This window comes from Neovison vison, chromosome 1 (genome assembly GCF_020171115.1).
Source record: "Neovison vison isolate M4711 chromosome 1, ASM_NN_V1, whole genome shotgun sequence".
In the NCBI taxonomy this organism is placed as follows: Eukaryota; Metazoa; Chordata; class Mammalia; order Carnivora; family Mustelidae; genus Neogale; species Neogale vison.
In genome coordinates, this window is record NC_058091.1 from 177699117 (window position 1) to 178275832 (window position 576716).

Consider the following 576716-nt stretch of genomic DNA (forward strand, 5'->3'; position numbering starts at 1 on the left):
ATTTCTGAGCAAATGAAGTTCCAGCATTTGTCTTTGGGTTTTCACTTTCATCTACTCATTAATGTAAATTAAAATACCAATCAATATTCATGTCAAAATTACACACATTCATCAACTGAAACCATAATAGTTTTTAATTATGTTAATGTATTACAAAGGGAAAACTTATTACTAGAATATTGGTCTGTCAGGGCATCCAATGGTAACATTACTATTTGCATTTTCAAGCCTGGACCTCTGCATATTTGTCAAAAACGTCATAAAAAATTTACCTTCATCTATTCATGTTCACTAGATAACATAGCCAGATTTGTCAACTTCTCTTCACTTCTAGCTCAAGAATGCCTCTAAATAATTTTATCATCTTTCTCACATATGAAGCAACATACATGCTACCACTGGGAAAAAAACTTAAACCTTAGAAAATATATGGTGGTGATTCCCATTCACAATAAATTTTAGAAACTGTAATACTATCCATGTCCTTTTCTCTCCAAGATGTATGCCAGTGGTTTCAGTCAAAAATATTTTCACTAGAATATTTTCACGTTTCAATTCATCATTTCTCTAATACTGGTTATGACTACACGTTTTTTCTTCTGCAAAAATCAGAGAAAATGGGGGCACGTGGGTGGCAGAGTCAGTTAAGCAGCAGACTCTTGGCTTCAGCTTAGGTCGTGATCTCAGTGTCCTGAGATCAAGACCCTCTTCAGGCTCTGTGCTCAGTTTAGAGTCTGCTTGGGATTCTTCTACCCTCTCCCACTACCCCTCCCACCTTTCTCTTTCTCTCTCTCAAATAAATAAATATTTTTAAAGTTCAGAGAAAATGGCTTAATGATAACCAATTGGGAATTATTTAAATCACTGCTTTAGAACAAGCACCGATTCTTATTGAAAACCACAAAGGCAATCATCTATAGTTACTACAGTTTTGGGGGGAGGGGGTGTGTAGTGGCAACGTAATACTGGCATCTCGCTGTTGTTTCTTTTGGCATTCTTCTTTGAAACTTTTTTTTCTATGTGAATATCCATTTTCTTATTTTTTTCATTGTTGATGTTACATAGTATCTTTTCCACATTTCCTACGTGCCTCCCTTCAAGAAATGATTTTAAAGCTTAGAGTTTCACTGTACAATGTTCAAAGATGATTCTAGCTGTCTGCAAACTTTTTATCTGATAAACTTCATCAAAAACTTCACACCAGAAAAAAAAGAGAACTACAAAGATCACATACAGCCATCATTATTTATTTTGAATAGCTGTAAATGCAGGAATATGAACTCTCACAGAGTAGCAAATCAACTCAGTTGAAAAGTGAGCTCCATGGATTCCAAACAATCACAAACTTACCCCTGAAGAGGGGTCTCTGAGTCTATGTGTATCACAGGCCAATTATGTAATGAGCAGACCTCCAATTTACCTCCATATAAAATACAATGTTTATTAATGTTAATAACGTTAATTCTGGAGCTTACGTCTATATTTTTATGACTCAGTAGTAAAACTGAGGTAATTATTTGGAACTTAAGCTGACAAAATATTCATCTGGTGTGGAGAATTTTATCACCAATTTTTTTTTTTTTTTTAGAATTTCTAATGCAAGGTGATAAGAGAAGCAGGTTAACTTTTAGTCAGGATTGCAACTGATTTCAAATTCCCTCCAGAAAAATCCCTGCCCCCTCCTTCATTTCTTGCATCCAGAGGTGGCCTCTCCCATAACCTGGCCTTTGCTTGGTACTTCCTGTGCTCTCAGGCAGTTGTTACAGATGTGAGCCTAGAGCAGTTCTCAACCCCAGCACTATCAGCATTTGGGCTGGATAATTTCTGTTGAGTCAACAGTGTCCATACAGCTAAGGTCAGGTATGAAAAAGTCTGGTAGGAAGCAACACTACAGAGTAAACCTATCTGGTAAGGCTTCTAGACAAACAGAAATGTGAGGAGACAAAGGAGGAAGGGGGTCACTGGCTCAGCCAACACATTCAGGCGAGTCAATCCTGGCAACAGAAAGGGGTGATATCTCATACCCTGAACACTCTATGGTATATCTGAGTACCTGGGAGGTCACTGATGACCTTGGCAAAGATAGTTTCAGTGGAGGGGTAGCAGGAATTCAAAAAGCAGAGCCTTGAGGAATAGGTGAATAGTGAAGAAGCAGAGATAGCACTTTCAAAATCTCAACTACGAGTTGAGGAAAATAACAGAGCTTCCTTCTCTAACCCTAATCCTTACCAGTAAAACAGCACTGATTTCCTTCAAAGAGAAGCTAAATGAGCAGCCAAATCTAACTCCCCACTCTATATACCTCAACTCTCAGGGCCCCAATGGACACGTGACCCAAAACATTTGCTACAAATCCCTTGCTCCTTGATGGTCATGATCATATTAAATATATTTTCTCTGAACAGGCGTTTACATCATTCACTTGATCCTGTCCCAAATTTCCACCTTATTGTTTAAATATAACTGCTGCAAATTTTCCTTTAAAGGCATAAATCCTCAGATGTTTTGAGACCCACTTCTTCTAGTCTATTAAGTTCTAGAATGTTAGGTTTTTGCCTTAAAAGATTTTGCTTCACTTTTTAAAACTTTTAGTAACTTAAGGGAACTATCATTTTGGGGTGTGTCAGTGGGAAATATATTTATGAAACTTAAAAGCTTTGGGATGCCTGGGTGGCTCCATCAGTTAAGCCTCTGCCTTCGGCTCAGGTCATGATCCCAGGGTCCTAGGATGGAGTCCCACATCAGGCTCCCTGCTCAGTAGGGAGCCTGCTTCTCCCTCTGCCTGCGGTTCCCCCTGCTTGTATACACATTCTCTTTCTCTCCCTGTCTGACGAATAAATAAAACCTTAAAAAGAAAAAAAAGACATTTAAAGGCTTTTAACTTCCACATCTAACAATGTTTTTAAAAACTTCAAGAATATATGAAAAATCCTTTATATTACTTTATGAAATAAAATGTCTTTTATTACCTTGTTTTTATATGACAAATTTCCTTAGCTGAGAATTTTCTCCCGATCCTCTATTGCTTTTTTAAGCATCAGCCTCTTTCAAAAAAAGAACACAAAACTTATCTCCTCTAGGAAGTCTTCTCATTGATTTGTTCTCTTTCTTCCCTATGATACTCTTTCCACAGCACTTAATACAGTTGGCCTTGGTGTTAGAATTATTAAATTCATTACTCTGTAAATCCCTGGTGAACATGGACAGGACAACACCTTAATCATTTATCTCCTACTGAAACCATTATAATGCTTTGCAAGGTAATGTTCAAAAATGTTGATTAAAATGAATCAAAGCCATATATTGAAAATTAATATACTGGGCTTTAATAACATTTTCTGGACTTAAATTAAAATTAGTATAGGCTTTGTTGCATAATCTTGAGCTTATCTTGGGTTAACTGAAGAATAATTAAAAGAAACAAATCATATATAAGAAGGGATATATATTTTATAAAGTGCATTAATTCATTAGTTACTGATCAATAAATAATTAGGTGAATGGGAAAGAATAGCACAGTAATCATAAATTATAAATGTAACTTATACTTTCATATCATGAAATTGTTATAAAACTGCCACCAGTGATTTTATGTCAAGAGACTTGGATTGCCCTCTTATTACCTCTATGACCTCAGGCATATTTGTTATTCCTAAGATATGACTCCCTCTTATGCACTATGCCTATCTCACAAAGTTACTGTTAAGATCAAATGAGGTAATGGAAACTAGTAACAGTTTAAATTATTGAGAGGTAAATATTCATTAAGAACCTACACTGTGGGACGCCTGGGTGGCTCAGTTGGTTGGACGACTGCCTTCGGCTCGGGTCGTGATCCCGGAGTCCTGGGATCGGGTCCCGCATCGGGCTCCCAGCTCCATGGGGAGTCTGCTTCGCTCTCTGACCTTCTCCTCGCTCATGCTCTCTCTCACTGTCTCTCTCTCACATAAATAAATAAAATCTTTAAAAAAAAAAAAAAGAACCTACACTGTGTTTTTGTTTAATCATCACAACAATCCTATGAGGTTGATTATCATTCCCATTTTTATAAAGAAAACTTGTCACAGAGAGCTTACATAATTTGCCCAAGGGTACATAGTTATTAAGAGGTAAATTAAAATTTATCAGATAGTCTGACTCCAGAGCCAAGCCTCTTAGCCAAAATACTACATTGCTACTTGTCAGCTCCATTCCTTCAGATTTTGTAAAACTTGGCTATATAACATTAACTATCTTTTTCAAATTTTTAATATCCAAAATTCCTAGAATGGAAATTTTTCTTTAGCTTTCCTAAAGATATAATAACAAATCTAACCAAAACTCTCCACAAAAATTCAAATGAAATTTAAGCAAAAAATAATCTGTCAGAGGATTGATTTAGTAAACATCTTAGCCTAATGACTTGCCAATTACTGTCTTCTACACAGTAACTAGTTACATTCTTCAGTATGTTATATATACCTTTATATATATATAAATTTATTTATTTATTTATTTATTTTTAATTTATATATGGATTTATTTAAGATATAGACTCAATTCTTAAATACATCCACTGGTAGTTCACCCAGAGGGTTGATTACTGGATAGTATTCACTCCAAATCAAAAGTTAAAAACTGAGGGGTTAGTCTTAGGCATTAAAGAAATACAAAAATCTGATAGATCCAACAATTTTCATGCTATCATAAGCCAATTACTTAGACTGCTTTCTTGAACCTTCCAAATTGCAACTGTATTGTGAAATTTGGAGAACAACACTGCCATCCAGGGATAGAGAACTGAAGGTGCAGAGCCGGAAAACGAAACACTTAACACAGTGGTTCTCCGTACTGAAACACTCAGCTGTATAGCTATCTGTTGTGAGGGAATTACTAACTGTTCAAGTACAAGAGATTACGAATGACACCACGGGCTTAAAAAAATGACAGGACTCCCCAAAGCTTCTCTTTCACCTACTCTTTCAGTTAATAGAAAGGTGTAGAACTATAATCACTTTGTTAATACCAGCCCATAACTGGCCTTTTAAAAGCACTTTACTGAGGTAAGGATGATATACAAAAAGCTATACACAATTAATATACTCAACCTAATAACTTTGGAGGGAACTATATATCAGGAAACCATAACCACAATCTAGGCCATTAGTATATCCATCACCTCCCAATTTTTTCCTGCCCTTTTCTATTGCATACTGCTTTTCTCTCTCTCTCTCTCTCTGTCTTGAGGGTAAAAACACTCAACATAAGGGGCTCCAAGGTGGCTCAGTCCTTAAGGGTCTGCCTTTGGCTCAGGTCATGAACCCAGGTTCCTGGGATCTAGCCTCGTGTCAGGCTCCCTGCTCCACGGGAAGTCAGCTTCTCTCTCTCTCACTCCCCCTGCTCGTGTTCTCTCTGTCTGTTAAATAAATAAATAAAATCTTAGAAAAAAACCCACACTCAACATAAGAGCTATCCTCTTGGCAAATTTTTAAGTACACAATATTGTTAACGATAAGCACTATGCTGTGCAGATCTCTAGGATTTACTCAACCAAATAGCTGAAACTCCTTACCCTTTGACTAATACCTCCCCATTTTCCCCTCAATGGCAACCACCATTCTACTCCTTCCTTCTCTGAATTTGACTGCTTTAGATTCACGTAAGTGTTTAAGGTAGTATTTGTCTTTCTGTGTCTCATTATTTCACTTAGTGTAAGGTCCTAATATCAACTGATATCTTCATATCTAACAATAGAAATGGCAGTCATCAGGAATGTTAGATAAAGAAAAGATTATTTTTGAGATAATTTTCTTTTCTCAAAGAAAGTGTCCTGAATTGTGGGTCCTCCCCTCAATCCATATACTGAAGCTAAAATCCCCAATGTGATGGTATTTGGAGATAAAGTCTTAGGGAGGTAATTAAGATGATATGAAGTAATAAAGGTAGAGCCTGAATCCAAAAGAATCATTTTTTTTAAAGATTTTATTTATTTATTTGACAGAGAGAAATCACAAGTAGGCAGAAAGGCAGGCAGAGAGAGAGAGAGAGGGAAGCAGGCTCCCTGCTGAGCAGAGAGCCCGATGCGGGACTCGATCCCAGGACCCTGAGATCATGATCTGAGCCGAAGGCAGCGGCTTAACCCACTGAGCCACCCAGGCGCCCAAGAATCATTATTTTTAAATGAAAATCAGCGGACATCAGAGAGAGAGAGAGAAACCAGAGAATTCTCTCTTTAGGTGTGTACACTGTAAAGGCCATCTGAGTACACAAGAAGAAGGCTATGTCTGCACACCAGGATGAGAACCTTCACCAGAAGCAAACATGATGGTACCTTGAACTTGGACTTCCACACTTCAGAACTGTAAGAAAAAAATTTCTGTTGTTTGAGCCACCCAGTATGTGGTATTTTGTTTTGGCAGCCTGAGTAGCCAAATAGATTGGGATCTGACAAACTCTTGAGAAACCTGAAACTGGAAAACTGGATTCCCATTCAACATGATGGATCCTTACTTTCACTAAAAGAACACTGTAATAAGGAGGAAAGAGGTGTTACTCTTAATGATAATAAACTTGTTGTTTCATATATCTGACACCATTTAACTGATCCAGGTTAACCCTTAAGAAGGAAAAGGTAAAGGTGGTTTGATGCATTGCTTTTGAGAGAAACCTATAGTTCCTTTTTCTTTTTTTTTTTTATTTTTATTTATTTATTTATTTATTTATTTGACAGACAGAGATCACAAGTAGGTAGAGAGGCAGGCAGAGAGAGGGGGAAGCAGGCTCCATCCCAGGAACCTGAATTCATGACCTGAGCTGAAGGCAGAGGCTTTAACCCACTGAGCCACTCAGGTGCCACCCTATAGTTTCTTTAATACAAAAACACTGTTATTACTAAAGGAAATGTGAATAGCTTAATAAGAGTAGGTTAATAGAATCATCTTTGCAAAGAATCAAGATAACAAGATATCAGGGACAATGGAAAATTACTCTTCACTTTTAAAATAAGCATCTAAGTTTGCCAAGAGCTTATATTATAAAAGAACAGTCTTTACAGAAAAAAACAAAAACTTAAAGTTAAGCTATTTTAAATAATATAAAAATGATCTGCTGGTGAGAAATTAACTTCTGTTGGGAGCTACAGAAAGGATTCTTTAAAAGGATGGCTGGAACTTAACCTAATCTTAAAAAGTAACCATTGAGAAAGCAGAGCTGGCAGTGGGAAAGGCCAAGAAGAGAGCCTGGGCTAAGAAAAGATAGAAAACAAACCCTGACCTGAGAAGACTGTGCTGGCTGGAGAGGTGAGGTATTGGATAGAAGGGGTGGTCCACAGAAAACACTACAGAGACTTTAAGAGCCACAGACAAATATCACATTAAGAACACATTTACTCAGGGAGATTCAAATTAAAACCACATTGAGATATCACCTTACACCAGTTAGAATGGCCAAAATTAACAAAACAGGAAACAACATGTGTTGGAGAGGATGTGGAGAAAGGGGAACCCTCTTCCACTGTTGGTGGGAATGCAAGTTGGTGCAGCCTCTTTGGAGAACAGTGTGGAGATTCCTCAAGAAATTAAAAATAGAGCTTCCCTACGACCCTGCAATTGCACTCCTGGGTATTTACCCCAAAGATACAGATGTCGTGAAAAGAAGGGCCATCTGTACCCCAATGTTTATAGCAGCAATGGCCACAGTCGCCAAACTATGGAAAGAACCAAGATGCCCTTCAACGGATGAATGGATAAGGAAGATGTGGTCCATATACACTATGGAGTATTATGCCTCCATCAGAAAGGATGAATACCCAACTTTTGTAGCAACATGGACGGGACTGGAAGAGATTATGCTGAGTGAAATAAGTCAAGCAGAGAGAGTCAATTATCATATGGTTTCACTTATTTGTGGAGCATAACCAATAGCATGGAGGACAAGGGGCGTTAGAGAGGAGTAGGGAATTTGGGTAAATTGGAAGGGGAGGTGAACCACGAGAGACTATGGACTCTGAAAAACAGTCTGAGGGGTTTGAAGTGGCGGGGGGGTGGGAGGTTGGGGTACCAGGTGGTGGGTATTATAGAGGGAATGGCTTGCATGGAGCACTGGGTGTGGTGAAAAAATAATGAATACTGTTTTTCTGAAAATAAATAAATTGGAAAAAAAAAAAAGAACACATTTACTGAAGTATCACGGAATCATAACAACTTTCTCCCCAGTGAGAGGACACATTTTCCTTAAAGCTCTAAGCTTATCTTTAAGGTGCCCTTTCCCACGTATCTATGAATGGAGTGTCTACCACCTACCTGAGTTGAAGAAGCCATTACAGTCCAGAAGCTCAGCTTTAAGAAGGAGAGGTAAATGAATAAGAAGACAATTACAATTCAGTGTATGGCTTGTTAGTGGCAAAACTACTTTTGTGCAACATTATTCAAATAGGAAGTCAACTATCAAGGCATTTGTGCCCAAATCACACCTTAAACTAAAAGAATCCCAACCCAAATGCAAGTATGATTTGAAGTAATTTGACTACAGAATCACAACTTAGGAAAATGGGCTCTGGGTATGACTGATAGAGGCTCATAATGAGGCCTAGCTTAAATGTTCTTTCATCAGTCCTGAAATTATTCATTTTATCTGTGAATCTGAGTTTTGTATGTGAAGTCCAGAGAGACAATGAAACTTGTTTCAAGGGTCCAGTCTCAGGTCATTTTTGGCCCTGCCTCCTACATCCTCCACTTGAGTACTCTGCCTTCTTATTTTCTAGTCTTTGCCCAGCAATTGCTGACATCTTGTTCCAAAACACGCATCCACACTGAGTCCTGGGGTGCAGGGCCCCGGTTCCTGTAAGGGTCTGCAGTAGACCCACCCATATCCCTGTGCTTGAGAGAACACATTAAATACCAAATAAAAACACATGGCATGTCAAGAGACACCATGGAAGAAAAAAAAAAGAAAGAAAACTCTTTCCTACTTTTTGAGTGAGGGGTCTTGCAATTTCACTTTGAACTGGGCTCTGCAGATTTGTGTCACCAATCCCGCAGTCCTGTGGCAGTGGCTGGCCCCAGCTGGACAACTACTGGTGAGACACCTGGCTTCTTGGAAGTCAATTTCCCCATCTGTAAAATAAGAATAATTCCTATGTCCTTACATTTCTGTGAATATCTTGGGAGATAATTCATGCAGAGCTTCTGTCCAGACTTTGATCCATTTTAACTATCAACACTACCTGGTGTTGACTATTAATTAGAAGATTACCTAATGCAGATTTACTCCCGAATATCTCCTCTGCCTACAGGCTAATACTTCAAAACAGCTATTCCCATAGGCAGTTGCAAATGTGCCTTAAACGTTTTTGCTTTAAAGGTTCTACTTTTTCATCTTGGTTTTCCCTTATTTTTTAAAGATTTTATTTATTTATTTATTTGACAGGGATCACAAGTAGGCAGAGAGGGAAGCAGGCTCCCTGACCAGCGGAGAGCCTGACACTGGGCTGGATCCCAGGACTCTGAGATCATGACCTGAGCCAAAGGCAGAGGTGTTTACCCCCACTGAGCCACCCAGGAGCCTCCTTAGTTTTTCTTTAAATTTAAACATTGATTACCTAAATTTAAACCTTATTACATTGTGCAGAAAAAAATATGTTCGTGCTTCAGCTACAAAGGAAGCCTAGAGGGAAAAAGCTGTATCCAACAAGGGCTGCTTGTTAAAAGCACAGAAATCTTCACAAACGCTAGATTAAAAATTCAGAGCAAAATTTGGTCACTCAATTCTACTTTCCTAAAAAGCCCCTTTCCTAAAAGGGCTTTCACCTCCCCACTGGCACACAAAAACATGGTCCTTACAGAGCCGGGCCACGCCTACAAACGAGTATAATAAAACCAGAATCTTAAAGAACTTCTAAACTCGGCAACAGCTACAGGGCGCCCTCCGGGCCACCTGCCCGCGCCGGGTTTTCACAGGAACGCGCGGTTCCAGCCGGTTAACACTCTCCTCCGGAAGTTGTTCTCACTCACTTCCGTTCTCGATCTCCCTATTGCTCAAGCATCGGCCCGAACGCGCCGCGGATGAGTTTTGGGACACAAAGGCAGCCGTAGAGGGGCGTGGTGACGGAGCCGCGATTTTCCGGTTCACGTGCCTGCTGCCGCTGCTGCCGCGGGATCTTTTCAGACGCACCATGGAGCAGCCGGGGACTCTCAACCTCAATAACGAGGTAGGCGCCGAGGCATGGGGGAACCTGTGGGGCTACCCTTCAGGACCGCCACAATGGCTTCTGTGGGTCTTTCTGACAAGCCCGTGGTGTCCTGAGGGCGAGGGTGGGGAGTGCGGCTGGGGCAGCTTCTGGGTGGGCCCGGGCGGCTTTCCCGGAACTCGGAGCCTGGCCACAGTGACTTCGCCTCACGGCTCCCAGGTGGCTGCAGCAAAACACCTGTTTCTGGTCCTCGGGCCGCGTGAATTTTTATGTGTGGGATGTTGGGAAGATCATGTAATCTTAATATTCAGTGCCCTCGTCTGTAGAACGAAGCTTCTGAGAGTAGCTTCTTTGCAAGGTTGTTGTGAGATTTAAGTTAATTGGAATATGGGAAGCTTTTGCACAGCGCCAGACCGCTAATAAATTCTCTACGCGTTTCCTGCCTTTTGTTGGTTGCCGGAGGTGAAGCGGAGGGGTTGAGAGCTCTTTACTAAGGGACTGCTCATCTTCAGTGCGGTCGTGTCGCTTCTAAGGACGTACGCCCGCGTTTCTTACTCCAGCTACTCTCCCATTTCTTCCTTCCATGGACGCAAAGTTTTTAGAAAGAGTTGTTCATACTTTCCCCTCCCTAATGCCTCTTCTCTCCTTCTTTCTTAAATTCGGTCTGAAATCAGGTGTTTCCCCTTATCACTGCTAGCAAAGTGTCGGTGTCACTAGGGTACCATTTCTGCCTCTGTCCCCTTTCCACTTTGTGGTTCTGTTTACGGAAGTCATTAGACGCCTGAAGACTTAAAGTAAGCTGAAAAAGCAAGAATCAGATGAGGACCTCGCAGCTACTGCAAAGGAAGTTCTTTATCTTCTTTATTCAGTGGCTTTTCAAGTGTTTGCCATGACCAAGACATACTGTTCATGTTGTACAGTTGTGTGTAGACCTACTTTCTGATTCCAAGCAACCTATGCTCTGATGGAAAAGGGTAGGCAACACCCACCGATGGTACAGAATCATGCCGGGAAAAACAAGGAGTGAAGAAAGGTTGCCAAAGAAGGCAAAATAAAGTGATTGCTCTGTCTTTAAGGATCTTACACTTAATTGCAGTCAGTGATTTAGTGGAGGAATAGAAAGCATTCCAGACAGGGACTGGAAGGAGGAGATGGTAAGAGGAAATCCCTTGGGTGGTATAGGGCTAGATAACTCTCCATTGATGAGAACTTCTGGGATTCAGTAGAAAATGAAACTAAATGATATTACTGCCTTAGTGCCAAGGTGATTAGTCTGAATTTCACTTGAAAGTGGAGTACAGAATATAGAGAACGGGGGAATTCTGAAGTTTTTTAACATATGCGCGTCAACACAGATTGTGTGCTACTTCCAGAAAACACTTGGTGGGCTTTTTCTCATTAGTTTGCCTAGAACGTAAAATACAGCTTCTTTGGAGTGAATCCTTGGGCATTCTTTGAAATACGAGGGAGCGTCCTATTCAATTTTGGAATTGCCGTGAGAGTACTAATGAGAATCCTTTAGCCCTCTTCACTTGCGGTGTTTTCTTTTCCCACTTAGCTAATTCTCAGTCCTCTTTTTAAAGCAGTTAAAATTTGATCTTTAGGAATTCCTCACAAATTCACCTCAGTCTGGGTTGCATGTCTGTTCTTTGTGCAACCACTTTGTACTCTTTTTTTTTTTTTAAGATTTTATTTATTTATTTATTTGACAGAAATCACAAGTAGGCAGAGAGGCAGTGGGGGGAGGGGCAGGCTCCCTGCTGAGCAGAGAGCCCAATGCAGGCCTTGATCCAAGGACCCTGAGATCATGACCAGAGCTGAAGGCAGAGGCTTAACTGAGCCACCCACGCGCCCCACTTTCTACTCGTGAAACATTTGTCTACCTCTTTCTCTCTACCAATGTATGTATCTCTCTACCAATGTATGTGCTCCATGATAATGTTTTCTGGCAACTAGATGAGCTTATCAAATTAGGAAGTGTATATATCCCATGTTAAAGTAAATCTTACACATTCTCATATGAAGGTAGGGAAAGGACAGCAAAAGTGGAAATGATGGAAGGTGTTATAATGGGAGAAAAATGTCTACAAAGGGAAAAACAAATATAGATTTGTCTACATAAAAACTGCGAAACGTCCCCAAATTTAAAAAAGACAGCCAATTAGAAAGAAATATATAGCAAATATGACAGATAAGTGGCAAATGTCATTACTATAAGATAGTAATTAAGAGAAACTGCCTCTTAGAACATTGGTAAAAGAAATGAATTAACAACTTCTCCAAGGAAGAAATGTATCTGCAAAAAAGTTCACATTCACTGTTTCCTCCACCTGTCTTTTTAAACTTTTGCTCAGTATCATATCCTCAATACTGATGTGTTCAGTAAGAAACTTGAGAAACTTTAGCCATCATTTTTATGATCCTTCATAACTTAAATTAGCTCTCCTTAACTGGGATTTAGGAATTCTGGGATCCTGTAACTACCTGATATTATGTGTAAATTGGTGTTTGTGTGTGTGTGTGCCTCTTGGGGGAAAAGAGCCCATAGGTTTCATCAGATCCTCAAACATTTATAAACCTCTGATATTACCTTTGGAATATTGGTGCTCATTATCTGTGCTGATTTTTAATTATGGCTTTTTCTTTTAAATAGTTCTGTGGCCATCTACTTTATAGCATATTTAATTTCCCAAAATGTCTGTTTTGAACATAAAAAGCCTGCCTGCACAGGCACCTATTACGTTGTGCTAATTTTCAGTATCTTTTACCTTTAATATTTTTATTCTTCTCGAAAAATTTCCAAGGAGAAAACCTGACATTTATAGATGACTTCCTGATTCTAAGTTTTTAAAGTAACATTTGTTCTTGAGTATATAAAATCTTACCTTTCTAATTTTGCCTTTATTTTTCTTAAAAAAAAAAAATCATGTTTTACTTCACCTTATGATTATTTATTGCATTTTCTTATTTTGACCAGTACTTTACATGGACTTTGAAGTGAGAATATTTAACTGACTTATAGCATGTTCCCTAGTCTCAAGCATGGGATCTTGTTTATAGGTAGTAATGAGTAAATAGCATTGGGTAGATGAACTATGGACAGCTCATCTTGAGTTACTTTATGTTCACATGATGGAGGGAAATCTCCTAACTGTATGGTCTCTTTTTCTCCCTTTCTGTTAGAATTAGGGAAAGGATGCAGAATTGGAAACAACAGCACCGTAGCATCTAATAAATAAAGAATTTGTTAAACCAGAGCTGAATTTGCTCTAGTCATGTTTCGTTAGGCAGCAGTGAAATGCAAAATCAGCACTGGGGCATGAACCAGTCTAAACACGTACTTTAATTCTGTAGGAGGGCCAAGGACCTTTATATGAAACAGACATTGCTAATAGCAAATTACGAAGAAGCCCACTCACTTTCCACTTTCTATAAGATAGTGAAGGTAGAATCTAGAGTGCTGGAGAGGGTCACCTGGGTGGCTCAGTGGTTAAGCCTCTGCCTTTGGCTCAGGTCATGATCTCAGGGTCCTGGAATCGAGCCCCACATCGGGCTCTCTGCTCAGCAGGAAACCTGCTTCCCCCTCACTCTCTGCCTGCCTCTCTGACTACTTGTGATCTCTGTAAAATAAGTAAACAAAATCTTAAAAAATAAATAAATAAAGTGCCGGAGAGCAAAATGATTTGCCTCCACATACTGTAAAAGATAAGAATGTCAAGAACTATATTTTTGTGTGCTTTTGAAGTTACATAGCTCCTATTTCATAGTTGAGTGTGTAATACTTTTTAATATTTTTTCCCCCAAAGTAATAAATCAGGGTCTATCCGTAAGAAGAGAACCATTTTCTCTTTGATTGTTAAATTATTCTGGGAAGTTTTGCTAGGTGGCAGCATATGCTCAATAATGATTAAGTTGTAGTTAATCACCAAGCATTCTAGCCTTTTTTTTAAAAGGATTTTATTTATTTAGTTGACAAACAGAGATCACAAGTAGGCAGAGGCAGGCAGAGAGAAAGAGGGAGAAGCAGGCTTTTCGTCAAGCAGGGAGCCCAGTGTGGGGCTTGATCCCAGGACACTGAGATCATGACCTGAGCCCAAGGCAGAGGCTTAATCCACTGAGCCACCCAGGTGCCCCACATTCTAGCATTTTTAAATTGCTGCTCATCAAAAGTAAAAAAATATAAGTCAACAGTAAGTTATCATCCAAATGGTCAAATTAGAATCCTTCTCTATAATTAATACCACAATAATTAGTAATAAGTAATTATACAATAATTAATTTTGTCAACTATGATGTAGTTCAATCATATAAAAAATAATATAACAGGGACGCCTGGGTGGCGCAGTTGGTTGGACGACTGCCTTCGGCTCAGGGCGTGATCCTGGAGTCCCGGGATCGAGTCCCACATCAGGCTCCCAGCTCCATGGGGAGTCTGCTTCGCTCTCTGACCTTCTCCTCGCTCGTGCTCTCTCTCACTGTCTCTCTCTCTCTCAAATAAATAAATAAAATCTTTAAAAAAAAAAAAAAAAAATAATATAACAAATGTCCTTATGATCTACTTCTTGTATTTATCAAGTGTCAATATTTTGCTATATTGTAATGCTTAATTCCACCCACCTTCTGTCTCAGAAGTAATTCTTACTCATTCAGTGTAATTTTCTCATCCACAATTTTTTGTAATTTAGTAACATATATCAGCATCTATTATGTTATATATGCCCATAGTATTATAAATGCCCATGCATTTTTAAATGTGCATATGTTACTGTATTAATGGCAGTGTTATACCACAAGTATCATTATAAAAGTTACTTTTCAGGACACCAGGGTGGCTCAGTCCATTAAGCTTCAGACATTGGCTTAGGTCATGATCTTCGGGTGCTGCACTTGAGCCCCACATTGGACTCCACCTTCAGTGGGGAGTTGACTTGTCCCTCTACACCCCTTCTCCTCCTACATGTGTGCATGCTCTCTCTCTCAAGTAAGTCAATAAATGAAAGCTTTAAAAAAATCCTTAAAAGTTAGTTTTCACCACACAATTTTAGGGTTTTACTCATGATAATGCATGCATATCTCCTGCATTGATTCTAGAATACCACATTGCTTGTGCTTTATTTATATACATTATTGTGTCTCTTGTGCAGTGTTTTATAGGAACTCCGCAGTGAACAGTTTTATTCATGGTCCTTCCCTGTTGCTGGAGATATAGCTTCTGGGTGGATTCCTAGAAGTAGGAATTTTGTTAGATGTTGCCAGAGTTTCCCAGAAGGAGTATACCAATTTGTATTTCTCTCAGCAGTATGTGAAGAATGCCTGTTTTGTAACAGCCTCATGGACAGAATGTTGTCTTTTTCTTTTTTTTTTTTTTAATTCAACCGGATTGATGAGTAATAAGCAACTAGAAGTTTTAATGTACTCTAAGAAACTTAGGTACACTCAGGGGTTTTTTTTTAGCACTCTAAGCTAAAGGTCTTGAAAGAATTGTTTTCTAACAACTATGGGATTTTGTTAGAGATTAATTTAAATGCATGGCAGAGTCAGTTAATTACCAAAAATGGCTATCTAATTGACTGGCTCTTAGATGGTTAACTGTCAGTTCAAAGTAGTTTTTACTTTTGTCATTGGACCATAGTTTGCTCTCAGCTTCATAGATCAGAAACTTGCCATCCTTGTCACCCCCAAAACATAGCTCATTCTTTCAAAGTCAAATTCACATTAACCATAGCTTATAAGAGACTATAAAAATGAGGAAGCTAGTTTATTAAATATATCTAATGTAACACAGTAATGCTCACATTGTAAAATATTCTTTTACTGAATACTGATCTATCTTAACTCCTTGAAATGTAGAACCATAGAAAGGGGTTTTAGTTATATAGTTCGTTGTTGGGCTGTGATACATTTGTCCTCATAATTGAGTTACTCCAGTACAAACTGGATTTCTCATCTCTGAACTGGGGAATAGTTCTTACTCAAAAGGCTTGAATCAGACACTGCCAGCTTTTGCTCTTTCCTGTGTTTATATTGACCCTTCCCCAGGTGCCCACATGGTCTTTTCCCAAGCAGGTATATTAGCTTTCCACTTAATTTAGATATGATCATATTTTTGTACTGTCTACCCAAGAGGTAATCCAGGTTACATTACTGGGTTGAGATTTTACCCTTACAGAGGGCATCTGCTTGTGTAGGTTCTCAATGACCCCTCACTTTCAGCACATGTGTTGTGTGTCTGTGTGTCTTTTTCTTCTGCTCTTATAGATTAAATGCATTATTTTGCTACTTGGAAGCCCTCAGCTTGTGTTTGGCAGTCTTACTAATGATTTGAGATTTGTCCTTCATTTTCTTTCTTCAAACTCTTCCCTTTCACTTTTTTTCATTTTGTTTCTTTGTCAGCACATTTCATTCCGTTATACTTCTGTTTTCTCCTTGCTGTCTTTCTCTTTCCCTCCTTCCTTCCTTCCCAGACAGCATCCTACCCTTTTCACATTTCTAACAATGGTAGTTCTCTTTGCTTTTGGTTGGGAAACCAAAGCACATTGCCCTTAAGTAGTACATTGGCTTTCTGTCAGTATTGAATGTTTTGGGCCTTTTTGTTGACTTTTGGGTTTTCTGTCAACCTACTTCCTAATTCCTAAGTGCAAATGAATTTTGAATCCTAACTGAGAGGCTCTTGATACCTGTTTGTCAGTTTTGCAAAAATAAAGTTAAATGTTTGAAGAAAGGTAAGTGCTTGGGGTGAGCAGTGGTGAGAAAAATAAAATATTTCCATTGTTACATAAAATGAATGTACTTATTTTTCTAATATATTAAACTTAATCAAATATTCCTACTGCCTGCACACAAATACTGGAAAAGTCAAAAAGTTGAAAAGGATTTTTTTGGTTTTGGCATGGAACTACATACATAAAGCATTCCCTTTTCTTTTAGAATTCCCTTATGCAGTAATGACAAACATAGTACTTCTTAAATTGGAATTTTAAAATTGGAGTTTAGCTTTCCCATGATTGGAATGTAACTGAGGAACAACTCTGCTAACTGCAGTTTATTAGTTCAGTTCAGTTGACAGCACTTAACAAATATCATATCATCATCTTATGTACCTCTGGGCTACAGCTATTAGAAACAGTTGCTAATATATTTTAGTGCATACTTTATAACTCACTATTAATTTATCTCATAAGTGACCCTCAAGAAAAATGTGTTATAAATCCCCATTTTACTGCATATGAAGTGTAGCAGTTTTGGTACGTGGGTGGCTCAGTCAGTTAAGGTCTGTCTTCGGCTTAGGTCATGATCTTGGTGTCCTAGGATTGAACCCTATGTCTGGCTCCCTGCTCAGCAGAGATCCTGCTTCTCTCCCTGCTTGTGTGCTCAAGCTGTCTCTCTCTCTTTCTGTCAAATAAATAATTTTTTTTAAATGTTACAGTTTGTTTGTTTTTTTTCCAGTTAAAATCTAGTCTGAATGGCTTTTTACTATGCAAGTATGAATTTTTTTTTCCTAAACCAAACTTCAAAATAAATTCCAAACAGGTTAGTATATCTGGTAGGAAAGAAACCTGATCACTCTGCACTTTGTTAATATATTAGGCATTTGAAAAAGTGAATGAACAAGTGAGTGTTACAATCTTTCTGGTCATTTATTTAACAAATACTTATTGAAAACTCATACTGTACCATCACTATGTTAGGTGTAATGTTGAGTAAAACCAGACACTTGACCTTCATGGAATTTATAACCTATTGGGAAGAAGACACATCAGATTGTATTCAGATTACAAATAAAATGTTTAACTTAAAATAAATGTCATGACAAGTTCTAGAAGCACTTCTAAGTACTTATAAAAGGGAGTTTTAACACTGTCTGAAGACAGAAAGATTTCACTGAGCAATGGCATTTGATCCAAAATCAGAAGGATGAGATGATAGAGTGGTAAAGAGCATTCCTACCAGAGAGAACAGCAAGTGTAAAGACTTGGTGGTAGGTGGAAGCATGGTGGAGATAAAGGATTAAAAGTAGGCCCATGTGGCCATCCTAAGACAAACTGCAAACAAAGAGAATTACGTAAAGGTCTGTCATCAGATCTGTGTATTAAAAAATGTATTCTAGGCACCTTGTGGTTCAGTTACCAAAAGCGTCTGCTTTTGGCGCAGATCATAATCCTGGAGTACTGGGATTGAGTCTTGAATTGGGCTCCCTGCCTACTGGGGAGTCTGCTTCTCACTCTCCCTCTGGTGCGTGTGTGCACACTTGCTCTCTTTCTCTCTCTTTCTGTCAAATAAATAAAATCTTAGAAAAAAAGTATTCTGAGTTGTGAATAACTGGTTGGAGAGGGGCAAGGATGGATGTAGACAAACCAGTTACCAGTAACCCACCCAAGAGAACGAGGAGGTCAAGGTAGGGGGAAAAGTGGTACAATTTGGGATATAATTGGAGGTAAAATTGACACAACTTGGTAACAGATTGATTGTGAGGGATTTAGAAAAGAAAGCTACTTAAAATGAGCCCTAGGTTTATAATTGAACAAAAGGATTGTTCTTTTCCCTGAAATATAAATAACAAAAAAGGAATCCATTTGGGAGTGAAGAACATGGGTTCAAGTGTGTGTGGTAGATGATTTTAAGCCTGCTGAAAAGGAAATACCAAGTAGACAGTGGCACATTTAGGTCTGGAGCTAAAAGAGAGTCTTAGGTGAAGGCAAGAAATTATTGAGTCATCTTGTTTAGGAGGTAAATTACAATATACACAGGTAAGATCACTTAGGTCTAAAAAGTATGTTGTGAAAAGAAGAGTTGGCTTAGGACTGCCTTTGAACGTAAAACTGGCTAGGGGTGGAGGAGTCTTCAAAGAAGAGCAAGGTAGAGTGACTAGAGAGGATGGAGGAAATCCTGGAGAGTATTCTAAGTGTTCCTTAGAAGGAGAAGAGGTCAACAGTGTCAAATGCTGCTGAGATTGCAAGTAAAGTGAAGCCTGAAAAATTCCTGTTGGATTTGAGGGACTTTTAGAAATCATTGATGTCTTTTGTAATAGCTTTTAGTGGACTGATGAGAATGGAAATCCAACGGGATTATGTGGTAAGTAGAAATGGAGTTAGGGAGTTTGAGCCTCTCTGAAAGCTTGGCTCTGAGGCAGTTGTAGAGAGAGGGTACTCCTAGTGATCTTCATAGTGAGAATGTTTGTCTTGTCTCTAGTGAAAATGAGTTAAGCATGATTAAAAATCAATAGAAACAACCACGTAAGAGATCGACAGTGCAAGAGTAAAGGGGTAGTGTGTAGTAAGGGTTCTAAGAAAGCAGAAAAGGTGAGATCCAAAATACAACTAGAAGATGAATGTCACACATTGGGTAGGAGAATAGGTTAATAGAGGAGAGTAGGTGATACAAGTAAATTTGCATTCATTGTAGTGGAAAGATGATGGTTCCCCTTTGATGTTCATTTTCTCCATAAAATTGGAAAAGAGAGAAGAGGAAGGTCAGGTGTTTTATTTTTATTTTTATTTTTTTCCCAAGGTCAGGTGTTTTAGAAGGCAGGCACAGGTTTAAAGTAGTCATAGAAGAAATTGAACAAAAAAATATAATAGGTTTCCTAAGAGCCTATTTCGTGGTAGTTATAATGAATTTAATGTAGATAGAATGTCTCAAGTATTTCCCAGCTCTTGCAGGCTGCATTAAAGAACTCAGGATGAGGGGTTCCTGGGTGGCTCAGTTCGTTGGGTGGCTGATACTTGGTTTCAGCTCAGGTCATGATGTCAGGATCCTGAGATTGAGCCCCTCATCTGGCTCTGTCCTTAGCACAGAGTGTGCTTGAGGATCCTCTCTCTTCTCCTGCCCCTCTCCCTGCTGGCTTTCTCTCTAAAATAAATAAATGAATCTTCGGGGGGGGGGGGGCAAAAAAAAACCCTCAGGATGATTATTTCATCCAGGATTAGCTAGAGTAATTGCTAACAGGAAGGATAGGACAGTTTAAGGTATTAGCAAGTATTGATCATGTACATAAACTGAATAAAAGGAAAATGGAAAAGAACACGACCAATCATTTGAGAGAAAGTATGGGGTCAGTGAACTATTGGTCCCAGTGAAGTAAAAAATGGTGGTGGTGTGTTAAGTTGAACAAGGAAATAGGCATTTTGATCTCAATGTAGACTATTTAAATTAATGGTTATAAAAATGGATCCCTGCCCGGAGCTCCTGGGCCTCAAGCCACAGCCAGCACCACCACCCAAAACCCCGGTGGTCCCCAGCTCACTGCAGCCCTACGACCCCTTCCAGGATGGCTCTGTCAAAACCAATTCTGTCCTTACTCTGCTGATTAAAACTGGAAATAAAAGATGCTTTAAGAAGCACGCAAATAATTCACCAAAAAAAAAAAAAAAAAAAATGGATCCCTTATGAGTGATAACAAGGACTACAGTGTTACCTTGGATGTGGGTGCTGAGACTGAATAGATAAGACCATGAAGACAGGAAGTCAACAAGTGAGGATATGATAATGGATAGGTTTTATTACATGGACATCTATGTCACTCACAATGGCGGGAAAAGTTAGGATGGAGGTAAATTGTAAGCTGATTGACAGTATCTTCACTGAATAAGGGGGTGAAATAGACTGAGGGTAAGAGACAGGGTTATAGCCAAATGCAAGAGCCTTGAAGGAACAGGATGATGTTGATGTTGCTATTTTGGCGAGGAGAATTTGAGGGATTATATGTGCCAGACACTCTAGCAATGCTCAGAAAAAATGATTTCGGTACCACAAGGTCCCGTCCTCTAGGAGTGCCCAGACTATAAAAGAAGTTGGCTATGTGAGCAGTCAGGGAGACTAGATAGATAGTAAGATAGATACTGCCTGTAAAGTATAGTGGGAGTGTGAAGGTTGGATAGATACTGCCTGTAAAGTATAATGGGAGTGTGAAGGTTGGAGGAGTTATCTCCATCTGAAGAAGTCACTGGAAGACTTCTCAGGAATATCTTAATCTGAATTTTATATGGTCCTTAAAGTGGAGAAGGGGAAGAACATTCTAGGAGGAAGGATGAGATATTTGACTAGTAATAGCAACAGACAAAATATAAACTCAAAATGATAGCATCCTGATGTACTAAGTACTGTTATAATATGTAGTTCTTCATCATTCGAATATTTCCATTTTTTGGACAGTCTTTCTGGGGTTTTTTGGTCTCAGAGTTCAGCACTGTTGTCTAACAGGATGATTTAAAGCATCTGTCAGTGTGCTTGCGTGTACGCATGCACCCTGGTGTTTTTCACATCTCTTTTAAAGTTAGGCTTGAAATTTATTACTAGAAACAAATGGAAGGGTTGCTGTATAAATAAGTAAAATATTATCACTTTCACACATTTGCTTTTGGTAACATAAACGTTCAGTAAATTCCTGCCATTATGGGTAAAGCTCTGTTTTAAATTGCAAGGGTACAAAGATGAATGTGATACTCTCTCATCGCAGTTCCCTGCAATCGTTTATTATGTTCAGGCACAAAATATAAGTGCACTATTAAAATACTAATCACTGAGAGTGCTGTGACCTTTTAAAAAAATCATAGCTTGTTTCTCTTAAGTCTTCAGACACATTTTTAGAATGTTGATTTACTCTCTTACAGAAGAAGTTTGGTTTCATCAAACTGAATATGGTTGAAAATTTGGTTAAAGTGATTAGACTTAACCTGTTAATATTAAGACTCAAAATAAAGTGATTTTCATCTCAAATTAAGAGAGAACCTTTCTAATTTTGGTTTTATTCCTCAAAGGTTGTGAAGATGAGAAAAGAAGTGAAGAGAATCCGGGTGTTGGTTATCCGAAAACTTGTCAGAAGTGTTGGCAGACTGAAGTCAAAAAAGTTAGTCACTTGAAGTCATGGTCCTATGACTCATAGAATGTCAGAAGTTGTTTTTATTCAGTATTTACAAAATTTGAGGGTGGGACCAGGAGGAATAATTATCTTACTCATATAACACTTTTTTTTTTAATATGGAGAGAGGATCTGAGTGGGTTACAGTGTGCTATGTCAGCATGTCCTTGCATAGTTTGGGCCACATTTGCTTAAAAATCACAATGAATTATTCTGTTTTTTCAGAACTCTCCTTCTGGCCTTTTCAGAATGAAAGTCCTTCAGAATTATTTATGTATTTTATGTTATTGGAAGTTATTTTAAGATGTTGAAAATACTGTAATAAATCTAGTAATACCTTGAATAAGTTAGAAAGATTTTATATCAGTTTATTCCTTAAATTGCTAAATCATTGGAAATCTTCATTACCTTGTGGAAGTGTTTATGAAAACATTATGTTCCATCTATTTTTAATAATATTTTGTAATTTCCTTATCACTAGGATTAGAGTAAGCATGTTGTAGCTTTTACACTTTTCAGCATACTTAGTTTTCACATATATTTTGTTCCTGATAAATTTCTTGTTTTATCATAAATAACCTTTCTCTCTGATATAATCAGATATTTCTTTTTAGGTATTCCTTTAGTTCCAGAGAACAAAATTTTATTTAATAAAATTACATCTGACCTTTAACTATAGCTTATGAAGTTACATTAAATGCAGTGTGCCATTAAGCAGTTGATTAAAATCTATTATTTGGCTATCCATTAAGGGATTAGAAGGCCCGCTGTGTCTCAATAGTAATCATCATTAATATAATGCCAGGTAATGCTTCTGTGTGCCAAAAACTTGGGTTTGTTGATGGAATTGGTGTTGGACAGTGGGGTTGTTCAAGGCAGTGCAGGATGACAGTGTTTGTTATTTACACATTATGCTTTTCTAAAAGAAATGAAGAGACTTTTAATTATGATTGGACTCTAAAATACATGCTTTTCCTGGCTGTATATTTTCATGTATTTTTTACAGGGGTACCGAAGATGCACTGTTAAAAAACCAGAGGCGGGCACAACGACTGCTTGAAGAAATTCATGCTATGAAGGTAGGCCTTGTGTGGGTGTGTATACATAGGTGTGTTTCCGTGTCTCCTCTTAGCTGTGTGTGTGTGTTTGTGTGTGTGTGTGTGTGTGTGGTGTGTTAGTTATTTGAATATTATTGCCAGTTGACTAAGATTTAATTTTATGGATCTGTTTGGTGAAGAATGTAGCACTTTTAGAAAATTGTAATATGTTTAAGCTTGCATTTTCTTCTATGTCTTTTACTGAATTTGTTGAAGCTCTAGAATAATTTACATGGAAACTATGCCAAACTAAACTCATCTGTGTTTAATAATGCCTCATGCCTGAGATTTTTATTTTTACTCTAACTTCATACATAAAAAGTCTACGTTAAGTTCGAGAATGAAAGCATTCTTGCTATTTGGTAATGCGGACGGTGATATTGGTGGCTGACATCATGCTTTTCCTACTGCCAACTCAATAAATTTTTGTGTGGTGGTGTCAGAGTTTTATTCAGCTCTGTAGTAACTTGAAATAAAATTAGTGCTGGACCAAAAAGATCCATATTTTTGTTTCTTTCAGCCAGACTCTTCACTAGCATAATTTTTAGGTCTTCTCACTGCTCTTACTTTGTGGAAACTTTCATTTACCAAATGACATACTATTAAATGTCTGGGAGACTGTTTTATTGCAGAACTTAAAAACAACATTTGGTACCAGCAATTACCTTAATTGCAGGGTCATTTTGCATGTATGTTTAACTATTACATTTTGGTATAACTTCCAAGTTTTGAGATAGATAAAAGGGCAAGAGAATTCCCTAACAGTATTTTAATTGGGTTAGATCATCAAAGCTTCTCACCATTTTTTTCCATTGGAAGGGATGATGCAGTATTTTATAGGACAAAGTTATCACAGTTAATCTGAGTAGAAATAGAGGTGGACATGATTCTTCGTTTGAGTTTTTTGTTGCGTCTTTTTGTTTTATGTTCACAGGTCTGCAAAATTCGCAGAATCCATTCGATGTATCTTTTCTTTCTCAAAGATTTAATCCCCTTTTATCTAGTCATTCAGTCAAAATATTTGTGAGTCCTTATTATTGTTTGTGTCAGTATGGATCACACATGATGTGGGCTTTTTCATGTACCTTTTTTTCTGTGAAATTCCTCTGAGAAACACAACCTTTATAGAGATTTCTGTTTTGAGTGTAGCACTGAGGTAGAAAATTACGATTTATCCCATTTTTTCTTTCACTTTCTCTTAACCAAGGTCCTTCCTTAATTACATTCCTTACCTAAAATTTTCCCTGTAATTTCTTCTGAATAGTCATTTTTGCAGTCCTAAATTATTCATATGCTTTGAACTACTGTGTAACTGCTGATTTTCTCTTACCCTAGAAAGAATATATTATATACAATAAGCCTATATACAAAGTATGAAGAGTTTGAAGTTAAAATATATTTGTTACCTTTCTATAGCTCTTTATAGTGAATTTAATTTAATTCGAAGGAAAGTCCTGTTTGATCTGTATGTGAAAGTTGTTTACTCTTATTCTTAAACCTCATCAGCAACAGGAAAGCAGGCTGAATGATAATTCAAGTTTATAGGTTCACAAGATTGCAGTGTTGTGACCTTGTTTGTTTGTTTGTTTTCCTAGTTGACTATGATTATTTAAGACCATTATGGGATTATTGCCTCATAGAAAGCTAAAATTTGTAACCTGTATATTCCTTGCATTTAAAATTAATAGTATATATATGTGTATATATATACTTTGAATTCTTTTTAGTAGTGATGTAGATTGGATACTTTTATATCAACTTCTTTCATAGTGCTATTTAAAAACTGGATCACATTTAAATGTAAAGCCCAGAATAAAAAGTATACTAAAAAGACAGTACACTTTTCTTACATTTGAAATTTTATTTCTCATTCATGATTCTTTTACAAAATTAAGCTGCTTTTCTAGAAGAATCAAATGCATAGAGGATTTTTGAAAATTGAAAGGTCATTTGTGATTTCTTAAGTGTTCATCATCTACATGGGAGTATCAAAGAAATAGTCACAAACAGAGCAGTCTCAAATAAATTTGGAGAAGAACCTCTATTTATTTGTTTTTCTAGATGATTTTTTTCTTTGGCCCATATACCACTACATTTTTATAGAGTTGTTCATGACATATTGTTCTATACTTGTTTTCTATGATAATAGGGTATTTTGTTGCAGGCTGACTTCCTCAAGAAGAAAACCTGAGATATTTTTAGAAATGGGAGTTGGTGTTTTCTGACCAAGAAAAAAAATGCCCTGATCTTTACGATACTATAAAATCATAGGTTCTAATTTTATAGACTGTAATGTATGAATACCAAGTCTTTGCTGCCTTTTCTAATAGTATTCATGCTTTTTACTTTGATGTTAGTGTAAATACTGTCTTCCTAAACAGTTTTTTTTTCTTTGGAAATTAATGTAGCTTATCAACTTTTACTGATTCCTTTTAGCTACAGAAGGAGATGGTAAAATTGAGATATACACTGAAGTCAATCTAAATGTTCAAGAAATTCCTTCTTAAATAGTAAATAAAATGGCTGGCTTTTACTAAGCATTTACTATGTGCCAGGTAGTATATTGTGTGTTTTATATTCACTATCTTGGCAAGTTGGTATCATTCTTGTCCCAATCTTACAAAATACGAAAATACAAAAACAGAAATACAAAATACAAATATGAAATAGAAACTTCTTAGAGAAGTCAAACAGCTTTCCCAAGGTCAAATAGTTACTGGGTGGTGGGCTTCCAAATAGATTATGAAGTGAATGTAACTAACTACTTAATTGTGCTGCTTCAGTAAGGCAAGAATTTCCTAAAATGTACCTAGATTCTAATGTCCTAGAGATTGGATGAGAGAATATAATAATAAACAGGATACTTGTCCTCTAGGGGACAAAGGCCTAGAGATTTACAACAGGTTTTCAAATTCTTTAATTCCTCGCAACTAAGTATATTCAGTTACCTCTCTCTGCTTACTTTTCCTTATTTATTCCTCACCGAGTCTATTACTCTTCCATATGTTGGTTTTCCTGTGCACTGAGAGTGTATGGGTTCTGTGAGACCTTGCTCTGCCTGCTACCCTTACATCTCTATTTTAAATCTTCCTAATTTTGTTTCCATCTTCCTTTCTTTTGATGTGCTCAGATCTCCTACTCAAAGCAAACTTTGAGCTTGCGTCAGCTGTTAGGATTGTCTGCTCTCATGCTCCTTCATAACCTATTTCTAAGTAGTTCGCATTAGTGGAGTACAAATAGGAAAAACGGTTTAGGTTATGATAATATTTATATCCCGTCATTTGAATTTCACCCCAACTCTGTAAATTACACAGATTCTTATTTCACAGGACATGTTTAGAAGAGTTCTGGGCGGTCGGGGTACCAGGTGGTGGGTATAATAGAGGGCACAGACTGCATGGAGCACTGGGTGTGGTGAAAAAAATAATGATACTGTTATGCTGAAAAAAAAAATTAATTAAAAAAAATTAAAATAAAAACAAAAAAAAAAGAAGAGTTCTGGGCTGCATATAACCACTGGGTTATATGTTTATCATCATATATTTTCATATATTAATTAACATTTTGTGCATTTCTGGTTGTATTTGCTTTTTAAAAATTTGCTGAGAAATTTCTCTGTAATTTCATATACTTTTGGTTGTTTTCTCCTATGAATACCATAGGGTAAAAGATGCCTTATTTTTCCTGGAAGGATACTGTGCTAGTTAGTTGTATCAAATTTACAGTTAGTTCACTTATCCTACTAAACTAACAGTATTAAGTTCATCCTAGATCATAATTGTTTTTGACAGTTTCATCTTTTGCCTGTATGCCAATACAGAAAATCAAATCAGACACATATTAGAGATCTTACCTACAGTCCAGCTTTGCTGATAGTTTCAGGGCTCTGCTGTGAAATGCACGTGAAGCAAGGAGAGAGATCCAGGAATCTGGTTGATGTCCTTTTTACATCAGACAGGCACTTTCTGGGCAAGAGTAAATGATTAGGTCTCTAAATGAGGAAGTGCAGTTATTTTCATAGCAAATAGCATTTAGGTTTTGAAACTTCTCCATTCTGTTCCCCAGGGTTAGATGGCTTAAATGATTTTCTCTGGAGGGTCATGCCTCATAAGTCTGCAGATTTTTAAGTTTGTTTACTGTAGGCATCCTTACAAGGGACAGCTTCCTAAGAGCATTTTTCAGATAAGGACTTTCCTCCTAATAAAAATCATTAGTCAGTTCACCAGGAGGACCAGTTAACAACATTTTTTTTTTTAAGATTTCATTTATTTATTTGACACAGAGAGAGATCGCAAGTAGGCAGAGAGGCAGGCAGAGAGAGAGGGGGAAGCAGGCTCCCTGCTGAGCAGAGAGCCCAATGCAGGGCTTGACCCCAGGATCCTGAGATCATGACCTGTGCCGAAGGCAGAGGTTTTAACCCACTGAGCCACCCAGGCGCCCCAAGATTTGTATTTTTAATATAGCATATACTTTCCAAGTTTTATGATTGTTGCTGGGGCAAGTGAGAGACAATGGGGTTAATTGTATGATCTGTTAGTATCTTAGTCTCATACCCAGAAAAGGAAGCTTGCAAAGTTGGAATTAACTGCAAGTAGCCAAGGAAAGAGGCCTGACCACCCCAAGACACTGTAGATTTAGATCTTAGCAAGATGAGGAAGAATAAGTCAAAGAGTTTGAAAAAGTGTAGCCAGAAGAAGAAAAAGAGCCCAGAAAGTGTAATGTCTAGGAAACCAAGAGACTGTTTCAAGAAGGGAGTGACGAACTAGGTGGCTTTGGTGGTGGTAGTGTTTTCAAAGGTAGCAGTATTATTTTCTTTTTTTTTTTTTTAAAGATTTTTATTTATTTATCAAAGGGGGAGGAGAGAGCGAGCACAGGCAGACAGAATGGCAGGCAGAGGCAGAGGGAGAAGCAGGCTCCCTGCTGAGCAAGGAGCCCAATGTGGGACTCAATCCCAGGACGCTGGGATCATGACCTGAGCCGAAGGCAGCTGCTTAACCAACTGAGCCACCCAGGCGTCCCAAAGGTAGCAGTATTATTTTCAATGGGCAAACCCCTTTCTTTGATCATAATGATTGACGGTTTTTTAAAGTTGTAGTTCCTCTGTGCCCTCGCCTCATTGCAGAACTGTGCTGAAAGGACCAAAATGGTTTTTGTTCTTACGCATTTGATCTTAAGCATGCCTTCCCTCCTCCCCATCCCCATCCTGTTTCTTATCACTAAGAAGGTGTCTGACAAATGCTGAAGGCTCAATTTGTTTCAAAGTACTGTTTTCTTTCTTCGTCTCTAAAACCTAAAAGCTGCAGACAGTGGTCCAAGTACAGAAGAGGTGTAATATTTCTCTTACTCGTCTACTTCCCAGATTCCATGAGCATATATGCATTGTGATCTTTTATGGCTGTAGGATCCTCAAGAATCCATACTATGACTTAGAAGTCCCTTTCATAAATCTCTACTCTTTATTTAGATTTTTTTTCTCTAGTGCATTCAAGAAATCAGGTAGTAAATAATTAATTGAAACCTTTAAGTTATCTTTAAAGATGCCCAGTAGAAACTCAGCATGGTATTTTTACCAAGAGGGAGACAAGTAATGCCCTTCTCTGGAAGAGTGGAGTCATCGAGGTACCCAGGAGAGTGGTACCACCTGCATGACTATTGAATTTTTTTCCTTTATTTCTACTTGTCCTATCACATTTTCTCTTCTCTTTTCTCTCCGTCTTCACTTTTCTCTACTATAGTTACTGGTAATACCTATTTTGGTGGATACTTTATTAAATTAAATTAAGTTATTTATTTATTTATTTATTTAATAATTATTAAATTAATAGCTCATACAACAGGTGAAGGGATAGACTGAGCAATGTAAAAATCAGTGGCCCTTAGACTAAGATGAATCTAAAAAATATATCTTGTTGGAGAGGACATCCTGACTTGGACAGGCAGTCTTACTCACTTTGGTGGGCATAAAAGGTCATATGCCCTTTGACGCTGACATTTGACAAAATGTCTAATGTGTTTACTCTATCTTTTAATTGCAAAGCTAAGCTACAGTTGACAAGTTTTTATATATTATTATAATATTACTTACACTTCCTAAATTCTTACTTTACTTATTTATTTTGTTACTTATTTATTTTGTATTTTTGGTAGAGTAAGGCCCTTCTAGACATTTACCCCTTCAGCATCTAGCATTTAGTAATGTTAATAATTGTTTTCAATACGATCTTCCTTGTATTTTGGTATTTTAAGAGTGAGATGTGGTGAAACTCTCTAAGGTTTAAGTCTTTGTTTCTTCGGAAACTAACCCTAGACTGATATTTTTATTCTTACTGGTTGCCGGGGGTGGGGAGGGATGTGGGGGATGGGCTGGTTTTGCCTTTCCCCTTCTATTCAAGGCCAATCCCTCTTGATTTGCCATGTTCCTTCCTTTTGCCCCTTTTATTACTTATGCCTTATCTCACTGATAGCTTCAGACTTTTTCTTAATGTGGGTGTTCCTCAGCTGATAAACTTGTTTAGTTTGTGCCTGAACACCCATCATCCTCCTTTAACTGACTCTCACTGTCTCCTTTTCCTTACTGGAATAGCTTCTTTGTTCCTAATAGTATAGCCACTGCGATCTTGACTTCCTCATTTGCCATTCCCTTCGCAAGGCTGAGTTTAGCTCCTCCCTACCTGTTCATCAATATCCTTGAATAGGATTAACTCTGACCAGGATTAACACCTGCTGGTGTTCCCCTTCAGTTAGTTCTTTAGCTTCTCACACTGTACTCTCCATTCTGGCCACTCACAAGTTTAACTACTATCACTATTCTGGACACTAATCTCTCTCTGAGGCAGATCTTTCCCATAAGATGTGCGCTCTTAGATTTAGCTCCACTTCTGTGTTTGCGCATGCACCTGAAACTGAACATTTTTACCTGACTCACTCAGCTAAGCTGCAGAGGACTGTAGGGTTTCTTAAGTCTAAGTGCAAGAACTCAGTTTAACCTTGCCTGGGCATGGTTGGGATGTAGAGAGCTCTCAGAAACTTAGCTGGTTTGTGTAGGTGTTTCCTTCTTGCTCCTTTTCTCTTCATTTTGTGCTCCTCTCTGCTTTTCTTTAGTTTCCACCCCAGCCCCTCTTCTCCCTCTCTTTCTCTCCAGCTCCCCAGAGAGCTTTCACTCCCTAGATGTGTCTAGGGCCACCTTACAGTGGCAGCCTTGACTCTGTAATTCTCGCATCTTCTGTTCAAGGGAAGAACCTGTGCTGGTTGAAGTCCTCAGCCCGTCCTGGATTAATGTCCATCACCGGTCTACCACCTGGGGTGCTGGCTGTATGGTACAATAGAGAAGAGATAGTGAATGAGCAGTTATTCTGAAAGATACCAGTATCTGAGTATTGGCCCTAACATTTTATAACTCACCACGACCCTCTTTTTCACATGGTCTTTTCTTCACTTCCTGGTTTTGGTTTTGACACTATTTATCTAGTTTCCTAACCCAGAAAACTAGGAATCACTTTGCATTCCCTTCTTCCTTAGCTACATGCTACTCCAAAATCTTGTTTGCCAAATCTATTAATTCTCTCTTCTAAATATGTAACCACGTATAGTTTAGGTGCTGTTTCTTTTTAACATGGATCTGATCAGGAGTCCCTCTGGCATGGCATACAAAGCCCTGTGTGATCTGTACTCTGGCTCCTCCCCTCTACTTCTCTCTTCATCAACCACATACTTTCTGTGCCAGCCATACTGAACCCCAGACATATCAGCCTATTTCCTGCCTCCTTGCTTGATCAGGCTTTTTATATATGTCTATCACGTAAACAAAGACTTACTCTCTACTTCAACCCTTATAAGTTACTTGCTTTTGGAAACTTTCCCTCATACCATCACTCTGACCCCAGACTTGTTCTCCGCCTCCTCTGAGCAGTCCCTTACCTTGCATCAATTTCTTCTGTCATATAGCAGTCTCCTTTCATGCCATTCCTTCCTACTATTTAGACCTTCTTTAGAAAGTTGGTGGTTTTACTCAAGTCTCTGTCCCCGGCACTTAGTAATGTGTCAGGTACATAGTGGATGTTGTCTAGCTAGCTGACTGAGTGAATTTTAAGCAATTTTTATTTTGTTTTATTTTTTACTTTTATTGGCCTTATTTAGAAGAGCAAGGTTATGGGGCACCTGGGTGGCTCAGTCGGTTAAACTTCTGCCGGGACCTGGGATTGAGCCCCGAATCGGCAAAGCCTGCTTTTCCCTCTCTCTCTGCCTGCTGCTCCCCCTGCTTGTGTGCTCCCTTTCTTTCTCTCAAATAAATAAATAAAATCTTAAAAAAAAAAAAAGAATGTCGAGGTTGCTCTGCATCTCCACAGATAAGTAGACTACTAGACTACTGACCCGTGACTGACTGAGAAGAGTCTAAAACCAGTCATCATTTTTAATGTTAAATGTCAGCAACTGAAGATGAATAGGCTCTTCATTTCACACTCACCTTAGCCATTGCTCTTAGACCATTTGCCTTCTAATTTAATTTTTTTAAAGGCAGAACTCTTACTGCTTCTAAAGCAGAGTAGGATGCCCAGATTTAATAGCCTTCTGTACTCAACTTTTGACATTTGAAACGATAAACAGGAAGTCCTAGCAGTATTTTAGAAGATCAGTATATACTGCTCTCCTCACACTCATGAAACAGCATTTAGAAACAGATCATCACATAGGAATTTCAGTTTGCTTCCCAGCATGTGGTTTCTGTGGCTTTAAGCCAGCATTCTGAATAAGTTATATTCCTGAAGCCCTTAACGGTATTGCATTATTAAGCTGTGTTGATATGAAGATATTTTATCAAGTCTCTGGTAGCCTTAAAATACTTTCATCTTTTCAGTAAGAGCATTTGTGGCAGAGGAAAGTAGTACCCATCCTCGCTTTGAACCTGTGTGCTTCTGTGTGAAAACAAAGGATGAGTAAGAAGTCCTGATTGGCCCAAGTGATGAAAATGTGATTAGCATTTACTGATTCATTACATACACCTAATTTTAAAATAAAAAACTGACTTTGGAATTGCTTCAGTTGAGATCAGCCTAGTTCAAAGAGAAGTGAATGTGTAAACAGGATTGAGGGGTAGGAAGTAAAAGAAGAGTATCACATGGCCTTTTAAAAAATATTTTGTATTTTTTTTGTATTGTTTTTATTTAATTTTTTAAGTTTTGTAATTCTGGAAATTTGAACTTAAACCTTGGCAGAACATTCCTACTAACTGTGAAAGTACCCAAAGCCCTTTTCAACTATTAATTTTAAAAATTTGGACAGCCAATACCACTATCATAATTCCAGTACAAAATAATGTGGTGTTTGAGAAAAGAGGCAAATATTACAACATACTTTGTTGGAAATCCACAGTGGGAGAGAACAGGCCCTAGGGAAAACAGCAATAACAACAGTAAATAACTGGTCTTGCAAAATAGGATTTTCTTTTTTATTTAACTGAATGTCACCTGAATTTTGGTTAAATGGAGACAAATTACATTGAAACATTTACAGTTATTAACTTGAACACATAGCCTACATTATTAGATTCCTGTTGTAGTGGAACCCATGTATGCTTTCTGTTCTTTCCTGTATGTTGGAATAGCTAGTATTAGTGTTGAGGCTACTCAAAGAATTATTTCTTGATAACAAAGCTTAACAATTTCTGTTAAGGCTCAGTATATTAAAATAGAACTTGTGGGTTTGGGTTTAGTACCCAGTAAAAATTATTCTACTGTTCATCAAAATCTACAATAGCATCCTAGTTTATCCATGGTCTTCTTAAAATCCATAAACTTTTCAACCAGAAAAGAAAAACAAGAAGTTAGAAGTGAAAAAAAAAAATTTAGGAATTTCCAGAACAGCTATTATAAATTATTATATGCTCAGGTTAGTTAAATACATTTTAATTTAGAACCTACTGCTATGTATATAGATAAATCAGTTTCTCCTGTTAGGGAACATACTGTTCTGTGGGAAACAAACAACAAGCATATGAATCTGTTTAGTATTATAACCACATAGTGGTAGAAACCCAGGACGGGATCAGTTAGTATAATTACTTATAGGACTTAGGGAAGACCTTAGTGAATGGGGGATACTGAATTGCGGCTCTAGGAATAGGTATGATTCTGCTTTGGAAAAGGCAGTCTCCGTAAAGAGAGCACACCAAGAACAAAGCATACAGGTCTGAAAGTACATAGTGTGATTGGGAAGGAGAGCTCAATTCTCTTTTCTTTTATGGTATATAGCATATTGAACTGTGATTATTTCTTTATATGTCACCTTTTTTGAGAATATGGTATTACCCAGTGCTAGTGCATTAATTGGCAAAAAGCAGACGTTCAGCTAATATTTTCTTGGTAAATTAATAGCCTGGGTGGAATATGGTATGAATGGAATCACAAACAGTTGACGATAGTGACCAAAATGGTAAATGAAATTAGACTTGAAAGCCTTTTAGGAAATGTAGATGGTCAAAGGTTTTTGAGTCATCATATTTGTTTTCTGGCAAGGTAAATCTGAAGGACTGTGGAAGATTGATTTAGAGGGGAAAAGGCAAGATAACTAGATAGGAAGCAGTGACTGACTTAATTTTTTCCTGCACGTTTATTAAACTTGTGTTTATGGCAGGTCGTATGCCATATGTCTCGTTGTTCCTGCTCTGCAAAAATCTGACAGTATCAGAGAAAGAAGCTGGTATACACAGTTTTAAAAAGAAACTGGTTTTAGCTAGTAATCAGGGAAGGTTTCCTGGGAAGAGTGACCAGTTTAATAAAAAATATTAATGTTATTTACCAAATTGAGTATTTCCTTTTCATTTTCTAGTTGTATTCCAGTTAGATAGCAGGATACAATGCAACAACTTCACATCCCAGACTTACATATTATTTCTAGCCCAAGGAAATTCAACCTCGTATCTTAGAACACTGCTGCTCATAAACAACTTAATAATAATCTTCCCGGTTGTTGAGCGCCTCCTCTGTGTAAGACACTTGGCTGCAGCCTACTCTTATTCTTCCTAATCTGCATAGGAGCTCTCCAAGGTTCCTCTTTAGCTCCGTTTTACTGATGTGCAAACTGGGGGTTTAAGGGATAATGGCTTTGCTTAAAGTCACATACCCTTGATCGATAAAACCAGAATTTAGTGCAAATCTGTCTGAATCAATGGTCCATATTCTTTACTAACCTTAACCCCTTTAAGTATTAAATGTATAATTTTATCAAGAATAACTGGGTATTATGAAGAATGATGCTTTTGCATTATAATTTTAATGATTACTATTAATAGAAAAGTGAAAACAATGATCAAATAATATATCACCATTGCTTCTTGGGGAAAAAAGTAGAATCTGTTCATAATTTGACGTAATTAGAGTAGTTGGGTCTAAAAGATAGAGTGCCTTATTATCTATAGAAGATTTTGTGTGTGATTTTAGTATATAGAAGTATTAAACTAAACACCAAAATAATTGCCTTGGAACCTGAATTACGAGCAGTGATTAGGTTTCAAAAAATTTCCTTTTCTTGGAAAATTGGTATTATATTTTAAACACATTCGAATGTAATGTGATTCTAATATTAATTGATAAAGACTTTTTAAATTGTTAACACATGGAGATATGATCAAGAAACAAATATGGATTTTATTATATGCCCTTAAAAAAGATTATAGAAACTTGAAGATTGTAGAGAAAATACTTTGAAGGAATAACAGTTTGACTTCCTTGGGACTTTGGAATGTTTTCTTTTACATTTTTTAGCTAAAGACCACTGTCAGCACATTCCTATATTCCTCTTAGCACATCTCTATATCTTAGTCATATTTCCAGAATTACAGGAAAAAACTGGCTCAGTCACGTAGTGTAATTTCCCTAAGGCTTTTTGATGTATTCCCAAGTTGATTCACTGTGAGGGGAAAAAAATTGCTATGGGCTTAGGTAATTGTCCATTAATTTTGAGGGTTGGTTTCTGGTTGTGGTTGGGCAGAGAAAACTAGTAAATATATGTAGTTGAAATATTTTAGGAATAAAAATGCAAATATAGTATTTCAGACCGAGCTGTAATTTTGTCCTCTTTTTATTTGATGTACTCAGTAATAAACTAATACCTCTATACCTGCCACCTCCACTAATTTTTTTTGTTCTTAACATGTTATCCTGAAAAAAACATAAAAATTAAATGGTTTCAAGCCTTTCATTTACTCCTTATAAATTCGCCACAGTATGTTTTTTTAAACAAATGCTTAGATTCTGCATCAGATACAGTAAACTTTTCTCCCCAAAGCCAGCCATTTCTTTAAAAGAGATTCTCTAGAATGAAGAAATCTGTCCCCACTGGCTTCTCAGAATCTTCAGGTTGAAGTAAATGCTGGACCTTATCTCTGCCTACCTCTTTGGAGTTAATAGAAGTGCCAGGAACAGTGTAGATTTCTTTTTTTTAAGTGATAAAAAAATGTAATTCAGTTTAATCAGTCGGGCTAAACAAGCAATTTTATCTTGTTTTCTGAAGGGTATTTTTACTGTGAAAGGTGGGGCTATATAATGACACGATGGTTTTGGAGCTTCATTTGGCTGAATTATTTGAAATCTCCCATGAGGTGAAATCCAGACTTCGAAATACTGAATAATGTAAGTTGTTTTCAGTGTTTGCCCATTGAGATTGTAATCATTTTCATATCAGTAATTATTTTCACCAAGATTTGATGTGAAAATAATTTATAGTAGAAAAATGTTCACAGTTTAGTTGTTAGAATATGAAGATGTAATTTTAAACATGAAAGTCAACTTGGAACTGAAGTGAGACAGTGCTATTTGTAGACATTTAGTAATTGCCTAACTGGCTGCCAGCAAAAACCTGACACTAGTAAAATTTCCTAGTAGTAAAACTACTTTGCTTTATTATATCACTCTCCTGCTCAAGAACCTAAATTCGCTTCCTATTGTCTCCTACACCCAGTCTAATTCCTCATGAGTATTAAAAGCTTTTTTGTCACTTGGCATCTCTCATACTGAGCAGCTTTCTCTTTGATCCCTATTTTTGTCTGAATACTATAGGCAACATTATATTTCTTGCATATAAATATGGATTCCTGTTTTTATGATCCTCTAGCTCTATCTGATTAGGCAGCAGTCACCACCACTTCATGTATACTCTTAGAAAACTAGAGTTTATCATTGCTCTAGCCTTTATGAACCTCTAAAACAGTGGTTTTGTTGGGGGAAGCAAGGGGGTAAGTGCATGAAGATTCATGCCTGGGGACATAGATCATAATAGATGGGAGGTATTTGTGCAATTTGAGAAAAGTCCCGTGGTAATTTGTATCTTTTTATTGTTCCCACCATTGAGAAGTGCAGCACTAAATAGAAGTTGCCTTGCTTATTACTTCATCTTCAAATATATATACTTAACTAATGAATTTTTAACAGTCTGTTGCATTATATCTTCCTTTGTGTTATTAGGAGGATTATTTTGAAAATTAAACTCTACTCTTTTGGGTTTTTTTGTTTGTTTTTTGATGGAAGTATAGTTGATGTACCTTATATTAGTTTCAGGTATACAACAGAGAGATTCAGCATTTGTACATATTATGACACAATCACCATGGTAAATCTAGTTACCATCTCTTGGCATACAAAATTATGACATGTTTATTGGCTATATTTCCTATGTTATACTTTTCTTCCCTGTGACTTCTTTATTGTATGACTGGAAATTTATACCTCTTTATGTCCCTCCACATTTCCTTTATCCATTCATCTCTCAGTGGACACCTACACTATTGGTCTTGGTTATTATAAATAATCCTCTGATAAACATAGGGTGCATGTGGCTTTTCAAATTAGGTTTTCATTTTCTGAGCATAAATACCTAGAAGTGGAATTGCTGGATCATATGGTATTTCTGTTTTTAATTTTTTGAGAAGCATCCATACTGTTTTTCACAGTTGCTGTACCAGTTATATTTTCACCAAGAGTGCACGAGGGTTCCCTTTTCTCCAGATCCTCCTTAACACACTCCTTATTTTTTATCTTGATAATAGCCAATCTGACAGGTATGAGATGGTATCTCATGGTGGTTTGTCATTTTCCTGATGGTTAATGATTTTGAGCATTTTTTTATATACCTATTGGTACCTTAGGGGGAAATCTCTCAGTTTTTTCCCATTGAGGATGTTTTGTTTTGTTTTTAAGATTGATTGATTGATTGATTTGTCAGAGAGAGAGCTCACGAGCACAGGCAGACAGAATGGCAGGCAGAGGCAGAGGGAGAAGCAGGCTCCCTGCCGAGCAAGGAGCCCGATGTGGGACTCGATCCCAGGCCACTGGGATCATGACCTGAGCCAAAGGCAGCCGCTTAACCAACTGAGCCACACAGGCATCCCAAGGATGATATTCACTGTGGGTTTTTCATAGATGGCTTTGATGGTACTGAGGTATGTACCCTCTATCCCTACCCTTGGATGAGTTTTGATCAAGAAAGGATGCTGTCCTTTGTCACATGGACATGTATTGTATGGTTCTTGTGCTTTCTTTTGTTAATGTATTGTATCTCATTGATTGATTTGCGGATGTTGAACCAACCTTGCAACCCAGGAATAAATCCAAGCATGGGTTTATTTCTGGGCTTTTTTTTTCCCCAGTGATCTATGTATTGATTTTTGTACGAAGACCATACTATCTTGATTACTGTAGCTCTTTAGTATTGTTTAAAATCTGGGAGTGTGATACCTCCTGTCTTTTCATTTTACTCAATATTGCTTTGGCTAATTGGGGTCTTTTGTAGTTCCATACTGATTTTAGAATTATTTGTTCTAATTCTGTGAAACGTGCTATCTGTATTTGGATAAGGATTACATTGAATCTTGGATTGCATTGGGTAGCATAGACATTTTAACAGATTCTTCCAATCCATGATGATGCTCTAACTTTCCTTTTATTTGTTCTATCTTCCACTTTTTTCATCAATGTCATAGTTTTTCAGAGAAGATCTTTCACTTCCTTGATTGAGTTTATTCTTAGTTATTTTCTTCTTTTTGGTACGATTGCAAATGGCATTGTTTTCTTAATTTTTCTTTCTGATCGTTGTTATTAGCATGAAGAAATGCAACAGATATATATATAATAAATATGTATATTATTTATATTTATATATATTTATTATATAATTATATATAAGGTGTATATATATATATATATATATATACCTTGTTTTGTTGTGCTTCTCTTTATTGCATTTCACAAATACTGCATTTTTTACAAATTGAAGATTTGTGGTAAACCTGTGTTAAGCAAGCCTATTGGCACCATTTTCCAGTAGCATTTTCTCACTTCATGTCTCTATGCCACATGTTGATAATACTTTTTAGATTTCAGGCTTTCTTATTATTATATTTGTAGTGATGATCTGCATTCAGTGAATACAACTTGCTGAAAGCTTAGATAATGGTTAGCAATTTTTAGCAGTGGCTTTTCTAAATTAAGCTATGTACGTTGTATTTTAGATACAATCTCCTTGCACACTTAGTAGATCACAGCTTAGTATAAAAATGACTTTTATATGTGCTGGAAAACTAAACTATTTATTTGACTCCCTTTATTGAGATACTCATTTTATTTCAGTAGTCTGGAACCAAATCCACAATATTTCTGAGGTAAGCCTATATTGATTTTGTATCCTGCAACTTAAAGATTTCATTCAGTATCAATATTTATATCAGACTTTAAAACAATAGCTGTAAGAAGAAAAAAAGGGGCATTACAACTAACAGTGAAAATACAGAAAGCAAAATTAGAGAATCGATTCCATTTATTATAGAACCAAGAACCTTAAGATACCTGGTAATAAACCTAACTAAAGAGGTAAAGGATCTGTACTCGAGAACTACAGAACATTCATGAAAGAAACTGAAGAAGACAAAAAGATGGAAGACCATTCCATGCTTTTGGATCAGAAGAATAACATCGTTAAAATGTCTGTACTGTCTAGAGCAATCTATACTTTTAATGCCATTCCGGTCAAAACTCCACCGGTATTTTTCAAAGAGCTAGAGCAAATAATCCTGAAATTTGTATGGAATCAGAAGAGACCCCGAATTGCTAAGGAAATGTTTAAAAACAAAAATAAAACTGGGGGCATCATGTTACCTGATTTCAAGCTTTATTACAAAGCTGTGATCACCAAGACATCATGGTACTGGCTTAAAAACAGACACATAGACCAGTTGAACAGAGTAGAGTGCCCAGATGTGGACCCTCAACTCTATGGTCAGATAATCTTCGACAAAACAGGAAAAAATATACAGTGGAAAGAAGACAGTCTCTTCAGTAAATGGTGCTGGGAAAACTGGACAGCTATATGTAGAAGAATGAAACTTGACCATTCTCTTACACCATACACAAAGATAAACTCAAAATGAATAAAAGACCTCAACGTGAGGCAGGAATCTATCAGAATCCTACAGAAGAACATAGGCAGTAACCTCTTTGATATCGACCACAACAACTTCTTTCAAGATATGTCTTCAAAGACAAAGGAAACAAAAGCAAAAATGAATTTTGGGGACTTCATCAAGATCAAAAGCTTCTCCACTTGAAAGGAAACAGTCAACAAAACAAAGAGGCAACCCACAGAATGGGAGAAGATATTTGCAAATGGCAGTACAGACAAAAGGCTGATATCCAGGATCTATAAAGAATTCCTCAAACTCCACACACTCAAAACAGATACTCATGTCAAACAATGGGCAGAAGACATGAACAGACACTTCTCTAAAGAAGACATACAAATGGCTAGCAGACCCATGAAAAAATGTTCATCATCACTGGCCATTAGGAAGATTCAAATCAAAACCACATTGAGATACCACCTTACACCAGTTAGAATGGCCAAAATTAACAAGACAGTAAATAACGTGTGTTGGAGAGGATGTGGAGAAACGGGAACCCTCTTACACTGTTGGTGAAAATGCAAGATGGTGCAGCCTCTTTGGAGAACAGTGTGGAGATTCCTTAAGAAATTAAAAATAGAGCTTCACTATGACATTGCAATTGTACTACTGGGTATTTACCCTGAAGATACAGATAGAATGAAAAGAAGGGCCGTCTGTACCCCAATGTTCACAACAGCAATGGCCACAGTCACCAAACTGTGGAAAGAACCAAGATGCCCTTCAACAGACGAATGGATAAAGAAGATGTGGTCCATATACACTGGAGTATTATGCCTCCATCAGAAAGGATGAATACCCAACTTTTGTATCAACATGAGTGGAACTGGAAAAGATTATGCTGAGTGAAATATGTCAAGCAGAGAGAGTCAATTATCATATGGTTTCACTTACTTGTGGAGCATGAGAAATAACACAGAGGACATGGGTAGATAGAAAGGAGAAGTGAGTTGGGGGAAATTGGAGGGGGAGACAAACCATGAGAGCCTGTGGACTCTGAGAAATAACCCGAGGATTTTGAAGGGGCGGGGAGTGGGAGGTGAGCCTGGTGAGCCTGGTGGTGGGTATTATGTAGGGCAGGTATTGCATGGAACATTGGTGTGGTACATAAACAATGAATTCTGGTACATTGAAAAGAAGTTAAAAAAAAGTAAAAAGAAAAGGGTATTACATAGTGGTAAAGAAGTCAACCCAGCAAGAAGATAGAAAACTTATAAATATGTATGCACCTGACATAGGAGCACCTAAATATATAAAGCAAATATTAACTCACACAAATGGAAAAATTGACAGTAATATGATAACAGTAGGGGACTTTAATATACCACTTACACCAATGGATAGATCATCCAGACAGAAAATTAATAAGGAGACATTGGCCTAGAGTGACACATCAGAGCAGATGGACTTAATAGATTAATCAGAACATTCTATCCAAAACAAAAGAGTTCACATTCTTCTCAAGTTCACATGGAACATTCTCCAGGACAGATTGTATGTTAGGCCACTTAACAAGTCCCAATTAATTCAAGAGAATGAAATCACATCAGTCATATTTTTCAACTATAGTTGTTTGAAATTATAAATAACTATGAGAAGAAAACCGGAAAAAAAAAAAAAACACAAATATATGGAGACTAGATAACATGCTATTGAGCAACCAATGGGTAAAGCAAGAAATCAAAGAAGAAATCAAAAAACTACCTTTAGACAAATGAAAATTGAAACACAGTGCTCCAAAATCTATAGGATACAAGGGAATGCAGTTTTAAGAGGCAAGTTGATAACAATACATTCCTACCTCAGGAAACAAGGAAAATCTCAGAAAAGCTAACCTTCACGAGAGCAAGGAAGAGGAGGAGGAGGCGGCGGCGCCACTGCTCCCCCAGAAAAGCTAACCTTAACACCTAAAGTACCTAGAAAAAAAACAAAGCCTAGAGTTTGTAGAAAGGAGGAAATAATAGGGATCATAGTGGAAATAAACAAAACAGAGACACAGTAAAAAAGATTAATGAAACTAAGAGGTGGTTCTTTCAAAAGATAAATAAAATAGATAAATCATTACCAAGACTCATCAACAAAAAAAGGGACAACACCCAAATAAATAAAATCAGAAGTGGAAGAGAAGTATAAAATGCAAAGATCATAAGACTGCTGTGAACATTTCTATGCCAACAAATTTGACAGCCTATAAGAAATGGATAAATTCCTAGAAACATACAATCTTTCAAGACTGAGGAAGAAATAGAATATCTGAACAGACTAATTGCTAATAGTGAAATTGAATCAGTAATCAAAAAACTCCCATCACGCAAAGTCCAGGATCAGATGGCTTCACAGTTGAGTTCTAAACATTTAAAGAAGAGTTACTTCCTGTCCTCCTCAAACTACTCTAAAAAATTGAAGAGAAAGGAAGTCTTCCGAAGTCATTCTATAGGACCAACCTTACTCTTTTGCCTAAAACAAAGACACTGTATAAAAACATACAGGCCAATATCCCTGATGAAGAAGTAGTTGATTCAGAATATTAGGGAGCCAGGGGCACCTGTGTGGCTCAGTGGGTTAAACCTCTGCCTTCGGCTCAGGTCATGATCCCACGGTCCTGTGATCAAGCCCACATTGGGATCTCTGCTCAGCGGGGAGCCTGCTTCCCCCCATCTCTGCCTGTCTCTCTGCCTAGTTGTGATCTGTCAAATAAATGTCTGTCAAATAAATCTTAAAAAAAATATATTAGGGAACTGAATTCAACAGTACAGTGAAAGAACTATGGTCAAGTGGGACTTATTCAAGGGATGAAAGAGTGGTTCAATATCAGCAAATCATTCAGCATGATATACCACATAAGTAAAATGAAGAATAAAAATCATGGTCATCTCAAGAGATGCACAAAAAGCATTTGACAAAATTCAGCAGCATCCACCTGTGACAAAAGCTATCAGGTGGGTAAAGAGGGAAATGTACCTCAACATAATGAAAGCCATATATGATAAATCCACAACTAACATCATACTCATTGGTGAAAATTTGAAACTTTTCCCTCCAAGATCAGAATAAGACAAGGATGCCCACTCTCACCACTTTTATTCAACATGGTACTAGACAAGAAAAAGGAAAGGCATCCAGACTGCAAAGGAAGAAGTAAAATTGTCACTGATTATTGTTGTTATGGTACTCTATGTAGAAAACCCTGAAGCCTCTAGCTTGTGTTTTAAAGTCTATTTTACCAAGTTTTGCTACCCCAGATTTCCTTTAATTTCTCTTTGCATGGATTATCCTTTTCTATCCCTTCACTCATCTATAGGCCTGAAGTAAGTCTCTCCTATGCAGCTTATAGGGGGGTCTTATTTTTTTTTTTTTTATCCATTCATTCATCCTCTATCTGTTCATTGGCGTATTTAGTCTATTTACATTTAAAACAATTATTCATAGGTATGTACCATCAATAACTTTTTATTGGGGCATTTGTCTTTTTACACAGTGCCTGGTGTTCTACACAGTGGAAAGCTTTCAGTAACATGTTTCAGATATTAATATGTACATCTAAATAAAGTTTTTAAGAGATTATATAGTAAAGAACCATTAGATTTTTCTAATCAGATTGAAGATAAATCTTTAACATAGTTACTGGTGAATTTTTTAGTTTACTTTTTTTAATCCTTCGTCTAACAATAATGCTTGAGACTTTGTTGTTCATTTTTCATTTCAGGTTTAAGAATTTGAATTTCAAAATAAGTTCAGTGTGTTGATATATTTTAAGATATAGAAAGATGTAGAAGAGTACAATTAAAAAAGCAAAGAAGAATAAAGCTACTTGTGTCACATCTTAAGATTAACAAGTTGGGTTGATACCTTTTTTGTACTCTGTCTAATTGTGTGTTTTTTAGTCTGTTCCTTTATCTTAAAACTGGAAATATTTCCTATTTGACCTCCTTGCTGTAGGGATTATATCCATAATGGAATTCTGAACCTACAGGTAGGGTAATGGCTGTCCACAGGAAGGAACCAAATTCAACAGACAGTACAGGAGAAAAAGCAAAATGGGGATAGAAACATAACAGAAGCATGACGAAGAGGCCCACAGTGTCGGATGACTCTGAGCTGTCTCCTCTGAGCAGCAGAGGCTGGAGATGCCATTAGTTGCAATAGGGAACACAGGAATAGGTAAAGGAGGAAGACAGAGATATTTTATTTGGAAAAAAAAAAAAAATCCCTTGGCAGTATGATGACAGAGTATACCTTATTGAAGTTCCATCTGGTAGAACTGTATTTAGGAAACAGTAGAACAATATTTAAGAACAGTTTTGTTGTCACTGTAGGGTAACCATAATGAGATTTCCATCTGTGGAAAAGCATGAAGATTTGGATGTCAGTAGCTCTCTCACGAGCTATTTCAAATTCTGTATTTCAGAGAAATACATTTCCTGCCTCATTTCCAAGTTGTCCCTCCCAAAAATAAAATCTCTAAGTATTCAGACTTCTCTTGTCACCCTTTAATTCTTTGTATCTGGTTTTACCCCTCATAACCTAAACATACTCCAATTTTAGTCACATTTTGTCTTCTATTTTATGAAGTTAAAAGCTCTACCTTAATGAGAGCCTCTTGGAATTAAAAAAAGTCAGCATGGTTACTGCCTCCAAGTTACTTTTTGTCCTGACTCAGTCTCCCTGCCCACAGTGTGATTTGGAACAGTTTGATTGCAAACATACTTTGCCCACTGACTCAGAGACAACACTACGGTGGTTATCTAGTTACGAGTCAGAAGATGCGGGTCTCAAAAGCCTCTGGAAAAAAGAAGGAAAGAGAGATAGCCCAATAATCAAAATTGGGAATACCTCATTCCAATTAAATTCGCCATTTTGAATATAAGCAAAGCAGTAGTATTCAGCATAATGTGGAATAAAGGAACTGGAATATTCTGATCAGTCTTGTTATTAGTGAATGACCTCTTTTCATGTAGGAAACTTGAACAACTTTACTTGAATGTGATAAGGAAGGAATGAAAACCATTTCTGATTTATCACGACTGACAACAGAATATGGCAAAAAGCACAATGTGGGGTTTCTAGACCCAGCCTTGTCATAATACCTTGAATGGATCTCTTAACCTTTCTTGGGTTAACATTTCCTTTTAGGCTCATTGGTTCACTGGAAGGATTCACAGTACTCAAAAAAAGCTTTTATTCTCACAGTAATATTTTATTACTGTTCAAGGATACAGATAAAAATCAGCAAAAGGAGGGGCACCTGGGTGGCTCAATGGGTTAAGCCTCTGCCTTTGGCTCAGGTCATGGTCTCAGGGTCCTGGGATTGAGCCCCGAGTTGGGCTCTCTGCTCAGCAGGGAGCCTGCTTCCCCCTCTCTCTCTGTCTGCCTCTCTGCCTGCTTGTGATCTCTTTCTCTCTCTGCCAAATAAGTAAATAAAATCTTTAAAAAAAAAAAAAAAAATCACCATGGCTGTCCTCATCAGTGGCATAGACATAGCCACCCTAAGTCACAATGTTAGCTCATCTATCTGATCAAATTGGTATCCTGTGTTCCAGGGCTCAGAACTCATCTCCAGAAGCTGGCCAATGGCCAGTCCTAAAGATACACCTTTTTCAGTTATGTACAGAGTTTGAGCAACCCAGGCCTGCTGAGTTAACCTTTTTCTGCATGGGAGTAGAATTACATAATAGCTTAAGTGTCTTGCAATTTTAATGTTTTAGCGAATGGAGTGCAATTCCTCTCATATAAATTATAAGGAATTTAATGCTTTATTTCATCTTTGAGATGGATTGGATAATTCTAATTATTTGAAAGCTTAATTATAAAAAAATAAATTATACTGATGCTAGAAAGTAAAGCTGGATTGAATATCTAACAATGAAAGAAGTTGTGTTTTACACAAGTCAACAGAGCCCTGCTCACTGATGAGGAAACTCCCAAATGAAAAAAATCCCAAGATTAAGATTTTCAGACTTGAGTCATAAGGAAGTCAAGGAAAAGAAACTACTTAAGCCCAGTTTCAGAAGTCAGTCAGCATTTAATTAGTAAATTACTGATATTTTTTCTATTTTCCTTGCATTGGCGATAACTTTTTTTTTAAGTGAAAAACACTTTATAGGATTTCTCTACAATTGAATAAAATTGCTCAGGTTTTACTTGTCTAATTTAGCATGAATCTTTTTTAGAGTTGTTTAGTGCAGTATTCCATATTTTGCATCTGTAATTTAACTCTGGTATTTTCATTTTCCTATTGTTTATCCTTGATCCATGGTTTTCTAGTTGCGAATGGCTTTGTGTTTTTGCTACTTACCTTTTTTTTGTTGTCATTTAATGTGTTTGCTCATATTTATTGGATTTTAAAATGTTAAAAAATTTTTTTCCTAAATTGAAATGTATCTAGGTAGTTTTTTCCCTACATCCATAATGTACAACTTTGGTATAAAATTTGCAAATTACCACATGGAAGAATGCTAATTGTTCTACATTTGAAATTGTTGAATATTTGACATAGTTATATTCAATTTATTTTTTTAAGACTTTATTTATTTATTTGACAGGCAGAGATCACAAATAGGCAGAGAGGCAGGCAGATAGAGAGGTGAAAGCAGGCTCCCTGCGGAGCAGAGAGCCCAATGTGGGACTCGATCCCAGGACCCTGAGCTCATGACCTGAGCCTAAGGCAGAGGCTTTAACCCACTGCGCCACCCAGGCGTCCCAAGTTATATTCAATTTAAAATAGTGAAAAACCTTTCTAAGATTTAAGAGAACTACTTTTATCTGGAAAAAGGCTTTAGAATTAATTTTATATAAAAGAAAACTGAGTGTTCCTGTCTGGTTAGTCATTTTATTTGGAATTAACTCCATACACTAGAAATTGCAAAATGCACGGTTATCCCACAAGCCCTGAACTAGTGTCTTTTCTCTCACATTGTTAATGGATATTTTCTTAAGCAGGTGCATGAGGGGACCAGATAACCTTTCAAAAGTAGGTACTTGTAAAATGACCTTGGAATGAATAAATAGCTGCTATGTAAAATCTCTGCTGCAGGGCCTAGAAGTGGACCTTAGTTTTCCATTTGGCTTAAAATCTTTTCTGAGAGGGATTAAAGTCTTACCTTTTAGCTGCCACCTGCCTAACTTATTAGCTAATGTGGTTCCTACCCATTCACAACATAAAATGTATGTTTCAGTGACTCCTTAAGTGGTAGTATTTTACCCTCTCTGGTTCCTTTTTTTTTTTTTTTTAAGGAAGTATATTAATGTACAATACTTTAGAGCAGTAAATTCTCCACCTTGCAACACCCTACTCATCCTCCTTGCCATCCTTTCCAGAATTTGTTCTCTTCAGCTTTGCTTCATAAAGAAAAAGCCCACATTTGCACTAAATAGTTGTTGGCAAATCCTGAATTTGACTTTTCTATTGATGAGAGACTTCACTGATCTCTTTTAGGTTTTCTCTTTTCTCACTTAGAAATAGGCATTTTAAATTTCTTTAGTCTGATCCAGTTCTGTTCAGTAAATGTTTTGTACTGGGGTCTAATAGGCAGAGGTAGATAAAACACCTTTCTTACCCTTGAAGAACCTACACTCTAGGCTTTTCATTCCATTTCTATATCAAGAAAATGGAAGGCAAAGGTTAACTTAATCATAAATTATTCTGAGACTGTTTTATATTGTACCTTAGGCCATTTCAGTTTGACTAGTTAGCTTACTGCCTGACCATGTTCAGGTTTGTTTCCTTCCCATGCACTTGAAACAAAACTGTCACCCAACAAGCTGGTTGGTTATAGTGCACCTCCACTTCTGAATTGTTAGGCAGAAAACTGAAATTGTTGGAACTCTTTATGGTTCAAGCCTCTCAGTACCGTTTGTCTTTCAGAGTTCTTTCCTTTTTTCCTAAATTAAGGCTTTTTGGAGTTTTATCCACAAACCTTGCAACTTTACTTGCTTTTAAAACTCTTGCAGGGAACCATTCATTTATAACAAAGATAATAGATGCATTCAGGTAAGATAGGACAGCTGGAAATCCTATGAACTATCAATCATCCCAAGTATTCTTTGAAAATTGTGAATTACTTCATGTTTTAAAAAAAAAAAAAAAAGTCCATTCCCAGTATCCCTAGTGAACCTTAATGAATCTTGGTATAGCAGCTAGCTTTCATAACCCATTTGCAGGGTAATTTATTCTTAAAATATGACTAAAATTGTACAGCCAAATTATAACCCCTTGTTTAGTTTTTCACTCAATCCAAGAAAAATGAAAATGTTTTTTAAAACTTCTTCCTTTGAAAGTATATTAGATATCCTGAGTCAGAATGTACCTAAATCTAGAATATAGAGAAATAAGAGACATTTTGTGAATTCTGAAAGTTAGCATGAACTTCCCAAGTGGACTCCACAGTGGACTCTTAGAAACATTAAGAAAGGCTGTGGGTTAAATTTCCTCTTGCCTCCTGAAGAAGTGCTTTCGATTTCACTTATAATAGTACATCAGGAGTCTTATTCTGAAAGCAGTACCTGATCCCTTAATGAGTAAACATACAGGGAAGGAGGAATAACTTCATAATATACTGTTTATTTCCGTTTTTGCATTGTCTAAAAAGACATTTGATTTATTAGCTTCTCACTGTCTACTTACGTTAGCACTAAATAAAAATTCTAGGTTTGGTATAGCATTCCTAGCTATACAGTTTTGCTACTTAAATACTATTTAAAAGTATTGTATGAACTAAACTTAGGAGATAGCATCCCCTGTGCTGTCATGTGCTTATATTTAAAACAGGCAATAAACAAGCTGGCTCCAAAATACCCAAGAATGAGTGTTGTCATAAGGAATGCTTAAGTCATTCATCTGCATCTAAATCTTACTTCAATAATATAAGGTAAATATTTGACTCTGGGCATTATTTATGGTACAGAGTGCTTGTCCAAATAATACAGTATAATGAATAATATGAAGATTGGTAGGAGATAGAAAGTATTTTAGCTTCTTAGTGCTGCTCTAACAAATTATCATAAATTTAATGGTTTAAAACAACAAGGATATAGTATCTTAGAGTTCTAACAGTCAGAAGCCTTAAAATCAGAGTGTCATCAAGTTTGTATACTCTGGAGAGGAGAATCAGTCTCCTGCCATCTTCGCTTTTAGAGGCCACTGGGATTCCTTTGCTCATGGCCCCTCCTTTCATCTTCAAGTCCAACAGGGTAGCATCTTCAGGTTTCAGTCTCCTGCTCTTGCTCATTTCCTTTCTCCCTCCCCCACTGCCACCCTGTTTCTCTTTATCTAACTCCTATTCTCTGCTCCTCTCCCATGAAGACTCTTGGTTACTTTAGGACCATCTGGATAATCCAGGATAATGCACACATCTTAAAATCCTTAATTTAGTTAAATCTGCAAGATCCCTTTGGCCCTGTAAGGTAGCACACTCACAGGCTCTGGGAATTGGGACATGGACATATTTGGAAAGCCATTCAACCTAGTAACCTAGTACATAATGTGCAAATAATAGTTACTTATGTTGTAAAGGTAGAGGTTATTATAATCCTAATTTGTGTTGCTGGTTATACTGTCAAAGTAAGAATGTAAACAGATGAAACAGATGCTTTTCCCTTCTTCAGTCTAAGAATATGTTCTCTGCTTAGTAGCCATTTTTCAGAGGTATTACATTCCTTAAAGGCTTCTTTAGTTTTGATTGTGTGGATAATTTAAGTTTATTGTCTACTGTGTGTCTGGGGTTTTTGAGTTTTTTCAGAAAGAACAGATGAGATAGAGAGCCGGTACTCTGGCACTTGAGTAGTAAACCACTCTTTATCTCAGGCCCAAGAGTTTTATGTCTTCTGCTTGCTTCCTTACTTACTTACAGTAAGTAAGCCACATGTCAGGCTTACTTACTAACTTTTCAAACCCTTCACAGATCTTGACAGTGCCTCCTGCTTGTAGTTTACCCAAGAAATGCCCAGCCTTTCTTATTGGCACTCATGTTTCTTTAAATATTCTCAGCCTCATTAAAGTCAGATCAATTTCAGTTTCCCTGTGAAGCATATTCTGTATTTTGAACCTTTATAACATTTTCCCAATGGTATTTCTGAAAGACCACATAAGTTTCCAGAATTAGGTGCTGGGGTTGCTTAGTGCCTCACACTTGTTAAAAAACACCTATTTTTTGTGTGTTTTGAAAGGTATAATAAATAAGCTTCTATAAATCATTTCTACCTACTTTAAAACTAGAAGGTTCTTATACCTAGAAGATTCTGAACATGTTCAGTGCACATGACATTGTGAACCATGAGATAGAGTTTAACTTTTGTGTCAGTTCTTACATCAATGCTTTAAATATGGTGGAAATCTTTTGGATTATATCAAAGTGGCAATAAAATACATTATGATCCAGTAGATATTAATTAGGTCAGTTATTAATTAATTAATTAATTAATCTTTAGTTAATTAGGTCAGTCTTACCACCTACTAACAATAGGACCTTGGAAAAATCACATGATTTGACCTTTCCATTTGAGAAATGAAGAATAAAGATAATTTAGGTTCCTTTTAGTTGACTATTCATTTACTTTTGTTTCCTTATTTATATACTTGTCTCAGAAACCACTTTCAATGTGTCCCATAGATTGTGAAATGCAGTGTTGCCTTATTAATTTTCAGAAACCCTGAAATTTCTGTTTATATTTTTCCTTTCCCAAGAGTTGTTTGAAGTTTTTGTTGTTTTGTTTTAAAAATTCTGGGTAGATAAGCCTTTTTGTCTGTTGGTTTTCTTTAATTCCTGCTTTTTCATTGGGATCAGGGAATGTTGTTTTTAGCATTTTACTTGATGAACTTACTAATACCTACTTTGACTTACTATACGATAAATTTTTTAATGTTCAAAATAAATATAAGACAGATAAAATGTTCAAAATAAATCTGTAAGATAGACACAACTTATTAATTATGTTAAGATTTTCTAATGCTTTCCCCCCTGTTTTCACTGAACTGCTGTATAAAAGTCTTCTGTTAATAGTATGTTTCCGTTTTTCCGTATCTTGGAAATCTCCTGTGTCTTATTTGATTTTTTTCTTTAATTATTCTTCATCTGATACATGATCTCAACTCCTGTTTTCTTTTTTTTTTTTTTTTAAGATTTTATTTATTTATTTGACAGAGAAAGATCACAAGTAGGCAGAGAGGCAGGCAGAGAGAGAAAGAGGAGGAAGCAGGCTCCCCGCTGAGCAGAGAGCCCCATGCAGGGCTCAATCCCAGGACCCTGAGGTCATGACCTCACCCGAAGGCAGAGGCTTTAACCCACTGAGCCACCCAGGTGCCCCTCAATTCCTGCTTTCTTACTGTTCCTATTTGCCTCATATATCTTGGTGAATTTCTTTATTTTTAGCCTTTTTGAATTGTGGTGTTTTTTGTGTATCTCATATATATAGTGTAGACTTAAGTTTTGCTTTTAGATCCAATTTGGAGGTCTTTTTCTAGTTATCAACTTCCCCAGTATCTTAATCTTCTACTCCCTGTTTCTCTGTGCAAGTTTGTAATGCAGTGAGTGCTAGGTTGAGTTTGGTGTTAGTTTCTCATCTTGGAGATACTTTGAAGTTTATTGTATCCTCTATCCCCTCATAATGATGAAGGCATGGTTCACATAGTCCCTGTTGAGTTTATTCTTTTGGAGGGAGTATGAGGATTGGTTGAAATTTAAGCAGCATTATCTTCTGTACATATTAATTTCATATTTGCAATAACACTAAACTGATTTACTCTTAGAATGATTTTTTTTTTTACTTACAGAGTAGAAAAAGATACTTATAGCCAGCCAACAAAAAAATAATGGACTTTAAAGATTTTTTCATTTATTTATTTGACAGACAGAGATCACAAGTAGGCAGAGAAGCAGGCAGAGAGGTGGCGGAGGGACGGGGGTGGGGGGGCAGGCTCCCCGCTGAGGCTGAGCAGAGAGCCCAATGCGGGACTTGATCCAGGACCCTGGAATCATGACCTGAGCTGAAGGCAGAGGCTTTAACCCACTGAGCCACCCAGGTGCCCCAAATTTGGATGTTTTTAATTATAAATAGTTTTAGTGACTTTAAACTGACAGGGAGGCCATCTTTCAAATTAGCTCATTAGTTTCTAAAGAGATTACACACACACACACACACAACAGACTTAAAAGAGTCTATTATTTTCATGCTCTTTATATACATTTGTTTTACATACACATTTTTTCCCAGTTGTATTCCTGTATACAGAATATTCTGTATTCTTAGAAACTGTGCTTTCTGATCTTTCTGACATTGGACCGTTAATATCAGTATTGCTTTTTTTTTTTTTTTTCATTCGGTTCATCTTCCAAAAGCATAGTATAGCTCTTTACTACAGAACATGTGGTAATTTTTCAGGAGTTATACAAATCAGCACATACAAGGATAGTTACTCCATTCTTATTTATAAAAAGATTTAAAAAATCAGAAAACATACTAATGTCCAATAATAGGTTGGTTAAATAAATAAGGACAGCTATGTAAGAGAATAAAAAGAAAATGGATAGATATTTGCTCTGTCATTAAATGATAAAACTAGTTTACAAAATGCTATGGTCCTGGTGTTTTTTGTTGTTGTTGTTGTTTTTTTAAGGTGCATTTGTTTATTTGAGAAGGAGAGAGAAAGAGAGTATGGCTGCAAGTATGTGAGTGGGGACAGAGGGACTGAGGTAGAAAGAAAGAGAGCAGACTCCCCACTGAGAGGGAGCCCCAGGCAGGGCTTGATCTCATAACCCCTTATCAGGGACTGAGCCAAAACCAAGAGTTGGAGGCTCAACCAACTCAGCTCAGCCACCCAGGTGCCCTGATCCTATTTTTGTTTAAAATATAATTTGGGGTCACCTTGGTGACACAGTCAGTTAAGCCTCCAAACCTTGGTTTTGGCTCAGGTTGTGATCCCAGTGTTGTGAGTTTGAGCCCTGTGGTGAGCTTCATGCTCAGTGTGGAGTCTGCTTCATACTCTTTCTCCTTTTTTCTCTGTCTCTCTGTCTCTCTCTCTGTCTCTAAATATAAAACTATATATAATTTAAATAATTTTACGGAATAGTTTCTTTATTTTTTATTTTTTTTACCATATCACACATTTATCTAGCTTACTGTCACTCAGTGTTATTTTAAAACCTACTATCTGATTTTATTTACCTTTCTTCCAAATAATATTTTGAAAAAAATACACAAATGTTTATTGTAGTTTTTCATGCATGGTAGCATAACTTGATTGTTAAGAGAAATTTCATTTTTGTGGGATCTAAAGCTCTCATTCTTTAGTGAACTATATTATCAAACTTAATTCTCTTAAAGAACCATATAAAAGGGTGTATAATGAAATTACAACCATGTAAACACTGTTAGTAATTTTACTTATTTTTCTCTGCTTTTCTGGTTTTAATTTTCTAAAATAAATTTGGGTTAATTCCTTACACAATGTAAAAAAGTCTTTTGTAGGTTAAATTATTTAATCATTAATTAAAAGTATGCATTTCTCGGGGTGCCTGGGTGGCTCAGTGGCTCTCTATAAAATGATATAATTGCTAATGTCCTGAAATGTCATTAAAATAAGGTAATAATTTCTTTGAAATGTAGAAGTTTTAAATTAATATTTTGAGTAATATTAATCTTATTTCCATTAAAGAACTGTTACTAAGCTGGAAATTTTATGGCACATGAAATTTGCTGGCTTCCATGGAATCTGAGTGTACTTGTCCTAGGAGGATTAGATCTTAAATTCATTTTGCTGTGGTTTTTCATAGTATGATAATTTCATACTATGTGATTGAAGTTGTTCTCATCTAAAATTAAGAACTTATTTAATATCAGATTTCATAAAAGCAAAACATGGGAAGTATTAAAATAATGAATGATGCATTAAATACTGAATGGTGCATTAAAATTAGACTCATAACTGCGTGCCTGGGTGGCTCAGTTGGTTAAGCATCCTACTCTTGATTCCAGTTGAGGTCATGATCCTCAGGGTCGTGAGATAGAGCCCCATTTAAGGCTCCATGCTGGTCATGAAACCTGCTTAAGATTCTCTCTTATCTTTCCCTCTGCTCCTCCCCAACAAAAATAAATAGGTAAGATTAAACTCATAACTAAAATCCTCCCCCCCTTTTTTTTTAACAGGAATTGAAACCTGATGTAGTAACTAAATCTGCACTCGGTGATGATATCAGCTTTGAAAAAATCTGCAAAAAGGTGTGTCTGCAATGGATTGACTTTCTTTTAAAAAAAGTTACCTCTTTAAATGGTTGACCAACTTTTTCTTACCACCTTTTTTCCTTGAAGAAAAAAACTTAACCCAGTTACTATTAGAATATGATGATTTTCCCCACTTCAGCTCTGTTATTGCCGTCAAAAAAATATTTTTATGGTAATTTACGAATTTTGCTTTGCTTATGATAGCACACCTTCAAGGTCCATAAATGTATGTTGAACTTAATGTGGCATTCGTGTGTTAGTAACAATTCATTTGTTAATTTTAATAATCATAGCAAAGAATATTTTTATTTTTTCCAAGTAATTTTTATGACTATTTCATTTAATCTCTGTACTTAGTACTTGTGAAAGATTATTTTTACCCTCTTTTTACAAATGAGAGAACTGTAGGTCAGAAAGAATGAAGTGAGCTAAGTAAAAGTATACCAAATGGCATTTGGGACTTTTACCCAGTTCTCCTGTTCGTACTATTTCCCCTTTTTCATTTCTGCCTGCTTTGCTAATGTCTACATAGGAGTTCCAGCCTAAGAGCGGATTTTGGATTAATGGATGTTTCTGTGTTGCTTCTCTGTTTTCACATTCATTGGCATTTGCTCTAATGTATATTATTTCATGTTTCTTGCATTTATGTCCACTTTGCTTTTTTTTCTAGTTTCTTAATGTGGAAACTTCAGTTACTGATTTTAGAAATTGCTTCTTTTCTAACAAGCATTTAGTGTTGCAGAGTTGCTTTATGTAAGCACTCCTTTAGCTGCACCCTTAAATTTGATAGGTTGTATTTTCATTTTCTTTGAGTTCACAGTATTTTAAATTTCCCTTGAAACTCTGTTTCACCATGGTGTAGTTAGAAGTATGTTGTTTAATTTCTGAACAGTTAAGGGGTCTTCTAGGTATGTTTTCATGACTGTTTCCTTTGTGATCCATGAGCAGACTTTTTATGATTTTTATTTGTGTTATAGTCCAGAATGGCTTATATTGGTGACTATTTCTTATGCACTTGAAAACAGTATGTTTTCTCTTGGCATCAGTGTCCTGAAAATGTCAAGTAGGTCTCTTAGTTTTTGGTGTTGTTTAGGTAAAAGATTTATGTCTTTACTGATTTTCTGCCTATTTATTTTATTGATTATCCAGAGCCTATTCCCGCCCTGAGGAAAGGATGCTCAGATTCTTTGTTTTTATAGACTAGCACTGACTTTTCTGCAAGTGATATGAGACATGTTAGATTTTAAAACATTTTAAGAAAGCCAGAATATGAAAGGTTTTTATTTGTTTGAGAGGAGGGAGAACTTGTTGGTGCCATTGTCCTGATGAGAAAAGCCACACTAAATCCCTGAACGTGATTTTATAACAGTTTCTTTATTTGGTACTAGAATAATTCTACAGTAAATAATCTTATTTCATAAAGAGAGGAAAAACTAAACTAAAACTAAACTGTGGTTTGGTCTGTATCTCAGACAAAATAATGACATGTTAAATATAATAGTAGTAATGGAATAAAAATGTTATAGAATTTTTTTTATCTTGAGAGTTAAAAAAATAATAATAATCAGGGGCGCCTGGGTGGCTCAGTGGGTTAAAGCCTCTGCTTTCAGCTCAGGTCGTGATCTCAGAGTCCTGGGTTCGAGCCCCCATTGGGCTCTCTGATTAGCAGGGAACCTACTTCCCCCCCACCCCCCCGCCTGTCTCTCTGCCTACTTGTGATCTCTGCCTGTCAAAATAAATAAATAAAATATTTTTTAAAAAATCAGTTTTCCATAATAAATTTTTGAGCTTTCTAAAGGTTGCTAAATTTTAAAAGTATTCATTAATGTTTAATTTATGGTTCAAGTAAAAAGCATCTTCTCTGCCAGATTGTTTTCACTTTGGAAGATTAACATTAGTGTATGTGTAATATTTATAAAATCAATTTTTTAGGGTATCTTCTTCCATTTACAACCCTTCCTTCAACTTTCTAGTGTGTGGAATGTCATTTATCCAGAAAAAAAATGGGCAACAAACATCTATATTAGCTTATCATTGTTATTTTATATTAGTAAATTCATTTGCATATGACAGGATTTGTAGTCATGAAAATTTTTTTAATTAATTTATTTTAGGGAAACAGTGCTTGGGTGCCTGAGCAGGGCCTGAGGCAGTGGGGGGCGGAGAAGAGGGACAAGCAGACTCCCTGCTAAGTACAGAGCCTAGAGGGCTAGATCTCAGAACCCTGCGATCTGAGCTGAAATCCAGTTGGATGCTTAACTGACTGAGCCATGAAGCCCCCGTGTAGTGGTGAGATTTTTAATACTAATTCAGATAAAAAGTTTAGGATCTTGGAGTGCCTTGGTAGCTCATCCAGTTACTCAGCTGCCTTGGGCTCAGGTCATGAACCCAGGGTTCTGGGATCCAGCCCCATGTTGGGCTCCCTGCTCAGCAGGGAGCCTGCTTCTCCCTCTGCCTCTCCCCCTGCCTCTTCCTGTGCTCATGCTCTCTCGCATGCTGGTGTGCTCTTGCCCTCGGAAAATAAATAAATAAAAATCTTTTTTAAAAAAAGGAAGTTTAGGATCTCACTGTCAAGGGTCAAGTGAAACCTGGTTACATTTCTGCTGTACATACCTTCCTCTAAACAAAAGCAAGGAAGGAAGGGAAACTGGAGAGGGAGGAAGGAGAAACAGTTCTGTTTCATCCAAGTTCTTGATGGAACCCTGGAGGAATTTAAAGCCAAAGGAAACTGCCCTGCTTAAAAAATCATTTCAGATTCCTCCAAAGCTATTTGATTTCCCCTATTTTGTTGGTGTTTTATTTCATTTGGGATATTCTCCCATTGGATTCAGGTTCTTCTGTTTGAAAACCTGTTAATAAATTAAACCTCTAAAAAATGGTGCAGGCAACAGTGTTGTTGTGAAGAAAGGATTGATTGCTCTTCAGTGTGTCATAGGAAGTGAGCTCAGTGAAAGATAACCTCACAGAAATGAAGCCTGTTACATAGAGCTCTGTACATTTGAGGCTGTCTGTTGATCAGATCAGGGCAGAGCAAAATAATTTATGTAATATCTTACAGCTTGCACAGTTCTTCCATACACATTCTTATCTCAGTTGATCTTACAACAGTGATCTCATGTAGAAAGCATTCATTTGCACATATGTGCGCACAATGTGTGTGTGTGTAGTAATAGTAAAGTCTTCATTTTTCAAACGCAGAAAAGGGGTAGAAAGGTTAAGTAGGCAGCTAATATGCGTATGATGAAAGTTGAAAGCTAGAGAGTGGAAGAATGAGAATTTTGACATTTCCAGACAGCTGGGGCCAGGATTTCAGAAACTTCTCAATTCAAAACATGTGTTGCACACAAAGCAGTCAGCTAGGCGGTGGACGATAACAAAGGGAATAGGAAACTCAGTATTTTCCAGAGGAATATATAATCTAGTAGGGAGTATAAGACAGGTATATTAAACAACTGCTGGATAAGGGGAAGCAAATTAATATTTGTGAACATCTGTTAACAGTTGCTGACTCAATTAGGTGCTTTATATATGTTAGCTTTCTCAGGGAAGATGATAACTCCATTTAACGAAAGCACATATTGGCCCAGAAAGGTCAAAAATATACCTATAGGCAGAAAATTAGCAGATAACAGATCTAAGGTCTAAACCCTGGTCTCAGCCTACAAAACAAAGGTTTAGGAGAAAAGGCTCGAGTGGGTCCCTAATTTGTAAGACTCCATTTTAGAATCCTGGTGTCTCAGGGATTATAAGAACTCAACCAATGCAAAAAGGTCTCCTGTTGCCTTCAGTGTGGATTCTAAGCCATAGGTTGCCAGAGTTCTTCTAATCCAGCTGAATGGACTGTTTCTTATTACCTGCCTACTTATTTTTAGTAAATGGACACAATATATCTTTAGGTGAAACTAGAATTGAAATTAAGTATAAAAATTAAGAATACTGCTCCCAGCATTCTGCCTCTACCAGTTCACTCTGAGTCAGGTTGTTGTAGGCGGCTTTTCACAGGAAGGAACACTGCATGTAAGAGAGCTTTTTCATTTTTAGACTGTTGTTTGTATTCACATGTACATTCTCAAGATTCTTTTCAGAATTGAACACCCAATGCTTGTGTTCATAAAAAATACCCATATACCAAAATAAAATTTTTCCATAAAAAGATGAGGTGTTTTCCTCTTTTTTACTTAATTTATTTGAAATGGAAGAAACTGGAGGTGTGTGAAAACCACAATTTCCTGAGAATTTTCCATGGCAAATGTTGTGTCAATATTAAATAAGGAAAACTGTGGTTCCCTCATACCCTCTAATATTATGAAGACTTTTCATGCAGGTGTAAAAAGTGTTCATAGAGAATGCTTAGCCTTTAGTCAATTTTTGTGAATTTCAGGTATATGACTGTATTCAGGTTTCTGTAAACCTCTGTAACATTTTTCATCTTCTTTTTTAAAGATTTTATATATTTATTTGACACACAGAGAGATCACAAGTAGGCAGAGAGGCAGGCAGAGAGAGGGGGGGAAGCAGGCTCCCTGCTGAGCAGAGAGCCTGATCTGGGGCTCGATCCCAGGACCCTGAGATCATGACCCAAGCCGAAGCAGAGGCTTAACTCACTGGGCCACCCAGGTGGCCCCATTTTTCATCTTTCCAGTGAAGTTTATCACATTCTGTCTTGGATGAATTCATTGTTCATTTGTCAACCTTTTAAATTAGAGCAAGATTGTGAGCCTCAAAAGATGATGTTCATGTTCTTATGTGAAGACCGTGTGTGTCCTTATGTGTAAGACCATTTATTTAGGCATGTTTATATAAGTATAAACATCAGTGAATACAAAGTGGGAAAAAGTGAGGGAGGCAGGAAGGTGAGCAGTAGTGAAATAAGGAGTAAAGAATTTGAAAGGTCTCTTGACAGGTTCTGCTCTGCTTACTCTTGTGTGTTCTTACCCTCTGCCCAAAGACTTAAGCAAACTGTAGACACAGCAGACAGCTGCCGAAACCCAAAGCACAGCCAAAGCTTCAGACCTCCTCCCACTTACTTTACAAGGCTCTCTTTTATGCTTTTATTTCATTTCTCTCCAAAGAGATTTGAAAGGGGGGCTTGGAGATGAGTCACAGAATGAGAGAAAGTTATCTCAAATAATTTTAGAAGAAAACTGCTTGAGAAGGACTGAATTCAGAAACCCGTCTGCCATTTGTCACTTCTGTTCCCAGATGGCTAGGTAATCTGGAAATAAGACTGTTAGTCTAATTATTAGATAAAATCGATGGTCTGTATTCCCCTTTACCTCTTGTTAAAATTTGAAGTAAAAAAATGCATTGAATAATTTCAAATTGCTTTGTTAAGAAAAAAGTCAAGTAATTTGAAAATATTTTATCCGACATTGTTTACTTAGGAGAAATAAGGGTTATTTAAATGATTGTTGTCATTTATAAAACATGATATTTTAAACTAAAACTTCCATTAAATCAAACATTTTAAGAAATACATGTGTATTTTTTTTGGTCCTTGAAGAATGAAAACTGAAATCCTTAGTATTTGTAAAGCATGCCATTAACAGTTTTTGCATTCGCAGCTTTTCCCCATTAGAATATTTTTCTAGTCCGCAAATCATAAGTTACTCAGATTTGCAAATTAGTAACTGACCATCAAGAACAAATAAAAATTAACTTTAAAAACTAGCAATTAAGCATCAAACATAAGTTTGAAGGACTAGATGTATCTTAAGAAGATCTGTACAATGCATTCTATTTGCAAAGATTGCTGGTTAGCAAAGGAAAGAGGCTTAAATTTCTAGGAGTTTCTGCATTCAAATCTAATTTGAATGTTGCTTTGCCATTAGCTGCCTGACTTCAAGCAGTTCACCTACTCTCTCTGGCTCTTGCTTTTTTTTTTTTTCTTCCATTTCTCTAATAAACTCTTGAAGATCAAACATTCTGGTAATGTATTTTTGACCCCCTTCAAAGGCCTTATTGTATAGCAGATGTAAAAATAACAGGGCTTATCCTTTACGTGTTCAGTTTCATTTTGCCAAAAAAATTGTTTTGTGCGCCCTCACATACTCAAGTTTTATGGCATTTATTTGCTGTATTATCTGTTGATGTTTAAGTTTTCTTAAAAGACTATGGTGAACCATGAGAGACTATGGACTCTGAAAAACAATCTGAGGGGTTTGAAGTGGAGGGGGGGGTGGGAGGTTGGGGTACCAGGTGATGGGTATCATAGGGGGCACGGATTGCATGGAGCACTGGGTGTGGTGAAAAAATAATGAATACTGTTTTTCTGAAAATAAATAAATTGGGAAAAAAATCAAAAGAAAAAAAGACTGTGACATTTTTCATGTTTCAGTATAACAAGAATAGTTGTTCTCTAAGACTTTGGTGATGGTGTTAAGTAGCCAACTTTAACAAAATTTCCAGTTTATAAAAATTAGAAGCGATAAGGACATGCAGTAGTATGTATTCGCAAATACCATAATGCTACAGAGTAGGTTTGTCACATATCTGTAAGACCACATTATTGTTAAATAGATTGCCAGCTGAATGAATGATAATTTGAGAAGCTATTTCTTTGCTTTTTGGCCCTAACGATGCTGATATATTAAGTATTTTGGTAAAAATTTTTGTGTTTTTTGTTTCTAGTTTTATTGAAATATAATTACATATAACAAACATTGTGTGAGTTTAAGTTATTATACAGCTTTATGGTTTGATACACATATATGTTATGAAATATTACCATAATCTTAATGATCACATCTATCACCATATGTATAATTACAATTTTTTTGTGGTGAGTGCCTATGAGATGTACTGTCTTAGGTGCTTTCAAGTATTTAATGAAGTATTGGTGTCTATAATCACCAGACTGAATGTTCGATCTCTAGAACTTACTCATCTTTTAACTGAAAATTTGTACCCTTTGACCAAAATCTTCCTCCACTACCACCTCAGGTCTCTGGCAACCACCATTCTGTTCTTGCCTCTGTGAGTTTGGTTTTTTAAGATTCCATGTATAAATCATACTATGCAGTATTTGTCTGTCTTTCTCTGTTTCTTTCACTCATAGTAATGCCTACCAGATTCATCCATGTTGAGGATGGAAGGATTTTTTTCTTTCTCGTGGCTAAATAATACTCTTTTACACAAAAGTATATGTGTATACACCATGTTTTCTTTTTTCATTTCATCTGTCAGTGGGCTCTTGGTTGTTTCTGGGTCTTGGATATCATGAATAATACTGCAGTTGAGTGTGGTATCTCTTTGAGATAGTGATTTCTTTTGCTTCAGGTGTATACCTGGAAGTGAGATGGCTAGATCATATGGTAGCTCTAGTTATAATTTGTTGAGGAACCTCATCTTTTTTCCCTCGTGTCTGTACTTGTCTGCATTCTCACCAGCAGTGCTGCAGGGCTCCCTTTTCTCCACATACTCGCCAACACTTGTTAGTTCTTGTTTGAGAGTAACCATTTTAACAAGTGTAAATAGTGTCTCACTGTGGTTTTGATTTACATTTCCCTAGTGATTAGTAATGTTGCACTTCTTTTCATGTATCTTTTGGCCATTTCTTCTTTTGAAAAATACCTGCTCAAGACTGCCATCCATTTTTAATCAGATTTTATATTTTTGTAGTAGATAATAAATGGTAACTTTATTAATGATAAGAAAGAGAATAAGTCTCTTCTACATAGTCACCATTGAGATTTTATATTTATTTGCTGTTGACTTGTATGTGTTCCTTCCATATTGTGGATATTAGCCCCTTATCTGAGATACAGTTTCCAACTATTGTCTCTGATTCTATAGATTGCCTTTTCACTTTGTTGTTGTTTCTTTTGTTTTGCAATAAAGTTGTAGTTTAATGTAGCCTCACTTCGTTTGCTTTTGTTGCTTGTGCTGTTGGTGTCACATCCAAAACAACATTCCCAAGACCAGTGTCAGGGAATTTTTTTCCCTAAATGTTCTAGGAGTTTTCTCTCACATTTAAGTTTTTTAGTCCAGTTCAAGCTGATTTCTCTGAGTCATGTAAGATAGGGATCTAGTTTCATTCTTTGACATACCAGTGTCCAGTTTTTCCAATACCGTTTATTGAAAAGACTCTCTTTTCCCCTTCGAGTATTCTTGGCCTTCTTGTCAAATAGCAGTTTACTGTATATGCATTTGTTTATTCCTGGACTCTCAGTTCTATTCCATTGCTGTGTATGTCTGTTTTAATGTCAGTGCCATACTATTTTTATTACTATAGCTGTGTACTATCATTTGAAATTAGGAAGTGTAATGCCTCCAGCTTTGTTCCTTCTCAGGATTGGTGTGGCTATTTGGAGTCTTTTGTAGTTCCATACAAGTTTGAGGAATTTTTTTTTTATATGTGTGAAAAATGCCATTGTGATTTTGATAGGGATAATTTTGAATTTATAGATGACTTTGGGTATTATGGATATTTTAACTATATCAATTTTTCCAGTCCATAATCATGAGATCCCTTTTTGATTTTTTGTGCCCTCTTCAATTTCTGTCATTAAAGTATTACAGTTTTCAGTGTACAGATCTCTTTGTTGTATTTATCCCTAAGCATTTTGTTGGTTTTGATGATATTGCTTCTCCATCTCCCTCTGCTTCTCCCCACCATTCTTGTTCTTGCTCACTCTGTTCTCTCTCTCTCAAATAAATAAATAAATAATCTTTCAAAAGAAAAAAGTCTTTGTTGGGGGAGGGGAAGTACTCTTAGCAATAAAACACTTTGAACAGAATAATATAATTATTTACTGATGACATTTACTGCTTTTTTAAACACACACACACCAATTGCATTTAATTACAGAAGTAAAGCTGGGGTTTATATAATTCTTGATATTAAATTATTAAGTAATTGGACCTGATTAGTAACTGCTTAATTGTATATATCTGTATACCTTGTAAATTCAGGCCTTTTATGTTCTTTGAACTCGGTACTGTTACATATGGATGCATAAGCTCTATACCGCACACTCCCCCATTGTGATGGCACCCCTGGTGTTATGCAATGCAATGACCTTTTTTTTTTTTAAAGATTTTATTTATTTATTTGACAGACAGAGATCACAAGTAGGCAGAGAGGCAGGCAGAGAAGAGGAAGCAGGCTCCCTGCTGAGCAGAGAGCCTGATGTGGGGCTCAATCCCCAGACCCTGGGACCATGACCTGAGCCAAAGGCAGAGGCTTTAACCCACGGAGCCACCCAAGCGCCCTGCAATGACCTTTTTTTAAAAATCAATCTTAACTTCTTGTTAACCTGATATTCTCTTCAAGTAAGTCCTCCATGAAGGTTGCAGTATGAAAGCACCGTTATAAGGGAAGGCATACAACATCCAAGGATAATGATGTCTTCATTTATTAGAGTAATAACATAATTTTAGAATTATAAATCCTATTCTAGGGCCTTTTTTAAAAAAATAGAATTTATTGAAGTCAGAGCCCTGATTCACAGTTACTCTGGGTTATCTTCCAGGGCATTGCTAAATAAACTTGATGATAAAATAATTCTAATAAAATAGTTTTTACTTAGAGTCAGCACTAAACATGCAAGTATTATCAGTGGTCTTCTAAACCTTGTTACATCTAGGATGATGGGATGTAATTAGCTCTGGGAAAAAGAATACACAGTTCATCAGAGCTTTTAATATGTTGTCAAAGAAGGGGCGCCTGGATGGCTCAGTTGGTTCAGCGACAGCCTTCAGCTCAAGTAATGATCTTGGAGTCCCGGGATCAAGTCCTGCACCAGGCTTCCAGCTCCATGGGGAGTCTGCTCCTCCCTCTGACCTACCCTCTCATGCTGTCTTTCTCTCTCTCAAATAAAGAAAATCCTTTAAAATTTAAAAAAAAAAAAGTTGTCAAAGCAGAGATTTGGAACAATAGTAGTTATGTTTTCAAACAATTTTTTATGAACACATTCAAAATATTTAGGATTCCCATAACTTCTTATCCAAAAGATGTGAAATCAGCTTGTGATTAGAACAGTTATTTTCTAGTTTATCTGTTTTACAAATACAGTTGTTCATATATTAGGGATTATCTCTGAGGTGAGTTATTAGTAGCTACAAAGTGGAAATACAGTCAGTGAAAGAAGCAGTTACAGAGTAACAGCTGCTGCTGGAGGGTCTTCTTTTTCCTTGTAAGGTGGGGGGTGGGCAGGCTCTTGGGACTTGACATTTCTCAGAACTAATTGGTATTGTTGTCATTGTTTTTACATTTAAGTCTACTGAGATAAGTAAGTCCTGGCAATTAAAACATTCTGCTTTTTCACTGAATACCAAATTTTATCTACTAAGCCAAAATCTCAAGTTGTGTGTCACCATTTAGGAAAAACAGTTAATGCTTTAAGACTATAACTTGTTGCTTTGATATGGCAACAAAAGTCTGTTGTGATAGTGTTTTGTTTTATTTCTTTTTTCTTCTTAAGATTTTATTTTATTTATTTAGAGAGCACATCTGAGGAAGGGTAGGGGCAGAGGGAGTGGGGGGAGAGAATCTCAAGCGGACTTCCTGTGAAGCACAGAGCCTGACAAGGGACTCAGTCTCATAACCCCATACCATGACCTGAGCCAAAACCAAGAGTTAGAGGCTCAGCTGACTGAGCCACACAGGTGCCCCTGTTTTTTGTTTGTTTGTTAGTTTGTTTGTTTTTTGGTTTTAGGTTTTTTTGAGGGTTTTTTAAAATTTCTTTTCACTGTTCCAGAATTCATTGTTTGTGCACCACACCCAGTGCTCCATGCAATATGTGCCCTCCTTAATACCCACCACCAGGCTCACCCAACCTCCCTCTCCCCTCCCCTCCAAAACCCTGGTTGTTTCTCAGAGCCCAAAGTCTCTCATGGTTCGTCTCCCCCTACATTTTCCCCCAACTCCCTTCTCCTCTCCAGCACCCCATGTGTTTGTTTTAAATTTAACTTTAGAACATCATGAACCTGCCAGAAATTTACTTTGTATTTTTTCCTAATTTTTTAGTTTATGCCCACCAGGGATTCTATTTGTATATTATTAGAGCAGGTGTCACACTTTTTCTGTAAAGTATTCTGTATATAATAAGTATTTTAGGCTTTGCAGGCCATATATTCTCTGCGTGACATAGTAGAGCTGTAGACAGTATGTAAATGAATGAATTTTGCTGTGTTTTGTTGAAACCTTATTTTTAAAAACAGGCAACAGGTGAGAACTGGCCCATGAGCCAGTTTGCGAGCCACCAGTTTTGAGAGTCAAGTATTTCTACAAGACTTTTTTGTGAAAATGACAGTTCTCCATTAGTACTTCCTGACTTTGAACTTCAGTTGGTTTTCAGGGGATTTACTCCACACATTAATATGTCTCTGTTAGTACATTTTAAGTATTAGCTATTGACTTCCTATGATGGTTTATAAGAATTTAGATCTCTTTCCTCTTCCAGACCTTCTGTCATGTATGTACCTTCCTTATCCCTTCCATCCTCCTAAGGCACTTGGGTCAAATTCAGATTAGATGAGCATTTAGGGATTTTGTCATTTTGACTAGGAATCATGTCGTGAGTGATGATTATTTTTCCTTTTCTGCACAATATTTGTTTCCTATAGTTTATTTTTCCTTGTTAGTTTCCTGTCTTCTCTCTCGTGTAATACCAAACTGCTCTTCAGTTACTGAAATCTCTCAAGATGTTTAATACACCATGGATGCTTGGGTGGCTCAGTTGGTTAAGGGTCTGACTTCAGCTCAGGTCATGATCTCCGGATCCTGGGATCAACCCCACATGGGGCTCTCTACTCAGGGAAGAGCCCACTTTTCTCTCTCTCTTTGCCCCTCACCCCACTCGTGCATGTGTGTGCTCTCTCTCTCAAATAAATAAAATCTTGGGGCAGCTGAGTGGCTCAGTGGCTTAAAGCCTCTGCCTTCAGCTCAGGTTATGTTCCCAGGGTCCTGGATGGAGCCCTGTATCAGGCTCTCTGCTCAGCAGGGAGCCTGCTTCCCTTCTTCTCTCTCTGCCTGCCTCTCTGCTTACTTGTGATCTCTGTCAAATAAATAAAATCTTTTAAAAAATAATAAAATAAAATCTTAAAAAAAGGAAAAGTTGTTTAATACACCAGGTATTCTAAATCTCCTTATCATCCTGCATCTCCCATTTCTTATATCCCATACATTCCTTGTCCTTTGTATCCTTCTTTACTTTATGGAGCTAGTACCTCCTAAGGAGAAAGGCTCAACAGATGTAAGCTTTTTTAAACCTTGCATGTCGGGAAGTATTTTTTTATTCTTCTCTAATTTAGGAATCATTTTCCTACAGAATTTTTATTCAATTATCTTTGACCTCCAATTTTGATTCCTGATTTTTTATTTATTTATTTATTTAGAGAAAATTTTTTCTCTCTCTGGAAGCATGTAGACTCTAGTATTCTGATGTGATTCTCAATTTTCTTTCTTTTTTTAAAATAAGATTTTACTTATTTATTTGACAGAGAGAAAGGTCACAAGTAGGCAGAGAGACGGGGCAGGGGGAGGGCAGGCTCCCCGCTGAGCAGAGAGCCCGATGCAGGCTCTATCCCAGGACCCTGGGATCATGACCTGAGCCAAAGGCAGAGGTTAACCCACTGAGCCACCCAGGCGCTCCTAATCCTTGATTTTCATTATCATGTTGGCCTTTCCAGCATGAAAAGTAATGTCCCTCATCAGGGGTTCTGTGTTACAGCTTTTAATATATACCCTATAAAACTAAATCATACATATTTGACTTATACGTTCAGCAGCCCATCTTGTTACTGAGTGACTTAGGATACCAGCACTAGGTTTTCTTCCCAGATTCTCTCATGTTATCTCCAAGGGAGAGAAAATAGGTAAGAAGTCCCGTATTGGACTTCAGAAAACCCCACAAGGTATTGAAGAAGCAAAGGCTTATCTTAACCCTGTGTATAATGAATAGTCTCCAGATGGCCTACGTTTCTTGGACAAGATTAAACAGAGGCAATATCAAAGAGCCTAATTGGGGTTCCTGGGTGGCTCAGTGGGTCGAATATATTCCTTGGGCTCAGGTCATGATCTCGGGATCCTGGGATTGAGCCCTGCATCGGGCTTTCTTCTCAGTGGGGAGCGTGCTTCCCCCTCTCTCTCTGCCTGCCTCTCTGCCTACTTGTGATCTCTCTCTCTCTCGCTCTGTTAAATAAATAAATAAAATCTTTAAAAAATATATATGTAAGAGCCTAAGAAAATCAAAGTTTATAGTTACCCTAAGGCTTCTCTAGCAAAGTACCACAAACCTAGGTGCTTTAAAACAACAAAATGTATTCTGTCATGTTTCAGGAGGCTAGAAATCTGAAATCAAGATGACAGTAGGGCTAAGATCCTCGAAAGTTTCTAGGGAAGAACCCTTCCTTGCTTCTTCCAACTTGTGGTGAACCATGGCTTTGGCAAGATAACTGCAGTCTCTGCCTCAGCCTTCTTCCCTCCCTGTGCCTGTATCCAAGTGTCCCCCTGATAAGGACATCAGTCATATTAGATTGATGGCCACACTAATCCAGCATATCTGCCTTTTAATTATCTCTACAAAGACCCTGTTTCCATGTAAGGTACATTCTGAGTTTGTAGTTGGATATAAATTTTAGAGGGATATTCTTCAATATACAAAGTAATTAGACCACAGATATAATTTAAAGAAGTTATTCTATGGGTAACATTGCCTAGATAAGCCCTCCAAACACAGTAAACTTCAGACAGCTATCATCTTGTATTTACTAATGTCCTCACGTTTGTATTACTAGGAGGGAAAAAAGTTTTATAGTGGGCTATTAACAGTGAAGAGAAATTTAAAATAAAGACACTTGAAGCTGACAGCTCTCTTTTGACACACACTGACATGTATTCATTTGTTTTATGGGATATTTATTGAATGCAGATTGTTACCATTTATTGTTCCAAGCCCTAGGTCTATAGGAATGAGGAAAACAGAGCCCCTGCCTCATAGATGGGAAAGTATCTGCTGGCATGCGATGTTAAGTGATAAGTAGATAAAGAGTTAAGGGAGGTGTTGTTCAGATACCATGTGAGGAGATATGTGAATAATAAGAGATGATCGATCATGTATATATTGGGGAGTACAGTGTGGCAGGAAAAGAAGAGCTTACAGTGACATAGCCTAAGCATCAGAAGGCAGTAAAGCTTAAAGAAGAACAGAGAATGGCATATCTTGATCTGGCTACCTTTTTAAAAACTCATTGTGATGCTCTATGGAAAATCAGGAGTGGGGGAGCAAGTGATCAAGTTTGAATGTAATACATAGGTGCTGCGGGTGAGACATGTTAGTGAATTGGTCAAAAGTTCTAAGAGTAGAAGTGGTAAGAAATGACTGGTCCTGAACATGGTTTTGCATTTAGATCCACAAGATTTGCTAACGGACTGATTGTGAGCCATGAAGGAGGAGAAATGTAATAGAAGAATACTTAAAAGTTTTAGTCCTCAGCAACCAACAAATGTGAAATTACACATAGTAATATAGGAAAGACTAAAGAAGTTAAGTTTGAGAGGATATCAAGAGAATTCTCGGGGTGAGTGGCTCAGTGGGTTAAGCATCCAACTCTTGATCTCAGCTCAGGTCTCCATCTCTGGGTCATGAGTTAAAGTCCCTTGTTGGGCTCCACCCTGGGCATGAAGCCTACTAAAAAAAAAAAAAAAATTCGTTTTTAATATGTCAGGTAGGAGGTTCATATATGAACCTTGAGCTCAAGTTAGAGTAGTGATTAGAAATTTAGAAGTTGTCAACCCACAGAAGATATTTAAAGAAATTATCCCAAATCAAGAATTTTCTATATTCATAAATATAATAAATAGATAATCAGTCCCAATTCAGTCATCATCAGATATTTATGAAGTTGTTCACTCTTAGCCAAGCGGTGGTAGAAGGTTCTGAAAATACAGTAGAGATACTAGACTTTCAAAATACAAATATTTAACACCAGATAATTGACATCTCTATTAACTGGAATTTCAAACATTACAGTAGTTACCAATTGTATCACCCAGCTGAGCACTCTCATGTTTTTTGATTCATATTAATTTAGTCTTTTTAACTAGATGATTTAACCTCTTTGAAAACACAAGCTATATTGCATTTTTTATATATCTCACAGGACGCCTTCCAGAGTTCTGGAAAGATACTAAGACCCTAAAGAATATTTGTCGGTTGATTACATGACAAATTAATTTATTTCAGGGGCAGTTGTATTTTGCATTATGAGTTTTCTTTTTCTTTATCATAGATTATACAAGTGACTTATCTAATGAGAATAGTATCAAACTCCTGTTTCCTAACTCTCATTTTTAAAAATTATGATACATTTTCTTTTATTCACTTAATAGCACTCTTTTTTTTTTATTCCCACGTTTGTTGTTTCAATTTGCAGCCTGATTCTACTGCAGCTGAAAGAGCAGTTGCCAGACTAGCAATGCATCCTCTTCTGAAGAAAAAAATAGATGTGCTAAAAGGTTTGTATTAAATGACTTTTAAGCCATGTACTTAAATGCACTTGTGTATATGACTTTGAATACATGGCTATTTTATTTCTTTGGGAGTTTTTTTGTTTGTTTTGAGAACCTTTTATAAATACCTTCTTCAAATATTTTTAAATGTGGCAAGGTGCCTAAAAATATGGAAGTTCTCTGAAGTCTAATTAAATCTGTGTTCTTAGAACCTATTAGAACCTAAGTTTTAATATCTTAAAACATTTATATTATATATAACACATTTATGGTAATATTGAATATAATTGATTTGCTAAATATTGATGTAATGCATGTATTGCTTTTGATATTGCCACTTAGTCACATAATTTTCATGTGTGAAAATAATCTGTGTTGAAAGAATTAAATGTTACTGTCACAGATTAGAATATATTTTTATGTCTGAAAACATAGTTTATAATGCACCATAATCATATCAATATGTTATTGCTAAAGAAATTTAAGTTGCCATTTAATTTTATTTATTTATATTTAAGTGAAGGTTTTTTTTTAAGATGTGTCCATTTTCTTTCCTTTTTTTTTCTTTTTAAGACTTTTATTTATTTATTTGATAGGCAGAGAGGCAGGCAGAGAGGGAAGGGGGGGAAGCCGGCTCCCTACCTAGCAGAGAACCCGATGTGGGACTCGATCCCAGGACCGTGGGATCATGACCTGAGCTGACGGCAGAGGCTTTAACCCACTGACCCACCCAGGCGCCCTCAAGTGAAGTTTTTACTATTTTTCATAGCTTCAAGGCCTGAAAGGATGGTTAATCTTAAGAGTTTTAAATTGAATACTTCTGAGCATTTCTTCCAAGTTCGGTTTTGAAGTCAGTAAAATTCTTTTGTGAGTTCAGACCTGTGATATATATTTAATCTAATTGTAGTTATCCTCTTAAGTGTTTGCAAATAATTTAATAAATACTGTACTGAAGTGGTGATGTTTTGTATTATTTGTTTTAATGATGAAACAAATCATGTGCTTTTCTGTTGTAGCTGCTGTCAAAGCCTTTAAAGATGCAAGACAAAATGTTGTTGAAGTTAAATCATCAGAGACTGCTTTAGAAGAAAATCATTCCAAGGACACTTTGTGTTCAAATGATGATGCCAGTAAGTTACAGCATGAAGGAACTATTACCAGTGAGCAAAAAGAGAAAGAAGCCAAAATATTGGCAAAGAAACCAATAAATTCAAAAGAAAAAAGAACCAAGATGGAACATGGACCCAATGCTGTAGACCTTCCAAACTCTCCATCAAAGCCTTCTGAAAGGGCTGGTATAGTTTCTTCTGAGCCCCGGAAGATACCTGCTGACCCAAAAATGAAAACCTTAAGTAAAATCAAAAAAGGGAAAGAGTCCAGTAGCTCCCTTGATGATAACAGTGATGGAGAAGAATTACAAGAAGAAGAAAAGGAGTATTTTGATGATAGCACAGAGGAAAGGTTTTACAAACAGTCCTCCATGTCTGAGGAGAGTGACAGTGGTGATGACTTCTTCATTGGGAAAGTCAGGAGGACACGAAAGAAGGAAAGTAGTTGCCATTCTTCAGTTAAGGAACAAAAGCCTCCACAAAAAGTGTTACCTGAGGAAGATACACTCGAAACCCATCAGAGTATAAGAAATGACATAAACAAGCCAAGTACAGAATCAAGGAAGTTTGAGTCTGTGTTTTTCCATTCTTTATCAGGATCTAAAAATTCTAGAAGGTAAGAGTTGTTTTTTTCTATCCTGAAATAATTGTTCGTTTTTAACTTTTTTTTGAAGATAAGAAATATCTGCACATCCTAGCAATGGCAGAAGAGAATCTCTTCTGTATGTACATGTAGTTTATACACCACATCCCGTGTTTGGACTTGGTCCTTTCAAACTTTATACTTGGATAGTATATGCAAATACACATATAGCAGTGCCACATCAGTCCTGTAGTTAAATAATTTGTCTAGCAGATTTCAGTTTATTCTTCTGATTGTCAAAGTTTTCAAACTTTGAGTTTGCTTTTGATGAAAACCTTTTGAAAACATCTCATATCTTACTCTTTAAACAGAACTTTCTGAAAAGAATGGTGGTTCTTTTTTTTTCCTTTTCTTGATAACTGATGGCCATTATTGTAAACATCAGTCATTTCCTTGTGCATTGCTGTTTCATTATATACTGTTGCTGTTTCAGTATATACTGAATATATATATTCAGTATATACAGTATATATACAATATATACAGTATATTCAGTGTATACTGTATATAAATAGTATATACAGTTTGCTCTAACCGCAAGTTTCTCCAGACTCTTTTATATCTGGTAATGTTGCTGTCTCTGTCCCTGTTGTTAACCACCACCTTTTTTTTTTTTTAAGATTTTATTTATTTATTTGTCAGAGAGAGAGCGTATGTGCACAAGCAGGCAGAAGCAGAAAGAGAAGTAGGCTCCCCACCTGGCAAGGAGCCTGATACAGGACTCGATCCTAGGACCCTGGGATCATGACCTGAGCTGAAGGCAGCGGCTCAACCAACTGAGCCACCCAGGCGTCTCTAACCACCACCTTCCTCAGCTCTTCTGTTAAAAACCAATAGGTTTCATTTCATTTGTAGCTCTAATCTGGGAGGGAATATTTTCACATTTTAGGATAAACATCATGGTTAGCTAATTTCTTCAGTAATAGCTACCTTCTTCAGAAAACTTTTTTCTATTTATATGTAAGTCAGGGATAATTTTTAATAGAATAGAAACACATGTTGTATACATTTTCCAAAGAGTATGGAAAAGACGCAAACCATATCTGAAACCTTAAAATTAATTTAAAAAAATTTTATGTCTCCCAAACATGCTTCAGAAGGCTCCATTTTTTTTCCTCACTTGAGAATAACACACCATTTTGCTCTCCATCTCCCACAAAATGAATTTGTGTAATATGTGACTCATTCCTCCTTTAAGAAGACTTGAAATTCTTTGTCTGTGTAGTCCTCAAGAGTAGACACAAGTAACCAAGATAGGATATTTTACGACCAGAAGTCCCTGTAAGGATGGTGAAAAGGAAAGTCCCAGTTTCTGCGGTATTGTTGGGGTCTCACAGACTTTGATACAACTAAAACCTTGGGTTTTATCATTTTTTTATTGATTGCTGGTGGGATGAGGGAGTTCATTAGTCCTTTGAGTGAGTTTTATCCCTGTTTTATTTTTTGTTTTTTGGTTTTTTTTTTTTAACGTTATCTTCTTAAGGTCAATTATCTTTTTCAAGCTCTAATGATCTTTTTCTTTTTTTAGAAATTACAGAGAACAGGCTCCAAAAAACAAAACCCCAGGTATGTGTTAATAGCTGCCTGACCTTGGTAAGAAATTGACTAATGCTTTGCCAGAGTAGAAGGATGAAAAATTTTGGTTGCTAAATAGCCTGAATGAAATATGTACCCACAGGAAGGGGACAAGAAGATCTTTCAATTATCAGTATAATTTTTAAATTTTAATTGCTCACGTATTTGTTTTTACCTGTCTACTACTAGTATGAAAGACATAAGCAAAACTTACCGGGAAATATTGGGTCTATTTGATTTATCTTTAACTAAACTAGTACATTCCTTACATTTTAAATACAACTTTAAGTTATATCTTAGCATCATGCAATTAAACATTCAGCAACAAGTATGTTACTTTTTAAGTTCAGTGTAAAATCAAAGGATTTTCACATTAATTCATAACAAATCACATTACATATATTTGGGTAGGCTGACTTCTATACAGAATTCCAAACTCTCGCTGGCTTAAAATAATAAAAATATATTTTCCATGCGCATCACAGTCCACTGTGAGTTGACAAAGGGGCTGTGTTTCATATAGTATTTCAGGAATCAGGCTCCTTTCATCTTTTAGCTCCTTCTTCCTACAGTTTCCAGATAGTCCTCCAGAAGGGAAGAGTACATGGACAGTTTTGCAGGAGGTTTTCATGGGCCAGGTCTGAATGTGGCAGGAATCAGTTCTGCCCACTCACATTTCATTAGCCAGAATTCAATTATATGACATCATCTAGCCACAGAGGAGCTAAGAAATGCAGTCTAAGTGTGTGGTTAGGAGGAAAAAGGAATTTGAATTACTTAAACACATAACTCTCTGCCAGTGACTATCCTTTCTCTCACCAGGTGCTCATTTCACTGTCCCTCCCACACAGAGCACATTTTTATCTCCTTCCCAAGGAAGCCAGCTCATAGTCCCACCCCAGTCCCTGCATCCAAGCTCAAAGCCCAGCCTCATCCACCAATGATGTGATACTTAAACCGTCCAGTCTCCCAGATGTGACTGCTCAAAATTTGATGACCTGGTCACTAAGACAGACTGCCTGTCCCCAGCTCATACCAAGTATTTATTTAGTGGCAGATCAGAGACAAGGTAACCATAATACAAACTCCCATTCAGTTAAGGGAAAATTGGGAGGTACGTAGCATGTCTGCTACCTGAACGAAAGTGTGAACAATCTGCAGGAACTTCGTTATCCCTTGTTCTTTGTGTTTTCAGACTGTGATCTGGGGAGGTCTGTGTTCCATGGGCACATTTTAAGTGGACATTTGGTATAATTTCCTTGGGAGTTTCCCCAGGTGACTGGTAAAAACACATGGTCCTAAAGGTAGTTCGAAGTCTTTAATAGTCAAGAGAATTTTTCAGCCCAGATGTAGGATTTCTTCCACAACACAGGTCTCTCAGAAATGTAATGGATTTCTGACTTCTTGGTTTCCATTTAGACCATCCATGAGCTAGTGACCACACCAACAATTTTCCCCTAGAGCTGTTTTCAAACTTGCCTTCTTTGTGTTTGAGGGTATTTCTTTCCCATCCCCACCATCATTCAGTATCTGCTGTATTAAGATTCTCAGGTTTGGTTGAGAAGACTATACTTGACCTGTAACTCTGCTCAGAGGCTGGATCTCCATAGACCTTTCCTGCTTAAAATCTTTCTCAGTCTTATCTCTTACTGTTTGAAGTCCAGAGGCTTTTTTGAACCTTAGTTCCCAAATATCTGAACACCCTGTTCCCTTCAGTTTCTGCCTGTGCTCTGGCCAGTTCTTTCTCTGATTTTAGTCCATTGCCAAAGAGCCATCAGTACACTAATTTTTTAATTTTTTCCATCCGCTTATTCTCGTGCTGCAAACTCCATAGGCTCATAGCCTGCTCCCCAAATTCTCACTGGCCACCCAGTTCCTTAGCATAAGAGGCATGTACACTTTGCAACCTAAAGTGTCCATTTCCTTACCACCTACCACTGAACTGTGAAGCCACTGCCAAATTTGTATGCTGTTTTTACGGCTGAATTCTCCTTCCAGGTACCACTTTGGTATTCTCTGTAGTAGACTGCATGCTTTAACAAGTAACTACCACATCCTACTGATGCATTTCTCATTCCTCACTGTCAGCTCCTTGTACTTCTTCCATCTTTTGCCTCCAGGTGTTTGCTGTGCTCCCTACCAGCAGAGAGAGAGGATTAAAGGATCAAGCCTGAGGTGTTTATAGGCAGGTCTTTTGTTCTTATGCCATTAGCTGGAACTCAGTTATGTGGCCTCATCTAACTGTAGTCAGGATGGGCAATGCATCCAGGTTGTGCACCGAGTAGGAAAAGAAAACTAGGTCTGGCAGACACATGGCAGTCTGCTTCACTGACCTATATTCATCAGCTGGAAAACTGTAAACTTCAGGCATTCCCATGTTTTTCCCGTAAGGAGGCCCAAGTGATAAAAGGGTTTTTGTTTTTTGCTTAGCTTATATATTTATAGTATTGATCCGTTTGTTTGCACATATCAGTTTACTTTCCATAATTACATAAAATATATTAATTTAGAATCCTGCCTTATTTGAATCCCATTTTTTATGCGACAGATTCATTTAACATTTAAATTCTTGGTTCTTCATTACTAGAACCGTCCTGAGTATTATATGAGGTTTTTAGACCACATGTGATTTGTACAAGATTCAGGACATTTTGAATTCCTTGTACAATAATATTTTGGAAATGTTATTCCAAACCATGTGCATTTGTTTGTATAACACTATGACATTGGCTTTTTAAGAAGATTGTCAAAAGACTTTTGACAGTGAGTGTCACTCTAACCTGCAGTGGAAAACGTATGCATCCCTAGGACTACTTCAAAGAAAAAAATCTATATTTTTGTCTCCCCTTTTTCCCCCCTGATTCTATAAATGTGTATTGTTTCATGTGTTTTCTGGCTGGTGTGTCTCTCCCAAACACTACTTCATTGTTCAAAATAACGTAGTATAAAGTATCTTATAACATGCAACTCTTATCTGGTAGATAATTTTGTGATTGGAAAAGAACCTTGTCTTCTATTTGAGTAAATTTGGTAATTTATGATAATTTTATGTTTAGTAATAGAAGGCAATGGACTTAATTAGTAGCCCTTTAAAAATATATCTCTCCCATCAGTGTCGTCAAATCCAATATCTTAGTAAATACATGTTAATTTTCTGACTACATCTGCTCCATATACAGTTATCTTAAGCTAATGATGATACTCCTTTGAAAATATAAGATGCCCTTTTGGGACTTTTTTGGCCTCCCGTGTCATCTGCATTCTTTATTTTCTTACTGCAAATGTAAATAAGATAGCACAAAATATATTAGGAGACAGACAACAAACATCTGTTTAAAAGATTGGGAAGAAAGATGATAGAATAGAAAGCATGTGTCCCAGAATTGTCTATTGATAGGTATATTTCAATTTCACAGTGTTCCCTGTTGGACTTAGATTTTTAAACTGTGATGTATTCCGTTTAAGTAAAACTAAATTCCTTCCTTAAATACTGATGTGAGAAAATGAAGTCTGTTTCTCTTACATGCTATGTAGGTATATGGTTCTTTCTCACTGTTTTGCTTTCTCCTCCCAGGTTTTCAGCAGAATGAACCTCAGCTCAAGAATCTGTTTAATAAGAGTACACAAAAAGGATTTCAAGATACAAAACAGCAATCACAGCTGCCTCTTCATCCTTCGTGGGAAGCAAGCAGGAGGCGAAAAGAACAGCAATCTAAAATTGCTGTGTTTCAGGGGAAAAAAATTACATTTGATGATTGATTAGTATAGTACCTCATTTTGTGAACCAGCCCATTATTAAAGTTATGTTTCCATAAGCCTACTTCAAATCAACTATTAATATACCCATGCTGTTACCTGTATGAAAGAATTTTTAGATTATAGCTATCTCAGATTTCCTCATTTGTGTTTAACATGAAGGGTATTTCACAGGTTTAACTCTGTCTTGCCTTGAAAATAAATTTTGAGAAGATACATTAAAATAATAATGGAAAATATGAGGAAATTGTAGTAATTTAAAAGAGATCACCTTTACTGAAAGTTATTCTTAGCAAAGCTAAGATAGTAACTTTTATATGGGTATAGAGATAATAAATTAACAAATACTTTTATTTTATTTGTAATTATTTATGGTCTACTTTTTGTCTATCTTAAAATAGATGCCAGGCAGTTTTTGATTTCAGAATTATGTCTCTTTTAGGCAACATGTAGCAACACAACCAGTAATTTGTTATAAATGTCACTGCATAGAAATATTTATTTAAATCAAGAATGTATAACATACATTTACTGGACCATATACTTATAGAAACATTTTTTTGTGGAATCATGGATTAGAATTCAAAAGGCTAAACTCTGAAGGAGGTATGATTGAAGAAGCATTTCCAGATAACTGAATGCTGTGATGAGATGACTCACTGAGGAAGGAACTACCCTCTATGGAGTACTGTTATTTCAAAGGAAAATGGAATTTTAAAAATCCTTGCAGATGTTTCGCTTTCACTTCTCTGGAAGAAATTAAGTGTTCTTGGTTAACTAAACAAAGATAACTAAATTCCATCTTACTGTTAATGACAGGGAAACCCCCTTGTTTGCAGGAATTCATAAGCTGTGGAGAATCATTTCTGTCATTTCAAGAACTTAAGAATCTAGATAACCAGAGCAATGGAATTCAAGAGATTATACAGAAGAAATTATTTTTACTGTGTTGAAAGCAGAATTTTTTTTCTACTTTTGTCTTTTAAATTATGCAAAATTAATTCCAATTAAATTTTAATTATGAAAAATTATTACAGGAAAAGTGAAAGAAAAATGGCTCCATGGCTATCCAGATTTAGCCAGACCGCGAGGTTGAGAGCAGTGTCCTCCAGACCACCAAGTCTGGCCAAGGCTTCTTACCCTACTGCATGGAGTTAGGGTCCAGCTACAGAGTTAGAAGAGCCCCCACAAGACCACTGTCACTTCTGACAGCAGCTGCAGATTTGGAGATGGAGTTGGTCAGGGGTGGGTTCCCCAAACACCCTCAGGTTCTCAAGTTTGCTAGAAAACCCCTGGAACTTACTGAAACCTACTTGGAAGTCATTGTTTATTACAGGGAAAGGGTACAAACTAAAACCTGTCGAAGAGATGCATAGACTATGGAGGGTTCTAACACAAAGCCTCTGTTGTCCTCAGGACGCCTTACCATCCTGGCATTGATGTGCATTGGGTATTGCCAGTCTCAGAAGCTCACTGACGTTTTGGTGTGCAGATTTTTTGTTGTGGCTGCAGTATGTAAGCATCAGCATACATTTGATTGCTCAAATGATTGTTCCAGATGACTGCTAATACATGACCTCAAATCCCCAATCCTCAGTTACATGGTTTGTCTTTTTTAGTGTAGCCAGCTGCTGTCCTAAACAAACATACTTCTATCAGGTATTACATAGATGCCTCCAAGAAACCAAAGGCAAAAGGCAGTTCTCTCTTTGGACAAAGCCAAATTCTTTATCACACAAAATCCTTCACCCAGGTTCTCCAGTTGATAACATTTTATGGAATTTGCTTTATCCTCAGCTCTCATCCTCCTACCTCTACCTTCCTCCTCCTCATCCTCATTCTCCTACTCTTCTCTTTTTCCCCCTCTCTCTTTGCTGTTGTTTCTGTTGTAATAATTGCATATGTCTTCTTAACCATGTTGAGGTTTTTCTTTACTGCCTTGAACATAGGGAATATTAGTAGCTATTTTAATGACCTTGTCTGCAACCATTTTCTATTTGGGGCAATTTTACCCTTAGGGTACATTTGGCAATGTCTGCAGACATTGTGTGTCCTATCTAGTGGATATAGGCCAGGGGGGCTATTAAACATTCTACATTATATACAACAAAGAATTATCAAGTACAAAGGGTCTGCAAAGCCGAGATTGGGAAAGCTTAGCCCAGGGCTCGTTTGAATCCAGAGGCATTACCATTTTAAGCACTCTGCGTAATGCTTTTTCTACTGTCAGATCTTTCTGTTACTTCAGTGAGATGAGAATACAAACTATACCTGGCCCAGTGTCAGTTGCTTCACTATACCTGGCCCAGTGTCAGTTGCTTCACAAACTCCTTTCTAGTGAATTTTTTCCCCTGGCCTTGGTAGATGCCTCACACACATTGCACAGATCAGTCTTACGCCATAGACTTAAGGGGATCCTTCCAAAGATTGCCACATCTCCAGCTTTTCTTTCTGTTCCTCTCGTCCTCTCTTATATTTTGCCTCACAAATTCTAGTCACAGTAGCCTATGCAAACCCTAAACTCTGTCTCTTCAGGAAAGCTACGGAGTTACCTGGGATTCCTTCCCTCTGTAGCATAGTTGGGAAACTTCATGCAGTGAACTAAAACACTCAACTGGTTTTCACTCTCTTATGTATTACTGTGCTCTACTGCTTTTTGTCCATTGTCTGAAAACCTAAGTCATATTTTTAATCCTTTGTTCTAGTTATTTAATCTAGAATGGGAAATCTAATTCCTATCACTGTAGAAGTAGAAATCTATTACTTACTTTGATGCTCAGATTGTCCTTAATTTGGCCAGTGGGGGCCAACTCAAGCTGTGTCTTGTGTCCTTTTGCCATCTAACAGTGAGAAAGATGGTTCCCATTATCCACAGTATGTTTACTTGTTTTCTCAACCTTAGAATACCACAGAAGTTAGTTTCAGAGTTTCTGACTGATGCAGAATACAAGTCTACTAGCCAAAGTTCAGTATATGTTTAAGAATTCTTTTTTCTTTAGCTTGAGGACATTCCGTCTCAAAACTAAGTTTGAAAGTTACCTGGAGCGATATCAGCAAAAAGGGTGTAGTGAAGATGTACAGAAATTATTTTCCCCATAAAAAGCAGTGAGGAAACCGTATATATTATCACAATCAACTTTTTTGGAACTATGGAGTTAAGCACAGGTTTACGGCAATCCAGGGAGTATTTTTCAAGAAAAAGGGATGAATCTTGATAAGAACAGTGATCTTTGTCACATTTTAACTTTCCCTACTTGCATCTTTCACTCCTCAGATCCATGGTGGTTTTGAAAACCAACAGCCCATAATTACTGTGAAAACCAGCAGCCTGGCAGTCACTAGGAGAAGCAGAACAGGGTTGGATCTTCTTCAACAATATATTCACTGAGAATTATCATTATGTGACCAAAGTGGTAGTTCACTGAAAGACCCCACTGGACTGAGAACTGGCTCAGTGTGAAAGCCTTTTCCTGATACCACTTTGCAAAAACGATCAGAGGTAATTTTTTGGCATCACAGTTGCTTGGGACAGTGAATAACAGTTGAGGCAAACATTTGTCAAAAAGCTTAAAAGGGAAAATAATAAATAAATGAATGAATGAAATAAAATTTTAAAAAAAAAAGCTTAAAAGGAAATCTGGGGAATTCGGTATCTTTAGGGATTTTAGTTAAGTTCTGATATATATTGGAATTAAGCAAGTCATGTATGCTTGCATAGGGCTGTGTGTATGTTCAAGGAAGAGCTGAGAAGGCCCTAAAATGTCACTTCAGCTGACCTTGAGGTTCTGCTCCAGCAAGAAATGAAGGCTCAGGTGGAATCGTCAACTTCCTGGCTATGTTGAAGGTGTGCCATAGCGCGCGCACATGCATGCATGCACACGCAGTCTCTCAGCAAAATCACAGAAGTGCTCTAGGCATTTAAGGAAATCCTGTCTTGTTATTAGTGGGCCACTAAACTAATGGAGCAGAAACTTTAATGGCCACACACAACAAAGAATAAAGACTTCAAAGTTCAAAACAGTGCACTAAACAAAAACAAAAAACAACAACAAGCCCTAGGAAGGGGAGTATCTGATTTTTAGATACGCACTAGATATATAATTATATTACTTAAAATGACCAGTTTTCGGGGTGCCTGCATGGCTCAGTGGATTAAGCCTCTGCCTTCGGCTCAGGTCATGATCCCAGTGTCTTGGGATCGAGCCCCACATCAGGCTCTCTAGTCAGCAGGGAGCCTGCTTCCTCCTCTCTCGCTGCCTGTCTCTCTGCCTACTTGTGATCTGTTAAATAAATAAAATCTTTTTTTTTTTTTTAAAGACCAGTTTTCAAGAATATGCAAGACATATCCAGAAACAAAGTATGCCTCATACACAGAGGGGAAGAAAAGCAAACCGTCCCCAAAGAATTCCAGACTTTGGATTTACTCAATGAAGACATTAAATAAACCATTTTGAGAATATGTGCAAAGAACTAATGGAAACAATATTTAAAGAACTAAAAGTCTGAGAATAATGCCTCACCATACAGAGAATATCAATAATAAAATAGAAATTATAAAGAAGAGACAAAAAGAAATTAAGGAATTGAAAAGTTAAATGATAGAGTAAATTCAACATAAGTGATCAACAGCAGATTGAAGCAGGCAGAAGAAAGATTTGGTGAAACTAAAGATAGGTCAATTGAGATTAACCTATCTTGGGGGGGTGGGGAATGAACAACAGATCCTCAAAGACTCATGGGATACCATCAAGTGTACTGGTGTGAACACAGAGTCTCATATGACCTGCCTTTTTAGCTGTAGACCCTTAAAGAAAACATGTTCCAACAGAAACTTGATCGTGAATGTTCATAGTAGCATTACTCATAATATCCAAAAAGAAGCCAAATATCCATGCATTGGTGACTGAATAAGCAATAATGGTATATACATATGATGGGATATTATCTAGCCATAAAAATGGATTATTGGTATGTATTATGACACGAATAAACTTTGAAAGCATTAGGTTAAGAAAGAAGCCAAACACAAAATATGGTTCAACTTATATGAAATACCCAAAATATGAATCCATAGAAATCAATTAGTAAATTAGTGATTGCTAAGGTCTAAGGGAGGGAGGAATAATGAATGCATGCTAATAGGTACGGATGCTATTTTTTTTGGTGGGGGGGGGTTGATGAATGTGAAATTGGATGGTGGTGTTGGTGGCAGAACTTTGTAAATATACAAAAATCCACTGAATTTTGTACTTTGTAAGAGTGAATATTATGGTATGTGAATTACGTCTCAATTTTTAGAGTAATAATAACAAAACGTGACCTCGGTTAGTGCATTTTCCCTGCCTCCCTTCCATATAGTACTTCATTTAAAATGCACTTTAATTCACATTTCTGATGTGTTTTACTTAAAGAATTTTCCTTCCATCCCTGGTAATTTTATTTATATTTTTTCTTTACACATGTGAAACGTGTACATTATTCCATGAATCAGAACTGCACAAAATGGTATAGTTTAAGAGGTGGCAACTCCTGCTTCAAATTGTTTCTTTTCTTTTTACCCCTTTACCCCCATACCCTGTAGATAATCCATCTCCTTGATATATGCTTTCTTTGTTTCTGTTTGCATAGGCGAATACATGTCTATATATTATTTCCTGCTCTTAATACAAAAATTAATATTCCTGGCCATTTTATAAACTTTTTGTGGGAGGCAGCACCTGTGTGGCTCAGTTGGTTGAGTGTCTGACTCTTGATTTCAGCTCAGGTCATGATCTCAGTGTGATGGGATCGGAGCCCTGCATCAGGCTCCACACTAAGCATGGATCCTGCTTAATATTCTGTTCCTTTCCCTCAGCACTCCACTCCTACTGTGCCTCCCTCTGTCTCTCAAAACCAAACCAAACCAAACTTTTTTTTTTCCATTTAAAAATATATCCTGGAATCACTGCACATCTGTCCATAAGGATTTTCCTTATTTACAACAACAACAAAAAAACAATCCCAAAACAAACAAACAAACAAACTTTCTAGTACCTCATTAGGTAGACCTGTCAATTTATTCAGCAACTCATCTGTGTCTGGGCATACAAGTTATTTTCCATATCTTGTAGTTACAAAAAATATAGCAAAGAAAATGTTTTCATATTATTGGAGTTAGGACTTTGGGGTAAGTTGCTAGAGTAGAAATGTTAAGTCAGAAGGTAAGTATATATGTAGTTTTGTTTACTGCTAAATTTTCCACCGTGAAGATTCAGCTTAACACCAGTCATACAAGAGAGAGTCCTGTGATCCCACAGCCTCTGCAATAGAGTAAGGTGTTCTACATTTTAAATTCTGTCCATTGGATAGTTGAGAAATGTTACCTTGGGGTAGTTTTACAATGCATTTTTCTAATTACAGGTATAGTATAGTAGAATACTCATTAAAAATATTTGTGTCTTTTATATCTATTTTTGTGAATTTTTTCATGTCTTGCTTATTTTTCTATCAGTGAGTTGTTTTTTACTTTTTCTTATAATTTTAAGATTTATTTATATATTAATATATTAGACCTTTATCTGTTATGTGTATTACAAATATTTATCAATTTGTCAGCTGTCTTTTGATTTTGTTATTCACTTTTTTATCATGTTTTTCTGTCACTTATTGTATATCATTAGATGGTTCCCCTTTTTTAGTTTCCTTTTATTTCATTCTTGCATGTGAATTTGAAATCATAGTTCGAAAAATCTTTTCCTACTGTATTGTTTGCTTTCTACTTGATCTAACATCAGTGTTGCTCTCCCGGCTTTTTTAGTGCTCCCATTTGCCTGGAATACATTTGACTCTCCTGCCCTTCTGAATCAGTCTCTTTTAGGTGTTTCTTGAATAGAGTATCAGTTATGTCTTTATGAGCCAACTTGAAAATCTTTCCATTTAATAGGCAAATTCAACCCTTGCACATTTGTTGATAAGTGAATATGTTTGTTTTCAATTCTGTCAGAATATGTTATAATTATTGTATTTATTATATTTACTATTTCTCTTCAAACTGTATTTGCCATGCTGTCTCAACAAATTATATTTGTTGTGTGGGAAGATTAATATTTCTGTTCTAATGGTTATACCATTTTTAATGCCTATTGTCCCTAATTCTTTTAATCACCATCAATATTGTCCATTTTTAATGACATTCTCTTTCACCTAACTTACATTTTTTAACAGATTTATTCATCTATTAGAGCATATGTGCAAAAGTGGGGTGAGGGGTGAAGGGAAAGAAACTTCAAGCAGAGCCCCCCCAACTGATCATGGAGCCCAACATGGGACTCAATCCCACAACCTATGAGATCACAACCTGAGCTGAAATCAAGAGCCAGCTCAACCAACTGAGCCACCCAGGTGCCCCTCACCTAAATTATATTTAATGAGTTTATTCTACTCCTCTCATTTCATTGAGTTTATTCTCCTCCCATATTTGGTTGCATTACTTTTATTTCATTGGAACCTCTGTCAAGGTGATAGAAGAAAAAAGATGGGATGTGACAAGAATTTCTTACCTTGCAATACCAAAAAAAAAGAAAAAGAAAAAGGAAAAAAAAAAAGGATGGGAAAATCTTTGCTTCTATTTCCAAATGATAAGAGATCATGCACAAAGGTCCATTAAGACTTCTGGCTCCAGCACAGATCTGAATAAAATTGTGGTATTTCTGCCTAAAAATGATAGCTTTAAGACGAGGTGAAGGGTGGAAAAAGTCAACCTTGAGAATATAGAATACAGAGCATGTCCCCCTTACTGCACTTTCGTTTTCATCTCAGATTTTTTGAAGAAGTATATATTAGAGCTGAATTGTTGAAGCTTTCCCAGTCATTTTTTTTGTTTGGATGAGGTTTATTCTCTGGTAGAGTCCTCAAAGAAAGGACTCATGGGAAGAATTCTTTGAGTTCTTGATGTTCAAAATCTTTGGTGGTTTTCATACTTAAAGGACTGCAGATGGATCCCGTAATTCTGCTGCTCTTCTTTGTGACAACTAAACTCTTCTCTGCATCTTTGGTGAATCTTGTTTGGAAGACTTTCTTGCCCCGCCCCAAGTTAGGAGATCTAGCTCATAGTCTGGGCACAGGATAGCTTCCTTACCCTCCCCAGGTATCCAATTTTTGTTTTGTTTTTTTTCTATTTACCCTTCCCCAAGCCACAATGAGTTTTCACCTGTGCTCTCTTGACAGTAGTGACCTACAGTGATAGGCTTTTTTATTTTTCAGTAGGGAACAAGAGCCCTCAGGGGTATTTGTGTCTCCTGAAGTAGTAACATCTCTTTTGAGGTGTGTACCATCAGTGAAAACTTTCTCTGCTCTGTCCCCCGTCTGTCTCCTGAGTGCCCAGCGTAGTCCCATGAAACCCCCATATCCTGCAAAGTTCTTGACATAAACAGTTGTACTCTTTTTTTCCTTTAGTACTCTTTATAGGTTTATGTTATGTTTAGCCTATAATCTATTTGGAAATTAACCCTGTCTATTCTGACAGATTGGCATGCCTAATCAAATCAATTACTACACTCTCTATAATTCTCAACATCTCTTGAAGTTAGGTTGAGGTCCTCTGACTTAAGAATTGCTTAGTGGAATATGGGCCAAAATTGTGTTAACCACTTCCAGGTCTAGCCCATAAAATCCTCTTGTATCCTCCACTCTTCTTGAATCTCTCTGCTGGATGTCAATTCACAGCAAGATATTAGAAGACACCCGCCCCCCTTTTAAGATGTAACAACAATGATCAGCCTGGAAACCTAAGTAACAGAATCATAGTCCTCTACTTATTCCTCCACTTAAGCCAACTGGATCTAAGTTATCAAAACAAACACCTACTATTGTTAAACCAATGAAATTAGGGATTTTATTTATTTGACAGACAGAGATCACAAGTAGGCAGAGAGGCAGGCAGAGAGAGAGGGGAGGAAGCCGGCTCCCTGCGGAGCAGAGAGCCCTGATGTGGGGCTCGATCCCAGGCACCTGGGATCATGACCTCGAGCCGAAGGCAGAGGTTTTAACCCACTGAGCCACCCAGGCGCCCCTAGGGATTTTTTGATAGACATGTACTGTTACTCTGGTTCAGAAATTGGTGGTGGAAGGAGGATGCTACTGTAAAAATAAATCCAAAGTACATGACATTCATTGGTCTAGCAGTCAGTCAAGATGAGAACAGATATCTGCTATTAGAAAATGAGATTTGTGTAATACAACAATGAAACAGTTTTTAAAAGTTCATTTGTAATTACTTGGAATGTGAACCCGTGCCCTGTGGTTCCAAGGAAAGGCTAGAAAATGTAATGTTGGTAGTGAGTGTTGACTTTTACTACCTGTGTTTATCAAGTTGATAGAAGAAAAGAGATGGTATGTGACAAAAATTTGTTACCTTGCAAGTTTAAAAAAAAAAAAAGGAAAAGGGTGAGAAAATCATTCCTTCTAGTTCCAAATGATAAGATTGTGCACAGAGGTCCGTTAAGTCTTTTGGCTTCAGTACAGATCTGAATAGAATTGTGGTATTTCCTCCTAAACATGATAGCTTTAGGACAGGAGACAAAGTTTGGAAAAAGACAACCTTGAGAATTATATTTAGGAAAGAACTTTGGGAGTTGCTACTAGCATATGTAGCTGAATAGATACCTCTCTCTCTCTCTGTCAAAAACAGAGTTCATTTATTTATAATGCGAGAAAAAAAAAAGGCCTCTTCTTTAACAGCTTTTGGATGTTCTGTCATTAGAAGTATTTGTGGGCTCCCAGACTTGCTCAGGGAGGAAATGGGTTGCAAAACTTTAGAGGTTTCTGAGGAGGGTCAGTCCCCATCCTTTATTTCAAATGTGCTTATAGAGAAAAAACCTGCTAAAGAGTAGATGAGAGCTATGAAGAACGTTGAATAAGTAGTTCATTCCAGATAGCAAAATTGAAATCAAGGATATATTCTTACTGCCAGGTTGAAAGGATCTCAAAATTCCTGCCAGAAGTTTTATCATAACTGCAATAGACCAGTGCCTTCTGCATTCCTCTGATGTACTCTTTCCCACATGCAGTTTTTAAAACAAATTTATCCTTACTTGACTGTCAGATGTTGGGCCAGGTGGCAGGAGGAAGATTTCTGTAACTGGTTTTGTTTGTGCAAATATCACTGAATATCAAGGAGCTGTATCCATATATGAACCATGTCATCATTCAGAGATCTTGAACTTGAAGCTGGTTGCAATAACTGGATGGAATTTGGGGTTGTCTCACTTGGGGAATGAGGAAGCATGCTCTACTTGCGGTAGGACACTCGGTAACCAGAAAGACATAACTCTATTAGAGACACTAACCAAATGCTCACTTCATCTATTTCTTCTTTCCCTCAGGTACCTGGCTAACTTACATTTCCCAGTCTCTTGCAATTAGGCAAATGCTGACTAATGCTACGTACTTTAGGTAAAATGACTACATGATGTTCACCTCCCCACAAAATGTTTCAGGCAATTCTCCACATTTCTTCCCTTGTTTTCCAGCAGGATGTTGGCAACCTGGACTCCCTTGCAAAATAGCTTTTGAAGACGAAGTTTCTGCTAGCCAGGGCCCTTACATGATTGCATGGAGCAGATCCCCTCAACCCGATCCTGCCACCTGTTGGGCTTTCCATGAGCAACAAGTAAGTAATTGGTTAAGTCATTGAGTTTTAGGGTGGTTATCCATTACTGAGCTGGGATTATTTTAATACATATATGATAAGTGGTGATGATCTAACCATTCTGTTTTTTCTGGTACGTATATGGTGCTAATGCTGCTTTTGAGTCATTGGGTCATCCCTTCTCTACTGTCACCGTACAATCACAGGAATGTTCCTAGGCTCTCTTCTCTATTTCTCTGACCTACTATTACATGCTAAATTATTATAGCTGATGATAAATATGCTAAATATTATAGCTGAATGGATAAAAAAAGATGTGGTATATACGCAGCAGAATGTTGCTGAGCCACAAAAAAAAAAAAAAAAAAAAAAAAAAGAATGAAACCCTGCCAGTGGTTATAAGAGGGGAGGCAGGTGGGGGGATTAGAGAAATAGGTGAGGGGTGTTAAGGAGGGCTTTTGCCATGATGAGCACTAGGTGTTGTATGTAAATGATGGATCACTATTAAGTGTAAATTAATATTACACTGCATGTTAACCAACTGGAATTTAATTAAACCCTAAAAAATAAAACAAACAAACAAAAAACTTATTATAGCTTTATATTTTCCTTAGATACCCACTAGCCTGGTTTACTCATAAGTTGATTTTTTTTTCTCAACATTTTCTGGGCTATCCTTAGGTCTTTTCCTTATAGACATTTTAAAATTAGCTAGTAAATTTTATTTTCAAAAATTATGTTGCAGTATCCATTTTGATTACTCTGAGAAATTATCTGTGACCTGGGAAGTCCTTGTTTCTCCCACAGAGTTGCATAGAACTATAGGTCCGCTTCCATGAATGGGCCTAAGTTTTAGAATAATTGTAGAAGAAATGATATGTACACGAACATGTTCAGTAGCCTAAGTATGACGTCATCATGGAGAAACTAAGTAGCCTTAAGTCAGACTCTGGAATGTTGTTTGTACTTTGAACATGTGTTTCTCTTCAAGGGAAAACTTGTTTTGAAAGAAAGTCATTCTCCATGTTGTTTTCAGGATTAAATTAAAAGGATGTTTTTTAGTAAAAACAGCCAAAACTTAGAGGGTGAGTGAAGGAAGGAGGGTTATTTGTGTTTATTTTTAAACTAAGCATGGTATAAAAAAAATTCAGTGTTTGCCTCTCTTTCCCTATTATGGACAAAAGTTCATAGTCCTCACATATACCAACAACGACCAATTTGTTTTATGTCTGAAATAGGTGTGGACTCGTTCTGAATTTTCTTTTTTTTAAGTCATTGGCACTGCTTGTGGTCAAGGAGAAGTTTTTTAGGCCCTATCAAATTTTTAGAGATTTTGTAAGCACTACAATTGCACTATGAATGCATAGAATTTACTTTATTTAATGCTTGAATTAATGTTCTTCACACTGATATCTGCATTGTTCCTTCCCTCAGTTTCCCAGGTCTCTCTGCTCAAATGTCATCCTGTCAGGGAGAGCTTTTTTGACCTCCCTTCAAAAACATCAACTGGTTATTCCTCCCTCCTTGCTTGATTTTTCTTCTTTGACATTCACCACCTGGCATACATATATTTATTTATATAGCTGTCAGCCTTCCCATCTAGAATACAAGCTTTGTGAGTGCAAAGACTCTGTTTCCTTCTCTGCTGTGTCCCAAACTTGTATATAGTAGGTGCTCAGGCAAATATTTGCCTTTCGAATACATATGCTGTAAATATTTTGATAAATGTTAGTTTGAATAAATAGTCATGGATATATACAGGTTTCCTTGGTTTATTAATGACTCCTATAATTGAGTGGCTGCAGCTCCCAGTTAGGAATCTATCAGAGTAATCCGAGTAAGAGAGAGGACAGCCTGGACTTGGGCAGTAGCAGGGGAGAATAGAGGAGAAGCTATGAATTAATTTTCTACAAAAAGTATGAGAATAATTGAAGGAAGAAACTGACATGAGTCCTGAGCAGCATTAGGAGCCCATTCAAAGTTCACTGCCACTAATTTGAAGTGAGAGCAGTCAGCACAGTTTTAATTTTCTTTTCTGGGACCTGTTTTTTGGTCATATTTATTTGAGACTCTTTGTATTTTTGTTACTGATTTGTAGGGGCTCTTCATATGTTAGAGCAAAAAGCCCTTTGCCTATCATGATTTGCAAAAATTTTCATTTTATCATTTGTCTTTTGACTGTTTAATTTTTTTCTAAACATAATATTTGATTTTGTTCATGTTAAAAATGATGTACTTTACACCTTCTAACTGGTTATGGTGCATATATGTGAAGACTGTCACTTCTGTATACCATCAGTTTCCTCAGCCACAGATTATCAAACTCTCATTGTTTTTATTTTTTTAAAGATTGTATTTATTTATTTGACAGAGAAAGTGCGCACACGGTAGCACAAGAGGGGGAGGGGCAGGGGGAGAGGGAGAAGCAGGCTCTAGGCTAAGCAGAGGTCCCAGGATCCTGAGATCATGACCGAACCGAAGACAGATGCTTAACCGACTGAGCCATCCAGATGGCCCTTATAACTCCATTTCTCTTACCTAATTAGAATGGCTACTACCTCCAGTATAACATAAAATAACAGCACTGAAAGTAGATCTCCTGTCAGTTCCCGACATTAACAGTAATACTTCTGGTGCTTCATCTTAAGTATGAAGTTGTCTTGTAGATGTAGATAGATATATTTTATTATATTAAGGTCTATTCTATTATTTGGTGTATTTTTATAAATCAAGAATGCATGTGAATTTTATCAAATACCTTTTAAACATTTATGAAAATGGTCTGTGTGATTTCTCTCTTTTGTTTTTTGAAGACTTAGTGGAGAATAACTGAAAAAAATATTTCAAGCTGGTGCATTTTGACAACTTTGTCTATTTTTTCTATGTTAACTTGTTTAGATTTTCACCTGAACTCAATTTATATGTATATAAACTTAGAATATAACTAAATATATTTATAAATTAATAATAAATATAGAAATATAATATATATTATATATATGTATTGAAAGTATTTCATTCATGATATATTTGCAGAAGAAAACAATAGAATCTCTTGGTTTTTAAAATTACCTCTTCAAGTTTGGGGTACTTCACCATCAACCTTCAAAAGTAGAACAGCCAGTTATTTTACCCGTGAAATGGGTTTATTTGGGAGTGACAGAAGATTTGCACATCCAGACACGCAAGCTATCGCAAGCCATAGGCAAGTCCAGAGATAAAGGAGAGGGACATTACTTTATAGAGAAAAGGAGAAAATTGAAAGGGCCTGTTTTGTACTCAAGTCCTTTGGAAAGAAGTGAGAATTCAGTGTGGTGAAGGCTTTTCACTTACTGAGTTGCTGTCTGAAATTGTTGCTAGTGGAGGAGAGATCCTTCTTTCCTCCTGGGAAGCATAAAGTAGGCTTCTTCCTCTGGGGGAAGGTAAGGGAGGTCTTTACTGTTGAAGGTTGGAGTTTATGATTGAGGAGGCGTGGTAGGGCATGAGAGCTCCCCCTTCTGTCCTCCAACTGTATCTTAAATGAGGACTTCTATTCAGTTTCGCAAGTCTTCTGTCTTATTTTGCATGTCTGTGTTTTACACTTTTGTCTAGATTAGATAGTTAATGGTGTGCCTAAGTAAGACACACAGTTTTTTCTTTGTATTCTCTTTCAACCATATCCCATGGATTCTGATACATTGTGATTTCTATGCTACTGATTTTCCCTCTTTCTTTTTTCAGGTGCATTTCACTTTTTTTTCCCCCCTCTCATTTTCCTTCTCAGTTATTTTAGAATTTCTTTTGGCAGTTATCCTTTAAATTTTAAACTGATTGTTTCCTTAAAATCTAAATTAATTTGAGTAAGCCTATCTGCCAACACATAGGTTTCATGGCTCTTAGTTCACTTTTCTTTCTTGCATGCCTTTGTATCAAATATTTTAGTTCTTTTAATTTTATCTCCAAATTAGATAATATCATTATTGGTTTTTATAGTATTTATGTTGATCTCCTCACATGATTACCAATTTCTTTGTTCATCAATTTTTCTTTTTCTCTGACCTCATTTCTCCTATTATTTGCCCATTTTCTTAAGTACATATTTTTAAATGTTGAAGACCTTTTAGGTGGTGTGCTTTCTTAGTTTTTATCTGTCAGAATAATGTCTTTATTTTAATCTCATTCTACAAGGATAGTCTAGTAGGGTAACTAATCTTGCTAATTGTTTTTTTTTCATTACTGTGAAAATATATCATTGTTCTCTGACTTAGTTTCTGTTGAAAAGACAGTTGTCAGTTACATTGTCATTCTTTTTAGGCAATTTTTATGTGTCGGTGATTTTTTTATAACATGAAATGTTTCTATTTTTTAATAGAAGCTATATTTATCCTTGTAATTGTATATACTATACTTGATACTCTGTTGCTTTAGAGCAAGTGTCTGCAAACATTTTCTGCAGCAGAAGAGACAGCAAATATTCTAGGTTTTCCAGCTTAGCTCTGGGAGCTGCCAGACTTCAGTGTTGTAGCGTAAAATCAGCCATAGATAATATGTAAATAAATGGCTGTATTTCATTAACCTTTATCTGCCAAAAGGCCTGATTTAGCCAGTGATTCTTATATGTCAGCCCCTGCTTTAGGTAGTCTGTTTGGAAAAATGATTAAATTAATCTATTTCATCTTCCTTTCAATATCCTTTTCTTAACTGCTAAATATGAGTTTAGAGTTTATCTTTATATTAATAAATCTAAGAACAGGCATATGGATGTATTTATTAAATTATGTATTTTGACCCAGGCTATAAAAATATAAAGTACCAAACTTGCCTTTTTTTTCCATTCCTTCTCAATGTTACTTAATTGTGCCATTTTAACCTTAAGAAGGTTTAGAACAATTACATTCTGTTCTGTCACCCTAATCTTTGTCAGTCAGGTGACATGTTGAAGGTCACACAGCAAGTAAGTGGTTGAAGCCAGGATACTCCATGAACTCATTGACAGTGAACTTAGATGGCCATGTTGTCAACAACTATGTCCTGCTGCTGTGTTTTTTCTGAATCTTAGCTCATCTTCATAATAAATCTAAGTTTATGCTAGCAACCATCTTTAAAAAGAACAATCGAGAGAAAAGGTTTCCTCCCTGGTCCTAAACAGACACATCTTGGTGGGACTGGGAGTGGCCCTGCAGCCCCCATGGAGCCAGAATGGACCCTGGCTGGGTCTTCCCTCCCAGTCCCATGGGGCTTCAGGGTCAAGGGTGTGCCAAGCCACCTGTCAGACTCCCAGTCCCCTGACTGCCAGAGGCCTTGGCTGTAGCCACTAGCTCAGCCTCCAGGAGAACGGAACCCTCTGGGTTATATGTGGTTCCTGCCTTGGTTTTAAATGGCTATTTCTGTGCTGGTGTCTAGATGCAGGTCCTATTGGGATTCCTCAGTGTCCAACAGTGGGTTTGCACTTGTGCCCCCATCTGCCTGCACTGTGTCTTAGCGGTCCTTCACTGAGTGCCTGATGTGAGCTCAGTCACCAACAAGAGGCAGAGCGTGAGAGCAAGAACTAAGATACAGGAGTCCCGCTCCAGGGCTCTCCTGGAACTCACGATGACCCTGACCTCCTGACTCACTTCTTTCATATTGTGGTGTTGCAGACATATAACTGACACTGTTAAGCATGTTTTAGGGTCAATTCAGTGGCAATAAGTACATTCATCCTTCTGTACCTACCACTTCCATCCATTTCTACAACTTAGTCATCACCCTAAACTGAACTCTACTCACCCTAACCCTAACCCTCCATTTCCTCTCCCCAGCCCTGGCACCCACTAGGTCCTTCCACCTCTATGAATCAGTGCTCTCTGTCCCTCATAAGTGAGGTCCTTCAGTATCAGTCCTTTGGGGACTGGCTTATTTCATGTAGCATAACGGTCTCAAGGTCTGTATCCATGAGCCTGGAGTTGACCTACTTTTTCCCCAAAGGAATGGCTCAGCCCTTTCCTGTCTAAGCTGAGCCTCCTCAGTCCCCTCCGCCCCCCTTATCTTCCTTCTCAGCCTGAAGATGATCCCAACCAATCTGCAGCTTTGAAGAGCTGGAGAAAGTGAGGGTACTGCTGAGGGCATGTTTCAGAAAGCTTTCCATTTTCAGTTTTTGAATCAAAGCCCTGAGATCTTCAAAATGCCAGCACTGTTACAGTATGGGCCAGAAAATCACATGTTTCTGTACACCCAACACCACCTAAACTATTGGCCTTTTCTTGTCACTTGAGCTGAATACAAAGGATTGGGAGTAGGAGCTTGAGGGGAGGTCCTGAGTCAGGCTTTGTGATTGGGGAACAAAAGCCATTCAGACAAGCTTGTGCCGAACCTGAGGAGGGGGTCTGTGTGGAGACCCCAGCTTCAGACACTGCTGTCTCCTGATGCCCCCCCCCAGTCCACGCCAGTGCACCTGCTGCTGGGAGAGCCTCTGCCCCCTCCTCTCTGCAGAGAACTCTCTCCTGCTCCAGTAGTGCCTCCTCCCCTGCCAGTCACTGCCAGCCTGCAGCATGGGAGGGTAGATACCCCGATGACCTCCAGCCCTGGGGACAGAGCCAGTGCGGGTGGGGTGTGTGGTCTTCCAGTTGTCATGAGCGCCAGGCCCCCATGGTGCTCACTTTCCTATGGGCTCACTGTGCTACGTCCTCCCTCAGGCTCCCTAGGCCCTAGTTGCCCTCTGCTTGGGGACCATTCTTTGCCCAGGCTCCATACACTGGGATTGGGAGCAGGTCATCTGGACCTTCTGGACTTGTGCTTCCATGCCCATGGCATGGGCATAGGCTGGCCTCACAGACTCGTCAGAGGAGACCCAGTGCAGGAAGATGCAGGCCACTACATGGGAGATGCCAAGTGACTCCAGAGGGAGCACACATGCCTTTCACAAAGCACTGGGCTCAAGGGACCCAGCACAGGATCTCAACACCAGGCCACAGGGTATGGGGAGTCCTGGTGGGGGAGGCCCTGGTGGGGGGTAGAAGTCCATGGAAGTATCCCAGAAGAGGCAGGAGACAAGGAAGGCAACAAGACTGAGCTTCCCCAGGAAACTGATGGAAGAGTCAGAGGACCACAGAGACCTTTGGGTAAACTCAGAGGTCATGGAGATGTTGGCCAAAATGCTGTCATTTGGTCAGAAATGTTGTGTCACAAACCCCCAGTCAACACTGAGTGATTTACTCTTTGTTGCTTCTAGGAATCAGTATGTATGGGCCATTAGAACTCCCACTGCATGAAGTCTAGGACAGATTTACTTTTCATCATTTTTCAGGACTAGATTTTTCTTGAGGAAATGCTAAGCATGTGTCTTTCCATTCTTTTCTTTGTGAAATGGGACTCTGTTTTCAGGAGCAGATTCCTGGTTCCCATCACCACTGCAAGCTCTGAGGATTACCTCCTGTCACCTCCCACAGTTGATGTGACCACATGGGTTGAGGGGGTGCTCACTGATGAAGCCCCAGTGCTCAGTACAGAGCAGGGACCCCAGAGAGGGAAGTAGAATGAGAGGGGAGGGAGAGAGGAAGAGAGGGAGGCAGAGAGGGAGGAGGATGGAGTCAGGGAGGGAAGGGAGGGGTAGAAGGGAAGGAGAGAGGGGGAAATTAATGATATGGAGTGAATAAATGAGGTAGGGAGGGAGGAAGTGAAACCGCAGAAGCCGGTCTATACATCAGGAGCCATTTTTTGGGGTGAGGTCTGAGGGAATCACAGCTCAGGCCCTGGATGGTGGCTCGGGGTACATCCAACTGTCCTCCCAGTGCTGACCTTCCTTCTCCTTGGCCCTCTGTCATCCTGGATCCTCTCCACCTCCTCCTCAAACAATTCTGAATGTTCCCAGGAGCAGGATGGCAGGAGTGGGGTCTCAGGAGGGGCTCCCTGATCCTGTGCCCCAGACAACACTGAGATAGTAGCTACAGGACATTCTGTCACAAGGACTGGGACCAAGGATCCCATCCATCTCCTTGGTCATTAACATTGTTCCATTCCTTGCTGTCTCTACCACTGCTGTGCCAAATACTACTGAAAATACATCTGTGAAAAACCGAGCCAGAGTTTCTGGGGTAAGTCCCAGGCTGAGCACTGCTAGGTGATGGGTCCACCTGTGGCCTTGGATGGGTGCTGCTTATTGTTTTCCCAGATGGAGGTGCCTGTCACCCTTCTCTCCAGGGGATCAACGCAGGTCCCTGCTTCCTCATGTTCTCCCCAGGGCTGCTGGTCCCCAGACCAGATACCTGCTGGTCTGAGGGTGACCAGCACTGCCTCCCCAGGGATTCCTTTGCCTGAGTCCTTCCCTAGGAGCTCCTGCACCTCCTGACACATACTTCTTGTATGCCTATCTCCCCACCTTGAACTTGCACATGTTTGGTCTCTGTCCCTGTGGGACCCAGTGACTTGGAACAAGTCACTAGAGCAGAACCATGGGAAACCTTTCTCTGGTCTTGGTTGTGAGCGATGCTTTTGTCCTCTGTGGTGTGTCTTCCAACTTTCTGCATTTCCCTGCTTTCTGTGTGGGCCACAGGAGGAAACAGCCACGTCCTGTCTGGGTTCAGACTATGGTGCCCCAGCAGGAACAGGGGTCTCGGCCCCGAATTATGCCCATAATTCCTAAAGGGGCCCTTATGATTACATCTCATCTGTAATCCATTGGGCATTTCAACATCAAATAAGGGAAATTCTATGTCAAACAGAGAAAAAAAAATGAGTGCCCTTTGAAAATAGGTGGGCAGACACAAAGGCACCTATTGAGTGATTCCACTTACAGAAACTTCCAGAACACATGAAGGAACAGAAAGAGAAAGCAGCTTAGGGGTTGCGAGGGGCCAGGCTGGGGGAGCAATGGCCAGGGAAGACTTGGGTTCAGGGTCTCCTTTGGGGAAGGAGAGATCCTGCAGCGATGTTCTGTGGTGTGGTGGCACAGCATTGGGAATGTACTTCATGCTCATGATGTGTTCAAGTGAAAACAAGTAATTTTATTTAAAATAAATAGTAGACAGCATACAGGACATGGAAAACTACTTTAACAGTGACTATGTACCAGAGAGAAAGAACATAGGGGGAGTGGATGAAACATTCTGGCAGGACGTCGGGGTCAGGGGATGGAACTGTGGGTAATTGTACAGGAAACTCTCCCCACAGAGTTCTGGGTCTGGATGTGGCTCTGGGAGCCCTGCAGGAGCAGATGTAGGGGCAGGGGTTGGGATAGGGGCGGGGACAGGGTCAGCAGTAGTGGCCAGTGCAGAATCCAGAGCAGGAACTGGGTCAGAGACAGAAACAGGAACACAGGCAAGGGCAGGGAAAGGAGCAGGAGCAAGGGATAGGGGCTGGGGCTGGAGCAGGAACATAGGCAGGGGCAAGGGAAGGGGCAGTGATCCTGGCAGGGCAGGAAGGAACGGGGGCAGTTGAAGGGGAAGAAGCAGGGGCAGGGTCTAGGTATGGGGCAGGAACAGGGGCACAGACAGGGGATGGGGAGGCTATCCTGGCAGGGGCAGAGGAAGGGGCAAGGGAAGGGGCAGGAACAGGGCAGGAACTGAGGCAGATGCAGGGGCAGGTGCACGGGCAGTGGCCCTGGCTGGGAAAGAAGGGACAGTGGAAGGGGCAGGAGTAGGAGCTGGGGCAAGTGCAGTGGTGATGGCCGGTGCAGGGTCAAGGGCAGGAGCTGAGTCTGGGGCAGGAACAAGGGCACAGTGAGGGGCCAGGGAAAGTGTGGGACCAAGGGAGGATCTGGGTCAGGGGCAAGAACATGATCACGGCAGGGGCAGGGGAAGTGGGAGTAGCTCTGGCAAGGGCAGGGGAAGGGGGAGTGGCAGGAGCAGGGGTGGGGGCAGGAGCAGGAGCCAGCTCTTCCTGAACAGCATCAGTATCTCCGTGGGCAGGTGCCCGGTCACCTGTCGACTCCTGGTCTCCTGCTGAAGTCTGTCCAGTCACCATCTTCCCCTCCACAGTTGCTGAAGTTGAGACTGGGTCTAGCTCCTCAGCTGGAGTAGCTGTGAGAGGAGAAAAGCTCACCCATGTGCCTGCCACCCCCTGTAGCTTTGCAGAGACAGAGCACTGCGCAGGGCCTCCCAGAAAAGACGCAGCCAGGAAGGAACCCTCACTGGGAAGTCTCCCCTCTCCCCGACTGCAGTCCACCCTTTGGGTGCTCTGAGCCAAGTCATTGCTCCTGGCCCCATACCAGCCTGTGGGGGCCAGGACCGCAGTCCAGTGTGGTACCAGGGGCAGTGGTCTGGGAGGTACTGGAGGCCTTCCCAGGACTGGGGACTCCTGTGTCAGGGAGGAGTGTGTGTCTTCCAGCCTCCTTCCTATTTCATCTGTGTCCTGCAAAGACAGAGAGGGGTAGTGTGCAAGAGGCATCAGAGCCCTGCCTGGCCATACCACCGTCCTCCTGCCCAGTCCCCCCGCTTCTCCCAGATCACACGCAGAGCTGTGTGTGCATAGCCCTGCACCTGGGTCAGCGACCCGGCCCTGCAGGGTCTCAGGATAAACCCTGGGCAGAAGGGTGTAGCCCCCACACCCCATACCACCTAGGCAGCCTTAACCTGGGGTGTGAACATTACCTGCCCACCAGGCATTTGACCCCTCATCAGCCTACTCCTGCTCAGGGCATCTCCACCCTACATGAACTCTCTTTACACATACACACACACACACACACACACACACACACGGGGAGGAGACCTGGGGCTACACAGGTCAATCAGAAGGTATGGGGTTGACTCTAAGCCTCCTGGTGTCACCTTTTGATTCTTCTTGCCAAATGGCCAGAGGCCTCGGGGAGCCCTGACATGACCTTCTGAGTGAGGGGAAGTGTTTGCTGGGCATGCTCTCCTCTGCTTGCATCCTCTGGACTTTGGTATGCAACACAAGAACATCTTGCTTGTTTGAGGATCTCCAAAGAAATGAGCTGGGCAGGGGTTTGTCTCTGGAATGTGGGTGCCTGGATATGTGGGTTCCAGTTTCTATTGGGCTCTGTTGTCAGGGAAGGAGCCCGGGGGCTCCTTACCTGACTTCCTCCTCACAGCAGAGCTCCCTGAGAGCCCCCCTCCCCCAGCTGCTCAATGCTCACCCTCCACCCCATGCCCTGTCTATACAGTGACACCCACACAGCCTACCCACAGCCCCTGGGAGGCCTGGATGCAGCTGTTGTCCCCACTGTGAGGGCGCAGAGCTGGGTTCAGACCGGGCTCCTGCTCCTGCCCAAGACCGTGACCCCAGACACACCCTGTGGCTCTCAGGGCCTCCCCAGTCTCCCCATAGGCATATTGGGGGTGTTCTGGCTTCTACTTCTAGGGATGCCCTCAGGGGTAGGACCTCTACATACATTCCATACCCGCTATCACAGGATACACACTTGGCAATGCAAGGGTAAGCCAGGGGCTGGGCAGGGCATGGAACACAGCCCAGAAAAGTAAAAGGAGCCAAATAATTTATAAATGTGCATCTGAAAATGTCAATCCTGCAAACCAAATTCTCTGTATTTTTTTAAAGTTGTTCAGCATGACCATGGTTAATTAAACTTTAGGAGCTGTATTTGATTAAAAACATCACTGTAGTGAGACCAATAAAAAAATCTTTTTTCATCTCAGTAAAAAACTCAAAGACTCAATATACCCATTTCTAAGCAAAGCACTTAAAAATATAGGAATAGCAGGATAATTTTCCATCATGCAAACAGGCATCTTAGACTAATAGCCAGCATTGTATTTAGTGAAGAAATATTAAAAGTTAGAAACATAACAAGGGTGGCTGTTATTACATCATCAGTTCATTTTTACTTAAAAGTATACTAGAAGTTGAAGCCATTACAGTTTGAAATGAAAAAAACTAATAGGTGTAGCTAACTGGAAAGAAAGGAATAAAATTAACATTGGTTTTACCACTGCCTCATCTGTAGGGAAATTTCCCATGGATTTTACTCAGTTTGATTGTGGTTACACCAAGAGCTTTGTTTAGTTTGCTCTTTTAACGCCACCATATTCATATAAAGGATCCAAGTTCCCATATCCCTTTCTTCAGGAGAACCCACAAGTGTCCACAAGTGTCAGGTTCTTCATAGGAGAAAAATCAGAAAAACTTCCACTCTGGTCCCAAAACCTCTGAAAGTTTACGTCCTTCTTCCTTCTGACCATTTCCTTCTCCATCTTGGCTTCCCACTCCACTCTGTCTCTCCTCTTTCCAGTTCCAGTTTTATTTGTTCTTTTGAGGTCAGAGAAAACAGCCCTTCAAGTATGCCTGTAGGATACTCTAGGGCTACGGTTTGCTTGAGTCTTGGTTCCCGAGTGAATATGAACTAGGAGTAGAGAAATGGCCTCATGAGTGGAAGTGAGAAAGACGAGCGGGTGAGAAATACGCTGAGCACCACAAACTAAACAGAGATATGGTTCTGCCACATTTACCAATAGAATTCTGTACACAGCCCATAGGGTTCTTTAACAAGCACTCTGCGAATATTAGCTATTAATTCTTGAAAAACTCACCTGGCTGCCAAGTAATCATTTCTAAACATAAGTAGCCTTTTAACGACTTTGCTTATAATTTAAATTTTATGGTGGAAGTATATAGAGAGGTAAAATTCCTGTGTGTCCAAAGGGCAAGTAATTTACACCTTGGGGGGCAAGAAGTCTAAGGGGAATAGTGAATTGTGTAGTTTGACTAGAAGGGAAATGCACAAAAATGGTAGGGTACAGAACTGATGAAGTGGGGGGAAAGGGGCCAGATAAAGGCAGGCCTTGAATATAGTTAGGGTTCTTGAGATTTAGTTTACACTCAGGATACAGGAAATTGAGAAACCGATTTTAAAATTGAAAAGTCTGAGGAAGAAGAAAGCTACGTACTTGTGTAGAGACTTAAAGTATGTAATATATCCACCTTGCCAAGTGTCCTTAGCTTTCTTGTGTTTCCAGTAACCTCTTTGAAAATGTTCTAGGTCAAAGTTTTCCCATGATATTTCAAATCAACAGATCATTTGTGTGAGGTTAAAATTCCACTTGACAATAATGGAGGAAAAACACACACACACACACACACGATGAAAACAGCTCCAAAAACAACGTTTTGGCTTTTCTTGTGAAAGAACGTAGCACCTTAAATGTCTTTGATAAGGTTCCAGAATTATCTCAGATTACTCAAAGGAGGGGGCGAGAAAGGTTAGTTATCAAGTTTCATGAAGTACATTAATGAAAGAAACAAGTAGTTCACTTCAAATGAAAAACCATATAGCCATTATGGAATACTCTCAGTTCTTAAAAAAAAAAAAAAAAAAACAAAAAAAAAACAGTGATTCTGAGCATTTGAAAGTAGATCTGGCAATGATCATTAATGGCTGCTGAAATGAGTAGCTAAAAATGTGCTGGGGAATTTTACAGTGGGTGGATCAGATTGACAGCACTGAACCCATGATCGAAGTTAACTTCACAAAAAGACAGACAGCCCGAGGCACCCTGGGCTTCCTCATATAATGCAGATATGAAGGAGGTACCACCACCTAACAAGTCTTCGTGGTCTCCCAAATCGAACCTAACTTGCATCTGGAGGTCAAGCCTCCAGATCCGAGTTTCTATAGGAAATACAAGAAACAGAGAAGTTGGTTAAGTGACACCACTAGGATACAGACTCCAAAATCTAGAATGTGGAAAATTCTGAGACAATAAGTATTCTATAAAAATCCTTATTTTTTCTATACACATTCATAACAAGACAAAGGAAAAATGATGAAAGGGAAATAAATATTTTCTAAAGAGATGGAAAACAGGGGCACCTGGGTGGCTCAGTGAGTTAAGCCTCTGCCTTCGGCTCAGGTCATGATCTCGGGGTCCTGGGATCGAGTCCCACATCGGGCTCACTGCTCAGCAGGGAGCCTGCTTCCCCCTCTCTCTCTGCCTGCCTCTCTGCCTACTTGTGATTTCTCTCTGTCAAATAAATAAATAAAATCTTTTTAAAAAGAGAGATGGAAAGCATATAATAACCAAATTCAATGTGACGTCCTTGTTTGATCCTGTTTAAATGCAGCAACTAAAAAAAAAAAAAGTTATGAGACAGTTTCCGAAGTTTGAATACTAACTAGATTTTTGCTGATATTAAAAAACTATTACCTTAGTGATTACCTCCGTGGGTTTTATTGATTGATGACCACCAACTTAAATAATTTAAGTGGAAACAGGATGGAAATACTGATTTTGAGTAAAGATCTAAAGTGTTCTGATAGGGTAAAGTCCAAGTCTTGGATTCTTGGGTTTTTGGCGGGGCTTTTGATTTTGTTTTTTGTTTTTTGTTTTTCCTAGCAGATTCAATGAGACCAGTGTCTGAGGTTAAAGTGTTCAGGCTGACCTCTTGTTGATTACTGAGAAAGAATCCCGGAGGACGCCCTGTAGCTAAATTGTGAAATCCTGTGCATGGGGAGAGAGAAAAGGAGAATGTATCATTTTTTTCCCACAACGCTAATACTCAGAGTATTCTCCTGAGGAAACTGGGGTCGTGGGGGTTGAGAATAAAGCTACATGTGCCTTGCTCCTGTTGACCCTTCTCAAATTCCAGAACAATAACAGGACAGCTCCCCGGAGACTAAAAAGCATCCCTGGTCAGCCTGAACCTCAGATACAGTCTTGGCTTGGCAGGGCATTTTCCAGAGAGCAGTTGCCTAAATTAGGGAAGAAGCCGTACCACGTGAATGTTTTTGTTCTCATCCCTCTGACCTCATCTGCTTAGATCACTGATCTGCAAAGCACATTCAGCCCAAGCACCGACACTCTCAGACTCAGGTTCAGACACCTCTGGGATGAGTTGTCCTACCTGTGCACCACCCCTGCCTCACCCCAGCATCAACCACATGTCCATTTTTCTGTACCCTAGATTTAGAAGATCGGTGTGAACACTAGAATATTAAGAGCGAGATGAACATAACTGACGGCTCGTTACTCTCACCCAAACCTCTCATTACCACTGCAGTTGTTTCTGGAATTTTGTCCTGCTTTTCTCTGAGTTTTCCTTCTGTCTTTTTGCTACTATTGAACTGTACCCATGCTATAGGGACTGTAACTGTCTTAAAAGCACAATGTAACTCATGGAAATAAAGAATGCAATGCCCTCTCCCCAAAGTATACCTGCCAGGGAAAGCCTCTAACTGATGCTCAAGAGTTATCAACAGATGGAACGATGGGAGAGGGGTCAGCAGGAATGGGTAGAAACTGGAGGAGCAAAACCTAAAAACAATGGCTTTTCCTCTGTTCTTTTCCCTTTTTCTCTCTGGGTTGACCCTCCTTTTTGCAATTCCAGTGTGGTTGTCTTCTCAGTCGTAGAGTCTTCTCACTAGTAAGGATAAAGCCAACTGCAGTCACGTGTCTGGGTGGGAACAGCCATTCTCTTACTTGACCCTGTATCCTTGACTTTGGTGACTGAACAAGAATGAGCACTTGACTCAGTCTAGACCCATTGTAATAGCCACATGGGTCTGGATTTGGCACACCTAAGTCTGAGCCAATGAAATGCTGTCCCCTGGATCTTCACACTTCCGTGATAGAGAATGCTGTTCTCTTTCTGATCAACAAGCCAGGTGGACAAGCACTCAGATGTGTTATCTGTAGACAAGATTTTTTTTTACATCCTCATGGAGAAACTAAACCATGAGAAGGAAACTGACACACAAACAGAGAAAAGGCAGTAAGAATGGGGCCTTGATGGTGTTTGATTTTTCCTGATAACATCTGCTCCTTAGGCAAACCCTAACTTTGCCTTTCCTCTCTTTGGTTAGATGAGCTTATGAATTCTTTTTTAGACTAAACAAGTTTAAGATGTATTTCTGTTATTAAAAACCAAAGAGCCTTAAAACAAAAATGAAGTGAAAAATTACCAGGTTGTTGGTATATCCGTGAATGTTAGTTCCAGCAGCAACCCAAATATAGATTGTTATAAATTTTTTTTTTCTAATACTATTCCACTAAAAAAAAAAAAATTAATGTCATTGTAGTAACCAAAAGTAGTTGACTCTGATGTTTGCTAATAGTAGTATAATTTACCTGTTTGCAAATGATGGGTTGCGGGATTGGTAATATTGGCACCACATTTGTCAGGCTCCAAATTTCTGTGTCAGTTCCATAAAGAGAAGTGCGATGAAGATCCAATATTATTTAAATAATTGTAAAAAAGGAGTTGTTTCTTATCAGTCTCTATCATTACTCTTGTCCTTAGTTCTTGTTATATACACTTGTCATAAACTCCGGCTTGATTTGGTATTTTAGAAATCGGGAACTAGAAATATTCTTTCTTTTTTTTTAAGATTTTATTTCTTTATTTGTGAGAGAGAGAAACAGACAGAGATAATGAGAGAGAGCACAAGTGGGGAGGTGAGGGAGAAGCAGGCTCCCCACTGAGCAAGGAGCCCAGTGCAGGGCTTGATCCCAGGACCCTGGGATCATGAGCTGAGCTGAAGGCAGGTGCCCAACCGACTGAGCCACCCAGGTGCCCTGCAATGTTCTCTTTCTAACAGTGGCATAGGCACATCCTTCGTCCTTGAATTGATGGTTCACCTTTTGGTTTGTGACTTTATTTTTCCTCTCCCTCCAGATTTGGTGCCTATTCCCCTTAGTTAAGCAGCAAATTATTGGCAGCTAGTTATAAATATATGCATATATCTTTACAAGTCATTCATTTCCAACCTTGTTTCTTCCTGCCCACTGTGAGAAGTATTAACATTTACTTGAACTTTACTTAAATTACACTATTACATATTACAAAATTATTTCAGTTACACAAGATGAATGAAGAAAATGAATGACTTACCCTGAGTGTTATAAACAACTAATATCTGGGAGAGGAGAGATTTTAATAAGGAGTACATAAAGCATTCAAGTTATTTGACAAATAGGAAAGATCTATTTTTCCTTCTAACCTAGCACATGGTTTAGAGACTAAAATGATTGTTTCCCTGAAAAGGATCCCATTTAACCATTAGGTTTTTAGAATGCAAGGCAAGCAGTAAGTTAGTGGGTTTTAGGCGTTTCTGTGTCCCACAGCCCCAATACTACCACTATCATATATTTGTTTTAATTAATTTATAAATGATTTCATTTTTATGAACTGATACTTAGTATGTCATATCCCAAAGTCTTCCAAGATAAATGGTTTAACAGAATAATGAGTGTCATTAAAAAAAGAGAGAGATTTTTTTAGCAAAACAAGTTTGAAAACACTGGATAACACAGACAAGGTGGTTCGGGGGTTCTGAGATTCTTTAACATGGGAATATGTATTGGGAATCTCCACCATAGAGGTAAGGTCTCCCATACCAATTTTTCTATGGGATTCTTTCTAGTAGCATATCTTGCGAAATAGGAATTCCTGTACACGTGCTTTAAGTGATTATTCAGACTCTGTGTTAATCCTCTACTAATATATTTGTCAAGGATTAGAAATATTAATAAATGATAGGGCCTCTGGGTGGCTCGGTTGGTAGTTGGTGTCTGCCTTTGGCTCAGGTCATGATCTCAAGTCCTGGGATGGAGCCCCGCACTGGGCTCCTTGCTCAGTGGGGAGCCTGTTTCTCCCTCTCCTGCTGCTCCCCCTGCTTGTGCTCTCTCTCTTGATATTCTCCCTCTGTGTTTCAAATAAATAAGTAAATAAAATCTTTACATAAATAAGTAAGTAACCTAAGGCAGTCAAATTTTCTAGCAGAAGGAAAGATCCTCCCTACCCTGTCTTTGGTTCATGAGCTTTTGGTTGAATGAACAGTGCTTGAAACACTGACCACTGATGAGACAAAAGAAATCATCTTTTCATTAGTAACGGAAGTATGTTTGGGCACTTGACCTTGAGCAGGTGAGGGAAGCACGGAATCAGTACTATCACAGATACTGTACAACTCAGATTGGCAGAATTCCACTGACAACCCTCACATCCATTTTACCTGCAAGAGCTTGTTAAAAGTAAATTGTTTTTGTGAGGTAATTTAGCAAATTGTCCCCCCAAAGCACTTGCCCACAGTTTGGGGCCTCTTTGCCCTTCCAGGTTACCAACTTCCAGGCTAATCTGGTACACATTTAATTAAGGATTACTGCTATCCTTAATTAAATTAAATTAATTAAATACTTAATTAATTACTGTGATAGCAGTAATCCTTAATTATTTTAAAAGGTTTTATTTATTTATTTGACAGACAGAGATCCCAAGTAGGCAGAGGGGCAGGCAGAGAGAGAGAGAGGGGGAAGCAGGCTCCCTGCCAAGCAGAGAGCCCAATGCGGGGCTCGATCCCAGGTCCCTGGGATCATGACCTGAGCCGAAGGCAGAGGCTCAACCCACTGAGCCACCCCGGCACCCCAGCATTGGTTCTCTTTTTATAAATAACTGGTAGCTTGAGTTGTATAAGTCTGCTGAGTATTTAGGCTCAGGTATATTTCTTATAAACTCTGCGCAGTGTGGTTCTTTTCTTAATGCCTGCTCTCCATCCCTAGATGTTGTTAGTAATGGTGACTGCGGTTAGGATCCGTTCATATATGAGTTTCTTTTTAAAACATCAACTAGGGAGCACCTGGGTGGCTCAGTGGGTTGGGCCACTGCCTTCGGCTCAGGTCATGATCTCAGGGTCCCGGGATTGAGTCCCGCATCCGGCTCTCTGCTCAGCAGGGAGCCTGCTTCCCTCTCTGTCTCTCTGCCTGCCTCTCCATCTACTTGTGATTTCTCTCTGTCAAATAAATACATAAAATCTTAAAAAAAAAAAATCAACTAGAGGGGCATCTGGGTGGCTCAGTCGGTTATGCATCCAACTCCTAATGTCAGCCCAGGTCATGGTCTTAGGGTTGTGAGATTGAACCCCACATCCGGCTAAACACCTTAGGGTTCTCTCTCTCCATCTTTACCTTCCACTCCCTCTCTTAAAAAGAAAAAAAAAAAGAAGAAAGAAACATCAGCTAGATTCTTACCCATCAAAAATAAGTTTCGAGTTATGTGAGCTCATTAAACAATTTATTGATACAAAAAGCAGTTAAGCAAAACCACCAACCACAGACGTGGTTTTAAGAGTTTAACCTAAAATGAAAGTCCTATCATTTATTTATACTTAACAACAAATGACCACTACAGACACTTGAAATCATTTATTCAAGGCATTTTTACATATCTTGCAATCCATAATATAAGCATATAATAAAAGAATGTGAGCGTGTAAAGAAGAATATAAAGCCAGTGTCTGGGCATTTAAAATAAGAGCTCTTCAAAGAAGTTACATATGTTTTACAAATAGGTTACCTGAAATTTTTGGAAGAAAGTAAAACTTCATTAAAAACACTACAATACCAGATCACATGTCACTTAGTTTGTAGCAAGCAGTTATATATTGCTTAAAAGTTTATAACCTGTGAGCTAAGACTTAATACATTTTACATTCAAGTTGAAATATCTCAGCACCATTTTGGTTTGAAGGATAAACGAAATGCTTTAAGTGTTCAAAAGTGGCCCAGGACTTTTGGTAGTTGGGAATGAAATTGAGCTATTGATTGAATATGTTGATTGTGAATATGAATTCTAAACATAAAAAGTATAGAAAAGGGGTAATTTTTACTTATCAGTGACAGTACGGTTAAGATCAAAACAAGTTATGTTTAAACAAAATATTGTCTATATTTTCAGAAAGTTTGCTAAAGATGAATTCTCATCTGCCACAGTCATTTTAGTGCACTGCATTTGTTCCATAATCTGAATATTGGGGATGTTTGTAAGTGTGAATTTCCTATGAGATTTCAGAGAGAAAAAAAATTGTTCATTATTACAAATAATACTTAGTAAATAATTAGATGATAGAGATTGTGAAAAAAAATTACTATGTAAAAATATAAAGATTTCCTGGAAAAGGGCAATGAATTCTTGTGGATAGTTGGATTCACATGTTATAGTACTATGGGGAGACTGAATCCTAGCCTCAGAGACATCTTTAATCCAGACTATAGTCTCAATAGTTTTGAAACTGCTAAAATGGCATATGGAAGGAGTCAATGAATTATTTTCCTATTTATCCCATTTTTTTCAGAGTCTTTGTTAGTCTAAAAGCCAGTCCCTTTTCAGTACTCAACATTCTTAGGTTTACTTCTACTTCCTATTATAAAAATATCTTATGTGGAATTTGGTAAGACTGGATTGGGGTTTTTATTTAAATTTTATTAATGGATGACTTTTACCAGCTAATCATTATATGAGAGTTTTTATGGTTATTCAGAGGAGAGATCCCCTGAGGTTCAAAAATATCAAGTGTTAAATCAATACCTGTGAGTTGTTTGGGATTGTTTAGGGGTAGTAGAAGGAAGGAATATTTACATAAGGAATAAGAAAGAATCTTTAGCCTCCTAATTGAATTTTTTTTTTTCAAAATCAACTGAATAGTAGGTGTTATATTTAAGAGGCAGACATTTCAAGGATTTAAAACATAGTTTTAATTATTAGTAACACATACATGCATATAACTATTTATTTTAACTTATTTTTTAAAATAAAATATGGTCATGAAAAACAATAGTGCTAAAAATAGAAAATTTTTAGACATGTACTTATAACTGTTAAAAATGACATAAGGTGAACCTAAAGGGTAAGAATGACATTTTTTTATACTTATTGAGGTTAGGAGATGGGGTGTTTTTTTGTGTGTTTTGTTGTTGTTTTTGTTTTTGCTTTTTTTAAATATCCCAAGGCCTACCATGTAAGTGCCTGACATGTATCAGACCCTCAAATGTTGATGGGTGGACAGACAGATGGAAGGCTCAGTGAATGATAGCAAATGTCTTCTCATATGTGTCCCAAGGCTGTTATAGCATTTTTACAAGGGTGAGAATCTCAATGAAATGATAGGCCCTAATATGTAGATACCAGTCTGGCTCAGTATTAATACTGACAGTAGTTGTGTAGTTTGTTTTTGTTTTTTAAGGAAGTATATTAAAATATCTCTATGAGGAAAGACTATGACTTGAAAGGATCATTCTACAGTCTTAAAACTAAATAACAACTTAAGGCAAAGAGGTACATCAAAGAAGTTACTCCATAGCTCAAATACCAGCTCAATGGAAGTTCTGGGTCTCTATCAAGTTGCATTCTCCATTGGTCAGTATGTGCCCCAGCAGATGAGGTTGACTTCCACCCCTGGACGACTGTCCGTCTCTAGCCCCCCTTGCTGCACTAGGCACTAGTGAGTGCGAAACGACTCCTAGTAGTTGGTGTGGACTTCACAACTCTGTGATGTATGATACAGGCTTACCAACTCAATTTTAAATTCTACCAAACTAGAAATCTCTCACTTGAGATTTTTATACTGGGTGATGTAGGAAGACTTCTGCCTAAGCACCACTAACTTAAAAGTGTCATTTGATTTCTCTCTGCACCTTTTGGAACTAGGGGGGGAAAAAAGGCAATTTTCCAAATTTTGTTGTGGCACGTGGTTTCACAGTTTTAAAATAAAATCACAACTGTCTCATTATGCAGCATAGTTGTTTGTTTTACAGAAAGTTATTTTTTCCCCCTTATGCACCAGCACCTCAACTATGTAATGTTACGTGCTTTTTGGTTTATACTTCAGACAACACAGAAAAAATACATATATATTACTGAGTCCTGGATGACCTGATAATGTTCCGATATTCAGATATTATGTTATATATTCTGGATTATTCAAATATTTTTTAGCGTTCTTCATTTAAAAGAGGAACATTAAAAAAAAATGTAGACAAGTTGAAAATCCTAAGGTATTTTTCATTAATGTTTTAAAGTATTTGAGAGACAGCTGTGGTTTGGGGGACTTGTTTGTATGATTTTTATGTCAACCAGGAAAATTTTTCAGTTAACTGTTATACTTACTTAAGCGCATACATAGTTTCTTTAAATATATTGCATCTATCATCAGAATGACTTCCCATAGACAAAATTGTCCTCCGTACACCAGTCCCCAGAATGGTGATTTTAAGAATGCCACTTACAAGGTCTCTGCCCATAGGAAAATTAAAGAATTGAGAGATCATCAACGAATGTCAGACTGGAGTTGGGCAGCTCAGTTTCTTAATTTCTTCTGAAACAAAAGCTGACTTAAGTCAGAGTGAAATTGTACATTAAACAGAAAGACAGGAGTTTACTAACTTTAAAATGTAAACATAAAAATTTATATAGGGATGTAACTATCTGAGTACATATATTGCGATTTCTCTGCTATATAGTAATATTTCTTGACACCAATGGTAATGTTTATTCCTTTCTCAGCACCAAATGTGTCTGTATCTACTTGAACAGTAGGAGCCTCCTTTCTAAATTAATCTATGCGAAGACAAATACAAGCAGTTATTGTTATGGTTCACTGAAGTTAAGAAAATTTTCAGTTAATGGTAATTTTGGCTCATTCACTAAAATGTTATTTTCCTTTTTACACCATAATTTCCAAAGGAGCATAAGAAATTTGGATATCCATCAAAGAGCCAAAGTGTGCATCTACAGAATGGAAACACTGTTCATTCACAAAATAATATGGATAATATTAAACATTTCCCAAGTAATGCCAATTTAAATGTTCAAAATCCAGTTATGTGCTTTGTTATAAAACAGTCCAAACAAAAATTCCTTTGTTGTTTTCTGTTCTTTCAAAATATATAAATCCTACTGAAGTTAATCTATTTTTTCCCACTTCAGAACACGAGGCACTGATTGATCCATTGGGAGTTTTGGCTTGCTTTCTAATACCTAGATTAAGAAAACAAAATAAGACAAATTAATAACTTGATAATGTTATGAATGAGTACAGTAGACAAGTTTAACGTGGACCCTTTAAAAAAAAATCTGTAGCAGTTTTCCTCCACCTATGCAGTAGTCACCCTATGAAATTACCCACTAATACATTATTTTAACGATGATTTGAAGGAAGTGACTCTGTTAGCTGCAGAAAGTGTATGCCTGATACGTACAGACTTAATGTTTAGAGTTAAAAGAAACAGCCTCTGAAGTAATCAAGAGTAAATCAGGACTTAAAGGAACAGCAGCCCCGTCCAGAGGAGTTCACTACATGGAGCATGTTTACTCCATGGTTTGGGTCGTATCCATCTAGAAGCAGGTCCCTGGCCTCTGTGCCATCTCAAGTTACTCCTTTCCCAGGGCGATTTTGGACCTAGATGGATGCCTTAATAGGCAGAGACTGAGTCAAAGCCAGCCAATCCAATATGGTTTTTATACTGTGATCATAGATCCCTATGTAAAAAAACTAAGCACTCCAAATCATAAACCAGTGATTTCCAAATATTAGGTTTTGTGAGAGGAGATCTTAAATCATAGGGTCATAAAACTGAACTGGGTCACAGTCCCTCAGTTCATACGTTTTGTTGACAATGAGGAAAAAGAGGGAGAGAGCTGGGGCTCCTGGGTTAAACATCCAGCTCTTGCTTTCCGCTAAGGTCGTGATCTCAGGGTCCTGAAATCCCTCCCCTACACTGGGTTTTGTGTTTTGTTTTGTTTTGTTTTTAAGATTTTATTTATTTATTTGACAGAGAGAGACAGCGAGAGAGGGAACACAGGCAGGGGGAGTGCGAGAGGGAGAATCAGGTTTCCTGTTAAGCAGGGAGCCTGATGAGGGCTCTATCCCAGGACCCTGGGATCATGACCTGAGCCAGAGGCAGAGGCTTAAAGACTGAGCACTGGGTTCTATGCTTAGTGTGGAGTCAGCTTGACATTCTCTGGATCCCTCTGCTCCTCCCCCAGCGCACATGCACGCACACCGGGCACTCACTCGTGCTCACTCTCTCTTTCTCTCTCTAATAAATAAATCTTTGAAAAAAGAAAAAAAAAAAAGAGGCAGAGTAGATCTATCAAAGGTATACGCTGTCCTCCTGGGTAGTTTTTACACATCAGTAGATTGTTCTCCAGTACGTGATTAGCATGAAAACATTAAGCGAACTGAGGTATGATAGATCTTGAAGGCTTAAAAAGGTACAATAACATCACCAAGGGAAGCAATCATAGGCTGGCTGCTCTCAGAGCCACCAGACTGACCACACAGCTTTAGGCAAGCTACCCTCCTTGCTCAAGGAGCTTCAAAGACTCCCCATGGCCTTTAGACTGAAGTTCAGACTTCTTAGCCTGCTCGTCAAGGCTCCCTTTTGATCAGGTCCCAACTTACTCTTCCATCCTTTTCACCCAAATCTTAACTCCTTGGCCACACTAGAAGTTTTGGTTTTCCAAATATGCCTTGCAGTTTCTCGCTGCCGGTGGTGCTGATTCCTCCTGGCATTCCCTTCCTGAGCTGCTCCCCCTGCCACCCTCCGTGCAGTCCTCCTCAGCCTTCAGGGCCCAGCTCAATGCTGTCCTAGAGCCACTCCCAAATGTCAGCCAGAGGAGACGTCTCCTTCCTCTGAATGCTGATCCTTAGCAAGGGAGACCAGAAGTGAAGGTCAGAATAAAGGAGGCAGGCATCATTCTCCTGAACGCAAAGGTTCCCCTCTCAAGGTCTCTGCACATCTCTTATTATTTTTTCCCACCTCATAGAGTGGTTCTTGTTATTTGATTACAAATCACTATGGGTCCTTTCATTCCCATATTTCCATCTGATCCATATGGCTTATTAAAATGTTACCTCAACCCCTCTTGCAGTATAGTTACAGTCAGTAACAACTGGTTTCAAAACAAAAAGAACAACTTTGTGCTGGAGTAATGTAATCATTTTTATTTATTCTAAATACCTGGCGATATCCAATTCAGTAGATTCCATTCAAGAACATTCTATGCCACAAGAGTCACGTCTCCAGACTTGTTCTCAGCCATTGGACCGGGGGTCACCTAGAGGTCCTTCTGTTTCCCCTGCATTTTATCTTACCAATCATGGAATTTTCATAGTGTCTCTCTATTACAGTTTTATGTGTATTTCTCTCAGCCCCTCAGTTTTCCTCATCCTAAGTTCCCCGAAGCAGAGGGTCATTTGTCTCCTGTTGGAGTGTTGAATAAGAGACTACACAGTGGCCAGCCTAAACCCAGGGTTGCAGTGATAGACAAGAGTCTAGGTGTAATACAGCTACAAGGGACAGGGAGGGGTCAGAAATCATATTTATCTTCGCCTCACTCTTGAATACCTCGTGTAGGACCTCAATAAATACATAGCTCAAAAGTGAGAAAGCCAATGAATAAAGAGAATGAGTGAATAAGAAATCCTAAAAATTAAGAGAAATTAATTAATCCATGTATTTGACATTATTTTCATTTATTTTAGCTTCAATGACACTGATGTGCTGAGGATTTGCATTTCTACTTTGATCAGCTCCACACAATAGGGGCCATAAACCCAGCCAGGTTTTCTGCATGGTGTGCACGTTCAGAAGGATATATGTGGTCATATTTTTTCGATGCTGTCCCTTTGCCGTCATAGGCTGCGTCTATCCCTAAAGCTGTGATAACACTTGCCAAGCACAGGCTCAGCTCCTTTATGGAAGAAGGAAACGGCTCCCTCTGAGGTGAATGCAGCCCAAGCCACAGTGCATGGCCATGTCTGTGGAAAAGGGACTGCTCTATGGAAGCCTCACCTACCCCCAGCCAGTAGCCCAGGGGTGGGGAAGAACCTGCACAACCAGGCTGAGGTGAGTTTGGGCAGTCCCACAAACTACAGATTGACGTGTGGCCAACCAGTGTCCAAGAGAAATGTGTATTAAGTTGCTGGTGTAGCTTTGTGCCAAGTCCCCACGTGACCCCAGAGGCGCTGGTGCTCCTCCCATGTTGATGTATATTCAGTATCATTCTAAAGGTGTTTTCATGGTTGGTCTCAGTCACAGGGGGCACAGGTGGTTAGGCTCGCTAATCCCGCAACACTAGAGCAGACAGGGCTTCAAGGAGGGAGGAGCACAGAGACAAGCCAATCAAACTACCTAACTTTGCTCCATTACTTTCAACCCAGCATCACCCCTGTTAATATTCACATGCTGGGATTCCCTCCAAGATTTTATTCCCAGAAGGGTCTCAGGGCTAAGCAAACAGTGGAGGGACCTCCACACACCCCTCCTTTGTATAGGGTATTTTTCTAGTACTTGTGGTTTTAGAACTTGAATTGGTAAAATCTTGGTTCCTACGGAACGGGCGGTCTGACCTCTTCAGTAGAGTACTTTAAGGCAGTGATTTTCAAAAGACACTTGAAAGAACTCTAGGAATGTCTTCAGAGCTGCTTCATGGAGGCTGGCAGAGAGACAGGAAATCCAACTGTTTGGGATCCCACAAGGTCATCCACACTGCGTATCGCATGCTTTACATATTCAGCCACCACACGGGCTTTTTGGGGTAAACAGTGTGTTCTGTGTGTATGTCTTATCTTAGAAGCTAAGCTTTAGATTGATAAAAACCTGAGTACATCACGCCATCCCCTTTTCTAGCATCAGCAAAGAAAGATCGGCTCTAATTATGTGATAGCACAGACCATTTTACAAGAAACTGCAGTAATAATGGGAACAGACACAGGTAGGGGTTCCTGGGCAGCTCAGGCAGTTAAGCATCTGCCCCCATCAGGTCATGATCTCAGGGTCCTGGAATCAAATCCTGAGTCAAGTTCCCTGCTCAGTCAGGAGTCTGCTTCTCCCTCTCCTTCTGCCCCCTCCTGCTTCTGCTCTCTCTCTTGCTCTCAAATAAATAAAAATAAAAATATTAACTTAAAAAAAGAAAAAAGAGGGGCTCCTGAGTGGCTCAGTTGGTTTAACAGCTGCCTTCGGCTCAGGTCATGATCCCGGAGTCCCGGGATTGAGTCCCGCATCTGGCTCCCAGCTCTACGGGGAGTCTGCTTCTCCCTCTGACCCCCTCATCTCTCACACTGTCTCTCACTGTCTCTCTCTCAGATAAATGAATAAATAAAATCTTTAAAAAAGAAAGAAAGAAAGAAAAAAGAAACAGACATATGTATAACGCCTGTCAGTGAACTAAAACTCTTTGAGAAGAGAATGACTAAGCTAGGAGAATAGGACTCACGGTGAAATTGTGCAGCCTGAGGCATACGCATGGTGTCCCGTGTAGCGGATTTCACAGCGCACGACATTGTTGGAATAGTCCGATTCAGGCACCAGGTAGCTGGGGTTCACACTGACCTAGGCAATGTAGACATCATCCACATTTTAGATTTCATCAGCAGTGTTTGCTGGTTAATTTCTTCCCATTTCCACAGGGCTAGAACAAGGAAATGCTTCAACTAGATGAAGCAGGGAGGGGATTTTAAAGGTAAGGGAAGTGGTGAAATTCTGAAGAAGTTATAGAAGGAAGGTCTATATTCTCCCCCAAGTTCCTTAAAATATCTTTTTCCTATAGGTAGGTTGGTTTAGAAATATTTCTAGGGAGACAGAATTGGTTGCAGGATCGTGATTATTTAACAGTGAATTCAGAAGGGGGAGCCCACTGAGTTGCAGTCAAAATAAATGAAAGGTTTCTATTTTCAAAGGTCTCTACCTTTAAAATGTAGTTTCCAGGTTTTACATCCGTAATATCAATCCACTGGCAGTCTATGTCTGCATTATAGGTATCATAGCAGCCAGGACTCAACCCCTAAAACAAAATTTGAAAATGTAAAAAGGTGGCATATGGTTAGAATATATTAAAGAATATGATTATCATTTGCAAATTAAACTTTAAGTTAGTACTTACAAGAGTCTGACATAAAACTATATTTATATTGCATCTCCTTTGAGAAGTATATATTACTCAGCCTTACAGCACCTCCAGCTAAAAAAAATACAGGACTAATATAAGTAGTAGTATATCTAGCTTCTTAAAAGTGTCATCAATCACCAGTGAGAAATACAATCTTAAGGGACAGAATAGGCCTCCATCAAAATTCTAGAATATCACCAGTTTGGGAATAAAGGCCCTGTAATAATCCACCTGTCTCTCATGACCTCAGTACGATCCTCCCCACTTTCTCTTGGAAATCACCTTCCTTTTACTCTGAATGCCCCGATTGTATAGTGTTTATTCTCTAATGCTCTGTATTATAATGTTACCGTCTAAGAATCTATCTTGCTAGAGATGAGAAACTCCCTGAGGGTGGCGTCTTTGTTGCATTTTTGAGTAGCTAATGTTGATAAAGTACTCAGCATGTGCCAGGAGCAGTTTTAAACATGTTACATCTATAAATTCAGTTTCCACAAGTACATGAAATCGGTGCTATTCTTATCCCCATTTTGCAGGTGAGGAAAACGAGTCACTTTGAGGTCAATCAGGTCACTCAAGGATATTATAGCTAGTAAGTGGCTGAGCTGGCTTTCCATTTAGATGTTCAGGGCCCAGGGTCCCTGGGTCCCAGCCACACTATTCTCTCTCTCACACATTGCCACTGAAAGACATTATTGAGTTAAAGGGATGAATGTATGCCTCAGAAAATGAATACCACCACATCACTCCATTTGCTAAGATACTCACTTCAGTAAGGAAATGAGTGCCTTCTACAGGCAGGTAAGAGAAAAATTCCAGTAAGATGGGGTCCTTGTTCTCCAGAAAGTTACAATCTGGGGAAATGTGCTCAAATTGGAGTCTGTAGGTATCTTCTTGATTCCATTAGTTCTTCTGGAGAAGTTTGAATTGTTGTATTTCCATTTGAATACTAATCTAAAGTAAATTTAAAAGCATATGCTAGACTCATTTTAAGTCTTATTGCTATTTCATTTTGGCTCCCAAAATTTCTTTGGCGTTTAAGATCACTTTGGTCACCAAAGAGATGGCAAAATCCTCTGAGCATATTCTAGTGGTGCTTGTGTGGCTCTTGCTGGATTGGGGAAGAATGGCACAGCCCTGTGCTCTCACACAACACACAATAACACAGAGAGGCCAACCTCAAAAGTACCTGTGCTTCAGTGGGGAGAACCATATGAAGATTTTTCAATTTCTGGGACCAGCACATTAATTCTGATTCTGGCACATATTAGATACTCAGTAAGCATTAGCTATCTTAAATGTTGCTACTTGTGGCTAACAAGAAGTCCTCCGGCCTCCCATGGCTTTGTAATACCTCCATTGGATGAGCTACTATGTATTTAAAACTTTAAACAACACCACAATGCTGATCTTACCTTCATGTGAACAAAAGAGCTTTAAAGAGTGCTGAAATTGGTACTCCAGCTGGCAGGATTTAAGTTTTAACTTTGATTATTTGAACTAGCGAACAAGTAATGAGAATTTTTAAGGCTGCTAAAAAATCAGGCATGTCCTATATTCAAGGTCAAACTTGATTTTTATTTTTTCTTTAAAGATTTTATTTATTTATTTGACAGACAGAGATCAGAAGCAGGCAGAGAGGCTGGCAGGGGTGGGGGAGGGGTGGGAGAAGGAGTAGGGGAGGGGGTGGGGGAGGGGGAAGCAGGCTCCTTGCTGAGCAAAAAGCCCCTATGCAGGACTTGATCCCAGGACCCTGAGATCATGACCTGAGCTGAAGGCAGAGGCCTTAACCCACTGAGCCACCCAGGCGCCCCAAGGTCAAACTTTAAAAACAGATGAAATGTAGAACCTTGGGGCACCTGGTTGGCTCAGCCAGTTAAGCTCTGCCTTTGGCTCAGGTCATGATCTCAGGGTCCTCGGATAGAGCCCCATGTCAGGCTCCCTGCTCAGTGGGGAACCTGCTTCTCCCTCTGCCCGCCTGCCACTCATGTCTCTCAAATAAATAAAATCTTAAAAAAAAAGAAAAGAAAAGAAATGTAGAGCCTTAGCCAATGCCATCTAAACTAGCTGTTTTAGCAAAAGAGAACCGATGGTTACATTAAATTAGTGAGGTTACTGTAACTGTTTCCAGTTTCACATATGTTGACAATGAAATTTGTTAGCTCAGAACTTAGGAGTTTTGTGGAAGTATAGATATTAAGGAAGTTATATCTACTTTTCTGTTTGGATACATTCTAACAACCTTGTAATACAATATTCTAAGTCAACACTGGGGCTTTGTGAGAGTCGTTTTGCCCCTTTAAATGAAGTCCATGTTCAAGAAACACCAGTCTAGTGAAAAACATAAATACGCCAATCACTTGTAAAGCAAGACCTGGTGAACAGTGGTTAAACGGGACATACATGGAAGATGATTAATAAGGAAGGAAATGAGATGGGGTCTCCCTAAGGAACTGGAAGACCAGAAGTGCCATAAATACCTATAGACATAAAGTCAAATACTTCAACAAAAAGCTGCCTAGAGTGCCTTTTTTTCTAAATGGAGAGAATAAACTCCAGGGCCGCTGCCCAGGCGGGTGGCCACTATGGAGATCGCTGAGTGGAAAGGGAATCTCTCTGCCCACATATGTGTAATGTGTGGGTAGGTTGCATCAACTTTTAGTTAGAGAGTAAGTGCTGCCCCCAGAGCATGTGGAATTGAACCTTGCCCCCTCCAATTGCTCTGATGTTTTTAAGTTCAGAGAAAGAAGCAGTGGTAACATTTAGGTCACTAAAAAGCTTCCTGACACAGCCCTGGAATTTGCTGCCCGAGCTGCCAGCTGCTGATCCCCTCGTGCCCTGCCTTATGTACGTTCACTGCTCCTTGCCAAGATTTCGGCTGGACAAAAATTATAATGTCCTCTTACAAATGAAGGTTTCTTATGGAAATACTGGCATAGCTTTTAACTGACACACATTTTCCCATTATAAGACATACACACTGCTTAGGTCAGCACTATTTTTAAAAATCCATCCAAAGGACATCTGACATCAATTATACTGTAGGTTTAACTACATATGCATGGAGAAAGAAATTGTGTCCTTCTGCTCCCATTTGCATGCTTAAAAGAAACCGGTTTTAAAGTGCTTTTTAAGAAACTTAGTTTCTCTCTTTGGCTAACCCCAATCACCATTCTCTCTCTAGCTTAAGACTGGAGGCAAGAATGGTTTTGAAGGTGAGAAAACAGAAGTGTCTTCAGCATTATTTACCAAGCCAATTAAAGAGTACAGAATGAGTGCAGATACTGGAAACCAATCCAATTTACTCAGGTACTAAACCTCTGCTTTTCACTGTAGAACACAATGATTATGCACATTGACCTTCTATGATGATGAAATTCTTTAAAAATAATTTGAGTTTGAGGTGCCTGGGTGGCTCAGTCACTTAAATGTCCAACTCTTGATTTCAGTTCAGGTCATGGTCTCAGGGTTGTGAGATCACGCCCCAAGTCGGGCTCCATTCTGGGCTTGGAGCCTGGTTGAGGTTCCCTCTCTCCCTCTTCTTCTGCCCCTCCCTGTCCTTTCTCACCCTTTCTAAAAATAAATACATTAATGATAATAATTTGAATCATCAAGCAACCAGCTTCCCTTTCCCAATTATTTTCCATCTTGATGAGATGACCCCCTCCATCAAACAGTTTATATAGGACTGGCAGGAGGAAAGAAAAAGAGAAGACCACACTGTTTTCTCTCTGAAGCCTGTGGGTTCCTGAGGTCAGGGAGCCAACCCACCTGTGTATGAGCAGTACATGCAAATCGCCTGTGGTAGCCATAGTCACAGGATGTGTCCTCAAGACAGAAACTTGCTTTGTGGCCTTCAGCCACTCTCCTCTGGGTACTGGCATCAAGGAGGTCATAGTGGCTGAATTCATCCATGCTGTGATAATGTCTGATGTCCCACACAACACAGAGACACAGGTCAGTAACACACAGAGAAAGTCATGAGGACTTTAGATGACTTCCCCCACAACCTCCCACACTTGTTTCCACATTACAAGTGAGATCCCACTTATCTTCTTAAAGCCAGATTCATGCTGGCTTTTTTCCCCCCAGGACCATCTATCAAACTTGTAAGCCTTTAACTTTGCTTCTAAGAAAAAAAGACTTATTTTGAGTACTTTGTTTTCCTATTCCACCCTGTTTTATCTTTGAATATTAAGTATAAATAGACACTAAATGATCTGTGTTTAAGTAAAACCTGCCATATGCTCTCTAGTCTGTTTCTTTTGGCTGGAAGTCCTGATGTTTTATTCCAAATAAAAGAAGAGCACATGACTCTTGGGACGTTTCTGTGAGATTTTTAAAAAATGTAAAACCATTACTAAAATGCAAAGGAAAAGTACTGCTATGTTTTCCCCACATCGTTTATACTAGTATAAACTTTTTAGTATAAACTTCTATTTAGATACAAAATAATTCTATTTTATCAGAAAATTAGGTGTTCATATCTGCCTTTCTCATTTCATTTAAGGTCCTGAGCTGTGTATCTTCTCACATGAGGGAAGAACAAGAAAAAATTGGCTCCAGTTGCAGAAGGTTTCAGGACATCCATCAGTATTTCCCGACATTACCGGGATTCCTAGGCAAGTTACCAAGGCAAATTATAGAATCACTTTATATAGAGATCATTAAATTTAGGACAGAACAGAAAATTACCCTGGGTTTGACACAGGCATTTTAAAATATAGAGGTAGGTCCTTCTCAGCTCATGGAGTATATCATCTCTATCTTTCTTTGAGACTGGTGTATGAATCCTTCTGATAAGTACTTGTGGTTTTTATTACATGCTAAGTAGGGCAGCTGGGTAGCTCAGTCGGTTAAGCATCTGCTTTCAGCTCAGATCATGATCTCAGGGTTCTGGGATTGAGCCTCATGTTGGGCTCCCTTCTCTGTGGAGTCTGCTTCTCCCTCTGCCCCTCTTCCCACTGGTTCCCTCAACTCTCTCTCTTTCAAATCAATAAATTTTTTTTAAATGCTAGCTAACTATAGATGATTTTGTCTATAACAAGCTTTTTTAGAAATCTTACCTGTAGTACATCGGAATAAAATTCTAGTGAAGCCAATTGCTGTATCCTATCAGCGGTTTTAACTTAGAACATTTAGAACTTTAGAACATTTTAAAAACAGGATCTGGTAGTTGATGTATGTTCTTAAAAATAGACTCCCTTGATGTTGTCACATTACACAGAGAAAATTCTAGAAATAAGACTTTGCATTTATATATCAAGAACTCTCTGAAAAAGGAAAACACTCAGAAGTACCCAGAATGCCCATCCACTTACTGGTGACAACTGTGCCATTCCCAGGAATATCTCGGTCGGCTTGGTAAGAAATCTGATGTCCCTTGGTTTTTCACTCTTTGGGGGAATCTTAGCAGCACCCTGTGATCATAATCTCTAACATCTGCTCTGTATGCTGAGCTGTGATTTTGAAAAAGAAGACATTATTACTTTCACAGGATATTAACTGAAGACAAAAGCAAAACCTTTTCCATTTTTTTTTCCTTTTCCATTTTTTAATGGCAATTACCTCCCACCTCCAACTAGACTATCAGTTGCAAGAGGCATTCTGCTTATTTTGTTTATTGCTGAATTTCCAGGTACTAGAACAGCACCTGGCAAGTGGCCAGAGTACAGTGAATATTTGCTGAATGAGTGAATGAACGACAACTATGGAAATCTGCAATTAAAATGTGAAAAAGCGTAATAAAATTGGCATTAGAAATGTACATGTGATAAGTAAATTCTGTATTTATAATAATTTCTTGTTTAACCACATGAATGAGTAGAAAGTATCCCAAATAATAAAAAAATCCTGTGTTTAATAAGAACTTTGAATTCAGCAATAGGTTTCTTTTTAAACACTTTCCTAAATATAAAGTGGGGAAATAATTCTAGAAGTGTACACCCAGATTAGATAAATAATTTTGTAACTTCGCTATCTTGAAAACAATGGCATGACTATAAAAATATCCTAGGGAGCGAGTGATGCAAGGAATAAAAATGGTAAGTTCAGCTTTCTTCTCTTCCTTCGGCCTGACAGTTATAAAGGGTCAGAGTGGGAGAACTCTACAGCTGAACAGATAAACATTACTCTGTCCCTTCTAAAATATTTTGTGTGAATATATATTCACATACTGTTGAGTATTTTCACTTTCCACTTGAAAATTTTTTATGAGACCTATCAAAACATCTTTTGCTCCCTCTGCTGGTTTCCCAGGAGCAAAGTCAGAGAATTCCATCCCCCAAACTGCTATGATTTTATTTTAGGACTGATTGAAAAACAAAGCTCTTGCTTATGTTCTTATTCCAGCTGAAGTAATACCAAAACAACGAAGTTAAATTGTGGCCTCAAACAAAAGAAGAAAACCTAACCTTTGCTGAAGAGGGGTGCCCCACTGGCAAGTTAGCCCTCTGTTTTTTTTAAGGGGTCATTAACAAGCTCTTCTATTACAATATTTTTTTCCACCTTATTGTACAGTTCTTTAATAGAAAGTTATGGGAAACCATTGGTTCCAAGGTTTGAGGATCTTGGAAAAAGAGCGTGAGATCCCAGTTCTCCAGGATAAGGGTTTGCCCCCATCTCCCTGATTTGTGTCACAGTTTTAAAGAAAGAACCCACAGAAATCTTCAGAATGTTAACTCTCCATCCAGGTCCGCAAGCCCAGGAGACCACATTCCACTTCGCAGCTCTTGCCCCACTTCCCAACTCCTGTCTCCGTGGAACAAGAGCGATCAGAACCAGGCACAGGAACGGCGCCTGAAGCGAGATGGGGCAGCCAGGCCACGGAGATCCCAGCCGGTACCTGGCCAAGCAGTTTTCCTCTGCAGCGCATCTCAGGTTGTACATGGACATCTTTTGCACGTACGTGGACGCCTGGATGTAATACGGGTCTGGCACCAGGTCCGGGAGACCTAAACGTCAGGAGGCGATGGGAAGAGGTGGCTGTGAGACAGCCCAGTGCCCCCTCCCCCAGCTCCGGGTCCCTTCATGTCTCTCACTCTTCACCCTTCACGCAACCGGGCTACAGAAAGCAGGAGACCGGGGGAGGCCCAGGGCTGCAGAGCAAAGTGGAAAGAGAGCAGGAGGGGCCAGGCGCGCGGTTTGCACCAGATTCCAGGGCTGCCTCGGCAGGCGCAGGGGGAGGGATCGGATCAGCGGGGACTAAGGCCTGCCGCGCCCAGGCAGCCACGTTGGGGAGCCACAGAGTTGGAGAAGGGGTGCGCGGCTGCCTCCTGCGACTTGGGGGTGCTTACCGTACTGGAAGTAGCCGGTGCCGTATCCGGGCCGGTACCTGCTCCCAGGCCGGGGTCTTTCGTACGTGTCATAGTAGTTGTAATAGGGGTTGTCGTCGGAGTACTTGTAGGGGTTGTACGGGTCGTCGCCCACCATGCCGTCTACGCGGCTGGGCGGCTGCAGGTTACTGAGCGCCGGGCGCTCTCCCAGCGCCGTCCGGTTGCCGTCTCTCGAGTCCCCAGCATCGCGGGCCCCGGACGGCGAGTAGCCAGCTTGGAACCAATGGCGGGCGGCGGGTCTGGGTCGGCCGGCGACCCCCGACGTGCCTCCAGTGCGCTCGCGTGCTGCCGCCGTGCGGTTGCGGAGCAGCAGGATTGGCGTGCGCGGCTGCGGGGCTGCGGCGTTGGCCGTGCCCGGGGCGGTGGTGCCCGGGTCCCGTCGGCGCTGCGGCTGGTACTGAGAGCCCAGGCTCAGCAGGCTGAACACCTGCCCGTTGTTCTCCCATTGGATCCTCTGGCGCCAGGCGGCCGGAGCCGCCGGCTGCTGGCGAGGGGGCTGCTGCTGGCTAGCGGCCGGCGGGGCGCAGCGCAGGAGTGCGCAGAGCTGCAGGGGCCCGAGCAGGAGCGCGGTCCAAGCGAAGCGCATCGCTGCCTTTTGCCTGATTGTCCCCACTCCGGGAGGTCGTTGGTCGGAGAAAAGGAAAACGGGGCCCAAATCACGTGAGGGAGGGAGAAATCTTCAACCGGGGAGGCGGGCGGAGCGCGGGTATCTCAGTCCCAACAAGCAACGCCGAGGGTGGGCTGCAGACCCTCGTCCAGTCAAGGCAGCTGCTGGGACGTGGCACCCGCCTGTCTCCTCTTTCCCAGTCCTTCTGGAAGGCGATGGGGAGCGGCGCGGTGGCCCCGGCGAGCGGGCAGCGTCTGGAGTGAAGGAAGGAGGAGAGATTTTAAACTTTCTGGCACGTTTGCAAAGTTACACAAGCAGTTCTGGCCCGGCAGCCCCTCCGCTATTTGTTCACGTAATGAGATTGGAAACGTGCAAGGCGGACAGCTCCTCGCCTCTGCCCCTCCCTCCCCGTCCTGTCCTCCTCCCCCCAGACACGTTGCACAGGGAGCGTTAAGGGGAAAGAACAAAACGGAACACACATCCTGAGACACACTCGGCTTAATCTGGGGCGAACATGCAGGAATTTCAAAAGACTCAGACAGGCGAAGGCAGCCAGGCCATGGGGCGACGCCAAAATATGCATGAAGAAAAATGCTATTAGGTCACCAGCCCTGGAGAGGCGGGAAGTCGGGAGATGGGGAGGGTGCTGGGGGCGAGAGTCGGGGAGGGGGGCGGGGAGGGATGCTTGTGACTAACGTTTATCCATAAGGAGTTAACCAGACAAATTTCCCAATGCATACTCACTCGCTTTTATGGGAAGCGCCCTCAGCAAATAAACCCCAGGATATCAAATTTTGTTTTTGTGTGTGTAGGTAATATGAGAAATGGGTTACAAATTTGTTTCCTACAGTGAATATTTTAATAACCAAAAGTGAAATTTTACAGGGAACAAAGCCATCTAACACTGAAGGGATGGATAAACCTGTCTCTTTTTCAAAATGCCGGCCTGATTTGTACTCTGAGTGGAAGAGGAGAACTCTCTTTCATCTGCACATTATCTACAGGGACATTTCAATAAAGGAGGCTATACCAAGTCTGCTAGGATCACACTCAGAGGACAGCTTCAAAGGAGCATTTAACATGACTTTTCTCATTGTACATCCAAGGAGGAGGTTTACCTTCGGATTAAAAACAACAACAACAACAACAACAACAATTTAAATCATTCTTTGTTAAATTTTTGAAAAGTCAGTAAAACATCCTGTGGTGTTTGAGTGATCTTCTGATGTAAGCAGCCTGGGGGTTCAGTTTCTGGTGAGGACAAGGTAGTGGGAGGGGCCAGAGGAGAATCAGGGGCCCAAGATGGGTGGGAGGCAGGTAATGCTGACTGCAAAGAGATGCTTAATGGACCCATTTTTCACATACCAGTTGGGGCAGTGTTGGAAGCATTTCAAAGAAGAAAAAAAAATCTTTAGCCTGATTTAAAACCATGACTCAGAACCAGATTTTAATAACCTTTTTATTGGTCTCATCATTGGGCTGTTGTCTTTAGAGAGACTTCATTATTCACCTCTCTGTGTTTTCCTCCGACTCCCCGCATTTAATCACCCCCTTTTGATGATGTGGTGGACAGCTGCTGATTTGAATGCCTACCACCCATTTTCCCTTTTTTCTAGCGAGAACAACATATTTTGGGAAAATTCCCCTACCCAAATGCATGGTGGGACTGACTGAGCATTCATGAGACTTCTGTCACTTCAAGCAGTGGCAATGTGATCCCGGCTTGCTCATCAAACCATCTCCCTACCATTGGAATCATGAGCAGATGGGACACCGGGCTCAGAAATGTTGGAACCTGTGCTTCCTGCCCCTGAAAAAAGTTTCTATGAGTTCTTGCTACACACATTCCCCCTACACTGTTTCAGATCCATGCCTTTCAAGACCTGATGGCCCAGCTTTTCCTTCCTTTTCTCCACTGAATTCCTTTGTGACTTGACATGGTCAAAGTCAATTGCTGTTGGTTGCACTTTAAGAACCCAGACTGATACTGAGGGGGTTTGTGATTGGTTATCTCACTTAATCAGATCTCGTGATTCTGCATGTGATACCATGAGTTTGGCCCTTTTTGAGTCAAGTTAGATTTGCTCTCCCCATGACCACACAGCTTCCTAGAAACAGAAGAGTTGCAGATGGAAGCTTGCCAGTAGATTGACAAATCTGTTGCTTATATGGTGAAGGCAAAATCCAAGTGCACATCTCACTGATGGCCGGTGAATAGTGCCCCATCTCTGTCTGAAAGTCAGAGACATGGGGCACTTGGGTGGTTCAGTGGGTTAAGCCTGTGCCTTCGGCTCAGGTCATGATCCCAGGGTCCTGGGATCAAGCCCTGCATCAGGCTCTCTGCCTGGCGGGGAGCCTGCTTCCCCCTCTCTCTCTGCCTGCTGCTTTGCCTACTTGTGATTTCTCTCTTTGTCAAATAAATAAATACAATCTTAAAAAAAAAAAAAAGAAAGAGACATTTTATAGAGTTTCCATGTAATTTAAAATTCAAGTATTCAATGTCTCCAAACCCACTAAGAGAAGATAGAGCAAAAAAGAAGCAGGTGTATATAATTTGGATGGACAGGCCAAATGATAGGGGAAGCAGGAAGGGAGAGAATGTAATTATCTCTCATCTCTCCTCTGCCCATGAACAGCTCATTCCCCAGAAAGAGAATCCCGTAACTGCTAGTGCTTGACCACACATTACTAAGGGATGGTCTCTTCTGTGGAGATGACACTGTCAGATTGGCAGACCAGAGCAGCCCCTAATGGGAGGGTAGAAAGTTTATGCTGGATGCTGGATAGAATACCCTTGTTTCCCACCCTGGTGCTCAAATTAAAAAAAAAAATTAGCTGTGTATCTTTGAACAGCTGATTTACCTTCCCTCACTCTTTGTTATCTGTAAGATTCAAGGATTAATTCAAATTATTTCCAAACTGTTTTTCCTAGTTGTAAAGCTGCTGATTTTTGTGAATGGCTCAGTAATTCCAGCAACTTTCCATTTATCCACTATAATGTTGCATTATGATCATTAATATTTCATTAAATAATGTCTTTAGTTGGACTTTAAAAATCTGTTCTTATTTTATGTGTCAGTTAGAGTCTGCGGACTGCTATTTTCCCTTTTCACATACTTCTTTTCAGTGAAATTCAGTATACATTTTGCTTTACACGTGTCTCTTGATCACACTTATGCTCTGAAATGTAGTACATCAATCATCCTGTTGATTTACACGCATGAACACTCAATGAATGTCAACTGATTCCCTCACTTGCAGAATTTATAGCTGAATGAGGTTTATCATTTGTTTTAGATTTGCTCTGACAGACTTAAAAATGTGTTATCAGAGTATAAATTACTAGAACAGTAGTGGTATGCAGTATGTATTTTCTTTCAAGCACATACACAGTACTTCAGGGGATAAAACACATTACTCTTTGTCACCCATCCTAATGAGATGTTTAGTTGGTTTTCTCTCTCCTCCACTTTCTCTAAACTCTCTCTGGCCTAAGACTTAGCCAGCTGAAACAAACATATGGCTACCACACGGGGGGATTGTAGGAGACGCTCACTGGAGCCACACATCATGCTGTCTGTGCAATGACAAAACTATTATTCACAAAACAGGAGAAATCGTACTTCCTTCTAATCAACACTGAGATAACAACAACAACAACAATGGCAGCTGTGTCAAAATACCTTTAGCTTTTTAACTTTGGTAAGAGCCAGAGCTGATTCCACTTTGACCTTGAGATTTTCTTTTCATGGACAGTTTTGCAGTATAGACCATATGAAGAAGAGTGTTGAAATGAGACTAATTCTCTTTTTTAGGTTGTGGACTATTGTTATCAAAAGTTTTTTTAATTTAAAAAAAATTTTTTAAAGATTTTATTTATTTCTCTGAGAGAGAGAGAGAGCATGGGGGGTGCGGGGTGGTGGTAACGGACAGAAGGAGAGGGAGAAGCAGACCCCCAGCTGGGCAAGGAACTGAACATGGGGCCGAAAGCAGATACTTCACCAATGAAGCCATCCAGACACTACTTAAATTTGATTTTTAAGTAGTCTCTACACTGAATGTGGGGTTTAAACTCACAACCCCAAGTTACTTGCTCTACCTGGTGAGCCAGCCAAGCAACTCATTCAATATCAAAAATTTAAACTGAAACAATGTTTGGCCCATTGACCAAAAAGTGGAATTTGTCGTAAGGCTACATTCATGACATTTGTGAATAGTATTTATAGTTGTGGGATAATTCATAGAAGTGGAAAGTTGAATTATGCAGGAAACTCAAACCATTAGAACAATGCCAATTGAATGGCCAGGGCCGGAACACCAAAGAACTCCAGGCTGAGCCTAATTCTTTCTTTGGGGATCAGGAAGCTCATACAGACTCTCTTCGTTAGTAAAGACCAGTGCTCCTGTGTGTTTTGGTGCCATGTAGCTTGGAAACATCACAGAAAATAAAACTAAGGACATAGGAAGTTAGAGGTGTGTAGGGGGAAATGATTGAGAAAAGAGGAAGGTATGACATCAACACACGGGGGATGACTTGAGACATGAATAAGGAGCACATTTAAAAAAGTTATTTCAGGAATGGTAACAGTGAAACAAAGAACTAGAACTCATTTACTGGGAATAAAATGGAGGAGAAGAGTGAGCTAGTCTTCAAGTTTACAGTGCTCTTGTGTTCCGTTTTCATTCTTGTCTCCTGCCACATACCACTTCCAGGTACTCATCCAAATATAAAAAGTAGACAGTTGGTACACACTGTGTCAAGAATGGGCTGGAAAAAAATTCTGTAAACAGACTGAGTAGAAGAATTCCAGAAATAATGAATTTTAAATATATCTTCTTTGGTTACCCATCCCCTTGGGCCACCTAGGGAATGGAAATGTGGAACTGAACCATAGGGAATTGAAAAATATTCCATTCTAGTGTCTTTCTGCATATTCATATGTGATTAAGTAAATAGTAGTAGCCATTATAATGAAATGGAAATATGAGAAGAGATGAACTTAGCATAGGAGAATGGCTCTTTGCAATTCCCTGAATCAGAGTTCAAAGGAAGCTGGTGGTGTTGACCACAAAAATAAGGGGTCAGCCGCTTGGCAAGACTCCCCCAAATAAAGTCCAAGTGATTAGATTGGGCTTGATGGAAGAAACTGTTCTTCATGTCGTGCCGTGTACTGGGGTCATTCCTGCTTCTAATGGATATCCTGACATGCTCCCTGGTCCACGTCCTGGCCTACCTGCCCCTCGACTCTTCCTGGATTCAGCTTCACTGCCATAGAACCCTGGAAGTCACTGAGTTTTCTATAACCTGGATATGATCCTCTGAGATGGTGGGGTAGAGGTTAGGAGGACAGTTATGCTAAGCAAGGGCGTCTTCATCTGCCCATCACATGCAATGATTACAGCCAACCATTAGTCATCTCTCTGTTTTAACTTCACCATAGGTGTGCTGCTTTCTTTCTTTCTTTCTTTCTTTTTTTTTAAGATTTTATTTATTTATTTGACAGAGATCACAAGTAGGCAGAGAGGCAGGTGGGGGGGGCGGTGCGGGAAACAGGCTCGAGCAGGGAGCCCAATGTGGGGCTTGATCCCAGGACTCTGGGATCATGACCAAAGCTGAAGGCAGAGGTTTTAACCCACTGAGCCACCCAGGTGCCCCGGTGAACTGCTTTCTTTTGGGGCTCTGGAGGAACAAGATGACAAAGTACTAACAACCTAATTCACATTCCATGGTGGTTTTTTTTTTCTTCCCTCCCCTATAAAGGAATAAATCTCTGAACATTTGAGAGTGTTAATGTTGTGTCTAGAATAGAAGCAGAATGGAAGGAAGATGTTGGTGGGGCTATGAAGATAAAAATCTGTTTCCTAACTATACCTGAGGTCAGTTTTGAGAGTCATAGTTCTTTCTCTTTTTGTTATTATTAGAATACCACTCATGTAGACCATCTTGCTTCCTCTCAGTTATATGCACCTTAAGCACAGAATCAAAGATTTATACATAATGGTTCTTAAAACAGTGAGACTCTCTTTAAAGCGGACCCAGTTAGGACATTGTTGTAAAGATGAATTTCTTTGCCTTCTACCTGTTTTATTTTCTTACCTTTCGACTGTTACGTGGATCATAGTCATTTCTTCCCAAAGGTAGCAGATAAAAAGAGAAAAACTGAAGCTCATAAAGTCTCTGGAGAGAGTGTCTTGAATAGGTCACGTAATGGCACTAGACAGTTTGATCATTCTTCTGGGCTGCTTAGGGGAATATGACAGGTTTTTCTTCCCATGACCTATCTTTAATACTCTATTGTCCATGGTCTATGTAAGATTTTAGAAATAATTAATACAATGCTTCTAACACAAAGGCATATTGGAAAATATTAAATGGAAATGTAAATATTAAATACCAAGTGAAACATCTTTTTTTTTTTAAAGATTTTATTTATTTATTTGACAGATGGAGATCACAAGTAGGCAGAGAAACAGGCAGAGAGAGAGGAGGAAGCAGGCTCCCCATTGAGCAGAGAGCCCGATGCGGGGCTTGATCCCAGGACCCTGGGATCATGACCTGAGCTGAAGGCAGAGGCTTTAACCCACTGAGCCACCCAGGCGCCCCCTAAGTGAAACATCTTAAATGAATGTGTACAACCTTAAAATGATCTGCAGCTCAAGAATGGCCAATCCCAAAATAATCGAGTGGACTACTCAGGGCCTTTCCAAGCTTGCTAAATTGGTAGTAGAGGAAGGAAATAATAAGGAAATATGCAAATACTAAGAAAAATAAGCACCCTCTCTAACAGGACAATACCTGTCCCCTCATTAATAATATGCATTGCTATTTCTTGTCATTGACTATGTTCTTGGCACAATGCAAAATGCTTAGGCACATTACCTCATCTTATCCTCACAACACCCCTGTGAAAGTAGTTATTAATACTTACATTTTATGGATAAAGGAATGAAACTTAGAGAGATAAAGCACCATGCTCAGTCAAAAATTGGCAGAGCTAGATCTTGAACCCAGATCTATCCTGTTAAACACACACCATATTAAGCTCTTGCTGTGTGAATAGAAGGGAAGTATTAGGGGTTTTTTGATTTTCATTGTTTTAATGATTGGAGAAATTTAGCTGAAGGACTCATTAAAGGTTACATGGCAAGGAGATTGTGGCCAAGGCAAATAAATGAGTAGACTAGCAACGACTACTTACCTAGTGCCTCTAGGTAAATGGCTTTGGAATAAGTGTGATATACAAGTCAACTGGAGGGTGACGTGTAGTAGAAAGAACATGAGGTGATGGAGACAGTCCTTGGAGAAACTCTTACTCTGCTATTTACTCACAGGGGGTTCTTGGACAAATTAGAGTTCTTGGGCAAAGAGGCTTGAGTCTCTTCTGAGACTCAAGTTTCTCACCCAAAAATAAAGAGGGTAAGACCTGCCTTACAGGGTTGTTCTTAAGTATATGACAGAGAATCCAGCTTATATTAGGCACTAAGTAGGTGATGACTGTTGTTACTACTTGGTACTTGGACATTCACATTTAAAAGTCAACAAAGAAAATTTTCTATGTAGACAATCATGCAGAAAGTCTTTCTATAAACATTGAAATGGAGACATTCTTCTTTACTTTTTAAAGTGCCTGTTTTATTACTTTGGAGCAGGAACATTCTGTGAAAAATAGATTTTATTGAGGTATAATTTACATAAAATAAAATGTACAGTTTTCAAGTGTACAGTTTGAAGAATCTTTGCAAATGTATGTGTGCTTTTGAAACCAGCACAATGAAGACCAATTATTTCCGTATTATATCATAAAATCCCCATGAGCCTGCTTCACCCCTGCGCCAAGAAACCACAGTTACAATTTTTTTTTCCCACTTAGACTACTTTTATCTCCTTTAGAAGTTCATGTAAGTGGGAGTTATACAGCGGGTACCCTTTTGTGTCTGGGTTGTTTTTTTTTTTCTTTTTGCTCAGCGTGTCTGTTAAACTCATATGTATTGTTGCTCAATCAGAGGTTCATTTGTTTTTCTTAGTGAGTAGTATTTCATGCTATGAAATGACGTGTTTTCCAGATGGGGCTATTATGAATAGAGCTGCTACGAGCATTCATCTACAAATTATTTTCTGGTTGTATCCTTCATTTCTTTTTGGTAAATACTTAAGGGCAGAATTGTTGCATCTTTAAAGTAGATATATGTTTAATTTTCTAAGAAATTATAAAATCTTTTTATTAATAGTTGTATTATTTACCTTTACCCCAGCCACATTCAGAGTTCCCGTTGTTTCACATCCTTGCCAACCCCTGGATATTTCAGTCTTTTTTTTCCATTTTAGCCATTGGCTGTGAAGTGGTACCTCATTGATGTTTTAATTTGCATTTCTTTAGTGACTATCGATTTTGAGCATTTCTTTCACGTACTGTTTTTCATTCACTACACATATGTGAAATATATATTCTAATCTTTGCCCAATTTTTAATGTCTTATAATATTCTTATTGAGGAGTGAGAGTTTTTTGTACATTCTGGACATGGACTTATTTATGTAAGACATATGTGTTACAAATATTTTTCTATATCTGTAGGCTTACCTTTTCATTTTCTTAATGATGTCTCTTGAAGAACAGGAGTTTGTAATTTTGATAAAATCCAATTTACCAGTTTGCTTTCTTGTGTAGTTACTGCTTTTTGTGTCCTGTCAAAGAAACTGTTTCTTACCCCAGGTTCACAAGATTTTCTTCCACGTTTTCTTCTGAAAGCTTTGTAAGTTAATTTTATCTATACATCTGTGATCCATTTAAAAATATTTGGTGGGGGGGGCGCCTGGGTGGCTCAGTGGGTTAAGCCTTTGCCTTCGGCTCAGGTCATGATCTCTGGTCCTGGGATCTAGCCCCACATCAGGCTCTCTGCTCAGCAGGGAGCCTGCTTCCTCCTCTCTCTGCCTGCCTCTCTGCCTACTTGTGATCTCTGTCTGTCAAATAAATAAATAAATAAATCTTAAAAAAATAGTTGGGGGTATAGTGTGAGATAGGAGTTGAGGTTTATTCATTTCCACATGGATATCCAGTTGAAACAGCACTATTTGTTGAAAAGACTATTCTTTCTCTAAGACGCCCCTTAGCAGCTATGCCAAAAATGAGTTTGCCTTATATGTATACATCTCTTTCTGGACTTCCTATTATTTTTCCCTAACATGTTTACTTATTTTCATGCCAGCCACGACACTGTCTTGGTTATTGTAGGTAGTCAGACTTGAAATTAGATAGTGAAAGCCCTTCGATTTTATATTTTTTTACTAAAAATATTTGGATCCTCTTAAGTTCTTTGCATTTCCACATGCACTTCAAAAATATTCTGTTAATTTCTAGCTAAAATACAACTGGGATTTTGACTGAGGTTATATTGAACCTGTAGATCAATACATTTTGTTAATATGAATTTTCAATCCATGAACATGATATATTACTCCACTTACTCAGATCTTCTTTAACGTCTTTCAGCAATGTTTTATAATGTCCAGTATATGGGCATCTTTTGTTTTAAATCATTTATAAGTATTTTATGTGTTTTAAGGTTCTTATAGATGAAGGTACTTAAAGTTAATTTTCATGTTGTTTGTTGCTGGTTTATAGAAATACCACTGATTTTATGAATTTATATCCTCTTAAAATTTTTTCTTTATTAAGATTTAAGGAGGAAAATAACAAGAGACCGCAAAAGAGGTGTGGTGGTAGATGTAAATAAAAGAAAAATAAATTGAGAAATACCCAGAATGATTTTATGTGAACAATTTTAGAAAACAGGTAATGAAAAAAAATACCATATCAGTTAACTATTGCCATATAACAAACCATCCCAAAACATGGGACTTAAAAGAACCTAGTGTTATTTCATGAATCTTTCGGTTAGGTGAGTGGTTCTTCTGCTATTTTCACACAAGCTCACTCATACAGATAACATCTTTGTCTCAGAAATATATAGGATAACTACTTTAGTCTATCTGTGAAAGAATCATTTTATTAGGGGAAATAATTTTGACCATAAAAAAACTATTGAAAAGAACACAAATAATTCATTTCACATAATCACAATATTGGAAATAACCAGATATTTTCAAAACTATTCACTTGCTATTTTATCTCAAATATTAATACTTTTCAACTAATTATGATAATTCATAAAAGACTAAAAGACAAAAATATTATAGGGTATATTATTTACTTTTTAAATATTTTTAACCCATCACAGAATCAATAAGAGTGTTGCATAAGAGGAGGCAGGAGCAAAATTTTATGTATGAAAGTTGTGTTTAATCCTGGGTAAGAAGGAAATAATTTCTAAATGTATGACCAACAATTCATTAATACATACATATCTATTCCAAAACTTTTAACATATAGGATGTCCAAATTTTCTGCACCATAATTTTTTCTTTACTCTCATTCATCTTAGTAACCATAGTGCTCGCTGGCTAGTCCAGAAATGAGAAAGTCAACCTTCAGGTTGTTCAGTCCTTTAACTCAGTATCCAACCCACCAAATGGTCCATTGGAGCTGCTTTAAGTTTTTAGACATTTCTACTTCTCCCCATTTTCATTTCAAACACCCTGTCACCAATTATCCCTCTCTTAGGCAGTAACTTCCTAACAGTTTCCCCCATATTCACCCATGCCCACCATTTGAAAATTCCACAGCCAGGATAACTTCTGACCGTGCCATTCCTGTCATTAAAACAATTTAGGAGATTCTCACTGCCCTTAAGATAGAGAAGAAAACCCATAGCATGGACGCTGCCCTTGCCTACCTCCACAGATTCAATGGCACCCCCAACCCCTTCTCCTCACAGACCTAGTTCCTTTACACTACTACTGTTTGTGCAGTTTCCAGACCAAACTGTCATGCCCTCTCCCATCAGGGTCTTTTTTTACATGAACCACTTTCCTCTTCTCTCTTGTTAGCCAACTTTATCTATCTCTTCAGATCTCAGTCCAAAGGTCATTTCTTTGTGGAGACTTTCCCTTAACCCCAAGACAAGGTCAGCTCCTTGTCTTTTGCACATACGTAGTATACTCCACTTCTTTGTAAAGCTGGCCTTGCCCATAATTATGTGTTCAGTGTTTGTCTTTCCAAATGAACTATCATTTCCATAAGGGTCTAAATTTCATCAGTATATTCATCCAAACTGTTTATTTTCATCTGTAGAAATGATGGCTTTCCTTATGTATTGTGTGTAGACCAAGTACAGTATCTGTTAGTAAGTATTAATCATAAAAATACTTTATCCCAGCCTGGTGTGGTTTTAACAAACATGTATTACACTCCCAGAATCAGTGTGCCAAAAGAAAAGTCACTTCAGTTGCTTCAGAATGGGAACCGAAGTATTTACTCACTTGGGAGAGAAATGGGCTTAATATAACCAGAAGAGCAGAAAGTCTGCTTTAGAGGTCCTAGGCTGAAGCAATTGGAACCTTAATCTCACTGAAGTGATAGGGTCTCGGTAGAGGTGAACGAGAAATCTTGCCCAGTACTTGACCACACCAAACTAGATTTGCTCAGGCTCTCGCCCGAACATGTACTAGTATCTATGTGTTTCTTAATTTAAAAAGGATAAGGATAAGGGTGGGCCGCTGGGGTGGCTCAGTGGGTTGGGCCTCTGTCTTCAGCTTGGGCCTCTGTCTTCTGCTTGGGTCGGGGTCTCAGGGTCCTAGGATTGAGCCCCGCATCAGGTTCCCCACTCAGCGGGGAGCCTGCTTCCCCCCTCCTCTCTCTCTGCCTGCCTCTCTGCCTACTTGTGATCTCTTTGTCAAATAAATAAATAAATAAATAATTTTTTTTAAAAGGGTAAGGATAACTTAATTATAAACAAAGCAGTTTTCTGATAGACTAAAGAATTTTAGAGTTATCCTATCGAAATTTTCATCTATAAATCGAGTAATTCGTTCAACAGAAGAATAAATGAAACAAGATGGGATTGGGAGGGAGCCAAACCATAAGTGACTCTTAATCTCACAAAACAAACTGAGGGTTGCTGGGGGGAGGGGGGTTGGGAGAAGGGGGTGGGGTTATGGACATTGGGGAGGGTATGTGCTTTGGTGAGTGCTGTGAAGTGTGTAAACCTGGCGATTCACAGACCTGTACCCCTGGGGATAAAAATATATGTTTATAAAAATTTTTTTTTAAAATAATAAATTAAAAAAAAAAGAACTCTGGATATTTTACACACTGCCCTTTGTTGAGAATGGTGTTTGGGCAGCTCAACAGTAACTGTGTGGTGGACTGTGAATGAGACGAGGAGAAAGAACTTTACGATGATCTAACAATAAGTTGCAAAGCTTATGTGGCAAAATGCATGCATGAGTGCTGAGATAGGGTTCCTAAAAATACTGTGGCTTGTCCTGGGAAATAACAGAGGCCTGCTAAGAGCAACTCCAGCTGCATTCCATATGGTGATCTTTTCATATGTGAATGCTAAATGATCGTTTAGTGATCTTTTAAACCGACCACAGAGGAAATCCACAAATTACCATGGCAGATTTTGTTTGTGTTGACACTTATGTACACAATCAAATAGGCTTTTCCCTAAGTATCTCCATCAAAGGCTTGATTTCAAAAAAGAAAAATAGCCCCTAGTAGTAGCTGTAAGAACAAAGAATAAATGTAAACAGAAATTATTATTTTCTTTATTAATACGTTTTTACTATATTATAACCTCGTACTAATAATCGGTTTTATATGAGTGGTTAGTGAGAACAAGTTGACACATTTTACTCATTTCCTTATAAATAAATGGGTATTATCAAGTTGATTATTTCTGGAAAGAAATAATACGCTTTCCTATTTAGTGCTACGAAGGTACCACTAAATAAAATACTGCTATAATGTGCGGCATTGTTCTTAATCACCTTTAACAAAAGGTCTTGCCTGGCATGGTGGTACTCCAAGTTAATTTCTGAGAATAGAGATCTGTCTTAAATATTCAAAGTTTATTTCCTATTGGCTAGAGATTAAGACTGTGATGTCTTAAGTATGTACCCCCTACTTTGGCATTTTCCTTGGAGAGACTAAAGTTTCTAACTGCTTAATTGCTTTTAGGATGATAGACTATTGTTTATTGAATTGACATCCTGCTGACTTGGTATGGAGCCCGTGTTCTGTGTGAGTTACATGTTAAGGACTATTTTCAGAATTCTGAGGCTAGTATATAATAATTGCAAGTACTAAATACTTACCCCATTCCTGCCTGACTATGAACAAAATAGTTATGAAGGAGAAAATAGTCCCAAAACAAGTGCTAGTGGGTTTTAGAGTAATACTGAAAGCCAGTGAAATGTGGAGATGTACTGAAGCAAAATGTCAGTTGGGCCAACAAGATGCTCTTATGGAGAAACTAGATTTATCCAGCATTGTGGTGAGGGAATCTATGGGCTTGTTTTTGTTGTTGTTGTTGTTGTTTTAAGATTTTATTTATTTACTTGACAAACAGAGATCACAAGTAGGCAGAGAGGCAGCCAGAGAGGGAGGGGGAAGCAGGCTCCCTGCTGAGCAGAGAGCCCGATGAGGGGCTTGATCCCAGGACCCTGGGATCATGACCTGAGCCGAAGGCAGAGGCTTTAACCCACTGAGCCACCCAGGCGCCCCTATGAGCTTGGTTTTTAATGCATTCTCAACAGACTCTCAATTGTTTGGAATTTTCCTTCCATTTCTTATAACACTTCCTAAAAGAAAAGAAGACAATAGTTGACATGCTTTTATTATTTTAATGTTTCCACTCACCTTCCAAAAATTTCATGTCCTCAGAATATGGCTTCTGTTGGGACACTTGAAGTCAGACAGCTTCTGGATTTACCAATACAGGCTAGTTACTACTAGGAATTTGAGAAATTCTTGGGAGGTGTCTCACCAGGAACCCAAGAAATGGAATTTTAGGTGTGGTTAGCAAATGACTTGAAACTCCTTTAGTAGACCTCCTTGGGTTGACTAAAAAGTTTTCTGTAGGTCTAGTGGGCTCCAAGCCACACAGTACTTTCCTTTCCATAGTGGGCTTCCTTTCTGCTCAAGAATGAGTGTATAGCAGGATGGAGAATATGGCTGGAGGCCATATGTCAAGTTCCTAATTGTGAGGGTAAGAAACTGCTCACAGAAAACCATTGAAATGAGTCATCCTCTAGGGGGCAATAGAGTCTGATATAGGCTCCGAATTGCAAGGATTAATTTCCTGAGGGAAAGATTGATTAGGAAGAATTACTAAACCATCTTAGACTTCAGAATACATTAACCAAACTTCAACTTTACTATAGTTGCTCAGAATCTCCCTGAATTTTTGTGGTTAGTGAAGCTAACTGGGGCTGATGTGGGCCAAGAGCTTCCCTGCAGGAGCATTACAGATGTATGAGCCTAAACCCCAGATGTAGGGAGGACTTGAAGAAGAAATGAGGCAAGGCTGACTCAGCCTCTCTAAGTGGGTTGCTGTATTTCAAGTGAGGTTTCTGACCTTGAGGCACCCTTGTCTTAACAGGGGAGTGCCAGGTTGGGAAGAGTCCTTCTCATTTAACAGCAGTATAATTTTTCAGCTACCCAATTCCTTCTATTTTATGGTACCTAGAATAGGAGAAAAAATTTCTGGACCATTTCTGATTCCCAAAATCTTGGTGGGTGGGCGGGCTTGGTCCCTCAGTTGTGTTGATACAGGTCATCTAGGGGTCAAGTGCCCATGTAATGGAAAGAACTCCATGTAATGGAAAGAAATCGCAAACTAAATTGGTGTGCCTAGGTGGCTCAGTTGGTTACGTGTCTGACTTGGTTTTGGCTAAGATCATGATCTTAGGGTTGTGAGCTCAAACCCCAAGTCAGGCTCTGTGCTGGGCATGGCGCCTGCTTAAGATTCTCTCTCCCCTTTTCCCTCTTTCGCTCCCCCACCCAGCTCCTGTGTGTGCACTCTCTATTTCAAAAAGAAGAAGAAGAAGAATTCTGTAAAATCACCTTCATCTTGATATTACTGAGAATGAGTATCCTGGGTGGGTATTAAAATCCTAATGCTGATACATTTCCTTTCCAGTTTTATAGGAGAAATTTAGGTGGACAGGAGCATGGTACGCTCTCCACCACATGTGGTGGGAGCCTTTTCGCAGTACATAGTGGGAAGCGAAGAAGAGAAGCATGTCAGAGCGTGAGGTGTGGTGGTGGTGAGTTGTACAAACACATATGGCATTCTCCTCAGGGTCGTGTGAATAAAGATCTAATGGGGCCAAAGGTCATGGAGAAAATAGAAAATTACTTTGCAAGTATCCGTGGCCTCCCTGAACCCTTTGTTTTCTTCCAAGGAGAAAAAAGTCTTTCTGGTTGAACCTCATTTTCTGTGCACAGTTCAAGTGATGGGATGATTCTTACAAGAAAAGCAGTCAAAACCCAGCGTAAAAGTAAACATGGAGGGAAAGTCATGCAGCAGGGAGAGACTGGTGGGAGGGTCCCTCTCTACAAGGAGGCAGATGAGAGAAGATAGAAGAGGGAAGATCACTTTGAGGGGCCAAGTCAAGTTTATAAAGAGACGAGGAGTAAGAAAACGGTCCATTAAAACGAATGTTAAGTCATGTGGCTTGTATTAACAACACACAATCTGTTTGTAGGCATTTTCCCCCACCAAGAGACTTAGTAAAGATTCCAACTGCTTTTATTTACTATTTGAAAACAGGCCATTTGGGAATAGGGACTCAATTATATTTAGATTCTAATTAAATAACCTATCGATTTGGAATACTTTTATCTACTTACTAGCCTAAATTACTTCTTCTACTACTTTCTTCGTTTTAAATTTTGATAATACACTTTCCTAAGTAGCAATAAATCTGAGAAGTATTTCAGAAATGTATTTTTAAATAAAAAAAAATAAATAAAGTTCTAGCCGGGTATTACCAGGCCTCCTGCCAAGTACAGTAATTGTTACTTGTGGAATTTTCTTAGAATGGCCAAGGCATTTGACTCAATAACCATAACTCTGGAACGAGTAGCTGGGTGGAGACATTCGTCTGTTGGAAAGTTGGTGGGCAGGTCAAGCCCATATGCTGGAAGAAGAGATGGATGGATTCACTCAGCACATTCAAGAAATGGGGTATATATTTCCTTCATGTTGAACATTGACTTTCACTTGCCCGTGCTCTTGGTTGTCCCTTTCTCTTAACCAGTTCTTTTTCTTTTTTCCTCTACTCTTCTTTTTTGTTGTTGTTCTTTATACTGTGGCAGTACACTGTCTATTAAATTAAACTCTTTGGGATACCTAAGTACAAAGATCACACTTCGGTCATGTTAAGAAGGGGCGGTCAGTTAAGAACACATGTGGCGCTGGAAAGAAGCCCAACCCTGTGAGGAACTAAGGCAGTGACAAGGACCCTGAGGCCACAGCATCACTGCTCAACCAAAGCACCTCCAAATACATGGTTCTCAACCCCAGTGTCCAGACCCAGGCTTCGACATTTTTCTCTCTGAATTTCCTTGCTGTCCTTTCCAGTGTGGCCACGTGTGGAGCAAACCTGAAGAAATGCAGGCTAGAGGTGTAAGCAGCTAAATCGCAAACAGCATGGCCCGAGTGCCAAAGGTAACTTAAAAAAATTCCTTTGCAAATGGGCTGGTTTATCTCTGAAGTATTAGTTAGGATGTGCCCAAATGTAGAGAACAATTAAAGGACAATTTTGAATTTTAAAGAGTTCTTTGCAGTTGTACCTTTGTGGTGTTCTGAACATGAAACCTAACCCTTCGTTTCCTCCCCTTGTTTATTTCAGTCCATTGAACAGATCTGTGAACAATTCACTGTTGCTTTTGAAAGTCCAACCATTAACCTAAACAATGAAAAACTATAAAGTTTTTTCTCTTGTTTGATTAGTCCACACTTTAAAAATCCTAAACCATGAGATGTGGTTGTGCACAGGTCTTGGGAGATTTTGCATGTATGTGGCTCCATGTGCAAGGGACCTGGGGTGCATGTATGTCACTCCTTGTGCAAAGGGCCTGGGGCTTCAGCGGGCCTCATCCACTCCTTTTTTCCCCTCCCATGTAAGTCACCTTAATATCCATTATTTTGGAAAATTACTATACCTAATCAGAATATTAGTTGGCTTCTTTGTCCATTAATGTAAATTAAAAAATCACTACATTTTCTAAGAAACAAGTAAACCAATCAAAGAAGAAATGTTCAAGGAGATAATAGTCCTCCCTTCCATCTGTAGTATCTGAAATATTTCCATGCCTCTTCCACTGAGACATATAAAACCTAACCTTCAAAGGTACTTTAAATAAATTTAAACATGATTTAAAAAGGATATTTGGAGAACCTTTCAATTCATGAGTCCCTCAAAGTTGATTTGCTTTGCTTAGAATTCAGCCTTGACCACATCGAGGAGGAAACGTAAGCAGTAGGCTAGGCCTGACTGAATGGCAGCTAGCTGGGAAAAACATGGTGCTGAAGCCCGCGCTAGACTCAGAGCAGAGCGTATTAACACTGTGGAACTGTGAAGCATCCAAGAACTACATTTATTACAAATCCAAGAATAAATGAGGTCATTTGTTTCAGGCTTGTTAGAATTTTGCTTTGGGATTTTATGGGGGATGTCATTCCCGTTGCAAGCGTTCCTGAACTGCAAAGGTAGGAAAGCTCACATCTCAGAGCCCCCCCAAAGTTAGGGTTCAAGAATTAGTGTCTGCAATCACATGGGAGGCACAAAACCTGAAACGGAGGCCAGGCAAAATTTCTCCTTCTTCCGTTTCTGCTGATGGGGCTGGCAAGCAGGATTATGTGGGAATTGGGGTTGTCTGCAGCAGCAGAGATGGCACGGTCGATTCCGTGGCTCTGTGGGGCTAGGGCTAACACAGAGTCCAGGAAGGGCGAGATGGCTTTGGAGCTAATGGCCGCACCTTCCAGATCCCTGGACTGCAGCTAAGGTAAGTGTTCCCAGAGCAATAGTTCCAGGGAGAGCTTCCAGCTTCCCAGCTTTCCTAAATGTGGTCTAGGTAACAGTTCCTTTGGCGAGCCAGTGTTACAGAATCATTCTGCAGTTATTGCTGGAGGCCAGGCTTGCATCCAACTCTCCATCTCTTTCAAGGATTTTATAAAGACCTAATTCCCTGATTTAAGTTACTTCCCACTTCAGAGAAAGCATTTTCTGTTATCTCTCACTGCAACCTGATTGATAACAGCATGTGAGACAATCGGTTAGATAGTCAGCCTACTTGGGTTTGAAGGAAATGAGGATGGACTTACCATGAAATGATGGAATAAAAATAATCCATGACCCCTGGAGCAAAATGCTTGTAGAAGATATACCTCTGAAGGGCACCCAGGTATCTCAGTCCGTTAAGCGTCTGACTCTTGATTTCGGTGCAGGTCATGAACTCAGGGTCATGGGAGCTCCACCTAAGGCTCCACGCTCAGCAGAGAGTCTGCTTAAGATTCTCTCTCCCTCCCCCTCTGCCTCTCCCGTCATTCAAGTGTTCTCTCTCTCTCTTTCAGATAAATGAATAAATAAAATCTTTCCACAAAAGCCACTTAGCCTGGATAACTGAGTGATAAGCACCACGGCACAGGATAACGTGACAAACAGGGAACACTTGGCTACTGAAAACTGCACTGGAGAGATTAAAAAAAGAAATGAGAAATTGAGGGCTTTAGATTTTCCACTCACTACGATGAGGGAACTGGCGAATTTTGAGCCTTAAAAGAATTTTCTTTTGATTTTGTGGGTTGTTGGTAGTCAGAAATCAATCACAGAGTCTGACCCTATGGTAGCCTATCAAATTACAGCATAGATTGAATTCACAGACTTGCCAGATTCCTTATGTGAAAATGCATCACTTGGGAAAGAGGAAGGCTCAGAGAATTGGAGAGGCGAACCTTGGAAAGATTTGGAAGATTCTCCTTATTCAAAACTAAGGCCACTGACCATCCATGACAGCAAATGTGGCCCCTTCTACCTCGTGTACTAGTCTTTCCCTGCCTTAGAAACCTTCGCTGATGTAGTCACCTTGCCTGGGGATGCTAATTTGCTTCATGTCCCTTCCTGCCTCCACCATTTCCTCCAGACCCAGAAGCAGAATCTGATCTCAGATACCGCACGGTCCCAGTGACAAAGCCACACCTCAAAGAAAAATGGTGTGCACTTCAAAACACTGCAACATTTTATTAAAGGAGAAGTGTGCTGACACCAGATTTGGAGATCTCACCAGGTGCCCCATTGCACAGGAGTTGGCCTCATAGCGAATGAGATGGCTTCTTGAAACCAGCACTTTGGGGCTAGCTGGAGCTCCACACCTTGTGAGTTGGGATCCGCATAGAAGAGGAAATCTCTTCCCACCCAGTGACCAATGTATGTGTGGTAGGAAGGAGTGCAACCTGGAGTAGCACCATTCATAAGACGTTGAAGACAGTCTTGCAGAATTGTTGCTTTCTCCCTCACAGTGACCAAGGCCTGCGAAGCTCTGGCTGGCCAATTCTCAGTTCCACGTCAAACCCTAGTATGAATTATCATGTCCACGCAAAACAGCTCATTGGAGAATTGGGAAGATAGTAGTTCTCCAGGAGAATATATGGATAAGATTGCTGGAAGAAGGGAAAGGAACGGGTGGCAGAAAAAAAAACCTGTTGTGTCATCTGGGAAACCATGGCCCCATGTATCCCATATGCCATCTGAATGCCTAGAAATCTACCACAAGCAACTCATTACTGCTATTTAAGATTGGCCCTTTTTGAAAATGGTGAACACTTTCACACTTTCTGCTTAGGGTCTTATCATCATTGTACACACGAGAGGTTAAGTAATCTGTCTAGACTGGTAGAAACGACACTTGTTCTAGAGTCATTTGACCTCAAAGACCCTACTCTTTAAAGGGAAAGATGAACATAAATGGTGCACAAGCTATGCAATTCAAAAGGCACAGTTAAGGGATACGTGGGATACGTAATGAAAAATAAATTTCCCTTACCCTCTTACTCCTCAGATTACCAGTGTACCTGCCACTCGGGTGACCTGGAGCGTGGGCTGGGTCCTCCTAGGGTGCCTGTCCCTGCTGCCTGCTGTCTCTCCTGTTAACACCCCAGGTGCACCCCCCAGGAAGAGGACAGAGCTGGGGTGAATACTGCAGAACGGACTGTGGTAAATTCCCTTTCTCATGGCATTGGAGTACCACGTTTGAAGAGAACAGGTGGATAGGCTGGTGAGAGGGAAAGCCACATCCCACCCGTCCCGACAGCTAAGCTGCCCTCAGGCCAGTCCTGGCTGGGAGCCCAGGACTTCACAGGCCCACAGAGAGCTCGGGAGACACACAGGAAAAGCCTGTCTCCTGCATCTGCTTCAACATACCAGTTCCTGACCACAGAGCAGCCACTTACGTGGACTCCTCCAGACACCTGGATTAGGCTGGGGTTGGATTGCCACAACCTGTGGGAGAGGGAAGAAACCAGGGGCAGCTTGCTGCCGCAGGATTCTATCTTTGTCTTTTCATCCTCTGGGTATTTTCCCCAAGGCTCAGCTGGTCTTGAACACTCCTGCCAAAGAATGGCTTGGGCAGCCAGGAACCACATGAAAAACCTTGCTTGTTGTTTTGACACTGGTGACTCTGAGGAAGATGGTAACTTTGGAAAGGACTGTATGCACTTCTGAGATTTTATGTACCTAATCTCTGAAAAATAGGCTTTGGATTTGCTGAAGCATGGAACATCACCTAGTTTGAACTTGACAAAATGTATAAAAGCCATTTAAAAAATGGTGTGGTCCTCCAGGCATAAGCACATGGACAGATTTTGGAGAGAATCTACTTAAACCTCCTGAAATTAAAATTTCATCATAGAGAAGTGTATTATTTTTCAAGGATTTGAGTACTAGATCACTAAGGGCTGTATGTAACAACACATTCTTACTTAAAAATGAAATAAATAGAAAAAATGCCTTAATATTGATAATAGCAAGATGTCTCAGAAAAATTTATCTAGTGTTATATACTCAACCTAGTAATGCAAGTGTACTTTTTTTCATAAGAATTCATCATACTTTCTGGATTTTTAGCAGGTGCAATACATAGTTAATTTGTTTTGCCATCCATTTCTTCCCTAAATTGAGTAATAATTAGGAAAGTGGTTACTGTTGCTATGAATAGGAAATGGCATCTGTGTTTCAATTTCAAATAATAGTATATGCTGTTGAGGAGAAATGAGGGGTGGTAGCCACAGCAAGGTTGAGGAGTCAGACAGGACTGGTGCCATCTCTGCTTCTGCCACTTGTTGCTCCGTTACTTTAGGATACTTACTTGACCTCTCTGAGCCCTTCAGTCTTTCTTCTGTAAAATGGGGACAATAAAAGCTATCTTGGAAGATGATTGAGAGGAAAATGACACGTAGCAGCCGCTCACTAAGGGCTTTGCTTATCATTACTAATCACATGGACAATACTTGTCAGCCAAGAGCAAAATGTACTTCCTTTGAATGGTGAATAATTGGGTTCCTGAACTAAAGTCGGTTAGAGCAGCTATTATGCAAATTAAGCCATAATCACTTTGAATTATGGGGATTTCTTTATATTTAGTAGGACAAACACTGCAGAATTTGTAGATGATTTTATAGTGTGAAATCAGTGCCTCACAGACAAGAACCTTACCCCCAAAGTTGGAGCCCATTGTGCATCCCTGAGCGAATCCAGCCGCCACACTCTGCCACTGTGTTATTATTTCTCAAATACTGGAGATGGGGAGCGCCTTGCAGGCTCAAATTGAAAGACATAATGGTCTTGTTTTGGAAAAACTGATCCATCAATATTTTTTTTCCATGGCTATAAAAAAATTGAAAATGAAACAAAATAAAGTAGTAAAAAATCTTGGTATGTATTTTTTCCTTGGGTAATGAGGTGCTCATTCAAGTCCTCTTGGAAAAGATTATTTTGTGCTCTGGTCAAGGTGGCCTACTTTCTTTTTCTGTTGAAGGGCTTTGCAATTAGAACTTATTTGTATTTTCCCAGGGAGTGTCCGCTTTGGAAAGAAAGAAAATTATATGCCTGAAGAATATGGTTGGCCCATTTATTGTTGTTTATGTCTGTGCGAGACCTAAAAGGAAATACATAGAATTCAAGTTTCTTTCTTTTTCTTTTTTTTTCTCGGCGGGGTGGGTGATGGGGCGCAGGTATTGCTTCCCATTTTGTTTTATGATAAAATAATATTATTTCCCCTTTTTAGTGTGTTCAGAGGTGAATTCTTTGAGTAAGAATTCTTTGAGCTCCCAGTTTGAACCCAACCACATACGTGTGTAAGAAATGGGAGGGAGAATGAATCAGCAGTCCTTCCTTCCATACAGGAAGATTTCAATAAGTATGTTTTCCCTCTTCTGAAAGATTCCTTAAACACATTTTAATTCCTCTAAAGTTTTCATTTTGGGAAATTGTCTCCAAAAATAAATTCTTCCGTCTTATTATTTTGTACTCATACAGACTTGTTTCTGTGTCCTGTATGGGGAAATCAGTATCTCAGCCAACTGCTGCATTACAGATTACCAAACTGTCACCAAGAAGAATGTATAACTACAATTTTCCTTAGATCAAAAGGCGTTTGCTTTAGACTCTTTAAATAAATTGATTTGTAAAGTGCAGATAGTAAAGTCCAAGAGGACTTTACAAAACTTTTACAAAATCCTGTAGGCAGGATTTTTTCATTCATTTGTGCTAGGTGCCCTCTCCTGGTCACTGAGAGTAACGTTCAGGAGCTTTTTCTTTCTAGATTCTGCTTTGCTCTGAAACTGGACAGGTCCAGCTGCACAGGTCCTCCGTGCCTGGCTTTCCATAGGAGGAAAGAAACCTGAAGACAAGTGACTTAATTTCACAAGAATTGAGGTCTTCTCTCCATCCTTCACCCCAGTACTTTTGATCACCAAGCAATGTTTGGTTAGCTTTGTGTGGTGGGGTCCCACTTCTATTTGTTACCTGCTGTGCTCTTCTCTTTTTCTCACAACTTCACCGTACATCCGAGGGGATCCTGCGTATGGCCTGCTTGTACACAACAAGAGGGACATAGGGAACAGGCAACCAACCTCGGTTCTAAGCAGATCAGGAATTGAACATTTTCCTGTCCCCATGCTCACTCATGCCACCACATCTGAGCCGGCCCCAGGAGCTTCAAACCCCAGGGAAAGAGGGGCACCCGAGTCTGATTGCATGTTGAACTTCGGTATCTATGAAATCACTGCATTTTTCTCATTGTGCCGGCGTATGTGTGATGTGCTGGCATCAGGCAGAGTGACATGCTCAGAACCAGAAATCACGTGAAATTTATTACTGAAAAAGCCTAGCTTCGTACACCTGTTTAAAAACTGTGATTGAATTGGGAACTCTTGTAACCCAACAGGAAAATGCAATTTTCAATCAGAGAACTTAGCATACCAGCATTGGGAGCAAGTGCAGATGTCCTACAGGCCAGTTTCTAGTCGAGGACAGAATTGAACCTCCAGTCTCTTCTGAGAAGATGAGGTAAGTGAATTCCCCCAGACAAAGAACAAGCTTGCTTATTATTTGTTTAAAAAGCAGTGGCTAAGTTAGCTAAGCCCACGACTCTTGATTTTGGCTTGAGTCATGACCTCAGGGTCATGAGATCGAGTCCCACATCAGCACAGCACAGAGTCTCTCCTTCCCCCTGCCCCCCATGGCTTGCAGTATCTCTCTCCCTTTCTCTCAAATACATAAAGAAATAAAACTATTTTTAAAAAAGTAAAATAAATAAAATAATAATAAATAATAAAATAAAAATTTAAAAAAAAAGTGGGATTCTCCCGCGTTCACTCTACTTTAGCTATAAGGCAAACTCCCTGTACCATTGAATCCAATGAGCCTACTGGGTCATGCTGGGGGACTTGGGGACAGGGGAACCAATATAACTATGCTGGTGCTCATGCTGCTTGCTGTTCTGTGAGTCAAGGAGTCCTGTGTCTCTGATTCAGGATCTCAAGTCTTCAGCCAGCGCTCATGAAACGGAACAGCAACAGGCTCATTTACTAGTTTGTAAATAGAGTAAAATCAAATCCCAGACCTGACAATAGCTTCCTCACCAAGTTGTAAATATTTGTACATGGTACCATTCTGCTGTTAATATTTTTCTTTATGTTAAATAAATAATTTTTCTTTATGTTAAATAAATATTTTTTCTTTATGTTAAATAAATGCCAAATAAATCCCACTTTGATGAGAAGCTATGTTTGGAAATTAAAAGTAATGTGAAAACATGTTAATCCTATAAAAAGTGTATTTCCTATTAGAAAGCAAAATGTTGGGAAGTTTTTAATAAGGCATTCTGTACACCTTGTGCTTCCAAATAGGAAAATAGATAAAACCTGGCCCAGATTTGATAAATATCTGTTTCTCACACTAAGATTTTGAACATGTATCTATTCATTTACCACAGATAACCAAAGTGTCCACCACACTGTTTCTGGTACACAGGAGGTGCTCCATTAATAGTTGTTAAATGAATTTATGAACAGAAATACTCTGAGTTTTGTTAACTCTGTGATAATGAGCCCAAGATAATTTTTCCGATTACCATAAAAATGAATGTATGAATCAATTACAAATAATGACAGGTATGGTTATGGGAAAGGGCTCATCCTTCTAAGATTGGTTTCATTGTAACTGGTTACATACAGTTCCAATGATCTTTTCTTTTCCATTTTAAGAAAATGAATTAGAAGCGTAAGTATGAGTATGCCTAAAGTAAAAACCAAAAGATGGAAGAGAAAAACCTTTCTATTGTGGAAACCTTTAAACATCAATGAAAGTAGAGAGAATAACAGGATGAGCTCCCGTTGGCATCTTACGAAATACAGTCAGTGTCACTTCAGTTACAGGCCCTCTCCTCTACTGGATGATTTTGAAACCAACTTCTGAGAGCATATCTGTTTACCTTACAAGTACTTGAGAACAAATATACTTTTTAATGAAAAATATAAAATCTGCCAAAAAGGACAAATGGTTGTCATGAACTTAATATTTCCACTCAAAGTGAAGCAGATTCGGGAGTGGTATTTCACCCTTAAAAGTACTATTACATCTCGAGTATGATCAGCTCTAACTCCTACTCAAGCAGAGAGAAATTCTAAAGCTCTCCTCGCTTTTTGTTTGTTTGTTTGTTTTAATTTGTATCACTGAATTTAGAATATACTGATGGTTTCACTAGATCCCGGCTGCTAATCAAACCCAAATAAAGCATTTTAATTTTAAACAGAGTTCTCTCTCAGAAGTAAGAACATGTTCTAGTTACCACCACTTTCAGAATAGAATTGTTCATATTGAAACTCCATGACGTGAAATCTAAAAATAATGATTTTTGTTCTACTAAAATAACCATATTCACTTTTTTTAGACCCCTGATGTTACAGTTTGTCAACAGAAGCAATTTTGGGGAGTGATGTTCGTGCATATATGTATTTGCATGCCTCTGTATACACACAATGGAAGTGCCTTAGAACTGTAAGAAAATTCTGTAATCTGTTAGCTTATATTCAGTTGGCACATACAAGTTTTGGCTGCAGTTAATAAAATATTAAGAGAACTTGTGGGTACATAGCTGTTGTTCTAAGCCTCCTAATGGTATTCCTGCTGCATACAGCTCTTGGATGTCCCCATGATCCCAGAATTAAAAGGTTGAAGTGTAGCCCAGTTGAGAACGTGTGTGACCCCTGTTAACAGCATTAGGCAGTGCCCTGATCTAATGGTTAGGTGCCCCTGCCTGACTGACTGAAAACATTTTGAAAAACTGCTGAAGCTTAGAAAACAGTATAGAGCTGATCCAGGGACTAGGTAAACACGTAGGACAAACTGTGGCAGGAAGTTGCAGAAAAGCAGGATGGATAACTAGAAAACAAACAAACAAACAAACAAACAAAAAAGGATAACTAGAAAGCCTGGCTAAGAGCTCCCATGTGCATTAAAAAAAAAAAAAATTAAAAAAAAAAAACAAAAAACAAACAAAAAAACGGAACGGAGGAGCCTGGGTGGCTCAGTTGGTCGAGCACCTGCCTTCAGTTCAGATCATGATCCGAGGGTCCTGGAATCGAGTCCCACATTGGGCTCCTTGCTCAGCTGGCTTCTGGCTCTGCCTGCAGCTCCCCCTGCTTATGCTCTTTCTCTCTCTGACAAATAAATAAATAGAATCTTAGAAAAACCAACCAACCAACCAACAAACAAACAAACAAACAAAACAGAACTTACTCCTTATTTCAAAGTGAGAAGACCACGTGGGAAATAGATTATAGTAATGATAATCTAAAAAAAAAAAAGTCATAGTAGGACTATAGAAAGAGTACCTGTTTTGAACACTACAAAGCAGGTAAATAAAAGCCCAGTTGATGTTCTGGATAAAGGTTGCTGCTGGTGGGCACTGTAAAAAAAAAATTTGCTTATATGATGCGATATAAATTTGCCAGGCATGGTTTTCTAAGAAACTTTATTAGCTTATGACTACTTCATAACTAGCCTCACTAACCAGTGTTTTATTTTCCTCTGTGTAAAGCGCACTCAAGTGCCTATAGCTTACTGAATGTTCACAGACGTCAGGCTTTTCTCCAGTCTACCAAGATCCAAAGAGCCAAGGTAAATTTTCACCTGTAGACGATAGTTGTGTTCGTTCTCCAGTATGCTTACGTCAGCTGTGCTTTCTAATTTATAAATTACTACATAAATTAGTAAGAGTGAAAAAAGGAAAATTGTTGTTGTTATGAACTTAAGTTGAAAACTTTTAAAACTTTTAAAAGTTTGATAGAGAAGAGTCACTAAAAATTGCAGTTGAATTAATTACATGCAGACAATTAGTGTAAAAATGGGGAGAGGGGAGAATCATTTTACTCTAGAAGGATTTTACACTTAGATTGCTTTACAAGCATCTTCAAAATCTCAATCAACCTTAAAGAAATAAAAATTAGAAACTATACGTAATGCATGATGAAGTAGTTTATTTAAAAAAAAATAGAGTGTGTATTCTGTCATTTGACCTACTGGCTATACATCAAAAGACTGTGAATAAATGTGCATGCATTTTCATAAACAGTGAATAAATGTCTATTTTTAATTTGAAATCGAAAGTTAAAGGTAAGTATAATTTTTTATGAATAAATGCTTGAACTGAATTTTTAAATGAATAACCCAGCATGGATCTGTATTACATCAGGATTTCTACTGTATGTGACAGAGTCAACTAAAAGCCAGAAGTTAAGTATAAATTTTATTTTCATAGATATCCTATATAGAACTATTTATAAGACTGACAGAAGGGGCTAGAGATGTGTATAAATTTTCTTTGTGTCTCTCATGTACACTGTTCATGTTTGAAGAAAAAACGGAACAAGAGTCTTGTTCTTTCATCCTCTGCTATGTGGGAGAAAGTGCAAGAAGCAAATATAGTGATCCAACAAAGGATCGTGATCTGTGTTTACTTGTTCCAGGAGTTTCTTGTTGTGCACAAGGCAGCCACATCCGTCGCTCAGAGAGGGCAGTAGCCCTGGTGCTCCTGGTTCTGGCTCTAGACTCTGACTTGAGGAGATTGGAGGAATCACCCTAGGGGACCAGGTTTTCTCTGGAGAATTCTGCCCCAGAGATGATCTCGAATATGTAGGAATGTATAATGCAGTGAGGCAAGGAGCTGAAAAGTACTCAGCAAGATTCACATCCGCCCCAAATGTAGTTTCTTTGTTCTTTTAAAATTCTCTTCTTTCCTTGGCAACCCTATTCCTGCTGATGCCAGAAAAGTAATTGCACTTGCCAATTAAAGGCACGTTTATTCTCTTAAAACTCAAAAAATGTTTATCAGGGTTCACGTCCACTTTGAAGATTTTTGTTCCCTTTCTTTCTGCCCACACTGACATCTAGATATAAGGGGAAGCTAGTGCAGCCTTTGAATGTGGGGCAAGGCAGTCTTTCTCACTAGTGTTGGCTTAGATGCCCTCATCTTGCCTTGTTCCTGGGAGAAGGGTGTCATGTATGCTGAGTTGTAGCTGGTCTTTTATGGACTTTGCTGGCAGGCACAGGTCAGTGATCATGGCTATAGCCATGGCCCCCGTGTACGATGGCCCCTGTGCCACAGGCCTTCTGGGTCTGCGAGTCCCATACGTAAACACCCCACTGAGAGGCTCCAGAACGGTTACCTGCCTTCTGCACCCCTCACGGCAGGGTGCAGGGTTCTGTGACTTTGCCTGAGTCCCCTCCCTCAGTTGATGCTATTCTGCTCATATGAACCATTTTGCTCTCAAAACAAAGTGGCTATCGGGCTTTGCTAAGGCACATCGTCCCCCTGACCCATTCTGCGGACAAGGACTCCATTTCCAATGCTCTTGAGCCATCCCTCGACCGGTTTGATATCGCTCCTCTTCACCCCCTGGACACTGACCGTAAGAGGTGAGCTGGAATACTTGGCCATGACCCGTTATCCAACTCTTACCTCTCTTGGTTCTGGCACAGAGCAGCTGCAGATTCTCCTCCCTATTTCTCTTGGATCGAGGCTCTCCTTAATGCCGTTCTTCCTTCCTTCCTTTCTTTCTTTTTAAGATTTTATTTATTTATTTGACAGAGAGAGATCACAAGTAGGCAGAGAGGCAGGCAGAGAGAGGGGGGGAAGCAGGCTCCCCTCTGAGCAGAGAGCCCGATGCGGGACTCGATCCCAGAACACTGAGATCATGACCTGACCCAAAGGCAGAGGCTTAACCCACTGAGCCACCCAGGTGCCCCTCTTTTTTTTTTTTAATCATGTTTATCATATTTATCACTATAAATATACTCAGACTCACATTTTGTTCTTGAGCTATAAAGGGAAGTTTAGAATTTGCTCTTAAAAACCTCCTGTTTCGGGGCGCCTGGGTGGCTCAGTGGGTTAAAGCCTCTGCCTTGAGCTCAGATCATAACCCCGGGGTCCTGGGATCGAGCCCCGCGTTGGGTTCTCTGCTCCGCAGGGAGCCTGCTTCCTCCCCTCTCTCACTCTGCCTGCCTCTCTGCCTTGTGATCTCTCTCTCTCTCTTTCTCTTCAAATAAATAAAATCTTTAAAAAAAAAACAAAAAAAAAAAACTCCTGTTTCCACAAGGCCTGGATTTCGATGTTATTATTTCACAAAGGACTCAAAAGAATTTGCTTTTAGATTCAAAACTCAGCAATGGGCTTTTTGATCTGGGGAAGGTCTACCGACTACTCCTTCTCTGTGACAATAAAACTTTGGGTCTAGCCTGAATTGCCGAACGGCAATAGTGAAAGGGGCAAAATGGGTTACTGTGAGTGGAATCACATCAATTAGTACTTTTTAAATTCCCATTAGATATATTCTTCCCAGGTAAAATATGACCTCCACCTTCTTTAAGCCCCGTTGTTTATAGGCAGATACACATCTGGTCCAAGTCATTCTTAGTTCTGACCCAAGAAGTAGCGATAAAAGATCCCTCAGAAGCTGAGTTTCTGGGTGAACTAACTGGATACAGAAGAAGGGAATAATAAAAACACCACCAAAGGTACAAAGTGTCCAATATCTAATACAACTAGAGGAATCCAATGGAGATGCCATTTGCTTAAGTCCTCATTGCTGACCCTGAGGAAACAAGGGACTGTAGCTCTTGATCCTCAACATGCCGTCCGCACCCCAGCTGACCTCATTCATCTCTATCACCAAGTAGCTTTAATAATGTCTTCTTGGTCTTATTTACCCATTATACATAAAGGAAATAGTTCCACAGATGGGTGTTTCCTCTTGTAATATGATACCCATTTCCTTGGGTCTTTTCCAAAGAGAAACTGACAGAAGCCCTGGTGAGCCAGTATTGGCGGATTCTTTTCCCTTTCCAGAACTTCACAGATGCTCCGCTGTCTTCTTACTTGCATTATTTCATTAAGAAGCTTGATATAACTCTGGTTTTCCTTCCTAGGTAGGTAAGGTTTCTTTTCTTTGTCTGGGTCTCAAAAAAAAAAAAAAAAAGTTTTATCACAGATTTTGTGTACTTTGGTTATGATTATGATCATGGGTTTTCATCATGTTTTTTTGTGGTGTAGTTTATTGAGTTTCTTGGAGCTGTCAGTTATAATTCTCACCAAATTTGGGATTTTTCAGGCATTATTTGTTAAATATTCTTTTTGTCTTCTCTCTTCCTTTAGGGACTTCAATTATGTGTGTATTAGGCTGCTTGATATTTTCTCATCTTATGCTCATATTATATATATATTTTTTAAGATTTTATTTATTTATTTGACAGAGAGAGAGAGAGATCACAAGTAAGCACAGCAGTAGGCAGAGAGAGAGCGGGGAAGGAGGCTCCCTGCTGAGCAGAGAGCCTGATGTAGGGCTTGATCCCAGGACCCTGAGATCATGACCTGAGCAGAAGGCAGAGGCTTAACCCACTGAGCCACCCAAATGCCCCTCATATTATATATTTTTAAAATTGTTTTTTCCCCTGTGTGTTTTATTTTAGATAGTTTCTATTGTTATGTCTTCAAGTTCATTAGTCTTTTCTTCTGAGGCATTTTATATGTACAACTTCTGGCTCTATCGTAGAGGAAACATAGAGTCTGCTTGAGATGCTATCTCCCTCTCCCTCTGCCCTTTCCCCCTCCTGCTTATGATCTCTCTTTCTCTCTCTCTCTCAAATAAATGAATCTTTAAAAAAAATTCCAATATCTTCAGGTAATATGAAATACTTAGGAATAAATCTAACAACAGATACTCAAGTCCTGAAAACTCTAAAACAATGTTGAGAGAAATTAAAGAAGACTGAAATTAAGATGTTAAGATACTGCAAAGATGTTAAATTCTCCTCAAATGATGTATAGGTTCCACTCAAACTAAAAAAGGAAAAAGAAAAAAAAATCCCAGCAGGCAGTCTTGTAGAAAAAAAAAATTCACATGGAAATGAAAATGGTTTAAAACAGACACAATTTTGAAAAAGAGGAACCAAAGCAGGAGACCAATACTATCCAATTTGAAGATTTATAAAACTGCAGAAAACAAGGCAATATGGTATTGGTTGAAATACAGACTAATTGATCAGTGAAACAGAGTAGAGGGTCCAGAAACAAACCCACACATTTATGGTCAGTTAGTTTTCAAAGGAATACAAACAGAATTCAGATATCTTCTCAACAGATGGTGCTGGAACAAATGGCTATCCATATGTGAACACATTTCAGTGTGAACAAATTTCAATGTATATCTCACATCACATACAAAAATGAATCCAATAGAACTATAAATTCTCCATAAATAACACTGGAGAAAAAATTTTTTGACCTTGGTTTAGGCAAAGATATCTTAGAGACAACACCAGAAGTAAGGCCTACACACACAGAAAATCAGTGAATTGGACTCTATCAAAATTAAAAATCCTTATCTGAAATAGCCAAATTATGGAAACAACACAAATGTCCATCAGCTGATGAATGAAGATGTGGTGTATATATACACTGGAATATTACTCAGTTATAAAGTAGAATGAAATCTTGCCACTTATGATGACATGGATGGACCTAGAAAGTATTGTGTTAAACAGAATAAGTCAGAGAAAGACAAATATTATAGGATTTCACTCATTTATGGAGTTGAAGAAACAAAACAAATGATCATGGGGGAAAAAATAGGAAATCCAAGAATCTTAACTCTATAGAACTTATATCTTATATAAGAGATATCTATATATCTCTTATATATATCTCTATATATCTCTTATATAAGATATATATCTATATAGATATCTATATATCTATATATCTCTTATATAGAACTCTATATCTTAACTCTATAGAACACATTGATGGTCACCAGAGGGGAGGTGGTAGGGGGGATGAGGGAAGCAGGCGATAGAGATTGAGGAGCTCACTTGTGATATGAACCAGGTTTTGAACGGAAGTGTTGAGTCACTGAATTCTACACCCGAAGCTAATATTACCCTGTATGTTAACTAACTGGAATTTAAATGAAAATTTTTTTAAAAAAATTAAAAACTTCTTCATAAGTCACTTTTAAGAGATTTAAGACAAGTCAGACTGGGGCAAATTTTATAAGTCATTTGTCTAATAAAGCACCTGTATCTAAAATTCATAAGGAACACTAGAAATTTAATAATGGATGAACAATCAAAATTTTTAAATAGGAAAAATACGTTAACAGACAATTATGAAATAATCCGTGTCTAACCAGTGGATATTAGAAAGCAGAGAAGAGGGCCTGATTTTTAGCTTGGTGAGGTAGGATGCATTCAAGTACTGGCTGGTTTCGGTAGGTTTCCTCCGGCTAGCACGAGGCAATTGCTCTGACAGTTCTCATACTTGAGGCAATCAGATGGCATTATTTGCCCTGTCTTCCTTTACATACTCATGACTCCTCAATTTTAATAAAAACTAATTAATTAATTAGTTTATTAATAGAATTAATTTCTTTTCCTCTCCTACTACCAGAGGGCTAGACAAATATCATCTTTCTACCCAAACCAATTTTAGAAGGAGCCGGAAGTTTATGCTGTTTATCTAAACTGCAATTCTAAAATTCTATTTTCAAATCAGCAAAAATACATTAAGGCCTTTTAGGTATAATTTCTCATGCTAAGTATTGTTAAGCAAACAAACAAGTATAAAAAGCACCCTTATCAAGGAGTATGAGATGTAGCTAGAGCTAGGGAGTACAAGTTTTCAAGGAGAGAAATTAAACAGAACACAAGTTTAAAATAACTGTTCAGGGACACCTGGGTGGCTCAGTGGGTTCCTTCAGCTCAGATCATGATCTCAGGGTCCTGGGATCGAGCCCCACATCGGGCTCTCTGTTTAGCAGGGAGCCTGCTTCCCCACTCTCTGCCGGCCTCTCTGCCTACTTGTGGTCTCTCTTTATCAAATAAATAAATAAAGTCTTTTAAAAAAATAAAGTAACTGTTCATTACAAAGGGAAGATATACTTCTCATAAGGCCGTGCGTGGTTAAGTGTCCAGCGAACATTCCAGACAATGGTTGCCATGAGAAATTTGAGGTTCATTGTTATCCGGGCTGGTTGGGGAAGGTTTTCTTGAAAGAAGCGGGACTGAAGTTGGGTTTTGGAGGGTTTTATAACATGCACCAAATGTTTGGCTAGACCTAGGAAACACACAATTGCTTTTAATAAATTGTTGGGCTGATGTTCTGTGTTCAGAGAGTCAATATGTTCAGGGAAAACGTACTGCCAGTAAAAAGTCAGGCCCTTTCGAAGCTGCTGCAGACTCCCCTGCCAGCGGATTGCCCTTCTCCCAAGCCAGACACACCACGGGACTGAGGTCTGAAGGGCTCAGTCAGAAATAGCCTGCTGGTCAGAACTGGGATGTGTTTGTGGAAGTACGTGTTGAGGCACCTGTGCCCACCCATGTCTGGACATAGCTATTAGTCCTTCGTTTTCTCCAGTGGGAGACTTGTTCACAGATGTTACCGGAGGGAAGGCAACTGCTCAGTATTTCTGCAGCAGATCTGCTCTGAAGAAACCATTATGTTCAACTGAGGAAATGCCATAGTTATTTTGGTATTCCTTTAATTTTGGAAGCCTGAATGATTTGCAGGGCTGACCAAAAGGCTTTTTTAAAAAATCCACAAATAAACATGAAGTTCCTGTTTAATATGGTAGATGTTATTGGTTTTTGAAAAACAAAAGAACAGTCACTCTTGAGCCCAACCGAAAAGCTCAAGGCCTTTCTGGTATTGACCACCCGGAAATCTTAGGGCATAAGCCTTATTTCTGAGTTAGAACACCTACCTCAAAAAGTCGGCTCTGCAGCAAGGCCCTTTCTATTCTGACATTTCTGAAACTGGTAGCAAAGAGCAGACAGATAAAGCTAAGAGGAAGTTTACATAAATCAATCTCTCATGGGCAGCCAAGAGATTTTTCCCCCTCGAAACAATGATCTCTAATGATGAAGTTCTCGAACCTAGGTGAGGTTCGGTGGGGTGAGGTTCGGAGCCGACGGCTAAAGAAAGAATTCTTAAGACGTCTCTGGTGCAAAAAGGTGGTTTATTAGAGCACGGGGACAGGACCTGTGGGCAGGCAGAGATGCGGCCGCCCCGAGTTGTGAGGGTAGGCGTGTTATATACCTTGCGGTTGGGGGGAGGTGGTGAAGGGATGGGAGATTTCGACAGAGCTCTCACGTGCTAAGGTGGGCCTACAAGGTGCCGGGGGGAGTCCTTGCCCTTATGGCTTGATCAATGTCAATTTTAGGTCAGGCATTAACATTAAGATAGTTGGGAGATTCTTAGTGGGGCATTATGACCCTGCTGTCATTCACATTCCCTTCTACCTCAGTCTCCTCCAGTTTATGGTGGGGAGGGGGACATTAGGGCTTCAGGACATGAGAGTTATTTGCCTCTGGAAATTTGTGCTATTGATAAGGTAACCTCCCTGTTTAGATCTCTAGGATACCTGTAGAGCAAGGGAGATTCCTGTTCTGCAGGATTGCGATCCCTGCAAGTTAACTATTTATCGTTTTATGGCAGTCAGGGGTGCCTGAGGAATGCTACACATATGGAGGGGAGCAGGTGAAGAGGGGGTGCAAGGCGCCAGCTTTGCTTTGTCCTCAGCCAGCCTCCTGCTCCCTCATCATCTAACTCTTTTTAATTAAGCCTTTTCTGAGTTTTTCTGAGCTAAATGGAGGAGACTGAATTTGGGTTCTTTATCCATCTTTATGCCTAATAAAATATGTATTGTCTCTCAGAAAATAAACAGTAATTTATAATTTTTTTCATAGATGTGTAAGCTTGGTCTTGATGAATCAAAATAATTCTGGAATCCGTTGGGGTCACCTGTGAGAGTTGATGTAAAACCCTCTCTGGATATTCTTACTCTGGGCAGGTTGGAGATTACCAAGGGATGATCTCTAATCTTATCTCTGTCTCTGATGAGAGATCTGATTACCTCTGATCTTAAATTCCTACGTCTATTTTTAATTTAATCAATCTATTTATTTATTTATTTATTTTATCCATTATTTATTTATTTTTAAATCATTCAGATTATTTTATTTATTTTTTTATTTTTATTAATTTTATTTAAATTAAAATTTTTAATATTTAATTTAATTTAATAATTAATTTAATTTATAATCTCCTCTCATCCCACGTATCGTGTATGATAGCTGACTTTTGCTTCCCTAAAGACAACTGACCCAAGGCTCTGTGTGGAGAAGAATTTCCCAAAGATTTGGAACACACATAAGAGTGGAAGGGGGTAAATGGTAGGTATCTGTGTTTATAAAAACATTCTAGACGTTTCTATAACTAACAGGCCCTCTTTTCTTGAAAGTAAGGACCCAACCCCCCCCACAGTGTTGCTTTCACTTTTACTCTTCAGATCTCATTACTAATTCTTTTGAATTTTACTGGCCCCCAATCCAAGATTCCTGTGAAGTGGTTCCTCTCTCAAACTGGCCCCAGACCAGGGCTATCCAAGAGAACTTTCTATGATGGAAAATTTCTATAATCTAAGCTATGCAATATGGTAGCCACATGTGGCTATCGAGTGCTTGAAATGAATTAAATGTCACATTTAATTTTAATTAATTTACATTTACATTCACTGGCTACATGTGGCTAATGGTTATTATATTGGATAGCACAGCTTGAGAGCATTCAACACTGACCGAGAGGACTCTTTTTCTGAACTGGACAGGTTATTAAAACATGTTTCTCAAACAGCAATAGTTAAAAAACAGGAATTTTTTTTTCTTTCCACTGGCTAATTATCTAGTATGGTATGTACACATGTGCATGCAACTTAGCCATAAAAATATTGAAAAAATGGGAAAAAAAAAACAACGCTCAGTTTAGCTTTTAGTATGTTGTTGTCCCAGCCTTGTTCTCTCAAGTAAAACTTTTTAAAATATGTGTTTATACATTTATCTAATGCCATTGCCCAAATATATAAAGGCAAATCATGATTCTCTGTTGAAGTACTCGATAAATAATTTCTTAGAGCAGCCAAAGAATTAAATATATCTAAGCCATGGTTTTTAAATATATAATTTGTGTTTTTTATTTTTAGGATACACTCCAGTTATATAGACATAGATATAATGTATTTTTTTTCTTTTGTCATTTACATCTAAGGAGGTTTGGCATTCCATACAATGGGAGCATGTGCTTGATTTTTGGTTTAATACACTTCCCTCTCAAAAACTAAATATTGCTTCTGCTAATGGGCTCTCCTGCATCTAATTGTTATTTCTTTATGTATAAGGAATGAGTTTTTGGAGCGCCTGCAATTCTTCTAAAGGAAGTATTACTTCTCCCAGGAGTGTGGATTTTGTTTCACAATATATATTTGCCTTCCACATTCCTTCCTTTAAAATGTTTATTACAAATGTTAATCTCAAACAGATGGGTTTTGTTTTTCTGATTGACCCTGCATTTAATAAATGCTGTGAACCCTTCACACAGACTCTTGCTTCTGAGCCAAGGCCTGGCATGGGAATTCTTTCCTGACTCGCTGCCTTGTTTAGTTATTTGCTTCTTCTGCCTTTACATCTCTTCTGCTTCTTTGGGCACCCAGTGATTCAGGTGAAAATTTAGCATTTCTGTTTAGGAAGATGAGAGAAAATTGACGCATGCCAGAGCATTTCCTCTTGTGACTTGAGTAGCCACCTTCCAGGTGTTTTCCTCTTAGCTTGGGAAGTAATGGGATTGTCTTCATTCCGTTGGGTGGGATGAAGTCTGTGAAAGGAACGTTCGTTATTGGGCTAGAAATTTATTTTCTATTACTTTATCACATTGAATAAAATCTCTACTTTTATCCAGTCAATAGTAGTTTCCAGTCTTACCATCTTAAGTTTTAAACTTCCGGTTATAAGAGTTACTCTTATTTTGTCACCCGTTATACCTAAGTGTGGGCACTTAAAGTCCCAAATATCTTTATTGCATACCTTAATTATGAAAGTAACATAAGCAAGTGAATTTAAAATGTGGGCTCAGGAAGAAAATAATCCACGGTCAACCACTCTAATGCAATCATACTTTTATTTCTTTTCACACGCATGTTTTCACTTGGTTAAAATAATGATGTTCATACAGTTTAGTGCCTTACTTTGTAATTAGTTAACATTTTATTATATGGTTTTTCTAGGATATGACAGTCTCTTCAGCCCTCTTTTCTTATAACCACCCTTTCAGTGGACCACATATTATTCTATTCAGGTTGCCACACTCTGATATACTTAAATAATCCCCTAATGGTGAACATTTGGAATCCATCTGATATTTATGCCTGATAAACAAGACTCCTACAAACATCTTTGTATTTTTAGCGTCTTGCGTATTTTAACCTAATAGTGGAATTATTTATCTATTTATAGAAAATGTATCAATCTGCTCAGATCCATGTCTAGTAGACTAAATCTATCCATAGCTATTATTACTTTAATGAGATAGCTAAATTTTGAAACCCTAACATCTGGCAAGGGTACAACCAGTTAGGATATTGGGGAAGAGACAAATTTCTACAATGTTATAGATAGCAACAAACTTACTCAAAGTATCCTTTTGAGCACTATGTCAAGTATTATTCCCGACATACCAAGAAGACAGCAATGACCAAGGGAGGCGCCACTCCTGTCTTGAGGAAACTTTCTTTAGTATAAGTGGTATGGACCAGTCTATAGAGTGGACAATACTTTGAATGGGGAAGTAGATGTCCTATGGAAATACATAGGGCTCTGGCCCTACTCCCAGAGTCTTGTGGAGCTTCCTAGAAGATATAATATTTAAATAGATCCTAAAGAATAAGGAAATAGAAAAAATAAAGTGGCATATGGAAAGGAGGTAAGTGTACTTCAAGGAGGGATAATGGCACATTAAAAGACCACTAAGCAAGGGAGCTCATGTGCATAAAAAATGAAAAGAAAGTAGTGTGCCTGGAGGGGGGATTGTGTGCAGGAATATTTGAACATTTCTTTTGCATTTTGCTTAACATTCATCAATAATTGGATTTAATCCTTGATTTATCTTTTGAGTTGATAATCCAAGCTTTCCTTCCCACAAAAGTGTTCCTGTCCTAATACAAGGCATTGAATTAGAGGTCAGTTAAACTGCATCCTTGCCAGCATCAGATGGTATCAGTTAGGTTATTTTAACAGCAGAAGAATTTAAAAAGATATTATTTATATTTATTGTTTATAATGATTATTTCAAGATCTATGGAGTGATTTGAGGGAAACCCCCAAGGGAAGTTCTGTTCAAAGAGATGTCCCATAATTCTTTTCCTGAAAACTGAAATTCCTATTGTTTCTTTCTCCTTTGGCTTGAAACTATTGAAAGCTCTTGTTAATTTGTAAATTTATTAGTGGAAAGGATTACACATTCTATTCCTTTCAGCTGTGACACTTTGTAATAAATTATTTTTTCAAGGAGTTGTGTCCTTAAAGAATGAATCACAGTAAAGTCAAATTCTGATTGTGAATTTTGAGATGGAAAAATTTCTAAAAAGGGTTTCTTTTTGGAATGTAAAAACCCAGGTGTGGGTATTAAACTTCTGGAAGCCTTGGGAAGCAGGGGTAGAGCCTGGAAAGAAAATATTATCTCTGGGATGCCTGGGTGGCTCAGTCAGTTAAGCTCCTGACTCTTAATCTCAACTCAGGTCTTGACCTCATGGATATGAGTTCAAGCCCCATGCTGGGCTGAACACTAGGTGTAGAGCCTCCTTAAAAAAAAGAAGAAGAAGAAGATTATTAGCCCCAAGAGATAATGAAATATTTCCAAGTTATACTCTCTGCACAAATGTTCCTAATCCCAGCCTGTGCACCATAGCCATTCTAGAGGAAAGTAGACAATAACTTTGTGATTCAAGTTCTTTTCAACATAAATGTGAGACTTTTTTTGCCTGCATGGCCCATTACTTCATATCATGCAGACCAACAGAATCATGGCTTCCTTTATGCTCTTTGGCTACCAAGCTCTGTATTAGGAGGCATACCCTGTGTCTTAGAGAGTCACAAAGAGTTGCACTCAATGGGGAGAGTAGTGATTAATGCATTTGCTGACACCAAAATTAGGTGGAGCAATTTAGTTTCAATTTGGTTACAGCATTCATCATAGCTAATATTTCCCATCATATCCTATGGCAGTTGAAGTCTACTGCACAAGTACTGTGGACCTCATCTGACTATTTATGAATATCCTGATTCTCCTCTCTCAGGGTATGTTGTAGTGACTTCACCCCTTGCTTCCTTAAGATGATGACCACTTTGGCCAGTGACATGAGAATCAAAGTCATGTATGTCTCTTTCAGGTGGAAGACTTAAGCAATGGAAGAGGGGACCAAATGGGTTTGAAACACACAAATTTAGCAGCCATTGAGAAAGGTGGGATTGTAAGGACTATGGAATGAAGAATAAATTCCCCTAAGAGTCAAAGCAAGAATGAAAATGGACAGTTATAGATCAGGATTTTTTCTGGCTACACTCCACTTGTTCTATGGAAAAGCCAGCATCCGCCAAATTCTTCCAAAGTCATTCTTAACGTTCTCAGGAAACTCTTGCCGTGTATTGCAGCCAAGTCGTTTGAGTTCAGTGTGCCATCTGTGATACTCTCTTTTGCTCCAAATCAGTATGGCAATGACAATGAACAAAGAAGCAGCTCTTTGAACGGTGCATATTAGAAGCATTCCTGCCACTGTACTGCGATGGTCAAACCAAACTGCAATGCCATATGCTCAGGCAGTGGCACCTAAACCAAATTCTGACTGTGGCAGTGAATGCAAATGTGCCCTCTCATTGTTACAGAAGCTTCTAGCATCTATATAGATATGCCATGGACTCCCAAAAATCTCAGTCAAGTTAATTTTTATTCATTTTTTTTATTATAGTCCTGTCTCTTAGTACAAGGTCCTGGTAACTAGACCAGAGTGACAGACAAAAAGGGAGCTATGCTGTGAATCATCCTTACCTCTCTCCTGGCACTGAGTACTCCAGATAAACCAGTGCATCTAAAAGGATAATAATTGGGACTATTTTTTTTTTAACCGCTGTTGCAGAAGGACAAATCGTCTGAGCCAGCTGACCAATGTGTGTTGTATAGACTCTCTCAAATGTATTCTTCACTTCTCTATTTAGTAGTAAAATTTGAATTGTACCTGGCACACGGACCCTAAAGTCCTACCTGGCTTTTAACGGGAGGAACATCTCTCCCATTTCTTCTTTTCCCTTCACATCTGGTTGGATTGGAGATGTAATGGTGGGACTTTGAGCAGCCACCTCGTACTATGAGACAGAGAAATCCCATGAAGATGGTGCAAGAAGCTACAAGAAGCTTGAGTTCCTGACTCTGTGAAACTGCTCCTCTGTCCTGAACCGTTTTCACCCAGACTGTTAAATGGCATGCATCCATTTCTACCATGTGTGAACCTATTGTTCTTTTCTTTTTTATAATGGACCCGTTTACAACCTAACTACAACAATGAGAAAATGAAGACAAGGAAAAGAAGTCACCAAAAATATGGGGGAGAACTGGAAAGATCAGAGTTCTTTTGGGGTGAAAGATACTTAAGGTAAAGCAAGAAGTTAAAAATCCATTGTCGACCAAGTTATACCACCCTGTGTTTATTCAGTAATGGGAGAAGCAAGTGTGCAGTTTTTCCCAAGAGGATGCACATTAGGTAACTTTCTATAATTCTGCAACCCCCTGTCCTCAGTGTGGGTCATCAAAAGATGCTTTCGAGTGCCGAGGGATTTCAATAGCTACCTTCACGTTCTGAGCCCAACCACGGGAAACAACTGATCCTCTCATTCCTCAGAATAGTTTAATTAGAAGGCTAAGAGCAGAAGAAATACTTAAGCATCTTTTGTATCTCTGCATTCCCCTATTGCTTCCTTCTGTGCCAGCGGCTAAAAACCAACTTGCTAGTCTTCAGAGTAAATTTCCTTTCTGGCCGCACATGAATGAATGTTCTCTACTCCCAGAAGACTTGCAGCCATCGAATTCCCAGACCCCAAGCCCAGTGGCTCTCCACAGGCCACGGGCTCCAAAAGATGGGATCTGCCTCTAGGCTGACTGATTGAAGCCCAGTCCTGAATGAATCACCTTTGCACGTATAATAAATAAGAACAGTTTGGTTACCGTTCACAAAAAACTCGACCAATGGTGATGTAAGCCATCATGATATCTAGTATCCCAGTAAAATAAGAAGGCTAGAGGTAGGAGCTTCTAAAATTACTGAATTTCAGCAGTATTAGATATCCTCAAACCTAGATGCTCTCCTCTTCTTCTCAGCATTGGCTTCCATTCTTCTTCAGCATAAGATGGCTGACATAGCCCCATACTCACATTCCTCTTCAGTCCCATTGGAAAGCTGGGAGCTGCAGGAAGTACAGGAAGCAGTTTTCCTCCTTGCACCTTTCTGGCTAAATCAAGGAAGAAAATCCTTGCTACTCAGATTGTGGTCCTCAGGTCACAGCATCATCCCTCACCTGGGAACTCATTAAAATGCAACATCCCAAGCCACATCCTGATTCAGATTCTGTATATTAACAAGATCCTCTGGTGATTCAAAGACACAGCAAAATTTGAGAGGCCCTGCCCTAATGAACTTGTTCATATGTCTTTTTTAGCCAGAGCTTAATGACATGGCTGTCCCCAGGTAGAAGGGAGGAAGGGAAAGTAATTTTTTCCCCCCAAGAAATAGGAAAGAGCAAAGGAGATAGAGAATGTCTGTTGATGAGACAGATCCCAGGAACTGCCATGGTATCTCTCCAGGGAGAGGGTGGTGCAGAACGCCGTGCTCCCTGTAGTTCATCACTACTCACTGTGGCTCTCTGTGTCTGTGTAGCCTTTGAAGCCTGCCCACAGAATGAAGGGCTGGCCCATTTGCAGTATTTTTAACAGCAGGTTGAGACTTGACCCATGTGATTTTGGAAAGGTTTCTTGTTTTTACGATCTTGAGGTTTAAGAGTGCTGGTAACCCAGGGGAATTCAAAGGAAAAACATTAAAGCCAGTATAATCGGAGGGAAGGTGAAATTGTAAAAGAGCAGATTTTTTTTTTTTTTTCGGTCGGTTTAAGATATGTTTTCACTAGAGCAGCTAACAGAATCTATTTTCACATACGTCTTTTTTTTCTGCTTTGCATTGTTTTTGTTTTTACATTTCAGTAATTCATGATTTGCATATAACAGGGCTCATCATGGCACAGACCCTGTTAATACCCATCACCAGGCTAACCTATCCCACTAACCCCCTCCTCTCTGAAACCCTCAGATGGTTTCCCAGAATCCGTAGTCTCTCATGGATTGTCTCCCCCTCTAATTTCACTCCTTCACTTTTCCCTTCCTTTTCCTGATGTCCTCCATGCTATTCCTTATGTTCCCCGTATGAATTCACGCATATGCATTGTTTTTCTGGTGTTACCATAAATTAACCGAAAAGGTATTCGTAAACAGGAAGGAATTGGCTTTGAGGATTTTGGTCTAATTTTAAAGATGAAAATTGTGCTGTTTTAGGGTTGAGCCGTTAATAAGCCAAGACTTCTTAAGCATTTCATAAAGTAAAATTCTAGAACGTTTTTCAGTGATATAAAATAATATGACAAAGGATAAAATGGAATATAGAAAAAAATCAGAAACTAAAGGAATAATGTCGAGGGACTTCTCAATCTTGGGGCAAGGACCTTGTAGATGTCGATCTAAGCCAATTTCTGTTTGACTTCCTGGTGATTACGTGATGATTTACATATGGCAGTGTAAAAATAACAGATGTCTTTTTTGGTCTCCACATACCTCTGTACATGTATTTGAAGCCTCCTAAGTCAGTGTTCTTTCCCCCTGGTGACTTAAAGGACATTTTGAGAATGGGTTTGGGTGACCTTCCCATCTCTTCCCAACCAAATCTTCACTTGTTGAATTCAATGGGAGAGGTATGCTCCCAATGAACTTATTTTCAGGTTCCCTTGCCTTTTTGATATGATAGAGTACATTGAGTACAACTCCAGAGATAAAGAAATGTTTGCAGGGAAAAACCAGAATAAATATCAATATAGAAGTAACTGTTCGACTTCAGAAATGCTACAGACACACTCAATAGTGTGTCCTTAAAACAAAAATGCAAACGAATGACTGGTCATATGCAGGCAAGCAAAGAGTTGGAGGACGTGTCACTTCTTACAACATTTGGCATGTTTTAAGTGCACATAGTTCTCATTGAATTGGCTGGGAGGCCCCTACAGAGATCCGCTGGCAGACTGTGGTGCCCACTAAAACAACTGTGACTTTCAATAAAAATTCATGCCACGGGTGCCAAAGCAAACTTGTGAAAATTGTCCGCTTTCAGGCAACCGGACAAAAACCTTAGGAGGGTTGAAGTCACTATTGAGCAGGGTCTCCGTAAGAGCCAAGAGAAATGTATCCCTGATTTATGTGAATACAGATTCTTGTAAATGGTAAAGCCACAGCGAGCCAAATTTGCCTCTCGTACCTGGAACCTGGATTTGGCTCCACCTGACCTGGTTGGTGAAAACAGTGAGGCTCCTTGGTCCTCATTCTCAGAGATGCTAAATGGACAGGTCAAGAAGATGGTGAAACTGGACTTTAAATTTAGCAATTTTGTGATAAATTGGGGGTTTGGGAGAGTCCTGTTTTTATCCTTTCAGATTGACTATAGTCATTGAACCAAAAGGAAAATAATGTTTTCAACAAAGCAAGAAAGCAAGCTCAATTACAAAACTGGAAGCCTTAAGAAAATACTGGGATTTTTCTTCTTCTTTTCTTTTTTCTTTCTTTTTTTTTTTTTTTGGTATTTGAGTTCCAGATTCTCCTCAAATGGGAGTTGTGTCCAGTCTGCTCCGTGGTAAATCAGAATGTCACCACTTGACCTTGGCAAAGTTACCTGGTAATGAGGATGAAAGGTGTACGGAACAATTTGTGTCTATCTGAGTCACTGAGTTTTCCTTCAACAGCACAAATGTGTCATCTGTTTTGTCATGGCTCATCTTGAGCAATAGAAGCTGCCGTGGGCATGGAGAGGACTGGGAAGGGCACCCGCCTATGGGTCATGAACTATGTGACTGTCAATGCATAGGCTTTCTGGAAGGATGTACAAGAAAATGGTGACACAGGTTGCTGCTGGGGTAGGTCCTGGAGTGGGAACCTGGTAAGTCAGAGGTGGGAAAAGAATGTATTTTTTCATGTATGCTCTTTCTTCATTTTTCAGTCTTGTACTTCATATATATATGGAGAGTGTGTTCAAATATATATATATGTGTATATATATATATATGAAGCATATATATATATACATACACATCTCCCATTCAAGAAAGCATATACATATTGATGCATATGTGTACATACATATACACAAATATATACATATTGCTCATTGAAAAAAAAATCAATGTAACACCAAAAGACAGAGTGAGCAAACAAAGACCATGTTCTTCTTGGCTCTACCTTGTGCTGGATGGATAATTTTCCCCCTCTGAACCTTAAATGACTCTTCTAACACGAAGTGGGATAAATTTAGACTACAGAAAAGGCCAATGTTTGTTAAAGCAGGGACTCCCCCAACCATAGAAAATAAACATACTCATTTTGAGTCTGATATTAGAGAAAAAAATTTCTTGTTAACAAGATGAACCCCAAGCAGTATATCTTACTAGCTGAAAAGTTCAAACTTCAGTGGTTGTGTTAGAGCAGTTGCTCTAAGAAGGAGCATTCAGGAAGAGGGGGAGAAGTTGTTAGGAGTGGAAGCCGTGGTTGGGGGAGCAGGAGAGCAGAGTGGCGAAAGGCTCGTGGGTGATAACAGACAACTTGGTCACGACCGAGCTCACCAGACTGGGATCATCACCTCTCAAAAGCATCTGCCAGTCTGTGCTTTATCTAGGAGTGAATTTTGGTGTGGCTTCCCTTGACCAGCCCAAGTGAACTTGTCTTAATGTTTTCCTGTAACTGGGATTTGGCCTCATTCCTTAGAGTATGCACTTGCCCACACTTTACGGCTCCTAGCTGTATTCCTGCCCACTCTAATTTCATTACAGCTTGAATGGGTGAAGACTCATCTCCCTTCTCTGTCTTTGCACTTTGTCTAACTGGATTTGACATTGCAGAAGTGATTTTACACTTAGTCACATAGGATTGAAAGTCTGCCACCTAGTTGCTTGGGATAGGTGACGTGGAAAAGAGTATAGGCTTTGAAGTCAGGCGGACAGGGCCTGTGATCACATTTCCGAGGTGTCCTCACTTGTTGGCTGCAGAATTATGACTAAGCTACTTAGACTTTCTATGCCTGCTGCTTCATTTGTAATGTAATCCCTTAGCTATGCACCATGAGTCTGAAAAGAGCCTCTTTTTTTTAATTCTGGAAAGAAAGAAAGCATCCTCATTTTAACACAGTCTAGAGCACAAAACTTGGCACTATTGACATTTGAACCATTTTGAACCACGTAATTCCTTGCTGTGGAGGGCTGTGTTGTGCATTATAAAATGTTTAGCTATATCCCCGACCTCTATCCATAGATGCTGGTAACACTCCCACAACCCCGTATGTGACCAACCAGAAAAACCCTAGACATTGCCATATGTCCCTGGGGTGGAGGGAAGAATCACCATCAGTTCAAAAGTAATGATTCAGAGGATGATTCTCCCATCAACTTTTATTTTGGTTCTTATAGTCAGGCTAGGATTGGTATCTGGACCAAGCCTAGTTGTCTTTTCCTGGTGTGCCTTACCATGTACCCTCAATCTAACTTCATTAGGTACCTTGCTAGGGCAATGAGGACATGGTCTGCTGTACTCTGAAAATGTAGAGCTTCATCTTAAGGCATGGTCTGCCTCTACCATGAGCCTCTGTAAGACAAACAAACTTGGTGTTGCTGATATGGGTCAATACTTTAGTAAAGCTTTCATGAGTCACCACTCTAACTAAGTTTCTGTCTTAGCGAAGATCTGTGGGAAATCAAGGAGTGAAGACAGACAGAAAACTCCAAACTATCAGAGCAGAGGGACAACTCAGTTGCATATTGCCTGGCACAAGACATGGTGCACAACAAGAGTGGCCTCTCTTCTTTCTTCCTAGGTCTCAGAATATGGCCGTCCTTACTGCCATCTGACATGCTGCCATGTCTCTCGTGACTCATCCCAGAACCGTGGGCTGTGACTTAGGCTTTGCACTCCTCACTTCTTGACTAATCCTATTTATATAATCAAGTCGTAAAGGTAACCTGGGGAATGTGTACTTTTTTTTTTTTTTTTAAATCAATGGGCGGTTAAGAGGAGAAAATTTCTAATGGGTTGGTGGGTGACTGTGTTAAATACATCAGAGTCACCGAAGGTGATGGAGGGTGGAAAGATGCTTAGATGGGCTGACTGAGATGCCACTGATGAGATTCTAAGATGATGCTTCAGGGAGAAAAGCAGATAGAAACCAGACAATAGGTGAAAAGGGGGTAAAAACTGAAGGAAGCCATGAGAAGGGAGGCAGTGACTTGGACCACTCTTTATGAAGAAGAGAGTAAGTGCAAAAAAAAAAAAAAAAGAGAGAGTAGTGTGTAGATTCTTGTCTCTAAGATAGAGAACACCTGAGACTATCTGAAGTGTGAAGGGAAGAAGCCAGTAGAATAGAAGAAATTTAAGGTGCCAGAGAGAAGGGACTAAGCAGGGAAGCCAGTTATTGGAAAAGAAATGTCCCTCCCTCTGAGACCTATAGAAAGAATGAGAATGAGGGAGCCTGGGTGTCTCACTTGGTTAAGCGTCTGCCTTCAGCTCAGGTCATGGTCCCAGGGTCCTGGAATCGAGCCCCACATCAGACTCCTTGTTCAGTGGGGAGCCTGCTTCCCCTATGTCTGCTGCTCTCCCTGCTTGTGCTCTCTTTCTGTCAAATAAATAAAATCTTAAAAAAAAATGAGAATAAGAGGGAATCCCTTTATAACCTACAGTTTTCAACTTAGAGTTTGAAATGCCCTTCATAAAATGCACATGGAAAGGTAAAATATGAGACTGTTATCAGCCGTGAGCACTCTAATTTAAACCAGCTTTGAAAATCTGTGGGCAATAAACTAGTGATTAAGTATTTATTAAATATTTATTATTCACATGCCATAAGGCATTGGACTTCTGCCAGTTCTCTGAAAAAGAGGCCAAATTATTTCAAAATGTTTATATTGCATTAAGTAGAAAACTTTAAGGATTAATCTGGTCTTAACATCTTGTGACTTTTAATTACCTTCAACCAAGCTAGTCACATCATCTTTTTTAACAAAGAAAGGTGTGTGCCCAGCTTAGTGGGTAAATATTTGTGGGCACCTAGTATGTACAAGTTCTATGTTTGGCTGGGTGTGGTGAGTACTGAAAAAGGGGAAGGGAAGCTAGATGGAGAGGTGTGTCAGGACATTCTGGAGAGAGCCAGAACTTGTGAAGGGTTGTCCAGATTCGCAGCAGATATTTAAAACCGAGAATCATAGGCCTTCAAAAAAGGAGGATTTACAACACAGTATATTACAAAATATTTTATAATCCCCTGGAGTGCCTAGATAAAATCTGAAAAAAAATCCCCCCATCCATAGGAGGCGAGATCAAAAGAAAAAAAAAATCCTTCTCTCTGCCCTGACAGTGTTTTTCATTATGCCAAGGATAAAGCAAGAGAGTCCTTTGACCATTTTCTTTCACTGGAGTCTGAGTTTGAAATCCATGGCACATACACAAATAACTTAATGTCCCCTGCCTCATCAATTTAAAAAAGTCAGGCCAATTATGTACTTTTGCCTGGAGACAGCTGGCTGGACTAGAGGCTATTCTAAAGCCCACTTGAGCTCCAAGAGTTCTGGTTCTAGGGTAAACCACTCAAGTGCATAGAAAATATCATACCCTTACTGGCCTCCACCCACAAATCCATTTATCTCTTGAACACAGTTGAAGGGTAATTTGTTGTCCTTTTTGTTTTGGCAGTTTAGGAAGGTTTCCATGGTTTCTGTGTCCTCTTGGTCACTTTTTCTGTGTCTATCAGAGGTCAACCTTGTCAGCTTTTTGGATATATGTCCCTCAGGCGTGCATTCCATGGAGTCAGTATAAATCGGCTTCGGGGGTGACATAATTCTAGATAATACATTGGTTCATGGCCCATCATGGGGCCATAATGCATAAACAGATAACAAGTTTATCTGTGCTATTAAGATTTCCTCGTTTGGGGTGATTAGAAAAAATATATATATATAATGATTTGGAGAGAGAGCAATAAAAAAAAAATGTTGAGGAATACGGTCTTGGGACAAGGCGTTCTCGGGGCCTTAAGATATGTTGCGAAAGACTCTGGTGCATCAAATATACTTTATTTTTTATCTTAAAAAGTCTGTATTTAACTCACTTCCTCTGCCCTTTCTAATCTACCACAGGACACTTTCTGCAAATGTTTACATTGAGACATCTTCAAATTCAATGCGGCACATAAAACTCTTCCTTTGTGACAAAAGGTGTGGCTAGGAGAACAACTGTCTCTCTTGAGATCAGACTGTTCTGGGTGGCAGTCTGGCAGTGAGGTCTTGCAGGAGGCTGTGAAAGGGGTCCTCGGGCACCAGAAGGACACACACCTCAGTCCCCGACTTCCTTTGGGATTAGCCTCGAAACTAGGGGCAAGTCGCATAAAGCCTCCAATGCCGTTTCCTCATCTGTAGGACAAGGGTCCTGATGCTTCACCTGGTAGGGTGGTGGAAGGGTTTGAGATGATGGACAGAAGCCGTCTCTGAGTGAGGCAGAAAGGCAAAGTAAACCATAACCGGGTAGAAGAGAACAAGACGGCCCGTGGACCTATTTTGCCAAACTTCAAAAACATCCTGTTTGAGCTCCTGCAGCTGCCATCAAAAAAAAAAAAAAAAAGTCTTGCACACAGAATGTAGCCCCTGTCCTGTATAAAGAATGAAGTATTCAAAAGTATTATAAGTCGCTTTCAGAGGGGGACTTGGGTTTTGCCTCAAGAAAGGGACATCAGAACCGTCAGAGAAACCGGCAAGGAACCGTATTTCTCCTGCTCCATAAAAATCACCATGATTTATTCCTTTAATGAAAAAGTCAGGGGCTCTTGCAGGCACAACAGCTGTGACTTTATGAAGGGAACCTAAGCCAGAATTCCTTGTGGTAGGGCTGTTGCCACAAGGGGTCCGATCTCTATTATTGGTGGAGCCTGGCATTAGCCCACAGAGACACAAAACAGGACTGGGCAGCCAAGAGCTTGAAATAACTCTCAATTGTTGTAGGTGAGAAAAAGCTCATGCAACACCAAACTGGACTAAATCTGTTTAAGGAAGGGCATCCGAGTCTTTGATCCACGGCTGAGCTGAGTCTCTGGCGAGGGAAGAGAAAAGGGAACACAGTCCCCTCACATCTTAGACGGGTTGCTGGTCGTCCACTCAGCACATGCGAGCACTTAAGCTGTTGCCCTGAATCAAGGGCTTTTCTCCTCAATGTTAAATACAGTAAGGGGTAAATATTTTGGATTCATCAGCCTCCAAGTATTCTTCAGATGTTTTAGTTTCGAGCAAACAGAATACATCGTGCTGGGCACATTCTCCCTTGATTTTTTTTTTTTTTTTAAAGGACCGTGTGTGATTTATGGGAAATGGAATCCATATGTTTCTGCTTCGTTTACACTTAAGTCATCAAAATGTTGTGTTGTAAGAGCTATTTGATGTCCGAGTTGCCTTGTGAGCTTGATCTTTCCGTCGTTTAAATACAAACGGCTCAAAAGCGCTGGTCTCTCTAAAGGGCCGAGAAAGAGAAAGACCAAGAGAGACCGAGAGACCCAAGAAGGCCTGTAGGGCCAAGATGAAATAGACTTGAACATCCCGAAGGTCGCTTTAAGCTGAAACTACCACCCCATGAATTTCACATGGGTCCCAAATTTACAAGAAAACAAAAGCTCCTCTGCAGCCAGTTTCAGAAGCAGCTCTGGTAAAGGCAGGGAAGCTGCTGGCCAGTCAGCCACCCGACCAGGGAGGGCTCTGAATGCGCTCTTAGCTGCCCAACAGATTCTTATGCCCGCTCCTGGAGGACCTGTTGTTTTCGGGCTCCCCCAAGAGCAGTCTCCAGCCGGGGAAAAGAACCCTTTGCCCCACTGAAGCTCGGCAGTCTCTGCTGTCCGTGTGTTCCCGGGCTGTCCTGCCCTAGGCCAGAGTTCCCTATCTGATCTTCTGCCATCTGGCCCAAGTGGCTGGCCACTGAACGCAATCCTGTGGGTGCATGTGGGATGGTGATTATTGACTGGGCAGTGTCTTATCTCACTCAGCTCACAAGAGGGCCGAGAAATCATGCAGTTCGTGTCAAGTACAAAATAGATTGACTGGGGACCCACAAATTAGGAAAAAGCCCACTGTAAAGCAAAGTTTCCTCGCTCCCACCCTTAGAGCAGCTCTTAAGTCACTTCAGGCGTGCTCTATCACTGATCTGTGGCATTTTAGGAAAGGGTTCAGAAGAAAAACATCCAAATTGGAACTACTTTGGGGGATAGTACAATCGAAACATTATTAAATCTCTTTGTATAGTCATCGTTGGAGCATTACAGAATGTTAGGATGTGAACTTCATCATCCAGCAGGGTCTCTAGACATGAATTCAACAGAATGCACAGTCTTGTGAATCACCTGTATTTCCCAAATCAGTTATCTGGGAGTAAGGAAGCAGCTCCTACTGGAAATATACTGGTGTACAATATATGAGTTATGCACGAGCACGGGCACACAGGTGCGCAATTATGCAGGGCTTGATGAGATCAGAGCATCTGCTTGCTTTCGGAGCTTCTCTTCCCACAAAGAGACTGTGGATTTTCCCCACGTTTGTAAACCGTTTGACCTCGGGAGCTTTAGTGCACGCAGAGTATTTCAAAGTAAGAACATACCACAATTGGCTTACCGTCTCAGTATCTTTCAATAGGGGGCTTAGAAAAATCATTCTTTCAGATACATTTTGAAATGTTGACTGGAGTTCTGAAAGTCATTTGCTGTGACTTGAGACGCATTAGAAAATAAACTACCCCTAACGTCCACATCTTCATGGAGAATCTCCCATTTGTCTCCATAAGAGGCCAAGCTTTCTGACGATAGATGATGCTTTCTGAAGACCTTAGACAAGATCAGTAAGACAGTAAATTCTTTCTTTTTCTTCCTTAGAAAAAGAAAAGGGGTTCCACTCCATTTCCTCCCTGAAAAGAGCCTTGTGGCTTAAATTCATGCACCTCTCTTCCTTCGGGGCTCAGTCCTCTGAAGTCAACTTCCAAGAAAGCTGAGATCCATCCATACCTGTTGTACTATTGGTTTCAGAGTCCCTCCACCCCTTGTTTTGGATTTTTCCAGTCCATCGCTACAGAACTCAGTGTGTCCCTTTTGTTGACAGGTTGCCAGGATACCTCTAGGCGACAAAGGCTGGGGTTTCTCTTCCTGGCAGCCCAGCCGTACATACTCAAGAACTCCTGCAAGAGGGCATGTGAATCCTGGAGCTCCCAGCTCTTCTGCTCCTGTTTCCACCAGCCCCCTCCCTGAGGGGCTCATCAGGCCATGACACAAGCTGAAGCAGAAGGGTGACAACAAACCTTGCCAGGTGAGGCTCTCTTGGAAAGTGTGCTTTTCCTCTGTTGTCTAACTAATCAGTCAGTCTCCAACCTTACCTTTCCACTAATGATAGAGGCTTATGTTAGGCCATCCTGGTCTCCTCCACTTCCATCTCGCTAACATGTCATAAATAGTTTCTCACTAGAGAAAAGAAACTTCAGGGCACCTGGGTGGCTCAGTGGGTTAAGCCACTGCCTTCGGCTCAGGTCATGGTCCCAGGGTCCTGGGATCAAGCCCCGCATCAGGCTCTCTGATCAGCAGGGAGCCTGTTTCCCCCTCTCTCTCTCTCTGCCTGCCTCTCTGCCTACTTGTAATCTCTTTCTCTCTGTGAAATAAATAAATAAAATATTTTTTTTTTAAAAAGAAAGAAAAGAAAAGAAACCCCAAATAAAATAATGAATCACGAAGTAAAAACCCTTGACTGACAAAGTAACAAGTATCATTTTACATCACTGGGTAGTGCTGGCAGTAATATGAACTCTGGAGTCAATGTTCTAGGAGCTAAAAGAGAACCAAAACCAAATTCCAATTGAAGAGATAATATTATTTAAGGATTTTATTTATTTCTTTTATTTTAGAGAGAGAGAGTAGAGCAGGGGGAGCGATAGGGGGAGAGACTATCGAGCAGGCTCTGCGCTGAGCACAGAGCCCAAAGCCAGGCTCCATCTTTCGACCCTGAGGTCATGAAGTAAGCCAAAACCAAGAGTCGGTCGCTCAATTGACTGAGCCACCCAGGCACCCCAAGAATAATATTATTTAAATGTATAATTATTTAAAAATAATTGTCTTCAATGAAAGGTAGATGAAATGTTTTTTACATTAACCCAGGATTATATGTTTATTAGCCAAATTATCCTTGAAAGAGAAAGGGGTGAGAAAGGCTAGAGTTACTCAGATGAATAGGCAGATTTTTTATTGAGATAAAATGTATGTGGGGAAATGCAACGGACCCTAAGTTCTTAAATTCAAGTGCCTAAAATCAGTGAGTTTGACAAATATACATAATGCTGTAAACCATCACCTTAAGCAAGACATGGATATTTCTATCATCCAGAAAGCTTCCTCATGTCTTTTGTAGTCCATTGTCCCTCTGTGAGCCACCACTGTTCTGATTTCTATCACTAGAGAATAATCGGGCTGTCTGTGAACTTCACAGGAATAGACTCACACTTTTATCTGACTTCTTTGGCTCAGCAGAATGTTTTTGAGATGATCCCATGTTACTGTGTATGTTTCTAGCTCAATTCCTTTTATAGGTGAGTATTATTGCATTATAGGATTATCCTGCATTTGTTTATCTCTCCTCCTGCTCATTGGTATTTGGCTTGCTTTCAGTTCGGGTCTCCTGTAACTAAAGCTGCTGTAATCACTCTTGCACAAGTCTCTTGGTAAACATATGGTTTCGTGTATCTCAGGTTCAGACCTAGCACTGAAATTGATGGTAGATGTATGTTTGACTTTATAATGGGTATGAAATGATATGTCACTGTGTCTATAATTTGCATTCCCCTGACTAATGAAGTTGAGCATTTTTACATGAGCTTGTTGGACATCGCTGTCTCGCTTTTATTAACTATCTGGTTACATTTCTTGTCCATTTTAGATGTTTCCTTTCTTGTTTATATTATCTTCACTGATGTATACATCACGTCCGGTAAAATGCATATATTTTAAGTACACAGTTTGATGAGTTTTGACAAAGGATTACATCCATCTCATCTACCCACCGGGTGTTATCAATATAAGAACATGTCCATTACCCTTTATAGTGCATTCTCCACTCACCCAGCCCCCCAACAAGCAATCACCGATCTTTCTCTCCCTTCCAGATTATCTTTGCCTGTTCATAGATAGAATAATTCAGCATATTCTTTGCACCTGACTCTTCATTCAACAAAATATTTTTTTCTTTTTTTTTAAGATTTTATTTACCAAAAAAAAAAAAAAAAGATTTTATTTATTTATTTGACAGAGAGAGAGAGATCACAAGCAGGCAGAGTGGCAGGCAGAGAGAGGGGGGTGGGAAGCAGGGTCACCATTGAGCAGAGAGCCCGGTATGGGACTTGATCCCAGGACCCTGAGATCATGACCCAAGCCGAAGGTAGCGGCTTAACCCACTGAGCCACCCAGGCGCCCCTTAACAAAATATTTTTGAGTAGGATCACTGTATCAGAAGTCTGTTCATTTTTATTGTGGGGTACTATTCTATCCCACGAATATCCCATAATTCGCTTATGCGTTTACCTGTTGTGTTGTTTCTTAGATTTTTTCACTATTGAGTAAAAGCTTTTGTAAACATTCATATATGTCTTTTGTGGATGTATGTTTTCACTTCTGTTGGGTGATGATTTAGGGATAGAATGCCCATGTTAGTAGGTGGGTGTTGGTTTAAATTTGTGAGATTCTGACAAACTGGTCTCCTGAGTGTTAATATATTTCACACTTCCACCAGGCATGTGTGGGAGTTCCGGTTTTCCCACATCCTCACTAACACTCAGTATTAGCAACCTTTCTAATTTTAGCCATCCTCATGTGTGGTATCTCTGGTTCTAGTTTGCATTTTGCTAATGACTAACAGCTAATGATGTTGAATTTTATTTCATGAACATATTGACTATTTATACTTTTTCTGTTATGCATAATCTATTCAAAACTTTGGCCCATTTTAAAAAATTGGGTTGTTTGAATTATGACCATCTATATATATAGCTAGATAGATATAGATATATATAATAAATCCTTTCAAATATATGTCTCTAAACATTTCTTTCCAATCTATGACTTCGGCTTTTAATTTTCTTGATGGTGTTTTGTTTTATCTTTAAGATTTTATTTTTTTGTTTATTTGAGAGAGAGAGAAGGAGCAGAGGGAGAGGGACAAGCAGACTCCATGCTGAGTGCAGAGCCTGACTGGGGGCTTTATCTCATGACCCTGAGATCATGACCTGAGCTGAAATCAAGAGTCAGATGCTTTAACTGATTGAGCCACCCAAGCACTCCTTGATGGTGTTTCTTGTTTTATGTTTTTTTTTTTAAGACTTTATTTATTTAAGAGAGAGAGAGATAGCAAGAGACAGTATGAATGGAGGGGGAAGGGCAGAGGCAGAAGGAGAAACAGGCTCCCCACTGAGCAGAGAGCCAGGGGTGGGGTTCATCCGAGGATCCTGGGATCATGACCCAAGCAGAAGGCAGTTGCTTAACCAACTGAGTCACCCAGGTGCCCCTTGATGGTGGTTTTTAAAGAACAGAAGTTTCTAATTAATACAAAGAAAAATTTTTAAATTCTATTTTTTTAAGTTTAATGCATTTTTGTGTTTTGTCTAAGAAGTCTTTGTATTTACTGAATTCATAAAGATATTTTTCTTTGCTTTCTTCCTAAAGCTTTATAGTTTTTATACTTGTACATTTTACATATTATAATTTTTATATTAGTTCTATGATCCACTTTGAATTAAGTTGCATGTGTGAAAGAAGAGAATTGATATTAACTTTTCCCCTACATGTATTTAGTTGTTTCACCATCATTTGTTTAAAAGATTTTCTTCCCTCCATTAAATTGTCTTAGCATCTGGGTCAAAAATGAATTGACTGCGTATGTGAAACAACCATATATTTCTGGATTCTATTCTGTTACATGAACCTATTTATCTATCTTTACTGGCATTGTTAGTTTTTAATAAAGCAGCTCATCTTGGCTTATAAGTAGTGCGGCAAGTATTAAAACAAATATACAAGTGGAGTCCTTCCATGATTTCTTGCCACTGGAACTATGCGTAAGAGTTTGTATTAAGTTGGACATTTTTTTCTTGCATGTTGTCCAAATTTTTCCCTGGGCAATAATCTGATTTTAAGTGATTCTATAACAAACAAAACCCAAAAATGTACTGTCATAAATGTATTCAAGAATGATAATCCCAGCAAAAGAGATGCATTTTTCAAATGTATTTATACAGAATGATATGTGAACTTAATTTTCATTTCTTCCTTCAGTAATTTTGGGTGTCTACTGTATTGTAGGTATGATTTTGGAAAAAGCAAGAGGGAAGGGAACTATTTCTTGGTCCATAATTTTTGCAAGGAAACATTACTTATAATCTCTGTTTCCTATTTAACAATGTATTCCTCACAATTATAGAGAAAAAAATCCATATCTGATAAAATAAACATCAGGTTAATTGTCTTCATACATTCCTGTGAATTGACAGAAAATTATCGACACTCAAGTGTTTACTAAGGAACATTTCCTCAGGCTTTCCAAGTTTGCTATCCCTATCAAAAGATATCCATTCCTTCTGAGCCTCAGGATGCAAACTATCATTTCTTTCAGTTGCATTTTTCAGCTTATTTTAGAATTTGAATTTCATGTATTATTTCTAAGAGCAATTTCTTCACAAACTTGGACTTTAATTTGGCTGTTCCTTCTGGGTGCTTAAATAATTTAAATGAATATGTGATATCATCTTAAATAATTTTCCCAACTTCTCTGGTGAACGAAACATTTTCAAGAATACACGCAACTTAACTAACAACATTTGTATTATTAAAAAAAAAAATTAGAGGGACGCCTGGGTGGCTCAGTAGGTTAAAGCCTCTGCCTTCAGCTCAGGTCAAGATCTCAGGGTCCTGGGATCGAGCCCCGCATCAGGCTCTCGGGTCAGCGGGGAGCCTTCTTCCTCCTCTCCCCCTGCCTGCCTCTCTGCCTACTTGTGATCTCTCTCTCTGTCAAATAAATAAATAAAATCTTAAAAAAAAAAATACACGCAATTCTTAAAAAAACAAAAAACAAAAGAAAGCAAAAAAAAAAAAAAAACAACCCATAAATGATGAAGAATGTGAACTGCTGTGGAACACCCTTCCTGAGGAAGCTGGTGGTGATTCCCGTGGAGTCTTAAAAACACGGCAGCGTTTTCGGAACATCATAGCATACACGTATGGCACCAGGCATAGCAGGCCCCATGTCAGGGCAGCAGGGAGGGAAAACGTATGGGAGGCAAGCTGTTGAGAAATTCAGAGTGACAACATGCTGCAGAGAATGTCCTGAGTGCAATACAGCAAGAGATTCTGCTTGTTTTGTTGTTGTTTGAGAGAAGACTGAGGAGCCTGACTGAGTCCTATGCAAGCAAGACCTGGTAGAATTCTGCTTGCACTGAGCGCTACTTTATAATTCACGCTGATTCGTAATCAGATGTTTCACCGTTAAAATAAAACGGACTCTCCTCTGTAGGCTCTAATTCAGGAGTCATCAAACTTTGGCTGTTCAATGCCCAGATGATAAATAATTGAGGCCTTGTAGGCCATGTGCTCTCCAGTTGTGGGGCAAGAGCAGCCAAAGCTAAACACAGAAACGAGTAAGTGCGACTTGGTCCAGTAAACCCTTATTTACAGAAAGCAGCAGACAGCTGGCCAGATTGGCTAGTGAGCCATGGTTTCCTAACACTTGTCTAATCTTCAGTTCTGTTGAAATAGCTTCCCATCTCACACATGGGCATTTAAAGGGCTGTGGCTATGGATCTCTTTTTTCTCTGAGCACCCAATCCTTTGGGGTTCTCTTCAAAAGAGATAACACTTCCAAGATTTTAAACTTTGAGACTCATCTGCATTCAGAATGCATGTGACCAAGAGGGACAACGTAAGAATAAGTTCAGCTCAGGAAAGCCAACCTCTTAGATCTTTCTTCAGCTTTCTGTCTAGTCACACAGCACCCACTGCCTGAGCTAGCGAGTTCTGTGTCACCTCTGGTGTGCCTGTCAATTATCCCCATTTTTGGAGGAAGCTCCAGGCCATTGATGTTTGTTGCTTATCACTTGATAAAACTGTCTTTGTCATGAGGGTTTGGTCCAGTACTCAGTCCTTGGATGGATTCTTATTTCTCTCCGATTTGGGGGAGTTACACTTCTAAAGCTAGAATACTAATTCCTAATTTCCTGAGGATTACAAGGAGCAAGGTAAGATGCTCAGAGATCCCCAAGACTTGAGAAGATACTACAAAGCTGGCTGTTAGCCCTTCCTGTCCAAAAGTCCTGTGGTATGCACATGTATTTCTGTGTGCATGTATATGCCTGTGTGTGCACACACGTACCTCTGCACGTTGGTGCGTGTGTGCGTATGTGCATCAGTATGTGTGTGTGAGAGAGAGAGAAAGTACTGAGAGAAGCATAGTCAGGATGGCTCTCTTTGAGTTGATGATACGTAAATAGAGAAAATATGAGGAAACTTGGCAAAGAACTGGGGGAAGATTCTAAGCCATGGCATGAGCCTGAGCAAAGCCCCTTCCAGTCCCTTTCCTGACCTACGCTGCAGTGAGAAGGACTTCAGGTTCTTTGACGACCTGGGAAGTGAACATGGATAAAACGCGAGTGCAAGCAGGGGAGAGTAAAGAGGGACCAGGGCAGAGACTTAAAGAAAGAACCAGGTGAAGAGGAACTTTGTGACTAAGCATTTGAATTTTATTTCAGAGTGGAGGGACAACCATGGAACATTTAACCCAGGGAGGTGTAGGACCTGTTTTGGGATTTAAAGAGTTGAATATGCGTACTCTGGAAAAGATTGGCACGCGGGACAGGTTATTTATTCCCCTGCTACTGCAGAAGCAGCCTGTGGCTGGTGAGGCCGGTCCATTCACCTACCTGGTTGCAAACTCAGGTGGGCAGGCCAAATGTCTAGAAGGAATAACCAGCCGCATCAACGATATGTGTAGTGATGTTTCTTTCTTTCTTTCTTTTAAAGATTTTATTTATTTATTTGATAGAGAAAGATCACAAGTAGGCAGAGAGGCAGGCAGAGAGAGAGAGAGAAGCAGACTCCCCACTGAGCAAAGAGCCCGATGCGGAACTCGATCCCAGAACCCTGAGATCATGACCTGAGCCGAAGGCAGCGGCTTAACCCACTGAGCTACCCAGGCACCCCTGTGGTGATGTTTCTACTTGAATTAACGTATTATCACATGGAGTTACCCAATATCAAAGGGGTAGGACTGAGATAGGTGGGAAAGAATGTAGGAAAGAAGATGCATGAAGATAAAAATCAGAGATGACAGGAGATGAGATGGTGAGCAGAAAGAAAGGAGAAGGGGAGTGGAGGGGGATATGAGGTTTACTTCTCTGGCAAATCATTGATAGGTGATCATACAGAAAATGAAGAGTGAAAAGCCAAATGTTCTAGTGTCTACTAGAGTAATGCCTTTTACCTTTCCTCTTGCTCTCTTCTCCCCACCCCCTCCTCTCCCATGCCAGTCCACGCTAGGATCAAGAACCTCGCTGGAGAGCTGGGGCAAAGGAAAACACCCTCATGATCATTTCAGTCTGAACTCACCACCGCTGTGACTTCTTCCCAGTCCAGAGATAGGGTCAGGGGTTGTTTTATGAAAATGACTGTGAAACGAATGAAGAGCAAAATGAGAAGTAATGAGGATGGGAGAAGAAATAAACAATTGCGGATAGAGTCAGAATTCAATTTTCAGCCAATGATTGTCCTTATTAGTACCATCTGACCTGATTCCAATCCAACATATTGTTACCAAATGAGTGTTAGATGGATCCTGGCATCCATTCTTTGCTAAGTGATGATTATGGCGATGATTCTCAATATATTCTCTGACCTAGAAAGAATATGTGAAGAGATGTGTGTGTGTGTTTGTGTCTTTGTCTGTGTGTGTCTATGTGTTCCTGTGTGTGACCCCCAGTGACATGATAATAAATATAGCTAATAAAAATTCCAGCCTGTTGCTAAGCAACTATATATACACACACATATATATGTGTGTATATATATGTATAAAAAATATATATACACATATATATGTGTGTGTATATATATGTATAAATTCATTGGAAAGATAGATATACATATATTTAATTTGTGAAAAACTATGTTATGGATCATTTTGAAGTCATAAATGTGTAAAATGAAATAAGGATTTACATTATTTGAATCAGTTCATGGCATTTCCCTTCAAAAATACAAAATGATTGTGCAACATAAGAATAAGATAAATCTTGGATTACTTTGTCTATTTAGTTCCAAGTGAACCATCTTATATATGAAACACATGACATTTTGAGTAACAAAAATTAAAACCACATTTTCCTCTTCAGTTAGCATACTTCTTATGTCAAAGACTATGTCAAGTGGTGTTTAATTATTTTAGTTATTAGCATATTTATGGGTGATAAGAAACTTGCAAATGAATTTTCAGCAGAGACTCCCAGGACAAGCTTATTGATAAGCAGCAGTGGAATACTGCTGTAGCTGAAATGACTTAATTGGACACTATCCATTGGTTTTCTAAATAAAATAGGTCTGAGTGCTTCATGAATAATTTATCTTTTTTAAGATTTTTTAAAAATTTATTTATTTGTTAGAGAGAGAGAGAGCGAGCAAGCAGAGGCAGAGAGGCAGGCAGAGGCAGAGGGAGAAGCAGGCTCCCTGCCAAGCCAGGGGCCAGATGTGGGACTCGATTCCAGGACGCTGGGATCATGACCTGAGCCAAAGGCAGCGGCTGAACCAACTGAGCCACCCAGGTGTCCCTGAATAATTCATCTTTAATGTGATGGCATCTCTTTCAATGTTAATTTTGTAACTGGAATTTTACAATTAACCAACAAGGATTGAGTCTGTAGCCTAAAATCGTCGTTCCTCTGTTCAGTATTTGCAGGATAGATTCTAAATCTATACATCTTCAAATATTGATTCCATAGCGTCTTGAGATACATCAACCTCTTCTCTCTATATGTATTTTTAAATAGAAACATGGTATATAAGATCTTGGTGTTTGAAAACTAGGAACGTGGTGGTATGAACTAATAAATGGAAACCAGCTTAAAACATTTAAATGAAAGCTTCTTCGGGGACAGAACATTGGGGGGTGGGGGGGTGGGGAGAAAGTAAAGCACTGAGAAATTGCCAAAGCTTGCTGAAAGCCAATGCAGATTTCACTAAGGGTTTCTCAACTGTAGTTTCCCACCCTGGGATCCAGGGTAACAAAATAGTTCTCAAAACAGAGAGGAAGGGAAAACCTTTTTAGGCAGCTTAGGCACATGAGAAATTTGACATATTTGTCTCCTAGTGGAACACCCTTTTGTAGATAGGACTTCCCAGCATGAAAACTCAGGAAAAGGAAAGGAAGAGAGAGGAAGAGGATGTTTGTGATGCCTTGTATTGGTGTCCCACAGACATAGGTTGATGGAATTCTCAGAAATATTTACCTGGGCCAACTGTGAACCATCACAGAAAACCTACAGGAGAAGAGCTCAACTAGACCTTAGGACTGGGGACACTAGGACTGGCCTATCTGCTCTATAGAAAGACAAGAAAATGACATGGTTTAAAAAGTACTATGGCACTAGTACAGTAGTTACAACCGTGAGGGAAAAGCCAAGACCATCACTGAAGCACCAGGATTATTGAGCCTCAGATGACTTCCAGACTTCTTACTTTGATAAAAAGATATGCCTCTATTTCATGAAGAGACGAGAGTAGTATTTTCTTTATTTGTAGTGACGCAAAATCTTAAGAATACATAATTGAGGTAAACATGTTGTGAAAACGAGCCTGTTAACTCATGGTTGGAAGGGTTGGACTTATGTCCAACCTTACGTCCAATAAAACTTATGTCCAATAACGTGTTGTTGTTTGTGGTGGTGAAGGGAACTCAAAAATTATGTCACAAAATATCTGTTCTGGACTCTACTGCCAGAGGCAGCATTCTGGGCTGAATGAATTATTAAATTAATCCAGGCAGGCCTTCTTACCACATTCAAGTACCTCAAACAGTGGGGCATTTATTAAAAGGATACATGCATGGAAATGCAAGGGAATCTAAAAACTAGGCTTCCAGAACCACAAGACCTACCTGCTCCAGGGGACTCCTGAGCCAGAGAGTTGAGTAGACTCTGTTCTCTGGACCAGACACCAAAATAATTAGTAGGCAGTTTTTTATAAAGTTTCAGAATTCTAGAGGATCGTTGAAGGAACTTCTCAACCAGTTCTTTGTATTTCTGCTGAGTAGAGCATTAATAACCAGATATTACCCCCATTGATTTTCAGACCTATATTCATCAGGGCTCTTTCTTGAATTGTTGAAGTATCTGAGGAGAACTAGAGACCACAGCCTGCTTCCCTTTTAAAGAGAAGTGGAGAAAGAGGCCTATTCACAGTCAAGATCCACGAACCCAACGTGGTCACTGCCTTTCCACCTCTGAGGTGAGTGCTTCCTCTTTCATACCTGATATGATTGGCAGTGATAACATTCGAACCTAGTTTTCATTTCTTAGTTGGGACATGATGACAAAAGCTTCTTCTCGTATCTGGTAGGAATGTCATGATGTTCCCAGAGCATGGATATTCTATACACTCAGAGTGAGATGTAAAGACTGTGGAACATCACATGTCTTCTGTCCCCAAGTAACAATGGCAGCTCCAGCTATCCTGTCATCAGCCTGTCATCAGCCTGTCATCACCCCCAACCACTCCTGTGCCCTCTGTTCTGCCTTCCTCCAAGCATCACTTATTTGCTGGGACATGGCAGCTCTCTCTCACTGTCTTCTGGCTTGAGCAACCATTACTATTTTCTTCCCCAAGACAGGAACGTGATTGGGCCAGTTCTTTTCCTGTCAATTCATGCATTGGAGCATTTTTTCTAGCACCCAGTTCTGATCCAATCTGCCTATATTGGGGAGGGGGAGTTAAGTGATGATTTCATACTAGTTAGACTTGTTAACTTTAAAAAAGTGCACTCCTTTATCTCCTAAGTTTCAGTATTTCTTTCCTTTTGGGGACTACAGGTTAGAATGTCTCTTTTTTTTTTTTTAAGATTTTATTTATTTATTTGAGAGTGAGTGAGAGAGAGAGACCATGATCGGGGAGGAGGAGCAGAGGGACAAGCAGTCTCCCCGCTGAGTGTAGAGCCTGAGAAGGACTTATTCTCAGAATCCTGAGATCATGACCTGAGCCAAAGACAGATGTCTAACCAACTGAACCACCCAGGCACCCCGGAATATCTTTTAATAAAATATGATTTGGGGCACCTGGGTGGCTCAGTCAGTTAAGTGTCTGACTCTGGATTTTGGCTCAGGTCATGATCTTGGGTGAGACTGAGCTCCAGATGCATTAATAAATTAATAATAATCAATAAAATCTTAAAAACAAAATAAAATATGATTTCAGTTAGCCAACTCAACTTTGAAATTCCTCAGAATATTTTAGCAAAAGGAGAATAATTTCAGAAATCTATAGTTAGTCTCCTAATTACATTTCCCACCTGCTGGGTTTATGAAAATACAGAGAAGCAAACAGACATTAAAGTCACATAGTGACAACGATGATAACACACTTACCACCTACCACACAGCATGCTAACCATTTTCTCTTACTTTTAAGGCTCACAATAACTATGCAAGGTATTATTATCCCACTAAACCTGAGATGAAACTGAGACACCTAGAAGTTACATATCCCAAGATTCCACAACTGATAAGCATTTTGGAGCTAGCATTTCAGGTAGGTCTGAATTTATAGGACTATGCAAAAAGTACTTTGGAATGGAGACCAATGAGAGTATTACTAGAGTCTTTGCTATAAGCTACTTTTTCTTAGTAAATTAGACCTTACCAGGGGTTTTATGGTTAGCTTGAACTTGGACTTTTTTCCGAGATGTGACGGTATCAAACTTAAGATCTGAGTGACCTAATCCCAGGCCACACAGAATGGGGAATGGGAATTGGTTTAGCATCCAAAGGAAAGATGCTTTTAAAATAAATTCTTTCATTTTTAAAAATTCTGTCTAAATACAGCAAAAATCTACAGCAGAAGTTCACTTTCTGGTCCAGAATATTTGTCAAGATTTTTAACAAAAATATTTAGACATGTGTCAGCTACTAGTAACGTAAGATGGGACATGAAACTGTGACTGTTTGAAACAACATTCAACAGATTTTGAGACCTGGAAGAAACATATACGTCTGCTTTTGTGTAGTACACATGGTTTCAAGAAGTTAGATACAAATTACATTTTGTAGATCAGGGTGATCTATTTTCCTTCTAAATGTTTGCTTTTAGAGAAAATTCTGTAATGGATCCTTTTAGGAAACTAAAGAACTTCCTTTGTGTAGTCTTTAGATGTGAAATGTTGATATTCGCCAGATTTTATTACTCAAAACATTTTTTCAATCATATGTTGCATGTGTTTAAGAAAAATCTGTAAAGGTTCCTCATTTCCTGTAAGGCAATCAGATTTCCTAAAAGTAGCTATACTGCTTTTGATATTTTGTTTTCAAATTACTTTCCTTGTTACTTCTCTCCTTTATTCTTCATTCTTTTCCTCTGCCATTTCACCCACATCATACTATCTGTTCTCACACACACACTTATATCTGTTTATCAACTCACATATACACAACCATTTACACACTCACAACCATCCACTCACACCTATCCATGCATCCCAGTCATACTCCTCTAAATACACTTCACTCATATGGATACACGTACCACACTTGATAATTCATACTGATTCACACGCTCACGTCCATCTCTCCGTGCCTCACACCCATCTCTTCCTATATCCGTACACACACATCTATTCACTCATATTCATGTACAGCCCACATTCGTTCACTCATACCCATCTACACACGCACATACATACATTCTCTGTTATATACACTTGTAGACTCATACATATCTCCACCCATAATACAGGCCTACCCATCTACTTGTACTGGTCCTCACATATGGACCAACTCTATCCATCTACGTACTTACACTCATGTATATTCTCACCCATGCATACACTCATCAACTTATATCCATCTGCTCACATCGCATTACATCCCCATCTGCTTATAGGCATACACACACTCAGACCCCTCCTCCGCAAACTTTCACATACACCATACACGCACCTGTCCTTCCTGCCACAAACCAAATCCCCACAGTTTTTCTAGCACATCATGTTCTTTTAGGTTCCCATTACCTTTGCTTATGGTGCTGTCTGTGTCAGCTGGAAATGTCTTTCTCCCTTTGTAACTCCTATTCTTCTTTCACAAACCAGCCCAAATGACGTTGCTATTTTACACACAAATGTGTAAAACTTCACTTGTAATAGCCAAACTGTAATCAGCCTGAATGTTCTTGAACAAGTAAAACAAATTATGGTACATGCCTACCATAGAATAGTACTCGGCCATTAAAAACAGCTAATTATTGAAACAAACAAAAACTAGATATATCAGCAGGGAATTAAGCTGGGAAAAAAGCCAATCCCAAAAGGTGGTTTACTGCATGATCCCATTTTGAAATGAAAAAACATGTATATATAGAAATGGAGGACAGATTAGTGTGCTTAGGAATAAGAGATGGGGACTTGGAGGGGGCAGTGGAAGGGAGAGAGGTGGGTATAAATTGATAACATCAGACATCATATGGTGTTTACTATCTTGACTATAGTGGTGCGTATGTTTGTAGGCAATAAAATTGTACAAAGCTTAATACAGACATGAATACAGATCAAAGTGGATTGTGTCAATATCAGTATTCTGATTGAAATACTATATCATAATTTTACACTGTGTTACAATTGAGAGAAATCAGACAAGGGATTAAGGGATCTCTATTTTTTTTTCTTAGAAATGCATGTGCATCCACAATTGTCTTAATAAAAATTGCGATTAAGAATATAATATCATCTCTAGACCTAAGATATTAACATTAATTCTTATTATCTAGATAACAAGACACACTTTAAAGGATCACAATGTGATAAAAACAAATGGGATGAGATGCACCTAGGAAAGCGCAAACTCCTACAATTAGATCCGAATAGTCAATCACATCAGTGCTGCCCGAGGGAGACCTAGCTCAACAGCAGATCACATGGCCACAGCTAGGGTTGGGGACACAATGATAAGGCAGACCAAACATTCACCCCAGCTTTAAACAACACACTCTGACATTGAATTGCCAAGTTGTTCTTTGTGAGGAGCATACAGACAGGGAAACATGAAAGCTATTTTGGGTAGCTACATCATGTTAATGCAGTGACTTATCCAGGGCAACCCTCTTCTTCCTATGCAGAACTTCCAAATATGACACAGTTACTGATCAAACAGTCATCTTGGTATTAAAATCAAATCTACCTCTTTTTTCTGAGCACTATAGGCAATATCTCCAATGTTCCTGTGCTAATTTTACAGTATATTCCAAATTTCGTTTTTGCTTTTCTCGTGTTTATATACTGCATATACATGGGTATGAAATGGCTGAACTGTAATTGACCATGAACTACTGATGCCATCTAATGGGATTAAACAAAATGACATCGGTACAACATATTGGGGGGTCCTTTTTATCCTAGGGTTCTGTGGGAGAGGAAAAAGTTTCTATACCTTTTTCGGTTCAGTGGCTGGGCCTACAGAATATTGCTAATAAAAGATTAACGGGCGCCTGGGTGGCTCAGTGGGTTAAAGCCTCTGCTTTCAGCTCAGGTCATGGTCCCAGGGTCCTGGGATTGAGCCCCGCATGGGGCTCTCTGCTTAGCAGGGAGCCTGCTTCTTCCTTTCTCTGTGCCTGCCTCTCTGCCTACTTGTGATCTTTGGCAAATAAATAAATAAAATCTTTAAAAAAAAAGAAATCCATTTTTTTAAAAAAGAGATTAACAAGAGAAAGAGTGTATTAACTGGTGCCTCATACTTACACACAGGATGAGAAACTCTTAGGGTGGTCAGAATTTGATGTTTACATTGCATCTTAACAAAAAACAATAAATTTGTGAAGGAGTAACAAGGCAAAGAGATTTAGGCTTTTAGGGGTGGCAAAATAGAGGAAGTAAATATATGGGGGAAACTAATAGAAGATACGGGCTCTTTAATGATGTTGTGTGTAGCTTCCTCTTGGTGCTTGGCTCTGAGCTGACAAGAGTAGAGTTGGCTTTGAGTTTCCTTCCTGATTTGGGAAAGAGAGACATCTTTACAAATTTATGTCTTGCTTTTAGGCAATAGAGTGAGAGCAGAGAGCTTTTCTGACATCTTCTTCTTCCCAATTGCCTTCAACTCAAAATAATCCTTATGCCAAAGTGGCATATCTGATATCCTACAATTCCAAATAAGAAATTGCTCTACAAAACGGAAATGGCTCTTCAGCTCAGAATCCAAACTGATAATGACCTCTCCACCTAAGAACGGTTTAACCATCCAGCTCCATCATTTGAGAAGACTGCTAGTGGTCCTCACAACACAGTTGAAAAGAGAGAAGGGGACCCTTGTCATGCAGACAGCACAACCCTGAACACAAAATGGAGTCAGTTAGCCATGAGCAGTCAATAAAGACTCTACCTTATGGAATCATGTAGATGCTAAGACAAAGAATACAGTCCAAGAGGAAAGGGGGATACAAGCTTGATATGTAGACAGGGAAGCTATATAGATCATATTGAGGAGAAAGCCAAGTCTGAAAGAATTATTTCCCAAGTCACACTGGGTCAGACTCTCCTGTATAATATTATGTGAATATTTATGCCTCTGTTACCATAAGGTGAAATGCATTATAATTCTCATTCTAGCAGGCCACCTGATGCCCTGGGATAGAGTCCCCGCAGTGGTGTTTCCAGTGGAGACTAGAGCTGGGTGACTGTGAACTATTAAAATTCTGGGGTACAGTGTGGCCAAAACTAACTGAGTAACATTTTTGGAGAAGTCTGCATTCACGGTGTTGGTCTCTTTCTTTTGGGATGCTTTAGTTTGCTATTACTGCTATAGCAAAATACAATAACACTAGCAGCTTAAAACAACCCAAATTCATTATCTCATAGTTCTGTTTCATAGATCCAACATGGGTCTCTTGAGGCTAAAATCAGTGTCAGTGAAGCTGTGTTCATTTTTAGGAGCCCTTTTTGGAGGTCACATGTCTCCTTGGTCTTCCCAGCTTCTAGAGGCCATACACATTCCTTAGCATATATAGTTCCTTTCCTCCATCTTCAAGTCAGCCATGGGTGGTTGGGCCCCTTTCTTCTTTGGTTGTCCTACCTCTTTCAGGGAAAGGCTGTCCACTTTTGAGAACTTGTATCATTATATTGGGCTTATTTATCATTTCTAATCCTTCTTCTTCCAGAATATAATAGAATTAAAATATAAGCCACACTTTTCTAGTGTGAGTGGTCAGCACTGCCTTATGGCTCTAGAGCAAACTGACAGTAGAATCAACCATAGGGTGCCCTTCCTAATGACACCCTCTCTGTATTGTGTTGGGGTTGTCCTTCCACACCTAAAATGGAGACAGACAGACAGCGGACACAATGAAAGCAAATGCAAGAGAGAACACAGAAGGTGGTAAAACTGTAAGAAAGTGGAAAAATCAATAATCACACCGTTGATTTTAAATTGTGTTCTTCTAATCAGATATCCTGATATTTCCTTTCTCTTTTTTTTTGTAAGACAGGCTTCTTTTATTATTTTTTCCTAAACTCGTCTGTTTATTTAAAGTTTCCTGATATTTCTGATCCAAGGTATGACTTAAAATACACATGGATCTTTTTTGTGTTTACTAAAGGAAAACAGAACAAAGCAGTTTGACACTCTGACTGACTTCCTTGCTATCTGATAGTTACCAGGAGTGGGGTGGAAAGAGGCTTTCAGTACATTTTAAACTACTAAGTAGTTTTAAATTTACTAAGTAAATTTAAAAATCAAACTACAAGCTAAAAAGGTTGAAAAATAAAGAGCTGTCACCATATTTCCTGTTTGGCCTGGGCTCTGGGGACAGAGAGGATGGACAGGTTCCCCCAAGATCCCAGAGGACGCCTTCTAGTGGTTTTCTTCAGCAGGGGAGAGCCTATGTAAGATTCCTGAGCAATGAAAGGATGTTGTATGGAGGACTCTGAACCTTTAGGGATCTCAGACCATCTGGCCTCTGAAAGAGTGCTTTGTTCATGAGAGTCAGAGATGTCAAATGGAATGACAATAGCTTTTTGATGACTTATTTACATAGGAGGACCAGAAATGTGGGGGGAAGAGCAACAAAGAACCCACATTCAGAAACAGCCTTCACCCCATGGCCGTACATAAACTCCCAGGTCTCCAGAGCCACCACCAGGGAAGTCATGCCGATCAGACCAGAAAATAGAGGTGCATTCATTACACACACAGCAGAAGCCCAGCCTCATGGGCTCGGCCCTGTTTTTGACTTTCTTCCAAGGGACTTTCCTGAGAAACAGCTTAGGGTGGAGAGAGCATTAACAAAGGGTGTTGATGTCTGCGATGAATGGTAATGACGATCAATTAACGTGTCAGCCAGGCTCTGGGAGGCACGGACCTCCCGGAGGTGGGTCGCACTAAGGCACAATTTTGAGGCTGTTGTCTGGTAAGTGGGCGATGTGGTTAAGAAAAGGTTCCTCCAGGATACAGGGAGGCCCATCTCCCATTGGCCAATCTCTCCCTTCAAAGGCAGCTGTATTCTTCTTTGTGCTTCTTTCCACCTGGACACACCAATCCAGTGATTGTCCTTCTGATACTACCACCCTGTGGTTTGCAAGTCTGTGCCAAAGATATCCCACTGGGTAATGCACTGAGATGATAAATCAGGAGCAAGAAGACAGTGGGAACTCTGTGCAAACATATCAGGTGATGGGGGCTAGGAAACACATGCACCTTTTTACGGTTTTTAAATTCTGAAACAATATCTATCTTTTCCCCCACTATGTCTTATCGTAATACATCAACTTTAGACACTTGATGGATATCTGATACCTCATTCTAGGTTGAGAGGGAATTACTGGCTGTTCTTATACATTTTCAGTTCAAACTAATTTGTAAGTGGTACTTGACAAAATGGCTAGTTTGTCAGAAAGAAAAAGTGCCCCATATTCTGTAATCTATACAGGGAAGCGTAATTCTCTTAGGAAGTATTTCCAGCCCAAATCTTGGAAATCTAGCAATATATTTTTAATGGTTTGTTGATGTTCTTTTGACTGAATGATTCTTTCTTTAGATTAATAACTTAAGCAATGCAACATTCTTCATGTGAGGGATCATTTAATGGTAAATCAAGAACCATTGGCTTAAGCAGACGAGTAGCTCTTGTTATATCATCGGTAACTAAATAATTATGGGAATGCTTCCAAAAAGTTCAGATGGTCTCCAAACACATTTCTTTTTGTGTTTGTCTTTTTTTCTTTTTTCCTTTCTTTGGTTCTACCATCTCTCTTGTGGCTGATCTAAACACTGGCTGCTTGATTTTTTTTTTCTCTCTCTCTGAAATTAGATGCATCATTTCCTGTGACCTTCCATTAATGTATGAAAATTCCTCCTCAGGTCACTGATTCTTTCTTTTCCCTTCGGATATTTCCTTCTCTCTTAGAAATAAGTCTTTCAGCCTCACTCTGCTGTCATTATGAAGCTTTGTTTCTAAATTTTTACCAATAAATCTGTCATGCTTTTAGTAAATATTTCTCAGAGAAAAGCCTTCAACTGGATTCCCAGTTAACTGAGGGCAAGTGCTCCTTTAAGTGATATTCAAATATTTAATTGAGGATAAAAATGGGGGAAAGGGACACTTTAAAATGAGGATATGGTCAGGAACTCAAATGCCTTTGAGAATCAAGGATGAATTACAAATAAATAAAGCAAAGGACTGATGAGAAACTTTGGAAGAGTGAAGACAGGCTGTCTGACCCACAGACACAGCCTTGATTCAGTATCAGTTAATGTAGGTTGTTGCCACTTGGAATGTGGGCTCTGTATGGCCAGTTCTCCCACTTCTCAAAAGAAACTAAAATCCTGATTTTGTGTGACATCTCCCAACTTTAAAATAATGGCACCTAATTCAGACTTTTGTTAAAGAAAAAAGATAAACTTTTTTATTTTAGATGGAGTGAGTGAGAATGGGAAAGGGCAGAGGGAGAGAATATTCAAGCAGACTCCCTACTAAACATGGAACCTGATGTGGGGCTTGAGCCCATCACCCCTGAGTTCACGACTTGAATTGAAACCAAGAATCAGATGCTTAAACTACTGAGGCACCCAGGCCTCCCTAAACTTTTTTTTAAAGTAAGTTCTATGCCCACCGTGAAGCCCAATGTGGGGACTGAACTCACAACCCAAGATCAAGATCAGAGCTGAGATCACGAGTCAGATACCCAACCAAATGAGACGCCCAGGCACCCAAAACCATTTTTAACTCTAGGAAGGTCAAAAAGAACTTATTAATGGGCCAGATTTTGTGTATGACCTACTGCCTTAAAGTCTTACGAAAGAGCTATTTGGAATAGCTATTTTATTCTATTTGGAATAGAGCTATTTTTATTAGGATTTTTGCCCAGAAAAGATGGTTTGTATGCTTGTTTATGATTCAACAGCTTGACCCCCCCCACTGTTTTTTGTCTACACTTTGAATTTCTATACACGATAGGATTCTAATGTGATTGTACTGATGGTTTCTATAACTAGTTCTCCACCCCTCCAGATGTCAATGTTACAATTATGTGGTCATACCTGTGTGGTGTGCGTGACTCTAGAGTACTCTGTGATTTGGAAGCTCAATATAGAGTGAAAATTACAGGCTCGATCTAACAACAGCCTTCATAGAGTGGTATTATGAGCTTTAACAACATAAAATGTCCTTACCAAAAGCTCTACTTAGAAGTGTAAAGAGTACATTTCTCCCATTTTCTGTTTGCATGGCTCTCCTAACACCATAGACTATTATGTCTATATACCTGACAATTAGATTGAATGAAGGTGAAGAAACTGACTTCTTGGTTTAAAATTCTTCGTAGTTTGCTGGGGGGAGGGGGGTTGGGAGGAGGGGGGTAGGGTGATGGACATTGGGGAGGGTATGTGCTTTTGGGTAAATTGGAAGGGGAGGTGAACCATGAGAGACTATGGACTCTGAAAAACAATCTGAGGGGTTTGAAGTGGCGGAGGGGTGGGAGGTTGGGGTACCAGGTGGTGGGTATTATAGAGGGCACAGCTTGCATGGAGCACTGGGTGTGGTGAAAAAATAATGAATACTGTTTTTCTGAAAATAAATAAATTGGAAAAAGAAAAAAAAAATTCTTCGTAGTGAAGGAAAAACAAGGAAGGGTAAATTTTCATTAGCTATTCAGAATCAGCCTGGAATTGCCAACAGGGACAGCCAGATTCCCTTGAAGCCATAGGCCTCAGGGTCAGTGGCTTTTCTGAACGTGTTTTATTAGTTTACCTTTCAGCACTGCTCCTGTCTTTCCTAAACCAGTCTACCTCCAGTTCCTAGTTGCTCTAACCTGGTCTTTTGTCACTCCATTAGAATTTTTGAGGACCACAGGTGCTGCTGGCCTAGTGACTATGCAAAGGGGAGTGCAGGGAATCAACCAGAGTGACCTGGACCACTCCCCTCACCCCCCTTTCCCGGTCATCCGTGATCTAGGAATGGGATCACTTTGACTCCCTATGTGATAGTCGTGGCCTTATGGCTGGGCAGTCAGCTGCAGAAGACAATCATGTAAAATGAAAGAAAATATGAATATGCTTAAAAAGGTAGATTTCCTCTTTTGTTTCATTCAATCGGTCACAGAAGGAAAAGCGACATTTTCTAGTTCTCGAAGCATGATGATGATATAAAATTAAAATTTTTTTTCAGTGGTCTAAAAGTTGGGGATTGAATGTTAAGATAAGCACAATATTTTCTTTTTTTTTTTTTTTAAAGATTTTATTTGTTTATTTGACACAGAGAGATATATATAGAGAGGGAACACAAGCAGGGGGCGTGGGAGAGGGAGAAGCAGGCTTTCCACTGAGCAGGGAGCCCAATATGGTCTTCGATCCCAGGACCCTGGGATCATGACCTGAGCTGAAGGTAGATGCTTAATGACTGAGCTACCTGGGTGCTCAGCACCATATGATTTTCTAAGCTGCTATGGAAGAATTCATTTGAGTTTATATTTATTGCAATACTGAGGAACTATGCAGCTTGAATATCACAGATTCTTATTACTTATTTTCTGAGGGTGGTTGTATCAGTCATAAGACAAGAAACCATGCCAATTATTTGATTACAATGTCATATAAAGAGTTGTTAACCATGAAGGAAGTCATTACGTAGATAGTAACTTGCAGGATAAAAAAAAAAAACACAACTCTATGAAGGAGACAGCAGATACCATTTCTAGGGGTGCAGTATCAAAGGGAAGAGGTTAGGATTAATCCTGTCTATTATGGAGCACATGGAGTCTGAGAGTGAGCGTATGGAAGCTGAATACAGAAAAGAGCATTTGGAATACTCAGATAATGTTAATAATTGTCACAACAGATGCACTCTAGCTCCTTCCAAAGCTTGTGGAAAAAATAAGTTTTTATTTCTGTGAAACAAAATATGTCATTCAAATTTGTTCCCCAAAAAAAGAATTCTAGGAAAGGAAGATCATGAACGAATTTCTTAAGGACCATTGGTTCATATTTATAGTTTCAATGTTTGTATTTCTGATTTTCAGGAAAAAGTATATGTTTAGTAAGTCAATTTTGCCCCCACGGTGTACTATCTCAAAAAAAATTTTTTTTCGCTTTTCATGAAAGTAGACCCTAAAGTTTGAAATATCGTAGTTAGAATTCATTTTATGCTAAGCCAATGGCAGCTATTAAAATACAATGGTATCTCATTAGATTTAGGTTCTAGTTACAGTTTTCATGCAAGGAAAAGACTGTTTAAAAGTGGCTACAATACAGTCAGATATTTATTTCTTTTATGTAAATAAAGGCCAAGGGTGACACTTGAGAGCTTGTATGGTGACTCCACCATTATTAGGGACTCAAGTCCATCCAGGTGTCTACTCCATCATGTTAGGAGTCACATGAATGTAGTCTGGTCCATAATGGCTGCTAGAGCTCCAGCCATCACATCCATGTTTTAAGCATCAGTTTGAAGGAAGAAAAGAGGAGCACACTGTAGACACGTCTTATATAATTCTGCAAAGGGACCTGCGACTTGAAGTTGGGAAATCGTGTGCCCAGCTAAAAATTGGGGCTCTCTAAATCTGAGGAAGTTGGGCAAAGTTACTACTGGTGGGGGACTAGTTGTCTTTTCCAGACTGTGGGAGGGATATTACCTCATCAGTCATAAGCCTTGGTGTGAATAAGTCTATCAGCTCCTTTTTGAAAAAGGGAGAGTTCAAAAGTAAGAGAGACTAGTGAGCATATAAGGACACCAGGCAGGGGAGAATGGAGCCTGCTGAATGGGGTGGATGGAGGATATTGAAGACAAACCTCCTCTATTTTATGATTTTGCTCAGAGCCAGCACCAGCTTAACTCCATTTTTCTTAAGTATTCATTTGTCCATTTAAAGAATTTGGATTCTATACTAACAGGGAAGGGGGCATACATTGCTTACATTCATTTTGTTTCGAAAGACTAAATTTTTTAAAAAAATTTAATCCTTTGATTATGCCCTCCCCCCCCAACCTTTTTTTTTAATAGGGAAACACCTTCTATGCCAAGACGGGTTTGGATTTCCATGGTTATTATATTCATCCTTGTGAGTGTCTCTCCCTTCTCATGAACCCCAAAGGGCATGGAAAAATGGCATCATATTGATAAAATGTGATGCCTTCCAAGACATTCTTTAAATATCCTATGTGCAAATATGGTCAAAATGGATAATTCAGACCAACTGGAGTGAACATTTCTCCACGGTTGCTTGGGGTAGAGCTGGCTGGCTTTGCAAAGTAGTTCTCTTTATAAACTCGCAACGTTGCTTTACGATGTGTCTATGTGGCAAGCCAGTTTCTTAAGTGATTTAACCGTATGTATTTAGTATTTTCCAGGACTTTTGCTTTTAGAACTAACATATAGGGGAGAGTGACTGGCCGTGCTAGGCCTTGCCAGAATCCTGGGTGGAAAGAAACAACGCAAGACTCTCCGTTAGATGCTGCGGTTCCCAAAGATTTCACTTCTTCCAGCTACCTCCTCTTTCATATTTTGAAAACTTTAAGCGCACAGTAAGATAACAATTTTAGGAGGACATTGAAGGAGGAAAGAGATAGTGGAAAAATTTATTAAGATACAGTCAGGAATTTCATGACGCTCTCAGGTTTGTTGCAGAGAAAATATGTATAGCAGGAAAATACCTGCACACTGCAAGAACCATCCCTAATCGAAATGATGAAGGGCCCGTGAAGGGAGCAATCGTCTGGCCTCTTGGGGCAGCTTTTGCTTTCACCCTGTGCTCATTATACCACCCCAGGTCCCCCTGGCCCATCCCCATGTCTAGAAAATAACACAGACTTCTCCCAGGGATGTTGGTATGATCGGGAATAGGATCTGTATTGCACAGGCTGCAGACGGCTGCAGACGGCCAACGTCATCGAGAAAACCACTTCCAGCAAACTAAAATGAGCCCTGTTGCTTCGGGGAAGATGCTGTCTCCAGGAACCCCAATCTCGCTTTCCTGCTTTTTCCATCACAGGGGCTTGTTCCCCACACACCCATTCCCCTGCCCCCTCCGTGCCCTGTTTTCCTCCTTCCTTTGACACTTCCTTCTCCTCAAGGGCAGCATAAAGTCCTGTGGGAGCTTAGTTTTCTTCTTATGAGACATATGCATCCTACATTAAAACCAGGATAAAAACTAAAGAGAAGAAACTCTGTCGGTAGAATCTGAGGCAGAATGAATCATGGAAAGAGCCGACTACTAGAGCCAAAGAGAGCTGGAATGGGTTCCCACTTCTGTCACTTACAGACGGACTGGCGTGGGCAAGTTTCTTGTCTTTTCTGACTCATAGTGTCTTCACTTGTAAAACTGAAACAATCATACCTGCCTTCTTTTTGAGATTAAATGAAACACTGTATATAACAGATTTGTACAATATCTGATGCATAGTTGGTATTCAGTAAATACTCATCCTCTCACCTGATGTGAAGGGAGACAGGAGTTGCTGGGGTGAGTTATGGGGCCTCCCCAGTATTCTGATCTGCTGGGAGCCGTGTATGTGTGTTCGTTTCTGTGTATGTGTGTGTGTGAGAGAGAGAGAGAGAAATTGTGAGTAAGTTTAGGGGGAGTAAGGTTATGTAATTGCATTGATGTCTCCTGTCTTCTTAAGTTCTTTTGTTATCTGCAGCGTTCTGGTATGAAGGAAAATGGAAAGGAAAACACGGATCCTTGATAAACAAGATGTCCGAACCAAGGAAGCAGAATGGTTTGGAGGTTATTGCCCCCACATGCTGATCAAAACCTCATGAAATCATCTTCCTAGGTTCCTTCTGTTTTTTAGACCCCCTTTTTCCTTTGGATGGTGCCAGGCAGGGGACCCATTTTGTTTCTGTGAGCTTCATTTTCTGTGCTGGCTACCCTGGGGCCAGCATTCTTTTGTCACATGTGTTAATATCACCGTATTAGGATCTGTCAAAATGAAGAATCGCTTGCTTTCTGTGCCAGAGCTGATCCGATAGTCTGTCTTATTTGCAAAGATCCAGACCTTCCTCGGCACCAAAATACAGAAACGAGGCATAGGTCTTAGAGCTCTTTTTGTCTTTCATCAAACGCAATGCCCAGTGTTGTGATATTACCAGCAGCCTGAACTCAGGGGTCTCCTGTGGTCTGTAGGGTCCAGCCTCAGGTCAGGAGCTGATCCCTTTGTGATGGGGGGGTCGGTGATACAGAGCCTCTCACCCAGACCCTAATCCCTCTTCAGGAAATGAAGGAGGCCCTAAAACGCCTAATGGTAATCTTTCTTGGACCCTAGAGAATAATCTTCACCCTGGGTGAAACTGACTCTTGCCTCTTTCCAGGGTAAAAACTCCTTACCCTTCTGCCCATGATGAGATTTTATCAACCTGCCCTTCTGGTTTTTCGGGGAAAATCATGAGCCATATTTTTACAAAAATAATTTTGAAGATAGATAATATCTATCTTAATATCTAGTATGGAATATAATTATGTATGATTAAATATAATAGTACATTAATGAATTATTACTGATGATTAACATAATTTAAATTTAAAATAATAAATAATATAATAGATACCATAAGATATAATATATAAATATAAAGTATATTTATAGATAATAGATATTATCTATATTATCTACCTTCCATATTATAGTTATTATATATTATATATGATAATATATTCTGTAATACATAACTATAATATAGAAATAGATAATATTATCCAGTTGTGTTATCCAATATTAAAATTAGTATCTATATTATCTATCAATATAGCTATAGATACAGATAGAGATAGAGATAATACAAGGAACTAAGTACAATAGTTACATAAAGAACATCAAGCAAAATCTGAGCATCTTCATCCCCAGGAAAATCTACAGATAATTTACCAGGAAAGGTTGTAGGCCAGGGTTGCATTCTTGGTTTGACATCCAAGGCCCCAATTTATTCACACTCCATTCCCATCATAAAGAAAAGTGGATACATGTTAGGTTATAAGAAGTTTACCCCCTCTGTGGGTTTTCCTGATAATATTCATAATATCCACTATTGAATTCCTTTGGCAGGTGTTCTTAAGCTTAGGCTAATGGGCATTCATGAAGTCGGGCCTGTTACCATATCTTGAATAAAATACATATTATGACCAAAGATATTTGATCAATTATTTTAATAAAATTCGTTTCACTTGAGATAGTAAGATCTTTGCCTTTAATACCACAGGCTTCAGAGAACTGTCAAAAGGATCCATGACACTAAAAAGTTAAGAATGCTGAAGAGAGTAGAAAATGACTTTCTACATTATCAGCAGTTTCATTAACTGAGTTGTCACAGGTCTTAGTTCTGTCTTCTGTCGTCTCACCATCACGCCTCTGTTGGATTGTGCCATGTGTGATTGTTGGTCTTTGGGCAGAACACTACTTTCAATACAGTAATAGTGCGATTCATAGTGGAAACTTTCTTCAAATTTATTTCAGCATTGACTGAACAGCTCTTATGTGCTAGTTACTATCTAGCCAAAGAGGACACTAGGTCAAAAACATATATATATTACTGCTCTTTACCGACTTGTGATCTAAGGGTGTGTGTGCATGTGCGTGTGTGTGTGCGTGCGTGTGTGTGTGTGTGTGTGTGTGTAATGAGTTCTTGATTTATGTTTCCCCCACAGATCTTGGAGGCATCTGAGGTTTAATGAGGACTTTCCAGCATTCCAGACTGCTGCCCTGCAATGAAGCTGTGAGTCAGAGTCTCTGGGTCTAAGAAGTTGGCAACAATGTGGAACCCCAGGACAGCCAACCTGACTAACCTTCAGTCCGAGCAGAATCCCAAAATGAGTCTGGCCTGAAATCAGAGCAAGCCTAGAGAAAGACTTGCTTGTTGATGGAAACAGGAAAGGAGAGAAGGGTTTGCAACAAATTGCAGCAGGCTTTCCACCATTCTAAAGAGCCCACCTTCCTTATCAACCAGGCCCTTCTCTGTGGTGACTCCCATTCCAGCCTTTTGCCAGACACAGAGAATGTCAGTCATGCAGGAAAAATAAAGACAGGACCTCAGAAAACAAGACCTGGAACGGTAATACTCTCAAAACAGTCCAGTAGGAGAATTATGTCGGAAAGTCAGCCCAGCCCCCCAGTGATCCCATCCCGCAGGCCTGGATTCCGGGTGTGCTATATCTGTGGCCGAGAATTTGGGTCCCAGTCAATTGCCATTCATGAACCCCAGTGCTTGGAGAAGTGGCGGATTGAAAACAGCAAGTTGCCCAAGAACCTGAGGAGGCCAGAGCCCTCTAAACCTCAGCCTCTCGGGGGCAGTGGGTCCTATGATCTTCAGGCAGTGAACGAGGCAGCGTTCCAAAGTTCCCAGGCTCAGCTGCTGCCCTGCGAATACTGCGGCCGCACGTTCTTGCCAGATCGGCTTCCCGTTCACCAGAGAAGCTGCAAGCCCAAGGATGATGGGACCAGAGCACCAACCCTCAGCCGTTCTGATGATCGTGCTGGTCCCAGGAAGGCTGCTGGTAGCATCCCCACCCGACCACAGACTCTCACCTGCTACGTTTGTGGTAGGGAGTTTGGCACTCTGTCCCTTCCCATTCATGAGCCCAAATGCCTGGAAAAGTGGAAAATAGAAAATGACCGGCTCCCCAGGGAGCTCCGCCGACCACTCCCACAGAAGCTTCAGCCACTTCCCACCGGACAGTCCAACCAAGAGGGGCCAAGTCAAACCCAGCTGGTTCCCTGTCCAAACTGTGGCCGGACCTTTGCCCCGGACCGGCTTCTGGTACACCAGAGGAGCTGTAAAGCTCAACCTAGTGGGCCAAAGATTCAGGATTTAACCTTAGGGAGTAAAGATGCCCTAAAAGAGTCCGCTAATTCCAAACAGCAAAGGAACATGGCAGCACCCACGGTGACTGATAAGGTAATTCATGCCTCGTGAGATGCATTGGGTGGACCATGGGTACATTGAGAGAAAACGATCCCCAGGGGATATGAAAGAAATGAGAGAATGAGAGAAAACTATCCCCAGAATCAGCTGCCTCAGCCCCTAGGATAGTTTCTTTCAATGCCTTGCCTCTGCCTCAGTGCAGCCTGTCCTGGTTGACCAGTGTCAGACCCTCTATCTTGGTTGGCAAAGTCAATCTAAGAACATCCCTGCTCGGTGGGTTTGTAGTCCTCTTCCACTCTGCCTCCTCAAAGAAAGAGAGATGGACGTCCTTCTTCCCTGATTCCTCATACCAATAATCCTTGGGAGAGACTGTTATTTGAAAATGAGTCATTAATGCTGTGTCTACATTGCAGAGATATAATTCCCATTCCAACAGCCAATATTTATTACCGGTTTATTTTAGTCATCTACCTTAGGAATTCATTCTTGGCAACGCCGGGTTATGCTGAGTTTATCTTACTAAAATAGAATCTGTGTCAAAAACCCCAAATGACTTTAGCAACAATTAGGCACTGGAGCCCTCACAGAAAGAGACGTGCTCCTCCAATACAGCATGTTTTCTTTTAACGTGATTATGATATGCGGGATGTAAGCCCCAGGGCACACCCTGAACTGATGAGGTGTGGGTTCATGGTTCTGGGAAGGGCTCAGTTCCCGCTGCTGCTCTGTGTCCTGTGTTTGGGTTGGCCAGCAGGCACTGCTCCCCACTTGGGGACTTGGGAATAAGCATGACGCCGTGGGTCCCTAACCCGTACGGTGAAGTATTATTTACCGGAAGGTTCCCCATCAACCATAACTGGGCAAGAATGCTTATGAGGTTGACTCCCCATAAGCCATGGTCCTTGTGCTTTGTCCTGCCATTAAGCCTGGGTGGATGTGACTGCACCGTTCTGTGTCATACCTTACAGGATGTCAAATTATAAGAAATAGGTAAAAATCTTTTCTCTATGGTTTGCTACCTAGAACACCTCACCTGTAGGGATGCTCTCTTTTTTTTTTTTTTTAAAGTAGGCTCCACCCCCAATGTGGGGTCAAACTCACGAGCCCGATATCAAGAGTTACATTCTTTACTGACTGATCCAGCCAGGCACCCCTTTCCTTCTTTCTTTCTTTCTTTCTTTCTTTCTTTTTTTTTTTTAAGATTTCATTTATTTATTTGACAGAGAGAGATCACAAGTAGACAGAGAGGCAGGCAAAGGGTGGGGGAATGCAGGCTCCCTGCTGAGCAGAGAGCTCAATGCAGGACTCGATCCCAGGACCCTGAGATCATGACCTGAGCCGAAGGCAGCGGCTTAACCCACTGAGCCACCCAGGTTCCCAGGCACCCCTTTTAATGGATGGTTTGGGGGAAACAGGTTACCCAAGCTCTTCTAAAAAGATTAAACCAGAAGGACTGAGGGTTGGAGGACAGGAAGCAGCCTTTTTTTTTTTTTTTTTTTTTTTTACTTTTTACTGCAACTTTTCTTCCTTACTTTTGTATTGCATTACATTGGCAGTCTTCTAGTACTTTTCTCTCACTTTCGTGTTTAAAATGAAGTGATTAGAAACTTACTGGTTTAAAAGATTCCAAGACTATGACCATAAAGCCCAAGAGTCAGACTAAGAGAGGCTGGGCGAGTTTTCCGATGAACACTGAAGAAAGAATGGTTAGTTTCTGTACCGAAATCAAAACCCACACTCTTACGTGTGGCATGAGCTGCAGGCTGGTCTCATAAACATGATCTGCTTTTCCCATCTCCTGGCTGTTGCTTTTCTTCCAAAATGTGTGGGGTCTGGATTCAGAGAACACAAGAATCCGTGTCTCAGGGCCACGAATCGGCGAGTCCATTAGCTCTCTGACTCGCAGCCCTGTTTCCTGAGTGCACGCATTTGCTTCACATGTTCTCAGTACAGATCTCGAGATAGGGAAGAGCGTGGTCAGGATTCCTGTGCTCCTTGTTGTAACACATACTTCGTGCCAAGAGGCTGAGCACAGCGTGTTCTCACTCAGTCGTGACTGCTGAAAGAGGCTGGCCCGGGCTCACGGCTTCCCAGGAAGACCCCTCCTGCCTCAGCCAGGCATCTGTGGGGGAGATGTCAGAAGAAGAGGCCACAGCGGTGGCCCTCGGTGACTCGGGTGTTTAGATCAAAGTGGGGGCTGTCCGTCAGAACAAAGGCATCTGGAGGACATGGCTGTGTCACAGCACCACCAACCCTGCTCCTGGACCTGAGGAGCCGCAGGGCAGCGGGAAGTTGGCGCTCACGGCTGTGAGACGTGTGCTGGCCCGTTTGGAGACCACACAGGCTTTCGTGAAGGGCATAGGAAGGTCATCCAACATAGGGTCCCTTTCATTGCCAGACTTAAAGCAAGCTTGCATGAATTAAAATGGAGAAAACTGGTAGGCTTCAGAGAGGCATAAGATCTCTTGAAGCAACGGACTTGATTTCTTCCCTAGAAGAGGTATTTGCCATTCCACAGTGCTTTTCACCAGGAAACCTCTCCCAGGCAGTGTGGTTTTCTCTTTCAGTTATGATTCGATCTATTGCTGTTTTTCTTCCTTTGTGTCATTGAAAATTTAGAAGTACAATTTCTTTGTATCATTCAAAATTGAAATATGATGGAAAATCATCCATTTCCCCTGAAGATCACTGCCTTGTGCACGATTAGATCTCCATATTTCATCTGCCGGTGACAGCCGACTTTTGGCTTTGGCACAGGCCCGTTCTTGTCGCGCTTCCGATGTGCGCTGCTTCTCTTGTCAATCAGATTCTAGAATCCTTGATCTGACGGCGGATCAGCATCAGAGCTTGCCTGGTGCTCCTAGAGGGCTCAGTCTCGTAGAGAATTCCGGTGAGGGAGAATATTTTCAGCACCGTGATTGCGGGGCTTGGAAAACAATTCACTCCGGTCGGGCAACAATACTGTTCCGCTGGCAGAGTGAATTAGGCGTCTGCTCAGAATGTTCCTCCAACATAGACTGGCTCAGTTCTTTTATGACACAGGCGCTGCTGTTACCCTTCAATCAAACCCAAACGCAAATAAATACCGCCTGAGACGAGTTCTTCTCCGAGACTTCCGCGGGCATTTTGCTCTAGCTCTGCTTTGCCCGCTAACCACTTCATGGTGCTGTCTCCTCCAGAACACAAGGCTGCATTTACCCTTTCTGATCTCACAGGCGAGCTCTGAAGGACGCTAAGCAGTATGTAAGCGGGATAAAACCCTGAGTGAAGATCTTTATTTCGAAGGTGTGACGGCTCTGGGGTCGCTGCACCTGCATTATATGGTTTCATGAGCTGAATCACCCTTTCTTTCTTTCCTCCAAAAACAAATGGAAAGGCTGCATAAGCGATCTCCACCTTAGCAAGATTTTAAAAGTGATGGTACATCCAGATGAAGTTTCGATGTCTAATATGGAAACCCATAGATTATCCTTTTAAATGTTAATATTGCATTTAGTTCGTCTATTAAATTTTGTCTCTTTAGCAAGCCTACCGTCTATTTTAGTAAGCAGTTTCCTAAGTGAAGCTGACGGGTACAGTAATAGAGGTCATTACTGCTCTTGATTTTAATATGAATGAATAAATTTTAGTGCTAACATTTTAATATTTGGGGGAAAATGTTGCCCTTTTCTAAAACCCGATCATCTTTCACTCTTTGATTTCAGGCCCTTTCTGGCTAATTGGAACACAGATCAGTAGTTAACTAAATATCACTACAAACCAAAATGAGGCCTTAGTCTCATTATCTTTTATTGGTTAGATAACGCTTGGGGTTATTTTCTTAGAATTCTGCTTGTGACCTGTGAAACATTATTCCTAAAAATCCCATACTATATTAGGAAGTAAGCGTTCTTTAGGGAAATCATCTCTTTCTGTAAATGATTCTCTCTGAATCTAGTTTTAAGCTACCTTTGTCATCTTAGATGTTTAGGTTTGAACTAAGAGCCCATCAGACACATCTCTAGCATCTGGTGCTGCCATCTGGTGTTTTAAAGTAAGGTCTCTGCGCTGTCAAAAATACTATTGTTCTCCTGTTACCTCCAAATATATTAGAGAAGGTGTCCTTATTATAGATGCACATCTGCATCTACTGGGTTAGAAACATTTGGAGTTTAGGTAAAAGCACAGAAGAAAGGAAACTGACTTTTTATTGAGTACCTTTATGATCAGCCCTATGTATGCATGGTTTCCTTTGAATTTTACCATAACACAGCTACAGTTTTCCTACTTTCCATCTGAGGAGACGGAGGTGAAACAACCTGCCCAGAGTCACCCAGTGGGTTTGCTAGTGGGTGTCAGAACGAGATCTGATTCCAAAGACCCTATCTTTTCAAGTCTAAGAGACACAGTTTGTGTGAGATACAAAACGGGTGTAAGGGTTAAGTCCAACAGAGGATAGAAGTGTGTTTATTCAGCAAATATTTGTTGTTAGGCATTGGGCTGAGTCCTCAATAGAGAGTCCTAAAAAAGACACAGTTGTTGATCTCATGGAATTTTTATTCTTACGGGGAAATAATAGGAACTAAATATAGAATTCCAAATTGTGATATGACAGTGTCTAATGGTGGGAGGTTGACATACAGAATCTTGGTTAGAGAAATCCTCTGGGAGGAAGTGATACGTCAGCTGCACCATGACAGGTAAGAAAGAAGTAGCCAGGAGTAAAGATGTGGGGAGAAGGGAATAGGGAGAGGAAGAGACATTCTGGCCGAAGCTCATGTGGGCAGAGCTTGATGAGGCATACAAGATGAGGCTGTAGAAGCAGTAAGTCCCTGAAGCTGCCCAGTGAACAGAGTTCATCCGTTGTGTGGCTCTTGAGGGGGTCCAGCTGAGAGAAGATGAAAGCTTGGCCAAGTGCGTTGATAGCCAAGATGGAGATAAGGTGTAACAGACATAATTTGATGGCAGTTGGGATGTTGGAAGTGTTGAAGAGGGGTCAAATGTGGCTCCCAGACTTCTGGTTTGAGTAAATGCTCTGGTGCCATTTTCTAAGATAAGTCTGGAGTCAAGGGAGGATCTTGGAGGTTAAGACCAATAGCTCCTTTTTGGACGCAGCAAACTCAAAGTCCTTGTGAGAACTCTAAGTGGTTAAGTCAGGCTGAATATAGAAGTCTGGACCTCAAAAAAAATTGGACTGGGATATATATTTGTGCATTATTAATATATATTTATAGTCATCAGAAGGAGTTGTGGTTTGGAAAGGGAGACGCCAGGCTGAGCCCTGAGGCATTAAATGATGTAGTGGTTAGAGGACAAGGAGCTGGAGAGTGAGAGCCTGGAGACACTGCAGAAAATGTCACAAACAAGGGTGTGGAAAGCAGTGTGGGATGCTGAGAGGTGGCATAGGATGAGGGCCAAAAAAATACCTGTTCAACTTGGCAATGTGGATTGAGTCTCATAACCTTGGAAAGGACACATTCCGTGTAGTGCTGGGCATTCCAGAGTGTGTGAATGATAAAGATCGTGTCCTTGGGGTATTGTTGCTGTGAGCATCTTTGCCACAGACATCTTTGTCCCAAGTACTTTGCTGCGGATATTTTCACCGTGTAACGCATGGGCTAAACAGCAATTTGGCTATAAAAGACAAAATAAGTGGTTGACAGTTTGGTTTCATTTCTTCACTGACAAAGTTTCAGTTTTTACATTATATAAATCTTACCTAGCCCTCATAAAGCTCCATCCAGGGACAAACAGACGTCGTGATCTTAAAATAGTGAATAGCACCACCATATGCAGACTTGATAGAAAATAGAGTGATAAAACTTACTCGAAGGGTGAAAAAAGAGAGTGGGAAGCCAGACTGTATACTGTACTCAACCATACAAGAAAATGATAATACGTCAGTGACAATGAAAACCAAGCCCAGCAACACATGCATTACAGCAGCATTTCTTTCACATTTCCCATAGAACTTTGGAACATCTATCAACAGACATGTGACAATATGCCAAGAATGAACAGTGTAGAAGGCTTTCACGACAAAACTCAAAGCTCAGTTTCAAATATGCATCCTTGTATTAGGAAAACTAATACCTCTCTGAAGGAAGAAATGAATACTTTTATTTCTTTTTATGTTTCATTATGTCCTTTTTACTGTCCCTCTTTTATTTTTCATTATTTTATCCTTCATGTCAAAATTGCCTTACTGCCCATTAGGTATGCAGCAAAAATGCTTGCAAAAGATGCTTACAGTGAAACTACCTTGAGCCAGTCACGGGAGGGTGCATTTTGAAACGTTGGCCTTGGAAGACCAATGGGTAGACTAGAAATAGAGATGGCACGTTCAGAGAGGTTTCTATAGGAGATGGGAAACTCTAGAACATATATGAATGTTTAGGATCCTGATTCAGTGGAGAGAGGGGGTTGAATATGCAGGAGAGGTCATAGGGGCAAGTGTGAACCCTGGGGAAGAAACACGCAGTAGCGGGTGAGATCCTAGCACACCAGGAGGGTAGGGTTTGACAGGAGACAACATTTACTCATGTCCACAGGAGGTTGGAATGCAGATAAGGCAAGTTTGTAGGCTGCTGGTGGGAAGATGAGGTAACTTGGATCTGTTCACTTCTATCTCATGTTTTCTCAATGAAATACCAGTCAAGCATATCAAGCCCATCAGATGAGAAATAGAGGCAGAGGGAGAAAAAGTTTGATTTTAAGAGTCTGCTTAGTCATTTGTCTCTTCATGCCTTCAGTTAGACTGAGTTCCTGAAATCAAGACTAAGGCTAGGCTCTTGGAACCATTTACCTCTATGATTCCCAAACACAAGGATGTCTTGGAAGTCTTCGGAGATGGTAGATGAAACATTCAGTGGGATCCTTCAGGGGATTCTTAGCCTTATAATCCTCTTAAGTGGACTTAATTCACCTCCTCACCTGTGTTGATGTCATGAAGACCAGCATCGACCTCACAAACTGCCCCTGATGATGCTGAGAGCTGGACCACTAATGTCCAACTCCATGTGCCATTTCTTCATCTTTCCTTGGTGCCAACCATGCCCGCATACCAGGGAAGCCATTCTTGGATCCCATGACTCTCAGGTGTACCAAGCACAACTGTAAGGTAACCAGACCAGTTCTCTTCTGCATTCTTGATTCTAGAAGCCAGCCCAAAGGAATCTGTGCTTGTATATCATGTGTGGACTCTGTGTGTACTGAGGGTGGGGGGGTTACAAATTTCAGAGTAACAGCATCATCTGTGAGATTGAGGTATCACTTCCTAATATGAAAATGTGAAGAGTAATGCTCGTCTGTACCAATGACAGTTTAACATAATTATTTTTTAAAATCAACTTCAAATTATAATTGTACGTATGGTAGCAGAGACCCTAACAGGGTTACCTCATCCAGAGCCCAAAGACAAGAAATATTAGGTAGTTATTGCACTGGTGTTCCAATATGTGGCTTTCTGCTCCTATATTTGTATAAAAAATATACTGACTGACACCTCTGTGAGAAGAGGATATCATATAGAATAAATTCTATATTAGTCAGTCCTAAAATGGACAAATCTACAACACGCCCCAGTCTCAAAACAATTAATTCAGCTTAAATAATTTCATACATCTTTATGTGTTTGCTTTTCCCAGTCATTTCCATCTCCCTACTTCCAGCCCCAAGCAGACATCCATATTTTCTGGTTGTCGATACTTGGTAAATTGTTGTGTAATGACTGAATGGATATGCATAGTTCTTAGAAATCCAAATTCCAGGATCAACAACCAACATCTCTCCCAAGATTCTTAGAACTTCACCAAAGGCAATACAACCTTGAAAAAGTTCTTCCTGAAACAGAGGTGATTCTCCTATGAGCAGAATCTCACTGCTAAATTGTTAGACAAAAGTTCAGCCTCTGACTTAGGACTCTGTCTCTTGCTTTCTCTTTATATGGTATAATTCACCTCCTCCTTACATCTACTTCCCTTTCAAATATTTACCTCAATGAGGTTGTGTTACTTACTAAGAGATGTCCTAGAAATTGAAGGAGGGCCTAATATTCCCAGGAACTCAAGAAGTTTCCAGTATTTCAATATATCAATATTCTAATATTCCTCTTTGGCCTTCTCTCTGAGCTGCAGAGCCTATTATTATATAAGATGGAAACAAATCAAGCATTGGAAATAACCCAGCTTCCAAGTTCCAGGTCGGATAGTATCTATGATTTGCTTTTTTTCTCTCTAACTGTAAAACCTGGGAAAAACTGAATGGCTTTCTCTGTTTGTGAGTTTTTCCTCCCTTACTCCTGTTGCTCCCTTGATGGTTCATTTCACCTGTGACCTGAAAGTCTTTGAGGGCCACAAGGTCAGGTCTTACGCAAAACAGAGAAGCACCAGAACCAAACACCAGGGACATCTTCCAGCTGTTTACTTCAAGGAAAGTCAGTCTTGATAATAATTTGGCAAGAGACTTACTTGATCATACACCTCACCTTCTAACCAACATCCTTCTAAAACATCAGGAGCAAAAGCAGTTTTATCTCAAATGTGAGAAGAAAAAGAAGGAGGAAGAGGAGGAAGAGGAGGAGAAGAAATAACTTCAGCCAAGAATCTGTATTCCTTTCAGAAGCAGAGACCAATTTGGAATTTGTTCTTTGACTTACATTTTTCAGCCTTGTATCTCAGGATGAGCACTTAAATAACTAAAATGCTAAGCCTGTATTCCAAATACTAGTAGCTTGTTTTTTTAAAAAAATCAGGTACGTGCAGATACTTGAATATTAGCAGCCCTTCCAAATGATTGGCCAAGTCTTTCTTATCGTTCAAAGGAGCAAAACAAAACTCCAGATCATAAGTAACAGACTCTAATAGTGGGCCAATACACAGGCTGGGTCGGAAAATTCCTTAACGTGGCATCCAGTGATTTCCAAAAACAATTCTGTTTCAAACAACGATCCTTCCAGATGTGACATTTGGGTAGAATTGTTTGAAAACACCAGAAGGAAATGTGAAATACCAGTGGTTTCTAGACAATCAAATTGCAATTGTTGTGGTTTCAGATGGAGCTATACTGTTTCTCCTATACATTAAAATGCTATTTATACTTTGCAAGTGTATGGAGTGCCTGAGGGAACGGAAACTTAATTATACACATCCAGTCTCCATCAGGTTTGTTGGAATTATGCTTTAAATGGCCGCAGGCAAAATTCTGACTTTGGGAATGGAGTCTCTGATGAGCCGGTCTCATATTCTGATCTCATTCTACTTGTTAGTGCCTTGTGTACACTCCCTGTCTCTACCAACCCTCACCTCTAGATATCGTTGGAAGGAGCTTGAGAGAATCCAAGAAAATCCTTCACAGGAAAATCTTTCATAGGATTATCCGCATTTTTGAAAGAGGATTTGGAAGGAGGGCGGTGTTCAACCCAAAGGAAAGAACATTCAAGGTAGTCAAGAGAACAGACGTGGGAATTGTGCTGGTTTCTCTCAAATCCTACCCACTGGCTGATTCTGCAGACAAATAAGACTGAGCATGATGCTCTGCTAACCTTTGATGACCTTACCTCCACCATGTTTCTAGAAGCAGCTGGAATCAGACAGACCTGGAATCTGCTAATAGATGAACAATGAACTCACAGACCTTTGAACCAATTACTTAATTTCTCCAGCTTCTGTCCCCCCACTGTGAGAGGCTGAAATGAAAGCTCTCCCACACGGGACCCAGGATGGTGTCTGACAAATCGTCCCTTGTCAGCTCCTTCCTGCCCCTTCGCAGTGGCAAGGGCAGAAGAGCTACTCTCTGAGGGAAAACAAGCTTCACTACTTATTAACTACTCTGTGCCTCAGTTTCCTGATCTGTAAAACAGGGCTCTGAGTCCTGCCCAGGGGATTAGAATGAGAATTATTGGAATTAAAGCATGTTAAGTGCTTAGTACAAGTCCTGGAACTTAGAAAGTGCTGGAGCATGATTAGCAGCTACTTGGTCAGATATTCTCAATATTGCAATGTTCCTAAGGATTTCTACAAGAGCTTTTGTCCTTTTCTCCACACAGATGGAGGAGAAAAACTTTCCCTCTTATTTCTCCATCCGAACTTTCTGCCTTTTCTGATACGCTTTGTACACTTAACCACAGACATTTCAATTATTTGGCCCTGGTGGAAGGAATCAGGAGTGTGGAAAATCTAAAACATCCATGAAGACCCAACTCCTCTATGTTTAATTTTGTTGTGCAGAAAGAGGAACACGGTCAATGGCATGACACCCATCCAGAGAGCCTCAGAGTCCCTCAGCCTCGGGCAGGACGCGCCCTGCTTTTGACAGCCAGTGATCAGGAGTGGGGAAGCAAAACATCCTCCGGCAAGCAGACAACTTGTGGGTCATGCCCAGTTCCCAGGCACATGGTTACTATGTGGTCTTGGAAATCATCCTCAGCCTTTAAAGTAAAAACTTCTTCAGACCTCGGGATGGGTGTCAAGACTCCAGTTGAGTTCTGTTGGAATTGCCTCAGGGCTAAATTCAAAGGAAACAGGGAATTCTTGTTGTGACCATCTGTTAATTTTCACTGCACATGCTTTAAAAACAAATAAACAAACAAAAACAAAAACAAAAACACCTCCTCTGTGACCTGGAGGGTTTTGAATTCCACAGCCTGAGATTCAGTCCTTTGACTCCCAGCTAAAACTCAAAGATTTCATAGATGAATAACAAACCCTCTTTAGCTATTGGCACATGAATGCCCATTAACCACAAGTTCAGGTCATCTCTTAGAAATGAGATAGAAGCCAAATACCTTTGATTGGAGAGAGGTACAGGGAGATAGCTACTCAGGGCCTTCCCCTCCTCAAGTGCTTTCAGGATTTGGGTAGGCTGCCTGGAAGGCAATAGGGAGTGGTGGAGCCTGTGGTATTTTGGAGAGTAAGTCCTCCTCAAGGATATCATATTTAAAGCTTTTAAGAACCTCATGCTGGTCAAGTACAACAAGACTGTCTGTTGACTGAAATGGTCATTGGTCCATCGGGTTATAGTCAGAGATCCAGAGTATGAAGCAGAGGGAAGGGAGTTCTGGGGGGTAGCCTGACTGAGATGCTGCGAAGGGGACAGCCTGAGTCGTGAAGGACCCATGAAGGGATGCATGTAGTTGCGTGACAGTTGAGAACAGGACCGCTGGCATTCCATGCCTGAACACAGGGTAACTTACCCCAGCAGCCAACTGTCATTTGGATCACCTGTGGGAGTCCCCAAAACAAGGAGGCTGTTCTTGTGAGTCAAACATCCAGGAGCCAAACCTAAGAATTTTACAGGGCTACAGAAAGTACAGGACCCTAGAGAGATTCCACAATCTGGAAAGTAGTTTTTAGAATGTAGAGTCTGAATTTAAACATATTAGTGGGTGAAGAGGTTAAAAAATGCTTCCTCCACTCAGTGGGCTCCTTTGTCACCCAGACTCTGCTTTTGACTAACTTCACACGGAGTGGGCTCCGGGCATGCCACAGAGGGACCTGTCCACCTGACCTACTGTCCCAGAGAAAGAGATCAGGAGAAAGTGAAAAAATATTTTCCAAGTAAAGGTAGAGAATGAAGTATGGTTATCCCAACTATTGAGACCAGTTCCTGGGTCTGTACCTAGCATGGTGTCTGGCACCTGGCCTGTAACCAGAAGATTCTTCCTGAGCAACAGTATCTGGGCTACCTCGAATCACCTCCAGACAGACAGCCCATTCCTCCAGATGCATTTCCACATAGGGTAGGTCTCAATCTTCCAAAAGCCTGTGCTTTTAGGTGGTGTCTCTGGGTGCTTTCTGTTCACAGTGCGACTTTGGTATCAATATTTAGAACCTCAATGCTATCCTGGCTTTTGTAAAGTTGAAAAAAAGCTGATGAAACTCAGATATTGACAGACTAGCCATACTGTGCTCATTTCCAGTCCCACTCCCAGAAACAAAGTACATGTCAACATATAGACTAATGGTCTGCGGCCAAGTCTTGAGACAGGCAAGATTGCCATGCTTATCCCTCCCATGGTCATTACTTTTTAATTTTGCATCTTGTAATTTCTACCATTACAGATTAATTATCACAACCAGATGGTTTGAAAACATGTTAAGGCGGGGTACCTTTCTCTAATGTACTTATCAAAGTCATGGTTTAGACCGATGGAGATTGTTTCTTTTTTCAGGATGTTCTCACCTCTGGGTTCCTTGATTCCTCTTTGACTCTAAGGTTAATGAACATCCCCAAATGGACACAGGACATATGGCTGTTTTGATGCAGAGATGTTTTGATGCAACCTTAAAAAAAGGACAATAGGGACACCCAGGGCACTCTTAACCTTGGTTAAGAGTCTGCCTTTAGCTCAGGTCATGATCCTCAGGGTCCTGGGATCAAGCCCCACGTTGGGCTCTCTGCTCAGTGGGGAGTCTTCCTCTCTTACTCTCCCTTTGTACTCTCCCTCTGTCTCTTCCTTTCTCAAGTAAATAAGAAAATCTTTAAAAAATAAAAATAAAAAAGGGCAATTAAACTTACTGCATTTTTAGTTTCATTTCCAAGTAACGCGTGAAGCATGTTCCTTGGAGGAAAAAGGCAGGCATTTCATTTACATACATTTTTGGCCATAAAATGACATCTTTTACGTTTTGATGTTGTTGCTTCAGCACAGCCCCACTGAAATGACCTCCTCAAAAGGAACAGGCCAACAGCTTTCATGACGGCAAAGAAATCCAGCAAACGTCTGCTTCCCAGTGCATGAACGTGGGAGGCTTCCTCTGTTCTCTAGTGGCACACAGCTAATTGGACTTGTGACCTTCAAGAAACAAAGCTCTCAGGACTCTCTCTCTCTCTTTCCTCTTGAGGGGAATGAACCGAGAGATGATAACTGTAGGCTGGATTACTTTTCTCATTGCCCTCCTTCTGTCTGACATGTAAAGGCATGGATAGTTTGAAGCAAAGAACGCCTTTGGATATCCCTGACATCACCTGCGGAAAGTGACTGAACTGACCTGTGTCCTTTGTGCACTCTCTCTCTCATTTTCTCTCTCTCTCTCTCTCTCTCTCACACACACACACACACACTCTCATATACTGAAGGACTTTGAAGTTCTTTTTACTGGAAGATAGAAACTGTTAAGAGTGATGTTCCCAACAGACCAGATGCCATGCATATGGGCACGGGGGAATAGCCCTACTTTCAAACTACTCATCCCTGTCCCAGAGCAAGGGCCTGACAGTCTAGAATTGGACTTTCCTGAATGAAATTATATGTGAATGGGGTTGCTGCTCCCCAGTGCATTGTCCCTGTTAAAAATGCTGATGTTCGGGGGTGGGAGGGGGACTCAATAAAATGTTTTCTAATTCTCTCTAGTTCTTTAATGTGCTCATATTAACTGACTACAGTAATATTAAACAGTTGTTGAACAGGTTATGTATGTTTCTACCTATTCAACAGCCCACTTTACTAGCTTCTGGCCAAAACCCTTCCTTCCTTCCTTCCTTCCTTCCTTCCTTCCTATGGCAGGCTCCTGTGGGGCTCTGTCTATCATGGCACTTAACCAATTTTTCCTTCTAATTGAACAAGTAGTTGATATGCTGGTCTCCATTACTAAAGAAAGCTAAGCATTGGCATGCCACATAACCTCCAGCACAGGGAAGATGCTATCCTCCATTTAAACATTTATTGCTGGAAGGAGCAGATGAGTAAAGTCATGAAGGTAGGAAAAGTTGAGGACTGCTGGCTCTAGCTTTAGGTCTGGTGTTGAGTTTGGTGTGGCTAGTAGACCTGTTTCATAGGTCTAAGGTTGGCATGAGTGAAATCAACATGAAATGTTTGGCCTTTCTTCTGTAGCCACGGAAAACCACAGAAATTCTGGATACCAAATCAGACATGCCAAGTCTTCACAAAACATAGTCAAGTGCAGAGAAGAGAGAGGGGACCTGGGAGGCTGAAAATTCTATGTTGATTTGTCAGTCCAGCCACAATTGGACAACAGAGGACCCAGGGGATGGTTCAATCCATCCATCCCCCCAGATTATCTCTTTGGCTGCCACTTTTCAGCATAAGATGGCTAATACCATACGGTCCCACTTAGCTATTTCTGAAATCATACTTTGGCTAACGCTACCAGGTCAGACAACCGAGGCTGAAAAAAATGGAAATATCTGGAAGTGCTGTATTTAGATTATCTTAGGTGGAAACAAACTCATGCTAAATTCTGTCTTCAGATTTTGTCACTTTTTAAAGAAATGGAGTAAAATTCTAGGGCTTCAATTAAGTTATGTCATATAAACATGTGACTGATGTATGTTCAACTATGAACGGCTGACAAAATAAAATGGTACTATTGGAATAATGTAATTTAAGATACTGTCAATATTTTCATTTTGCATTACAGTTTTATTTTATGCTATGCAAAACTACTCATAACATTAATTCTAGGTCCAGCTACTAATTGATGACAACAACTAGATTGGATTATATACACAGGCTTGATTATACCATCTTTTATCAGTTATTTAAGGAATGTTCAGAAAGTACATTGGACTCCACTTGATTTTTCCATTTAGGACTAATTGGATTACCTAATTCCAACTGAAGTTTTGACCCTGGAGTTGATATTCTTCTTCTTATTTTATTATTCTTGTAAAAATGACATGTTTATTATAAAAAAATTAAAGCTAGTAAAGTACAAATGTTGGCATAAAAATTGTTCCAAGCTCCTTTTTGTTTGACCTAAGTGATTATTATTCCAGGAATCTCTTTCTGTGCACAAACATATATAAATAAACAGGCACGCAGAGGTTTTCATGGGACTAAGGTAGTCATGACTAAGTTATTAATACAGATATTAATAAAGAAAAAATAGAGATACTATATCTAATTTTACTTGATTTTGACAGAAAGAAACCAAAGAGATGGTGATGGTATTGCTGAATTTCAGATAAATATTTCTTCACTAAAGAATATTCATTTTTAGGGCCCCTGGGTGGCTCAGTGGGTTAAAGCCTCTGCTTTCAGCTCAGGTCATGATCTCGGGTCCAGGGATCAAGGCCCACATCGGGCTCTTTGCTCAGTGGGGAGCCTGCTTCCCCCTTTCCCTCTGCCTGCCTCTCTGCCTACTTGTGATCCCTCTCTCTGTGTCAAATAAATAAATAAAATCTTTAAAAAAATGTTCATTTTTAAAGGACCCGCTGCAGTTAAAAAACAAAGATAATACCAGATTTGAAAAAAAAGTGTAACTCTGGGTTTTAATTTTATACTGTTTGAAGTGGCTATTTGTCATGACAGTAAAGAATTTAGTATCGTTAACATCTTGGCCCCTCTCCTTCCTTTCTCAGATTTTGGTAAGTATTTTTATATGTTGAGGAATGTTCTTTTCTTCATTCTCTTTTCAAACCCCCAATTTTCAAGGTCAAAGCCAGTCTTAAAGTCACAGCTTTGAGATTTCTGAGCTTGTTTGGTCGTTTCATCTCTTGATTGCTTCTGTTTTATTAAATCACGTTTTCCAAAAGGGATCAGAAGTAGAGTGATTACATAATTTGTTAACCAAATGGGGACATCTTAGAGAATTCAAGAAGGAGCTATTGTTAATTGTCAAGACAACCAGTATCACAGGGACTGTTTTAGGCAAAGCAGGACTGAAGATCACCCTAAAGCCAGACGTGGTGTATCTCATAAGTTCTTGCTTCAACTCAGCCCTTTCTTGAGGCATTTTGAGGCATTAAATGGTGCCAAATGGTTCCTCACACAAAGAAGCATCTATTGGGGGGAATAAAAAAGGTTTGCTTCGACCAAAGGTCCAAGAGCTCACTTCCCGGGGGTAATGGGTGGGCTTTACAGAGTCCACCAATTGTTCAAAATCATACCCCTAATTCTGTATCCATGGAAATTATTCTGGAGAGATGGCCATATAACTCATTAGATCTTCAAAGGGGTCTATTGCCCCCAAGAGCATCACTAATCTCTGTTTCATCACAAATCTCCAAAAAGCTACCTTGCTGGGTTATGTTCCCCTAATGTAGGAATGATATCACACAAATATAATTTCACATTATCATTACTTAGTTTTTGTTGTGGGATTAGCACAAGGAAGGACAAAATGTAGAGTTTTTCTGATCTTTCGCAAAATTGCTAGTAATGACTTTGATTATACTTATCAGTATCTCTTTCGTTACGATTCATATGCTAACACTTACCATCAGGCATATGTCTCCCGTCTCCCCCTCAATCTGTTGTTCTACTTCCTTCTACAAGCTCTATCGCAACTGAGTTGTGCTGTTTACTGGGTTTCCTTTCAGCCTGAACTGTCAGGGAGATCACTGGGAGCCGTTGGAAACTTTTGAAATAGATTTCCTAGTCTAGGACTTTAGGAACTTTTTCCATTCTTCTTCTGTTAATACCTTGTTTCATGCCAAAACACGCACCTTGTTGGTCCTTGTTCTGTTTCCATCGCTTAGATGGTGGTATTCCACAACTATTTATATTTTATTTTATTTTAATCTTATTTTAATTCTAGTGTAGTTAACCTACAGTATTACATTAGTTTCAAGTGTACATTATAGAGACTCGACATTTCCATACATTACCCGGTGCTCATGAAGACAAGAACGCTCTTTAATCCCTATCACCGATTTCATGATGAAATCGATTTCACCCATGCCCTTCCGCTCTGGTAACCATCAATGTGTTCTCTAGGGTTAAGAGTCTGTTTCTTGGCTTGTCTCTGTCTCTCTTTTTTCCCTTGCTCTTTTGTTTTGTTTCTTAAATTTCACTTATGAGTGAAATCACAGGGTATTTGTCTTTCTCTGACCGACTTCACTGAGTATTATGATCTCTAGCTCCCTCCATGTCACTGCAAATGGCAAGATTTCATTCTTTGTGATGGCTGAGTAATGTTCTGTTGTATATACTATACCAGTTTTTATCCATTTGTCTATTAATGGGCATCTGGGCTTCTTTCATAATGTGACTACTGTAGATAATGCTGCTAAACATCGGGGTCCATGTACTGAACTAGAGTGTTTGTATTCTTTGGATAAATACCCAGTAGCACAATTCCTGTGTCATAGAGTAGCTCTATTTTTAACTTCTTGAGGAACCTCCATACTGTTTTCCACGGTGGCAGCACCAGTTTGCGTTCCCACCAACAGTGTAAGACGGTTCCCTGGGTGGTTTAGTGGGTTAAAGCCTCTGCCTTCAGCTCAGGTCATGATCTCAGGATGCTGGGATCCAGTCTGGCATCAGGCTCTCTGCTCAGCAGGGAGCCTGCTTTCCCCCACCCCCTGCCTGCCTCTCTGCCTACTTGTGATCTCTGTCTGTCAAATAAATAAATAAAATCTTAAAGAAAAAAAAAAAAGAGAGGGTTCCCCTTTCTCTGCATCCTCACCAACACTTGTTGTGATTGCTACTTATTTTAAACTGTAAAAGTAATACGTGGATGACCAGTCATTCCCCCACAGTCACTCAGGAAAGTTGTTAAATGTCCACTTTCCTTTGCCATGCACAGTCCTGGCCCGAAAGATGAAACATGAAGTGTTCTCAATAGAGAAAAGACATAGCAAAAAGAAGAAGAAAAAAAAAACACTGCATGGAAAATAAAATGATAATGCCAATGGTAGCCAGCAAAATGATTGGAAACATATGAAAGTTAGTGGATTCAAGTTAAAAGAAATACACACATGTGAAAGCTTTCCCTGAAGGCCTCAATGCCCTCTGTCCATCTCCAGCCTCAGTAGACTTTCTCAGGAAATCAGGAAGCAAAAGCAAATTTGTGATGAGCCCTTAATAAACTTCCTCCCTCCTTCCCCACCATAAAGAGTTCGCACCAGAAAGAACAATTCCACAGAATCAGGGATTAACTTCTTAAAAAATTCTTTTACCTTAATGTTAAAAAATTAACACCTCACCCCAAGAATATCTGAAATGTTGACAGGAAAACTGTTGATCTAACCATTTGCTCTGCTGGAAATTTTATCGGCTTCCTCTTTGCCTTCCTTTGATTATGGTTTCCTGGAATCCGTGGTCCTGGCAAGACCCCAGGTAGACAACCCCCGAGCTGCGCCCAGCAAAGCCTCAATGTGCCTGCCTGCCTTGCTCAGCTGGGCTGTGTCTTGTCATGGCACACAGACCCTGTGCCCTTTCTTCTTCCCCTGGGGCGCTGACCGCCCCCCTCTGTGCTCCATCTTCCCCCCACCCCCAACCAGCTCAAAACACCAGAGAAAAGAGGCTGAAGAGCAAACCGGTGGGGTGGGGGGGGTTGGCAGGGACCAGGGGATGGAACTCTTCCCGCTCTCTTTGTAAGTTTCCGACTGACAATGGTGAATTAATGAAAAGTAAATGAGGTTCTCTTATCTCCCATTCCACCCCGAGGGGATGCATTTTTCTCTTCAGCTGTGTTCTGGGTTGCTTACACTTCTCTGGAACGGGCTTAGGAGTAAAATGTTAAAACCTAAGAATATGGAGTGTGTTGCAGGTTCAACTGCAGTTCAACCACAAATATAGAGCATGGACCAAGCTTTGGAAAATATAATATAGAACATCTTAGCCTTTTTATGGTATTAATTTTCTCCCACATCCCTTTAAGTTATTTTGTGCATATCTCCTGGCCTCTGGATCTGCCTGTTTTCTTCTAATTTTTCCTTCCAAAAGAAACCTGACAATGTGACATGAACATCTCCATTAATGACCCGTGCCATTTATCCGGCTTGTGTGCTTGGTTAAATACTGGATTTGGCTCATACTTTCCATATGGAATATTAATATTCATTATTCGCAAAGTAAAAAGGCGAGCTTCTCATATTAAACTTTAAAAAGCCTGTATTTAATTAATCTTCAAGTAAATGAATCTGTAAAAAATAGTAAGAAACCGATGGATATTTTGAAAATTACTGCTTCTGCTTTAGCCCTTCTCTTAGGTCTCGAATTTGCCAGATATTTTTAAAGTCACTTTTCAGGCATTAGATCCTGTTACACGGCAAATAAAAAAGAAGACTAAACGCGATGTAGGCATTTTTTGACGAATGTAGTTTACTGGCATACTTCAGCATAGAATAATAGAAGAAAAATATTCTACTTCAAATAATGTGCTTTTTTAAAAAAATGACTCTTTGGGGGCGCCGGGGTGGCTCAGTCAGTTAAGTATCCGGCCCTTGGTTTTGGCTCAGGTTATGATCTCAGGGTCATGAAATTGAGCCTCAGATTGGGCTCTGCATGGAGCTCAGAGGCTTCTTGTGATTCTCTCTCCCTCTGCCCTTCCCCCCTGTTCTCTTTCTCTCTAATTAATTGATTAATTAATTAATTAAAATATTTTTTAAACTATCCTTTTTTAAATTATTGAAGTCTAGTCAGCATACAATATTAGACCATGCTAGTTTCAGGTTTGCAACATAGTGATCGGACAATTCTGTAAATTCCCACTGCTTACCCCAGACCAGTGTAGTTACCATCTGCCACAATACAACGTTACTACGATATCGCTGACCGTGTTCCCTACCTGTACTTCTCATTCCCATGACTTACGTATTTTATAACTGGGAGTTGGCACCTCCGAATCCCCTTTACCTTATTTCGCTCATCCCTCACCCATCTCCCCTCTTAGCAAATAACGTCTATCTTTTAGAAAGTGGATCATCTCAGGAGTAACTCCATTTTCCATTTTGCTTGCTGTGTCTTAGTGGCTTTACTCCTCTAGAATCGTCGTTTCTGTTTGGGTATGCAGAAACAGAAACGTGTTTTCTTCTTACTGTGATTTTGCTCTGTCTCTTCACGCTGGTGTAACCCCCATTCACCTTTGTGAAAAGCTAGTTGCCTCTCAAACATGCACACATTTTATGGTGTCTTATATCCCCAAAGGAAACCACACCATCAATGTAATTTGTTTCTGCTTTCATGTCACCCCGTGCTACTTACAAACACTGGAAAATGTCTTTTCATCCACTGAAGTTTTTTGCAGCTCAACCTAACTGGGTCTTAGTAGTCTTCTCTAATTGAGTCACTATCAATATCACATTCTCCATGGTGTCAAGAAAATCTCAGTTTGTTTTTGCAAAAACCCCCATAATTTTTGCTGTTCTGTTTCCCAGAATCTGAATCTGTTCATTCTCTGAAGATGGTTTGCCTCATGGTTAGAAGACTAAAGTCACCCCATAGGAGCTCCTTCTTGTGCCTCACTTCTTTTTTTTTTTTTTTTTTTTATATTTTTTCTTATTTGACAGATAGAGATCACAAGTAGGCAGAGAGGCAGGCAGAGAGAGAGAGGAGGAAGCAAGCTCCCCGCCGAGCAGAGAGCCTGATGCAGGGCTCAATCCCAGGACCCTGAGATCATGACCTGAGCCGAAGGCAGAGGTTTTAACCCACTGAGCCACCCAGGCGCCCCCGTGCCTCACTTCTTGACAATCGATCTCTCTCTCTTTTTTCTCCTTGTCATCGGAGGCTAACATCTCTAATTACCTCTGAGGATCACATCTCCTCCTACCTCCTCTGAGACATTCCCATACTTAGCCTTCTTTTCTCAGTCCTAACCTGCTCTCTGCCTGAGATACTTCTACCCCTAAAACAACAACCAAACAGATCTTTTTTTTTTTTTTCCTTAAGATTTATTTATTTTAGAGAGAGAGCGAGCAGGGGAGAGGGGCGGGAAGAGAGAAAGAATCTCAAGCAGATCCTTGCTAAAAACAGAGCCTGATGTGGGGCTCGATCTCATGATCCTGAGATAAGGTCCTGAACAGAAACTGGGAGTCAGAGGCTTAACTAACTTTGCCACCCAGGTGTCCCCAAAACAGATCTTTCTTCAACTCTACTTACGTCTCAAATTTCCCTTCAGCAAACTTTTTGAAAGTATATTTCTGTTTTCCTTGACCTTAACTTTAAACAGTTTCGTTTTTATCCTTATCCCTCCATTGGAGCTCAGCTCTGAAAAGTCACTGGTGCATAATCTGTCGGCGACCAAATCTAGCGACTTTCCTCAACCCCCCATTACTCCCTGAGACACTGCACAGAAGTGATGACACCGCCTTTCTGGAAACCAGAAGTGTTTCCAGAATTCTGAACAGAGCCTTTTGTCCCCATGCCCTGTTTCTTTAATTACGAACTTGAACCTTTGTCTTTCCAGGCTGTGACTTCCTTTGCCCAATCTCTTTGTTGTAGGTATTCTCTCAGGACTTTCCCTCCGTACATACCCTATATGCTCCTTTTCTGGAAATTTTCATGGTTTTAGACATCCTCTCTGTGTGCATAGCTCTGAAACCCATGAATTCTAAATGACAGGCCTCTATTTGCTGTTTTGGCTGGACTTACGTTTGAATTCTACTATGATATCAAATGCAACAGGTCCAGAACAGATTCCACTTTTTTCCTCCTTCCCTAACCTGCCTTTCCAGGTTTCCCCTTTTCCTCAAGGGACATCGCCACTGATGTTCTCTTGGATCCATGATTTCCGTGGATGCTCAAGTTTTCGTAGATATGCTGCCAGCACAGCCCTTTGAGATACATTATTGCCAAACTAATTTTCAAGAAATGCAATTATAGGTCATTCCCCTGTTGAATAGCTTCCTACCACTTACAAAACAAAATCCAGATCTTAGTATGGCATTCATGGTTGTTGATAACATGCCTGAAGCCAAACTATCTGATGATAGTTCTCAAGACCACACTTACACTGGGCAACTATTTCTTATTATTAATGTAAGTATTTTATATTAGTTGCTCTTTTCTCTACTCATCGGGTTCCTGTCCCTGAGACTCTGCTCATGCTGCTTCCTGTCTCCAACACCTTTTGTGATCCAAACTCCACGCATTCTTCAAATGCTACTTCCTTCAGGCTTCCCTGATCTTTAGAACTGGAAGAAACATTTCCAACCTTTGCATTTCATTTATGTGTTACTAATAGAGCATACTCATCTTCTTTTGCTTAGTGTTTACATGAAACTTCTTCCCCATCCTACTGCTTGTAATCTGATTGTGTCTTTATTCATACAACATGTTTCTTGTAAACAATATATAGTTGGGGTTTTTCATCTATAGCTTTTTCTTTAATCTAGTCTGTCAATCCATACCTTTTAATTATGTTCTTTAGTCTGTTTATATTTGCTGCAATTATTGATATATTTGAGTGTAAATCTATCACTTTAGTGTTTTTTTTTTTAAAAAGATTTCTTATTTATTTATTTATTTGACAGACAGAGATCACAAGTAGGCAGAGGAGCAGGCACAGAGAGAGAGGAGGAAGCAGGCTCCCTGCTGAGCAGAGAGCCCAATGCAGGGCTCAACCCCAGGACCCTGGGACCATGACCTGAGCCAAAGGCAGAGGCTTTAACCCACTGAGCCACCCAGGCACGCCTATCGCCTTAGTGTTTTAATTGTATTCCTCTTGTCCTTGTTTGTTTGTTGATTGGTTGATTCCTTCTTTCTTATCTTTCTTTGACAAGTGGTTAACTTACCTTTTTTTCCCTGATATTCTATGTCCCATGTTGAATTTTTTTTTAAGATTTTATTTATTTATTTGACAGAGAAAAAGAGATCACAACTCTCTTTTTGAGAGGCAGGCCGAGGGGGGAAGCAGGCTCCCCGCCGAGCAGAGAGCCTGATGCAGGGCTCGATCCCAGGACCCTGAGATCATGACCTGAGCCGAAGAGAGAGGTTTAACCCACTGAGCCACCAGGCACTCCCCCATGTTGAATTTTTAGTTCTGCCTTTTTGCATGTGCTTGTGGTTTGTGATTACTGTAGAGATTAAAATTTGCACGTTTAACATATCACAGTCTGTGTTTAAAAGATTAGTTTCAGAAAAAATCTAAGAATTCTGTGACAATCTATTTCCAGTGTTTAGTCCTTGCTTTAGGTAAGCTGAAAGCACTATAGGCTTTAAACTCCCCCAGTGGTAAGACATCCCTGCCTTGTACTTACAAGGCTCTTCCCTGTTCTCCTGCTGCACCCTTAGGCTGCTGCAGACCCTTCATGCACACAACACAGAGGGAGTCCCTCCTGTCGCTCCCCACCCCCACCTTTAGTTCCCACCCTTCCCATCAGCAGTAGATTGTTCTTATCCGGTACCCTGTGCAAGGTCTAATTCTCCAGCTCTACCTTCAGATTTAGGCAGGACCTGCATTCTTGAATTGATGAGGGTCTCTCTGCTTTGTTAGACTGCCCCCTCCCACTGCCTTACTGTTCCTGGGTGTAAGACATGGTGGGTTGGAGGGGTTATGTAGATAGTTCCTGCATGCCTGCCTTCCCTAGGGTTCTCACTCAGCTGTTCTGCCTTTTCTCTGTGGCAGAAACCTGCTGCCTCATACTCACATAAGGTTACAGCTTGGGAGATATTCTTTTGGTCGGGCTGATGCACTCTCAAACTCAGGCAGTCCTTCTAGTTCACTGAGGTACTTTGAAACTTTGATTCTCCAACACGCTAAGAACTTATGGTTCCGTAAGTTATCTGATTTGTTCTTATTGCTTAGGTGGGAGCAATCTTTTTTGTCACTTTCTATACCTTGGGAAGAAGCAGAAACTCCCTATTCCATTTTATCTTTCACTCTTCCATAGATTTAGTTCTCTCAGAAACAAGTGCTAAGAAAAAAAAAAAAAAACCCTCGAGTTCAAGCAGTTCATTGGGGAGGTGACCCCAAGAAACCCCAGTAAAACAGAGGGAGGAAGACAGGAAAGAGAAGGAAGTCTGTATAGGGTGGCAATGAGCAGGGGAGGTGCAGTCGCCGCTTTTGGAACACTGCATGGAATCAGCCTGATTGGTGAAGTGGCCATTATCCAGCAACTCCCACTTGTGATTGATGAGCTGCCCTGCCTGTGGGTGGTGCCTGTTCCAGGTCAAAAAGACCTAGAATCACAGGAAGTTGTTCAGGTGAGGGAATGTGGGATGGTACACAGTATCTCCTCTAGACTCTCCAATGACACTTGGGACTTTACTTCTCAGGAATATTGGCCTACTAGAGCCTGATGTTATTGAAAAGATGATTCATACCTGATTCATTTCCATAGTCTCCTAGCAGGGAGAATGGCCAGAAGATAAGTAAGCAAGAATTATTAAATGAGAAAACACATTTTATAAAGTACCAATTTGTAGAATTCTGGTCATCTCTTTTTAATTTCTTATCGTCCTCCCAAACCCACACCCTCTCCCCCACTCCCAACCACTCAGATGACGTGGTTTATTCTCTTAATCGCCAAAAATATTTCAGTTTCCCTGACTGGTTGGAATTTTAAAAACTGTGATTATCTAGCTAATGTGAATGTATTATAATTTTAAAGTGTTATTTCTACCCTTGCACTTTGTCTAACAGATATTTTATATTCCCTGTAGCCAACAATGATAAGGCGTCCACCAACAGTTATCTGCTACATTTGTGGTCGTGAATATGGAACAAAGTCTATCGCCATCCACGAACCCCAATGTCTAAAAAAGTGGCATAATGAAAACAACTTGTTACCGAAAGAGTTAAGGAGACCAGAACCTAAAAAACCAGAAGTCAGGACCATTACTGGTAAGTTTTTGGAAAAAAGAGAAAAGAAGAAAAGACTTAAGTGTGTAAGGGAGACTTTTCTCTCCAAACTTATTAGAGGAGAGGTATTCCTTTCTTACTTATTCAAACAACTGAAATCAGCAACATTTACTGTCTTGATTACAACCAAATAGGAAAAACAGTTCTAGAATGCCTGACCAAAGGGCCTCAGACGCTAAGATGTAAAGCCACTATTGTCAAAACTGTGCAAGGAAGGAGACCCACTGGCACTCCCTGTATTTCCCAAAAGCTACTTTCATGTATTATTAAACTTAATACTTAAGAAGCACAAAGCTTAAAAAATCTTAGAGGGCACCTAGAGACACGTTTTCAAATATGAATATGACTTAGTGTTCACAGAGCAGCATAGAAGACTCACAGTTTGCAGGGTCCACCAGCCAGGGTGCAAAATGAATAAATTGATCCACATGTGACAAAAGGGAGGGTGGGGACCATGGTGAGTGGGAGAATGCTGACTCTCTCTAAAGGAGATCATTGCTACCTGCTTCCTGCTGTTACCTTTAAGAAATTTATTCCCTTGTGGGCATATTTTTTAAAAAAGATTTTATTTACTTATGTGATAGAGAGAGATCACAAGCAGGCAGAGAGGCAGGTGGGCGGTATGTGGGGGGGGGGGGGCAGGCTCCCTGCCAAGCAGAGAGCCTGACATGGGGCTCGATCCTAGGACCCTGAGATCACAACCTCAGCCGAAGGCAGAAGCTTACCCCATTGAGCCACACAGGCGCCCCTCCATGTGGGCATATTTTTGCTAACACAAAGGAAACTGGAATTCCAGAAATTGATATGCAATGCCCAGATCTTCCAAATTTTGCAATTAATACTTCGTACAGCACAGCATAAGCCAAATGAAACCCTGTAAACTGCTGCGTGCGGCCTCTTTATGGAGCCTTTGTTTGCTCATTTGGGGCGAGAACAAAGTAGTTCAGAAAATGTTTGCCAGACCAACTCAGCCTCACTCATCTTATTCCTACTGTCATCACTTCCTCAGCAGATCCCCTCAAAGGAAAATCATTCTTGGTTTTAAGAAAATTACCATTCAATTCATTAATCCTCTTTCTGTAACTGTAGATTTGCCTAACTAGAGGGTACCTCCAAGTCATTCAGTATCAATGAGTCCAGAGCACTCTTGTCAGAAATGTAACACAGAAGAGTGCTCTAACTTCCACAGAGTGGAATCTAGCTTGCCATGATAAAGTTCTAGAGGCTGCCAGGACCTGACTCTTCACAGTCCTTGCCAAGAGTAGGAGAACCCATCATTCAGGTGGGAAAAGTATTCAAGGTGAACACATCCATCCATGAAATGAGAGCATTTGCCCACAAAGACGTTGTTTACCTCACTGAAACTCTCTTCCTAGCAATTCTGTGTGGTGTCAAAAATCTGTTCTCTTCACTTCTGACTTTATCACCTTCTCTGCACAAGTCTAAAAGAGGAGAGAGAAACGACTGGTTTGAAGGCCCTGAGGGGTTCCATAGTCTGTTACTGGCCACAGGTGGAAATGGTGGGCCCTATCCCTGTACTTTCCTGCAGTCGTCGTCTGGGTGCCATGCTGTTTTTGTTTCTGAAGGTGTCCTTTCTTTTTTTTTTTTTAAGATTTTTATTTATTTATTTGACAGAGAGAGATCACAAGCAGGCATAGAAGCAGGCAGAGAGAGAGAGAGAGAGGAGGAAGCAGGCTCCCTGCTGAGCAGAGAGCCCGATGTGGGACTCGATCCCAGGACCCTGAGATCATGACCTGAAGCGAAGGCAGCGGCTTAACCCACTGAGCCACCCAGGTGCCCTGAAGGTGTGTCCTTTCATCTCGGAGGCTGAGAGAATTCCCATTCCCACCCTATGGACTTCTTGTGGTCATGGGGTCCAGACAACCCTTCCTCCAGATCCAAAGTCAAAGCCCTACTCAAAAACTTTTAGTAATACGATGAATCCTCCCCAGTGAGACCCAACGGGTACTCTGGAATTTTTGAATCCATGTTACATCGTATGAGTAAGGAGAAAGTCCGTGCCATTCCCTTTTCAATAATTTTCAAAGCTCTCAAAATACACATTCGTATCCTGCATGGAAAGAGATACTGGGTTTCTCCAAAGGAGAAAAACGAAGTTGTGCTGGAGTTGAATTTCCCGTGGAGTAAAATCAAGAACATGAGGAGTAGCGGGATGGGAATCTAAAGTTTGCTATGCTTGTGTGAACCATTAGGAAGGAGTCACAGGAGAATTGCCTGGGCTTTAATGAAGAAATATTTGCTGTGAAAATGATAAAAAGAAAAGTATGCAATTTAGGTTTGAGTGCCTGGCTACACATAGGCGGGCCTATTTTGGGTGATTCGAAGACACAGTCAATTTAATGTACTAAAGCCATTCTATTTAAATAAGGTTTAGTAAAGCTAAATCCCACACTGTTTTTCTAAAATAAAGCCATATGCCTTTTCTCCTATGCTCTGCCAATGACGATTATACATCTCTCAGATGTCTTGGTTGTTTTCTTAAGGACACTTCTTTTCGTCAGATTAACTATTCTGTTTGCATTCTTTGCTTTAATTATTTAAAGAGTCCCTGAGTTTATGGCCATGACGAGAAGATACATTTTTAGGATATCATTCATCCTAAATTCACCCTGAACTGTCAGTTTTGGCCTTTCAGAACATTCCACTGAAGGATTACAGAAGAGGAAAACACAAATGCATGTTCTTTTCCCTTTGTAAGTTTATATTTAGAGTCAATTGAAAGAAGGCCAAAAGTTGTATTTACAAGATAATAATGTGTAAGCAAAGATGTTAATAATTAGTGAAGAATGCATATCATAACACATAAAACAACGTCTTCTCCTTTTTAAAATCCAAGGAGTGAAAAGTCTCTGGTTCATAGCTAACTTTTTACTCAACTCTTGAAAGAGGGAGTGGTACTTTTTTTTTTTTTTTTTTGGCAAAAGTAGTATGATTTGTCTAAACCCTCAGTCAACAGGTATTTCCTGAAAATATTTTCCATAAAAAGTAGAGTATGGTTGTCCAGAATAAAAACTGATCCATGTTTTACCATTTTTCTTTTTCTTTTCTTTCCTTTTTGTTCCTTTTCTTTCTTTCTTTCTTTTTTTTTTTTTTTCCTTCTTTAACTTTCCAGCCAAAGGTTTCTATGATCTTGATGCCTTAAATGAAGCTGCTTGGACCAGTGCCCTGAGCCAGTTGGTTCCCTGTAATATTTGTGGGCGTACCTTCCTGCCAGACAGACTGATTGTTCACCAACGATCCTGTAAACCAAAAGCCGCCAAGTAAAGCCCTCTCCCAGCACAAATGTTACAGGACTTAGATCCTTCTGAGAGAGATCGGGGTATGGAGAGACGGAGGGAAAAGGGGGTAAAGCGAGGAAACAAGAAACCCCGGAGACCACTGGAGGTTGTCTAGAGCGGGAAGCCTGCTCAGGGTTCTTGTGGCAGGAGCGTGACCATGACCGTGACGTGGTGGGCCGTCGCTCTGCATTTGCTGAGCAGCTGCGTGCTTGCGCGCAGACACACGGTGGCGAAGGGAAGGGAGGGCTCGTCACACTCCGTGGGGCAGAGTTACAAGTGGGCTGCAACTCCTCAGGGCTGGCATTTTTGTCTCCAGGAAATTTCAGAGCCAACTGTTGCTGTTTTTCTTCCCTTCTCTTCTTCCTGAGCAGGATTTTTGAATTTCACAATAAGGCCTATTATTTTTCAGGGAACAAGAGGGTTCAGGTGGTGATTTCAGGCAACTCCTTAGTCTCCAGAAAAACTGGATTCCTTCCCACCCTTGTGCTCTCTGAAATAAGGTGCCACTCCCTGTTTCCTCTAACCCAGGGAAACGCTCTTAATTGGGCTGTTGATTGGGAATCTTCTTTTCTCTATAAAATCATTGCACAGCAAAGACTTTCAAAAAAGAGCTAAGGAGTTCAAGTACTAGGATCGTGTCTAACTCCTACTCCCTTACCAAGAGCGGGAAATGCTACAGAGAAATTTCAGAATTGATGCCAGCCTCCTATGTCAGAAAACTGCTACAGTGTGATTCATCACATGGGTGGGTGGAGGTTAGCACTTCCCTCCTATAGGAGAAGTCCAGAGAGTTCTCTGTAGCCTCAGAGAGGCTTATAGGTGTTTTATTGTTGAGCTCTAAAAGCCTGCCAGGAAGTTCTGTGCCTCCCCACCCGCTGCCCAGGCAATGGCTTGTGCAACTGCTCTGTATTTTAGACCTTGAATGTGCATTCATAGAGGTGGGGCTCTCCTGGGAGGAGGCCAGGGTCAGGAGGTGCTCTGCCCAGGAAATTCTGCTCCCCTGGACGGCGCTGCGATGCCTGGACTCCTGGCAGTTTTGCTTGTGGTCTTTGTTCATTTTATGGCTGAAGTTCAGAACCATCCAGGATCCACTGGGTTGCTGCAGACCTTGAATTCATGACCTAATACAGCACAGTCAGCTCCAAATTATACAAGCAAATGTGTTGGACCTAATATTTTAGTCCCACATCTCCAATTAGAAGAGGTTAGGTTACGATAATTGCACTAATCAGTTGTTGTTATTATTTTGTTTTGCTCTTGTCCCAAAGGAAGAAGAGATTAACTTTTAAAATAGTCTTTAGGTACCCTCAAAGAAGATTATCCTCTTGAGAAAGACATAGCATCTAACATCCTGTTGATGGTTTAGTTCTTCCATTTCACTAGCACGGATGACAACCTCTAATACCGGAGTTAGTGTACCATCAATCAGCCACTGTGCTTAGAGCCTCTTAGACTGCCATGCGGATAAATCTCACATCAGGCTAGGAGGAGAGGTTATCTTTATTTTATGTCTCAGGAACGGTATTTAAATAGATAACAAGCTAACTCGAGGTCACACTGGGCTTGAGTAGAGGGATAGACTAGGGAAGCAAACTCGTGACTCCCGGAATCCCAGACTCCCTCAGGTACCCGTGCTATCTGTATGCTACATCTCATCACGGGCTCAATGGACCATGCGAACAAATGATCCGCCACGTGTGATTTTTTTCTTTTTCTTTTTTTTTGTACCCAGCGCTAAGTAACTAAGGCAAGTAGGGATTTTAGGATGCTTGTCGTTCGCCTGCCTGTTAGGGTTTCTCTTAAACAGAAGAGGTGAAAACTTGCTCAGTTCTTTCAAAAGCCACCCTGCCTTCCGCAGATGTTGAGCAGTCCAGTGGGGAAATACACTGAAAATGCTGACCTCAACTTTGAAATGGGTTGCCACTTGGGGTCCTAACAAGACATTCTGATAGCCATTCCTTTCAAAGCATGACCAAAAAAAAAAAAAATTCCAAGTCAACTACTCCTCTGTAGGCATTACTAGGTCTGTGAGTCCTTGGAGGGGGAAAGGAACGGGTCTTGCAGGAATCGTCACTTCCTCAGGGAATGGTGAATTTCCTGGACACGGGTCACAGGGCTGCGGGGGGTGGGGGGGCTAGCTGGCCTGCAAGTGTTGCGTGGAATTACAGTAGGAACGACAACAGTCAGAGAGTTCCTGTCTATCAGCAAAGGTAAGTCCTCAGAACCTGTGCAGGGACAGGAAGAAGCTCGCCTGTTCCCTGCCAGCGGCTCTCCCGCCAATTAATTCACTTCTGTGCCGATATTTGTACCGTGAGAAGAAAATAATCTAACAGTCGTTGGCACCTCCGTGAGCCACGAATTTGAACTTAGCCGTGGTCCCGGTGGATACTCTCCTAGATGATGACAAGCAGACCCTAGATGAAGGTACTTGGAGCTCCTAGGCTCCCACGTCCACTCCCAGCCAGGCAGTTTCTGGTCTAGGCTGCGTGATTATTAGAGGCATGGGTAACACTGCACTACCCTCCTCCACGGCTCCACTAACTGGGGCTGCAAGATTCTCCTCTAGGAGGGGAGTGGGGTGGGGAAGGGAGTAACCAGGTGCCGGGCGGGGGGCGCTAATGAGAGCAGATGTGATGAGCATTGGGTGTTACAGGCACCTGATGAATCGCTAAACTCTACCTCTGAAACGAATAATACACTCTGTGTTCATTAATGGAATTTAAATTAAGAAATAATAACAAAAGTTTAGAAATTATAAAATATCCCCTCTAGTTAAGGCTACAGGAAGGGTTTCAGGATTTCTGGAGGCTCATTTGCATCTTCCATTCGCATCACAGTTGGAGGGGGGGTTTCCTCTCAGCAGGGAACACTGGGGACCCTGACTAGCAAGTCCTAGCAGGGGTGTGGAGAGGAGGGATCTCCTGCTGTGAGTCCTGGTGAAGTGGAAATCTGTTAAGAGCTCCGTTAGAGGGACTCTCCAGGAAGCCTCCTCAGAATATTTTCTGACACCCAAGTATTTCTAACTGGGGTCTCAGGGCTGGCTCCTGGAAGACATTGCTTTGGCCTGAGGAATCCTGACCCTTGTCTGTTTGTGGAAAAAGAAGCTGTTGTGGCTCTGGACAGGCAGACTCATTTGCAGAGCAGAGGAGAGAGAGAGAGAGAGAGAGAGAGCAGGTATCCAATGTGTCTCCCTCCTGAGAACAGCTCTGGGTCTTTCTGTATTTGTTCCCTTCTGACATTAGTAGCCTTTCTTCTCTACCCCTATCTGAACTAACTTGTGTGGCTTTAATACTGTATCAGGTCAGGGCTGAAAAGTTCAGGCCCATTCTTTCCCACATCCTGAAGGATCCTTTCTTTTCTATGGCAACCGTCCTCCTTCCTTTGCCATTTACTACTTTCCTAGTGACCCACCATCGGGCTCATACAAAATGGTGTGTGTCTCCTGTTGGTAGGGCCCACTGTCTGTGAGCACTGTGATCAGAGCTGAGACAGGAAGTTTTCCTATACTTGGAGAAGCAGTCAAGTTTCCAGTGGGAGCCAAACTGGGAGGTAGAGAGAGAATATATACCAGGGCATATATGCTTTATCATAAGATGCTATATCTTTATACTTAGTTCTGCTTACATTTTGTTACAAAAATACTTAAATAAACACAACTCATAGGAAAAGTATAATGAAGTCTTATGTTCTCTACACCCAGGAAAACTCTCTTCTTGACATCTCACTGGAGTCAAACTTGAATGGTTTAAATTTTAGCTACTAATTTTGGGGGCAAAAGAACATAGGGCAAAACACGGAGCAAAAAGAACATTTTGGGGGCTGTTGAGAACATAGGATTCCAGGGTACCTCTGATAACACCTTTCAGTTCTACTTATGGGAACATGAAATCAAGCCAGTCATGGATATCAACTTCAACTTCAAATGTGATTCAAAAAAAAAGGAGAGAAACCTGCCAGAGGCATTATGGGGCGTGGTCCTATCACTGAAATACTTCGATCACCTATAAGCCAAAGGTTTTCAGATGATCCTTAGTTGAGAATGTGGTAGGCAAAACAACAGCCCCCAACACTGGTCAGTCCCCAAACCTTCTGAATATGTTATCTCACATGATACAAGAGACTTCCCAGATGTGATTAAGGTTGTAGACATAGAGATTGAGAGATGCTCTCACATTATCTGTATTATCTTGGTGGGGGGGAAGGGACAATCTGAACTGCATGAGTCCTGAAAAGTGGAATAAGAAGGGAAGGGAGGGTGGTCAAAGAGGCAGCGGCGTAAGAAGGATCCATCATCCCATTGCTGGCAGAGATGTAAGTAACTCTGTGTAAGACCAGAGAGACATCTTCAGGGACTAAGTGTTGCCCCAGCCAACAGCCAGCGAGGAACCTGGAACCTTAGTCCTACAACCACATGTTCCTGGATTTTATTAGCAACCTCAATGAGCAGGGAAACCGATTCTCCCCAGGAGCTTCCAGGAGAAAACGCTGCCCTGCCCATCCTGTGTTTTTATCTGGTGAATCCAGGGTTGAACTCCTGTCCTCAAGAGCTGTAAGAAAACAAAGGTGCAAAAAAAAAAAAAAAAAAAAAAAAAAAAAAAAGTGCATTGCTCAAGCCAGCAAGTTTGCAGTGATTTATTTTGGCAGCCACAGACAACAAATAGAAGTAACCAGGTGGCATAGGGTAGGACCAGTATAACTACCAGGCAGAGCCGCAGTGCTCACATCTGTGAGGGACACCAGCCACCACCATGGCTGGCCTCAGGGAGAGGAGAACACAACCAAATTTGGCCAGGACAGATTGCCCAAGGAAACTGGTTCCAAGATTTACCACCCCTGAATACACAGGTGTTTCACAACATATCATCATATGGATGCACATTTTTAATGTTCTGTTTCATCACTTAATTTTAATGTCCTGTGAATATTTGGGGGGGGTGAAGACTTTTATATTAGTAACATAGAATGTATTTTTTGTTTCAGGGGTACAGGTCTGTGATTCATCAGTCTTGCACAATTCACAGCACTCACCATAGCACATACACTCCCCAGTGTCCATCACCCAGCCACTCCTTCCCTCCAACCCCCACCCCCAAGCAATCCCGTTTGTTTCCTAAGATTAAGAATCTCTCATGGGCGCCTGGGTGGCTCAGTGGGTTAAGCTGCTGCCTTCAGCTCAGGTCATGATCTCAGGGTCCTGGGATCGAGTCCCCCGTCGGGCTCTCGGCTCAGTGGGGAGCCTGCTTCCTCCTCTCTCTCTCTCTCTGCCTGCCTCTCTGCCTACTTGTGATCTCTCTCTGTCAAATAAATAAAATCTTTAAAAAAAAAAAAAAAAAGAATCTCTCATGGTTTGTCTCCCTCTCTGGTTTCATCTTGTTTCATTTTTTTCCTCTCTTCCCCTATGATCCGGTTAATATTTTCAACCACAAAACCGATTGTCATACACACACAGTTGTTTTAAAACTAATCATATGTGGACAGATGCTACTGAATTATTTGGTCACTGAGTTTGGTGCCCATAACCCCAATGGCCTGGCTCTGCCCACCTGTCTGTCCTATCCATGAACCAGGGAGAGAAAAAATAACTTCATCATCTGAAATTGTTGCTCTTGTTAGAGGAATCTCTAAGGAAGGTCCTGACTGAAAAACAGCTGAAACATCCAAACCCTGAAAGGGCACGTATGGTCATGTTTGAACAAATCCCAAAGTTCGCTGATGACTTTCCACAGGGCTCTCCTGAGGGCTGTGGGCAGGTCTAAAGGGTGGGCTGAGCCATCAAAATCACTCACTTAAAATACAGGGCAAGGGTTGACAACTGATCTGGGACTGGTATTCAGCCAAAATTATTGAGTAAGACGTTTGCCTTCAATGACTTTCTCTCCCTTCGTTGAAACTTCTGGTTCTCTCTCAAGGCATCTCCAGGATCTTATTTATAGTCCCACATCCCATCTACTGCAGCCTAGGCTTCTGTGTCCACTGGAGCAAAAAATCAAGGGCTCCATGCTCCAGATATCCCTCGAGCTCGTCTTCAACCATCTGCCCTTCAACTTAACGACCTGTGTCCCTTCCACGACTTTTCACTAGATGTTTCTATAGAAAGAAAGTTGACCAAGTCATCTCTGCAATGGGCTAATGAAAGGGAATGGTTTTATATACTCTTTCAGGTGATGTAATTTTTAAAAAATTTTAATTCCAGTGTAGGTAACATCAGGGGATGTAATTTTTTTTAAAGATAATCTTTCTAAGAATATTATGTCTTTATCCAAAGTAATGAGATTTGTGTGGTGAGTTTCAGACAGAATGTTGGGATGGAAATCACAAAGGTGTGGGGGACAGGCCTCTCCTTGACTCTACGTGTCCATGCCCATACCATGCAGACCTCCACTAACTCCACATCTCAGCAGGGGCGTCTCTGATGTATCCATCCATAGCTTGTATTAAGGGGAGGCTAACTGGGGTACTAGACCCAAAACATGATGACTGAAATAATGCCAAAGTTTATTTCTTGCTTTAAAAGGAGCACTGGCCAAGTGGACAGTTTAGGGGGTTTCCCGTCTTTGTGAAATCAGTCTGGGCCCCAGGCTGGTGAAGTCTCTGTAATTTTCAGCATGGACCACTGAAAAGTTGGCCAGGGACAGCCTCTCCTTTCCACCCAGCCACAAGGAGGAAATAGCATGTAGTTAGCAATTTGCCACTTTTGCAGGATCACACCTGGAAGAAATGCTCACCATTCCACTCACACCCATTGGCTACATCTCAGCTACATGGCTGAGCCTAAGTGCAAAGGAGGATGGGCATTGTTTGGCAGATTAAGGCCCAAACAGGTAAAGTTTGAAAAATTTTGATCAGGAGTGCCTGGCTGGCTCAGTCAGTAAAGCCATGGGACTCTCAATCTGGGGGTTGTGAGTTCAAGCTCCATGTCCGGCATGGAGCTTGCTTATTTAAAATAAATAAATAAATAAATAAATAAATAAATAAAATTTAAAAATTGCAGTCATATGCACATATCAAGATACTAGCAGCATCATTTGATATTAGAAGGAAAGACTCTTTTTATTCGAGGAAACTCTTTAAGGGACTTTTTTAATACACAAAGCTTACCCCTGGTTTCAGTTTCGTACAGGTGGTTGTCACAAAGAAGAGAGGAACAATTCTGTAAGGGCATGGGAGTGGCTACCTTGACGGAGGACAGAGCTCCAACTTTGGGGAATTACTACTATATTTCATCCTCTGGGACTAGCGTGGGACAAAAACGAAACTGAAGTTTTGGCCTCAGAACTGGGTCCAGGGGGACTCCCACTTTTATGAGGAGGGACTGAAATCATAGCAACATGTCCACAGGACAGAGGGAGGTGAGAGACTTATTAAGTAAGGGACTCTATACGTTGGGAGACGGCTGCTGGAGGTGGGAGCAAGGGTCCCTGTTACTAAGTTCTGAAGATTCCTGGCACATATTCCCATTCTTATTACGTATCCTCAAGCTGCCTTGTTGTCTGTGCTGGGGTTTTGGGCGGGGGGTAGATCTGTACAATAGGAGGGGAGCTGAAGCCTACACAGCGACAAACGCAGCAGCGAGACACTTGAGCCTGCCCCGCGCATGCCCAGCAGTTAGCGCAGGATCAGCGGGGCAGGTGCGTCTCGCCGCTCATCCTCAGTATCCTCTACGCGGGGGGCGGGGATTCGTGACGTCATCTAACGAGGACTCAGAGCTTGGTGGTTTCGGCCAAGCCAAGGGGTATGCAGCCCTGGAGGGCCAGAGAACACGGCTAGAGGATTAAACAGGCTCCGAGGAAACGCGTGTGAATATCCCCAGAGCGCGTGTCCTCGTGCCCAATGGTGGTGGACGGGCCCTGAGTCCTGCAGCCAAGGGCGACAGGGCAGCTGACACGATTAGGAAGACCTCGTAGCCGAGGGACGCCTGAGCTGGCCCTGAGAGAATGAACAGGTAGAGGCAGCTGGGGCCCTGAAGGACACCCCAAGGGGGACCCCAAGGACACCCCAAGAAGGACACCGCAGGAACTGTGGGCTGCTCCAAGAATTACAGAGTTCGGTATGTTTGGTTTGCATTCAAATCAGCTGGTTTTTCCTTGTTACTGCTTGGGGGCCTGTCCACAGGATTTCCCGATGACGTGATAAGGCAAGGGCTTTGCCTTAATCTGGGATGCGTTTTCTAGACCCCAGCTTCCTAACCAGTGTGCCCATTATTGGCCTGCTAGCACATTAATACCTCTGTTTCCCCCCCACACCCAGGCTGTCTGCCTGGTGGCGGTGGCCTCTGACCAAGAGCAGTCTCGGTGGGTAACGCCAGTATGCGGGTCCCCAGTCAGCATTTCCTAGATGTGCTCTAAAGCAAAACACACAGGGGAGATCTGCAGCCTTTGGGTTGGGAAGTAATGTTGCCCCTGATAAAGACCAGAGGGATGGAGGCTTTCGACTGTGGCATCCACTGTAAAAAAGACGTTATCAGAATTCACTCTTTATAGTTACTTGTCCTGGCAGAAGGAGCTTTTTCTCTTCTTTCTTTAAACAGGCTTCCTTCCCAGCTTCTATCACCAATGTGGAACCCAGATTCAGCAGGTGGCAAAGCAATTCCATATACCATTTAGCAACGAGGGGAACCCCCTGGTGCCATCCCGGGAAGGCTCCGCAGGGGTTGGGGGCGGGTTCCAAAGGCAGGTCTGCTGGGAGTGGAGGTTTTGGGGACAGGGACAGGCACAGCAAGTCAGAGGAGCAGGTGAGGCAGGAGAAAGGGTGCCTGCGGAGTTTATGTGTGAGGGAGAAGAGGGGCCCTGACAATGGTGCCTTCACTCTTCCAAGCCCTCAGCTTGCAGTAAGCTGCTCAAGCAAAGTCAGAGGAGTTCTAAGACTTGACTGTTTTTTTTCAGGTGGACGTTGGATAAGATCAAGGAGGAGACACGGGGAGTCAGTGAAGGTTAGGGGGGCTGTAGATGGACTTGTCCCATTTTGTTCCCCCGTTTGTCTCATGTGGCTAGTCATTCCTGCGTGGTATCCAGGCCTCTGTTCCCATCTTCCCCAAGCAAGCTCCTGTCTCTCTGCTCCACCAGTAAGCACTCTGGCCAGAAGAGGGCAGCATGTGGAAGCAATGATTATACATATCCTGACCCTGCAAGACAGGAATGGCCTGGCCAGCGGGCTTCTCTCTTCTTGCTTACTCTAGCAGCAAACCTATAAAAGGGACATGAATTTACAGCTGAAGTCATATCGAGTGACTCCCTCATCTCGTCCCCTTGCCAGCTTTTCAAAGAAATCGTAAATATTTAGGGTATAAATATCAGCTTGGCTTCACAACAGACCACGTTTTGGCCGGTTCTCTGAGAAAACTTATGCGGAATATAGAATGCAAAGATCCAGATCTCGTGAGTGATTTGCTTAAACTGTGCCTACTCTTATAATGCGGTTGGCAAGTTGAATTTGTATTCTACCCAGTTTTTTGTTTTGTTTTGTTTTGTTTTGAAAAATGATTCACACATCGCAGATCAACTTTCCCAGTACCTACTTTTTGAGTATCTTTTTGGGGTCCCATGCTGGCTGGACAGAGGGGGGTATGCAGATGAGCACAAGGAGAGGTAACAGGTGATGTGGATGGATGGCATGGGTTTGAAAGCAACAGGAGTTTGGGGAAAAGAAGAGAAAGTTCTAAAAAGGGAGAGCACGTGGGAATAAAGAGGATGCTTGCCCCATCCCCAGGCACTGTCAAATATAGGGTATGGGAATCTTTCAGTGTCCTCAGGGGACAGCTAAAAATGAATTAGGGTATGAAGAAGAAGTCTTTTCAACATTTAGAGAAGAAATTGAGGGGGCACCTGGGTGGCTTAGAGGGTTAAGCCTCTGCCTTCGGCTCGGGTCATGATCTCAGGGTCCTGGGATTGAGTCCCGCATCGGGCTCTCTGCTCATCAGGGAGCCTGCTTCCTCCTCTCTCTCTCTCTCTCTGCCTGCCTCTCTACCTGCTTGTGATGTCTGTCTGTCAAATAAATAAATAAAATCTTTAAAAAAAAAAAAGAAAAAAAAAAAAAGAAATTGAGGGATGCCTAGGTGGCCTAGTCGGTTGAGCGCCAGCCTTTGGCTTGGGTGATGATCCCAGGGTCCTAGGAATGAGTCCTGTATCAGGCTCCCTGCTCAGTGAGGAGTCTGCTTCTCCCTCTGCCTGTTGCTCCCCCTCCTTGTGCTTGCACTCTCAGTCTCTCTCTCTCTCTGACAAATATATAAATAAAATCTTAAAAAAAAAATAGAGAAGAAATTGAGATTACGTTTTGCTGATAACAACTATGAAGCAATAAAGAAAGGGTTTAGGGATGAACACATGGGCAGTCTACTGAGTGTATCATCTGCACACGGAAGGGGCCCATGCTTGCTTTAATGTCTCACTGTCACCATCATAAAATTCCTACTCAATTTTGAAACAGGGACCCCACCTTTTCATTTTGCACTAGATTCTGCAAGCTATTATGGGAATCACAGATATGTGCAAGTTTGGGGAAAGTGGGACTAGGGAATATCCAGATCGGTATGCAGATAAGAGTCTCCATGAGGCCCTGGGAAGCCTGAATTTCTGGATAAAGTGTATTAAGTGAATGGGTATAATTCCCAACAAGATGAGTGCTGATGGTCTTTTGGAGAATGGCTGTTTCCACTTCCAATTAAGTGAAAGATCCCCCGGGGCTCCAAGCACCCCGGAATGGACCCCTTCTCAGGAGGAGACCCCCGGACCCAAAAACCAAGCCGAGTCCACTGATCAGATGCAAACAGCACGAGGTTTATTGAGTTGACACAGGTACCTGCGGGCGATCAAGTCTTAGGAAGACTCGCGCGCCAGCCCTTTGTTTAGGGTCTTTTTATGGGGTTCGGGGAAGCGAGCGCATACGTACAGAAGCAGAAACATAGTTACAAGGTTCTTACTGGCTGGTTTGAATGTAAGGCATACTCGGTGTTTGTAGATTGGCTTTGAAGGACCCCGGCGCGCGAAGAGAAAGGTGGGGAGGGGGAGTGAGGAGGGGGAGTTGACCTTATTACTTAGCAGAGAAACATCCTGCCTACGTGACTAGGTCCACATACTTAGGCGACCCCCCTTGCCTACATGACTATGCACATAAGGTATCCTGTTTAAACAGGAGACCAGTATCACCCCCTAAAAGCCAAGCGGTTACAGAAAGGCAAGAGAGCGGTTAAACAATTAACTGGGGGAAGGGTCTAACAGGGGAAGGGCGAAGCCAAACGATTACAGAAAAGCCAAGAAGCAGTTAGTTAATCAATGGCTGGGGGGGGGGGTGTCTATATGTGGAGTCTTTCATAAGGAGGCAGTGTTCAAGACCACTTCCTGTTGTGTGGGTCAGGAAAGTGGGTCTGACCTGGAGTACGTGGGGCCTCGCTTAGGTTTAAGGGTACTTGGTTCTCAGTCCTTTCCTTTCTGCACTGTAGTGTGAAGTGTGGTGGGAGATGAAAGGGAGCTTTATGGGCTTTCCTTAAATCCCACAGTAGGCAACGCTGTATCTGGAAGAAAGGCATCTTAGCAGGAAGTAGTTAAACATCTGAATGTGGTCAAGTATGTTAAACTTAGGCTTACTGAGTACAATGTCAAGCTTAAAAGGCCTCTCCATTCCCCCTGCCCCAAGACTACACAGACTCTTAAATTTCTCCTCTTCTTCTTTTTTTTAAAGTAGCCTCCATGTCCAACACAGGGCTTGAGCTCCCCTGAGATCCACAGACTCTAGCGACTGACCTACCCAGGTGCCCCGACTCTTCAATTTCTTCTAACAATATTTAGGGGTTTTTTGTTTGGCCCTTAAGACACCTGCAAGTTTATGATTCTATGGTATATAGTAGGGCTCTAACTCTTTTCTTCAATAAAGTGTTCCAGGATAGTTTACTATTTGATCCCATCTATAAATATGACCATTTTTGATGTGCCATTCTGCTCTACTGATCTACTTGGCTGTCTCTGCAGTGTTATCACACTGATTACCAACTCTGTCTTTCCAGCATATTCTGATGTCATCTAGCAAAGACCTCCTTCTTTTCCACAGTTTTGCCAGGTCTTTTCCTCTTCTAGATGAATTCTAGAATCAACCAGGTCAAATCCCATAAATAATTTTTGTAGGCTATTACTTTGTGTTGAATCAAATTGAAAACATCCCTTCAGGAAGAATCAGCATTTTTTCCCAAAAGGGACTCTTTCCCAGAAACACAGTATGCAATTTATGTTTAAAATCACAAATCCTCAACCCTGAGTTCCATTCACCCACCCGTGCTAATTTGTTTGTTTTGCCGATAACAATCCTTTTGCACATTTTCTGCTTTCTGTGGAACCCCGGCATCTTGTTTTTCACAGCCATGTGTTTTTACATAACCGAAGGGCAGAGAATACACAACAAATTAAGAGTTTGAAGCCAGTAAAAACTGCATACTTAGGAGTTTTCTAACTACTATGAGACTTTGTTCATTTTTAAAATCTGTATTGTAAATTGTTTATTCTCTTAAACACTGTGGAAAGATTTGGAATGTTTTGCCTTTGAGCCTGAGGACGTCCGTATCAACAATCCCTCTATAATCAGATGGTTAAAATATAAAGCCAGATGAAATTAAATGCCAAACATTGCAAATGAATATACAGTTGCAAGAGCATTCCCTATATGTAACTCACTATATTTTTCAGAAATCCAAAACCTTCCGCAATACCCATCTTGTATAATGAGGGTATTCAGAAAGAAGTGAATCATCTTTATTCAGCCAGTCACTTATTCCACTGTCCAAAGCTAATCAAGGCATGTGATTAATAATATTCCCTTAAAATTGCATCGTGGGAAGTGTTTTCACTTAGGTTTAATGAAAAACACTTGGAAGCAATTGAGCTCTGTGGAGAAGTGGTTAGTGATTATCCTTGTTTATGAATTAGCATGACGCTGAAGCTTAAAGTTTTTAATCTCTTTTTCATAACAGTGTTTCATCGAAACAGAAACAGCAAGATGGACAAATGTCAGAGGGCATCTAGCCTGTGACAGGAGCCAAAAGCCAGAGATCCAGAGTCTGAGATGGAGGACCGTGTAGCCAGATGGAAACTAGGAGCCCAGCAGGGGGCAGTAGAGGCTCTTCTGTCGCCATCCAGGGCAGGCATTTCCAGTTAATCCAGCTTCTGAGCCCATCATTAAAACATACCTAATTCCAATCATCCAAGGTCTCCTCGTTGTCATGCAAACGAAGGTAGGCGGAGTCAGAGTAGAACGGAGGAATAAAGGTTTGTACATAAGATCCAAACCCTTGAGAAGGACTTTGTTTTTCCAAACCACAGGAGACTCCTGTTCATAAAGAACGGGTGAATTTCGATAGCCTCTGGACATGTTATTGTGAGGATTTTTTTCTTTCTCTTTCAATTGGGACGGGACAATAAAACTTTAATCAGCAATAGTTTGCAATTTAATAGTGAGGCTCTTGGCAGACTCCTATGGCTTATTAGTTCAAAGGGAGCTCATTGAAATGTTTTAAATACTAATGACGGTTAGAAACAGCAGAAATTGAAAAATCCCAAGTGTTCTCACACAGAGCCTCAGGAAATGATGTTACTCACAAGAAGGATTAGGAGGAGGGACACTTCAGGAGTAGGTTGGATTAGTATTTGCAAGGCACAGCAGTGTAATTCTCCAGGATAGTTCCCAAGGATCTGTCCTAAAAGAAGAAAGGCCTTTCTTTTAGTCTTTATTGTATTTGTAAAGTATAGTTGGTGGAAACAACATGGACTTTGGAGTTTACAAGGTGGACTCGAAGCCCACCTGCACCAATTACTACTACCTGTGGGATTGTGGCTAAATTACTCCTCCTCTTCTTTTTATCAGTAAAAGAATATCAGTATTCACTTTGTAGGGTTGTGTGTAATCAGCATGAAGCACTGTGATGCTGTGATTTATAGTAAATATAGATTTGGCCTGTGTCTCTGTTTCCAGCACAGAGGTCTTAAAAACCTTTAGAATTTCACAAAGGGAAATGGGACCACAGCGGAGTCTCTAATTATGTTAATGAGGTGTCTTTTGGAAGCACTTAAGGGAGAGTTCAGTTGCTGAGAACGAACCAGGTGACTTGAGGGTTGGAACTGTCAGTCCCACCCCGAGGCCTTCTGGGACAGAGAGGGGCTGGATTGAGTTGGTGGCCAATGGCCAACGATTTCATTAATCCTGTTTGTGTAACAAAGTTTCTGTGAAAGCCCAAAAGGACCAATTCTGAGTGTTTCCTGGTTGGTGAACACAGGGCAGTTTGGGGAGAGAACTATACCTCTCTAGGGCATGGAAGCTCGGAACCCCTTCCCCATATCTTGCCCTATGCATTTCTTCCATGTGGCTGTTCCTGAGTTCTGTCTTTTTGTTAACAACCAGTAATCTGGTAAGTGAACTATTTCTCTGAGTTCTATGAGCTGCTCTAGCAAAGCTTCTGTCTTAAGAAGTCTTTGGAACTTCCATTACAGCTGATATGGGAAACAAAGGCAGAAGAAAAATTATTAAATTTCCTTACTACAGGTCATTGAAACAGGCAGAGTGACATTTCTCTAGGGACTCAAGTGCCTCGAGGTTAATTCTTTGCTAAGGGCAAAAGGCAATCCTAGCCTGAGTCTCTCCCCTGCCTTCCCACCCACCTGCAGGATTCTGTAAGTCTACTTTAACATATAAAATTTCCTTTGGAAACTTCTTTTATCTCAAAACCCCCAAAGATACGTGTTGACAGTCATCCCCCAAACAAGCATATGACCCACTGATAGACATCTGAAGGGTCCCATGACTAAGGTTTTATTAGATGGTAATAAATGACCTTGTCCCAACAAAAGCTAACCCCCTCAAGGTCCTGGAAACCTTGTTTCCAAAATTCATTAGAAACTTAGGCTATCCCTAACCCCTCTCCAACTTGAGGGTATATAATGGGCCACTCCTCATGACCCCAGTGCAGCTCTTTCTGCCCATGGGTCCTGTCCCTGTGCTTTCATAAAACCACCATTTTTCACCAAAGACATCTCAGGAATTCATTCTTGGTTGTCAGCTTCGAACCCTAATGTATTTCCTTAAGCTCAGGTGTCCTGGACTTGGCAACGGGCATCTCAGTGGGGAGGGGGCTGTCTTTTAGGATGGAGCCTTTTACCTGTGGAATTTGGGTAGAGAGTGTCTGAATTGACTGAAATTGTAGAACACCCAGCTGGGATCTAAGAATGGTTATTGGTATCGAAACTGCTCCCAACCCCTTCTCCCCCCTCCCGGGGAATTGGGTGCGGGACATTTAAGCGCTTAGAACTGTATAGAAGTACTTAACAGACATTGACTCTTGTGGCAGAGACAATTAGTGCTCAATACCGATTTATTTGTTCCACTGCATTTCCCAGCCTCCTCTGCATTGATTTTAAGACCATGTGCCTCATCATAGCCCACGACCAAGAGCAGCAGGACTGAAGCAGTTAAGAGGTGCTGTGCTTTCATGGTCTCTTTCCTGAGGAGGAAAATGTGGAGGTTACATGTTCCCGATGGTATCGCTCCAAGATGGAGGAAAGCCAGCCAACCCCCATAAAGGTACGATGAGGGTGAGAATTGTGTTATGTCCCTGAGATTTCAAGGTTAACTTATTATCACAGCATAAGGAAGACCTGAGATTTGACTATTAGAGTTCTTTATAATTACTGTTCGTTCTAGATAATGACTAACAGAATGTTGAGGTTGAATAAGTAGCAGACTGACTTTCAGTTCTAAATTAACAGAATGTAATATTCTTGAAGAGTAAGACCTTTTTCTTAATTAGCATTGAAACCCCAGTGCCTAAAATTGTGCTCAGCTAACTGCTGTATGTGTATTTCCTGCGTGTGTGTGTGTGAAGACACTGCATTTCCCTTGTGCAGAACATTCTTAATATGTTGTGTAATACACGAGAAATTAAAACCAGGTCTTTGCCCTCAAGGAATATATAATCCATATGGGGGGACAGATGCCCTTTCTCTTCCCTTACTGTTCCCACCCCCCAGGTGCACAAAGCAATGACACTGCTGCTTCAGATGAGATGCCAGATTTAAACACTAACTTATACCACAGACTGAAGATAGGCAGATAAGGCAACACCCAGCCAGAGTAACAAAAAGCAGGGACCTGAAGATATAATACCTCAACAGGTTAGAGAAAGAGAGGGACCTGAATTCGAGAAAAGGTTAGTGAAATAGCTGGGGCAAAGACCTAGGACTCTCAACCAGAGACTCCATTAATGCGGCAGGACCAAACCGAGAGAATAATACATGAGAGAATAATAATAATACAGGGGAAGAAAAGGAAAAGGGATGCTGGATGCCACGGTAGACCACCCAGGTCCTTGCTTTAAGACTAAAACAACCGCTCCCCAGATGCTTAGACTGATGTCTGTTCAATCTCTCTGCTGAGACTCCCCCAGAAGTTGCTTCTAGCTGAAGGAGCCCCCTGGGCCAAGGTTCCATCCTTCCTCCAGGGACAGCCTGTATCCAGTAACTGATGGCATTTAAGATACAAGGGCTGGGCCTCTTGCTTCCATGAAGAACCCATTTTGAGGGGTCATTCTAGCTCCACACATCCCACGGAATTGTCAGAGGCCTCTGCTTTGACCATATCATGGCCCAACGTCTCTAGCTGCTTCCCTCATCCGGCTTCCCTCACTTCCCCAAAGATAAGAATTCCCCAATTGGCCCAGTGCTTCCTACATGCAAATCCCCACCTCAAAATCTGTTCGGAGCCAGATAGTAAGGGTGACACAGATGTACAGAGGGTCCCACAAGCCAGAAGGAGCTTAAATTTGATGCAGGAGGAAAAGACGGTCTCTGATGAACTCTGAGGAGGAGGAAGAATGCCTAGGAAGGATGTGGCCTGGTAATGGAGGGTGGTTGGAGGCAAAGATCTGTTTGGAAAGGCAAAAATCACTTTCAAGAATTTTGCTGAACCATCTATGGAGCCCTTCAATGCACTTCCACTGTCTAGACCCCAGAGTACGGGCTGGAATGTGTCTAGTATTTCGAAGTCCACTTAGGACTCTGAGCTACAAGTGTGATGAAAATCAGGGAGTGAAATTCCTTCCTTGGCTCCATTTCCAACAGGATCATTTGACTAGAGAGGAGTTTGAGGAGTAGCCAGATTTAATGAGAATTCTGGGTTTCTTGAAGAAAAATCTCACCGTTTTGTGACCTTTCACAATGTAGAAGTGGGATTCTGAGAAAGAGCCACTAAAAGCAAGACTACATCCTTATATGGTAGAGCTGGCCGGAGCTGTCTCATTCTTCCCAGTCAGGTCTTAGTGTTCAGTGATGGTACTGGCCACAGAATTACAGACTACAGTAGTAGTCTGTCAGGACACACACACACACAGGTGCACACAGAGAAAAACGAGGGCAGATAGCCAAGAGTAACTAAGTAGACATAAGCTATGAAAAACATTTATCAATAAATGTTGGTTGTGTGATGTGGTCTCATTTTCAGACATAATTTATGTAACATTTAGTAAATTGTCTGTATGCAAATAAGATCTTTTCTCTCTGCTCACCCTTCTTCTTAATTCTTAGTTCTTGCTTTAAAGATGGTTGTGAGACACTGGGCAGTACCGGAACTTCATGTCCTAAATCTGATCTCTCTGAGAATGATGTTCATTTGACAGAAAGCACATGCAAATCTAATAAATATTATCAATGGGGTCTCAGGAAACGGCCATGTTGACTGGAGAAGTTTCTAGGAATGTGGATTGAATATTTAAATAAGAACTTTGGGGGGTGCCTGGGTGGCTCAGTGGGTTGGGCCACTGCCTTCGGCTCAGGTCATGATCTCAGGGTCCTGGGATCGAGTCCCGCATCGGGCTCTCTGCTCAGTGGGGAGCCTGCTTCCCTCTCTCTCTCTGCCTGCCTCTCTGCCTACTTGTGATCTCTGTCTGTTAAATAAATAAATAAAATCTTAAAAAAAAATAAATAAAATAAATAAATAAGAACTTTGGGAAAAAGCTTAGCCTTCTAAAATGTTTTTCTAATGGAGCCATTAGCTCCAGTGAGTTTGGCATGGTATATTGGTGATCACAGGCTGATGAAGCAGATGTTCTAAGGTGTAAATGTGGGAATTTATGTATTCAAAGGAAAGCACAAAGACGGGACATCCTAAAGACAGGATGTGTGCCATGAATGGTTTTGACGCTAATGAGCCCAGTAGGGTCGGAATCATCTGCTTTCTAAACTCATTCAACAAATATTTCTGGAGACTTCACCGTGTGCCAAGCCCTACATGGGAGGGTGTTGGGCAGATTTAGAAAGAATTAGAAATGATAAGGCTTTCTGAATTCAGAAAGATGAGGGCAAAAGGGGCAAAAGAAATGAAGGGTTTGGGGAGAGGACTAAAACTTGTAATTGACATATTAAGAGAGCTGAGTGTGGTGGGGGGGTTAACAGCAGCACCTGTTGGGATTGTTGCTAGAACTTAATAAAACGGGTTATGTAGAATGTTCTATGCCATGCCTCGCATTCCCGCAAAACCCTTGAATAGAGGCGTGGGTGCTCTGTAACTGTGTGTATACTGTGTATGGGGAAATGAAAGGGTACCTATCCTTGAGATGCAGTCCTTCCAGAAGTCCTGCCTATGTTCTCCAGGGGATGAGAAGGGAGAAATCACCCAGCCCAGCAGCATAAGGAGCAAAGCTGAGCCGCATTCTCTTAGGACTTTTTCATCTCCCCACAGCTGTCCATACAGATGTGCAATTTCTTTTCCCCGTGAGTTTGTAAGCTTATAGGATGTCTTAGCTTCTGATAGACTACAGGGAGCTTCTGGAGAGACTGAAGCAATTTTCCGAATTTTTGCTTAATAAGAATAATTCATTCTAAGTACCGAGTCTGCATAAATACTTTCTGACAGATGAAACAGTTTATAAATCCTTACGAGCTTCCTACTGCACTTGAAAAACCCTTTTCCCTATCTGGGTGCCCTAAGAGCCTGGTGTATGGGAAGGCCTCCCACTCTAAAGGACAAAGGCAAGGTGTTATTGTTTTCTTTATTTAAACAACAACAACAACAAAGATGTAATTGTCTGGCAGGCCTGAGGTTCCCTTTGACTCAAATCTCCCCAATTCTGTCCAGTTGGAGTAGAAAGGCACTAGCAGGAGCAGGAGTGAGCCAGATTCTCAAGATTTCCCTGTCAGCGCTCCTAGGTCCTTGCTTGACAGGTGACAAATGGCTTTTCTTCTTTTTTTTCTTTCACCCTTGCAACCCCCGACACGTCTGAACTCTTGCTCTCGAGTCTTCTCTGGCCTTTGAGGAGAACAAAGCAGCTGTGTGTTAGGCAGAGGTGAAGTAGCCTTTGAAAGGGTTATTTTGGCTTTCATAAGCTCCAAATAAGAATAAAGAGAAGTGATTTAACTTGCCCCAAATGACAGTATATTCTGACAGGAGAGAATAACAGCATATTTGGGGTTTTCCTCATCATTGTTTTTGGCATCATTCTGTAACTCCCATCTGACACACCAAAGCCAGGAGAGAGAAGGAGTGTTTACCTCCTGCCCTTTCTTCGGAGCTGGACACTTGGCTTTCAATCCTCCTGACATAAGCATGTGTATGTGTTATGGACAATACTTGGAGACATATATCTTTGTGTATTTCTTTGGACATATTTTTGTGTCTCATTTACATTAATGAAGTCCCTAGGGAAAAACCTACAGGAGATGGGGCGCTGAGAGACAATTCTCCATGAGTCTCTCAAGTTTCTGCCTATCTTGTGAAAAATACTGACAGTCCTTTCTTCTGGGCCAGATTTCTAAGGAGTAAACAGTCTTGGACACTAAGTATCTGCCTCTAGAGCAAAGCATGGACAGGCTTACTGCCCGTTATCAAAGATCCAGGTTACCTGAGCTCAGGTGTGACCACAGTGGCATAAAGCACTGCATGTCCTCGTGGGTTATGGCTTCCATCGCAGTGCCCTGTGGAACCTGGAGCTACTAGCAAAGAAATCTTACGCAATCTCTGTGTGCAATAAGCTGTTCTTTATCTCTGATCCAGGAATCTTGTATCCTCTGCCAGCCTCCATGAAGCTGTGGCAAGCTAACTTGTTTGTATGTAACTTAAACTGTCAGACTGTTCCAAGTTCTTGATTCATGGTTCCAAGTTTAAAATGATACAAGGAGATTGACTAGTGTACAAAACCCCTGACAAGGTTCTTAATGTGTTGATATTGTATTAGACTGCTCAGGATGTCCCAGTGCTTTCTCAGACTCTCAGAAACTTATCCTGTGTGTGTCTAACAGAAGGTGCACTCATTCATGGTTTTCCTTGGATCATTATTTCTGGAAACTTCTTAAAAGTTAGCAAAAAGAGCATTCAACTTTCAGACCACTGTCTAAATGTTGTCACAGCTTTGATCCATGCACGAAGGATAAAGCCCTGTAAATGGTTAGGACAGATTGTGTTCACTAAGCATACAAATGGTGTCTCTGTCCTCATTGTAGAGACAGGTCCACTTATTCTGAGCCACTCACCTATTCAAATCAATATATGCATTTACTTAAAAATCTATTACACAGAAGTAACTAAGACAGGCCCACTCTTGTGTTCCTGGAACTTGTAGGTAGATTAATAGGGAATAGGATAGGATACAGTAACATAAAAAATAGTTACATAAATATTAAGTTATACATATAACAAGTGAAATAAAGGCTATGAAGTGCTCTGAAACAAGATAGAGGATGAAGTGGGTGATTTTTTTTTTAATTCTTCAGATTTCAAAATTAGCATAGGTTAGCAAAGAACTACACACTGCAAAATTACAAAACTTTGAACAGTTCATCTTTTTTTTTTTTTTTTTTTTGCCTTGGATCTTATAGATAAAAAAATAAGAACTAAAGTATCTGTGTTCTTTGCAGCTTTACCTTAAGTAACATTTTCACTAGGTAAAGTGAATTTTTGGAAGGGTTCTTGAAAATTTCTGTAGAGAAAAAAGACCTTGCTTCATTGACCATCTTTGAGGAGAAGCTGAAGTTTGATGGGCAGTTGTGTAGGGGTTAGAGCTGCTGGGAGTATGGGAAAGGAAGAGGCACATTTCACTTCTCAAAATAGTAGGATAGATTTAAGACCTGAAGGAATGTTCTCACCTTTCTCAACAACATTTCATAACTATATTTAGGTGACTACAGCCTATGATAAACCTCTGATCCCTTAAGTATTAAAATCAGTCAATTGAAATAATAAGGAGGAGGGGAATGAATATAAAACAGTAGTTAGTTACAAACATCATGAATTAAAATTCCAGAAAAGCAGAAACTTGTAAAATTTTCTAGTCCACTCTCAGCTTCATTTGATTCATGGGTTGATTTGAGCAGAAAAAATGGCAAAACAGCAGAATCAACTACTGTTCTGTAGGTAACAGTCTAGGTATCCTATTTGTCTGTCTCTCTGTCCCTGTCTCTTTGCCTGCATGTTTGTGAAATATATTTATCTAATCAGTTTCCTGATTAATTCAAACATTGGTGTTTTCATTTGTAAATTTATTCTAAATTAAGCAGGTAATTTGCTAAAATCTGTACTTTTGCCTAGTGTGGGTAAAATATAATAATAAAATCCAAAAAAATAAAAGCTATTTTTAAGTGGGAATGAAGAAATCATGGGATAGGGAGGGATTTGATTGAGGGATAGTTAAAAAAAAGGGGGGGGAAGGTATTATTATGTTCATCTAGATTAAAGGAGCCTAATCCACTTGAAATTATTCTTTTAAGGTGGTGCCAGAAAGGAATTTATTTTTCTTTGTAGTAATGCTAGGACTTGAAATGACTTAACTAGTAATTAGTTACTTCGTGGGAATGAAAAATCTCGTTCGTGTTTGCTTTACTAAAAATGAAGGCAAAGAAGCCAAGATGTGGTAGACCAGTTCTCTCCATTTGTGAGCAATGGTAGATGTTTATCTGTTTTTCCTTGAATGCTGCATATATATCCGGATGAGGCTGAGACTCACTGCCAAAGCAAACAGACGGATCCTTGCTATCCAGCAAATGATACCACTCCCAGCTTTTCTTCTGGTTTGATGACCCTTACTGCACTGTGCAGCTCATTTTGGATAAGGATCATTCAGTATACACTGTCCCTTGCTCCTAAAAGTAAACGTCTTACAAACTGATGTATGATTCCTGGTTTGATGTCAGAGCATTGTTAGATAAGTATGTTTTCTCTAACCATTAGAGGCACAAACACCCCCTCCTCCAGCATTTTAATTTTCTGAGACTTTCATCCCTGCCATCAAAGTCAAATAAAAGTTCAAAAGGCTGTAGCCCTTTCTTTCATTTCTTCATCTCTGTGAGGGAGGGAATCCTGGAGCGAGGTATAAATGGGGTTAAAGGCCTTTTTTGAATAAGAGGCAAGACTTCATTGTATTGCCTGGGTTTGGAAACACCCATGTGGCATTCACATCCAATGCGGACACATAACAATAAAAATCTGCTGTTTCCTGTAGGACTCTTGGTAGCTGCTACTACTTTATCTGAAGTATAGCTTATAAAATGATATAAACAACTAACTCCTATTGTGGTTTAATAAAGGAAATCCTCCTGCTGGATCCAAGTCAGTCTCACAGTGCCTGAACAGAAAGCAATTGTGCTGGGTTTATAATGGCATTCTTAGTCCAATCCATCCCTTAAAGGGTAGCTCTAAGAGACACTACCTTGAGAATTTTGTATAGAGTATAAACCATTCCCATTTAATGGCAACTGAAACTAAAGCAAATATTTTCTTCTTTAGAAAGTTACTGTACAAAAATTTTCATTGGCAATTTAAGTGTTGCAAATCAGTGAGGTTTATAGACAGTATACCTTTGGATACACTTTTAAGTGGGGTAGAATATGGGCTCTTAGTGGGCTCTGGCTTTAGGCTTATAAATATAGAAACATTTACTTCAAAGACTGGTTTTTAGACAAGCTACATCATAATCAGTGGGGGAATTTTAAAAATTCTACAGATTAGAAGACACTAGTCCCAGAGATTCTTACACCGTATGAGGCAAAGCTTTGGAATCAGCACTATTTGTATCTCTTATTCAATGTTAAGATATTCCACACTTGGGAAACAATTTTCAAATCCCCAAAATACTTCAGTTACTTTTCTTAAAATGCTTTTTCATGAAAACATGAAGAAATAAGAACTTTGAACTATGTCACAATAAATGGACCATTGCTGTCTTGTTTGGTTGGGTCTTTATTTTTTCAAAGAAAATGTTGTGGTGGCAAAGCTCTGGGTGGGAAGAACCACCTTAGGCAAATTTAGGTAATTTGTCAAAAATGTTTTAGGTACTCTTGGGCCCTCTCTCTGTCCACAGTTGCCAACGTATCTGTACCAGCCAGGGTAAATTAGGTTATACTGTGGAAACAAACAGCCCCCAAATCTCTGTGGCTTAATACAGCAAAGTTTATTTACTGTGCTTGCTGCAGATCCGTATGATCGACAGCAGCTAAACTCCACAGCATTTTCTCTGGGGCTCAGGCTGACAGAACAGCCTCTGTCTAGAACACTGCTGGTTATTATGGCAGAGTGGCAAAGGGGACATGGTGAATCACATGCTATTAGGGCTTCTGCCCTGGGAGGGTCACATAACCATGCCTGAATTCCATGGGGAGGGGTGTATAATCCCCCAACAGGAAGAGACAGCAAATATTTGAGAGTGCACCACGTAATTCTTTCTAGAGATAAATAGTCCTAGTCTTAAACTGAAAGCAAGTATTTATTGAGTACCTACCATGTTCCGGGCACCAGGAATACAATAGTAAGTGGAAAACACAAAATCCCTGAAGTCAGGTTTTCATTGAAGGAGTTGGGGGGAAAATAAAATTAAATATTATTCTCTGAAGTAAAGGAGTAAGAGTAATAAGAGTCTAGGGAGTTGTGTTTGACATCATCAAAGAAGTGTCTTGTGAGATATTTGAGTGTAGAATTTGAAGAAGAGAATGGAAACTATTCCAAAACCTGAGCAGGAAACATTGAGACAGAGAGCAGCTAATGCAAGGGCCTGGAGGTAGGAACATGTGTGAACTGTTAGGAGGTACAGAAAATCCAGAGTGATAGATCCTTCCAGTCCAAAAAGGAGAAAAAGGAAAAACAAAACAAAACAAAAAATAGGGAGGGGTGGGTGGGCACCCCAAATAAGTCCAAATAGGTCCCAAATAAGTCCAAACTTCAACAAAGTTCATGAGATCTTAATGCTGAAGTATCATCTTGTTTGGGTTCATGTCTACCCTCCAGTCCAGGTGGGGCAAAGGTCCCACTTTCCAGACACACTGTGGTGGAATTCCTGCCTTGTGGACCCGCTGGGGTATAATCTTGCATCTGAGCCTTTCCCAGGTTGGGGTGGGACCCCTCCCAAGGCTCTGGGAAACCCTACAGTTTGGGCAGATGGCCTCCCCTTTTGTAAATAAGGAGATGGTGCTATTCATCTCTGAATCACTGTCAGGGTTGTTCTTACCTTGCTTGAAGAATAGTGCATTTTCACAGGTAAACACCTCTAGGGTTTTGTCTTATAAATCCCTGAAGCCTGAATTCTTTTTTCTTCCTTCCCATCTCCTTCCCTTTCTGTCCAAAGGCCAGTTTTCCTGTTGAGGTGGCTGATTCAATCTTTGGTGCACAGATATTCTGATCCTCTTTATCAAAGTGAGGGTGGACCACCCTTGCTGTCCTTATTTTTCGGAACGTGGATAGGCTGAGCATTTCTCAGATCTTTGAGTTCTTCCTTTTTTGCTTAACGATTCCATCTTTAGGTCATTCCAGCTGTCCCACATTTTACTATAAGCAGTCAGAAGGAGGCAAGTCATACCTTCAACACTTGGCGTGGATATTCCACGTGGATATTCCTTCAACTAAATAGTGTATTTCTTTGCTCACTAATTCTACCTTCCGCAAACACCAGAACAGGAATGCAGTTGAGTCAAATTCTTTGACACTTCATAACAAGGATTATTCTTATAACAAGGATTGCTTTTTCTCTGGTTTTCATGAGCAGCGTTCCTCATTTCTTTCTGAGACCTCATCAGAATGGGCATCATAGTCCATATATCTACCAAGGTCCTGTTCAGGATTATTTAGAAATTAGGTAAGAAGATTAAAGCATTCTCTATAGCTCTCCTCCTCTGCTGAGTACTTAACAGAGTCATCCTCAGTGGTCTGTTCAGAGCAATACAGGTTATTTTCTAGAATGAACCTCAAAACTTCTCCAGCCACTGTGTAATGTCCAGACTCCAGAGCTATTTTGGTATTTGTTAAAGCAGTGTCACACTCTCTGTACCAATATCTTAGTTCATTCAAGCTATTAAGGACATAGATAAGAAATGTATTTCTCACAGTTCTGAAGGCTCAGCAGTCCAAGTACAAGACACTTGGCAGATGCTCTGTCTGGTGAGGACTCACTTTCTGGTTCCTGGACAGCTGTCATCTTGCTGTGTCCTCAGGTGATAGAAAGGGTGAGGGAAGTCTCTGAGCTCTGATTTATAAGGACACTAATTGCCAAATTGCCAGAATGACCTAAACACCTCCCACAGGCCCACCTCCCAAAACTATCCTCTTGGGGAATCAGGATTTCAACCTATAAATTCTGGAGGGACACAAATATTCTGTAGAGAGGATGTTCATTGGTCATTTTGGCAAGAGAGGCTTAAGTGAAGTTGGTAAGGATTAAAAAGCTTGACTGGAGTGGTAATGCAAACTTGAGAGTTTGGAGAACAGATATAGACTCTTTTAAAAGGTTTCCTTATAAATGCGAACAGGAAGTTAAGACACGTGGCTCATTCATTAGTTCTTTTCTATTGTAATTGTACCATTTTATATACTTACTAGCAGTACTTTCAGACTTCTGTTTTTTTCTACGTCTTTGTCAATGCTTGGTATGGTCAGTTTTTGTTCATTTTAACCACTCTAATGAGTATAGAGTTTTATCTCTCTTTTTTAAAAGATTTTATTTATTTGACAGAGAGAGAAAGAGAATGCGAGAGAAAGCACAAGCAAGGGGAGCAGCAGAGGGAGAGGGAGAAGCAGGCTCCCTGCTAAGCGGGGAGCTGGATGCAGGGATCGATCACAGGACCCCGAGATCATAACCTGAGATGAAGGTAGACACTCAACAGACCGAGACACCCTGGCGCCCCTGAAATAGTATCTTACAGTGGTTTTAATTTGCATTTCCTTGATGACTAATGAAACTTGATCATTTCATGGGTTTATTAACCATTTATATAGCTTCTTTTGTAAGGTTCTCTTAAATTTTCCACTTTTTTATTAGGTTTTTAGTCTTTATAATTGAGTTACAGAAGTGCTTTATGTATTCTGGATACAAGTCCTTTGTCTGATACCTGATTTGCTAGTAGTTTCCCATCATCCATGGCTTGCCTTTTTTTTTTTGTTTTCTTGGTGATGTCTTTCAGGAAGAAAATTGCCAATTTTGAGGCAATCCGGCTTACTAATTTTTCTTTAATGCTTCATACTGTGTCACTATTTTATGTAAGATAGAATCTACCTATCCCAAGGTCACAAAGATTTTCTCTTATGCTTTCTTTCAGATGTTTTCTCATTTTGTGTATTATGTTTGTGTCTAAGATCTTTTTTGAGTTAAATATTAGGTATCATGTGATGTAAGGTGTAATGCTTCTATTTTCCTTGTGGATATCCATTTGATCCAACAATATTTGTTAAAATCATTTTCTTATTGAATTGCACTGGCAATTTGCCAAGACTCAGTTGACCATACATATTAGCTTTACAAAAGAGTTGGCCAGTGGTCCCTCTTCCTCTTTTTAAAAAAAATATATTTGAGTAATATTGGTATTATTTCTTCCTCTACTGCTTGATAGACTCCACCAGTGAAGCCATCCAGACCTAGACTTTTTCTTTCTGGAAGGGGTTTGGTAACAAATCAAATTACTTTAATAGACATAGAGTTACTCATTTATTTTTTTCTTATGTTAACTTTGGTATCTTGTATTGTTTGGAAATCTATTCATTTATCTCCATATTCTGATTTCTAGCATAAAGTTAGTCATAGCATTGTCTTATTGTTCTATTATTGGTAACCCTTTTAATTAGTAATGTTGATGATTTTTATTCTTTTTTTTTCTTGATTAATCTTGCTAGAGTTCTGTCAATTTTGTTGATCTTTTCAAAGAGCCAATTTTTGGTTTTGCTTTATTTACTGTCCACTTTCTATTTCATTGATTTGTGCTCTTACCTTCCATATTACTTTGCTCTTTTTCTAGTTTTGTGAAGTGAAACTCAAGTTAGCTTTTAGATCTTTCTTCTTTGTCATGTAATCATTTAAAGCAGCATTGCCCTCTAACCCCTGTGTGAGCAGCATCCTACAGATTTTGAAATGCTATATTTTCATTGTCATTCAAATAAAAAAGATATCTGGGTACTTGGGTGGCTCGGTCCATTAAGCATCTTCCTTCCACTCAGGTCATGATCCCAGGCTCTGAGGATCCAGGCCCACATCAGGCTCCCCGCTCAGCAGGGAGTCTGCTCCCTGTCCCTCTACCCTCCCCCACCACTCAAGCTCTCCCTTTCTCTCTCTCTCTCTCTCTCAAATAAATAAATAAATACAAATAAAAAATGTTTTCTTAATTATCGACATGATTTAATTTTTTTTCCTAAAGATTTTATTTATTTATTTGAGAGAGATTTATTGAGAGAGATCACAAGCAGGCAGAGAGAGAGAGAGAGGAGGAAGCAGGCTCCTGCTGAGCAGAGAGCCCGATGCGGGGCTCCATCCGAGGACTCGAGGACTCGGAGTTCATGACCTGAGCCGAAGGCAGCGGCTTAACCCGCTGAGCCACCCAGGTGCCCCCCCATGATTTCATTTTTAACCCATTACTATTATTTTAATTTCCAGATATGTAGGCTCTTTCTAAGATGTGTTCTTGTTACTACTCTCTCATTTAATTCTTTATGGTCGAAGAACTCACTTTGTGTAGTTTTGATACTTTTACTTCTATGAGAACATGTTACATGGCCCTACATATGATCTCTCTTTGTATCAATGTTCTCTGAGCACTTGGGGAGAAAAAAATGTGTATCTTCCAGTTTTTGAATGTAGTATTCAGTAAATCAGATCAAGATGGTTGATAGTGTTATTCAGGTCTTTTGTATCTCCCCAGGTTCTTTGTCTCACTGCTCTATTAGCTGCTGGGGGATGGGTATAAAAATCGCCCATACCTCATGAAGCACTTAGACGTGCACAGGTCATACTGAGAATTGTGGCCTGCCCTCTCTAGTTCTCTTCCCCGTGGGGTCCTTCTCATTCTCCAGGCCCCAGAGACTTGTTTCCCTCACCTCTCTGACCAGATAGCTATATGGGATATTTCTTGGAATTTTCACCACTCATAGTTATCACAGCACTCCAGAAAACAGCCTGCCATTGGGGCAAAACCACAAGAGAAAAGAGGAAAAAGAAGTTCATCCCTATGCAATCACTTCTCCCTGCTGTGACTCCTTTCCACAATCTGCCTGCTTTTTTTTGCTTTTCAGGGTTCTCAAGTAGGTTGTTTTTGTTTTTTTTTGTTTGTTTGTTTCTGCTTTATTTAGAGTCTTCAGTCAAAGTCCATGAGAAGGATGGGGCATATGTGGATGGAGGTTTTGTGTCATGCCCGTATTGATTTTAAAAATTATTTTGCATAAGAATGTTCTTTTGTTTTTAAAAGTTTTAATCTCTTTATCATTCCACAGTTTTTAATTCTTGGTCTCTTTCACGGTTTTTTATTCTTATTAGAATTTCCAAAGAGGTAAGATTTGAGTTTACATGTATATTCTGCTGTGCTTTTCTCTTCTAATGAATTAAATTCTAGTTTTATCTTTTAAATCCTCTTCTAGTTTCTTGTGTTTTTCTCATTTTTCCCTCTAGCTTATTTAAGTATTTGATTCATTTATATTTAGTTTTTAATTAAACATTCTCAAAACTATTTTTTATTAGGATTGTCATTTTACATGTTTTTAAATTTCAAGGTAAATTGATTTTCCTGCTTAGGTTTCTCTTTTTTCTATCCTTTACAAGTTTGTTTGTTTGGTTTGTTTTTATTACATTTTTGTCTAATTCGTGTGTGTGTGTGTGTGTGTGTGTGTATTTGTGTATTTGTTTTGTTTTGGTTTTTATCTCCTTGTGGTTTTTTTTTTTTTTTAAGATTTTTTACTTGTTTATTTGACAGACAGATGTCACAAGTAGTCAGAGAGGCAGGCAGAGAGAGAGAGGAAGCAGGCTCCCTGCTAAGCAGAGAGCTCCATATGGGGCTGGATCCCAGGACCCTGAGATCATGGCCTGAGCTGAAGGCAGAGGCTTAACCCACTGAGCTACCCAGGTACCCCTCCTTGTGGTAGTTCTTAGAAAGGTTTGTTAAGGTCTTCCAAATTAGAATACTCTCTTGTTACTGGACTGGGCTCAGAGCATACATCCCAAGTTACCTATGGATTGCACTTTTTAAAAAAAAGATTTTATTTATTTATTTGACAGAGAGAGATCACAAATAGAGAGGCAGGCAGAGAGAGAGGGGAAGCTGGCTCCTCGCTGAGCAGAGAGCCCGATTGGGGCCTCTATCCACGGACCCTGAGATCACGACCTGAGCCGAAGGCAGAGGCTAATACCACTGTGCCAACCAGGCACCCCATGGATTGCATTTTTAATGGCTTTCCATAACTTCTGGAGCCAGCTCAGAGTTCCAGAGGGAGAGAGCTAAAAAGACAATACCCAGAGGTCCTTAATGCAGTACCTCTTGCATCATGTCTTTATCTCCCTAGTGAGAGCCAGATCAGCAGTACTCTTGGCAAGCCAGACCCTCTCTTTGGAGGTAACTGTATGTAAGTAATGAACAATGCAGTCTCTTTCTGTATATAACATTACTTATAAGATCTTGATGTGTTGAAGAAAAGTGGAAATTCCCTGGGGAAAATTTTTGTATCTGCTCTGAGCGCTTACTCACTTCCATAAGATACAAATGTCTAAACTGCTAAATGACCAAACAACTTTGATAATAGGACCTCCGTTTCAAAGGAAGACATTTTGGCTTATAATAAGGTTGAAAATGTCATAGCTTCAGAAAAATTTTTGCAAAGTAAATTAAAATTCACGTGTATTGCAGTTCATAGAATATTTTCAGATACACTAGATAATTTTATACTAGTGACCATCCTATAACAAAAGTAAAAAAGACATGACTCTCATCACCATGCTGATGGACACCATTGAGTATCAGAGACCAGAGGGACTTGTTCAAAGTTACACATCTAGGCCAAGATGAAGTCAGTATTGGAGTGCCCATCTTACGCCAGCAAAGGTCAAGTTTCTTTCACTTTACTTCAGCAATGTCCTAAAACCTAGCAAGTCTATTGCCATGGGAAAATTTTCCTTGGATTTCAATCTATGTAGATGATGGAATTTTGGAAATGAATTCTTCAAGTGTGGTTGTTGAATAGACATTGGTTGATTTTTTTAAAATCCACAATTTTTTTAAAGATTTATTTTTTAATTTAATTTAATTTGTGTGTGTGTGTGTTCTGGAATTCATTCTTTATGCACCTCACCCAGTGCTCCATGTAATGCGTATCCACCACCAGACTCACCCAACCCCCCAGCCCCTCCCCTCCAAAACCCTCAGTTTGTTCCTCAGAGTCCACAGTCTCTCATGGCTTGTCTCCCCCTCCAATTTCCCCCAACATTCTTCTCCTCTCCATCTCCCAATATCCTCTGTATTATTCCTTATGCTCCACAAGTAAGTGAAACCATATGATAATTGACTCTCTCTGCTTGGCTTATTTCACTCAGCATAATCTCCTCCAGTCCTTTGGGTATTCATCCTTTCTGATGGAGGCATAATACTCCATTGTATATATGGACCATATCTTCTTTATTCATTTGTCCATTGAAGGGCATCTTGGTTCTTTCCTCAGTTTGGTGACTGTGGCCATTGCTGCTATGAACATTGGTGTACAGATGGCCCTTCTTTTCACAGCATCTGTGTCTTCGGGGTAAGTACCCAGTAGTGCAATTGCAGGGTTATAGGGGAGCTCTATTTTTAATTTCTTAAGAAATCCCCACACTGTTTTCCAAAGTGATTGCACCAACTTGCATTCCCATCCACAGTCTAAGAGTGTTCCCCTTTCTCCACATCTTCTCCAACACTTGTTGTTTACTGTCTTATTGATTTTGTCCATTCTAACTAGTGCAAGGTATCTCAATGTGGTTTTGATTTGAATCTCCTTGATGGCTAATAATGATGCACATTTTTTCATGTGTCTGTTAACCATTTGCATGTCTTCTTTGGAGAAGTGTCTGTTCATGTCTTGGGCCCTTTTTTTGATGTAATTATCTGTTTTGTGTCTGTTGGGTTTGAGGTTTTATCCCTGGGATGCAAGGGTGGTTCCACATTTGCAAATCAATCAGTGTGATAGAACAAATCAGTAAGTGAAGAGAGAAGAACCACAAGGTCCTCTCAATTGATGCAGAAAAAGCATTTGACAAGATAAAGCATCCTTTCCTGATTAAAACCCTTCAAAGTATAGGAATAGAGGGAGAATTCCTCAACTTCATAAAATCTTTCTATGAAAAACCCACAGCAAATATCATTCTCAATAGGGATAAGCTGACAGCCTTCCCTTTGAGATCAGGAACACGACAAGGATGTCCACTCTCACCATTGTTGTTCAACATAGTACTAGAAGTACTAGCAACAGCAATCAGACAACAAAAAGAAATAAAAGGTGTTCAAGTTGGCAAAGAAGAAGTCAAACTCTCTTTCTTCACAGATGACATGATACTTTATATGGAAAACCCAAAGGACTCCACCCCCAAATTACTAGAACTCATACTGCAATTCAGTAATGTGGCAGGATACAAAATCAGTGTACAGAAATCAGTTGCTTTCTTATACACTAACAATGAAAATATAGAAAGGAAAATTAAAGAATTGATTCCATTTACTATAGCACCAAGAACCATAAGATACCTCAAAATAAACCTAACCAAAGAGGTAAAGAATCTATACTCGAGGAACTACGGAACACTCATGAAAGAAATTGAAGAAGATACAAAAAGATGGAAGAGCATTCCATGCTCATGGATCAGAAGAATAAACATTGTAAAAATGTCTATACCATCTAGAGCAATCTATACTTTCAGTGCCATTCCAACCAAAATTCCACTGGTATTTTTCAAAGAGCTGGAACAAACAATCTGAAATTTGTATGGAACAAGAATAGACCCCAAATTACTAAGGAAATGTTGAAAAAGAAAAACAAAACTGGGGGCATCATGTTACCTGATTTCAGGCTTACTACAAAGCTGTGGTCATCAAGACAGCATGGTACTGGCACAAAAACAGACACATAGACCAGTGGAACAGAGTAGAGAGCCCAGATATGGACCCTCAACTCTATGGTCAAATAATCTTTGACGGGGTGCCTGGGTAGCTCAGTGGGTTAAAGCCTCTGCCTTTGGCTCAGGTCATGATCTCAGGGTCCTAAGATCAAGGCCCGCGTTGGGCTGTCTGCTCAGCAGGGAGCCTGCTTCCCTTCTTCTCTCTCTGCCTGCCTCTCTGCCTACTTGTGATCTCTCTCTGTCAAATGAATAAATAAAATCTTTTTTTAAAAAATCTTTGACAAAGCAGGAAAAATTATCCAGTGGAAAAAAAACAGTCTCTTTATCCAGATGGCCAAAAGACACATGAAAAAGTGCTCCACATCACTCGGCATCAGGGAAGTACAAATCAGAACCACAATGAGATACCACATTACACCAGTCAGAATGGCTAAAATTAGCAAGTCAGGAAATGACAGATGCTGGCGAGGATGCAGAGAAAGGGGAATCTTCCTACACTGTTGGTGGGAATGCAAGCTGGTGCAACCACTCTGGAAAACAGCATGGAGGTTCCTCAGAAAGTTGAAAATAGAGCTACTCTATGACCCAACAATCACACTACTGGGTATTTACCCTGAAGATACAAATGTAGTGATACAGAGGGGCACGTGCACCCAAAAGTTTATAGCAGCAATGTCCACAATAGCCAAACTATAGAAAGAACCTAGATGTCAATCAACAGATGAATGGATAAAGAAGATGTGTTGTATATATACAATGGAATACTATGCAGCCATCAAAAGAAATGAAATCTTGCCATTTGCAACGACGTGGATGGAACTAGAGGGTATTATGCTTAGCAAAATAAGTCAATCAGAGAAAGACAATTATCATATGATCTTCCTGATATGAGGAAGTGGAGATGCAATTTGGGGGGCTTGGGGGGTAGAAAAAGAATAAATGAAACAAGATGGGATTGGAAGGGAGTTAAACCATAAGAGACTCTTAATCTCACAAAACAAACTGAGTGTTGCCGGGGGGAGGGGGGGAGGGAGAGGGTGATGGGGTTATGGACATTGGGGAAAGTACGTGCTATGAAGTGTGTAAACCTTGCGATTCATAGACCTGTGCCCCTGGGGCTAATAATACATTATATGTCAATAAAAAAATAAAATTTTTTTTAAAAAAAGACAGTCTCTTTAATAAATGGTGCTGGGAAAACTGGACAGCTATGTATATATAGAAGAATGAATCTCAAGCATTCTATTATACCATACACAAAGATAAACTCAAAATGGATAAAAGACCTCACATGAGGCAAGAATCTATCAAAATCATAGAGGAGAACATAGGCAGTTACCTCTTCGACAGCCGCCATTAATTTTTTAATCGAAGTACAGTTGACATACCATGTTGTGTTACTTTCAGGTATACAACACAGTGATTCGTCAACTCTCTGTTAAGCTTTGCTCATAAGTGAGGCTACCATCTGTCACCATTCAGTCCTATTTCATACCACTGGCTAGCTACTGGTTGATTTTAATAGGAAGGTGCTAGATCTCTTCCAGTTCTTCCTTCCTGCATTCTGCTACGCTCTGCACACCAGGAGGCTGACTTACACTCAGAGTTGTGGGCTCCCTTGCCTTTTGAGATGTGGTAAGATTGACCAATGGAGTGCCAGCAGGATACCCGAGGGAAGAAGAGAGTGAAGTTCAGGCTTTTATTTCCATTTACTCCTTCAGGTTGACTTGAGCTGGCAAGGAAATTAAAGATTTCAGCCTTCTTTGCCCAGTTCTTTTTTTTTGCCCCCTATTATGATAGCAGTTTCCTCCCCTTGACTTCTTAGGCCTAGAGTGAAGGTTGTTTTTTGTTTGGTTGTTTGTTTAAAGCAACATTACTTACCCCAAGTACTGCACCATCCCTTGGGGTTTCTTTCTTTCTTTTTTTTTTTTTAAGATTTTTTAAGAATTTGTTTATTTGACAGAGAGGCAGGCAGAGAGAGAGAGAGGGGGAAACAGGCTCCCCACTAAGCACAGAGCCCGATGCGGGGCTCCATCCCAGGACACTATGATCATGACCTGAGTCGAGGGCAGGGGCTTAACCCACTGAGCCACCCAGGTGCCCTGCCTTGGGGTTTCTCTACACCCTGCTCAGACCTTTGCAAAGGTCTCTTCTTAAATCATCCAATTTGAATGTGCCAACTGTTTTTTCCTTTGCAAGGACCCTGACTGATAAAACAAATTACTGTTAAAGTTTATAGCTTAAGTTAAAAAAGATGGGGTAAAGGAACGAGTTTCCTACCCAAGCCAAAAGCTATTCATATACTAACATCTGATTACTACAGTTTTGGAAAGAAGTTGGCTCTTTTAATATGTTCTTCATTGGGGATTATATATTTTTCTGGACCAAAATCATAATCAAATCCAAAAGCTTTCTAGTACTTTGTATATTCTTAATAAAATTTAACAATAAAAGGAAAAAAGAGAGAAAAGGAGACGACAACCTCTCAGTTTCCAAAGCAGAGTGAAAAAAATAGCACATTACTCCTCAATCACTCTATTGCCATGCAAACTTCTTTGCCATATCACCCTAAGAAATCCCTTGGAAGACTTAGATCCTCTTGATTCTGATTCTTTGGTGAGCTAAAACTAGCATGGGGCAATCCAAGGGCTCACTTGTGAAATTCAGTGGGTGAAGGGAGTGAGAATGTTGATCATCTGTGAAGAGAGGGATTGAAAATACATTTTTAACAGGCATCTATGTGCACATGATGATTCACACATAGACACACACACATACAGCTCTAGAAAGGCAAACCTATAGAGAAAAATGTTACGAATCTCAGAATTTATTCTGATGCCTGGGCACTAGGTGGGCATGGAGGCTATTACTTTTGTTCTGAGCCAGGGCAGGGTGATACTGTGACATGTTTGGTCTTTTCTGCTAGTTGGTCACAATTTGGGTGGGTAGGAAAATAAATATCATTCCCATTCTCCTCCCTTATTCCCCTGCCATGGGTTAATTTTAAATATCATGCCATAAAGCATATTGTAATTCAAAAAATAAGAAAGAAATCAAGCTTTGTAATTGCTTTGTCAATAGAGAATAGATTCCGCTGTCAGAGTGGAGTGGAGCATTATCATCCAGTGGATTTGTTTTCCTGTTATTTGTACTAGAGGAAGACTGACTACATTTCCCTCTTTTGCATTTTAATGATAAGAAGGAGTGAAATCTAAAATGTAATGGCTGTGTAGTCACTGAAGGGTATGACATCAAGCAAGGGAAGAGTGGGTAATTTCTGCTAACAGTTTTCGTTTTTGAAACAGTCTCTGCGTTCTCATTCAAGGTAATGAGATAAAGTGGCCTACAGGAAGTTTAAGTTTTTAAATTTGTGTCCTCAAATAATTATTGTTGCAGTTGCTAATTCCTTGGTTCCATTTTTAGCAATGCAATAGATATTACTCTATACCACCAACTCAGAGGTCAAAGTGTGGCATAAATTAATAATAAATCAATTTGTATATCAGCTATTTCAGGTTTGGAACAAGAAAGACAGCACTTAAAAACTAAATTTTGATTGCCCAAATGAACATTTAATTCCTAATTTCTCAAACTGAAGAGAAATAGCTATGCTTAAAATGCAAATTGGTAACTTGAGAACCATAGGTTTAAACATATTATTTAAAACTATAATTGCTACTTGAACTTAAAATAGTCTGGTTTTCTTCATATGTTAAAGAAGAAGATAGCAAAGAAAGGAGACACAAGCTGTTAAAAGCAGAAAAGAACATTCATATGACAAGAAGTTGAATATGTTGGCTTGCCTATAAAATAAACAGTATAATCTACTAAATAAACAAAATGGCAGCTGGAAACTTCATGCTAATATCAGGCAGAGGTGAGTTCAAGCTAAAAACCTTCTATCACTTAATGATGCAGGTTAAAATCTACAGAGCAGTTATAATTATTCTGTATTCCTTATGAGTAAAAATGTGAATAAAATACACAATTAGAGAGGATAAAATATATACTTACAGAAACAATAGTGGTAGAAGGTGACACCTCTGTTTTAATTCTTCATTGACAAAAAAGATAAAACTTAATGCTGAATATTTGAATAGTAATATGTATAGCAATAGTTAATGGATATGCATTTGTCAAATATCCAATCCTAGAAATAATAAAATGCATCTTTTTTTCCAAAGGCCCATAGATATTCATAGGTATTCATCATATTTTTTTGGAACAGAAGAATTTCCAAGTTCCCAAAAGTAGAAATACTGTAGGCAACATTCTCTGACCAAAATGCATTCAGTGCTAGAACCAATTAAAACAATTAGAGGGGCACCTGGGTGGCTCAGTGGGTTAAAGCCTCTGCCTTCAGCTCAGGTCATGATGCTGGGGTCCGGGGATCGAGCCTCACATCGGGCTCTCTGCTCAGTAGGGAGCCTGCTTCCTCCTCTCTCTCTCGCTGCCTGCCTCTTCACCTACTTGTGATATCTCTCTCTCTCTCTCTCTCTCTGTAAAATAAATAAATAAAATCTTAAAAAAAAAAACCAATTAGAAACAAAACACAAACTTCCTTTTCAGTCATCCTCAGGTTAAAGAATCAATATAATCACAATTACAGATAGTCAGGAAAAGACTAGTGAAAGAAAAACATTTTAAGCTGTGTACATTTATATTACTGAGAAAAAAAATGGAAATAAATGAATGAGGTGCCATTTGTTAAGTGAGAAAAATGAAAACCAAAATGAACTGTAGGAAAACAGAAGGAATTTTTAAAAGTAAGCAAATAGCTATGAAGAGAAAAGTGATAGAAATTATAAATGAATTTAAGACTTGGTTCTGTGGGGAGAAAAAAAAATCAAATACAATTAAATAAATTTTTTACCAGTACTAAATATGGGTGGGAACAAAAGGGAGAGAAAAAAACACAAATTCATGTAACAAGCACTGAAAAGGGAAAATGACTACAAATGATGGGAAAATTATCATATGAAAATACTTTAGAGGAGCCTGGGTGGCTCACTTTGTCGAGTGTCTGATTCTTGGTTTCAGCTCAGGTCGTGATCTCAGGGTCAGGGCATCTAACCTCTTACCCTACTCCTAGCTTAGTGGGGATCCTGCCTGGGATTCTCTCTCCCTCTCTTCTGCCCCTCCCCCCACTCATGCATGAATGCACACACTCTTTTTCTCTCTCTTTCTCCGTGTCTCTCAAATACATAAATGATACTTCCAAAAAATATTTCACATAACTTTATACTAATAACTTTTAAAACCTGGGTATTTTTTTTCAAGAAGAAATAAATAGATGGCAAATTGTGGGAGAAATTGTGAATGTTGTCAAAATTTCCCAAAAAGCTTCTGACACAGAAGGAGTCTTTGGTAATTTTTTTCATTCTTCCAGGAAACAGATTACTCCAATATGATTTAAATTTGTTCCAGAGCAACACAAAATAAGGAATTCTCTTCAGATTCTTTTATGACACCAGCATATGTGTGTGATAGTAACATCGAACAGATTCTCTCCTACCTTTCTCCCATCTCTTTCGTCCTCACAAAAATTTTTAAATCATATATTAGCCAAGAGAATTTAGCAGCACATTAGAAGGGTAATGCATTATAACCAAGTGGGCTTAACGCTAAGAAGGTATCCAGTTCAATATTAGGAAATACATAGATTTTTTTCAATTAGACAAATTACAGTAGATATAAAAAGGTATTTGATTAGATTAAGGACCCATTCCTGACTTAATGAAAAATTTTTTGATCTCCCAAAAATTATAAATAAGATAGTCTTCTCATGGTAATAATTCAAATTTAGCAAAAAGATAATATAAGAGAAATTGTAGTCAAAATAGTAATAAAAACACTACATAAAAATAAAATATACATGAATAAACTGATTAAGCATTATTCTGTAGAAGTATAAAATTATCATGCAGAAATGTAAAAGAAAACTGAAATATTCTACTAAAGGGCATTAAACATAATTTCATAAATAAAAACTCCATGTTTCTATTCAGAAAAAAAGTTCAAGGCTATTCATAGATTCACTTTTTCAAATACTCCTTAATATCCATGTATTTATGTTCAAGATAGAAGCAATGTTTCTTTTGGAACTTGTCATTTTTAAAAATTTACTTTAAAAATAGATAAATAAATCTAAGAAAATATGGAAGGAGTTTTAAAAAAAAAAGCTATAAGAATGTTTATCCTGCTAAGATATTAGTATTTGTAAATTAAGTTACCTAAAACAGAACTGCTACAAGAGGCATAGAAACAGTCTGAACTGAAACATGATAAAGTAGCCAGAAATAGACCCAAAGATATTTGGTATCCAGTATAGGATAAGGAAGGCACTTCACATTGGTGAGGAGATGAATAGCATTTCCAACAAGTTACAGCTGGATTACTGGTTAGACAATAGCCAGGGGGAAGCTGAATCTCTTATGGGAAAAAAAGTTCTATGTAAATCAAAGGTTTAAATGTATACATAAAATTTAAAAAATAAGGGAAGAAATGAAAAAAGCATGAAATACTAGAAGAAAATATGGTATGATAGATAATTTTTAAAATCTTAGGAAAATCTAAGCAATATAAGTAATTTAAGATCTATAATTATATTTTGGTAAGCTTGATTATGTAATAATATAGAATTTCTGTACCATGAAGTAAGCTTTTAAAGTAAATCCAAAAAAAAAAAACAAAAAAACCCACAAAACCAACAAGCCAGGTAATAGATAAGAAAGGATTAATACCCTTAGTATGTCAAGAGCTCTAGCACATCGATGAAACAACCCCTCCAACAGAAATATGGGTTAAAAAAAACCCAGCTGGGGGCGCCTAAAGCCTCTGCCTTCGACTCAGGTCATGATCCCAGGGTCCTGGGGTGGAGCCCCGCATTGGGCTTTCTGCTCAGCAGGGAGCCTGCTTTCTTCTCTCTCTCTCTGCCTGCCTCTCTGCCTACTTGTGATCTCTGTCAAATAAATAAATAAAATCTTTTAAAAAAAAAAAAAACAGTTGTTTCACAAAAGGAGAAATATAAGAACTGATAAACATGGAAAATAGTTACTCTCACTAATAGAGAAATGGAAAAGAAATTATACATATTATTTTTTACTCATGAAATTAACAGATGTTTATGTGACTGTAGGGAGTGCTGAAATGTCCAAGTCTAATTGGTGGGAATGTAATTCTATAGATTTCTGGGAGGCAGAGTGGGTGTATATTATCTTAAATTAGATACCTTTGGCCTAAAAAACTCTATTTCTAAAAATTTTTCTCAAGGAGATCATTGTTTAGGTTAAGTTAATGTGTGTGTGTGTGTGTGTGTGTGTGTAAGAATTTTCTTTAAGGTGTTTAAACAATCTATAGCTGTCCCTCAGTAGGAAACTGATTCAAGAAATTAATATACAAAGTATAGAAAATTATATATCCAATAAAATGAGAAAGCATATCTGAATATAATTACCCAAAAAGATGCTCATAATACATTTTTTGGTTGAGAAAATCAGGTTAAAAATACAATGTAAACAATCAATTCAGTATGAAATTATATATAATAAAATCCATCTATGTAGATGTACACATGGAAGCATACAAACATTTACAATCATGTATCAGTTATATTTCCCTTCAATACAATACAGAAGCCCAGAGCAAACTGACTTAAGCAGAAGGGGAATGTTTGGGCTCAGCTGAAAAATGTAGAATTTTGGTTGGTTTTCCAGATTATCAGGAAGAGACAGTTCTTCTCTCTTTCCAGAGTTCTGTCCTGCTTCCTGTCTGGTGGCTCTTTTCAGAGCAGTGTCTCCCCTCATGGTGACAAAATGGCTGCCACAGCTTTTGCCACTCCTCTCTATTTCAGCACTAGCATGAAAGAGAGAAAGTCTTTTCCTGATTACTCAGTTGACAATTCTAGGTGCATTGGGCCTGGTCCACTAAGTTTAGACATGCCACCACACCCAAATAAACACTGTGATCTAGAAAATACAAGATTCTGATTGGTGTAGGCCTGTTTGCTGGGTCACATGTTCTAGCATGTATCCACTTATATCCATATAGCCATATATTCATATATCATGATACCTAGGCATGTAGCTTGAGAGTTGGATGAGATGGGGGAGAGAGTGGAAGACTTTCTAAAGAAAATTCGTGGTACAGTTACCTGGAGAAGGGTCAAGTGGTTACTGAGTTACTCTAAGAACAAAAGAAGTTTACTTCCTAATGATGATGTGTCTGGACACGTTTTTTTTTTTTTCTTCCTACTTTTGTGTGGCATTTGAAAATTTACCATTTTTGGATTAGCACAATAATAAAAAGCTATTATCATGTGTCATTCTTATATTTGGACAGTCTGTTTTCAGTAGAAATCAAATATGTATTCTCTCATTCATGCTATCTTTGCTTTTTTTATTTATGCCTTTCACTTACTTTTCTTTCTTATGCACCTCTTGGTATTACTTCTTTCTGTTATCTTTCCATTGCTATTTATTCAAGTTTCCAAAGTCACATGCAAAAAAAAAAAAAAAAAATCCACAAAAAGTAAAGGTATTTACCCCAGAAAGTATTTCAGAGAAAGAAGTAGAGAAGTCAAGAAATAGGTGGAGGCTTCAGAATGTTTACAGGGAGTATGAGGGCACACATTTTGAATTTGTACTCGAATAGCAAAGATAGTTTTCTACTTTGTTGGCAAATGTATACATGTTTGGTTGCTGGAGGAAAAGATGGCTCTCCACAGCCTGTTCCCTACTGACTTCTGTGAATGGTTCCTTTGCCTCAGTGCTTCAAATACCTTCAAATTCAAATTCCTGTGAGCCCCTGAGTCAAGTGGGAGCCTGCTTGAATACAGATTCTGATCCCAGATGTCCCATTTGGGGGTGCAAGATTCTAGACTTTCCACAAGCTCCCAGGGAATGTCAATGCTACAAGCATACGGGCCAGACTTTGAAAAGGAAAGTTTGTATGACATTTCCCTATCTGTGAAGTAAAAACTCAAACCAGCCATATTCTGCATGTTTGTTTGGTTTATTCCCAGCATGGAGCCCAACATAGGGCTTGAACTCAGGATCCTGAGATCAAGCCTGAGCTGAGATCAAGAGTTGGACATTTAACCAACGGAACCACCCAGGCTCCCCTCTGCACGTTTTTTTTTTCTTTTTATTAAAATGAGAAATAGATTAAAATACAACTTTTCACTATTCCAGGTTCATTTGTAGATGCTAGTATTCTATTTAGGGCTCAATTTCTTAAAACCAACCCAAAAAATCTGATTCCATGTCACCTCATTTTAAAACAAGGTTAATACTTCAATTCTCTCCCCTAGTCTCTAATACAGAATCCCAAATCAGTTTTCACATTAATTCCATAAGGGAAAAAAATGGTTTCTTGCCATCTTAAATGCTATTTTTCTTGTTCTGGAACCAAAGATTACTCACTTCAATTTTGAACTACACTGGGGTTATGGAAAATCCTTTCTTGTTGAGATTTCAACAATGTGCTCCATCAAGGGCAAACTGAGGAGCTTACTTTATTGCTATCGACCAGCATGACTTGTAAGGCAGAAGGAGCATAGTGCAAAGAACATGTCTTGGAAGATAAGTGTATTAAAACTTCGATTCCCACGTGTGCAAAATGGTGTCTCCTCCTCCTTGCTCCAAATCCTTATGACCTTGGGCAGCAGACACAGCCTGGACCTGGCTTTCAACACCAATATGGACTGGAGGCCCGAGCCATTGAATCTGTCAGAGGCAAATTTCTGTGGCTGCATGTGAATTCACTTTGGGTTACAAACATTTTTAATGATTTTTAATGATGTTTATGTTTTTTAAACTTCACATACCCTCTCCAACTCCAGGCCCTTTGCCAGTCCCTCTTGGCTCTGCTGAGATTGATGGAATCTGGGAATCCAGATCAAGGGCAGGAGTCTGCTTTGTTCAAAAGGAGTGTGTGTTTGTGTGTGTGTATGTGAGAGAGAGAGAGAAAAAGAAACACCACTCTCCATGCCTCCATTGGTTTGTGTGCTTTTCTTTCAGCTTGCCCCAGAAGCCAGATTTGCTTTTGGAAACTCCAGTAGGCAATTCCAAAATGGTAGCTGTGTTAAAATTTTAGCTTAAGCATAAGCATCTCATTTGCCCTTGAGTTCCTATGTCTGTTTCTGAATAGGGCTGGCCTGTTGGGTTGGGCCCTTGTTGCTGTCCTGACTGCATATCTAGGTAATGTAGCTTTTGGAAGCTTAACTGGACTTAACTGGTCTGTACTAAACATCTACAACTACCTGTGTTCTTCTCTGGCTCCTCTAAGGTCACTGGCGATGTATTTTTCACCTTTGTACTTCTTTAGCTATACCTCTGAGACAGTTCCTGCCACTTGCTAAGAAGATGGAGAGATATGGTAACATAAGAATTTGTAACAAAAGTCTTGTTGATGAATAAAAACATTCTGACACTTGTATTTATTTTTGCCAGCCACACAGAGCTTTTGGTACCCCACAACATCTCTTTTTTAAAGGCTTCTGCATAATAAACAACTTCTTTTTTACTAGAAAATCATGACATTGGGTGCCTGGGTGTGTGGCTCAGTTGGTTAGGTGTGTGCCTTTGGCTCAGGTCATGATCCCGGAGGCCCGAGATTGAGTCCAGCATTGGGCTCCCTGCTCAGTGGGGAGTCTGCTTCTCCCTCTCCCTCTGCCCCTATCCCTGCTCTTGCTCTCTCTGTCTCAATTAAATCTTTAAAAGAAAAAAGAAAATTGTAACACTCATTTGATAAGGAATGCTGGGTTGGCCTTTGTTGCAGCCAAAACCCGAAGGTGCAGTTCTATTTAGCCTCGAGCCTTGCCATCATGACGGTAGGATCAGAGCTTGAAAATTCCCCTCCCACTTCCTTCTGCCGGCCTCAGGCACCTTTGTGACCCTATGGCATTGTAGGGTTAATGCCTCTAGCATTGTATATAGACAGAAAAAAAGTCTTGCATCTGGATGTAACTGAGTTTCAAGTGTATAAGGAGAAAATGATGTTTTAAGTTCATCGATCTTTGGGTACAAAAGTTAAGCCTTGGGAGAAAAAAAAGATTCAAGTATGTTTCAAATAATCATTTATTCTAGAGCATCTGGCAAACATAAACTTGGAAATATGGAGGAACCTCCATGTTAACAATGGCCATTTTCCAAAGAACAATAAGGGACATATATTTAAAAAGTAACAACAGAAAGGCACAAACCACAGTCTGCCACAGAAGTAATGAGTGCAGGAATTGTGAAGGACAGTGATAATAAGTGGAAGGTTATGCCTTTAAATCTTGCCAGTGAAACCCCATTTAATGAAATGAGGGTTTAATTATGAAAACAAAGATGACTTTCACTTCTATTTTTAATTTTATGGATGAGAAGTAAGCCTCAGAAATATGAAAGGACCAAATAAAGGCATCACATAAGAATAACATAAACTCCTTTTCTTGTACTGGTTTGGGGGGTGGGGGCTGGAAAGTTCGAGAGCAGAGGATCATTTGGCAAGCAAGAGATAAATAGAAACAAACGTCTTTGACTTGGCCTTACGCAGCAAAATCCACAATGAAAACACAATTGAACGAGTCTGAGTTGATAAACACAGAGGCAATTCTTATTCTTATTTATTGGCTTAAAAGCACATCTTGCTTAATAGAAGGTGCTGGGCTGGAAAGCAGAAAGGCCATTAAAACCCCAAAATGGAGGTTCTGAGAGTTTAAGTCCCACACAGAGTATTTTCAATTACTTCAGGAAAGAAAATACCCTATGTAGAGCTGCGTGTAGGACAGAGTTTTGCTAAATGAGGATTGTGATTCCAAAATGAACACTGTGCCCTGTGCCAAACTGGGCATAACAGGGTGAACCCAAATAAAGGGTTTTGGCTAAAGCATTAAAACAAGTTAAAATATTTAAAATCAAATGTATTATCATTCTCTTATTACTTTAAAAGTTTTGGGGGGGAAGTGGGAAGGTGATTGGGGGAGGGGGAAGCAGGAAGGAATTACAGAAGGACAGATGCCACAAGGGTTAAGTAAAAACTGGTTAACTTAATTCAGAGCAACTCAGTGGGAGGTCTGTATCATATTTTTTACATTTTGTAATAAACCCCAAATTGTATTAGTCTTCTGCTTTTTATTTTTATTTTTTCTAAACTGGCAACTTCATGTGGCTATGTTCATCTATACCCAGTCTGAGTGGGCATCTCCACAAAGCCAAAGGTCTTAAAAATTTTTTTCGTCTGTTTCTGGGACATTTTAAAACTAATTTATTTTACTTTACATCATCATTGAGGGAGATTATTTAAACAGAGGCCCAGTCAACTTTTTGAATATCCTACCCTGGGACTAAAATTAGCAACTAAGCCCTTGAATTTAAACCATTCCAAGTTTTGGATCCAATCGTATTAACCTTTCTACCAGTTTTCCTGCTCAGTTTAATCTGATAGCCCCAAGAGATGGGTTCTGAAGGAGGGCCTGAGCTATTGGGAAAGGAAGTGGTTAAGAAGGAAGAAGTACATTTCTTGGCAGAGTGTCTGAGAATGCAGCGACTTTACTCAGGGCTGGAATAGATAATGCCCAAATACCACTATCTCTAAAAACACAATCTGGAGTTGTCAAAAAGTTTACCAACTCTAAAATACCCGACAGTCCCACCATAAGTTTAGTCCACGAAATACATTTGTTAACTGAACATTTTGAGGAGAGAAGGGCCCTATCACACACAGAGTTTTGTGTTTTGTATTCATGGATGGTTAGAACAGGATAAGATTATGGTCTTTGATTTCCCAAAGAGACCCAGGTCACATTTTCCAGATCATGTCGAGAGCGCAAATGGAAGCCCACATACTATATGGGTAAATATTTTAAGCCATTAAGCCATTTGTGATATCTTCAACATATAAAAGTTGTGTGTATTTAGCACATATAACTTAATGTTTTGATATAGGTGTACGTGGCAGGCAGATCACCACAGTCAAGTTGAATAGCATAGCCACCATCTTTACATAGTTACAGTTGTGTGTGTGTGTGTCTGTGTGTGTTAAGAAGATTTAAATTAAGATCTAGCCTTTTAGCAGATTTTGGGTATATAATTTTAACAGGTATTGTTAACTATTTTCATCACCATGCTGCCCAGTATATCTCCAGAACCCATTGATCTCACAAAACTGAAGCTGCTCTCTCCACCTCTGGCAATCATTGTTTTACTCTCTACTTCTATGAGATAAATTTGACTACTTTGGATTCCACATGTAAGTGAGATAGGTAGATTTGTCTTTTGAGTCTGCTTTATTTCATGTAGCATAATGTCCTCTAGGTATCTTCTTTTTTAAGGCTGAATAGTATTCTTAATTTCTTTTTTGGACATGTCATTGTTAGTATATAGAAATGCCACCAAATTTTGTATGCTGTTTTTGTATCCTGCTATACTGCATTTGTTTATTAGTTCTATCTTTTTGTTGAACCTTTGGGCTTTTCTACATATATGATCATGTCATCTGCAAACAGAGATTATTTTATGTCTCCCTTTCTGATTTGGATGCCTTATATTTCTTTTTCTTGTTTAATTGCTCTGGCTAGGACTTCCAGTACTATCTTGACTAGAAGTGGGGAAAAGTGGGCATTCTTGCCTTCAAACAAGTCTAGAGCTGTCAATTTTTCCTCACTGTTTATGATGTTAGCAGTGGGCTTTTCATATATGGCTTTTATTGTGGTGAGGTAAGTTCCTTCCCTAGCAATTTTGTAGAGTTTTTATCGTGAAGGGATATTAAATTTTTCTGAAATGTTTCTTCTGCATCTATTAAATAATCATGTGACTTTTATTTTTTATTTTGTTAATGGAGTATATCATCTTGATTGACTTGTATATGTTGAACCATCCTTGCATCCCAAAGTTAGATCACTTGGTCATGGTATAGGATCCTTTTTATGTGCTGCTGAATTCAATTTCCCAGCATTTTATTGAAGATTTTTGCATCTATGTTCATTTGGGGGTTGTGGCCTATAGTTTTCTTTTCTTGAGGTGTCTTGTCTGTCTTTGGTGTCAAGGTGGTCAGCAACCAAAAAATGAGTGTTCCCTCTTCTTCCATTTTTTGGGAGAATTGAAGAAGGATTCATATAAATTAACTTTTAAAATCAGAATTATTTTAAAAAATCAAATTTATTCAAGTAAAGCTGAATATATTTACATTTTGAAAATAATGAAATGTCACTAAATATTTTAATAAAAATAAAGCTATTTGCATTTTTAGCACTGAGTATCTCCTTCATTGCTAATGTAAAGAATTAGTAACATGTTCCATGCAGGTTATGTCAAGAGCTGCATATGAAATGTTGAACATTTCAGCCACCATGGGCAACTCTCGTGAATGTCATACATCCAGAGGCATAAATGAGAACACAAAGAGAGGCAGGAAAAGAGATTCTTGGCACCACAAAGAAATGACTGTTATACAAAAACCTACTGCATTCATCTTCTGTAAAAGAGAGGATTTGACAGTTGCTAAGTTTGTCTTTCCTCTTTCCTAAGCACGTCTGTGCTCATCAAATCTTCCCCTTACTTCAGAGGAGCACTGACTTCTCATGTGGGCAGGGGCACAGGCAACAAACCTTCCCAGTGTTCAAGTGCAGTCACCCTTGTTTTCAGGATATGAGACAAGAAACATGGACAAAGATGGTCTCTGGACCTGAACAGGTTTGTCGTAAGAGCTGGTGTTTAAGGTGGCAGGCTACATTGTGCCTGTCTCCAGGGTTGAATCTCAAATGACCCAACTCCCACAGGTTTTTAAAACAAATGTAGCATTTTGGTGTTTTAATATATGGGGCTCAGGAAAGCATAGACGCTGGGATGTGGGCTTTTGCCCAGGGTAAGGATGGCCCCACCACAGAGCCTCTAATTTAGCAAGAGAAATAGACACATGCATCATGAGCTATAGTCAGAGACCAAAAGAATAAGTGTGTCACAGAGGAACAGCAAAAGTACCAACTGTTACTGGCTCCCTGGATGCCACTCTCATGAGTGCTTTATTTCATATGGATCTCACCAGACAGTAAATGAATACTGAAAACTACAGAATAGAGGTGCAGAAGCATTAGGTGGCTTTACTCCAAGTAAATCTCCAGATGCCAGAGACTATATTTTAAAGTAAAGTTTGCTGGATATAGTGACATGCTAAATTTTATTTTAGACTTTTTAGAATACATGTTCATGAAAGGCATTGTTTCTTTAACCATTATGTTCTGGGCAGATTTTGCATTCTCAATTTTAAAAATTCTTGTGTGTGTGTGTTTGTGTGTGTGTGTGTAGGTATGTATATATAAATAAAAAGAGCTAAATCTAAAATGTATATGGGAATGCCAAAAACCAAAAATCGCCATGATATTCTTACAGATCAAAGTTGGAAGATTCACAGTAGCGGATATTAAGACATAACCACAAATCTACAATTACAAAAACAATATTCAGAAAAGGGAAAACAAATCAAGGGAACATTGTAGAGAATTCAGAAATGGGCCCACACCCAAAAGGACATTTGATTTATGATAAAAATCATTCTGCCCAGAGTGGGACAAGGATAGGCTTTAATAAGTAATGATGGGCCAAATTGTTATGTATATGTATATGAAAATAAGTGAAATTTCATTTTTGCCTCTTATTGTACCTGAACATCAATTCCAAGTAGACTGTAGTTCTAAAAGTGAAAGGTAAAGCATCAGTGCTTCTAGAACATAGCATGGGAACATATATTTCTGACCTGGAGGAATGAAAAGATATTTATAAAACAGAACATAAAAGCACTAACCATAAAGAAAAAGATTTACAAATTGAACAAGATGACATCAAATTTAAAAAGTTCTTTTCTCAAAAAGCATTAACAGGATGAAGTCAATCCAGAATGTGGCAGAAGATATTTTCAGTATGTATGTCTTTCAAGGATTCATATCCAGAATATGTAAAGAACAAATCCTGATTATACTCCAGGAAAATGGGCAAGAAATTTGAGTTAACTTCATAAAAGTTAATTCCACATGAGCAACAAACTTGAATGTATGCTAAACCTTAATTGTCATTAGAGTAATGCAAGTCAAAAATCCCAATGTTATGTAACGATGTATTTGCCAAAAGAGCTAAAATTGTTTAAATTGATGATTAATACCAAGTGTTGGTACGGATGGGTTTGAATGTACATTGGTACAACCACTTTGGAATCTTTATTTACAGACTGTAAGTAACTGGACATTTTTTTGTTCAAAGACCTACTAATTGAACCTTTATGCATATACCCAGCAGAAATGCATAATACATGTACATCGAAACAATGGACCAGAGTGTTTATAGCACCATTACTTGTAATAATCCGAAATTGTTCATCAGTAGTAATATGGATAAATATGCAGCAATATAGTTATACAGTGAAATATTCAGCTGTGAAAATGAATGAACCATCACTATATGCAGTGACATGGAGGAATCTTAAAGCATTATATTGCATGAAAGAAGGCAGACATAAAAACACATTCTACTTCATAAACTTATTATTTGTGAGAGAGAGAGAGACCACGTGTGAGTGAAGAGGGAGAGGCAAAGAGAGAAGGAGAGAAAGAACTTAAGCAGGCACCCCACTGAAGGCAGAGCCGGAGGCAGGGCTCCACCTCACAACCCTGAGATCATGACCTGAGCTGAAATCAAGAGTCAGATACTTAACCGACTGAGCCACCCAGGAGCCCCATCAGCTTCATAAATTTAAAAACACAAAGCTAATGAAATTAGCTTCATTAGAATTGTGGCTCCTTTTGGGGTGGAAGAGGAAGAATGACCCAAAGAAGCCATGGAGTGGGTCTCTGGGATGCAGGCATCGTTCCACTTCTGGAAGGAAGATCGTTGTGTAGAAATCTGTCAAAATGGAGAGTTACGATTTATGTACTTTTTGGTAAACATTAAATACTTGCAAACCAAATGTTGAAGTGCTGTGAAGGAATAATCTAGTAATGGTCTAGACAATAGGGAGGGAGTAAGGGAAAGGCTTAGGAGATGACACAAGAAGGAGAGCTGGAGGATGGGAAGGAGGTGCACAGCTGGGAAAATAAGATGCCCTCTGCAAAGGTGAACGCATTACCTCACTTTCACACAGAGAGTTTATTGCTTGATTCATTACTGCTCCTGTTATCTATCAAAGAACGAGTTCCTGTGACACAAAATAAAATGCATTTTGATGGACTGTGGGACTGGGAAAGATTGAGAAATGGGAGAAGCTGCCTAGGGGGTCTGTGTGGACATCATTGAGCAGAAAGAGCCCTGAGGTACAGCATGAGGACACTAAGTGAGAGGAAGGAAAGATGGCAGAAATGACAAGAATGAAAATGAGAATGTTGAACCCAATCTTGACCTCCTTCACAACTTCGTCTGCCCTTATCTCTGACATCAAGGGGTAGAATCAGAACCAAAAATATCAAGGAAAAAAAAATGACCAGGTGAGAAGAATGACTGTCTAAAGTTAGTCACAAAATACTGAGTTATGTATGTGTGGCCAATGCACATTTGTAGACCTGTTCGTGAATCCACATGAGCAAACCCACATGAGGGAACCCAACACACATAAGCAGGGGGTTTAGAGAAGAGAGACAAAGTTGAGAGACTCCATGAATAAATAGTGTGAAAAGTAGGTACATACGTTTGTTTGACATCATCTGGAAGAAAACCAAACCATTTTATTGACATTTCTCACCTTTTAAGAAAACTATTATATGCATAAAACTTATGAACTGATGGGCCAAAAGGGGAAATGCATAGAAAAAAACAAAAAGCCTGTTGAATGCCTTCCCGTGTACGGTCATTGATAATATGAAAGAATGAACTAGAATCATATTCAGAAACAAGGACAATGCAAAAAAAAAAAAAAAAACCCAAAAACAAAATTCATACCATGCCCACCTTCAGTGACATTTTTGCATTATTTCAAAATCACCTGGTATGTTACTCCTCTGAATAAGTAGGTTTTAGAATATAGGTGTGTTCGTGAAGAATAGAGAATATATTTAGATTAGAATTAGATTAGAATTTAGAATATAGGTGTGTTCTTGAATATAGGTGTGTTCGTGCTTTTAGGCTAAAAACGTTGAAACAATGAACACTTCAAGCTTCTGAGCCTAACGACAACACAAAGTCTCACGCATCACACACCGCTCACTCTGGCGAAGTATTTTGCGAGAATGCCACCGTGGGATCTGTCTACTTTGCAACTTTGACTTCAGGTGATTGTTTTCTGCAAAAAAACTCAACACAGTCCAATTGAGCTTTGGGAGGAGAGTCTGAAATAAGAAAATACAAAATCCAAAGACAGTTCCCGTCAGACTTCTGAAACCATCACGGTGCGAAACTATAAAATTTACTTTTCCAGGTGTGAACCAGATGCTTTAAGATTATTTCAAGGTACTTTCTCTTCTGCAAAGACCTGCCTTTCAACATATTCCCAAGGATTACGTATCGATGATTCACACTTGTGCTGAACACATTCCTCGTTGCTTAGGTAGGAGTAAACTTCTAACAAAAACCAAAGAAAGGTTTTTGAAGATTTATTTAACTGCTATTTTACCAGCTGTCATTTATTTTCTAGCATTTTTGGTGAAAAATCTGACAACAAATTTAAATTACAGTGGATTATCACAATTACTAAAAAGGACTCAGTGATATTAGAGGTAGTAAAGCAATAAGAAAAAAGAATTCTTAAGATATATTTTTTATGTATAGAATCCTTATTACGTGTGTAATATTCAGCTCATTATCATAAAAGACTATCTCTGGACAAACAGATGTGAAATAGTTGGCAACTGAAATCTGATACCGTAAAACACGCAAAGGACAAACCCCAGCATCTTCAGTTAACTTACATAGAGCCCACACATAGTAGAGATGAATAGGTATGTAGTATACATTTTCAGGTCAGGTTGAACAGAAATAAATTTAATTTTACTGCACTGTAAGTAAAACTGAGAAAATATCTGGACCTTTCCCCCCAATATGTCTCACTAGGCCTGTGTGGTAAAAATAAATATTAGCAAAATACGGTGTACATTTATCATAGAATATAAAGCTGTGAGCAAGGCTGTGACAGACACCTTCAAGTTACGAAAGGGAACTGGTGCAAATCCTCAGCAAGCCAAGGCCCTCAGTGGGCATTGGTATGTCCTGCATTGACTGAACCGTTGTTACGGGAAGAGTCATGGAGGAAACAATTATACAAGGCTGAGGCATTTTTCTAGACTAATTGGGATGTGACGATAAGGCCACGGAATCCTCTCTCTGACTGTCCTTGCTAGTTTCCAATGCCTGCAGCTGAGAGATTCCACATCGTGGCTTTTCTCCCTCCAGGAAAACGCCATATCTCAGGAAAGCTGGCTCTCCCCTAATATCGGCCATGACAGTGATGCGTTTGCCAGACATATGCTGGGGAGAAGCTTGGGCAGGCTGTCTACCATGCAATTATCATGACCTCACTAGAAAAAAAGCGCTAGGTCCACACCCATGAAGACCCTCCCAAGATAAACACCCCCCCTCCCCCGCCGGCCCCGGGCCCCTCTCCCTTTGACCACATCCCCTGCTCTGCCTCCTTTCCATCTGGGACTCTGCCTCAGATCCCCATTTCCAGCCTCTCACTCTGCCTTTTTTCCCCCTCATCTCCTGTTCTGCCCATCTTGTTTTCTTCCTCTTCGCTTTCCTTCTGCAAGTCATTTCCTCTCCTTTGACCCCTTGTTTCTTTTTATCCTCCTTCCCTTCTATCTCATTCCCTCATCACCTAGGCCGATTCTTTTGGGACAGATGCCTCCCTGAGCAAATTCTCTGTGGTACATTTTTGCAGCAGACCCCAGAGTCACATCCTTTGACCCACTATATACCTTAGCCTGTCCCACTGTATACCACTGGCTCTTTGTAACCCAAATGTGTCATTCCCTTTGGGGGAAGGTGGAGTGTTTAGAGCAGTGAACTCCCTATAGGAAATCAAAATCCTACTGATGTATTGTCATCAGCAACACATTTAGGTCAGGTTTTTTGAAAAGGATTTATTTATTTGAGAGACAGAGAGAGCAGGGGGAGGGCCAGAGGGTGAGAGAGAGTCTCATGAAGAATTCCTGCTGAGTGCAGAGCTCCATGCAGAACTCGATCTCACAATCCTGAGATCATGACTTGAGCTGAAATCAAGAGTCAGATATTTAACCCCGCTGAGCCACCCAGGCACCCCTAGGCCTGATTTTCAAGGGACTGACTCTCCCTTTCAGAGTCTCCTGTATTTAAGGCTTCTGTTCAATTTATGCTTAAAGCCAGTTAGTTGTCTTCTGCAAAGTAAGGGGCGAAAACCAGTTTTATCTCATTAAAACAGAGACTGTTCCTTTGAAAATCTGGTTGGGAATGTTGGTGGGACATCAAGGTTCAAAAGACTAAGAGATTGGCCATTGCTAGGAGAATCAACAAGACAGTATGGTACCCATTGCAACCTAATGGGTTGGTTACAAGACGTCAGAGCCAACGACTGATATGGCTGTGATGGGTTAGGAGGGCTTGCATATCATAAAGGAAATGGTTAAAATAAATTAAATCTAGGGCACCTGGGTGGCTCAGTGGGTTAAGCATCTGTCTTTGGCTCAGGTCATGATCCCAGGGTCCTGGGATCAAGTTCTGGGTCAGGCTCCTTGCTTAGCGGGAAGTCTACTTCTCCCTCTGCATGTTATTCCCCCTGTTTGTTCTTGCTCTCTTCCCTAGCCCCTGTCAAATAAATAAATAAAATCTTTTTAAAAAGTTAATCTAAAATACTGGAAGGCATCATCTGTCACTACTGTTACATTGTACACACAAATTGTTCGCAGTCAGAGTCAAGGAAAGAAGACCCTTTGGAGCTCTCTGGCCGTGGGTGCTCTGCTCGTGGAGTGACAGCCCATATGACCCCAGGCATTCACAATAGTGCGATGCCGAGTCACCTCCAGGAATATTAGCCACTGTCTGATAGTAAATACTAATATTTATTATCTAATAGCACTAATAGATTAGGTACCCTCCCACCTTAAACATGAACCCTTGAATTTTTACATTGTGGATTCTCTCATCATTTAAACGGGAGTTAAAAACAGTGCTTGTCTGTGCGGTTCTTTTTAAGATTTTATTTATTTATTTGACAGAGAGAGTGAGCACAGGCAGATAGAGTGGCAGGCAGAGGCAGAGGGAGAAGCAGGCTCCCTGCTGAGCAAGGAGCCTGATGTGGGACTCGATCCCAGGAGGCTGGGATCATGACCTGAGCCGAAGGCAGCTGCTGAGCCACCCAGGCGCCCCTGTCTGTGTGGTTCTTAACAAAACTTCAGATGAAGCCAAATTCTCTCATCCTGCTTGAACCAGAAAAGAAGTTACTGCCTTCCTGCTTTTTTTCTTGAATCCTCTTAGCTGTTCCATGATTTCATGGCTTAGTATGTGATCATGGCATGCTTTTCTGTGATTAACCCAAATTAAAATTTACATTGTCAGGGCGCCTGGGTGGCTCAGTGGGTTAAAGCCTCTGCCTTCGGTTCAGGTCATGGTCCCAGGGTCCTGGGATCGAGCCCCGCATCGCGCTCTCTGCTCAGCGGGGAGCCTGCTTCCTCCTCTCTCTCTCTGCCTGCCTCTCTGCCTACTTGTAATCTCTGCCTGTAGAATGAATAAATAAAATCTTTAAAAAAAAAAAATTTACATTGTCTGCTTTTTTTTTTTTTCTTCAGATTTCCTAATAGGATGAAAGGAACACACTTAGCATTCCATGGGAATTATGATAATGAAAATGACCCTAGTCAGCCATGAAGGCACTAAAAATACGTGGTTTGCTAATTACAAAAGCGGGGGAAAGGCTATTCCGTCAGATTAAAAGCTTCATCTCTTAATGGGCAGCAAGCTCAGTGTTTCTTTGTCTGAAGAGTATCTTCAATTCAGTTGTTTCCTTTGTATCAGTGTCCAAAGAGTCTGCTTTTGTTACTTGAAAAATTCAATAGAAATTTCTAGCAATATAAGGAATATTTTTAAATGGTCAAGGGTATTGTCTGAAATGAAAAGAATGCTATAGAGATAGATATATACAAAATCTTGTGACATATTAATATTTCCAAAATCATCATAGAATGTTCACATTGAAGAGGATTTTACAGACCAGCCAGTGGGTCTCAAATTTAGCTCCAGAGCACCTGGAGGACTCGTTAAAATGCAAATGGAAGGCTCATACTCAGAGTTTCCAATTCAGCAGAATTTGCATTTGCAACAAGCACAAGTGATGCTGACCCTTTTGGTCCAGCAACAACTGACCCTGTGAGAACCTCCGAGCCAAGCCAACGCTCTTGATTTACATAGTAGGAACCTGCCATTTGAGTATGGTGCCTGGTGCTACATAGCTTGCAGGTGGAAGAGGGTCAAAAAAGAACCTGACTCTTCTTGCTCCTAGTTCTATCCTTGGTCCTCTGCACCAGGGCTTCTCAAACTCTCATGTGCATTCACCATGACCCGGGGAACTGGTTTGAACATAGACTGTGGTTCAGTAAGTCTGGGGTGAGATCTGGGCTTGTATGTTTCTAACAAGCTCCCAGGTGCTGACCTTGAAGCTGGTTCACAGACTGACTTGGAGTAGCAAGGACTTACACTGTGTTATGCAACAGTGTTAGCTTCTTTATGTGAATTATTTACCCTCCAAAAAGGTAGAACAAAATATTTTTTCTAATAAAATTTATTTTAGAGAAGTGTTGGGTTCTGAGCAAAATGGAGCAGGCAGTACAGAGGGTTTCCATGTACCCCCCGCCACCATGCACAACCTTGCCTGCTATCAACATCCCCAACGGCAGTGGTAATGAACCTACACTAATCCATCATTATCACCCCAACTCTATCATTTATACTAGGGCATACAGTTGTTGTAAGTTCTATGGGTTTGGACAAATGTATAATGGTGTTTCTCTGCTGTCATAGTATATTACACAGAACACTTTCACTGACTTCCCATCCATCCTTCCCTAACCCCTGGCAACCACTGATCTTTTTAACTGTCTCTTTTGTGTTTGCCTTTTCCAGAATGTTCTATAGTTGGAATCAGATAAGTAGGCTTTTCAGTCTTGCCTTTTTTCACCATAGTTCCTCCATGTTCTTTTTATGGCTTGGTAGCTCATTTCTTTATAGCGCTGAATAATATTCCATCATCTGGATATATCACCATTTATCCGTTCAAGCACCGAAGGATATCTTGGTTGTTTCCAAGTCTTAGCAATTAGGAATAAAGCCGCTATAAACATCCATGTGTGGGTTTTTGTGTGGACATAAGTTTTCAACTCCTTTGGGTAAATACCAAGGAATGCAATTGCTGGATCATATGGTAGGAGTATGTTTAGTTTTGTAAGAAACTGCCAAATTGCCTTCCAAAGTGGCGGTCGCATTCTGTGTTTCCACCAGCAACGTATGAGACTTCTCATTGCTCCACGTCCTCACTAGTATTTCGTGTAGTCGCTGCTGCACATTTTGATCATTCTAAGAGGTGTCTAGTGCTATCTCATTATTATTTTAATTTGCAATTCCCTAATGATACATGGTACTGGCTGTCTTTTCCTATGCTTATCTGCCATTCATTTATTTTCCTTGGTGAGGTGTCTGTTAAGTACTTTGGCTCACTTTTTAAATTGGCATTAATGTTTTAATTTTGGAGTTTTTAGAGTTCTTTCTGTATTTTGGGTAAGCCTTTCATAAGGTATGTCTTTTGCAAATGTTTTCTCCCAGTCTGTGACTCGTCTTCTTGAATTATTAAAAATATCTTTTAAACTACTTTTTTTATTATATCAGAAGTGGAAGGATTCTCTGAAAATGCTGAGTATTTTTTAAACTGTTTTAATGAGTAGTTATTAACTAGCCGTTGATCACTAGCTTGTATATGTATCCATTCATGCAAGAGCTTCTATTATCCAGTGTTTTTCTTGTGCTAGGAATATGGAACACCAGAGTCTTAAGACCCAGTCTCAGGCATCAAGTCTGGTTAGAAAGGCAAGTGTAAGATGAGGAACAGAGTGCACTGTTATAGGTGTGACCACAAGCAACGTATATAGGAATGGAATGAGTGCTGGAGGGAAAGAGTACTTAGAAACAACTTACCAGAGGAGGTGACTTGTGAGCTGAATTTAAAATTACACATGGGAGTTGAACAGATCTTGAGAGGGGGATGGGGGAGGGACAGACATTCCAGACTGACATGTCACAGAACTTAGGAGTAGAAGAGCAAAGTTCTGAAGAAAAAACACTGATGAAGGTTTATTTACATTTAGGGAGAGAGCGGAGGAAGATAAAGCAAAACAGAGTTACGGCATCTTCAGATTCTTAGGAGAAGCTAATGTCAGGAGATAAATTTAAAAATGACATAGGTTTACCTATTGATTGTTCTTGGTCTCCAGTAGGCATAAACAACAAGCATCTAGCTTCTTATCAGATTTGTAGCCCACAGAAAACTCAATACACTATAGCTCGGTAGGACTGATTATTAAGGCAGACACATTGGCTTAACCTCCGGGACTCTCATAAATTTAAAAGTTGCAGTTTTAAAAAAACATTATCTCTCTTCAGCAATTAAAACTTTAACATATGAACAACTATTTCAAGTGAAACATACTTTAAAGCAATCCAATAAAACAGACTCAAGTGGTCAGATTGGAAACTTAAGGCAGGCAGGAAATGTGACTAAAATTCATAAGGTCCTGAAAATTAATTAACTAGTATTTTTACTTCTACTCTTGTCCTTTCCTTCTTTTTAAATGTTATATATATATACATACATACATATCTAATATTTATATTTATCCCATATTTATTTTATATGCATATTACATATACATATATTAATCACATATTTATTTTATACATTATATATATGTATATTAAGAAAGGTCTTGTTTTCTCTCTACATTTATTCTCAACTTAGCTCAGTTGCAAACCTCTGCTCTTTTTGGCAGCTCTCTTCTCTTTAGGGAGCGATCTTTCTCTGACTCAGACATTTCTGCCTTTTCCCCTCTCTCCTGTAAGAACTCTACCTAAATTTTCCAGCTATATTTCAGCTAAAATATCCCTTCTTTCCTGTGTGGGTAATTCATTTTTTTCCAGTTTATTTTCTACTCTGCAGTTTTCCTGCCCTTCCCTGGAAGAAAGACCTTTTATAGAACTTTTCTAGCTCTCAACATATCTACGCACAGTGATTGAGAGTTATGTTGCAAATTGTCCTCAAATATGACTTTTTACTTTGAGAGAGAATACCAGAATCTTTTCAGACAGAAATTGAAGTGAGACTTGAACTTATTCCATGCTAGTGAATTGATTTTCTGAACTATTTTCTGGCTAAACTTGTGACAGTAAACACTTACATACTAAACGTTGTTACCAATTTAAAGAATACTCAGTTTTTAACACTGTTAAAATAATATTTATAGACTGGCTATCAGGTCAACTCAGAAACTGTTAGTTTTTAATATGTAAAATATAAATATGGAAAAATATGCTTTTCTACCATCAGACAGAAGGAGAGAAATAATGAAGATCAGAGCATTAATCAATGAAATTGAAAACATGAAAACAGAAAATCAATGGAACAAAAAGCAGGTTCTTTGAAAAAAAATCAATAAAATTGATAAATCTCTAGCAAGACCAACAAAGATAAAAAGAAAAAAGACACAAATCACCAATATTAGGAACAAAGCAGGAGCTATCAATACGGGTCCTGTAAACATCATGACAAAGGAATACTACAAGCCACTTTATGCTCATAAATTTGACAACTTAGAAGAAATGGACCTGAAAAATCACAAGGTACTAAAACTTAGCCAAGATGAAATAGGTAACCTGAATAGTCCTACAAACATCAAAATCAGCTGGTAATTAAAAAGCTCTTGAAAAAGGAACTTCTAAGCACAGATGATTTCACTAGAGTATTCTACCAAACATTTAAGTAATTAACACCAATTCTACACAACCCCTTCCAGGAAATAGAAGAGGAGGGAACATTTCCCAGCTCACTGTATGAGGCTAAAGCTACCCTCATATTAAAATCAGACAAAAATGATACAGAAAAAGAAAACTATAGGGCAGTATCTTTCATGAACTTAACTGCAAAAATCCTCAACAAAATATTAACAGATCAAATCCAGCATCATATAAAATTATGTACTGTGACCCAGTGGGATTTTTTCCAGATCTGCAAGGTTGATTCAACATTTGAAAATCAATCAATATAATTCACCATATCAACAGGCTAAAGAGGAAAGATCATATGATTATATCCATTGATGTAGAAGGCACACTTGACAAATCCATTACCTGATCATAAAAAAAAAAACCCTCAGCAAACTAACAATAGAGAGGAAGTCCTTCAACTTGATAAAATGCATCTACAAAACACCTAGTGCTACCATCATTTTTAACAGTGAAAGACTCAAGGCAAGGATATTCATTCTCACCATTCTTACTTAATGTAGGACTAGAAGTTTCAGCCATAAGATAAAGGAAGGAAAGGAGGAAGGAAAAAAATAAGAGAAAATCTCTGGTAATAGATTAATAACAGAAAATCTGGTGACAGATGTTTCCAGGGAAGAGTTCTGAGACTTGATACCAATACTGCAATCCAAAAATGTAAAATTATTAAATTGGACCTCAACAAGCGCCAGACCAGGAGAAATATTTTCAAAGCACCCATTTGACAAAGGACTTAGTATCTAGACCATATTATGAGCCATCAAAACTCAATGTTACACAAATGATCCAATTAAAAATGGGCAGAAGACATGGAGAAGTATTTCACCAAAAAGGGGATATAGATGACAAATAAGCATGGGAAAATACATCAACCATTAGGGAAATGCAAAGTATAGCCACAATAAGGTATCATTACCTACCCATCAGAATTGCTAAAACAAAGAAGAGCAACAACAGCAAATGCTGGCAAGATTGCAGAGAAACTGAGTCACTCATACATTGCTGGTGAGAATGAAAAATGGTACTACTATTCTGGAAAATAGTTTGACAACTTCTCACTCATCTACATATGCAATTAACCTATGACCTAGCAATTGTCTTTGGGCAATCCCAAAGATATGGAAACTTACACTGACACAGAAACATTAATGGATGCTTTAATCATAGCCAAGAACTGGAAACAATCCACGTGCCCTTCAACAGGTGAATGGTTAGACAAACTGTGGTACGTCTATACCATAGAATACGACTCAGCAATAAAAAGCATACCCTTTGAGAGTGTGTTTGAATCTGTGGGGAATTACAGAGTGAAAAGCCAATCCTAAAAGATTACATACTGTAATCCCATTTAGACAAATTCTTAATATTATAAAATTACAGAGATAGAAATAACTAGATGCCATTGTGAAGCAATGTGGTAGGTGGACATGGTTGCAAAGGGGCAAAAAACAGGCTTTTTGCCTGTAGTAAAAGCAGTAACCTGGTTGTGATAGTTTACTGTAGTTTCATAAGATATGACCATTGAGGGAAACTGGGTCGAGTACATGGGACCTCTCTGAATTATTTCTTTTTTTTTTAAAAGCTCTTACTTTTATTTATTTTATTTTATTTTTATTTTTTAAGATTTTATTTAGTCATGAGATACAGAGAGAGAGAGTGGCAGAGGCAGAGGGACTCAATCCCAGGACCCTGGGATCATGACCTGAGCTAAAGGCAGACGCTTAATGGAGCCACTCAGGTGCCCTCCCTGAATTATTTTTTAAAGACTTCATATGAACTGCCAATTATCTCAAATTAAAACTTTAATTTTAAAAATCAGTTCTGATCTTTTCCCACTTTCTAATTATTTTTTTTTAAGATTTTATTTATTTATTTGACAGAGACACAGTGAGAGAGGGAACACAAGCAGGGGGGAGTAGGAGAGGGAAAAGCAGGCTTCCCCCTGAGCAGGGAATCCCGATGCAGGGCTTGATCCCAGGGCCCCAGGATCATGACCCAAGCCGAAGGCAGACGCTTAATGAGCATCTGCTACCGAGCCACTGAGCCGCCCCCCATTTTCTAATTATTTAATAAATTTTTCATCAATATCAAAAAAAAAAAAAAACACCTGGAAATCAAATTATAATTCTATGGAGAGGCAAAGGGGAATTATTAATCTGTTTTACAAATATTGACTAATGCTTATAATATTAATAACATGTACTATAAACATGAAATTCTCCTTGTGGGATCTTGCAAGACAAACAGAATATGGCTTCGCCTTCCCAGATCTCCTATGGAAGCAGTGTGGTGGGTGAGAAACCACAGGTCTATTGGGTGTGAGTACAATCTCAGATTCTCTGGTCTGGGATGTTAACAGTGGCATTTCTATCTTCATCTCCTCCAAACTATGGCTGTCAGTAGTGTTTCTGCTGTGATTACTACTCAGGCTTATTAATGAGGTTTTTTCTTTGATGATGGCACATTGATTAACATTAAGATAATTAACGTGGGATTGTTTGTTAATTGGAGTGATTCTAAAATGCGAAATGAAAACCTCATCATTTCCATACAAAGAAAATCATTACAAGAGAGTACAGTCTCAGAATTAAGCCCTAGGATTGGAAGCTGTAGCCACAAGCTCCTGTTTGTTCTTCACACAATCAGGTATGGACCTTGACAGTACAGATAACACGCCATTCATGTATTCTGTTATCTGTTAATTTATTTAATTTTATGTTCATTTATTCAACTAATAATTCCTGAGAATAAAGCATGTGCATTAAATTATGCTGGGCACTGAAGGAGCGTAGAGAGCTAAGAAATATCAAGAGTATAAAATAGAAAGTCTTAAATGCCCTAAGATACAGACCATTTAAGTGAAGGACAGTCAGGGTTCAGAAGAGACAAGTCTTTCCAACTCAGGGAAACTGGCGGAGGCTTTATGGAGAGAGTGATGTCTGGTGGAATTTTTAAGGAGGCGAGGTTGAAACAGAGAGCGAAGGTTTAGAACAGAGCAGGAGTCAAGGCCATCTGGAATTGCCAAAAAAGGCTGAGGCCACCTGATTAAGGGATAGATCTGATTCCATCTCTGCCACTGGTCACTGAAACTTGCTTGAATTCTCAGGGATAGCTCGGTGACTACCCTGCGGTGAACTTTCTTCAGCCATTTGGTGTGTTTCTTACTGGCACCTAGTTCCTTATTTGTAAGATAAAATTTACAGAAATTAAGGAACCACAGATAGCTCTAGTACCTACATGAATACAGAAATTTAGTATTTTCACCAGGAAGAAAGATAAAATAATAGGGATGCCTGGATGGTTCAGTAGATTAAAGCCTCTGCCTTTGGCTCAGGTCATAATCTCAGGGTCCTGGGATCGAGTCCCACATCAGGCTCTCTGCTTAAGCAGGGAGGCTGCTTCCTCCTCTCTCTCTCTCTCTGCCTGCCTCTCTGCCTGCTTGTGATCTCTGTCTGTCAAATAAATAAAATTCTTAAAAAAAATAAAAAAAGGTAAAATAAGAGAAAGTGGAGGGCACCTGTGTGGCTCAGTTGGTTAAGCAAATAACTGCCTTACACTCAGATCATGATCTCAGGGTCCTGGGTTTGAGTCCCGCATCAGGCTCACTGCTCCGCGGGGAGTCTGCTTCTCTGACTTTCCCCCTCTCGTGCTCTCTCTCTCATTCTCTCTCTCAAATAAATAAATAAAATCTTAAAAAAAGAGAGAGAGAGAAAGTGGACACAAAGTTTAGCAGTCAGATAGGAAATCAAATATAAGCATGAATTCTGGGGGGGGGGTGGGGGGGGGGGACTAGGGTTTAAGAAGAGCAACACTCCAGGACCAGGCAACTTTGAGCTGGTGTCCCAGGTAAAGAGAAATGCATGCTCATCGTTGGAGGATATTACAAGGAGTAGATCACTGACCGAGTCAGTGTGAGAATCTACCAGAATTTAAAAATTTCATTTTTTCTGGCTCTTTGTACCAGGTGAAGTTCAGGTAGTAGATAATTTAAGTACATATGTTATGAACTATTAACCCTTTAAAGAGTTTAAGGGAGGGGCTGAGATTTTTTTCATTTGCATATTTTGTTAATTAATTGGGGACAGTGCTCATTCTTGCACTTTCATATTGGATGCTTAGTAAAGTCTTCATGTCACGTAAAGTGTCTGCTCACAAATTTAAATGTTCTTTTTCCCTGTTCCCCAAATCTGGACACCTCCAGAAGCTGGACATCCCCCAAATATGGGTTGTGTGTGTGCGTGTGTTCACGCGCGCGCGTGTGTGTGTGTGTGTGCGCGCGCGTTGGAGTACGGAAGAAAAAGACATAAAGGAAGGTGATCGTATCACATATAAACTATTGGAAAATTGGTCTTAAATTTTTTTGAAATTCTAGGGAACCTCTTCCAATAACTAGAAAGTTATTTTCATCTTAATAAAAAATAACAAAATGAAATGTGATGAGCCCTACAATTGTGCTGTTATGTGCAGTCTGAGTAGGGGTTGGTCAGGTCCCAGACATAACTAAGTTATCAATTTCTTGATAATTTGATAAAGATAATTTTAGAAACCTCAGATTTTGATCTTAAAAAATTTGTAAATGTTAGAATAGTTGGCCTTCCTTATGCCCCACCTCTAATTTGACTAATGGGAGACATAATATGAACAACCTGTAAGCAAAGTTTTGAGATATAAACACAGAGGCCCTGCTTGCCTTGGCCTGCTCCTCCCACTTTCTAATTCCAGAGAGATATTATGAATTCATACGGCAGACCTGTTTCAATCAGCACATTGCAAAAAAAGGAAAATATTCAGATCAGCAAAGACTGTTTTTAATTTAGCCTGATGAGCTGTATTTCAAACAGCCATGTAGATAGGAGGCTTAAGTGGCATTTGCTTACACACACAGGCACACAAACCTCCCCGTTTGAAGCCGACTCTTGTAATCACAAGATTGCAGGACTGAACTTCTTGGGAGACATGCCATCTGAGAACCCACAACTTCACAGAGAAGTTTAATTACTACATTGCCCCATGGAGCTTACCCTCAACTCTGATGAGTAGATTTCATGTTAACCTTATAAACAAAATTTCTAAACTCTTACTGCTCGGAATAAAACATGGCTGTACATTTTCACCAGCAATCAGTCCCAACACGAAGAATCTCCAAAGAAAACAATCACTTGTAAGATGATGTGGTCATGTCAAATACCACATCCCAGGCAAAGAGAGCCCATATGAGTTTTCTTCCTTGTGTGAAGGTCTAGTTCACTCACCTGAACAAACTGGCCTCTGATACACATTACATCATGAGTATGAGATCAGAGTTTTCTTCTGTAGATAATACTTAATGCAGAAACAGAGGAAGCCCATGTTTCTCTCAAGAGCTGGAGTTAAAATTATTTTAAAAGGTGCATAACTATTTGAGTGCAAACTTTTAAAGCATGGTTCCAGATTATGAAGGGTTCCACATCGGACAAATCATTCCACACGAAGATACCTGACAGTTGTTCTCAGGGTCTGAATCGGTAACTCTTACCCTGGCACGTAGGTTTCTCTTAAAATCTGTAATTACCCTGGTGTCCAAGTAGGAACTGAAAGGTAATTAAAAACAATAGTTAAAGTTCACATAGGAGACCAAGGAATCCAAGAAAACTGGTTGTTCACTATCTTTATCTTTCACAAGCATTAGCGATTGGAATTGTGGATTTGTCGTTTTTGGCAGATATGTTTCTTTTGTAGTGATGGAAATACTTGGCTGTGCAAAATGTGTTTTGGTCATGTAGACTTGGAACCCAGGCCATCCATCAGTGGGCTAACGTCAGGACTCAGATCATTTGGCAGGTGGAGGAGAACATGAATTCCCCAGGAGATGGAGCAGAGAGCAACCTGAATGAGCGGGTATCTGGGGGTGGTGACAGCAGCTGCGGGCTATTATCAGCTTCCTCACTCCAAGGCATATATCTGCAAATCACAGAGTGACTCAGACCTTCGTGATTGTGCGCAGGACCCCAGTTCCTTTGGAAAGTGGGAAGAGATCTGCTGCAGGTCACGTTGGGTCTTGAACATCTAGGTGCCTACCCTCTGAGCAGGTGGGCCATTCTAACCTCTTTTGTGCTGGGCACTGGGGGGGTCTCAGCAGACTTAGTGGCATGGCCCGAACCTAGGGTAAGTACCTTCCACGATGGTCAGATCACACCATCCTTATTCCCCCGGCAGGTGTGGTTTCTCCGTGGCCAGCCTCTTCTGAAATATAGACCAACCCAGGGCAACAATGGCCATGTACTGGTTGTGAGTTGGGAATGGGGGTAGATGATAAGGTGGCTACTCCTGACACAAATGAGCACAAATTTTCCTCTATGGGTTGTGCTCAATGTACACCACAAATTTTCCAGGTTGTTCTTTGTGTCTGCCCATCCTAACTCAAAGAGACGGACTCTTGTGTATATACACAGAGTCCCTTGGAGGGGTAACCAGGCCAGACACAGCATTTTAGGAAGCCTGATGAGTTTGCTGTGACATGAGGCTGCAATGATGCTATTATAGCATACAGGGATACAAAGGCACTCCTTGTTTGAACTTCACCTTGAACACCTGACACCAGGTCCTCTGCCCTCCTCTGGACCACCATTCAAACTATATGACTCAGAAGGTGAGCAACCAGCAGATCCATCTTGCAGTAACAGCCTTTTAGTAGTTAGGTGGGACAATAGCTAAAATATCTTCCCAATTTCTTGGACCCAGAGGCTTTGCTTATGCCTAAAGCACGCTTTGCCTTCCATGTACAACCTGGTACTGTGGGGGACCTGATAGAATTTTCCAGCTATTTTGGCTCGTGGTAAAGTCCTTTCACCAGGTGCTTTGCCTGCGTCAAGGATATTTGTTTTTGAACCGCCTCACTAGTGATCCAAGATGGCAGACTGGTATTTTCACATTACGTGGGTGTGTACTTCTTCATGGTGATCTGTGCCCTCCTTGTGCCTCATCATCAAAGCACAAGAGAGTAAGGATCCTTCACTCTTCCTTTGAGATTGAGGCCCCTCTGGCGTTCTGGGGGCTGGAGTCGGAGGGGGTATTCCTATTAATAGATGAAAGATGAATTTAATAGAAAGACTATTTAAAGATAAGCTCTTGCAGCGTGCACATCAAGCTGGCACTTGAGTTCCTGGTTTTGGACTGTCTGGGATGAGGAGGAATGCTGGAGCCCCAGCTGCTTCTTATTTGGCTCCCCGTGAACAACGCCCCCCCACTGCCCCCTTTATACGTGTCACATGGTTCCACAGCTGAACGGGTTTTTCTCTAACTTGGCTGTTTCACATGCAAAATATTTTGAGTCAGATACACATTAGCTCAGAGGACCTTAATTTCAATCTCCTAAACTGAGATTTTTAAAAAGGGCTTGTTTTTTTTCTTTTCTTTTTCTTTTTTTTTAATTAAAGTAGGGAGGGGGCCTGTGGGACCAAAGGGGTCAGAATGTTTTGTGTCAGCTTCATACCAAGATCTTCACTGGGATGGTTCCATGATTTTTTTCTCTGATGATGCTGTTTTTAGGGCCCAGGTGGTTTTATGAAACAAGAACCTAGACTGTTTCTGAAAAATTACACTGGAAAGAAAGAAGAAAAGCATGTTCCTTTGTAAAACCCAAACCCAATGATCTTGGGCTGATTTTTTCCACCTGATTTCTCTTTTATTAAGAATGTAAATATTTAATTAAACTCCGTTATGTGCATATTTGAATTAAGGTACAGAGTTCAGTGTGCAAACTTGGGTATTTTGAGTGGGAGAACCTGGTCTAGCCTTTGAGATATGCTTAGATTAATGAAAAGGATGAACTTGAGGAAAACAAGATTCATTCATGACTCTTCTTATACTGCCTGTTGATTTCTGCTCCTCTAGACACACAGGCTGAGTCTCTTTACCCTGGATTGGCTCTTTTAGAAATAAGCTCCCTGAGGATCAGACATCCGTGATCCATTTTGACAGGAAATACAGGGAGGAGACATATTCTCAGGGAGGAATGCATGGAGACATATTCAAAATGTCTGCCCTAGGGTCGTCCTCAAGTCTTCAGGCACCACCCTTCTCTTTCATATCCTAATAACGTGGATCAATACCCAGTCAATCCTTCAGTGCCCCTTCCCATTATTTTCACAGATTTCCCAAAAGGATTTGTTTCCCAGTTTATCTCTTTCTCTGAATTCCTGTGCCTCTGGGACAGCCTACCCCCTTTTATATTCTCTCAGGCTGTTTATTCTAGACAGCCCTAGGACTACCTTGCTGCACAGAGCTTGCGGACACTGCTCTCTTTGGAATCCACGGGGATGACATCTCCCAGAGCCCATCTAGGAGTCACTGGTGTTCCTGGCACTGGGCAATGCAACAGCTGCAAAGCTCAAAAACAACAACAACAACAACAACAAAATCTTTTTTTTTTTTTTGACTTGCAAATGTACTATTAATGCAAGGTAGAAGTCTAGGGAAAATGTTCTAATAGAGAGTAATTACGTCACAGGGCAGCAAACCTTTTAGACCCTTTAGGCTAGGGGAGGGGAGGAGGAAGGTTTCCACTCTCATAGCTGAACAGAACAAACCATGAGGGTATTTTACTGTGGGGAAAAAAAAAATGCTTGAAAAAATTCTGCCTTCCTCCTAAGCCTTTGCCTCAAAATGCTAAAATGACAGGTATTTTTATTGCCTTGCCAGATGGCTTGAAGCGAAAGGAGGGAAGCCTGAGCTGAGACCTCAGGGATGATTTAGGACTATGACAAAGCCCCAAGCTGAAATCCCTGGATTCATCCCCTACTTGCCACTTCGCATTATAAATTCAGCCTTCCGCAGACCGAGAGCAACGGGGAAATGCCGCTTTCAGAAACAAGTTTCTCTTATCTGTCCAGTGACAGCCGGTTGTTTACTCTATTGATTTAAAAATCTCCCTCCTGCCCTAGGTCTTTCTTACATTGCCAATTAGCTGGTTCCTAACGTCCTATCCCCAACATTAAGATCTCCCGATTAGGGATTTATAACCACAATCTTATTTTTGTTAAATTTCTTGTGATGAGGAAGTTTCCCCCTAGTGGGTTGTTCTCGTCTTGAACATGAACATATTCAATTGAGGGAAAGGCAAATAAATTTTTATTTTATAACTGGTATAGAGCTTAATGCAATGTAAGTTTTTTTAAAAATCTAAGTCTTCAATTATTCTTTATCCTTAAAATAGCTACATTGTTGAATATTAAAACTATTGCTGTGCCTATAAATTTCCTTTATGTTGTACAAACCTATGTAAGTTGAACAAAGGCCTTCACCTATGGAAAAATTAGAAAATTCTGTGTTTAGATGTAACCATGTCCAAAATAGCTAAATAGCCAGGAAAAGCTCTCCTTGTTAATGGAATATCAGTCATCTATTTCAAACTACCTTATTTATAAAAGGACCTAATGGAACTAGAAGGATTAACAAGCAAATAATCAATTGACTTTAAGTGTATCTTTGGAGGAAATACTACAGCTTATGAAGTGAATTTTTACTTATATTTAAGAAATACAAACAGATCAACCTTTTCCAAAGAACCTTCGATTGAATTTTCTTCCCTAGGATCCTAATCAAAAATCACTTCTGTGATTTTTAATTTTTTATGCACATACTGCATTTTCAGTTGCTGTGTGGAAAATAAGATTGAAATCCTACAAAGAGTCTACAGATCCTCCTTGGCTTGTGATGGGATCACACCCCAATAAACCCATCATAAATTGAAAATACCGTGAGTCGAATATGCATTTAATACCTACGATCGTAGCTTAGTGTAGTCTCCCAGAAATGTGCCCAGAACCCTTACGGTAGCCTACGGCTGGACAAAATTGTCTCACACAAAGCATATTTTATCACCAATTGCTGAATATTTCATGAGATTGATCGAATACTATACTGAAAGTGAAAAGCAGAATGATTGCATGGTGACAGAATGGCTCTAGGTGTGTTGGTTGTCTCCCTTTGTGACCGAGTGTCACGGGAGTGGTGGCTGCCCAGCATGACAGGGTATCATGCTGTACATCGCTAGCCCAGGGAAAGAGCAAAACTCAAACCACCATTCCTACTGAATGCGTATTGCTCTTGCACCGTAAGATAGAAAAGTTGTGAAGTCAAACCATGGTGTCTGAGGCCATCTGCATACTGTTTAAAGAAAAAAAAATTATGATATGAAACAGGGCATCTGAAGGTATCAGAAAATACGGGATTGAATTGAAAAGACAAAAAACAAAAGCCATTGCTGCATGTTTTATTCAGTTGGAACAATGCTGTCTTCTTCACCCCAGTTTGACTCCACATGTGGTGGGTATTTTTGGGTTGGTTGATTTGTTTGTTTGTTTCGAGCTCCCTTGCTGAATGCAAGGTAGCAGGCATTTACATGAGGTTCAACAGAAGCAGATAGCACACCTAGAAACTCAGGCGCCTTCTAAAAGACGAGGGCCGGTTAGCCCCGGCGGCGGTGAGAGGTAAGTGTGAGAAAAGTCATTAGTAAAATCCACACATTTGAAACAACACGATCTTTCACTACCTCTCGTGCAATGTCAAGAGGCTGCCTTATGTAGGGGAATGTTCCCTGGCAGAGCTCTCTTCGCCTGCTGTGGGGAGGAGCGTCGTGACTGCTGAGTTAGAGTTGTGGCTCTGTTAAGATATTCCATGAAGTTTCCTGTCAAAACGGCACTGGCAGAGGGCCAGGCTAGGTCGGTGTGGTAGGAAGCTGCCTCTTAATGTACTTTAAGGACTTTCTGAAAGCAACTCTGTCACTGAATACCACTGAATACCTCCCCCCATGGAAGTGCCTGCAGGCCTCACAGTAATAGGCATTTCTTTTGCACAAAGGGGATTCTATCCAGATTTATGAGGAGCCTGTACCTGCACACATAATCCAAGAAAAGGACCCACTAGCAGCCTTCCCTTAAATGACTTTATCAGTGAGACACCTGGGTGACTCAGTGGGTTAAGCCTCTGCCTTTGGCTCAGGTCATGATCTCAGGGTCCTAGGATCGAGCCCCACATCGGGCTCTCTGCTCAGCGGGGAGCCTGCTTCCCCCTCTCTCTCTCTGCCTGCCTCTCTGCCTACTTGTGATCTCTCTCTCTCTGTCAAATAAATAAATAAAATCTTTTAAAAAAATAGCTTTATCAGCTTTACTCCAGATCCCATGAGGACCCAGATGGAGTAGGACAAAAGACAAGTAGGTTTGGGTGGCATGTGTTGATTGGAGACAGAAGACTCTGGGATGTGGTACACAGTCCAGATCTAAGCATAAATTGTGGTCCTGGGCACTGCAGCCCAGGGTCAACATGGTGGATTTCCAGAGGCGAGGGAAGTGAGGGACTATTTTGAGAGAGAGAAGGCAGTTGAAAAGTGAAATGAGGTGGTCGACCTAAGCTTTGCCTACCCCACAATTTTACAGTCAAGTACTGGCCTTGAGGGAGGAAGGGACCCTGCCTCAATGGCAGCTAATTATGACCCACTGATGACTGCCATTGGAAAACAAAAGAACAGCCTGGAAGTCTGGTTGACCTGCGTCCCAAGCACCATTCCACATTTCAGTGTTGGACAGGAAGCTGCCATCGGGAGTCCGTCTTCCTTGTTAGCAAAGAGGCAAGGCTTGCTGTTTTTACTGGCTGGTGTTCATTGGCCAAATAACAGGCTGCCATTGGAGATTTCACTAGAAAATCGTCTCATGTTATATTCTTACTTTGGTTAGAACTGAAGAAAAGAAAACAAGTGAATGTGGGCCCTACTGCCTCCCCAGGGTCCCAGGCCAGGTACCAGCACATCCTGGACCACTCAGGTTATCTGAGAACAAGCCATACACATCCGTCAGCACATTTTACCTCCCGGCTTCAGGCATAAAAATGCCAGCACAAAGAAAATTAAGCCAGGTGATAAACCACCCCAAGAAGGGCTTACTTTTTCAACTTCTCCTGCCTGGAGAAGGTAGAGGAAAATATTACAGGTCATTGACTCAGGCTTCATTCACCTGAAGTGTCATAAACTAACCCCCCCACCGAAAAAAAAAAAAAAAAAGAAAAGGCTGATATTGTCTGCAGGTTTAATAATGACACAAAAGCAAAAAGAAAGGTCTAAACTATTTTTAAAGCTCCAGAAGTTTCCTTGGAAAGGAATTCAAGGCAGAAGGTAAAATAAATGGATACTGTCCACCAGGCTGATTAAAGAGTAGCAACTGTATTGTCAGCGCTGTCTGGGCTCAAACAGCCCCACGGAATCCAGGATTAGAGATGCTCGTAAGCCTCTTGCTGGAGACAAATGGACAACAGACATCTGCCTGAAGGTGAAGAGCTGTTTCACTAACTGTCTTGGGTGGTAATTGACAGAAGCCGACAACAAAAATGTCAGACGTGTAGGTCAGGAGGTCAGTCATCTGCCAACATCTGTAACCCTAGGGAAGGCAGCAATGCATGTATGGTTGTGGGTGTAGACCTCACCCTTCTTGGGCTAGATCATTTATATTCATGTTTCTCTTCATGTCACCCTTCAAACCGTGCCTCACGGTTTTGTGAGACCAGCGTATGTGCACGTACAAGGGTGGGTGTAAGATGAAGATTTTAATTGGCCCTTGTTCTGATCACTAGCTCATAGTTCATGAGTAGGAAACTGCTGTAACAATAATAAACATAATAAATAATAATAAAACAATAAATAATAATAAAATAGTAAAATATAAAATAAAAACCAAAAACAATACATAAATAAGAAAACAAAAAATTTAAAAAACAATAATAAAACAATAAAATCATAATTTGAAAAAAAGGAAGAGTATAAGAATATATTGAAGGTTGTTTGTTTTATCACTAGATCTAATAGTAAAAGCAAAAGCAAGCAAAAAAATTAGATAGACTGAATGCCCATCGATTCACTGAAATATTAGGTACTACATAAAATGAGGTGGACCTATATATTCTACATGAAAAGATGTCCAGAAGATGCTTTTAACTGTTAAAAAATTAGGTGGGGAAACAAGATGCCAACTTTGATTTTATTTCATGTTAAAAGGAAACAAGATATTTTTGGATACACACAAGGAGGATCTGGAAGAGTACACTCAAACACACACTTGAAGGGTAGGTTTGAAAAGTAAGGTTTGGATTTTCATTTTCTAATGAGTTGACTTCTTTACTACTTGCATATTTTTTTAAAATGAGCAGATAGTAGTTGATTGATTTTTTTAATCGTCCATTTTTTTTTTCTTTAAGAAGAGGGAAATGGTGAAACAGAAAAGCAATATGGAAAGAGCTAAGAGATATGTTTCAAAAATGTGCACTTTTGCCTGCAGAGCACCTTGTATACCAAGAATAGTCCATTTCATTGTGATGATTCAGTCTGTGTCCAGTTCCAGTGGGTAAATTAAGATTGATAGTCTCTTTAGAATTTCAGAGTGTGTATGTGTGTAATTTATGCTAACACATTGAGAGAAGGAAGGAGAAATTATGTAATCATTTCCACTTTTCCTCTTTCCTCCTCTACTTTGGGAGGCCTGTGTTACTTTTTTGCTTTCTTTCTCTCTCTCTTTTTTACAGTTTTTATTTGCTCTTGAACATAATCTACCAGTTATAAGTCTTTTGATGAAAAGTGACAGAAACCCAGCTAAACGAGCTTATGCTAAAAAGGAAAGCAGACTTTGGGGTCATGTAGATAAGAAGGGATCATGTAGATAAGAAATCCAGGGACTTAACATTTTTTCATCAACGTTTTCTTTCTTTTTACCTCTCTCAGTACTACCTTTTTCTCTGTTGGCTTCATTCTCCATTAGGCTCTTGATGCGGTGGGGAGCAGAAATGGCCAACATGACTTCCTTAGACTCCTTCACTCCAAAAACTAAGAACCCAACAGAACAAAAGAGAATGCCCTTCTCTCAGTCACTCAACCAATCCCCCCTGTCTGTACAGTCTCTGGGGCCACAAGAGTGAGAGACTCTGATGGGCTCGTCTTGGCCATGTGCCCATCCTGACGGTGAGGGAGGCAGGTCAGGGGATAAACAAATCTGTCAACTGAGGAAGGCTGAGTTCCCCTTTTCTTCCCCCAGAAGAAAAAGATAATAGCTCTTACCAGAAGGGAGAAGGTCTGCTAAGTAGGCAAAAACTACAGATATACACTAAACATGGGATTTTTTTTTAAAAGATTTTATTTATTTGACAGACAGAGATCACAAGTAGGCAGAGAGGCAGGCAGAGAAAGGAGGAAGCAGGCTCCCTGCCAAGCAGAGAGCCTGATGTGGGGCTCGATCCCAGGACCCTGGGATCATGACCTGAGCCGAAGGCAGAGGCTTTAATCCACTGAGCCACCCAGGCGCCCCTAAACATGGGATTTTAAAATGTCTCATGTTCCATATGAAGAAGTAACAGAGCCTCTCTCATCTTCTTGATCTTCATGAATTCTTGGAACTTTTCCCTCCTTAGGCTTCTGTAAGTTCTTTACAACCGTCTCCCTGGATTGGAAGACATGATTGCCTGTGATTCTCTTCCCTGTGTATCCTATTTCGAGCAAAAGGCTCTTTCTCTGTCTTGCCCAACTGTCCTGTCACTTGCCTTCTAGTGATTTATCTCAAAAGGAAACCAGTAAAATGAAAAAATCTGATTTTTAAGATTTCCTATTTGATTATGGGAGAAGAAAATACTTTGTTTCAGAGAGGCATTTTAAAAGTCTTGAGCTGGTGAGTTTTGCATAAAAATAACTTATGTTCTTTTCCCTGAGCCAGGAGTCCTTTTAAAAAAGCAGGTGTTCCAGATACTAGAGATGACAAACAGCTTTATAACTAACACAAGGAAGAGCCGAGGACAATGAACTCATCTGCCAAGTGTTAAAGCCAAGGGCAAAATATTCCAAAATGGATATTTCTAGAAACATTTCAAAACAGAGGAAGCCAGAGGATTAGTAAAACAGTGAATGTACAGTCTGGTCACTTTGAAGGTTGACATATTACCTAGTCTGCTAATAGTGTGCATTTACACAGATCTTTTCAAGGGAGATTTTTCCTCCAGCCAACTGTGAAGATATAATAGGTTTTTCCTCTGTCCTTAGCTCATTCTAAGCACCATCAACATCTGTTGTGTAGTCTACATGGAGTGGGGCTGTTGCCATGAAATTTTCAGAATATACACAGGTTGCCTTAGCTCACTGACTGCAAAGGCTTATTTTCTGCTTGCTTAGTTGTCGCTTTGGAGGGAGGGAAAAGGAGGTGTGCTACAGGTTGGAGAATCATGCATGCTCCTTTGTTTTAAAAAAACAAAGCAGAAGTGGAGCACCTGGGTGACTGAGTTGGTTAAGCGTCTGCCTTTGGCTCAGGTCATGATCCCAGGGTCTTGGTATCCCGTTCCGCATCAGGCTCCCTCCTTAGCAGGGGATCTGCTTCTCCCTCTGCCCCTCCCCCTGCTCATTCTCTCTCTTTCTTTCTCTCTCAAATAAACAAATAGTCTTGAAAAAAAGAAATTAAAAAAAAAATGGAAACAATCCAAAGGACCCTCAGTCACTGGGCACAAGGATAGAATAGTGTTTGGTTTTATTTTGTTCTGTTTTTTTTCCACTCATGGTTTCCTTATTTGGAAGTATCTTCAGAGCACCTCAGTAATTTCCTCCAACGTTTACTGTTGAGTTTTCTGCCACGCACCCATTTTTCCAATGCCGTGTAACTGTCACACCCACCCGTTACCTTCCACCTAAACCTAAAGCTGGTTAGCCACCTGTTTTCCCTCCAACAACACTGTCATCCATTTTGGCAGAATGCTTTCAGATGGTTGCTTAGGGAGCAGGTACGGTGAAGTCTGTTCCTTAAAACAGAGCCGTCCAAGAGCAATACAATGTAAGCGGAATGTGTGAGTTGAAGCATTGAAGTATGGGGATTAAAAAGATCAATGGTGAAATTAAGTTTCAGTATTTTATTTAATCCAATTTACTATACACACACACACACACACACACATATAATCCAATTTAATCCAATATATCCAAACATTATACAGTTATTAGTGGGATGTTTTTCCATTCGATTTTCTGTACTAAGACCATGAAATCTGGTGTGTATGTTATATTTACAGCATGCCTCAATTTGGACTAGCCTTAGCTCAAGCGCTTATAACTACCTCTGGCTAGTGCTTACTGTGTTGAACAACAACATGGACCTAGAGGGACCCTGTAGGCTATGCTTGAAGTATTTGCTGTGGACTTGTTATGCTTTTTATATAATACTACCTAGTTCTGGGGAGTGCAGGATGCTGTGAACAATAGAATTGTGTTTTTTTAAAAAATGTTCATTTCCTCGATTCTGAATCAAGATTCCAAGTTCTTTTTCCCCTAGTCAGTCTAGCTTAGTAAAGCCGTTGCCAAGGTCATGACAGATGTGAGAAAAATGTGGAAAGTTCGAGCGGAGGAAAAGCACTCCAAATTTTGAAGTCACAATTCTTAAATTCCACATCAGATATCAAACACTTTTTGATGGATGTCCTTCATTATTTATGATCCTCATAGACCTTTTCATCCCCTGTGTGATTTCCTGCTACCCGACTTGCTCTGGAAAGTGCTTTGTGTTCCAGTCTCAATCGTCCAAGGTTTTGGAACAATTCATCGTCTTTCCACCTCAGCTACACATGTTCAGTAACAATGATTGATCTCTACACTACAGGGGATGCCGAGAACTTTCTACTTCCTCTGAAGACTCGCTCTCTGGGGATGAGCCATGCAGTGATACTGTTCTCACAGATGCTTTGCAAGCGCTTTTAATGGGTCAGCATGTCCACGTGTGTTTCCTGAGCGTACAGTTCATGGTGTTGTTGACTGTTTTTGTATGCGTGTGGCGTCCGTCCAAGAGGTGGATTGATATGACCCTTCTTAAATCACTAATTATTTGGGAAATACTCTAAATGTTCTTTGGGCTTCTTAGTGGTTGGTGGATGTGTGCCCAGCAGTCCCAGCTGGCTCCTCGGCCTGGGACCCTCCTCTCACCGTTCACAGGGTTGGCTTCTTCTCATTCTTCAAATCTCAGAGGTCTTCTCTGACCACTGACCACCCAGTATTATATTAGGTCCTTTTTTTTTTTTTTTTAAGATTTTTATGGGGCATCTGGGTGGCTCAGTGGGTTAAGCTCTCTGCTCAGCTGTGCTCTCTGCTCAGCTGGGAGCCTGCTTCCCCCCCTCTCTGTGCCTACCTCTCTGCCTGCTTGTGATCTCTTTCTCTGTCAAATAAATAAAATCTTTAAAAAAAAAAGATTTTATTTATTTATTTGAGAGAGAGCATGAGGGGAGAAAGGGCAGAGGGAGAAGCAGACTCCCCACCAAGCAAGGAGCCCGATACAGGACTTGATCCCAAGACCCTGAGATCAGGACCTAAGACAAAGGCAGATGCTTAACCAACTGAGACACCCAGGCACCGCTAGATCTTTTATTTATTTATTTATTGCCACAATAGTTTGTTTTCTGCTTTCATAGCTCTTAGCAACGCTGAAATATACTTGTTTATTGACTATCTGTAAGGGCAATCTAGTGTGTCGACTCTATCTACCCCAGTATAGCCTAAACTACTAACACAATGCCCAATGCACAGCAGGTGCTCAAATATATTACTTTTCTGGATAAATGCTTAACAAGTTACTTTGTATTTTTCCAAGAACTGTTTCTATCACATTAATGGTAAACCCATCCAAATCACACCCATCATCCCTAGAGTTAGAGATACTGGCGATGCTTCTCTGACTAAAGCTGTTTCATTTCTCAAAACACTTCCTCTTCATCTGTTTCTGCATTGTGCATCAAACCACCAGGGGAAGTCTGGGGAAAATGTTAAATGCCATTTAGAATCCAAAGTTAAACATTACATTAGAGGATCCACATTTCTACAAATCTTCGATTGTCAGAGCACCAGTGATGACACTTGAACCCAAACTGAAAGGTTTCCCACAGTTCATGTCATCTCAGTGATTATAATAATCACTTATTATATATTTTATATACATATTATATTATTATACATATTAATATATGATATATTAATATGTATATATTATAAATTATATGTAATATATGGCATATATTATATATATACAATTATTATAATCATCTCAGTGATTATAATCAAAGTAAGGTCATGGATAACCATACACATACTGCAGGGGAATCCAAGATGTACTTCTCTTCTGTTTTTGGAGCAAAGAGCCCCAATGCTATTTAATGCCAGGACACAGGTAGAGAAATAGTGACCCTCACAGCCAGCTGGCATAACCCTGGGCTTCAGAACCCATTTTGCCAGGGAATTCATGTGGGTGCTGTCGGCTTTCTAGAGTTCATTCTTTGGACAAATACTTATTCATATTCTTAGTGTGTTCAACTTTAAGTGCTCTTGGAATATTGACTTAATCAATTATCATAACAATCTGGTGAAATAGGCACTATTAGCATCCCATTTTGTAGTTGTGGAAACTAGGACCTAGGCACGTTAACCAGCTCTGAGGATGGCATGAGACGAATCTGAGATTTAAACCCGAAGAGTTTAATACCCAGAGCAGCGTGCTTACCCTCTACATTACAGGGTTGCTCTCGACTTTGAACTGAAAAGCATTTATTCTATCCACAATTACATCTTTCTCTATTCTTCCCATAAGCTGCCTTTAAAACATTTCGCATAATTTACAAGGAACATTTTTCATTGGCCATCAGTTGTCTTCATCTAGTTCAATATGAATTTAGCTTTTCTCTCCTTCTTTTCTTCTAAAGAGGACCATATGTCCTCAGGCTGAGGACTTGGGAACCGGAAGCTATAAATTTAGAGGAAAAGAAGCAAAACTCACAACAGAGTCATATCTAAGAAGATAAAAACCTTACTTCGTTTTTCAGTTTTTCCTACCAAAAGCTGTTTGGACATAGGATTTATTCTGGTTTGGAACAGAGGGTATTATAATTACTTATGGCATTCCATTCATTGATGGCTTTCTTCTACAACTTAGAGGTGACTAGTTCTAATGTCTTTGCATGGCTTATCCGAGGGGAAGAAGTTTTTGTTCTGTTAACCTACCAGAAGCTACTTAGAGATAAAGCCAAAAAATAGTCCATTATAGCTTTAGTCTCCATGACATCTAAATCCCTTTGTTGCCCTTCAGAGGGATAAGCATCAACAGTAGACCTAACCAGTTGTCTCCAAATGCATGAGTTTGGTCTCAAGGTAGAATAGGTAAGAGAAAAGGTGAATTCCTTACAAAGACAACAGAAACTTTGAATCCAGGCGGATATATAGAACAGTAACATTCACAGAACAGATTAGGTACTATAGTGAAATGATTATCAAAATAAGGAAGAGAGACTGCCCAGAGGACTAATCATAATTAAACGCACAGTGTCGTCACAGTAGGTGTGTAATCAGTGGAATGCGTTTTCGTCCGGCTCCTATTCTGCATCTGGGACAGGTCCCCGGGAACGTGGTGTGGTGTTCAGAAGTTGACCTGCATTCCTCTTCAGATCATTTAACCACGCTTGCTGACCTGCATTCCTTTGTATAACTATTTAATCAAATTCATTTCAAATACCAGAACCTCCAGTTCAAGATTTAATCGGTGTTTACATACACGTGTGAAATCTCTTAGTGTCCACAAGTGCCCTTGAGGATGAAGACTGCATGATAACAGAATTTCAAAAGACCTCCTGGTCATGGTGTTTCATTCTTAAATGAACATCCCTTCTCTCTTTCTCCTCCCTCTCTCCTCTGCCTCCCTCCTCCCCCCTTCTTTTTAATAAAGATTTTATTTATTCATTTGACAGAGAGAGAGAGATCACAAGTAGGCAGAGCAGCAGGCAGAGAGAGAGGAAGGGAAGCAGGCTCCCTGCTGAGTGATGAGAGAGCCTGATGCAGGGCTTGATCCCAGGGCCCTGGGACCACGACCTGAGCGGAAGGCAGAGGCTTAACCCACTGAGCCACCCAGGCGCCCCTCCTCCTCCCTTTCTTAAGAGGTCTTTAATCTGTGGACTATTCCAATTGTTGAAAGCACCCATCCTGCGCCCCTGTCTTAGAAATTATTTCTCTCTCCTCTTGGTCCATGTTGGAAAGTACTGTAACCCAGTAGGCAAATTACTAATGTGGAAGCTCTGGAAATAGATTAATCCCATGGTAGAGCATAGAAAACCGGACTGAGTACTTAATAACTAAGATATTGTTATGTACACATGTCATATTATGAAAGCAAGTATGCTGACTGTTTGGCAACTTACAGCATTTTCATTTATCCCTAACCATACAGTTGGATGCTCTGATGTAGAAGGGCTATTCAAGTCACCAACAGAAAAAAGAAACCTGTGGAAAAATTGAATAATGAGACGTGTGCAATTTGAAGGATTTAAAACACTGCTCTGTTATTATTGTAGAGCATTAGGAATTTCCCTTGCAGACAAAAATGTTGGATATAAAAGTTTGCTTAAAAATAACCATCTTCTGGTTAAATAACAGGTCCTTGGCCTCAATTCATGGCAGTGACTACGGTAGCTATTCATGAAGATGAAAAGGCACCAGAATCTAAAGGGGAAAAGGGCGGTATCAAAGCCAAACACAGACAAGTAAGATTGATTTTATTCAGGTTCTTACGATAGCCTGAGCACCCTAAATCTGAGTATCAGAGTGTTTCTGTAGTGGGATTTTGTGTTAGACTTTTATAGGGAGGGAGAGACAAGTCGCAGGTGGGGTGACTTCAGTTGGGATTGTTTTGCAATCAAGGGAAGTCTAGGTCAGTTAGCTGAACAGGAAATGTTTTTTCTGTGTCTAGCAAGTTTCAGAGGGACAAACAGTTTAATCTCAGCTATTCATTCATGAGACAAAGAAAGGGAAGTTGGAGGGTCTGTGTCTAGTCTTGTCAACACCTTCAGGCAGAAAAGGAAAAGTCTGTGCTTGGCCTTGTCATAGGTAAACAAGGGAGCCAAACACCTGTGAATCTTATGGAGTCAGGAGAGAGAGTGGACCATGAGTTTTATCAATCATATGGGGAAGTGACTCTTTGGGGTAAACCATTTCCCGGAACACAAAAAGGTGGGGACATCCGTTGCTGATTTCTGGGAGCACAAGGCTCAGACACATTTCGCCATTTTCAATGGCAGCCTGATTCAGACTGGTGGCGTCAGTAGACAGATAAGGAGATGGGCTATAACCCAGGGGGAGTCTGCTCCTACAGATCTGAAGGCAACAAGCCACCCTGAGAGGAAGAGCTTTCCATAAAAAGTATAGGGGGAAAAGATGACCTGTTAATAAAAATGATGTGAGGAGGATCCCTGGGAAAAGAGACCCATCCTTCAGGCAGTTTGCTGAAGAAGTACCACTTCTTTAAAAAAAAAAAAAGATATTTATTTCACAGAGAGAGAGCGAGACAATGAGAGAGGGAACACAGGTAAGGGGAGTGGGAGAGGGAGAAGCAGGACCCCGGGATCAGGACCTGCGCTGAAGGCAGACTCTTAGCGTCTGAGCCCCCCAGGTGCCCCTTTTAAATCAAAACTGAGGATTTATGGATGAAGCCTAGAAGAGTGGGCAGAGAGTCTCTCCCGGGAGCAGGGGAAGTGGTGAGTCCAAGTCAACCTCAGATGGAAAAAAGAACTAACCTGCAAAAATCTGGCCATTGGGGTTAAGTAGGTATAGTTAAATCCAGTCATGAAACTTACATACTGCCTGCCTGAATAGAGTTTGGATCCAGAGTTCCTCTAGGTATTTCAACAGCTTTACAAAGTCAGTGTTCTCTGCTAGTAACTCACTATGGAAGAGGAGCCCAGAGGAAAGACAGTGGCCCCAGATCAGTTGATTAACAAAAACAAACAGACAAAACCAAACAAAACCAAAACCCCTTGGCCCCCGGTAGAGTCTTTTTGTATTTTGCACCAGACTGCCTCAGAACCATATGTCAAGATATTCCTTCACCTGACCATGTTTTTGCACACGATTTAATGGTTTCCATATAGAAATACCAACAATGAACTTCCAATGACCTAGAAGAATAGGTAAAAGCGTAGTAATGGGATTAATCAAAATCCCAGGATAATCTCACTGAGTCAGGTTAACAATCCATAAACTTCCTTCTATACCAAATCTTTGATTAAAGCTGCTCTATTATATATAAGCAGCTAAACTGCGGTACTTGAATTTCATCTCCCTTCCAATTCTAACTTTATTAGAAGTCTAAGATGAAGCAAAAAGCTAAGAGAGAAAAGACATCCTAAAGGGGGAAGAAGTACTGGAAAGTGAAGAAATGACCATAGAAAACTTGTCATGTGAGGAGTGGCTAATTCCTAATCACACTCAGTGTAAGCAGGGGAGAAATCACATGGGTACAGCAGAGAGGAGCACTGTCTAAAGAGCAGGTGGAAGAGGAGGGGGCAGGGAGTGTATCAGAGAAAGGGGGTGGGGAGAACCAAATGAGTATGTCCTCTAACCATCCCTTTCTCTGTGAAACTCAAAACTGTTCAAAAACTGAGCTCCTCGTCATTTTTTCTCAGTCATGTTTCTTTACTGTGGTTTGGGCAATTTCTTTCAGAAAGTAAAACTTGCTATAGCATTTATACTTGGGTTCGACATCTATTCCCCTACTTAAACTCTAGGGCTTTCAGGTAAAATACACAGGGAATTTTCTCCTGTTTTATCTACGGTGAAATGTAAAATGTTCACATTTCCCCATCTTATTAATTACCAAATACTCTGGGTATGTTGTACGATGCCCATCCTTGTTCTCTTGTTTGTTTAAGATTTTATTTATTTGACAGAGAGCGCAGAAGGGGGAGCAGCAGGCAGAGGGAGAGGGAGAAGCAGGCTCCCCGACATGGGGCTGGATCCCTGGACCCTGGGATCATGACCCCAGCCGAAGGCAGGTGCTTAACCGACTGAGCCAACCAGGACCCCCTCCTCCTTGCTCTCTGAGTGGTGGAGCCTCATGACTAGTTCCCGCCAATGAGCTGTGAGCAGCAGTGACAGGTCTAGCTTCTAAGCTGCAGCATCTAATTCTTGGTTGAAGACCCTTCTTAGTTCTCTTTCCTTCATGGAGTGATGAGCAATCTTGCTGTTAGCAAGCTGCTCCATTTGGCTGAGGCTTAAAATCAAAAAGACCTGAAGCACGACATCTGTATCTTTGGGGTAAATACCCAGGAGTGCAATTGCAGGGTCGTAGGGAAGCTCTATTTTTAATTTCTTGAGGAATCTCCACACTGTTCTCCAAAGAGGCTGCACCAACTTGCATTCCCACCAACAGTGGAAGAGGGTTCCCCTTTCTCCACATCCTCTCCAACACATGATGTTTTCTGTTTTGTTAATTTTGGCCATTCTAACTGGTGTAAGGTGATATCTCAATGTGGTTTTAATTTGAATCTCCCTGAGGGCTAATGATGATGAGCATTTTTTCATGTGTCTGATAGCCATTTGTATGTCTTGATTGGAGAAGTGTCTGTTCATATCTTCTGCCCATTTTTTGATGTGTTTGTCTGTTTCGTGTGGGTTGAGTTTGAGGAGTTCATTATAGATCCTGGATATCAACCTTTTGTCTGTACTGTCATTTGCAAATATCTTCTCCCATTCCGTGGGTTGCCTCTTTGTTTTTTTGACTGTTTCCTTTGCTGTGCAGAAGCTTTTGATTTTGATGGCCCCAATGTTTATAGCAGCAATGGCCACAGTCGCCAAACTATGGAAAGAACCAAGATGCCCTTCAACAGATGAATGGATAAGGAAGATGTGGTCCATATACACTATGGAGTATTATGCCTCCATCAGAAAGGATGAATACCCAACTTTTGTAGCAACATGGACAGGACTGGAAGAGATTATGCTGAGTGAAATAAGTCAAGCAGAGAGAGTCAATTATCATATGGTTTCACTTATTTGTGGAGCATAACAAATAGCATGGAGGACAAGGGGCGTTAGAGAGGAGTAGGGAATTTGGGTAAATTGGAAGGGGAGGTGAACCATGAGAGACTATGGACTCTGAAAAACAGTCTGAGGGGTTTGAAGTGGCGGGGGGGTGGGAGGTTGGGGTACCAGGTGGTGGGTATTATAGAGGGCACGGCTTGCATGGAGCACTGGGTGTGGTGAAAAAATAATGAATAATGTTTTTCTGAAAATAAATAAATTGGAAAAAAAAAAAAAAGACCTGAAGCAGAGGTACAGCTGACCTGAACTTGACATCTAGTGAGAGCAAGAAATATATTTGTCTTAATCTATGAAAGTTTTGAATTGTTGCATGATTGTTACCACAAGGTAACCTAACCCATCTTGACTGATACAATCACATTTATGCAAGAGTATGGTCTGATTCTCCATATAAAGACCTTGTAATTACTTACATATATTTGTACAAGCAAATGAAACAAGCGTGACTCCAGGATAAAATAATAGTCTGCCCCAACCAAACTATCGTTCTCAACCAGAAATCAGGAAGGACTTCAAACAGATCTTCCCTCAATGACCCAGATGTACCATGAGAATAAAAAAATCTGAGCCTTTAATACAGAGATGTTTTATTAAAGAAAAATCTACATTTAAAAATAGGGAAAAAAAGAGAATGGTTTTCGGCTTGATCAGTGACAGTGTTATAGCAGGTTTATCCAGTGTTTGTCACACAATAAAGATATATTATGGGAACTGGGTAAAAGGATAGAGGCAGATGTTTAATTGTAATAATTGAATGAACAATTAGATGTCAGCTCTTTGGCAGATGATATACAGTGAAATGGAGTTTTGTACTAATTATTCTCAGTAGCTAACTCTTGAGTAAAAAAAATGTACTCAGTGTTGAAGATCCACATATGAGTAATATGAACTCCCTGGCATCTTGATGGGAATTGACAGTTGAATGGTAGGGGATAAGAAATGGACATGAGGGGTGCCTGGGTGGCTCAGTCGGTTAAGCGTCAGACTCTTGATTTTGGCTTAGGTCCTCATCTCTGGATCCTGGGATGGAGCCCTGATGTGTGTGTGTGGGGGGTATTCCACTCAGTGGGGAGAGTGCTTGTCTCCCTCTGCCTCTCCCCCTGCATACACACCGCTCTCTCTCTCTCTCTCAAATAAAGAGATCTTTCTCACTCTTTCGCTTGCTCGCTTTTTTTTTTTTTTTTTTTTTTTTTAAGAAATGGGCATGAAACAGAAAGATGCAAACTGCTGTTAAGGTGCAGTGGTAGGCATGGTGGGGAATATTCTTGAAAGGGGTAAATGGTCCAGTGGCTGTGGTTGCTAAGCCATTCCACAGTACTACCTAGCCTACTGAGGCAGCTCCTTGATTAGAAAACTGAGTATCAGAGACTGGTTGGTAATTGACAATAAGCAGCTAACAGACTAAGCAGAGTAGTTCATGAACTTGATAACAAGTCAACATGATGCTGACGAAGCTGGCTTTCTTGCCATCCAATTTAAAATCTAGCAGGTCTCTTCCAACCCAACTACCTCACTCCTTCCACACTTTGTATATCAATTTGTGGTTTCGAGTTTAGCACCAGATTGCACAGGAAAAGCAAACCAACAAATGATACAAGCAAAAGCAAACTCATAGACTATGCAGGAAAGTATATAGAAGTGTAAGTTTAAATCACAGTGTAAAAATAATCACATGAAAACAATGGTAAACATGTAATCAAAAACATGTTAGGAAGAGAATAAACCATGAGAAAAGAACTATTGAAAAACGGGAAACTGTCTGAAACAACATCTCAGAGACTGCCCTTTTACTCTATGGCATGCTTTTCCTTGGGCTACACAACAGCAGCTAATTTTTTTTTCCCCTGGGACAACCCATTTTCTGTACGTACAACACAATCAGTCCCATTCTTGAACCATTTAACACCTGGTGCACTATTAGAGCTGGTAGGTGTTCAGTGCAGTAGGAAGAAGATGCCCATTTATTATTCAACAGATTACTCCTTTGATACATTAAAATCTGATTATTTAAAAAAAAAACCAGGATGTCAAAATATTTAACAGGATGGCAATGGAACTTGGCTCTCTACAGACCATGTCAAGGATGACACCAATTTCCATCCATATCTACTGGATGGCAGCAAGATGTGCTTTTCTCAGAGTTTACACTAGGCAAAAAAAAAAAAAAGGGAACACAAAAAACAGTATTTTTATTTTAACCAGATGTGAATGAATTAAGCCCAATATTTTCAAGTATTTTTAGTGCCATATGATGTCATCTGATTTTATATTTTTCTACTGAAGGATAATGCGTGTTCTTAAAATTGTGAAGCCACTTTCTATACATGTACTTGAAGTCTTATATATGATCAATTACAATAAACAAATTACAACACTGCAGGACACACTCTTGGCCAATGATGTCAAAAAGCGGAGAGAGAGAAATTCAGTTTCTCAGTAGGAAATCAAATTAGAAGCACGTGAAATGTCTTCTGCTGGCCTTCAAAGGAGTCCTCATCTCAAGTAATTACTGTACTTGTCCAGACAGGTCCAGAACAGGATGGCGGGCCATGTCCTCCTAATCCTACAGTTTGCCTCTTTCCTGCCAACAGAGCAGCCCATGCACTGCATAGGCACTGTGTACAGTTTTACACCAGTCATCCAGAAAACTCCACTTTTTAAACAATCAGGTCGTTTCTGGTTGCTAGGTATTAAAGACATATTATTAACATATGTAATAATACATTATTATGGGCTATTAATATATAATACATTATCTTTATTCTTTGTAGTAAATATATTATCCATGATGTATTTTCAATGACAGGCTCACACATGCTGCACATCCCCAGTGCCATTAACCCAGATAAGTACTGAGTTTCCCAGGATCCTGGCGCCACTCTAGCTCCCTTGGAACTGGCAAGGGAACAAAGAGGATGGATGGACCAGAACTTGCTTCCTCACACTTTTCTCTGGGGTAAGAGCCGGCAAGCAGCCACACCCTACAGCAAGAGAGTGGCCCTCAATAGCTTTGCTGAGTGAACTTCTCCGAGTCATCTCTCCTGGGAAAGGGATTTCTTCAAAACCATTTAAATCTTTCCAAAGGGCAAAAAGAGAGATGGTCCTGAGCCAATGTTACCATAAATGCTTCCACTCTCCCTGATTTCATTTAGGAAATAAGGAAGGAAAGAGGCAGTCGCAACGGCTGACTTGCCCACATGCCTCATGCAGCTGCCCCCCCGCCCCACCTCCGCCTCCCTTCAAGAAAAAAAACGCTGAAAGTAAATTTTACAGTAGGGTCCGCGGAACAGCAAAGTTGTCGAATGAAAAAGCCATTATTTCAGCGCAAGGTCTCCATCCAGCACCCACGCCGGAGCAAAGGACAGTCCGGGCCAAGCCCCCTTTGCCATCCACTCCTCGCCGAAGCCCTGGAGGGCGCGAGCAGGAGGGAGGAGAGGGGGCGAGGACTCCGTGCGAGCGCCACCTCCTCTGCCAAAGGCTTCTCAAGCTCAGCAGTGTCCCAGGACTGTGCCCACCTTCCGTTTCCCCTCCCCGAGTCCCTTTTCCCGGTTCAGGCTGGACCGGCAGACTGGTTTGGGGACCAATGAGGGGGCAGCCGCTGAAGCGTGGATCCCGGTGAGGGGCGATTTCATTTCCAGGGGGAGAGGCCGCCGAGCGGGGGGCGGAGGAGAAAGGGGGGAGCGGGGGCAAAAAGTAGGAGGGGAGGAGAGGAGCAGCCCAGCTGCCGAGGAGCCGAGGCGTCAGAGGTGGACCGGCGAGAGGTGGAGAAGGAAGCGCAGGTTCGCGGACGCCAGCCGCGGAGCCGGCGGGGAGGCGGCGCGGGAGGGGCGCGGGCCGGCCGGGGAGGGTGGCCGTCAGTCCGGCGGAGCGGGACTCGCGGCCCGGGGCGAGGGGCGCGCGCGGGGTGGAGGCAGTCCCGGCGGTGTGGCCGCGCCCCCGTCCCTCGCGGTGCGCCCGCGCCGCGCCCCCGCGTGCCCCCGCGTGCCCCCGCGCCGGCTCCGCGCCCGGCCGCCCCGGGGCTGCCCCCGCCCCGCGCGCGCCCGTTGGGGGGCCGGGGGAGCGGCGCCGGCGGCCCGGCCGCATTGTGACGTAGCGGGCCGCGGCAGCGCCTCTGCCGCCCGCCCGCCCGCCCGCCCGCTCCCGCTGCGGCGGCTCCTGCTCCCGCCGCCGCCGTCCACCCGTGCGTCCGTCAGTCGGTCCGCGCTCGCGAGTCGCCGGCGCGCCGGGCGCCCCCGGTGAGTCCAGGTCCCGGCGGGCGCGGCGGGGCGGCGGGGGGCGGCGGCGCGGGCGGCTGAGCCTTTCCAAGTTTGCACCGGGCGACCCCGGCGGGTGTCGCCCCTGCTTCCCACAGCCCCCGGGCCCCCTTTGTGCCGCGAGTCCGGGCGGCCCGGGCAGCGGCGGCGCCTCTGCAGAGCGGGTTTGGGGGAAGGTCTCTATAGTAACGGCGGCGGCGGCTGCCGAGCGGCAGCTTTCCTCTGGGGAAGGGGGGAGACAGCCCCCGCCTCGGCTGCCAAAGGATTGTTCTCTTCCTTTGCCCGTTTCGTGTGGTGGTCATCCGCGCTGCCACCTCACCTCGTGTCGGAGGCGGCGATGGGCAGGGCCCCAGCTCCCGAGAGCCCGGAGGACGAGGGGCCAAGTAATAGTAACAGCGACAGTACCCAATGACAATACTAATCAGCGCGGAAAGGGACGGCTGGGGTGGCTGCCGCTCCGGGGAGCCCCACGCGCATTCCCGGGGCTCCCTGGCTGCCTCCCGCTCCAGCCGGGGCTCAGAGCTGCCCCGGGCGCTGTCCTGCTTCCCAGGCTCGTCCGCGTCGATTTGAGCCGGGAACGTGTCTCTCTTGGCCTTCCCTCGTGGTGATGACTTTCATCTGCAGGTGGTAAGTGAGGTGAACTGGTATTTTGGCTATTGTCAAATGCCACGTTTTGTTTATTTCATTTTTTACGAAAAGAGAAGAAGGGAAAATTATGAGCCATTCCTGGCAGCCATACAGTTTCCACAGGAAATACTAGCATTCTTTGAGGAACACGCTACTGCTTGCAGCGAAGAAAGTCTTTACGAAACAAAAAGGCAACAGCATTGTTGCTCATTTTCAATGGACCGCTAGGAGGGGGGGTGTGAGGGGTGGAACGTGTTGTTTTTTCCTGTGGGAACCTTGCTTTCCTTGGGAAAGTTCATTGAGGAAGCAGTACTCTTGGTGTCGGTTTTGCCCTGGCTGGTGGCTGGGCCTCCTCACTTCTCTCGACTTTGAGGGACAAGTGCCCATCAGAGAGCCTGGAGGCAGGGAAGAACTCAGAGGAAGGGAGAGCCTGGGCAGGACAGTCTCGCCACACACCACGTGCTGTGGAGTCCGGCCAGGGTGCATTTTGCAAAGTGAAATAAGGGCTGTCTGGGGAGGTTTATGAGGATTACATGTGTGCAGAGAATGTCAGTTCTCCAAGGTGTCACTCTAAACACGTAATTTTCAAGCACCACTCTCCTTGCTGAATCTGCAAGAAGGCAAAAACCTATTTCTCTTATTACGGAGCAGACATCCCCATTGGGAATGGATTGAAATCTGTATTTCATTTGTACATATTGAAATTTTAAAAGGCAGAGAGAACAAGGTCTAGGGAAGCAGTATGCTAATGTGTTCGCATCTGGGAGAAGATGTCTATTGGCTACTCCCCATGCAGCTCAATGTTAATTTAGGCTCAGCGTGGTTCATGGTTCCGAGTGGAAGGAACTTTAAGGGGTTCTTAAAACTATTTGAAGAAGGTGTGACATTTTGCTGTCAATCACGGAAGTCTCTCCCAAAGGCAGTTCTAACCGGAGATTACCCATAGCCAAATATATAGGAGTTCCCAGGTCTAGAGTCAGAAAGAAGAAGGTGGTACTTCTCTTAAGGATCTTTGGAAATCTCAAAAATAAAATAGAACAAAATAAGGGATATAACTTTGAATGTAAACTTCATTTTCTCCATCCGAAGAATTTCATGAAGGAAGGTTACAAGACAGTAGATGTGAAGTGAGGCTGCGTTTATTGATTTGACATTTACCATGTGTTGATGTCCGAAAGGAAGTGACTAGCGTAGATGAATCTCTCTATATACTATGTCACAGTTTTGTTAATTCCAGGCACTTGGTGCAGGTGTCTGTGGAAATGTGGAACAGAGGCCAAGAAACTTTGTGAGCACCCTTGTTTTGGAAGGAGCTGTAGTAGTACTTTACTGCTCTTAAGAGGAGGGAAACCCACACAAACATCTAATACAAACAAATGATCTTTGATATTATCAGAGAAAGCCTGGAGCTGTTTTTCTTGCCAGATTTAAGGCATTGCTTGTCAGAAGAGGAAATCTCCCAAGGAGCAGGTGCACCATTATAAGAAACACAAGGGAAATTCTCTTTTAAATGCAAAAATATAATTGAACCAGCAACAAGAGAATCAGTGACACTCTTAGAATAGAACTCTTATTTTTGGCAGTCTGTCAGGTTATAGTTGCAAACCACATAGGAGAAATCTGTGTCTTGGGAGTACAATAATATCCTGGCGAAAATCTAACAATTGCTCCTGTGAAACTTTTACCCTTATGTATTTGTTTCCTTGGGTGCCTTTGATCGACAATCAGGTTTAGTTACAAGGAGTAATTTATTGAAAATGAATCAATAAATTGGTTACTTGTAGGATTTATACTTTGGATGATTTTGCATTTCACATGGGTGAGATAACCAGATTTCATTTATAGTTTGCATCTTCACTCTCTTTTAAGCTTTAAAGTCAGTGATCAAGTTATATGTTGAAATGATGACTATGAATTGATGAAACTGATGGCTAGGCTCTGGGCAAGCACTAATTGACTCCTAAACAATTGCAGTGTATTCATTTCATGCATGTGTGGCATATAAAAATATGCAGTGCACGATCTCTTCACAAGGCACTGAGAAGGGAGGAAATAGGACCCACAAAAGATATCTTATGGTAGAGCACCCAAGATGCTGAATAGTCATTGGAAAGGAGTTCTGGGGAGAAAATGACCAAATCAGTTCACATGTGTTACCAGTTAGGGGTCGTTGCCTAACCAGTGACCCCAAAATGCAGTTGCTTAAAGCAGCTACTGAAGCTCATGATTCTGTGGTCTGTGGTTTGGGCTGAGCTCAGTTGGGTGGTTCTTCTGCTGAACTTGACAGGCATCTTCAGTCTGCTGGTAGGTGGGCTGCTGGCAGGATGATGGGATGGCTTCGGTTACATCTGGCAGTTACCATGCTGTTAGCCGGATGAACAGGTGACCAAGGCATGTACCTCCTGTTCTTGAGCCGACAAGACTGGGCGTCTTCACATAATAAACCCTGTACCAAGAGCAGCAAAAGAGCAAGTGTGAAGCCTCTGTGACCCTCTCCCATGGGTCAGATCAAATCACAAGGTCACCTTGCATTCCAGGAGTATAGAAAGATGCCACTTATAATGAGAGACAGCCCCACACACACACACGCACACACAAAATTGCAGCCCTTCCTCCCCCCCCCCAATTTATTGCATGTTTGAACAGTCATTTTGGCCTATGTTTCCTACTAAGGAAGAGTCTATTTTAAGTCAGGAGATATTAGTGGGCAGGCCAGAATTTAGGTTAGGAAATGAACTGTACATCATTGTCTTGTAGTCTTTGTTCTATAAACCTTGGGTAGGTGAGGAATAATGCAGCGATAGTAAAATTTGAGTCACAACCTTCCGCCAGGGGTGTCAGGTTGGTTTGGAGACAGTAGGCTAGTGGCAGAGTTAGGAGACCATTGTTGGGAGGTGAGGAAAGCTCTGGCAAAGGAGGAGGCAGAGACAGTGGAAAGGAGGGGATCACTCTGGGTGGGGGTCCCATAGTTCAGGTTTAGGTGACTGCTGATGATAGGGCATGACTGAAAGCCCCCAGTCCAAATCATTCCGAAATTTTAAAAAAGCTTAAGTGCCATCGTGAGAAACAGAGAAATCAGTAAGTGGTTTATTTGGGGGAGAGAAGAAAAATTCAGTTCCAGAAGGGTTGATTAAAAGAGATAAATTGAATGTGAAGGGACTTCATAAACTGCAGAGTATGTATAAGTTTAGCTGTGGCTTAGTGCTTAAGTTGCAGTGAATTGTAGAGACTTGAGTTTCTCTAGAGTAAAGCAACAGAAACCAAGAGGCAACCTGAGAATACCTCAGAGGTCAAAGGGAAGTCAGAAGAGCCACTTTCGGGATGGAAAGGGAATCACCGTGGGGTTGGGGGAGTAAGAACTCGAGTTCTTTTACTGCAAAGCACAGCCAGAGGTCTGCCCGTGGACTTAGCATACCCGCAAAGAGGAAACCTTTGGGGGTGCCTGGGTTCAGTCAGTTGGGCATCTGACTCTGGGTTTCGGCTCCCATCATGATCTCAGAGTTGTAAGATGGAGCCCTGGGTCGGGCTCTGCCCTCAGCAAGGAGACGACTTCTCCTCTTCTCTCTGCCCCTCCCCTTGTTCTCTGTTTATCTCAAATAAATAAATAAAATCTTAGAGAGAGAGAGAAACCTCTGGCCCAGCATAATGGCATGCACACTGCTTAGCTGGGCATGTTAGCTGACAGCCCCACTAAGACAGCACCCAATGGGGATTCAGTAGGAGGACAGGGGCGTACTGCTTGTCAGAAGTGAGACTGGACCCAGGGGCGCAGAACCAACACATGCTCAGCAGTAAGGAACCCTTGCAGATTTATTTGGACCTAGCACCCCGAGAAGCCCACAGGGTAGGAGCTGACAGTTCAGGCCTACTTACCTAGAGCTCTGCAGGTGCATTCATAAGAAAGAGTTAAACCCATGCTAGTGTCGGGGGCTTTGCATGGAAAGAGAGTAAAGAAAGAAGGCCCAACATCGCGGGTCCTCCAGGCTCCTCCATAAAAATCGGCGGTTGTTTTATTAGAGGGGAGAGGAATTCAAAACGCGTTCAACGCTTTTTCACCTAAGGGCTCAGTGAAGGTGCGGCTTTACCAGCCTGGCTTTAGCAACGGCCAGTCTGAAATTCAGGTGGCCTCGTCCGCATCAAGCGCAGCTGCGGGCCAGACAGAACCACCTGGCCGCTCTGGCCTCGCACAATTAGTCTGAGCGGCGCGCACAGCTGCTCGTTATGGAAGGCCGCGGATGGACCCGCTCAAATCCAAGCACACCACTTTTTATTGCTGCTTTTGTACAAGTCTAAGAGCCCTGAAGATATTCCATAAATGTTAATTTAATGAGTGAATGTACCATGATCTGGTACAGTAACCTTTTCTAAAGCAGTCTGGTTTGACTTTTCATTAGTCACAGTAGCATTTGCTATAAAATCCCTAAATGTCTTCAGTAGATTCAAATGTTTCAAGGTACTATTGTCTCAGTTACGGAGGTTTTTATAATCCACCATGCAACAGACCTAGCCTTTCCTTTTTCTTTACTTCTTACCTTTATCAGTGGCTCTTGGCCGCAAGTCATAGAAGCCCAGTTTATACCTGGTTAGGCAGGAAGGGGTATATGTTTGGCTCCCGTTCTCATTTCCCCTCTTCTTCGTGGTGGTGAGATGGTCAACAGCAGCTTCAAGCTTCACCCCTGCAGGAAAAGAGAGTAATTTGGGATTAACTCGAATTACTGGGCACTTGCCCTTGACTGAACCAGCTACTGTGGCCAGGGGTTTGGAACATGTGACCTGGCTTGTCCTTGATAACGTGCCCGGGCCTGGAGCCTAGGGAAACAGGAGGAGCAGACTGCGTGGGGAGGCGGGAGATGGGGAATGCAGGAGCTACACAGGGAGGGTGATCAGCAAAACCCTCCTAAACCCAACGGGCTGAGAGCAGGAAAACCATGCAAGCAAAGGGGCAGGTATCTTCTCTTGCATCTGTTTTCCCTGGTGGACGAATTGCCCTCTCACTCTGCCCCCAAGCCGTGAACCTGGGAATGATCCTAACGTGACCTCCACCTTGTCAGTCACCACAACTTCCTGCTCTGTCTCCACCTTACTCTTTCCCTATTAGTTTAGAGTCAGAGCCTCCGTTTCACCCTGCACAGCCCTCCTCTGAAAATGCCATACCCAGTCTGTCCACTTCAACTCTGTCTTCCCCACCGTGGCCCCAGTGCTCTTTCTAAAGAACAAAGACGTGAACTTGAATTTCGGGTAACTGCCTAAGTGGGTGAGTAGGAGGGAGGCAAGGCTTCTTCCAGCTGCCCCCGTTATTGCCATGCTGTGCTGAACTGTGCAACTCCTCGGTCCCCAAATGCTCCATCTTCTCTCATTTTCATATATTGGCCTGTGCTTTTGTCTCTATGGACTGTTGTTTCCCCTTTTGTGACCTTACTTGACATTGAACATCCACCCCTCCTTCCACACTCAACCCAAGTATTGCTCTTGCAAGAAGCCTTTGCTGAACACTCAGTCCTGCCCAGCCCTGCTTCATAGTTGACTTTGAAACCCTGTTTCAAACTCTGGGATCTGTGACTGACTCTCCCAGAGTGCTCATAGTGACAGCTGCATGGTGATTTTTGGTCTTTGTGTACCCCTGTACCTAGCCAGGGGCTCCTCACAGCAAAGGTAGTCAAGAAGCTGCAGAGGAATGAGTGAAAACTCTGCACTGAGTCATTCATCTCGGTGATTTTCAAGGTTCATTCTATTTCCTTTAACTCGACTCTTAAATTTGCGTCTCACAGTGTTGGCTCCGAAAGTAGGTTCTCTTTGAAATTGCTGCTTGGACACTTTTCAGCTGTTTCCCCAGCTCCTTGGCATGCTTGTTGCCTGCTTGGTTGCTAACAGCTACTTCAAGGAAGAGACTGAAAAACATCAGTGGCCCAAAGTCAGTCTCGAAGCTAGAATGTATGGCTCAGAAAGCAGATGAGGAATGCTTCCCATCTGCACCTCCCCCCCGCCATAAAAGAGGTTATTTAATAGTTAATATTTATGAGGCACTTACTCTGCGTTGGGTGCTTAACAGATGACTTCCAATTATTTCCTTATTAATTCTCACAGCAGCCCTAGGAAGAAGGTATTATCATGATCCGTCCTTTTTCTGCATAGGAGGAAACTAAGATTTACAGGGTTGGAGAGGCTTGCTTGCCCCTCAGGTCCTTCTGGTGCTTGTCCAGCTGTCAGACACTCTGGGTAGTTGAGGAGGAGAGTCAAGCTATGATTGGTCTCTTCCAATTCACCCATTAGGATTTTTGGTGTTACTGCTCTTACCTGAAGGGACCACCTCCTAAGAATAAAACATGCCACTTGCCTCCCTTGGCCTTTGAATATGTCGAAAAGACTATGGAAACAGGTGTATTTAAAGCAGTAAGGACTCTGGTACTACAGTGGAAATGAAGAGGAATATCTCTCTCAGAAATTTCCCGTCATATTCTTGTGGTTCTGCTATTGCCCGATGTCTGAGGGGCTGTTGAGGGCTTTTAATTTTTTAAAGATTTTATGTATTTATTTGACAGAGAGCAAGAGAGCACAAGCAGGGGGAGCAGCGGAGGAGGAGGGAGAAGCAGACTCCCTGCTGAGCAAGGAGCCCAGTTACGGGTCTTGATTCCGGGACCCCGAGATCATGATCTGAGTTGAAGGCAGACATTTGACCGGCTGAGTCATCCAGGTGCCCCAAGCCTGTTGAGGTTCTGATGACAGTTATGGGTACTCTCCTCGGAGGAAATAGATGTGCCCCCATACCACTGAGCTCACCAGCTTTTGCTTGTGGATTTGCTATGGTTCCGTGTACTCCAGGTTAGAAACCTTGTTGCGAAGCTCTAATCTACAAGAAAGATGAGAATAGCCGTTGTCCTATGTTGATCACGCCCTGCAGGTCACCGTTTTTCCAGTATTTACCCAGTGCCAGTCCTTTGGGAGAAGTTCAGAGCAGCAAAGCACTCCTCTAAGATGTGGATTTTGATCCCCATTGGAAGGGGTGGGGAGCAAATGTAGGGGAGGAACATGGCCTCCCAGCCAGCAAAGGGTGAGAGTGGGATGGAATGCAGGAACCACCTGCATCGTCTCCGTGCTCACTTGCTCCTCTTACCATGCTGGGCCCCGGAAATTCCAAGCCTCCATTAGACTGATTCCCCTCACCCTTCAGCATCCCTTTTGGAAGTGGGTCACAGGCTGCTTCTGCTGGGGGAGCTGCTGGGAATGTCTCCCCTGCAGGAGCTGACAAGGGCTGGGCAGGTCTCAGTGCCTCTCCTCTTTTCCCCATGAGGACAGCTCACATCCGCGTCTGAGACATATATCACAGCTGCTGGACCCTGCCTGGGTGAGCGCTCCACTCATTCCTGAGTGCAGTTTGCACACCCGGCAACCTTAACCGCACAGGTCCCCTGCAGCAAAGCTAGCTCCATAGGAGCCCCTTCGCAGACAGTTATTTTGAGCCCGCTGTACGCTGGGCACCTCTCAGAGCCAGAGTGACCTCACAGATGTGGTGCCCAAGCTCATGGTATTTCCATCAAGTCTATATCTCGCTGGGAAGGAGGCGAACAAGGAAATAAAGTGTGGTGTTGTAGGAAAAAGGAAGTGTAAAGGATTGATTCCACTCCAGTTTCCACTTTTTGTGGCTTTACAACTCTAGGCACAAACGTGTCTCCTTCTCTAGCACTTTCCTCCATCCCCTGGGATGTCAAGAGTCCCGATTTCCAGAGACTTTAATAGAGTAACAGGGACCCGGGCGCCCCAGTGTATCTCAGCCACCTCTTTGCAGAAGAGCAGGCAGAGTGACCAAATGACCAGCCAGACTGGGTAGAGACATGGGGCTAGCTAGTTGGTCTGGTCCCCAGCAGAGCACGGCTCCCTGTAAACCACAGGCTGCTTCTAATTTATTTGTGATGTGATGACTGTCACTTTGGCCTTTATGTTGTGGTCTCCCTGCTGCACAGGAATCTGGCAGGCGTGTCCTGCTCGGGAAGCAAACAGTACCAGCCTCTGCTCCGTCTTTGCAGCCCTCGAGATGTGCCCCTGAGGCTCTTTTCTATGCAGTTCCTCCTCCCTGCTCACCCACCTGTGCCCCCCCTGCCCCTGAGCCAGCCTCCCACGTTCTTTCCCCAAGTGTTGCCTTATGGCTCCTTAGACCAGAGAACTGGCGGATAGCAATAATAGATCCATGAATGTGAACCACTTAGATAATTGCAAATTTTCTAGTTAGCACATAAAGAAAAGTAAGAGGAAACAGGTGGAATTAATTTTAACAATGGATTTTACTTAACCTGATATAGCCCCAATATGAGCATTTCCACATGTCATATAAAAAAAGATTGACCAGATAGCTTTTGTTCTTATTTTCCATATTTTCTGAAATTTGGCATGTATTTTATTTTTAACTCGAACCCTAGGCCCACTTGTGCTATGCAGGAGCTGCGTGTGGCGTGTGGCTCCCGTGGTGGACTTCAGGCTTGGTCTCTGAGGAGGCTTGGGCTCCCTTAGCAATCAGCTTGAACCTCTAGTGTTGCCTCTGTTGGACATGGTGGCCTGTGCCCTAGAATGTGGGCTCTTGAGGTCAGGGAGGCATCTGTCATCTTCCTCTCCCGGTGAGGAATGCAGTGTGTAGGAGGCCCACATTTGGAAATTCGTTAATGGATGAGGAAACGTTGTTACCCTCAGGAACTGCAGGGATTGGTGTGTGTGTGTGTGTGTGTTGGGATGGGGACTTGCCTCACATGACCTCTCTTTGCCTGTCACTGCCTGGCTCTGTCCAGTGCCACAGAACTGCATTTGAGTCAGACTGAATGGACAGGAAGCCTTACCAGTGAAAAGGCATGTCCCAGCCTAGAATCGTTCTGAGCTCCTATATATATCTCCTTCAGCTTCAGGCTTCATTAGCTCTTAACACTGAGTACTAGGACAACTTAAACACAGCCCCATATGTTAAAGCGCACTGGTCTTATTTAACAGGATAACAACAACGACGACAAACCCAAATAAATAGGATAGACCTAACTAACACAAACAAGGCCAGCTGATATCCAGAACATTCAATATACGGGGAAGGACTTGCTGTGTCACGGAGCTGTAAGAGTCATCCTCATGAGATCTTTCTCTGTTTCCAGTGGTTTGGGAGTCATCACGCCTCCCCGGAGAGAACTGGAGAGTGGTATCCGGAGTAAATTAGCATTTGCACATACAGCTTATAAATTTTGTGAGTTCTTCAAACCCACTAACGGGCATGTGCCCATTGGTCCACTTTACCCATAATGGTAAATGTCACTTGAAATAATTCATACAGCCAAGTCTCACAGATTGACACTCCCATAAAGTCATACTAACCACATATTCAAATAAATGCAAAGTTTGAAAATGGAAGAAAATACTGCGTTTGATCTGCGAAGTCCTATAAATATTTTAAGAGATTCTTGTCTAAGAGAAGAGTATAGTTACTTCAGGCCCAATTGAAGAGTGCTTTGAAATGGAAAACAGAATTAGGCATAACCTCCATTTCACCGTGGATGACCAGTTTCCACCTGGAAAGCTCATGAGCCTGCTTGGGGGTTTTCGTGTCTCAGAGGGCCGGAGGGGAAAAGTCAGTGCTGCTGTCACACACTGTGAGGGGGCGGGGCAGGGATGAATGAACCTCAGAAACTGAACAGTTCCTCAGCTAAACTGTTTGGAACAGTTTGGAGACAAGGAAACTTGCCAGTATTTTTGCAAAGTACATTTTAAAAAGCTAAAAAAAAATCATAGCCTACATCATAGACACCATATGGTAGAAAACTGAACGCTAGCCATATTTAATTGGAAGATCCTTTCTTTAATAAGTCAAGGATGGTTCGAGACAGACAAAGCTTTACATCTGTTGGCGGTGGTTTGGAGAATGCTGCTTTCATCTGCGCCTCTCAGCAAAGAACTCGTGTCCCTCTGTGACTGTAACACACTTGGTCCAACATGACGGCTCTGCTGTGCTGTGTTGGTGTAATTGAAAACCTATAAAAAGGCTGAGAGCTACTTTTGAATTGGCTCGCTGAGCTTGGACTGGATCTGTCAAAGCGGTGAAAGGTTTAAAGGAATTTTCATAAATGAGGTCTCCAAGCTGTGTTTTAACCATCGAATTCCAATGAACTCCGAGGCCCGTGAACTTGGAGAAGAGCGCCTTAGAGAAGAGCAGTCATATCAAGATGGAAATAAATGATTCATTTTCATTCCCCGAGTTCTGCAGACATAAGCACCCTTAACTGCTGATCATCATAATTTAGCAGTACTGTTGTGCACTAAAAATACAATTTAAAAGTCTAATCTTTAATTAAATTGAGTACTCACAGATTAACATGGTTACAAATCTTGGGAGCTGGATATAGCACAATGTTTACTCATGTTGCTAGGAAATAGCAGAGCTCTTTGTAAGTTACAGACTCATTTGGTAAGTAGAGGGGTGTGGGCTTCTCCCAGCAAAGACTTGATGGTTTCTTCTCACTTTCTGTCTCATAATATATGTAAATGCATGTCATGCAGCAGAAATCCTGCACACGAAGAGCTTTTGTTGGCTGCAGAAAGCACAGGTGTGTGCACCTGAGTAAACATTTGGGAGATCTTTGAAAGGGTGATTTTACTGTGAGCTCTTAGATGAAATAAACATCAAGTGTTTGGGTTTTTAAGAAACTGCATTTGTCCATTTGTTAGAATTACCAAGAGAAAAAATTGCTCTTTAAAATATAATTACCATGAGGCTAATTGATGGTTTTGCATCCTTGCCATTTGCGGGAAACTGTGAAATTAGTGCAGAAATTTGAGACAGGTTGATGGTTTTCCAGAATCATTAAAACCTGCATGTAGGAAATCAACTCTGCTATTCTTTCTGTTCTCTTTTCCCTCCCTTTGGCAAACCTTGCTCCATGACACACTGTACAATAGTTTTTAAAAATGCAAAGCTTTAGCTTGCATAGCATGAAAGGGAGTCACTTGCCTTGTCCCTGAAAAGACGAAGATTTTTCTGTGCTATTTCAGATAGGATCAGGCAGCAAAGAGTGGCCTCCTCAAGCCCAAAAGTAGAACTGAGAAAAAAACAAAAACAAAAAACAACCCACAGGGACAAATGACTATTTGATCTGTTCAAGGCAGCCTCTTTTCTTTGGAGCTGGTATTTCAAACCAGAGGCCCTTCCTGAGAGATGGAAAAATAGTAGGATACTTGATTGTCCCTAGGAACGACATCAGGGTTAGGATATTTATTACAGCGGGGTTTTTTTTGTTTGTTTTTTTGTTTTGTTTTGTTTTGTTTTATATTTGACAGAGAGATCACAAGTTGGCAGAGAGGCAGGCGGGTTGGGAGGGTGGGGTAGGAGGTTGGGTGGAGCAGGTTCCCTGCTGAGCAGAGAGCCTGATTTGGAACTCAATCCCAGGACCCTAGGATCATGACCTGAGCCAAAGAGGCTTTAACCCACTGAGCCACCCAGGCACCCGTTATTACAGCATTTAAACCTGCATCCAAGGTCTGAACAATGTGGAGAGAAGTATAGGTTGGTGCTGCCCATGGGGGGTGTGGGGGCCGGGCAGGGTCATGACTGCTCTCCCACATGTGTGCCCATGACTTCTTTTGGTAATGTCCACACTTTTTTAACTTCCCTCTGGGTAATTGTTGACTCATCACTGCAGAAAGCGGTTGTTGATTCTGGTAAAAATTGTTTTCTCAGTCTGGGCAAGTAAAACGGTCTCAAGTATGTACTCTATGACCGGTATATACCAGCTGAATGCATGAATCCTTCAGCATGTCTTGAAAATAAATGTATTAATATTACAAGACCTAAGGCTTACTCTGTTGCAGTAAATAGAGGTTAAGGACTTGTCTTCTCAAAAGATACCGTCATGCCGTATTGTCACCTGTGTCATATATTTTCAGAACATCCTTCTGAGGCAGGATCCTATCAGACAAGGGGGCAGAATGCCATGTGATGGGAGGTTTCTCTGCTCAGCCCCTAGTCGGAATTGGTGACGGAATTGTAAGTGGTGAGAGACATGCTATTATAGAACTTTTCTTTCAAGAAAGGAATTGGGGGATTTGACGATAATGAGATGGACAGATGAGGTAAAACTAGCACACATTACAAGCTTCTTGGGGGTGATAATTATTTACAGTCATTCTGTCTCCCCAGACACCAGACAACATGCTTATACATGGTGTGGGGTAGAGATGGTGGATGTGGGCAGAAGATCATTCTAGTTAAGAGCTTGAACTTTCACCTTGGAGCAAGGCTTGGCTCCTTCTCTTAAGACACTGTCTGCATTTTCACATACTTTCTGAACCTCCTGATGTTTTGACATTATTTCTTCTCTTACTAACAGATACTCTTTGATTACCTCACTTATTTAGGGTAATTTTTGGATGCTTGGGATAAATGGGAATAGTGGGTAATCTCTTTCTTTCTCCACCTGCTCTGTATGTTATTATTTTGGAACTAAGTCAGCAGGTTCCTTTGTTCTCTGGCTTTTGGTTGGGTCTGGCCAGTAGGAGGCAGCATCAGGACCTGAGCAAGCAGGTGGGAAGAAAGTTTGAGCTCTTTGACTTCCTGGATTCCCTCCTTAGCAGGTTACCTCTTGCTTCTGTAGGCAATGGCTCTTAGCAGGAAGCCAACTCTATCAGGCTGGTTTCTAAATTCTGATAACTGCCCTCCTGCAGATGCTTTATTCTGGTGGCCATTGTCCTTTTGACTCACTCTCTCACTGCGACGTCGCTTGGAGATATTCCAAATCCTGCTCGCACCTTTTTGCATGATCTCTTTATTAAACTACCCCTGAACTGCATTTGTGTGTGTCACCTGTTTGCTCTTAGGAACCTGACCCATGTGATGACCTGTCTCAGAGGTCATTGTGAGAATGACATGATATAGGTAGAATTTAAAACAACGATGGGCTCATAATAAGTACTCAACAAGGTCTCATATTATTATCATCATTAGGTTTTTGTTTTTGTTTCTGTTTCTACAGAGTATGGGTTTGTCATAGTAATTATCACTGCATTGTGTTAAAATCTTAAAAAGGTGAGAAGAAAACAACTATCATGTTGTAAAAGTTAAAAATGGGAACTGCGGGGGCACCTGGGTGGCTCAGAGGGGTAAGCCTCTGCCTTCGGCTCGGGTCGTGATCTCAGGGTCCTGGGATCGAGCCCCACATCAGGCTCTCTGCTCAGCAGGGAGCCTGCTTCCTCCTCTCTCTCTGCCTGCCTCTCTGCCTACTTGTGATCTCTGTCTGTCAAATAAATAAATAAAATCTTTAAAAAATAAAAAATTAAAATTAAAATTAAAAAAAATGGGAACTGCGAAACAGAGGGAGATCAAGAGCTAAGGTCAGCAAGTGCTCCCGTGGCAGAGCTGAAAAGTCAGTTAAAGATATCTGACTTTGTTTCACTGCACAGGCTACACAGTCACCACGTCTGAAAAAGAAAGTGACAACTTCCAAAGTCACTTAAAACATCCCCTTCTTGGGATAATGGGATCTGCTTCATGCAGCAAACCCTATTTGGGACCACGAAGTAATAATTGGGCTGAATAATGGATGTGTCCGTACCTTCAGCTTCGTAAGGCAGTTGGTCGTCAGGATTGGATTTCTTCTAGGCTCTCAGCGGGTAGATGTGCCCCTGTATGGTCAGAGTTGAATAGGAGACCAGCATTGTGATGCTCGTGTAGTAGATTTCCTGCACCTACATGTTTTTCTGACTTCTGTCTTTGAGTTCTCATTCTTGAATCCCATCAAATATGTCACTGTGATATTTAGCGTCTTCTTGTCTGTAACGTATAGTATGCTGATGAAACTGTTGGTCAAGGATGAAAACTTATTGGAGTCCCTGAAAAAGAAGGGACCAGCTTGACTATAAAACTTTCTGTGACTTCTTAACATTTGATGATAAATTTGTCCTAGTTGTTGAAATTTCAGACCAGATGGATGTATCTTTCAGTGGCTTGGAAAAATTGTGCGAGTGTTCTCAAACTAGAGAGAGTGCATTTCAGAAGTGTCTCATTTTTACAATTAAGGAGAGTCAGGGGAGGCATAGCAATTTGAAAGGCCTTTTGAGGTCAATCCAAATAAGGATTTATATATTGTCCCTATTGTTCAAGGAGCTGAGTAGGGAGAACACATCTCCGCTTGCCAGAATTGCTGATGCTTTTGGAAGGAATGATTGTCATTTGAACATTTGTATCTCTTTTTATCCTTTCAGGTTTAAGTCAAACCTAGGCAGGCTCCCTGCCTTCTTTCATTATGAAGAATATGTTTCTCATAGATCGGGCACTTAGCAAATAGGAAGTTTCCTAATTCTATCTATCATCTGTATATTTATTGTCTTTAAACCGTCCTTTCTGGAGGAGAAATTACGTTAAAGTGCCATCATGATCTCTCCGTTGATCCTAACGAAGCTTCCCATTGCTTTATTTCAGCCCATTACTTGCACTTGGATTCCGTCTTTTGCTATTTCTTTGCTTTGAGTTAAGTACAGTGGCGTTTTCACCGAGAGGAACCAGTATATTCACAGCATTCATTATTCTAAATGATTACACTGTTGTCACCACATCAGTTGTGTTGACATGAGTACTAGTCACGTGGGAAAAAAATTAAATTCTTAGTCGATTGTACCAAAAATATCATGTTACTGTACCCAAGAACCTTCTGTGGCCGCTCGCCAAACAGAAGTAGTTATGAGTTCTTTAAAGCCAAGTAACTGGTGTTCGCAGATGGAAGATACATTACTTCATGCAGTCGTTCTGTAAACATGCTTTGATACCTTTCCTTCTGTAGACGCAGTCTTTTCCCTCTATGAACTTTCTGCCTCGTGGAGGAGAAAGACTTGTATGTCCAGAGGAGAGGTGTGAGCAAGTTCTGTGCTAAGGAGGAGGCAGGAGCTGTGAACACCACCTGAGATGGGGAACCAGGTGGTTCAGGGCTTCCCAGGCAAAGTGACCTTTGATTTAGAGCTCAAGGCCAAATGGGTGTTCACCAGGCAGGCAGAAAATTTAGGGGAAGGCGATGGGGTCTCATAGACTTGTGAAGTTCAAAGTATTTTGATGTGACTTCCCAGTAAGGTAGAGGTGTGGAGAGGCAGGAGAAAATGTCAAAGGGATGACCAGAGCCAAATCTTCATCTGTTTCCTACTGTGGACAAAAGGGGGCTTATGTTTCTTCTTTAGTAAGTGATACTCATAAATAATCCTACATAGATTCCTGTGTCATCTACTCTCAAGGTTAATATGATCACCTGTGTTGGTGACTTCCAGGTTTTTCTCTCTAGCCCCGGGGTAGGGATTCTCTTTGTCTTCCGATCATGTACATTGTGGTTTTATTAACTCTCATAGTTTACACCTCCCAAAGTAAATTCAACCTTTCCCTCAAAATCTTGGCTTGTCTTCCATTTCTTAATTTAGTGAATGACCCCAGCTTTCAAGGAAATTACCTGTAGTACTCTGTTCTTTTAAACCGCCCCCCCAGTATCTCCCAGCATGCTCTTACTCAGTAAGCCTTGCCTTGTTTGTTCAGTTATTCTCAATATCATCGATTGTTTTCCACCCACATTTCTTGTATCTTTTTTCAAGGTGTCATCCTTTTCTCCTTTTGAATATCATAACAACCTCTCAACCCAACCCTACCCTTTCTGATTAGTTCCCACACTATTACCAAGTTGATCTTTCTAAGATTGATTGTGTCAGTGATTGTACTGGTATATTTGTAGTAGGTTTTCATCTCCTGTGGATAAAATAAAAAATCCTTAGCATGACACACAAGCCCTGTCATCCTTAGCATGACACACAAGATTGGCCCTGCACACCTGTCCAGCCTCATGGGTCCCCTGGCCAATCCCCCACCCCTCTCCAGACTTATTCAGTGACTTAGATCACTATAATTTCTGGTCTAGTAGTCTCCTAGGAATTGTCCTGTTTCTCTTCCCAGACTTCTCGCCTTGTGAACTCATTTCCCTTGACGTCTGCCTCCACCCACATTGCAGTGAGGTGTTTCCACAACTGTGTGGTGATAGATTATTTACTATTTTTTACCCTTTTGTCTCCACTAGACTCACAGCTCCTCAATGCCAAGCTCCATGTCTCTCTCATCTCTGCCGTATTCCCAGCGCTTACCTTCATGTCTGGCACGTAGTTGTAGGAAAAATAAGAGTGTTTATTTATTATAGACCAGGCAAAGGGTTAATTTACTTACATTATATTATCTCCTTTAAAGGGGCAAAACAACATCAAGGTCTGTTTTGAAAGGGAACATGGCAGAAAAGTGCAGGCTGGGTAAGAGATTTGTTACAGGGTGTCAACTCGGGCTAGTATTTTAAAGATTTTATTTATTATTTGACAGACAGAGATCAGAAGTAGGCAGAGAGGCAGGCAGGGAGAGAGAGGGAAGCAGGTTCCATGCTGAGCAGAGAGCCCGATGTGCGGCTCCATCCCAGGACCCTGAAATCATGACCCGAGCTGGAGGCAGAGGCTTTAACCCACTGAGCCACCCAGGTGCCCCAACTCGGGGTAGTATTTTAGCAACTGAGAATTTAAAAGAGAACTTTACTAGTGTTGAACCAATAGAAGTTAAGTGGAGAGAATTTATTTTAGTGATTCTCAGAGATGCTGAATGGATGGATGGGTGGGTGGGTAGGTGATGGGTGGAGAGCCCAGCACGCGTTCCTTAGAATTTACTGTGGAACTTTATTTAACTTAAGAATCTTATTAACCTTGGTGTAGCAAGCTTATTAGGACTAGAGTAGCAGCTCTCTGATGCAGGTGCAGAAGCCGGCTGCCCGGCAGCATCCAGAGAGGGAAACCCAAGTCCAAAGTGGACACGGTGTAAGAGAGTATTATGGGATGTCTTTTAAAAATAGATTTAAAACTTTATGTATAAAATTATTAAGTTCAAAATTGTTCAGGTAGGTGTGGGAGTCTGTTATATCAATGAGAACTTTTTCAATAAAAAACAAAGCTTGGAGCAAAGTAATCCCCAGCTTAGGGATTATAGGCAGAGTCATGGTCAAAAGCGTGGATCCTGAAGTCAGAGATCCTGGTCTGAATTCTTGCTCAGACATGTCAGCTGTAGGTATCGGGTCCAGTTCTTGACCTCTAAGGGTCAGCACCTCTGCTGGGGCGTTGTAACAATGAAATGAGAAGAAAAAAGTGTGTGCCACTGTGGCAAAGTGGGGTGTGGTGGCCCCTCACTGAAGTCTGGGTTTACCTCTGGGTACAAACTTAGTTGTTAGCAGTTGTGGGAAAGGGAGCATTTACTGCATTTGTGGTTTACATTATGGGTTTTTAAAAAATATTTTATTGGTGTATTTGAGAGAGAGAGAGAGCAGCAGAGGGGGAGGGAGAAGCCAGGGGAACCTGAAAATATTTGTTATTTTAATGAATGACTGCCTAATGATAATGAACAGAACAGTGAATGAATGAATGAATGATAATCCCTCACCTCACTAGGTAAAGTAGCCCTCACCTAGTGAGGTCCTTCAGACTGCTTTTTTGCTTTCCCTGATTTCTTTGATAGTTCAAGTCATACGTGCAGCATCTTCCCTCAGTTTTCTCTTATTCTCTGTACCTTTACCTTATGTTATTTTTTTCTCTCTTAATATTTACCCCAATCTATCCTACGTTTATTTGTTTTTCTATCGTCTGCCATCCCCCACCTGAATGTAAACCCACATGTGGAAGACTTGCCTTGGTGCACTGCTATATTCCCCAAAACTGATAGAGTGTCTGGCCGACAGCAAAAATTGAGTAAATATTTGTTGAATGAATAAATGTACCATTGTAAGCCTGTGCTTGGTAGAGAGACTTAGGCAGGTTATGTGACCACATAAATGTGTTTTTGTAAATACTGTTTGTTGAATACATTAGGATGCTTGTTTGTGTTTATGAAAACATAAAACTGGGAAAATAAGAAGTATCAGGGGAAGACTTCTAAATCACTCTCCAACTCTAAGGCAGTGATTTCAGATTTTGGTGTGTGAGCCCGTCATGTATTTGATAACATAATTACATGTCTTCTTGGATGTATTACTTTGTACCCTGCATCTTTTCATTTGGTATCATATCATCAGTATCTTTGTTGTGTTTTTACAAACCTTTTTGTAAAGACTTCTGTTTAGAAATAATGGAGGAAAAGTACGTTTCTTGACACCTTCCAAACAATGACAGGAATAAGGAAAAACAGAGAGGAAAACCCATCTGTAATGAAGCAAGTCATTAACAACAAGCCCAGAGCACCTGAGGTATACCTGCCAAGCATGTCGTGTTTGGACACAGGTGAAGAAAGACATAAGAACCTACACTTAATCATCTTGGATCTTGAACCAGACCCAGATTTCCTTCAAATTCACTACACTGCTGTAAAAGACTTCTCCAGGGTCCCCAAGGTGTGTGACAAAACCTAGAGCTGTGGAGAGACTGTGGGAAAAGTTGGGAGTGATTCCGTCAATACCCAAGTCTGCCACTGAAAGACAGAATGATGGCACTGGAGGAGAAACCATTCTAAGGCACCATTTTAATTTTCTTCTCCCTAGCTTACTGGCTTGGGGAGCCTGGTCAAAATGAAGCGCAGAAAGGAGAGAGAGCAGGCAGCCACTGGGGCTTTGCCACAAGGCACATGGAAGCAAGCATTGAGAGGAGCTTGAGACAGAAGAGAAAACCTTTCTGGTAGAGCCATCCCAGGCTTCTAGGGAAATTCATTACCTATTTCAGACTCTGAGAACATGCTAAGACACTAAATAGTATACGGTGAACTGAATGACTGAATACTTTCCCCCTGACCTATTTGGTAGAGAGACATCGCCACTAGGGAGAAAATAACCCATTAAGATTAGAACTAAGAATGAAATAGCTGAGCTTGTACAAACTCTGTGTAGTTTACGGAAAGAGGTTAGCACGAAGATAGGAGCCATAAATCAAAGATTAAGCAACATGGCACAAAAGGGCATGTGTTTCTGTAATTGTAAAATGAGCTTTGTAGCAGAAGGTAAAGCCGAGCTTTTCAAATTTCTGGAATGTCACTGTTTATTTATGAGCCAAGATAAAACTCATTTTTAGATAAATGACTAAATTGAAATGCTATAATGCATACCATTCAAGCGCTGTTATGGTTTAAAAAATGTGACTATAAAAATGTCACATTATTGTGGAAGCTATTTGTTGGTGAGGTGTTTTTTGAGTCCTATCTGCTCTGTTTATTGACTCCCACTAGGTTTCCCTGCCGCCTGCCTTGCAGAGCCAATACACAGTAGCTACTGTGAAAGCAAGTGATGGGCCATTGTACCGCATACAGCCCTGAAGATCTTGGGACCTCCTTAAGCCAGAGCAGAAGTTCTTGACCATGATATTCGATGAAGTAGATGTAAGAGCTCTTTACTGACTGAGACCCTTTACTGTAAAGCCATGGGCTCTTCAAAGTTCTGTTCGTGTTTCATTTGAAACTTAATGTCTTCCTTCCTAGTTTTTCTACTGCTGTCCTTGAGCACTCAAGCTGTGATAATATCTCCCTACCAGATCTGATCAAGGCAGAGCTTACTCTGTAACTAATTAAAAAAAAAAGCCAGAACACATCCTGCATATTGTATACCTTACAGGTAATGAATGGAGACCTACAGCAATGCTAGTACCTCACAGAACTGCAAAACTCCAGTGCTGGAGGAAATAGTGAACCTGAGAGTTTTCTCATGATTCCTTTGTCTTTCAGTTTAAAATTTTCCTTTTCTTTTATTCTTTCTTTCCTTTTCAAATAGTTTTTTTAATAGTTTCTTATTTTATGAACTTTTGTTTTTAAGTCTTTTTTTTTTTTAAAGATTTTATTTATTTATTTGACAGAGAGAGATCACAAGTAGGCAGAGAGGCAGGCAGAGAGAGAGAGAGATGAGGAAGCAGGCTCACTGCGGAGCAGAGAGCCCCATGCGGAACTCGATCCCAGGACCATGAGATCATGACCTGAGCCGAAGGCAGCAGCTCAACCCACTGAGCCACTCAGGCGCCCAAGTCTTTTTTTTAACTTTCGGTTTTAATTTGCATTTTATAGCTATATTCTTCATCTTGGGCTTCCTTTCACTGTATGCAATTTTATTTTTGTGTGTGTATATATATATATTTATATATATATACAAAGTATATATATAAATATATATAATGTGTGTATATATATTTCATATTTATATAAGCTTTGCTTTCTTTAAAATTTGGGGCTTTAGTGTCTTCTAACAAACAGACCAAAATACACCCAGGACCAAGTGGAGCACCCTGTTTTGTCCACCTGGGAGATTATGTTCTCTTTTTATTCCATTTTGTTTGTTTGTTTCTGACCTCTGCAGATTTGCCTAGTGTGTATTTTGCTTGGGTCATGGTTGATATTTTTTATTTCGTCCTCTAGTTCATCCATTCTTCTCTGGGCAAAATGACTAGAAGGAGGAATTTACAAGAAAGGAAAGAACCGGCAGTAATTCTCTCTGCCACAGATCTGATTGATACGGATATAAGTAGAATGTCAGAGCTGGAATTCAAGATAACAATTATAAAAGCACCAGCTGGGCTTGAAAAAAAGTGTAAAAGACACTAGAGAATCTCTCAGAGCACAAATAAAATCTAACCAAGCCAAAATTTTAAAAAATGCTTTAACTGAGAGCCAGTCTAAATTGGATGCTCTAACAGGTAGAGTAAAGGAGTCAGAAGAGAGAGTCAGTGACATAGAAGAAAAGGTGATGGAAAGGAAGGAAACTGAGGAAAAGAGAGAAGAACAACTAACTAATAGACCATGAGGGGAGGCTTCGAGAAATCAATGATCTCATACAGCAAAACAATATTAGAATTCGTAAGACCAGTAAACCTCTGACCAGACTTAATGAAAAAAGAAGAGAAAGGACTCGAATTAATAAAATCATGAATGAAGCAGGAGAAATCACAACTAACACCAAGGAAATAGAAACAATTGTTAGAAGTTACTACCAGCAACTATATGCCAACAAATTAAACCACCTGGAAGAAATGGGTGTCTTCCTAGACGCTTATAAACTACCAAGACTGAAACAGGAAGAAATAGACAACCTGAACAGACCTATAGTTGGTAACAAAATTGAAGCAGTAATCAAAAACCTTCCAAAACACAAAAGTCCAGGGCCAGATGGCTTCCCAGGGGAATTCTATCAAACTTTCAAAGAAGACGTAATACCTATCCTACTGAAGCTGTTTCAAAAAATAGAAACAGAAGGAAAACTTCCAGACTCATTCCATGAGGCCAAGACCAGGCAAAGACCCCATCAAAAAGAATTACTAGGGGAGGTGAACCATGAGAGACTATGGACTCTGAAAAACAATCTGAGGGGTTTGAAGTGGCGGGGGGGTGGGAGGTTGGGGTACCAGGTGGTGGGTATTATAGAGGGCACGGCTTGCATGGAGCACTGGGTGTGGTGAAAAAATAATGAATAATGTTCTTCTGAAAATAAATAAATTGGAAAAAAATTGTATTTAAAAAAATTAAAAATTAAAAATTAAAAAAAAAAAAGAATTACTGACCAATATCCCTGATGAGCATGGGTGCCAAAATACTCAACAAGATTCTAGGCAATAGGATCAAACAGTACATTAAAAGGATTCTTCACCATGACCAATAAGATTTATTCCTGGCCTGCAAGAGTAGTTCAACATTTGCAAATCAATCAAGTGATACATTGCATTAATAAAAGAAAGGATGATAGACTTCAAGCTCTATTACAAAGCTGTAATCATCCAGATGGTATGTTACTAGTACAAAAATGGACACATAAATCAATGAAACAGAGTAGAGAGCCCAGATATAGACTCTCAGCTCTATGGTCAACTAATCTTCAACAAAGCAGGAAAGGATATCCCGTGGAAAAAGGACAGTCTCTTCAATAAATGGTTCTCGGAAAACTGGACAGCCACATGCAGAAGAATGAAACTGGACCATTCTCTTACACCACACACAAAGATAAACTCAAAATGGATGAGAGACCTAAATATGAGGCTGAAATCTGTTGAAATCCTAGAGGAGAACACAGGCAGCAACCTCTTCAACTTCAGCCATAGCAGCTTCTTGCTAGACATGCCTCCAAAGGCAAGGGAAACAAAAGCAAAAATGAACTATTGGGACTTCACCAAGATAAAAAGCTTCTGCATGACAGAGGAAAGAGTCAACAAAAATAAAAGTCAACCTGTGGAATGAAAGAATATATTTTCAAATGACAGATAAAGGACTAGTATCCAAGATCTATAAAGAACACTGAATTCAACACCTAAAGAACAAATAATTTAGTCAAGAAATGGGCAGAAGACATGAACAGACACTTCTGCAAAGAAGACTTACAAAGAGCCAACAGACACATGAAAAAACATTCAACATCATTGGCATCAGAGAAATACAAAGCCACAATGAGATACCACCTCACACCAGTCAGAATGGCTAACATTAACAAGACAGGAAACAACAAATGTTGGTGAGGATGTGGAGAAAGGGGAACCCTCCTACACTGCTGGTGGGAATGCAAGTTGGAACAGCAACCCTGGAAAACAGTATGGAGATTCCTTAGGAAGTTAAAAAGACAGCTGTCCTATGACCTAGAAATTGTGGCACTAGGTATTTACCCCAAAGATACCAATATAATGATCTGAAGGGGCACCTGCACCGCAGTGTTCATAGCAGCAATGTCCATGATCACCAAACTGTGGAAGAATCTGAGATGTCCGTTGACGAATGAGTGCATAAAGAAGATGTAGTATTTATGTCCAATGGATTATTACTCAGCCATCAGAAAAGATGAATACCTACCATTTAGATTGAAATGGATGATACTGGAGGGTATTATGCTGAGCAAGTAAAATCACTCCGAGAAAGACAATTATATGGTTTCACTCCTATGTGAAGTATAAGAAACAGTGCAGATGATCATAGGTGAAGGGGGGCAGGAAACGGAATGGGAAGTCATCAGAGAGGGAGATAAACCATGAGAGACTTTTAGCTCTAGGGAACAAACTGAGGGTTGCTGGAGGGGAGGGCAGTAGGAGGGATGGGGTGATGGGCATTAAGGAGGTCACATGATGTGATGAGCACTGGGTGTTATATGCAACTGATATATTTTTGTACACTGCATCTGAAACTAATGATGTACTATATGTTGGCTAATTGAATTTAAATTTTTTTTTTTAAAAGGAAGAAACCTTTAAAGCACACTGAGATTTGGCAGATGGTTTCTCCGGACTAGAATGTTGCACATCAGGTCCCCTGGAAACAAAGTCTGTGTAGGAAGTTGATTAGAGAGTTCTCTTGAGATCAACCCCTGTGGAAAGAAGGGAAGGAAGCAGAGGTGGGCAGAAGTAGTTGGGCTCCGATGCAGGCTTGCCAAAGGCCTCAGTGGCCCATGAGGAGCTCCGGAGCCAGGAGGGCCCTGCGAGTGTATCGAGTTGGGACAGAAAGGCCTGGCCTGTGTAACTCCATTCCTCCCAGTAAGTGGAGGCTGGCTGGCCCTGGAAGGTAGCTCACTCCAGCCAGGGAAAATTCCCAGAGAAAGTGGACAGCTAAGGGCAACAGCCTTTCCAGCAGCTGGGGAAGTAAGTCCTCTGGGTAACATGCAGTGTGCTGTCAACTCCTAAACTGCGGCAATTATTACTAAACTATACCAAAGTATTTGGAAATTTTAGGACAATACTGGAAATAATTAAAAATAATTAAAAAATTTTAAAAAATTAAAAATTTAATTAAAAATAATTTAAAAAATAATTTAAAATAATCCAATTGGACATTTTATCCTTGACATTGAGGTTATATATGGTGTTATCACAGAAACCTCATTTTATGAAGAAAGCAAAGCTAAGAGAAATTTTGTTATTTGAATAAATCTTCTTTTGCATGGCAAAGGGGAAAAGGCCCTATCTTTAGTTACATACTGGTTATCAAGAGAATGTGAGAGTGTGTAAAAGACTGAGCCACTTTTAGTCTTGGGCTCTGTGTCAGAAGCTCAGTGTTCTGAGTCTGTGGGACTCTCCCGTGAGCAAGGTGCTGTTGTCCTGATTCTACCAATAAGGAAACAGAATCACAGAGGTCAAGTGAAAGGTCCAAGATCACACAGCTACTTAGCAGTGTAGTCATGACTCTAAATCAGATCTGCCTGAATCAAAGTTCTTTTTCTCGGTCCTGTGCTCTATAGTCAGTTCTAATCCTTGAACTTTCGCCAGAGATTTTCTGCTTCAGTAGATAATTTTCTACCCTCGTTTTAATGATGTTTCCTTATCTAGGTTTCTGGTCTCCCTAATTTGGTACTTAAACTGAGTGCTTATCGCATTTGACCCTTGCCATGACTTCTGTAGATAAAAGGCAAGTATGTTTATCCCCACCTATGAAGATGGTAGAGCCAATGGCAGTCACCGATCACCGTGTGAAAAGGGGCACTTCTAAGATGGCTGAGTTAGCAGGTAAAGGAAATTCGTGATGCAAACGTGGAGGAGTCAGAAGTGAAGCTGGGTGTACTGATTCCAGAGCATAGGATTAGCAGAGGAGAAAATGTGTGTGTGTGTGTGTGTCGTGTACAGAAACAAACCAACCTTTAAACGACCCTACATTATAATCATTTCATTTATGATGACATTTTGGAACGAGTAGAAAGAAATCCCTGGAGTGGCCACTAGGAAAAATAGAAGCCTGTAGATTTGAAGCATGTGACTTTTGGAATAAATTAAAACCTCATTTAAATTAGAATAACTTCCTGTGGGCTTCTCATTTGATTAGGATGCCTGAACTGTGTTCTTACACTCTGTTCTGCATTCTGAGAGAGTATGGTTCACTGCTCCCCACAGTTGCATCGGGTTACAAATGATGCAACACTCCTATTACTCTGTGACAGTCGACTTCCTCCAGTTGGTTTGACAGCACAATCGAAGTAGACAAGGCTCTCTTGTTCCTTCGCTTACTTTAATGGGGTACTGCTCGTGTCAGATAATCCAAGAGGACTTTAAGACATTTCTCAGATTTTCATATCATTTTTCATCTTCTTTAATAAAAAAAAAAGGGAATGAGAGTCACTGTAGTCTCTTTCGTCACATACATTCTTTGAGGTAATGAAGTAAATGACAAATAATCTCAATGTGAAATATTTTATATCTTTTCTCAGACACCGATTACTTTATTCATACGCCGTTGGTTTCAGCTGCGATCTTAATTTAATGGAGGATTTCAGGGACAGCTGGATGGAACAGATATTTTCCCATGATGGATGCAGTGTTCCATATATATTGTGTAACTCTGCCTTATAAATTATTAGGGATTTTAGTATTAAAAACAGGTGATAGTACGTTTGCTTTTTGAAATGCAGAAAGGAGGGTGTTTTTATATAAACATACAGAGATCTGAATATATCATGAACACATACACGTGCATGTGTGTGCGTTATCAACGTCGGGTCAAGCCCTTAAAAATAAGCATTCTCAATTTATATTGATCTAAATGTCTGGACACTGATTATGGCTACTAGCCGTCAAGACCAGCTAAAGATCTGTTATTCGTTTTTTACTCTTCTGGGTATGAAAATGGTCATGGAACTCCAGCGACACTGTTTCATATTTATACGTGCATATCATGAAATTGTGTTGACCCTGACAGTTTATAAAGGTTTATGAATGAGAACCACATTAAAGATGTCTTTGGGTTCTCTTTCTGGTTTCATACAGTGAAGTCAGAAATCAAGTACTAATAAAATCCCTGGAAATTAATATCTAATGTGCCACAATTTAATAAAGACCTTTGGGTCACAATATTATTTTAGATCCCTGTAGTATTTGAATGAGGTTTTGTGTGTCATTTGAGTCTGTTGGCCCCGTTTTCGAGGGAATGCTCATTTCCTAAAACCTCTTCATGGGCTAAGCCTGAGAGTTGATAGAGGGACTCACATGCCCCCTGCTTCTTCTAAGGGCAAATACACTAAAGTCCTGTGAGTACAGACCTGGGGGGGGTCTGGGTGTCATACAGTGGGAACTGGTGGAAACTGGCAAACTGAATGATGTAGGTGTGGTCTGAAGGAGGCAGCTGGGTTTGTGATCACCTGGGAAAGTAGGGCCAATTTCTCCACATCTGATTTTTAAGGGAGGACAAAAATATGGATCTTTTTGCAAAATGCCTTATTTTCAGAAGACCAAGTGGGCCCAGTCAAACCACTATAAGGGCTACATGTGACCCAAAGGTCTCCAATGTTCATATTCTCACATAAGCCATGGAGTCTGAAGTCCCAGGTTATCTTCTATATTACATACCTGGGATGCCAATATAGTTTAAGTAGAAAAATAACAGAAGCTCCAAAATAGAATCAAAACCAATTTGGGATAGGTTTAAATTTTCTTCTTCAAGTGTTAAAAAAAGAAAAAGAAAGAAAGAAACAAACAAACAAAAAAAAACCCTCTCCAGATTTCTAGTTTAAGCCATGTCTATGTACTCTTCAGCCAAATAAAGAAGGGAGGGGTAGAATCCTGTTTTACATGGGATATTTGTCTTTTTTTAATGATTGATCCAAAATTGGACACCAAATTTCCTGTTCCCATTTATATCTCAGTATGAAATTTCCTGTCTTGATTCAAGCCTTTGTGGCCCTTTTTTATCTGATCATTTGTCTGTCTGATATCCTTGATAATGTTTTTATAACATTTTTTACAGAAAATGTAAGTACTATTTATGAAAAGCAAGCCTGTCGGCTGTGAAAGGTCTCCTGTGATATCTCAAGTTGTTTTCACGTTCGACAGATACTGGCTTCTAGAATAGAAGTCTCGGAACTAGCCTGAATGTTAGACCCCTGAACATGGGTTTCTTTCCTTTCCAAGTCTGTCTTCAGTGGCAGAGAGAAAAGACGAATGGGGATGGAAAATAGATGTGTGCCACTGAGCAGGAGGTTAATTGTATTAATTTCAGACTCAACCCAGCTTGAAGACCATATAATAATCTATAAAAAATGGAAGGCCAACAAGAAGCCAAAGTATGATTACCTTTTTCTTTCTTAGCGCACAATATGTTAGAGTCGTCAGGAGCTCATAAATTGCCCTTACAAGCAGTTTAGAAAAGGACACTGTATGAAGCCTACTTAGAATTGGAAACTGGGGAGATTCTTTTCCCTGTTGCACCTGAGGTATTTTTTTCCATGTGTTGAGTTTCATTTTGGTGGTTCAGTGGAGAATATGGGAATTCTGCTGGGCTCCTCCAACATGTGATGGATGAGGAGGGGTCAAGATGCAATTGAGTATTTTAAATACTGAAGTGCCCAATGTAAATAGTCCTCTGCAGTGCTGTTTCTCCTTGTATATGTGAATCCAGGGGTCCATCATGTTTCCCCCTCATTTGCACTAAGTCACCTGGTGAGAATGACATGGTGGATGAGAAAGGCCATGAGTAGATTGATGAAACATTCCGATTTCTTCCCACACCGACCTCTCCCTTCCCTCATTAGGGAAGCGTTGGTTCTGTCCTTCCTCAGCAAGTACTGAGAATCACTGGGCAACAGAACAGTGAGGACTATCGATGTCTCGAAGCAAGGAACGGTTTTCAAAATCTCTACAGCACTCATGAAAGTAACTCAGAATGTGGGGTGATCTGCCCTTAAAGTAGTCAGCTTTGCCCATGGCACATACTGTCTTCAATATTGACTCTTTGTCCTGTAAACATAACTTCAATGCTCCTGCTTTGTAAAAACATAGAAACACTTAACATTTCGTTATCTCAAAGAAGCTCATGATCCTACAATGTCTTGGAAATCTTGAAGTAAATTTTACTGTCTCGTCACCTGTGTCCTGACAGATTTATTAGGCACTGGCTGATGGTGAGTAATGCCTGTTTATTAAGCTGATTTTCAGGCTGCTTACAGGAGAGCTTCCATAAATTAGCTTGAGTACCTTCGAACTTAAGCTTAAACTGGAGATTAGGCATTCATAAATTGAATCAACTGATCTCGGTCTAAGATGGAAGAAAAATGTTTTTCAATGCATTTTTGGCCCGCCACCCCTCCCTTCCTTTCAACCCCAGGAGCCTGCTTTACCATAAGGAAGGATACATTTAAAGTTACAGTCTCTAGTGCCAGAAATTTCTACTTTATGTCTTGGCTAACCAGTGAGGATAATCAGCACCTTGTCTCTCTTAAAACTGACAAGGGTACATTTTTAAAGTGTTGAAAGAGAAGTATACAGAGCTCACGGGTTGAACAGTCTCAATTCCCCCGCCTCGGCGAAGATTTTGAAACTTCAGTTGTTTTCAGTTGTCAGGGTAACGCACTGTGGTCACTTAGATGAATCGGGCTACTTGACGCATTGGTATATTCTAGCTAATACAGAAAAATCAGAAGTGCAGAGTCTGAAATCTAAAAATCAAGCTCATTCACGGCAGCATTCATCTTGTTGGGGTTCATGGTACCTTTTCTAAAAGGAGCACTCCGGTTTCCCACTTTGGTAAGCCTTTCAGCTGTTTACTGTGTTACAAAGGCGAACCATGTCAAGACTCAGATTTTATCTTTTGGACGTGAACCCAGTCTCAGGTTTTAAATGAACTCTACTTGAACTCTGTGCTCTCACAAGTGCAATGATCCTCCCAATTTACTTTGCTCTTCTATGTGGAAAACAGTAGGATTGCCTATGCCTCTTGTCACGGAAGTTTTACTGCCTTCAAGACCTTCTCAGAAGAGCAGTAACAATCTTCGTCTCTTCAGGTCCTGTGGGAAACCCTTGTCTTGGGTCCGCATTAGAAACCCAGCCCTTCTATCTAGGAAGTCCCGGATAGGAAGAGATACATGGTGGTGCGGTGGGAGTAGCCAGCACTTAAATCAACAATACCCCATCCTGAATTTCCAGAGTCCTTTGTCTCTCATAAATTCACTTCTTGATCACGTCATAGCATCAAATGTTGAAGGAGTAAAACCTAAACTTGAAGACAGTTTCTCTAGCAAATTTAAATAAAATATGTTTTTTGTCTCCAAGCCACTTTTCTCTCTCGGGGAGTGGAACGAACTAATGTGGATGGAGAAGCGTGGGAAGTTTTGGGGTTTTAGCAGTGTTTGCCCACCAGCTGCAGGTTCTCATGCTGCTCTGGCTGCCAGTGGTAAAACACCCAAAGTTAGCATTTTTGTTTTGTTTTGTTTTGCGTTTCCTCCTCTTCTACTTTTTGGTGGTTGATCCACTCATCTGGTTGCACTCGTACTTACATGAGAGTTGGGTGGTTTGGGGGCTGGAACCAGCCCAGCCCTGTTCCCTCCCAATGGGACACCCTGCTCCCAGCATGTATGTGTTTCTGTAGCATCCACAGAGAGGACAACCGCAGGCTTCCAGCTCCTCCAGCAAGCCAAGCTCTGCCATCCCTTTACCATGATTCAGATTGTTGGATATGGATTTGGATGTTAAACAAAAGGCAGAATCATTTCAATCCACTTGCCACTGCCAGTTGTAATTGAAGCCTACAGAGTGCCCAGTGGAGTGCAAGTATTCACAGATGGTGTCTCATGTATCCTCATGATAGTCCTCAGGGAAACTCGGAGGCCACTATACCCAGTTTACAGGGCAGCCAACTAGGCTTATAAAGAAGTCATGGAACTTACCCCCAGTTACAGTGGAGTCAGTCCTGGCCTCAGAGCCCAGGTGCTTCATAGCGCCATGTGTCCTCCCAACTGTCTCCTTCACTCACCGATACATCAGTGCATCCCACAGTGTTAGTTCCCTTCCTCTGTCCCGTGTTTTCTTGGCAACAGGATGACAGCAGGCCTTGCTCTTTTTCCAATGGCAGAATGTTTAAGATACGTTGTTCTTAGAGATGGTTCACAAGTGATTTTTGCAATAGATATGTGAAACTCTATCTCCATATTTGCCTCGAGTAAGAAACAAAATAGAATCTCTTCCCTCCTTCCTCACACTTGTGTTTACACTTGAATGGTAAGAGATGTCATGGCAGATGGCATCTTAAAATAGGATTAGCAAATATGTTCAGGAGTTAAAATTATAGAAGTTGTTCATACCAACTAGGTTTGCCTGTTACACAATAGAAACTGAATTTTTAATGTGGAAAGCTACTTGGGCACTTAGTTCTCAAACTCAGTCAAACAAGTGTTAGTTTCTGCTCATGTCTTAGTTGTAGAGGGAGAAGTATTTGCTTAGAGACCTAAATTCTTGCCAGACAAGTCATTTTCTCACGTTCTTGTTGATGTCCCCTCCTCTCTATCACTAGAGTAGGAACACAGTTTTCAAAATTCAATACTTTGAACTGGGGGACTGTTGAAATTAGTGCAAAGTTCAGTTATGGGATATTTGAAAGAACAGGAGTTTTGGCTTTTATATGGAAGCAGTTATTTTATCTGACATAGTGAAATGTTAGTAGGTAATGATATCTTGCTTTACTCGACCACTGAGATTGTCGTGTAAATATTGTGTGAATATTCTGAACAGATGCTGTGCTGTTGTGTGTTTTCTCCTAGGCAGGCAGTGAGGGTTTTTGAGAGGCCAAGCATGCCTCATTCTCGATGATAAGATTTCTTTCTCAGCCTCAGTTCTCCTGATGTTTTGGGCCGGGTCATTTGCCATTGTGGGACTGTCCTCCTGCACTGTAGGACATGGAGGACCAGCTCTGGCCTCTCCCCACTGGATGCCAGCAGCACCTTCCTCCCAGTTGTGACAATCAGAAATGTTTAGACCCTGCCTGGCATCCCGTAGGGACCCAAATGGCTCCAGATTGAGAACCATTGTTTTTTGGTTCTCCACAGGGGAAATCACAGTTAGGGATCAAAATCCCCCCTCTTTAAATGGCAAGCTGAGGTGGAGACCACACCTAACATCTAAGGCCAAGATGGATTTGTTTTGTCTTTTCAGACACCTCTGCCCAGCTGTTGTCTTACCGACATTATAACCACTTATAACCACTCTGTTGAGAAGTAGTATAACTCTGATGACCGTCCCCATCCCCCTCACCTGGCTCTACTCATCTTCCTAGCCCCCTTCTCAGTCTAAAGTTCTATGTTTAACTCTCATTTACTTTTCCCCCATCACAACGTAAGCCAAGAGCCGGAAATGTGTGTTATGTTCAGGACTATAACCCCAGAGCATAACTCAATGCCTGGCACCTAATTTGGAGTCCATGACTAATTATTGGCTCAATGAGTCAATTATTTAGAGACACTTGCTGCAAAAATGTGAAGAGTCATGGTATTACAGATCACAAATACAGTTTAAAAGAATTTGTTGAGGAATTTTTAATGAGGAGGCATGGCTTCACGTATGACAATTCTACCTAATGGTTTTGTAATTAATTATTCTATAATTGAGACTTGCATTTTTCCTTCATTTGATGTAATTAGTTTTACTAGAGTCTATTTATCATGTCAAGAAAACAATAGCTTCAGACAAGAGAAAGCTTTGAGCTGTAAGGGAATGAGAGAAAGCCTAGATGATGCATGATCTTCCTAGGAAGATCCTAGGAAAACACCAGCATTTCTTATATAAGCAATCTTTGAAAATGTTTCAGTAAGGAAAAAGGCGGTTAGGTGGTTTCACTGGAAGGAGTAAAAGAACAAATAGAATATTCCTTTGAATGCTTGTTTTGTCATCGCTGAGCTTAATAACAGAACTTTGGAATTGAAAGCAAATAATTTCTCCACTGAGAGTTTAAAATTTTCATTCCATATTTTCAAAACTTTTCTTGTTTCATATTGACTTTTTCAGCTCCTTAAGTGTAACCAACTGCAACTATTTTTAAGTACCCTTACACTCAGCCTTTTGAATTATGCCTTTATGAGGAAATCTGCACTTCATCATAAAGATGAAACACAAAATCCTGGGCAAGATGGAGGTTCGAACGAATGTGTTTTAACCATGAAAATTATGGACGTGTGTCCTGGCAAGGTGAAGAAGCAGCCTCTTCAGGCTGTGCCCTGAGCACCACTGAAATGTTATATAACAAGAACGACCCCCTCTGGCCCTGGGCAGAGGCCAAAATTCACCAGCATCTTCCACAGAGGGGCTGTGATCATTTATCTTTCTGCAAGTGTTAATATCAAATTCATTGTTGTTGCCCTCAGAGGCTTTGTAATTATGCCTCTTGAGTTCTTTCAAAGAACCTAACATTTCTCACTTTCAAACAAAGGATGATAGAATTAGTAAGAATGCTAGATTTGTTTTGTTTTTGTCCCTTCTCAGTGTCTGCTTCCTGAGATATAAGTGAAGTCTCCAAGAGTCCAGGAGGACTGCCCTCAGGCTATGGATTGGGTACCTGTTTGTTGCCCTCCGTTTATTTGCTGAGACTTGGAGAGGTGTTGGCCCCCCCGTCTCACACAATGTGTTACCGATAGATCCATCTCGCCTGGCCTCTCCTAATGTTATTCCCATCCTCCACTTACGGTAGCATGTGACCCTGGCTTATCCCTCGTGGATTATAACATTGCTCAGCCCCTAGAGTGAGACTTTTTGGTAGAGTTTTTTTGTTTTTGTTTTTGTTTTGTTTTAATTTTTTATTTCTTTTCAGCGTAACAGTATTCATTGTTTTTGCACCACACCCAGTGCTCCATGCAATTCGTGCTCTCCCTAATACCCACCACCTGGTTCCCCCAACCTCCCACCCCCCCGCCCCTTCAGAACCCTCAGATTGTTTTTCAGAGTCCATAGTCTCTTAAGGTAGAGTTTTATAATGATAATAAGATGAGTGGAGGTGACAGGGAGCAGAGAGACAAGAGAGAGCTGCCATTCTCTTAAATTCTATCCAATAGCAGAACATTTTAGAAGTATGTGCACTCAACAGACTTGCTAAGTTTCTGCTCGGTGCAAGATATCGTCAGTGGGGGCACCTGGGTGGCTCAGTGGGCTAAGCCTCTGCCTTCGGCTCAGGTCATGTTCTCAGGGTCCTGGGATCAAGCCCCACATCAGGATCTCTGCTCAGCATGGAGCCTGCTTGCTCCCCTCTCTCTGCCTGCCTCTCTGCCTACCTGTGACCTCTCTCTCTCTCTCTCTCTGTCAAATAAATAAAATCTTTAAAAAAAAAAAAAAAGATATCGTCAGTGATATGGGAGATACAGAAATGGATATGATCTTGCACTGCCCTCCAGGAAAGCTTGCCTTCTAATGATTTTCTTGCTGGAGTCTGTCCAAGGCAGCCCATAGCCACAGACCTTTCTGGAAGTGCTAGAGATTCAAGAAAATCATACTCCTGTGACTTTTGGAGACCCAACAGAATTACATTGTATGATTTGGCTGGTAGCATTTTTGTAGGTCTTTAGAATTCAACCTCTCAGACTTTTTTCCTAAAAACTAAAAAATGTATTTCATTTATCCCATGATTGGGTCTGTGTGGCTTTTTATTTTATAAGTACATTAACATCACTAAATGAGGTTAAAAGTAGGATTCCAGTGTTAGAGATGAGGGAATAGAGCTTGTCTCGAATAGCTGATGATTTTTCCACAGCTGAAACAAAACTTCCTCTCTTCTCCCTTTTCAAGTGGAAGGAAATTTGACCAGTATGTACAACTGTATCCTGTAAGAACTAAAATTATTAGAGATGACCTAGACAGCTAAATCAGTGGCGACTTAAATACAAGTCTTCCTTCTTGCCATTGAATAATAGGATTCTCATATTCTTTCCTAATATCTTATTGGAATTTGGGTGAATGAAAGTAGGGCTGTTGTGATCTGTTCCTTCCAACATGTCCAGTCCATGGTAATATAAAGCCAAGATGTCAATTTTAAAACCTTTTAGTAGCCACACAGCAAATAATCATTTTATTGACCACTGAGGTATTTAAACTGTGGGGTTGTAAGCAAAACTAATGATACGGATAGAATAATGGATGTAATGAAAGCACTTGTCAATGGATCGTGTAGGGTTTTTTTTTTTTTTTTTTTTCAAAAACATTAATTATATTACCAAATAATTAGAACAGAGTTTGAGGCAATCTTTCCAGGAATGATTCCCAGATGTGAGAGAGCTCATTTTTATCATTAGATTGGAGATAACGTTTTAATGCAGCTAGAGGAAGAAAAAAAAAAAAAGTACTCCAGCAGAACCTTCAAGAAGCCGGGTGTTCTTTAACTTTCTTCATTTTACCCACAAATTATTTAAAAAGATAGACTATGAATTCTTTGTCATCCATAATATATTACAGCTTTCTGGAAGGGCTATGTGAGAAATGCTTTTTAAAGCTTGCTGGGATAAAGTGGCAATCATAGCATCTTGACCGCAAAGAACATCTGCTTACCAGCTCTGCTTTCTTTCCTGGTTGTAGGAGTGCTTGAGGGAATGATTTCTTTTTTGTGTCTTGACAGGTTTCTGTGCTCAAGGCCAGACTGTGAAGATAACAATAGTGTGTGTGTGTGTGTGTGTGTGTGTGTGTCCCCATATGTGCAAAGCATGCTGGTATTGGAAGCATGGCCACAGCATTCCACTTTAGTAGATAAGGGAGAAGTCCTTGGTACTTTCACATATGTGTAGAGATACCCTCAGTTTGGGAAAAAAATCAATATTAATTTTCCCATGTCTCCCTTCTAAGTTCTCAATTTCTAGACACGCAATACATTTTTAACTAAAACAATGCATTCACAGTGGCACCTTAGAATAATGAGCACCATATTCAGGCGGTTCTGTTTGTAGAATATTTTATTTGTAGAATATTGTGAAAAGAAGTATCTTATGCTTTTTTGGCCTGAAATTGAACTGGGAAGTTCTTTAAGGGAGGGAAAAGTTGAATTTGGGAAACATTTGTTCTAATTTTCTCTGTGATACCATTTTTTATTCAAAAAATAAAAAACAAAAGTGTTTATCTTCCTATTTCTCCTTTTTTCTCAGCCTTTGCATATTCAGTGTTAACAAGCTTGTAATGAGCAAACCAAATTATAGCTAATTTGTTTTTACCTCTTAAATTAAAAGTGATTTTCCATATGTAAAATTCTGCAAATATTAATCATTGATTATATGTACATTTTGTTAAGTTTCTGGGAGTCCCTCCCTTATATTAAGTTCCAAGGGACAAATATCTGTCATTCAAAATATTTTAACTATTGGGATACAATTGAAAAATTTTTAATTTCCATGTATTTTCTATGTTGCAAAAAGAAATGTGAAACATGGAAACCACTATTTACAAAGTTATTAGTTCATATTAAGATATCTTTGTTCTTTAAAGGAAATAAGACATATAAACCCGACTTTCACTTTCTGGGACATTAGTCTAGGGAATTATGGTTATTCATTACCTTGATGTTCTTGAATGAGTGATGTGATAAACCCTCAGCATCTCAGTCCTCAAGTGCGGTTACAAGGTGAGGTGTCTTAAGAGGAAAATGTTCACTGAAGAAACAGCTAATTATAAAAATAGCCTTCAAGAACCATGTCAACTTAATGTCTCTTTTCATCAGTTTTGGGCTGATTATCAGATACTTACAACAATTAAAAACAAAAAAATTCAGTGTTGAAAATGCTTTGCCCATACAATCCATATAACAAGGCACATTGATTGCAAATTTATTTATTTTTTGGTAAAGTTTAATTTTTTTTAAGTAATGTCTACACCCAATGTGAGGCTAAAATTTACAAACCTGAGATCAAGAGTCACATGCTCTATCAACCGAGGCAACAAGGCACCCCTCTACATATTCTTTAATTCAAAGAAATTAATGTTGGAAAACAGCTTGAGGATATCAATGGACATAAATCCATTGGTAAGTGAAGACCCATCAGAGTTATAGCAATGAACAGTTTAAATGAGAGAACTGAAATGGATGAGGACACAAGTTAGATGTTTCACATGAGAATTATTTCAGAGTCAAGCGATAAGAGGAACTCGGGAATATCAGTGACATTTTTGAGAATTCTTTGCATACAGTTCTAGTTTAGGCAGAACTGTTGTATAATTTTTTCAGAAAATAAAAATCTTAGGGACACATGGGTGGCTCATTTGGTTGGGCATCTGACACTTGATCTCAGGTCAGGTCTTGACCTCAGGGTCATAGGTTCAAGCCCCATGTTGGGCTCCATGCTGGACATGGAGCCTAACACCAAAAGAAGAAAAGGAAAGGAAATTTTTGTCCCGAAAAAGCAACCCTTGATTCAATCTTGACTCCAGTTCATAGCCACAATAACAGATTGAACCTGATTCCTTATTATATAACTTTAATGAATTTAAGATAACAACCCAGCATGATTTTTTTTTCACTATTTTTCTGAAAAAGTGCATTTGGCCTTTTCCTGTTACCAGTTTTCCTCTAATAATGAAAACCTCCTGCATAGAGCCATGGCTCTTGAGTTATCCATCACTAGTAATTATGAATAGAATGTGCTTTAGCTGACCACAGCCTTTAAAACCCTAACTATTTCTTTGTCTCTTCTCAGAATATTAATTTAGCACCGTAGTTCTCAACTCTGGTCACACTTTAAAAATACTTGAGGAGTCTTTTAAAATCCCAGTGGCCTGGATGCACTCTCAGAACATTTAAACGTCCCAGGAGATACCAGTGAGTACCCTTAAGAGGACATCAGTGGGGTATTAAAACTCCCAACAATTAGCTTTACAACCAAAGAAAAGGGATGATAGGACTTTCCCCCCTTTCATACATTTTTAATACATTGGAACCTTTTAAGGTTTGCCCTACAACTCCAAGTCAAATTTGAAGAAGTAATGAGAGCTTCTTAGGTCCTTTTTTACCAGAAAGAGAAATATTCTTAAGCAAGGGAACTCATTTCTGTATTTTGTAAGCTGTTTCTTTAGTGTGTCTTCTATCCTACGTTTGCTATCTCTGGAGAAAGCATCACATTCCTACTCATGTTTCTGAGAGACTGAAGACCCTTCAGGAAGGCTCTCTGGAGACTCCCCCCCACCTCACCCTTTCTCATCTCCCTTCCTCTGCCATCCTATCATGCAACCTCCTGTAGCCATACCAGTGTACCATCCATTTCCTAAATCTGTGATGCTTCATCCAGCCTTGATGCTTTTTTTTTTTTAAAGATTTTATTTATTTATTTGACAGAGAGAGATCACAAGTAGGAAGAGAGGCAGGCAGAGAGAGAGGAGGAAGCAGGCTCCCTGCTGAGCAGAGAGCCCGATGCGGGACTCCATCCCAGGACCCGGGATCATGACCTGAGCCGAAGGCAGCGGCTTAACCCACTGAACCACCCAGGTGCCCCCAGCCTTGATGCTTTTGATGGAACTCGTCTCTGCCCGTGGCTGTCTTGCTCACCTGCCTATCCCAGCCCTCCCAGCCAGCCTGTAGAACACCTCCCAATGTCCAAAGCCCGTTCCACCACCATCAGCTGAATGTTCTCTCCGATGATCAATTGCATTGCATTCTTCCCTACACAGATTTTCCAATTTGCTCATTTTAGTGAGATGCTAAGTTCCTCATTAGGAAATGACAGAGAAGGATGTAATGAAGAGGGGAGGTTCTCAAAGTTGCGGTCATATATAATAGAAGATTACTCCGTGTCAAGATGCATTTTCTTGGTCATGTTGTATTTCTGCATTTAGAGCAAGTTAAGAATGGCAGTGTCTGGGGTCACCTGGAAGGCTCAGTCAGTTAAGCATCTGTCTTTGGCTCAGGTCAAGATCCCAGGGTTCTGGGGTCAAGCCCCACATCGGACTCACTGCACAATGGAGAGCCCGCTTCTTCCTCTCCCTCTGCTGCTCCCCCTGCTTGTTCTTCCTCTCTCTCTCTCTCTTTCTCTGTCAAATAAATAAATAAAATATTAAAAAAAAAAAAGATTTTCAGTGTCTAAATCCAGGAGTCTATCCCAGCTGAAAGACTTTAAATACATAAATAAGTTGGCTGATTTATATGTTTTAGAAGAAAGAGCTATCAGAGGTACTCGTGTAGGTTCCCTTTGAATATGGAAGATAATTTCTTAATTCAGTTCCAACTACCAGATTTTTTTAAAAATTGGAATGACATGATTTTTTCATACTATTATTTTCTTCATTGTACACTATGTGGGTCTGATAGTTTTGATTTGTGCATTCCTTTCATGCCCGAAGAATAATGCCTTACAAAGGGTTTATAAGGTTTAGAGTTTAGCTCAAATTACTGTTGATGATTCGGAAGGTCTCATAAGTCATCTTCCTCTATTTTAGCTCACATTCTGACTCACAGATCATCACTGACCAATCTTAACTGCACAGGTCTCTTGCCCATGTTATTTTAGTTTTCTTTTGTGCTTACGTGTGCCGCAGAGCCTGGAGGTCACATAATACGTGCAATGGGGTTAGAAGACAGGTTTCCAGACCACTCTGTGACAAAAAAGGTGGACCCCGGATGGGAATGTGGAATGAAGGGGAAAGGTAGGAGATGAGCTCTCCCACAGTGAAGGAGGGAGAACGGACTGGGTGGTACCAAGGGTTTCTTGAGGCTTAACAGAAGCCAGAACACCAGAGATCACGTAATAGCGGAGACATTTACTATTTGTTCTTGCTTACAGTGTTGAGAGCTGTTTACGTTCTTCAGTCCTAAAGAGCCTTGTTAGACACATGAACCGTGGGTCTGGGCGTCACTTAGAGTAACCCAGATCTTATTTTACTCTCTCTGTGCTACAGCTCCCAACACTTTTCTACTGATTTGGCATATTCACTTTTGTGTTTTCTTGCATATATAGTGTTACCCTTTTGCATGTTTCGTTACCTTGCCTAAATTCTGTTTTATGGTATCTTCTCTTTTCGTTTTGTATCTTCTTTTCCCCCACTAATAGATGTGTTTCTGATTTCAGAGGTTAATTAACAATGTGAACCAATGAAAGACATATTCTTCTGTAGTGTTTTTGCACTTAGCATAACTGGTAAGCAGCTTTTTATGTTTCGCACTGAATGTCCTCAGGACCCAGACTGGCCTGAACAAGCGGCACCGATCAGCAGTATGCAGTGCCTTCTGTCTGTGTTTGGACCTAGCTGTAACTGGGATGTTTGTACTCACTGCATCAAGAAAGGCTGGCTGCTTAGCAAACTTGGCCAACCCTAGCTCGAACCAGAAGAGTTTGTATACAGCATGTTGGCTGCATACCAGGAGACCAGATGATTTCTTTGCTCAGAAAGAAGGGTCTGTCAGTGGGAGTGACCTCTTGTTTCCCCAAAAGCAAGACATTGTGATCTCATCCACTGATACCCTCTCGGAGGCAGGCCACGTCTGATTCATCTAATGGTCATGTTGGAAGCTGCAGGGCTTATGAACGATTTGCAAAGTGCAATTTTCAAAATATTGGATGCTCATTGTTTGTTAATGATGTTTTCAGAAACGTATTAAATTGGTACATCTTGTATTTTCTGTGAAACTCCCTCATTATCTTGTCTCTGCTCTTCTTACCAGATTTCACCCAAACCCTCCCAGAAAAATGAGTCCTTGTGTATCACTTCTACTTTGTCATCAAAGATGATACCACTGCTTGTATGAAAATCTTTACACAGTTTCTCTGTTTTTTTTTAAACTGTATGTTTCTATTACGCCTTTTTAAATTTTTTTAATAGATTTTATTTATTTATTTGACAGAGAGTGCACAAGGAGGCAGAGAGGTAGACAAGAGAGAAAAAGGGAATCAGGCTCTCCCTGCTGCGCAGAGAGCCCGATGTGGGGCTCGATCCCAGGACCCTGAGACATGACCTGAGCCAAAGGCAGAGGCATAACCCACTGAGCCACCCAGGCACCCCAAGCCTTCTTTTTAAAAATGTCCAAGATTTAATAGTTTCTTTTAAAACTTTGGCGTTTCTTTTGGGCTCTCTTAGGGCTAAATCTAAGGGCTAAAATCTACTTTTTTGTGCTAAGCTGTCTTCTCTGATTTTCTCCTTTTCTTCCTGAAAGACTAATTGCAAATATGGGATTCCAACAATTTTTTTATTTGCCAGAGTCTCTTGTACAGTAGAGTAGAAACCTTTCTTCATCGTTCTCTAAGGTGGAAAAAATAGCTCCTCACTACAAAAGAGGTTTTTGGAAGTTTTTAAAAAAATATTTTAATCTCTTTAAAATTTTAGATAGCTTTTAAAAATTTAGTTATTTGACATTAATGCATTGCACAATAATATAAACAGTATACGCTATTATTTTGAGGTAAGATTTGACCTCATAGAATCTTACTCTAACAAAAGACAGAAGTTGGAAAATAAATATTATTTATCCTGCTTACAATATTCAAGTCTAAAAGAAAAGATTCAGAGATTCATTTTAAACTTCAAGTAAGTTTTCTCAATTCTGATATCTTGTTTCCTGGGTTTACTAGGAAATACTCTCGTTTACAAAATCAAAGATTATTCTTCACTTTCTTTGTGATTTTTCCTACATATCAAAAATGTTTTTTTCTCTAAGAAGTGCTTTCTTTTGTTTAGTATCTGATCATTTAAGGAAAATAAAAAACAAATTTCTCACTTTTGAAAGAGGTAAGTTTCTTTTTAATTTTATTTATCATGTTTGATTACTTTTAATTATTTCTTTTGATTAAGGAACCAAATATTACTAGAAAGTCACCCCTGATCCTATCTTAATGAAAGGTGTACCTTTCCTTTGAAGCTTTTTGAATTTTGCCTTCCCTAGTTCAGATTTTAAATACAGAAAAGTAACTAAATTGCCAGGATATCTTTTACACCTAAAACTAACTTTGAAATTTCATAGTCATGGAAACTATCACAAAGATATATGCTTTCATCTTGTACAAGGGATGTACTAGAAATAATGAGTTCTGTTTGAAATGTTACTTTGTAAAAGTTCATGGGAAGAGCTGTATAGCAAGGATAGTCTCTCAGCCTTCCCTATGTTATAACTGCATAGATAAATTCTTTTTAATATAAATATTTCTGACTTGTATGCTTTCATGGAAAGTTTCTGGATATTTGTCAATTCCCCCACTTTCCGTATTTTTAATAGACATTATTTTTATTCTCCAATTTATTTATTTTCAGAAAAACAGTATTCATTATTTTTTCACCACACCCAGTGCTCCATGCAAGCTGTGCCCTCTATAATACCCACCACCTGGTACCCCAATCTCCCACCCCTCCACCACTTCAAACCCCTCAGATTGTTTTTCAGAGTCCATAGTCTCTCATGGTTCACCACCCCTTCCAATTTACCCAAAAGCACATACCCTCCCCAATGTCCATAACCCTACCCCCCTTCTCCCAACCCCCCTCCCCCCAGCAACCCACAGTTTGTTTCGTGAGATTAAGAGTCACTTATGGTTTGTCTCCCTCCCTATCCCATCTTGTTTCATGGATTCTTCTCCTACCCACTTAAGCCCCCATGTTGCATCACCGCTTCCTCATATCAGGGAGATCATATGATAGTTGTCTTTCTCCGCTTGACTTATTTCGCTAAGCATGATACGCTCTAGTTCCATCCATGTTGTCGCAAATGGCAAGATTTCGTTTCTTTTGATGGCTGCATAGTATTCCATTGTGTATATATACCACATCTTCTTTATCCATTCATCTGTTGATGGACATCTAGGTTCTTTCCATAGTTTGGCTATTGTGGACATTGCTGCTATAAACATTCGGGTGCACGTGCCCCTTTGGATTACTACGTAGACATTATTTTTTAAAATAGTTATAGACAGCAAAATCGAGAATAAGATACAGAGATTTCCCAGATACTTCTAGCCCCCAACATGCATTGACTCCCTCATTATCAACACCCCCCACCAGAGTTGTACATTTGGTACAATTGGTGACCCTACATTTCGATATCATTCCTACCCAAAGTCTTTAGTTTACATTAGGCTTTGCTCTTGGTATTCTACAGTTCATGGGTCTGTACAAGTATATAATGACATATATCCACCTTTACAGTATCATACAGACTAGTTTCCCTACCCGGTAAATTCTCTGTGTTCTGCCTCTTCCTTCCTCCCTCCACACAGCTTTCTCTTGCCCACTCTAAATCTTGTGGGGGGAAAAAAAAATCAAGCTTTTTAGTCCCCACAGGGAATGGACAAGAAAAAAAATCACTGCGAGCAGATGACAGAACATTAGACAACTTTGGGTTCCTTGAAAAGAGGGTTTTTAGCCCATCCTTGCAACACGTACTTCCTGCTCTTATCTTTAGGCTACTCACAATCACCCCGCTTTACGCATGCATAACATGGTTAACTGCAGCTTATACGCCGTGGCTGTAACTGAGCAATCAGTTAGAACCATGGACTGTTGGGAACGTTATCCAGCACAGTTCTAGAACCATCAACCGATTCCAGTAGCTCGTTCCTAGTGGATACGGAAGCCCGTCTCCATGGACGGCCCTTTAATACACGTCGACGAAGAATCATCGCCTCGGCTCTGCTTAGAGCTCTTTTCATTGCTGTTGTACTGCCCTGGATGTTTTCAGAAGTTATTTTTCTTGTATACTGGATTAGTAATTAGCATCATTAGAATTTTAGAACTGGAAGGAATGAATGAACAGATAAATACAACAGTGTGGATGAGTTTTCCTAACAGTATGTTGAGCAAAGAAGCCACAAAACTGTGTGATTCCATTTAGTAAAGTTAACAAGGCTACCCACCCGATTGTGTGGGAATTCAGGAGAGCGGTTACCTAGGGTGGGAGAAGGAGCAATGACTGAAAGGGGACAAGGAGAGAGCTTCAGTCTGTGAAGATTCATTATCCTTACAATTAGAATTTGTTTACTTTACAACCAAACACTTAAAATAATCCTAACAATCATATAATCTGGAGGTGGTGGCGGGGTGTGGGGGTAGGGTAGAAATGGCTGCTGTAGTTAAAGCAGGGATAGTATGGGGGACTCCAATGGGGGTCACGGGAGGGTGAGCCAGGGTGAAAATCACTGGTGTCACACACCCAACCCATTGTAGAACTGAGGGAAGAAGGGTTCCCCAGAGACCTTAATTCAACCAGATTATATAGCTACTTGCTGAGAATATTTATTAATGCATTCAATACGTATATAGAACATGGACCAACCCCTGGGTGTGAGCCAGGATGCTGGGATATAGTTGGGAACCGGACTGACCCAGCCAGGCCCTGCCCTCACAGAGTCTAGAATTCAGAGTTTCTAGCTGACCCCATTGCCTGACCTGGCCCACCCAAGTAGACATTGGAGTTTGCTCTTCTTGACTCACATTAATTTTCCTACTTCAGAAAAATGGGACACTTCCTTTCCCTAAGGCTCAGGCTAGAATTTCTTTCCCACTTCTACATGCTGCCTGTTCCATGGTGTTCGAGAAACACTATTTTGAGAAATCAAGAGTAGTTGACTCTTCTTTACGAGACACTGGTCTTCCGTAGCAGCTGTGCTGGGAGCAAAGAGAGCTCTCACCCAGGCCTCTGGGCTTGGCCACTGGAGTCGCCATTATTTCAGGGTGGGTAAACTCTCTCACATCACTTGGCTCCCAGGCTCCTCATTTGAGCAGACTCTCATCTGCATGTCAATGAGGCTTAAAGCCCGTGGAAAGAATTAACTGGTCTGGGATGTTGATGCAATTCTTCAGCAAAGGCAATAGAAAGGAGAGCTACCCTGACTGAGCTGATCGTCTTGGAGCAGATATAGGTGAAGTAATCATGTTAATATTATGTGACTCGGGTTAGATGAAATTTTCAATGATCAGCCTAGTAGGAGTTTAAACATGAAGAAAAACACAAACTAATCAAAAACAGTAAATGAAACATCCCTTTTAAAGTAGATCAACTGACCTTTTATTTATTTTTATACTTTTTTGATTCAGATTAAAGCCTAGGACAAATTCATATTTCCTTCGGTTTATGAGCCATGTTTTCTATTGAGGTTTAAACCAACAATATTAATTTCCAGTTGTATTTCTTTTCCTTTAGGACTAATTAAAGAAAACATGTTTGTTTTTCTAGGCATCACTCCCAAATCTTCAAGTGCCAGGATATAAATTCTGGTTTTATGTTCCAAAAGAATGTTTAGGTTTTGAGATCATATAATCTTTCGTAGAATAAAAGTTTGTGGTGTGAGGGGGTGCATATGTTCTTTGTTCACAAGTTTCTCCTTATACCATAGACCTTTCTAGAAAGGTAAGCAAAGTACAGGCAAAGACTATCCTGTTAATTCGCCATGGGTTATTAAAATAAACACATAACAAATTCAATTTAGATTTACAGCTATGTTTCAGAGGCCACACATTTAATAGGTAAGATGCCTATATTTTCTTGTTTGTGTTAGCGTCCTTCATGTAAAAGATGACTTCCTCCAAAAATTCTTGAGAGAGCTGGATTTTCAAACTGATTCAAACTGTAAGATGGTAATAGAAAAACTTTCATGATCTTCCTTCTGAGAAAAGTTGAAGCAAGTCTGTGCCAATCATGGTACACAGCGAACCCCCTTTCTCTAAAGTGATTAGGTTATACACCCAGTGCACGATGCCAAAATTATGTCTAGTGAAAATGACCCTTGAATGCCCGTTAAATTGTCCATGAAATCCACCTTCCCGTAAGCCCGGTGCTTTGTTTGAGTGTCCAATGAAGTATACCCATGCTCTAGGAAAAAGTTATCCTAGAAAGGGCACCCAGCATGGTAAGATACCCCACACCATGAAATGCATGGGAACCAAGTCAATGGGTGGGACAGCTAATTTCCTGTCTTGACTCTCTTGTTCATCATTAGGCCTAGACTTACGGAAAGGAAAAGAGAATGGAATTTCCTACACTAGGGCAGTTGCTTTGCTTTCTTCCCCCATTTTGCCGTAGAGTTGAATTTAAGCTAAATGCCTCCATGTGGTGACTGTGAAACCCCTAAGGGGCTTTTCTGTGCATAACACACCAATGGCCCTGTCTCATGTCAACACCTGAAAAGAACACACATAATGAGAGATTTCAGTGGTCCGGACCCCAGCTCTGCTACTAGATAACATTTGGTTATGGTTTCAGATAACTGCTTTTGAAGGTAGGTGGCATTTATGCACTTTTGAATATATAGAGATTATATTTAATACTATGCCAGAGTGTATTTTGGCAACGGTAGAACATTGTACAGTTGGCTTTGTTTTTAAAAGGTCATTACACAGTTTATATACCTAACATTAAAGAAGTTCTTTTTGATCAGATTGAAGTAATTGGGCATATTTTACCTAAAATGTTATCCATATACACAGACACACACACAAGCTTCCTCAAATTACCAATAAGAACTTTTCTAGTTTGACTAGATCTTGGAAGATCCAAGATTTTTCTCCTGCTGTTCAGGGTTCCAAGGTCATTCCCTCCTCAGAGTTTGGTGTAGTGGGATAAGCTTTATAGCTAACTTGGGAATCCTCCTTTTTCCATCTCCCCTTGCTTCCTCACATCCACATATCCACATATACTTCATCTCCTACATAAAGGACATTAACACAGACAAGAGAGTATAGACACATGCGTCCATCACCAAGCCAAGGCCTGTTGGCTCCGCCCTCACCACACAATCTGGGTCTGGCCCTGGCATGGTGCCAGATGAGCCAGGGGAACATGAGACCCAACTACTGGGCTCCTGCTTAATATGTGAAGTAATACATGAAGGGGTTACTTTGTCCACCCTTCCACTCTGGCAGTCTGGTCTTCAGCCAGCCACATGTCTGATCTTTCTGAACATAAATCAACGCATGGTACTCTCCCACTTGAACCTGATCTTTGGCTTCCGTCCACATCAGAAGAAACTCCAGACCCCTTTGTGTGGGCTGGGTGGCCCTGCCCTGCATGCTCACACCTCTGCCTGCCTTTCCAACTCCATCACCTCAGACTCCCTCCTCCTGTCCTCCATGCTGGCCTTCTTGCTGTATCTGCTTTTTTTTTTTTTTTTAATTTAATTTAATTTAATTTCTTTTCAGTGTTCCAGAATTCATTGTTTATGTACCACACCCAGTGCTCCATGCAATACATGCCCTCCACAATACCTACCACCAGGCTCACCCAACACTCCCCTTCCCTTCCCCTCCAAAGCCTTCAGTTTGTTTCTCAGAGTCCACAGTCTCTCATGGTTCGTCTCCCCCTCCAATTTCCCCCACCTCACTTCTCCTCTCCATCTCCCAGTGTCCTCCGTGTTATTCCTTATGCTCCACAAATAAGCGAAACCATATGATAGTTGACTCTCTCTGCTTGACTTATTTCACTCAGCATAATCTCCTCCAGTCCTGTCCATGTTGATACAAAAGTTGGGTATTTATCCTTTCTGATGGAGGCATAATACTCCATAGTGTATATATGGACCACATCTTCCTTATCAATTGGTCTATTGAAGGGCATCTTGGTTCTTTCCACAGTTTGGCGATCATGGCCATTGCTGCTATGAACATTGGGGGTACAGATGGCCCTTCTTTTCCCTACATCTGTATCTTTGGGGTAAATACCCAGCAGTGCAATTGCAGGGTCTCTTGCTGTATCTCCTTGAAGGTCACTGTCAGCTCAGGCTCTTTGCCCTTTCCATTCCCTCTATTTATAATCCTCTTCCCCACATTTTTCTGTGGCTAGTTGCCCTTTGTCATGCAGAAAGAGGCTTTTCTTGACCCACCAGAATTAAAAGAGCCCAGCCTTCCCACAGTCACCCTCAGTCTGCGTTTTGTTGTTGTTGTTTTTTTAAATTGCCCCCATCCAAACCCAGAAAGATTTTATGTCTGCTTATGTACTTGTTGATTGTCTGATTAATCCTTTGGAACACTGCTGTCTCATATGGCATAGCCACCAGCCGCATGTGGCCATTTAAGTTTAAATGTAAGAAATGGAAATAAAATTTAAAACTAAGTTTCTCAGTTGTACTAGCCTCCTGACGCAGGCTCCATAGTCACCCCATCAGGAAATGCAGGTAAAGAACATTCCCATCGTTACAGAAAGATTTGTTGGCACTGCATTGAAATAGGAGTTCCCTAAGGGCACCAAGCCTAGCTGGCTGCTTCTGCTGAAGGCCTGATGGCTGTGTGCTGTCCTGGGTGCTCAGTAGGTAAGAGGGAAGGAAGGAAGGGAGGGAAAGAAGGAGGGAGAGAGGAAGAACAGAGAGGCGGCAGAGAGCCTTACAGTTTTCAAGGAGAGAGATCTTCATTTCTCCAATCCTTCCAGACCCCTAAGTTGACTTAAATTTCAGGATTACAATAATCAAAATGTGCTTCTTAAGGGGTAGTATTTAACCATCTTCTGAATTCCTTTCATACCCCTCTGTTGATCATGTTTCACCCAGTCTCCTTAGAGCCTGCCTTTCAGGGACTCCAGCCTACAAATAAAGAAGTGACTTCCAGGAGAAAAGCATACTTTTCCTCGTCTCTTTTCAACACAATAAGCCATTTTCCTCCCTTTATCTCCAGGATGTATGCACAATTTTTTTTTCTCTCTTACTAGGGCTCCAGTTCCCAAAAGTTAGAAATCTGGAATGTGTGTACCTGTAGGTTATTTGTGTAATTTTTTCTGAATTTACCTTTTTGAAAGCGTCTTGACAGGGTGTGGATTTGCCACCATCTGTGTCATGCTGGACTGTGGAGACTGGGTAGTATAGCTTAAGAGTAGCCCCTTCCCCCTGGCTTGCTTCAGACCTAAGACCCCTATAAATTGTTGCTGTGAACTTTTGAACTCAGAGAAACTTCTGCGTATATGTAAGAAGAAGTAAGATAATCCAGGGCTAAGAATTTGTGTCTTCCTCATAACAAATCACATCTAGGAAAAAAATAAGCTTGATTCTTGGCTTTTTAAGACTTTCTTATAATTTAATGTTTTAAAACTTATCCAGAACCCTTAAATATACTTCATAGAAGGTTTTAAGAATATATCTTAATATACAATTGTCTAGATAGGAAATAGTTCCATGTAGTAGAAATGAAAATTATTTTCAAATAAGGATGGGTTCAAAAACAATTTTTGTCATTTTGACATTAAGACAGAGAAATTATTTAAGAACACAACAATTTAGTTAAATCATGTTCTGAAGCCTAGATAACCAGAAATTTATTAACTGTCATAATAATGTCAGAACTTTTAAATTTTTGAGCAGGATTCTTGTCGAAGGTTTCATTGCCCTGAGTAACAACATGAGACATAGAGATCTTGAATAAAACTAAAACACTTTGCCAGATCTACTGTGCCTTTCTCCAGCAAACCTAATGAGTCAGTGAATACTTCTATTTAATAAGATCTTACAGGAGAGGGACGCCTGGGTGGCTCAGTGGGTTAAAGCCTCTGCCTTTGGCTCTGGTCATGGTGCTGGGGTCCTGGGATTGAGCCCTGTATCGGGCTCTCTGCTTGGCAGGGAGCCTACTTCCTCCTGTCTCTCTCTGCTGGCCTCTCTGCCTACTTGTGATCTCTGTCTGTCAAGTAAATAAACAAAATCTTTAAAAATAAAAATAAAAATAAAGATCTTACAAGAGAAATAGAATAGCTAAATGGTGGAAAGTTGTATTAATTTCATTTTTATTGGAGGAGGTAGAGCATAAAATGCCTTTAAAAGCTGAGTGCTAAACATCCTGAATTTGTAGGCTTAGAGGTAAAGATCTGGTCTCTGACATGGGTTACTGGCCACAAAGTATATTCCCTTCAGCTCCTCAAGAGGACGGGCATGTCACGCTGCAAGGATCTGAAGTAAGGTACACGCTATAGCTTAAAGAACCTCTTTTGGCAGACAGGGTTGATTATTTGCGCTTCTAGTGGGTGGGGCTCTTTCATACCAAAGTAGGGGAAACATCGTTCTAGGGAGCACGTGTAACCACTTCCTCGAAGTCCTTTTTGGATTTTAACATTTTGATGTCAGAATTACTTCTGGCTCCCCGAGCCCCAAGTATTTAGTAACATAGCCAGCCTCTCTCCTCAGAATATCCCACAACAGGTGGTTAGGTAAGAGCGCGTGGAAGTGCTTCACATGTCTCGAGCCCCGCCTGTTGAGCAGAATGCCTGGAACCACCTTGGACCCGTACATCTTCTGTCTTCCAGAAATGACATTTCAATTTCTCTCTTTATTGGCGGCTGGTAACGAATAGTGTTGTATGAGCGACTGAACTGCAAACGCCTGTGGTTCCCACCAGCTCCAGCAGTCTGCACCAAAACTGTTGTCTCCTTAGCCCAACGTGGAATCATCCCGGGCTCTCATTCCAGGGGGTTTGTAATCCTTTCCCCTCCAGTCACTTCCTCTGTGAGCTAGTGATGGTCACTTCTCCCATGTCTGCTTTCCCGTCTCTAAAATGGGGATGCTTACACCAGCTTGGCCGAGTTGTTGGGAGCACTGGAAGTCAGGCATGTGAAAGTCCCAGCATGTGGTTAATTGCTCAGAAAACAGGACTGTCTCTTTAGCTTCATGAAATTCATTAGCTGGAACTCTTCTTGGAGAAGAGAACTCTGTTTTTGGATTGCGTTCACTTAGCACTTAACTTTTATTTTGTCATGTCTCCAAGTATGCTCCATGAAAAAAAAAAAAAAAAAAAAACTATGGTTATTTGTACCAGAGCTCCTCGCTACCTGAGAGTAGCCGGGGAGTGGAATAAAAGACCCTTAAAGTGATGTCACTAAACATTGGAACATGTCTTCCTAGTAAAAAGTAAACCAAACCAACAAAACTAATGAGATTTCGGTTAGAACTTTGAATGAATTGGCAGTCAAGTCAACAATGCGTTCATACAACATGGCATCCATCATTTTGTGTTTGGCTTTGCAGCATATAACAATGGTCATTTTTACAGAGAAAAAAGAGAGAGAGAGAGAGTGAGTTCTTGGGCTTCACCAACTGGCCCACAGTTTCTCTTTCTCATTTGAGAGTCAACTCATTCTCTTGTGAAACATCTATTAGACGGCCAATAAAGAGAGAAATTGAAATGTCGTTTCTGGAGGACAGAAGATGTATGGGTCCAAGGTGGTTCCAGGCATTCTGCTCAACAGGTGGGGCTTGAGACACCTGAAGCACTTCCATGCACTCTTACCACCTGTTGTGGGATATTCTTCTGAGGAGAAACTTCTATTAAACCATCCTTGCTGAGGGGTTTCTGAAGTTACTCACGGCTGCAGCTTCTCTGGTGACCTGATGTATATTTCCAAATATTCCTTAGCATCCTTGTTTCTGATTTCAGGAATGCCGCATTTTTTGTAAGCTTTGCAGTTTTACTTCCAATCCACTTACACTGTGTCTGTTTTGCACTGTTGGGGGAGGGTGTGTTTTAAAACCACCCATAGCCAGTGTAGGATTAACTTCGGAAGATGTTGATTTAATGGATAGAGAGCTTTGCTACTTCTAAGCAGGGGAGAAACACTTGAGCTGGGGGGAGTGTTTCAAAACTGTCAATTCATGACTATTTTCATGTTATGATGACTTTTATGTCACTGCACACCCTGGAAACTGTGGGAGGTTGGATAACCAGGCCTCCCTTTGTGGCACGATTGTCATTCCCTGATGAAGAAGAGCTGTATACCTGACCTGTAGGTCCCCAGCAGGATCTTTTTCAGCATGTTTGCTCATGCTGGCCCCTGGGTTTTCCAGAGTGGCTTTTCCATCGGTACCATTTGATCTTCTGCTTCCACATCATCTGTTCCTAATGACAGCCCAGACGTAGAAAAAGGGGGAAAGGATCTATCTTGCTTCCTTAGCCCTGTATTAGCACAATCACCTTTGACCATCTATAAAACTAGCCTGTATTGATTTTTTTTTTCAATGACCTTAGTAATCTACTACTGGAAGATAGACACAGTTTGGGGACAACTAAAAATAGCCAAGAATATGTGACTGTTCTGAATTCCAGCTGCAGATTCCTGATTTCCAAATCATCAACGACCTTGATGCACTGAGTAATTTTACTTATCACTGGAGATAAGTAGTTGATCTATACTAAGAGTAAAAATCAAAAGTTACAACTAACATCTACTGAGTACTATTCTAACGACCTGGCCTGCATGATCTCATTGAAACTTTGTAATATCCCCAGAGGTCAAGTGTGCTTCTGTTACAGATAAAGACACTGAGTCCCCATCCCTTAAAAGCCTGTGAATATTGGGTGATGAAGTAGAAATCTAACCAAGAGAATGGGATGTTGAGTATTGATATAAGTATTGAGTATTGATGTAAGAGTATTGATGCATGAATAAGGATGTTGCTCACTGAGGTATAAAGACATACCAGCATGGATCACCACTGTAGGGTGGTGGTGTTGGAAATTCAGGAATCTGGTGTTTTTGGAGCAAATGGAAAGAGTAATGATGGAGAGCCAGGTTTTTCCTTTGTTAAGTTCAGCGACATGCCCGTGAGCCAGGGACTCAATTAGAGTTTGACGAATGAAGCAGAGGTCCAACTGAGGCGGAACAGAGCATGAACCATACTCAGTGGCCTTGGCGATGCCTCCCTCTCTTAACAATGATACAGCAAACACATGCAAATGAATTACATCATGCAGCTGGCCATGGCCAGCTGCACCTGGGGGGAGAGGGTTTGAAAAGCTCAACAAGGGTTTGAGACCCAGACAAAAGATGTGTCTAAGAGGGAAGGAATCTCTGTTTAAAACATTGCATTTCTAGGTATCACGGTTTCTGTTGTTAGTTTCACTGACTTGCTAGCACAGAATATGAGCAATCCAATTTGTCCCCTGTTGTCTGCTCTACCAGGTGGCAGTGCTTCCTGCAAGGGTCTTGGTCTGGAAGTGACAGAGCTTTTCCTGAGACCCTGTGGAAGGTGGCTGAGATTGGTTGGGACCCCAGTGGTTGGAATTAGCTCCCTTTGAAGTACCTCACCTGGAAGAGTCGGGCCCAGGAAAAGGGAAATTGGGAGTAGAACTAGAACAAAACATGGGCATTGAAATGGAGAATCCCAACATGATTTAGGTACAGAAGGAAAAGGAAGGAAGAAAACAAAGCCCGATTTTCCATAACACCTAGAACAGTACTGGAAACTGATGAGGAGTTAAAGAACGTTTCTTGATTAATTTAAAATGGTTTGAAGCTGAAAATTTTCCTAAGGAGACACTACATAAAATATATCTAATAAAGTAAATATTTGTATTCAGCTTCTTACTCGGGTGTTGATGTAGATGTGAGACTTTGGATGCACAGTCTAGAAAATTGTATTCAAAACGTATTGTTTGGATCAACATGTCCTATGCCTGCTTGTGAGGAGAATGGGACCCTCTGTCTTGATGGATGTCTCGCTAATGACTTCATTAGGTGTTTTGGTGTGAATGTATGGGTAGCAGTCAACTTTAGGTCATGTTGCTTTAATGTCAAAAAATAAATTTTGCCCACTGCTTTTATTTCATTTATTTGTATTACTATTATTTATTTATTTAATTTTCAATAAATTCAAAATATGCAGCAGGCAGAACAACTCAGGAGATACATTTTCTCCTCCCAACACACCATTAGGAAGTTGTACTAGGCCTTAAGCAATTTTAGATGTAATTTCCTTAATTTGTAAGCTGATAAGATTGTGCCAGGCAATCACTATGCTTCTAAGTACTTCTTAATTTTCTTAGAAAAGTTTTAGGTTCGCAGCAAAATTGGCAGGAATCTAGAGAGATTTCCTGTGTACCCCTGGCCGCCATACATGCCTAGCCTCCCCCATTACCAATATCCCCCACCGGAGTGGCACATTTGTTAACAACTGTTGAACCTACGTTGACACATCTTAAGTATCCAAAATCCATGGTTTTTCTCTTACACTCTTGGTGTTGTATAATGACATGTATCCACAATTACAGAATCATACAGACTGTTTTCACTCCTTTATAAATCTTCTGTGCTCTGGCCACTCATCCCTCTCCCAGTACCTCACACCCCTGGCAACCACTGAATTTTTTATAGTTCCGCCTTTTCATCATGTCAAATGGTTAGGATCACCCAGAATATGGACTTCTGGATTGGCTTCTTTCATTCAGTAATACGCATTTCAAGTTCCTCCATGTCCTCTGATGGCTTGAGGGCTTATTTGTTTTTAGTGCCGAATTATTTCCCATTATGTGAATGTACCCTAGCTTATTTATCCATTCACCTACTGAAGGACATCTTCATTCCTTCCAAGTTTTGGAATTGTGAGTAAAGCTGCTATAAACATCCCCAAGCAGATTTTTGCGTGAACATTGTTTTCCACTTCTGTGGGTAAATATCAAGGAGCAGAACTGCTGGATCTCATGGTAAGAATATGCTTAGTTTTGTAACATACTGTCAAACTGTCTTCCAGTAGGGCTGTACCTTTTTTATTCCCACCACCAGTGAATGAAAGTTCCTGTTGCTCCACATCCTTGCCAGCATTGGGTATTGTCAGTGTTCTGGATTTAGGCCATTCTAGTAGGTATGTGGAGGTATCTCATCATTATCTGAATGTCATTTTCCTGATACTGTATGATATGGGGCATTTTTTCATATGCTTACTTGCCATCTGTATATCTTCTCTGGTGAGCTGTCTTTAAAGATCTTTGGTCCATTTTTTAATGGTTGTTTACTTTTTGTATTCTTGAGTTTTAAGAGTGCTTTGGCATTTTGGACAGCAGTGGTTTCTCAGACATGTCTTACACAAATATTCTCTTCCAGTGTGGGGCTTGTCTTATCATTCTCTGTGAACAGCCTTTCACAGAAGTATTTAATTTTAATGAAGTCCAGTTTATCAGTGATCTCTTTTATGGATTGTGCCTTTGCTGTCTTAGCTAAAAAGTATCACTGTACCCAAGGTTATCTAGGTTTTCCTCTATGTTACCTTCCAAGAGTTTCATAGTTTTGCATTTTACATTCACTGTGATCCATCTTGAATTAATTTTTTTAAAGATTTTATTTATTTATTTGACAGAAAGAGATCACAAGTAGGCAGAGAGGCAGGCAGAGAGAGGGGAAAGCAGGCTCCCTGCTGAGCAGAGAGCCGATGTTGGGCTTTAACCCAGGACCCTGAGATCATGACCTGAACTGAAGGCAGAGGCTTAACTCACTGAACCACCCAGGCGCCCCATCTTGAGCTAATTTTTATGAAGGATAAGGTTTCTACATAGATTGGGTTTTTTGCATGTGGGTGTCCAGTTGCTCCAGCACTGGTTGTTGAGAAGACTACCTTTGATTCATTCTATTGCCTTTCTTCTTTGTCAAAGATTAATTAACTGTACTCATGTGGACCTATTTCTGGGCTAACTATTCTGTTCTGTTGATCTGTATATTCTCTTTGCCAGTACCACGCTATCATGATTACTATGGTTTAATAATATGTCCTCAAGTCAGGTAATGTCAGTCCTCCAACTTTGTTCCTCTCTTTCAATATTGTGTTGGCTGTTCTGGGTCTTTTGCCTCTCTATATAGATTTTAGAACTAGTTCATTAGTACCCACAAAACAACTTCTTGGAGTCTTCTTGGAGTCTAGTTGCATGGAATCTATAGATCAAGTTGGGAGGAACTGACATCTTGACAATATTGAGTCTTCCTATCCATAAATAAGGACTATCTGTCCATTTATCTAGTTCTTTAATTTTCTTCATTAGTATTTTGTAGTCTTCCTTGGATATTGTACATACTTTATTAGATTTTAAATACTCTTTAAAATTATATTTATTTGAGACTGTGAGCAAGCAAGAGAGCACAAGCAGGGGGAGGGGCAGAAAAAGAGGGAGAAGCAGACTCCCCACTGATCAGGGAGCTTGATGTGGGACTCGATACCAGGATCCTGTGATCATGACCTGAGCTGAAGGCAGCCACTTAAGTAACCAAGCCACCCAGGCACCCCATACTTCATTAGATTTATATCTAAGTATTTCATTTTAGGGGTGTTAATGTAAGTAATACTGTCTTTTTAATTTCAAATTCCACTTGTTCGTTGCTGGTACGTATGTAACATATTAACCTTATATCCTGCAGCCCTGCCACAACTGCTTATTCTAAGAGTTTTCTGTCAATTCTTTCAGATTTCCTAAATGGACACCGTTTTCTTTCTTTCCAGTCTCTGTAAATTTTTATCTCCCTCGTCTAGTTGCATTAGGTAAGACTTGCGGAACAATGTTGAAAAGTAGTGGTGAGGGAGGTTATTGTTGCTTGATGCAGAGTTTTTAAATACTATTAACTTGAGGAAGTTTCTTTCTATTCAGTAATTTTAAAAGTAATAGTCTTCAGTGGTATTCACCAAGGAAAGGAAACACAAAAGAGAATAGTAGTAAAAAGAGGTAACGTAAAACATTTGAATGAGACTAGAGTTTGAACTTAAAATGATTCTCAGAAGAACTGGTCATTCTTACTGGTGGCTTTTCCCCCCCTTTGATTCCTGCCTGCTTTGTTGCCCTCCCCTGACCCTTGTCTGGTCAGCCTTGTTTGGTAAGTTCACTGTTGTCAAATCTCCATCTTTTTCTTACTTTCTCCAATTCTCTCTGTAAACTATTTCAAATCATGAACCCTAAGTTTTTTGGAATAATGACTGATTTTATCATACATGCCCTTCCCCAAAATGCAATTATGCCCTATATTTATTTTAACTATATTAAACTATGATTTGTTTTGTGGTAAGACTTTCTGTAATGCTGGTACAGAAAATTTTGTATGCCTTCTGTGGCTAAACTAAAGTTAGCTTCTTACAAAAATAACCCTGTTTGGTTTCACTGCTTCATTCAGTGGACTTTTTACTCATCCAATAAATTCTTGAGTGCCTTCCATATGCCACAGTATGTGCTGAGCATTGTGGCTTATGGTGGACAAGACAAAGGATCTCATCATGAAGGAGACAGATACATGAGCAGATAATAGTATTAAGTTGCTATAAGTGCTGAATGTAATTTGCTCAGGAATTTTGCACAGAGGAAAAGGCAGGGAGGTACTCTGAACTTGATGTCAGGTGCAGACTTGGACACTTCTTAGGAGTTACTTCCCAAGTCACTCCCAACATAAGTCTTTAAAAGTATGTTTGTTTAAAAGCTAAACACAGTGAACTAGTCAAACGACAACAAAGAGAAACTACGATAGATATTCCAAAATAGGGCTTTGGTTACTTCATTGCTGGAAGAGCTGAAATACCAAACTATGCAAGATAGAGCTGTCCTGAGATCAGCAAAGGCTGAGAAGCCACCACCACTCCTTGGGCTGAAAGGGCAAACGAAGAAGGTCTGTTACCACCTTCAAGTTAGGATGACTGTGCCTTCTAGTGCAAGTGTGAGTGCAAATGGTGCTAATAGTGTCTGCCTTGTAGGAGCTGTTGGCATGTAGGGGAAACTGCCTGTAGCAAGACAAGTGTGTGTGTGTGTGTATGTGTGTGTGTGTGTGTGTGTCTACGTTTGTGATATAGATATATATAGATAGACAGACTCTTACCAAGTCCTCCTCTCTACCTCTAATCTTCTGCCTAAGCCTGCCTTTGCCCAGCCCTACCAGGAAGCCAGTCAGCTGGCAAAGAGCTTAAGAAACACAGTTGTTTCTGAGAGAGTGGATCTGAGAATAAATAGGCAAATGAGTGCACTCTTCATTGGCAAATGAAAAGCCAGAGGTGGGGGTTTGGACATTTTGAGGTGGTCTCAAGAAGGGGGGGATGTACACAGAGATAGTAGCATCAGCCCAAACCCAGGACATGGAAGAGCACAGGATATGCCCAGACTCTCAGTTGGCGTTCTTAAAGTTTCCGGTGTGAGCCAGCGGTTGGTCAGAGGCTCTCAGCAGGATTGGCTCCTTATGACTATGGAGGAATGGGCCATCTGTCTCCTAGGCAGTGGGAAGACACTCAAGCATTTTCAGTAGGCCATCTTTGTGTTTTAAATCACCAGATGGTTGGGTAGACACAGAGAATGATTTTGAAGAATAAAAAGTGTACTAATATTTTGGCTTATATTTTTGTCCTTCTCTATGAATTCAAATAAGAAACAAGGAGACGAAGCTGTAATAAGAAGTGGTCAGAAGGATGGAAAGGATAAAAACTTAATTGAAAGGATGAGTGAATGTCAGGTGAGGGAGAGGAAGGGACTAGGAATAATACCTAAGTCTCTAACCCTAGCTGAGCAAAGGAGGATGGTATCCCAAGTCAGGTTTTTGAGATGGAGACTTGTGGGAAAGCCAAGGAGGGATATCAAAGAGCAGGTGGCTGGCTATATGTGTAGGGGTCAGTCATTGAGTGGGATGTGGACCAAGACTTTGGACACACAGGGAGCAGAATATTGGAGCTGTGATGGAAAAAGAGAAAGAATGTCAGACAGGTCCATGGGATATTGGATTTAGTATTTAGGAGCTGATCTTGTTCTAAGGCATTTTTAGTGGGAAAAAAAAAAAGCAGTAGAAACTCAAACATGGGGAGTTAAGTCAAAGAGCATGGGAAAGTGGCAAGTGTGAAAGTAGATGCCTCTTTTGAGAAGTTTGGACAAGAGGAGGGAAAAAATGGGGTGGAATCCAGAGCCAGGATGGGTCTTATGTGTAGTACTGGTGGGACTTGAGGATGTGTGTGGTCAGGTGCCATACAATCAGAGATGGGCTTCATCTTCAAAGGACTTAATAGAGACAGAGACTCAGGGTCTTAGGGCTGGAGTCGGGCCTGGAGATGGTCAGGGGAATTTTCTGCAGCTGCTTGCCGAGGAACTTAGCCCTATGTTGAGAAAACTGTGCATCCAGAAGTCCAGCCTTCAGCCATGAACCCATGTAGCCCCTTCCACTTACAAGCTGAAGGCACTTTCACGACTGTATGATTTTAGGACATAAATACTCAGAACACCCGAGGTTGTAGAGCACCTTTGGACTAGGTTCACAATCTCACTGACCCTGTGATTGCCCCATAGCTGTGTGTCAACAAAAATGTACACAAGCATACAAACCTAGCTGTATGCATTTGTATGAACTTGTACACTTACACACACACACACACACACACACACGGCTAGATATATTTCGTTGTGTCTTGGAAACTCCTCATTGGGAGCCTGAGACTCAGAGCAGCTATGCCTCCACAAAGCTTTCACGATCCATTCATGACTGAAGCCAGGCATTCTCATAGCCTGGCCTGAAGAGTGTCAGATAGATACAGCCCCACTCCACACTACTCTCCAGTTGACTAGGCCTTTCCACCCTGGATAGCCGGGGGTCTCTCCTCTGGCACCTCTGGCATTGAGGGGCAGAGCGACTCCCCTATACCCCGGAAAGCTGGTCCCTTCTTACTTTGGTAGCTTGTCCACTGACAACCAGACTTCTGTGTTCTCATGTCATGCCTTCCCCAGATTTAGCCCACAGAGCCTTTCAACCCTGGGCTCTTCCGATCCACATACAGCAAGGAAAGGTACCACTGGGGGCCTTACACTTGTGGACTTTTCATCAAGGCCTAGTTCTCAGATTCTCTCCTCTTTCCCTGCTCCCAAATTTCTTTGAGCCTTTAAATCCAATATTTCTCCCTGTTCTGATCAAGGCCCTGCCCACCCAGTGCTCTGTGAAGCCACACTGCCATTAGGGGATTCCTGATTTGGGGATGTCTCAGCCGGAACCAGCTGGACAGGTTACTCGGGATTATTGAAGCTAATAATACCTTGTAGGTTATGGGGAGGATTTCAGGAGAAAACTTGTGTGTGAAGGACCCAGCTCAGTGCCAGCCTTAATCAATCTTCTCTGCCTTTCCCTGCCCCAGTGGCCTAGAGCTCTTACCCACATTTCCCAGCACTTAGCGCACTAATATAATTAGCAACATTAATGTATCTAAAAGGCAATTACCATTTAATTGCTCTGACCCCAACCAGCCTGAAGTTCCATTCCATTCACTTCTAATTTGGAGCTAGGGGGTTTTGGTCCTACCGGGCTGGTCACGAAATCACTGCCTTATAAAGAATTGAACAGAACTTCAGGCAGCCATCGATTACAAGGCAAAAGATTTGGTAATCCTCTCCATTTTGCTCTATATAAAAATGCAAATATCAATTTGCTCTTGGCCAGTGGACAAATCAGACAATTTCAAGCAGCAGCTTTCTGTGACTTAGTGAATTTTGCTGCTTGGTTAGACCAGCCCCGTCTTTCCAGAAGGCGTGCCTTTCCCCATATGCGCTCTACGGATCTTCATTGAAATAAATTAGTGCTCTTGTATAGATTCAGACTTAGAATCAAGTTTCAGGCATCTCATCTTAGAAGACATTTATTTATATTACATACTCAATTTAAAGGAATAAATGCCCTTCCCTCAGCCTGCAAAGTTTGTTTATCTTCGTGCTACTGTGAGAACCTAATGTTCAATTGAAGGCCGTGTGTATTCTTTTTTTTATTTTTTATTTTTCCTCCTCCTAACCAACATCGCCTAAAGTAACAGCAGTCTCTAATCAAGGGAAACCCGAAGTACTTTGAGACTTTTGAATCCCAGTCTTTAATATTAGAACTGCATATGTGTGTTTGAGGAAACCTAGATTGCCCTAAGCCACACGGAAAGCATTGACATCTGAACCGCTCCACATGTGATTGGGAGCTTAAGGAAAATCTAAATAACTCGAGCAGTTTGTGATTTGGAAAACAGCCTGGGCCATATAAATTTCCCCCCTTCTTTCTTTTCCTGTTAAATCTAACGCCAAAGTAAATGGAAGCCGTGGCGAACCTTTGAACTCCTCAGTTCTCCAGTGACCTCAGGCTGAATTGGCAGAAGCAGTGATGCATTTCCAAAGGAAGACTTCTTTTTCCCCTTCCCTCCTTGAAATGCACACGTGACCATTACCTACCCAGGTGGAATATGCTGGTTTGCAGCCGGCCCTCCCCAGCTCTGTGCTGCACTGGCCCCGTGCTGCCTCTGCAAAATGGGCTTTGCACAGTCAGGAGCTCCTTGCTGCAGCCATTGGGACTCCCTGGAATTGGCCCCCGGGCTTCTTAGCACCACTGCCTCACAATTCAGGCATTTTTTCCCCCTTGCTTCCCTTTTGGAAAGAGCTGTTGGAAGCAAGAGGTCTGGAACGTATCCACCTGTTGCTGCCAGTTTCAGCAAGCGCTTCACTTGTCCCAGCTCCCCTTTCCTTTTTTATGAACTGGAGAATGAAAAAAAAAAAAAAATAGCCATGCCACGAGAGTCCCTTTCTCTGAATGTCTTATTTTTGTCCTTGTGACCAGTTTATCTTGTATGATGCGTTATTTATGCATAATTAATAACTCCATGTAAAATATATCTTAGGACAAATGACCTAACATATTTAATGTGTGTATGTATATGTAATACAGTATATATATTCTGTTGTATTACATATATTACATATATATTCATATATATTCTGTTATATTACATATATATATATATATATATATATACACACACACACACAACATATTACACATGACTAGACCATTTTTTGCCTCTCAAAGGCAGGGACAGTGGCAGTGGACATTCTCAGCCGTGTGATTTCTTAGGAAGGTATCTCTTCAGCCCTTCTGTGCCCTTCTGTAAAGAAGAGTACTATCCATCCATCTAGACGATATTCACCAAAATGTTTACTACCCCCCCCCTTTTTTTTGACAGATCACAAGTAGGCAGGCAGAGAGAGAGAAGGAAGCAGGCTCCCTGCTGAGCAGAGAGCCTGGTGCAGGGCTCAATACCAGGACGCTGGGATCATGACCTGAGCCTAAAGCAGAGGCTTTAACCCACTGAGCCACCCAGGCGCCCCTACTCCCCTTATATTTTAATGTATGCTGTTTTCTAGTATGGAAATAACCCTGAAGGGGAGAAAAAAATGATACATTTTACACTTTCGCTCTAAAGCAAAGGAACGCATTGCATGTTTGCTAATCCTTTGAAAACCAAAAATTGTTTATGTAAGCCTTTATTTTGGGGGACTGTGGGGGTTTATAAAACGTTTTTTTACCCTGAGACCTCAGCTCTGAAAAGTCAGTGTTATTGGCCATCAATTGTTACTATTTGGGCATATTTGAGAAATGGCGTCACATAGACAGTTTCTTAGTGTATTATCCCCAGATCAAATCTTGAATTATGATTATGGTCTCATGACTATATTTTGTCTGTTTAAGGCAGTTCTTCCTTGCTCTCCAAATTCATCCCAGGTGGTCATTGTGCCTCTTTAAAACACAAATCAGGAGTACGGTGGGGGGTGGGTGCGGGGGTGGGGTGGCTCACTAGTGCTGGAGAGAGACTTTCTCTGTTCCAGTCAGGCAGCAGGGACCAGTGTACAGAATATTTCAAGATCTTTATGGATCTGGAAGTCTAAGTTCCTGAAATGTGTAGCCTTGGAGGAGGGAAAACCATTGCCTCTAAAAATCTGCATGACTTATATTATAAACCTGAGGAAACTCTTCTCTAAAGGATTTGCTTAGAGGCGTTCCGTGGTGGGAATGTCTACGGTAAAGCCTTTGGGGAAGATAGAGAATAGTCCACAGAGAATCCATAGTCTGACAGCATGTGTGGAGATAGTGACTGAGAGCCAGGGCTTTGGGAATCTTTCATATGTGGCGTTGATTCCTGTCTCCATTACTCAGTAGCTTTGAGCAATTTACTTTCTAGACTGCTCCTCTATTTACTCAGTAAAACAAGAATTTTAGGTTTTAAATAAGATTCAGTTTATAAAGGAACACACCAACGTGGTGTCTGGCTCAAATTGGTGTCAGAGGAATATTAGTAGATGTGAGCCTTGTGATTGTGTCATTACTGTTATTTTTACCAGTGTTGTTATGACTAACATCATAAGAAACTCAGGGGCGCTGTTTGATGGAGTGTAAATAATGCTGAGTTCATGGATATGTTTCAGGGAGGAAAAATGTGGTGTGAGGATTCTGAGGTGGCTCTATCTGTCTTAGGAACCAGTTAGGGATAAGGGGGTTAATAGGAAGGGTCAGCTCCCCAAACACCACTCTCTTCCCACTTAGCCCCTGGAAGCTGCCATAAACCTTTTACACATATCCCTACTGAAGGCATTTGGTGAGTACCAAATACCGATCTAATCCTTAGATAGATAATCTGCCCATCTCTTATCTCCCAGATCTGGATTTTTTGCTCAGGCCAGCATTGTTCTAGTATAGTAGAGATCCAGGGAGCATACAATCCTGTCCCCTCATCGAAAGCCCTGATTTGTAGCATTTGATCATTTATGTGGTGTCAGTACTCGTAGTGTACCCAATTTCAAGCTCCCAGCATGAAGCTGGTTGTGTGTGGTTGCTCAAGTGAGGGCAGGCTGGGCCCCATAAACCACTGAGGCAGACTGAAGCATGAGCTGGGACCATATGGAATGGGATGCTTGAAGCAGAATGTAGAAGTGGAGGGAAAGTAGTTTGTCCCCAGCACAGAGCATTATTACATACTTAGCCAACAGAATTCATCCAGGAATGAATTAATGGCTGATTTCTTGAGCGACATGTTCCAGCGCTGTTCTTCTGCCCTTGCTCTTTTACACTCCAGACATTCCTAGGACAGAAGTCTTTTCCAGACTTCTGTGCACTGGGGGATGGGGAAGTGGACAGGTCCACTTAATCACTTCCCAACGATCAGAATGTTTCTTTAAGAAATCATTGGGAAATTTGGTCATGGACATAATGCCCATGTTTATGAAAGTGTCCTCCTCATGTCCTCTCTTCCGCCCTCCTTTTTCTCCTCCCTTCCCTTTTTTATTACCTTCCCTACTGTAAATGAGAATATTTCCTAATATCTCCTTCATTATGTGAACAATGCCATGACATCTTCAGGATAGATAATAGTATTCCTGCTTTGTGAAAATGGTAGAGGTACTAGAAAACTGCCATACCTCACGAAGCTGCCTTGTTACCATCACTGGTCATTGGTCTTTTTGTTATTCAGAAATCTTATTATTCAGATACCTCATTTCTTTGATTTTTTTTTTTTCCCATGAGCAGACAGTCATTTCAACCACTGGCTACCTTTCCTTTGCAGTCCCAAGTTTAATGTCATTTTCTCTCCTATGGTTGTCAAAAACTGTACCACGTGCTATCTAGGAAATTGCATTATGGTGGCTATAAATAGATTTCCAAGAATCTTTAATTAAGTGAGGACACCTGGAACTTTCTCATCGCAGTTAAGTCCCCGGAGATGATAAAACAGACTCCCCTTGGAAAGCTGTTCTGTTTTCCGCCACCCATCATTGCCGGAGCCAGTGGGACGCTATCACAGACACCTCACAACTGTTAGGATGATCGGAGTTGATGTTCTGCCACCAACCAGCTTTGCCAGCCTAGTGGACTAAAAAGCCCAGGTCTCCTCGCTAAGACGTTTTCCAAACACCTAATGACTTCAGAGAAGACATCCGTGATAACCAGTTGGGTCATTGACCATGAAGCCATCTGCCAACGTGCTTGAAATCGTTGCTTGCGCCCTCCTAATCCTCGTGAGCGTGGTTGGAAACGTGTGTTTATTTTATTCCACAAGGAAGTGTACCGCCGGGTGTTTACAGACGTCCTTCCTCCTGATTTTCAGCCTTGTGTTTGTCCACCTCCTGAAAAACTTGGTAGTGAATGTCCTGAAAATAATTTATTCTTCCGGTTTCATGTTGGATTCTGCAGGCTGCAAAGTAGTGCACTTCACAGCTTCCCTGACAACCTTGCTGGCCATCTGGTTCGTGTTGCACTTTGCCTTATTCTACCACTGGAAGCTTTACCACGCTGTCCACCTCTTGAGTGAGGCACCCAACCTCGACCATCCGAAACGTTCTTGGAAGGTGCTGTGTGCCCTTGTGGGGGCTGGGTTGGCGGCGTACCTCCCGGTTTTACTGTATGCTAGAAAATCAGAGCACCACAGTGCAGGAAATGATACAGACCCCTTGTCTCCTAATAGGATTTACGTGGATTGTCTAATTGACTATGGAAACCGGCAGGTAGAGTTTTACTATGGGAAAATATTCTTAGCTCTGATTGATATTCTTCCTTTAGCCACCTTAGTCTTTGTCTGTTTCTGGATGTCTGTTCTCCTTTTGGAAAGAAAGAAAATGACATATGGCGACATCTGGATGGGAGATGATGATTCAGAAGTTGAAATCCTTAGAGGGGCCAAGTTCAGTATTTTATTAATGTGGCTGATCACTCCACTTTGGATTTCTCACTTTATCTTAGTCTATTTCTTAAAAGACTTGGCAGCCTGTGTCTTTTTTCCAGCTGTTCTCACAGCTCTCTCTTCAGGCTTCTCAGCTCTGAGTCCTTTCCTGCTCATGTTGGTGCACTACAGAATGAAGTTCATATCCTTCTGTGGTCCCAGAGAGGAAAGACCCACACTTCCACCTGGAGAGGTTATTCTTTCTCCCTACGCTTAGTGGCAAAGAACTCAGTTTCTTTTTTTTTTAATTACTTTTTTTGTTAATTCCAGTATAGGTAACATACAGTGTTCTATTAGTTTCAGGTGTATGATCGCATGGTCTAGCAGGTCCATACATCACTCTGCGCTCATCACAACAAGTGTGCTCCTTAATCCCCATCATCTGTTTCAACCATCACCTCCCACTCACTCCGCTCTGGTAACCATCATTTTCAAGAACTTGCTTTTCATCCCTGGGAAATGGGCCCTGGCCTGGGAAGGTGCAGCTGAGGCTTCCCTAGCCATCATCACTAGACAGTTTTTGCAAAGGGGCTCAAAGATCCCCTCCTCTCTGAAAGCAGAGCTCCGGGGGAAATGGCAAGAAGGTAACGTGAACACGAAGTTTTTAAAAGCTAAAGAACAGTCATCAGGACATTTGCCATTGGGGACAAGACCGAGATTTTGAATGTAGAAATTCCAAAGTGAGCGACCAAGGGTCACAGTCTGGAAATAAACTCTACGTAACAAATAATAAGTATTTATCCTCGGCCAGGTATTGCTTTCGAAAACAGGGCATCGTTGAAGTTAAGGCTGATACTTCCTCACTGAATTGCTATCAGTACTTGACACTAATCTTGTGTTTCCATCATATGTTTTTCTTAACATGCTTTGCCACGTGTTGAAAATCATTCATGAAGTATGCAGTGTTCAATTTTTGTACTATTAGTCATAGTACCTCATCTAAGTGGGAAGCAGATTGCATTCATTTTCCTTTAGGAGTCTTCGGTAAATTAGGAGTAGATGAAAGCATTGGATCAAAGAATTAGTGCTTGCTTAATCATCCTCTGAGTGTATGCATCGATGTGCAAATATTTGGTTACTGAGCTAAGCTTGCTTAATTACCTACAAATCAGACTATCCTCTTCTTCAGAAAAAAAGAGTCACTCACTTTACAGAGAGTTTATTTCCTCTTTTGGTTATTAAGTCAGTACATTTTAATTGGAGGAATTGATGAGATCTCCATAGTAATCTGATTTCTGGATTTGGATTCAATAAAAATAAATACTTTATAACCACAATTAATTAAAAATACATGGCCATTGGGATGCCTGGGTGGTTCAGTAGGTTGAGCATCTGCCTTCGGCTCAGGTCATGAACCCAGGGTCCTGGGATTGAGCCCCGCTTCGGGCTCCCTGCTCAGTGCGGGGGCAGGGGGGCTGGTTCTCCCTCTCCTTCTACCCCTCCTCCCTGCTTAGCTTCTCTTTCTCTCTCTCAAATAAATAAATAAATAAAATCTTAAAAAACAAAAACAAAAAAAGACAACATGGCCAGGATTTTATTTTTTACAGGGAGCCAGTATAGCCATTTGGACTTCTTCAGATTCAGGGAGTATTTTAGATATCTTATGATGTGTACATGTTGTTTTAAGCATTGGAATTTATGCTAATTCTCATTAGATGCTTATATTTTTTTTCTTTCATTTTCCTTCTTTATTAGTAGACATGGGGTTTATTATACTGTAGTTCTTGTGACTGGATATCCCTGTATTGAGATTCTTGCTCTGTAAAGGCTGCATCTAAAATTATAAACCTGGATCTCATTAACAGGAGAAACTGAGAACATCTTTGTTGCCATGAAGTGCTATGGAGAAAAGAAATTTTAAAGTAACCAAGGCCTAAATTTTGTAGGGTTTTGTAGGCGGGCGTCTGTCCCTTGTATAGCACTGGGAATTAAAACAGACACACACACACACACACACACACACACACACACAGACTTAAGGTCTTCTAGTTTTCTGGGTGGTCTTCATGGGAAACGCTCAGTGGCGTCCACGGAGGCAGTTTAATTAGAAGGGCACTAGGCATGGATCCTGTATAATGAAGTTAACAGCTGTGGACATGGAGGATGTGGGGAAGAGGTCACCATCTTTTAATTAAATGCAGATGTAGCCAGGGCTGGGATGAGCTATCGATCTTAGGTAGCAGCTCTCAAGTGCGGTTCTGGGATCAGCAGAATCAGCATCACCCGGGAACTTGTGAGAAATGAAAATTCCCAGGCCCCCACCCAAGCGTATTGAATCAGAAACCCTTGGGTTTGGACCCAGCAATCTGCTTTAATAAATTTCCTGGGGGATTCTCCTGTGGACTGAACTTGGAGAACACTGGTTTAAGGCTGCTCAGGAGTTCAATCTTTACAAACGCTGGGAGGGAGGAGAACTCAGCCAAGATGGCCGACTCCTGATAGAGTCTTGAACACTCTTCGTGTATATTGCTATTATGTCTACTTCCGTCTAAAAAGGAATCGAGATTGTCATCTGTGTTCCATCCACCCTCAATAATAATTGCCAAGCAAATCCACTGCAGAAATCAAACAATCTTTGCAAAATCAGAAGTAAAGCATGACCGCTTCAGGTGTGCCAAAAATTTGGAACTTGGATTTGGATAGTTTCCTATACATAACAGAGTAAGGGATCCAGTTCCAAAATTATTCCATAGTTCCTTTCCAGAAGCCGGTGGAAGACACGACTGGCTAACGTCCAGGCTCAACTTCTCAGTGCTAGAAATGTTTCCTTTTTCTTCCCAGATAATTTCTTTTTGTTTGGGCCTCATTAGGTCATAGTTTTGTCCTTGTAGAATTGATAAGTTTTTATCTACAACAGAGAGTAAATCATATTCTCACTGAATGAACATCACAATTCTCTTTTAAAAATTAATTCTCTTTAATTCTCTTGCTGTCTCTCAATCTCCATATTTCCTTCACATTCCTTGTGGGATCCGGGTGGTAGATGAGATAGGTCGAGGGAAGTTTGACAGAGATTGTCATGGAAGCACTGAGGTGAGAGGTCCAGATGGGTCAAGACTGTCCTGAGGTCCTGCCCCGCTTATAGGGGTGTTCCCACTACCATCTCACACCACACAGAGTCTTTGTGTTAGGAGGCTGTCTCTTCCTCCTTACAAATATGGGAGTCCCATCTTTCACCCTCGAAGGATCCCTCCAAACTTCTAGACGAACAATTTCTTGTTGGCGTGGTTGTGATCTCATAAAGCGGCCTGTTCCATTAAGCCCATTCCAGTTACCATTAGGAGGAAGTCTGCTGAGATTGGTGTCCCCAAAACTTCCTCTAAAATCAACCCTTGGGATTAAATCTTGCCTTTACATGGTGGCTCTTTGTGGTCATAGAGGGAGAGGAGATTCTCTTCTCCACCTTAGATGCTTCCTTGGCTGTGCCACATGAGACAGCTTTCCAAACCCCAGCTGTCCTGACTTCTTTATTCTGTCTTGGTACATAATAGTTTGCCTCTGACCTTCATAAGAAGGGACATCCAGAACCAAATACAGTATAATATTTTCGTGTTTAGGGGTTTGTCTCTACTCTTTTCTGTTATACATTCTCTTGTCTTGTGAAGCTCCTCTAAGTATGGTTCTTTTTCTTCCTCTTTCCAAAAAGATTTTCAAATAATAAATTTATTTAAAATCTCTCTCTCTCTCTCTCTCTCTCACACACACACACACACACACACACACACCACAATTTAAAAGTACCTCATCCTCTAGGCTTAACCACTGAAGTCTTTTCAAGCTCTAAAACCTTTGGAAGTTGGTTCATGGTCAGCATTTAGATTTTAGAAATAATGAAGTGACCTGCAAATCATTTGCAAGAATTTTAAACTATAAGCAAGAGCTCTAAACTACCAAAAGGCCAACCTTTGTAGGGATTTGTCAGAGCAGTGCTGATCTCCAGAATGAGGTTTTCCAACAGAGGGCTGTGTTACTTGCCTTTTTTTTTTTAAATTTTTTAATTTTTTATAAACATATAATATATTTTTATCCCCAGGGGTATAGGTGTGTGAATCGCCAGGTTTACACGCTTCACAGCACTCACCAAAGCACATACCCTCCCCAATGTCCATAACCCCACCCCCTTCTCCCAACCCCCCTCCCCCCAGCAACCCTTAGTTTGTTTTGTGAGATTAAGAGTCACTTATGGTTTGTCTCCCTCCCAATCCCATCTTGTTTCATTTATTCTTCTCCTACCCCCTTAAGCCCCCATGTTGCATCACCACTTCCTCATATCAGGGAGATCATATGATAGTTGTCTTTCTCCGCTTGACTTATTTCACTAAGCATGATACACTCTAGTTCCATCCACATTGTCGCAAATGGCAAGATTTCATTTCTTTTGATGGCTGCATAGTATTCCATTGTGTATATATACCACATCTTCTTTATCCAATGACCCAGCAGTTACTTGCCTTTTTAATAAGACATCAGAAAAGACATTCATCATTGTTTTCTTTGAAGTTGAAGTCAAAATATTAAACCAAAACGTTGTGGAACATATTGTTTTATGGACCAGTTCAGGGACCTCTTTGGGTAAGGAATGTTAGGTGTGCAAAGATCCATATACTCTTTTTCTGTTGAGATTCTGCTGGGGAGGGAAAAAAGTCGTTTTCTTGGCATTACAGTTTGTAAGCCCCCAAAGCAATACAATGAAGAATTAGGGATGTCTATGGAATTCTGACCCAGATGGTTCAAAGGCATACCCATGTTTCAGAACGATCCGGAGGGCAAACCAGTAGAGTCCCAGAATTAGTGGGAAATGGCTTGTCTGAGCTTCTTTTCTCCTACTTAGTGGTACTTAATTTGGGCCAAAACATCCCTGTGTTTCCCATCTGTGAAACAGAAAGGAAATGACTACAATTCGTGATACACACACTCTACCTCTTCACAGAGTTGTAATAAAGTCAGATAAAAAAAATTAAAGGTGACTTGAAAAAAGTCAAATGTCTGATACAAGCAAAGTATTACTTTGACCCCTACAGTTTGGGGCAAGCTGGAATAAGGGAGAAAAGCAAACTTAACATCAAAAACCCTGGCTGTGTGTCTGTGAGGCAATTAGAGAACCTCTCTGAACCTCAATTTCTTTATCTCCACCAAAGAAATTATAAAGGTTTTCAGAGCCTTTGTGAAACATAAATGGGAGTGGGTATGTAGAAACACCTAGACCCTGGGTATAAAGTTTGTTCCAGATTGGGCACCAGACCCAGACCCCAGTATAGAGCTTTGCCTTACTACCATTCCTGTGGACAGTCACACAGGAAGAGCGACACCCGTTCCCTGGGAGCTGGAGCAGGGTCAATATGTCATCTCTTGTTTGATAGCAAACATTTACTTGTGTTTTCTCCAACCAAGCTGGAAAATGTGATATTCCAAGAAAATGTGCTGTGTTTACACTCTGGTTTTGGAAATAATCCCCCGACCACCCTCGCTTACCACTCTGGCCTGCACCCTCCAAGACTCCCCCTTTGGAGCAAAAACAGCAGTAGGTAAGAAATCAATGTGATCCGCCTATCTGAAAGTTCTGCTTGAGCATTTTCAGCCTTTGCCCATGCTGCCACCACTGCCTGGGACACCTCCTCCAGCCCTCCAGCTCCCCTCACCACTCACACCCTTGTCCCTCAGCGTTCAGCTTAGACCTTACCCGCCTCCGACAGGCTGCCTCGCCTCCAAGGTCTGGGTTGGGTGTCTCAGGCTTCTGGGGGTTCATTTCTCATAGTGAGAACCACATTTTACTGCAATGGCTTGTGTTCTTATCTCTGCCCCCTTGTACCGTACGCCCCACACCCGTGTGGAGAATGTACACGCAGAGAGAGTCCTTACATGAAGATGGAGATGAAATCTCCAGAGCTCGTGCTTTCCGCCTTACCCCGTGTGTGTACTTCTTGGCTCCCCTTCAGTTGCCTCTTGCCAGTAGAAATGTCTTGCCTCTATCATTTTTCTGCTTCAGAACGAGGCATTTAGCGACTGCCGTGTTTCTGGCCACTGCTGAATCAAAGAGTAAAAGAAACTGAATCCAACATTTGGAATGAGTTGCTTCCTTGCCAGCCAAGCTACTGAGCCAAATGGGGACGACATTTCATATATTTCACTTTTTTCCACCCGTGCTTTCCAGTACTTAGTTGGTGATTTTTGGGGAGGAGGGGGGAAGCTCTTGTTATACTAAAGAAAGTAAGTCCAGTATCTGTGTGTAAGCTTGCAAACTGAACATGTATCCCAGTACAGATTTGGCTCTTTGTGTGTGTGTGTGGGGGGGTGTACATGTGTGCGTGTGCGCATGCACACAGGGCTGTAGGCTGCTGTGTTTTCCCAAGTACCGGTGAATTAAAGAGCAAAGAAAGAAACTGTAGTGCACATCGATAGAGATTACCTCATCACTTTGAGTCCTCTGCTCATTTATTTTGACAAGCCCAACTTCGGTTTAATCACCAGGCCTTCGTAGTCGACCGGTAAACGGAGCAATAGTGACTTTGGCAGCAAAGGAGAGATCTGTGTAACATGAGCCTTCAGAGTGAGTCCGGGCAGACTCCCTATTAAAGGGAGTGAGGCAATTCATTTTAAGAAGAACTTCAGTAGAGCAACTGAGGTAATGTGTGACTGTAGTCACAAATCCATGAGCCTTTTACGAGCCAAGCACACCAGAATGTGTACCTTAAGTGAGTGTAGCTTCTCACAGAAATTTTGTGGGCTTTCAAGCTTTTTCCACTTGATGATGCCATTAACCAACAGATTTTTGGAAGTCTTCATTTGGAATGACTTTTAGAGTGCATTTTCAAGTCACAACAAAAAAATAAAAAATATCACCTGAAGATCAGCATAATACTAGAACAGGGGAAGGCTATTTTTTTTTAAATTGCTTGCTTCCTTTTCTTTTTTTAATCCATTTGGACTTCTCCTTACTTTGAGCTCTTTCCCCTACTGAATCTTCCCTCAGAGGAAGCAGTGGGGCCATCACTGAGGTCTCTTATGAGAAGGTGACATGGTGTTGATAGACCCATTAGGGCCATGAGCCCCTTCTGTACACTTTACTAGCCACTGGAGAGACTTCTGTTTTTGGCAGTTTATCAAAATTCCATGAGAGTAGAAAAAAAATCCTATAGACTTTGTGGAGAGTTGGTGCTCATTAAGTTGTCCTTTATCTCCTCTGACTGGGCATCCGCTTGGAGCTCAGGTGGAATTTCTCCCAATACCTCGGGCACAACAAAAGGAAGGGGTAATGTGTCACCAACAGCTTCTGGACAGCATACAGGTCCCAGCCACCTAGTCCTATGTCCCCACACTCTAATATTTTCCTTCCTATAGATTTTCCTACTGAAATTGGTAGCACTTAACCATTGGGAAATATTTTCTTTACCTTTTTCTACTCTCCCAAAAGCTTTCATCTTCATCTCTCCCCACCCTTAAAAAAATATTCAACACAGAACCTACCTACCTAAGTGAATAACAACTTTAAAATGGCTGACCTCCATGATGAGAAAGGAAAGGCCTAGCTGAGCTTGAAATGGAATGATTTCAGTCAGTCAACAGTAGCTAAGGTAGACAGATCCTGTAAGAGGTATATTGGGGTGAAGGGGGGAAGTAATACAAAAGAAAGCCTTTGGGACCTTAGAGAACCTGGGGCAAGTGACTGTAACTTGTAGGGTCAGGGCCGATGGAGGCGGGGTATAGTGCAAATTTATAAATGACTGGGTTTTGAGATCTCAAAGGGGTCCAAGGCCAACTACGATGCACAGCAATAAAAATCTCATCTAAAAGTATTTTTCACCTATGTGTAAACCTGTTCTTGTTGGCCCTATGTAAAGTTAGCTCTCTTGTGTCCAAGCTGCTACTGTGGCCAGGTGGTGGATGGCCTTGGTTTTCTTTTGGGCTTGCACTTGACACAGCTTGTGCCCTTCCCTCTGGTTGCAACAGCGAAGTAGCACCACATCAGTCTATAGCAGCAATCACAACAAAGCCAGAACCCTTCCTTCCCCCAACTGTGCAGTGAAGGAAACCGAATCCCCACCTTGCGACATTTGATGACGTGTGTGAAGGTTTTCTTTTTCTAGTCCTAGGCGAGAAAATGGAGGCTTTGTGAAAGCCCAAATTATAACAAGCTGGTAACTTGTGTGTAAGACGTTTTCTTGTTGCTGTTGTGGCATGAGAATTTAAAACAATCTTAGAATACGAGTATGATCTTGGAATACAAATGAAGTAAACAGTATTTGGCAGGAGGTACCCATACCAGAAGCGGGTGGGTGATGGGAATTATTGTTTAATGCTGAATTCCTCTGACGGATCAAACACTCACATGCCCTCAAGGCCAGGCAGGGGTCCTCAATGAGGGGAGCCGAAGAAGGGAAGCTGGTGAACTGGGGAGCACATGCCTGTCTATGAGGCAGCTTAGCTCCAGCCAACTGTTGTCATGGGGAATGCGGATCAGTGTTGGCCAGAGCCTCAGATATTTTTAAAGCAAAGCCAGAAATCCAGAATTTTATGTGAAATCACCCAAGGTCTACAAATTGGCAACTCATCTCGTTTTTTAAAAAATACTGTTAGGGCCAGACACATCACATCTGTGGACCAGACTCCACTCACGGGCCTCCGGTGTGTGCCCTCTGTAGCTGTGTATTCCCTTAGACCATGTAGTTGGGAAAGGGGACCTGCTGGTTTCCACTGTGGGCTGGCGTGCGGGGGTGCACGAGATGGTGTCACTAGAGCAGGATGAGAAAACCATAGGCTGCCCGGCCCAGTTCCCTTATCATGTTGGATGATTTTCAGCCACTGCTCTAAGCTGACTTCATCCCTTCCCATCTCATCCCTCATTCCTCAGGAGTCCCCATGCATGCCACGTGCCCCACAGAAGGGCAGATGTGGAGGTAATGTAATGCCCACTGGGACACCTGTGGTCTCACTCTCTACTGAAAAGGAGCAATGAGTATCAGGAATGTGGCTGGGTTGGTGAACCACGGAGATTTCTGCACTTTATAACCAAGGATGTAGCACTTTCAAAGTGCTTCTCTCTTGAAAGAGAGACGCTCTGAAACCAGATAAGAGGAATTGGGTGGTAGAGAGAATAAGGCATCTTAAGGAGATGGACACATGTAGAAGTCTGTTAGGAGGAGAGGAGGGTTCTGGATGCCCTGGCCCCCTTTGTCTGAGACTGGACCACCCAGCCCACTGAGATAAATATGGGCAGTGACCCAGCTCTTCCCGTCATGAGCTGGAACTCTTGTAACTCTTGGGCTCTGGCTTATGGAATAAGAAATCTCACTACCATCTCCAAGTCTAACCATGAAGATCGTCTACTTTAACGTCATGCTCTATATTATGCACTGGCTATGTCCCATTAGAATGACTGCTCTAGAGTGGATACTGCTGAATGTATCGCCAGAACACCTCAAACAGGGGCTTGATGATTCCTTGTGAATTTGCTTTGACAAGACAAGTTCATGTGCATTTTATATTTAGTCTGTATGTCCTTATGTTTAAAGATGCGCTCCAGGGACGCCTGGGTGGCTCACTTGGTTGGGCGGCTGCCTTCAGCTCAGGTCATGATCCCAGTGTCCTGGGGTGGAGTCCCACATTGGGCTCCTTGCTCGGCGGGGAGCCTGCTTCTCCCTCTGCCTCTGCCTACCACTCTGTCTGCCTGCGCTTGTGTGCTCTCTCTAACAAATAAATAAATAAAATCCTAAAAAAAAAAAATAAAAATGCACTCAACCCCCAGTCTTGAAACATGATTTCCTGCTTCATCTCCCATGAATCCATGTTTCTGCTGAGAGTCTTTTTGTCTGCACCTCATCCTGACGCCCACAGTCATCTTGTGTTCACCAAGACCATGGGAATAGAGTATGTAGGTGAACCATTCAACCTGGAGTGCAGATGTAGTGAAAAGAAACTAGATTCGAAGGAAGTCTGTCTGCTGATGAGCTAGAATCCAAATAGTCTGGATTGTCTCAGAATCCACCAGAATGGAATAGAAAGTCATTTTGTATAATTTGCAAATATGAGTGTGCATTATTTTTCTCTGAAAAAACTTTGTGAGGATTAGAGGAAAAGTGATATATTTTTGTTCCAAGCAGTTTGCTTAAGAACCTCTTCTTAGGGGTGCCTGGGTGGCTCAGTGGGTTAAAGCCTCTGCCTTTGGCTCAGTCATGATCCCAGGGTCCTGGGATCAAGACCAGCATTGGGCTCTTTGCTTAGCAGGGAGCCTGCTTTCTCCTCTCTCTCCTTCTGCCTGCCTCTCTGCTTGCTTGTGATCTCTCTCTCTGTATCAAATAAATAAATAAAACCTTAAAAAAAAAAAGAACATCTTCATATAAATACAGAATAAATACAGTAATAGATATATAAATACATAACATGTATCGGTATTTATTATTTAACATTAATGATTAGTATGACTAATATAATTATTGTATAATTATTCATATTATGCTGATAACAATTTAATGTATAATATGTAAAATTGATATATAATATTATATATATAACAAATACAAATTGATTTTGTTTTCATTTTAAACCTTAATGTGATTTCAGAAGAAATCACCTTTTTTTTTTTTTTTTAAAGGGGAGGTGGGGGAAGAGAAGGGCAGAAAGAGAATCTTAAGCAGTCTCCAAGCCCAGTGTGGAAGTCTGTGCAGGGCTTGATCTCACAATCCTGGTATCATGACGTGAGCTGAAATCAAGAGTCGGACACGCAGCCGACTGAGCTACTCAGGTGCCCCCTCAGAGAACTTTTAGTATTTATTCTAAATGGATAATCTCATTTGAACATGGTAGTAGCCTCCTAATCCTTTCTTGGATCAGCTCTGTATGCACTATAATTAAAAATATGTAAACGGGGTGCCTGGTTGGCTCAGTGGGTTAAAGCCTCTGCCTTCAGCTTGGATCGTGATCCCAGGGTCCTGGGATCGAGCCCCACATTGGGCTCTCTGCTCAGCAGGGAGCCTGTTTTCTCCTCTCTCTCTGCCTGCTTGTGATCTCTGTCTGTCAAATAAATAGAATCTTTAAAAAAAAAAGTTTAAAAAATGTAAAAATGGTATATACATGTGGGAAGAGAAGGAACACTGGAAATTAAATCACCTCATGGTTTTGAGGTATGGATAGCAAGTGATTTTTTCTCCCCATTTATTGTAATTAACTGATTTGTATAGCTTAAAAAAAGAAAAGATCTCAAAATGAGAAAGCAATGCAATGCCTCCCAAAGGAGTCGTTTTTACACTCTTGATCTTATATTCTTTAAACCCATTTTCATCATTAATTAAACCCATTTTCATCAGCCTAGATTTATTTTCACTTTCCAATAACGTATTCCTTAGTCGTCTTATTTCTCGGTCTCATCAAAATACCCCCTTGATTAGAGAACGGAAAGAGGAGAGAATACATTATTTCAGAGGCTCAAGTCTGAATACAGAAGACGGTTTCTGTAATAAGCAAGACAAGTTACAGGAAAGGGGATCTCGTTCGCTCTCAGAGTCGGCGCTGCAGGAGACGCTGTGCACTCAGGCACCGCCCGGAGATCTATATTTCTGGTCTTGACATCTCTAGGTGACACTGCCGCTGCCAATGGTGATGATGATAAGTGATGGGAAAGCGAACTGGGAGGTGATGTATCTTCCTTGACAGATTTAAAGGATTGCCATAGGCAGCCCAGAGGCAAGTGCTGATGGAGGACATTCTGACGCCTGCCTGTGTCTGGTCACTGTGGCACAGTCAGGCAGCGCTGGCAGAAGCCCAGAGCCAGGGGGAAACCCTGGGGTTTACATTTATGCCTGGATTCTGTTGGGGGGTGGGGACAGGGGGTGAACTGGACATCATCCTACAATGTCTGAAGTAGCCATTACTGTTGGTTAGTTGGTCTCTGTCTTATACTTGGGTTACTTCTGTGGGGGGGCCAGGATTTACTGCTTCATGCACGGCTTCCAAGGATATGCCTGCAGTAGACATTGGAATATGGTGACTATCCTACAGTCTTGAGGTTTGCTCCCCATCCCCAAAGCCCTGCTTTTACCCAGGGTGTGGTAAGTGCTAGGTGCTGGCTAGGTCAGTCCTAATATTGGTGTCTGGGGAAGCGGCTGACCTGAGTTACTGTCCTGGCAAAAATACGCAAGCACAGATGAAGTGAAGTGAAACAAAGGCCCTTGGGTGCTCCCTGGGGAGCCTGAGGAGCTGAGCTCCTGTTCCTGAAAAGCCAGGCTGGGCCATCCGGAGAGCAGACCTGTGCTCCAAGGCAGCCCTAGCACCCAGTGACTCTTCTCATTCTTGTTTGTTTCTATATAGATGGGAGTTCGGGTTATAAAACAGCTAACCCTTTTGCTTTTCTTTTTTGCCTCTGTCTTCCCCAGGGCTTTTATAAGTATTTGACTTGAATCAAAATGTGCATAGAGGAATAATGGAAGCGCCCGAATACCTTGACTTGGATGAGATTGACTTCAGTGACGATATATCCGTAAGTAGCCCTTCTTGCAAGCGACGCTTGATGGGATTCTGCCTTCACCTCCGTGGGCTGCCTTATCCGTAGATCCGAAACTCTCCCGATCGCATTTAGCAGTTGACAGCAGAAATCCCATGTGACAGACAAAGTGTGGTTTTGGGGTTTCCTAGACCGAGAAGTGAATCTCACTTGACGGGATGTGTGGTGGGGGAGGGGTTTGACCTCACTGATCCTCCTCTTCCCTTCCTAATCTGTTTCCTTGTCAAAATTTTCACTGAGTAATGTATAAAGTGCCTGTGTCTAGTGCACGACTATAACCCTTCAGGGATAATTCCCTTTATATGACTGGCTTTGCCGCAGCCGGCTTTCTCTGGCGTTCACAAGGACACAAGGATGGCCAAATTATTAACTGATGAGCAATAAGAGGAATCCTCCCAGTCCCTCTGGGCGTCAAAGCACAGGTTGGATGCTTTGTGGGGAATACTGAGAAAGCGTCATGCCTTGATAAGGACTGGACAGGCTGCCCTCTGAGGGCGCCGTTTAAGCCTGTCAAGCTGTGCGGGCTGATGAGCTTCCTTGTTCTCGCAAAAGCCGCCAACTTCCTGCTGCCTCCAGCTTCCCTCAAGGTGGTTCTCAGGGGTCATCCTTACATAGCCTGCATAGAGCTGATTGTGGCTTACCCCGGGCCACACAGTCAGTTCTGTCACAGAGCCAACCGGCAGCCACGTTGGCTTCTCAGCCCTGAGCCGAACTGGGCTCTCCCGAGTGTGTGAACCGAAGGTTGCTGTTTCTGAGCTAGCCTTCTAACCTTTCTTCCCAGCGCCTCCACGGTCACAGTTGCTGACCCCACTTTTCATCACTCTCTCAGGGCCTGGAGCTTTGGGTCCCTGCTAGAAAATGGTCTCAAAAAGATAAGCTGTTTTCACACACTTCTGGCAAGGGGTCATTTCTCTACTTCGCCATTCACTTTGAAGTAAAATTTACATACCATGTGCAAGAACTGGATTACTAGGGTGAGTTTGATGAATGACCTGCTTTGTACAACCTTGGATGAGTCCTTGTGTACCAGGGGCATGTGAATTCAGTCTCTCCCTATCCTAGATTCCAGACAATCTTTGTTAATCCTTGTCAAGACCGACGTGAAGTGAGTTTCTTCCTTTCCATGGTTTGTTCCTGTCTCTCTCTCTCTCTTTTTTAAAAAATATTTTATTTACCTGTTTAACAGAGAGAGATTGCAAGTAGGCAGAGAGGCAGGTGGGGGGGGCAGCAGGCTCCCCGCTGAGCAGAGAGCCAGGGGCTCAATCCCAGGACCCTGAGATCATGACCTGAGCCGAAGGCAGAGGCTTTAACCCGCTGAGCCACCCAGGTGCCCTCCTGTCTCTTGCTCTCTCTCTCTCAGTAACTTACTATGCTTAAAAGTGTTCAGAGCGTGGTTCTTTCACAACACTCACCTCAAGGTATTTGAGCTGAATGGAGAGAAGCAAGGAAAGAATCATGCGGGGAGGTGGAGGGAGTGTGAAAACCATCTTAGCAGGAGAGAAATGCGTTATGATGAAGAACTGAGGGTTGCTCTCAACGTTGACAATGAAGCTGCAATGTAAGAGCATAGGCTTTGGAAGGTGGCATTAGGGCCCAGTCTTGCTGCTCTTCGCTGACGGGGAGCACAGTAACTTCGCCTCTCCAAGATACCCACCTAACTTTTAAGGCTGTTTTGGGTGCTGGATGACCTGATAATGGAGCATTTAGCTTGGCACACAGTAAGTTGCTCTTAAAGTAGCTGGTGTGATTATTTCAGTGATTAGTAACAATAATATTTATATGACCAATGGTTAAGAAAGAACTCAAGGGAAAAAACCAGGCATCAGGTCAGGACTGTTTTGGTTTTTTTTTTGTTTGTTTGTTTGTTTTTTAATACAATAGAACGTTTGTATTTACAGAAGATCGTCTGGCAGCAGCCTATAATTTTGATGAATTAGGGATCTCTACTTGAAAGATAATAAAGCACGTTAGGCAATAGTTGGCACTGTTGAGCAAATCAGGGATACAGGATTGTGTAAGAGTTGAACTTCTACAACTTGACCACTCGGAAACATAAATAAAGATCGCCCATCTGTAACTGTGTTGCTGCACTCAGGCCTTCTCCTACCCCTTTAAATAGGTTTCTATTGTTTGGCTCTTTAACCTGCCTTTACACTGAAACCAGAAGGGAAAAAAAAATGGCAGTGCTTAGAATGGTTGAAACAGTAATGGCTTGCGCAGAATAGTTGAAACAGTAATGGCTCACATTTCCCGAGTGTTCACATGGGCAGACGCATTATCTTGTTTAATCCTCACAACAATCCTGTGAGGCAAGAATTCATCATGACCTTTGTTTTACGGAAGAGAAAACCAAAGCATGGAGGTGTCACCCATCTTGTCCAGGGCCACCCAGCTCATTGAGGGCACTCTGTCTCTGGAATACCTGCTCTGGGCACAATACTTGACTGATTCTCTTGGTGAATATAGTCTACTGCAATGGTCCTTGTCGGGTGCATTGGTCCTTTAGTCTAGTGGTCCAACGGTCCAGTGGTCCTTTTACCTACACCCCAGGGGATCATTTGGCAATGCCTGGAGCCATTTTTGGTTGTCCTGGTTGGGGAGGGGTCCCACTGGCATCTAGTGGGTGGACACCAAGGATGCTTCTGAACGACCTAAAATGCACAGGAAATTCCCTGTGTTCCCTACAACAAAGAATTCCCTGACCTAACATGTCAGTAGTACTGAGCGTAAGCCATCTGTTTTTTGTTGTTGTTGTTTTTTTTAGACCCCATGAAATGAAAGAAGTTCTAATATGGCAACCTCTAGAACATGGCAGATTATTTTATAATAGTTTCATTGGATCCGGGTCAGTTCCTTAAATGTGCCAGAATCATGTTGTTCTTAGATAACAACTTCTTAGGGAAAGCAGTGGTGACCTCTTTAATGTTGAAATGATTATCCTCAGCCTCTTCAGGTAAACCAACAGCAGTAAATGTTACAACTGCTTTAGGGGTCAAACGGAAGCTATTCAGAGGCTGACATTTAAAAATGAAGATGTGTTTAACTTGTTAATCCACTGGCATAAAAAGAACCTGGTCAGTCCCCCATAAGCATGCCTTCACTTTTAGGATGCCATAAACTCCATCTCTCACAGCCCTTAATGTCTCTTCCCTGGTTGAGTGGCAAGAGTAAGGAGGAAAATGCCCAGTATATTTGGAAAAGATGTTTACCGAAAAGATGCCCAAGTTCACAACTGCCCATCTTATTCTCTAGCTGTCGTCCTATGACGTAGTCCATCCATGCTTTCTATCTCAAGATCCCCCCACCCCTGCCGGTCATGAGCCTGGTCCTTGTTTTAATTAAGACCCAGGCTGTGTATTGGTTCAAAACAGCAACTAGAACTTTTTTGCATTTACCTAATGAGACAAAACCCAGAAGGCAATCACATTATTTTGAAGTTTCCCAGGCCCCAAAATAGCATTCATCCTTTACAAACTGCAGGGTTTGAACAGCTCATTCTTGTAACCCTGCCATCTCTAAGGAGCGAACATTGCCCCATCCCTGCAGGTTGGGGAGGGAGATGACGACATGCAGAAACACCACAGTTCAAAGCCGGGCTTTTCTGTCTCTGCAAATGGGTTTGCAGATTTCTTTCTTTACTCCTGTGGAAGGCAGACCTCTCTCTTAAAAAAGGAAATATACGCCAGAATATTCCTAGTAGGCTTAGGTGTATTTGAATAAGAAGGGCCATTTTGCTTTCCCCCAAAATAGTAATAGACACAGGACTGAACAAAACAGAGCCTGAACTGTGCATCTCTAGGAGGGACCTCACCGCTAGCTTAGACATGGGTTCTACCACGCACTGCCCCATGCTGTGGGTCTAGTATCTTGGTTGAAGCCTCACATCGGCTCCTATTGGAATCCCATTTGGCAGATGAAAAAAATTGAGCCTTGGGAAGATCATCTGGCTTTCACAAGGGTATAGGTACATAAGTGGCAGGGTCAGGATTTAAATACAGAACTCTGTGACACGTTACTCTTCCCCTTCTGACTGTCCAGGGATCCTGGACCAGTCTGTAAGATGCCTTCACTTTCTACATTTGTTACTGATGTGATTGCAAATCGCTCTTGGGAAGTAATGGAGTTGGTATGTATTCTAAATAAAATATAAAACGAGCTGAAGCAAACATAGGCAGATCTCTTAATATTTTTGCCCTTGGGCTTTCCCATCTCTAAAATGGTAATAATCAGCTACCTATTGCCCTGGGTTTTATGGAGAAAATACGAAATTTTATATATGTATGTATAAAAATCCATACCTATGTACTTATATAATACACATGTGTACACACATACCGATATGCATACCTACGTGTGCATATGCACAAATACACATACATACACACAGACACACACACATGCATGCATACACATAGACAGAAGGGAGGGTATATTCTGTTCCTGTACTCGGGAATTTTTGCCACCTTTTTGTACTACCCTGACTACAACTTTGGTGAAAGATGACGTGTTCTGACAGCCTATTTTTTGTGTAGGTCACATGAGATCAAGACAAGCAAATGTCCTTGGCACTTCACTATCCCCTTTAAACCAACCCAGAGTAACGGCAGGGAATTATGTGGATGCATTTTCCTAAAGTGGCTGGTAGAAAAATAACTTCTTATGGCAAACAAATCTCCTTTCAGTGGGTTTTCACATTTTTCCATCCTTGCACTAAAATGCCAGCCACCCTCTGGCTTGCATGCACCACTTTTTACTCAACGCAGTCCACTGACACCTCCAAGATTTTGTCACATTTCTGCGAAGCCATTTTGTAGCAGCAGGAGGCCCCAAGGAAAGGCACACGGAGCTTATCAAGGGGACTCAGGCAGAGTTGAGTGGGTCAAGAGTACAGCTTTTGCCCTGATTTTAGGAGTGAAAAAGAATGTGCAGTTAATCAAGGTAGAAAGAACCTGGCTTGCCCCTCCTGTCCAGCAAGAGGTCTGCGTGAGCATGAGCCTACCATACTTCCCTGTGTGCTTCCTAGAAAGTGACCAAGACTCTCTCACCTGTCCTCGGGCTGCCTTTGCGCCTTGCTTCACTGTCCCGTCCATCAGCCCTGCCCTTCCCAACACTCAACTGTTCTCATCCCCATTAAAACTTTTGTTAGTGCTTCTCAATATGATCTAGTTTTGTTGAGTGTTCCCACATTCTTTTGCAAATGTCCTGTGTTCGAGTCGTCATTACCCTTCACTCCTCCCTTCTGTGGCCCCCGTTATCGAAAGCCTCATGTCTTGTTCAGCTATCATATGTCATCTCTGTTCTCTTGTTTTTCTGAACACCTGCCAGGAAAGGAATTAGGAATAATCTAATCCAGACAAGATGAATTACATATTCCTATCCCATGGGTACTTTAAGAGGCCAAGACCAGAACCTGGGCCCCCCAGCCTCCATGTCCTGGACTCAATACCTCTTCCTGAGAAGGTGGAGAGCGGCCGTAGAGGATGATTTCCAAGAATGAGTGACTGCCAGATTTTTTTTTGCTCTTCCCTTACTCTGCAGATAGTCCTAAAAGATCTTATCTTGCCTGCTAGTTATAGCATGTGTTAGACTCAGTGCAGATTATTTACACGATGTACCTCTTATGTACGACTACATTCTGTGCTAATCTATTCAACAACACGTATTAGACATTACCAGTGTGCCAAGAGCAGTTCTGGGCTTGGGTGAACAACATGGGCTTGATCTGTGTTCTCAGGGCTTATGGAAACCCATCAGAATAATTGAGCTTCTTATGAAATGTCAGGCTAACTTCATAGAAGGTCAGATTGAATTACAATTTCAAGCTCCAATCTTGACCATCTTTATATTTCTGGGATGACTGATTATTGGCTCGCAATTAAAACTAGACCATCATTGAAGCTGAACAGGGATTATAGCCAGCCATGTGCCCCACCACAACATAAATTTCTTTTGTAATTCCTTTGTAATTTTAATGCTTGCCTCAGTAGTTGCCATTGCTTTGGCTTCACTTCTTAAATGCTTATTTTAATGTAAATCATATTAATAGCTAGCATTTACTGAACACTTCCTACACATCAGAAAGTATTACCTATATTTTATATAATTAGCTCATAAGCTGCACAGCGAGGCTCTGATGGAAGTACCATGGTTACCCTGTTTTACAGATGAAGAAACTGATAGGAGTTAAGGAATTACTGTTAGGTAGGTAGAAAGTGGTGAAGCCAGAATATAACATGGGCAGTCTAGCTCTAGATTCCATGTAGGTAACTTCTGTTTAAATGACTTCTCCAGGGCACATTAGTCACCTCTGGTTGGCTGGGTCCATCCAGGTCTCTTCTCATCCATGACCACCACTCCTAGCAGAAGGGAATCTTTGAGTGCTGTGATGTCTCCCCACCTTTGCCAATGTAGACCTTCATCTTTTGCCTGACCACATGTTAACATTATAATCCTATGTGTGGTATACTCTTCAAATGGTCAAAACAGCTACTGAGTTTTCCCAACCTTCAAAAGATGTCTTAGTGTAAAAGAATTGGATTATTATTAATTTTTAAAAAAAATCCTCTTATTGGAATAAAAACAAGGAACCAGAACAAAAATGCATTTGAAAATAAGATTAGTTATAATATTTTTCTTTAATGGAAACTAAATGGTAGAAAAAAATGTATTTAAAGCAGCCTGGGATAAATACATGAAAATGTAGATCACCAGTATCCCCACCCTGTAGACACAGTGGCTGGAACTGTGGGCATCTGTACAGTCACCTGTGAAATACGGAATGTGAAAAGAAGAATAGTCCCAAGGACAGAACTGTGCAGAAGTATGTCCCACATCGTATGGAGAAGAGGCTTCTACAAAGGAGACTGGAAAACAGTTTCATAAATATGGGATGAATACTAATGGGACCTAAAAGGGAGAGAGGGATCTGAAGAATTTAAAGAAGCAAGTGACCAATAGTGGGGAATAGGCCATATATTATAAAGAAAATGGTTGGCTTTTCTGGTGAAGACCTATCGGTGGCTATAATAAGAGTGGGGGCTTTGGGATGGTGGAGTGGATCCATGTTGTGGTGGCTAGAGGAGTAAATACAAGAGATGAGGAAGGAGAGAAAAGAGTCATAGCAATTCTCTCAGAAAAGAGAGCGGTGAACACAAGAGCAAGGAAACCCATGGTCTGGTCATTGGGGGAGGCAGCATATCTTGAGGGGGTGAGAGCGCTTGTTTGTTTTTTAGGATCAGAGGCAAGAGCCAAGGTGAAGAGGGTGGCTGAAGAGAAGGAGAGAAGAGGGATGATGGCAGAGCCAGAGCTCTGAAGGGACGGGAGAGGAAGAGACCTGAACACAAGTGGAGGGCTAGTGGTGAAGGGGAGGACTCTTACTGCCACATCCTCAGCACCATCTGTGGGGAGGATGTAACGCCAGGAAGGGCAGACTACTGGAAAGGAGGCCCAAACTGCAGAAAAATACCGTGTGTCTGAAAATCTCACTCGAGGGTGTGCCTGCTTCCGCCGCCAGCCTTATATGTACACGTGGCGGCCATTTCCTTGTATGCCTGTCGAGATGCCTGCCTCCCTTCTGGAAAGCTTTGTGAGAAAGCATGAATTTCAGGATAGTTGTTTGGGCGACTGGCTTAATTGTTTCTTTTGGAAACTTAATGAGACCCTAGTTGTTTAAAAGTCTCTAACTTCAAAAGGTGCTGGGGATTTTCGTTCTTTTATTCTCTGTGGCTCATTACTGTTTGAGTAATGTCTGCTTGTTCACCCAACTGGCTCCAGCTTTCTGGAGTCAGGGCCAAAGCCTTTCAGTCGTGAGCAATATCTAGGGTGGTCAGAGATCCTCACGGTTTGGTGTAGAAACCACGCACTGTTTTTACGAATCCCATGCACGTTCAAACTGTTTTGCATGGCAGAGTGACAGAAGTGACTGGCGCAGGCTGGGCTGTGTAGGATTGTCTTGCGTCACATCGACTCTGTAGTTTGTGAAGCTAAGTTTCAGTGTCAGCCCTTGGCCATGGACTCTCTTGGTGGAGGAAAGACCATAGGGAAGCCAAAGAACATGCAGGGAGAGGCTGGGCTCTTCCTCTTTTCCAGTCCCAGTTCGGCCCCCTCTTCCGATCTCTTTAGTTCCCACATCTTGATCTTCTGAGCTTAAAATCAGGAGGGGAATGAAGGCAGGGAGGGAAGAAGGATTGTGTACACACATGGAGAACAGGTCGGGGGAAGAGACAAAAACATTCAGCATCATTTTACTGCTTGCAAACTGACTTCACTTGCATTATCTTATGTGATCACCTGTGTTCTATCTGTTTAAAAAAAAAAAAAACAATGAGCCCCAGAGGGGCGCCTGCGTGGTTCAGTCTTTAAGCTTCTGCCGTCAACTCAAGTCATGATCTTGGGGTTCTGGGATTGAGCCTTCCATCGGGCTCCCTACTCAGTAGAGAGTCTGCTTCTCCCTCCTCCTTTCCTCCAGCTTGTGTTCTCTCTCTCTCTCTTTCTCTGTGTCAAATAAATAAATAAAATCTTCAAAAAAAAAAAAATGAGCCCCAGAGATAAGAAATGATTTGTCCAGAACTCCAGTTAATAAATATCAGAACAGGGGCTTGAATCTAGATCTTCTGGCTCCAAATCCATTTTCTTCATACAAAAGACTAAGGCATCATCTAGTAACAATGCTGTTAATCTATTAGAAGTGCATTCTTTTCTTTTAGCTGTACCACGATTGCATCTCTAGACTTGTAATAACGTGCCTTTCTAGGAAGACCAATGCCATATAAATATTAATTGCTGTAAATATTATTTTTATTTTTGCCACTAAAGTCATGGTTACATAGGGGAATTCTTTTTATTCAGTTAAATAAGTGTCCAGTATCTTTGGCAAATAAAATATTGTCCACACCCTCAGAAAGCAGAGAGAGCAATGATGGGAACATGTAGGCAAAATGCCCTGTGATAGAATCTGTAATGGACAAGTGCCTAAAATCTGTACAGAGAGCAGTTGTTCTTGGACTTTAGCATTCAACAGAATCACTTGGTTGGCTTATAAAAACACCAGTTGCTGGGCTCTGTCCTCAGAGTTTCAAGGATGGGGCCCAAGAATGTGAATTCCTAACAAGTTCCTAGATGACGTTGATACCACTGGTCCAGACATCACACTTTGAAAGCTGGAAGTACTTCCATCTGGAAGGGTGGGAGAAGATTTTTTAGGTGATTAAGATGTGATTCTTAAGCAGAGCTTGAAGAATTGAAAAGAGTTTACCTAAATGGAATGGCTGCAGTGGCATTCCAGGTGGACAGAATAGCATGCATAAAGGTATAAACAGATAGAACAGTGGATAGGGGATCCATAAGAAATTTCACTTGGCCATCATCCAAAGAGAAGTGGATAATGGGAAGAGATAAACCTGAGCTCATGCAGGCCTTTATGTGCCCTGCTAAGGCTTTGCCTTGTAACCCATCTGAAACAGAGAAGCAGCTTAGTCAAATCTGCATTTTATTTATTTATTTATTTTTAAGATTTTATTTATTTATTTGACAGACAGAGATCACAAGTAGGCAGAGAGGCAGGCAGAGACAGAGAGAGGAGGAAGCAGGCTCCCTGCAGAGCAGAGAGCCCGACGCGGGGCTCAATCCCAGGACCCTGGGATCATGACCTGAGCCGAAGGCAGAGGCCCAACCCACTGAGCCACCCAGGCACCCCTCAAATCTGCATTTTAGAAAGTGAATTAATTCTAGGGCAAGTACAGAAGCCTGGAGGAAATTCCCACTTAGCACCTAAATACGAGAGAGCTTCTTTGAACATCTATAATATTGTGCCCAGGGATTAATCAGACATGTGCTTGTCTTGATATTTCAAATAGTTAATAAGACACTGTTCCTTGCATACCTGCAAGTCAAAGACCCCATCCTTTCCGTCGGGCACTTGGGGGAGCCAGCACCAACACCTAGGAAACAACAGAGCACAAGGCGAGGCAGTATTTTACCAAAGACAGAGAGGAGTGGAGGCTTTCAGTGCTGAAGCAGTTAGCTAGGGGTTCATGCAGAAAGAACACCAGCTCTCCTTACAGAGCGAAGGCTTTTGCCTGGCCACCAGAAGGCTTTGCTGTCAAAGAGGACCCTGGAGTAAAGGTACAGAAGGTAGAACTAAACGTTGAAGGCACAGGGTCATTGAAGAAGCAGAGGATTTTCTGGAGACATGATAGAGGAGTGCAAATGAATTGTGGTTCACAACAGCTATTTCTATGGGAATAACCTCTGGAAGATTTTTTTTTTTTTTTTTATAAATCAGAGCAACATAAAGTCAGGAAATGTGTTGCTTCTCAACCATCTGCAAGCCCTCCCTCTCTTATCATCCAAGGATAATAGCTATCAAGGGAACAGAATACAAAGGCATGGGTTGGGGGCAAGGGACAGGGAAGACACATTGAGCTTTGGTTCTGGTAGGGCCAAAATGACAGTAGTTGTTGCCCAGAGAGTAGTTGGCCGTTGTCCGGGGAATGAGGTGGTTTGGCGATTAGGCAGCTCCTAATAAAAGGCCATCTGTCCTTTGCACTGGGATGAGGGCCTGGGAAGCCCTCCCTTTCAGCTCCCAGATGGTAATACAATGTGCTTGTGTGAGGGAGACTTCCTGGGTCATTTGCTTATTCCCGAATGTGCACATATGAAAATGTTTTTGCATGTTGGTTTTGTGAATTGTGTGTTTCCTCTGCTACTCTCCCCATCATGACCTAACCATACAACATTCTGTCAGGCTTTATCTTCTATCCAAAGTGCAGTGTGTGCTTACTGAAACAAATACACAAACGGATGTTTTCCTTGTGCCTTTTTTAAAGGGTGGTGGATTTGTTCACAGTGTAGGTTGGAGTCTTTGCTGAATTTGACATTCCAAATACCCTGACAGTTATCCAGAACTTTGATTTTCTGGCCAATACATCGTCCTTTTCTCAAATTGCTGTACTTGTAATTTTCATTACCAGGAGCAGCATATGACTTTTTCTTCAAGGTCATTATTCCCAATGAATTAAGATGTCTGCCTTCACAGACGTGACTTTCTGCATGCCAGGGGTGGAGGCAAAACTGCCACGTGGGATGGGGGTTGAGGCAGTGGGTGGGGTTCAGTGAGACTCCTCTGCCTGTAGCTCTGTCCCCACACCAGCCAGGCAGCCTGCACTGCTCCAATTTAAACCTCATTACATTAAGAGTTACTGCACGCTGCAGGCCTTTGAGGTCACACAGGAAGAGCTGAAGGTACAGCTAATAACTCAGAGATTCTGACATGCCAGACTTTGAGGTGAGAGGTAGCAGTTAGGATGCACGTGGCTGAAAATGCAGAAAACAACAAACCCGATTTAATCAAATACATATCATTAAGCTCAGGGAACGACCTTACTGCATTTATCATGAACTATATTTCAACATGATCCATCTTCCCCTTTTCCCCCTTCCACGATCCAAATTCCCCCTTTCAAACATTTCACCTTGGAAGAAAAACAGAGCAAACCAGAAGGAGAGGGGGCGAGACTTTGCCAAGGGGGGCTTCCCTGGGGCACATGGCAGCTGAAACACAAGGCCTCATTTTAATTGAATTATAAACTGTGTAATTATTTAACCTGTACCAGCTGGTCTCAAGAAGCTACCAGATTCCTTAGAGAGCTCGTACTTGGCCAGGAACATAAGGTACCTTATTAGTAACAAGAAAAATGCCTTGTGTACCTGTGTTAACCCCAGCCCCCAAAGAGCAAACTGCAGAAGGGGGGAAATGCTTGAAGTTTATTTTTGGTTTAAGAGACAGCCCTCTCTCCTCCTGAGTATGTGGTAGATTGACTGAAGTCCCTGTAGTCTCACAGGAACGGGCACCATAAACAGGATATCATTGCATCAGACAGGTAAAAGTAATTTCCCTAATTAGTCATTTGAGATTTCATTTTTCACTTGGAAGAACTGGAAATTTAATTTGTTTGTGACAGGCGATTGGCAAACTGGCAGTAGCTACCATTGCCCGCCCCCCCACCCCATCTTGCTGTCCTGACGTCGTCGTGGAGAAAGCATTGAGGGGGGTGGTCCTCGATGTAAACACTTGGCTGTCTACGTCAAGCTAACTAAAGTACCTTCTTATTGACAGATGTGCCCTAATTATACATTCCTCACTTGTAATGCTAGAATAATCTTAATGAATTTCCCATGATCATTTTTCTTTCAGATTAAAGATTTGTTTTCAATCCCCCCAAATTTTGCAGCAGTCTAAGTAATTTATAATACATTCTCATTGCCATAAGAACATTGTTCCCAAAGGTACAGAGCAAGATATTTTAGGGAGCTGTCGTTTAGGAATTAATGTGTGATTGAAGACAGTCCTTTGGTTAAAGAAATAGCTCATCCTATCTATTTTGTTTTAAAACATCCTTCTCTGCAGAAAGATGGAGTGGCGTCAGACGTAGTGCCCATAAATCATAGCTATTGATTTTACATTTGTTTTGGCTCATCTGATTTTATGCCCCCTCGTGTTGTAATTTGTTATCCTGAGAGCTGGTCCCTGAGTTGGTACTGGGTTGATGCTGGGAGGTGGTTTTTTTTTTTTTTTTTTTTCAGTTTGGATTAATCTGTACATGAAACAGATTAGCTTGCAGACACAGAACCACGGTCCTCTTGCTTCTCATAACATTTCCCCCGGGATTTCCCATGGAGCTCACAGATGCCACCCAGTGACATCTCTGGCAGGTGACAACGTGAAGTTTGTGTAGTCCAGCCAGTGTGGGCATGGGTAAAGCTCCTGGCAGCCCTGGGGGCTGCCGGAAGCTGGGGACTTCTCCCCCCGGCCCTTTACACCCGGACTCAACATGCACATATTCTGGACACCTGGAGCCTCTCGGGGCCAAAAATTCCTTCCATCCTCCACCAGTAGCAGAAGTAATAGGAGGGAGAATGTCTGCTTAGCCACACCTTGCGTGTGGAAGGGGGGTGCCTCGGAGCCTTTTTTTAATGTGCATCTGTTTCGATGCTTCTAGGTGGAGCCAGGGCTGCCGCCAGGTCCCCAAGCAGCCCATTTCAGATAAAATTAGACAGACTTTCTGCATATATACGTGTTGGACTCAAGTATCACTTCTTGTGTTTTGCCTTTTCTGGCCAATTTGAGTGAATGTCACGTTCTCGTTTTAAAATGCTGTTTTCTTCCCTTTGTCCTCTGGCTTCCCATTCAGTACTCAGTCACGTCACTGAAGACCATCCCGGAACTGTGCCGAAGATGTGACTCACAGAGCGAAGACAGATCAGGTATGGCTCACTCCCCAGCCCTCTCCTGCCCCTGACTCAGAGAGCAGAGGACTCTGGGGAGATGTTTCCCCCTCACACTCGTTGCGCCTGCCTTCTGTCTGTCTTTTACAGCCTCTCGCTTCCTCCCCTCTACACACATGCCCTCTGCAAACAGATGTCAGGTCATCCTCCAAAGGCTAACGGGACAGGGAGGCCCTAATGAGGACACGGCTGTATATGGCTCAACAGGGGCCGTCATCTCGGCAGCTCCAAACCGCAGTATACGCCGCAATTTACTGAAAACCCGAGAAACCATTGGTGACAAAATATAATGATGCAGGCGCCAACGAAAAAAATGTTGGACGAATTCACTACCCATATGGCCGGGACCAGCTTGGGGGATGGGGCTTCGTCAGCGTCTGAAACTCTATCAGGGATGCGACATGATAGGATCTGCAGGGAGGCATACTGGAACAGTTAAGATTAAAGCAAAGCTTGGGAGTTTAATAGTGTAAACTAAACAGAGAATTATGGCATATAGATGAAAACCAGCTGGTTGACCTTTTCTCCTTGCAGACGCCCCCACCCCGGCAAAAAGAAATAAATTAATAAAGGACATTCAGGGTTGTTTTTCCCCCCTCTGTAAATCAAATTAAGCCTCTCTCCTTTTCTCTTTGTGTTGGGCAAAAATGAAAATTAAAAAGGATGTCGATGGGCACGATACCATGGCATTAAATGATGAAAGGATGTTTATTGTTTTTCGGAGTAATTACTGTAAGGCATTGCCATTAATCGTGCTGAAGCTGGATCTCCTCTGATGGTAGCTCGAATCCTGAGAACCATGGGCTGTGGAAACCTCAAGATAATCGTCCGATCATGTGTATCGTGTTTCAAAATAAATAGATGGCCCTTGTCTGGGCAGCTACTAGAGTTCTAGGCCATTCTCACTGAAAGGACTTGCACAAAGCTCAGTCACTTGTCTCTTCAACTGCTCATTCACCTTTGACATTTTGCTTAGATGAGATGGGGCAAATAATCAGTCTTCCAAGGTTTATCTCTGTTTTTGTGAGGGAGAGTAATGCTTCAGTGTTTGCGTCAGAAACACAGAGAATAGTTCTAAGTTCTCATAGAAGTTTTCCTTCACCTTCAGTTTTGGGGAGGGGGCTCGGTTTTTGTTTTCTAAATTGCAAACACACTCAAGTTTCTGTCTGGTGTAGCAGAGGCTTTGGCCTCGAGGCTCCAGGGGAGTGCCTCCTGACAAGGCGTCCCCAGGTTCCAAGTTGGATCCTTGACTGGGGGCAGTGATGTGGGTTCAAGTTAGGGTTCAGTCACTTATCAGCTATACAACCTAGAGCTTGAGAGTGATCGTCTACAAAATAAAGAAGAAGCTTGTTCTGCTAATGTTACCAGGCACCATTAGGATGAGTTTAGGTGATGCATCTGAAGTTACTTTGTAGATGCAGGATTTTCTTCTTTAAAAGGTGGGAGTAAGAGAGAAGAAATAATAGCAACCACTAGCATCGTGCTCAGTGTGGGAGGTTCTGTTGTAAGCCCTTCAAGCACGTTAACTCAGTTAATCCAAAAAATGCTCAAGAGCTGAGTACTTAAGATGTTTATGTTATAGGTGGGCAAACGGAAGCACAGAACAGAGAAGTCAAATATCTTGCCTAGAGTCACACAGCAGTTAAATTGCTGAGCTGGGATTCGCACTGCAGCAAGTCCGTCCTGGAGTGGGTTCTCTATCCTTACTCATAAGTACCCTGAGACAGCTTGACTTAGTGACATTCATTTAATTTTAGGAGATTATCCTTTTAAAACTTTAAAAATCAGCATTTTCCCTTATTGATTAAGTGGTGAATTTCCCTTCTCTGTTCAGTAGCTATTCTTGCTTACCAAGGTAAGTGAATTAACCCAAGTTTTCAAAAATAATTTTTCCTGGGACGGGTCCATCCCATTTTCTCCAGGTCATGTGATTTCTTACTGCTCGCACAATATGAAATCGGACATTTCTTCTCTGGTTGAGAAGGACACCAGTTTCAAGTTCAGAAGCCTTTAAACTTCACCCAGAGCAAAGACCCAGTGCTCAAGGTCATTGGCAATAATTAGACCTGACAGGAAATTGATGTCTATGGGCAAGACTCAGGCCTCTTAATGGAATCACACATATACCTTCAATGGAATCACATGTACACCTAATTTGGAGGCAGTCAGACCACTTTCTAACGGAGCCAGAGTGGTCCTAGAAAAAGAACAGAAAAAACCATCTCTCCATAGTAGCACTGTAGATTATCTGTGAGCTCCCTTAAAAGAAATCTCAACATAGTAAAGATTTTTCACAGCTAGTTTCTGAAAGAATTGAGCCATTCTTGATTCATTCCAAGAGCATTGAGCTCTAGAAAAACCCTTTGCACCCCTCTAGTCTTCCTGTGTTCACAACCAGGAGGAGCTTGCTCTGGGAGGGCTTGCCAATTTCCATCTTCACGGTAATCTTTTCAAACAGGTGGCAGCAGAAGGCCCGCTGGCCTCTGAAAAGAGTCCACACCTTCTCTTGGGACAAGGGCATCTGCTGGGGAAACATTCCCCAAATTGCTGTTGCTTAGAATATATGCCACCAGATGAAGGCTCTTTACCGTTCTCAAGTTTGTTAAGCAATTTCTGTTTTGTGTAGGTTGTCAAATGCTACCGTCCATCCTTGCATTAACAAGCCCTTGATCAGATGTTCTCAGGCCCGTTTGTTCTTTTATTTATTCATTCAGCCGATAACTGAATATTTTGCTGTCAAAGGCACTCAGGATGTAGTAACAAATAAGACACCAACAAGGTCCCCGTTCTTGTGACATTTACATTCTAGGGAGTGACGAACAAAAGACAAGCAAACGAATACGTAAACCAGATCATTTCACCCAGTGAAATGAAGAGGTGACTCGAAGCGACGTGACAGAGTAACTTGTAGGAGTTGGAGGGGGGCACTTGTGGGGGTCTTGGGAGCGTTAGCAGGACCCAGCCAGTTGATAACAAGCAAAGATCATTGAAGGCAGAGGAACTAGGAAGTGCGAAGACCCGGAGCCAGGAATGAACTTAACATGTATGAGGAAGGAAAAGAAAACCAGTCTGCGACAGGGTGCTCAAAATGAAGATGAGAGCTGGGAGATGGTCAGGGTCGGACTCTGTATGACCCAGTGATCATGTGCGCAGACGTGGGTTTTATGCTAAGTGCCATGAGAAGCACCACCAGCAGGATGTCAGATTTTCTAAAATATTACTTGGAAAAAAGCCTCAGTATGTAGAATCATAACTCTCAGCAGAAGAAGGGACCCCAAAATCATCTAATTGGAGAGAGCAAGAGAGAGAGAGAGAGAGCATGTGAAAGTACAAGTAATAAAGCAAATGGATAAAATGCCGAAAACTGATGAATAAGGTTAAAATATATACAGGTGTTCTTTGTGCCAGTTATATATTTTAACATTTTCATAAATTTATTTACAAATGAAAAAATTATTTCCAAATAAAAAGTTTTTTTAAGGCAAAAAAAAAAATAATAATCACTTAGTCCATAATCCTTTGGATCTTCAATGAAGATCCTTATTATTCTGCTTATACGTCACAGCTCCAGTGACAGAGAGTTCACGGTCTCATGAGGCAACTCGTCCATGAATGCTAGTATCTTCGTTCAGTCAAAATCAGTGTCCCTCAAATTACCATCCCTCGTCCCTGGTTGTTCTTGGATCCATGGAGAATAGCATCCCTTCCTCGACAAGGTGCCACCAAGTGTTTAAAGATGGCGGTCGCCCTTGGTCTTGTCTTCTCCAGGTTAAAATTTCCCTCTGTGGTTTTAAGTCTATCCTGTTCTTCCTTCTTGCTCTCTGGTGGATGACTGCAAATCACCAGCACCCTCTTTAGAGTGGATCCCTCAGAAATGAACCTAGTGGTTGCTCCCCACGTGGTCTGAGGAGAACCTGTCAACCCTGCTCTTCAGCCTTCAGCACTCCCCATCTATATGCCTTGCCTTCCCAAGTATGCTCCAGAGACAGTGCTCATGCCTGGCCTTCCTGCCTGTTTCTCAAGTGTCCTGAGATGAGCAGGAATGTCAGAGGAACCTATTGGTGGCCTTGGAAGCCCCTCTGTGAAACATCCAGCCCAGAGTTCACCCCCCTTCATCCCTAGACCCTGGGCCATGCCATGGTGGGGTCTGAGAAAGACAAATGGCAGTGTTGTCAGAAGCCTGGGGCAGCATTCTTTTCTCCTCCATTAACTGTCCCATGCACATGAGTGTGCCCTAGACGTGGGGCACTTAGCATAAAACCCACGTCTGCACCTCTACCTGAAGGCTTTGACCCCTAGTGAAATCTGCACTTGCCTCTGACAGAAGCAATAGTTGAAACTGTCCTCTACCCATGATACTATGACTGAACTTCACATTTTTGTGAGAGAAGTTTTGAAAAGACGGTGAAGGTATTGAAGAGACAACAACAAGGCAAGAGGGAGGCGAAGAGGTAGAGACTGGACCCTTGAGAATAAACTTGGCCTGTCTTGAGACTTCCTGGTTTTCTCTTAGGTGTTCTTCTGGTCCTCTATATACAGCTTCTTTGTCCTCAGAATAATTCTCTGAGGGAGGACCATGAGTATCCCCAATTTATTAATGAGAAAGCCAAGACTTCTAGAAGATCAATAATTTGTCCACTGTTCTGGAGCTGGCAAGTCTTCTAAACCAGCTGTGTTGATTCCAGAGCCCTATGGAGTTGAACCAACTGAGTAACTGTCGCCCGAGGAGCCACGTGTGGCTACTAGTGTGAATCAAGGATTAGCAGCAAGGAAGTTATGTGTGAAAAACTTGCACCTCTCCAAGGAAGTGATTTGTGGAACATTTGCACGTATTCTCTGCTTAATCCCTGCTGCTTGAGTAGGAGAAGGGGCCAGAGCAAGGCAGGGAGTGTTAACTCTGCCCTATGGTCTTTGCCAAATAAGGGCTAAAATAGGCCAACATATGGTCTTCAAATCAGACATATTCAGTTTCATTGACTTCGAGTTTTCTTTAATTAATTGGACATTCAAATACACATTCATTTCAATTCACAGTGCTTTAAGGATCTTGTGATTCTTTCGAAATACGTATCTGCTAAGCCCATTGGATAATTTTCTCATGAAGGAAAGCAGATAAATGCAGGTCTGCCTCCAAGAACAAGACACACTGAGGAGAGAAAACTCAGTTATGGAACAGCAATAAATGGCCCCGGGATGGGTTTGAGAAGAATTTTAATGCCCACATAATATGGACCATAATTTGCGTGACAGGGAGAAAAGGAGAGCCATTCTTTTTTAGACTTAGTATCTGATATCTCTCTGGTAAAATGCATTTTGGTTGTCGATGTAAAAGCGTTGCAGATTGGCTCTATTTTTAGCCCCTCAGAGTGCAGATTTTGTGACAAACCCTGAACCCTTGAAAATATGTGGTTTCTCCAAGATGTTCAAGGATTTCAGCCAGCACCAAAAATAGTAAATTGACGTGAAATTTATCCCCTTGACCCTTCTGTAACATAGCTGATGATGCTAAATATGTAAACCCCCTATTTTCAATTTTATTAAGGTTTAATGCTAAAAGCTTGCAAGCGGACATCGGTGGGGCAGTTTAAAGGAGAAGCCTGCTTGTGACTCCAGCTCACGTGATGTATTGTCAAATGGACTCCAAAGAATAGGGAAACACATTTTCTAAGATCTCAATTAAAAAAACAAACAACAACAACAAAAAACGAACGCGTCAAACCCGGACTGTGAGAATTTCATCATGGTGAAAATGATGAAAATCTCAGTTTCTCTAACCACAGCAACAATGCACATACAGCAAAACCTCTAGATGAGAATGTTACCAAGCAAAACACTTATTTTTCTCTCTCTTTAGCAAAATCTTACTTACCAAGGTGATAACAATCCATTATAAAAAATGAAAATCGAAAACTCCAGCTCATGCTGCCACCACAAATAAATGTGACTCTGTTTCTTTCTAGCATTGTTACTGTTGCAGTCCTCATGCCGGGAAAGGGTTATCTGCTGCTTTTTTTCAGCTGCTACCCAAGGTGCGCGGACATCGTGTCGCATGAAGCCCAGAACATACCTGGGAAATTACACGTGCCCCGTTGGTCCAGAGGGAGAGACCACCTCTGCTTTAATCCATTAACATTTAGCTTATGTTCCCTAGAGAAAGAGTGTAAGTCACTGTGGGGCAAAACAAGAGCAGGGGACTATAGAAAAGTTAAAAATGAAACTTCGGTCATGTTTAGCAATGAAAAGGGCTCGAAGGAGCAGGGCTTCAGTACATCCCACACTTGGCCCTTCCTCTCTCCTCATCTGCACATTTCCTATCTTTCCTTAGCCAGACCCATGAGCACCAACACTCCCTGGTATTCTAAAACCTTACTAGCATTGTGGAATTAAGAAAGAAATGAGACAATATGAAAGGGAGAGGAAACTTAGGAGAATGGGGGTCTCCTTTCCCCCTATTTAGTTTAATTTTGTTGGGCTCTGAGAAACCTGTTTTGCACTCTCAAAATTGATACAGAAATCTTGGTAGAAGTGACTTCAAGAGTCTCTGCAGGCAAGAAGTATAAAAATTCTGAAGCAGGGAGATACAAGACAATCATTAAAGCAGGAAGGCAAAGACTTGAAGCTAAGGAACAGGGAAGAAGTAATACAGAACCAAAGTGCCTTGTACCTTGCGTGGACTCCAGAGTTCATTCCTGTCATAAGGGAGAGTGGTTTCCCACTCTCGTCTTCCCAATCCAAGGCAAGAGTGCGTGTGTGTGTGTAAGGGTGGGGGGCCGGTGATACTCGTTTTGGAGCTCCATAGCATCTCTGAGAGCATCCCATTTCTTGCTGGAAATCTATCCTTTTTCCTCCGTCTCCCAAAATTATATGCACCCCCATCTTCCCATTAAAAATGAGCCCTCTTTGGACGCCTGGATGGCTCAGTTGTTTAAGCGTCTGCCTTCGGCTCTGGTCATGATCACAGTCCTGGGATTGAGCCCTGCACTGTTCAGTGGAGAGTCTTCTGCTCCCCCTGCTTGCGCACACTCTCTCTCTGACAAATAAAATCTTAAAAAGAAATGAGCCCTCTTTGGGGCACCTGGGTGGCTCAGTAGGTTAAAGCCTCTGCCTTCGGCTCAGGTCATGGTCCCAGGGTCCTGGGATCGAGCCCCGCATCGGGCTCTCTGCTCAGCAGAAAGCCTGCTTTCCCCTCTCTCTCTCTCTCTCACTGCCTCTCTGCCTACTTGTGATCTCTGTCAAATTAAAAAAATATATTAAAAAAAAAAAAAAGAAATGAGCCCTCTTTGTCCACATACCCCCTTTGCCCTAACTCTTCCCTTAAAAAAAATAAAAGTTCTAAAAGAGACTTAAGTCACAGAAAAATTCTAGTGGTGTCTAGGTGGTTCCATCAGTTAAGCTTCTGCCTTCAGCTCAGGTCATGATCCTCAGGTCATGATCCTTTAGCTCACCAGAGTCCAGGGATCAAGTCCTGCATTGGGCTCCCTGCTCAGTGGAGAGCCTGCTTCTCCCTCTCCTTCTGCCTGCTGCTCTGCCTACTTGGGCTCTCTCTATCAAATAAATAAAATCTTAAAAAAGAAAAGAAAAGAAAAAAGAAAAAGGAAGAAAAGAGAAACAATTCTAGAATCTCATAGTTCAAAGATCCTTGGAAAGTGTCAAGAGTCAACTACAGAAGTCCAGTCCCTTCGGGGAGCACCTCACAGTGTGTCTCAGGGCCCGAGCTAGCACCATCACCATCACCTGGCAGCTTGTGGGAAAACAGACCCTCGGACCTTTCGGAGCAGAATCTGCATTCTGTAATAAGCTCTCCAAGTGAACGGTGCATATTCAAGATTGAGGAGCACTGACTTGGGACACCCTGGTGCTCATCTGGTGTCCATGAGGAGTGCCGCTTCGTGCTCAAAACCAAGCAGTAGTTCCCCAGGGTGGTTCTCAAGACATACAATGGGAAACTCTCCTGTGGTCTTTGGGGCCCTACGTGATGATGATCTGTTTCAACAAGCTTCTTCACATGCCCTCTCCTCCCACTGTCTGCCTGCCGCATCAGGGAACCTTCTTCAGGTCTTCCAGTGTGCTGTGTTTTTCCCATGACATTCCCTTCTCCCACCTCTCACTTCACCTCCTCAGGCCCCTTTCCCAGACTCCCTAGACCCCCATGTTCCAACAGAAATATAATGCGAGCCACTGACCTAATTGAGTTTTTTTCCCACTAAGAACCACATTTTAAAACTATGAACGAATGAGATTAATTTAATATCTTTAATTTAACCCAACACATCAAAACTGTTATTTGAACGTGGACCACACAAGCCAGCCACATTTTAACTGCTTAATAGCCACAGGTGTCTAGTGGCTCCCACTGGGGACAGTTTGAGCCTAGATGAATTTAGCACTGTTCTCCCAACTTTATGATTTCCTAGCTCTGTGTTTTAAACAATTATTAACTATTAATATCTGTGTCTCAAAGAATTATTAGCAATATGGTATTAGCTCGATACCAGTTTTCTCTAGTAGACTAAGTGTAATCTCTTATTTATTATGGAATCCCCAGCCCCTGACGCTGGAGCCTTGTATAGATCTGAGGGATAGATGGGCAAATGAAGGTGTGAAAAGGCAAAAGAATGCCTCCCTCTTTTGGCTTTTGTATCATAATTGAGATATGAGCCAGCCGATTGTTTCCTTCTTTTCATTTGCCATGATACCTTGATCCTTCAGGTTTCCTCTTTTATACCATCGGTATCTTTCTCTCTATGGGGTCATTACCCTCATCAAACAAGCACTCTCTGATCATCTCTTGTCTTAAAAAGCAAACAAACAGGGAGAGCCGAGGTGGCTCAGTGAAGCATTAGACTCTTGATTTCAGCTCTGGTCGTGATCTCAGGGTCATGAGTTCAAACCCAACATAGGGCTCTGCACTGAGTGTGGGACCGGCTTAAGATTCTTTCCCTCCCTCTCCCTCTGCCCCTCCCACCCAACCTTCCACCCCTCCATGTGTGTTCACTTTCTCTCTCTCTGTCTTTTTTTTTTTTAAAGATTTCATTTATTTATTTAACAGACAGAGATCACAAGCAGGCAGAGAGGCAGGCAGAAACAGAGGAGGAAGCAGGCTCCCCGCCGAGCAGAGAGCCCGATGCGGGGCTTGGTCCCAGGACCCTGGGACCACGGCCTGAGCCGAAGGCAGAGGCTTTAACCCACTGAGCCACCCAGGTGCCCCGACTCTCTCTCTTAAAAAACAAACAAACAAAAAACCAAAAAAAACCAAAAACAATCAAACTGTAACTCCTCTGGTGACTCCCATCCTTGTTCCCTGTTCCTTCCTTTCCCCACCCCCTCTCCCCCCTTCCAATACAGCCAACCTGCTATAAAGAGGTAGGGGAACCCCCATCACTGCCCTTCCCCCCCCTTCACTTGAAGTATCTCCAAATGACCTCCACCTCCCTAGGGAAGGCCACAACTTCCACGGTGCCACCTCTGCCGACACAGAGACTGTCCTCTCTCTTGGCCCCCTTGCATCATTTGAGACTCTTGGCCACTCCTTTCTGGAAGCATTCTCCTCTCTTGGCTTTGTGATACCACCTGTCTCCTCATTTTTCTCCCAACGCTATGACATCTCCTCATCTCCTTTGCGAGTCCTGCTCCTCCTTTACTTGGACTTTAAATACCCAAGTGGGGCTTCTGGATTCAATAGGACCCTCTCTCTTCTTGGTCTCCAAGTCTCTGTGGGTGGGGCGGAGGCTCCTCCCCTGTCCGGCCTTACACGCTGTTTAAGTGACACGCATCACTTACACGCTGCTGCTGCTTGTCTGGGCTTCTAATCCCCTCCTTACGTGCCAGCTGCGTGTTTATGTTGGATGTCTCATGGAATTCTAAAGAGGATCCTTGAATCCCGTTCCCTGACTTGTTCCTCCTTCAACGCCCCCTCCGTCCTGGGCATTCAGTTTACTGATACACGCACTCAAGTGACTGCAGTCCCTCTCCCTCACATTCCCCCTCACATTCCCCTTCGGCCTATCACCAGCTCCTGAGTGATCTGTGCTCAAAATATATGCCCATCTGTCCTCTTTTCTCCATCTTCTCAGCCACTGGCTAGGACAGGCCACCTGTATGTTTCATTGGGATTAATGGCATGAACCAGTCCCACCCATTTCTTCACCACCAACCCTTGCACACTCTGTTTCCCACAGAGTGGCCGGAAGGGTGTATTTTAAAATGCTAAGTGGATCCTTTCACTTCTGCATGAAATTCCCCCAGACACCCCATTTCTGTTAAAATTCTTCCTTGTGGCCAGGAAACCCCCAAATGAGTTGGCCTGTGACAACTTTGCCCAACCACATCTTTGACAGCTTTCTCTCTGACTCACTGTGCTCTAGAGGTAAGAACTATAGAACCTGCCAGACTTTTTTCTGCTATAGGCATTAAAAAATGTGCTTCCTTCTACCCAGATCTCCACAAAATGATCTCATCTCTTGTGTTTTCCCTCAGATCTTCACGTAGTTGGCTTCTCGTTCCCTGGTCTCAGCTTAAATGTCACCTCCGTGATGAGACTTCTCAACTGCTCTCTTCTAGGACCCCGCAAAGTGTTCTGCATTTTGTGATTCCTCATTCATCTGTATGCTTGCTTTACAGTCTGGTTCCCTCATGAGGACAGGGATTATGTCTATTTCATTCCCCTCTGCACCCCCAGAACCGTATGCTAATAGGTATTGAATAAATGGACTGTATTAGAGTATTTTAGCATTCTGTTAGTTCAGCGCTTCTGAACGAGCTTTGTTATATTCTTATCTTGCTTACATGTGAGATTGCCATATTTCACCAGTTGAAAGAACTGGCACCTGAAAGAACAAATTCTCAGTGATAAGATGACCCTAAATTTAGGCTAATGCCATTAACGATAAACAACGTAGGCAAATTCTTCCACTCTACTGTTTCTAAGAAAAATTGTTAAGGAATACCGTTTTCCTAATTCTGCTCCCATCCAGAAGCTTCTCAGTTAAGTGCTTACCAAAACCAAGGCAGGGAGCAGGCTTTGGGATTTAGGACCTCAGGAATCTGAAATGAGCTCAATCAGGTTTTACCACTGGTTTCTTAGATTCCATTACCTATATGTGACCCAAGTAGAGAAAATATAGGTGACTCAGTTGGAAAGCATCTGCCTTCACCTCAGGTCATGATCCCGGGGCTCTGGCATCAAACCCCACATCAGCTTCCCCGCTCAGCGGGGAGTCTGACTCTCCCTCTCCCCTCCCCCACTTGTGCTTGCACACTTTCTCTCTCTCTCTCTCAAATGAATAAAATCTTAAAAAAATATTAACTGCGTGTTTAAGGAATAATTGTAGTTTTGATAAGGCCATTATGCCCTGTTCTGGAAAGAGGGCTGGAGTCAGGGAACCTTGGTGTTGGTGGAAGAGTCCGCAGGCACGCTTTGCGATTTGCGACATCATACTTAAAATTCCCAGAGTTCTCATTTATTTCAAGTGAGAATAAGGAAGAACTGTTCATCTATCCTGCAGAGTTGTTGCCCAAACCTCTAACGAAACCGAACCCTTGGCCTTGTACTCAGAAACTTAGAAAGCCTTACACAAATACATGGTATTAGCAATTTAAAAATATTACATGAATCACGGAGCACTGCATCAAAAACTAATGATGTACCGTATGGTGACTAACACAACATAATAAAAAAAATGCTAGATGGAGGAAATTTTAGGAACATTCCAATTAAAGAATATCATTTTTGAGAAATTCGTAAAATACATGGAAGGTTTTTTTTGTTTTTGTTTTTTTTCATTGTTTATAGTAGTGCTTGTGAAGTGTATACCGAGCTGCCTCAGGAGACAGAAGAAAGGAACTCTGCCACTCGTTTACCCCAGGAAAAGCCTCTGTCTGCACTCTGCATTTGTTTGGCTGTACCTGCTCTTTCTCTCAGAGGCCTCCTAACTAAAACCTGGGGTCCAGGTGGGAGCTCTTGTGTACAGGCCCCAGGAGGGCTGTCAAGAGAAGAGAAAGCTACAGCCAGCTCTAGGCCTTACTCCTCTTTCTCCTCCCCTCCAGACCTTACACTGCTTTCCTCTCAAAAAGGAGACCAGGCTTCACAGACTTACCACTTTGCTTCTCATGGAAAACAGAATTCATTTCACTGTTAGCCAGAAAACAGGAAAGAATACTGTGCTCCTACCCTGAAGACATAGCCCCTCTTCTATTTCTTTTTCTTGGTTCTGAAGCTCTATTTCTAATGGGAATACCTAGCTCTGTATTTAGAAGTCAAATCCTCGGGCACTGGGGGAGTCAGCGGTTGGAGATAGAGAATAGAGAGATGGGGAGTAGAGGGTAGAGAGGAGGGATTTTCCCACCTCCAAACGTCCTCCATCTGCCTCCCCTTCTCTCCCTTCTGGAAGACCAGTACCTTGGTGTTCTTTGTCCTTGGCTGTAGATCAACCCTGTAAAACATCGCCACCTTCAGTTACAACTGGTAAGTGTGTGTCTGCGCTTTCCAGAAGGCACACGGAGCTTCCTCTAACACTTCGCAGATAGCGCCCAGAGCAAGCTGTCCCATTTCAGTGCTTAGTTTGATGAGCCTCTTCTCTGTCCCTCATCCTATGTGACTCTCCCTACAGTTCAGCACAGCAGGGAGAGAAAAGAAAAGAAGGAGCCTGGAACAGGGGCCTGGAGTGAATACAAGGCTTAATGCACTCAAGGGGTTTGGTTAATGGCAAAGTGAAGGTCAGCAATACTTTTTAGATGACAGAATGACTGAAACCATGGACTTTCTTTAGACCCATCAACTGCTCTTCTGCGTAAACTGTGCTTTCGAAGCTCAGAGGTTTAAAGTTGTCAAAATATTGAGTCTGATTTCATGAGAGAATGTGCCTCTTTGGTGAAGTATCTTTTCTGTCTAGTGTGGTGTAAGGGCTTGAGGATGATTTGGAGTTTTCACAGAACGAAGAAATGGGTACAGCTAGGGCACAAAGATGAGCAAGTCTGGACACTTCTGGGCAGAGCTGGAAGTAATGAAACATGAATCTGACACTTTCAGCAGCTGCTTGATACCAACAACCACTTAAAGTCAGAACTTGAGAACCAAACCAGCATTTCTTTCCCGATAGAATTTAATGTCTTAATGTGAATAGATCATTGGTTGCTATTTTTATAATGAGAAAGGAAGAGCTCTGTTTTCCCCCTTCAGACTTATAATACCCCCAATAAAGGGTTCATGGCATCAGTGAAAGAGAGGAACCAGCAGTAACGTGGGAAAGTTCCAGAAACAGGCTTTCTTCACACAGAAGAAACATCATGGTCCTACAAAATTCTCCAAATCCAGAGTTAACGCAACCCTTTGTTTTGGATCGGGTTACAGTCTAGTCTCCCAGGTTGGACCAGAAGAGTGCCCAGCAGGTCATCCACACTCTTCTTCCTGTAGTCATCAGGTGGTATGAGTCACCTGTCACCATTCCTTCCAGAGCCTGAGGTGTTTGCAAGAAGTGAGCCCACTGCAGATTTAAGTTTACAGTGGTTTAAGGGAACTCATGACTAATGCTGACACTCCCAGTCTTTTTTTTTTTAAAGATTTTATTAATTTATTTGACAGATAGAGATCACAAGTAGGCAGAGAGGCAGGCAGAGAGAGAGAGAGAGAGAGAGGAGGAAGCAGGCTCCCTGCTGAGCAGAGAGCCTGATGTGGGGCTCGATCCCAGGACCCTGGGATCATGACCTGAGCCGAAGGCAGAGGCTTTAACCCACTGAGCCACCCAGATGCCCCGACTCCCAGTCTTTCATAATGTCCTTCTCTTCGGTGTAAAAATAGAAGCAAATGGAATGTTGGAGAACTTAACAGGTATGTCCTTGAAGGTGCCTGGACTTTGGCAACTATACATGTGGCATGTGTGGTTAATGTACATTTTGAGGCAATTACAAGTAAAACTGACCATTTTGTTTCTCTTGGAAAATAGAATTCATTTAACTTTGACAGTAAAATGTAGGGAAACATTATTTTATCCTAAAGACATACCCCTTTTCTTTCTCTTCTTGATGTCTAAAGCTAATTTTCTAATAGGGACACATAACTCCATATTTAGAAGTAAAATAAATAGGCATCTGGGGAGCCAGCATTGACGTTCGTTCTCGAAAATTGGATCCACCGATGGAATAGCAAACTGTACATTATCTTCCTAAGAAAATACTAATTTATCAGTCCCAAGAGCCAATGAGTTGTTCTGTGTCAGCAATCAGCTTAGCCTCATAATTATAAATTTGTAAGGATCTGTTGAAAGACATGGATCCAGAAGAATTATAGTGTTTCATAGTGAGTCACTTAGAAGAAAGAGCCCTGTTATTTGTAGACATTCCATATAGTCATAGAAATTTAGAGATGGATCAGGTCTTAGCAATCATATAGTCTAACCCTTTTATTTTACACATGAAGAAATCAAGGCCTGGAACCTATTGTAGGAAACATATGAAAATATTTCCATATGCAGCACATCTTCGAAATGTCTGACTGTCTTCAATACTTTGCTAACTCTGCCTTTGAAATGTTCAACACGATGTGCCCCTAATGTGGCAAGGGTGACTCATTGTTACAAGACAGCTCGAATCTGTGGACTGTACTTTGCGTCTTTAGCGTATTCTTTTCTTCCTTTCCTTCCACCCTCCTCCCTTCATTCATTCATTCATTAAAAGATAAGCCACTGGGCCCCCGTATCTGTGAGATGCTAGCTAGGCCAGACAGATGGCTGATTGGAAACATAAGGAGGTTCATGAGCAGTCTTTGCCTTAGAGGAACTCTCAAGATAGACAGTGAGACAGATGCTGGTGTGAAGAGTTGCAAAAGAGCTTCATAAATACCTAACTCTTGGTACGGGCAAGTATATCTCAGGGCACTGAGAAGCAGGGAGTAAGGGTTTCCTGGGAGAGTCAGTCACCCCGAGGGGAATCTCTTCAGATGAGCCTCATCTCGGGCAGAGAAAGCAGTCAGGGCATTGTTGGAAGACGGGGATCTTGCCCAAAGGCAGGAGTGTTGAAGGAAGAATGTGGTGTGTCTAGAAATGGGGAGTTTAGCAATGGAGGGTGCAGGGGGAAATTAGTAATGTGGAATGATGGGTGCTTCAATGAGAAGATAAATTAGAAAATAAACACAGGCATACCTCCTTCTTATTGTGCTTCATTTTCCTCATGCCTTTCAAATATTGCATTTTTATTGATTTATTTTCTTTTTTACAAATTGAAGGTTTGTGGCAATGTGGTCAAACCAGTCTCTCTGCGCCATTTTCCCAAGAGCATTTGCTCACTTCATGTCTCTGTCTCATTTTGGTCATTCTCACAATTTTTAATTTTTTTTTCATTCTTACTATGTGCGTGAGGATGATCAATGACCCATGATCTTTGCTGTTACTCTTTTAATTGTTTTGGAGCTCATGAACCACATCCATATCAGATGGCAAATTTAATCGATAAAGGCTGTGTGCGTACCGACTACTCCACCACCAGCCGTTTTCCCATCTCCCTCTCCTCGGGCCTCTCTGTTCCCTGAGACTCCCCAGTATTGAAATTAGGCCAGTCAGTGATCCTAGAAGGACCTCGCAGGCTTCAAGTGAAAGAAGAGTTGCACGTCTCTACTTCAGATCAAAAGCTAGAAAGGATTACATTTAGCGAGAAAGGCATGGTTCAAAGCTAGGACAGGCTGAAAGCTAGGCCTCTTGCACCCAACAGTCAGGTTGTGAAGGCAAAAGAAAAATTCTTAAAGGAAATTAAAAGCGCTGCTCCAGTGAACACACAAATGATAAGAAAGCAAAACAGCCTTACTGCTGATATGGAGAGAGTCTTAGTTTAGTAGTCCCATTAGAAGATCAAAGCAGCCACAATGTTGCCTTGAGCCAAAGCCTCATGGAGAGCAGGCTCTTAACTTTCTTCAATTCTGTGGAGGCAAGAGAGGTGAGGAAGTTGCAGAAGAAAAGTTGGAAGCTAGTAGATGTTGGTTTTTGAAACTTAAGGAAAGAAGCAGTTTTTGTAACGGAAAGTGGGGAAAGGGGAAGCAGCTTATGCTGATGTAGAAGCTACAGCAAGTTCTCCAGAAGATCTAGCTAAGACCATTCATGAAGGTGGCTCCACCAGACAACAGATTTTCAGTGTAGATGAAACAGCCCTCTGTCAGAAGAAGGTGCTGTCTCGGACTTTTATAGCTAGGGAGAAGAAATCAGGTTCTGGCTTCAACGGACAGGTGACTCTCCTGTTAAGAGCTCATGTAGCTTGAAACTTTAAGTTGAAGTCAGTGCTCATTTGCCATTTTTTTTTTAAGAACATTTTTTTAAGAACTTCCATCGGCCAAAAGATGACTTGCTAAAAGGTCAGAAGATGGTTAGTATTTTTCAGTAATACAGTATTTTTAGCTAAGGTATGTATGTTGTTTTTTTGGATCTGATGCAATTACACACTTAATAACATGGACATAACTTTTATACACCCTGGGATGTCAGAAGATTCATTTGACTTGCTTTACTGAGATTTTCCCCTTATCATAGCGGTTTGGAATTGAACCTGCAAGATCTCTGAGGTATGCCTGTAAAAAGAAAAATCTGCATCATTTTTTAAATTAATTTATTTATTTTTAAAAATAAACATATAATATATTTTTATCCCCAGGGGTACAGGTATTTGAATGGCCAGGTTTACATATTTCACAGCACTCATCATAGCACATACCCTCCCCAATGTCCATATCCCCACCACCCTCTCCCGTACCACCTCCCCCCAGCAACACTCAGTCTGTTTTTTGAGATTGAGTCTTTTATGGTTTGTCTCCCTCCCAATCCCACCTTCTTTCATTTTTTCTTTTCCTACCCCCCAACCCCCCCAAATTTCATCTCCACTTCCTCATATCAGGGAGATCATATGATAGTTGTCTTTCTCCAACTGACTTATTTCGCTAAGCATGATACCCTCTAGTTCCATCCACGTTGTCACAAATGGCAAGATTTCATTTCTTTTGATGGCTGCATGGTATTCCATTGTGTATATATACCACCTCTTCTTTATCCATTCATCTGTTGATGGACATCTAGGTTCTTTCCATAGTTTGGCTGTTGTGGACATTGCTGCTATAAACATTTGGGTGCACGTGCCCCTTCAGAGCACCACGTTTGTATCTTTAGGATATATACCCAGTAGTGCAATCGCTGGGTCGTAGGGTAGCTATATTTTTAACTTTCTGAGGAACCTCCATGTTGTTTTCCAGAGTGGTTGCACCAGCTTGCATTCCCACCAACGGTGTAGGAGGGTTCCCCTTTCTCCACATCCTCACCAACATCTGTCATTTCCTGACTTGTTAATTTTAGCCATTCTGACTAGTGTGAGGTGGTATCTCATTGTGGTTTTGATTTGTATTTCCCTGATGCTGAGTGATATGGAGCTTTTTTTCATGTGTCTGTTGGCCATCTGGATGTCTTCTTTGCAGAAATGTCTGTTCATGTCCTCTGCCCATTTCTTGATTGGATTATTTGTTCTTTGGGTGTTGAGTTTGATAAGCTCTTTATAGATTTTGGATACTAGCCCTTTATCTGATATGTCGTTTGCAAATATCTTCTCCCATTCTGTCAGTTGTCTTTTGGTTTTGTTAACTGTTTCCTTTGCTGTGCAAAAGCTTTTGATCTTGATGAAATCCCAATAGTTCATTTTTGCCCTTGCTTCCCTTGCCTTTGGCGATGTTCCTAGGAAGAAGTTGCTGCGGTTGAGGTCAAAGAGGTTGCTGCCTGTGTTCTCCTCAAGGATTTTGATGGATTCCTTTCTCACATTGATGTCCTTCATCCATTTTGAGTCTATTTTCATGTGTGGTATAAGGAAATAGTCTAATTTCATTTTTCTGCATGTGGCTGTCCAATTTTCCCAGCACCATTTGTTGAAGAGGCTGTCTTTTTTCCATTGGACATTCCTTCCTGCTTTGTCAAAGGTTAGTTGACCATAGAGTTGAGGGTCTATTTCTGGGCTCTCTATTCTGTTCCATTGATCTATGTGTCTGTTTTTGTGCCAGTACCATACTGTCTTGATCACAGCTTTGTAATAGAGCTTGAAGTCTGGAATTGTGATGCCACCAACTTTGGCTTTCTTTTTCAGTATTCCTTTGGCTATTCAAGGTCTTTTCGGGTTCCATATAAATTTTAGGATTGTTTGTTCTATTTCTTTGAAAAAAATGGATGGGATTTTGATAAGAATTGTATTAAATGTGTAGATTGCTTTAGGTAGAATAGACATTTTCACAATATTTGTTCTTCCAATCCATGAGCACGGAACATTTTTCCATTTCTTTGTGTCTTCCTCAATTTCTTTCATGAGTACTTTATAGTTTTCTGAGTATAGATTATTTGCCTCTTTGGTTAGGTTTATTCCTAGATATCTTGTGGCTTTGGGAACAATTGTAAATGGGACTGACTCCTTAATTTCTCTTTCTTTTGTCTGGTTGTTAGTGTAAAGAAATGCAACTGATTTCTGTGCATTGACTTTATATCCTGACACTTTACTGAATTCCTGTACAAGTTCTAGCAGTTTTGGAGTGGAGCCTTTTGGGTTTTCCACATATATTATCATATGATCCGCAAAGAGTGATAATTTGACTTCTTCTTTGCCGATTTGGATGCCTTTAATTTCTATTTGTTGTCTGATTGCTGAGGCTAGGACTTCTAGTACTTTGTTGAATAGCAGTGGTGATAACGGACATCCTTGCCGTGTTCCTGACCTTAGTGGAAAAGCTTTCAGTTTTTGTCCATTGAGAATGATATTTGCAGTGGGTTTTTCAGAGATGGCTTTGATCATATTGAGGTATGTGCCCTCTATCCCTACACTTTGAAGAGTTTTAATCAGGAAGGGATGCTGTACTTTGTCAAATGCTTTTTCAGCATCTATTGAGAGTATCATATGGTTCTTCTTTCTTTTATTAATGTATTGTACCACATTGATTGATTTGCGGATGTTGAACCAACCTTGCAGCCCTGGAATAAATCCCTCTTGGTCATGGTGAATAATCCTTTTAATGTACTGTGGATCCTATTGGCCAGTATTTTGGTCAGAATTTTCAAACCTGTGTTCATCAAGGATATTGGTCTGTAATTCTCTTTTTTGATGGGACTCTTGTCTGGTTTTGGGATCAGGGGTGATGCTGGACTCATAAAATGAGTTTGGAAGTTTTCCTTCCATTTCTATTTTTGGAACTGTTTCAGGAGAATAGGAATTAATTCTTCTTTAAATGTTTGGTAGAATTCCCCTGGGAAGCGTCTGGCACTGAACTTTTGTTTGTTTAGAGATTTTTGATGACTGTTTCAATCTCCTTACTGGTTATGGGTCTGTTCAGGATTTCTATTTCTTCCTGGTTCAGTTGTGGTAGTTTATATGTCTCTGGAAGTGTATCCATTTCTTCCAGATTGTCGAATTTGTTGGCGTAGAGTTGCTCATATTCTGTTCTTATAATTGTTTGTATTTCTTTGGTGTTGGTTGTGATCTCTCCTTTTTCATTCATGATTTTATTTATTTGGGTCCTTTCTCTTTTCTTTTTGATAAGTCTGGCCAGGGGTTTGTCAATCTTCTTAATTCTTTCAGAGAACCAGCTCCTAGTTTCATTGATTTGTTCTATTTTTTTTTAGTTTCTATTTCATTGATTTCTGCTCTGATCTTTATGATTTCTCTTCTGCTGTGTTTAGGCTTTCTTTGTTGTTCTTTCTCCAGCTCCTTTAGGTATAGGGTTAGATTGTGTATTTGAGACCTTTCTTGTTTCTTGAGAAAGGTTTGTACCACTATATATTTTCCTCTCAGGACTGCCTTTGTTGTGTCCCACAGATTTTGAACCATTGTGTTTTCATTATCATTTGTTGCCATGATTTTTTTCAATTCTTCTTTAATTTCCTGGTTGACACATTCATTTTTTTAGAAGGATGCTGTTTAGTCTCCATGTATTTGGGTTCTTTCCAAATTTCCTCTTGTGATTGAGTTCTAGCCTCAGAGCATTGTGGTCTGAAAATATGCAGGGAATGATCCCAATCTTTTGATACTGGTTGAGACCTGATTTATGACCCAGTATGTGGTCTATTCTGGAGAATGTTCCATGTGCACTAGAGAAGAATGTAAATTCTGTTGCTTTGGGATGGAATGTTCTGAATATATCTGTGATGTCCATCTGGTCCAGTGTGTCATTTAAGGCCTTTATTTCCTTGTTGATCTTTTGCTTATATGATCTGTCCATTTCAGTGAGGGGAGTGTTAAAGTCCCCTACTATTATTGAATTATTGTCGATGTATTTCTTTGATTTTGTTATTAATTGGATTATATAGTTGGCTGCTCCCATGTTAGGGGCATAGATATTTAAAATTGTTAGGTCTTCTTGTTGGACAGACCCTTTGAGTATGATATAGTGTCCTTCCTCATCGCTTATTATAGTCTTTGGCTTAAAATCTAGTTGATCTGATATAAGGATTGCCACCTCTGCTTTCTTCTGATGTCCATTAGCATGGTACATTGTTTTCCACCCCCTCACTTTAAATCTGGAGGTGTCTTCGGGTCTAAAATGAGTTTCTTGTAGGCAACATATTGATGTGTGTTTTTTTTAATCCATTCTGATACCCGGTGTCTTTTGATTGGGGCATTTAGCCCATTTCCATCCAGGGTAACTACTGAGGGATATGAATTTAGTGCCATTGTATTGCCTGTAAGGTGACTGTTACTATATATTGTCTCTGTTTCTTTCTGATCTACTACTTTTAGGGTCCCTCTTTGCTTTCAATATTTCCTGTAGAGCTGGTTTGGTGTTTGCAAATTCTTTCAGTTTTTGTTTGTCTTAGAAGCTCTTTATCTCTCCTTCTATTTTCAATGATAGCCTAGCTGGATATAGTATTCTTGGCTGCATGTTTTTCTAGTTTAGTGCTCTGAATATATCATGCCAGTTCTTTCTGGCCTGACAGGTTTCTGTGGATAGGTCCGCCACCAATCTAATGTTTTTACCCTTGTATGTTGCAGACTTCTTTTCCTGGGCTGCTTTCAGAATTTTCTCTTTGTCGCTAAGACTTGTAAGTTTTACTATCAGGTGACGAAGTGTGGACCTATTTTTATTGATTTGGAGGGGCATTCTTAGCATCTCCTGGATTTTGATGTTTGTTTTCTTTGCCATATTAGGGAAATTCTCTACAATAATTCTCTACAATATACCTTCTGCTCCCCTCTCTCTTCTTCTTCTTCTGGAATCCCAATTATTCTAATGTTGTGTCGTCTTATGGTGTCCCTTATTTCTCGAATTCTCTCCTCGTGGTCCAGTATTTGTCTCTCTTTTGCTCAGCTTCTTTATTCTCGGTCATTTGGTCTTCTATGTCACTAATTCTTTCCTCTGCCTCATTTATCCTAGCAGTAAAAGCTTGCTTTTTTTATTGCACCTCATTGATAGCTTTTTTTATTTCAACTTGGTTAGATTTTAGTTCTTTTATTTCTCCAGAAAGGGCTTTTATCTCTCCAGAGAGGGTTTCTCTGATATCTTCCATGCCTTTTTCAAGCCTGTCTAGAACCTTGAGAATCGTCATTCTGAACTCTAGATCTGTCCTATTACCAATGTCTGTATTGATTAGGTCCCCAGCCTTCGGTACTGCCTCTTGTTCTTTTTTTTGTGGTGAGTTCTTCCACCTTGCCATTTTGTCCCGATAAAATTTGCTTTCTCCTCCTCTGGAATTCTGCTGTTCTCCTTGGTGAGTGAAGGTGGTCTTGGCTGGGTTTCTTGTTGATCTTCTGGGGGAAGGGCCTGTTGTAGTGATTCTCAAGGGTCTTTGCCCCAGTCAGAATAGCACCACCCTTACCAGGGGCCTGGCTAAGTAATCCGCTAGAGTTTGCTTTCAGGAGCTTTTGCTCCCTGAGCACTTTCCGTAGAGTTCCTGAGGAGAGGAATGAAGCTGGCAGCCTCCCAATCTTCGGCCCGGAGGAGCCGAGACCTCGGGGTTCCGCTCCTCAGTGCGCCCTCAGAGAAAAGTGCCCAACTTCCCCCTTCTCCCTGGCCTCTGGTCATGCTTGGAGGAAAACACTCAACCGCTCGCACTTGGAGAAATCGCCCAGTCGCTTCCGTCTCCGTGGCCTCTGGCCACGCTCCGAACTCACCCAGCCTGTGACTGGTTCAAGGTAATCCTGAGCTGAGAGCTCACTCCTCGGCTTTGTTGCTGTAGCCAGCTTCCCCACTCTAATACCTGTGAGCTCTGCGACACTCAGACACCCCCGGTCCTTCTGTGACCCCGCGGGACCTGGGGTTAGGCTGACCCCACATGGGCTTCCCCCCAGTTTAGCCTCTGGAGCAATGTTCCTCCATGGAGCAGACTTTTAAAAGTCCTGATTTTGTGCTCCGTTGCTCCACTACTTGCAGGGAGCCGGCCCCTCCCCCCGTGGTCTATTTTCCTGGCGCTTTGGATTCACTTTTCCGCAGGTCCTACCTTTCAGAATGTGATTGGTTTTCTGTTTCCAGAATTGTTGCTCTTCTTCTCTTCAGTTTCCCGTTGGATTTGTAGGTGTTCACAATGGTTAGATAAGCTATCTAGCTGATCTCCTGCTACCTGATGTCATCTCAGCCTGCTACTTCTCTGCCATCTTGATTCCTTTGAAAAATATGCATCTTATGCTGAGGAATTTAGTTACTATCCTGAGTGACAGTTTCCCAAACCTTAGTAATTTAAGTATTATTTCCACAATATGTGTTATAGCCAAAGCTGCCTTATGTTATTTTTGCTCTCCTTGTAAACTACTTGTACTGTTATTTGTTTAACATTTTCCTCAAATGCCTTATTTTGAAACATAACCTGTTTTCAAGTAGCTAGAACACCAGTATTGTAAATAGAAAATCAACGTCACAAGATGAACCATGAGAGACTATGGACTCTGAAAAACAATCTGAGGGGTTTGAAGTGGCGGGGGGGGGGTGGGAGGTTGGGGTACCAGGTGGTGGGTATTATAGAGGGCACAGCTTGCATGGAGCACTGAGTGTGGTGAAAAAATAATGAATACTGTTTTTCTGAAAATAAATAAATTGGAAAAAAAAAAAAAAAAGAAAATCAACGTCACAGGTGCCTGGGTGGTTCAGTCAGTTAAGCGTCTGCCTTTGGCTCAGATAATGATCCTGGAGTGCTGGGATTGGGCCCCAGGTTGGACTCCCTGCACAATGGGGAGTCTGCTTCTCCCTCTTCCCCTTACCCCACTTGTGTGCGTGCTCTCTCTCTGGAATAAATAAAATCTTAAATAAATAAATAAATAAATAAAACCAAGATCACTTGTAGTCAATTCAAGGTCACCATTAAAATGAATGTGATTAAAATAAAACATTCTTGTTAACTCTTTGCTTCTCAAAGTCTCTGAATCTGAGGCTTATAGTTTCATTATTTTAAAGGAAGATGGTAGGTTTGGGAGAGGAGTTAAATTCACTGTAGCACTAAATTGAGACTCCTAAAATGAGTAAGGGGGAGGAAAGAGAGTTGAACAACACATGGCTCCCTTATTCTTTAAGTCAAGAGTGTTCAGCATGGTTCCTTTGTACCATGTTCGATACTGCAGGGATATGCATGCCACGTAGGGGGACATGTCATAGGCCGTACTGGGCTATCTGAGGATTCAGAGCCAAGAAGTGACAAAATCAGACCTACATGGAGAGTGATGAAAAGGAGACCAGAGAAGTAAGCTAGAGCTTTGTAGAGGATGTGCAAGGATTCCCATATGGTCCAGTCAATATAACAGGATGAAAAAGAGGGACCAGATTTAAGAAAAATCTGTGATCGGGGCACAGCAGGAGTTGGTGCCCGGAGGGAATGAGCAACGCAGGTCAAGGAAAGAGAAGGGCCGGTGATGCTCCCCAGTGGGATTGTTTGGGAGACTGCATGCGTGGTCACATGACCCAGGCCACGTTTACAAAGAAGAGATAGTAGTAGAGTATGTGTACTTGGTGAGTGGCGGGGAGGGAGGGAGCAAATAAGGGATGAGAGTGTTAAGATTCCTTGCTTTGGAATGTGCTGCCTGTGACAAATATGTACCCATCTTAGGCTCACATCAAATGTTCACTGAGAATACAGCAGAGAGGGGAAGGTCAGCAAGCAGGCCACTGGAAACCACCCTGCTGGAACTCAGAGACAGTCCCAATGCCAAAGAGTCTGGAAGAGACCCCGGTGGCCTATCAGTCGGCCTCAAAAACACTTGAATTTACTTAATGACCATTTCAGAAAATTTGTAATATAAGCAGGTAGACGAGTTCAAGATATACTAGACACATTTACTTTCATAAGATGTTAGAAATGAATCCATACAACCAAAAACTCATTAAGAACCTCTTTCTATAAAGCAATTTACTGAGTGCTTTTAGGGATAGAGAGATAAATTAGACACAGACCCTGTTCTCATAGAGCTTGTAAAGATCTAATAAGAGAATGGATAAAATTTTCAGGGATTTAAAGCTTAACATACGAGGCCTTTATTCATGATTCCCAGAAAAAAAATTAGCCTCAAAATTTCCTTAGTAAGCATAATCTGAACTTTGTCTTCATGTGTTTTTAGAAATTGATGATGGTATTGGTGTAGAACAACAATATAAATGAAATTCGGGGTAGCCTCATAAAATTGGAAATTAAAACCTTGTCAATCATTAGAAGCCCCTTTTCCTATGTTGTACTTAAAATGCTCATTTTCCCAGCTCAGGAGAAATAATCGCAAGTTTTGTCTTACGTATAGCATAAACTTGCCCTTCCTTCTCAGATGAGTATATGTAGTAAAGAATTGGAATATTCTCATCAGACCCTCTTGAACAATCCGTTTCATGTAACTGGGAATTTTTTGTTCCTGATCAACAGGACACAGACTAGAAAACGTAGATTTCACTCTGAGCCTAGAAAAGAATCAGAGGTTTGAAGAAGAGGAAGGACAACAAGCCTAACATTGATGCTCCTTCTTCAGTCTCTAGACCCATCTGTGGAAAGAAGTGTTTTCATAAGACTCAGACAGAATTCATTTCCATAGAGCATTCTTAATGGCTCCTGTCAGTACAAAACAGCTGGGAAACATATGGTATCCATTTCCCTGTATCACTTGGAAAAAATTTCACATGTAAATAAAGCCAACATAAAAGAGTAGCCCTTTGAACCCACGACCTTATACAATACCTAAATAGATTGGTACAATGCACTCGTTGTATTGGTCCACTAAATTATGTGACTTTAAAAATTGTTTATTACCTCCTGAGATGCACGTTTTCAAGAAGTTCCAAAGGAATCAAGGTAATTGGCAAAATATTAGCAAATACCATCCCTAATAATAAGTATGTATCTCTGAAATGTCAAGGAGTATATATGAGTATAAATAGACACACACACACATAAACACACACACATATGTTGGCCACTGTATTTTAAGCATTTCAGAAAAACTGATGGATAAAATTAAAGGCATATTTATACATTATAAACTTTACATCCGCTATCTCTCTGCTGTTTGAAATAAGTAACCATGTGTTCTTGAAAGGAAGAGAGGAAAGCTTGGCAGAAATTTCTGGCAGACAATTTTTCATAGCTTCACATTTTTGGGGAAAAATAGACCTATAAAGGATAGGAAACCTTTTAAATTTATAATGGACCAACTGGAATTAGTCTTTGCCTTTGCATATTTACATTTCATAAATAACTTTAGAAAACCCAGCTCTCATTGGTGATTATCACTCCTCTGAGTTTATTAACAGGACTTTTGTCCCCTGTGATATTAAGCTGTAAATCCCTCAGAATGATGCGCTTTGGGCATTTACAAGGAGATTTAATGCGTTGCACAAAGTGAGATTCAAATTCAAATACTAGCATTTGTTAATTTGTGCCAAGTACTGTGGACAGCTTAGAACCAGAGCCAACGGAAGGGAAGAGAAGTGGCAGCTCAGCAGCATCTAGATACCTTTCTTCCCTTTTGGAGCATTCCTTGTTAATACCTGTTCCTCACTGGACACAATCCAGGCCTCCCTCCACAGCTTGTAGGATTCTCTTCATAGATTTTAACGGTCTTGGAACTAGACCATTTAGTGCAGACCCTCTGGAAAACCCCATGCCAAATTATGGTCTGTTTGGAGGTAAGACCCCATCCACCCACAGTTACATAGTATTCTGGCTCAGAATAGTTCCTCTCACCTCCTTAGCTTGCTTCCAGAACTTTCTCTGAATCCTTTTAGAACACTTCCCAATAGGAACAAGACTGACCGGTGATCTAAATTTGGGGAACTTTTAATAACTTTTATGCCACTTTAACCCCAGAGACTGTCCTAGAAATGACAGGCCTGAATTCACCCCACCTCTCTCTTTCTTTCTTTCTTTGTGTCCAGTAGCAAAGAATGGACACAAGACCATGCTTTGGGATTAAATACTTCCTACGTGTTGTTGTTCCAGAAAAGGAGAACGAGATGGGAGGCCCCTAGTTGGAGGGCATGTGCTAAAACCTCCCCTCCACTGTAAAAGGGGGATGGTGTAAATGTAAGTGTAAGGGGAGGAGGCCATAAATCAGAGGTCTCCCAAGTTTTCAAGGGAGCTGGGTCAGTGGTCTAGTCAAGGGAGTGTCCCAGAGAGGAAGCAGAATCATCATGAGGGAGGAGACTATTGTTCCTGTGCCAGAAGGCACAGGGTTATCTTCCAGTAGGCTAACCCAGAGAGATGGTGTTCTCTTTAACTTCCAGATGCATTGTTTCACACACACTCTGTGTCTACCAGACGCTCTCTCAAAGGCAAACCAGACCATCCTAATCGAAGCTTTGCAGATAAATGAGAAGAAAGAAAAATGCTCACTAACATGACCATCTCAGCCTCCCTTCTGTCCCTTTGCAGCTCCTTCTCCTCCTTCTCCTGGTTGTTCCCAGCTTTGCCAACATTGGAGGACACCCTTGAATCTCACAGCATGTTCTGTTGTGAAGTGTTAATACATGACGTTGCTGTGTCATTTTCCAGAGAGCACTGGGAAATGCCCCTGAATGGTGGTTCTCTGGGATAACCATCTGTGAGGGACAGTCATCCAATGGGTCACAGTTTCAGTTTGCCCAATATTAAGTAATTTACCCCTTTTCTATGTGGGACTTCTTAAACTTTAGGGATATACATATATGTATGTATGTATGTGTGTGTGTGTGTGTGTGTGCACGTCTTCTCTCCCCTCATTTAACACAGAGGATCCAACCTCTCATTTCTGTTTTCCAAGATCATGAAGAGTATCCTAATCATTCTAAAGAGGTATACCCATCCAGGGAATGAGTCTAAAAATCTTGATTGGCTGGTTTGCTTGTTTGTTTCAGCAGTCTGCTTTTTCCATGATTAGTATTTTCATTAATTTTGAGCCAATAGGCCATAACTTTTATCACTCACTGTTTTCCAGAAGTCAGCATGAACTGTTTGGTTTACCGTACACGTTCTCTCGAGGTTGTCCCCTCAGGCAGGGGCTTTCTTCGAACGTAACATGAGTGGACTATGCCTGCCTTCATGGCCAAGATACCTTCGGCATTTCAATGTAATACTCTCCTCTTGTATGTATTTCTAAACAGTTTCAAGCTCCGGCTGGAACTGCAGCGTGTCGGCCCTCATTACAAACACGCAGAAACCCACGGGAATCGCCGACGTGTACAGTAAGTTCCGTCCTGTGAAGCGAGTTTCCCCGCTAAAGCACCAGCCAGAGACTCTGGAGAACAATGAAAGCGATGACCAGAAGAACCAGAAGGTGGAGTATCAGAAAGGGGGTGATTCTGACCCAGGTCCCCAACCCGAAGAGCTCAGCCCTGGAGATGGAGACAGCGGTCCCCAAAGTAAGAGCACCGAGCCCAGCACCTTGCTGGGGGAACTGGAGCACTATGACCTTGACATGGATGAGATTCTGGATGTGCCTTACATTAAATCCAGTCAACAGCTTGCCTCTTACACCAAGGTGACTCCAGAGAAGAGAATTTTGGGTTTGTGCACCACCATCAATGGCCTTTCTGGCAAAGCCTGCTCTCCCGGCAGTGCTGAGAGCTCTCCAGCCAACACGACCCCGTTCTGTGTTCTTTCACCTGTGAAAAGCCCTCAGCTGAGAAAAACGTCGTCCGTCGCCCGCGACCAGCAAAAGCTCTCTGCTGAAGAGTCTGAGAACTCAGCCGCACTGGTGAAGTGTGGCTCCGCCTACGAGCCCGAGAACCAGAATAAGGACTTCCTCAACAAGACCTTTAATGATGCTCCGGGTCGAAAACGCGAGAAGGCAGTGCCAGACTGTCAGCTCAGGGCCTTCCATCTGCAGTCCGCAGCCACGGAGCCCAAACTAGACGAGCCCATCGGGAGTGGGAACTGGACCAGCTCCCAGGGCCCAGAAGAAAGGAGTGAGCATCTGAAAAAAGCGAAAAGCATCTTGAACATTGTTAAGGAAGGACAGATCTCTCTCCTGGTAAGTGTGATCTAAGTCCATCTTCTGAAGACTTTGGTTTCATTGGTGAGCGTTTGTTCCCTTCTGGCTTCATCTTTATTCATAGCTTGAGTTAGGGGATGTGCCTTCTGAATTTTAAAATGCAAAGGTAGGAGATTAATACAGGGGGAAAACCAACGGCTGGAGAAGGAATGTTATTCCACTTTAATTGTGCATGAATCTGACAGGAATAGGACCCATAATCTAAACAAAAACAAAACAAAGTTCAGCCCTTGCTTTCACGTGAATCTTAATGTCCTTCTTTCCCGTGTTCGAACGGGTCCCCGTGCTGTCACTCAGTTACTTGTGGGGACATCAGTTCCTTGCTGATGGTGAGCCTGCCACATAACATGAACAGAGCGTCTTCTGTTTTATCTTGATCATTATTCAGAAGACTTGGACCAGGAAGTTTGAAAGCATTTGCAGATAGAAGCTTCCCCTGGAGCTTAGTTGCCCTCTGACCTCCATGGAGTTTTTACTCAGTTCCAGTGCTGCGAGTCCAGGGAGCCTGAAGAAGCTTTTCCAAAGACTCGAGTCACAGAGTTAATGTGATGTAAGAAAAGTCTGTTCTGCTCCGGCTCAGAGAAAGCTCAACTGAAATCACACCCCATCTGCCTGCATTGTTCTTTTCTGGCTTCCAGACTTGGATCAAACAGTAGCAAGCCTGGGCTGATACTATGATGTTAATTAAAATCTCACTCGAGAAAATCATCACATCTTGGCAGTGTGATTCCACTTAGGGTAAAGCTGTGCAGAGATAAGTACCATGTGCCTGGTCTCTTGTCACAATTCTGACTGTTGTCATAGGCTGATAGGCTTGAACACTTTCCCCCCCAAAAAAAGTAATATTTTTTTTTCTCCTGAAAATAGCTTTTTTCCATTTCTCCTGGCTCTTCCTCTTTTTCTCTCTGGTTCATTCTTTTCTTCTGCCCATTCCACGTTTTCATGTTTCCCTGATGACAACACCTCTCGACTCTTCCAACAGTCCCTCTCAACCATGTCATACACAGAGAAGTAAGCTTCACTAGAGGCGAGAACACTAACGGCCAGGTATAGCCTCCAGGTGCCCCAGGAGTTAGTTTGGGGTTCAATTGTCTGGAAAGAAATCCCGTGGTAGCTCTAGTTGTGGCAGCTGTCAGATAGCTCGTGATCAAAGCCAGTTCTCCGTCATTTGAGGCAGACCAGATGGTGGAGAGAAGTAGTTCCTTCATTCAACAAACCTACAACAGAGGATACAACACAGTCTGGCTGTCAGCACTTAGCAGTCGAGTGGAGGAGACAGAGAGGGAACGTGCCAATTACCATAAATGTCATTGGAGTTGTTTAGAAAGCCATCTTGGCCCCTCTGTGAGCTCGCTGACCGAGCCCTGTCGCCATGTCTCCCATGAAGGTAAGTCCCTTGAGGACTTGGGTTCCAAAGGATAGGATAGCAAAAAAAGTAATGGAAAGTCATTAGCATTAATAGTAGGGAATTTTGGACTTCTCAGATCCCCAGGATGGCCACCAGACCTCCTGGAAACTCAGCTCTTGTTCCGTGTCCACAGCGAAACCCCCACAGCATCTCATTCTGATTCTTGACTCAAGTGGTCTAATCTTACCGTCCCGACAGCCACACCTCGCTGCCGACAACCTAGACAAAATTCACGACGAAAATGGCAATAATCTCTTACATGTGGCCGCGTCGCAGGGACACGCCGAATGTCTGCAGCACCTCACCTCTTTGATGGGAGAAGACTGCCTCAGTGAGCGAAATGCAGAGAAGCTGACTCCAGCGGGCCTGGCCATCAAGGTGATGATGGGTTGGCGGTTGGGCCTGGCACTGCTAGAAGGTGGATTTCTGTTTTTTGAAAATTCCTAGTGAGCTTAGCTGAAGAGCTGAGTATGGAGAGAGAGTAGCGTTGGGTACCAGGCAAATGGCAAATGAGCATACTACATTTTAGAGAATAATCATTTCCATTACTAACTCTTTGAGCTTTGGAAACTACATTCCAGTTTATGGTGCAATGAGGGTAAGCTTCACATCAGCTAATAGAGAGGAACGAAAATGATCTCTTGTGGTTCTCAGAGCTTTTGTTATTCATGACGACTGCGATTTAAATTTTTAACCACACCTGGATTTGTCTGTGACTGTTTCATTTTTTCCTAATGTGAGTATAATGAGCGAGACAAATGAGGAAAAGGTGTATTTTAAGGAATGGTAAGTCTCAAGAGTATTTCAGATAATAAAGCAGGGTTCTAACAGATCACGTCTGAAGTGTAAACGTCTTCGGTACGAAGAGTTGTTTAGAACGTCAGAGCCAAGTTCTGAGTGTCATGTCGACTGGGATAGAGTTGAAAAGTTAGAAATTGGGAGTCAGGGAAACATGGTCTTTTATAGCTCACTGCAGTGAGTGCCTCTGTAAAACATAACACATCACTAGAAGGTTGGCTATTAAAACTACGCTTACTTTTAAGATCTTTGGCCCCTAAGTGTAGAATTCAGTCCTATTTATGAAGAAGCCAGAAGTGAAGTTCCGGGAAATACAATACATCTGGTGCTTCTGCATATGTGCTCTGCTTTACATAATAGCCATGTCCTCTAAAAGCTGAAGAATCATTTTTAGAAATTTTGAAATTTACTTAGGAGAACTCACTAGTTAAAGAAATGCACTTGCGTATTCACTGAAGAACATGTTACATTTGAAATACAAGTGAGTGCTGTCCTACCCTTGCTATATCTTTTATGCAAATCTCAATTTTTGCATCTTTAATTTATTTACCATTCACTGCACTTTTTTTATTTTTTAAAGATTTTTAAAATTTATTTGACAGACAGAGATCACAAGTAGACAGAGAGGCAGGCAGAGAGAGAAGAAGGGAAGCAGGCTGAGCACTGAGCAAAGAGCCCGATGTGGGTCTCGATCCCAGGACACTGGGATCATGACCTGAGCCAGAGGCAGAGGCTTTACCTACTGAGCCACCGAGGCGCCCCTCACTCCACTTTTTTAAAAGATTTTTTTAATGTATTTGAGAGAGAGAGAGAGAGAGAGCATAAGTGGAAGAAGAGCAGGGAAGAGGGAGAAGCAAACTCCCTGATGAGCAGGGAACCCAAATCAGGACTTGATCCCAGGACCCAGAGATCATGACCTGAGGTGAAGGCAGACACTTAACCAACTGAGCCACCCAGGTGTCCCACCATTCAGTGAAGTTTTATGTATGAAATTTTCTTTCTGCTTTATGTAATTGTATTCAGTGATAATGTATTATTTCCAAGATAGTATAGAAAATGGTATATCTTTGATAAAATAAGAGATCGAAGACCCTGGTAGATACTGCTTTCCTTTAGTGAATGTCGCTATGTCGTATTAGGAGCTGAACTGCAAGCAGCCATCATGAAGAAAGAGAAATGAGATGGGAAGTCAAGGTGCAGGATAGATGAGTTCAACAATGTGTACCATGTCCACCAGGTACTGTGTTAGGTGGTGACAATACAATATGAATGAGACTTAGTCCCTTTTCCTCAGAAGCTGATAGCCAGATAGATAGGGCAGGTAAGTTACTAGTAATTCAAGTGCATGATGGCAAATTTGGTTCTAGTCCTATATCAGAGTCCTGTGGGAAGACAGGGGTTGGATCTGGTCATCAATGGATGTGGGTCAGTGTTGAATAAATATTCTTGCAATTCCAATAAATGTTGACATTTGCCTTGCTCTTTTAGTGTTTATAAAATACAGTACTCATTAGCTTTCCTAACTGTTGTTAGATTATGGAGTATATCATAGCTATACAGCTGGATGAGAAAGTTTTTTTCTTCATTTATATACCCTAGTGCTTGTTTTCATGGATCAAGAATTCTCAGAGTAGGACAGTATCTAAGAAACTCATGGTCATTAGGCCAATCCAGGCTATAAACTCCTTCTACAGTACTGATATTGGTAATTCATTCTTAAACTCCTCCAGTCAACATACTGCTGTCATGTAACCAGCATGTAACCTTGAAATGCAGTGGTTTATTTTTCTGTTTTAATGAAGAACACATATCAAACCCATGAGATTCAAAAGCTCTTATGGATTTGGGGTCTCAGATATTTCATGGACGATGATATGAGAAATGGAACTCTTCTTCTATTTCTTGATTTAATCTAGAATTTACAAAAGAATCAATACAAATGTTTCATAGTAAGTGCTATCCCCTTCGGGAATCTGACTTGACACAAATCCTGCCTCAGTCCATTCAGTGTCATTTGATAGACATCAGAGAAGTTGAGGGAGTTCTACGAAGTCATCATTCTTCTGTTTTAGGAATTGTTTTGAACACCAGTGACCAACTGATGGTGTTTCACCTCATTAAGCATAGTTCTGAGAGCCCTGCTCTCACTAAAGACAACAAACTTGGTTCAAATGAGCAGAAGTCGCTGAGATCATGTGACTAGACTGACAAAAAGCAGAGTCAGAGATAGGGTATCAAATAAAAAGATTACCTGAGAAAAGGGGCTTTGAAGGCTTTAGAATACCTATCCTCTCCCCTTAAACTTCTTAAATGGAACATAATAAATTCTTACCAGTTAGATGCAGAATTTATTTAGAGTTTTCTGGGGAACCCAACACTAGATCCTGTGGCAGTTCAGGGCATTACTGAGTGCCCTTTGGGAACAGTTAAGCAAAATAACTGGAAAGAAAGATTTTTATATATGGTGTGTTTCTAAAATGGGGCCAAAACAATTCATTGTTTTAGGAGCTAAGCAGACTTGGAATGAAATAACCTTAGTTTCCTTTTTACTTCTCGTTCAGTCCTCTGATTGAGCTCAAAGATAACACAATGGTCTGATGAGAAAATAGCTTCAAAGACATAAACTACTGTCTTCCTTTTTAACCCCCGTGAGTGACCTCAGTTTCAGAGACTTCAGCAGCAAAAATCTCCTGTTTGAATTTAATGATATATATATTTTTTTGTTTTCTTGATCTTTCTGTTTATGGCAAGCAATGTTGTGTTCAAAACCATGGTAGCAATCTATTTCCTTCTGCCTTTATAGTAGCATATTATTATTTAATATATTCATTATTTAAACAATACCTTTTTGAATAACTAGAACTAACAGATACCTGACAGAACATTCTACCCAACAAAAACAGAATACATATTCTCCCCTAATACAGATGGAACATTCTCCAGAATAGACCATATGTTGGGCCACAGAACAGGTCTCAATAAATATGAAAGGAATGAAATCATACAAAGTATATCCTTTAACCATAATGAAATGCAATTAGGAATCAGTAACAGAAGGAAATTAGGAATACTCAGAAGTCTCTGGAATTAACACACACCAAAATAATCCTTTATCAAAGAAGAAATTACAAAGGAAACTGGAAAATATTTGGAGATGAACAAAATGGAATATATTATCATTTAAGGATATAGCTAAAACAATGCTGAGAGAGAAATTTTATAGTCATAAATGCCAGTATTTAAAAAAAGAAAAGCAGGGATGCCTGGGTGGCTCAGTGGGTTAAGTATCTGCCTCCAGCTCAGATCATGATCCCAGGATTCTGAGGTAGAGCCTCCCCCCACCCCCGCCCTGTCAGGCTCCCTGCTCAGCAAGGAGTCCGCTTTCCCCTCTCCTACTCCCTCTCCCCCCTACTTGTGTACTCTCTTCCTTACATATAAATAGATAAATCTTTTTTAAAAAAAGGAAAAAAGAAAGCTCTGAAGTGAATAGCTTAACCCTCTACCTTAAGAAACTTGAAAAAGAATAACAAACTATATTCAAAGCAAGCAGAAGAAAAGAAATTTAAAAATTCAAGCTGGGAAGGGAGCCAACCCATACAGACCAACCTCCCCTGGCAGCAAGGAGGGCAAAGGAGGGAGGAGATAGATCTGAGGTGGCACCTGGAAGCTATTCACCACCCATTTGATCTTGCTAGATTCCCCCAGTGGAAGAATAGTGTCTGCCTATGAATGGTTGAGAGCTGACTGCTTGAAATTCCACTATCCAAATAGGTATAGATGAAAAATGAGTAGATTACCTGCTATATCTTGTATCTAGAATAAGCTTCCCTGACTCCATGGCACAGTAGCTCTTTTCTTCTGGGCTAAGGTCCCACCGTGGGCAAACCAGGAAGGCAGCTGATGTCCCATGTGTGGTAGGGAGGATCTGGGAGAGTGTACTACTAGTAAAAGGTAACAGTGTTGTGTGCTGAGTTATCTCATAGGTTTTGTCTCATCTGCTGCTCACAGTTGCTTTATGAAGCAGTTAATACTATCCCTGCTATTTCACAGATGAAAAAACTGAGTGTCAGGGAGGGGAAGCAACTTATTCAAGGCCTTAAATCTAAGTAGTGAATTCAGGATTTAAATCCATTGTCCTAATGACTAGGTTATACATTTCACAGCTGCCTTCCTGGTTTGTACAATGTGGGATCTCAGCACAGGAGGAAAAAGCCAGTGTGGGGCTGGAGTCACCAAAGATTTTGGTGAACATAGCATAGCATTTGAGCCAATATAATAAAGTTATTTTCTCTTTTTTGATTTTGGAATCCTACCATTTCAAATTATGAAAGGTAAAAACCTATTCTAAGAGCAAATGAATAAACAAATGTTGGTATATTCATACAAGGGAATACTTACCAGCAATTAAAAAAAAAAAAAAAAGAAAGAACAAACCTTTCATACAAGAAGAAGCTTGGATGAATCTCAGAGGCATGAATGCTGGGTGACAAAAGTGAGACACAGAAGACTATGTACTCTCTCCTGTTGTGATGGAAATCCTATCACTGGTTGCCTAGGGCAAAGACCAGAGGAGTCCTAAAGATTTTGGGAAAGGGGGGAATGGAAAGGTTCTCTATCTTGATTGGAGGAGCAGTTTTAAGAGAATATATATTTGTCAAAATTCATCAAAGTATATGCTTTAAAAGAGTGGAGTATATTTTATAGCATGCAAATTATGCCTCAGTAAAGTCATTTTAAACTAGCTGATTATAGTTATGAAGATGCATTTCAGTAAAAATTCCCCATCGGATTTTGAGCCAAAAGCACAGACCAGAGATAAAATAGAAAAGCACAGACCAGTTTGATAGACTGCAAATAAATGAAGCCAAATACGAGAACCCAAATTCACGTGATTTCTTCCCTTGGCAAAGTTACCATCTATGAGGTATTTATCAAACTTCAGTGACCTTGCATTTCTTTCTTTCCTTCTTTTTTCCAATGTAGAATGGTCAGTTGGAGTGTGTCCGTTGGATGGTGAGTGAAACAGAAGCCATTGCAGAGCTGAGTTGTTCTAAGGATTTCCCAAGCCTTATTCATTATGCGGGTTGCTTTGGCCAGGTAGGAAGAATTTTTAATGATCAGGTTTATAAGCCATCATTTTCTTGTAATATTTTTCAATGAAAAACATGTTTTAAACAACCTAAATATTTCCCAATAATGTAATGGATAAATAACAAAGCTACATACCTATTATGGAATTTTATGGGAAAACATGGGGATACTAAACTGATACTAAACTGTCTGATACAAAACCATTCACATAATTTGGTACCAACTTTGAATTCTGGAGAGAGAGAGAAGAAGAGAAATAGGTAATAAGACTTGAAAAAACCCAAAAACCCGAAAAAACTATGTCCCATCATGTTTATTATAGTTATCACTCGGGGTGGAATTAGAAATGGCTCTTGTCTTCTTTGTTGTATTTTTCAGGATTTTACAAGTTTCCTACAGTAAATGCATTTAACTTTTCTTTTAATTTTTTAATTTTTTAATTTTTTATAAACATATAATATATTTTTATCCCCAGGGGTACAGGTGTGTGAATCACCAGGTTTACACACTTCACAGCACTCACCAAAGCACATACCCTCCCCAATGTCCATAACCCCACCCCCTTCTCCCAACCCCCTTCCCCCCAGCAATCCTGTTTGTTTTGTGAGATTAAGAGTCATTTATGGTTTGTGTCCCTCCCGATCCAATCTTGCTTCATTTATTCTTCTCCTCCCCATTAAGCCCCCATGTTGCATCACCACTTCCTCATATCAGGGAGATCATATGATAGTTGTCTTTTGTCAGCAGGGAAAATGGTAAAGTTTCTTTACCCAATAGTAAAAGGAAAATCTTCAGTAAGACGTTGATTAAGGAAGTCTCTCTCTATTGAACAAACACACTAACTAGATGAGTCTCAGTTACAACCAGTTCCTACACTAGGAAATCCCAAGATGAGTAATAGAAGTACACAGGTCACAGTCCAGGGTATGGAGTAAAAAAAAAAAAAAAAATGTAAAAGTAAAAGTAACTTTCTTTGAGAAGGAAAAGTATAAATTACACATATTTTTTTAAGTTGGCACCACAAAATGCCAATCTCAGTCTAAAAAAATAAATAAATAAAGTCAGCACTGGATTAAAATAGATTTAATCATATTTGTTTGTGGCAAAGAAAATTGCTTCTCATGCATATAACCGTATACCCTTTGGCTTCATAACCTTTCCCAGTGGCAGTAAATTGTGGTATTGTCAACAAGAGATTATACTTTTTCGATCATGACAATCTCAAGTTCAAAAAATACCCTTGGAGAGTATTACTACAGTCTCTTCTTTAGTGGGAGTCCATGTTAGGTGATGGCTTATTCTGTGCCATGTAACTTCATATGTAAACATGTATAATATGTATAATAATATACACATTAATATGTAATATAAATATATGTACATTGATATGTATAATTATATATATAATAATATTTATTAATATATAATATTTCCTGTATGGGCCAGGCACCAGGCCATTGGATTTTGTGTACATTATCTGACTTCTCCCTTTAAAAAAACCCTGTTGGAGCCTACTGTTTTTACCTGTTCTATAGATGAGAGTAAGAAAGAAATTGAAGTGACTTGCACATGTTCCAAGGCCTAGTAAGCAAAGACTACATCTCAGCTGAAGCCTGTCTTGTGCCCACCTGTGTCGGTAATTTGTATAGCCTGTTTACAGCGCCATCGATCTAGCCAAGGAAGGCTTTTTTTTTTTTTTTTTTTTTTACAGTTTTAGCTAATAACACACTGTGACACACAGCTCAACCGAAGAAGGGAGTATCTGGTACTAAATTTATGAGATGAAGAAAGAGGCATGAAGAACATTTAAAATTTGTTCAACTATTTTGAAAGAATCACTCCGTTTTTCTCTGTGTACTGTCCTCATGAGCCCCAGCCATGATTTTCTACCAACAACCATAACAGTTAATAAGCATTTGTGAGGGATGCCTTTTTTTTTTTTTTTTGCTTATACTGGCAAAGAGGAGACTAGAATTTTCGAATGACCAGAAGAATGTCATCACTGATAATTTTCATAAATCATTTGCAGTCTAAATAACAGAACGTTCTTTATTCGTGGACTGTCTGAATAATTACTTCATGTCCCTGAGTTCTTTTCGTTTATCTAAAGCCTCACAAGGAATTTTCGATACCAGTGGAAAGGCTACCTGCTCTTTTGGTAGAGCTCGCCAAAGAGAGGCAGGAGAGGATTACATTGCCTTTCTGAGACCCTAAGTATAAACAGTTGGGCCCCCCCGGCCTTCTTTGTCTCAGGAAATGCTCCTTGATGCGTGCCAGTTTCTCTGGTCAGCTCTCACAGTGGGTTTCTCATAATTGTGAAGCTCTTGGGACAGAACCAGAGCAAGTGCCCTTTCTGGAACCGGTTGGGTGATAGCGTGGCTTGCTAGAAGGGCCTTGCGGAAAAGCCGAAAGTGGGTGACCCAGTAGAAGAGCCATGTCCGACATTTGCCTCATGCAAGTTATCAGGCTCCAGGTTGTTATTTCTAGCTGATAAGCGTTGTGTGTGACCTCGAGGCCAGCAGCGAACAGTCCAGCCCAGCCCAGCGGCGCCCTTAGGAGAGCTTTCCTACCCAAGTGGAAAGCATAGAAGCCCTTCAGAGCCGTGAATTCTCTTCCGTCCGGCCATCCTGCGGCCACCGCAGGCACTTATGTAACAGATAACCTGTCGAGATGCTGAACTTGGAACCGGGACAAGGCTAATATTTTCACAAGGAAGACTGTTAGCGAACAGTTTTCTAATGGATTCAGCACATGCAAGTTTTTCCTCTGTCAGGCAGGCAGTCGAGTGTGTCCTGGTTTTGTTTCTTGAGTAAATACCTCTGGAAAGGATAGTGCCGAGCAAAATTCCTCTCTCGGTTTACTTTCTTTGCCCTCTGCCCCTCATATGGATTCTTAAAGAGCAGGCTCTCGTTGACTCCCAATTTGTGTCCTCTTTCTTGTAAAAATTACCTTAAACACTCCAGTACCACGAGGCAGCCAGCAGTTTTTAGTGGTCTCCTGGAGCGATGGATCTTCGGGTGATACGAATTGATTTTCCTCATCGTGACACGTCAAGTCTCAGAGGGTGCAATTACTTCATGGCCTGAGTGTCCAAAGCAGAGCTCGCCACAGGGAGCGCCAAGGCGAGAGCTGTGGGGGGCACTCGGGGGAAAAAGCAGGGATGTCCGCCAGTCGGCCCGCTTTGCTGTCCCTTAAGAGAGACGTTGCTGGCGAAACAATGGGAACAGAAGTGTCTCGTGTCAGAGTCACCAGCTGTGTGACTGGGCCTGTTTGCTTTCAACACGAAAGTTCCAGTGGGCTGGTCCCCGCTTCCTGCAAGGCTTTCTCCCTCAGCTGCTCGAGGGGGGAATCGGGGTGCTTCGGCCCGTTCCACGCTGGACATTGGTTCAGTCGGCTCTGTTTTTTTTTTTAAGAATTTATTTATTTATTTGACAGAGAGAGATCACAAGTAGACAGAGAGGCAGGCAGAGAGAGGAGAGGAGGAAGCAGGCTCCCTGCTGAGCAGAGAGCCCGATGTGGGACTCGATCCCAGGACCCTGAGATCATGACCTGAGCCGAAGGCAGCGGCTTAACCCACTGAGCCACCCAGGCGCCCCGGGCTCTGTTATTATTTGCAGTGTCAAACCTCGGGATCGTTGTGCCCCTGAGTCTGCCCTGTGACTTTTGATATGGAGATCCTGCTACAGAAACAACTCCGTGGTAGCATTTGGCATATACCGACAACACCTTTGCCTACACTGTGTGCATTGTCCCATTTTAAATGTTTGCTCTAATACAGATCCAAAAAAAAAGAGAGAAAGAGAGGTGGGGGGAGAGGTTGGACACTTTCTGAATCAAGGACAAGGGGCGTTAGAGAGGAGAAGGGAATTTGGGTAAATTGAAAGGGGAGGTGAACTATGAGAGACTATGGACTCTGAAAAACAATCTGAGGGGTTTGAAGTGGCGGGGGGGTGGGAGGTTGGGGTACCAGGTGGTGGGTATTATAGAGGGCACGGCTTGCATGGAGCACTGGGTGTGGTGAAAAAATAATGAATACTGTTTTTCTGAAAATAAATAAATTGGAAAAAAAAAAGATACATGTAAAAAAAAAAAGAAGAAGAGTGTCAGCAGTTCCTACAAATAGTCATGAACAGTGATAGGCTAGCAAGAGGGATATTTCCACAGGCCGTGTGTTACTGTTTTTTCATGATTCAAAAGGATAATATTTTGTTAACTTCACTATTTCACCATCATGGGGGGGGAAACAAATAAACAATTCAGACAGTGCTGTGATTGCAGATGAAAGCAAAATAGAAAAATCTTTGATTAGCCTGGGCATCCATCTGCTCTTCAAGGACAGCTCTTTGAAACAGCCTAAGCGGCCCTGAGCTCCGCAAACCCACCAACTGATGGGCTGTTAACCGTGCTTCCTGGGACCCTTTGGGTGCAGAATGAGTGTGTCTGTCATGGAATCAGGGGTCACAGGTCAGTGAGCAACAGGTTGTGGACATTCACATTCAGTAGACAGCAAGTGGAGACATGGAGAACAGGAGCTCTGTGTCTGGGTTCACATCCTAACCCTACCACTTATTAGCTCAGTGGTCTTGGAGACATTCATTTTTATTTTTATTTTTATTATTTTTTTTAATTTTTTATTTTTTATGAACATATATTTTTATCCCTAGGGTTACAGGTCTGTGAATCGCCAGGTTTACACACTTCACAGCACTCACTAAAGCACATACCCTCTATTTTAATTTTTTTTTAAAGAAGAAAAGCTCTTTCTGCACCTCAGTTTCCTCATCTCTAACATGGAGATAAAAGAACCTTTTTCACTGGGCAGCTCCGGGGACTAAGTGGAAAAAAACCATATGAAACATTGCCCTTACTGGCACGTAGTAGATATAAATATTGGTTCTTAGGATTATTGGATGTCTCCCAATTTCCCAATTTTATTGATATCAGGATTGTTGAATTTACTTCCTTCACCATAAGTAAAGTGTAAGGGAAATTTGGCAAAAAATATTTAGGCCTTAACTAATTTAAGAAATACTTCGATATACTTTTTTTTCTTCATATTTTACTATCTCTGGAGTCTACCTTTATCTTATAATAAAGGACATCATGAAATTATGGCTGACCACTTTTCTATACTTTGCCATCTCAAAAACCAGACCGAATCATATCATTGATGGTGTATTGGATTTTATGATACACGATTGCAAAAAAAGCCGCCTCCTTTAGGACTTAACGGTTGTAACGAAAACTGTAGAGACTATTGATGCCAGTAATAAACCTCGGGCCCCCTTTTCTGTTACGTTTTTATTAGACTTTGTCCAGAAAATCTCATTTTCCTATATTAATTGTCTCATTAAACAAACTGCAATGCCTTTAAGAACACACAAAATAACACCAATAAAGCAGGTTCCCCAAAGAGCAGAACATCCCTTGGAAGAGGAAACCAGGACATGAGGGAAGTTTTTAGTGAAGAGAGGAACACTGAAGGTATCAGTGAGTGTGGGGGTCGATGGGTAGAATGGTAAGCTGGAGAGGCATTCTGTTAAACAGAGCTAACACAGAAGGGCTTCTCACGCCACGTGACTGTATCAGATATTCTCTGAAAGCAACACGTAAAGGAAGATGAAAATCAGGAATTACATTCTCCGCTGAGCATCTTCCTGATGTACATGCGTGCGTGCACACACAAGCCCAGGAAGAGAACGCTGGATGTCTAAGGAGAGAGGTAGACCTCACTGCATACACACACACACACACACACATATATTGAATACACATATGCATTCATAAGGCCCTTCCTAGTTGGAGAAGATGGTTCTCTTTGTTCTCCTTTCTAGGTAGCTCTCAAATAAGTCACTGTCTGAATTATAGGACCGTCGATTTCTGCTGGCACGTTCTCTAGAATCAGAGCAGAAAGCCTCATTTCTCTGAGAGTGGATGCTATGTATGCTCTTACCAGAACCCAGGAATTCTAGATCTTTGGTTTCTGTGAGGTTTATCAGTGAACAGGCTGATTACTTCTCTTCTTATTAAAGTAAATTGCCCACTATGGAACGCAAAACTGAATGTGAGGGGCTCAGCAAAGACATGCCTGTTCAGAACAGTAGAATAACGGTTCTTCCTTTATAGAAGTGTTGCATAATGAATTGGGTAAGATCCTTAATTACCAGAAGAGCTTTTCATGCCTTCAGAAGAAAAGAAGGCAGGTTATTGAGCAATCTGGACTGAACCTGACTTGGAGGACTGTCACAAGCCAAAGCAGCTCTTGGCCTCATACAGACCTTGGCCTGTTTGCCCAGATTTTCAAGCCCCTGCAAAGTCCAGGTCTCTAGATTCTTCTCCATATGTTGACAAAGAGAAAATTCCTAGTCTTATGAAATGTAGTATTCTATTTTCTACAACCTTATGACTAGAAGTCAACACACTGTGAATAATAGTAAAGGTCATTTTCTTTTCAGGTGAAACAGCCTTATCCACTATGATATGAATTGAGTCTGAAAAAGGTGAAAATATGCCTGTAAGCAGTTCCATATGGAACATTTCTAGCTAGGACATCAGAGAACACATACTTGTCTTCTTTGGCTTTCTGATTTGTAAAACAAGGGTGTTTGAATTGGATAATTCCCTCAAGTCTCCCCCACTCTGCAATTTTAGGATTCTATGATTAATATCAGAGAGCAAGCCAAGTCACCACAGGCTTGAGAACAACCCACTGAGATGGCAGGGCTGTCCTTGTCACCTGTTCGGTCACAGCAGCCCACCCTCTTGCTGTTTCCAGATCTTCTCCATCGGCTTCAAACCAGTAGGTTGTGTTTTTCATTCAAAGAAGCATCCACTCACCCAGATCTTTTAAGGAGTTAAGATCCCATGGTAGAATCGTCTGGTTCCAAGTCAAAGTCATACGTTTTCCCCTTCCCAATTAGGAAACCAAAAGAAAGTTGTCTGCCTTGAACATAGGATACATCACCACCCACTCTGGTCCAAATATCAGCCCCAACTTTCCCCAGGTGCCTCCGAAGAAGAGGACAAGCACATCAGCATACCCTGATCCAGAGTCCCAGTCCCAGGCCTGGCCTCCAGGCTTTGCGCCACCTCATTCTCCAGGGACTTTGAGGGTTTCATGTTCTGCAGGGTCTGCTTTTGCAACTGACACTCACCCTGTGTTCCCTGGATGCCTTCTTGGTAGGTAATAGGCATTGACTGCATGTTACCCTTCTTGTTCTTTGGGGGGGTCTTACTCCCTCCTCACTCCCCTTGAAAGAGTGTGGTGCGAATGTTCGTTCTGTCCCTGATGTTGCCAACGCCTCCTTTGTAAACAGTGCCTGGCTCCCCCCACAAAGGGCGAACCATGAAAGGAGTTGGCTGTTTTTATCCAACATTCCTTAAGCAGATTAGTTGGCATGTTCAGAAGGTGAAGGCAAATCTAATCCAGAAAAGTATAAAAGTTCATGACCAGTCTGAGCAAGTAACTGGAAAAAAAGAAAAAAACCTTTACAAGGCAAAGGAGAGGTTCAAGGCTATTTCAAACACACGATCATCTTTTTAAATGTCAAATTCCACTCACTGAACTTCATGCTGTTGTTTTTACCACTCTCGTGTTTTTTTAACATTATACTTAATTCATCTATTTTAAAACAGTGAAATCCCATCCCCCTGCTTTCTCCTGAGGCCAAACATAACATGAAAATACCACAAAATACACAGTGGGTAGAACACAAACGGATTTTGACAACACGCTGAGCACACTATGTCTTTGCTCTTGAAAGGTTGCGTTCAGATCATCGGATGCCCTCCATTTGGCAGGGAATAAGGGAACCCTTTACCTTTCAAACCCCACCGACATCTGGTCAGAGAAGTCAGGAGGGTCCTGGTTTTCTCTCGGTGGGGTTATCTCATAGCCACTTAAGCTCTGTCAGCCTGTTGACTGCAGGAGGTCTAGGATCACCAAGGCATGGTCGAAGCATCGTCGACTTCAAAGGAGAAGCTGGTTTTCTTATGCCTGAGGTTTTATAATAATATTCCTGGACCCTAAAGAGAGGACAACAAAGGAGCAAAAATTGCCTTGGCCTTGAAAGACTTAGATTCCCGCTTTCCACCTGTCTAGCTGTGTCACTTGGAACAAGTACTCAAATGTTCTACAAACCAACTGTACATCTAAAGAATAACTAAGTAAACCAAGACCAGTTCTGACAGAACTTCCCACTCTTAAAATTCTCTGGGATTTCCTCCTTCATGGACTTTGAGTCAGAGAGATGCATGGATTTTCGGTTCAGGAGGAATGGTATTTTCTGCTGTTATGATAAAACTGGTTCTATGCAAGCTTCCCACGTCAGAGTTTTGTTTTCCTCTGACTTTATTTCAGACTTGCTGTATGATAGTCCATTAATTGCCACTGTCTTTGTGTTTGCAGGAAAAAATTCTCCTTTGGCTTCTTCAGTTTATGCAAGAACAGGGCATCTCCCTGGATGAAGTGGACCAAGACGGCAACAGCGCCGTCCACGTAGCCTCCCAGCACGGTTTCCTCGGGTGCATCCAGGTACATGGGCCGGTTGCTTTGAGGAGACAAATGAGTTTATCAAGTCATGAAACTAAAACACAGAAATATTGTTTACTGGAAGACATGTGTGGATTAAGTCAGCTTTTTCTGTTGTAGTAGATCATAAGGATTACATTGATAGGTTCATTTTTCCAGAAACTCACAGAAACATCAACCTAAAGAGCCCTATGGGTTTCCTGTTGAGCGTTGCAGTACGTCAAAAGAGACCGGAGATGGAGGGCTGTGATTTCCCCGCTTTCTGTGGGGCAGGGCGGAGCTTCTCGAATGCCTTCAGAAAGCCCCAGAACTAAAAACAGGGAGGCCTCAGATATTACCGTTGCTCCCCTCATTCCATGGGCAGGCTAGGCAGGGTGGCCAGCCTCTCCACCCAACAACAGCCTCAGGTGACCTCCCCCTTTATGCCTACTTGCCTCACAGGTGTTACCATAGTCTGTGTGTGCAAGAGGGTAGGGATGGGGAGCCACGGAAGGGTGGAGGAGGTTCAGCCCCTGCCTGCCAGGGGCTGCTTTGGTGCACGAAGCCGAGCCAAATCCAGTGCCGCCATCGTAATAGCATGTGGCTGAAAGCCCATTGAGGGTCCTCAGGAATTTGAGGCACCTGTAACTCTAAAAACCAGGTAGATCCCTTGACTTCAAAAAATGTTAAGGCCCTGAGTGACAGAGCAAAGAGGGAAGGTGACCAACGAGAAGGAGGGGGAGCAAGAAGAGTGTGACCGTGTGAGGGAAGAAAAGGCTATATACATCAGAAATGAAGTTTGTTTAGATTTGGCCTGGAATTTGATTTATCTCATGGAGTTCATGCAGTTCAGAATAAGCTATGTGTATACAGCAACTCTAAGAAAACAGCATCTCTTGTTGCCTTATTATATGGTATTTCTTTTATTGCAACGTAGCGTGCTGATTTAACAGGAGTTTACTGATGTCCTACTATGTGCAAAGTAGATTGTATCCAAAAAAGAAAATCGGGCAGTGAGAACCGGTTGCTTAGAAAGGTATAAGAGACTGGAGAGGATCTGGAAAAGCTGCAGGCATGGAAGGCAAGAGACTAATAAAAGCAAAAAGCAGAGGTAATAGCAGAACGCTCCCTAGAGCGTCTGCCCTTTGGAGAACGAAGTTGATAGGAAATATTCCACGTTTCTGGAAATTTCCCCACTAATGCTGGCAACGTGTGCATCTTTTCATTTAAGGCACGATGTTGTAAAAGCAGTGATGAGAACTCAGGGCCGAGAGAAAAGAGAAATTTAAATTGTTACCAGGATCTACAAAAGATGAAAGAAGTAGCGTGACTTTTTGTGGAGGAAAAATAATTGAACATAACCGAAAACTTCAATTTTTTTCCATTTAACAAAACACTCTAATATTTAATAGTCTTGAACTTTTTTTTTTTTTAATCAGCTAATAAGTGACTGAAAGCCAAAGAAAACCAGCTGATAGCACTAATTCTGTTTGAGATTTAGGTTATTTTTCTTTTATATGCGAAGAGAGGCTGTCTGTGCTTTCGGGCCATTCATCTCTCCACTTAACACAAATGATGTTTTTGGCAGTCGATACGGTGCCTGTGGAAACTTGGATGATCTTGGAAGCGGGTCTATCCACTGGGTGTGAGATTTTTTAAAAAGGGACAGACACAGAGAGACTGAGGGCAGAACAGGAGGCGACCAAAGGCCCTTTTGAGGGGAGGCAGAGACCGAGTCTAGGAAACTCTGGGAGGAAGATGGCAGAGGCCAGGGTCAAGGGAGTGAGTGTTGACAGAGACATTCTGGGGAGGCCATGGGAGCTCTGGGCTGAAGTGATCAGCAGTGCCACTCCCATAAGGAGTAACTTGGACTTTCATGGTGAGTGGCTGTAAACCAGAAGGAGATGAAGCCCCTTGTGACCTCTGAGTTTGAGCAAAATCTAGGAATTTAAAAATCTCAAGTGTTAATTTTGGGAGCAACCGTACCTTTTACTAATATAAACCCAGAGGTCGGTCTCATCTTGATAGTGTCAAAGGATTTGTTAGGTTGTGGTAGCTGATTAATATTGATGTAACAGCTTTTTCTGGCATCTCATGTCACCACAGTATAGCTAGAAAAGAATTTTGGTTTTTTTTAAATTAATGATGTCAACCATGGTCCATTAAGTCTCTCTTCTTTTAACGATGCCTTGGCCAGATTCCATAGCTTTCTGCTTGCTTGTGACTTAAGATTTACTCTAAACCAGTTTAAACTCTCGGTGTTACTTCGGAATCAAAGTGTTCTCCTCTCCAACCCAGATTAGACTCAGGGTTCAAAGGACACAGTCTGAGGACGGAGGCATGACTGGCTTTGTACACCTCACCTGAGCCTCGTTTCCCTTCCCTCTACTGGGCACAGTGTTGGAGACAAGGAGGAGGGTGGGGAGAAAAGTTACCTGTCTCTTTGCTTACCTGGCAAAGGTCATGGCACTGTCTGTGAAAGCTGTCATGGCTTCTCTGGCTCACTGTGGTGGGCCACTAATGTCCCCTGTGGCAGGCTTCTGTGCTGACTCTCTGCTGGTGTGATAATGGGTGAGGTCCTTAGGGAGCTCTCCGGAGCCTCCCCTCTGATACCTGACCTGGGAACTCTCACCCTGGCTTCACATCCTCCTCCTCCCACACAGTCCCCTCCGCCTGTCACACCCACTACTCTTGCTGCTGGAGAACCCTCTCCTTCCGTAGTTGGGTGATAGCGAGCTCACCCCAAGCCCCCTTCTACGATGTCTCCTCCATTCCAGGGTCATATCCTTGCCAGACACACACTGGGAGTGCAGGCTCCTCCCCACACAGCCCCTACAGGTCATTTCTCTTCAGTTCTTTTTTTTATTTCTGGCGGGGTGGGCTCAGCAACAGACTACATAGGCTTTCCGAGCAAATAGGAACAGGTAAACAAAATCCATTCCACTGTCTCCTCACAGCTGTCCCCAACTTTATGGGCCCACCCGCTGAAAGGGACAAATCAGCCCACCTAGCCACTGCCTGCTGGGGAGACAGCCCTCTCAGGACAGCAGCCGGCTCTGCCCCTCACAGCCAGCTCCCCCCAGGCTGGGTGCCATTGGTAGGACAGGGTCTGTTGCATGTGTGTGGGCTCTGATACCAACTCCTACAAGCTCCCCAGAGGCTCTCTTCTGTGTGTGGTGATACCATTTGCCCCCTTCCACACCCTGCCATGGGCTCTGGTAACTGGTATTGGACTGGCTGGAAATGTTCCACTCACCTTTCTCTTCCCATCCATACAAAAGCTTGCTGGGGAGGTCTCATAACAATCCCATGCCTCTGCATGTTCCCACAGACATTGGTTGAATATGGAGCAAATGTCACCATGCAGAACCACGCAGGGGAAAAGCCGTCCCAGAGCGCCGAGCGCCATGGGCACACGCTGTGCTCCCGATACCTGGTGGTGGTGGAGACCTGTATGTCGCTGGCGTCTCAGGTGGTGAAGCTAACCAAACAGCTGAAGGAGTAAGTGGTCCATCCTTTCCCTGCGAAGTGAGGGGGCTGGTCCTCACCGGGCTGAGGTTTGAATTTGAGCCCGCTGCCCTGGTGAGCTGCCCTCATGCCAGCTGCCTAGAGAATCCCTAGCCTTCTGCCCGTCTTGTCTTCCTCTTCCATCCCAAGTCCCGCCAGGCAGTGTCCATGCAGTGGGAATAGGCTGGTCCCCCAAGAAGAAAGCGCAGAGCACACTCCGTGAGCGGGGAGTGAGACGGCCCTGCCCCTCCCAGCCAGCTCCTCCCAGGCTGGCTGCAATTAGTAGGACGGGGTCTGTTGCATGTGTGTGGACTCTGAGTTGAATGAGACAGTCTCTCTCCATGTGCACAGTTCATGGCCCCATGACTTAAGCACACACATGCATCCTCCCCAAACTTCTGTCCTTTACATTCTAGGAAATCATAAGAAGCCTGAGAGAAAGGGGGGGAAAAAAAAGACATGGGCCAGTTTCCCAGGTTTTCTAATGAAAAATGTATATTGGGGGAAATCATCCAACAACCATCACCAGTAAATTCATGATTCATGAGTCCTCAGAATGTAAAATAGCATTTGGTCAGCGTGATGTTCTGTCTTGGTCTCCACGGAGTCCATTCTGTTCTTGATGAGATTATCAAACTGGTAGCCGTTGCCTACAGAGAGGTCAGGGAGCATTTCTGGGAGGTTGTCATGATATGCCTGACGACAGGGGGACCGAGGAGAAGCCATCAGGTAGGTCACTAGGAGTCCAAAGAATCAAGGAGCTGATACCTTCTGGGAGCTCTAAGGTCAGCCCTTGGCAAACATACCAGCCAAAGTACAGTTGCCATGATGAGGAGGGATTCACCAGCGATGCCAGTCGGTATTCCAAGTCACATAGACAGATTATGAGAATACACCCAAAAAATTAGACTTTAGAGGCAAAATAGTGAGTGTTTTAAATTATTTTAAAATATATTCTTTATTGGGCACCTGGGTGGCTCAGTCAGTTAAATGTCTGCCTTTGGCTCAGGTCATGATCCCAGGAGTCTGCTTCTCCCTCTACCCCTCCCCCCTGCTCATGATCTCTCTCATGCTCTCTCTCTCTCTCTCTCTCTCTCGTAAATAAACAGAATCTTTAAAAATTTAAAAATAAAAATAAAAATACTCTTTTTCCTCTTGAAAAGAGACTTGTGATGGCGGGGGGCATTCTCTGATCATGCAGCAGTATGACAAGTCCCTACACCCTTCGGCTCTTCTCTAAGCTGGGACAAACCTTCCTCTATCTACTTCTGCCCTCTTGCCCCAGAGGCCAAGTCTCTGTCCCCTCCCACCCTCCCCCTACTAGAGTACGCACTTTAATGAGCTGGTTAGGATTTTACTAGATACAAATAAGGTTTAAAAATTTAAAATTAATTAAATATTAAATAAAATATTAAAATTAAATATTATTAAATTAAATTAAATATTAAAGGGATTCCCTCCAAGTGTCCTCTGCCCAGTTGCACAAAACTCCCCTGGGGCAGGTACGTTAAATGAGCTTCAAGGACTTAGAGCAACTGAAGGGCAGATACAAACTCACAACTCAGTAAGTTGCCTTTCCATAGCAATCATACTTCGTACATATATTTTTACGTGCATGTGTAAGTAGTTCTAAGGTTAAGTTCCTAGAACGCGAATTGCTAAAACACAGGGCATATGTATTTAAACTGTGCGTAGATATTGCCTAATACCCTTCCAGAAATGTTGTAGAAACATCCCTCCCCACCGGGAAGTGTATGGACATATCCATTCAGAGGAACTTTAAAACAGTCCAATAGAATGGTCTTGTTTCTTTTCCCCTAAGATTCATACTCAGAGGAAAGATCTCAAAACACTCTCCTCAGCCCTGTATCGTGGAATCTGTGAGCTGTTCATGAGCTATAACTCTTTACTGGTGAACTCTTCAAGGTCAGGGTCTTGGCTGTCCTCTCTGTTGATGGGCCCAGAATAAAATGCACATGTACGCTAATAGATAACAGCTCTTCCGTTGTCTCCGAGGCTGAATGCTGCAGACAGTTACGGTTAGGCCAGTGACAAGATAAAATATGAGAGGTTAGGCTGCAGACCCTGGTCTTTTACTTACTGTATGCCTCAGTGAGATGGGCAGAACTAGAAGTTAACAGTGAAGTCCACTGAGTATGGCCACCATTGCCTGTGCTCTTTAGGCTCCAGGGCTCCCCCACCCCACCAGTGCCGAAAAGTGCAGGAGGAGGGATGAGAACCATTAGTTTTTCCAGTCCAAAATTCTGAGTTGGAGACAGTCCGGAGTGCCTTTTCCTACCAGAATATCTTTACTAACTCTTTGCAGTGAATAAACGTAATTGCTATTTAAAAAGTGACAACCTTCATCTCTGTTAGAAATCCTGATGTACAAGCCTAGATATTACAGGTTGAATTATGCCATCCCCACTGACCCCGAAAAAATAGGGTAGAGTCCTAATCCCTCGTACCTCAGAATATCCGCTTATTCGGAGATGAGGTCTTTACAGAAGGAGTCAAGTTAAAATGAGGTCATGAGGGTGTGCCCAAATCCAGTATCACTGGCATTGTCACGCAAAGGGGAAATTTAGGGATGCATGGGGGTGCTGAGTCACTGAAGCATCTGCCTTTGACTCAAATCATGATCTCAGGGTTCTAGGATTGAGCCCCGTGTCAGGCTCTCCGCTCAGCGGCAAGTCTGCTTGTCCCTCTCCCTCTCACTCTGTGTCTCTCTCACTCTCTCTCAAATCAATCAATCAATCTATCTATCTTTGAAAAAAAGGGGGAGGAATTTAGCTATGGAGGCAGACACACACAGGGAGAACACCATGTGAGCATGAGGTCAGTTGTCAGAGTGATGAATCTACAAGCCAAAGATCTCCAGCAAACCATCAGAAACAAGAAGAGAATCAGGGAACAGCCTTCATCTCAGCCCTCAGAGGACACCAACACTGCCAAACCCTCGGACTCAGAATCCCAGCCACTAGAACTGTGAGACAATAGATTTCTGCCATTTTAACCCCCCAGCTGGTGTGGCTCGGTTCACAATGGTCCCAGCATGGCATATGTCCATATATGTTCTCATGTTTCATAAACTTTCGTATGTTAATATTTCACATGATTATGTATTTAAAACTGGGCAGTCCTTGCTGAGGGCTTCTTTAGAATCTAGAGAGTAGAGTCCTTTTTTTTTTTTTTTTGCCATTCATACCTGGAATTTCAACCACCAGTCAACACAATCGCCCCCAAATAGTTTTCTTAACTATACCATAATTCACTTTGACACCTAACAAATCCTCTAAGAGTAGACTGTAATCTTGCTCCGTCCACTTTAGCCCCTAGCTATTGTTCTTAAAAAAACTTGACTTGCAATACCAGCTTGCAAAGTGGGGAAAGTAGAATGTTCTTAGGTACTTTTGGTTTTTTTCTTTCTTTAGACTAAGGGTTAACCAACTGTAGACTACGGGCCAAATCCAGCCCACTGTCTGTTTTTGTAAGTAAAGTTTTATTGGAACCCAGCCACACACACATTCATTTACTTACTGTGTAGTGTTGATCTCACGCTAGAAAAGCAGAGTTGAGTAGTTATGACACAGACCGTATGACTCACAAGCCTAAAATATTTATTATGACCTTTAGCGAAAAGTAGGTGAGTCACAGAATGAATGAGGCAAATTGAAATTATAGATGTTTCTTATCTTAGGGATGAAATGTTAGGACTAAGACTAACCATGTCTGAAAAACAGGATGCTTGGGGAGATGGAAGGGTGTCATCCCAGTCTGATCTCACAGAATTAGATTTAGGTGGCCAATGGCTATTGAATATGTGCAGTGACACTTGGCAAGGAGAGCACTGGACTTTCTCAAGCTTGGATCTAAGGTCAGACAGTCATTTTAAGAACACTTAGAACTCGGGGAACCTGGGTGGCTCAGTGGTGTCCAACTCTTGATTTAGGCTCAGGTTATAATTTCAGGGTCATGACATCAAGCCCATTTTGGGGCTTTCACAGGGCACGGAAACTGCTTAAGATTCTTTCTCCCTCTGCCCCTACCCCCCCCTCACCTGCTTGTGTGTATGTGCTTGCACTCTCTCTTTTTCAAAAACAAAAACAAAAAACCCACATAAAACACTTGGAGCTCATTCATTTAGTCCCATGTTCTGGCTCATGAGAGGGACTGCCATTTTTTATGCTAATTGTATTAGTTTTCTGTTCCTATAACAAATCACAGTATACTTAATGGCTTAAAACAACACAAATCATCTTACAGCTCTACAGGTCCAAAGACCAGAATGGGTCTCCAGATTAAAATCGAGGTGTCCACAGTCCACATTCCTTTCTGGAGGCTCTAGGATGGGTCTGGTTGCAGAATCAGTTCCTTGTGATTGTAGGACCGAGGTCCCCTTTTTTGCTGGCTGGCAGCAAAGGGTCATTGCCAGTCCCTAGAGGCCACTGCATTCCTTGACTCATGACCCCTTCCTTCATGGTCAGAGCCAGCAACCACAGATCAAGTCTTCACACTTTGAGTGGCTCTGACCTCATCTTCTACCTCCTCCTTGCTGTTAAAGATTCGTGACTAGATTAGATAGCCCTTAATAATAATAGTCCAGGATAATCTCCCTCTTTTCCTATCAGCCTATAAATAATCTTGATTCTGTCTCAATGCTAATTCCCTTTTGCCACAAAAGGTAACATAGTCCCACCTTCTAGGGATTAGAATGTAATAGACATCTCACAGGGATTGGGGAGGTCACCACACTAACACTAGAGTTTAGAAAATAGTGCTCTTCTTTGGGAGTCAGAATCAGTTGGGTTTATTTTTCTCAAGTTCTCAAGTAGTATGCTTTCTAAACAGATTGCAGTTTCTGTAACCTATGGCTTTTAACTGATTTTCCTAAATTTAAAACACGTTCTCATTCATATGCTCTTATTTCCAGAATAAAATGAGTGTTGGCCATATCATGTTTCTCTTCATGTAAGAAAATACCAATATGGAAATAGTTGTGTTGTTTTATTTTGCTCTTTTCCGATCATTAAATTAATTCAATTACTTTAAAGATTTAAACAATTCAGAAAGAGTAAATAATATATATAAGCATACACATTATAAGTAATATATTTATATATGTTATATAGAGAGATTTCTTAAAAATGGTATTATACGACACAGTATTTTATAACTTCCTTTTTTACTTTATATACATACTTTTATACTTTATGTGTGTGTGTACTTTATATATACACATATATTAGGGAAACATTTTCTATGTCATAGATACTGAAATATATTCTCAATTTTAGTAGTTGCCCTTATGGAAATAACTAAATTATTCACTTAGTCTTGTTGATGAGCATTTAGGTTACTTACAGTCTTTTCTAATGTGAATAAAAAGCCTCCTTTTGGGTACTTGATAGTACCCTTAGGAAAATACCTGCACTGCAAAATGAAAAATACGCACATGTGTGAGGCTTTGGGATTTGTTGCAATTTATTGCAAATAATCACAAAAAAGTTTATAAGTACTCATTTATAGTAGTGGCCATGTATCAGAGAGCTCACACGGCTCCATTTGTTTTTCCTAGACAGACAATGGAACGCGTCACATTGCAAAACCAGCTCCAGCAACTTCTAGAAGCCCAGAAATCAGAGTCACTCCTTTCTTCACCCAGGTAATACCAGGAACATGGGTGGTTAGTGTGCTTAGTTATCTTTAATCTCTGAGCCTTCTTTTGGACTTTTAGAAAAGATATCTTTAAAGAAGACAACAATATTTTATTTTTATAAAGAGGAATAAAATTGACACCTTACAGGGCAAAAAAGCTCTGGATCTAAAGTCCGAAAACCTGGGTTCATCTCTGGCTGTGACATTTCTTCATTCCCCGATTATAAGCAAGTCACGTTCTCTTCCAGACTCTATTTCTTCATCTTTTAAAATGGGAACATGAATATGTAGGTTCGTAAGGTTGTTGAAGATGAGAACAATGGATGAAATTAGTGCCAAATGGATGTATAAACAGTAGAGCAGTAGATAAATAGATCATCATGGCATTAGGTATGAGGCACTACTACACTCTGGTCGTAGTTGCCACTCTGGAGATTGGTTTGTGTGGACCTTAAGGGATTATCCTTATTCCATTCCTATTGATTTGTTGTAAGTCATTCATGGCAGTGAAGGAAATCAGTGAGAGGAAATCCCCTCATATGTTCTTCATCATCTTTCAGTTCACCATCCTCCCCGGCTTCCAGAAGGTCCCAGTGGAAATCTCCAGATGCAGATGATGAGTCTGTAGCCAAAAGCAAACCTGGAGTCCAAGAGGGGATTCAGGTTCTCGGAAGCCTGTCAGCATCCAGCCGGGCCAGGGTCAAAGCAAAAGACGAAGATTCTGACAAAATCCTACGCCAGTTACTGGGAAAGGATATCTCAGAGAACGTCTGCACCCAGGAAAAGTTGTCCTTGGAATTCCAAGATTCCCAGGCTTCCTCTAGAAACTCCAAGAAGATCCCTGTGGAGAAGAGGGAACTGAAGTTAGCTCGGCTGAGGCAGCTGATGCAGCGGTCCCTGAGTGAGTCCGACACCGATTCCAATACCTCTGAGGACCCCAAGAGCACACCTATAAGGAAGGCCGATAGGCCCCGGCCACAGCCCATTGTGGGAGGTATGGAGAGTGTGGACAGCGCAGAAAGCTTACACCTGATGATAAAGAAACACACATTGACGTCAGGACGTAGGTTTCCTTTTGGCATCAAGGCCTCCAAATCTCTGGATGGCCATAGCCCATCCCCCACCTCAGAGAGCAGCGAACCTGACTTGGAATCCCAATGTCCCGGCTCAGGGACCACTCCCCCAAGCCAGCCATCTGGAGACCCCACTCAGCCCAGCCCTGACAGCACCGTTGCCCAGAAAATGGCTATGAGCCCCAAGAGTGCCCTCAAGTCTCCATCTTCCAAGCGCCGGACCTCCCAGAACTTGAAACTCAGAGTTACCTTTGAGGAGCCTGTGGTACAGATGGAACAAAGTAGCCTTGAGCTAAATGGAGAAAAGGAGAGAGATAAAGGCAGGACCCTCCAGAGGGCCTCCATGAGTAGTGAATCGGGGGACCAACTGAAAAGGCCTTTTGGAACCTTCCGGTCTATCATGGAGACACTCAGCGGCAACCAGAACAATAATAATAACTACCAGGCAGCCAACCAGCTGAAGACGTCCACGCTGCCCCTAACCTCACTTGGCAGGAAGACAACAGATGCCAAGGGAAATCCCGTGAACTCTGCTAACAAAGGAAAGAATAAGGCGGTGAGTGCTATTTGGAGACTCCCTTTTTTGCCTTTGAATTCACTATGCTGTTCCTCATGCTAAGATGGGTGACCCTTGCCACCATGAGGGAATCCCCAGAAATACTCCCAAGAGATGCACGGAAAGCCCCATCCGTGTGTCTTCTAATGAGATATGGCATATTAGAGTCTAGGCCCTTGGCTCTTCCTTTAGAAAATGCTCTAAGAGAGAAAGATCAGATACACCACAGGACATGATATGCTGATCCTCCAGTTGCCCAAAATAGTGTGACCCCTGAGTGTTAGGAGTCCTAACCTGGGAGGCATTTCTACACGATCAGACCACCAGATGGTGTGAAATCAGGCCCTTCCTTGGCACTTGGTCTTCCTCGGGAAGCGTTTGCTCAGCTTATCTGACTTGCTAGTCAAACCCAGTGGAAGAGCACGTAAAGAGATATTCTATTTCTAAAGACTTAACTGCTCAACTCTGGGATGACCTTTAACATGGTGTATACCCGCAGGGACCCTCCGCATTGGCATTTTATGACACAAACCGCCCTGAGCGTTGATCAGGATAATGCTGGAGCCATCTAAAGCACTCGGTACCTGAGGCATGGCCGAGTGTGCCATGAACTACGTTTTGTAATTGTATTTCCTAGAAAGGCATGCACTTTAAAAACCAGTGAAGAGCTAGGAACATTTTTATCAGCGATAAATGTTGCTCTGTGCTCTGTGCATGCAGTGCCATCCCCCCAAAAATGGTATGGCATCTCAGATGTGAACCTCTAAGGAATGGAATGACCCCAAATATCCCTCCAATCTAGAAAGTTCCAACTTGCATAATTGATTATGAGCCATCACGAGAAACTCCATGATGCTGAGGTTTAAGACCTGTCCAGATTCTTTTTGCAATTCCGAAATCGAGTTTCTGTTAATATCACTCTCATTAATTGAACTCCCGTTTTAACTACACATTGAATTCCAACGTGAATTGTCTTTGTCGTAACGGACTTCCGTGTTGTATGCATTTCATCTAGAAAAGTCCCCCAATCCCTAGCCCCTTTGGGTTTCACTTGGCCAGCCTTACCTTGCACACATTAGACTTTCCCAAGTCACTTAATGGGTTCTGTCACTGGGAGGGAACGGATGACCTCAGCAGCTCCCTGTACTCCTGAACGTGTGAACAAAGCTTCTGTCCACTAATCTGCCTCCTGCATGCCTCCTGTTGTTTGGGACACGTGCATGTGCCAAGCTCTGTTGCATGTTTCAGATGATGTTTAATTGCACCTCTCCAGGAGATGTACGGCAGCTGCATCACCCTTTCTTCTAACACGCTGACCGAAGAGCCTCAGCGTAACCGCGCACGGTACGTGGTGCTAGCTCGCGGGTCCCTCGCGCACTGGGGCCATGCCTTGGCTTCCAGCAGCGTGACCTTTGAAACCACGGTCCCTGAGCACCCTTAGCAGGAGCTGATACCGACAAAGAAAATGATCCCTTCCCCCGCAACACAAACCCTCAACAGAAGCAGCCAGTCTTATAATGGGGCTTTAGAAAGGGACCAAGGGCCCGATTGTAGCAGGGTTTCATTCCAGCCGCAGAGGGCAGAGGAAGCTACTCACCTTACAAACATGCTGAGTCTCCCAGTTGACTTTGGCTTTCAGTCTTTGTTTTAATGGATTCAAGTACCCAGTAAGTATAGAAATTAAATTTCCTGTCACGGGTGGACGGAGTCGATCTCTGATCAGAATCGGAGCTGTGAAGGAGGACTGAGGTTTTATTTCATTGCTGATGCTAGACTGAAAGCTTCTTTCATCACTGTGCTTGGGAGAAGCAAGGCCCTGCCATTCTGGAACTGCTCTCGCTGAACGCTCAGAACCCCGGTGCCCTGCCGTCAGCCCGTCTGGGTGTGCCCACCAGACAAACCACGGGGCTTTCCCAAACAAAATATTTACGCTTCAAAATGCGTGGACTGTGTACAGAAAAGAGTCGTCTTCACAGGTCCCCGGGGGCTTGGGCGCTTCTCTGGGCAAAGTCCTTCTGCACCGGGACTCTCTTTCCTCCCTTCCCCCCCACCTCCCTGGGAATGTGCACAACTCCCACTCCCAAACAAAGCAGGAAACAGGAGCAGTGAAAGGAGAGTCGTGGAGGGCGACTTCCTGCACTTGGTGCACGGGGTGACTGGCTTCTGTCAGAAGAAACCCCCAAATTCATGTTAAGGGAGGTTGTCACTTTTAAATCATTCAATCTTGCTTTGATATGATTAAGTTAAAAGAGAAACCCGGCACGCCTTGCAGCACCCTTCCAAAATCCTCTGCAGTGTTTTTATGAATGTGCATCTGTTTCTATAGAATGACAAACACACCCAAATCAGAGTGTGTGTATTGTAAGTATAAATTTATAAATTTTACTTCAGAATACTAAGGCACAAGAAATGTCACTCTTTTTGTTGTTGTTGTTTTTGACCCTTTAAATCAAGTTTAATCTGCTCCAGGTCTCTGGTCAGCCCAAAGGAGAAGTAAATCTCTGGCATTTCTGGGAGTGCCCCTAGGGGACTCATTAATTCAGTACGTTGAAGGAAGCATCTTGGAGCTTAGGTATTTACTGGTCACCAACATTCAGCTTGGGTCAGGCTCACACAGTGCCAGAGTTTGGGCTGCTTCTGGCCACCCTGAGGCAGGGAATCTCAACCAGTTTTGTGAACCCAGGGCTTGGGGTAGGAAGGAAATAGAAAGAAAGAAAAAAAAATGTCCATTCCCTTCCCAGACATTGGTATTAGGCACCTTCTGTTCCTCTCAACCCACCTCCCCACCCCCATGCCCTTTTTAGTCCTAGGTGAGGTCAGGTGTGTCTTCTGGTACCTGGAAGATTCTGCTCTTGTCCTTAAACAGAAATCACCAGCAATACCCTCAGGAAAGGCAGCACAAAGACTTGACAAACTCTTGGGAGGGAGAAGGAGAACATCTCTCATCTCTCGAAGGTTCCTACAATACCTAGAAACAAGACAGTTAGTATCACGGTAGATTGTCCTGCCAGAAATATTTCATCCTGTCTTTTTATAAGTCATGGAACAAAGCTGAATGACCTTCTGTAATAGAATTACAAAAGTCAGAGCACCAAGTGAGGCTTTGGGGCTACAGAGCTATCTAACTCTAGGTTAAACCTTTCCTACACAGTTTAGGGAACAATCCTTCTAACGGCTCAGTTTTGAGCCTCAGAGTCACTGGATTTTCATATTAACAGAATTTGAGTTCAGTGATAAGCAGAAACCCGAAAATAAAAATATTCAGTGTATTTAAATAAGCATCCTGACCCCTTCCCCTCCCTCCTTTATAAATTAACCTCTACTTTATCATGGTTCTCGTGTGTTCCACAGAAAGAGAAAAGTCCCTTGTTGGCTCACGCTGGAGAGGGGAGGCTTCTCGGATTCCCTCATAAATGACACAGAGGCAGAGAGAATGGGGCCAAGTTTACTCTTTAGACAAAATAAGGGTGGATAGCTATAGTGGAAATGAAGATTCCTCTGAGAAATTAACACTAGCATGAGATCGTGGGCATGAAAAACACCTAACTGACTGTAGCACTTGCTTCATATTGTCCACGGGACCCACTGAAGGAACGTCCCACAGAAAGTTACATTGTAGAAAGGAACCCGCGTGTTCCTCCCTCAGTGATGCCTTCAAATCCTGGCCCGAGAATTTGCTTGAAGGCTAAACATCTCCTTTCGGGTAATGGAGATTCCCCAGGCTTATGTAACTGTGGAAACCAATGGCAGTCGTTGGGTTGGAGTTGGTTCCAAAAATTAATGCCATCAAATAGCCCTATCCCTATGACCACAGGAGAAAGAGTGGGGCCCCAGTACCTAGTTGCAGGCATACTCTAGAGTCACATTTTAGTTCCTAAGTAATGTTTATTTTTCCTGGTAAGGGAAAGATAGGAGCAATAAACACATTTAAAAGAACATCACCTCTGGGTGGGGGTTCTGTTTGCTATTTATTTTCCTAAATTGGTCACAGCTTGATAGCCCAGAATCTAAATTTCTTTTCAATGCCCTTTAAAATTAGATCCAACTCCATTACTCTGGACAGCTTTCCCAGAGTGTTTCCACAGACGATGATGACTTTGTTTATAACAAACAGATTTATCTTTACTTTTTCCTATCAAGGACAAGTTGGTTTTGAGTTATCACAATCCCAAGGGGATGTTTGCAATTACTTGTCTTAAAACGCCAATAAGACATTCATTTCCCAGAGTTTAAGTCTAAGTGAGACCTGGGACATGTGGCATGAGCTTTGCATCCAGCTACCAAGAGGCAGAGGACATCAGCCTCCTGGCGACCCCTAGCCACGCCCTCTGTGACCACAGTGCCACTGTGGCCTGAAACCCTCGTCTCCTGCCAACACCAGCGCAGACTGCTTCAGAAGACAGGAAGTGATAAACACTATGAGTGTGGGTTTTACTGCCAAGGAATCAGCCACCTGGGAAATGATCCATCCAGAGCCAAGAGCTACAGTATCCGATATTTTGCGTAGATGTCAAGGTTGTTCAATAACCCCTCAACAAGAGTCATATATTTGGCCTGACATGACGTGAGGTGTGGCAGTGGTCATCTGTGAGGCCCAGTAGGTCAGAGTTGAGGGTGCCCACCCCCTCCAACACACACACAGATGCAAGTGCTTGCACACAACACACATTATGTCCTTACTGTCAGGATACCATGCTGAACAAAAAAAGTGAGCAAAGACGGGGAAATCATTGGAAAAGTAGAGGTGAGGCCCTGGCTGAGAGCTGTCTCCCAAGTACAGTGAGTGCCCTCAGCCCCACTGATGAGCATTTCCAGACTCATGATGGGAGAATCCAGTTGGCACCAAAAATACTAGCCCCTGATCTTGCTGAACAAAGGCATCCTTGCCGTCATTTCTCTGGTTATAAGAAAATAACCACATTCTAATCTTGTCTTTAATTTTTTTAGCTTTAAGTATCTATTTTTAATCCATATGCTTTTTAAGAATTCTTGAAAGGATGCGTCTGTTATTTCTTGGTCACGGCTGTGTGATACTTCTAGGACTTAGCTCTAGAGAAACCTCCCCAGGAGCAGACAGAGTCTTCCCAATGTAACAGTTTAGAAAAGTTGGTTCAAGGGCTAATACAAAAAGGGAATTTAGTGATTACAGACAATGGCATTATTGCTCAAAAATTATAATTTTGACTTCTAAGCCATGATCTGAAGTGGATATTCATTTTTAAAATACTAGCTCTGGGGCCTAGAGCCAGCCCATCAGCAGGAACTGATATCAGTTCCCTGAGGTGAATTCCTCTACTCCCAAACCCCCTAGAACCCACTTGGTCTCCTTCCCCTCCTTTCCTCCCCATGTGTCCCCAGCTTTGGTGTGTTCCCTGTACAACTCTTATCCCTCCCACCCTCACCTCTGCCTCTTTAGGGTTCATACTAGTTTCACAGGAAAAAACCCATATTTTGTACTAGAGCTTTGCCCCTATGACTGAGAGGAGAGAGGAAAACCCAGTCTTGAACATTTCCCCAAGAACAGGTTCTCCTTTGCATGGGCCATGGTTTTGCATTACCCTTGGCTGTTGCACAGCAGAATCTTGTGTGTGGAGGGAAATACTCATGTTGTGGGGAATAGTTAAAATGATCAGACCCTCCCAGTGTCTCAGCACAACTTCGCAAACCCTTTATAACAGCCACCAGAGTTCCCAAGGTTGACCAGAACCTGATTCACAAATGGAGTTTTTCTTCATACATGCCGTATACCCACCGGGAAAAGGAGAAAGCATGTTCTGCCACAGAAAGACAATTACAGTTTAGTCTCCAAATATGAGAAGCTGAGACACAGAAAAAGGCTATTGCAACTGAGATCCCAGGTTCAGTCTTCAAGCACTGCCTTTGGAAGGCAGGAAATGAACATGTGCAACAGCCAGGAACGAGAAGTAGGAGGGTCCAGAGAGAAGACCTTCCTTCAAAACCAAAACCATCCCCCCAGAAACGCGTTCTTTCAGCATGTGAATCCTGGTTTGAATGCAATCACAGAATTGAAGAACAAATGACTCCCTTCTCCCACCTCCATCTTCTTTTCCTCCCTCCACTCCATGGTCCTGGGGTGAACCATGAAATGTCACAGAGGAAACCGTCCTGTTAGTGTCCTATAGACACCATCTCTGTTACCACAGGGGTGTCTCCGAACATTAAAAGAGAGGTTCCTGTCTATAAGCTCAGAGGAAGGCTGGAGTTTCCAAGAAGCAGCAATTCATTTGAGGTTTAAAGTACCAGCTAGAGACTTTACCCAGACAACTTCCAGTACCTTCACCAGATATCCCTGCTCCAACCAGAGTCATGTGGGATTTTCCTTCCCACACTGAGAATCGAGCGGATGCATTACCTTCCCAAATGCCACATCCCTGGTTTGCCAGTGCACTCAACGGCACCACCATCTTTCCCTCTAAGCCCGGCATTTCATTGTGCCAGCATGAGACATGCTGCCTTCCTAAAAGAGATCAGAACCCAGGGAGAATTAAAAGACTATACAGCTAAAACACAGTAAACTCCAGGAAACGCATCGGAGCTTCATGAGGAGCTTCATTTGTAACCCCAGTGTCCAGCTTGGTGCCTGGCCCATGCTAGAGACTTCATAAATATTTGGTGAGAAAGAGTAGAGAGAGAAAAGAAAGAAGAGGTAAATGCAGAAACAAAATAAAAAGGACTGAGTCTGTCATCCCAAGGAAAGATGGTATCCTCCATCTAAAATCTAGGCCCTTCGATTATAGGCCCACCTGCCTACAGTGAGTTTTTCATGTGGGTACTTGGAGGGCAAGTTGTTTCTTCTTTAGCTGGAATCCCATTTTTTAGTAGATGGGATTTAGAGATTTGCTCTCAGTGTAGTTCTGAAGGAGATCACAAAAGTAACAAAGTCTCCCTGTTTTGGGTATCAGTGGAAGAGTAATGCATGCCCGCGGACCCTTTTAGACTAATCCTCGCTTCTCGGCCTTTTGGCTAAGATCAAGTGTAGACTAATCCTCTAAGTAAATTGCTATCTGGTCACAATGGGTTATGGAAATGTGGAATCCGTGCCTAGATGAATCAGCAAGTTAGATTACTTGCAAAACTGTTATTTAAATTTAAGCCTTTTCTTCTTCCCAATTTTGGTCACTGAGAATGTGATTTCATATCCAAAAATGAAATCAAGGAACAGGAATTATCTGAATAATTCATGCCAGAATTACCCAAACAATTCTGTTCCTTTGAATACTGGTAACTCAGGACTAGGGAGGAAATGGAAGGATTCAGGGAGGCCTGAATTATCCTGATATTATTCAAATAAATGCCTCAAATACACACTCGGCTCTTATCATGCTGGATTGTGTCCTGCAGAAAGTGTTCTTTTTTAATGTTCTTGACCATGACACCCCTCATATTAAAGCAGAAATACTCTGATAGTGTCTAAATGATGAGATCATCCTTAAATTACAACCTAACGCTTCTTTTTAACTTTTATTGACTTTTCATTTACTTTTTTGTTGAGCTGCTATAGGTTTATATATATATACACACACACACATTCATATAGAGAGAGAGAGAAAGAAAGAGAAAGACAGTAATGCTAGCGTTCTATGCTAGCTTGCTCTCCTCTGCCCAATCTACCCTGTTCTATAATCCCACTCCTCTGAATCAATCACTTGGCTCTCTTTCACATGTATTTTCTAGTATTCTGCCGTGTTAAGTCACGTGCTCATTCAGATATTTAACTTAAGATATTCTCTCTGTTCATTCTACTATAATTCTATAGAATAAAATGATAGCTCACAATTATAAAGCAATTACAGGTACGAAAGAATATTCCAGGCACCACATGCATCATAACTGTTTTAACCTTCATAATGACCTAGTATGTTAGGTACCATTATTATCAAATTTTGCTTATTGGAAGCCAAGGCACAGAGAGATTATGATCTTACCCTAGCTTGTATAGTAATGATGATAATGAACTATGGAGCCAGGATTCAAAGAATCTATATTCTCCACAAAGAACCAAACTTATCTAGCTCTATTTTAGCACTTAACACTGCCCCCTACCCCCAAACACACACAAACACACACACACACACCCATCCTTCCTCTTCCCACCATTAATAATACAGTTGTATCTCTCTTTGGGGTTAAGTCAGTATTTGGTGTTATTAGTATGGCTGTATAAATATTAATCACAGTAGGTCCAAGGAGTATGCCATAATGTGTTTCCTTTCTAATTATAATTATAACCTTATATTTGGGGGGCAGAAAATAATTTTGACTTCTCAGTTTACAATTCCTTTCTAAATACTTTGTGGGAGACAGAAACCTCCCTTTAGCACATTCAGGCAAATTAGGTGTCTCTCGTTTTGTCTGTTGGTGGAGACAACCTCTGTCCTCCTGCCCAGTATGGACTGCTGTTATCTAGCAGCGCTGTACAGCTGTCTTCCTGGTGTCCGCCCCCCCCCCCCGCCCAATACATTATTCTGGGAATTGCTTCTGCTTCTCTCCTGTGTAGAGCCCTGTTTCCTGAATCTGTCTTTTTACCATTTTGGGTTTATGCTCATGTTTTGGTAAACACATCTTCCCATCTTTGGGAGGTGAATGGGTGCTAAATTTGTTGAGACCTTGCCTGTCTGAAAACATCTTCAATTTGCCCTCATACTGGGTTACATGTATTTGGCTGGGTATAGAATTCTAGGTAGGAAACACTTCTCCTCAGAATCTCTAACACATTTCATTTTCCTCTTGCTTCCAGTGTGCCTATTGCGAAGCTCCATTCCTCTCAAATTGCAAATCCCTTGGAAGCTATTGTGATTTTCTCTTTATTCCCAGTATTTTGATTTATTGATGCTTTGTCATGATGCCATTAACATTCCTGACATGTGGGCACGCAGCAGGCCTTTTCAGTCTGGAAACCTATATGTTTCAGTTCTGGGAAATGTATTTGTACAATTTCTTTGAAATTTTTGTCCATGGCAATTTCTCTGTTCACTCTTTCTGGAAATCATACTATTGTAATGTTGGGCACACTGAATCGATCCTCAGATTTGCTAACTAGTTTTCTATCTTTATCTATACTTTTGTCTTTTGTCATTCTTTTAGGAAAGAACTTTTGCTTTTTTATTTTTTTAGGAAAGAACTGACCTGTACCTTCCAACCTTCTAATTTTTTATTTTTGCTATAATAGTGTTAATTTCTAAAAGTACCTTGTTGGTTTTCTCTTTGTTTCCTTATTGTAGCATTATACATGTGAATTTTACAAATATAAATGTATATATTTTTTTCTTTTCCTCCTTTTTGCAGTAAAAAGTATTGAAGTAAGTATTTGCAGTAAAAGGTATTTACATTGGTATTATTTTACTGTATGAATGTACTATTTTTAATCCTTCATTTTATTGAGATTTCGGCCTTCTTCTTTTGACTTATAGCAGCTCTTTCCATATTGCATATTAGAAAGACTAACCCTTTATGGTATGAATTACAGACATTTTCCCAGTGTTTCTTTCCTTCTTAAAGATGTTTAAAGCTCTCATTGGCTCCGTATGTTATCTCTAGTCACTTTGACTTCCGTCTCTGTTGATTTTGGTTCTGTCTTTCATAGTAGCACTTTCCTCAAATATCTGATGATCTCTGACTCATTTATATTCACTAAAGCTGAGTGGAAGTTCTGACTTAATGGGTGAGGCTTGTTGACTGGTCAGTGTTGCTTCACATCAACTGGTGAGGACTAGGCTCTTCTGTTGGGAAAGTCTCTACTAGTATTTGTAAGTCTTTTCTCTTGGCCAGTTCATTTCTCAAGTTAAGGAAACTCAAGTCTCCTGCTAGTGCCCATAGCCGAGTGCCAAGAATTCATGAGTCAGACTAATAGGAGATGGGTTGAGAATCATATTCTCACTTAGGGAGACTTTCATTTAATCTCATGGGTTCTGCCCCCTTTAGCTGAATTCTGTCTGGTTCGCACCTTGCAAATTGTAACCTCCAGTCTTTTTCACAGTGGGAAAGAGACTGTTACCCAGCTACACTGGGTCAGAGAGATAATCTGGGATCTGAATTGCTACTTCCAAAAATTTTTCCAATAATCTGGGGCACCTGGGTGGCTCAGTGGGTTAAGCCTCTGACTTTGGCTCAGGTCATGATCTCTGGGTCCTGGGATCGAGCCCCATGTCAGGCTCTCTTCTCAGTGGGGAACCTGCTTCTCCCTCTCTCGCTGTGCCTGCCTCTCTGCCTACTTGTGATCTCTCTCTGTGTCAAATAAATAAATAAAATCTTTAAAAAAATTTTTTTCCTAATAATCTTCCCATTTTTAGCACCCATTCAGCACCCACTGTCACCTCCAGAAATACATGGTGCTTTTGGTTTCTGCATCTTGCAGCATAGATCAGTTTGCTGGGTTCCCTGCCCATGGGCTTAGATTTCTGCATCTTCTGCTCTGCTGAATCAGCTCCACAAGCCCTTCGACCTTCCTGTTTCTGAAATAGTGTTGGTATTTTGTGTATTATCATCCCCTCTCACTTCCCTTATTTGTTTAGGCTTATTCCTTTCTTATTTCTTTACTTTCCTTTTTTAGTGTTGTTTTGTGAGAATGGGATGATGAATGTGTATGTTTAATCCACCATGTTCAATTGGAAGTCCTTAGAGCATCTTTTTACCAATCAGGTTTTTCTTTCCCTTTCTTCTTTTTATTGCCCATAGACAATCTCTAAAGTTCTACTCAGGGCACTTGGCTGGCTTGGTCAGTAAAGCTTGCAACTCTTAATCTCAGGGTTGTAAGCTCGAGCCCCATGTTGGGTGTAGAGATTACTTAAAAGTAAAATCTTTTTAAAAAATTAATAAATTTCTATTCAGAGGAATAAATAAAGTAAGAATTAGAACTTTCAGGTGTTGATGAGGATCAAATACTTCCTGGAACACTGAAAATAGTCTACACAGTCTTTGCAAGCAAGCATGATTTTGAGGCCATAACACTCCACTTGAAGCTCCCCATCCAAATATGTCCTCATGTTAGCAAGTAGCATTGCTGGAAACACTTTGTTTTTGTCTAATGTAGCAACAAGAAGGAATCTATTAATATGTAGGCTCACCCACCTTCAGAAGTTGACTCCTCTCAGAAGATTTTTATACCCAGAATGTGAACAAATGAGTCCACCTAGAGGGAAATTCACTTACAAAGCATGACTGTTCAAGCTTAAGCTTGTACTTCTTTCCATAGGCTTACTAGGTATCAAATATGAGGGTGGGGTGGGGTGGAGGTGGAGAACAGCATTACTTTTTCCTGGTCTTTTTTTCTTTTTCCCCTAGACTTTCCTACTTATTGTCTTCCAGCTATAATCACACCACCAAATAAGCATCTTCTTTGAATAATTAGGACTCAGGCTTATTGGACATTAAAGATGTCACCAATGAATCCATGTCAATAAAATATAAACATCTCATTTCCACTCAACCAGCATTACTATACTTACTATCTGATTTGACGTGACTTTGACATGAATTTTATAAAATTCACTTGACTAGAATCTTGCCTGGATTCCAGTCAGGATGATTGAGAAATAACTTCCAGAACCAAATTAAAAAGTGTTTTTACATGACTGTAATTTTTATTGTTTAAAGAGTGGTTTATATGAAAAGAATAATTTGCCTAGTAGAATAAAGTATTCTTCAGTGCGGTTTGTATGAGGATAATTTCCATTTTTGGTAAGTTGTTTTAGTGGTGTTGTCCTGTAACTTGACCATAGTTTTATCTAATTCTGGCCTTTATGGTTTTTCTTCTGCTTAGGCATAATGACATCAATAGAAAAATGAAGAAATCCTACAGCATAAAGCACAATGCTGAGCCAGAGTCAAAAGAACTCTTCTTGTAAATCGTTTTTTTCTTATCTCTCATTACTGCCCTTTGGACACTATTGGAAATTTCTGGACTATCCACTGTGGAAATAGAATCAAGAGAAAAATGCCTCACCAGCAGAAGAACAATATCAGGATGCCTTAAATTTATAGTGGTAGACTATATAATACACATTTTGGGGTGATATTTGTATATATAACTTGTTTCTCAAGAGATGCCATTTAAAAGCATGATTGGGCCAATGTATGTTTTTTAAGATTGGATTGGTATGTCCACCAAGCCACTGGCACCATCTTGTCTTTCATCAGTTGCATGAGTGTTTGCTAATGTTTGACTGAACTTTCCTTTCCAAGTAAAATGGGCAGTTTGGGCTCAGCTCCTCAATGAGACGAGGTCAGTGGTATTGTTTTCTGTCAAGGGTGGTTTTTTTTTTCTGTCATTTCTACTTTTTGTATAAAGGAAATAAAACAATGTTAACAGCACCTAGAAGCTTGGGGCACCTATTTTGTAATAAGCCTGTGATGTTCTGCTTTCTAAGGGACCTTGAGAGTATTTTGATTGCTGATATTTTATTTCAGGAACAAACTGCCTGTTTTAGCTATTTTCCCATAGGGGTGAAATAAAACATTCTAGTTTTCATTAAGTACTAAAGGATCAGACAAGTATATAAAGTAAGTCAATTCCTTCTGTCTTCTCAAATCCCAGCGTTGACATGGGAAAATACTAATGACAGCTAAGGACCCTGCTTGGGTCACTTTTTCTGTCTAGAACACATTATGAGACCTGTCTAATCCCTTTAGGAGACAGTGTGGAGCCTGAGTTTATAACAACCCTATTGTTGATACAGCTCTTTCAGTCCATGTAAGCAGTAAGTTCCAGATGGTTTCGTCCTATCATGTAAAAATATATTTCTGCTGCAACTTCAAGAGTTTTATTTTCAAAGTGTTGGCATGGCCCATAAGAGGCCTGTCAAATTTTAGTCTGGAAGTTGAGTGTGTGCTTCCCAGTAGGAGGGAGTCCTATATGTTATTCACAGTTACGAGCAGTGTTCCAGCCATCAAATATGGGCCATTCTGTATCTTGGTTGACACAAGAAGCCAGGGTACTAAGTTAGGAGGTAATCTTAGATATATGGGTGACAAACCTGCCTGACAAACTTGGGCTTGACAAGATGCAATGAGGTATAGAAGAAGGACCTTTTAGGTACCAGTCACACTTACATAGTTATATTCCTACAACCATTTTATAGCTTAGCAAATTAAAGTTCAGAAAGCTTTCAGTCCTACGTCCAAAGTAATACAACTTGTAAACAGCAGACTTGGCTCTGGCCCAGCTTTGCTCATTATTCCCACTGGACTAGTACACAGGGATCCTGAGTTGTGTTGGCTCTACTTCTGGATGGGTCTTGGGGAAGAAACACTGCCTCCTCAATCAACCTGGAAAAGGGCAAGACTGGCCTACATGCACATCTAGGAGGTAAGTTCCTTCCGACCTACAGAGCAACATGTCTAGGAATTCAACCAAATAGTTCTGTCATTTTTTGGGTCCTCTGAGTTCCTGTCGTTATAGCCTGGTGCCCTTTATAGCTCTGAGTTGCTCATGTGGTTTTTTTCCTCAAATGAGAATCCCTATTCTGATTTTGGCCCCTTGGCCTCAGGGATCCTCTCTGCTTCTTCACATTTTATTGCGGGATCCTAAGTTTGCGATTCTAATATAGGATATATGGCCAGCACATGTGGAGATTCTCATGATTTCTGCTTGGTACACATGAGCCAAGTTTTGGATTTCGTTCTAGAATGGGGCTTGCAAGGGAAAGGGACCCAGAGAGTTCTTTTTCTGTTCCCCAGAAGCCCCAGCTTTGTTCTTATACAGACTGGGTTTTTAAACTTAAAAGTTGAAGGGGGGGAGCATTCTGTAGAGATTTTTATGAGCCAGACACAGAGTTCCCAATTAAATGTAGCAGAGAAAACCAAGAGTTTGAAAAAAAGAGATGCTACCTTGACCAAGAAAACTGGCAATTCAATTGTTTATGGACACAAGCACTTCAGACACCAGAGTATTAAACCCTGAAGACCAAAGATTTAAAAAAAAAAAAAAGGCAAAATAGGAAAATCAAGTAGATTCAGATGAGCCAAACTGCCGACATAATGCATTCTGTGTTTATTGATGTTGTTAGCACACTAAAAATGCTGATCCTTAAATCACACATGTATACCATCTTTACCATCCAAGTTCTTTATGAAATGGATAAATTACGCTTGCTTGAAATAAATAGAAATGATGTGTTCCTTACCACAAGCTCAGTTGTGTGCAGAATTTATAAAATGAAACACAGACTTATTTCTTCACAGAAATGGAGACACACATGTTAAAGAAAGAGAGAGTGTTTCCTTGAAGTTAGCGGAACTTTGGGGCCCCCCGCCCCCTCTCCCTCCCACTGGGCTAGTAAAATGAGTGAAGCTCTATCTGCCTGCCTAATTACATGCAGCAGAGCTGGAAACTCAGCCCCACTGTAAAAAACTCTCAGCATCTGTCAGCGTCTTTTAAAGACTGGCTGCTTTTATGTCACTAAAGGGACTCATTTTGCCAAAGTCCAACCCATCAAATTAAGAACGTTTCTTAGAAAAGATAACAAGATACCAAACCTTCACCACTTTGAATGGATTGAATGCCCATCCCGTAGTCTCATAAAACATTAGTACCATGACCTCAATTCTAAGAAGAGACTTCTAGATGGGCATCATGGGGTTAGGAGTGGGATGAGGACTCTCAAAGGTATCTATTTTCAAGTAAATATTGAAATTAATTTTTTCTCAGAATATTTGCAGGCAACATACTGGATGGTATAGGCTTGAGGAAATAACTACAAAATATTTAAATAATACCCTGAAAGACCCCCTGATAATGAAATGGGTTAAATGTTATCTCTCCAGGAGCCACCTATGTACAGAATCTGAGTTAAGCTAATAAAGCTAAGTAAGAATAAGGAATCCATAGCAACGGAGTTAATACCATTTCCCCACATGTAAATGGAGTTCATGCTATCTATTGCCTTGAAACTCTCATTTGTTGATGGGTCTCTCTATAAGTCCCATGTTATCTCCAGTTTTATTTCCCTTTATTCTCCATTGCATAGTTCAGTGTAACTTTTTGAGTGCCTGATTCCCGTCTCCTAATGAGATCCTACATTCTTTGAGCTCCACAAGAACCTCTGACGTCTCTCAGAGATGGTGATTAGTAAGTATCTACCAGCAATTTTTGTCAGTGTTTTTCAACTTCTGCTACCTTTATATCCATCTTAGTTTCTTCTTCTTTCTTCCCCATTCTTCTTCCATCACTTCTCCCTCCTCCTCTTTTTGTCTCTCCCCTTCCTTCCCTTCCTCTCTTTCCTCTGCTGACATCTCTGCTCCCCATTTTCCCCCTTTGTCTGCCTAGGTTCCCAAGATCTGGAAAACCCCTTTTATGGGATTTCCTTGGAAGAAGCCTGGCAAATGAACTGCAGTGAGTATGAAGTGTGCTGAACCCTTATTTACAATGAAAAGTAAATCCTCTCTCCCTTCTTGCCACAGCATGTGAATAGAACGGCATCTTTCTATATGCTGATGTGGTCATCAGACTCTGATTGAGCCCATACCAAGAATGGGGCCCCATGCTAGGCACTGTCTTGGAATAAAACCCCCCAGAAGTTGGTATTAACCATGGTGGGGGCGCACAAGGATATGTAAGGGACACATGGACACATGGGGAAAAGTAATTGGTTCAGAGCTTATGGTTCTCAAATATTGCTATACATTAGAATCATCTGGGGTAGCTTTTAAAAAACTGATGTCCAGGGACATCTGGGTGGCTCTGTCAGTTAAACATCTGACTCTCAATTTCAGCTCAGGCGTGATCTCCTGGTCACGGGGTCAAGCTCCACATTGGGCTCTGTGTTCAGTGCAGAGTCCGATTGGGATTTTCCCTCTTCCTTTGCCTTTCCCCCCTGCTAAAAAATAAATAAATAAATAAATCTGATGCCCACACCAAACCTATAATAAATCTAACTCTCTGGGTAGAACCCAGACAGAATTATTTGTAAAAACTTCCCCCACAATTCCAATCATGAAGGTGTGGCCAGAGAACATTAGTATGGGCATAAGCTGGGAGCATATCAGAAACTCAGAATCATGTGACATCCACCGTGGGCCATATTTCTAATTTTGTGAGGCTGTGAACTGTCTATCAGAATAATGTTTGAGAAGACAGTTTGACAGAAAAGACCCTTCCTCAAAGAAAGGGGAAGAATGATAAGCCCCTGAACCTAGGTCTGGATATAAAGAGGGTATTAGGTGTTTTCAGGAAATATCACTGGCAGCGTCACATTCTTCTGTTTTGCTAAGCAGTATCCATAAGTTTAATGTGTATATATGAAAATCCTACTCCATACTATAACTTCATATGCAGAAAGTTCAAAATCATATAATTATAGAAACTGAGGCTTCTTTTCTGTATGGGAGGGGTAGAAGAAATCATAATTTTTCAAGAAAGGATTGCACCATTGCACTTTTTAAATCATACTGGGGGTCGCTTTTCCATTATTTTCAAAGTTCTCTAAAGTCTGGATGTATGAAATCAAATCATCGGAAAGCTACCCATCTGGCAGGGGCAGAAGGAGGACAAAAGCACAGTCAAGCAAAGACTGAAACCCTTCCCAGAACCACTCCTCAACCACCACTGCGGGGCTTCCCATATATGCCACCAGGACACACGACTTCATGATTTTATGACGTGAGGACACAGTGCAGTGCTATATTGTACGCCAAAGACGTTCCTTTGTTTACACAACACTCACACGAACACACAACCCGCGAATGACTACCACGTGCACAGCTCTGTCCCAAGGGGCAGAAAGGCAAGCATAAATCTGGGGTAATGAATGCATATTGCTCTTGATGAAATGTGGAGAGTCTGAGTTCAACAGGAGAAATCTGGAAAGCAGAGCTCTCTGTTATGATGCTGCGCCCCTAGTCGCATGAATATTTTAATAACTATATTTGTTTTCTTTCTATGGCGTCTGTTTCATGCCGTCCTTCAGCCCATGAGGAGCAAGGGAGGAAGGATTTCATTTCTATGACTTGTGCTCAGCCGTGCTGGTTGTCTTATCAGTCAACAGCCTTTCTCTCTTTGTTCCCAATTAAGTGCAGCCAGCTAAATGTTCTCAGATAAAACGACTTTCCCAGGAGTCCCGGAAACTAGGTACAGTCACGTGACTCGGCTCTGGCCAATGGGAAGCTGGTAGCGCTCTTACAGCGCTTCCGAAAGTGTTGGGGAGGAGGAAGCCTGCCTGGCCTTCCTGATTTGCTGCTCTTGCTTTCCGCTCTGGGACACAGCAGTGACTCCTGCAGCCAGGAGCACGGAAGTGACCTGCCAAAAAGGGACTAGAAGAGAAGAGAAAGAACCCAGCTCCATGAGCAGCTGCGTCGGCTTATGGGCTTTCCCGCCAAATTCCGGAAGTGAGTCAGATAAGCTCTTCACTGACTAGGTCCCTTGTTGTAGCCGCCCTCGGGTAGGAGCGGCCGAAGAGAAAACCGAACGGGGGTGGGGGGTGGGGGCTCATCCTACAGAATAAAGCGCATCCATCCAGGCTCTGGGAATAAAGCCACATGTCACAAAGACCGGGAGGTCTGGGAGGTTATTTTATCCGTGCTTCAGGAGTAAAGTATGTTCTGCTAGTTCGGGACATGGGGCCTAGAAAAATCCCCGATCCGTTGTGAGGGACCACCTTCAAAAGCCTGGGACTTAGCCCCCCTCATTGGCGGCTGCTGGCTCAGAGCCCTGACGTGGTAGCTTCCTCAGGGAATACTCCTGAGGACATCGCCTCAGAAGGACAGCTTGGATCCAGTGAGTGGTGGGGTGTAGGGTCCCAGCCCCTCCCCCAACAAGAGGCACCTCCAAAAAGGCACCCCCGGTCCAGTGCCCCCGCTGGCTTTCACTTCACTTCCACCTCCGCTTTGTCTTGCGCCCCTCCTCTGCCTCCCTTCCTGCTCCGCTCCCCTCCTCTTGTCATCCTTAGGAACTGACCCCAGGAGCCATCTGTTAGTAACCTTCCTACACACTAATCTCCAGTCAGGTTTGTCTCCCCAGGGAGCTTTGAGAGCACATTAGCCTAGGCCAGTCTCGGGGAATCTCAGAATACAATAGCAGCTCCTTTCATTGTGTCTCTTTCTTCAGTGGATGGGTAAACCAGAGGATTTTTCCTTGGGAACACTTGTTTAAGTCTCAGCAGGGTCAATTTTAGATCATTGTACGTATATGGAATTTATTATGATAAAGGCCCAGTGTCAAATTGAGATCTACCTGTTGGGACCCAGCTGTTGGGCCAAATTAAAAAAGAATACAGCCAAGGTTATATTCTCTCTCTCTTTTTCCTTTTTTTTTACATTTTTTAAAATTTTTTATAAACATATATTTTTATCCCCAGGCGTACAGGTCTGTGAATCGCCAGGTTTACACACTTCACAGCACTCACCATAGCACATACCCTCCCCAATCTCCATAACCCCACCCCCCAGCAACCCCCTCCCCCCAGCAACCCTCAGTTTGTTTTGTGAGATTAAGAGTCACTTATGGTTTGTCTCCCTCCCGATCCCATCTAGTTTCATTTATTCTTCTACCCCCTTAACCCCCCATGTTGCATCTCCACTTCCTCATATCAGGGAGATCATATGATAGTTGTCTTTCTCCGCTTGACTTATTTCACTAAGCATGATACGCTCTAGTTCTATCCACGTCACAAATGGCAAGATTTCATTTCTTTTGATGGCTGCATAGTATTCTATTGTGTATATATACCACATCTTCTTTATCCATTCATCTGTTGATGGACATCTAGGTTCTTTCCATAGTTTGGCTATTGTGGACATTGCTGCTATAAACATTCGGGTGCATGTTCCTCTTCGGGTCACTACGTTTGTATCTTTAGGGTAAATACCCAGTAGTGCAATTGCTGGGTCATAGGGCAGTTCTATTTTCAGCATTTTGAGGAACCTCCGTGCTGTTTTCCAGAGTGGTTGCACCAGCTTGCATTCCCACCAACAGTGTAGGAGGGTTCCCCTTTCTCAGGATCCTTACCAGCATCTGTGATTTCCTGACTTGTTAATTTTAGCCATTCTGACTGGTGTGAGTTTTGATTTGTGGTTTTGATTTGTTTTGATTTGTACTTCCCTGATGCTGAGTGATGTGGAGCACTTTTTCATGTGTCTGTTGGCCATCTTTTTGTCATCTTTGCAGAAAAGTCTGTTCATGTCTTCTGCCCATTTCTTGATTGGATTCTTTGTTCTTTGGGTGTTGAGTTTGATAAGTTCTTTATAGATTTTGGCCACTAGCCCTTTATCTGATACGTTGTTTGCAAATATCTTCTCCCATTCTGTCAGTTGTCTTTTGGTTTTGTTAACTGTTTTGCAAAAGCTTCTGATCTTGATAAAATATTCTCTTTTAATACAATTTCATTTGTTTGCTAATAATCTCATATTGCTACTTAGCCCGTGGGCATTACAAACTAGATCCCACCATTCCCAGGGTCCCTTCTATAGGGTACAGGCCCAGACATCATCCTTCAACTTCATTTCCCTGCTGGGGGCTGAACTCCATCCTAAATCCCCAAAGAAATGTCATCTCTGAACTATGACATTTATCAAAAATCAATATAAGAAATGGCCATACAGAAAAAAGAAGTTTCTATTATTTTTTAAGGTTTTTTTTTTTATAAAATTGAAACCATCGTATATTTTAAAAGTCAATGGCTTTATAAGGGACCATAAAAGAAATTCTTAACGTTAGTGCTAGGGGGGAAAAATAATCTGCTTGTACAGAAAAGCTGGCATGCTTCTTTTTACTAGCTAATAAGAACCTTATATAACTTGTGTTTTCCTTTTTGTCTTTCCTGCCAGGAAAAGGTCAAGAGTAAGGTTTGTATTCAATCTCAGTAGCAATCCTTAGCTTCATTTTTTTGTAGCTGTACCCAGGCCAACTTCACCTTCTTTCTTTGTCCTTATTTCCTCATACTTTGTTTTTTTAAATATATTTGACAGATAGCATCATATAAATTGACAACATTGTATATATTGATTCTTTTTCTTGGTTGAAATACATCTGAGTCTTCTATTATAAGTGACTGCTAATCCTGAAAAGTAAATAGGCTGAAATACATATGTTTCTTTGGGTTTTTTTTCCCCCACCTTACCGCCCTGACTGCTCATTCCTTTTATTTACCTGATGTGAAAACCCAAAACAACTATGTATGCAAGAGAATACTGATTCAAAGTATAAGACAATGGTTAGCTTCAAATTGTGCGTTATCTTTCAAGGATGGGACGAGTCATAGAGACACATATGTAAAGTGCAAGACAGAAATAATATGGGGGTGGGGGCTTAGGAGACAGTGTTGTTGAGAGGAGGAAGGAATCCCTTTGACTTTGGCTGAGGCCAGGCAGGTGTCCTGTAAGGTCTGCATTTAATAAAGGCAGACAAATGAACTCAGGCACAGTGATTGGCTACCCCAGTCCCCAGGTAATGCTATTATAAAAAGGAGCCTCCCAGATCTGCACACAACATCACGTATCCACAGGACTGGTAGCCTACAATTGGTAGTAGTTGGACTGGTCCAACTCTGAAAATCTTGTATAATGTTCAGTCTGCCCTGAACTTGACCAAGCAGGGTTTTCTCACCCATAAACAAGTGAGCAAAGATTGAGAAGTGAGTCCTCTGTATAATCCCACTTGTCTTCTTGCTCTAACCCAGATGCGGGGCCATGGTCCTAGACCCTTAGAACCTACACCATGACCTTGCCTGTGTCGGCACCATGTGTCCCTCCTTGTGGCTGTGAAGTTAGTTTTGCTGAGCTGTCTTCAGGAGAAGCTTCTATGGGACGCACCTCCCACTTCATTGTGGTGCTCACCCCGGGGCCACATTTCTCCCCAGGTTTTCTTGGACAATGAGCACAGCAGGGGTATTAGCTGGGGGACTCTTCTAAGGGATGGTGGTGTTCTGGAACTCCCCTTTATCTTGGCACCATTTTCTCCACAATATGGTATATTCTGAGAGTTCCTGTATGATTCCCCTCTGCCCTTCCCTCTTTCCTTCCCCTGTGTCAGCCTTGCACCCCAGTCTGAAGGCTTACCCTGCCACCTCCTGCCTCTCCCCCTTTATTTTTCAGAGAGTCATGTTCCTCAAGGAACCTCTTGCACATCTAATCCCATTTTGGTGGCTGCTTCTCAGATCACCTTAAGGGACAAACTCCTTGACCTTCCTCCTATGTCTTCCTCCTTTACTTCCCCTTGCACTCCATCCCAAGTTCAGTTTCCTCTTGGCTGCAGCACTCAGCATGGGCTATCCTCCTCTCTTTGCCCCACTAGCCAAGGGGAGGTGAGGATGGGGCCTAGGACCTTACAGGTGGAGGTAGGTAGGGCAACGGGTCTTCTCATAGCAAAGATGAATGGTGCTACTATGGATATTGCCCATAACTTACACCCTGATTTCCTTCCATAACTTGAGTTACATCACAAAAAGCCATATTCTGTTCTTTAGGCCCCATAAGCTCCAGACAGAAGGACAAGGTCTTGGCTAGGTGGGAGAAAGAGTGGGGCCAGTGGGGCAGAGAGAGGTGGTATATGATGGAGGAAAACTCATCCTACTGCACAGGTAGAGCGTGATATCTGAGTTTGAAGAAAATTAGAGTTTATGAGAGGTGAAGAGAACTTCTGTTTTACATAAAGCTCCCCTCCCCAGTGATTTTTGGTGGTTCTTTTCACTTCTATTGCTCGTTGCTCAAACAATCTTGTTTTTCAGAGGCGCCTGGGTGGCTCAGTTGGTTCAGTGTCTGACTCGTGATTTCAGCTCAGGTCATGATCGTGTGGTCCTAAGATCAAGCTCTGAGCTCTGGGCATGGAGTTTGCTTAAGATTCTCCCTCCCCTTCAGTCTCTGCTTCTCCCCCTGCTCATTCGCACGATCACACACACACACACACACACACTCTCTCTCTCTCTGCTTCTCTGAAATAAATAAATAAATAAACTCTTTTAAAAAAAATCTTGTTTTCACAGGTGACTAACTCACACTCCCTTCCCTCACCTCCGGTTTCTCCTTCACATCATCTGTCTCCCTATGTAGGTTAATTAGCACCAAGAACACATAAGCAAATTACTAAAATTACTCATCTCTATAGGATTTATTTCCCTTGCATTCATCTCTATTGAAAGACATGTATTTTTAAACATAAACATATTTAAAATTTTCATAAACTTGCTACAGGCAGTAAACTGCAGGTACAGGGAGTAAATATTCGGTAGACTTGCAGAGTTGCCCTTTCTTTATGTTACTGATGGAGGTTGCCTCTCCCAACCCACATGCAAGATGTATAGAATCCCAGTCGGTTTCCAAAACCTATAGAGACTGCAAGGAAAAAAGCTCCATTCTGTTTGTGCCTTATCTCAACAGATGCCTGGCATCCTGGCTGCAGACTTCCAGGTTTATCTGGATTTGCACACACGTCTGTGAAAAAAATCCTGTGATGTCACATTCCCAACCCTTGCTGGATTGTCATGATAAGTCTCCAGCAGAAGCCATTTATCCTTAAGTTTCAGAGTGGTCAGGAGAGGATGGAAAGCCCTTCTTTCTGCTTGCATCTACAAAAGCAACTTTCCAAGGGAATTCTGAACCATGCTTTCTTCCCACACTGACATCATGACAACTAAGAAAAATCACACCTCTGATTTCTAGCGCCATTTTGTTAGAATTCATCTCGGCCCAGTGAACCCTTAAAAATACTTTATTTGAATATCCTTCAGCCTCCTTCTAGACAAGTTTCAAAGGCTGAGCTTCCTCTCCCATGCCCCTTCTGTTTTCCAGACACACCACAGCCTGCATGACACAAAATGTGCAGCAACAGAATTTCTAGATTGACTACCTAATTAAATAAATCTCCTTGCCTGGAGCAAACAAAGTTAAAATAACATTGAGGTCCGTCTCTCTGCCCACAAAAGAGAAGAAAATTAAAAACCAGTGCTGCAAATGTCCTCTCTTGCACAATGCGTAGTGCAGAAAGGCCTGTCAGATGAAGTTTCAGACATGGACTAGCATTTTCCAAAACATAAGTTCAAACCCCACAGTCTCCTTCAATGTTGCAGGTCTGGCCGATGTTCGTTCCTGGAAGATTGTACCCGTAAAAACCATCACCACAGAAGTGGCTCTGCCAACATGACCTGTGATTAAATCTTCTTACAGGAAGGTAAGAGCACCATTTCCTCTGCTTTTTAGTACTAAACACCTGGAAAGGAAAAGCATGGTACTCCGAGGAGAGACCTGAGAGGTCGGCCACCTGCCAGCACTTGACTATAGGGTCACTATATTTCTTAACTGTACAGAGAAGGAGAGCCCACCATACTTCTAGGGAACTTTTCAGAGTTAAGTGAATGGCAGTCATCTCTTCTTCTCCTTCTTTCTACTCATTTGAGTGGGGCTGCCTTCTGAGAAAAGCTCCCATTCAGACTGACCTGGTTGCCCATGACAGGCACCCAATACAGTGCAAACAGAGAAAGAGGGAGAAAGAATCAGCTCCAGAAGGAGATAATTGGAAGAGAGAAATTAGACACCACTTTAAGTGCCAGGTCTAAGCATCAACAGTTCATTTTTCAACCATAAAAGTACTAAAATATATCCCCTCAGGAAGCCATGTTTTGCTAGCATATGTGGGGGTCAGTCAGATGAGAACCACTTTAAAGGTAATAAATGGCTCATATTCCTCTTGACCCAGGCAATAAATAATCGTGAAGGACAGACTTCTTGGGGTTGTACATCATTTTGTTGGTGTGTTTGTAATAATTGGATGTTGAAGGCATCACAGCTACCTAGCCAATTCCTCCTGACAGATTTGTACCCAACAGCCGGCTCTATCAGACCCCTGGTGACAGATCCTCTTGAAGAACATTAGGAGAGCTAGCATCTAGTGTAGGTATACCCCTCTGCCTCCCAGTTACACAAAAATCTATTACACTGGAATTACCTGGTTTGTTTGCATATTAGTGTGCAACATCGAGTATGGCTTGTTAACATGGTTTCCCATATTTTCTGGGCATGAGTGTTTATGGGAAAAACTTGAGATGTGTACAAGGCTTTGGCCATGTGACTCACATAAACTGGAATAAGAGCATCGTTGCTAAAACCTAGGGTTTGCTTTGAAGCCTCATCACAGTGTTCCTGGGAAACCATTAAGCAAAATGCCCTGAAGGATAGGAAAAAACTGCATTGAGCAATAAAATGTCAACAAACGACAGAATTTGAACATCAAGCAGTTTAATCTAAACATGCCCTTCTCTCCTTTCACTTGGCAGGGGTTTGGTTTTTAAAAAGTAATAAACTCTAGCCCTCCAGCTGACCTGAGGATGTGTTTAAGAAATCCAGCCCTAGAGCCAGAAGCATTATGACCTTTAATGTGGACTCCCCACCTCAGGAAAACTGTAGAATCAGAAATCTAAACAGAAAAGGAGAACAGAAATCTATGTCTCAATTGTGTCTGTTTTGGACTTTTTTTTTTTTTCTTGAAGAGGGTACACAACAAAACTTCCAGCCAGAAGGAACAATCTTAAATCTGTTTAAACAGGTGTCCGGTACTTGTTGTCTCACAAAGAGCAAATTAAGATAACCATAGCACAATGTAAGAAGGGTATGAACAAGCAAAATGTATCCACAAGCCTGTGTAACCTTATAAACCTGGGCCAGAGACAGTTTGGTCTCAGAACAGAACTGCAGTCAAGAAAACAGCTTCCCACAACCAAAAGTAATTTCAATAACTCAAATCCCTTCTTTAGGTTCCCTGGGAACCATAAAGGGAATCCAGATTCAAAGACCATATGTATTCAAATCTCTTTTCTTCTTCTTCCTGTCTCCCTCACATTGGTGCCAGTCCAGAGCCCTTCCATTCACAATTCCCCAAAATTGCTCTCAACACATCATTCTCCACTTTCTGTCTGTCCTCACTATTTTCTGTATCGCTTCAGCATGCATATGAACTTTACCTCTCTTGTAGCAGAAAAAAAAAAAAAAAAAAACCTCTTTGTAGGAAGAAAAATAATCAGGAGATTGATCTGGTAATTAGAGAATTCTCTTTGGCTGGCTAGGGGAGGGGAAGAGACGGCAAACATCCCACACTCAAAATTTGATCCTAACATAACTGCCATGAGTTAAAAACGGCTGGTAGGGGAGGGCTGTATCTTCAGTATACCCTTAAAACCAAGACCCAGAAAATCTGAGAGCCGTGATGTGGGTACATTACATTTGCATAGTATTAGAGATAATGTTTGCCTAGAAAAACTCATGTGTATTAAAGCACAGAGAAGACGATCTCTGTTCTCTAACTCCAAAGAACAGATTTTTGTTTCGGAAGGACAAATCTGATAGGTTACCAGGTGGAGCTCTAGAATTTCTTAGAGAATGAAGTGCAAGGAGGTGTCATGTGCACTGGGAAAGGTCACACGGTTTGGCAAGCCAGCGTTTGCCTGTATATGACTGGTGTGAGCTTTCTTGTAGGTTCTGTCCTACCAGATCAGGTGTGGTGAACCCAAATCCTCTAAGAGTCAAGCCATGTCCTAATCAAGAGGTACAGACTAGGGGCGCCTGGGTGGCTCAGTGGGTTAAGCCGCTGCCTTCGGCTCAGGTCATGATCTCAGGGTCCTGGGATCGAGCCCCGCATCGGGCTCTCTGCTCGGCGGGGAGCCTGCTTCCCTCTCTCTCTCTCTCTGCCTGCCTCTCCATCTACTTGTGATTTCTCTCTGTCAAATAAAAAAAAAAAAAAAAAAAAAATCTTTAAAAAAAAAAAAAAAGAGGTACAGACTAAGAACTATGACAACATGGAAAGAGACTGCCCTATCTAAAGTAATTACTCCTTTCCCACTAATTCTTATCATGTAGGAATGTTGGCTTAGTGTTGCCAGATTCCCACTTATCCAGGAGAACCTGAAAATCCAGATGCTGGATATAAGACCTTTCCCCTGCAATCTTGGATGTTGGCAGTTGACTATTTTTCACCTTTGTGAATGCCAAATTGCTGTGCCTGAGGGCTGATGCAGCCCACAGACCACATCAACTCTGTAGGAAAAAATGAACCATGCAAAAAATACAGGCTCAGGTCCAAGAAGTCAGTATCAAAATGGGAAAGTGCCTTAAAAGTGGATCCCCATATATATCAATGCCACTTTTAGAAAACTATACAATGAAAAAAATCTCTTAGTTACACAAAAGCTACTATATGAGGATATTTATCACAGCAATATGTAACTGAAAAAAATGGGAACTAAGTTATCCAACAATAGAGGCCTAGTTTAAATAAATTTTGTACAATATATCTGTAATGTACTAAATTGCACGAAAAATGATGTTGCAGAAAATGATCAGAAAGGTGTTCTTGATTTACTGTTAAGTCTGAAAGCAGGTTACAGATAGAATATAATGCCATTTCTTTTTATTCTTATATGTTTGTGTGTGTATATTCTGTTTAAAGAAGAAGTTACAAAAGGAATGAGAAAAAAGCTTTATCTTTTCCTTTTAAAGTGAGGGGTGTCTGGGTGGCTCAGTTGGTTAAGTGTCTGCCGTCGGCTCAGGTTATGATCTCAGTGTCCTGGGACCGAGCCCTGCATTGGGCTCCCTGCGCAGTGGGGAGCCTGCTTCTCCCTCTGCCTGCCACTTCAACTGCTTGTGCTGGCTCGCTCTCAAATAAATAAAATCTTTAAAAAGAAAAGAAAAGAAAAACAGTGAAAACACGGTATATCAGCATCTGTGGAATGCAGCAGCAATAATGCCAAGTGACAAACGTTTAGATTTTAATGCTTATATTAGAAAAGAAGTTTAAAATCATTTATATAAGTTTCCACATTAAGAAGCTATAAAAAGAGAAGCATTTAAGCCCGAGGTAAATAGAATGAGTAAAATAATGAATAAGAACAGAAATCTAATAAATATTTTAAAAATAAAAAATACAAATATAATTATATCAATAAAAATGTATTTGAAATTTTTTAAAAGACCAGAAATCAATGAAAAACAAAATCTATGGGAGGGAAAATCTAGATATTGGAAAAGATTTATAAAATTGGTAAATGCCAGACTGATCAAGAAAAAACTAAAAAAAAAAAATCTATATCAGCAATGAAATAGTCATTTTCACTATGGATCCTATGGCCAATTAAAATGATAATAGAATACTGTGAAGAATTCTTTGACAATAAATTTGACAACTTTACAAAAAATGAACACATTTCTTAGAAGACATAAATTGCCAAAATCGACACAATAAGAAACAGAAAATCTGAATAACCATATTTATATCATAGAATCCTATATCTAATATATAAACTGAACTAATGATTTTTTTTAAAACTTTAGGTAAACTTCAGATAAAAATAGCTTCACTGGTAAACTCTATCACACATTTAAGAAATGATGCTGATTTCATAGAAACTCAGAAAATCAAGATGGAGAGAATATTTCCTAATTTATTTTACTTCCCTGGTTTTAAAACCAGATAAATACATAAAAAGAAAAAACTATAGATAAATATTCCTTGTGAAAATAGAAGCCAAAAATCTTTAATAAAAATTTAGCAAACTGAAGTTGGCACTACAGAGAATAATACATACTTACCAAGTGGGGTTTATTTCAGGGCCACAAGGTTGTTTTTTATAAAATCTTTCAATAGGATATACCACAATAAGACAATAAAATAGAAAAGCATATAATTATGTTAACAGATACAGTAGAAGCATTTGACAAAACTTAATATCCATTCATGAGTAAGACTTTTAACCATCAGGGCAAAAAGAAACATTTTTAACCAGATAAGCATGTTAGAAAAGCGTATATTCTACATAATGGCAAAAATTTTTATGGTTTTCCTTGAGATTAAGATGAGGAATAAAGCAAGGATGTGCCATCTAATCGCTATAATTTAAATTGTAATGGAATTCCTGGCCAGTGTATTAATGCAAGCAAGAGCAATAAAGTGCCTGCAACTTGGAAAAGAATAAAGTTGTCATTATTCAGAGATGACATGATGATTTACAAAGAAAATCCTAAAGAATCTACAAAGTAACCTACTAGAATTAATCAGCGAATTTTAAAAAATTAATTTTATTTAATTTTTACAGTGTTCTGAGATTCATTGTTTATGCACCACACCCGGTGCTCCATGCAATACGTGCCCTCCATAATACCCACCACCAGGTTCACCCAGCCCCTCACCCCCTCCCCTCCAAAACCCTCAGTTTGTTTCTAAGAGTTCACAGTTTCTCATGGTTTGTTTCCCCCTCCGATTTCCCCCAACGTACTTCTCTGCTCCATCTCCCCATGTCCTTCATGTTATTCTACTTGTTATGCTCTACAAGTAAGTGAAACCATATGATAATTGACTTTCTCTGCTTGACTGACTTCACTCAGCATAATCACCTCCAGTCCCATCCATGTTGATACAAAAGTTGGGTATTCATCCTTTCTGATGGAGGCATAATACTCCATTGTATATATGGACCACATCTTCTTTATCCATTTGTCTGTTGAAGGGCATCTTGGCTCTTTCCACAGTTTGGTGATTGTGGCCATTGCTGCTATGAACATTGGGGTATAGATGGCCCTTCTTTTCACTACATCTGTATCTTTGGGGTAAATACCCAGTAGTGCAAATGCAGGGTCATAGGGAAGCTCTATTTTTAATTTCTTAAGGAATCTCCACACTGTTTTCCAAAGTGTCTGCACCAACTTGCATTCCCAATGAACAGTGGAAGAGGGTTCCCATTTCCCCACATCCTCTCCAACACTTGTTTCCTGTCCTGTTAATTTTGGCCATTCTAACTGGTGCAAGGTCATATCTCAGTGAGGTTTTGATTTGAATTTTCCTGATGGCTAATGATGATGAACATTTTTTCATGTGTCTATTAGCCATTTGTATGTCTTCTTTGGAGGAGTGTCTGTTCATATCTTCTGCCCATTTTTTGATGTGATTATCTGTTTTTTGGGTGTTGAGTTTGAGGAATTCTTTATAAATCTTGGATATCAGCCCTTTGTCTATAGTGTCATTTGCAAATATGTTCTCCAATTCTGTGGGTTGCCTCTTTGTTTTGTGGACTATTTCCTTTGCTGTGCAGAAGCTGTTTTCTTGATGAAGTCCCAGTAGTTCATTTTTGCTTTTATTTCCTTTGCTGTTGGAGACATGTCTTGAAAGAAGTTGCTGTGGCTGATGTCAAAGAGGTTACTACCTATGTTCTCCTCTAGGATTTTGATAGTTTCCTGCCTCACATTGAGGTCTTCCATTTTGAGTTTATCTTTGTGTATGGTTTAATGGAATGGTCGAGTTTCATTCTTCTATACATAGCTGTCCAGTTTTCCCAGCACTGTTTATTGAAGAGACTGTCGTTTTTCCATTGGATATTTTTTCCTACTTTGTCGAAGATTATTTGACGATAGAGTTGATGGTCCATATCAGGACTCTCTGTTCCACTGGTCTGTGTGTCTGTTTTTGTGCCAGTACTATGCTGTCTTGGTGATCACAGCTTTGTAGTAAAGCCAGCATTACCCTTATCCCCAAACTCAAAGACCCCATCAAAAAGGAGAATTTCAGACCAATATCCTTGATGAATATGGATGCCAAGATTCTCAATAAGATCCTAGCTAATAGGATCCAATAGTACATTAAAAAGATTATCCGCCATGACCGGTGGGATTTATCCCTGGGATGCAAGGGTGGTTCAACATTCTCAAATCAATCATGATAGAACAAATCAACAGGAGAAGAGAGAAGAACCACATGGTCCTCTCAATTGATGCAGAAAAAGCATTTGACAAAATACAGCATCCGTTCCTGATTAAAAGACTTCAGAGTATAGGGGTAGTGGGAACATTCCTCAACTTCATAAAATCTATCTATGAAAAACCCACAGCGAATATCATCCTCAATGGGGAAAAGCTGACCACCTTCCCTTTGAGATCAGGAACATGACAAGGATGCCCACTCTCACCACTCTTGTTCAACATAGTATTAGAAGTCCTAGCAACAGCAATCAGACAACAAAGAGAAATAAAAGATGTTCAGATTGGCAAAGAAGAAGTCAAACTCTCTTTCTTCACAGATGACATGATACTTTACATGGAAATAAACCTAACCAAAGAGGTAAAGGATCTGTACTCGAGGAGCTATAGAACACTCATGAAAGAAACTGAAGAAGTCACAAAAAGATGGAAGAGCATTCCATGCTCCTGGATCAGAAGAATGAACATCGTTAAAATGTCTGTACTGCCTAGAGCAATCTATACTTTCAGTGCCATCCCAATCGAAATTTCCCTAGCATTTTTCAAAGTGCTGGAACAAACAATCCTAAAATGTGTATGGAACCAGAAGAGACCCTGAATTGCTAAGGAAATGTTGAAAAAGAAAAATAAAGCTTGGGGCATCATGTTGCCTGATTTCAAGCTTAAATCAGTGAATTTTGCATGGTCTTAGTATGCAAGGTCAAAACACAAAAATAAATTGCATTTCTATGTCTTAGCAGTGAATAATTGCAAAGTAAAATTTTGAAAATATTTTATAATAGCATCAAGAACAAGAGACTGCTTAGAAAAAATTGAACAAAATGCATGTAAGACTTTTACACTGAAAACTACAAAACATTTCTGAGAGAAATTGAAGACCTAAAAACACAGGAATAAACTTTGTTCACGGATTTAAAAATTCAATATTGCTAACATATCTGTTGTCCCAAATTGGTCTATTGTTTCTATACAATCCCAGTGAAATGTCTGAAAGGAGTTTAGATTTTCAGAAATTACATATTGATTTCAAAATATAGCAATGTCTGGGTGGCTCAGTCAGTTAAGCATCTGCCTGTGGCTCAGGTCATGGTCCCAGGGTCCTGTGATCAAGCCTCACATCAGACTCTCCTTTCAGCCCGGGGTCTGCTTGAGATTCTCTCTCTCCCTCTCCCTCTGTCCCACTCCTCTGCTTGTGCTCTCTCTCTCAAATAATTACATAAAATCTTAAAAAAGAAAAAAATTCACTTTAGACTGTCCCACTCCTGCCCCACAGCTGGTCAAGACCTCTTGCATCTGGCAGTCTCCCACTTGCAGACCTCCTGGAGAGATTTTCCCTATTTTCTAGGGATCAGCACATACATCCTCCAGCCCTTGTCTACTCCCCTAGAGGAGGCCTTTATATAGGAAGTCATCTCAGGTCTGGCTGGCTGGGCCTCACGGTCACCTAGGGTATCCACTAAAAAAATGCAGGTTCCTGGGTCCTATTCCTGCAAAGTCTGACCTTACGTCTACTTTAAATCCAAGACAAATGATACGTTGCTGTCCCGTGTTCACTGCTCATGCTCCCAGTTGCACTAGATTTGAGTCGCTGCTGCAGGCTCTGCTGAAACTCACTTCCCCCTTGTGTCCGGACTGGCCCTACTGGACATTGGCCTCACTTTTTAATAACAGCCCCTCTCAAACTTCACCATCTTAGGGGACAAAATGATGTCATTCTGATCATTTATACAGCAAATTATGAGGGCTCCGAGACAAATTAACAGCTCGGTTTTTTCATAGGATCCTCACCCCTCAGTAACCCCAAAACTCTCCAGGGTAGGTGCTTACATAGGCGCAGGAATCATCAGCAACTGCTTGTCAGGACATTGGGAACTCACACTTACCCCTGAGATCCTGGATTAAGGATAAAATCCTTTAATGGCACAGTGAAAATGAGGGTCTCTGCTCTGGCTCCATGTCAAGGTGACCCTAAGGGAGTCTTACTCTTCAACTGTTGTGTTAAATCAGAGGACGTTTTTCTGCAGTCTATGCCATAAGACCCCGGTTAGAAAATTGCTTTGTCTGAAAACCTTTATTTGCTAGTCTGGTCTGATTAGAAAAGTCTCGAAGATTATACCTACAAACCCATGAGTATCGAGATAAGCATGCATGAGGCTGCTCACTTGGGATTTCTACCAAAGCGAGGTTTTGTTTGCTGTCTCCTAGCCTCCAGGGTAACCTGACAGAGAAATAGGGCGGGGAGGGCCGTGTGCACGCAGGTGCATATGTTTGTACACAGAAGAACATGTCTGAGACTACAGTTTTTATCCCTCCATTTCAGGTCCTAGAAGACCATGTAAGAAGACAACACTGGACCATTTGTTTCAAACTGTAGATGTTCTGTGGGCCTCGTGGTCACTGTTCTAGAAGTGTTTTTCATCATTTGGGCTGCCATCAGCACCCAGGAGATGGGAACTCTAGCTGGATGACAAGGCAACAAGACAAATCTCTGTGCAGAGCAGTAGAGCGGTCAAGGAGAGGAATGATTTAGAAGGCAAATGGCAGCACAAGGAAACTCAATAGCTAGAGTCCAATAACTGGGGTGAAAAGTGGACTCAGAAAGGAAGGGGTGGGTTGGAATGCAGAATGCAGGCTTGACCTTCTCGGCAGCTTTGCCTGGGGCCCTGGTGACAGCTCTTCACTCTCCAACTTCTCTACACGCTTGCCAACAAGGGCGCTTTGGAAAGTACAGAGCACGCCTTCCATGATTTCTCCTAGTTTCCACTATTGAAACACTCTGACTCCTTATTATGTTTTTCTGATTCTTTCCAGTGGAAAAGAAAAGAGGGACAAGCCTACCCCTTTGCTAAACGTTCTGTCTTGTCAGTAGGCTCTTGACAGAATTCCCCCTAGTTTAGGATCTTCTAGGAATCCCCAAGGGATCCTGTTTTACCAAATTGATGACGCTTATAGGATTTTATAGACCCATACAATTTTAGAACTAGAGAGGATACTGGAAATTTTGTAATCCCAACTCGTAATTTGAGGCATTTAGTTCTTTATGCAAAAATATAGATTGCTATCCCCCCCTACTATGGAGCCTGAGACTTGACCTCAAATACCTCCATGTCCCTTGTTCCCCCTCTAACTGGTGGCTCTGAATTGACCTTAATGTGGGGCTATAAGTCCTTTAGGTAACTGCATGCCATATTCCTTATTTTAATTCCTTGCACTGTTCCTCAGTTCATCTGCTTTGGACTCTAGAGATAGGTCCTAGGCATACAGTCATACAGATGAACATCCTGCCCTAGGTGAGTTCGTATTCTAGTGGATAAAACAGTCAACAAAACTAAATATACATGTGCTATCACATCAGAAACTGACGATAAAAGAAAATCAGAGGATCATGACTGAGAGGCTGGCAGTGTGCTTAGAAGGAGGGGACAGGAAAAACCTCCCCATTTTGGTGACACTTGAATAGACACATAGGTGAACTAAGAGAATGAACCCCGTGGAAATCTGGGACCAGTATTCCAGGCCCCAAAAAACTCTGAGGTGCGAACGAGTTGGGCATATTGAAGAAACAGCAAGATACTCCCTAGAGCCAGAGAGTAAACGAGGCAGATAGGAGGTGACGTCAGAGAAAAAAGAGGACAGATCATGTTCAGGTGTAGGGTCTGGAAGGCAACAGAGGGATAACAAGTGGTTTTCCAAGGGCAAAGGTATGATTTGTCCTGCCCCTACTGGACCAAAGGTAACTTTTTTTTTTTAAAGATTTTATTTATTTATTTGACAAAGAGAGATCACAAGTAGGCAGAGAGGTGGGTGTCCCGTGGCGGGCCAACTGGGCATAATGGACTAGTAAACCTGGCACGCCTTAATATGGGTCGCTATCCAGATTGCAGTTCACACTAGTAAAATATAAATAGGTCCTGTTTTTTCCACAAAGTAGACAGCTTCTCAAGTGAACTTCCAAAGCCCCTCCTCCTGAAGGTCTGCCTGCCCAGTACCGCTGCCCAAGAGTGCTGCTCCCTGAGAATAAGTGATTTTTTTTTTATCTGAAGCTTAGATAATTTAATATGCTTCCCAAGAAATTAGTCCAGAATGGGAAAATTCCTGGACTATTAGGAATAAGTAAAAAAGGAAAAGAAGTAATTTTGTGTACTTCACATGTAATCGAGTCTTAATGGAACACTAAGAAAGAGAGGTACGGCTCTTATTAACAAAAAACCAGTATCTCCTCACCCCTGTTACATAAAGATTAAACAGATACACAAAGCCTGTATCCGTCTGAAGGGATACCAAATGATACACTTGCCATGGGGCCTCATATTTCCAGGTCCAGCTTCACTATCATCTTATTTTCTCAAATGTGATGAGATCTAGGAATGCCTTCCCCTCTCTTGCCCTAAATGGAAATGAATATTTGATCCCACTTGATCCTGAAAACATATTTGGACAAGAATCAACAGTGCCGGCCAATAGGTAAATGGAAGACTTAGAATTGGAGATGTTTTTCCTCATATGGGACCTGGAATATCAAGGGATTCAGATATGAACATGAGCATCCAAAAGAGGTGAAGTTAGGACTCATCTAAGAAATTGCTACTTGTATAGCTGCTAGTTAAGAACTTACAACCCTGCATGGAGAGAAATGAAAGATTTGATAGGGTCCTCATGGAAGCCCCAGCTTAGAGGAGGTAAACAAGGAGTGCCTCTCTGTCTTCCATTCCATGAGGAGGGTGGCTGAGCCCCTTTTCTGGGCATGCCTTGGTGTCTCCTTCTGGCACAGAGCACCAACGACACAGGCAGATCTTAGGCTTATGTTGTAAAAACCAAGAGGCAGTGGTTTTTAGGGTCTTACATTACCTTGATACTTCAAGAAACTCAGGAAAGTCTAGCAATTCAAAAGAATTCATATTTTGTAGATTGTTGCCTGAGAAGTGTTTATCTCTTAGAAATTTTGTTGTTGGCTAAATGGAGACCTCTGGTTTTGTTTGACTATTTGACATGACCTTTGCCTCTCCACATGATTCAGGAGTTTTCTCAGACTAGCCCATGGCCTGGAATCTTCTCTAAATTCCTAAAGAACTATCTGTGCCCCTCATTTGTCATTTAATATATGCTCTTTTATAAGATCTTCCCTCCCTTCCTCCCTCCCTCTCCCTCAGTTCCTCCCTCACTTCCTTTGAGAACAGGATGAGCCATCCCTGAAAGGAATATGAGGACTAACCCAATTTGAATGGCAAGGTACATGTTGAGAGATATAACTGGGATTTTTCAAACCATGAAAGATTTGATACGGTCCTCATGGAATTATCTTTATCATTTTTTAAATAGGTTTTCCTACTGAAGGTAGAGTTAATTTTTTTAAAAAGATTTTATTTATTTGCTTGAGAGAGAGAGAGAGCACAGAGGGAGAGGGAGAAGCAGACTCCCTTTCTTCGTCCCTCCTTTCCACTTTCCCTCCCTCCGTTTTTCCTTCCACTTCTCCTTCTCCTAAAATTTATTGACTCCTTATTCTGTAAGACTGATCTCATCTCTTTTTGGTTGATTTTCTAATATAATCCTCTCAACAATTCTATTATCTAATCTCTCCCAATTAGATTCTCTAATTCTTGGGTGTAGATACTATCTTACTGCTCCTTGGATCCTAAGTTCCCAAAACCCTTATTCATCCAAAATAGTAAGAATAATTGACCACAATCTGTGTACTAGAGTCTACTTGAGTTTGACATGTCTCTCATTCCAGTATAACTAAAAAAAGAATTTTCCATTCTTCATCAGTTCAGTTACTATGTCTTGGGTCTGTAAATATCATCAATGCATGGCTGGCCCTAAAACAAAAAACTTTTATGGAAACAAGGAAGGAAGAAGGAAAGGAGGGAGGAAGGGGGAGAGGATATTGGAGAACTGACATGATACTTCACACTTTGATAAACTGCAAAATAAATGTTCTCTTTATATGCTCTTCCCCTTCTGTATTCTTAAAATCAACCTAGAGAAGATGATTAATTTCTTGAAGAATGCTTTTCTATGTAATTATATAAAAATCTTCACATTTCCAAGAATGTATGTGTTGGGGTGGTAGAGGAAGAGAGGGAACATTCCATAAACCCTGATCAGCAATCCTAAAAAGGCCATTTTCTCAAAATTATAAATTTCCAAGAACTAGTTTCCTCTTTATAAACTCTTTAAAAACTCTACTACTAAATCAGTTTGGATCAGGTCTAAGCCCTGAATCCCAAAGGCTGGGGATTCAAACCTTGGCTTCAGAAACCATCAGTGACCTACATACTCATAATGAGAAGTGAAAGGATCTGTTCAAACCCCAAAATGGGCAGTAAGAAGGCCAAAATCCCTAAGCTCATGGGGCTGCTGATCCCATTCTACAGGAATGTTGAAAACACCAGCTTTCCCAGAGAGAGACCCCAAACTATACTTTTAGGTGATGCAATCCAAGCCACGCTTCCTTACGTGGCCAGAGACAGAGCCAAGGACGTTTCTGTCAGTTCTACTTCTTGAAAATCTTTTGTCACCACAAATCTGACATTACTATAATAACAAAAATTGTCTAGGAAAATTCAGAGTCCTGACACGGTAATAATGGTTGTCCTTTGAAGACCTACCACACTGGAATTAACCAACTGTACATTTTTCTAAGTCTTATAATGACCATAGGAAATATTTTATGGACAAGGATATTGGGACTCAGAGAAGCTAAGTAACCATAAGCAACAGAACCACGTAGAGCCCAGGCCCTCTCTTGGCGTTTCTCAACAAGGAGCACTTTTGCCTCCTAGGGAATGTTTGGTAATGGCTGGAGATGTATTTGGTTGACATAGCTCATGGAATTTCCTGGGCAGAGGGATGGTGCTAGATATCCTGCCATGCACATGACAGCCCTTGTCACACAGGTTTATCCAGCCCCAAATGTTAGTAGTCCTGAGGCTGAGAAATCCTTATCTCCCTGATTCTAAGACTGACTTTTTGCTTGGCATCTGAATATACAGAGAAATGCAGATGGGACTGTGAGGCTGTGGGTGAGAGCCAAAGAGGATGAAGGGAAAACACTGCCTTGAGGTGGACATTTCCACTCATTGGTAATGGAGGCAGAAGAAGTAAGCAGGGAAAAGAACTTACAAATTGCCCATCATTTAAATGAACTGTCCCCTTTGTTGGCTGTTGAACACCAGCCAGCCATGGTGGATGATACAGAAGACGAGCCAATGGATCTGGACAAAACCAAGCATTCCAGTCCAGAGAACCACAACTGTGGCTGCCTCCTGACATGATCTGCTTGCCTTGAGATTGATAGAGTAACCAAGGCAGCCCATTAGGCCAGCTTACCTAGGCACCATGGCCGTCTGAGAGTGAGCCCTGCCAATGTCTGCTTTTCCATGGCCCAGATTCTGACCTCCTGGAGCTAGAGGACTTGGGGAGCCAGGCAAGGAGGCTAGATACACAGGCCCATTCTCTGTCCTCCATCTACTAATAAATGGTATTCCCAGGGCCGCCAATGCAGGGGTCAGGGGATCTGTCAGCAAGGCCACCATTTTTCTATGCCTGCTTGGAACATGAAAAGCAGAAGCTTTCTTGGGTTGTAGTTGAATGTAGATGCTCTGTCTCACATTTTCTTCACCATTAACCAGTGATAAATCAATCCGCTCTGCAACTTCTGTACCTTTCCATGAAGATTTATTCATCCCTTTTTAGAATTGGGCCATGTTGGGAAAATTGCCTAGGGAGTCCCAGAAGAGTCTCACGTCTTGCTTGGCACCCTTCCCCTCCACTCCCAGGGCAAGATGGGGCTTTGTGCAGGGCCCAGGGCTCTTGTCATTCTCCAGCAGAACACCCCTCTCTGTGTGTCTAGAGGCTCCTGGCTGGCCTGTGAGCTTGCTCCCTGCTCCATCATCTACTGTCACCCTCAGCAGCAGAGAATCTGGTCCTCACGACTTCATCTGATTACATTAGTGAAGTGAACAAGTGGGGGGCTATATCTGGGCACATGTCCTTTGAAGTAGTCATCATGGTGTGTTGTCACTTTCACATGCCTGGCTGGTCTACAGAATGGAAAGCTCCTTGAGAGCTGGGGCCATGTCTTTGCTCCTTTGTACTCCCAGTGCCTGGTATGTAATAGAAGCTAAAACAGTTCCCTGAGCACAAAAGAGTAAAATGAAGCCACTGATGAATCTGGGTTTAAGAGTGTCTCTATATTGGATTTCCAGGGTCAAAACCAGGCACCAGAGATACCACAACATCTGTGTTTGATAAAACCCACAAAACCATGCACAAAAGGGAATGGATTTTTGCCATGTATTAAATTAATTTTTTAATGAGAAAGAATATAAGAAATGGACCAGGGAAAATAAATCCCTTTAACAGGTGACCAGCATAAAATTTAAAAGCATTTCTCTCTCTTAAAAACGTGACAGCAGAAAAAGATGCCAGTTACCACAAAAGGAGCACTTGACTGGCATATTAAAAGGAGTATTTCACAACTGTCTTTCAAATGTCAGCAAAGTCTTACTTCATACATGGTCTCTTGGTGAAAATGAGGCATTTCCAGTTCCTGAAGGCAACATTCGGCTACAAATATGTCTTTAGAGAGTAGGTGTTCTTTAAGTAGAATGTAACTCAACTAGATTCTTTAAATGCTGTGTGTTAAAACTCCTGAGTTGTAAAAACTGCATTTTGCCTGAAGGATTGATTTATTTATGTCCTAACATATTATGTCATAAAGTAGATACATGAACTGCCGGGAACAGCTTTCTAGGGACACAGAGACTTAATCTGGCACTGTATTGACAGAATATTTTTGAAATTAAAAATATTTCATGATTGGGACGCCTGGGTGGCGCAGTTGGTTGGACGACTGCCTTCGGCTCAGGGCGTGATCCTGGAGTCCCGGGATCGAGTCCCACATCGGGCTCCCAGCTCCATGGGGAGTCTGCTTCGCTCTCTGACCTTCTCCTCGCTCATGCGCTCTCTCACTGTCTCTCTCTCTCAAATAAATAAATAAAAATCTTTAAAAAAAAAAATCTTAAAAAAAATAAAATAAAATAAAAAAAATATTTCATGATTTAGGGGAAAAGGTGCTTTAGAATGGGAGAAAGGAACAATAAACAGGGTGCCAAAGATCATATCTTTAGTACAAAATGACAGAATTGTCACCGTCCTTCTCATGGTCTTCCATGACTCTTGCAGCTTCTGCCTAAATCCCCGACCTCTGGATTTTGCTGGCACTTTCTGTTGATATTTGCGGAGACTGAGATCATCAGCCTAAGGCAGATTCTATTGAGGCCATGTGTACAATGAACACAGTAGGAGTTTTGTGTGTACGTGTTATTTTGTTTGACTAGTAGTTTTATAAAGTTTTGAATATGTTCACATTTCCAAAACTGGCCAATTTTCTTGTACAAATGCAGTGTTCTCCGTTCTCTTGAGGGATCAGAAGCACTGGGTAACGCTCAGTCCACGTTCCTGTGCAGCTGAAGTCAAGTGACAGCTATTTTCATAGAAAAAGTAGATGCCTTCTTGCTGGCCAGTGTCTCTCCAGTCCTGTGGGGGACTTCTCGGGCCTCTGTGGACTTTGAATATGCAGCTCAGCCCCAGGGCTTGGCCAGGTGTAGGCGACCTTGGTGCAGACCCACTGGACGTGGGTAAGTAGCCTAGGGTGGTTGCTGAGACCGTGTTCACTGGTGCTGGATCAAAGATCCTGGCTGTGAGTATGGCCAAAGCCATGAAGCTACAGGGAAGGCGCTCAGGCTGAGCGAATCAGGACATGTCTATAGGGGTTACAGATGGCTGTAAGAGGGTCTAGCTGACAGTAGACAGGGATTCCCCAAGAGGAGAAAATAGCTTGTATCAGCAACATGGTGTTATCATCTGGGGCCAAGTCACAACCTTTGACAGGCTCTGCCTTGGCAGTTTCCTTCTAAAACATTTCCTTCTATGGAACCACAGAACAGCAGGGATCCCATAAGAGTTCTCCATGATTCATGGGGTGAAGGTTCTCACCGGGCCACTGCTGTCCTCTGAGGCTGAGGTTCTGGCCTCAGAAACCTTCAGAGAGGCCTCATTTGAACAACCACTCATATCCTATCTGCTGTTGACTTTCAGCGTATGTTTTATTTCTTCAGTAAGACAGCTACTTGTGCGCGGGTGAAATGCTTTACATTTCACCTCTTACCACCTATGTCAAACCACTGTGTATTAGCGGAATGGCTTATGCTCCTTATTTTTTCTGACTTGAATCAGCAGTCTGTCTTTAGTGCAGGAGTAAGACCGTGAAGACAAAGTGGCAGAGCAGTAATGGCAGAAATAAGGCTGGGGCCATGGAACAGTTAGCTTGGCCTTCCTTGGCTCTCCATGAGAACCGGGACCTCTTTGGCCCCTGCTAAGCTGGAGCTCCACAAAGAGAAGAGACTCTTTAAGATGCATATCTAGAAACATTCCAAAGTAACTACTAGGCAGAAATATAAGAAGTCTTAGGTCTCACCAGATACCATCTGGAAACACATAGTGTATAAATGCAATATTGTCCATGGGATTTTGAGGGTAGGTCCTCCTCTGAAAGTTATATGGTTCCAAACAACTCCCACCTAACTATCAAAAGGGATTTGTACCTATACTCAGACAGGATTCTATCAGAAATGAGCTCAAAGAACCACAAGAAGGAAGACTCTTCCGTTGGTGTAAACACTGGTTTATCAGCCTTGCTTCTCATTAACATACACCCTGCCTTGTAATTATGCCCTAATTTGTACTGTGCAAACATCTAACAGTCCCTCTACCAACAGCTTTACTAATTAGTCAGAAAATCAGTGGCAGATGTGAAACTCATGGGATGCTGAATGTAAAATGTTAATTAATTTGAAAAACTCTGAGTCCTCTTGAAAAACCTTCTCTGAGAAAACTTTACATGAGGGCCTCATTCACAGAGACCCTCACAGAGTTTTTTTCTTTTATCATGCTACCTTTTGAATCTGACTTACACCTTTTCTAGACTCTTCTCTGGACTACAGCTGTTTGGGGGAATTCGTTAACCCTTAAATCACTGCTTAAGTAGGTACAGAATTGGTCACTCCAACATCTTTGATTAAATACCTGACTGGCCTGTTGAACTCTGGTGATCTCTGGGGACCTGCCCGCTCGCTTCAGAGGAACCTGAGAAAAGTCTTAGAGTCTGTGGGTTTGTCACCACCAAGGATGAGGGCCCGGGATTCTCCTTGTGGGTTGCAACCCATCTCACATTCACACAGTTCCCAAGACCTCTGCAGTTGCTCTGGAACTTGGGTGGGGCACCATGGCCCCCAAGGACGGTAGAGTGTGAGGAGTCTCTGTGCCTCCAGATTTAATAGGCCTCATGCTTCAGGGAACAGCTGGCAACCATCTGGTCAATAACTGACGCCCACCTTTGTGGGAAAGGGGCTACAAGACTTCCAACAGAGACAGTCATTTTTAGTCACCCCTACGACAAAGCGTGGAAACAAATTCCTATCCCTGCTTCCCAGAGAAGCTGGGCCGTTCTCCTTCAGCACATGAAGTTCTGCCTTAGGTGAAAAGTTTGCAGCTCTGCCTGTGTTTTCCCATTCTGGCTGTCACTTCAGAGGACAGCAGCTGCCTCTGGCCTGACTGGCCTTCTCTTCCTAGCTGGGTTCCAGCAGTGCTGCCCTCCTGACATGTCTTCTTGCCAACGCTAAGGAAGGGTCCTTGTTGCAGGGGTATAAAAATTCTCCACAAACCAACTAAAAACACTTTTTTTTTTTTTGGTACACCCCCCCCCAATGGCAGTCACCTGTGTTTTCATTAGATTTCCTTTTGGAAGACTTAAGAAATGTTTCTTCAGAGCTGAAATAGAAATCATAAAAATACTAACACTTAATATGTCCCTCAGCATGTCCTAAATACCACTCAAAGCACATCATATGGATGACTCCCCCCACCCAACACCTCTGTGAGGTGAGTGCTCTAATTGTTGCCATTTTACAGAGGGGAAAAACTGAGGCCTTGTGAGGTGAAGCAGCACACTGGGGTCACAGAGTAAGTGGCAAAACTGGAATTCAAACTCCAGGAAGCTTCAAAGGCTTCTCTCCATCCGACTGCTCATTGCAACCCCCAGACTCACTAGTTATGTGTCCCTCTGCCCCCCAGGGTGGGTTTCTTTCCACGTGGCTGCACGCGCTCAGGTGGAAAGCTGTACTTTCCCTGCCACCCTAAAATGCCACTCCCCTGAGACGCTCATCCCTGAGGGCTGGCAGGTGGCTGCTGCCTGACCCTAAGCTCTTCTCAGAGTGGCTCTGGGCCTGGAGCATGTAGAACTCTCAGTCCTGTGCTGCAGACGTAAAGGCACATTCTTCCCACTGATCCCCATCCCACCCCTTCCGTTTACAACCCTCGGTGTTGGGTGTTGACCAAGGTTCACATGCGCGCATGTGCATACAACTGACCCCAGGTTTAAGCTCCCTGAGGGACAGCAGTGGACTTCAGCCCTCTGTGTCAGTGAGGGGGACTTCAGAGAGAACAGGGACATCTTTATGTTTCTAAAGAGACTCACAGTATCCAAAAACACTTGGTGCGACTTTTGTGTCTGTTCCCATTGTTTCACCTGATCCTTAACAGCCAGTCAAGCTGACCTCATTTCAAAAATACTCTGTTCTTAAAAATTGCTTTTTAGGGGCACCTGAGTGGCTCTGTCGGTTGAGCATCCAACCCTCGATTTCAGCTCAGGTCATGATCTCAGGGTCCTGAGATGGAGCCCAGCACCTGGGCTCTAACCTCAGTTCAAGTCTGCTTGTCCCTCTCCCTCCCCGACTTGCCCCCCAATAAATAAATAAATAAACAAATTCTTTAAAGTAAAATTGCTTTTTAGCTTGTACACCATAGCTGATTTTGCATAAAGGTGAAAAAAAAAAGTGTTCTCTTAATAAAAACAACCTAACATCATGCAGGTATATGAAAAGGTACTCTTAAGGCAGTGAGTTCCCAACCTTGAGTGCATATTTTCATCATCTGGGGAGTGTTTATAAATCTCAATGTCAGGCCACACCCTGGACCCGTTTTATCAGAACCTCAGAGGGTGGAACCCATGTTCAGACATTTTTTCAAGCTCTCCAAGCAATTAATTCTGAATACCACCTTTTTTGGGGGGTGGGGGGGGGAGAAACGCAGGCTTCCTTCCTGCTAAATCCATTGCTTCCCAAATTACTGTATGGTTAGCAAGCTTTCCCCCTCGAGGCTGGGTTCAATCTTCCTTGGAGAGTGAAAAGCTCAGCTTGCACTGAAGTTGATAATATGTACCATATGTTGGGGGCTTCCTCTGCACAAACATATCCTAGATGCTTCCTGCGGATGGTCTCAGTGAACCCTCCCAAGAACACTGTGGGGGGTGGGGCACAATCTTACTCCCATTTTAGGGAGGAAGAAGTTAAGGCTCAGAAAAGCCAAATCGCTTGCCCAAAGTCAAACAGGCTAAAAAGTGGTGGGATCAGGATTTGACCCCCACGAGTCAGGCTCTGAGACAGAAATTTCTAAATTCTTCTGGTGACCAGGATCTGGGTTTTTTTTTTAGATGTTTTTCATATGTTTTTTTTACCACCTATAATGTAATTTGAAAATGCTGGGAATTTCCATAAGGAAACAGGCTCCTAATACATAGAACCCCTACCCCCACCACCATAGCTCATGCCTCCTTTGCAAATGTTTCTGGCTTGCTGGAAAAGCCATGCTTCCCAAAGACAAGTGTGTCTTCGTCCATCCCAGTTTCAGGGTTCCCAGAGTCAGAGCAATGTGTGCTCCCTCTGCCGGCTGCTGTGCAAGTGCTGATGGTGGTGTCTTGCTCAGTTATCCCTGTAGCCTCTGGGTCCTGCAGCTCACACCCTGACTTGATAGATGAGGAAAGAGATGTAGAGAGCTTCCGGGATGGGCCCCATGCTTCCCAGCAGGTGGCAGAGCTGCCCCCTGCACCGCCCCCACCGCCATTACCCAGCACCCCAACCCAAGCTCCCTTTCGAGTCTCGGGAGGGAAAGAGTGAGCATTTTTTAATCCATGCAAGCTCCAGCTTCTAGAAAAGCAGGGATGGTTAGAGAAGCTGTTGCAGGCAGGAGATGGTTAAGAGTGGTCACAAGAGGGAGACAAAGCTCGTGACATCAGCAGGCCTGCCTGCTTTAGCCACAGTTGGCCAAATGCAGAGAAGCTGGAGGAGACCTGCCAGGGCTGGAATTCTGTGTTTTGTTTCCATTTCTTCCTCTACTGCGGCTGTTTTCCTTTCCTCCACCCCTTCCTCTTCCTGGTCTACCCTCCCCTTGCCTGGTGTGCTTCAAACCAGTAGGGAGCAGCTGTAGGAGCTTGGCGCCCAAGGAGGCTCCGGGGTGGGGTGGGGGGAACCACCTCCACCCTGTGCCCCGAGCATCAGCACCTGCAGCCCGAGCCATCAAGACCCTGGTGCCCTGGAGTTTCCACAGTCAGATCCTGGGGTTCTTGACAGAGATGCAAGAGCAACACTAGATACAGATTTTTTTTTTTTTTTTTTTTTGAAGGAAGAAAATGGACACGGCCAAGGCAAAGGAGAGTTCGATTGGGATTCATCTGTAGGACTGTTTGCCTGAAAACTGGAAGTTAGATTCATAAATACCAGAATATTCCGTGTAAGGAACAGATCCAGAGGCTACACTGATACCATCTGGTCTCACTTTTTAAAGAACCGACGTCTAATTTCTGGATTTTAAACTTTCTTCAGGCTTCTCCTTAGAATATGTGCCACACCATGGGCAGGGAGAGTATTTTTTAAAACTGATGGAGTTAAATACAATTTTCTCTTGATTCACAGCAGACCTGATTGAAGAAGACATTTAGTCCCCTAACACTGAGCTAATAAGAAGGGAAACTTGACATTATTAATCTAGACTTCTCTGGTGCCTCTTGAGTGTGTTGGCATGAGAAAGATGTTCTCTAGGTAGTTACTGATTAATGACAAATCTACGATTACCTTTCCTCAGTACAGAACCCACACCTACAAAGAAGGCTGATTCTGCCACACCACCAGGTAGCCCATCTGAGAGGACAGGTTTGGAGAACAGGACCCAGGAAACCCAGTAGTGGGTCCCCTGGTTCCTCCCCTCACTGTGTTCTGCCTACCTGCTTGACCTAGTCAGGGATTATTTGGCGAAAATAACAAACCCACTTAGCATAGGCTAAAGGGGAGAAAAGACGTGTTCCTGGAAGGACTTAAGAATATTTCACAGATCTTAAGGGCAGAAAGCAGCTCAGCCTTCTGCAAGACCTAGGAATAAGGGCAGAAGAGCAGTGAGGGACCAACGCAACCTCAGTCTCCCCATGCTCTTCACTGTCTTGCCAGAAGACCTGTCTCCTTCTCCCTGCCCATCTGTTTGCGTCTTTTCCATGGATTGGTTTTGTCTCTTCCTCTGTATAGGTAGAAAAATGGCTGCCCAGACAACCCAGTATGACCTCTGAACTCAGTGTCCTGACTGCCACTGAGTCCCAGTTCCATGAGTCCCAGTTCCATTTTCCCCCAACAGTCTAGCCTTCTAGGTGTTAACCTAGATCAAGGTGTTAACCTTGGATCTAGAAAGCTCCGGCCAAAGGAATGAGATCACTTCCCCTACTACCCATTTAGCAGCCAGCACCTTCATGTTCTTAAAGACAGCCTACAGTACACTAAGCCTCTTCTTGGTAGATGGCTGCTGTTTGAAGGACATCAGAGCGACCACATTCTTCACTCTGGTTTGGTCCACCTCGATGGAACAGGATTAAAACACTGAAGGAAAAGTTTCAGTGACTGTCTCCAGTGAAGACCCCTGTATTTACAATTATTAAATATGGCTCAAAATAATTTCCTATAAGCATGATTTGGCTGATGGTAATTTCGCCATGTGAAACTCCCAACTGCTTACCGATACATCTGGTACCATCTTGAGGCACGTTTCAAGTTGCCCATGACCATGTATCTGTGTGTGTTCTTCATTTCTGCAGTAACCAGAATGTGTGATCAAAAAATTACAATTTCAGAATGTGTGCCTTTCTTCTGGGAGATGGGAAAAGTCTTGAATGAGAAAGCAACAGTTGTAAGATGGGAGAAGTTGAAGGCCAAGGGGTGGTTGAGGACAACCACTTTGGCAGTGGTTCATTGAGATGGCTTCAGGTTCAAAGTGAAGGGAGATGTTTGGTTGACACTGAAGGATTTCAGGCCTCTTCTTCCTGGTGTACCGCAGAAGCTACAATGAATTTCAAAAGAGCTTGAGCACATAGGAATCCTAAAGCTTTGTCATCTTATCTGATCAACGTAAGAACACACAAATCCCACAGCATACTCCTAGATCACTGGAAATTTGGCACAAATGAGTATTCAGGAATAGAATAAAGGCCAAATTTCTGCAGTCCATCTTATAATCCAAGCCTTATACCAGTGGTTTGTGACCTGCGGCCACATTGCTGTGTGGATGGCTTTGCAAGACAGGCTTTTGTGAGCCATTTATCACCAAATGCAAGGGTAAGGGACTACACCAAAATTAAAATGACTGCCACAAACTGGGTCAAAATCGTCAAAAATGATGAGCTATAATTTGTATAAAATCTTGTTTCATTGTTTATCATATAAGCCACTGTTTTATGGGAAACAACTTTTGGAACACCTCATTGAATCTCATTTTTATTTTACTTAACAAATATTTAATAAATACTTATATTTCTAAGCACTGTAAAAAGCACCAACTTGGGGCACCTCAGTGGCTCAGTCAGTTAAGCATCTGACTCTTGATTTCAGCTCAGGTCAAGATCTCAGGGTCATGAGATCAAATCCCATTTCAGGCTCTGCACTTAGCAGGGAGTCTGCTTCTCCCTCTCCCTGTGCTCTTCTCCCCCCTAGCTCTCTTTCTCTCTCTCAAATAAATAAATAAAATATATTTTTTAAAAGGAATACTTTAAAAAAAATAAATAAAAAGCACTAACTTAATCCTTACAATAGCCTTATTTGCTGATGAGGAAACTAAATCCCAGATGGGTTAAATAACATGCCAAGGCCATAAGCTAATGAGTGGCTTAATAAATAATGGAATCAGAGTATATTTTATCTCTGTCTTTTGAAGTTTCCCCTCCCCAGACAGTCCTCTTTAATAGTATATAATAAATTCTCAGGTCCTTTCCTATTATCTTCTTTGATCCTCAGTATTCCATGAGAGTCAGCTCCTGCTAACAGATAAACAGATGAGATCCCAACCATCAGATGACCCCCCCAAAGCTCTGAGAGCTAGTAAGGGATATAATTAGGACTCCAACCAGGGCCCCTGATTCCTCCTGCTTAATGTTCTTGCTGCTCACCCACAAATCTAATGTGACCTTCTGGTGGTCAACTTGACAAGTCCTCCTTAGCCTGAAGTAAAACTTGGTCTTAGTGGAAATAAATGCAGGTCTTGCTATATAAAATATTTATTTGGGGTCTTAAGCTCATTCCTCTTGGGGAGAAGGGGTCTTCTGTATTAGCAACTGAATCACTTTTCTGACAGAGACAATGCCCCCCATTTAAACTGTAACTCATTGGGGTGCCTGGGCGGCTCAGTCAGTCAAGCATCTGCCTTTTGCTCAGGTCGTGATCTTCAGGGTCCTGGGATCAAACCCCACATCGGGCTCCCTGCTCAGTGGGGAGTCTCTTTCCCCCCTCCCTCTGCCCCTCCCCCCATGCGTGTGCTCACTCTTGCGCTCTCTCTCACTCTCAAATAAATAAAATTTAAAAAATAAATAAATAAAACAGAAACTCATTGTCCTTGTTGGTCAGAGATGACATCCAGGCTCTGGTTCCCTTTCCCTCCCCACAGTCCTCCAAGTAGACCAGGAAGCAGTCTCATCTACGGTTGGTTTTGATTTTCCTATTTTTGCTTGTTTGCTTGCTTGCATGTTTTGCTGTCTTCATTTTGGTAGCAGGAACTTTGTCTTGCCTCATAGAATGAGGTGAGAAGCTCTCCATTTTTCTTTTGCTCTGGAATGACTTTTCAAATACATATTTGAAGCTCAGTGGGTTAAAACCTCTGCCTTCAGATCAGGCCCTGATCCCAGGGTCCTGGGATTGAGCCCCACATCGGGCTCTCTGCTCAGCGGGGAGCCTGCTTCCCCCCCCCACCCCCCTCTCTGCCTGACTCTCTGCCTACTTGTAATCTCTGTCTGTCAAATACATATTTGATATGATCTCTCCTATAAAACTACTAGGATACATTTTCAACTATTTCCAAAAGTATTTCTTGATTCACATGTTACTTCTTGATTTTAAGCCTTCATATTTGGGGGATATATTCAGTAGGAGTCTAAAGCTTATTATGAGAGGCTTCATGATGGGGGCGCCTAGGTGGCTCGGTGGGTTAAGCTTCTGACTCTTGATTTTGGCTCAGGTCATGATCTCAGAGTCCTACTTGAAATTCTCTCTCTCTTCCTCTCTCCCTCCCCCTCCCACTCTCGCTCTCACAAATAAACAAATAATAAACCTTTAAAAAAAAAGTTTCATGATGAAAACACTTCCACAGATCCATAGCTGAGAAAGTAGCACCGGTCAAGAGTGGGGTGTATATAAGTCGGGAGTACATGAGACAGCAAGGAGTTTCGAGGAAGAGTAATGGTTGTCTAACCATAACTGGGCCAAGAGGTTAGAGAAGGGTAATGTATAATCAAGAAAAACATTGATATTTTAGCTCTGTCTTTCCCAGATGTTCTACTTTAAGCACACGGAATGCAATATCGAGGTGAAAAGAGAAGCCACCCAATACTGTTGAAGAACTTCAGGTTACACGTCCCATATTCAAGCTACACTTGGCCTTCGTTCCACTTGCTACAGGAGCTTGGTCAGTTGATAAGCTCCCTGAGTATTGCCTACAAATCTGCAGGTCCCCATTGCTAAGATACCTATAGAACAGTCTCCATGGTCACAACTAGCATTGACCCTGTGTCCTGGGGGATGGCAAGTACTTATTTGCCGACATGCCACCAAATGGTGTAGCTGTACTTAGCTGTATTGAAAATGAGTCTGAGTTCTGCCCAAACCTAACAGAAGTGAGCTTCATGACTGATTAACAACGGTGTGCCATGAGTGAGACATTTATTTGCCATCTCTGCCCCAGATTAAGAAAACAGCTATGGTGGTTTAGTTTTCCAGTTTGTAAGCTGGTGGCTTCCTCCTTCAGAGGTCATGTAAGAATCAGAAGGTATGCCTTAGGACTTTGGATGGAAGGGTAGTAAAATTTCTGTAGGCATGGCCATGGGGTTGTGCTTTGAGCCAAAGTTGAGAAAGTGCTCGTGTGTCCACAACTCCCTTGATATTTGTAGGCCCTCCTTTGTAAATTATCCCATGGTGAATCATTTTTTGTCTTAGGCAAGATGTCCTGCTCAAGACAGTATTACAAAAGTTCTTTACCAATTAAAATCTTCTGAACACACTAAGTTGAATAAGAGAAGTTAAATCAGTATTTATTTCTTGAGTTTATTGTGCTCTGATTGATTTTTCTCAAGTCATGCAAAAAGATAACAATGATTCCGGGTAGTCACTGACCCCTCCCCCCACAAGTGGTGGATGGATGGGAAGCCTCTGTTTCTGTCTCTGTCTCTGCTCACCATGTCATGGCAATGCTCTGTTGGAAACTCCACCCCAGCACAGAAGAAATACAAGAAGTGGGTAAAGGAGACTGTGTAGAAAAAGCAATCCAAGATTCAGGGTGATGGCCACAAATTGAGAGTTCGTGCACAGGGGTGCCCCCTTCAGTTCACATTGTGGATGGTGGTCCTTTGTGGGGGAAGTAAAGATCTGGTGAGATTGTCATCTTTGAAGAATTAGGATATGAAGGCTACCATTAAGTTCTCCTTCAACTTCTTCACTTTGTCATTGATTCAACTGGCATGATTTGATCATCTACTATGGGCCAGCGATAGGGCTACCTGGGGATTAAAGAAATGAATTAGAGTCCTTTTAGAGCGATCATGGTTTGGAGAGGAAGAAGGACACATGGAGAGCTGTAAACACTCCAGGAAAGGGATGGAGTTCTCTTTGGGAGCAAATCCTCGATGGTGAGACTAGTCCCTGTATGTGTACATACATCACAGAGCAGGAGCTGAAACTAGAGATAAACAAATACTTATGAGCTTTGGTCTTCCGTAGTTATTAGGTCACTGGATTTTCAAATGATTTTAATGACTCAGAAAGCAAGTTTTAAAGACACTCTGGCCAACGCATCCAGTTTAACTCTAGTCTCATTCCTTCCTGACTCTTTAAATAAGGCTTATCGATATTTCATTCACATTTAGCAAAGTAAATATAATTTGCGGCATTCCAGGTCTCTTAATGTGAGAAGTGCTCATGATTATGTCAGCGCTTCTTCTTTTAGGTTTATTTATGTGTTTATTTGAGGCCCTTTTCCCCTATAAACAGAGCTATTTGGTTTGCTGCCATCTCAGTGTTTCTGGGGATATTTTTTGTCTTACCTCCAGCTGTTCATCAGTAAACCATTCTCTTTAGCCCCACGTAACTACTTAGCTCTGGAATCTTAAACAATATTTATAACTACTTTGTTTCTGGTGGAATTTTCCAGGTAAATGAAAGAGATAGTACATCAGTCCTTATTTTGCCCCTGATCCATAATCTAGACCCAAGTCGTGGTTTCTTACTCTGCTGGTCTGGCTTTTTATAAGAGCAAATGCCAGTGCCAGAACTGATCAAGTTTTAATCCAAATGATAGACTTCTTAGAGGACATCAGGAACTTTCTCAGAGCCTGTTTCGTGGTAGTGGTTAACACTGGAGATTATCTGGTATGGCAACTATGAACTTGGCTGCAAGCTACTGGAGGCGGGGCTGTGTCATCTTGTACCCTGTGCACCTGCTCCCTAAGTGGATCAAGTGATAGATCAATCCGTGTTGAAATAAATGTACTCCTCAATTATGTCTTAATGTATTTCAGAAGAGTTAATAATAATGGAAAGAATTTAAAGTGTTTGTTCTACTAGTTTGGCATAAAATGCTTTGACTGTTTAGGTGCTTTTCGGTCTCTGTAGTAAAAGCTCCTTGACTCTTAGTCTTTCGACTGAGATTTCTGGACCCAGAACACAGACCTAGTGCTCTTAGTAAGCAGCATACTTCTCAAGTATTTGTTTGAACCACGATGTCACGAAAAAGCCAGAAGAAAAAAAATTTCAGTGTGAGCTACCTGTTCGTTCTCTGTCACTCAATAACTACTTATCCCAAAGCTTCATGACTTAAAACAATAAACATTATCTTACAGATTCTGTGGGTCTTGAATCTAGGCATAGCTCCTCTGGGGGTCTCTGGTTCATGGTTTGTTAGTAGACTTAGATCAAGCTGTTGGCTGAGGCTTTAGCCATCTTGAGGCTTAATGGGGGATGGATCGGGTTCCACACTCCCTGGGAGGGCTTTAGCACCTCACTAGCTACTAGTTAAAGACACTGGTCCCTTACCAAATGGACTTCTCCACAGGGCAGCTCACAACATGGTATGACCTCCAAATATACAAGATAGATTTGTTGTTTCAAGTCAATAAGCTTCAGCATAATTTGTTATGCACGTGTGTGTACAACATGGCAGCCAGCTTCCCTCAGAGGGAACAAGTTCAAGAGTAGAAGGTGCACGAGACCAAAGCTAGAGTCCTTCAGCATACTAATCTCAGAAGTGACGTGTCCTCACTTTTCCATTTGTTGGCATCAAATCACAAGGGCCAGCCCACACAAAAGAGGGAGTAATTCACACAAGGGCAAGAATTCCAGGGTGGGGGGGCGGGTAACAGGGAACCCATCTTGGAGGCTGTGTACCACAGACTGAAGATATATATACACGAGTGTACATGAGTTTGGAAGCTGATCCCTCCCCAGTCAAACCTCAAGATAGCTAAAGCATCAGCCAACAGCTTGGCTACTGCTTAAGAGACCATGAGCTGGGGCCACCCAAATGTTCTGTGCCTGGATGCCTGGACCTCCAAATATACAAGATAGATTTGTTGTTTCAAGTCAATAAGGTTCAGCATAATTTGTTATGCGTGTGTGTGTGTGTGTGTGTGTGTGTGTGTGTGTGTAGGCATATGTATATGCTTATACACACGCCCCACATACCTAGGGGCTCAACTTAAATATCCTTCAAAACAAGATGCATTTCTGATAAAAAATGATTCTTGTAGGTTCAAGAGTCTGTTTTGTATCACTAAACACATTCTTGATAGACAGATTTATGTTTTCAGGATGACTCTCTGCCTTGCAATATTTCTCAAGTTGGGAAATAAAATATTTACTTCTGTGCCCTGAAGGAAAGAAGCAATCGATAGCTTTGGGGTTTTGTTCCTGGGAAAAGCAAATGCGACCTTCATGTCTGTGGGATGAGCAAACCACCCAGGTTAATTTGCTCAAAGCTTATCAGTGGATTTTTCAAACATGTAATTCTAAAACCTTCCTGAGCCACCAGTAAAATAAGCTACTGTTGGAAGCATTTGATATTAATAATGATCTTAATGCTGGAACTAAATCAAGAAGACAGAATGGATCCCAGGATGGAGAAAATTCGGAGGCGTTCTCTGACCCAGACACCACAAGCTCCAGGTCTCATGAGTCTTCACACTCTCCACAATCAAGGAGAGGTCAAAAAATGGTCATGAAGGAGAATGATTTTCCAGGTTGGGATACACAGAGATCCACCCTCAACTAAGCCCAGGGCAAAAATGGCCAAATGTGAAGCAGCCAAGAAGAAAGAAAACTGTGGTGGCCTCTTCTGGATCTTTGGCCCAAACACCATCCCTGCTCATTGACTGGTCCTTCCTGTAACTTTGCAGGTCCCACCTGCCACCTAGAAGCTGACTACCCACCACCTCTCGTACTCCTCCAGCTTGTCCCCCCACAGGGGACAGCAGGCTCGCCTGCTGCTGTTCCAAGTCCAAGTGCACCCCTGCTTCAGAGCCTGGTGCTTACTGGTCTTCTTGGAACACTATCCCCATAGCTCGGGTCTCGTAGTTCACTTAATGTCTCTTCCCCAGTGCCATTTTCCCAGGGAAGCCTTTCCTTTCAAAAAAAAAAAACAAAAAAGCTTTCCCTCCATCAAAAAGCACCCTAGTCACTGTCTAGCCCTTATGCTGCTTTATTTTTCTTCACAGAACATCATTCCAGATTATCTTAAGTTGAACATCTGTCTTCCCCAGCTAGATGGCACAATAGGAACTCAGCCAACTTTTACTGAATCACCAAGTATTGAAAGCTTACTTTTTGCCACACACAGTGCCCTGCAGCTCTGTCCATTTTCTCCTATAACCCTCGCAAGAGCTGCTGACAGAGATCCTGTTGCCATTACCAATAACTGAGAGTTGAAGAACTCAAGTTAAATCACCCAAGACTGCCCAGTGACCGAGTGACGGATGTGGCTGTGAGCCCAGGACTGTCTTAGTCCGTGCTCTTTGCCAACTGACCCCTTTCAGTGAAATGCTTACACAAATACAGTCAGCCTTGAGGTAGTAACAGAAACTCTTGTCTCGTTGTATACGTCAGTGGGACTTGGCCAGGCCCCCACTGGTGAAAATGCCACCTGCATAAGACAAGGACCAACATCCAGGCCAGTATCAGCAGGTTCTGTCAGCGCTATAATGGAGTTCCTTTCCTCCCTGCAACCCCATCTTCTCTCTCTCTTCTGGAAGAGAGCTATCAAGAAGTTTGGGTGAATTATGTTTAACTTGAAAATAAAGGACAGAAAAGCAAACTCTGGGTAATTACAGGAGGATTGAAGGGGAAGAAAACAGGTTTGTGGGGCACCTCGGTGGTTTGGTCCGTTGTTAAGCATCTGACTCTTGCTCTCCGTTCAGGTCTCCATCTCAGGGTCATGAGTTCAACCCTGTATTCATCTCCACACTGGCCATGGAGCCTACTTAAATGAAGGAATGGAGGAAGGAAGGAAGGAAAGGAGGGAGGGAGTGAGGGAGGGAGGGAGGAAGGAAGGAAGGAAGGAAGGAAGGAAGGAAGGAAGGAAGGAAGGAAGGAAATAACTGTTTCCAATGCCAGGAGCAGCAGGCTGATGAGGCAGGAGACTGGTCCTGGGAATGGAGTACCCAGCAATCAGATTCTCATTCCAAGAGCCTGCCAGTGCCCAATCTCTAGAAGGAATTGAGGAGATTAGAGAGTTTGTGCTGGCCTTGGGAACATAATGGTTTTGTTTTGTTTCGTTCTGTTTGTCCTAGCCATTCTGTGTTAATTGCTTTCTGAGTGGCAGGCACCATGCAGTGCAAATAACTTACTATGTCCCCTTAAACTCTCAGTGAGAGCAGGGATTTGGCTGTCAATGTGTTCATCATTTAGAAACACCAGCATTTCCTCCAAATACTAGTAACTGAATAAACTGTGGTCATTGAAAGCCATCTGTTTCATATCCCGAATTAGATGCTGAAAGATTCTGTTTTGTTTTGTTTTCATTACAGAATATATACCTAAACATTTGTTTAGAGAAGCGCAGACTCAAAGCTGGAGTCAAATACAGGGTTGCGGGAGCAGGTTGGTTCTACCACATGATTTTTGCAGCATTGAGAGGAGAGAAACCTTCCATCATAAACCTATCTTTCCATAGTTCATGCTTCTGTTACTCTGTCATTCACCAGCACACCTGAAACTAGTGGCATTGGTTAGAGTAATCACAAAAGTAGTGATCAGTAAGGGGCAGCTGGAAGTTGGTGAGAACATGCTAGAATCATAGAGGAAAATCACAGAACTCCCTAAGCCTGGGTCACGCCCCTTCTGGGCAGAATCACAAAAGTTTTCAAAGGCCAAGGATGAATTTCTAGGAAAAATAAAAGACTTAAAGACACACGGGTTCCTGTAAAAATAAAAAAAACTTAAATTTAAATTTAAAAAAGCAGGGAGGACAACGTAGTCCCCTGAGATGTAAGGTTATGGTACATAAATAAATCTTTTCTTACTAGTCAACAGCCAGTGGGTCCCCATGCAGTTCCCTAAAAGGCCAGCAGAGAGCGCTGTTGGCATGCACATGTTTCCTTTGATCTCCAGCCCTTCCAAGTTTCACTTTACAGTCTTCCTAAAATGGGATTTGATATGGGGAAGGACGGCTTTAGGTAAACCTAAAAAGCACTGGATTTTAATCAGAAGATAACCCTAGCCCTACCTACACTCTTGGTAAGTCTCTCTGAATCAGTTTGGGGTCTGTCAAATGAGGGAGTGCACTGGACCAGTAAAAAATACCATTTTCCTTTTCCTGAGGACTTCCTGAATGCCAGACCCCATGCTGGGCCCTTCCATCAGCAGGGGTCAAATCCTGCCTCAGCAGCATTTTTGCGTCTGTGTGGTTTGCGGCCAGTTACTTAATCTCTTTAAACTTCAGTTTCCTTATCTCCAGACTAGTGATAACCAAGCCTCCTGGGCTCACCCTGGGGAGTAAATGAAGTAGATATATATAAAGTACAGGCACCTGGATAGCTCAAGGGTTAGGCTTCTGCCTTCAGCTCAGGTCATGATCTCAGAGTCCTGGGATTGAGCCCTGCATTGGGCGCTCTGCTCTTTGGGGAGACTGATTCCCTCTCTCTCTGCCTACTTGTGATCTCTCTGCCAAATAAATAAATAAAATCTATTAAAAAAAAAAAAAAAACCACTTAGGCACAAGGCCTGGCACGTACATGTCAATAAATGGCAGCTGTCATCAATTACTGATTTCATTTCATCCTCACAGCCATCCTGCAAGGGCGTGAGTCCATTTTTGCTACTACATAAGGACCACTGAGGCTCAAAGAGGTTTGGAATGGGGCTATCGCGACCCAGCTCAGAAGGAACGTCACCTGGATCAAAAGCCAGCTGCGATCTTGCCACTACACAATGCTAAGCATTCTTAGATTGTACACGCGGTATTTTGACTGTAACATCTTTTGGACTCTCACTTAGCAACTGGAAATACAGCAGGTGGAATCAGAGACAGATGAGCATTCACAAGCTGTAGGAGGCTAAGGAGCCCTACCTAGGATCAGAACAACCTTACGGTGTGCGGAGGGGTTGGGGTTAGCTCTGAACCTTGCCAGTTTGGTACCCGTCCCGCAACCCCCACTTTAAATGATCTCTCGGCAGTTTATGTTGTTGTTTGGGCCACTTTCTTCCACCTTTCAAAGTATGTGTTGAAACTAATTCTCTAAGGGGATATAAGCCATCTTTTATCTAAATATCCCTGAAGAAGCAGTGTTAAATCAAGGGCTCTTGAATAAAATCTGACAAAACGCCATTCGGGAAGTTTCTGCTTCACAGGTGCATTGCCTTTCATCCCTTAAGTGGCTGGAACCCTCCCCCGCAGTATGGACAGAGACCTGCCCACTGCTGGATTGCCTCACACCTCACTTGCTGCCTTACAAGTAACATTGCTGGCATCTGCCTCCAGGTTCCATTCTGTGCTCAGCCCCCCAACATGTACTGCTCTCTGTTCTCCCAACAACACTGCAGTGTTTGCCTTTTCCTCTGTGTTGGACAGTAGAGGACACAGAAGCCTGGGGAAATGTGGTATGTGACCAAATGGGGATTCGAACTCAAGATCGTTGGACTCCCAAATCCACTGCCATCTTGCTGCTCCATTTCACTGCCTGGCTTGGCTTCAGAAGTGGGGTCTCGGGGTGCCTGGGTGGTTCAGTCCATTAAGCATCTGCCTTCAGCTCAGGTCATGAGCTCATCTCCCTTGTAGGCTCTCAACCAGGAGTAGCCTGGGATGCATTTTTTTCCTATTCCTTTGCATTGGGGTTTTGGATAAAACCTGTGCTCTTGGACACAGTGAGAGGCATTGTGTTGGATTTGGAAAGTGAGCATTATTCTTTTCCCCCAGCAGTGGCAACAGGTGTAGGCTGTGCAGGAGAGCGGCCTCCACAGTCCCCTACCTGTCATCACCTCTGTGCTGAGGTGGCTCTATGAGGTTGCCAGGGGTCCCTGTCCCCTGAAGGGTGGCAGTAGCACTCTGACTCTGGACTACATCTATGGCAATGAACCAGGAAGCTACTGTCAGACGCCCAGCCCCTCCAATGTATTGTAGTAAATACCTGCATCCTCATTTGAAATACTTGTAGTTATTTCTAGCTCCTTGTCTCAACCCTGACCAGCATCATTCTTAGCTCGTTCTGCATGCTTCTTCTCTTCTAACTCCATTCTCAGGTTCCAGATCGTCCCTTCTTGTCTTCTTACTTATGGCACTTTCTGGGAGATAACCTGCATCTGTGTTTTCAGTTATAGTCTTTGTGCCTGTGATGGCCAGTTCAGCCTTTCCAGCCTTGACCTACACTGGGAGCTCCAGGACACAGCCAGATCCGCACTGGACATTTTCTTCTGAATATCTCCCATGTCTCCAGTTCCCCATAACTGTTGCCATGTAGCAAACCACCCCCAAATGGAGTGGTATTGAACAACCATGATACTGTGCTCACAGATTCTTTGGGCCAGGAATTCAAAGGGGATACAAGAGGGATGACTGATCTGTGATGTGCCAACTCAGTCAACTGGGGTGATTCAGGGCTCAGACAACTTGATCATTTGGACCTAAAATCATCTGGATATACCTTCACTCACATGTGTGATCATTGATATACCTGTTGCTTGGAACCTCAGTGGGGCTGTTTGCAGGAAAGCCTGCACATGGCCTCTCCGTGGGGTGTCTCTACCTTGTGCTAGTTTGGACTTCCTCAAAGTAGGGCAGCTGCATTCTGAGAGTAAACCTCCCGAGAGGGCCAAGTAGACATATGTGCAATTTTTATGATACAGCCTTATAAGTCACCTGGCATCAACTCTTATCATATTCTATATTTGTCATGGCAGTCACCAAGTCCCACCAAGGTTTGGAGGGCAGCAGGGCAGGGAGAAGGAACATAGGCCTCTATCTCTTGGTGGTGGGCATACCAAAGTCACATTGTAACATTTTAGCAAGAGCATGTGAAAGAAAGATGAGGTTGGGACCATCTCTGGAAAACACAATCTACCACATACTACAAACTCAGATTCCAAAAGCCAAATCATCATCTTCCCTGCCATCCAAATCTGCTTTCCCTTTATCCTTTACCTTAGTGACCAAGGCCATTATCCCTCAGTCATTTGAGCCAGAACCTTGGGAATCAATCCAGCATTCAGGACCACACCCCATCGCATAGAACCCTAGTCCCAGCCCACTTAATTATGATCCAGTCTTTCCAATTTTGCCTTCTACATGTGTCTGGGACACATCTCTTTTTATGCCCACAGCCTCAGTTCAGGCCATCAAGTTAGGCTCCTGTCTCTCCTTGTTCTGCCCCCACCACCCCCCCACCCCCCAGCCTCAGACCCATTCCCTGAACTGCTGTCAGGGTCACTTTCTAAAATTCAAATTGGATTAAGACAGCCTTTTGTTGGAAACCCTTCACTGGCTCCCCAATGCCTTAATTTGCTGTCAGGCCATTGACATCAGCTCCTCCTCTACCTCTGCATTTACGGCGATCATTCCGGCAAACCTGTCTTTTCCCTCCTGCTGTATCAACCCTTTTCCAGTTCCCCAAACTCACTAAGGACTTCTGCACTGCATCAGGGCCTTTCTGCACACTTGTCCCTTATGCTTTCCTTTGTCTGTCCCCCTCCTCCTTGCCCTCCAAGGCTCAGACAAGTAATTCCCTCTGGTAGAAAGCCTTCTCAGGGTCTCCTCCAATCTACTCAACCAACACTGGTTAGAGTAGAGAATCAGGAGTAGGTAGATTGAGAACTTTCTCTTTGGATCCCTAGGAAGACTTAGCCCCTCTTCCCCAAGGAAAAAAGGAGACTAGGAGATTTTTTTTTTTGGCTTTTAAAAGATCTTCAGTTTTTCTTTTACTGATCTCTCCAGTGAAAATATCCTTCGTGAATGAATTAAACATTTTCTTCCTTCTTTCTTTGCACGGTCTTATCTTACGTCTTGTGCCTAAACTGAGAGAGAAAAAAAAAAAAAGTCATAGGATTGACAGTATCAGAGAAGTAACCTCAAACATCCAAAGTCAATAAGTCAATAAGACCTTATTTTCTCTCTTTCTTCTCAAGAGTATTTAATAATTTCTTCCTGTAATGAAGGCAGTAGTTTATACAGACCAAGAAGACCAGTGTAGCTTTAAGGCAAATGGAGAAGTGTTGGTATTTTGTGAACCAGCCATCCCATATCCCTAATAAATAAAATTATCATAACCTGGGGCGCCTGGGTGGCTCAGTGGGTTAAGCCTCTGCCTTCGGCTCAGGTCATGATCTCAGGGTCCTGGGATCGAGCCCTGCATCAGGCTCTCTGCTCAGTGGGGAGCCTGCTTCCCCCACCTTCTCTGTCTGCCTCTCTGCCTACTTCTGATCTCTGTCTGTCAAATAAATAAATAAAATCTTTTAAAAAAATTGTCATAACCTTTTCAGCTCCGCATCCAGCTCTTTAATCCAAAAGCTTTCTTGATGAGCACAAGGTATTTTAATAGTAAAGTGGTATTTTTATTCCCCAGAAGGAAGAAGAGATGAAATGTAAAAAGAAGACAGAGGTAGTATGGGAAGCTGCTGCTTCTTCCCCTCCTCTGTAGGAGGGGAAAAAAACAAAAATCATCTCCCCTATGACCACTAGCACTTATCAGTAGTGTTTGGTGTCACTGATGGCGTAGAGGGTTCTAGAAAGGAGAATCCCGGGAAACTTCTTAGATCACTCTCTCCAGTAGAAAGAAGTAAGGAGTGACATCATTTCCTATGGCAACTTCCAACGATGCTTTAAATATGATGTGTAGAAAAAATATTTAATTCTTGCAAGAAGGGAAGGAAAGACCAACAAATGTTCTAGTGGCTTTGGGGAAGAAAAAAAAAAAGCATAATGACTTGGCCTCCATAAGGCAAAAATAACACTAACTCATTATACAAATTTTAGAAAATATTAACACCTACAAGCACAGTGAACATCTTCCATCGTCCCACCACTCACAGATAATTGTCGTTAATATTTTACTGCATGTCCTATCAGTTTCTCTCTCCTCTTCTCTCTCTCTCTCTTTCTCTCTCCTCTTTCCATCTCCCTGCCATGGGTGGGTGGGTGGGTGTGTGTGCGCGCATGCCTATGTGTGTATAAATGTGAACCCCAATACACACTTTAACAAAATGAGATCATACTTTATGTCCTATTACATAACCTGAGTTTTAACCCATTTTTGGGTAAACATTTTCTGTGACTGTTTTGAATGAAACCGTAGAATGGCTATGTGCAAAGGTAGAGGATTTAACCGGTCCTCCGTTGTTGGGTGGCAGTGGTATGTTCGTTCTAGAATTTGGAGCATCGATGACTGGCAAAGAAGGAAGCTGCGTTGAGAGGGAGATGAGAGGAGAATGAGAAACTCATTGGTGCAAAAAGCCTCGCTGTTTCTAACCACTGTGGACTCCTCTAATGGACATTCCATGCAGAGCTCCTGGTGAGGAGACTTGGCCAGGTCCGCGTCACTGTCTGTTCGCTTCCCCGTCCAGGCTTACTTCTTGAGTGTCCCTTCACAGACCTCGGTGGGCCTGAAACCTTTGTCCTCCCAGTTTTGCCTCAATTTGCTTCCTGGGGAGCCTACGGAGCCTCCTTTGATTCTCAGGAGAGTTCATTTGCACATTTGGCTGATGAGTGGGATTGCCAAGTAAACTATGGGATACAGCATGAAATTTGAATTTCAGATGACTAGTAAGTAGTTTTCAAGTATGTCCCAGGCAGCATTTATAATACACCTATCTCAAGAAAATCTTTCATTACCAGAAATTCACATTTAACTGAAAATCTTGTATTTTTACCTGCTAAGTCTAGCAACTTATTTCAGGGGTCATCTTTGTGCCCGTGTAACTTATCTCTTTAACTAAATCTTGAGGTCCCTGAGAATATAGGGCCCAGGTTTTCCTATTTTTTGTTTCCCCAGAGGCTCCTCGGGGAGTAGTGCTTTCTAACGGACGAGTCTTTAAACACATCTTGCAGGGCCACAAAACTCCCAGAAAATTAAAGCAGTGTTTTGTGTCCTGTAAATGAAACATTGCATGTACGATGGCATATAACTATCTCAGTATTCCTTGGTCCTCCAAAAACTAAAAAAAAAAAAAAAAAAATCATTATTCTTCCCATTTAACAGGTTAAAATCAAAAAGAATATATACACAAGATCACACACACAAAGATAGTCAAGTCATATTCTTAGGCATTGAAATCCTGTATTCCTTCCTTACCACAGGAAGCATGTAGTATAATTTTGTCAATTAAAAGATACCTTTGGGCCCGCTGGGTGGCTCAGTTGGTTAAGCGCTAGACTCCTGATTTCAGCTCAGGTCATGATCCCAGGGTTGTGGGATCCAGTCCCGCCTGGGGCTCTGCACAGTGTGGAGTGTGCGTAGAATTCTCTCTCTCCCTTTGCCTACCCCCCCCAACCACATACACACTCTCCCTCTCTAAAATAAATAAAAAGGAAGGAAGGAGGGAGGGAGGGAGAGAGGGAGAGTGAGAGAAAGAAAGGAAGAAAGAGAGAGGGAAAGAAACCTTCAAATTACCTTTCAAATAGAAACAAGCTTGTTAAAGGCAAATGACAGATAATGGTGTGCCTTTATGTGGGAAGACCCCCATGGGCCGTTCTCAACTAAACAGAGGAAAATGCTGAGTGTTACAGTCTGAAAGTTTGTGTCCCTCCCCAAATCCGTGTTTGGAAGCCCTAACCCCCAGTATGGTGGTACTATGGGGTGGGGGTGGGGTCCTTGGGAGGTAATTAGGTTTAGCTGAGGTGGGGCCCCATGAAAGACTTAGTACCCTCAGATGAGGAGGAAGAGGCACGGAGCTCTTTTTCTCCACCATGTGAGAGCAGGGCAAAAAGGTGGCTATCTTCAAGCCAGGAGAACGGCCCTCATCAAGAATTGAATTTGCCAGCACCTTGAGCTTGAACATCCCAGGTTCCGGAAATGTGAGGAAAAAAATTATTTAAGCCACAAACATTTAGAAATGCCACAAACATTTTTACCTGTGTTCATGCTGTTTTCTATGTCTTAGATGCCCATTTTCCCTTTCTTTTGATCCAAAGGGAACAATCCCACTCATGCTTTAAACACGGATTGGGGTGTGTGTTATAAGGAATTTAGCCTTGCCCAAAGAAAAGGTGTGGTCTTTGCCCTCAAGTTCTCAGGGGAAATTTCTGGGCTCTTGTGAGTGCCATGTCTATTAGGAGTATCTTGGTTTGCCTGGGGGTTTTCGGTCATGCCAGATGGGCTAACACTGGGACTTAGAATGGGGGCTGTCCACACTACCTACAGAATCCACATTATCTACATAAATGTAGATAGTATTTAGAGTGGGGTACTGGCCAGAAAAACTGATAATAGATTTAGTCACTGAAAGAAACACATTTATTATCTTACTCTTCCTGCAGTCACCATTCCAAATGAGTTTTCCTGGGCTAAGATCAGGGTGTTAACAGGTCATGTTTCTTTCAGAGGGTATAGAGGAGAATCTGTTCCTTTGCCTTTTCCAGCTTCTAGGTTACCTGCATCCCTTACCTTATGTCCTCTTCCTCCATTTTCAAAACCATTCTCTCCTATTCCGACAGTCCCACCAGCTCTCACAAGGGCTCTTGTAATCCAGGATAACCTTCCTATCTCAAGAGTCTTACTTTAATCACACCTGCAACGTCCTTTCTGACCTATAAGGTAACCTTCAGTGGTTTTGAGAATTAGGATGTGGATATCTTGGAGGAGGGCATTATTCTGCCTACCACAATGCTTGATTTGTTTGACCCAAAATTCGTCTCAGAGTTTATGTAAATATCATAAGCCCCCTATTTGTGTTAAAGTAACTAACAAGAATTATAATGATTTACTTCAGAATGATTGCTGGGATCCCTTAATCTATTGATAATGGCAGATATATTTCTTGATGATGGTAATAACAACTATAGGGTCGCTGTAAACATCAGCTGAGATAGTTCCTATAACTCACAACAGTGACTGGTGCATAGAAACTACACAAATAATGTTAGTTTATTGTTACTATTATTTCTCCTATTGTTGTTATTATTATTGCTTATCTGATACTTAATGATGGGGCAAAGTATGTTGAAGGTCAAAAATGTCTCCCAGAAAGAGAAAAAATATCAAATGTTAATTCTAGATCTTCAGAGGATACAAGAAGCAGTAAGGGGCAAGGAGAAGGAAGAATAACAAGAAATTGGAAACATTTCATTCAGTTAAGAATCTCACCTTTGAATATCCTTATCCAACATATATGGATTATTCGAAGTGGTTTGATACCAACCTTGAGGGAAAGCAGAAGGTGGAGGGAGAAAGGGCAGATTTCTCTGGTCCACTAGCGGGTCTCAAAGGGGCTGATGGAAGGAGGAAAATGCCCCTGTTTGAGTTGTTAAAAGACACAGTTCCCATAGACTTTTCAGAAGCTCACCTAGGACTGCCAGTTACTGTCTGCCTCAATGCCTGTTCCAGTCTAGGGGCCAAGTGAATAAGGATAATGATGTGAAAGTAAATACAACATGCTGGTAATTACTTCTAGGTTCTGCCCTTTCATAAAATCTAATAAAATTGGACTTTAAATGTCTATCTTCATAATGCAGCTGTGATATGTTTGTTCTGGTATTACTTTTTTTTGTCTGTCTTGAATTTAAAAAAGGTGCATTTCATTGGAAAACAGTACATTTTTTATTTTAAGTGGAATAGAAAAAAATTGATTTTTTTTTCTCAGCTCTAATTGCAAACATGTCAAATAACATGTCACATTTAAAGGCTGTCATGGGAGCCAAACAGTGTAATTGTATATGGACAGTGCTATCTAATTTAGCTGGGTTTGCATGATTTACTGGGATGTGTTGCCATCGGTTGCATTATTTAGATCTTTGATAATCTCCTTCTTTTCCCTAGTAATCTAAATCTGGAAATTTTTCCCTTCTCTTGCATCAGGAGGTCATTTTTGTCAATCACATTATCTGGGTGCAACAGGGAGGGAGCCCAAAACAGGGGTGAAGAAAGGAAGCATCCCAGCAGGTTAGCAGTTCAGAAAGCAAGAACTGGGGTTACAGATGCACAGGGTAAATGGGCTCCTCAGGGTTTCCAGGGATCTACTTGAATATGTTGTACAGAACTCTGTAATTGTTGGACAAGGTCATGGTCAAAACTTGTTTCTCATGAAGAAAACTCTGTTCTGTCCTAGTATCTCTTAATATCATATAAACACAAGTCATAGCAGTAATTTGTCAAACCTAGATTGGGTGGCAACATTTTCAACAGTTTGTTTTCCGTAAGCATTGAGAGTAAGCTATTTGCCAGTCACTTCACGGTAGTACACTAGATTAAGTTTTAAAAGCTCTGAACGTGATTAGTGTGAATGGGTCACTGCGTTTATGGGCCTACCGCCCCATTAGGAGACCTCTAGGCTTATAAAATAAAAATCCCCTTTGCCGTACTTGAGGTGCTCATAAAATGCAATAATACTGATGGCTATGGCTTGGAGATTTTTGCTTGTGTCCCTCCACACCCCTTTTCTCAGTCCTAGGCTTCAAGCCCCATGCAGGATAGGTGTGAACCTTGATATCATCTGTCCATGGGAAAAACAGCAGCTCAGCCAAAGGCAGCTGGTGATTCATAACAAGTTCTGGAAAAACATCTCATAAATAATTGCATGAGGATACAGAGCGTAGCTGGTAAGACCCTTTTCCCCTTTTAATTTGCATTGGATCTTCTGTATGGAAGTTGTCTGGTTATCAACAAATGTCTTCTCGTGAGTGATTCATAAACTGGAAACAAGTTTTTAAGGTAGTTAGGTTTGCCGTTACTTGCCACAACCTGAAAGGTGCATGTTTTCTGAGAGAGGAAAAGTGTTTTCTGAAAGGAAATAGCTTTGAAAAGTGAATATTGTGGCTTTGGGTTTGGGACATTGTGTAACTATCATATTCTTCGCTTAGACACATTCTTGGAAACACCCAGGGAGAGTCTAGTTCTTTACCACTAGCGAGGCCAGAGGCCATCAGTAAGTATCATTTGATAATAAACAACTCTTGGAAAGGAAGAGCGGTAGGAGAGTTGGAACTATAACTAATTGAGAAGGTGAGTTAAAGCAAGTGACTGAGTCAAAAATAGTTGGGTGGGCGTACCTTGTTTTACTGCGTTTCACTTGATTGTGCTTCACAGACACTTGGTTTTTTAGATTGAAGGTTTGTGATGACTCCGTGTCATATAGGTCGATCAGAGCCATTTTTTCCAACAGTATTTGGTTCCTTTGAGTCTCCTGCCACATTTTGGTAATTGTCACAATGTTTCCAATCTTTTTATGATTATTGTATTTGTTTTGGTGATCTGTGATCAATGATTACAATTCACTAAACGCACAGAGGAGAGCACTTTTTAGCAATAAAGTGTTTTTCTTTTTTTTTTTTTAAATCCATTTATTTGTCAGAGAGAGCGAGCGCAGGCAGACAGAGAGACAGGCAGAGGCAGAGGGAGAAGCAGGCTCCCTGCTGAGCAAGGAGCCCAAGGTGGGACTCGATCCCAGGATGCTGGGATCATGACCTGAGCCAAAGGCAGCTGCTTAACCAACTGAGCCACCCAGGCATCCCTAAAGTATTTCTCAATTAAGGTACTTACATTGTTTTTTAAGACATAATGCTACTCTACACTTCATAAACTCAGGTGTAAACATGGCTTTTCTATGCCCTGGGAAACCAAAAAAATGACTTGTTTTATTGCAGTGTTCACTTTATTAGAATCATCTGGAACTGAACTTACAGTATATCCAAGTTATGCCTATACATACCTTTCTTAAATATATTTTTTAACTTAAGGCATAAATGTGCATTTATTTGCCAGTTTCTCCATTTAATGCCATTACTTTGAGGGTGTCTATACTAATTACAGTTCTTTGTGGACTTCACTTCACAAACCAGAATGCATGATCTGTGATTTCTATTTCCAGTTTCTTTTAAAATGCAGTGAGAGCCTTTAAAATTCGTGATGTCATCTTAGCTTAAGAGGCAGCTAGATTTGGATGTGGTATTTACCAGTATTTCATAACTATCTCCCTTACACTATATTTCAGGGCAATTTTTAAAAACTGCTTTGCAAAGACCAAAAGACTCTGACTCCTCTTCCATTCAGATCATTGCTCAGGGTTGTTTCTGCAGTAACACTGGGAGATGAGTTTACATCTCTTCCCAGACACAGAGAAGGTTTGCTTACTGCTTGCTATAAGACAGGTAGATTCCCCAGCTCTTAATGCTTCTTGGCCTTAACACAAACCATCTGTGTGTGTAGTCTATCATATTGTCCTGGTGACGCTTGGAAGTAAGGGAAACTCCTGCAAATATGCTGATGTTCCTGTTGCTAACTACACCGTGAATAATAAAGTGCTTTGTCTCTGACCCAAGAGTCTTTTGTCTTCTGCCAGCATCCTTGAAATAGTAACAGCCTGATTTATTAGCTTGTAAGTAGAGTAAAAGTCAAATCTTAGACCCAACAGCCCTCAATAAGCATATAGCTCAACTGTTAGTTCTGGAAATATGCAGAGGTATTAGAAGATACCCTCTTAACTACATGCATTCTATATGAAATGAACTTCAATCCGAATGTTGGTTTATCAGTGCGAAGAAGACATGGATATTCTGGTTAAGCTGGCTATGTACCAGCCAACTAAGATAGCGCATTCTAGAGGCACCTGGGTGTTACCTTTGTTTAAGTGTCTGCCTTCAGTTCAGATCATGATTCCAGGGTTCTGGGATTGAGCCCCTTGTTAGGCTCCCTGCTCAGTGAGGAGCTGCTTCTCCATCTCCCTCTGCCTACTGCTCTCCTATTGTGTGCTCTCACTCTCTGTGTGTCAAATATATAAAATCTTAAAAAAAAAAAAACCAACAACAACTAGATGCCTTGAAGCACAGTTACGGCTCTTGAGAATGTAGGTCTGTCCTTTTTTGTGATAGGATGGACAGTGATCTATGAAGTGATATGTGTCTGCCCTCTTTCTCTCTCATTCCACTTGCCAATGAGAACGGCTCAGGCTGAACACTTTCTTGCCTTGTGAGAGAGGTTCTAAATGGATCAGCTCGGTTCCTGGCTTTTCGATGGGTAGAATCAGGCCGAGGGTAGAAGCAATGGAAGGACTGCCACAAGTGAGCTTGGTTCACTTGGATTTGGATGGAAGAGACAGAACAGCTCACGTGAAAATGATACAAAACCGGGACACCTGAGTGGCTCAGTTGGTTAACCGTCTGCCTTCCCCTCAGGTTGTGATCTCAGGGCCCTGGGACTGAGCTCCACATCAGGCTCCCTGCTCAGCAGGAAGTCCGCTTCTCCCTCTGCCTCTTTTCACCTGCCACCTTGCCCCGCTCATGCTCATTCTCTCTTTCTCTCTCTCAAATAAATGCATAAAATATTTTAAAAAAAATTTTTTTAAAAAGATAGCACATACTGTGTGAGTAAAGGACAACGTGCACCTAGATTTAATCAAAGTAATGAGTTAAAGCTGATTATGTAATATAGATAATGACAGTCACAAAAAGGGATAGTAAGAACATAATCGATACCTAAAATAAAATTTAGTGAATATAAAAGAAAATTCAATATGCTCTTCTATTCTTATATTAGTCACCTAATCATAAATGATTCCTTACATGTTTCGCAGCAGTTAGGCTTCCATTCAATATGATTTTTAGGAATATTAAGAATCCATTTATCCTGGGGTCATTTGCTTGGTCAAATCTTGATTTGATTTCTATTAGATATCACACACACACACACCCAGACTTTTAACAATATGTATGCAGGAGTCAACCAATAACATTTTTCCCCTTAAAATCACAAATTCTCCATTTAATGCAATCAAACTGTGAGAAAAAATTAAAAGAATTTCTTTTCTTTTTCCCAACACTTACAACATATTATGAGCATAAAAATATGTTCTTCTTCTATTAAAACTACCACTATGGATACTCTCAGTACCATATACCATCACTACATACCTTTAATTTGATTTTTATAATATCAATATTATAAATTTTATGTATTAATTATAAGTGTTTTATGTATAAGTTTTAGAAAATGAAGATTATTCAGAACCATTCAAGGAAGAAAATGAAAATGATCGATGTTAACCAAATAAAATAGTCACTACAACTCTGTTAGGTATTTAGGTTGTCTCCAATTATTTGCTATTATTAAAAAAGATGTATATTAAGGTGACACTTTTCCAGATAAACCCCTGAAATCTCTGTAGATTTCACACTTATTTATTGATTGATTGCTTATTTTTTGTTCACATACAGTCCAAACCAGTGTTTCTGATCACCTTCAAATAATGATTCAGGCATGAGTATCCTCCCTTATTAAGGCTCCACCATCTTTAACATGTGGCTTTCAAGGTCGACATGGAAAGAGAAAGAGCACAAGCAATCCCCAGTGACACCGGAAGTGACACACATCACATATCACTTCTGTTCACAGTCCATTGGATAGGACTTAATCAGGTGGTCACCTCTGACTACAGGGAAGGCTGGGAAATGTGCATTAGCCATGTGCCTTTGAAAATAAGGAAATGGGTTTGGTGATTAGTTAATAGTTTCAATGGCATAGTGATTGTAGATAATCCTTGTGAGTAACTCTCATATTCATGATTATTTCTTGAAGAGAAATTTCCAGAAATTTCTCTAATGAGATGATTTCTCTTATGATTCCAGAGAATCATCTTGATATTTTATGAGTATTTTGAGCAGATGTCGGCCTTCTAGCTTTTCACCGCAGCCCTAAGTGGTAGATAATTTGAATATGTTAGTACACTTATCGGGGACCCTGCTTTCCTTTTACTTGGAAAAATCATTGGTCCACAGGCTCTCTGTCCTGTGATTATTTTCCTGATGATATTCTATTCACGAAAAGCTTGGCTTTTCTAGATAAGTGTGTGTGTGTGTGTGTGTGTGTGTGCACGCGCACACATACTTATGTATGTATGTGTCAAAGCCTAGTTAAATATAATGTGAAAGTACATTCTGTTTATTTCTAGGGACATTCATGTTTGTATACCACAAAAGGACAATTTATGAAAGTTTGGATGTTGGAGAATTTTTTCTGAAACAAAGATTTGTTTTGAAAATCATCCATATTTTTACTTGTCTAGAATACCTTACAAGCTCAAATACTTCACTTTTGAATTTTGTAGTCTCTTATTCATACAGACCAAAGGTTATTCTAAAACTGTTTTCCATTCACTATTTATTTCTCTACAGTTCATAATCAACAAAAGTAGTCAATAAGGACAATTCTAACAAGAATGAAAATAATTCCCTGGAATCTAAAATATAAGTTGATGTCAGCAGCACTTAATATGTAATTTCTTGTTGGATTCCTCTACTACACCATGGAATCAGTTCACTCCCCATTGAATTGACTGCCTCCTAAAAGGGATCTGTATTGATTCCTCCATATCTTCTCTATTGTTCAAAAATTTTGTATTGCATTGGCTTCTTCTCAGCAATTATTTTCTGGGCTTCTCCCTAAATGATTGTGTGTTTAACCCAATAATTCATAAAATGGAGGTTTTTCACACATCTTACTACAGACTTATTCAGTATCAGTGCTAAGTATGGCTTTAACTCCCCTTCTCTATTTCCTCTTGAAAGTGCTGGTTAACAGTTAACAATAATCCTGTCTTGAAATAGAAAATATGGTTCTGAGACTTGAACCAAATGAAATATCGATTCAGGTTGGAGAATATTTTGATGTTTTAGTTTTGTTACAGTTCAGTTGTTTTAGAAAATATGTAGGTTTGGATTTAGTTCAGACTGGTTCACTGGGTTTTTTTGTTTTTAATGGATTTGATTTATAGTTCTGTAAAAAGTTTAATATTGGGTTTAGGTCAGAGAGGACACGTTCAGCAAAATAGTTGTTTGTTTCCAGTTTCAGTTCATGGGTCATTACAGGGCTTGGGTGTTGTAACTATTTCCAAAGCCACAGCATGGAGTTTGCACCTCACTGTGGAGTCCTCATCCAAAGGACAATAGATGCCATTCACCTCCCGTAGATTTGTGACCACTCACAGTAGACCTGACGCTGTTATATATACCCCCTGTGAGCTCTGATGATGACAAAGAGTTGCATGTTGGAAGATTATTTGTCTTTTAACGTGTGCCAGGGTTTTCTTTTGCTTTTTCTCCATATGGATAGGAGGGTTCCTATGATCTCAACCTTTGAATGTCTGCAGTCTCAATGTTATTTTTTATTCTGTTTTTATTGACATTGAATTGATTATATCCTAGTCAACAATCTCAATTTTAAATGGACTTCTTCCTTTTTTTTTTTTAAAGATTTTATTTATTTATTTGACAGAGAGAGATCACAGTAGGCAGAGAGGCAGGCAGAGAGAGGGGAAGGGAAGCAGGCCCCCTGCTGAGCAGAGAGCCCGATGCAGGACTCGATCCCAGGACCCTGAGATCATGACCTGAGCCGAAGGCAGCGGCTCAACCCACTGAGCCACCCAGGCGCCCTGGACTTCTTCCTTTTGATGTATTTAGTGGGCTTTGATTTCAGAATTGCTGCACATTTTTAGGAGACTCACCTATAAGGCTGGTTCTCTAATGAATTCCATTTTCTCTTTAATTTTTATGGCTAAGTGTGGAGAAGGATTACCAAGTTGTTGAGTATGGTGGTAATCATATCTTTTCCCTCTTGGGAATGTTTTATTCCAGACTCCATTTAAAAAATATGGGTGGGGTTGTCACTGGGCATAACAATAGTTGAGGTGAAGAAAGGGGGCAATATCTTCCCACTAGAAAAACTCTTTAAAGGCTGGATAAATAGTAAGGAGTGTGTTTAATACAACTAATTTATAGATAAATGTGGTGCCAAGCCAGAATACATTAACAAGGTAAGGCTTCGGGGTCTCTAGGTAAGATAATATATTGCTTTCATTAAAAAGCAATCTGCATGGACGCCATCCACCAGCACTGGAAACTTCGCAGCTGTCACCTTTATCAGGGGAACAAGAGCAAGCACTACATTTTAATCACTGGAGTTTGTCAGGAACGAAAAACAGCCAGCTTCCCACAAATCAACAGACATGTATCCTGATAAGGGAAGTGCCCTGGAAAAGGACAGTTACATACCGCGTGACACCACCAATTCCAGGGTGATCAAAGCCCAGTAATTGTCGAAGATAAATCTAGTGATTTGGGGCTTTAGGATGAAACAGTTGTCTTTGAACAAAGAAGACACACACTTATATGAATTATCCATGACTTAGAACATGTTTAGATGGGAGTATATTCTGCAGAGTGGGAAAAAATGGACAGCAAAACAGTCAAGCCCGTCCTCATGCTGATAACTGATTTCTGGCTATGTTACACTTTGATTAAATTGAGAAGTCATCAGGAAGAGAAAAATGGAATAAGAGTCAGGAGAAGTGTATCAAATAGACAAACAACAACAAAAAGAAAAAACCTGGACAGGTAAGACAGGAATGGGGACTATTTCCTACACACTCACACCACTCACATTTGCATTCAGAAGAACAGAGCCTAGGCAGGCCCAGCAGCTGCCATTTGATCCCTGTTCACATTCAGCTGAATGCAGGGTCCTCATCACAGATCTCCTACTCTAAGATGTCTTGAGAGTCTCTGTGCTTTCAACTAAGAAATTGGACTTTAAAAAAAAAAAAATCATAGTTTTTTCGAAGGTTGCAAGCAAGCAAAAACAAACCAAAAATTGTGTATATATATATATACACACACACACAAATACTACAGATTTTTTAAGGATTGAGACGTCATAATGAATAACTATGCCAGAGAAACCAAACGGGGTTAGAATTTACAAGTCAGAGTGCCTTGAAATGAGTGACATCTGAAAGATCACTGAAGTGTAAGAAGATGAGACATAAAAGAATTAAACATGCTGGCAAAAGGGGGACCATTTACTCACAGGGGAATTAACTCAAGGGAAACTGAATTCCATCTTTGAAAGTCATTGATAGCCCCAACCAAAGGGATTGTGATCTATTTTCAAAACCCAAACAAGGCTCTGGTTTAAATTACACCTGTCAAATGCTGGTTCCCCAAATATCAGTAGAACAACCTGTTAATAGTACAAGACAGTTTGTTCCTTATCAAACTAAGAAAGAACATGACTCCATAGGTTTAAAAAATTGTATTACTTGAGGTGAAATTCATATAACATAAAGTCAACCATTTTTAAGTGCGCAGTTATGTAGCATTTCATAAATTTGCAATACTGTGCAACCATCACATTTATCTAGTTCCAAAATACGTGCATCACCGCCATAGGAAATCCCTTAATGGTAAGCAGTTGCTACCGGTTCCCTTACCACAACCCCAAATCCCTGGCAACCACGTGCCTGCCTGCTTTATCTATAGATTCACCTAATGTAGATAGTTCATATAAATGGAACCATACAACCATACAGACCTGTTGTGTCTGGCTTCTTTCACTGAGTGTAATCTTTCTGAGGTTTCTGCACACTACAGCATGTATCAGTACTCTGATTTTTTTTAATGGCCAAATAGTATTTCATTATATGGATATACCACACTTTGTTTCTCCATTCCTCCATTGACTTTGAGTTGTCACTGTCTCGTGTTTTGGCTGCTGTGAATACCATAGACTTGAGGGAAGGGCAAGTTCTAGTTCCTTGGAATTTTGAAGTCTGGGTTCAAGACTGGTTTTTCAAAGTCAGGACTTGAGTAGGACCAGGTAAGGATTATTGTATCATAGTTTGAGAGTGCTAGGAATGACAAGCATTTTGAAGCAAAAGCTTAAGGAGTCTTGGGACTGGGAACTTCCAGGTGATGCTTTTATAAAAGTTGAAGACTTGATGGATCTTTTTGGGAAATTTCTGTAACAAACAATCCAGTTATTTACTTAGACAAGAGACTCTTGAAATAGTAAAATTATGTTCTTGACAGCAATGGAATCCTAAATTCATGTTACCGTAGATGCTAAGTTGTGTGGTGCAATCCTCACCCTATAAGAGATGGAGATACATTTAAAAGGATGCATTTTCTGGCAGTATTGAGGGGCAAAACGGCTCTTGAACCATTCCAACCACAAAATTCTGTAAAGTTAACCGAAGGTCAATCCATAGAGTGCCTCTGACAAATGGTAGGTTTCTGGGGAGCGAGAACCATATGTGTTGGCCATTTGCATCACAACATCATACATGATCTAGCACAAAGTAACAGCTTCCTAAAGTCTAGAGGAGTAATGATAACATGACATTCTCGCGGTCGTGATTAAGCACACATTCGTCTCAAGATACCACATATTTTGCCAAAACAAAAATGAGTACCGCTTTAAATACCTTAAATTAGTTGCTTCATATTATCTGTGCTCATGGGAAGCTACTCTGTCTTTGAATAAATACTGATCCTTTGCAGTTCAGCCACTTACCCAGGCTCTAAAAGGATGTGGGAGAAGTTGGAATGTCCTTGCAAGGTAGCAGCTATAAAGACTAAAATAAACTTGGCTGCCAAGCTAAGTAACCAAGAGCTGATGCTGCCTGATAACATGGAGCATGTTTATAATGAGAGTTTCCTGTAATTAAAGAAAAACTAACTGTAAAGGGATAGAAAGAACAAATATTTCATTTCTGATGCCTTTGGATCGATCAGAAAGAGTATCGCAAAAGCAAAGACTTGACTGTTTTTTTTCAAATACAAATAAAGGAATTATTGTGCTGCACAAGGAACAAAATATTTTGGCTCCTTAGAATATATACTTTGGAAATCCTTGATACCTTTTCTAAGCTAAAAGGAATGCGCTTGTTTACCTGCCTCTAAATGCTGAAGATGGGGAAAGAAAGTGGAATCATCACTTATTTCAATAACCACTTGTCACTGGAAAACAGTTGCTTCTTTTGGAAATGAAAAGAATTGCCTTTGATGAAAATAGTGAATATTATTTCAGAGAGATTTTTTTGAAGTGGATATCAAGTATGAGGGTCATTTACATTTTTCACAAATTTCCCCTGTACTTCTTTCCTCTTTTCTATTAAAAATTTATTTATTTGAGAACAAGAGAGAGAGGGTGTGTGAGCCCTGGCAGGGTTAGTGTGGGGGAAGGGTCAGAGGGTGAGAGGGAATCTCAAGCAGACTCCCAGCTGAGCATGGAGCCCGACACAGGGCTCCCTGTCACAACCCTGAGATCATAACTTGAGCTAAAATAGTGGGATATTCATCCAAATAAGCCACTTGGATGCCCCAAGAATTTCCTTCTTTTTAAGGCTGAATAGCATCCTATTTCCTGTATGTCTCATGTTTGTTTTATCCATTCATCCGTCAACGGACATTTGGGTTGCCCCTGTGTTTTGCCTATGGTGAATAATGCTACTGTGAAAACAGGTGTACAAATGTCTGTTCAAGTCCCTTCTTCCACTTTTTGAGGGTGTATAATGAGAAGCATAATTGCTGGACCATATCACAGTTTTCTGTGTGCTTCTGAGAATCACCATCAAGTTTTCCAGAGACGCTCCACCATTGAAGTGCACAAGCGATTCAGTTTCCCAGCATCCTCACCATCCTTGTCATTTCCTGTTTTACCTTATTTTGTCTATTTTTGAATGCATTTTTAAAAAATATTTTATTCTTATATAATCTCTTCAACCAAGTGGGGCTCAAAGTTACAAACCCAAAATCAAGAGCTCCATGCTCTGTTCCAATCGAGCCAACCAACCAGCCCCCTGTCTTATTTCATAATCACCACCCTAATGAGTGTGAAGTGGTGGTCCCGGGCTAAGTTGGATATCTCACTTTACCCTGTCCTATTTCCCCACATTGCTGCTTTTTTTACTTGGTTTTCTCCATGCTCCTTTCCCATTTCTCCTACTTCCTTTAGTAGGATAAGAAATAGACTTTTCCAATACACTGGGCACACTTTGCTTCACAGGGAGGACAGGTACATGGCAGCACGTAACTCTCTCTCTGCTAAGGGGAAGGACAATGGCCAATATTGACTATTCCGAATACTTGTATTTATACTTAGGGGAATAATTTTAAGTGTGACCTTGATCTTTCTGGGCAAGTTAAGTTTGTGTCTCCTTGAGAGGGGAGGAAAACAATATTTCAGTCTCTGACAAGCCTCGCAGAGTGTTTTGAGGAACACAGTACAATGTCCAATGTGTTGTTTACCCTGATTTTAATGTTATAAACAGTGATCAGGGCGCGCTACTGCATTTTCCTAGGACTGTGAACACTAAGGTTCTGTCCCGGCCTTGCCGCTTATGTTGGTGGTCTCGGGCAGGTACTTTCAAAGCTTCGATGTCTGGATTTGTAAAATGGGGATATTTGAGTTTGTTACCTCTGAGGTCACTTCCCGTTTTGGGACCCCGCCCTTAATATAGGATTATCTTTGGTAGTTATCTAAAGGGATAGCATTTGAGAAGTAAAGAGGCAGGAATCTTATAGGTCAAAGCAATGTAGAGAGTAAAATTGGATGAGTCCTTTCATTAAAAAGAAATTATTCTACTATATGTAGCTTTCTGTGGTTTGAAAGAGAGATCACGTAAGGCACACATCAGAAGTAGCCCATGGCATGTTCCAGCATAAAACCACAGAACTGTTTTATGACAACATTGATAATAGTGTAAAATTGGAATTTTACCATCTTTCCTCTCTCTTTGTCATCCAAAACCCCATTTCTCAGCAACGGTTATGGAGTGTGGGTGACTTCTGGGTTATCTAGAATTTTTAGTTAAAGAACATATTGGAACCATAGAAAATCATAGGAAAGTTGTAAGAATTTAAAGCCTGGTGCATTTCATTCCCTGACTACCTTAGCCATTCTTCTTCTTTCACTTTGAACATAGTCTGCTATCAGTTAAATAGAGCCCTTGAATAAGAACTATGATCTTTTGATACAATTAAAATCTGATTGATCAAATTTAATCTATGATTAAAATTAGATTAATATCTAAACCACCAATTAATAGGAAATTGTTTTAGTAATTTTCATTTTAATCCACTAAGTCTTGAAATCCAATGTTTTGGTTATTCTTGTTTATTTTCTTTTATTCTTTAATTCTTGTTTATTCTTGTTTATTTCCATGATGTATTAAAATATAAGTGTTAACATAGGATTTGGGAATGAGCTGATAATCTCAACTCTACCATCCACCTGGGGGCCTTCTAAATTTGTCTCAGTAATCAGACTAAAGTAGACAATGAATATTTATGGAATGAATTCATGGTCTGTCCCTCCTAAACCCTCCATATTCTCCTCATGGTCATCACGGATAAATGGCTCTGAGCAGGATTTGGTCTCCATGGGCCATTTTTCCTTTTTAGAGTGTCACTCCCACACACACATTGTCGCCTGTCTCTAGGTTTCTCTGTTTTCCATTCGGAAGACCCTTCTCTATAGTACGTACCTTGAGGGTAGAAACCTTGCACTTAACCAGCACACCACCGATAGACATGCTATCTTAGGCTGTGAGTTTTCTTTGAAAACCACACAAACAAATTTTGACTGGAGTTTTTATAGTTAATAAAAAGAGGCTCCCTCCAAACCCTGTGCCCATCGAGGATTCATTTCCTGTGATTGGATCCACTAAAAATATATGTGAGTTATTGCATGGTCCTATTTGTTCAGTTTAAATCCTTTCTTCGATATTACAAACTCTGGATATTTTCTAGGATATAAAGAAGCACTTTGTGCTCAAGTTTACGAAGTTCAATAAAGAGGAATTATATTATAAACCCATATGTAAGAGTAGTGTTATATACTCTGATATCCTGAATGGAGCAACCATTAAATGGTTTCCTTTGACTATCATTTTCTGTCGGAATAAAATTCTCTGTGATCCATCATCCACAAAACTACTTAAATAACATCACCAGTCAGCTGTTGGCCCAGGAAAGAAACCACATTGTCTTTTCTTTTTTCTTGTACTTTTCAAGAGAGAATCTAAGTATTTCATGTTGATTGCTTGATTGGCTGCAGAGGGACTCTTTAAAAATACTAAAAAAAATCAGGAATCCAGTACAAATCAAACATAAGCTGCTATCAATCATGTGCCCGGGGCATTATGTGAGGTTTTTACTCAGAAAGATGTCATTAAAAGTTGCAGAAATTAATTGGTGCCATTGAATGTAATGGCCTTTCCTGCCATAGTTTCTCAAATGTAAAGAAAAATTATGGATAACGTAAATTCCTTGTGGGATTCTTATAGATGTCTGCTTTGTTCTGTTATTGTTTATTGCAAATGTTATTACTGTGATCTATGGCCCTATCACGCTTTGTCTATACTGTGCTGCTATTCTGTGGCCCACAACAACGGAGGGCTTTACTCATAAGCGAAGACTGTGTTTATTTGGAAATTCTTTGCTTTTATGTATTCCAAAAGTGTCTCAAGGTGTTCATTTTGCGTGTTTAAATTTTTATACAAAAACACATTTGTTCTGATTGATTAAATATTGACTTACAGCATTTTTAGAACAACTCTGAATCTTATTTAAGTTCAGTGTTTGTGTTCTGCTTTCCCAGAAGGCTTGGATTCAGTGTAATAATGGCTATTACTTTGTGTGAATCGATGGGATCGAGAGCCACAATCTTTCTCAATAACAACATTGGTTTAATTAGTAGGAGTGTAAAAATTTGACTCTTAATTAAGGAGCAATTTTGTAGGTCTAAAAAAAAGTTTAGGGCTTTTTTTTGGAATCTTAAATGCTCTCTTGCACTGCATAATCCATAACTCCATATGTAAGTTATATTAAATTTTTATCTAATACCACTAGAGGTTAACCTTTTGCTTCCAGATATTTTAAAGGCATGTGTGGATGCCTTATTATTCTTTTCTTATTTGATGGCACAAGATTCTAGAAATTCATGGAAAGAGACAAGAGGCCCCATAAAAAAGGTAATGAATGACTCTTACAGTTTCGCTTCCTCATGTTTTTGTTGTGTTTTGTGAAATTTTAGAGTATCTCTAGATTAAATAGTTTAAGATATCTCTTTAAGATTTTAATTTGCTAAGATCATATCAAATGTTGAAAATTTATAATAAAAAATAAAAGTAAATTCAAGGTCAAATTGGCTTCTTAGGTTCATATACTCTCTTGCATCTAACATACAGAATGGTCAAGAAAAGAATGACTGTATTATATACTATACTATAAAAATTAGCCAAAATAAATTTTAGAATATATAAGAAGAGTGAAACTAAAGTTCTAAAAGAAACAGTATTTAGTTTGGGGTTGTTTGACTTAAACCTGCTAAGCTTTATGGCATGTTTGGGAAGAGTTATGGAATAACTTTGTTTATTTATTACTAAAATTATGAATAAATATGGATATAAAATAATAGTGATCACTAAGAGAATGTGGATGCATTGTATAGGTTTCAAACCAGCAAAGGAAAGCAGTAGAAGGGGGCAACTGGGTGGCTCTATCAGCTGAGCCTCCAACTCTTGATTTCAGCTCAGGTTGTGATCTCAGTGTGGTGAGATCGAGCCCTGCATCTGGCTCCCTGGCAGCGGGGAGCCTGCTTCTACATCTCCTTCTGCCTGCTGCTCCCCGTACTTGTGCTCTTGCTCTCTCGCTTTCGCTCTCAGATAAGGAAATAAATAAACATCTTTAAAAAGAGAGAGAGACACTTATTATAAGGAGTTGATTTATGTAATTGTCAAGGTTAACCAGGCAAGATGAAAATCCATAGGGCAGGTCCTCAGAAAGGGTAACTCTCTGGCACCAGCTGGCCCTAAGGGGGAGTTTCTTCTGCTTCAGGACAGCCTCCGCTCTCCTTCAGAGATCTTTCAGTTGATTGAATCAGGCCCGCCCAGATTAACTAGGAGACTCTCTCACAGTCAACTTGAAGCATGTTTACAAAATACGTTCAGAACAACACATGCATTAGTGTTCGATTGAATAACTGGGGTCTGTGATAATCAAAAAGACCATCAGAGTGACCAAGATCTGACACTACTGGAGGTCAAAGGAGCTGTCTCCTTGTCTGTAAGGCTGGAGGTCACTTCTCTCACCTGAGACCCCAAACTGGATACTATCTTTGTGACCAGATACCAACACCATAACCAGATTTTTCTAGAAGCTTCTCTAGTGACAAGTCAACAGCAAATCCTAAGAGCACAAAGATTCAATTCACCAATTTCTCTGCAATCTTGTACATTATTGCTGTTAGTGGCTGGTGACGAGGCAACCCCGAGTCACTCTGCGAACGTTTTGTATTTACCCTATCTCTTGACACTGCCCTGCCAGTTCAGGGTGACTATTCTTCCCATAGGCCATGGTGAAGGGAGAAGATTTAATACCTCCACTGGATTGAAAAATGGACAAAGTGTTGCAATAGCCAATTCACCAGAGAAAATATACAGGTAGCAATAAAGGTCATGGAAACCCACTCAACATGATTAATCAGGAAAATGCAAATTGGAAGCACAAAAAGGTAACACTTTACACACTTGTTGGAATGGTAAAGGTTTAAAAAAAAAAAAAAAGGGAAGAAGAATTCTTACCACGTGCCAGGCATGGTTCTAAGTATTTTGCAGGTATTATCTTATTTAATCCCCTCCCCAGAACCCCTATGAGATGGTACTATAATTTTTTTCCCATTTTACAGAGGCTAAGGGGTGGAGCTGGGATTAGAATCAGACAACTTGATTTCTGACTTCCATGCTTTTAACTGTTCTTCTATATGCCTAAGACTCTTCCTTTAGACTTTTCTTTCACACAGCAGGTCTTCTTTCCAGAATTTCATACATCCACCCACGCAAAAGTCACTCTAAAAGTCAGGTTAGTTCTCCAATTTTTGTAGAAAGTTTAAGACTAATAATAATAAGCAAATTTTTAATGGTTTACTTTTTCTTTCTACATATAGATTTTTTTCGCTTAAAATTTTCTTAGAATTGGTCAATTTCCATATCATGAATAATGGTCTTTGTATTCCAGAGTTCAAAGAAGTGTTCTGTGTTAATCTGGGTATACAGTACATTTGGAGATCTAAAATTCTTAATTTTCTTTTTTTTAAGATTTTATTTATGGATTCATGTATTTGAGAGAGAGAAAGAGAGAATGCTAAACGTGGAGCCCTGAGCTGAAATCTAGAGCTGAGCTGAAATCACAAGTCAGATTTTAACCAATATTTAATCAGACACCCCATAACATTTTAATTTTTCTAAAGAATGTTTCCCTTAAATAACAAGACAAGATGAAGAAACTCTCTTAATTTTAGGCTGATAAGAAATAGACATTCCAAACCATTTCCCTGTTAAAGGGCCACAAAATAAATGATCTTACTTTTTCTACTAACTTGAGATTCCTAAGAAGTTACAAATTTTAGGCAAAAAGCCATTGGGGGTAAAAGAGTATGAACCTAACTATGAGAAAGATTTTGTCTGGCTCTCACATCTCAATAGGGCAGAAAGAAATGTGTGAAAACTTGAAACTCACATTGAAGTTTGAAGTGATAACAGCTAAATTATATAGAGAATAAACTAATGGCATATTTTCCAGCCTAGTTTTGCTTATAAAGCTGCTAAAATTGGGATGCCTAAGTGGCTCAGTTGGTTAAGCATCTGCCTTTGGCTCAGGTCATGATCCTAGGACCATAGGATTGAGCCTCACATTGGGCTCAGCAGGAAGCTTGCTTCTCCCTCTTCCCGCCCCACTGCATGCTCTCCCTCTGTTTCTCTCTCTCTTTCTCTCAAATAAATAAATAAAATCTTTAAGAAAAAGAGCAGTTAAAATTGATGCCGAGCTTTTAAATAGCTTTTCAAATAGTTGCATTTGATTATTTCGTAGGAGTCCATAGTAATCATATTCTCTTAGGCCTGGCCCTCACAATGGACACCTGGGAGTGTCCTTAAGAATAGAGGCCTAGGGGCACCTGGATGACTCAGTGGGTTAAGGCCGCTGCCTTCTGCTTGGGTCATGACTCACAGAGTTCTGGGATTGAGCCGCATATCGGGTTCTTTGCTCGGCAGGGAGCCTGCTTCCTTCTGTCTCTCTGCCTACTGGTGATCTCTGTCTGTCGAATAAATAAATGGAATCTAAAAAAAAAAAAAAGAATAGAGGCCTAATCGAGGATGTGGATGGAAAGGATCCCTGATGTGCTGTTGGTGGGGATGTGCAGCCACTGTGGAAAACAGTACAGAGGTGCCTCAAGAAATTAAAAATAGAAATACCATATGACCCAGTAAGTCTACTACTGGGCGTTTCTGTAAAGAAAATGAAAATACTAATCCAAAAAGATACCTGCACCCTTGGGTTTACCATAACATTATTTACCATGGTCAAGATATGAAAGCCACCCAAGCTTCCATTGATAAGGATGTGAAGTATATATATGTGTGTGTGTGTGTGTGTGTGTGTGTATGTGTGTGTGTGATATATGATGGAATATTATTCAGTTATAAAAAAGAACAAAACTGTCATTTGCAGAACCATGGATGGACCTAGAGGGTATTGTGCTATGTGAAATAGGTCAGAGAAAGATTAATAGCATATGATTTCACTTATATGTGGAATCCAAAAAATAAAACAAACCAAAAAAGTGAAAACAGACCATAAATACAGAGAACAAACTGATACTTGCCAGAGGGGAGGTGGATGGTGGGGGGATAGGTGAAGAAGAGTGGGAGGTACAGGCTTCTAGTTACGGAGTGAATAAATTATAACATGTAGAGTTGTTGAATCACTGTTGTACACCTGGAACTTCCTAAGTTGTACACCTGAAACATTGTAATGTAACAGTGTGTGTCAACTGTACATATATATAAATTAATAAATATAAAGAAATTATATATACTTTATATATACTATAAATATATATTATAATAATAAATAATATATGTTGTTTATTTATTTATATATATGTATATATGAAGAATAGAGATCTAATGCATATAAAATAATGCCCTATTTCCCCTCTCCAAGAGAAGCCTTTTAGAACACGCTAAGCACCTTTTGACTCTCATGGCTGGAACTAAAACGAAGAGATTACAAGTTAGCTAAGTGTGAAATCAGCCCTTTTGGTAAGCATTGAATTTCTTGCAAGAGCTGAACGTGGACCTCATGTGATCCCTTAGGGCTCTCGTCCAACATTGTCCATTAACTACTGGGCTTGTGAGAGTCAGTGTCTCATGGGTATGGCTGAATCAGGTTTGGTATATCAGAGTCTCCCAGTATATCTGGTATCCCAGTATGTCTGGTAAGTTTCCCAGGGAAAACTAGAAACTCAACCCTTCTGTTCAGTAGAGGCCCATCTTGCTGAAACAAATAGCCCAGGCTTTCTTCTCCACCAGATCACGAGCCCCTGATGCCTGGCAGCTGCTGCTCTGACTCGTGACCAGCTCTTCTTATCTCAGGAGGGAAAGAAGGGACCCGCAGCTTGGGCTCCATAAACTTCCATTGCCCATTGTGTTGCCTAAACTTTGCTACCTCATTTCTCTAATTGTATGCATTAACATTTCCTTTCTCAAATATCCACCACTCTTCAGAATTAGTAACAATGCAACTTACATACACCGTAGACAACACGCATCAAGGTCACATCTCCCCATAACACCTGAAGAACATTCATTCTTCTTGGGCTTCTTCCTAGTGACACTCTGTACATGCAGAAAATACGATCAACTACGTCTTCAGAGAGGAATGAGCTTCCGACTGTCTCCCTATTCTTACATGTTAGCATTTCACATTGAAATACTTTGAGTTTCATCCGTCTTAAAGATACCTTTGATAAGACTTTAGGGCACTTAATCCATGTTACCTAAAACTAAGATTTATAGCTCAGTCTTGCATCAAGTAAAGATCCGTATATCTTAATAGTGATTTGTATGGATATTCTTGATGTAACTATAATTTTTGTGAAAAATGAGATCTCTAGACCTTCTTAGAAATCTGGAAGGTCTGGCAATATATTGAACATATGATCCGTTATGATAACTGTTCACCAGAACTGAGTTGTGGTCCCTCTGATGTATGCTCCTGGTTTCCCAGTGTCTCCCAAGAGAAAGGGTGAGTTTTCACTGCATTTTATCATCTCATGGCTTGACCTTCTATAAGGATCTGGCCCCTGTAGACATCTGAGTTTGCAAACTTTGTCTGTAATTATTCATGTCCAGACGGAACTAAACCTCATCTGGTCAATTCAGGAAGGGAGATATTTATTTGGCTTTGTAAACATTCAGAATCAAACCACTGGTGCCCATAACAAGACAGCATCTGCGCCGCTTCATGTAGCAATGTGGAAAAACTTAGAAGAGTCTTTGAATGAAAGACTGTGAAAACTAAGACAATAGGGGGTACCTGGGTGGCTCAGTGGGTTAAGCCTCTACCTTCGGCTCAGGTCATGATCTCAGGGTCCTGGGATCAAGCCCCGCATCAGGCTCTCTCATCACTCAGCGGGGAACCTGCTTCCCCTTCTCTCTCTGCCTGCTGCTCTGCTTACTTGTGATCTCTCTGTGTGTCAAATAAATTTAAAAAACAAAACAAAACAAAAAAACCAAGACAATAGAAAGATGTATTGAGAATGATTTACTGAGTTAGGACACATCCACCATGCATCAGAGCGATGCATATACCTGCGTATACAGTAAGTATGAAAACGTTGTAGACATATCTGATAATCAGTTCCTGGGGGGAGGTGGGGCAGAAATGCACATTTATGCCCCTTCACAAATTTTTCAAGCAATTTTAAATGTTCCTGGTCCCACCCAAGAAAGTTTGGGGTTCTCAGGTCTTAGTTGTAAACCTCATGCTCTAAGAAAGAGAGAGAGAGAGATGTTGGTATCAGAGTCCTATTCCTCTGCACTAAAAAGCCTGCCAAGGGACCTTTGCCTAATATGACTAGTGGATAATTCTGGTCATTCTGATTCAGTCCAGATCTGCCTTTGCATCCAGGGTTTTGTCTTCCTGTCTATTGTTTCGTACTATTTATCTTGCTTGTGCACTTGGTGGAGACATAGCCTCAGCTCCTATAGGGCTTATCCATAGAAGGCTAAGTTTCCTTCCCATGTGTTCTGCAAAGGCCAAACTGCAGCGTTCCTGTGGGTACGACTGTGCCCACCATCTCTCACTGCAGGGTGAGAGTTCCTTCATAGGTCAGTGGAAGGAGCAAAGATTTTATAATCTCTGCTTGGAGCGAAAGCTAGAGATAAATCTGTGGACCCCATTGTACTTCCTGAGGGATGCCCCTGAACATTCCTTTGGTTGCAACAGCTCAAATGTGGTCAAATGTGCTCAATGACTGTTTATTCACTGTCCATCTGTATTATGTACAGATAGCCTCAGGTAGGTGCTCCCTAAAATGAAAGCTGAAAATCCCAGCTACTTACCCTCTTGGTTTCTGTGATGGCAGGACTGGTTGAAGGCTGTGAAATCTTATTACGACATGTCCAGTGACACCATGTTGAATCCTAAACCAGTTCCCTGGTCCCTTCTCATTCTGGTGTCTTTGAAGTTTAGCATCGCAGCCAGGCAAATAGGCTGTAAGATCCCGGGATAAAATGACACAAGTAAATAATTCTTTAAGTTTTTGACAACACATTTTTCCCTTAAGCTTTTGCCTTCCAAAATCTGTTGCCAAGCAATTCTGTATAAAGCAAATTGCAGATAACAATTATGAAAAGAGCTCAAAAAAAAAAAAAAAAAGAGGAAATTTATCTCATTCTTCTTTTTTTTTTTTCCATTGTAGTTTCTCCTGTTTTTCTGGTAACACCGAGTCTTTAATCTTCAGCATTATAACCTCTTGCTATGCGAGAGAGATGACATACTTCTGTTTGATGAGGATGCCTTTTGAAGGGTCATACCCAGTATCATGGTTTCTTCAAGGGCTCGAGATTGCTTGTGCTTTTTGATGTCTTACCTCTTGCAGGCCTGATAAGCACTTAGATGACCATGATAAATGAGGATCATGGGAAAAGTGATAAGAATTCAAAGGCTTGGCGTGAGTTATGTCCTCACTCATACAGAAGTCAAGATTCTCTTATCTTTCTCTTTAATTTCTTAATTACAAAAAATATTTCACATCTAAACAGAGAGGATTCCCCAAAATATTTCATGACTATTGTCTGATACCAAATACTTTGCTCTAAGATCCTTTCCTTGTTCGTGATTTTGTGTTGCTTTGTTCTTTTTGTTGTTGTTGATGGGGTTTCCCGTGAAGGCCAACGACTCCTATTAAATATTGAAACTGTTTTTCTATAATAGAAATACTTTGTTACTGAAGTCGCAAACACGCGTAATTGCCCTCTTTTAACAAGGGCATCAGGAACATGCATTACCTGCGTGTAGAGATTCCACACTCCTCTCTCCCTTTCTCCTATTTACCGCCGGAGCCCTCGGCTTGCACACAAATGTGGTTTCTAACTCAAACCTACCCACTCTTCCCTCCTGCTGGGGCTTCCGAAAGAAAGAGTTGCAGTCCACCTCGGTTCTCGTTATTCTCAGGGAGCACAGAGGGTCTTGGCAGAGAAAGAAAAAGACAGTAGCAGGGTCAGTCATCACGTATGTGCCTCCGAGGCCACACTGCTCCCTGGTCCCTTCTTTCTTCTGGTCTCTGATTGCCCAAATGTTCTCCTCTTTTGTGAAAAGTCTTCTTTCCCTGGGATTGAAATCCTTCATTTTCTCTTCTGTTCTCCAAAGTGTCAAGCTTTAGCAGTGAGATCAGGAAGAGCATGGATACCAGGGTCTTCGGATCTGGTTAACATTCTGGCTCTGCTATTTGTTACCTATGGGATCTTGGGCACATTACTTACCCTCTCTAAAATCCAATTTTCTCATCTCTAAAATGGAGATAGTCACCATGATTTATAGGACTGCTGTGATGAGGACATGAGATAAAATACATCAAAGCACCCGTGACCACGTGTGGCAACCCAGTAGTGCATGATCAATGTGAGCCCCTCCATAACCGCTGGGCTGCCAGGTACGTGCCTCTCCCCGTAACAATGTCCTGCAGAAGAGAACTATGGTAACACTATTTCTTGCATATTAAACTGGCCACTGGAATTACAAAGTACAAGAAAACTATGGGTCTCTTTGTTTCTTATCTGTACACATCGCACATTATTTTCTCTCTTGAGTTTGGAAAAGGACCGCACATGGGTAACTTGACTGTCACTTGAACCGCAACACCTCGACCCCCCTGTGCTGTCCACATATATAGACACTGTTCTTTTTCTTCCCCCTTCACAGTTAAGATCCACTAATAAAGAGAAGTTTTATATCCGAGTAGTATCTTCTCTCGGTATTTCTTGAGCTACGAATAACTTGTGTTACGCTGTTGACTGATTCAGCTTTGCACTCCAGAAGGTCATTTGGCCACCCATCTCATCCACCAGCATGTGAGCTTCTTGCAGTCAGGCAGTGGTTCTGTGTTCTCTGCAAAGCTCCTAGCATGGTGATCTGTGCACAGGGTTTAATCAGTCACTCTGCCACTCTTCTAAAAGAGAAGACTCAAAGCAGGCTTGTTAGATGTCCAAGTCCAAGTACGTTGGCAAAGAAGTGACTCTTCTAACCAGCAAAGAGTCAAGTCTGCTTTAACATTTTAGTCCCATCCAAGCTCTCCACCTTTTTTCCCGTATGATATTAAGAAAATCCCTTCCCTTTTCTAGATCACAGTGTCTCCATTATATTCATGTCTGTCATTTTAGAGATGGTTTCTAAAACCACTTCAATCTAACGCTTCCTGATAAGTATGAAAATCCATCTCGTGGGTCTGAGGGATACTGCTGAGCCATGGCCTGGAAAGGGACCCTCATCTGAGACTCGTGAGATGCCCCATCAGACACTTGTGTGGTGGGCATTCAAGTGACCACTGTGATTCCACAGACCACCAAGACCACCAAGGGCTTCAGTGGTCTTAATCCTTCTCAAGCAGGCAAGAGTGACAGAGAGCTTCGGGGTCTGCTGCACAGTTCTACCCCACGCTTGTGGACAAAGGCACCCACTTAACAGCTCAGATTTTGAATCTTCTCTCTGATGGATCCACAGAGAAGTCAGAGAAGTCAGATTTGTCCTATGTTGGGAGAAAAAAAATTGAAAGACTTTAATTATAATCGCCCTGGTTTGATAGGTTTTCTAAGAAGTAGATGACATTCTCTTCAACAAAAATTCTTCAACAGAAACACAAAGAGACTTGATACAAACCAATTTCTCTGGATTACCTAGCTGTTTGGGGCACAAAGTACACCCATTATAAAGTTTTGCTGGTGAAACAAAGGACAGAAACTCTTAACCCTGTTCTCATCACCTGAGAGGTTACATGCCTCCAAGCCTTTCTATATAGCTAGTGGTTTTATCTCCATTTTCAACACAAATCTTTTTATTATCTCTCTAAAAGTCACTTCTCAACATATTCTTCTACAGTGTGGATAGAATACAGAAGGATATTTTCCTTTAAAAAGTCTATACCTTTTATTTTATATTGAACAGGTCCTGAACCACATGAGTAAAAATATTGCATGCAATTCTGGGTTCTAATTTGGGAATTGTCAGTGTTTTCAAAGACACAAGGAAATGAAGTATGGAGGGAAGAGGAGAGAGACTACGGGTATATAAATGGTATCTTTAGAAATGCAAAGAGAGAGCGTTTTGCACCATAATTATTCAGATTTCTTTAGTCTCCTTCAAACCAAGATTTGTTTAGTAGAGGCATTACAATGCAGTGAGACAAATTAGACTAAACTTTTTTATCTCGAGTGGTTTGCACTCTCACTGATTGAACTAGTATTTCTTCCAAAGATTGTCTGGGAAGATAAATGAACAGGAGGAGCAATTAGGGTAAGGAAAAACTAAAGATTGGGTGACATGATTTAAGTTTACCACTAAGGCAGTTTGTCATTTTGTCTCTATAATCTCTATCAGAATTGACTAAAACAGTAAACATAAATCATTATACTAATTTATTTCACCACACTGTGGTCTGGGAAAAGAAGATTTCATTTTTTTCTGAGAGACTTTGGGAATTCAGGCAGCCACTTTGAACTCATTTTCATTTATGTATTGGGAGGGAAAATGAGAAAATCAAAGATGAGCACCTCGGGTTCCTCAAAACGATATTTTTTGGTGGCAAGCCAAGTTATTTGTATTACACGATACTAAAATAACTATGGGTTGTGCGTGAAAAAGCAGTACAACATTGATTGCATTTTTTTAAAAAAGAGCAAAATTTAATTCTTAAGGTAGAGATGTAATTAAACATATTACTGAAAGTGATTTTTCAAATAGCAGTTAAGAAGCCTTTAAGCTTTTTTCTCTGAAGAAGGCTTTGCAACCAGAGAGTCAGAATACCGTAAACTGCCTGGAACTTCTTAGGAAATATCAACACTCTTCATAATTAGGAACAACTGTGACCTCTGAATATAGAACCCAGTGCTGCTGACTCGCCAAACCAAAAGCACCTCCTACAGGCGCTGGGGGCATGATCCAACTGGCTATTGAACAAAAATGGAGCCAGTGATTAACCTATGGAAGTAGTAGGGTATTGCTTTGGGTTTTACTCCTTGTTTTTTCAGGTGAAACTTTTTCTTTTAAAGATAAGTCTAATTATGAATCCTGTTATAAATGAATAATTTCTTCTGAAATTTTTATATATTTTATGATATCATTCAAACACTTTTTATATCCATGTGTATATATACATATATGTGTGTATATACATACATGTATATTTCAAGCAATAATATGAAATTAAATTATTAGACATATGATTAATTATTAGATGTAAATTGTTAGAGTTTCAAGGAATTTCTAAGCTGTAAGCAATACATACAAACTTATCATACAAATATTTCATTCAAGTGTTCTCTCCATCAAACCATTTTGAATGCAAGGGATAGTCAAAGGAGTTTTAAAATTTTAAACTTACGTAGGGCACCTGGAGGGCTCAGTCAGTTGACTGCTGGACTCTTGATTTTGGCTTAGGTCATGATCATGGGGTTGTGAGACTGAGCCCCACATGGGGCTCAGCACCGATAAGGAGACTGCTTGGGATTCTCTCTCACTCTTCCTCTACCCCTCTCCCCCCAACCCTGCTCACGCTCTCACTTTATAAAAAAAATTTTTTAAATGAATAAAACTTATTCCCAGGGAAATTATGATCTATGATAGAAAGTCAGATGTAAACATAAATGATTGTAGTATGAAGCAGAATCTAAATTCCTTAGGCTGGATATTAAGAGGATGCTGGAGTCGGAGGTGAAGATCTCACTGGACTAAAATAATTGGGAGAAATTCCACATCTGAGATGAGTTGCATAGGATGGGTATGATTTCAGCAGCTCTTTGAAGGCAAAAGCAATAGTTGGATTAATGGATCAGGGGATAAAAAGCTTGAGACATTTCTGGCGAATGAAGGGGTATACTGGCTATGGCAGGACTCAAAGGGTTCGTCACTCCAGGGAGCCACCAAGAGCATGTGGGTAAAATCGGTTGAGACTGAAGCAAGATCCCTACCTAGCTTAACCAGCTCATATTTGGGGTGGGGTCCTTTTATTATGATTTAGCTTTGGAAAAGTGGGACCAGTGCTTAAAAACAAAGCACACGCACACACACACACACACACACACACACATACACACACGCAAATTGGATACATAACCCCTGAGTGAGACATTGGAGAATATTAACTCTGAAAGCAGTGTTGGGCCACACTTGTCAAGAGCCATGAATGCCAACCTAAAAGGACTTCTCAGATTTATTTAGGAAAGAATAGGGAACATCTGAAGATTTTTACATTAGGGAGATTTTTACATTAAGCAGTGCTTCAAGAAGATGCATCTAGCAACAGGGCTTGAAATGAAGTAGACAGGAATCTATTGCAGTAGCCTTGAGAAGGGCTATAAAGCTCTAAACGAGGATGATGATTTCCAGAAGTAAAAATAATAATTGGGTACACAATATATTATGGGTATTAAGGACCAAATTACACAATGGGGCCAAGTCAAATCACACACCAGAAGAAGGCTGCCATGGTTACCAGAAACATAACTTCAGGTAAAGACAGAGATTTGGGGGAGGATGATAAATTCACCTAGGAATACTGAGCTTGAAGCATTAGCTGAGATGTCTAACAGAGAGTAGGAAATACTAGATAGAGACGGGGTGTAGACAATATGGGATTGGACATTTTGAGCTTACGGAATTTAAAGTCTGCCTCTTTGTATAAGGAAGGCGAGAAAAAGAAACTAACATTTTGAGCTCAGATCCAGTGAGTGTCATATGCTAAACAGTTTACATAGTACCTCATTTAATTGTGACAACAACCCACCAACATGTGTTCTTATCCATGTTTTACAGTAAGAACATCGTTTGATGGCAGAGAAGTAGGATCTTTCTAATTCCAGAACTTTTTCTAAGACAACTCACTTCCTCTAAAAAGATACGAAGCACTGCTTGCTTACCAAGAAATTTTTGAGATCATCTGTTAAGAGGGTGAAAATGGGAGCAAATGGAGATGCCAAGGGGGAAATTCACTAAGGATTAGGCAAAATATGAGGGAAGACACATAAAATAGGTAAGAGTTAAAAGCCATGAGGGGTAGCCAGCAAGCTGGTATGCTACAGGGAAGGTGAGAAAGAAGGAAACTGAAAAACATCCACTACATTTGGTCTATAAGGATTTATTAATGACTTTTGAGGGGGCCATTTGCTTTCAGTAGTAAAAACAGAAGCCAGATTGCAAGCAGCATGATGAGATGGGAAGGAAACCTGAGACTTAACTAATGTGTAATGTTCTTTTTTCCAAAATGTTTAAACACTAAAGGAAAATAAAGAGCCATTATCTTTCAGGGGAGTAGCAGAGTCAATGAAAAGAATAGTTCTTGTTTGTTTTGTGTTGTTTGTTAGTTCTTATTAAAAGGAATCCTTAGCATGTTTTCATTCAGAAAGGAAGGTCGCAGAAAGAGTTCAAAGATCAGAGGGTAATTGATAGAGCAAGATCCCAGCACAGTGGAAAGAAGTACATTTAGAAATAGTGGTAATGAGTCAGTCATTCAGAATAAGAGCGTGTCTTCCTCTGAAAACAAAAAACAATGACCTCTAAACGTCCAGAATGTGCAGGAGAGCCATCAAGGCATCCAGGAAGCACCATCTCTGACCAAGAGAGGCAGAGAGGAAAGTCATACCTTAATGTAACCTCTCGGCTCCAATGGATAGATAAAACAAATAGAAAAAAAAAAAGTAACACCAGCTAGATTCAAAAACAGTATTTATAACTCCATACGCCAGAAACACAGCAGACCTTCTGGTGTACAAATCAAAAATCAGACAGAGATGGCTAGAAGTTCAGCTCTGGTGAGGTACTGGCAACTCCCAGTTTTCCATGGGTCCAAGCTGGGCTTATTCCTGAAAACCAGGGAGCATCATGGAACTCCTCTGAAGAAGCAAAGGAAGCTGGAAAGAGATGCTGAAGTACCTTGTCCAGAGCTGTAGCTGAGCAGGTAGGACGACAAAGACCTCATCCAAGACACAGAAGTTGCTGGATGATGACGGCATCTTTGATAGTTTCAATGTCACCGCCTGTTTCTAGCAGAAGGGCCCCAGAGGGCCTGGAGGAAGTCATCACAAATGTAAAGGATGGAGAGAGGAATATGCTCCAGGGGGAGAGATATCTTATTCCAAACAGCCTGCGACAAAAGCAAAAACAGGCAAGTGGGACTCCATCAAACTAAAAATCTTCTGCTCTGCATAGGAAACCATAAACAGAATAAGAAGACAACCCTTGGGGTAGGAGATAATATTTGCAAACCATGAATCTGGTAAGAGATTAATATCCAAAATATATAAGTATCTCCTACAACTCAGTAACAACAACAACAATAAGAACAACAAAGCCCAAAAAACTCAAATGAAAAATGGGCAAAGGACTTAAACAAGCATGTCTCAAAAGAAGACATACAAATGTCCAACAAGTGTATAGGGGAAAAAAATTGCTCAACATCACAAATCATCAGTGAAATGCAAATCAAAAGCACAATGAAACATGATCTCGTACCTATTAAGGTGGCCATTAATAAACAGACAAAGATAATTGTTGACAAAGATTTGGAGAAATTAGAATCTGTGTATACCATTGATGGGAATGTCAGCTGCTGCAGTAGGGAGGCTCTTCAAAAAATTAAAAGTGAATTACCATAAGATCCAGCAGCCCACTTTGGGGTATTTATCCACAAAAATCGAAATCAGAATCTCAGAGGCCTGGGGCGCCTGGGTGGCTCAGCGGTTTAAGCCTCTGCCTTCAGCTCAGGTCATGATCTCAGGGTCCTGGGATCGAGCCCCACATCGGGCTCTCTGCTCAGCAGGGAGCCTGCATCCCCCTCTCTCTCTGCCTACTTGTGATCTCTCTCTGTCTATCAAATAAATAAATAAAAATCTTAAAAAAAAAAAAAGAATCTCAGAGGCCTACACACTACCATGTTCATTGCAACATTATTCACAATAACCAAGATGTAGAAACCCCCCAAATGTCCCATAATGGATAAAGAAAATGTGTTGTATACATACAATGGAATATTATTCAGCTATAAAAAAAGTAATGTCGTACTAAATGTGATGATACGGATGAACCTTGAGCATATTATGCTAAATGGAATAAGCTAGTCACAGAAAGGTAAATACTATATGATTCTGCTTCTATGAGGTTTCTGAAATAGTCAAACTCATAAAAGCAGAAAGTAGGACAGTGGTTTCTAAGAGCTGAGGGAAGGGGGAATTGGAGAATTGTTACCCGAGAGATACAGTTTCAGTTATACAAGGAGAATAAATTCTAGAGATATCCTGTACAACATCATGCTTCATAGTTAACAGTACTGTACCGTAGGCTTAGAAAATTAAGAGGGTAGATCTCATGTTATCTGTACTTAGCACAATAAAAAAAATGTTGTTAATGATAAAATTCTCATCATTCAGAGAAATTCTTTGGCTCTGTAAAATGACTAAGAAAATATATTTAACATCTAGAACCTACAGAGTTTATCCAAATGGCTAGATATTGAAATAATATACCAAAAAAAAGCAATAGCTTTCCTATAATTCAGTGATAATCCTTAGAAAATGCAATTTAAAAAATAATCACATTTGCCATATAAACAATAGCAATAATATCTGAAAACTAAAAAAAAAAAAAAAAAATCTCAAAAGAAGTATGAAACTTCTCTGAGGTTTTAAAATAAGATTTGAAAAAATAGGGATTTTGTAGATATGGTTAAATTAAGGGTCTTGAGATGGAAAGATTATCCTGGATTTCCCAGGTGGGCTCTATGTAATCTCATGGGTCCTTAAAAAGGAGAGAGAGGTAAGGCAGTACAAGTCAGAGATATAAAGATGCTGGGCTTCTAGCTTTGAGGATAAGACCTAGCTATAGAGCCTCTAAGCCAGGAAATTAGGAAGCTCCTACAAGACTGAAAAGGCAGCAGCACACATCCTCCTCTAGAGCTTTCAGAAGCCATAGCTACCCTGTCTACACCTTGTTTTTAGCCAAGCGAAACCCATTTTGGACTTCAGCCTCCCAGAACTGTAAAATAATAAGTTTGCGTCGCTGTAAGCTGCCAAAGTTGTAATTTGTCACAGAAGCAAGAGGAAACTAGTGTAACTCCTTTGTAACAGCTGTTCTGTTGGTTCTGGGCTTCCATGAGGTCAGCCAGAGTTATGAGGGCAGATTTTTACCGCAAATGCCAGCATCACCTGAGGATTTACTCTGTGGGGTTCCTCTAAGACAGAGAGTGTCAAAAACAAAAATTGTAAGCCCAGGTGTTTTGACTTCTCTGGGGTTAAAACTGTTTGCGAAACCCCATAGCCCCAAGTCTTCGCCATATTTAATGAGCAACTTTGGAGGACTCAAGTATTTTAACAATGTAAAGCACTGGGCTAGTCATTAACCAATTTTGTAAATGTAACACCAAGGTTTAGTGACTATTTATAAAGCAGTCACCATAAAAGCAGAAAGATCAAAGATCATCAGCCAGGTGGGAGGAAGGTCCTGTTTAAGTTACATCTAAGCATATTCTGTATTTTGTCACCAAAAGGACCTTGAATTCAGTCTTCAGTTAGTCTGTGTGCTGAGAAGGGTGATAAACTTTCCTGTGTGTTCTGCTTTTTTATTTTTTATTTTTATTTTATTTATTTATTTGACAGACAGAGATCACAAGTAGGCAGAGAGGCAGGCAAGAGGAGAGAGTGGAAAGCAGGCTCCCCACTGAGCAGAGAGCCCGGTGCGGGACTTGATCCCAGGACCGAAAGCAGAGGCTTTAACCCACTGAGCCACCCAGGTGCCCCTGTTCTGCTTTTTTAGAAGGAGGTGATCTATCTACTATAGAGAGTAACCTTAAATTCAGACCTCCTATTATCGATTGAGGCATTAAATGATATTATTGCATTACTCATTTTTGTAGAAAATTGTAGTTGTTTCGATGTGCTTCTAACAGGAAAGTAAGTTTGGTTACCTAAGCTTTAATAGACCCCTTAGCACCCATGATGATTTCACTGCCTCCTCACTAATTTTATTCCATAAATCTACAGTATATAAGGGACACAAACTCAGTGTGTCTTCTTTTCCTTCTTTCACTACAGAGCCTTAAAAAAAAAAATCACATAAAATTTTGTAGCCCATGTGCAATTCATAATGTAACACAAATTTCTTTACAAATAGCGTCTTTTTCTTTGTATAGCTATTTGTGGCCTGCCCTGTGGCTGTGTAACAAACAGGATGATTTCCATCTGGGGCATGTGTGACTCCAGCTGGAAGCAAAAGGAAGTGATGTTTGTTTAAAATTTTGAAGATAAAACATTTTTTTTTTTTGGTTTATTGCTCTGTATGTGTGGAACTCTTACATATGCTTGTTAATATATTGAATAATACAATGAGTTTGATTAAAGCACACATTTTGCTAAATACCATTTTCAGTGTTACCTTTATGATACATAATGAACAAAGAAATTCTTCAGAAGTGCTGGAATTGAAACTGTATGATGAAAGAGTACCTAGTTGTCTCAGTGGGCAGAATGTGTGATACTTCATCTTGAGACTTTGAGTTTGAACTTCACGGTGGGTGTAGAGATTACTTAAAAAATAAAATCTTGGGGCGCCTGGGTGGCTCAGTAGTTTAAGCCTCTGCCTTCAGCTCGGGTCATGATTTCAGGGTCCTGGGATCGAGCCCCACATCGGGCTCTCTGCTCGATGGGGAGCCTCCTTCCCCCTCTCTCTCTGCCTGCCTCTCTGCCTACTTGTGATCTCTCTCTGTCTATCAAATAAATAAATAAAAATCTTTAAAAAAAATAAAAAAATAAAAATAAAAATAAAATCTTAATTTAAAAAATATATACAATGAAGAAGAATTCAGAAAAACTAAAACTAAATGTTGACTTCCCTTTTAATGAAAAATCAATATTTAATAAATTGTATGTTTAAATATTATATAGCCATACAATTCACACACAGATAACACATATGCATACAGGTGTATACAGGTGATGGTTTCCCCCTACTTTCTCTTTTCTTTAAGTCAATTTTCCATGGCAGATCTTGGCTTTTCTTATTCTCCTAGAAGTTCTACTTTTCACTCCCTACAAAGGGAAGCCCAGCAGGGAAGCAAGGTAAAATTTGCAGATTCCTATGAACTAGAAAGAGAAGTCTCAGTTGTAAAAACTGATTGGCATTAATACAGTATCAGAGGGGCCCACAAATTGCTGTGTGGAGGTCTTGATCCCATATAATCAGCCAGCAGATGACCCAATGCTTTTCTTTACCATGAATGGTGATATATCAATCTCTTTGGAGCCCCTTGTATCTATGAGCATAAACATGGCAACCTTGAGGGTAAGGAACCTATACAAAGGCCAACACATGGAATTCTAGTCTCAACTTGGTCTCATCTCATCATGGAATTAGTATCCCAGTGCCTCATGCCCAAATCATGCTTAGTTCTTACCTAATTAATCCCACTTACATCTAGGATGGGGATATGAGTCTAAAAATCAAAACATAGTTAACTGATACTTCAGGCCTAATTCCTATGTCACCAAATTCCTCTTGCTTATTGCATCAGCAAGGCCAAATGCTGCTCCTGCCAAACACAGTAGCCACTGCAACTTTTCACTTACAGAGATGCATCTGAAAATGTTAGTCCTACTCTGTGGTACATAAATTAGAGGCCAATAAATACGTGCAGACTTTTGAGTTCCAAACACTTTCAAACGAGACTCTGAACCACATAATAAGTTGTCAGGTTTCTGAGGTTCTGATTTTCCCAATATCTACCCAGATGCTCTAAAAGTTTTGCAAACCCAGTCTCAACAAGAGTAATGCAGAACATTGTCATGAACTGAAACATTCCAGACTATAAGAAACCCTACAGTTCTTTGCTCCGAATCTAGGAAGTTCTACAGCCAATTCTAACTCACTAATTTCCTGTTTGGGCTTAATGAAATTATAACCAAGGACTTTCTGTTAAGTCTTATTTTCTAAGTCTGCACTGGGCTTTCTTTTTTATACAACATGCGTATATCTCTGTTACTAGTAAGCTAACCCTCTAATTATATTTGTCCTGCTCTTATCTTATGCTATCAACCCTGGGGCTATATACAAAGATCCAAATTAGCTTGTAAAATAATAAATCTTAATCTTCTGAAAGTTACAAACCTTGTGAGAATCTGACAAAGACCCCAGTTCTAGGAAAACACACCTACACCCCCCACACACACACATACACACTCTTGTACTTATTATAGCCATATAACAGTTCAGAGTATAGGGTTCAAAGATTTGAATTTCAAGTTCTATCCTTTCCAAGCTGTAGTATTATCATTTGCTAAATCAGGATATTAAACTTATAAAAATCTATTTTGGCCCATGAGTTTGTTGTATTTTTTATAAATAAGATGTTTTTACATTTTGATTCCAGTAGGGTATGTTTTAGAATTTAAAAATAAAAATTCTGATAAATAAGTAAGACGTAATCTTGGAGTGAGGTACGAGGAAAGAAGTATCTTTATATGTTGTGAATGTTTTACTAAATAACTTCTTTATGATTTTTCTCTAATTCCAGTATAACCTCTTCTGTGTAATCATAGCCAAAATTTTAAAAACATCTATCAATCTAGTTTCTAGACACTGATTATTTCCAATGAGGGATGGAATTATCGGATGCTTAATTGAATGCAATCCCTAAGCACCATGAAGGCTCTTATCTTTCCTTGCCTAGGGTAGTTAGCAATACATCACCTTCTACATGACTTATTATGATGTTTTTAAAATATGTTCATGCCATAGAGTTCTCTACCGCTAGACTTTTCTTGTGTTCTTTGTGTGTGTGTGTATGTACATACAACTATAAAACTCAGTATCTTGAAGTTTGGATAATGCAAATTATTGGTAATTCTCTTTTCCAACATAGTTTAGATCATAATAAAATAAATATGGCTCTAACAACAAGGTCACTAAAACAATATCATGACCACATTCCAGCTCATGGCTAAGTTAAAGTGACTTCATAATGAAAAATTTGAATCTTTGCTCAAATAATGTTCTCTGTGGCATTTCCAATGAGGTTGTGACTTGAGGACTGTGACATGTGCCCAGCATCCCAGCAGTGACTTTCATCTGCCTGGAAGATGCTGGAGAACAGAGGAAGGGCCAGTTAAGAATCACTAGTCTATAGCAAAATAATATTTTCTTGTGGTCCATATGATGTTATAAGAAGGAAAGTAAGATATTGGCCAATTATGGAAAGAATTTCATTTCCTTGCCATGCCAAAAAGGGGAATGTGTCAAGGTATTGCCTCAATTATAGTAGACCATATGTGTCAGGGGGATAAAAGTGTTGCTTTCTTTAAAAGAAAAAAACCTGTTATTTACATATTAGCATACCCAGATGCTCTAAAAATAACCTTCACTACATATTAGAAAACCTTGTTGATCACCATGTTTTCAATACATGTTTTCAATCATGTCTTCATGATTATTATTCAGTGGTATATGGGAGTCAGTACACAGCTCTCTGTTCCCAAGTAGGACACACCCTACAGGGTTTGGAAATAAGCTTAAGAAACAAACATCTATGTTTGATACCATAGGTCATCCATATGTAGAACTATCATCCCAATGAGATGATATGTAAATCTATACCAGGAAAAACTAGGTAGTCTTCCCATCCAATCTAATCTTTGAAACCAGGATATAACTTAATCACCCAGTTATTTGCTAACATGTCAGGCATGAGGAGATGATAAATGGAACCTGGAGAGAAAGAATTGATCCATTTTTTCTCCATCCTGGCTACTGGAAATTTCAAGCTCAGATTTACAATCTTCCTCCATCAAGCATGCAGGACTTTGCAGACTCTATTTTCTATGCAAATATCAGGTTATTTCCCTCTCCTCTTCTTTTTCCTTCTTGAATCCCTTATTTCTAATTTCTTTCTTGCTTTCTAATTTCTTATCCCACTTAAAATCATAAAAATCTCCTAGTTTATGGTGTGCATTATGACAAAAAAATTCATATCACCCATTAAAATTATAATCATTCAGGCTTATCCAGTTCTATAGAGAAGGGGGACTCTCAAAAGAGCAGAGTTCTTTAATGTGACTCTCAGCCCCTGACATTATTTACATCCCTAAAGAACCTGAGCACTCCACACTCTCAAAGTTCAATTCCAACAGCATTAAGATCATGAAACCCCCTACCTGGCGTCTAGATTCCCAAGCAGTCTTTGGGCATGAATTCACATTGCTCCACAGGGGAGATTATGCCGACCAGTAGACATGAGTCTTCTGGGATGCTTGGCCCAATCTTCTTTGTAAAAGTTAAAGACTGGCATTCCAGCCCATTTTATTGCTCTTTTCTGAGTCTGATTCGCATGAGTCAGTTCTCTAAAACCTTACCAATTTAATGACCTAGTAGAATTTTGTTGCCAATGATGAGCAGGTGATGAATGGCCCTGAAGCCTTTGTTCTGGACCCGAAGTTCTGCCCCACTGTGGGCTCCCAGAGCAACCAGAAAACCACTCTTTGGCTCCATTTCATGTAGGTGGGGGGAAAATAACCTTCACTACACCTTTTCATTCCTATTAATACATTTTGGAATGCCATTAAATTTAAATGTTTCCCAGCACAAAATCTATCCCTATGCCATCAGCCAGGGAAAGGGTGGGATTGACCCCCAGAGAGCACAAATACAAAGCAACTCTGTTTAGGTCTGAATTCTAGCCCAGTCTCTGGCTTTTGGTTTCCTTTGCAAAAACCTTGCTTATTTGAGGATCTTGTTGAATCATCAGATACCTCTGAGTGGCAGACTTACTTATTCCTTCGTCCAGCAAGCATTTATTCAGAATCTACTGCGTGTTGAATGTTGTACTTGATGTCAGATCCTGCCTTACAGAACAAAAAAGTGGAATGAGGAATTCAGATACTTTAAAAGTACATAAATAAATGTGTTCTCTTTTTTTTTAAAGATTTTATTTATTTATGTGACAGCGATCACAAGTAGGCAGAGAGGCAGGCAGAGAGAGAGGGGGAAGCAGGCTCCCCACTAAGCAGAGAGCCCGATGCTGGGCTCAATCCCAGGACCCTGAGATCATGACCTGACCTGAAGGCAAGGCTTTAAACCACTGAGTCACCCAGGCGCCCCAAGAAAAAAATGCATTGGGTGTTAAAGTAGAAAATAAGCTGGGGGTGGGGTGTAGTTGTACCTGTGTTAGACTGTAAGTCCAGGGCATAGCCCTCTCCCCACCAAAGGATACCTTTTCCGGTACTTTCCAGAAACTTTTCAGATACATGCCCATTTGACTGAGGTAGTCCCAGTTAATGCCACCTGTCCTAGTGTAATTATTAATAAAGCCTCCTTTCCTACTAAAAGTATCCCAGTGAAGGTAATAAATTATATGGTCACACTAATTTTAAACAGTGGCAACTTAGCAAACTGCTAGGTCCTATAAGGCATAATGACTTCTAAGTACTTTGGAAAACATCCTGAGGTGAAGATAAGCATTAGTAGTGTAATGGGCTGAGATTAACTTCGTTCCTGGCTTGATTGCAGGGCCAAATCACAGCTTCAAACATAATGTATTTAAGGACATGAAATCAATGTTGAGAGAAAAGAAATGAGAAGGGACTCTTTGGGAAATAAAACTTGAAGACTTTTCAACACTGTGAAGACAGAATTTGCAAAGAGAAAAACCCCAGGCCTTGGGCATCATGGATACCTAGAAGCTTCTTTCTGTGAAAGCAGGGAACAGAATGGAGTCATAAAAGATGTTAGCTGAAGGAACCTTGGAAGTCAGCTCGTACCAACACCCCATCTCAGGGAAAACAATGCCACAGGACAGAAATGTGAATGGTGCCCTTGGAGGTGGGGAATCGCTTGATCGTATAATGCACAAAAAAAGGACACTGGACAGGGACCACCTGTGTGATGGTCGGAGTTCCTAAAGCACATTTTCTCAACACCTTGGTTTCTTCAAATGGAATCCCAGAACCATAAGACCATCCCAACTATCTCCCAGGGTTGTTGTGAAGATTAAGTAAAATCATGTAAGCTCCCAAGGGCTTTGTAGATCTCATTGTTGTTAGAAACATATCCACTAGCCTAGCAAGTGTTCTAAGCAAAAAGGTCTAATGTTACCATGAAGATGTGGCAAAAAGTTTCCATGCCCTTTTGAGTTAAATACAAGAGACCCTGATTCAGGTTTCACAGCCTTCTCTTCCTCCCCTTTACAACCCCCAGAATTCACCAGGTCAGATACAAATAATAGATGATAATTAGGCAGTGGACAAAAATTAGGGCTTTACATACACTGATCTTTGGGCTGAGGAGGCCATATCCCTAAGAGATACTAGGCGCCATGGTCAAGCAAATGTCTTCCCTTTTAGGATGGGTTGACTACAAACCTAAACAGGGTTCAGCAACACTGACTCAGGAGTAAGTGAACACCTTTGAAACAAGGACTATAAGCAGAGAGTGAAATCTGAGCTTTCACTATGAGCACAGTCATACAGACTCTAGCATGAGGCCCACAAATGGCAGCACTGACATGGCCAGAGCTGGAGTCTTGAAAAGCCTTATGCAGATGGGCCAGTGTTTGCTTTCAAGCTGGAGAACATCTGCTTGAATAAATACAAGAGACCTTTAAAATCTTTATAAGGAGTTAAGTGAATGTGGTGAAAATATGGAATGAGGTCGGGTAAGCTAGGCCACAGAGATGAACATGTACAGGGACAAGTAGAACAGAGGTGTATCTTTTGCTCATGGAAAGATCCAGGCTGGTGCTTCGGGATGCAGGAGTTCTGCACACAGTGGCACAGGGAGTTCCTTCTTTGGCCCTGCCTACTGCTATGGCCTTGCCATTAGTTCATCCAGCCCATCGAGCCAGTGAAAAGGGGCAAAGACTGGAGGAAACACAGGCTTTCTTAGAAAGCCCAGGCCCAGAAACAACACAGCATTTTCTTTCATTTGTCTACCACTCAAGCGCATGGCCATGCCCAACTCCCAAAGAGCCTGTTAAAGGTGTTATAGTTGGGAAGAAGAGCATGAATTTTTATAAACAGCTAGCATTGTCTGCCACAGATAAGATTTCTAGTGATCTAAATTCTGTACCAGGACCAGCAGTAGATTGGAAGGAAGCCAGAGAAGGGACACAGACTACGAAATGACCCACTTTCCATTTGCAGGTTTCTATGTGGCATTGTGCCCAGCAGAGCCCCCAGTCTTTTATGGAACTAACAAAGCATGAACTAGGGAAGGAGTGTTAATCCACTAGCAAATCCTTTCTTTCATACTTCACTAATAGTAGAAGGGATCTATTTAAGGTATCCTGGCCTTGTGATAACATTAGAGAAATGTCTTTGGACAGAATATGGGCAGATCCATTCCCTGTGACCAATCCATAGTCTTCCTAGAACTTGTCATTTGAAAAGTTGGTATGTCTTGGCAATTATTTGCAATGAACACAATTTTCAACCACAGAGAAGTTTAGGATCTCTAGATGTTGAGACCTTTGGGTCCAAAACCAATTTAAGTTGCGCTCCTACATTTCTCATCATTCTGGAAGGTGATCCCTACCTTAGCCACAAACTGTTTGGAAGTGGAGAGACCATTGAGAAGGGAGAAAGTCGGGCTTGGCTGCAGCGCCTGGTATTTAACCTCAAGAAATTGTGAAATCACCTATCGTCTAGGAGATGATGTGAAGATGGAGAATAATATCTAAAACTGGGATGCTCTAGAAGAAAGCAGGGACTTTTCAGCTTCCATGTATGTCTCTGATTGTCTATCTGCCTATTTTTCTCTTTCTCAAATGAGGGAGAAATAGAATTCCTAGATTCAGTCTTTCCTTAACTGAGAATTAAGAGAATGATGTACCATGGACTTGAAACAGAGCAAGAAGGGAAGTCAGGGGATTTTAGGACAGAACATGGCAGGAGGTGAGGCCATGCCCAGTGGGCTGGCCCTTTGTGTTGGTGTCATGGAGGTACTGGGTTTAGCTCTTCTTCTACCAGAGGAACCAGACTCAGAAATAGACCTCAGGGGATCCCGCCTGGCTCACTTGGTAGAGCGTGTGACTCTTGACCTCGGGGTATTGAGTTTGAGCCCCAGATTAGGTGTAGAGATTACATAAAAATGAAATTTTAGGAGAAATAGGCCTCAAATATCAGAATAATTTCTAATCAAGCTGAACTGGGAAACCCAGCTTGGATCTACAGCCACAGTAAGGTTGTTTCAAACTAAGGTATCCTGGCCTTGTCTCTAAGGTGTCCTGACTTGTCTCTCCACTTGCAAGATGACTCTTCTGAAAGGGAGTTCCCCACAGCTCCCTGGAAGGGTCTGGGAGAGAGGGGAGGGGAGGGATGTGGGTACATGGAGGGAAGAGCAGAAACGTGAGATGTTGAGAGTCTGGGAAAACAAAAGATGACCTGAGAGGCATGTAGTCAGTTGTGGAAGAGAGATAAGAGGCAGAATGCATTTGGTCCCAACTTTAACAAAAATTCAGGCTTGGCACCCAAGCCTGAGAGGGTCCAGCTGAGGGCAGGCAGGGGGACCATGAACCCTGGCTGGTTCTGCATCCCACATGGAGGAGGGTCAGTAAGAGTCAACAGCAGAAAGCAGTTAACCCAGAGCATGTCATTCTCACAGGGGATTGTGGGGTTGGCAGCTGCTGCTGGCTGGGCTAGGCTGCTTTTCTCTGTGATTACCAGTGTTGAAGAATATTAATGATACTCATTAAAGAGCAGGAATGCAGACTATATAGAGAGATTATCAGGATGGGTTTCGGGACTACTGTAATGTGGTCTTGCAGTAGGGTAGAGAGATTGGGCTCAACTCCAAATACAACAAGGAAAAGTGAGACTTTATAGTCAAGGAACAGGATGGGGGTCAGTAGGTGGGAAAGCATTAAGGAAACAGAAGAGGAAAGAAGAGATTCGGATGAAATTGACCAAACAGGATTCATGCTGAAGGTAGGCCAGGTTGATCACCCATCCATGGGGGGCATGTTGGGGAATGAGAAACCTTGTCCAATAACCAAGGTGATCAGGTATCAAAGGCATGAGATTCTACCTACCTTGACTTAGCAGGATTCTTGCTAAAACTGGACGATATGGAGGTGAATGTGGAATTCCATAAGTTGAAGCTTAGCTGCAAAGAGCTCAGAGGAATCTGATGAGAGTCTAGTGCAGGAGAAAATGTGTCAGTGGACACATCTCCCGTCTCAGAATAGGGGCCTCTGACTGAAACTCCCAGCTCTCCCAGCTGACGAGATGGGCTGCCGCTATCTCTCAGCGTGAATTTGCCTCCAATCATTTTTCAAAATATTGAGGCCCTTGATATGTATACAACATGATTAGATAGAACCATATAAAACTGTCAGGTTTTTAAAAGATTTAGTTGAGAGAGAATGTGTATGTGCATAAGCACGCACAAGGGGAAGGGCAGAGGGAGAGGGAGAAGCAGACTCATGGCTGAGCAGGGAGCCCAATGCGGGGCTCGATCCCAGGACCCTGACATCATGACCTGAGCCGAAGGCAGCTGTTTAACCTACCGAGCCCACTCCAGGTGCCCAATATCTGTCTGTCAATATCAGTGATTTCAGATGATCAGCTTATTGCTAAAGCTGGCCCTTAGCATGTTTAGTGTTGTGTACTCCACTTCAGGATTAGGGAATTCTAAGGGTCCTGCTAAAGGTGTTAGGGTTCAGGCTGTCCTCAGAGGACCCAAGAATAACCCTGATGATAATGGGCACTGAAATCCTCCATAATTCTGTTACCGTGGATGGTATAATTTTCCAGGTGTGATTAATTCACTGACCTAATCCAGCTTTTAAATCCTGAAATTAGAACCCAAACTCCACCTGCCTCCATAACAAACAACTGCCCCACCTGCATCTCAGAGAAAAGAGTCTATAGGGTGTGACTTTCTGCCATCTCCCACCCAGACACTACGTCTTTGTCTCCAACTGAATTCTCACAGATGATGTGGAAGTCTTTGACTACATTGCTAAAGAATCAATTTAGAAGCACTCCCTCTGATTATATTCTGTTAAGCCACAATACAAATGGACGGCAGTTCACAGATACATGACTCAATTCTCATCCTGGAGACTGCTATCAGCCGCCTATATGAGGCCAGGTGATACTATTACTGAAATAGAAAGCTGACAGGGTCCTTCCCGAGACATAAAGGCAGCAAGCACCATGGCTTGGTTCAGAAATCCCGCCGTGGCAGGATTTCACTGCCCCCCACCTTCTCCAGTATTATCCACAGGCAGCCTCTCCCTGGCCGTGCTCAATTACTTTGCTCCCTGGAATGCATCATGCATTTTTATGTTTCTGAATTTTCCATATGCTGATTCTTCAGCCTGTAAGGTTTTTTTTGTTTTTTGTTCTTCCTGTCAAGACTTTACTCAGCTTAAGTTTTCTCTCTTCTAAGAAATACTTGAATAAGACACCCCTTCTTAATGGTCCCCTGTCCTCTCACACATACTTCTTTATCTGCTTGTATCCCACTACGTATTTCGTCTTAGTTTACTAACCTGTGTGACGCACAGGGCATTGATATGAGAGGACACAAGGCATTTTGAGCCAGAACTCAAAATAACTTGTGCTCAAAATACGAATTGAGAATACTTGTCTACACGTTTACAGTTTAGCCTCCTAGATCCTAAAAATGGGTGAATATATCTGAATTGTGCATAATTAAACTTTCTAATACTGAGAAAGTTTGCCATTTAAATTCATCTCTGCTCATTATCTGTGTGCATCGAAGCAGTCCTTCCGAATGGCTTCGATCCTAGCCTTTCTACTCTGAGCCAGGCACCATGCTAAGTGCTCTCCACCCCTGGCTTCATCCTTGAGACTACCCTCAGAGTTCTCATTTTAAAGAGGCGCAGAGTAGACATTCCCTTCAATTTATTGGATTGACAAGTAAGGGTTTTGTACGTTCTTTTGGTCTGAGTTTTCAGCTGACTTGCAACCGATGCAGTAAAATGTCATACCCAAAACACATGGCATCTTGGCATAGAAATGTAAATATTTCCATCTTTGAGCAACTCAACTTCTCTTCTTTTTCCTGCCCCGCCTACTCTTCCTGTTTGCTTCAATAAGCACCTGGTGACCTTTCTCCTAATTTGCCGGTTCTTTGGATCTTCCCTCCTCTTCGGTTTCATTAAGAGGCTGAGCGCCTAGAACACTGGTCAGCAGTTGGATCACCAGTGCTGGCCAGATCACTCAAGAGGTATATCCCTGCCTGGTGGATTTTCGATGGCAATAAAGTCGGATGACAGGAAAGTGCAGAGAAGATGAATGGCTTGAGCTGATGGGCAGCATTTGGAATTGGGTTTTGTTTTCTTCGAGAAATGCGGTGTCATTTTTCTTCGTCTTCTCCTGTCTCAGCTGAGACTGTCTAGGGGATGTCTTTTAATGTGAAAAATTGAGTAATGGCTTCATAAGGAGAAGCCCTGAGAAAATGCCTCCTGGATCCCAACTTAGCCTCGATTCGCATGAGCTGCTCCACAGAGTGATGGGTTTTTTTTTTTTTTTTTTAATTCAATTAGGCTTCAATTATGACCCAGGAAATCAGCCTCCAGACTCCCTGGGAATTGCAGATAAGAAACAAACCAGACACTCCATGTATTCTGCTCTAACGTCTTTGGATCCATTGTTTCCTCCTTAAAGAGTCCTGATGTGCGGTAAGTTCTAAGTTTAAAGCATCTTCCCCAAAGCTGTAAATGAGAAGCTTCCAGTGTCATTTGGCTAGAGCTCCAAATAAGATCTGGGTGAAGTTAGAGTATGCACATGCTGACACTTAGGTTAAACAACAACTAATGGAAACAAACAGGCGCTAATCAGTCTTAAAATCCAATAAAAACCAAGCGTTGCAATAATTATTTGCAGGCGTTAAATGGTAGTAGGCATAAAGTTGAATTTAGAAGTACTACAACACCAGGCTGCCCTTTACTCCTTCGCCCCGACCCTTCTTTCCCAGCATGGGGAATAAGGCATCACCTCCGGGCATCCCTACTTAGGTAGGGCTTCCTGATGGTCAGAGTTGCCCATGAGGCTGTAAGAATAAGCATGCATATTCTCCCCACATGTTCTGATTCCTGTTCTAGGAGAATCTGTTATTTTGTTAAATCTCCTTATATAGTGCATCCTACTGGTAACTAAACCAGAAAGAACCTGCTGCTAGTTCTCTCCTTGGCCACCCCCTTCTCTAGCCATGAAAAAAAAAAAGAAGATTCCAATTCCCTGAACAAGTGGAGAACTGCCATGAGTCTTTGAGGATTCTCAGCGGTTCTTCTGACTTTTTGATTCTCGCTTTGCCTTTTGAATTAAGGCAAATTGGGTAAATCTGCTTTTCCCAAGCCACAGTGGGGGTTTTATTATCTTGTCGCTTGAAAGAACATTGGCATCATCTGCATTTTGGGGTCCCTGTTAGAGGTACACGTTCTCAGAGCTCATCCAGTACTGAACCACAGTCTATGTTTTAACAAGATCTGCATGGTATTTGCAGGCACATTAAAGTTGGGGAAGCTCTGCTTTATCTCTGATAGGCACCCAGTCACTTTTTATTTAGGCTTCACTCAAGCCTAAACCATGCTCCTCTGGGCTAGCGTCTTTGCCTGACCATCTTTGCAGTTCTAAATCCCTCCAACCTTGGGCCTGCCCATTTCTTCTACCATAGGAAGGATGGAGGCTTGACCTTAAAGCTTAGCTGTTCCCTTACACCCTACTGTTCGCCCACAAAAATTTCTAATGTCAACATGGTCCTCCTCTAGCCTGTTTCCAACAGGATCATCTCTAGCTGGGTTTTACTGACCTTGTAGTAGGGACATGCTATTAAATGTGCAGAACATTTCCGAGGACAACCATTTGCTTAAAATTCAATCTGTTAGCTGCACTCCCTTTCATGAAACGGAAGATATGATCTCAAGTCCCTGGATACAGGTGTAAAAATGGGTAACAGCTGTGTCCTAGTGCTTAGCCGTTCATAGTCCAATGCCAACCAATAGTCAGTTTGTCCTTACACAGAGGATGCAGAAAACTAGCACCAGCCAAAATATTATTAATGTTGACATGCCATCACAATTCCAAAGAAATAACATATTTGGTTCATTAACGGTCTCTGATAAGAATTTATTCAAATATTGCCATTTGATCTATGGAGAGGTAAAGTACACATCCTTGAAATATTTGAAATACCGATAGAGAGTAAATACTAAGAAATTGAAATTTGAGCTGATAAGTGTCTGATTTAAAAAAAAAAAAAGTTCCAGTTACGTCCCTCTTGATTACACAGCTCAGTTGCAAGTTTAATAAAAAGGATTACCTGCCTGTCCATCAAATACTTACTGAGAACTTGCTATGCTCTGGTTACTCTAGCTGTGGGGAAGGACAATTTCTCAAACATTTAATGAAAATCTATGTGCCAGATATAGTGTCCTCAGTAGAAGAGAGATGAGGAAGATACTATCTCTGCCCTTGAAGAGGTTACTACCTACCCGAACAAGGCATGAAACTAATTGTAATGTGATTGAGTTCTATGAAGAATTAAGGGACTACAGGCGTGCTCCCAACAAGGAGAGTCTCTTCTCTCTTGGGAAGGCTGCAATTTCATAGAGGATTTTCCCTTTCTTAAGATTTTTTTTTTTTTTGAGAGAGAGAGAGAGCACACACACGTGCATGAGTAGAGGGAGAGGGAGATGTGGGCTCTCGGCTGAGGAGAGAGCCAGATGCGGGGTTCAATGTAGGACTCAATCCCAGAATGGTGGGATCACCAGAGGCAGACGCTTAACTGACTGAGCCACCCAAGCACCTGGCATAGAGGATTTTCTTAAAGGATTTTCTAGACAGAGGAAATAGGACAATAAAGAAATGGAAGCATAACATAAGCACGTCATATTCACAGACCTATGGGACACTTAATATGCTTGGAGTTCAGATTTGTGAGGAGAAACAGGCTGATGGTGCTGGAGTGGTAGGCAGGGACCAGACCTTGCATGTTTGTTTTTGGACTTCTTTTCCTCTGAGTTGATGAGAGGCCATCAAATATTTCTGAGCAGGGAAAAGTATCAGTTCCTGGGTAAGTCTATTACATAAATTGATTCCCCTGATTCTCAAAACATCACTATGGGAAGAGTAGTACCCCAATGTTGAGGTGAGGAACCAGGTTTACCATTTCCCAGCTAACATGGGGCAGAGTCTAGAGTCAAACCAAACTGTGTTCATCAGTAACTCAACAAGCTAGCTAGAGATTCGGGGCTACCCTAGGTAAAGCAAATGACCAGCAGCCAAGCCCCATGCTATGTGATGTTGACTAGAGCAGCATGAGGCGCTGGAGGTGGTAGGTGGGGTGGGAATCTTCATAGGCTGGAGCTGCCAGAGACCTCTGTATGTCAGGCCTGGGACTGGCATGGGACTGCCATTGGAAGGTGAGGATGGCTTGAGGAAACTAAATCTGGGACGACTAAGGACCTTCAGTGCACCATGCAGCCCCTCCAGCCTAATCTTCTGTTGCTATTTTATTCTTATCTCCCATACTGCCCCCTGTCCTGCTCCAAGTGTTTGCTTGCTGTCTTCTCCAATTTTCTTGCTTTGACCATTTCTCTAACCAGGAGTGAAGAAGGGGCAAGAGAAAGAGGAAGGGGGATGGAGAGAGAGGAGCTCTTCCCTGTCTTCTGTGTATACTTCCATAAAGTCCTGGGAGGTAGGAATCTGGTCTATGCCATGGGAGAACTCTGTGAGCTGCAACCTCCTGGTTGCTGATATGCTAAAGGAGAAACAAACAAAAAAATCTACAAACTACCAGCCCAAGCTGGTTGATATAGTTATTCTTCCTGTTAGAAAATTTTGTGCATGTCGGGAGATGAAGAATATATTGCCTCTACTGGCTTTCTTTTTGTAGCCAAATCTTAATCTTCTTCTAGGCAGATGGATTCCTCAGGTAGATTAGAGGAAAAATTAATGTGCTCACAGATGAGGCAAAGAAAGCCTATTAATTATAAAAAGTTGCTCCCCCCACCGTGTATACCATGGGTGGTGTCTTTAAGAAATAACTTTCGGATCATGGAAAAATGCCAAGACTCCAAAATGATATAAATTTGCTTAAAAATGTCATTTTTATCCAAATTCCAGTTACCCCTGCCCTGGGATAGAGCTGCAGATTTACGAATATTTGCAAATACCGTGTCTTCCCATTAAAATGAAAGCATCTCCGCAGTTGCTGTATACTCAGTCATACTTCCCCAATATAATACATGGTACTGCCTGTTGACCTCAGCCCCAATTTTGTATATAGCTTTACTCCACAAATAAACCCATATTCTTAAAAAGATTTATATAGATATATGTATATACACATAGGTATATAAAGATATACATATACACATATAAGGACATACACACGTATACAGGATATATGCACACATTTAAGGATATATATGCACCTATATAATAACATATATATGTACCCACCTATATAAGGATATACATGCACCCCTATATAAGGATCTATGTAAGGAATGTATACAAGTATGTAAAGATATATATATATGCACACACATATGCATGTATGTATATATACACATGCACATATGTAAGGATATATACACATACACCTATATAAGGGTAGATACACACACAGCCCTCTATAAAGATGGATATATACATGGACCCATATAAGGTTAAGTATATAACCTTTTTTTTTTTTTTAAGATTTTATTTATTTATTTGAGAGAGAGACAGTAAGAGAGAGCATGAGAGGGGAGAAGGTCAGAGGGAGCAGACTCCCCATGGAGCAGGGAGCCTGATGCGGGACTCGATCCCAGGACTCTGGGATCATGACCTGAGCCTAAGGCAGACGCTTAACCAACTGAGCCACCCAGGCTCAGTTAAGTATATACCCTTAAAGTCTCTGTTTAAGTCTCTTTCCATATCCATCAAGAAATGTATATTAATCTGTCTTGCTCATTGTCTTTGATACTGAGATAAATTAATAATGAGCCATTCTAATGTGGTTACTATGTTTGAGCTTTAAATTACGGCTTTATTTTTTTTTTGGTCTCAATGATGGTTTTGAATGATTTTCACTCATGAGCATTTAATTAAAATTTCTGGCCCATTTATTGATAAGACTTTCTACTTACATAGTCCTTTTGCCACATCTATACCTGTTCAGTTTATTTAAGAACAAGAGCCTTTGCATTAATTTCCTGTTCTGCTGCCAAAGTTAACCTCCTGGAGTCTTTAAAATTGTGCGTCTCTCCACGTAGCGACAACACAAAGGCATAACATAAAAAAAAGGGCTCTGCTTCTCCTCACCCATTATTAAATGTGCCGCCACCAAAGATAAACCAGAGTCGGGTTTTATGTTGGCCCGTGGGGATTTTGCATGTGCCTGTGTATAAAGTGGTGTGTGCGAAAAGGTACAAAGTTGGAGAGGGCACAATGACCTTAGGAAAAGGGGGAAAAATACGCAGCCAACGAAACGTGCCGTCATGAGGAGACACGCCATAACTTCTGCCCACACGGCTGGTGGTGGCAGAGCCCGTAGGTGGATGGCGCCCAGCACTGTGAAGCATTAGGTTTTTAGAAGTGAAGTTAAACTGATAAATTAGACCTCATTTATTGAACAGCAGTTAGAGCCGATTGCCTAGGGAGTCGTTTGACACCTTTGAAGACCCTGCTAACTTAATTGGTGATAGTTTGGGGGCTGAAGGAAACATTTAAGCCAGGAGCAGCAGGACACCGTGCCGCATGAAAATGGAGAAGACAAGCATTCTCTCTGACAAGGGGAGTCATGTATAGATTTTTGTGTCCATTGTTTTCGCTTATTTGTGTGTGTGCTTTACTCAGTCAATCAAATATAATTGACACCACTGGGTTCTGTTGTTTTGTAGATGACAGGAACTAATGCAAGGGGAAAAAGCTGGAAGTAAACTTCCCCCTGAAAGGCTGTGAAAAGGTTTTTCCACCCGGCCGTGACATTTTTTGCTCAATTGTATTAATTGATGTAGTGACAAGGCACTTGGAAAGATGATGGATACTGATCACTGCACCCTTTTTAAGGTTGGGTTATATCTTGCTATTAGCATAAGCACTTGCTTGTGCAAGGAATGAATAGTAGCCAGAGAGAACAAAAGAAGAAAGAAGATAGCAGCTTACCTACAGTACGCGCGCCTGACCAAGGCAGAGCGTTGAGTTGGTCGTATAAGGGTGCCAAGGCTACATTGGAGATGAGCATTTAGTCAAAGCCAAGCTCAAAATTTTGAACTTAACCTCTATGCCCCTACTCCTACTGCCTTTAAGGAGATTCTGACCCAGTTTTTTTATTCATTTGCCCAGAGCAGCTAATGATTGGAAGAGTTTTCTTGAAGTCCCTAGTGCTTATGTGCCAGCATGGAAGACCGAGGGAACCGTACCAGCTTTGGGGCACCCTGGGACTAGTACTGCCAAATTATTCAGGCAAGGGGAGATCTAGGTTTCAGGAGGCTCATTTCTCAGAGTCCCTGACAGTGGCAATGATGCGTTAGAGTAGGCCACATGGCTCAGCGAGACCGTGCCAGGGCTGAAATTGCTTTGACTACTCATGGATAGAGCTCTTCAAAGAGGCTCTTGAATACTAAAAAAGGGAGATGCAGAGGAAGGAGTCCTTTTTTTTTTTTTTTTTTTTTGTCTGCAGAAGTCTTACATGAAGGTTGCAAGAATATTCTGTGTTCATTTGAGATATGTGGAGTTGTGCGCTATCAGCTTGAGTCTTCCTTGGATCATCTCCCATGTATAAATCCCCTTGAGTTGTCTGAGTGTATCCTAAATGCACAGGCAAGTGTGTTTTCCCTCACACTCTGAAAATCCACTTAATTAAGACATTTAATTCCATTAGTTGATGGAATTTATCCATCGAGTGCTTTCCATAACTTCTGTTGTTTGGCATTTAAATGTTGGATTGCATCGTTCAATATTATAAAATTTAGACAGAGGGTGGGGGTAAGGATTAAAGGAAAGTGTCCATTATCAGTAGTTAAATGCATAGTTTCCAGAGGCCAGAAGCCCTTTCTCACTGTTGTTCCAAGAATGTCTTAAGAAGGCATTTTATAAACCTCATCACAGAAGAATTTCTATAATACATCCTGAGCAAAAAAGCAAAACTCAGTTTTCCAGAACAAATCCAGGTAGCCTTCCTATTTTTTTGGGCATCGGTAGTTGGTTGTGGCAAGTGTACAGGAGCAGTATCTAGAAGGTCTAATCATAGTGAGTTTTTCATGATCTTTCTCAGAGAAAATCCATGAAATCATTCATGCATGTGTCCATTTACTCATTCTGTCATGTGTTTATTGAGAAGCTGCTATGTGCCAGGTATTGAGGGTACAACCGTTAGGGGAAAAAAGGGCAGCTCTGCCCTTCTGGATCATATTAATCAGATGAGAAAACACAAGTAAATTTAAAATAAGTTTCAAATGAGGCAAGTGCTCTGAACGAGAGGTAAGTGGTCCTACAGGAGTTTATAACTGGGAAACTTTACCTGAACTGGGGGTTCACGGAAGGCTTCACTAAGGAAATAATGACACATAAGTGTGAAACTGAGTTACTTACACATGAGGAGTTGGGGCTGGGGCAGGAAGGAAAAGGACATTTCAGTCACCAACACATGGCAAGAGGGACGACATCAGGTCTGGAACTCAACTAAGCCAAGATGACTGACACCCAGGGAGTAATGATGGCTGACACCCAGGCTGGCTGACACTTTGGCTTGTGGTAGGAGCCAAGTGAGCTAGGGACAGGATATATAGGAGCTGGACGACACAGAGGCCAACACTTTAAAATAACAGTACCCTGTAGGTATGTTGCCCTCTCCCAAGATCTCCCTTCCTTATTGACTTTTTGTTATTTTTGTTTTTGAGATCTAGACTGGTGGTAATAGGTTTTCCAAATATAGTCTGGAGTCCACCTTTCCCACAGCATCCTAAAAACACCTGCTGTAGCCTGAGGCAGAGCAAGAGCAGAGGTTGCAAAGGAGCCAGAGCGCGCATGTTCTCAGTGGCCAGGAGAATCCTGGCTAGTAGTGTATCTGCTATTTCCATTCGAAGTGAAATGAACCCTTGTCATTAGGCATCTTTAACGTTCTGCCTTCATTTCAATTTGGAAAAAGATTCAGAGTAATTGGACAATGAAGACATTTGCCAGAGGGGTGTGATTTGACTGCGGCGACCTGGCGTCATCTTGAATGTGCTCTCCATACTACCCAGGAGCAAAACCCTCTTGGTTTTTAAGAAATAGTATAAGGAGCGAGACTTTTTCTGGAATCCTTGCTCCTAAGACCCCAAGACCCCTCTCGAAAGAATCTCCAGGCAGAGGAACAAGCCTTGGCCAGCACTGATTGCTGGCACCTTGGCTGTGATGACAGCAGTGACAGAAAGAACAGTAGCAGTGGACAGACCCAGACCTTTGAGAGAAACTGCTTGTTAGCACCAACAGCTCTGCCCACTGTCATCTACGAATACGTACAAAAAGCCAAAGGTAAAGTCATGGAAGTCATCTGTGACTTGCAATTAAGTCCTGGGAAAGGAAACTGAACATGAATGTGATCCCCGTGGCAGCGATCCTGCTAGGGTGAAGAGCTGTGCCTCCCCTGGTGGCAAGTTAGTGTGCTCAATGGGCTTGAGCTCCTCCACCTCCTCCAAACAGAGAGTATGCAACTGACAGTTCCCAAGTCTGCTTGATAAGACATCTGGGAAGGAGACTGAATTATCAGAACACATATTTCAACAGAGATTCAATTTGCAACACATCTTTGGCAGCAAGCCAAACGGTGTCCTATATGATCGGTCAAGTGTCACTGGTTCACGTCTACGTGCTACCTTTCATGCCAGTCTAGTGTTCAGAAGTCACCCATTCCGGGGAAGCCCAGGTCATCATTGTCCATGACCCACACTATGTACTCCTTTCCATCTCCGCACATTTACTGGGTTTTCTCTGCCTGGAACACCTTCCTACCTACTTAGACCCTGCAGGCCATTAGGGTCCACCCAAGTCCCTCTCTGCTTGGTGTATCCTTTCATTACCCAGCCTACTCTAACTCCTTTCTCCTTTTGGGTTAGAACTACCCCTTAGTGTGTTCATCTGGCCTCCTCAGCAACACTGCATGTAGAACAGAGAATACACTGGAATAATAAGTTAGCTGTTGCTGCATAACAAACTACCCCCAAGTGTTTAGTGGCTTAAGCAATCACTATTTGCCAACAACCATTGTTTACAAGTCTGCAAGTCAGGGGTATGGCCCTGTGGGTCTGGGCAGGCCTTGGGTGATCTCTACAGCGCTTGTAGCCATCAGCTGCCAGTTATATAGCTGGGTCTAGTGATCTTGGCTGGGCTCTCTCAAATTTCTGTGGCCTTGGTTTGAATAACTAACTGATTAGACTGGGGCTCAGGAGAACTCTCAGTCTGGGGGTTGGGCTGGAGGCCTTGTTCACCTGGTGAAGGCAGGAATCCTAGGAGAACAAGGTCAAAGCTGAGTTTGGACACCACCGCTTCTTCATGCTATTGGCCACATACGTGTGCATATACATATACAAAATGGACACAAGGAATGAAGTTACAGCAACAGGGCATTTAAATCAATTCCAGACCCACCTTATATAGGGGCAAGGGACCCTTCCATCACTAACGTTTGTCCAGACCTTCTGCCACCCTCTTCATTGGTTCAGACCAGCCAATGACACACTGATTTACACCAAGCCATACAAAATGATCATTTCCTTAAAACAACAGGGAATTTTATATTCTCTGTAATTAATCAAAGTTCAGACTCTGCTGTGAGATTTTCATTGAGTTACGTAAGATTTCTTCCCACTACTGCTATAAAAATCTATGCTAATGCCAATAAATAAATAAATAAATCAGAAGCATGGCTCAGATTTTATAGATAGGCCTGTCTCAGGTCCATGCATGTGCCCCAAACCATTCACTTAACCTGGCTTTCTCTTCACTTGAAACAAAAATAAATATTTCTGGCCTGGGAGCTGCCCCAAAGGTCAGGGACCAGTTCTTTACTTACTTCATACTTTGTCCTTCACACGCTCCTTTCCACCTCCCCTCTTTCCCGCACCCTAGCTGAAATTGCACACTTACTGTTAACAAAACAGAGTTTCACTGTATAGCTTCTTAATTCCAAAAATGGTCTGGTAGGACTTGGGTTTGATAGATCCACCTTGTCCATGCTCTGAAACAGTTTGTGCTCTCGACAAGTGTACAGTTAAAAAATCTAATTCTTTGGTAAAGAAATAGGCTGGGAATGTCCTCCAAACCAGGGAGAAACAGCCATTTTGAAATCATCATTTCACGACCAGTTTTGTAAAAGAAAGGCACCGAAAGCCAGAGCTTCAGGGTCTAGGGTCCTCCTGCTGTTTCAGGTATTGTAGCAGACTCCAGAAGGGCAGTGTTGAACAAGCAATGCATGATCCCTGTCTCTAAAGTGCCTGTTCTAAAGGAGGGAAACACACATCCACACACACACAAAATCGACAACAGATTCTAGGAAGAAGATCAAAATGGGTGACATGTTGGACATGACCTGGTGGCAGTCTGAGCCTCTGCATCAGAAAAGGCTAAACAAAGGACATAACATTTCATCTAAGCCTCAAGCAGGGAAAAAGCTAAGCCAAGAGCCGCGAAAAGCCCATTTCACAAGGAAGAAATCACTTCTGCCAAGGCCCTACCATAGATACGATTTCGGGGTGTTTGGGGAAGAACAAGTGAGCCAGGACTGCACAAACATGATAGTGGCTGCGTGAGGTCTGATAATTCAGGAAGCAGATCTAAGATCGAATTAGAAAGGCAAGAGATTTATTGGGGGTATTTTTCTGGAAATACAGAGGGGAGAAGAAGCGGGTGGAGGTTGTGGGATCCCGAGATCATGAT

At 41.0% G+C, this 576716-nt stretch overlaps 4 protein-coding genes, 3 long non-coding RNA genes and 1 pseudogene across 14 annotated transcripts; 7 read left to right on the forward strand and 1 right to left on the reverse strand.

Moving 5' to 3' along the window:
* Positions 1-10010: 10010 nt before the first annotated feature.
* On the forward strand, positions 10011-77115 carry SRFBP1 (serum response factor binding protein 1). The gene is made up of 8 exons (XM_044263626.1): positions 10011-10186; positions 21922-22010; positions 23029-23101; positions 53703-53774; positions 69156-69237; positions 70248-70956; positions 72512-72549; positions 76133-77115. The coding sequence occupies exons 1-8, from the start codon at positions 10151-10153 to the stop codon at positions 76315-76317; spliced, it is 1284 nt and encodes a 427-aa protein (XP_044119561.1). The 5' UTR covers positions 10011-10150; the 3' UTR covers positions 76318-77115.
* A 201-nt stretch (positions 77116-77316) lies between these two features.
* LOC122916376 lies at positions 77317-86724 on the forward strand. Of its 3 annotated transcripts, XR_006386177.1 has the most exons (4): positions 77317-77829; positions 79589-79813; positions 80033-80158; positions 80632-81571. It is a non-coding gene; the product is annotated as an uncharacterized LOC122916376 (long non-coding RNA). The 3 variants fall into 3 exon arrangements; XR_006386178.1 differs by lacking the exons at positions 80033-80158; positions 80632-81571 and adding an exon at positions 86676-86724; XR_006386176.1 differs by lacking the exon at positions 80033-80158.
* Positions 86725-86826: 102 nt separating this feature from the next.
* Positions 86827-119273, forward strand: LOC122916384. Its single transcript, XR_006386179.1, has 3 exons — positions 86827-86962; positions 117720-117844; positions 119046-119273. It is a non-coding gene; the product is annotated as an uncharacterized LOC122916384 (long non-coding RNA).
* LOX (lysyl oxidase) lies at positions 107317-123021 on the reverse strand. Of its 3 annotated transcripts, XM_044263647.1 has the most exons (8): positions 122956-123021; positions 121831-122730; positions 121380-121488; positions 119857-119994; positions 118307-118463; positions 114335-114430; positions 113864-113979; positions 107317-109621 (listed from the first exon to the last, which is right to left on the reverse strand). In XM_044263647.1, exons 2-8 carry the CDS (start codon positions 122453-122455, stop codon positions 109615-109617), a joined length of 1248 nt encoding a protein of 415 aa, XP_044119582.1. In that variant the 5' UTR covers positions 122456-122730; positions 122956-123021; the 3' UTR covers positions 107317-109614. The 3 variants fall into 3 exon arrangements, with proteins under 3 accessions (XP_044119582.1, XP_044119572.1, XP_044119589.1); XM_044263637.1 differs by lacking the exon at positions 122956-123021 and having other exon boundaries at positions 121831-122835; XM_044263654.1 differs by lacking the exons at positions 107317-109621; positions 122956-123021 and having other exon boundaries at positions 113860-113979; positions 121831-122836.
* A 14536-nt stretch (positions 123022-137557) lies between these two features.
* On the forward strand, positions 137558-138993 carry LOC122900857. The gene is made up of 3 exons (XR_006383316.1): positions 137558-137647; positions 138423-138570; positions 138967-138993. It is a non-coding gene; the product is annotated as an uncharacterized LOC122900857 (long non-coding RNA).
* A 45130-nt stretch (positions 138994-184123) lies between these two features.
* Positions 184124-231186, forward strand: LOC122916389 (zinc finger protein 474-like). 2 transcript variants are annotated; one of them, XM_044263696.1, is made up of 5 exons: positions 184124-184200; positions 185377-185496; positions 200072-201318; positions 225554-225734; positions 228886-231186. In XM_044263696.1, the coding sequence occupies exons 3-5, from the start codon at positions 200284-200286 to the stop codon at positions 229035-229037; spliced, it is 1368 nt and encodes a 455-aa protein (XP_044119631.1). In that variant the 5' UTR covers positions 184124-184200; positions 185377-185496; positions 200072-200283; the 3' UTR covers positions 229038-231186. The 2 variants fall into 2 exon arrangements, with proteins under 2 accessions (XP_044119631.1, XP_044119620.1); XM_044263685.1 differs by lacking the exons at positions 184124-184200; positions 185377-185496 and adding an exon at positions 197797-197893.
* Positions 231187-236770: 5584 nt separating this feature from the next.
* Positions 236771-473021, forward strand: LOC122916393 (synuclein alpha interacting protein). Of its 3 annotated transcripts, XM_044263735.1 has the most exons (15): positions 236771-237098; positions 242004-242264; positions 244420-244603; positions 392280-392383; positions 402759-402902; positions 405598-405670; positions 433221-434089; positions 435717-435896; positions 441300-441413; positions 449815-449940; positions 453248-453417; positions 459002-459088; positions 459642-460710; positions 461984-462054; positions 472490-473021. In XM_044263735.1, the coding sequence occupies exons 4-15, from the start codon at positions 392327-392329 to the stop codon at positions 472572-472574; spliced, it is 3045 nt and encodes a 1014-aa protein (XP_044119670.1). In that variant the 5' UTR covers positions 236771-237098; positions 242004-242264; positions 244420-244603; positions 392280-392326; the 3' UTR covers positions 472575-473021. The 3 variants fall into 3 exon arrangements, with proteins under 3 accessions (XP_044119670.1, XP_044119659.1, XP_044119648.1); XM_044263724.1 differs by lacking the exons at positions 236771-237098; positions 242004-242264; positions 244420-244603; positions 402759-402902 and adding an exon at positions 314795-314855; XM_044263713.1 differs by lacking the exons at positions 236771-237098; positions 242004-242264; positions 244420-244603; positions 402759-402902 and adding an exon at positions 315436-315475.
* Positions 467675-467829, forward strand: LOC122896871 (annotated as a pseudogene).
* Positions 473022-576716: the final 103695 nt, after the last annotated feature.

Bases quoted from the DNA above. Each gene is read 5' to 3' on its own strand.
- SRFBP1 (XM_044263626.1), top strand. From the start codon at position 10,151: ATGGAGCAGCCGGGGACTCTCAACCTCAATAACGAG. The intron at 70,957-72,511 runs GTAAGAGTTGTT...TTCTTTTTTTAG, and splicing joins GGATCTAAAAATTCTAGAAG to AAATTACAGAGAACAGGCTC. The intron at 72,550-76,132 runs GTATGTGTTAAT...TTCTCCTCCCAG, and splicing joins TCCAAAAAACAAAACCCCAG to GTTTTCAGCAGAATGAACCT.
- LOX (XM_044263647.1), bottom strand. From the start codon at position 122,455: ATGCGCTTCGCTTGGACCGCGCTCCTGCTCGGGCCCCTGCAGCTCTGC. The intron at 118,464-119,856 runs GTAAGTGGATGG...GTGGGACATCAG, and splicing joins GAATGGCACAGTTGTCACCA to ACATTATCACAGCATGGATG. The intron at 113,980-114,334 runs GTAGAGACCTTT...TACATTGCCTAG, and splicing joins CTGGAAACTACATTTTAAAG to GTCAGTGTGAACCCCAGCTA.
- LOC122916389 (XM_044263696.1), top strand. From the start codon at position 200,284: ATGGAAACAGGAAAGGAGAGAAGGGTTTGCAACAAATTGCAGCAGGCT. The intron at 201,319-225,553 runs GTAATTCATGCC...TATTCCCTGTAG, and splicing joins CACCCACGGTGACTGATAAG to CCAACAATGATAAGGCGTCC. The intron at 225,735-228,885 runs GTAAGTTTTTGG...TTAACTTTCCAG, and splicing joins AGAAGTCAGGACCATTACTG to CCAAAGGTTTCTATGATCTT.
- LOC122916393 (XM_044263735.1), top strand. From the start codon at position 392,327: ATGGAAGCGCCCGAATACCTTGACTTGGATGAGATTGACTTCAGTGAC. The intron at 434,090-435,716 runs GTAAGTGTGATC...CCGTCCCGACAG, and splicing joins AAGGACAGATCTCTCTCCTG to CCACACCTCGCTGCCGACAA. The intron at 441,414-449,814 runs GTAGGAAGAATT...TTGTGTTTGCAG, and splicing joins ATGCGGGTTGCTTTGGCCAG to GAAAAAATTCTCCTTTGGCT.